At 58.1% G+C, this 484,583-nt stretch overlaps 36 protein-coding genes across 64 annotated transcripts; 16 read left to right on the top strand and 20 right to left on the bottom strand.

The window, feature by feature from the left end:
• Positions 1-2,457: 2,457 nt before the first annotated feature.
• COL9A2 (collagen type IX alpha 2 chain) lies at positions 2,458-14,220 on the bottom strand. Its single transcript, XM_082777480.1, has 32 exons — positions 14,086-14,220; positions 12,554-12,628; positions 11,811-11,846; positions 11,654-11,716; positions 10,770-10,823; positions 10,485-10,520; positions 10,270-10,293; positions 10,076-10,129; positions 9,710-9,763; positions 9,546-9,593; positions 9,194-9,250; positions 8,936-8,989; positions 8,335-8,388; positions 7,609-7,662; positions 7,409-7,462; positions 7,271-7,324; positions 7,078-7,131; positions 6,837-6,890; positions 6,598-6,651; positions 6,428-6,472; positions 6,217-6,270; positions 5,848-5,901; positions 5,721-5,774; positions 5,193-5,264; positions 5,033-5,068; positions 4,898-4,942; positions 4,736-4,768; positions 4,425-4,571; positions 3,808-3,862; positions 3,521-3,709; positions 2,978-3,055; positions 2,458-2,762 (listed from the first exon to the last, which is right to left on the bottom strand). Exons 1-32 carry the CDS (start codon positions 14,146-14,148, stop codon positions 2,557-2,559), a joined length of 2,064 nt encoding a protein of 687 aa, XP_082633606.1. The 5' UTR covers positions 14,149-14,220; the 3' UTR covers positions 2,458-2,556.
• Positions 14,221-15,600: 1,380 nt separating this feature from the next.
• SMAP2 (small ArfGAP2) lies at positions 15,601-33,536 on the top strand. Its single transcript, XM_082777477.1, has 10 exons — positions 15,601-15,777; positions 27,829-27,962; positions 28,098-28,183; positions 29,020-29,098; positions 29,471-29,557; positions 30,028-30,109; positions 30,544-30,644; positions 30,758-30,923; positions 31,172-31,494; positions 32,405-33,536. Exons 1-10 carry the CDS (start codon positions 15,675-15,677, stop codon positions 32,528-32,530), a joined length of 1,287 nt encoding a protein of 428 aa, XP_082633603.1. The 5' UTR covers positions 15,601-15,674; the 3' UTR covers positions 32,531-33,536.
• A 7,658-nt stretch (positions 33,537-41,194) lies between these two features.
• RIMS3 (regulating synaptic membrane exocytosis 3) lies at positions 41,195-53,039 on the bottom strand. Its single transcript, XM_082777478.1, has 8 exons — positions 53,025-53,039; positions 51,772-52,692; positions 44,377-44,632; positions 43,086-43,227; positions 42,863-42,975; positions 41,754-41,855; positions 41,528-41,667; positions 41,195-41,423 (listed from the first exon to the last, which is right to left on the bottom strand). Exons 3-8 carry the CDS (start codon positions 44,594-44,596, stop codon positions 41,211-41,213), a joined length of 930 nt encoding a protein of 309 aa, XP_082633604.1. The 5' UTR covers positions 44,597-44,632; positions 51,772-52,692; positions 53,025-53,039; the 3' UTR covers positions 41,195-41,210.
• A 1,356-nt stretch (positions 53,040-54,395) lies between these two features.
• NFYC (nuclear transcription factor Y subunit gamma) lies at positions 54,396-82,298 on the top strand. 7 transcript variants are annotated; one of them, XM_082777683.1, is made up of 10 exons: positions 54,396-54,553; positions 64,235-64,347; positions 67,685-67,756; positions 69,303-69,416; positions 71,648-71,743; positions 75,683-75,856; positions 76,635-76,772; positions 80,349-80,456; positions 81,200-81,259; positions 81,797-82,298. In XM_082777683.1, exons 2-10 carry the CDS (start codon positions 64,243-64,245, stop codon positions 81,914-81,916), a joined length of 987 nt encoding a protein of 328 aa, XP_082633809.1. In that variant the 5' UTR covers positions 54,396-54,553; positions 64,235-64,242; the 3' UTR covers positions 81,917-82,298. The 7 variants fall into 7 exon arrangements, with proteins under 7 accessions (XP_082633809.1, XP_082633808.1, XP_082633806.1 ...); XM_082777682.1 differs by having other exon boundaries at positions 76,614-76,772; positions 81,800-82,298; XM_082777680.1 differs by having other exon boundaries at positions 76,614-76,772.
• A 4,239-nt stretch (positions 82,299-86,537) lies between these two features.
• On the top strand, positions 86,538-101,939 carry KCNQ4 (potassium voltage-gated channel subfamily Q member 4; the record flags this gene model as incomplete). The annotated part of the gene is made up of 14 exons (XM_082777534.1): positions 86,538-86,836; positions 94,946-95,036; positions 95,645-95,771; positions 96,048-96,223; positions 96,311-96,436; positions 96,551-96,661; positions 96,778-96,873; positions 97,005-97,093; positions 98,188-98,346; positions 100,217-100,425; positions 100,499-100,601; positions 100,756-100,887; positions 101,059-101,194; positions 101,299-101,939. 14 exons carry the CDS (start codon positions 86,538-86,540, stop codon positions 101,515-101,517), a joined length of 2,073 nt encoding a protein of 690 aa, XP_082633660.1. The 3' UTR covers positions 101,518-101,939.
• Positions 101,940-105,450: 3,511 nt separating this feature from the next.
• TINAGL1 (tubulointerstitial nephritis antigen like 1) lies at positions 105,451-114,989 on the top strand. Its single transcript, XM_082777572.1, has 12 exons — positions 105,451-105,495; positions 106,084-106,414; positions 107,121-107,184; positions 109,136-109,228; positions 109,330-109,444; positions 110,584-110,707; positions 111,360-111,510; positions 112,110-112,293; positions 112,522-112,567; positions 112,874-112,997; positions 113,910-113,955; positions 114,054-114,989. The coding sequence occupies exons 2-12, from the start codon at positions 106,114-106,116 to the stop codon at positions 114,192-114,194; spliced, it is 1,389 nt and encodes a 462-aa protein (XP_082633698.1). The 5' UTR covers positions 105,451-105,495; positions 106,084-106,113; the 3' UTR covers positions 114,195-114,989.
• A 1,602-nt stretch (positions 114,990-116,591) lies between these two features.
• On the bottom strand, positions 116,592-119,028 carry PEF1 (penta-EF-hand domain containing 1). The gene is made up of 5 exons (XM_082777281.1): positions 118,951-119,028; positions 118,157-118,235; positions 117,874-118,029; positions 117,603-117,746; positions 116,592-117,159 (listed from the first exon to the last, which is right to left on the bottom strand). The coding sequence occupies exons 1-5, from the start codon at positions 118,969-118,971 to the stop codon at positions 116,930-116,932; spliced, it is 630 nt and encodes a 209-aa protein (XP_082633407.1). The 5' UTR covers positions 118,972-119,028; the 3' UTR covers positions 116,592-116,929.
• A 1,675-nt stretch (positions 119,029-120,703) lies between these two features.
• On the bottom strand, positions 120,704-141,145 carry COL16A1 (collagen type XVI alpha 1 chain). The gene is made up of 72 exons (XM_082777350.1): positions 141,046-141,145; positions 140,130-140,242; positions 137,968-138,030; positions 137,734-137,851; positions 135,981-136,104; positions 135,610-135,885; positions 135,450-135,530; positions 135,104-135,238; positions 134,806-134,859; positions 134,346-134,381; positions 134,027-134,062; positions 133,828-133,854; positions 133,656-133,718; positions 133,495-133,536; positions 133,354-133,398; positions 133,211-133,246; positions 133,018-133,080; positions 132,872-132,916; positions 132,705-132,800; positions 132,575-132,613; positions 132,381-132,425; positions 132,115-132,150; positions 131,864-131,980; positions 131,746-131,781; positions 131,630-131,665; positions 131,413-131,505; positions 131,260-131,304; positions 131,085-131,120; positions 130,942-130,995; positions 130,743-130,859; positions 130,580-130,615; positions 130,363-130,470; positions 130,138-130,260; positions 129,986-130,039; positions 129,865-129,906; positions 129,693-129,728; positions 129,515-129,568; positions 129,216-129,284; positions 129,041-129,094; positions 128,932-128,958; positions 128,780-128,845; positions 128,631-128,684; positions 128,490-128,543; positions 128,313-128,366; positions 128,164-128,208; positions 127,952-128,068; positions 127,557-127,592; positions 127,334-127,414; positions 127,205-127,249; positions 126,803-126,847; positions 125,593-125,646; positions 125,408-125,461; positions 125,146-125,199; positions 124,964-125,008; positions 124,816-124,869; positions 124,625-124,660; positions 124,327-124,389; positions 124,135-124,206; positions 123,943-123,996; positions 123,809-123,853; positions 123,624-123,668; positions 123,422-123,475; positions 123,270-123,323; positions 123,104-123,154; positions 122,857-122,946; positions 122,741-122,776; positions 122,612-122,656; positions 122,317-122,505; positions 122,136-122,202; positions 121,834-122,010; positions 121,102-121,179; positions 120,704-121,017 (listed from the first exon to the last, which is right to left on the bottom strand). The coding sequence occupies exons 2-72, from the start codon at positions 140,203-140,205 to the stop codon at positions 120,815-120,817; spliced, it is 4,890 nt and encodes a 1,629-aa protein (XP_082633476.1). The 5' UTR covers positions 140,206-140,242; positions 141,046-141,145; the 3' UTR covers positions 120,704-120,814.
• A 4,004-nt stretch (positions 141,146-145,149) lies between these two features.
• On the bottom strand, positions 145,150-227,627 carry ADGRB2 (adhesion G protein-coupled receptor B2). The gene is made up of 31 exons (XM_082777636.1): positions 227,572-227,627; positions 163,468-164,311; positions 159,919-160,002; positions 158,688-158,852; positions 157,491-157,655; positions 156,327-156,491; positions 155,358-155,522; positions 155,186-155,287; positions 154,940-155,046; positions 154,365-154,559; positions 154,195-154,263; positions 153,988-154,096; positions 153,731-153,908; positions 153,254-153,394; positions 153,075-153,177; positions 152,894-152,937; positions 151,849-151,975; positions 151,268-151,371; positions 150,908-151,010; positions 150,536-150,686; positions 150,220-150,289; positions 150,029-150,095; positions 149,829-149,914; positions 148,032-148,203; positions 147,796-147,891; positions 147,574-147,613; positions 146,764-147,401; positions 146,439-146,474; positions 146,021-146,125; positions 145,847-145,900; positions 145,150-145,746 (listed from the first exon to the last, which is right to left on the bottom strand). The coding sequence occupies exons 2-31, from the start codon at positions 164,294-164,296 to the stop codon at positions 145,558-145,560; spliced, it is 4,659 nt and encodes a 1,552-aa protein (XP_082633762.1). The 5' UTR covers positions 164,297-164,311; positions 227,572-227,627; the 3' UTR covers positions 145,150-145,557.
• A 6,388-nt stretch (positions 227,628-234,015) lies between these two features.
• Positions 234,016-254,772, bottom strand: PTP4A2 (protein tyrosine phosphatase 4A2). 4 transcript variants are annotated; one of them, XM_082777777.1, is made up of 6 exons: positions 254,700-254,772; positions 243,972-244,630; positions 242,285-242,377; positions 237,750-237,880; positions 235,576-235,650; positions 234,016-234,451 (listed from the first exon to the last, which is right to left on the bottom strand). In XM_082777777.1, exons 2-6 carry the CDS (start codon positions 244,065-244,067, stop codon positions 234,343-234,345), a joined length of 504 nt encoding a protein of 167 aa, XP_082633903.1. In that variant the 5' UTR covers positions 244,068-244,630; positions 254,700-254,772; the 3' UTR covers positions 234,016-234,342. The 4 variants fall into 4 exon arrangements, with proteins under 4 accessions (XP_082633903.1, XP_082633902.1, XP_082633901.1 ...); XM_082777776.1 differs by lacking the exon at positions 254,700-254,772 and adding an exon at positions 253,527-253,685; XM_082777775.1 differs by lacking the exon at positions 254,700-254,772 and adding an exon at positions 252,201-252,425.
• An 868-nt stretch (positions 254,773-255,640) lies between these two features.
• On the top strand, positions 255,641-271,793 carry KHDRBS1 (KH RNA binding domain containing, signal transduction associated 1). The gene is made up of 9 exons (XM_082777571.1): positions 255,641-256,215; positions 261,686-261,813; positions 262,389-262,505; positions 263,555-263,701; positions 265,613-265,749; positions 266,667-266,880; positions 267,775-267,842; positions 268,138-268,196; positions 270,482-271,793. The coding sequence occupies exons 1-9, from the start codon at positions 255,819-255,821 to the stop codon at positions 270,577-270,579; spliced, it is 1,365 nt and encodes a 454-aa protein (XP_082633697.1). The 5' UTR covers positions 255,641-255,818; the 3' UTR covers positions 270,580-271,793.
• On the top strand, positions 270,589-285,353 carry TMEM39B (transmembrane protein 39B). Of its 4 annotated transcripts, none has more exons than XM_082777568.1 (10): positions 270,589-270,675; positions 273,264-273,325; positions 278,829-279,038; positions 280,800-281,019; positions 281,315-281,398; positions 282,057-282,211; positions 282,819-283,155; positions 283,817-284,004; positions 284,468-284,588; positions 284,961-285,353. In XM_082777568.1, exons 3-10 carry the CDS (start codon positions 278,911-278,913, stop codon positions 285,195-285,197), a joined length of 1,470 nt encoding a protein of 489 aa, XP_082633694.1. In that variant the 5' UTR covers positions 270,589-270,675; positions 273,264-273,325; positions 278,829-278,910; the 3' UTR covers positions 285,198-285,353. The 4 variants fall into 4 exon arrangements, with proteins under 4 accessions (XP_082633694.1, XP_082633695.1, XP_082633693.1 ...); XM_082777569.1 differs by lacking the exon at positions 270,589-270,675 and adding an exon at positions 271,972-272,757; XM_082777567.1 differs by lacking the exons at positions 270,589-270,675; positions 273,264-273,325 and adding an exon at positions 277,442-277,494.
• Positions 285,354-300,635: 15,282 nt separating this feature from the next.
• Positions 300,636-302,813, top strand: MARCKSL1 (MARCKS like 1). The gene is made up of 2 exons (XM_082777358.1): positions 300,636-300,790; positions 301,446-302,813. The coding sequence occupies exons 1-2, from the start codon at positions 300,695-300,697 to the stop codon at positions 302,070-302,072; spliced, it is 723 nt and encodes a 240-aa protein (XP_082633484.1). The 5' UTR covers positions 300,636-300,694; the 3' UTR covers positions 302,073-302,813.
• A 2,017-nt stretch (positions 302,814-304,830) lies between these two features.
• On the bottom strand, positions 304,831-318,980 carry HDAC1 (histone deacetylase 1). Its single transcript, XM_082777566.1, has 14 exons — positions 318,674-318,980; positions 315,439-315,551; positions 314,935-315,052; positions 312,316-312,390; positions 311,079-311,217; positions 310,344-310,485; positions 309,546-309,638; positions 309,134-309,242; positions 308,819-308,959; positions 308,224-308,332; positions 307,988-308,118; positions 307,075-307,221; positions 306,928-306,976; positions 304,831-306,554 (listed from the first exon to the last, which is right to left on the bottom strand). The coding sequence occupies exons 1-14, from the start codon at positions 318,855-318,857 to the stop codon at positions 306,527-306,529; spliced, it is 1,578 nt and encodes a 525-aa protein (XP_082633692.1). The 5' UTR covers positions 318,858-318,980; the 3' UTR covers positions 304,831-306,526.
• Positions 318,981-319,788: 808 nt separating this feature from the next.
• LCK (LCK proto-oncogene, Src family tyrosine kinase) lies at positions 319,789-327,427 on the bottom strand. Of its 3 annotated transcripts, none has more exons than XM_082777672.1 (13): positions 327,080-327,422; positions 324,594-324,700; positions 324,411-324,492; positions 324,239-324,329; positions 324,015-324,113; positions 323,817-323,920; positions 323,582-323,731; positions 323,233-323,385; positions 322,125-322,304; positions 321,665-321,741; positions 321,427-321,580; positions 320,763-320,894; positions 319,793-320,413 (listed from the first exon to the last, which is right to left on the bottom strand). In XM_082777672.1, the coding sequence occupies exons 2-13, from the start codon at positions 324,693-324,695 to the stop codon at positions 320,211-320,213; spliced, it is 1,527 nt and encodes a 508-aa protein (XP_082633798.1). In that variant the 5' UTR covers positions 324,696-324,700; positions 327,080-327,422; the 3' UTR covers positions 319,793-320,210. The 3 variants fall into 3 exon arrangements, with proteins under 3 accessions (XP_082633797.1, XP_082633798.1, XP_082633799.1); XM_082777673.1 differs by having other exon boundaries at positions 324,411-324,489; positions 327,080-327,343; XM_082777671.1 differs by having other exon boundaries at positions 319,789-320,413; positions 324,239-324,492; positions 327,080-327,427.
• Positions 327,428-328,696: 1,269 nt separating this feature from the next.
• Positions 328,697-330,217, bottom strand: FAM167B (family with sequence similarity 167 member B). 2 transcript variants are annotated; one of them, XM_082777634.1, is made up of 2 exons: positions 329,695-330,217; positions 328,697-329,210 (listed from the first exon to the last, which is right to left on the bottom strand). In XM_082777634.1, exons 1-2 carry the CDS (start codon positions 329,974-329,976, stop codon positions 328,947-328,949), a joined length of 546 nt encoding a protein of 181 aa, XP_082633760.1. In that variant the 5' UTR covers positions 329,977-330,217; the 3' UTR covers positions 328,697-328,946. The 2 variants fall into 2 exon arrangements, with proteins under 2 accessions (XP_082633760.1, XP_082633761.1); XM_082777635.1 differs by having other exon boundaries at positions 328,697-329,207.
• Positions 330,218-330,922: 705 nt separating this feature from the next.
• Positions 330,923-334,790, top strand: LOC309886612 (myotubularin-related protein 9-like). 2 transcript variants are annotated; one of them, XM_082777630.1, is made up of 12 exons: positions 330,923-331,050; positions 331,181-331,444; positions 331,651-331,710; positions 332,019-332,127; positions 332,412-332,537; positions 332,633-332,806; positions 332,894-333,111; positions 333,241-333,402; positions 333,496-333,637; positions 333,719-333,939; positions 334,094-334,245; positions 334,384-334,790. In XM_082777630.1, exons 2-12 carry the CDS (start codon positions 331,248-331,250, stop codon positions 334,545-334,547), a joined length of 1,725 nt encoding a protein of 574 aa, XP_082633756.1. In that variant the 5' UTR covers positions 330,923-331,050; positions 331,181-331,247; the 3' UTR covers positions 334,548-334,790. The 2 variants fall into 2 exon arrangements, with proteins under 2 accessions (XP_082633756.1, XP_082633757.1); XM_082777631.1 differs by lacking the exon at positions 331,651-331,710.
• Positions 334,791-335,547: 757 nt separating this feature from the next.
• Positions 335,548-340,041, bottom strand: EIF3I (eukaryotic translation initiation factor 3 subunit I). The gene is made up of 11 exons (XM_082777632.1): positions 339,927-340,041; positions 339,196-339,288; positions 338,994-339,081; positions 338,354-338,419; positions 337,908-338,057; positions 337,679-337,806; positions 337,299-337,409; positions 336,812-336,901; positions 336,510-336,583; positions 336,333-336,425; positions 335,548-335,989 (listed from the first exon to the last, which is right to left on the bottom strand). The coding sequence occupies exons 1-11, from the start codon at positions 339,927-339,929 to the stop codon at positions 335,908-335,910; spliced, it is 978 nt and encodes a 325-aa protein (XP_082633758.1). The 5' UTR covers positions 339,930-340,041; the 3' UTR covers positions 335,548-335,907.
• On the top strand, positions 340,034-341,978 carry TMEM234 (transmembrane protein 234; the record flags this gene model as incomplete). Its single annotated transcript, XM_082777533.1, has 5 exons — positions 340,034-340,046; positions 340,438-340,589; positions 340,962-341,028; positions 341,168-341,260; positions 341,724-341,978. 5 exons carry the CDS (start codon positions 340,034-340,036, stop codon positions 341,783-341,785), a joined length of 387 nt encoding a protein of 128 aa, XP_082633659.1. The 3' UTR covers positions 341,786-341,978.
• A 473-nt stretch (positions 341,979-342,451) lies between these two features.
• DCDC2B (doublecortin domain containing 2B) lies at positions 342,452-346,099 on the bottom strand (the record flags this gene model as incomplete). The annotated part of the gene is made up of 7 exons (XM_082777633.1): positions 342,452-342,553; positions 343,827-343,863; positions 344,013-344,159; positions 344,330-344,461; positions 344,882-344,952; positions 345,375-345,432; positions 345,822-346,099. 7 exons carry the CDS (start codon positions 346,097-346,099, stop codon positions 342,476-342,478), a joined length of 801 nt encoding a protein of 266 aa, XP_082633759.1. The 3' UTR covers positions 342,452-342,475.
• A 366-nt stretch (positions 346,100-346,465) lies between these two features.
• Positions 346,466-349,294, bottom strand: IQCC (IQ motif containing C). Of its 2 annotated transcripts, XM_082777329.1 has the most exons (5): positions 349,175-349,294; positions 348,851-348,994; positions 347,991-348,330; positions 347,658-347,776; positions 346,466-347,422 (listed from the first exon to the last, which is right to left on the bottom strand). In XM_082777329.1, exons 1-5 carry the CDS (start codon positions 349,283-349,285, stop codon positions 347,381-347,383), a joined length of 756 nt encoding a protein of 251 aa, XP_082633455.1. In that variant the 5' UTR covers positions 349,286-349,294; the 3' UTR covers positions 346,466-347,380. The 2 variants fall into 2 exon arrangements, with proteins under 2 accessions (XP_082633455.1, XP_082633456.1); XM_082777330.1 differs by lacking the exon at positions 348,851-348,994 and having other exon boundaries at positions 349,175-349,286.
• CCDC28B (coiled-coil domain containing 28B) lies at positions 349,102-351,142 on the bottom strand. 3 transcript variants are annotated; one of them, XM_082777333.1, is made up of 5 exons: positions 350,284-351,075; positions 350,023-350,180; positions 349,791-349,945; positions 349,660-349,682; positions 349,102-349,571 (listed from the first exon to the last, which is right to left on the bottom strand). In XM_082777333.1, exons 1-5 carry the CDS (start codon positions 350,427-350,429, stop codon positions 349,520-349,522), a joined length of 534 nt encoding a protein of 177 aa, XP_082633459.1. In that variant the 5' UTR covers positions 350,430-351,075; the 3' UTR covers positions 349,102-349,519. The 3 variants fall into 3 exon arrangements, with proteins under 3 accessions (XP_082633459.1, XP_082633458.1, XP_082633457.1); XM_082777332.1 differs by adding an exon at positions 351,095-351,142 and having other exon boundaries at positions 349,434-349,571; positions 349,660-349,945; positions 350,284-350,783; XM_082777331.1 differs by having other exon boundaries at positions 349,434-349,571; positions 349,660-349,945; positions 350,284-351,085.
• A 2,178-nt stretch (positions 351,143-353,320) lies between these two features.
• Positions 353,321-360,092, bottom strand: TXLNA (taxilin alpha). Its single transcript, XM_082777565.1, has 11 exons — positions 359,868-360,092; positions 359,301-359,450; positions 357,890-358,228; positions 357,631-357,722; positions 356,464-356,634; positions 355,868-356,062; positions 355,583-355,702; positions 355,209-355,283; positions 354,567-354,659; positions 354,078-354,173; positions 353,321-353,932 (listed from the first exon to the last, which is right to left on the bottom strand). The coding sequence occupies exons 2-11, from the start codon at positions 359,416-359,418 to the stop codon at positions 353,582-353,584; spliced, it is 1,650 nt and encodes a 549-aa protein (XP_082633691.1). The 5' UTR covers positions 359,419-359,450; positions 359,868-360,092; the 3' UTR covers positions 353,321-353,581.
• A 466-nt stretch (positions 360,093-360,558) lies between these two features.
• Positions 360,559-378,151, bottom strand: KPNA6 (karyopherin subunit alpha 6). 2 transcript variants are annotated; one of them, XM_082777563.1, is made up of 14 exons: positions 378,046-378,151; positions 370,150-370,376; positions 369,410-369,505; positions 369,026-369,125; positions 368,629-368,723; positions 367,553-367,684; positions 367,238-367,326; positions 366,125-366,224; positions 364,952-365,115; positions 364,492-364,570; positions 364,010-364,135; positions 363,274-363,401; positions 362,589-362,767; positions 360,559-361,602 (listed from the first exon to the last, which is right to left on the bottom strand). In XM_082777563.1, exons 1-14 carry the CDS (start codon positions 378,047-378,049, stop codon positions 361,418-361,420), a joined length of 1,704 nt encoding a protein of 567 aa, XP_082633689.1. In that variant the 5' UTR covers positions 378,050-378,151; the 3' UTR covers positions 360,559-361,417. The 2 variants fall into 2 exon arrangements, with proteins under 2 accessions (XP_082633689.1, XP_082633690.1); XM_082777564.1 differs by having other exon boundaries at positions 370,243-370,376.
• Positions 378,152-379,030: 879 nt separating this feature from the next.
• On the bottom strand, positions 379,031-379,360 carry FAM229A (family with sequence similarity 229 member A; the record flags this gene model as incomplete). Its single annotated transcript, XM_082777749.1, has 2 exons — positions 379,228-379,360; positions 379,031-379,133 (listed from the first exon to the last, which is right to left on the bottom strand). Exons 1-2 carry the CDS (start codon positions 379,344-379,346, stop codon positions 379,031-379,033), a joined length of 222 nt encoding a protein of 73 aa, XP_082633875.1. The 5' UTR covers positions 379,347-379,360.
• A 752-nt stretch (positions 379,361-380,112) lies between these two features.
• Positions 380,113-381,320, top strand: TSSK3 (testis specific serine kinase 3; the record flags this gene model as incomplete). The annotated part of the gene is made up of 2 exons (XM_082777670.1): positions 380,113-380,257; positions 380,659-381,320. 2 exons carry the CDS (start codon positions 380,113-380,115, stop codon positions 381,318-381,320), a joined length of 807 nt encoding a protein of 268 aa, XP_082633796.1.
• Positions 381,321-383,597: 2,277 nt separating this feature from the next.
• Positions 383,598-388,571, bottom strand: BSDC1 (BSD domain containing 1). The gene is made up of 11 exons (XM_082777349.1): positions 388,510-388,571; positions 388,185-388,245; positions 387,688-387,804; positions 386,978-387,148; positions 386,816-386,870; positions 386,065-386,180; positions 385,838-385,906; positions 385,558-385,639; positions 384,857-385,396; positions 384,265-384,368; positions 383,598-383,702 (listed from the first exon to the last, which is right to left on the bottom strand). The coding sequence occupies exons 1-11, from the start codon at positions 388,518-388,520 to the stop codon at positions 383,670-383,672; spliced, it is 1,359 nt and encodes a 452-aa protein (XP_082633475.1). The 5' UTR covers positions 388,521-388,571; the 3' UTR covers positions 383,598-383,669.
• A 235-nt stretch (positions 388,572-388,806) lies between these two features.
• Positions 388,807-398,133, top strand: ZBTB8B (zinc finger and BTB domain containing 8B). Its single transcript, XM_082777290.1, has 3 exons — positions 388,807-389,822; positions 392,826-393,004; positions 393,323-398,133. Exons 1-3 carry the CDS (start codon positions 388,877-388,879, stop codon positions 393,638-393,640), a joined length of 1,443 nt encoding a protein of 480 aa, XP_082633416.1. The 5' UTR covers positions 388,807-388,876; the 3' UTR covers positions 393,641-398,133.
• A 5,192-nt stretch (positions 398,134-403,325) lies between these two features.
• On the top strand, positions 403,326-410,923 carry LOC309886674 (zinc finger and BTB domain-containing protein 8A-like). 2 transcript variants are annotated; one of them, XM_082777774.1, is made up of 4 exons: positions 403,326-403,482; positions 404,547-405,508; positions 406,015-406,184; positions 406,588-410,922. In XM_082777774.1, exons 2-4 carry the CDS (start codon positions 404,569-404,571, stop codon positions 406,918-406,920), a joined length of 1,443 nt encoding a protein of 480 aa, XP_082633900.1. In that variant the 5' UTR covers positions 403,326-403,482; positions 404,547-404,568; the 3' UTR covers positions 406,921-410,922. The 2 variants fall into 2 exon arrangements, with proteins under 2 accessions (XP_082633900.1, XP_082633899.1); XM_082777773.1 differs by lacking the exon at positions 403,326-403,482 and having other exon boundaries at positions 404,406-405,508; positions 406,588-410,923.
• Positions 410,924-413,058: 2,135 nt separating this feature from the next.
• Positions 413,059-417,915, top strand: LOC309886475 (zinc finger and BTB domain-containing protein 8A-like). The gene is made up of 4 exons (XM_082777390.1): positions 413,059-413,246; positions 414,201-415,191; positions 416,124-416,293; positions 416,562-417,915. Exons 2-4 carry the CDS (start codon positions 414,231-414,233, stop codon positions 416,889-416,891), a joined length of 1,461 nt encoding a protein of 486 aa, XP_082633516.1. The 5' UTR covers positions 413,059-413,246; positions 414,201-414,230; the 3' UTR covers positions 416,892-417,915.
• A 1,475-nt stretch (positions 417,916-419,390) lies between these two features.
• ZBTB8OS (zinc finger and BTB domain containing 8 opposite strand) lies at positions 419,391-425,049 on the bottom strand. Of its 4 annotated transcripts, none has more exons than XM_082777658.1 (7): positions 424,212-425,049; positions 422,742-422,780; positions 422,073-422,194; positions 421,803-421,885; positions 421,367-421,419; positions 421,076-421,112; positions 419,391-420,699 (listed from the first exon to the last, which is right to left on the bottom strand). In XM_082777658.1, exons 1-7 carry the CDS (start codon positions 424,289-424,291, stop codon positions 420,613-420,615), a joined length of 501 nt encoding a protein of 166 aa, XP_082633784.1. In that variant the 5' UTR covers positions 424,292-425,049; the 3' UTR covers positions 419,391-420,612. The 4 variants fall into 4 exon arrangements, with proteins under 4 accessions (XP_082633784.1, XP_082633785.1, XP_082633786.1 ...); XM_082777659.1 differs by having other exon boundaries at positions 422,756-422,780; positions 424,204-424,910; XM_082777660.1 differs by having other exon boundaries at positions 424,204-424,303.
• Positions 425,050-425,678: 629 nt separating this feature from the next.
• Positions 425,679-433,827, top strand: RBBP4 (RB binding protein 4, chromatin remodeling factor). 2 transcript variants are annotated; one of them, XM_082777327.1, is made up of 12 exons: positions 425,679-425,798; positions 426,311-426,458; positions 426,848-426,993; positions 428,270-428,443; positions 429,372-429,487; positions 429,652-429,812; positions 429,935-430,061; positions 430,169-430,246; positions 431,375-431,451; positions 431,556-431,613; positions 431,724-431,834; positions 432,674-433,827. In XM_082777327.1, exons 1-12 carry the CDS (start codon positions 425,783-425,785, stop codon positions 432,737-432,739), a joined length of 1,278 nt encoding a protein of 425 aa, XP_082633453.1. In that variant the 5' UTR covers positions 425,679-425,782; the 3' UTR covers positions 432,740-433,827. The 2 variants fall into 2 exon arrangements, with proteins under 2 accessions (XP_082633453.1, XP_082633454.1); XM_082777328.1 differs by having other exon boundaries at positions 425,687-425,798; positions 426,314-426,458.
• A 436-nt stretch (positions 433,828-434,263) lies between these two features.
• On the bottom strand, positions 434,264-440,692 carry SYNC (syncoilin, intermediate filament protein). 3 transcript variants are annotated; one of them, XM_082777748.1, is made up of 4 exons: positions 440,618-440,692; positions 437,098-438,592; positions 435,967-436,091; positions 434,264-434,819 (listed from the first exon to the last, which is right to left on the bottom strand). In XM_082777748.1, the coding sequence occupies exons 2-4, from the start codon at positions 438,583-438,585 to the stop codon at positions 434,756-434,758; spliced, it is 1,677 nt and encodes a 558-aa protein (XP_082633874.1). In that variant the 5' UTR covers positions 438,586-438,592; positions 440,618-440,692; the 3' UTR covers positions 434,264-434,755. The 3 variants fall into 3 exon arrangements, with proteins under 3 accessions (XP_082633874.1, XP_082633872.1, XP_082633873.1); XM_082777746.1 differs by lacking the exon at positions 440,618-440,692 and adding an exon at positions 439,661-439,920; XM_082777747.1 differs by lacking the exon at positions 440,618-440,692 and adding an exon at positions 439,180-439,297.
• A 4,379-nt stretch (positions 440,693-445,071) lies between these two features.
• Positions 445,072-467,431, top strand: NHSL3 (NHS like 3). Of its 2 annotated transcripts, none has more exons than XM_082777767.1 (7): positions 445,072-445,350; positions 461,396-461,551; positions 461,806-461,861; positions 462,982-463,099; positions 463,513-463,629; positions 463,726-466,659; positions 466,880-467,431. In XM_082777767.1, the coding sequence occupies exons 1-7, from the start codon at positions 445,119-445,121 to the stop codon at positions 466,900-466,902; spliced, it is 3,636 nt and encodes a 1,211-aa protein (XP_082633893.1). In that variant the 5' UTR covers positions 445,072-445,118; the 3' UTR covers positions 466,903-467,431. The 2 variants fall into 2 exon arrangements, with proteins under 2 accessions (XP_082633893.1, XP_082633894.1); XM_082777768.1 differs by lacking the exon at positions 445,072-445,350 and adding an exon at positions 452,156-452,354.
• A 153-nt stretch (positions 467,432-467,584) lies between these two features.
• On the bottom strand, positions 467,585-472,585 carry YARS1 (tyrosyl-tRNA synthetase 1). The gene is made up of 14 exons (XM_082777769.1): positions 472,556-472,585; positions 472,392-472,456; positions 472,109-472,255; positions 471,842-472,017; positions 471,533-471,662; positions 471,263-471,343; positions 470,835-470,927; positions 470,500-470,635; positions 470,265-470,350; positions 469,744-469,879; positions 469,345-469,439; positions 469,028-469,221; positions 468,802-468,943; positions 467,585-468,675 (listed from the first exon to the last, which is right to left on the bottom strand). The coding sequence occupies exons 1-14, from the start codon at positions 472,569-472,571 to the stop codon at positions 468,565-468,567; spliced, it is 1,608 nt and encodes a 535-aa protein (XP_082633895.1). The 5' UTR covers positions 472,572-472,585; the 3' UTR covers positions 467,585-468,564.
• Positions 472,586-473,740: 1,155 nt separating this feature from the next.
• Positions 473,741-474,815, top strand: LOC309886553 (uncharacterized protein; the record flags this gene model as incomplete). The annotated part of the gene is made up of 1 exon (XM_082777532.1): positions 473,741-474,815. A coding segment is annotated over one exon (945 nt), but the record flags the coding sequence as incomplete, so codon positions are not given.
• Positions 474,816-484,583: the final 9,768 nt, after the last annotated feature.

Genomic DNA, 484,583 nt, shown 5'->3' with positions numbered 1-484,583 from the left:
GGGCCAGGAGCTGCTTCCCTGCCTCCCTGTGAGGGGTGTGCGTGGCTAAATGCAAGCTGCAGCAATCAGAGGTCCCCGAATTACTCCAAAAATCAGGCTCCCTCTTCCTTTTAAATTAGAAGGAAAGCTGCAGCTTTTGGGGAGGGCTGCTGTGGCCCTGCAGGGACCTGCCTTGAGTCCTTCCACTTCACCCCATCTACCTAAAGCAGCTTTTTTCCAGCTCAGCAAATCCATCTGGTGGGTAGAAACCCCCCTGGGTGGTGCTTCCCCAGCTGTGAAGGGGTCTGGGTGCTCAAACCAGGGCTTTTCCCCCTTTGGCCGCTGCTTTCAGCTGGGTTTGGAGGAGGCTGGAGCAGCTTCACCCCAGGGTGCTGGCTCTGGGAGGAGAACTGGGTGAGCCTGAAGCCAAAATGCACGGTGAGCCCCGCACCTTCACACCTCTGGAGCTGCACCTACAGGCTTGGGAGCAGCTTTTGGAGCCCAGGAGATGATTTTTTTTGACGACCCCCAGTGCAAGACCCAGCCTGTTTCTGCTCTGAAGGATGCGACAAACTCAGCGGCTGATGCTTGGATGCCCACAGATCCCACCCACCTCCTCGCTCCGTCTCGGGCACGACCCCTGGGGGGCTCAGCAGCCCCCTCCCAGCCTCCTGCAGCCCCCCCGGAGGGGTGGCTCCGAGCCCCATCCCCACCGGGCAGAGCCGCGGCCGGGGCGTTGCGCAGGCAGGCGGCTCCCTCTGGCGGCTCGGGGCCGGCCGGTGCCTCTCCGCTGGAGCCCCCCCGAGCCCGGTGTCCCCCCCCCAGGGGCTCGGTCACCTCGGGGGGAAGCTCCCCGGGACCGTCCCGAAGCGATTTGGGGAGCCCGAGGGGGGACCGGTGCTTGGCACCCCGCACGCAGCGGTCGGGGGTCGTTTGGGGCTGGGGGCTCCGCGGTTGCTTGGTTTCCCCAGCAGCCCGTTTTCCAGCTCCCAGTTCCACCCCAGTATCCGATCTGGTCGTTACTGGGTGAATATTTACGAGGGCTCTGAGGGAGAGGCAGATTCGGAGCGCGTTTTGGATGGAAGCGGGGTCTGGCCCCCGGTTGAAATGCAGCTGCCTCAATTTCCTGATTAAATTCCAGCTTGCGAATAAAACATTTGCAATTCCCTTCCAATTAGGGAAAAAAAAAAAAAAGTTCCCTTAAAGTTAGCTGATTGCAAGCTGCTGCCTCGCCACTGAACCTGCAAAGGGCCCAGGGAAGGGAGCACGGGGCATTGTTGTGGGGACAGGCAGGAGCCATATGGGAAACACCCTGCTTGTAGGGCCGGGTGTGTGTGGGGATGGAGAGCACCTGGCGCTGGCTCTGCCTGGGTTTGGAGCTGCCAAAATCCCAAATCAGCCCCCCCAGGGGACGTGCACCCAGGTGTGGATGAGCCGTGGCCCCGTTTGCCCGTGGTGCTGGGATGATGCCCCCACGGGACTGCGGCACCCGGGGGTTTGTTCCCTTGCCAAGCCGAACGTGCTCTGCTAATCAATAAATTGATTTTGGTTTATCCTGCGAAGCGAAACCCCGTGGCTCCCGCTGCTTTCATCCTTCCTGCTGTCGATGGCAATAACGAGGGAGCCACCCGGGGATCTGGGGAGAGCTGCGGGCTCCTCCTGAGCTGTTAGGGGGATCGATGCCCTCCTCGGTGCTGCTAATAGCGGGCTGGGGAAGGGCTCGGTGCTGTTTGGGGGTGTCCGACCCGTTTCTGGTGGCTTTGCTCAGCCCCATGGAGCTGCTGATCATGAGAGATCAAGGGGGACAAATCGCCGTGCACATTTGCAGAGGTGCAAGAAGGGGAAAAAGGAGCAGTCCTTAAGAAACTGTTGGAGAGGCTGAAATTGCCCCCAGGGGAGGGAAAAAGCAATGGAGATGCCCAAGGAAGAGCCTTGAGGAGAGAGAAAAGCAAGCCTCGCACCACGTCCCCCCCCCACACACACACACCCAGCACAGACTTGTTTTGATTCAAGGAAATCAACGCATTGTCTCAGTTCATTAACAATCCATCTCGGTTTTATTGTCCAGTTCTTAAAAAGTTGGCGATTTTTCTATTCATAGTTATAAAATAATCCTATTTTACACAGATTTACAGCTGCCTGAGCCCGGCAGTGGACAAGGCTGGCTCTGGCACATCTTAAATAGTCAAACCACAATTTCTGCTTTTTAATTAAAAAAAAAATAAAATAAAAAGGAAGACAAGGGGAATCAGCACCAACCCCTCCCCTCCAGCCCCAAACAGGACATACCAGAGCGAGAGGGTTTGTATAAAAGTCGATTTATTTCTTTGGGATGGGCACAGGGAGGGGCAGAGGGGCCGGGGGCGAGCCCCAGCACCAAGGACGGGCACGGGGGCGATGTCCCTTTGTTCCTCACCCCGACCCCAGCTGCTGCGGGGGGGGATCTACCCCCAACCGGGGATCCCCCCGACCCTACACCCTCCCTCCTACGGGCTCCCCACTTTGTGCAGCCCTCGGGGCCGGGATGGCGCGGAGGTGGCTTCCTAGGGGGTTGCAGTTTTCGGTCCCTGGGTCCCCTCAATACAGGGGTCCCTTGACAGCCCCCGGCTCCGTCAGGCGTGCCGAGGCGTAGGCAGAGGCTCCGAGGCAGGCAGCCGGCTCGCAAAAACCCGGTAACCCCGTGGGGCCGGGTAAACCCGGGCGGCCAGCATCTCCTGGGGCTCCTGGGGGGCCCCGCTCCCCGTCCTTGCCATCCAGAGCGTGGCCGGGGATGCCAGGGAGACCTGCGAGGGGAGCGTGGCCGTGAGGTGGGGGGGCTCAGCTCCAGCTCCCGGCACCTTTGGTGTGCAGCAGGGCATGGGATGTGCTGCCCCCACAGCTGGCAATGCCATAGGGCAGGATTTTTGGGATGAATCTTCCCAGGTTTGCAGGGCCAAAAATGCCTGGTTTTATCCATTGCATAGGGCTGGGGGTGCCCCGTGCGCCCCCAGGGGCTTACCTGGGATCCCTGGGGGTCCCGGCATCCCTGGGTGTCCGCGGCCGATGTCTCCCCGCTCACCTTTCTCTCCACGCTTTCCTGTGGGGGGAAGAAAAAAAAAAAAAAAAAAGAGGGAAGGGAAGGCTGGAGCTGCAGCAGGAAGCATGGGGATGCTGGAGGGGGTCTATGGGGTGGGGGGGCTCAGTATGGGTTCGTGGGGAAATAGGGGAGTGGGAGGCAGGGTGAGCCCCCAGGGAGGTTTCTGTGCCCTATTGCTGCTGAGGGCTGCGCAGCGTGGGGTGGGCACGGCTTTGTTTTGGGGATGCAAAGGGGAAAATACAGCTATGACCCCTGCCAGAATTGGGGTGGGGAGGGGAAAACGCATCCTGCACCCAGCTGAGAGCTTCCACATCACTGAAAACCCCACCCCAAATAACTCAGCAGGTGGGTGAGCCTGCCCCTTTTGGATTATTTCAGAACCTCCTCTGCTTTTTTACCCCGACAGAGACCCCCCCCCCCTGCCCACACCACCCTTTTGCTCACCCCCCGCCACCCACCACCTACCTTTGGGGCCGATGTTGCCGATCTGCCCGGCGGCCCCCAGGATGCCGGGGACACCTCGAGGTCCCATGGGGCCGTGTGGGCCCTGCTCCCCAGGTGGACCCGGGGGTCCTGGTGGTCCGGGGGGGCCCATGGCACCGGCTCCCCCCAGGGCAGCTCTCTTGGCGCTCACGGCCACCTCGGCCAGCTGCTCTGTAGGGCAGAGAGGGGTCGGTGTGGGATGGGACGTGGTGTGGGGTCCTGCTAATGGGGTGTGCGTGCACCGGGTGCCCTTTGCCCCCCCCCCTCACCTTGCAGCATCTTCAGCACCACGTCGACGATGTGCTGGTCCCCGGCGTCCCGGCCCTACAGGCAGCGAGAGGAGGGGTGAACCATGAGGGGGCATCACACCAGAGCCAGCCCTGTCCTGCTCCCCCAGCCCAAAGCACCTCCGTGCACCCTCATCCCCTTCCCGACCCCTTTTTTCCCCGTTCAGCCCCCATAGAGGTGCTCCAGCCTCGTGCCAAGCCGGCCCTACAACCTGCTCGCCACCTTCGAGCTGCAGGAAGCTAAAATTGGGCTTATAGGGGAAAAATTCTGTTCTGGGAAACAAGGGAAAAGGCTGCAAAAGTGCGCCTTGGACCTAAATCTGCTGATTTTATGTACAGGGGGGGGAAAAAAAGAGCTGAGCTGTTCTGTTCTGGAAAGGGGGGCTCCCGAGTCCAGCTCAGCGAGCTGCAGAGTGGGGCTTATTCTGAAATAATCAGCTCAGCTCCAGCTGTCTGCAGGAAGCAGTCAATAAGGCAAGGTCAGAAAATGACCAAAACACCACCGACGTCCCCAAATCACCTCCTGGGTGGGCGCAGGAGGTGCGGGGTGGCCGTGGGCTTTTTGGGGTGTGTTTTTTTTTTTTTTTTGGGGTACTCACCGCTACGCCCCGCTGGCCGGGCATCCCCGGCACGCCGCGCTCCCCGACGAGTCCTCGGGGGCCAGGAGGACCCGGGTAGCCCCGCACACCCGGTGCGCCCGCGTCCCCCGAGGGGCCGGGGAAGCCGAGCTCGCCCTGGACACCTTGCTGCGAGGGGATGGAGAGGGTCAGGGGTGCTGAGCTGGGCGTGCGTGGGGTTAAGGGTCACCGCCGGGTCCACGGAGGACGGTGGGCTCGGGGTGAGGGTCCCTTGGGGATGCTCAGCAGCGGGGTGCGGGGCTCTGCTCGCCCCCCAGCAGCCGCTCACTCACCTGCCCCTTTGGTCCCGGCTCCCCCGATTCACCCTGGGGACAGAGGATGCAAGATTATGGGGAAGCAGCACGCATTTAGGCAGTGCTCTGTGGGGGGGGCACAAGCACAGCCCCCCAAGAGCTGACCCCGCACCCCCCCCAAGGGTCGCTCCTGCCCCCTACCTTCTCGCCCTTCACCCCCGCGAGGCCGTGAACGCCGGGGTCACCCTAAAGCAAAGACGACAAAGCTGTGAGACCCCCACCAGCACTGAATCCGCCCCCCCCTCCTGCTGCTCCTCCACGCCGGGGGATACTCACGATGCCACCTTTGGGGCCGGTTTTCCCTGGGGAGCCCTGGAGGAAGGAGAAAAGGGGGTGAGCTGAGGGGTGGGTGCGCCCCACGAGCACCAAGTGGCTGCTAAAAGCCCCCCCCCCCGGCCCCAAATCCCTGCCCTGCAGGGAGCCCTGGAGCTGTCACCTTGTCTCCTTTGACTCCTGGCAAGCCTTGGGGTCCTGGGATTCCTGGTGGCCCCTGCTCACCCTTGGGCCCCTGGAAATTGAGGTAAGAGAAGGAAAAAAAAAAGGGAAATGAATGGCACAAACCCTGGGGAGCGTCCTCTGCCCCCAGCTGAGCATCAGCTCCACCACCCCAACCCGACCCAAACCCCACTGCTGTGGGGTCACAGGGCAGGACGGGGGGAGGACAAAGCCCCCTCTCCACCCTCGTGAGCCAGGGGGGTTCTGCAGGGAAGGGGCTCCGTCCCCATAAGAACAAAGCTCACTTCGGGGCCGTTTCCCACCCTATAAAAACCCCCAAAAGGGGCCAAGCGCTCACCCCGCCGGCTGCCCCGCTCGGGCAGGGCAGGGAGGAAATTCCTGCCCCCCCCAGGGGGCTGCTAATCCCAGCACTATTCCCCCTGCTGGGTAATCCCCCACCCCGCTGCGATCAAAGCTGTGGCTCCAGCCTTGCCCCCCCCTATAACCATGTCCCCCCCCATGTGCTCACCGCTCTGCCCTGCTCCCCGGGGGCACCCACGAGGCCACGCTCACCCCGGTCACCCTACAAAGAGAATAAGGTCAGGGGCAGTGCCCGGCACAACCGCAGCCCCCCCCCCCAAGTGCCCCCCACTCACCTTTGGCCCGGGGACACCCTGCGGTCCCTGCTCACCCCGGGGTCCGGGCTCACCCTAAAGAGGAAAAACACCCAGATTAGGGGCATTGGTGCTGTTGGGTGCTGCTGGCGGGTGCCATCGTGAACCCTTCATCCTTGGCAGGGGGGTGCACGGCCCCCTCCTGGTGCCCCCCCAGCGTCGGAGGGGCGGCTGCCGGCTGCAGAGGGTGGCCACGGAGGGGTTGGAGCCAGGGCTGGGGTCCCAGGGGGGGTGCGATGGGGGTGCTGAGATGCATCCCGTGGGCTGCAGAGGGGTTTGTGAGAGCAAAAAAAAAAAGGGGAAAACACGGCCCCGTGCTGCTGGGGGGGGTCATTTGGGGTCTCTACTCACCAGCTGCCCCGGGGCGCCCGTGATGCCTGGCTGGCCCCGAGCACCCACTTCGCCCTGAGGACAGACAGAGGTGCTCAGTGAGGGGTCCCTGTCCCCCCCCCAAGGGATGCAGGAGGGGAGAGGGATGCAGGAGGGGGACACGGGAGGGGAGAGGGATGCAGGAGGGGGACACGGGAGGGGGACGAGGCTGTGGGCTCAGCCCCACACCCACCTTATCTCCCGGGCCACCTTTGCTTCCCGGCTGGCCAGGCAAACCCTGCGGAAACACGGCAGGATCAGACCCCACGCACCCCATCCTTAGGGGGTGAGGTCCCCGTAGGGTGCTGGCCCCGCACCCAGCACCCCCCAACCCCCTTTTTTGGGGGGGTTTTCCCTACTCACAGCCTGTCCCCGGTGTCCTGGAGGCCCTGGGCGGCCGGGTTGTCCTGCGCTGCCCTGCGGGGAGGAAGAGGATGTCACCACCACGGCACCACGGTGGGACACGGGGAGCCCCGTCCCCGATCCCACAAGGGCCAGGAACCCAAGCCGCCCGCCGTTCCCAGTATTTCCAGTGGTTATATACTGGGAGGAGGAGGAGCAGCGGGTGCTGGTTCCCCCCGCAGCCCCCCGCAGCCCCTCACCTTCACGCCGGGGATGCCCGGGGTCCCGTCCTTGCCATCGATGCCCGGGAGACCCTGCAAAAAAAGGGGACGGGGGGGCTCGGTCTGACACCCCCAAAGGGCCGGGAAAGGAAGGGAAGGAGCCCAGCAGCCCTGTGTGCCCCCTCCGAGCTGGGGTGCGAGGACACGAGGTGGCCCCGAGGGGACAGGGGGGGACACCGAGAGGCTGCTCCTGGCTCGGGGCGCTGCCAAAGGTACTCACGTTCTCCCCCTTGGGGCCGATGTCTCCTTGGGGTCCCCTGATCCCACGGCCACCCTACAGTGGGAGAGAGCAGGGGGGGGGGGATTGATGGGCACGGAGAGGGAGGGGGTGCCCGGAGAGCCCCCTCTCCGCACCAGGGAGTGGTGCCAAGGGGGGGAAAAGGGGACATTTGGGTTGCCCGTGGGCTACCTACCAGCTCTCCCTTCTCGCCCGGCTCCCCTGGAGGTCCTCTGGGGCCTTCCCTGCCCTACAGGGGGGATAATAGGGCTGAGCAGGGGGGCACGGTGCCACCCAGCCACCCGCAGCCGGGGCGAAGCGAGGGGGCACTCACCGGCCGCCCGGCCGCGCCGATGGTCCCCACCATCCCCTTGTAGCCAGCAGGACCCTGCAAAGAGAGCACGGAGGGGGGATTCCTCCCAGCCCAGCTCCGACCCCATTAACGGCACCTCCAGAGGCCGAACAGCCGTGCTGGGGGTGCTCCTGGCGAGCAGCCCCCAGCCCCTGCCCTGCCTCCCCCCCCCCGGCGCTTACCGTCTTGCCCTTGGGTCCTGCCATCCCCGGGTAGCCCCTCTGGCCCTGTGGTCCCTGGGGGGGGGAAAAAAATAAATCCGGGCTCAGCTGGAAGCTGCCCAGGTACCAGACAGCAGCACCTCGAGGGGGGGGCACAATTAAAGCAGAATCTGATGAGGGAAATTGGCCACTTTTGCCAAACTCGAGGCGTTTTCGCCCTAATTCCACCGGAGCCCAGCAGGCTCCTTTCCAGCTGTCGCTCCAATCACAGCAGCGGCCCCAAAACGGGGCTGCCCCCCCAAAAAAAAAAAAAAAAAAAAAAGCTCAGGGCTTCAAAGCAGGTTTGCCCTTTGCTGCAGCGGGGAGGGGGGGTCGGGGGGCTCAGCCCGGTAATTGCTCTGCATCTTCAAAGAGCTCCGCGGGGATCCCGGCTTAATCCCCGCGTCCCCGCAGCGAGCTGGGCACCGCAGCCCCATTTGGGTTGGGGTGGGCTGGGGGGGGGCTCAGAGGGAACGGGGGATTTGTCCCAGGTCATCCAGTCAGCTTTTGGGATCCCCCAGGGGTGGCAGCTCCATCGCTGGGAGGATGGGGGTGAGGGGATGGTGGCTGTGCCCCGGTTCCAGGGGTTGGTGTAGGGTCACACCGACACCACGTGCCCCGAGTTTGGGGGCACAAACCGGTCCCCCCCCAGCCCCTACACAGCCCCGAGCACCCCAGAAGAGCAGCAAAGAGAAATAAATACGGTACTGGAGGGCCTGGGATGCCTTGCTCTCCGGAGACGCCGACGTCACCCTTGGGACCCTGGGGAAGGGATGGGGAGAAGAGGGGTGAGAGGCAGGGTGACACGTCCTGGGGGGCTGGAACCCCTCCCTTGGGGCCTGGAAGGGGATGGGGTGGGATGGGGATGGGATGGGGATGGGATGGGATTGAAGTGGGAATGGGATTGGGATGGAAATGGGGATGGGATGGGAATGGGAATGGGTAAAATGGGGATGGGATTGAAATGGGGATGGGGATGGGATGGGGATGGGGATGGGATTGAAATGGGGATGGGATGGGGATGGGGATGGGATTGAAATGGGGATGGGGATGGGATGGGGATGGGGATGGGATTGAAATGGGGATGGGGATGGGATGGAGCCAGGTTCCCCGGGGCGCACAGAGCCCCATCCTCCATGGGAAGATCACCCCCCACCCTCCTCCTCCTCCTCCCAGCCTTCATCTCCCTCCTCTCCTACCTTCTCCCCCACCTTCCTCATTTCCCTCCCCACCTCCCTCACCCCCAGCTCCCCAAATCACCCACTCCAGTCCCTACTGGGATGCTGGGCACTGGCTCAGCCCCACTCACCTGCCTGCCCTGCTGGCCGGGCTCTCCCAGGGCACCGGGACGACCTCTGTGTCCCTAAAGGCGAGGAGGAGGAGGAGGAGGAGGAGGAGGAGGAGGAGGAGGAGGAAGAGGTGAGCTCCCTGGAGCCACCCTGCCCACCACGTCCCCCCCCCAGCAGCAATGCCCCCGGGGCTCAGCACCCCACGGCCGGCTCCGTGCGTGCGCATCGCTTCAGGGCCAGTCCCTGGCTGCACCCCACTGGCTCCAGGGCTTCCTCACCTTCAGTCCCTGCAGTCCTTGGGGGCCCTTGGGACCCGGCGGGCAGTTGGTCGGGCACTGAAAAAAAAAAAGAAAGAAAGAAAAAAAAGAAAAAAAAAAGAAAAAGCACACGTTGGGCTGGGGAGGAGCCGTGCGCAGGCGCTGCTGTCCAAAGGACGAGCTGACGTGTGTAAAGTCAAGGCTGGGAGATGCAAAAACCCACCGCCCCCAGCATCGCTGCATTTTGGGCCCCTGCTCCCCCCCCCAGGCACCAAATTCCTGATGAATTTTGGGCCCGTGCAGCGGATGCTCTCCCAGCTGCCCTTAAGCCGTGAAAGCCTGCTGAAGGGGGCAAGGTGGTGGCAGCTCTCACCAAGAAATCAGCGCTGCCCTCCAGTCCTTGGATGTGTCCCGGGGGGCCCTGCGGGGAAGGAAGGAGACCGTCAGCACCCATGGGAGCAGATATCGGGGGGGTAAATGTGGCACCCAGGAGGGAGGTTGGTGCCCGTGGAGCTGCAGCACAGGCTGGATACTCACGGGTTTCCCTGGGGGGCCTGGGGGACCCCGCGGGCCGTCGGGTCCTGGGTCACCCTAGGAAAGAACCCCGAGGAGAGGGGATTTATTTAGGACTGGGTGGGCAGCAGGAACTGCCAGAGCTGGCACGGAGAGGGGAGACGAAGTGCCAGGGACCCCGGCTGTCACACTGGGAACGGGGGCACCCCTGGCTGTGAACTGGGGGGCTGATGGTGCAGGGGGACCTGGCTGCGGGTGCTGAGCCCGTTCCGGCTGTAGGGGATGCTCACGCACATTATGGGGTCTCCCACGTTTGCCCCAGGTGCCCCCAAAGTGCTGAGATGGGTTTAGGGAGGGCTCCTGCCCTGCGCTCCCTTCCAGCCCCCTCACCTTGGGTCCCAGCGCTCCGATCTCCCCGGGGAGTCCAACCTGGCCTGGAAGCCCCTTAAGGAGAAGAGAGACATTCAGCGTGTATGATGGGGAGCCCCAAAACCCCCATTTGGCAGTGCTGAGGTCTGTGCTCTGGCAGCACCCCCCCAAACCGGGGGCCTGGCCGACCGCCCCGACCCAAGCACAGCACTTACGGGCGGTCCTGGCAGCGAGGGGCCCTGCAACAAGAAGAGACACGGTGAGCCCAAATCTGCTGCCCCCCCCCAAACCCGACAGCATCCCTGCTCCGTGCGGGGTGCATTGGGGGGGTCAGGGTTTTGTCCCCGCTCTGTTCCAGCCCCGTTTGTGGGTGCTGGAGGCAGGAGCGGGCGCATCACGCGCGGTGCCCGGGGGACACGCGGATACTCACGGGGAGCCCCGGTGGCCCTGGGAGTCCGGGCTGGCCCTGCCAGGACAGAAAGGGAAGATGTGAGGGGTCTGGCCCACCCTGCCAAGCCCTGCTGCTGCTGTGACAACTCCTAAATCCCCCCCCCAGCATCCCGTCCCCGTGCCCTAGTGCTGCCCCGTTCCATCGCCCCGGTCCTGCACCCGCGCGTCCCCTCCATGGTGCTGGGATGGCCCCAACCTGGTCGGGGCCCCGCTCGCTGCAGGAGGGGGCAAATGGGGGACCTGGGGTGATGCTCCCCACCCTTACCTTCAGTCCTGGCCCCCCCATGGGTCCTGGCTCCCCTTTTGCTCCCGTGAGACCCTGCAAGAGGAGAGAGAGAGCAGGAGGTCACTGCCAGTGCGCCCGCCCCGAGTCCTTCTCCAGCATCCCGTGTTTTTCTGGGGTTGTTCCCATGGCGGGGGGCTGAGGGTGGGGATTTCTCTTTGCCACTCGGCCATGAACACGTCCCAAAACAAATTGGGGCTGCTGCCTGTGACGAAGCCGGGTGGCACAGGGGAGCTGGGGCAGCACCACCGCAGGCAGCACCACCACAGTTACCCTGGGGCAATAACGCGTGCCTGCGGTGACGTTGCCATCCTTATTTATTTCTGAGGAATAAATAAACCCCAAAAGGTTTACAAATTGACATCGAGAGACCCTAAAGAGTTTGGGTTTCCCACTGGTAAGCAGGTGGAGGTCTGATGCTGGCAGACGTGGATGTGCTCACTGGGGAGGGGGGCACCAAACCCATCGCGCACCCCCCGTACCCCACTGCAGGGCCGGGGCTCCAGCCCCTCTCCCCGGCTGTGGCAGCCCCCGTTCTGCAGGGAAGGGGACAACGGGGATGTGGGGGTGCCACCGGGGGGGCTCCTGCTGAGCTGTGAGATTTGTGGATGGAAGAAACGAGCCCGAGACGGGCGCTGCGGTTGAGGAGGAGGAAACGTGTCCCGGAGCCTCTCCGTGCATCCTGAGGAAAGGGTGCCAGGGCTTTACGCTGCACGAGGCTTCTCCACATGGTGTTTTAGGGGAGCCAGCACCGACCCTGGCCAGCAGATCGCCCCCAGCACCCCCATCCTGCAGCCCCCCCCCACCCCCCCCATGGGACCCCAGGCGCTTGTGGTGGTGCCGTGGGACGAGGGCTGGGTACTCACGTCGATGCCCGGCTTCCCTGGGGGCCCATCGGGACCGGGGGCTCCGGGCTCCCCCTTGGCACCCTGGAGAAGAAAAAGGCCACGGTGTGAATTAGAAAAGGCTCCTCCAGGAGGGGAGAGACAACCGGAGGGCTGGGGGGGGGACACGGGTACTCACCGGAGAGCCGGGGGCTCCGGGAGAGCCTTTGTCACCCTGGGGAAAAGGAGGAAGGTTGCCAATGGGGTCTGTCACCCTACAGAGCTGGGCCCCGCAGAGGGGGGTGCTCGGGACCGGCTCTGCGCCTCCCAAACCCGGTGCAAGGCTCCCGGGGCCAGGATGGGGATGGAGGTGAGAAAAGAGAGGGCTTTGGTGCGGTTGTAGGGTATAAATAGCACTAAAAAAAACACCACCCGGGGCCGGGGTGGAGCTCGGGGAGGGAGAAAGGGCCCTGGGAGGCTCACAGATCTCCCCTCTGTTCAGGCTCCCACCCCACAACCCCGGGGACACTCCAGGACCCTCGGCCCCTTGCCACAGCCCTCGGGCACCCAGCCTGGGGGTCCTGCTGCCCCTAATCCCCCTCCTCACCAGGCAGGACCCATCCCTGGAGCCAGACAGGGCAGTTCCAAGCACCATGGACCAAAAGATCCCCAAAAAAAAGCATTTCAGGCCCTATTTCCCCAGGAGGCTCCAGCCTGCTGTCCCCAAGCTGTCCCCAGGTGCCAGCTCCCGCTGCCACCAGCGCTGCCCAGAGCCACGGGGATGCTCCGGGGAGGGTCCGGGGGGGCCCCACAGCCCAGCCCTGGAGCAGAGCAGAGCAGGAACCCGTCGGCACCGCAGCCCCTGCCTCGGCCGAGCCTCTGCCCCGACACAAAGTCCCCTTTGTGCCGCAGTCCCGTCCCCCCCCCGCCACCCGCACTCACGTCAATGCCATCCGCTCCCGGCACTCCTGGCGGACCGGGGGGACCTCGCGGGCCGGGCTCTCCTGGTGGCCCTCGCTACGGGGAAAAGGGAGGGGGAGAAGGGTCAGGAAGGAGAAGACAGACCCCTGGAGATGTTTCGGGTCAGGGGCTGCGTGGGGTAAAGGTTTTGCCACCAGCTTGCACCGGGGACGCTTCGCCGGAGGGAAAAGCGAGCACCCCCGTGGCACCCGCACCCCTGTCACCACCTGGGCCATGTCGGTGCCAGCCTGTGCCCAAAGCAAAAAGCAGAGATGAAGACATTTGGGGAATGGGGAAATCCCCCCGAAAAGGGGTTTTAGGTGCCCGAAGCCCGGCGTGAAAGGGGAACGCTGAGCTCCCAGCACCGGGGCTGGCTGGCTGCCCGGCGATCGGTGAGCGCGCTCGCGGTGTCGCGGCGCAACAAAAGCCCCATTCAGCCCGTGCCGAGGGAGCCCCCGAGCAGCCCGGCCTCCAGCTTTGAGGTTTTCAGGGCAGCAGCTCCGCAAAGAAAGCTCTGTGACCCCAACGGGGAGCGGGTTTTGGTGGCGGAGCCCGAGCCCGTGGTGTTCCTGGAGAGGATAAACGGGAGCCGGGTCTGGCACACAGCGGGGCTGCCGCAGCCCTCGAGGTTCATTTATTTTAAAAGATTGTGCGGGGATGGGACGTCCAGCTGGTTTTTTTTTCACAAAATCGAGGGCTCCCTGGCTTCGCCGTGGAATTAAATCCTGAATTTGGGGCCGGGAGGGAGAGCGAGCCCCCGGTGAATGGCACCTTTGTGCGCCCCGAACCGTTTCCAAAAGCTCCCCCGTCCCAAAAGCTCCCCCGTCCCATCCCAGCTGCTGCCCGGAGCTCCCCGGGCACAGGAGGCAGGCAGAATTTCCCCAAATTCTTCCCAAAAGGCAGGGAGAATTTTTCCCAAAGCTTCCCCTCCCGATTTCCAAATGGGACTGGGGGGGGGCCCCGAAGGCTCCCCTCCACTCCGTGCCCCAAAAGGGACCCGCACAGCACCCGCTCCGAGGGGCGCGACCCCATCACATCTCCCCAATTTTTTATCCTCCTGCCTCTGGGTGAGTTTGCCCCCCACACACACCCAGGACCCCCACCCTCAGCACCCCTCTCCCCTCAGACAACCCCCGCGGAGCCCTTCAGTGGGGCTGAGCCCCCCCCCCGGAGCCCCCTCAGCCTGGCTCCGCAGCGCGTCCCGGCAAAGCAGAAGCGAACCCCAAAATTTGGGATGCTGGGGGGGGGAAAAAAAACCCTCCTATCCCCAGGGGATGTCCTAGAGGGTCCCGAACACGTCCCCAAATCTGAGCGGTGCCACCCAGCCCCGTCCCCATCCCGGAGAGCTGGGGGGGGGCTTTGGGCACGGGGGTCAATTTTGGGGGTCCCAATTGGGGCGCACAGGCGGCTCCCAAGGGTGCACCCGGGGGGGCACGGGGATGGTCCCCTGGCACCCCCCACACCCCAATACAGCCTGGGGGGGGTTCAGGGGAAGGGGGGGGGACACAACTCACGAGCTGGGCCAGGCAGAGGCAGGCGTGGAGGAGCAGGGAGAGCCCAAAGCTGCGGCCGGCCATGGTGGGGGGGCGGCCGGCACCGAGCGGTGGGGGCTTCGGTGGGGGCTTCGGGGAGCTGAGTGCGGCTGCTGGAGGGCTCGGAGGGACGGGGAGGAGGAGGAGGAGGAGGAGGAGGAGGAAGAAGAGGAGGAGGAGGAGGAGGAGGAGGGAGGGGGTTATTAATATGCAGCCCCCCCCCGCAGGTGAGCGCGCTGCTATTTGGGGCTGCGCAGGGTGGCACAAAGGGGGCTTTGATGCACGCCAGGGGCTGGGAGGTTTTTTTGGGGGGGACGAGGGAGGGGGACAGAGGGGGGCTGATGTGACTGCCCCCCCCCCTTTGCCATGTGAGCCCCCCCCCGTGCATCACCGGTCCCCAGTAAGCCCCCAGTATGGTGCTGGGAGGGGACTGGGCAGTGGGAACCCCTTGGGTACATGGGGGGGGGGTCCCATCCCCCTGCCAGCCACCCCCCCCCCCGCTTTGCCATCCCCAGGAGGCTCGGGGATGATTCATCTCTGCCAGATCGCCTTCCTCCCCCTCCTCCTCCTCCTCCTCCTCCTCCTGATTCACCAGCGGGGTGCTCGGGCCCACCCCCCCCCCAAGGGCACCCTGGAAGCCCTGCGCCACCCCAAGACCCCCCCCCCCCAAATTACTGCACGGCGCCATTCCGGCACCCCCTGCGCCCCCAGCCCCCCCGATCCCCCCCAGCCAACCCCCCCCAAGTCCCTTTGAACCCCCAAGACCCCCCCGATCCCCCAGCCAAACAGCCCCCCCCACCACCACCCCTGCACCCCTCCAAGCCCCCCCAGCCCCCCCCAGGCCCCCAGCCCCCCCATCCAACCCCCCCAACCCCCCCAAGCCCCCCTGATCCCCCAACCAACCCCCCCCCAGCCCCCCCCAGGCCCCCAGCCCCCCCATCCAACCCCCCCAGCCCCCCCAAGCCCCCCTGATCCCCCAACCAACCCCCCCCAAGCCCCCCCCAGGCCCCCAGCCCCCCCATCCAACCCCCCCAGCCCCCCCAAGCCCCCCCAGCTCCCCCCAAACCAAACCCCCCCACCCCCCTGCACCCCCCCACCCCCAGCCAAACGCCTCCCTGACCCCCCCAAGCCCCCCCTGGCCCCCCAAACCTCCCCCACCCCCCCCACCCCCCCTCAACCCCCCTCAAGACCCCACAACCCCCCCCGCCCCCCCCCACACCCCCCACACCCCCCCTCCCCCCGCCCCCATTCACTCCCCCTCCCCTTCCCACCCCGTCACGTGACCCTCCCCATTCATGCCTCCCCCCCTCCCCTCCTCCCCCCTTCCCCTCCTCCCTCCCATTGGCTCCCGTGGGGCCGTGCCTCCCCTCAACCAATCAGCGCCGGGCACGGGCCGAGGGGGCGGGGACTCAGGAGGCGTTAAAGCGCGCGCTGCCCCCTCATTGGCTCCTCCCTCCTTACGCCCCGCCCACTACCGGCTGACCGGAAGCAGGAAGCGGCGGTGGCTCCGGCGGCGGCGGCGGCGCCGTGACCCGCGGGCGGGCAGCGGCGGCGGCGGCGGCGGCCGCGCCATGACGGGGAAATCGGTGCGGGACGTGGAGCGCTACCAGGCCGTGCTGGCCGGGCTGCTGCTGGACGAGGCCAACAAGTTCTGCGCCGACTGCCAGGCCAAAGGTAACCGGCGTGGGGGGGGGGGGGGGGGGCTGGGAACGGTAATGGGGAGGGGGAGGGGCGGGGGGGGATTTGGGGGGGGGATTTGGGGGGGGTTGAAGGGGGTTTGGGGGGGGTTGGGGGGGCTTAGAGGGGGGTTGAGGGGGGTTTTGGGGGGGGTTTGGGGGGTGGTGACCCGGTGCGGGGGTGAATAGGGGGTGTATTGGGGGTGTTTAGGTAAAGGTAATAAAAAAATAAAGTAAAAAAAAGGAAAAAAAAGCACGAATTTGGTTGTAGAGTGCTCCCTGAGGTCCTGGGATGGGAGCTCAGTGGTCTCCCGTATCGGGGGGAGGAGGCCCGGAGGGTGGGCATGGCATGGTGGTGGATGTGGGGGGTGTATGGGGGTGTATTGGGGGGGTTTAGGTAAAGGTAATAAAAAAATAAAGTGAAAAAAAGGGAAAAAAGCACGAATTTTGTTGTAGAGCACTGCCTGAGGTCCCCGGGGGGGAGCTCGGTGGTCTCTGGTGTTGTGGGAGGAGGCCCGGAGGGTGGGCTCAGGGTGGTGGTGGACGTGGGGGGAGTTGAGGGGGCTGGGGGTGGCCCTGGGGGGGTCACAGGGGGGTCACCCGGTCAAGGTTTCTCCCCTCCGGTGCTGGGGGCAGCCGGGGGTGTCGGTGCCCCAGGAGGCAGGGGGGTGGCACAGCCCCCACTCATCCCCCTGTGATGCTGGAGCCTTCCTGCGGCTCCCTGCTGGGACAGCGGAGAGTTTCCCATATTAAAAGGGCTAAGGGTAGGGCTGTTTTTTATTTAAAATCCTGTTTTAATAAGTTTTTCTCGTGGTTTGGAGGTTGGGAGTTGGGGATTGTGTCCCAACAGCCTCAGTAAATGAGCTCTAGGAGCTGGGTCTCGGTGTCCAGCAGTGTCTGGGGGCTGCAGCGTGACCTCTGAGAGCTGCCAGCTCCCCCTGAACTGCCTGAAAATGGGGCTGCTCTGCATATAAATATAAAATATATTAAAAAATAACAAATAAAAATATAGGCTGCTCCTATAAGGGGCTCTCAGAAGCCCAGAAAGCGGTGCCCTCGTAGCAGCAGCTTGGTCTGGCAGCCCCTCACACCTCCACCTGGCTCTGCCCGACCCCGCAGGCAGGGAGCTGAGTGTAAAAGCCTGCGAGTTCCTTATCTCCTGGCTCCTAACGCCAGCACCAAGGGCACAAATAGCTGTCTTATCTCAAGGCAGGGCAGCGTTCTCATCACGGTCCCTGGTTACTCGTCGCGTTGCTGTTCTGTAGCTGCTCCTGTTGACGGCGTGTCCTGGAGATGCAGCCTCCCTGGCACTAATTCTTAAGTCACAGTGCACGGTTAAGCCTCACCCCCGAAGCCTTAAGCTGCTTGTGCCTGGGGAAACACCTGAGACCTGTCTGGAGGAGTGGGCTGCTGTTGTGCTCAGGCCTGCCTGGTGAAATAATGATCCCAGATCCTAATGAGGCTCGTGGAGATGTGAGATCTCGGTTTGGAGAGCTCCTGGCTGCATCAGGGTAGGCCCAGCGAGCTCTCCAGCCAAGCATCGTGTTTTGTGCTTCTGTTGTGGCTTGCAGTGGCAAGGAAGGCCTGAATTTTGTGCTTGCTGCTGCTGCAAGGAACTGCAGAGCTCCTTTCGGCATGGGAACGAGCCCAGTGTGCTTGTGCAGAGTGAGGAGCACATCTCGTTTGATCTACGGCTTAATAACTACAACTCCGTGCAGGTCTGCACTGACGAGACCACGTGGCACTTGCTGCCTCCAGATGGTTTTCCTCAACGTTTCCAGTGCTACCTGGAAGCGTGGCAGTGCTTCTGTGCAGCCGGCTGCTTTATGGCTTTGGGTGAGCTCTGAGTGGGATGTGCGTTTTTGGAGATCCCGAGGCCCAAAATCATCATCTTCCCTGCAGAAGTTGAACTTTTTTTTCACGTGCGAGGCGTTGCAGCGGGCTTCGAGCGGGCTTTGTGTCCTTGCTGAGCTGCAGATGTTGGTGCTGCGGCCCCGTGTTGGGAGCAGGCGTCCGCCAAGGTCACCGCTGGATCTGGGTCGCTTCGTTAGCGGTGCTGGGGGGTGGCTGGAGGCAGGTGGCACTCCTTGCCTGCTCCTCCAGACAGCTCGTGTTCAAGGTCATCGGGATCTCGGGGCAAATCTCAACAAAGCTGAGGGCAGAGGAAGAACCTGGCGGCTCCCCCAGCCCCTCTGAAGGCAGTGCTACAATAAAACACTGACTTTTGACTCTTTTTTTGTGCCCAGCTTACCGGATCCATGGCGTTTTGCTGCTTGAGCTGCGCCTTTCCAAGCTAGCATGACACATAAGCAGAGACTGTTCAGATGCCACCCACACTTCCATTATGCCTGTTCCCAATGACCTAACTGCTTGCTGGGTTTCCGTGCTGTATTTCTTCTATCTGCAGAACTAAATGAGGTTTCGGTACCTGCAGGTGTCAGCTGCAGGAGCTGCGTGTACCCACCTGATCTCGTACCTCCACAGCGGCCTCAGCATCAGTCCGAGCCCTTCTCCCCTCGTGTGTTTGGGATTTGAGTGGCTTCCTCAGCACACAGGACTCCTTCCAAGGCTTTGCTTCTGCGCAGCTGTGCTGTAGGAGCGACACAGTAAGAGTGAAAGGAGAAGTGTGAGCACAGCGGCTTCCCTCGGGGCTTCACACAGCTGCCCGTGGCCAGGGCTAAGTTGTTGGAGACCAAAAAAAAAAAAAAAAAGGGACAGGGAAACTGGGAAAACAAGCTCAGGGTGGGTTGCTTCTGCAACAACAACAGTGTGCAGTGCTTTGAGGCTCTTGTTTTGGAGGAAGTGGGTGAGATCTCTGCCCTGCTGCTTCCTCTTTCCATTGTGGGGCTTCTGTCAGTGTTATCTGTGGGTAAAGTGGGCAGGCTGGTCAGAGAATGGACAGGTGAGTGTGACCTGTGCTGAAAAAAAGGCATGGCTAGAGTGCTTTGTGGCAGCTGAGCTTGTGTGAAAGCTTCAGTGTACATGCAAAGGGTCTTCCAGTGCTTGGACAAACCAGGCTTGATCTTGGTGGCAGCCTTTAGGACATCGTCTGGCAATGCTAGGCACAAACAAAACATTTATCCTTGCAAGTGCTATCAAAGGTATTCACATGATGCTATCAGGATACTTATTGTGATTATCAAAGCAGTGTTTCTGCATGGAGTCCTGGCACCACCTGCGATGGCACAGCTATAACTACCTCAGGACTACCCAGTGTGGCTGAGGTGGAAGGCTGGAGGGACTGAATCATCATAATCCTCTTTATTTGAAGGTCTTGGCTGCTGTGTGCATTGCTGGAGTGCAATCCTTAAAAGAGAAACGAGCTGTTGGTGAGTGGGATCCTTTCTCTTGGTGCATTTCTTTGTGGCAGGGACACTTCTGAGAGCAGTGGTGGTTCCATGTATGTAGGATGTCAGGGCTGCCAGGCACTGATGGTCTGTCAGAAGCCAGGCTACCCAACACCAGAGTGAGCCCGGAGGCTGGAGCTGTGACGCAGGTGCAGGAGGGATGTGGTGTAATCAGGAAAATTGGTCCTGACCTCAGATGTCTTCCAGTAAGTGGAAACAGTCCTGTGTTGAGTAATACTTGAATTAACTGGAGTCTTCTCTGTGTTTCTGACTTTAAAGCTCTGTGCTGGACCTGTGCAACATGCAGCTAATTCTGTTTGATTTTCTCCTTCTCCCAAACTGTTCCCCTCTGCTCTCCCAGTCCTGTCTATCCAACAGGCTCCTTGGATCCAGTTTCATTGGAACCAGAACCAATTCCTCCAGGGAGCACCAGCGAGGACTGCTCTAGCTGTTCATCACTTAAGGTTGCCCTGTGCTCCTCCTGGTTTGTCTGACTCTCCCCTCCGTCCCTTGTGTCTTGTGAGAGCTGCGGTGCCAAAATCAACCCCTTCTTGTAACCTGAGTGGTTTGCTGGAAAGCTGTTTGCTCCTGAACACAACCTGAACCCTGATCTAATTCCTCAAGTAGCTCTTTCTGAAAGAGGGGCGGAACTTGGCAATTACCTGTGAGGAGGTCGTTAAGTGCTGGATGGGGTAGGAAGCGGCTGGCAAACAGGAAGAGTAGGATAAGAAGCTTGTGGCTACAGCAGGTATGCTTCAGGAAGGGTGACCTCCAGTAAAATGGGGGTTAGTCATATTGCAGGTGGTTTAATCCAGCCAAACGAGTGCTAATATGAAGCATGTTGCTAATAGTCAACACAAAATCTGCTGTGACTCAAATCCTCCATCGGCAGAGGAAAGCTATTGAATCACAGGTGACTTCTCCGTAAAAGAAATGTGAAGAGTAACCTAAATGCTTGTCTAAAACAAGTGTGTGATGAAAAATCACTGTGGGGAAAACGGAGCAGTGGATGGTGCTGCATGCTGTTTGCCTGCAGTCAGCTTCAAAATCAGAGCTATAGGTCTAAAGCTGCTCAGCTTGCTTTAGAAAATCTTGAATTAGGAGAAGCTCACTTAATGGAAGCTTGCCCGAAGGGGTGCATATATCTTTGTGTGTACACTCAATTTAATTCTTAGCTGTGGTCCTAATATTCTGCAGTTATCTTTACAAAGTGCTGCTGCTTTTGCAGTGTTCTACCACAGAACACTGGCCTGAGAAGATGAAATGAGCTTTGCCCACGAGATTCGCTTTATCCTTTAGTGATCTTTGTCCTGGGGGGTCTGAGTGGTGCTGCCCTGGTGTGGGACCCTGCCTGCGAGGGAACCCAGCTCCAACTGGGAGCCTGACCCCTGTGCTCACCTGCGTGAGGTAGGTTGCTGGAACTTCCCATCCAAGCTGCCCACCTGGCAAAAAAGCATCCTCCTTTCGAGGGGGACTTACACTGGAATTGGCTTCTGATTAGTAAAGAGTTACTCGAAGAGATCCTTTCAGAAAAGAGATGCAGAGCTGAGTCACAGAGATGCAAGTCTCTCCATCTGACAGAAATAGATAACAAAGATAATCCTCCGAGTAGAGGGCATCTTGGCAAACCGTGTCTATTTTAATGCTGTTGTTGTTCTCTCCCAGCTATATCGACCCATCTGTGGAGAGCCAAAGTGTGCTGAGTGGCTGCTACAGCAAAGGGTGTAAATTAAGGGCCCGAAAATGCCATGTGATCCTCCAGTCATAGCTGCAACTTCAGTGGAAGTTTGTTCCTATAGTAACTGCCAGATGAATTATATAAGGTAGCAAACACTCGGAGCTTGTGCCAGCCTCTCCAGAAAATGCCTCTGGTTTAAAGGTAACTCATCCTCCAAAATGCAAGCAGGCTATCAAAACAAGCTAGAGAAGCAAGAATAGCTGTTGGCTCCTTCAGGTCGGTGCAGAATAGTGATTATTTTGTGTGTCCCAGGGAATCTAGGACAGAAACGCTTGAGTTTCTGAGAGAGACTGCGTTGAATCAGAGCTTCCTTTGACTGTGGAGCTGGATTTGCCTGTGCTCTTGGGCCTTTCAGTGCCATGGTAAACTGCTCACCTCTGCTATTGTCAAACTGTACATTTCCATCCTGGCCAGATTATGCCTTTTCATCATGAATATCAAGTCTTTTTTGGTGATGGATAGTGAAGAGGAGTTCATTTCCAGAACAGGTCTGTTTTGTAGCAAAAAGTGGCCCAGAAGCTGACTGCTGTGTCAGGAGCTACAGTAAGGGCTTTGACTCCAGATCTACAAACTCAAAAATCTAAATTCAAATCTAAATATCAAAAATTAAAAAAAAAAAAAAAAAAATTACAGCTGCATGAGCAGACTTGATGGTAGAAAAATTCAAAGCTGAAATGCCTGAAAGACAGGGCTTGTTTACGACCTTTTTTTTTTTTTTTTTTTTTTTTTTAGCATTTCACTGTGATTCAAGCCTCCTTGAAATAAAGCTGTTGCTTTTACACTAGCAACTCCTAGGCTCTGACCTGTGTGTGGCATTGGCCAGACCGCAGTGACCAGCCTTTTATTATCAAATCTCAGAAACTCCGTCCTGGTCTTTGTTGCCCATCTCTGTTAGGACTCCTGTGCTAACCTCCTCAGAAAATACGGGGTTCCGTGGGACTGATTTTATATATTGTTAGGTGGTGTTGCTGTCAACGTTGGTAGTGTTAACCAGTTGTCTGGCATAGTCTTAGTATAGCATCTGCTTGAAATTGTTGTTTTCATGGTTTATCTACTGAAGCAATAAACATCCCTTCCTTAAAACAGCAGGAAGGACCCACCCTGCTGTTCGCAGCATCCATTTCAATTTCCTCCGCTTTGCTCTGCGTCTGTATCGTCGCAGCACCTCTTCAGAGAGCAAGATGGTAACAACGATAAGACTTGGGTTGAAAGCTTCTTCTGCAGTCTTACCACTGCTCATTGTTAGATCTGGTGTTCTGGGAACAACAGGTCAAATTCTGTGTGCCTGCCTTCAAAGCCACCAGGCCCTGGGACAGTAAGCATTTCGGGTAAACTGCAGAGGCTTCATAACCTGCCCTGGAGAGAACTGAGCCAGCAGCAGTCTGCTTGATCTGAGTTGGCCAGTAATGTGCCGGTTGTAAACACTGTGGTTTGGGGAAACAGTATATGGCTGCTGATAACAAAGAAGAATTTAAAGGCGAAGCTCCAAGCTGTTGTCTGCAGCAATGTTCTCAACCACTGTAGATGCCTCTGGCTCTTCTTTTTGCATGCAAAGAATGGCTGAGGCTTGTAGGTACTGCAGCAGTCCTTCATTTGGAAAAACAAACACCAAAAAAAAACCTGCTACTAACTTACATGCATTAATAGCTACCTGGCATAATCAAGAGATCTTGAAGTTAAGTTTAACTGTCCTTTTCACTTGCCAGCAGGGTTTACCTTGTTTTCCCCCAGATAATCTGAACACTTGACTGCAGAACAGACGTCTACAGTCGAGAGGAGAGGAAGCTGTTTTGTAACATGGCTTTTGTCATAGCTTCTCTATGAATGGAATGAATTTCAGTAAGTCATTAAGCAATCTCTTTCCAGAATAAGGAAACCACAAGTCAAAGGAAGCTCTTGGATACTTGGCTATTTCCTCATTTGGCACTGCCAAAAGTTGGGCTTTTTGCTCTCATCAACTTTGACTCGATGAGAAATTTCCAAGTGCTGGTGAAGGCTCGTAGGAGAGGATGTGGATGTCAACTCGCTGAGACTACACCTCTCCAAGGAGCATTTCCCACATCCCCTTTCCCTGTGTGTGCAGAGGGGGTGGTTGGACCTCAACACATGTAGTAGTGTTAGCTGGGATCAATGGGCCTGGCAGGCACACTTCCCAGTTACAGCTGGGCTTTTGCTGGATCGCCTGCGAGTCAAATGATTGTTTGCACTAAGAATATTTCATTAGGCTTTGAATGGCTGTGTGCTCTCCTTCCTGCCTGTGAAAGCATCTATTTTTCCCTGACCCCCTTCCCCCCCCCTTCTCAAAAGAGCAGTGGCTTTGCAGCCAATTTCTGTTTTATTTTTAAATGCCTTCTGGAGGGTTATTACTGAAGAAACTTGCACAAGTAGCTTGAGCCAAAATGTAATGTCTGAATAAAGGATGAGGAGTGAATCCCCTTGGGATTCCTCGATTAAAAGCACTCCAGGGTGTGAACTTTCAGCAAGTGGCTACAGCATGGTGTGTGCTAGCCAGGCTGGGCTTGGGTTTTAAAGGGAATTGCGAGCCTTTTCACCAAGGGCAGATCATTCAGACAGTCCTTGTCGGCATTAATGATTCAGTCGTGGGTGCTAACTTAAGCTGGTATGGGCTGCCTGGTATGCAGTGTTTATTTTGACATGCTGGGATATAAAACAGGCCATGAAACCAGCGCATGGAGGCACTGACTGGGCAGCAGGGTTTCTTGCATGTAGCTCTCTAGTCCGTTCTGGATACGGGTGCATCCCCCTTTAGAAATGCCCTGTCAGGCATTCAGTGCAGCTCTCTTAAATGACAGAGCTGACTGGGATCTCTCTGCAACCAGTCCAAGGCCAGGAATATGCATGGAAGTGGTCTCATCTAGCCTTAATATTGTGCTGGATCTGAGTGCATAGCCAAGCTCTTGAATCTGCTTTGATTAATATCCAATTCTTCTTGAAAACTGCGTTTTCCTTTAATCTCTTGTTCATCTGCAAATGGCATTCTCCAGGAAGCATTTTGCATATCTGAGGCACTGCGCAGGGGCATGAGATGATTAATCAGAACCGAGCAAGTGATGCCCAGCTCCAGTTAGTGCCAAGGAACTTGCTTTGCTTTCTATGGATGTTAAAATTCGGTATAATACTGAAAGGAGCGAGTGCAGCACCAGGCGTGCGTGTCTGATGCCGGTTGGCATTGCAGCAAACTTCAGTTTTGCATATGGAAAGTGAGTTTTCATTCGGGCCTCCAGCTCTAGAGCCATCTGGTAGCTGTGCGGATGCCAGCCTGAAGGGAACTATTTTTATGATGCTAGTGAGTGTGTTCATGCAAGGACCGATTTCTTTCATGTTTCTTTCTACTGGTTTAATAAGCCAAACGCTTCTGTGAGCTGTGCCTTAAAACCTTTGGTCTATAAGCTCCATTTTTGTGATTCCTCCAACCTGGAGGGCACAAAGCTCCTGTGGTGTCCTGGGCCCTCATGAGCGTCCGAAGGCCTCAGGGGGAGATGAGGCCTCTGGTGGCTCCAGAAGTGCTGGTGGGGTTTTCTCACATGGCTTACTGATCTAAAAGGCGTTTTTCTCTGAGAAATTGTGCCTTTGTGCTTTTACAAATGTGTTCTGCCTCCTCTGTCAGTGCCCAGTTGCTGTAACTGCTGTGCAGTTTTCAGCTCAGTTTAGTTTCGGGAAGTTGAGTGCTGTAACATATGACTGAACTCGCTTCTGTAAATACCTTCACCTGGGGCTTTCTGCAAGTCAGTCACCTTGAAAATAGCATGTGAAACCGTGGGGAAATGACTGCACAAAAATCTCCCCTGCCTGATCTCTCTGGGCACTTCCTCATGCGATTTCTAGAGCGATTCCTTTGCTGTGGCCTCGAGGGGGAAGTGGGAGCCTTGTTTACAGCAGCACCGAGGCCGGCCTCCCCCTCGCCCTTGAGACAAAACACAGTAAAAAGCAGTAAAAACATTGTTTTGGCTTTAAGGTCTGGGGCACTAAGTAGTGAAGCTGAAGGCCTGGTAAAGGTATGCGTGAGGCCGGGCTGGTGCCCCTAATCTGGGCCTTGGGGCTTCACCCATTGCTCCCTCAGCAGCCTGGCCTGCAGCAGCCATCTTGTGTGGGGTACCCCTGCCTCCAGCAACAGCCCCGTAACCTTCCCTGCTGCTTGGGGCACCAAGTGTTAGTTTCAACCAGCACAGAGCTATTTCGGTTCTGATAGCTGGGCAGACTTCATTTGCCTCGTTGCTACTGCTCACTCTGCTCATCGCTGATTATTCAGGAGCTCCCCTCGCCTGTTGTGTGCGGTCTCGCTGTGTCAACCTTCTGCTGCTGCCTCTTGTGCAGCTGCTTATCTTAAAGAAGCTTTTTATTTTTCACTCCAGAGGGGTGTAGCTGGGTTTTGTTCCTCTTTGAGAGACCTCAGGCAGCTTTTTCAGAGCTGTCCGAGTACCTGCTGCACGCTCCCATGTTGTGAGCAGACTGCTCAGCGTGTGGGGTCACCGCCTTCCTCCTGGCTCAGGCCACAGGAACAGCCCCACACTGCCAAAATTCTGACCTCTTCTGCTTTGTCGGTCTGAAGTCCTCCTCACGGCACTTCTTGGCACTGCAAGTACTGCTGGAACAGCCCTCGTGGAGGGGAACCGCCTTTCGTTGTGTAATATCTGCATTTGCCACCAAGTGCTAGCTGCTGGGAGGCTTTCAGAAATCCTCTGTTTTAATGTCCGCTAGTGTAATGGAGCTGCTTTTACACCGGTGTCTCCCAGAGCTGGCACCTAGCAGAGCTGGCCAGCTGTTATCCCAGCACTCAGCCCTTGCTGTTTCGGGTCCTGCATCGCAGCTGGGGTGACACCAAGGCAGGATGGGTGTCACAGCACCACTGAGTCACCCATCCTGTGTCACAGGGTGGGAGGCTGCAGGGGCTTGAACTAGCCCATGTGACGATCTTGAGCTGATTACTATAACCCCGATGCAGTATCTAGCTGGCTATTAATCCTTTTAGTCCTATAAAAGCTAAATATATCTGGAGTTTAAATCTAACCTTGAATCTCATGCTTAATCCTGCCATCAGTCTCTCATATTATAGCTTTCAGGAGCAGTTTGGATGAGACAGGGTCTGGCTGGGAGAGAATGTTACCGGATAAATCAAATGGAGGATCAGAGTTCCTGCCTTTACCTTGGTGGGTTACAAGCATAATGTTGAGCAAACTACAGACATTTATTTCCATGCTTTTCTTTGGCATGCTGAGGTGATGCTAATAGGATGGGCTTCTCCTTTTATTTAATCACTTCTAGACTTGGGTAGATGTAAGACATTGAGGTGCAGTCAGGAAGGTGCTTCTAGAAGGTGTTCACCAAGAGCTGTTCCTAGGCAAGGAAATGACTTTGATCAGCAGCATTAAGCCAGTGCCTTTCCAAAGGATCACTTCTAGTGAAAAAGCAGAAATAGATGTTGGGCCAGGCCAGAAAACTTGGGAAAGCTTTTTCAAAAAAATAAATAAAATAAGGTAGCTGCAAGAAATTCTTCTGGGGAAGTTAGAGGTTGCATGCCTCTGCCCTGGAAGGAACCGTGAGCCAGTGATTGCCTTATTAGTGTTAAATCCCTCAGGATGCTCTGGACTTGCCCAGTAAATTGGAGTTAAGTTTAACTTTCCTGAATATGCTATATGGCTGTTAAATGCAGTGCTGCTTTTCTCGGGCTTTGAAATTACACTTTCCCCCTCTTTCTCCTCCCACTTCTGTATCATTTGCTTTGAGGATTGCTATTTTAACTATGGCAAGGAAAGGCAGCATAACTCATCTGCAGTAATGCCTGTAGTCCCTCTGGAAGTACTTGGTAGATTTGCTGTGCTAGTCAGGTACCTCTTTGAGGAAGCTTATCTTGGAGCAGCACTTTTTATCCTGTAGCAATAAAAGTGCACCTCATGCTCCTGGACGGGTGGAGGGAAATGGGGAGCTCTTCATGTATCTGCTCTGCTTAAAACTGTTCTGCTCCAGGGCTGGAGGCTGGTGGTTCTTCTTCAGGATGTGGCTTTGCTGTAGGTACCATCAGCCACAATAATACCCAGCTGCGACTTAACCACACAGATGGCAGCTCCAGCCTGGTTATCTCATATTTAAACCTGCTTGTCTTGCACTGCAGAGGACTGCTTCCAAAGCTGGTCTTCAGTGGGTTTCAGGGGCTGGGGGCTGTGTTGGTCCCAGCCGGGGAGGGGGCTGTGAGCAGTGGGAGTGCCTGTGCTGGGCTGCAGAGCCCCTCATCCCCCCCTGATGTGCTTCAGCCTTCCTCCAGAGAACTGTTTGCAGTGAGTAAAACAGCTCGTTAATCTTTCCCTCGTGGTTCTCTTCCCTGGCATGATCTCCCTTCCACACCTCAGAGCTCTCCTGCCTGTCTGAAAGCCGCATGCAAAGTGAGTCTGATTAGAGCTGTAGAAACTGGGGAGTGAACTGTTCCCAGGTCCTGGGCCAGGATCTGGCCTGGGGGTCAGAGCACCGGGCTTCGTGCTGCTCTCCTCACTCATCTGCTTCTTCCTGCACAAGGCCAACAGAAGACTTGATGCAAATCATAAGTTTTATGCTGCTTTTCCTAGAGCAGCAGTGGATATTGTGGAGCTGGCTCTCAGGTAACCCTATCACAGTGGAAAGGTTCTCTGTTGTTAAAGCAGGAGCAGACCTATTTTGCTGTGACTGTTTAAGCAAGGGGAAATTGAGGTTTGTGGTCTTGAGTGGTTTGAATGCTTATTTTATTCCCTCTTCCCCTTGGAGTTATTTGTGCAGAGCTCTCAGCATGGAAGAGGGAGGTAATAAAATACTGGTTCTAACTACAGTCACTGGGAGATGATTTTTAAACATTCTGCTGCTAATTCAAACTTCTAGCCTGGACTCCTCAGTCCCAGTTCACTTGGTGCAGTTTCTCAGTTGCTCAAGGTAACCGCGGATTGACTGGCTGGTATGAAACACTTTTATCTCTTTGCAGGGCCACGATGGGCATCCTGGAATATTGGTGTGTTCATCTGTATTCGTTGCGCTGGGATCCACAGGAACCTAGGAGTTCATATATCCAGGGTAAAATCCGTCAATCTTGACCAGTGGACACAAGAACAGATACAGGTAATGCAGGTGAAGTGAAGGGATTGTTGTAGTAGTGGGGGTTTGTGAGCTGGGGGGGAGTCATAAAGTCTCAGAGACCAAAGAGGTGGGAAGTGAAGCAAAAAGGTAATCGGGATGAGTTCTTTTGAATTGCAGTGCATGCAAGAGATGGGGAATGGAAAAGCAAATCGTCTTTACGAAGCCTTCCTGCCGGAGAACTTCAGGCGACCTCAAACAGATCAGTATCCTTTCTTCCTTTGCTGCTGGGGAAACACGGAGAGCGTTCACCTTGTTGCTTAGTAGCTGCCCTTGTTGCATAGGAGGCTTAACTTCATGTGCGTAGGCATCAGCTGTGAGAACAAGTTCCTGGCTAGGCACCCTCTGACATTGCTTCAGCCACAGGCAGCTTGCTTCCAAAACAAAGTGGAAGAGAGCTGGAAGGATTGTTTCTGAGCTGTGCAGGTGGAGAACTGGAAGCTGAGTGGTACAAGCCAAGGTGTTGTGTGAGATGCACTTCAGGGCCTGTGGCAAATAAGAGGCTTGAGCATTTAAGATCCTTAGTGGAGACAGCTGGAAAGATCCAACACTTCTGAAAATGAAGCTGTAATTTTCTACTACATCTATTAAATAAGGGTTTCTAGCCAGGTAGTGCAAGGGGCTTTACAGATGCAAACCTAAAAGGAGCATCTCTCCTTAGTTTTAGTCGTAAGCTGGTGGTTGAGGTGTTCCTGTATGCATCAGATCCATTTATCTGACCACTGTGCCTTGTGCTGATGACACGTGTGCTCTTAAGTGATGTTCAAAGTAAATACACATCAAAGAAAAAAGCACGGTAGGAATTAAGCCCTGATCTAGTGTACCTTTTATAGCACTGTCATGCTTTGAATAGTCCAAAGGAGCAAAAATTGAGCAGCTAAAGTAGTTGGATCCAAGGCTAAATTATTTTAAAGTTACTGCTGGAAATGCTCTTTAGGCAGTCGTTAATTTAGTTACAGCTTGTACCTTGTATCCGTGTGTTAAACAAAGCTATGCAAATCTTCTGCTCTTGAATCATTTGTCTTTAACAAGCTTCTTGCAGAGCTGTGGAGGGCTTCATTCGTGATAAGTATGAAAAGAAGAAATACATGGACCGAAGTATTGACATCAATGCATTTAGGGTTAGTTCCTAATCACTTCTACGAAGGCTTGAGTGCTTGTTAAGTGTGGGTCTGTCTCATGAGTAAGCAGTGAGTGTATGAAAACAGACAGGCTTAAATTTCCTGTATTAGTGACTAATTTCTACAAGGCTGATCGGATTCAGTCGTTCTGTAGAGAATAATTTAAGTTGGAAGGGACCTCTGAAGGTCAGAGCACGACTGATTTCTAATGTAGGTCTTCAGCTGTATATCTGTGCTGTTGGATGGGTAGCTTGCTAGGAGCTTGAAATGAGCAAAGATTGAGGCTTTTTGGGTTAGTAACAGCACACAAAGATCTATCATTCTTACTGCGTGATGTGAGCTTTGACCTCATGTCAGTGCTTTTCTTTACAGAAAGAGAAGGATGACAAATGGAAAAAGAGTAATGAGCCAGTATCAGAAAGAAAACTGGAACCTATCATCTTTGAGAAGGTGAAAATGGTAAGACCAGAAGCCATGGCCATCGATCAATTGTAAAGACTTCTCTTGAGCAGGACAGAGGTATTCCAGCTTCATATGGAAGCATTTTTTCAGGCCTCAGTCATAGCAGTGGATGCATTGAGTCACACTAATGGTAGTAGCTTGTTTTCCACTGCTCAGACAGATACTGAGCAGATGTGCTCTGCCTTGCAGTGCAGAGCAGATTGGAATCCAGCTACTCCCTGCTTAGCTTTCTAACTTGAGCTGTTATTTTTCCTAGTTTAGAGCATGCTTAAATTTGTCGATGGGTTCCAATATAACAGGACAGTAAAACAACTGTCTGGAATACTTGCTCTGAATTTCTGTTCACTTTCAAAGCACTTACGTCCACTGGGAAAAGGATTTTTAAGGGGTTTAATCTCTCATTAAAGCCTCCGATATATCAGAGTAAAAACAAGACTTGAACAAGACTTCTGGTGTTCTTTCCCTAGCCTCAAAAGAAAGAAGAGACACAGCAGTCTAGAAAGAGTTCTCCTAAGTCTTCTGAACCAGTAGTGGACTTGCTAGGACTTGGTAAGAGCCTCTCCAGCATTATTGCACTTGTTAAATTGCCCCCATGTTCTATCTTTGGTCTTGTGAATTTGGTGAACTCTGAGTACTTTATTTCCTTCTCTGGTCACTGCAGCAGAAACATCTCTTTTCCTTTTTTCTGGCGCAGTGGCTGTAGTATTACAGGAGCACTTAATGGTCTCCAGACACCATGTGGCTCCTGGCTACTCTGAGGTTAATGGGACAGATATGGCACAGTGTGCTTCCTTGGTCCTAAGCCAGTTCCTTCCCTTCACCAGAAGGGAGAGTGAAGAGCTGGCAGTGTGCTGGCTGAAGTAGGTTACAGGTCAGGTCACTGGGTTGAGTGGCATATGTGCAAACTGCTTCATTGGCAAGGAGGCAGCCCCTCAGCCTGAGGCCATCTGCGTGCCCGCCCATCACAGCTTTCTTTCTCCCAGATGCTCCCGTGACAAGCACCCTTACAAATGGCAGGCCGAGCAGCTTAGAGAAGGATCTTGATCTTTTTGCATCGGTGGCATCGAACTCTGACTCCAGGAAGGTAAGAAGGGAGCATCGGTGTTTGCCAAAGAGATGCTTGAATGAGGAGACAGTGATCTCCACCTTCCTGCAGTGCTTCAGGCAGCTGATGCATTTGTGCTGTTTTTTTCTCAGGTCACTGGTTCTATGCCAACCTCTGGAAGTGCTGGTTCTGTTCCTGAAAACCTGAACCTCTTCCCCGAGCCAGGAGGCAAAGGGGACGAAGTGGGGAAGAAGCAGCTCTCTAAAGACTCTATCCTCTCCCTGTACGGCTCTCAAACACCTCAGCTGCCCGCGCAAGGTACCAGATCTCAGAATAGAGCAGCACAGTAATTCAGAGTGGGTGGGGGTGTCCTGATAGCTGACAAGCAGGGATGTGGGAGTGTAGGTGGTCCTTGAGAGCTGGCGAGGAGCATAACGAGCTGCGTAGCCTGGATGTCACGGCCAAGCGAGCGTTGCGGCAGGCTTTGATTTGAAGGTCAGCGTTTCAGCCCCAAGAGTGAGCGCGATAACACTCCTCCCCTTTTGTTTTATTCCTCCTTTTTTCAGGAGCAATGTTCATGGCCCCGGCTCAGATGGCGTACCCCCCAGCAGCTTACACGGGCTTCCCAGGAGTGGCTCCTTCCAGCAGCATGATGGGAGGCATGATGGCCCCCTCGGTGGGCATGATGGCCCAGCCTGGGGCTGCGGGGATGGTGACCCCCATGGCCATCCCAGCCGGGTACGTGGGCAACGTGCAGGCGGCTGTCATCGGTGTCCCCAACGGGATGATGGCTGCGCAGCAGGCTGGCTACGTGGCCGGCATGGCAGCGGTTCCCCAGCCTGTCTACGGTGTGCAGCCAGCACAGCAGCTTCAGTGGAACATCACTCAGGTGAGGGGGGATCTGCTGCTGACCCGAGGGTGGATGGAGGGCAGGGGAGGCACAGGCAGGAAGCTCCCTGTCCCTTGTGCTCTCATAGCCTGTCTCCTGAGGTTGGGTGAGGCGTGCTGGTGCTGCAGGCAGGGATCAAAAAGCAGTAACAGTGGTCTCAAGGTTCATGGTGGAGACCAAAAATCAGTGTAACATCAGCTGAAAGGAGAAATTCCTCAGCTTGATAGATGGGCACGCACCTGGGAAATTGCTAGGTAGTGATCCTTGTTTTTATGGGGATAAATGGGAAACAAAACCTTGACTCTCCCTTCATGTAAACATTTGAGGAGAGATGGGGCTAAATAGCAGGTTTGTAGACAAAACTAGAGTCCTGCATAGAAATCAGAGCTTCCTGTGAGCTGAGTGATAGAGGTTTGTGTTCATGCAGTAGCATCAGGCTGCATCTGTGTTCTGTGCCTTGAGCTAAAGGAGCTGGGCTGGCGACTTGCAGGCTGATTTGAGGTATAGCAGGGGTGCTATAAAACCCTGTTGTGAATCAGGAGTGCTACTAGCACTAGTACCAGCTGATTCATCTTCCTCTAAGAGGCTGCTTAGCATGGCAAAGGAAGGTCAGATAAGAGCACACACCATGTTTCGGCAGTGCCTCGGATTCTATAATAAGATGAAAGGTGTGTGAGTGGAGTTTGCTTTTGTAAGTCTAACTTGGGGTTGACTGTAGAGGACTTTAACCTTTAGGATATCCTTAAATGAAGCTTTATTGCCTTGTTTGAGTCTGTGCACTGTAACTTTTTACGAGGATTCGCTTAAGACTAATGTGTTGGGGAGGAAGAGTTTTACTGTAGCTGACTGCCGTGGGCTGGCACGTTTTCCCCGGCATAGCCCTGATTTTCTTCTCTTCTCCCCTCTGCAGATGACCCAGCAGATGGCTGGGATGAACTTCTATGGAGCTAATGGTATGATGGGCTATGGACAGTCGATGGGTGGAGGAGGTGCCCAGGGAAGCAATCAGTCCCTCAGCACTCAGATGTGGAAATGATCCCGTGCGTTGTGACCATTTTTGCCTTCTGTTCTGTTCTTCAAAACTGCTCCATGAGACATTCAGGGTTTTTCTTTCTGGCTGGCTGCCCAGCCCGAACCTCTTTCCATAACTGAGACCCATCTCTGCCTTTTCACTGTCAGACACGGTGAAACCTCAGTGACCAGAACATGAGCTCCCCTGTATTTAGCACAGTCAATGCACACTTCTGGGGTGGACCCCCCTCCTTGCACAAACCTCCACTAATGCTTCTGGGTAGCACTTAATGTCCTGGGGTCTTAGCAGAGGTGTGACTGAGGAACGTGGGAAATCTGTACTTATAATAATACTGCCTGTAATTTCAGGCCTTTTAAGAACCACTTAAACTCTAGTATTAGTAGGGGTTTTGGTTAGCAGAGGGGTGGAAACCCTGTTTGGTGCTGAGGAACTGGATTTTAACCCAAGCCCGGGGCAAGCAAGCCTTGCTACCTCTTCCCTCGAGCAGCGTTCTCTGGAGCTGAGGCCTTGCTGTGCTTGGCTCGCCAACCCTCATTGGAACCAAAGTCATTTTGAAGACCCCTCTCCCTCCCCCCATGAGCAAGCAGGATTCTCGCACAGTGTGGGGGCAAGCTGTTTGGAATGTGAAACTTGCACTTCAGAGTGGCTTTTCTGTCTAATCTGTGGTATCGATGTATTTAACTTTTAACGAACTAACTGAGAGTTAACTTATCAAGGGCTGAGAGCCCGCTGCAAGTTTTCTTACACTTTTAAAATGACTATGACATCCTAATTTATACTTTTTTCATATTTTTTTTTTTTGTTCCTGTGTAACCCCGGTACCCCTTCCCAGCTAGCTTTAGACATTTTAATCTAGGCATAAAAAGTGGGTGGGTCAGATTTCTTTCCTCATCTTCAGTAGAACACAACTGCTTAAACTCATCAGCGTGAGCAAGAAGTCAGACTTCTGCGGTCTCCTCTCTCCTGTGTATATGTAAATTCCCAAATAAAATATTGCAGTGAAACCTCAGCTGACTTGTCTTGTTTTTCAAACAGCCCGACAGATTGTGCTGAATGCTGCTCTCCCTGGTGCGAGTTGTTCACTTCAGGTGTCGGATGGAAGGCTCCCAGTCCCAAATCGGACGAGCTCCATCTGCTTTGTAGCAGGGCTGCGTCCCAAATGTCAGGCAAGAACGGTGTTTGCCTGAAAGCTGAGGCTGCCTGCAAAGAACCAGGCTCAGCAGGGGCGAAATCAGGTCAGTTGACAGCTTTATATACAACAGAAACCTGCAGCGCAGGGGTGCGGGTGGATGCAGCATTCCTGCAGCTGGGAGGAATGGGAGAACTGCAGCTCCACGCTGACGTTCAATAAAAGCTGACCGAGGTCTATTCAAAAGGTACACTGTAAGCTTTCAGAGAGAGGGTTGGGGGGATTTTGGGTCGCATAAAGAAGACAGGAAGGCCAGTTTTCCTAGGGCTGTGCGTGGCTGTGCGCAGCTGCAGGAGAGAATTTGAATTGTGTGAGCTTTGAGCTGATGTTACTCCGCTTGCATATTAATTATGGTGCCTATTAATTATGGTATTTCTTTCCTCCAGCAAAAACTGTTCTTTTCAGGTGGGAATGAAGTCTGATCCCTCAGAAAAGAGGGTTTCATCCTTTAACATCTCTATTTTGGGGGAGAGGGTTGGCTCTAAGCTACACAGGGTTTGCGGCTGGACACTTTGTGAAGCTCAACTCAAGGCCAGAAGTTGTTTTCAAGCTGGCTTTAATCATCTTCACTTGCTGCCCCAGTACTGTACATGCAGGTACAAGCCAATGAAAATGTGAATGCTTCAGTTTGTTCCTCCTTGGGAAAACTGGCTAAGAATACTTTACAAAATAGCGTGCACCCTCACAGCCATCAGTCCTGCTGCATATAAACCACAAAAATACAAGAGTTTTACATTAAGAAAGACCACGCACATATAAAACATTACATAACACAAGTATAAAATTGCCATTTGCTTTTTTTTTTTTGTTTTAAATCTATAACCATTCTCAAGTATCCATCACAAGCCCATCCCCTTGTCTGGAATACGGAACCGGGGCGTAGAGAAGCCCCTGGTTCACCCCTCGGTGGCATTTATTTCAAGGTGGAGTTGTTAAACTTATGAATCTGTCATCAAAGCAAAGTTTACTACAAAATGAGTGGATTAGTGAAGGCAGCCAGATCTGTTCACTAATGCAATTACATCCTGACTTCCAAAAAGTGAAAAGCTACCCAGGGTGAGTACTGTGAGTTCTGCACCTACCTCTCCTTTGCCTCTCAGGTCCCGGTACGGAGACCCGCGGCTGCCGCGCAGAGGGGGAGATGTCTGCTACCTGCTCTGTCTGAGGTTGGAAGCTAAGCTCGTAGTAGCAATTAACCCGTGGCTAATGGTGTTCTGACAGCTCTCCAGTCTGATCCATCTCTCTTGGTTTGGGTAATTCTTCCCAATGCAGTTTGTTGGGTACTTGAGGAGTGAAAAATGGGAAGTAGCGTAGGTTTGTGTGGGCGTATGGTTGGATGCACCCTGGTCAGGACGCTCCTCTTAGCCTTTTGAAGCAAGCTACCTGGAGAGAAAAGGCTCTGGTTAGCAGTGGCTGGCTGAGAAGTCTCGGGTGCATCTCATTGCCTCGTACCTTTAACGATCTTGGACCCTTCTGTGTGAATTCTTTGTTGGTGCACCTTGCTAACTGCTCTGCTGCCCTACTTTGTATGGGGCCAACAAAGTTAGAAAGGCGTAGGCTGTGTGTAAGAGGTTTAAGGTACAGGCAAAATCCTTCACGTCTTGTAGTTTGGAAATAGAAATTGAGTTTTTCTCATAGAATGAACGCTTCAGTTCAGGTGCTTCTAAAAACTTGGTGCTTTTTGTGTGCTTAAGTGGGTTTGGTTTTGTTTGTGTTTTTTTTTCCTGTTGCTGCTAGTGATCAGATTCAAGGATAAACTGCAGTTCAACCTTGGAGCTGCTACTTTAATTTGTTATTAAGCTGGATGTATACGCTTGTTTTTATATTTGAGGTATAAACTTCTGAGATCAATGACAGATTCTTGAGTCCTGGACAAACTTCTAAACGGCCCAGGTGCTTGCTCATTTAAATTTTGAGGTGGGGAATAGGACAACATGATGGGGAAGATTTAGTTCTAACTGCACGAAAAGATCAAGCCCTTTAAGAAAACAAGGCCACCAACTTCAAAGTGCTAACGTTCACCAGGCATCCGCTGCCAGGGGCCCTGGCCACTTGCTTCGAGGAGGGGAGCGCTGCTGCCCCCAGACCCGACAGCAGGCACAGCTTTGTGGCTCTCACTGCATGTGTCAGGGCAAAGATCCCTTTTTTTTTTGGCCAGCACCAGGTTCCAGCAGCTCTACAGATGGCAGTCGCCATGCAATGCCTTTTTTCACCCTTTTTTGTGTGCTCCTGAGGCTTTTTCTCCAGGAAAAAGCCTCCAGAGGGAGGAGGTGAGGGTGCTGTCCTCAGCTCGTTGCATCTGAGCTGCTCACCTCGTTGCTGGCCCTTTTTTGGGGAGGTGCAGGACTGGAATGCCCTTGTGTCAGGCTAAGGAGTAGCCTTTGGGCGCTGTTTATCCACCTGCTTTTTAACAGGAGAGACCACGAGGTGCCTGCTGCCCTGCCACACCATCCCTCCCTCCAGAGAAGCGCCCTGGCTCCTGGCCCCGCTGCCCTCCAGCTCAGCCATCAGTAGTGCAAGTGCTCAACGAAGCAGGGGCCGGAGCCAGCATGGGAGCAGGTGGTAAAAGCACACCCAAAACAATTGCTCTTCATTGCACAATTACAACAACAACAAAAAAAATAACCTGAATGTGATAGAGTGCACTAAGCTCTGGTTCTTAAAGAGGGAAAAGGAGGAGGGGAAAAAAAAAAAAGGAAAAAAGAATCAAATGAGGTATACCGATAATCAGCGCTCCAGCCAGGCTGTGCCCGGGGCAGATGATCGGGGGTTTAACAGTGTGGCGGTTATTCAGACAGCGAGACAAACACTTAGGCCCTTTACTGTACATTTTCTGCCTTTTTAAAAACCTAAATCCTCAGGAAATACGGACGAGCTCAGCTAAGGTGACCGCCTAGGCGGGGCGTTATCACAGCCGCTCCCTCCGTCTGTTCTGCGTAACCCCTCGATTCCAGAAGGTGCTCCTTGCAGATGGTTCGTTTTCCACAGGCAGCCGTTTCTGCAGCCTTTTTAGCTCCTGAACACCTCTCGCACCTCTAACCACCAGCCCGTGGGGGTGCTCCCCATGCCTGTGAACACGGTGTAGGAGGAAGACTTCCAGTTGAAACAGCTCCGCTAAAGGAACAGTGGAAGGGGCCGTCATGCCTTTGGCACGTCATGGGATGCGAACCTTGCTTTTGTAGAAGGTAATTTTAGAAATCTGTTTAGAGGCATGAAAACCTAAAGGAAAGCAGAGCGAGCTCTTAATATAATATCTGTTTCCAGCCCTGATGCAAAACACTTTCAGGCTTCGGACTCAGGCACCGAGAAGCACGGTGCCTGAGCGCTGTTCCTTGACCTTTAAAGTGCAGTTATTTTCCAAATCAGTAACCAAACGCACACCCTGAAGGGAGTTTACAGATGTGCATCGTCCAAGCGTTTCACATCAATCTGGGAAGGAGTGTCTGAGTCTCAACTGGAAGAAAATAGGTGGGCTCTTTTCCCCTTAAATCATCACCAGGGCTGTTTTATAACGGGCCTTGGAGCAGTAAAGCCCCTTACGTGGCACGCTGCTGCTAGGGATTTCCAAGCCAACTGAAACAAGCACAGGTTTTTAAGCACGTTAACCTCACGCACACAAATACGAGACTCGGAGCGAAGCGTGGTGCTGCCGAGAGCAGTCTCGTAAGGAGCTGAGCAGGAATAATTCCCTATCAGCAGGGGCAGCCCTGGCCCCGCTCCTGCAGGAGTTTCTGGCCTCCTGCTTGCAGCCTAGTGCTACGCTTTAACTGCTTCTGCAGGAAAGGTTTTAAGGGGTGGGAAAGGTGGCCGTGGAGGGGACGCTTCCCACCACATCTGTTGCTTTGTGGCATTTTCCAAAGCCACCTGATGGAGTTGGTTACTGCGGGTAAGCTCACTGGTTCTGTATCTCACTGGGTTTCGGGACAGCTCTGTGCCCAAGCATCCTTTCAACGTGCTGTGGAGCTGATGAAACAGGAGCTAATTTCTGACTGTGCCCGGAAGCCTGGCCCGGTGCCCTAGGAAATGTTCAGGCGCTCAATTTTGGCAAATGAAGCCCATCCCTGGCTGGTAGAAAATCCAGGGACAGCTTAGGCATGAAATCCCGTGGTGTTTTCTGTGCTTTGCTGCATGGCTGCGACTGACTTGATGGGAATTTAGGGGTTGTTTAAGCATCGGTTCAAGGCTATTTTGGCAAAATCCACCCTTGTTACTGAACTAGGGCGCCTTGATTCTGATACCAGGGTAAGCTGCCCCGTCAGCTGTGCTATAGAAAGATCATCTGTGTCCCAGGTGGGTGCTGCTGCGAGTGCTGGGTGTAAAACAGCCTGCAAAGCTCGCTTGGTTTGACATTAATAACTTTTTTTTTTTTCTAGGGGAAAATATCTGCAAAGTAGAACGGCCTGAATTTCCTTTCTGGGTGGAGGAAGGAGATGGAACAATCTAAAGCACGATGCCTGGTTAGTGCAGCCACCTCTTGCCAATCAGATAGCACATCAAAAATGCCCTCTGCAAGGAAACGTTCCCCCAGAAAAAACCTGAGTCCTCGTGGTTTTCCTGGTGCCTCGTGTAGAAAGCAGCGGGGTAACTTGGCTGTTCTGCTCTCGTTTGAGGGGGGGATGCACGGCTCATGCAGGCAGAAATGAGAAGGAGCTGACGCTGCAATGTAAACGTGGGTAAACACTTGGGTTGCTTCCCCCTCTGTCGTTTCTCCATGCCAGCGTGAGGTGGTCGTGACCCAGAGGCTTCCCCAAAAAGCGAGCACCAGCTCCCTGCGGGGACCGGGCACGCGGTGCTGAGAGCGAAGTTAAGGTTTCGATGGGTTTCGGTGTCTGGTGGTAATGGCAAGTGCTTGAAGTGGCTGGCACGGTGGCTGCACCTCGAGGAATCGCCCCCACGAGCCCCTCGCCTCGCAGCAGACAGGAATCCACCCCTGAGGGAGAATTGGGGAGCGGTTTGTTCTGATCCTGGCTGTGCCGTTATCTTCCAAGGCGTTATCAATTCCTTAGTGATAAAAAGGAAGCCAAAATATTTGGGTTTTCCATGCTCCCTGGAGCACCCAGCCGTGCCTTTCAGGAGCTCTGTCAGGGTGCTGGGTTCTCCGAGTGCCAGCCATGGTTGGTTTTTGGGGCTGGCGCAGAACCAGGGGAGCTTTTGCTGGACCTCAGCACCCGCTGGGGGTGTGCACCTGCTGGCTCTGTGCTCCCTCAGCTGCTTTTCTGGATCTCAACAGAAGCACTGTGCTGCCTGGGGGTAGAAATAGGGCTCCAAAACTCACTGGAGAACCACAGAGCTGGGGATGCATCCGAACTGGCAAGCAGAAAACCCCCGCAGAGCTTTGCCCATGCTGCTGTCCCCATTCCCTGTGCTCGTGGTTAGTGTCCCACTGCTGAGAGGCGGGCTTCTCCTTCTTTTTTTCTGCTAAAATTGAGCTGGTAAAGCAAAAAGAATTAGTTCCAAGGAGGAAGGCCTCCTTTAAACCCCTTGTTTATGCCTGCTCCAGCGAGCAGGGCACCGCGCCTGCCTCCTCAAACCACAGGAGCCCCCGGCTTGTGCTGCATCCCGGTGCCAGGCAAGGGCTCGGTGCTTGACCGGGGGGGCCCTGGGGTCTCGAAGCATCCCTTTGCCACCCCCAGCCTGCCCTCGGAGGCGTGCAGCAGTTGTGGTTTGGTAAAGATCTGAGATACATGACAGCAGCTGGAGTTCCTTGACACGACGATGCTGGAAGCGGGGTGTGGGGTGAAGCAGCTGCTGGGCAGTGGGGTTTCGCTGCCCCCCCCGGGTCTCTTTTGTGAGGGGACAGCTTCGATGCAACAGTCTTTTCCTTCGGGTTTGGTTTTGTTCCTTCGTGGCAACGGGTTCGAGCTGGTTCGTCCTTCCCAGCATCGCCGGGAGAACTGCAGGTTGTTCTTGTTGTGCTCTGTGCAGTGTGAAATCCTCTGCTTTGCCAACAAATCGTTGTTAAAAATAAAAAAATAAAAAAAAATCCCAACTGTGCTGTTGGTTGGTTTGTGTTAAAGACTGAAGGCCAGAGCCATCTGGGCAGTAGAAATTCCCCATTAACCTTTTGTCCTCTTCCAGTCTCAAGACTGCTCGTGTTTTGGTGTGTTGTGGTTTGCTGCTCTTTTCCCTCTCTTTTGGAACCTGACCCTTCAGGACAGTCATTGTGTGAAGTGTATCTTACGAAGAAACCAGAGTTTCTAGTGGTGTCTCCCCTGAGTAGTTTCAGCAAATTTCATTAGGCACCTTCAAAAAAAGCTTCCGTAATTCTCGGTTTTGCTACAAGAACTGGTCCCTCGGGGGAACCAAAATGCTGCTTTAAAAACAAACAAACAAAACATACAAAGAAAAAAACAAAAAAAACAAAAGAAAAAAAACAACACTCATCCTGAAAATGAACTCAAAGCATCGAGTCCTTTTGTTCGTAACCTCTCAGTCCCCCTAATTCCAGATCAGCAGAAGACGCCGTTGAGATGTTCCCCTGTAGCGTGCCCGGGAGCCGGGACCCCCCCGGCACCCCCCTGGAGGTGTGAGGAGGAGGAGGAGGGCAGCGGAGGAGGAAGGCAGGGGCTGGAAGGCAGCGGCTCAGCCAGCATCACCCCGTCCCTGCTTCCTCGGGGCTCCCGCACCCACCTCGGGCAGCGCAGAGTCGATGTTTTGGGGCTCGCCGTGGCCACGCGGGACGGCGGCGAGCGGTGAAACACGAGGACAAGCCCAGCCCGTGCTTGGTGGGGTGGCGCGCGCCCTTGTCCGTGCTCTGTCCCTTTGGCAATGTCACTGTCACAGGCTGAACGCTACCAAAATTTTTAAAAAAATAATAAAATAAAAATAAAAATGGTCACCAGAACGGCTTGCTCAGCGTCGCAGGGTTTGTGTCAGAAAACGAACAAACGGGCAGTGTCTGGCAGATGTATCCGTCAGCGCCGAGTCTCAGATATTGCAGTGAGTGTGTTGTTAGCACGTGGCAAGCTACATAATCGAAGATGCTACATTCCTTGAAGAAAAAAAACAAAAAACAGTAGTGCTGAGTTGGATTTTTTTTTTTTCTGAGTTTCTTTCCTTGAAAAGCTCCCTTTTCCTCGGAGGCAAGGAAAATGAAATCGGAGGAGAAGAAGTCGAGGCGTCATGCTACTTCTTGCAGTGGCGCTGGATGAGCGGGACTGGGCTGCTGTGGCCGAGAGGAGCACGGCGTGGTGCTCGTCCTCCCCGGGGGGCTATGGGGGGGCTGTGGCTCCCCCCCCAAGGGCCTTTGCTGCCCCCCACCTCGATGCCCACGGCCCCCGCTCCCTGCGCGCTGGGGCGCTCGCTCGGGGAGGAGCGTGCCGAGAGCAGGTTTGCTTCGGGAAGGAGATTTAAGAAACCAAAAACCAAAAAAAAAAAAAAGGAAAAAAACAAACAAAAAAAAAAAAGAGGATGGGATATTTACAGCCATCCACTGACAGTTTTGGTAGGTCAGGACGTCTCCTTCCCCTCCCGGCCTCTGGCTCCGAGCTGCCGCTACGGGCAGGAGGGGCTGGTGGAGCTCTCCAGGGACGACTGGGAGAGGCGGCGCGCCAGGGGCCCGATGCTGGAGTCGGCCAGCGAGGAGGTGGGGAAGAGTTTGTACCAGCCCGTCACCACACTGGAGAGGTCGAGCTCCTCCAAGACGATCTGCGCCATCCCCATGAAGCACTTGTGGTCCATGCGCCCGTAGTCACCCCACACGATCACCTACGGGGCAGAGATGGCGTTAGTGGGGCCGCCTTTAGGGTCCGGGGTCAGGATGGGGATGCCGGGTGCGTGCGCCCTGCCCGGAGGCTGCCCCAGGACATCACCTGCAGGACTTTGCCCTGGGGGCTCTCCTCGAAGAGCAGGGCCTGCTGGAAGGACGGGTCGCAGGTCTTCTTCACCGCCTTGGTCTTCTTCTTGGCCAGGCAGACGCCGTTCTCCAGCAGGTAAACCTTCACGTAGGTGGCTGCGGTGGGAAGGGGGGAGAAGCGCTGGCTCGGAGCCCCCCCGGCACGGCGCTGGCACCGTCCCCGTCCCTCCCCAGCCACCTACCAGGGATGGATTTGGAGCCCAGCTTCGGGGTGAGGCCCCTGGCCTGGATCACCTCCACCTCCAGCTGCCCGCTGCGGTCGGCCATGCCCACGTGGACGTCGCCTGGCCAGGGGAAGGGACGCGCTCAGCACCCTCCACGTGCCCGTCTCCCACGGGGACGAGCTGCAGCCCGGGGCTGGGACGGTCCCTGCTGCCTGTCCCCAGCCGTGGGGGGCAGTGCTGGTGCCCCCCAAATCCTCAGCAGCGCCCTGAGCATCCCCCCGACAGGATTTGAGGAAGGACAAAGCCAAAGAGCTGGGTGTGAGTGGCTAAAAGGGACCGGGGACGGCCACCTCCTGCCCAATTCCTCGTTGGGGCAGGGGCACGGAGCTGCTGCCCGGGGGTCTCACCGGGGTCCTGCCCTGCAGCAGCAGGAGGAGGGAACACGAAGGGGCACCCGTGAGCTGGCCGTGGTGGCGGTGCTGCTCTCCCACTTACGCTGTCCTGCTCGTACGTACGCGTCTCCCGCGGCCGCCGCGTCCCCGGCGCTCGCTGCCTTGTGGCCCCAGGGAGAGGGGGGGACGGGGAAGGGGCGTGCTGATGTCCCAGCGGGGTTTAATGGCAAGGAGACGAACCTGGATGTTCTCAAAACACACTCAGCATTTCAACAGCAGGTCAGGCTCGGCCCGGGGCTGCACGAGGAGCCAGGGAGGGGAACAAGGTGATGGTGCAGGGCTCTCGTGTGCCGTGGTTGCAGCTGGGCATCACGGTGACCCCTGGGGACAGCCCAAAGGGGTCCAACTGCCCCCTTCCCTCCCCTCCTGCCCCACCAGGAATGGGGCAGGGGGCTGGTAGGACCGGGTCATGGAACTGCAGGGATCCCCGTCCCCAAGCAGGACACGGGGCAGGCACCTGGGGGTGCCCTGGGAGCAGTGGGGGTGCTGGCACTGGCCAGAAACAGCAGCAGGACGGGGGTGGCTGCAAGCCATGCACGGCCCCAGCACGTTCCTAGCAGCGAGGGGAGCTGCCAGGAGGGATCCCGGGGCTGGTGCACGTGTGGCACCCTCAGCATCCCCTTGCCCCAGCCCCGGGTGCAGCACGGACCCCCCCCAAATCCCCCCAGCACTCACCCATCGGGGGGGTGGCCAGCGTCTGCCGCCCCACCAGCTGCCCCGGCCCCAGCCCGTCGAGGAAGTCACTGAACTGGCTCTCGGCGCCCAGCCGCGTGGTGGGGAAGATGAACCTGTGTGGGACGGAGCAGAGCGCTGCCACGGAGCCCCACCGTGTGCAGGGCATGCGCCCCAAAGGCCCCGGGGTCCCCTCGCCACCCCAGGCCGTGTGCCCGGTCCTTACGTGCCGTCGGAGCTGTTGCTGTTGGTGCTGCCGTCGGTGGACTCGCGGCTGCCTTGCCGGGTGACCCTGGTCCTCATCTCCACCGCGATGCCGGTCTCGGTGCTCCGCCGGATGTTGCTGCGCAGCTTTTTGGGGCCTCCCTCTGCAAGCAGAGATGTGGGGTGAGCACGGGGAGCCGGCAATGGCGCACGGCAGCAGAAGAAGCGTGGCCGGAGCAGCCCCCGGGCACCACCAGCAAGCACCAGTCCCACAGCATGGCCAGCACGGGGGAGTCAGGTTTGACTTCTGCTGATTTAGGGCTGCCCCATAGGAGCTCTGCACACCCGGGTGCAGAGCGGGGTGGAGATTTGGGCACCTCTCGTGCAGCGTTTGCCCGTGGATGTGTTCAGCCAAGCGCTGCCGCGATGCTCCCCGGCGCTGCCAAAAGCTGCCGGGCACTGGGCCAGCCCCGGCCCAATTCCAGCACCCGGCCCCGGGACGAGGGGAGCGCTGAGCTCCCACCCTGACCCCAACACCGGTCCCTGCTCTGGTGTTCCTCCAGCTGTGGGACTGGTGCAGCCCCCCTGGTCCCCTCCCCAGTGCCACGAGGCTGGTCCCTGACACCCCTGAGTGCTTCCAGCGGAGCGGGCAGGATGCTGAGGTCACTGCTGTCGGTTTTTATATCAATCCAACTGCCTCGGGTCTTTTAAGGTGATGGGGAAAGCTGGGGGCAGTGGCCAAGGACTGGCAAATGCTACTTAAGCACGAAGGCTGGCACGGGGCTTGTTTCTGGAGCCGTGCTCGGAGAGGGATTGGGCTCTGCTGGCTGGGGAGGTGCAGCCCTGCTGGCCCCAGGTGGGCTCCTGCTGGCCCCAGGTGGGCTCCTGCTGGCCACTGGCATGCCTGGCTGGGCTTCTGGGGCTGATTCCAGCCCTCCCGTAACACCTCGGGTGTGCAGGGCCAGAGGGCTCCCAATTACCTCCTCTCCTGAATCACGAAATGCCAACGTGAGCCAGAACAGAAAGCGGTAACCAGAGGAAAAGCCTGCACCAAAACGTGCCTTTTGCTTCCCCTGCCTGTTGAAAATTCAAGTATTTCCCACGCCCAGAGCACCTGACGAGTCCTTTCTGCGACTTACCCCCTCCCTGCCAGCCCACCCCGAGCTCCAGCTCAGGTCTCCAAACCCCCTCAGCACCTGGAGGAGCACGGCTGAGCCGGGAGGCATTCGCGATGGGCTTTTTTTGGGGGTATTTTCACCAGAAACGTTACAAATCCCGGGGCAGCGGGGCGCACACCCCCCCCCCCAGCTCACCGCTCTGGTTGAGCTGCAGCGTGCTCTTGCTCCACTGCGCCAGCCCCACGATGGCCACCATCTTAGCACCCAGGCTGGAGCGGCGCTTCTTGCTGGCCATGATGCTGACGGAGTCGGCGCTGCCCCGGGCGCTTTTCTCCAGGCTGTACATCTCGCCGCTGATGCTGGAGCTGCGGACGACATTCCTGGCGGCGGAGGAGCCGGCGTCCCCGTTGAACATGGTCGGACGCTGCCTCAGCTCGCCGGCTGGGATCAGCTGCAAGGAAAGGGGGGATAAAAAGGGGAGAGAGAGGGGGGTGGGGGGGTTGAAAGCAGGGGGTGGCATCGCCAGGAACGTCGCCGTGCTCCCCCTGCGGAAGCCCCAGCTGGGAGGAAAGGAGCCCTCCGAGGCGTTTCCACGAGGGAATTCAGGTGCTGGGGCTGTTTGTCCCCACCCCAGCCCTGCACCCCCTGATGGCCAGGGCCAAAAGGGTGCCCTAGGGTTCGGCGATGGCCCCATCCACCCCTCCTGAGGGTGCCCAGGGGAAAAAGCACCCGGCCAAGCCCCCCCCCGCCCCCCACCACCACCTCCTTCACCAAAAAGCAGCTGCAGCATCGCTGCGTGCTGCTCCGCCCCGAGATGGCTGCCTGCCACGGGGCCGGCCCCAAAAACCACACCGGGGGGCTGCCGGCACCCACAAAAAGCCCTGGCAGCAAAGGGGGAGCCTGGGGAGCCCCCCCACAGCCACACCGGGGTCTCACCGGCTGCAGAGGCTGCGGGGAGGCTGCCCTCACCCCGAACCAGCCCTCACCTCCTTTTCCTTTCCCTTCCCTTCCTTCCCCATGAATATTTAAGCTCTTTTGGGACGGGAGCATCCATCTTCCAGGGCGAGGGGAGTTATTAACCGCAGGCCAAGCGGAGCCACTTGGCGGTAAGGCGCGAAGGCAGCGCCTGGGGAAAGATTTCTCTTTCGGGACGGCGCGAGCGGGGAGGGCACGGGGCTGCTGCTGCCCCCGTATCAGCCACGCGGCTCCCGGCATCGCCTGAACCCGGGGAGTTACGGGTTTTGGAGGGGGAAAGTGCAGGGTTAGTCCCTGCGCCCTGCCTCAGTTTCCCTGTGTCCTGCCTCAGTTTCCCCACCTGCCCGGGGCTGAGACAAAACCCCAATGGGCTTGGCCAGGCCTTTCCCTGCAGGTCTGTGGGGGAGCAGAGCCATGGCACAACGGGGCCGTGGAGTAATGGGGCCGTGGAGTAATGGGGCCGTGGAGTAACGGGGCCACGCTGCTCCACGGCCAGGAGGGCACCGAGGGCTCCTGAGGCCGTTTTTCCCCCCAGCACCCAGCTCTGGTGGCAGCAAACGAGCTGATGAGAGCACCAGGCTAACGAGACCGCTGCCAGCACAGCCCCCGGGAGGAAAACCCACCGCGAATGGAGAGGAAGGCGCGCTCCTCAGCCCGCGGGAAGGATTTGCTTAAAATCCTGCCCTAAAATTTCCCCCCGATCTGCTTAGGGCTCCTGCGGGGAGCGGGGCCAGGGGGTGAGCGGCTCTCGGTGCTGAGATGAGCCGGAGCCCAGAGCACCCCGGAGCCAGCAGCCACCACCGAGCCGGCCCCAGCACCCCAAAAGCATCCCCCAGTGTCCCCAGAGCATCCCCGGCTGCAGGAGGCTCCCCTTCGCCCACCCTCCATGCTTTATTCCTTCTGCCCACGCTCCAGCAGCGGCTCAGCCCCATGCAAGCCCCTTCCCCACCCCGCACAGAGCCCCCAGCCTCAAGTTGGGGGGGGGGGGGGCAGAGCCCGCAGCCCCCCCTCCAGCCCCTTACCGCCGGCCTCGCGCCACGCCACCACCGCCGGCAGCGCCCCAGAGGCCGAGCCCCATCCTCCCCGCGGGCTGGGCTCAACGCCGAGCCCCCCAGGGATAACACAAGGGGCTGGGGGGGTCCGGGGGGAGATGTCACAACCCCAAACCCCCCCCCCCCCCACGAAACCCGCAGCTCGCCGGAGCCGATGCGCAACGCGCAGGAGAAGCGCGATGGCCGGGAGCGCGGCTCCCCTCCCGCATCTCCATCACCAACACAGCCCCCCCCTAAAAAAAAAAAAAAAAAAACAACCCCACCCTACAGGCACGGGAAAACAGCGACCCCCTTACCGCCCGGCGCAGGTGGGGGCACCCCGCTGTGTGTCTGTGTCCCCCCCCTCCCCGGCCCCGCTGCGGACGGAGGGTGCCAGCCCGGTGAAATCCTGCAAGGTTTGTGGCGGCGGGGCTGTGCCCGCGCTGCTTCAGCATCTCCATGGTTACCCAGCTGACCCAGTTCTCCCAGCCCCGAGCCCAGTATGAGCCCAGTATGAGCCCAGTATGAGCCCAGTACCGCGGGCATCGCCACACCAAGAGGGTGGGGGGGTGCAGGGGGTGCCCCACAGCCCCTATGGGGTCCCCACAGCCTCTAAAGGGTCCCCGCTGGATGATGCTGGAAGTGGGAAAAGGGGGAGAGGGGATAGGGGGTGGCGGGTATTTGGGGTGGCCACCCAGCCCTGTACAGTGGGGACCCCAACCACCCCGTTAGGTGATTAACAATAACGGCACTAATTGCAAGAAGGGAGCGTTGACCGAAAAAAGGGGGATGTTGACAAAGGCTGAGGGGGGGGGGAGGAGCCGGGTGGTGCCCCCCGCAAAGGTGAGGAAGGGTCCCTGATGGGGGCGGAGGAGATAAAGGAGCACCTGATAAGGTGCCCGATTTGTTGGGAAGGGCACAGAGGGGGTTTGGGGCCTCTATGGGGTGTCCCCAGGGGGTGTCCCCAATAATGGGGGGCTCCCCGTGAGGCACGGCACCCCACAGGGAACAGGAACCCCAAAATTCAAGGAGGGGGCCGCGTGCGCCCCACTGGTGGGACGAGCGGTGCTTAGAGGAGGGAGTTCTCCCCCAGAGCCCAGGTTTGATCCCAAACAAAGCTTTTCTCCCCCTTTTTTTTCCCTGCTTCTCCTTAAAACCCAGTTCAAGCTCAGCCCTGCGCGTGCCAAACTCAAGGGGCTGCCCGGGGGGGGGCACCGGGACCATTTGGGGAGCCCAGGAAAGGGCCCGGCTGCTGCGGGACCGAGGCTGGGTGAGGATGAGGATGAGGATGAGGATGAGGATGAGGATGAGGATGAAGATGAGGATGAGGATGAGGAGCTCCTGCTGGGGGTGACACCACGGGGGTCCTGGGGGGCTGAGGGAGGTCCTGGGGGAGAGGAGCAGCCCCTCCTCGGGTGGGGTGAGCACCTCGGGGTGCCCCCCAGGCTGGGCTCTGCTCCCCCAGCTCAGGGACACCCCCAGGAGGGGTGGATGGGGGCACAGCACCCTCACGCCCCCACTTTGTAGGGTTGGGAGCGGGGGGGGGCACCCCATTACCCCTGGGCTGAGCCCCCCGGAGATGCCAGGACCCCGGGGACGGTGCCCTGCCGGTGCTGTCCCTGTCCCCGTGTGACGTTGGGGGGGTGAAATCAGCTCTGTGCCGAATCCCACCGTTACCCAGGGCAACAGCAGGGATCAAAAAGGGCTGCGGGGGGGGGGGGCAGCCAGGGGGGAGCCACCCCACAGACCCCATCGCTGCGGGTCCCTCGGCACTGACCCCAAATCCTCACCCTTTAGGGGTGCTGCCGCTTATGGGGTCCCCATCCCCGGCTATGAGTGGGGGGGGGGGGCGCAGGAGCACGTTTCGCACGTTTCTCCCCATGGGTGGGGTCTCCCATGGGTGCTGAGGGGTCTGGGAGGAGGGTGGTGGGGCACAAAGTGTGGGGCTGGGGGCTATGGGGTGGGCAGCCCCTCCCTGCCTGCCCGGTGCGGGGCTCCGCAATGCAGCTCGCGCGGCGAATCCCATCAATATTTCATGGAGCTGCTTCCTCCAGGGGCAGGGCTGCGAGCAGGCAGCTCTGGCTGCTGCTGCTGCCCCCCCCCCAAGCAGCTCCTTCCCCCCCCCCCCCCTCCCCTTTTTTTCCCCCTCCCGCCCCGTTAGCAGACAGCGCTGCGCCTTTTGGGGCTGCGCCTTTCGGGGCCACGAGGACCCCTGGGGTCCGAACCCAAATTCGGAGTTTTTTGGGATGGTTTTTTTGTTCCCGCTCGCAGCAGAGGTGCCGGATCCAACAGTTGGGCCCCCCCCGAGCAGCCCCACAGATCCAAGACGAGTGCCCCAAACACACCGGGGGCGGGGGGGTCCAGAGGTTTGGCTGCCCCCCACGGCCCCCCCCCCAGCTCCGTGTCCAGCAGTGAGCGTGGCCCCGTGGCAGTTTCTTTTTTAAGGTGAAAACAACAAAAAAAAAAGGGCTCAGCTCACCCTAACGAGCCTCACGGGAGCCTTCCTCCACCACCCTGCGGCTGAATTTGGGGTATTTTGGGGGACGAGGGGCACGGGGGGGCTCCTGGGCACCTGCTGCGACCCCCCCGCGGTCGGGCACAGAGGTGCCGTGCAGCCCGGGCCCTAAAAAGCAGTAGGATCGGTGTTTTCACACCCTGGAGCCCGTGGGAATCAAGGGGCAGCAAGGGATGGGGTTGGGGGGGGGCTGCGGGGGTCCCCCCCTCAGTTTGGGGGGCGTGAGGATGGCCGAGACACCGCGGTTCATCCCCTAAATGCATCAAAAAGGCTCCGAGGAGGGGCTGGAGAAAAGGGACGGGGAGCCCTGAGTGTGGGGGAGACCTGAGGGGGGGGCAGGGAGCGGAGCGGGGGCACCGTGGGCACGTGGGGGTGGGCACTGACCCCGTTGGCCCCCCCCAAAATGCAGCGAGGTCCCCCCAAAAACGCCGCGTCCTGGAGGTGCACCGGGAGAGGACCGGGACGGGGCCCCTCGTGCCGTGCTCGGTGACCCCACAGGACCCCCGAAGAGTGGGGGACACCCCTTGGGACCCCCCCCACATCCCCGGGACCACCCACGGGGGGGTCTCCAGATCCACTGAGCGGGACGGACAGACGGACGGATGGACAGACGGATGGAGCACAACCAAGAGGTGAGAGGCGAGCGCCGGCGTCCCGTGGGGCTTGGGATCGGGACGGGGCCACAAGGGGATGCCCTGAGCCCCCCCCCCCCCAGGATGGACGGACGGACAGACGGACGGACGGACCCCCCACCTCGCCCGGTCCCTACCCCCGTGTCCCCCCCGGCGGGGCCCAGGCGTGCACGGGACGGGGTTGACGTCAACGGGCTTTCAGCGGGGATGATGGATGGCACGGGAAAGCGCTCCCGGTCCCGAGCCGCTGCTTGGGAATCGCCCCCCCTACAACACCCCAAAAGCCTTGAGGGGGGGGGGTGTGTGTGGGGTGGGGGGTCCCGGTGCACGACCCCCGGTGCCCCCCCGGTGCTGGCAGCCCACCCGCAGCCCCGCTCTTTGGGCACGGGGATGCTTTTGGGGTGCCCCCTGTCCCCGTTTGGGGCAGGGGGCTGCAAACCGGGGGGGTGGGGGGGACCGGGGGCACCTCCCGGGGCTGCCCCTAAGGGTTGGGACCCCCATTCCCGTGTGCCCCCCACCTCGCCGTGCCCCCCCCCCCGGGGTTCCCGGGGCTCCCGTCCCGTTCCTCCCGGGCACGACGGCATCCCCCGGGTCGCCGCCGTGGGGGGATGCGGGGCTGCAGGTGCGGCCCCATTGACCCCAAAAGGAACCGGGACGCCCCCGGTGCGCCCCCCCCGACCCCTCCCCGCTGCCGCCGCGGGCACTCACCGCCACCGCCGCCGCCGCCGCCGCCCGTGCCCGCTCCTCCCCTCGGCCCCGGCGGGCTGCTGGGAGCGGCGGGCGGGGGAGCCCCGGGCTCGGCCCCGATGGTTTAGGGCCGGGGGAGCACCCGGGAGATGCCCCCTGTCCCGTTAGGGTTTCCCCTTCCCACCCCCCCCCCCCAGAGATGAGCCTCGGAGCCGTCGGTGGGAGCCGGGAGCTGCCCCCCCCCCCCCCCCGCTGCCGTCCAGCCCGCTCGGGAGCCACCGGCTGCACCTTGCCCTGCAGCAGCCCGATCCTAAAAGCCACCAGTGGGATCCTAAAGCCATCAGCTGGACCCCAAAAGCCCCCAACGGGACCCTAAAGCCATCAGCTGGACCCCAAAAGCCCCCAACGGGACCCTACAGCTGTCAGCTGAACCTCAAGAGCCATCAGCTGGACCCCAAATGTCCCCAGTGGGACCCTACAGCCATCAGCCAGACCCTATGAGCCCCCAGCATGACCCTACAAGCATCAGCCAGACCTCAAGAGCCCCCAGCGGGACCCTACAGCTGTCACACAGACCCCAAGAGCCACCAGAGGGACCCTACAGCCAACAACCAGAGCCCCCTGGAGCTGCCGGCCGGACCCCAAGAGCCCCCACCCGGAGCCTGAGCCCATCGGTTGGCCCCCAGGAGCTGCCCCTTCCCCATCACCCAGCTCCCAAGAACCACCCCAAGACCTCAGGAGCCACCGGCTGCACCTTGCTTTGGGATCCCCAGACCCCAAAACCCCCAGCTGGACCCCAAAGCCACCAGCCAGGCCCTGCTCCCCCCAGCTGGACCCCCGGGAGCTGCCCTCGGGTCCTGCTCCCCTCCCAGGGAGCCTCCAGCTGGACCCGGAGCAGCCACCCCATGGGTGCTGCTCCCCCAAAACCCCCCAAATCCGATCCCAACCCCACAAGCTGCCCACCGGGACGTCCCCACTCGCCGTCAGTGCCCCCAACCCGCAGACAGGGGCTGTGGTGGCCGTGCCACGAGGCTGTGAGGCCGTGAGGGGGCCGCGGGGCTTTGCTTTGTGCCCGAACACGGCTCTTTTGGGGGAACGGGGACACCGCCACGTGTCCCCAAAAGGAGACTGAAAATCTGAGGGCAGAGGCGGCCCCGGTGCCCGCGCTGCCCTTGGACTCACCTTGGCGCCTCGCTGTCCTCACGGCAAATTCCTCCCCTGCTCTGGCTGCGCCCCGCGGCTGGCATGGCAGCCACGTGCCACGAGGGAAGCCTCCTTCGCCCGCTTTAACTCTGTCCCTCCCCAAAATAACGCCACGCTCGGCCTTCCCCGGGCTCCCCACCTCACCCTGCGGGGTCACGGGGCTGTGGCAGGCACCAAATCCCCGTCGCTCGTGGGTAAAACCCCTACAAACGTCCCCGTGCCGAGCGCGGGGGGTGATTTGGGATTTGGAGGGTGGAAGGGTGCAACGGGCGAGTGTGGGTACGGGGAGGATGGGGGAGAAAAGCCCCTCGGGGTGCTGGATGGAACGTGGGGACGCGGCGGGTCCCGGTGCCGTGCGGGGAGAGCCGGGCGAGGAGCAGGAATAGCTGAAAGAACTAAATATGGAAACGTGGCTAAAACAGAGCCGGGGTAGGGAGCCGGTTTCCTAACAGAATTCAAAGCGTATAAACAAACGCGGGGAGGGAGAGAGGTTGTCTGGAAGGGGGGCCTTTATGAGTAATATTTAGAAAAAAACAGCTGAAAATACCTCCGCAGGAAAGGCCAGTCCATCAAACGAGGCTGCAGCGTGCTGGGGCCGGCGGCGCTTCTGGGAACGAATCCTTTCCGGGGAAGAGATAGCGACAGCACGTGCCTGGCCGGTGGAAAGCTGCTCCCGTCTCCCTCCTGCAGCTGGTTGGTGTGTTTTTTTTTTCTTGCCTGCCACGTTTCGGTGATAAAGCACGGTGAATAAAATATCAGGCACCGCGGCGTGGTCGCTACGAAGCTCCCTCGCCGCCCCTCTGGGTTTTTTTTCTCCTCCTGGCAGGTCGCCCCGGGCCCCTCAGCCAGCTGCCACCAAGGCCTCGGCTTGGGGCATCCTCGCCGCTTCCTCCTTTAGGTTTTGGGGTGGTTTGGGGGAAAAGGGGGCTGTTTAAAGCCATTTTTCCCGTGAAGGTGATGCAGGAGGATTCACGGGGCTCGGCTTTGCGGTGCTTGGAGGAACTGAGCTGGATCCCAGCTCCCTGCAGAGCCAGGTAAGGGCCGGGCTGGGCGGCTCGGCTCCTTTGCAGCTCATCAGATTTACAGATTTCATAGCTCTAGGTTGGTTTTTATTTATTTTGTGAATGAATTCTGCAAAAACCCGCGAAACGTGGCTGGGCAGGTGCCTGCTCTGTACCCCTGGCAGCAGCGTGTCCCGTTAGCTGCTCTGCTCCGGGCTGCACGGCGCGCTCAGGTGGGGAAAAAAGGTGCTGGGGACACCGAGGGAACTCGGGATTTGAGCTTCCCCAGCTGCCGTGACTCACGGTCCTTGTGTCGGGGGGTGGCAGCGGGTCCCTCCCCTCTCCTGGTGTCCCCAGGAGAGCAGCAGCCGAGCAGCTCCATCCTGTTGCTCAATCTGGTGGTTTTCCTTTCAACGCCCCAGGTTGCTGCAGGTCCTCCAAAAGACGCGTGGCTGAGGGCAGGGCGACTGAAACGTAATTAAACGAAATCTGATTAGATAGCAGACATTATCTGTTGGACAAGATCTGGCCCTAAAAAGCTGCCTTCCAGCCCGATTTACAAGGCAGGGTGTCCGTGTCCGGGCATAATTTACATCCAGATTTTAATTTTCTGCTCATTTCTTTGCTGGGGGGTGGCTGCCCCGGAGCAGCAGCTGGTTTGGGGTGCCTCGAGGCCTGCTGTGTGGGGTGGGACGGCAGAGGGCTGCCTGGGGAAGGGCTGGGCTGCAGCCCCTGCTCTCAGCTTTCTGATTTTTCCCCATTTCTGAGGTGTCAAAAGGGTCAAAACCCCTTCCAAAACCTGCCCGGGGCGTGCTACAGCTCCTCTGGGTCCTGCTGGCGCAGGAAGAATTGGCCGAGCAGGTAGCAGATGGCGCTAAGTGTGAAATCAGCAAACCACAAAAAAAAAAAAAAAAAAAAAAAAATTATGCAAGCACCAATAAAACAGAGAGCGGAAAAAAGCTTTTTTTTTTTTGCCTTTTTTTTTTTTTTGGCTGCTCCGCGTTTCGGGCGGGCTGACACAGGGAGCTCTGTGTCTGCAGATGGCTGCACGCCTCGGGGAAGCCGGGGCTGCTCCGCACAACGCGGGCATTGCTGCCCCGAGAGAGCAGGTGGGGGGGAGGAAACAGGGGCAGCACGGCCCCACAAAACATCAGGGGGAGCCACAAAACATCAGGGGAACCCACAAAAAGTCAGGGGGGAAAAGGGGTGGGTGGGGAGGAACCCCGCAGGAGGCACAGCTGGCTGGTTGGGCAGCTGCGCCTGGCAGCAGAGCCAGCGGCAGTTCTGGCTAATTGATTTATAAATGAGTCATTGCGACCAGGGGAGCGCCGCAGCCAAAGGAGGCTTCGCCGAGAACTCGTGAGAACGGGGAGGGGAAGAAAAACAAGCCGGTGGCAGGCGCGGTATTTCCCTTGGCTGCTGCGCCTCGCCAGCGCCCTGAAATCGTGAAGTCGCCCTGAGATCGTGAAGTTGCAGGATTTTCACTAAAACTGCAGGAATTCGCTGCAAAACGTCTCCCTCTTCAGCGTCAGCCCGCGGGGCAGCCTGGCTTTGAAACCAGCGCGTGTGGCCGCAGGGATCTGTCCCGATTCCTGCAATTGGGGCAAATGAGCAACGGATCCCGGGGTCCTGCCCGTGTGGGGGGCAGGCGGGAGGGCCCCGGTGTGTGGGGCGAGCTGCTTTACCGGAGGCCGGTTGTGGTACCCCCCTGAAGGTGCTGGAGCCGCACAGGACGGGGCCCAGGCACACGACTGGGTTATCTCTGTCGCGATACACCCGTCGCGACTCGGCGTGGAGTCACTCCCTCACAGGGAAGCCGCCGCCGCCCCTCAGCCACCTCACAGCGGCGGCCCCCTCAGGGCCCGGGGGCACCGGGGCAGCGCGCTGCCGTCACGGGGGGAACCGGGGGCAGCCCGGGGATAACGGGGGGCTACCGAGGAGCCCCCACAGGGCCCAGCGGGGCCTCCCCGGGCCTCACGGGACGGGGCCTGAGGGGACCGAGCGCGGCCTAGGCCCGGTGCAGGCCCAACCGCCGCCGCCTCCGCCGCCTCAGCGCGAACTCTCGCGAGATCTCGGCGCGGGTCACGCGCCTGCGCGCTGCGCCGGCGCAAGGGGGGAAGGGGCGGGGCGCCCTCCCGAGCCGCCTCACGGCGCCGCCGCCATCTTGGTCCGCGGCCGCTGGGCGCTCGCCGGGCTCCCGCCGCCCCCCCCCCCTCCCTCCTCCCCTTCCCCTCCCCTCCGGGTCCTCTCCCGTTGCCAGCCGGGCCCGGGGGGCAGCGCGGGCTCCTCCCAGCCCGAGCGGAGGCTTCGCGGCGCTCGTTGGGGCCGGTGAGTGGCGGGGCCGAGGGGCGGGGGGGAGGCGGCGGCGGCGGCCGGCGGAGGGGGCGCGGGGCGGGGGCGGCCCTCAGGGGCTCCCCCCTCCCCCTCCATCCCCGCCCCCCACCCCGGGCTGCTGGGTTCCGATTGGCCGCGCCGCGCCGCTCCGCGCCCGCTGATTGGCTGGCGGCGGGGGTGGAGGCGGGAGAGGGGAGCCGGGCGCTGATTGGGTGCCGCGGGGGAGCGGGGCGGTGATTGGCTGCTGAGCGCGCGCGCGCGCGCGCGGGGCGGGAGGGGGCAGGAAGCCGGGGCTGGGGGCGGCGGGGGGGGAACGGGAGGGGCGGGGGGGGGGAGGAGGCACCAAGGAGGGGGGGGGCGCGGTGTTTTGGGCCTTTTCCGGGGCTTTTTGGGGCTTTTTCTACCCCGGAAGCTTCCGAGGGGGTCTCTAAGGGGGAGAGGCCGAAGCCCGGTAACGGTCCGGGGCCTCCCGGTACGTGGTGGGGGGGGGGGTGAGGGGCCTGCAGGCCGCGGGGCAAGGCCTGAGGGCGGCCCCGGTGACGGGAGCGGGGCGGGGGCTGCTCGGGGTCCGGCCCCGTTCCCTTCCCGTTCCCTTCCCGTTCCCTCCGGGGCCCTGCCAGGCCTCGCGGTGCTCCCGCGGGGAAGGAGCGGGGGTCCCGGCGCCCTCCCAGCGCTGCCTCTCCTCGGTTGAAGCCCCCCCCCCGCCCTTTGCCGTGTCCCGGTGCCGGCCTGGCGGTGCTCGGATACATCCCGGTGTAACTCCGCCGCCCTCGGGCAGCCTCCCGCTGCTCGTGCTGCCCTCGCTTGGGGCACCGGCGGCTGCCCGTGACCTTGGGCTGCCCAGCACAGCACGGGGAGGATTTGGGGGAGCTCGGGGCGCCGAGCTGCTTGCCCCCAGTGAGGATGGAGGAGGCCAAGGGGGCAGCCAGCCCCTGGGCAGCTGCGTGACCTTGAGGTGGGCTCGGGCCCTGCGGTGCCGGCCGGTTCCCCGAGGGCTTCGTGCCCCCCGGAGGTGACTCCTGGTCGGTGGCGGGGTTCTTGTGGCACCCCGGTGACGCCCGGTGCCAGCCCCTGATGGTGCGGGATCCATCGCCTCCCCGTAGCCTCGTGGTGGGATGCTTGCCGTGGGATTAGGGCAGTGCCGGAGTTCAGCTGTGCACCGTGATTCCAGAAATTAAATAATAATAATAATTAATAACAAAACAACAATAATAATAGCAATAATTATAATCCAGAAGTAATATTGGTCCCCATGGCTGGGCCCATGTGCTGCTGGGGGACTGCGGGGCAGCCCTGGTGAGGCAGGGACCAGCCTGGGCATCACCTTTTAATTTGTTTTATTTTATTTTATTTATTTTTTATATTTTAGTTTATTTTAACATAACTTTTATATTTTATTTTCTTTTATTTTTATATCTTATATTCATATTTTAAAATTTTAATACATTTTTATATTTCATCTATCTATATACATTATATTCCATTTATTATACTTATTTCATTTTATTTTATTTTTTATTTTATTTATTTTTATCCCCGCCCCCCCCCAGCCCTGACCCCGCGCCCCAGGACGCGCCGCTGGAAGGGGCGGGGGGGGAGGAGCAACCCCCCTTGAGCGACAGCCGCGCGGGCCAATCGGCGGCCTCGCCCCGCCCCCTCCGCGTGGCCGACCAGGAGCTGGATGGCCAATGGGAGCCGGGGGGCGTGGCCTCGGCGCCGAGGGGCCGCGGGCGGGCTCTGCTCTGACCCCTGCGCCGCCTCTCAAGGTAACTTGCAAACAGGAAGCGGGCGGCCGGGCTGCTCCGCCGCCGGCAGCCAATAGGAACGCGGGGCCGCGGCTCCCCCCGCGGCTCTCAGCCAATGGGAGCGAGCTGGGCGGGCCCAGCAGGGTAGGCTGAGCGGCTGCTCTTAAAGGGCCAGGCGGCCGCCGGTGCGGCGGGGACGCGGAGCGGCGGCGGGCAGGGGTCAGCTGAAAGACAAAGCCATGGCGGGCCCCGCCGCCACCCCCCGCGCCTCAGCGCCGCCGTTTCCAGCACGGAGGCCGAGCCCCGAGCCTCCCGCGGCCCGGTAAGGCCAACACGGGGCGGCGGCGGCGGGGTTGAGGCCTTGGGGGGGGGGGCGGCGGGGCCCGGGGCTGAGCCCCCGGTGAGGCCCGGGGGGGGATGGGGGGGGGGGGGGGGGGGGCTGGGCCGCACCCGGTAACGGGAGGGGATGGGGGAGGGGATGGGGGGGGCAGCGCCTTCCCCGGTGGCACCGCTTGGACGTGGGGGGGCTCCCCCGGTAGTGCCCGGCCTCACGGAGCCGGCCCCGGTCCAACCGGAGCACCCCCGGTATGGGGGGGGTATGGAGGGGGAGGGGGTGCCCCCCATAGGGCCCGCAGCCCCCGCTGAAGGTCACCGGGTGCCGCAGATCGGGGGGGGGGGCGGAAAGCGGCTCCTGTCCCCCCCCCACACCCCCCTCCCGGGCCCTGCCGGTGGGCACCGGGGCTTCACCGGTAGCCCCCGAGCTCCCCCCTTGGCTCCGAGGGCCGGGAGGGGGCAGCTCCAGGCCGGCTCTCGGCAGCACCGGTGACCTTGAGGCTGCCCGGCGGCACGGCTCCTGGGGGGGAAGGACAAAGTTTGCTGGCAGCACTTTGGCCCAGAATTAATAAATAATAAATAAAATTAAAAATAATAATAAAATAAAAGTGGGAAACGGGGGCTGAGCACCGGGGCACCGGGGGCACGGGGGGTGGATGCAGGTGGGAATGGGGTGGGATTGATGCCGGGGGATGGGGCACGGGGCTGGGGGGTGCTGGGGGTCTTTGCCATCCTAATCTATGCTGCAGGTACTCGCAGCCCTGTGTTTGGCCCATTTCTGCCCCAAATCTGCTGCCTGTTGGCCTTAAAACTGCTGCTTTAGGACCTGAAGGTGCTGGCGTTGCTCAGCACCTTTCCGTAGGGTGAGTAGAGGAGCGAGCAGGGGGCTGCCCCTCGGGGCTGGCCCCAACCCGGAGCTGTCCCTGAGCCGTGGCAGCCTCCGGGTGTTGTTTCGCTGCCTCGATCCCAGTTCAGACCAGCAGGCAACGTCCCCTTGTCGCGGTGCCTGGTGCTGGTTTTGGATCCGAGAAGGGGCAGAGTGAAGGGGTGGAGTGGAAGCCGTCCCAGTAAGCACTGGGAGCACTGGGGGGTTTCTCCAGGACGCCCCAGTAGCACTCAGATCTGCAGCAGGGCAGCGGGCGGAGGTGCAGGGTGTGCTGCGGGGATGGAGCTCATTGTTTGGAGGCATTTTAAGGTGTTTTTCCTTGAAATTGGGGTGCGTTGAGCTGCTGCCTGCCTTTGAGGGGTAGCAGAAGGCGAGGGAACGTGTGGAGGCCTTGATGTAAATAAGAAATCCTGCAGAAGTCCTCGTTACAGCCCATATTAACCTTATTTCAGTGCCAGAGCTTGCAAAAGGCCATCCAGGTGTAAGGGAAGGTGCTGCCTGGTCATCACAGGTGAGGAGCAGCAGGAAAGCCACAAAGCTTGGAAAGGGATTTGGTGTGCGGGTGGGAGGGAGGTGGTGCCCTCAGCCCCTTCAGCCAGAGCCCGGTTCCTTCTTAATTTGGTTTTTAATCAGGCTAGGGGCTTGCGTTTCCTATCGTGGTGACATCTGCCTTCCAGCAGCGTGGGCACGCGAAGCAGTTTCCTAATTCCAGGGCACATCAGGCTGCCCGTGTCGTAAGGGAATTAAATTTGCCTGATTGGTCGCTTCAACTCTTCCCTTACCGTTTTGGTTTAAAAAAAAGACAATTTACCATGTGCCTCCTAGTCTCAAAAAAATGTAGTGACTGCTACAAGGGGCACTGGCTGCAGGATCAACCTACAGGATCGCTGCCAGAGCTCCCCAGGAGCTCCAGGAAGTTGTTTTGTTTGTTTGTTTTTTTTTTTTTGTGTGTCGCCTGTTTTCTTCTCAAAAAAAAAGAAAATAATTCTGTGTGCTGAGCTCTCATTCAGGGGATTTTCTTCCGCTGCCTCTGGCTTGCTGTCGCGTTCGGTCACTTCCTGGTGGATGGAAGTGGGTCACTTTGAGTCGGCTCCTTCGTTGACTGAAGGTGACCCCAAAGATTTGCATGTTTATAGCCCAGGATGGGGTGAAAACAAGCAGGCCTGCTTGCTCCATCCTGTCTGCCCGCTGAGCGCTGTGGGCTGTGCTCACTGGGGCCAGATTTGCAGATCCTGGGTGGCAGAAATCTCGTGTCTGTGTCTACATTGATAATTATTTTAATTTTGCAACATGCCTTGTGATATTTTAAGTTATAAAACCGAGTAAAGAGGGAAATAGGAACACGGAGCATCCCAATGACCCTACAGCCCCTGAAAGCCATACATTCACTTCGTTTTCTACCAGGACTAACGAGGTTCCCAGAAGATGTGCCTGCTAACAGCTGGCCCAGCCTCTCGCTGCTCTAAATCCATCCCAGGCTTCTGTGAACGTCTCACGTTTGTTATTCATCTTTTGTAGGTTGCATCCACTGCTGTAGCTGCCGTGGTGCGGTTTTAATCACGCTTTCTGCCTTGTCCTCTTCCCTCTCCAGCAGCACGGCGGTGGCTGAGGCTAAAAATGCAGCAGAAGAGCACAGAAACATGCTCAACTTGTGGCATAACCTTGCCCGAGGTGTGCTGCGGTGTCAAGTGGTCACCCTCTGGTCCAGCTGCTGCCCCGTGATCACCCCGTTCAGCTTCCTCAGCCACCGAAGCTGTGAGGGTATCGAAGGGATGAGAAAACGCGAGGGCACTCAGGAGGGCTTGCTGCACAGAAGCTCATCATTTCATGCAGAATTCTTTATAAATCATTCAGAATATTCCAGGGACTGCGGCTTAACAGCAAGCTCCAGGGCTGTCTGATCCATCCACGCTCACCGGGCGTGCTCCTGGCGCTGCCAAGCAGTGGAAGAAACGTGTGAGTGATGCGATCAGAACTTCAGTTGCCTAAAATACGAGCAAATTCCCCCCAAATCCAGGTGAGACCCCGCTGGTAGTACCCAAAATGCTGCTCAGGAGCAGCTTTTGGGAGCCTTTGGTGTCCGGCTGTTGGCGGACACCGAGCAGGAGCCCCCCAAAGCTGGAAGCAGGCACTGGGTTACAAAATAAAGGGGAGCAAATAAAAATGTCCCAGGAGCAGGAGAAGCATCGTGAGGTGCGTGGCTTGTAAATTCTTCCAACCATACGAGGCAGCAAGGCGATTTTGTGCCGGGTTCCTCGAGGTCAGAGGCTCTGGAGCCAGGTACCCGAGCTGCAGCCTGGTCCCGGTGCGTGCCAACTGCCTTGTGTGAAGCAGACTCGCCGAACTTGAACGCTCCTCACTTAAAAGAGCTTTTCCATTTCTGCTGGCTGCTTAATTTAGGAGCTGAAGAGCCAGCAGGGTTCATCGTAGACACTTGTTATTATTTGTCTGGGAATTTTCTCCCTTTGCTGCTTGCTCCGTGCCTGCCAAAACTGCGCTGCAAAGAGCAGCTCTTTAATAATGTTTAACTGTTAAAATACCAAATATCAAGTGTGACCCTTGTGCTCCTTCAGTCAAAGAAGAAAGGAAAGTAAAATAACCAGTGCAAACAGCAATCCAGATTATTTTGTTTGCTCTAACTTTTAAAAGAAAACCAGTCCAGCGCTGGTTTTTATGTGGTGGTTTAATCTTCGCAGCCTGGCTTTTTGGCTTGGAGGCCGGCTCACAATTTGTAGTGTGGTTTCTGTGCCATGCCATCCTGCTCGTGGCTTTCTCCTACGAGCCTCGGGTGTATTTATGTGCAGGCACAAAACCCTGCCCAGCATTAAAAATAGTCTGCGCGTGGCTTCAGCCTTTCTGTGCGCGGTTTAATGAGGACTGCTGCTGGACGGGGGGCTTTGAGCGGGGCTGTTCGGCACTGCAAATAGAAACCTCGGGTGTTATAAATTGGGTACAATTCCTGGGATTTTTATTCTCCTGAAAGGGCAAAGCTAACTGACAATGGCCTGCCCGAGATTCTCATCCCATTGTGTGCCTGCTGCGTTGAGGTACGGAGCTCACCACGTTTTCTCCAGGTGCTGTAGGATATTCCCTCGTCCCGTGTCCCCGAAGCGGTTTGCAGCAGCAATTCTCGTTCCTGCCAAGCCTGCCCAGGCAGCACCACGTCCAGGAGGAGGTTTGGGCTCAGTTGTGGCTTCGTGCAGCTCTCTGCAAGATCCAGGCTGTAATTCCACATCGCACTCAGTGTCAGAGAGGTTATCGGGGCAATTTCTGCTCTGCATGAGCAAAATCAGGTTGGTTCCTCGCGCCTGCTGCCTCCCACGGGGAGGAACACGAGGTGCTGGGGTGACAGCAGCAAAAACCCCAAATCCCAGCGGTGCTGCTGGTGGCAGGTGGGCAGTGGGTGTCCCACAGCAGGTTTGGCCCCGCTGGGGTTAAGGGGCCGTGTGTTGGAGGTGGCCACCCAGGCCCCCCTCGCCTTGGCCTCGCAGCTCCTTTGGGCTGAAATCAAACGCCGTGCCTGGGAGGGATGAGACCAGAAGTAACGTGTTGGAGGCATCGGGGAGGCAATGTTCAAACGGTGCTTTGAAGATAAAATGCACGCTGCTAAGTGCTCCGAGAAGAAAGGGCTGGAAGACACCCGAAGAGGTCATCCTGTTCATGCTTCTGCCCCGAGGCAAGACCAACCCGACTGGAGCCCTTCCTGACTTGTTTGTGCAACCTTCTCTTAAAGACCTTAGGCGAGAAGCACTCGGTGCCCTCCGCAGGTAATTTAGGCTGGGATTTAACTCTCCTGACCACCAGGGAAATGTACAAACGTGCACCTCGTCCAGCGCCCTGGAATCATCCTCCCTGCAGCTGGGAGCAGCAATTTGGGGTGCCAGCAGTGTGTGATGCTGCAGGAGGGAAAGGTTGAAAGAAAACTGAGCAATTGCAGCAGCTTCGTGTGATGGTGAGCTGGAAGGAAGCGTTTGGATTTTAAATTGGGTTGGTTTTGCAGAAAGCCTCTTGGGTTTGCTTTGGAAATTTGGAAGTTTGTGTTTTCATCCAGAGTGCGGCTTCAGAACCTTGTAGGTTTGTGAGCGTGACCTTGTCCCGCTACCTGAAAAGCTGCCTTGGATATTTAGGTGTCTTACAGGAATGGAAAAGAGTTCCCCTATCTTTGGGGTGAATGATTTTGGCCCATGTTTGAGCATTAGCTTTATTTGTGATTTGTTACCTGTGCGTGGTGGTGTTAGTTCTGACGCTGCAGTGACAGCATCACCGTGGCTGTGACGTGCTGAAGGACTTGTGGTGTACACGGAATGGTAAGGGCAGTTTTGTGTTATCTCCTGAGTGTTTTCCACCTCGTAAAGGGGAGGTGGAGCTGGGCCACTTCATCTAGGACTGGAATTCCAGGATTGTGGCCTGAGGGTGTCGTGTGTGCTGAAAGCAGCGAAATAAATTGGTACCTGTTTTGCTGGAGGGTTTTACAAAGCACCTCGCTTTCTCCAAAGGTGCCTTCAGATGAGGCAGGGGTGGATGTTCATCAGGAAGGCAGTTCTGGGACAATCCCATACAGGTGTTGGCTATGATGCCCCAAGCTTATCTGCAAAAAAATCATCATAAGATGCAGCGAGTTAACAGGGTGCTGGGATCTGACTACTTAGTTAACGTGAGCTCGGTTGGTAAATGTATTGTAAGGCCACAGGGGGCAAAACCAACAAAAAAGAAACAACGTGGGATGGTTGAGGGGATCCTAAGGCAATCTCAGCAGCGATTCTGTATTTGAATGGTGGTAAAACCTTGGGGGGGAGCTTTTTTTGCAGCAGTGTTTTTCAGAAATACTCGTTTTGTTCTGATTTGTGGCTGTAATCGAAGGATGTTGAAGCGAAGCGTTTGTCCAAATTTCCATCTCGTTGCTTTTCAGCCTCTCCCTTCAGATTTAGCCATTTTGGGGGACTTTGGTGTCTTCGTGGTTGCTTTGTGCTCCTCTGAAGCGAGCTGCCCCAGGATCTTGTGTTTAATGCTTGTAGGTGATGTGCTGCGATGAGCAGGAGAGCTCAAATTGCCGCCTGTTGCTGGCTGATGGGCTCGGTGAGCACCTTTGGGGCCAGGCCTCTGTATTTCACCCTTCAGCTTCTTTTTTCCTGAGTCTGGGAACAAAATGCTCGCCTTCCCGGGGTGTATATCCATGACATCTATGTCCTGCTGCAGACTTGTTTCTGGAGTAAAGTTTTGAGTAGCTTTAACAGGCTTTTTCTGTTCAGGCTTTTATTTTGGTGTCTATAGTTATTTTTTCTCTTAAGTTTACCAAAAAATCACCCTGTTGGTGACTCTTGCTGCGACTCTTACCCAATTTCCTGACGATCCTCATCAGCAGTCTCCTGAAGCTCAGCTGTCCCTTGGGCAAGCAGCAGGCTGTTCACTTTGCCTTCTGAAATCAGAAAAAACCTGGGTCTGCCTCAAAGATAGGAATTTTTTGGATTAATCAAGAGGATTTCTGAACTCTAGGTTGTTCGAGGAACTGTTGCTTCTGAGGGTTTTGTAGCTCGTTGTATTCCGGCACGGCGTTTAAGTGGGTTGAACGCAAGTCATTTGTATTTCTCAATAAAGCCTTGAGAAGTGATTTGGCTTGTCATCGGGCTGGATCGCATCTCCAGTTGCAGCAAAGCCCCTGGCTGGTGGTGGTGGTGAAATATTGCCAGCGTGGAGCAGATCTGAAGCATCAGCTTCTATTTATCTGCCTAAACTCCTCTTTGTCTGGATTTGACACCGCAGATCAAGGGGAAATCAAGTGCCAATTTAAGATTGTCAGTAGACTATTTCTCTCTCTGTATTTTCTTATAAATACTTGAACTGTCTCAGTTTGTGGGCGGGCAGGATTGTCATGCAGATAGTTGTCGGGGAGTCCTCAGGTCGCTGATTTCCATCGGAGCCCTGCCTGCCGTCCTCCCCGTCTTGAACTCTTGCCTTGAGACTGCAAACACGATCCGTGCTCCTCCTCGTCATCCTCCCCAGGTTAATTAAAGAAAAATGCAGCTCTTCGTAGACTCTGCTGGCATTCAGCACAGTGCCTCTGTGCATGGGAGGTGCCAGCCCTGTCCCGTGGGGCTCTGCTCCTCGGCCGTCCTGGGTGTAAGTGTGTGTTGGGCACGGCTGCCCCTCGGGGATCTTGCTGGAGCCAGGATCCTGCCGGTGTGCTAAAACAGTGCAAATCCACCAAACCGGACACTATGCAAACAGGCACAGAATAAATGATTAAATTACAGTTTTTAGAAGTAATATCAGGCTGACATTGATGTTCTGGCTTCACTTTGAGGGGCGTTTGGTGCCGTGTCCCACGCTGTTGTTGGCTGCAGCAAGCAGCAGAAGAACTGACTGTAGGGCAGGTGAGCACTGCAGTGCGAGCTGTGGCTGGCCATGGTCGTGGTCTGTGACTCCTTGTGAAGAGGCAGAGCTGGAAGAAGGAATCAGCAGCCTTCAGTTCCTTTTCTTTTTTTATATGTTCTTTTTTTTAATCTTTGGAAAACCAAATAAAATTAAATCAAAACACTTTGCGGAGGCTGTGAGTATCTTGCACGTCGTTGCCGGGACCTGCACTGGCAGATCTTTGCCAATCAGGCTGGCCCCTTCCTGTGTTCCTGGGATTCAGAGGGAATCTGTATGCCTTTGACTCCCGCATCCTTCCCTCAGCACTAACCCTTTCCCATTTTTCTTTTTTCCTCCCAGTTTCCAGCATGTCCACAGATGGCAGCTTCGGTACAGCTGGCAACAGCGATGCCCAGCAAAGCCTCCAGTCCTTCTGGCCACGAGTCATGGAGGAGATCCGCAACCTCACAGTGGTAAGTGTCTCCTCCAGTTGTGCTATTTCTGGAGGATTAGCCTCTTTTTGGACGTGTTCCTGCTGCTCGTGGGGTTGGCTGTTCACACACAGCGAGGTGGCCCTAAGAGCTGATCGTCGTCCAGCCGGGTTTTGGACCATTTGCTACGACCCTCAGAACCTGAGGCAGGCACTGGAAGAAAGAAGAAGGTTAACGGAACGTTTAACAGGCTAAATAATAACCTTGGCAGCTTCTTGCATGGGTATTATGGTCTGGGGGGCAAAGAGGAAGGGATTTTAAAATATATCCAGGTATAAGGGGAGCTGCCAGCAGGAGGTTAAGGGATTTGAGACCATGCCTCACGCTGTAGCAGGCTGTTCAAACTCAGGAATACAAAATCTGCGACAAGCATTGCTTCCATGTAAGGATATCCTTACCAAAATACACCTCTTAATCCTCCCCACCCCCGTTATGGATTCAAACATCTGGCTATTGGCAGCCCGTTAGGATTTTGTGAATGGATTTTTGGGTTTAGGCTTCCGTGTGTAGCTGTTGTGCCCTCTTTCAGTCAAGCCTCCTTTGACAAGCCTGAAGTCTTGCAATTCCCTTGAATGCCAAGCATATCATCACTTGCTTTATTAATTTAAAGGCATTTGATTAAAAAAAATCAGGTATAGGCTGAGAATAAGAATATTCAGTAGCTTCTCTTTTGTTTTTTTTTTTTCCATCCCCAAAAGAGATGTGCCTGAGAACAAGGGCATATAATAAAAATGACTTTTCAGGAGAGATTGATAGATGACTGTGATACTGTGGTCCTGAAAGCACGCTGCCGTGCTTGTAATGTGACTGGAAACAAAAGAGCTCCAGTGGAAGATGGGCTGTTCAAAGTGAAAACCCCAATCAAGGAGTTTGAAGATAAGCTGCTTTTTTCAGCCTGCGTGCGGATAGTTGATTAAAGAAACAGATGTAGAATTTTGTATGCATAACCAGAATTAATTACTTTCCTCTTTTCAGTGCAGTGAATTCTGGTGTTCGAGAGCTGTAGTTTGTCTTCATCTCCACATGAAAGGGGTTTATTCTGCAGCTTATCAAGGATGGGCAGCTTAATTTTTAACTGCTGCATGAATCTATTTATTGCATCGCAAGGTAGTAAGCCCCTGAAAAATTAGCTGAGGATGCTGAAGGGGAGATGGCGAGGAAGAGGGATAACAGCCGCGTAATCAAACCCTGAAATTTTTTGTGCATCTTATTGAAAGGGCTCCCGTGTTTGTGGACGTAAGTACCCTTGGAGCTCGTCTGCTTGTACTGCGTGGTAGAGGTCAGAGCAGCTCTCTGGTGGAGAAGCCTGCTCTGCTTGCCTGCTTTTCACAGCTCTCTCTGGTTCTGTGCACTTGCCATGTGCCACCACTAGCTGGAATTCAGGGGAGGAGAGAAGGGAGCTGCTTTATAGGAACGAACCAGAGGTCCCTGTTCTCTGCCCCGCAGGACAAAAGGGACTGTAGCCTGATCTTGGAGAAATAGGAAACGAGACCAGGCTGAAACCAGCACTTCAGCTCCACAGTGAGTTCGAAGTGGCCTGTGAGACATCGAGACCTAATTTGGAAAAAAGAAAAGATGAAGAATCGGTGCCTGAAGTTTGTTGTGCTGGGCAGTAGCCAGTAGTGGTCATGCTTCCCTTCAGCATGGCACTTGCGTATTAATTTTGATTTATGTGACGTTTGCCCGTCAGCCTTAAAGGAATAAAGGAGCTTTAAATTTCTGTGATTTCTCTCACCATCTCTTTTCTCTAATGATTTTAATAGCATCTTACCTTGTGCAACGCACTTGGGAGTGCAAGTGTCTGCTTGCAGCTCTGCTGCTCGTGGAAGTGAACTGCTTAGCACCATGAAGAGCCTTACAAATTAGGAATTTGGTCTTCATCTTTCTTTGAGGCTTGCCCAAACCTCACGGGGCTCTTTAAAAGGGAATGAGCTTTAAAAAAAAAATAAACTCCAGAAAACCTTGGGGATATTTTTTCATGCCCTGGCAACCCCTGAAGCTGTTTATGTGGCGGTCACTGGCTGGAAGTGCCACCCTCAGCACGCCGTGAGTTCAAGCACCGGGCTCAGCCCTGGCTGCTCTCTTCTCCCATTGCCCCAAGTCCTTCCAAAACACCCCCCTGGCCCTGCTGCTGCCACATTCACACTTCTTTCCAGAGCAAGGGCAGACTTTTCTATTTATTTATATATATACAGACACACACGGCCCTAAAATAAGATAATTTTTTATATATAACTTAACTAAAATACCCCCTGCTGGAGTGCTGGCTGGGCCATGTACGGCTTCCATATTTTGTTTCAATAGAAAGCAGCATTTTCAGCATTTTTTCCCCTCTTTTGTTTCACTAACATGTCTCGCAGTGCTTTCTTCCCCAGAGAAATGAGTTTCCTTTTATTTCTTTTGACATTTTTGTAGAGAAGGGAAAAGATGTTTTTGAGCAGCCCTTTTGTGGGCAGGGATTCTGCATTCCTGACGCGATGGTACGTAGCCTTTATCCCTCTTTTAAGGGGCTCCTGTTAGCAATGCTGCATTTTTTATTCCTCTCTATCTTTGGAGAGGGGAGACCAAGGCTTGTAGTGAAGCTCAGCAGCTTCCCTCACCCCCAGAGGGAGGTGTTGGTGCCTCCTTCCACGCTCGGTGGCATCTCTGTTGCTGCACACGTCGGGTTCGTGCTCACAGCTGAGCAGGATGATTGATTACAGTGACAGCTCTCTCTCTCTCTCGCCGTCTCTTAAACCATCATTACACCATTTTGAGTCAGCGCTTCTTTTTGCTGGAGAATTGCAAGAAATCCATCTGAAAACGGGAACGGAAGAGGTTTTTGGACAAGGTTCTTGCGGAGGTTTTTGACACCAGAACCTGTGTTGAACAACAGTGAAGTGCAAGTAAAGGATTTCATCCTGTGGCCCTACAGAGCTCCTGTTTGCCCTCATTTTCTCAAGTGACTTTTTGCAAATTCCATTGCTTTCTGGGTCCTAAGACACCTAATTGAATTAGTTGCTTCAAATACCCATTTCTGCCTCTATTTATAACATCAGAAACATTCTGTTCTGCAGAATGACTTCAGCTTTGAGGTGAAATTGTAACTGCAAGTGTCTGACAGAAGATTGAAGTACAGCTGTACCAGTATAAAACACAGAAAAACAGATGAGAATGCTTGGATCTGCAGAGAAACTGCCATCCCTCAAAGAAACTAAGTTATTTTTATCTAGTTTTAGCCAGTTCAGTTTTGGACAGTACCGATTTATTTTAACATTTCTTTCTTTTGTTTTCAGTTAAGTATCGCTAAAGAGTCTCTCAAATCTGAATCTCTCTGCAGAAAGACTTCAGAGTTCAAGAACTGCCCCTGGCTCGTATTAAGAAGATAATGAAGCTAGATGAGGATGTGAAGGTACAATCGTGGCTTTTTTTCCTAGGTGTTTATGACCCTTCTGGTGGATGTTGTAGCGATAATTCCTTGCAATTCATTACTCATTATTGTTACTGTGTGTAGTTATTTTTAAAGCACATTATAGAGCAATTGCCTGGGATGCAGTATCAGCTGGCCTGGTGTAATTAAACTGAACTGGGAGAGCGGAGTCATTTGGGATCTTTGCTTAAGACTTTTGCAATTGTGCTTGCTTCTGTTAAACAGCAATTTACTGCATCGTTCTGGGCATTTTCTCCTTCATTTGTTTTCTCTAGTGCTTAACTGTTTTTTCTCGTGTTTCCTCCTTATTTTTCTCAACTCTTTCACAAAGCTGTAGGGTGTTTAATGTGATCTCACGTAAACGTGTGATATGCTGTTTAAAGTTCTGCGGAAAAACAAATAATAATTTAGGTAGATAACGTGGGTTTGATACCAGTATTTGAGCTGAACCCTTGACGTGTGACTGATGAAGACAACACGTGAGTTGACTGATGAAAGCTTGGCAGCATTTTATGAAAATAGAGGAAAAGAGGAAGGAATCAGCTCTGGGATGTTGATGCTTGCACTGTTCCTGTCCTCCCAGTTTTCTAAACTGGAGAACTGTCAGATGTGTCTCTCCTAAGAGAGCAGAGAACAGTTTGCAGTTTCTTATTGTTTTTCTCAATGTGACACCATCCTTCTCGTAGGACAACCTTTAATGTTTAAAAGGGATTCAGGAAAAAGGTGTGTGTTGTCCTCCTGTGCAAGGGAGCTCTTCATTTGGCCTGTAACTGGAATGAACCCAAGCCGCTGAGGTCCCAAGTTGCTGCCTTACCCAAATGAGTGCTGTTTTTTTGATAATGAAGGGAAAGATGAGATTTAAGGGGAAATCAAGTCTCTGGCCTTCCTTCAAGCATTATTTAACAAGAAGCAGCCTGTTCTAGGAAGTCATCGCTAATGCCAAGCCAGCTCATAATGAAAGTGCTGCACTTGAGCTAGGTACTTCTTAAGGCTAAGGAATTTGGTAATTTGGCGAGGCGCTTATGCCTCCAAACCTCCTTTGCAATTTCTCCGTTCATTTTAACATACTTTATAGTTGTAACATCAATATAGGAGCCAGGCTTTGTAACGAGCCCTCAGCCTGTCCTGCTCAGCTTCTGCCCTCATTCAGAATTGTCCTCACGTGCCAGGAGGAGGTGCTGGTTGTTACCCATAGCCAAGAACGCGCTGATGCCAATTGTAACTGCACGTTGCTGGCCTACCGTAATCCAGCACGATACAGAGCTCACGTCTAACTAGGCACGTATGAAACAGGCTTGGAAGACAGCCTGTATACGATCAGTACTCCTCACAGCGTGTTTAACTCCAGCCTGGTAATTATTTGGAGTGTCAGCCCCGCAGATCTGTTACGGAAATTCCCCAAGCTTCACCGTTAAACAATGCAACCGTTCAGATTTGAGTAACGTTATGAAGTTACCCTGACTACCGCTCTGCTGCATTAGAATATTGATGGTAACCTCAAAAAAAAACCCTGTAAATTTAATTACAGATGATCAGCGCTGAAGCTCCTGTGTTGTTCGCCAAGGCAGCTCAGATATTCATAACAGAATTGACTCTGCGAGCGTGGATACACACAGAGGACAACAAACGCAGGACTCTGCAGGTAACAGAGTTGCTCCTACCTAGCCTTCATCTGCTTCGTAGGCTGTTTCCAACTTCTTGTTTCCATAATATGAGGTTTGTTTTGTAGACAGTAACTTTAGTGCCTGTGTTTATCATCACAAACCTGGGTACAAAGCACAGGGCCCCGTGTAACTTAAATGCGTTTTGCTTAACCTGGTCTTAAAAACAAACAGACAACAAGAAAAACACTCAGAGCTGCAGCTGTCTGCTAATTGTGGCCTGTTCTAATTACTTGGGGTGTCTGTAGCTGTTGAACTTCATCTGATTTGTTTTTCAGTAGTGATTCTGCTAATGTAAGCTTGTGGCTGCTAGTCTGGGTTGATAAACGTGCAGAGATGAAAACAAAAACACCCACCTCTGCAACAGATCACTGTTCCCTTTGGACTGGGAGTCAATTCTTGGTGGTTCAGGAGTAAACTGTAGCCCTCTAGGGTCTTTTATGAAAAATTTGACATGTGCTTTGTCTTAGATATTGATCAGAACTACCTGACCCTGCAATAACCATCAGTCCAGGCCCTCAGATCAGAGGTGAGAGACATTTAGGGCCACGCTGCATCTCCCACACCCCGGTGCAGAGATTGCCATAGTGGCAAGCAGACGAGTCTGGCTTCAGTCCAAAGCCGTGCTGTTGAGTGGGTGTCTAACCACTCAATCTTCCCTAAATTGGGCTAATGCAACTTCCTTAATCCAGGCTTTAATGCAGTTACTGTGGGAAGGGTTATTTGGTACACATACCAATAACATGATGCTTCGTAAGCAGCAAGTGTTAACTCGGGCACGTCCTGTTAACAGCTTTCAAGTTGTTATTTCAGAATTGTGCTTAAATCCTGATCCTAATGTATAAGACCTTTAATTGACCCAGGTTTTCTTTCTGAGAGCTTTGCCTCCCACAGCAGCTGCCATCCTGGAACAGCTGCTCTCCGCATGGACAGTGCAGCTGGAGGAATGCAGGCTCTCTTATCAAGCATTTAGGAAAAAATTTGGAGTGGAGAGGTCTGAGTTATGGGAGTCTATTCCGAAGGAAATTGGCTTGAACCCAATCCTCAGCATGGAGAATGAAATATGAGAGACATCTGTTCAATAAAAGTTTTCTTCCTGGTGAAGATACTTTTATAATGTATGCTGCCTGCAGAACAAAAGAAATGTCTCTCTTGTGCTTTCTATGTGATGATTGTTTGGCACTTAAATGCCAAGACAGTATGAGGTTTAGAAATGTCAACTAGCCTGAAATGTGAGGATTGATAGTCTTTTAAATCTTACCCACTCATTAGGCAGCGTAGGCATCTTTGTCTCAACTCATGTTCATATACATGCTTTATAAATTTATCTTCAGCTAATGAAAATGAGGCTTTTAATAGCTTCTTGAATCAGCTCTACTTTTTAAGGTGGCTTGCAGAAATTTTTAAATGACAGTACCTTTTTTTTTTTTTTTTCCTTCAAGACATTCAGTCTTCTTTATCCTAGGGTTGTTTCAGAACTTAAGCAAATACATTTAAGTGATGACTTATTGCTGGCTGACTCTTCGTTCAGGTTTTTAATGTTTTGACCTGATGTTAATGTTTTGTTTTCTTTTTTTTGGTTAAGATATAAAGGAAAAGGTTTATATATACATTGTATATAGCAATTTCAAGAAGATATTTGCCTTGCCAGTTTTTCTTAAAAGCTCATTGGCTCTTGCACATCCTTTTTCTGATGCATGTTTGGCCAGTTTGCTAAGTATGTTTTTATCTTCCTGCTTTCTTTTAACTATTTTGCCCTTCCACATGCTGAAGCCTGTTCTCTCAACATCTCTTGGGATTCCCCTGCCCTGAATAAGATGATCCTGTGATTCTTTTTTTTTTTCCTCCTCTCCCCAACATGTATTCTACGTATGTTTTTAGTAATGCAGTTTCTAACAGCCATCTTCATCTTTTTGCAAAGCTTTTTGCACAGATATTTGGAGTGGGTTTTTGTTTGACTTTTTAAAGTTCTTTGTTTTTAACAATTCCCCTTTTTTAATGTGCTAAAAGGTTTGTGACTGTTGTCATGAGCCCTCTGTAGTGAATTACATCAGTGCTGTTGTGAAGAATCTGTTTAGGCCTGGTGGCTGAGTAGATGACTGTAAAAACCTGAGTTTGTTAAACACCTTTGATTAAAAAGCCTTGACTTTATTTATTCAGTGAGGAAACTGACTTCTAAAGCTGAAGAGTGGTTTTCTTTTTGTTGTTCTAGAGGAACGACATTGCCATGGCGATTACAAAGTTTGATCAGTTTGACTTTCTTATTGACATCGTTCCAAGAGATGAGCTGAAGCCTCCAAAGCGGCAGGTGAGACAGAAAAGTGGTTGCCCTGTTGTCTGTCCTTTCCTTGGTGCGATTTCACTCTCTAATTGGTAGAGTCTTAATAAAGAAGTCCAGAATCTCAGGTTTAAACATGAAGTTTGTGCCTCTTTTTTTCCACAGGTTTCTTCACAGCAGTTTTCGGGTTCTTTTTTTTTTATAGTTTGCGTAGACATTTACAGAAGTTTAACTTGGGGATTTAAGTAAGTAACAAAAACATTGCTAAAGAGCTCTGAAAACAAATGTTGCCAGCATTTAAAAAAAAATAACTTAAAAGTGTGCTGAGTCTGCATCCTTCTGAGTGTTGTGAAAGGAAGAAACAGGCATCTTTGCAGGAGGTGCTAGTGCTATGCACCCTTTGGGGCAGTCATTGCTACTGTAAACATCCTTGACTGGAAGCTGTAAGGTGTTAGAAGGAGCTTTCAGTCGGATGTTTACAGCGGCAGGCTGCTGCGGTCATCTGAGCACAAGATGTCCTTTGAAAGTTAACAGGCTCGTGCTTCACAAAGCGCTTGTTTCCCTCGTGTTTGAGACGGTGACAAAATTGCAGCGAGGTGGGGGTGAAGCTGTCTTGCTGCTTCAAATGCACAGAGAAACAGATCCAGGCGAACTCATCTCCTTCGCTTAAAATCTTGTTCTTTTTGCTGCTCCAAGTTCACCAGCCCAGTGATTATTGGTCTCTCTTCGTTACACGTTGCTTGAGAAAATTTCTGGGCTTCCTGCTGCTGGTGCACCTCTAGGGAAGGGTTTGGGCAGGGCTGCACCTTGCTCAGCAGCTCCTGGAATCCTTGCCCAGGGCTTGACTGCAGCAGTTTCTTCTCTGAACAGTAGATTGCAGTGGCTTATAACAGTTTATGTGCTTTCTTCAGCTGTTTTTCTGGTACTTTTGGAGGTTTGCAGTGCCTTAGTCTTTGAAATGTGCAAAATGATCCTTAAAATATCTTTCCTTATGGGTGCTACTGGAGAGGCTGGAATACTGTAAAAACAACTTGCTGGCAAGTGTTTTACTTGGAATATGAGAGATGTCAAAGAAAAGATTCCAATATAAATCAGGACAGCATGCAAGAAGATACCTGCTCTGAGCACAGAGGCAGTGGCCTCGTTGTAGATCTGGATTTTGGAGGTGGTTTTAGTTTTTGTCTTGAAATCCTCATGGTTCTACTGCCATGACCACCAAAGGGAGGAAATCTGCGCTTCATCCTTTTTGGTGACATCCCGAGTTGAGTTAACCTTGGGTTCTGATTTCCAGAAGCACTGTGACTCTCTAGTAAGTGAAGAAAACGCCTTCCCATGTCACGGTATGTGCAGGAGTGTCCATCCCAGTGCTGCAATCAGCTGTGGTTACAATTAGTATTATCTCAACACTTCGTTACTGGTGTGCTGGGAGCTCTGTGGTCCATACACAGGGTGAACATCTTGTATGGGAGCATGGCACGGCTCCTTCTGCTCTTCATCACAAGTTCCCTGCTTTATCCCTGCAGTAGTACAGCAGAGATGACTTATCCAAAGATCATCAGTTCAGTATTAAATAAAAAGACAAAGCGGCAGCTGGTGCAGGTGCTCTCAGTGTTGCACTTAACTGGGGGGAAAGGGAACCCCCATTTCAGTTTGGTTCAGGTTGCAGTCTGAGGTAAGGCAGGAGAGTTCTGGCAGTGCAAATTCAGTTCTTTTAGTGCCTCGTTCAGTTATTCTACGTTGTAGTGCTATATATATATATTTTTTTTTTTTATATATATATATTTATATTTGAGTACTCAGTGTTGGGGAGGGAGAACATTGCCCATATTTTCCCTTGCCTGGAGCCTTGTGATTTACAGCAAGAAGAAACCCCTCGTGATTTATAACCAAATTAATGCGTGAAGTATTTTAGTAGCCTGTGTTGGATGCGTGCAAGTTGCTAGGTTCACTTGTCGTGATGCGTCACACCAGAACTGTCTGCAGGATTGCACAGCATCAGCAGCGGGACCCCGTCAGGTTTGGACCGAAATAGGCCTTGGAGATGAAATATTCACTCTTTCTGAACACTGCTGAATCATTAAAAAAGACTTCTAGCAGCAAGAGAGGTTTGGAGAAATAGCTGCCTGATAACAGCCCAGGTCAGGACTCTACAGTGGAAAATATTCCTCTGATTCAACAGTGTTGAAAAGTAGCTGCCTGTAGGCTGACAGCCTGCGCTTTTTGGCTGGGGGTGCAATCTGCATTTTATCTCTACCACAGAAAAGACTGTTTGACAAGTTAGTGTTGGTTACGTGGAGGAGCTGGGAATGAAGCCGTGACTGTTATGTTGCTCTGGTAACTAAAGCTATGGCCTGAAAATAAAGGATGGCAAGCCATGCGATATAACCTACTGCGAGCAGATGGGGATTTAGAGTCACTTTGGTGTCTAGCAAAGGCACCTTTAACCTGGAAAACCTTAATTGAGGTTTTGGGTAGGAACTGAGGATTGGAGTGCTCTAGAAATAGCGTGCCCAAGGCCTGGGCTTCACAGAAACAGCGACAGCTCTCCTGGGCGTGCAGGGTTATGGTGAGCTGGAGACGTGTCCTGTTGAATATCTATTTTAAATTTGTTATTAATCCCTTCCCTAGAGGATTGGATGAAGCGAGGGGGAATTAATCGGTGAACTGCCGTGTGTAGGAAGTCCTGCACGTGTTTGGTGGCTGGCGGTGCTGTGGGGCAGCGCCGATGTTTGCTCTGAGAGCCCTGCTCCGAAGTCGCTCTGTGGTTACAGCCAACTGTGAACAGCTTAACCTTTGGGGCGTGATCTTCTGGTAGGCTGTTGAGAAACCTCCCTTTGTTGAGCTGCTGTCCCTCCGAGAGGCTAGCATCTGGGGGAAAAGGCTCTCTTACTCAAGCCTGGTGCCCATCAGGCAGCGTTCACCAGTTCTGTTTTAACACAAATTCTTCTTTTTCCATCCAGTTGGGGATGCTGAAGGTAAGCCACGAGCAACCTGCTGCTAATGCAGGGGAGCGGAAGGGACTCGTGCAGCCTGGAGCCTACCATGTTGTAGCACGTGTAAACATCCTACACTCTCAGCTGTGAACTCGAGGTGGCTGGGAGAGGATTGTTTACGCCTTCTGCCATGGAGTGAACAGCTGGTGAGCCGCATCCTCTGCGAGGTGCAGACCTGACTGCTCCTCCGGGGAGCCTGAGGGTTTGGAGTCTTCAGCATTAACTGCTTGCCACTTAATAATCGCTCCAGATCTTGCCTAAAATTCCCTGCTTAAGATATTGTTAATCGTAAGGGGTTTTTCTTTCCCAAAGACGTCCTTAGATAAAGCAAAACATCCATGTTGCAGCCTGTGCTTCAGTCCGTGAGCTAGAGCAGAGGCTTTTTCTTCACGCTCTTGAGAGATTCCTGCTAGCAGCAGAATCAGACTGCCAAGAGCCATGGTGCAAGATGAAGTCGTTACGGATCTGGAAAAGCTGGGTTTAAATAAATAAATAAAGGCACTACAGCATACATCAAGTGCGTGCCTTCTATTCCGAGGGGCTTAACATCAGAGCTAGATTAAGATTTGTGTTGGACGTGTGGGCTAAGAAGAGGGTTTTGCTGACAGCTGAGGCTCTGTGAGTCTTCCTGGTGCATTTGCAATTCATTCAGTGCTGAGATAACAGGCGATGGTGGAATTTACTGATGAGGAGTTGCGTGGTTTTCAGCTCTGGTAATTTTATACATTCGCTTCTCATAATGAAATTGGTGACTGCGTGATTAGACGTAAGATATTGGAGATGGTTTTGATTTCCATATAGCTGAATAAATCAGGAAAGCCGGTTTGGATTTGTCATCTCAGGGTTACTTGAGTTAAACTGTTAGGGATGAGGGGTTGATCATTGTTTCCCGTGGAGTATGCTTATGGGAGATGGGGTGGGCAATCTCTGTGGCTCTGTTCCCTCCCCGTTCACCTACCTTTTCCCTGTGCTGCAGGAGGAGGTGCGTCAGGCTGTGACCCCAGCCGAGCCCGTCCAGTATTACTTCACGCTCGCCCAGCAGCCTGCTGCAGTGCAGGTTCAGGGGCAGCAGCAAGGGCAGCAGACCACGACGTCCACGACCACCATCCAGCCCGGGCAGATCATCATCGCGCAGCCGCAGCAGGGGCAGGTGAGTGCTGAGCAGGGTTTGGGGGCTTTGCAGCTCAGTGCAGCCACTGAAACCTTTAGTCAAGAGCATGCAGTGGCAGCCGTAGGATGAATTCTTTTTTTCCCCATGCAAGTGAAGCTGGAATAAGTTTGAGGCTGTGTTTGTCCACTGTCAATCATGTGACTCTCACTGTGTGTGTTTTTTTTCTCCACTCCTCACCTTTATTAATAGCATACTGAGGTTAGGAAAATGATTTGAGAAAACAATGAAGAGATGCTTTAAGAGGCACAGCGTTGACATTGATAGAGAAACGGGGCCTGCTCTGCTTTTCTTAATTATTTTTTTCCTTTATCTGGCAATCGTGGTGTGTTGGTGAGGCTGGTGTGGCACCTTTTGCTTTTGTAGGAAGCACGTTCCAGTTACCAGCCCACTGCCATCTTCAGAGCTCTGAAGTCTCAGTTTGAGCCCTTACTGGCAGGCATTTTCTTGAATACATGTGGCATGTCTCCGTGCCTCTCGTTGGCACAGTTACCTATCTGTAAAATCAGAAAATCAGCTTCCTGCTTCACAGCAGCGCCGTAAAGATAAGCGTGCAGGAGCAGGCCAGGTGTTCAGAGATGTTAATAACGAGGATCACGCAGGTCCTGGTTTCTCTCCAAGGCACTTTAAGCATCAGGAGATAACGGTGGGTCTCGGGAGCAGCCTGCCTGTCGCTTTTGGCATCCTGTTGGCCTGTGTCGGGTCCTTGCTCGGCCCTTACCCGCTGTTCTGAACGCAGACCACCCCTGTGACGATGCAGGTGGGAGAAGGCCAGCAGGTGCAGATCGTGCAGGCCCAGCCGCAAGGACAGACCCAGCAGGCGCAGAGCGGGACCGGGCAGACCATGCAAGTCATGCAGCAGATCATCACCAACACAGGAGAGATCCAGCAGATCCCGGTAAGGCTTCTGACCACCAGAAACGTGTAACGTTGCAAACGGACCGTCTGCTGGTGTTCTGGCATGAGACTGTACATGGATGCTTTATTTTTTTTTTTTTTAATTGTAAGAGGAAGTTTGGATTGAGTGGTGTGTTTCCTGCACTAGGAGAGGAAAACAAACCAGGTGTGATGTGAAAGGGGGAATAAATCCAACCCGTCTAGTGCAGACTCAGTGCCCACCACCAACACTTCCCCCTGAGTGGAATACTTGCTATTAGGAAGCAATAAATAAAATAGTTTCAGAGTAAACCTGAGTTCTCCACTACAACATGGTTTCAATAAAGTGTAATTAACTTCTGTTGCCTTTTCTTGGTTCTGCCTCTGCAAATCTGAAGTCGGGACCTGGCAGACTGAGTGGGAAAGGTGCCATCTGTGAGTTATTAATAAGCTTTTATGTTATAAAAAATATTTTACGAAATACTTTGGAGGAATTGCTTTGCAGAACCAGGAAATATCTTCTCGCTTTCACATTAGCATAGATCTGCTGAGGCCTTAAGAACGGGATTTTGAGTGCCCAACATCAGAGCTAAATTTTGGCACGTGTCCTAGGTAAACACATGGGTCAAAAAATGGCATTTTTTCCCCTCTTTGTAGCTTCTAACAACCACAAAGCCGGGTCTCTTGATTCCCATCTGGAAAATTTCGCACCTCTTAAAAAAAATCCATCCAGTTCTGTGTACTTAACCAGCAACACGAAGGTCAGACCAAGTGACCGAGACAAGCACTTCACTTTGATTTCTCTTATTACGAGGCTTCCCCATGGCTGGGGCAAAACCCATCTTTTCCACAAGTCTGGCTTGTCAAGGTTCGCTAAGCTTCCCCCTGTCTCTTTGTGCTTTGACACAGCATCTGGAGAAAAGTTCAGGTGGTCGGTGCTGCCAGATTTTTCCAATTCACCTCCCACTTCTTCTCATCTCTTAAATCTTCAGCTAATTCCGACTGCTCGGCTTAAGGTGTTGGTCCGAAAGGAAGCTCTCTGCTTGCCAAACGCAGTGTTTTCCTACAAGCAACCTTTTTTCTCCTCTGCGCTCTCCACTGCCTTTCTCTTACATTCTTATTTTTTCTTTCTTTATGGAAGCCTCTCTGCGATAGTTGTTCTTAAAAGCCTTTGGGAAGGAGATCTGCACCCCTGCTTGAGTGAATCTGTTAAAACAGTACCGAGTGTTGCAGCATCCTCCTTTGGTTTGGCAACAGAAGAACAGTTCAGACTTGTTTTCCAGTCGTCTCTGCTGAATGCTGCAACTCCCTGCAAGAAAAGGATTTGGAGATCTACTGAGGGAAAGAAATCTTCATAAAGCAGCTGTGAGGGGACCGTAGCGTTGTGCACAAAGTGCTGTTCTCCACGTAGGTGCATCCAGTTGTAAGTGATCATGTGCTTTATGAAAATATGTGTCTGGAGGCTTTTTAATTAGTGCCTGCTTTTGGCCAGGCATTTTCTTCTACCGTCCTCTTGCCTGGGAGCATTTAAGAGCAGGTAGTTATGGCTGGTCCTCGGATGCTGCTTAAATTAACAGATATGAGATAAGAACTGTCAAGTGCCCGAGCATGGAAGCTTTGTCTTCAGGAGCGCTTGGGTCTCTAACAAGCATAAGACTATAAAAGAGAGTAACTTGGGAGTGGTGTTTTAATGAAATACTCACAATTCTCCCTTCAGCATTTAGCAGAGATGCTGTTTTGCCTGTAGTTAAAGAGATCTCCTTTTAATCACAACGTGTCGAAGAGCCACAGTGTGTGGAAGATGAAACACCTTTCCCCCTTTCTGCTTCCACCAAACGAAGGACAATGGAGCGGGGGAGCCGTGTGCTCACCACGAGAGCTTGTTAGTGCCCTCACCTGGAAAGCACTTTGTGTGGTTCCACAGAGCTGCAGCCCTCGGTCTATTCAGTGCTGCCATCCATTTTGCTCTTTCTGCTGTGCTTTTATTATTTTTCCCTTTCTATCTCAATACAGTTACCATTGTCTTCTGATGGTTCTTTTTTTTTCACCCTGGTATCTGTTAGGGTTCAGCTAAGAATCCTTCTTAACGCAGATATAAAAGTTTGAAACACTCTCGTAAAACCAGGAGCATCTCTGAAGATTGCAAGAGTGCTGAGAGAATCTTCCCAAAACTCTCTGCTGGCTTTCCACACACTCCTGATACTCTGCTTCTTCCCTCTGTTTGCTCTGGGACCGTGGGTTGCCTGTGGGAAGGTGGCTTTATTCTTTTTAAAAACTGAGCAAAGTTGGAAGGAAGGAAGCCTATACATCAATTAAACGGTAATCGTTTGTTTTCCCATGTTAATTTTGTGTTAAATTTCATCTGCATCTTAGCCTAAGCATTGCCAGGCCAGCTCTGTGGAGCTTACTGACAGTTCTGGAAGAGCAGTTTTTCTAAATGGCTTTGATCCATTCTGTTGGTAGCATAGTTAAAATCGAAGCAGGAAACCCCCAGCGTGGAAAACATGCTCTGCAGGCAGATCTCAGTGCAGAAACAGATTCTTTATTGAAATGTTTATGCTCATGTGGAGTTTATTTGCTCTTGAAATAATATTGGAGCTTTTAGACACAGCTGGTGAAGTCAGCGGTGTTTGTGTAAATGCCAAGCCCATGTTCTAGGCACTTCCAACCTTTGTCAAGTGAGCCGTGTTCAAGTGTTTTGTATGTCTGTCTTCACCCTTTTTAAAAAGAAGAAAACTTAAAATATTTTTTTTCTGTGTATAATTAACCTGAAGGCTATGAATCTATAAATAACGCAGAATGAAAAATTCAAGAGTAATATCAAGCATGTGGTGAGCTTTTTATTGCTTCTCAGATGGGTATTAGCAGTATCAGCTGTTTGTATCACAGAAAATGCAAAACGAGAGCTGAGGTTACTGCGATGACACTTTCTTCACATCCCACTCCCCCAGGCATCTACCCTTGCAAGATCTGGGTTGTAGGAAATAAATCTGCGTTTGAACGTAAAACACAAAGCACCGACACAAAGAATTGGCCTCTGCCAGGTGGGGAAGAGCTGTAATTAAAGGTTCCAAATACTATCTTGCAATATCCCTGGGTTTTGTCATCTGCACTGCCTTCGTGTATTTGAAAATTTCCCGTATTTTCTTTTTATATTTTTTTGGCAGAATGTAACAGGAGTGTCATTGTGTGCAGCTAGCTCGTGAGAGCTTTCTTTATGTGAAACAATGCATCGAAGTCGTAACTTGGTTCTCCTAACTAAAAAGACAAATGAGTGTCCTTGATGCTTTCGGAAATTTAGCAATTAATATGCTTTAGCTACTAACTGACCACTTCCATTCTGGAGAAAGAAAGAAAGAAAGAAGTGATGTGGTGCTTCTTTGGGGTTTACTTCAAGAACCTGGAGGAGTTCTGTGGACATCGTTCTTGCTTTGGCAGGTAGTGGTAGTTGCTCATCTCAACCGGTAACCAACTGAAGCTTCCCATGGCATCTATTACTCTGGCTTCTGTTGTGGAAACGAGAAGGCAAGTTTGTGTGTTTCAGGTTACACAGTTCCCTGTTTAATTTTCTTTCCCTGCCCCCTCCGCTTGTCTCCAGGTTCAGTTGAATGCTGGCCAGCTGCAGTATATCCGCTTAGCCCAACCTGTGTCAGGCACCCAGGTAGTCCAGGGGCAGATCCAGACGCTTGCAACCAATGCACAGCAGGTACGCACTCTAACGGCAGGGCTGACATTAACTGTTAAAGTGTTGTTCCCTAGCTCCTGAAACTGCAAAGTCCAGTTGAATTTTACCAACTCTTGGGCTAGGGTTCCTGCGTTTCTTTTCTTCCTGTTACCTTGGTCAGAATAACGAAGCGAGGAGCGTAGTGGAAGTTTCCTTTACCTGTACGTGAAAGCTGCATGCGTGTGTGTGCGTGCGTGCGTGGCTCTCACTGTATAAAGCTCGTGCTGCCTCTGAGCTGATTGCAGGTAAAACTTCAGTTCATCAGCCTTCTCTTTACTTCTGCTCCTTCTGGCTGGGTGAGGGAGGAGCAGCAGCAGCGCACGCTCTCAGGAGGGCTGTTGTAGAGGTGAAACATCAGGGCCAGCGTTGCTGCCAGCAGGTTACCTCGTGGTCTTGGTGAGGCTGGTCACCAAGGGATTCTTCTCTGCCTGATAGGAGAGCTGCTGCTTTTCTGTGATCCTGGAGCCGCATTCTCCTGGTGCCAGTCAGAGAGGACATGCTTGTGTTTGGTTTGGAACAGCTGAACCCCATGTCCCCTGTTCTTGACTTGCAGTTAGCACCAGCATGACTGCAGTCCAGCGGCATGAGATGTATCTTACCACGTGGTGGGGGAACGAAGTTTGGAAGAGTCTAAATGCTCTTGAAAGGCCGCGGCAGAATATTTTGGTGGGGTCCTGGCCCTCTCCAAAATGCCCTCAGTGATCATCCTTCTCTTACCCTTGCAGATAACGCAGACAGAAGTCCAGCAAGGACAGCAGCAGTTCAGCCAGTTCACAGATGGACAGGTAAGAATTTGGAGGTTGTTGGTGCTACGTCCCTTTGAAGTCAAAGGCTGGAAAGACTGGTTTAAAGTCCGTGTGTTCTGGCAAATCGACTCCTCCAGGTAAAACCCTGCTACTGCCACCAAACCCTAAGCAGACGCAGGACAAGTGAATGTTGTGCCACTCTTAATTCAGGTGGATTCTTCACGTTTGGCTGCAGCTCCTCCAAATTAACCCAGCCCCTTGCACTCTGCCTAGGATGCATTTTAATCCTAACCAATTCAAGAATAAAGGTCCTAATGTTTAGCTATTGACTGTTGCATAAGCAGCGCCAACTCAGTCTGGGCATAAGAAATTCACAGAATTACTCCAGACATCCATTGCTTAAATCCTACCAGCAGTGCTTTGTGCTCTGTTTTCTGGGACAGATATGACTTGGACCTGGGAGCTGCTGTTATCAGCACCACTAAACTCGTAGGGTTAATGCATATCACTGTGCTCGGAGGGAAGGAGCGCTGTGTGTGTGTGATGAGAACTGACAGCCCTTTCTTCCCCCTCCAGCAGCTTTATCAGATCCAGCAAGTGACCATGCCTGCAGGCCAGGACATCACCCAGCCCATGTTCATTCAGTCCACCAACCAAACCTCAGACGGCCAGGCCACGCAAGTGACAGGGGACTGAGGGCACCTCGTGTCTCCGTGTGGAAACAAAACCACGTTACAGCCCCACGCTGGCCGTACCGACCCGGTCTGATGAACCCATCTGCTTCTCTGTATCCGTGCTCAATATTCAGCCTACAGTAGGCTGCGGTCTCTGGTGCACTATACGCCTTCCTCTGGTGGGTATGAGAGAATATCCAGCAGACACTGACAAGAAGGCAATATTTGTATTTTTAATTTCAGAAGTCAATATTTCAGTGTATTCGGCTGCTCGTTCGACCCCCTGGAAACTGAAGAGAAGTCATCGAAAGGAATTGGCAGCATCTCATTGAACGATGTGTAAAACATTTTTATCTAGTGAAATGATTAAAGGGTACTGCCTCTGGTTTGTTGTAAGAGCTTTATTCCCGGTATTCTCTTTGTATTTTTCTCCGAATAGAGCTAGATTCAGTCCCACCATCTCAGTGGTCCATTAGGGGCGGGGGGGGGGGGGGGGGCAGTGTGTATGTGTGTTAGATTTTCCTCTCCTGCCTCCTTTTTTGGTAAGCCGGAGCATTGAGTGTATGCAGCTAGGGGGCAGGGAGTAGGGGAAGAGTAATTAAAGTGAAAACAAAAACATTCCTTGTATTATGACTGTATTTTCTAAGGGCAAACAATTCTTTAATTTGGCCTGGTTTATTCCAGAAACACTAATGGAAGTCTGGACAAACCCCAGCCCTGCTGTTAACTGTTGTACTAGCTTCAGTCGATGCATGTAATATAAGCTTCATGAAACAAAATAAATTTCCTTTCTAAGATAACGTCTGCACTTTCTTTGGGAACCGGTGCCCAGCATCAACCTGCCAAGCGAAGCGCAGCCCCAGTCCCTGAAAAAATCACCCCAAAGTGGTGAAAACAGCAAACGGGGCTTGAGGGTGGCTGCAGAAGGGGCTTGGTTGGGGTCTTTGGGAACACGAGCGGTGGGGTGGGACCTCTTTTTGGTGCCCACCAGCCAAGGAGGTCTCCGTGGGGTCGCTGTATGGTGCCTGCCTCAGCACAGCAGCCTTTTGCCAGCCTTCCCTGCAGCTTCTGCAGCAGCGAGGGGTTTGGGGCGGGTGTGAATGAGCTCCAGGAGCCAGGTTTCACTGAGCACACGGCGAGGATCCCGGCGGCGTTGGGGCCAAGCCTGGGTCTTGGCTAAAACACGGCTGAGGTTTTGTAACTCCTAATCTCTGTGTCCACCATCGGGCGATTTGACATACTTGGCACGTCGTCCAGGAGGGGCTCTGTGGCTTTGTGCAGCGCCTTGGCAGAGCTGTGACAGCGCAGGGACAGTGCCAGCACCAGCAGCTGCTCATTTTTCCTGCCAGAAGAGCCGAGCTCGCCGTGGTTTCGCAGCGAGGAGCAGCTCCAGGAGTGGTGTAAAGTCCATAAACGGGGCCGGGTTGTTCCAGCGAGGGAGTTTGGTGCAGGAATTGCAGCTCCTGGGCCAGGTGAGGAGGTGAGGGCACCCCTGGGAGTCCTAAAAGGAGTCCTAAAAGGGCTGGGAGCCAGCAGCACCCTCAGCTCCTTGCAGGATGGGCACCACTGCGCCTGGAGCAGTCAGCACAAAAATGGGAAAAAATAGAATATATTGGGTGAAAACTCCGCGTGTGGGCTGCGGCCACGAGAGGGCACCCACGGGTGGCTGCTGCGTGGGGATGGAGGGTCCTGGGGACGGAGGCTCACAGGGATGGAGGGTCCTGGGGATGGAGGGTCCTGGGGCTGGAGGCTGGCAGCCACCCGAGCTGGGCTCTGCCCAAGGAGAGCTCTGTACCCAAAGCTGGGCTCTGCCTTGCGTTTGCTTGAAGGAGTTTAATTGGGGATGGATAGATAGACAGATAATTAAACAAATAGCTTGAAGGACACAAAATGTGTGTGAGCTGCAGCGAGAGCCCCCCCCTGTGATTGAAGGCAGGCTGCTCTCACCACTCCGGCTGGCTCGTAACGGAGCTGGTTTGGCCAAATTTTTGGCAGACGCGGGTGCTCCGCAGCCCTCCCTGCCCCCTGTCCCTGCTCCCAGTTGTCCCCAGCTCCTGGGGCACAGCCAGCCCCGAGCACCCTGTCCCCAGCATTTTCCATCCCAGCCACCGAGCCCCAGCTCAGGCTCCCTCGTGCAGAGGTTTTGGCCACCTCCTGCCCTCCATGCGCCCCCAGATCTTCCCTGGGACCCCCCCAGAGTCCCCCACGGAGGGCACCAGCCTGGGTTTTGCTCCCATCCCATCCCAACTTCCCCGTGGAGCCCCCGTCCCGCCGGTCGCCCTCCCCAGCCGGCAGCTCTGCAGCTGCATACCAGGGCTGCAAAACTTACTGGAAATCCTGTAGATGCAAATCCTGGCCTCAAATCCCGGCCTCCCCGTCCGTGCCAGGAATTCGAGCTGCAATCCCAAGAGGGCAGCAGGCTCCGAGCACGCAGGCCCTCCTCGCTCACCAGCACCCGGCCTCGGAAATCCTCTTTAAAAGTTCCACTGGGGGCCAGACCCGAGGATATGAGGGTCTCTGCGGGATGCCCGTGGCCAGGCAGGGGGTAAAAAGCCAGCAGAGCCTGGGACGGCTCCCCAAAACCTCTGCTGGTTCTGCTGGCTGGGCCAGTACCCTACAAAACCTCCCAGCTCCACGGCAGCAGGGGATTTTCCCAGGATCTGCGCAGGTGGAAAGCGTGACCCCGGTGCAGGATCGGTCCCTTCCCAAAATCACCCCCGGGTGCTCTGCTGGGCCGGGAGGGAGCAGCAGCACGGCCACAGCTGCAGCCTCCGAGGTCCCCTTCTCCCCCCAGCTTGGAGAAGCGATGACTTTGTTTAAAAAAAAATCCCTAATTCTGCGAGCGGAGCTCCCCCAGAGCTTCCCCAGCACGTCTGGGACCTCAGCCTGCACCCTCCCTCTCCAAAGTGGGAATAAACCCAAAATTTCCCACCCGCCTGGCCCCCCCCATGCGCCCGTGCCCCTCTCTGGAAGTCCTTTCAGGTCACCTTAACTCCGCAGGCTCCGATCAATCACCAGGTGAAACCGAAACCGCGGGGACAAGGGGGGCGCAGGAACCCGAGGGAGATGCTGAAGGTCAGGGTGCTCCACGGCGGGAGGGGGGGGAGACGCTGCATTGGGACCCCCGAGGAGCTCAGAATTGGGCTGCAGGAGGGCGCGGGGCAGATTTTGGGTTGGATCCACACGGTTACAGCCCAGACGGAGCCGGATCTCGTGGGCGTCTTGGTGCCGTGGTGCTTGCGGGGCACCCTTGGGTGCTTGTGGGGCATCCTCGGGGGGAGATTGGTTTTGCAGGCTGGCCCTCGGGGTGGGTTTGGCCAGCACGATTTCCCCCGAGCCCCCTCAAAATCAAACCATCCATTTCTTGTGTGTGCTCCCCCAGCCCGACCCCATTACCGCAGCGCTCACGAGGGCCCCGTGCCCGTGCCAGGATCTCCAAGCACCGCGTTAAATAATTCACCGCCCGGAGCTGGAACTTGCGCTCCTCTCCTGGAGCTCGGGGCCCCGGGGCACCCCCCATGGGGTGAGGGCTGGGGGGGGGGGGAACCGGCTGCAGCGTGCCTCAGTTTCCCCGTCTGGTAGCGGGGGAGCTCGGGGGAATAAGGTGGCAGAGCAAAACCCTTGTGGGTGCGCGGGACCTCGAGGACAGGGGAGGAATTGGGGATCCTGGGGTGCTCCGGCCCGGGTGCTTTGGGGTGCTCAGCACCCATGGGATGCTCCCCTTGGGATGCTGCATACCCTACAATTTGGGATGCTCCCCCCTGGATGCTCCATGCCCCATGGTTTGGGATGCTCGCTCTTGGGATTCTCCATCCCTGGTGCTTTCGGGTGCTCTGCTCCATACCCTACAATTTGGGATGCTCCCCCTGGGCTGCTCCATCCCCTGTGATTTAGGATGGTCCCCCCGGGCTGCTCCGTACCCTGATATTTGGGATGCTCCCCCCGGGATGCTCCACGCCCCACGGTTTGGGATGCTCACTCTTGGGGTGCTCTGTCCCTGGTGTTTTGGGGTGCTCAGCACCCACTGCTTTGGGATGCTCCCCTTGGGATCCTCCATCCCCTACAATTTGGGATGCTCCCCCCGGGCTGCTCCATCCCCTGTGATTTAGGATGTCCCCCCCCCGGGATGCTCCATCCCCTTCAATTTGGGATGCTCCCCCCAGGCTGCTCCATCCCTGGCGGTTCGGGACGCTCCCTCTGAGCTGCCCCACACCCCCCCCCCCATAGCGGACCCTCCCCACCGGTCTCGGGGGGGGGGCAGAATGGGACCGGGTCCCCCAGCAGCACCGGAGAGAGAGGGGGGGGGGACCCCACTGAGAGCCAGCGGCGCCCCCTCCCCTTTTCCCCCCGGGGGCTGCCACCTCTGCAGACTCCCCCAAATCCCCCCCCCGGCTTGGGGTGGGCGGGGGCCAGGTGCTGCGGGGCGGGGCAGCACCGGAGAGGGGGGGGAGGTCCCGTTACCGGGAGGGGGGGGGCGGCTAAAGGCAGGTGACCGGGGAGAGAGAACCAGGAGGAGACAGAACCGGGGCGGGGGGTGGGGGGCGCGGATTAAACGGAGCCTGCCCGGGGCTCCGGGGCTCTAGGGGGGGTGGGGGGGGGACACGGGGGGGGCCATGAGGGAGGCGTGAACGGGGCCGGGCGCCATGGCCGGGGCGGCGGGGAGCGGCGGGGAGCGGCTGCGGGCGGTGCGCACCGACAGCGGGGGGGGCCCCGGCGGGACCCCCGCTCCCCGCCGCCGGGGGCTGCTGGCGGCTCCGAGCCTCGGGGCTGCCCCCCCCGCTGCTTCTGCTGCCTCCCCCGCTGCTGTTGCTGCTCTTTCTGCTGCTGCTGCCGGTGCCCCCCGCCCCGCCGGACCCCCCCGGTGCCGGCGGAGGCTGCAGAATTGCCTGTACAACGTGCTGGAGCGGCCCCGCGGGGGGGCTTTCGTGTACCACGCCTTTATGTGAGTGCCGCGGGACGGGACCCTTTCGGTTTTTGGGGGGTTTTTGGGGGGTTTTTGGGGTTTTTTGGGGGGTTGGGGGGGTGGGCTGCGACCTCCCGGGGGTGGCGGGGTGGTGCTGAGAAGAGGGACGCCCTCGGGGTGGGGGGGGGCCGGAGCTTCCCTGCGCTCCCCTGTGGGGTTCGCCGGGTGCGCAGCGAGTTGGGGAGCTCCGGGAGCGGGCAGGGGGCGAGCACCCAGCCGGGGGGGGGGCTGAGAAAGGGTGCTGAGGGGGTGCTGAGCCCCCGACGGCTCCCCGGTGCTGCTCTGCGCCGTGTTGGGGGCACCCCCTCGGTCTGTCCCCATCCCCTGTGAGTCCATGGAGACCCTCGGGGGTGGGGGGCCCGTGGAGAGGGCACAGGGCACCTCTGGGTGCCACCGGGGACCCATCCCGTGGGGTAGCCGTGGGGCAGGCACCCAAAAGTCCCCTCCTGGCACTCCCTGAGCTGTGCCAAGGTGGGATGGGGGAGATGTTTTTTTTTGGGGGGGGTTCTCCCTGGTAAAAGCCTGGCAGCGGTGCCCCGTGAGATGTCCCCCCCGTGGTCCCCGGTGCTGCTGGTCCCCAGCACATCCCGGGGATGCTCCAGGAGCTGGGCCCTTCCCCAGCCCGGCCATCAGCAGAGGCACGGGCTCAAGGGGATTTCTGCCCCTTGGGGTGTCCTCAGGGGGCTGGGACCAACCTGGGGGTGCACCCAGGGGCTGGGGGGCTCCGTGCGGGGCTGCGCTGCCCGCCCCCACCTGGGACCCTGTTGGGATGCTGCTACTCCCTGCCCGGCCGTAGCCATGCGGAAAGTGATGTTTTTCCCCCAAAATCTCTCATGCACTCGGTGTGCACCCTTCAACCCTGCTGGGCACGGCCCCCCCGCGGAGTGGGAGCCCCAAATTTTGCCTCCCCGGCCCCGTTGCGCAGCGGTGCCCGCTCGTTAGCGGGGAGCACGGGGCCGCAGCTCGTTAAGAGGCAGGAAAGTGGGTCTTGCGTAAGTTAGCACTTTGCGATGGCAGGAGGAATTTGTCACTTGATCGCAGGGCACCTGAGCTCCCCGGGGAGCCACGAGAGGAGCCCGGGGCCCCATTTGTAAGGGCTGCCGACACCTCCGCAGTGAGATCTGGAAATAATCCCTACGCTGCAAGTGCTGCCCGTGAAAGCTTTTCCAGCGGGGAGTTTGGGGTGGCAGCCGAAACCTCCTGCTTGGGGAGGGGGGACAAAGCTTTTTTTTTGTGTTCTTGCTGGGTTTCTGCACTGGGATCCTCCGGGTGGGCCCAGGTATCCTCCTCCTCCCGCAGCGCCTTCTCCCTGCGGGTGTTTTTCCCCCAAAAACAGCAGCATTAAACCGAGCGGGTCCCCTTGCAGAGCCACGGAGCTGCGGGTGCCACCGGGAGGTGGCTTTGTCCCCAAATTGGGGACAGTGCCACGGCTCGGGGCAGCTCCAAGGTGCTCGTCTGCTGGGGCTGGACCTGGCTGGGATAGGAATCATTGGGATGGGGATGGGAATGGTGCCCGTCCCCAGCCCCACCTGCCCTCGAGGGCTGGGCTGCGTGGCTGTGCCTGTGCCCCCTGTCCCTGCTGGGCTGTCCAGGACCCCCAAAAAACCCATGGGAAGGCGCCGCGGTGGGCGCACAGAGGGCTGCCCGCTCCGAAAAGACTTCCCAGGGAGTTTGGCTCACTTCTGGCTTCCAAATTTTCTCCCCCACGGCAGAAGGGAGCTGTGAAGCTGTCGCAGCGCTGGGTACCGGTGTTTGCAGGAGCGATCTGTGTGCCTCGACGCCTGAGGATAGGTTTGGGGACGAGGAGGACGGCGTTACCCCCTCTTGCTCGGGGGACACCGAGGGACGGGAGATGCCCCAAGGTCGCCCAAGGTCGGGGCAGCGCCGGGCCCAGGACCCGTCCACGGCTGCGCGCTGCCTCCCCAGCAGCCTGGCTCCCAGACAGGGCTGAAAACTGCTAAAATGGAAACTGCTAAAATGGAAATACCCGCTGAGAAGCGGAGAGCTTCCCTCCTCCGAGCAGTTTAAGGTCTGGGAGCATGTAGCCGGGCTGAGCTGATACCGCTTATTGGCAAAGTCCAGTCTCCTCCTGCGGGGAAATTGATCCCAAATCCTCCCCGAGCGGCTGCTGGGGGCTGGGTGGTGCTGGTCCCCCCCCTCGCGGGATGGGTTTGTTGCTGCCACATCTTTGCAGCCCCCTCGTCCTGCCCCAAAAATAGAGCCGAGGGGGGCGGTGGTGGCCCCGTTCCCTCTGTCCCCTTGATTCGGGGCCGTGCTGACCACACCGAGCCTGGGCTCAGCTGGTGCCAGCTCCTGCCTGGGGCTTACAGGGAAAATCTGGGAGTGTGACTGGAGCCTTAACCAACAGGATTTAGGGCCAGAGGCAAATCAAAGCTTCCTCTTTCGCTGTTCTCCCTGCGTGTGCCAGCAAAACCCCAGGGGGAGCGGTGCCCTGCCACGGGTGCCCTGCCCCGGTGGAGAGGGGGCTCTGGCAGCATGGAGCTGCACCAGGAGCTCAGCTCAGCACGTTTCCAGCCCTTAGAGGAGCTCTTTAATACGGGTTTTAGTGAGGTTTGACCTGGAGCAAAATGGGGAAGGCCGAGCCAGCAGCACCGGCAGCATCCCCGGACCCCTGCCCAAAGTGCAGCCCCCGGAGTGGGGTAATCCACGCGCCTCCCCGTGCCGGCTGCTCTGGGGGCACCGGTGGGACGGTGCCAAACTGGTGTGCCCCTATTTACCCCCCTCCTGGGGAAGGGTCTCCCTGCCCCTGGGGATGGGGACGAGGCCAGGACGTGGAGGGAAAGGGTAGACCAAAGCTGGAAGTGGGCGCGTGGTGCCCCTTGGTTTGGCTGCGGGGCCGTGGGCATCCCTGCTGGCACGGGGGGTGGAGGACAGCACCCGAGCACTGCTTGATGCTTCGGCACGTGGCAGGGCCCTGCCGAACCCACCTGGGGCCGTTTAATGGGCTGGAGCCCCGGAGGGTTTGCAGGGAAGTTGCTTCACCTCCTGCTGGGTGCTGGCTGTCCTCCGCCTGCCCTGCAAAACCCTCTGGTGTTGAGCTCCTCCGGGCTGTAACTCGCTGTCACTCTTGCTCTGGAGGGACCTGGCTCGTCCCCAGCCGCTGGCATCCCGCACGGTGGCTCCTTTTGGAGAGGAGGAGGAGGAGGAGGAGGAAGAAAACCCAACTGCTGCACGTGGGTGGCCAAAATGAAACAGGACAGCGAGGCCGGGACCCTCGGCTGCTGGAGCTGCGCCCTCGGAGCCGGGGCTCCTTCCTGGTGGTCCCAGGGGACCCCCTCAGGGCCGCCCCCTGTCCTCTTGTCCCAGCTTGAAATGGGAGCTGCGGTGCAGGGGAAAACGCCAGGGGAAGGAGAAGGCGACGCAGCAGTTTGCTGAACCTGACGCAGCGTCGCTGGGGCATAAAATGAAGTGGCTGTGGTGCAATGTGAAACTGCACATCGATTTCCTTCTTTCCTCTTTCTTCTTCGTTTCTCCTCCAGCTGCTCCTGCCGGACCCCGAGCACAAGGTGCAGGGTTTTGGGGCCTGGGTCTGGCTGGCCCCAGTGGTGAGGACAGGGGGGGACAGCTGCGTGGATGGGGAGCCCCCACCCCGAGGGGATGCTCTTGGAGAGGTTTGGGTTGTCTGTGCCCTGGGGCGAGGGGATGGAATGGGGCTGAGCGCCCCGACCTGCCCCCTCTGCCCCCCATGTGCGATGCCCTCGGGGGGTCTCCTGTCCCCCTCCTGTTGTGCTGGGGTGCGCGGCCCCTCGGGAACGGGTCTGGGAACTCGCTCCCTTTCCTCCCCCCTCCCCTCAGCCCGTGGCTTGCCAGATGATTCAAGAGCGAAACTATCTCAGCTGCTCCGTGTGAGCGTCTTGGCACCGTCCGCAGGAACCTTGTGACCGTTCCCCCGCCAGGACACGGGGCCGGGGGGCGACGAGGGGCACAGACCCCGGGGTGGGCGATGTGTGATGCTGCTCTCAGTCTCCGGCTCGCTCTGCCCGGAGCCCGAGGGCCTCGGGGACTTCTTGGCACCCACCCGAGGGCGCAGGGTGCGCGGCGTGGCCCCGCGCGGGGCTCGGCAGGGGGAGGACGATGCTTGCCCGGCCGTGCAGGGCAGCAGTGCCAGGGTTTTGTCACTCGTGCAGCGAGTCCGTGCCTGGCTGCCTTCACCAAAGCACCTGGCAGGGAAGCACGGAGCGGGGGACCTCATCCAGATCCCTTCTGGACGGTGACACTGGGTCCCTGCGTGGCCACGGGATGCGCCGTGCAGCCCCCAGCCGGGCTTCATGTCCCGGGTCCCACCTCCCCCTCGTGCACCCCCCGAGCTGGAGGCACGGCAGTGATTAGGGCAGCTCCTTCCCCTTCCCAAGGGATTGTTTGTTTTTTTTTGGGTGCTGGGCAGGAGCAGCCACCGAGCTCCTGCGTGGCTGCGGGCGATGCCCGGCTCTGCGGGACGAGGGGGTGGCCGCCCCTGCCATGGTTACGGCCACAAACAGGCCGGCTCCAGCGCTGATATTTATATCCCCGGGGCAGACAGGCCTCCTGCACCGCCTCTCCTGCAAGGCTGCTGCGCGAGGGACGGGGGATTTATAAGACACGCTGTTTATACAGCTGCAGGCGGTGCTCGGGGTGCTGAGCCTGGCGGTTTTGGGGGTGCAGGGGGCAAAGCACCATCCCCGTCCCCATCCCTGACCCCATCCTCGTCCCCATCCCAGCCAGGTTTGGGTGGTTTTGTCCCCCCAGTGGACTTGGTGCGCAGGTTGGGGACACCTGGCGCTGCCACCCAGCACCGCGGGGACCCGGCAGTGCCACGGTGGTGCCAGGGCTGGCGGTGCCACTGGTTCCTCTCCCTCTCGGGGCCGTGCCAGGCTCGTCCCCAGGCCGAGCTGTTTGCTCTATGGCACGTGGTGTTTTCCTTCCACCCCGTTACCACCACGCTCTGCCCTGCTGCTGCCCGCAGCAGGGCCGGGCACGGGGGTGCCCAAACCTCACCCCCCATTTCCCAGCCTCGCCAAACCCCTTGGATGCAGCCCCCGGGGCTGGAGCCTGTCTGCCCTGGGGGGTTCAGCCCAGCTCTGGGGGTGCCCCTGGCTGACCCCATCCCATTTCCCTGAGCTCAGCACCTTCCCCACCTCACCTGCTCCTTCCCCTCTCCTGCCGCCAGAGCGGCCGGGAGCATATGGCGAAGGCAGCCCTAATGAAGATTAATGCCAGGAGGTTCGTTTTCTCCAACCAGCCCCTCCCCTGCTGGGTTTTAATTAATATTTTTGGGGCACGGCGGGAGGAGCGCTCCTGCGGACGAGCTCCGTGCCTGCAGGGTGTGGGGAGGCACAGGAGGTGCCCCCACAGCCCCTGGCTGCAGCATTTGGGACATGGGGGGGGGGCTTTGGGGAGCCCCTTTCCTGCCCCCCCGGCACCTGATCCTCCCCTAAGCTGCTTAGGCAGTGCCAGCAGCCAGGCCAGGGGCTCTTTCCCCAGCTTTGCGAGTTAATTCCCAGCAGGTGATGTGTTCCCACAAAGTTGCCTTCCCTGCGGGGCCGTGGGGGCCTCCCACGATCGTGTCCTTCACAAAACCCCGCTGTGGGGCCGGGGGCCGGGCAGGAGCATCCCCCTGGGGGGGTGGCACTGGGGGCAGCAGCTCTCGGGGTGGCTTTCCATCACTCCTGCAGCACGGTGACCCCAACCAGCTCGGTGCCCGTGCGGTGCTCGGGTTAGGAGGGTGCCCAGCGGGGCCAGCGTGTGCCAGGGATCAGAGACCCCCCCCTGTCTGGCCCCAGTTCGGGCGAGAGGCACAAATCTTCGCAGGCTGGGAGATTTCTGCATTCTCTTCTGCTTTGCGCTCCGCTGCCCGTGTCATTGCCTGCCAAATCCCGCTTGTGTAACGTTTGCTGCTGATGATGCACAAAGGCGCTGCCCTGGGCGGCTCGGCCAAGGTTTGGGTTTGCTTCTCCAGACGAGCGTCGGCGCGGCGGGGAGCCCGGCGAGCTGCTGCTGCCCCCAGCTGCTAAGGGCAGAGCTCCTGCACAGGGAAAAGGCTGTGACCATCATGCAGGGGGCAGGGGATGGCTCCAGCCCCCAGCTGGTGAGCATCTCGGAGCATCGCATGGGGCTGTGATGCCCCCAGCCCCTTCGTCTGGGTGTGTGTTGTTCCAGCTCTGCCCCGCTCCCAGCCCTTCTCCCGTTTCCTTGCGTTTCTCTGCCCTCAGCCTCGTCTCCGATTTCCCCTCGTGGCAGCGGTTTTGGGGAAGGGACCGGCCTGGGTTCCTTCAGGCTGTTTTCTCACCCAGGTCTGGCTCTCGCTCCTTTTGCACCATCCCAGCCAGCCCAGGTTCACGCGGTGCTGCCGGGGACCTCTCAGCTCCCTCCTGAGCGCTCGGTGCCTGAGCCACCTCCCCTTGGCCTGGGTGCTCCCGAGGAGGGCACCGAGCATCGTCCCGGCGGACACCTCTCCCCGTGGTGCCTTCCTGCAGCTGTAGGGTCTGGTTTCAGCCCCTCAGCCACCCCGGGCAGCCAATTCAGCTCCAAATCTCCGTGTCAGCAGCAAGAGGAGACGAGAAAGTGCTCCGAGACGGCGTCGGGCTGCACGGTGCCGAGCCGAGCCCTGCGCTCTCCGCAGCGCCTCTTGCAGGTCCCGGGGGCTTTGCTTGCACCGGGTGCTGGGGGGGTCAGGGGGGGTGCTGGGACCACCCTGCTTGCACCAGCAGCCCCGGTGCTGCCCGTGGTGGGGCTGTGCTCCCAGCTCTGTCCCCGCTGTGCCCAGTTCGGGGGGGGGGAGCCAGTGCTGGTGCCCCCGTGCCGTTACGCAAGGCGGCTCGAGCGGAGCCCTCTGCGCGCCCATCACGTGGGGCCGGTGGCACAAACCCTCCGCTTTCCATTTTTAGAATCGCTGGATCAGGGGAAAAAAAAAAAAAATAATAATGTATTTTTGGAGAGTTTCGTCTGCCTCAGCTCCAGAATCTATTTTTCTTCTCCCCTCCTTTTTATTTTAAGTGGGCCAAAGCCCCTTTGGTCTCGCCCCAGCTCTCGGGACGGGCAGCCTCGGAGCAGCTCCCTGCTGACTCTGCCCTTGGGTCCCGGCCATTCCCAAGTGGCTCCGTGTCCCCGCTGCGGTGCCAGGTCCCCATGGGGGCAGCGACAGCGGGGACAGTGGCTCTGGTCCCCTTTCTGCCTGGGGGGGGCCCTCCAGCTCCTGCCCTGCTTTTTTTTTTTAAGCGGTTGTTTTGGGTAAGAGGCCGCAGGGCTGCGGCAGAGCCTGGCACCGAGCCCCACGGCTGCTGGAGCCGGGCCTTCCTCCTCCTCCTCCTCCTCCTCCTCCTCCCCCGTGTGCTGCGGGGTGGCCTGGGGACATGACCCCATCACGGGGGGGTCCGGTGGGGCCCCTGGCCCCCTCCGCCTGCCCGGCAGTGAGGTGTTAAAGCCCCCCCCTTGCCTGTCCCGCTGGGGACATCGCTCCTGGTGCCAGCAGTGGCAGCGGGGGGGCTGCGAGCGGGGGCCGGGCAGTGTCCGAGGTGCCCCCTGCAGCCCCCACTCCTGGCTGAGAGGGTGAGGATGCTGGGGAGGGTCTCGGTCCCCTGCCCCATCCCCTGTCTCTGCAGACTGTCACCGTGCTCCACTGGGTATTTTTGGGCATTAAACACCCCAAAATGGCTCGGGTTGAAGGGACCTCCGAGATCTTCTGCTCCAGCCCCCCCACCATGGGCACGACCCCTGCCCCCAGCCCCATCCAGCCCGGCCTCGGGCACCCCCAGAGCCGGGCACCCCCATTCCCTGGGGGCCTCCTGAGCCTGGGGGGGGGCCGAATTTCTTCCTCCTGCCCACCTCGAGCCCCCCCCGCCCCCCCCTCGGCCGGGCTCCGTGCGGGACCCTCGGGCAGCGGCTCCCGGGGGCTCCTCGGGGCGCGATCCGGGCGCATCCCCGCACCCTGCGCGCTCCCGAGCCGCTCCCTGCCTCCCCCTAGGGGCAAAGCCCGGCCTCGGAGAGGCTCAGCCTCAACCCCCGGGGAAGGTCCGGACCCCCCCAGCCCACCCCCCGAACACCCTCCCACCCCCCCCAACACCCTCCCACCCCCGTGCGCTCTCGTTGCAGCTTCCTCCTCGTCTTCAGCTGCCTGGTGCTCTCCGTCTTCTCCACCATCCAGGAGCACCAGAAGCTGGCCAACGAGTGCCTCTTCATCCTGGTAAGAGAGGTGGGGGGGGGCACACCCGTGCTAAAACCACCACAGCCCCCTCCTGGAGACCCCCTCCCAGCCCTCGGCCCCGTGGCTTCCACCGCTGCCCGATGCCGGTGGCGATGCCGATGCCACCCGGCACATTGGGGACTCTGTGGGGTGGCCTCGCTGCTTGCGGGGTCCTGGAGGATTGGGGTGACCCCTCGGCGGGGTGGGGAGGCAGGGCAGGAGGGGCTAAAAATAAAAAAAAAAAAAAAAAAAAAAAAGGCAACTTTCCCCCAAAGTGTGTCAGAAACGGCTGACGCCGGGGTTCTTGCGAGCGGCGGGGACTAAATCGGGCAGGTCCTGGTGACGTTCCCCCGAGTAAGCAGAACGGGGGCTCGAGGACAATGCTGACGGAGGAGGAAAAGGACCCGGCTCAGTTTGAGCTTGGCACAGGTAGGGCTGGGCTGCTCGGGGAGCCTCGACGGCCGTGGGCCCTGCACCCGGAGCTCGGAGCTGTGTCACTTGGGGGGTCCCGGGGAGGGTCCCGGTTTCCTTTTGCACCCCCAAAGCTTCCCCGTGCCGTCCTGCAGCCCCTGCCCTCCTGGTTTCACCCTGCTCGTCCCCCCCTGCAGGAGTTTGTCATGATCGTGGTGTTCGGCATGGAGTACATCGTCCGCGTCTGGGCGGCCGGCTGCTGCTGCCGCTACCGGGGCTGGCGGGGGAGGCTCCGCTTTGCCCGGAAACCCTTCTGCGTGATAGGTACGGGGTGAGGGGGTTTGGGGGCTTTGAGCATCACCCAGGCCATAAAAACCTCAACACCCAACCCTCTCCCTTGTGATAGGTACGGGGTGCAGGGATTTGGGAGCTTTCAACATCACCCATGCCAATAAAAAACCCACAACTGACCCTCGCCTCCATGATGGGAACAGGGTGCAGGGATTTGGGGGACAGGGTATGGGGATTTGGGGGGCTCTGAGCATCACCCAGGCCATACAAACCCCCCGCGCCCCACCCCTCGCCCTCGCCGCCCTCCAGATTTCATCGTCTTCATCGCCTCGGTGGCCGTCATCGCCGCCGGCACGCAGGGCAACATCTTCGCCACCTCGGCGCTGCGCAGCATGCGCTTCCTGCAGATCCTGCGCATGGTGCGCATGGACCGCCGCGGCGGCACCTGGAAGCTGCTGGGCTCCGTGGTCTACGCCCACAGCAAGGTGAGGACGAGGAGAAGGGGGGTCCCGGTGTCCCCCCCCCCCCCCCAAACCTCACCCAGACCCCGCTCACCCCCGCTGCCCCACCAGGAGCTGATCACCGCCTGGTACATCGGCTTCTTGGTGCTCATCTTCGCCTCCTTCCTCGTCTACCTGGCGGAGAAGGACGCCAACGCGCAGTTCGCCACCTACGCCGACTCCCTCTGGTGGGGCACGGTAAGCGAGGACCCCCCCCCTCTAGCCCCGGGAGGGGACCAGGAGGGTGGGACGGGGCTGTGGGGTGTGTGGGGGAGCTCCCTGCAGGGCTCCCCGTTGTCTGTCCCCGCGCAGGTCACCCTCACCACCATCGGCTACGGGGACAAGACGCCGCAGACGTGGCTGGGGAGGATGCTGGCGGCCGGCTTCGCCCTGCTCGGCATCTCCTTCTTCGCTCTGCCCGCCGTGAGTAGGACAGGAGAGAAGGGGCACGCTCCCCCACCCCGCCACGTGGCAAAAATTGAGGGGAAAAGGGGCAAAATCCACCCTCTGCAGACCCCATCCCCTCCCGTATCCTCCAGGGTATCCTGGGCTCCGGCTTCGCCCTCAAGGTGCAGGAGCAGCACCGGCAGAAGCACTTTGAGAAGAGGCGCACGCCTGCAGCCAACCTCATCCAGGTAGCTCCAGCCAACACCCGTGGGTGCCCCAGGGGGGTCTGTGCCACCACAGATCCCCGTGGGGGGGACAGGAGGGGCAGCAAGGGGGGGCTCGGGCCAGCCCTGATGCCCGCGGGCTCCCTCCTGCCCAGGCTGCGTGGCGGCTCTACTCGACGGACGCCAGCCGGGCGTACCTGGCGGCCACCTGGTGCTACTACGACAGCCTCCTGCCCTCCTTCAGGTAGGCAGGGTGGGGGCGAGAGGCGGCGGGGGGGCTCGCAGAGGGTCCCCGCAGGGACCAGGGGACACGTGGGGACGCCGAGAGCTCGGTGGGGACCGCGGGGACGAGCGGCTCCTTGCTCAGCCCCAGGACGCCGGAGACGCAGCTCAGGGGCTGCCCAAAACCCAAATGCATCCTCATCCCACCCCCCCAACCCCACAGCACCCATCCCACCGCCACCTCTCACCCCATCCATCGCCTTCCTCCGGGAGAGGGGACGGTGCTGCCGGTCACGGGGACCCCACGGCCGCGGCGGTGGGGCTGCAGCAAGCCAGGAGCCAGAGGGACCCGGGGGGGCTCAGCGGGGAGCCCCCTGCCCCGTCCTGCGGCGCTTTCACCTCCCAAACTCGCTGCTGCCACGTGTGAGCCAGGACCCCAAAACGTCTCCGGATGCCCTGCGTGCTCCCAGCCCTCCCCTCCCGTCCACCTTTGGTTTTGTGTTCTGCTGCTGCTCACTTCATGTGTTATTTTTTGCCACGACAAACTTCTCTGATTCTGTTCTGCTCTTTATTTCCCCCAAAAGCAGGCTTCCTAACAGCTGTGCCCCCGAGGAGCTCCGGTGCCCCTGGTGCATCGCTGCTGTGCCGGGAGCCGCTTCTCCTCCAGCAGAGTGAGGACGGGGCCGGGCTCGATCCCCGCGGGGTCTGAGCCTCCCCCGGCTGCTCCAGCAGCTCCCGAGCCCCCGGGGCACTTGGGGGCAGCTCCCCGCAGCAGGGACACTCGTCCTGCCTGTCCCCTGCCCGTCCCCTCCCAGTGGTGCCATCACCTCTCAGCCCCGCAGGCTGCATGGGAGCCCTTCCCTTTCCCCTTTTTCCTCCTTTCCTTCCCCTTTTTCCCCCTTTCCTTCCCCTTTGTCCCCCTTTCCTTCCCCTTTTTCCCCCTTCCCTTTCCCCTTCTTCCCCCTTTCCTTCCCCTTTTTCCCCTTTTCCCCCTTTGTTTTGCAGAGCCCCCTCTCCCTCCTTGTTTCGCTCCCCCCCTGCATTTTGCTTCGCCGCGTTTTTTTTTTTTTTTTTTTTTTTTAATTTCTCCCTCTTTCCGTTTGACCCCGCCCTCAGAGAGCTGCTCCTTATGTTTGAGCACTTGCACCGAGCCCGCAACGGAGGATTTAGGAACGCAGAGGTGAGAAAATGGCCCGACGGAGCCCCACCGCCGCCTTATCACCCCTTCACCTCTGCCCAGAAAAGCGCCGTCCCCGCGCCTTGCTCGGGGGAAAGGTAGGGAGCAGCCCCCCCCCCAGCTCCACGTCTCTGCCCTCTCCTCCGTGTCCCCACGTGCTGCCACCCCCGGCACCTCGACGGAGCAGCCCCCGGCCCCTCTGTCCCGGCAGAGCCACGCTGGGGCCCCCCACCCCGTGCCAATTTTGGCCCCTTTGGACGGACGCTTTGGCAACGCCGTGGAGCCCCCCGCGGTGCTGGGACGGTGCCCGGGGGTCCTGAGCTCCGAAGAGCCACCGAGCCCGGCCCCAGGGCATCGGTGCTGGCAGCAGGGTTAGGTAGGGAGAGGGGGCTCTGCTCCGCCACGGCCCCGTGCCTCAGTTTCCCCCCTGCGGGGCCGAGGGGGTCCCGAGGTGAGTACGGGCTCGGGGGGGGGGCTCCTCCTGCGGCAGCACCGGTGTCTGCACCCATCTTCCCGGCCCCATCTCCGCGAGCATCGCCTCTCATAACATCTCCCCTTGTCTCTCTCCTCCCCCTCCCTCCTCACCGTCCCCTCGCCCCCTCCCCAAATCCCCAAACCCTCTCTGCACCCCCCCCCCACCACCACTCACCCCATAGCTGGCAGGAGGAGGACGCGCGGCCCCACAAGTGCTTGAGCCTCAGGTAAACGCGCGCCCCCGAGCCGCCCGCCCCAGCCAGCGGGCACCGGGGGGGGGGGGGGACCCCACGAGGACCAGGGCTCAGGATCGTTCCCGTGGCCCCCCCACCCCAGCTTTTTTTACGGAGCTGCGGGGCAGACGCTGGTGTTTATGCAGGACCTACACAAACCGCGGCGCTCAGCTCCTCGCAGCAGGAGCGGGGTGTGCGGGGTCGGGGGGGCTCTCAGCCGTGCCGGCCACCCCCCCCTAACGCTATTTTTCCTCCCGTGCCTGCCCCGACCCCAGGCAGCTGGGTAGTGGTAAGCCGAGGACGTGGGCCACGTGGAGACGGAGGTACCGGGGCCAGGAGCTGCCGGGTGCATGGGATCCATGCGGGGCTGCCTGCGGGGTTGGGTTGGGGGGGGGGGGGCAGAAATAGGGGCAGAGAGGGCAGAGCGGGGTCGTCCTGAGGGGCTGCATGGCTTGGGTTGGGTTTGGGGCTGGCTCCCCCCCCCTTGGGTCCCGTACCCGCGGTGGCCGTGCCGCGGTTTCTCCGCCTGTGGCACGGCTGAGCCGTGCTGGGTTCTCCTGTCTGATGGCCCCGAGGAAGGCAGGAGCCCGGTGCCCCTGGGTGGGGAAGTCGAGGGGGGTGCCCGGGTCTCCCGGAGCCCCCCCAGTGCAGTGGGCGGGGGTCTCCCCACACCCCGCTTTGCTGGGGACCCCTCTGCAGCTCCGGCTTGGCTGGAGCTGGGCCCCTTTCTGCTCGGCCTCCTCGCATGTGCCAAAGCGTGCTTGCGGCCCCTCGTCGCGCCAGGCGGTGTGTTTGTGTAGGTCCTACATAAATCATGGCTGTCGTGTCCCCCCCCCCAAGCCAGCAGAGCTCGCGTTGGGGCTGCAGGGGGGCGGCTGCGCTCAGCACATGGGAGCAGAGCTGGAGCTGGGTGCTGGAGGAAGAGGAGGAGGAGGAGGAAGAGGAGGAGGAGGATGGGGGGGCCTGGCCGGGTTCCCCAGACCCCCCCCATGCCAGCCGAGCTGGGGCAGGAGCGGGGCTGCTCCGTGGGGGCTGCTCTGCTGCGTGTCCCCCCCCCGTGCCCGTCTGTCCCCCGTCCGTCTGTCTCCTCCTTTCTCTGCTCTCAGAAATCAAAAGGGGCTCAGACTCCTGCACGGTGACGCCTGCGCCCCAGCTCGTGCCCGATTTGTGTTTGGGGGGGCTCTGCAGCCCCGTCCTCCCCCCCCCTGCTGTTGTGTCCCCCCCCATCCCCACCTTGACGCTGCCGTCCTCTGCCCCGCAGCACCAAGATGGGCATCAGGGACCGCATCCGCCTGGGCCCCCCCGGCGGCCGGGGCCGGCAGCACTTGGGGCCCCCCCTGCAGCGCTCCCCCAGCCCCGAGGACCCCCCCGAGGCCTCGAGCCCCAGCAAGGTGCACAAGAGCTGGAGCTTCAATGACCGCACGCGCTTCCGAGCCTCCCTCCGGCTCAAGCCGCGACCCCCGGCTGAGGGTGAGCCCCTGGAGCGGGTCTGGGGGGGGTCCCCATTATGGGGGGGGGTCCCTGAGCTCTGTTGTGCCCGCAGCCGACTGCCCGCTGGAGGACAGCGGCGAGGAGAAGAGCCCCCCCTGCGAGCTGGCCTTCGAGGACATCCTGCCGGCGGTGAAGACCCTCATCAGGGCTGTGCGGTGAGCGCGCGTCCCCTATATTGCCCCTTCTGTCCCCAAAACGGCGTTTGGGATGAGCAGACGTCTCCGGATGAGCTCCCACTGGGGGCTTGGGGGTTCTGCCCCCCCACCCCACCCCAACCCGGTGCCAGCAGCCACCCCGCTGTCCCCGCAGGATCCTGAAGTTCCTGGTGGCCAAGAGGAAGTTCAAGGAGACCCTGCGGCCCTACGATGTGAAGGATGTCATCGAGCAGTACTCGGCCGGGCACCTGGACATGCTGGGCAGGATCAAGAGCCTGCAGACACGGTGAGCTGGGACCCCTGGGGAGGGCAGGGGGGGCTCCGGGTTCCTACAGGACCCCCCCCCCCCCAGTTTGTCCCCACGAGCCCCGTGGCCACCCGTCGTGACGCGCAGGACGCGTCCCCGTGAGCCGTGCCCGTCCCTCACCTCACGGTCCCGCGTGTCCCCTGGGGACAGCGTGGACCAGATCGTGGGCAGGGGGGGCCCCGCTGGGGACAAGAAGACGCGGGAGAAGGGGGAGAAAGCGGCGCCCGAGCCGGAGCCGGTGGATGAGTTGAGCATGATGGGGCGCGTGGCCAAGGTGGAGAGGCAGGTGAGGAGGGGACGGCCACCGGCGGGCACCTCCCTGTCCCCTAGGGTCCCCTGGGGGTCCCCTGGGGGTCTCCTGGGGGTCTGCTGAGTGCCGCCCGCCCGCAGGTGCAGTCGATCGAGCACAAGCTGGACGTGCTGCTCGGCCTCTACTCGCAGTGCCTGCGCAAAGGCTGCAGCAACTCCTTCAGCCTGGGGGCCGTGCGGGTGCCCCCCGGCGAGCCCGACAGCACCTCCGACTACCACAGCCCCGTGGAGCACGAGGACATCTCGGCCTCCGCACAGACCCTCAGCAGCTCCCGCTCGGCCAGCGCCAACATGGACTGAGGGCGGCGGGGACGGACCCCGACAGCCCACGGGGGGGGCGTGGGGTAGGGTATAAGGGGTGCCGGAGCCCCCCCGGCATCGCCCAGCGCCGTGGTGCTCGGGTTTTGCGCTGCGCAAGGGCGCACGGTGGGAGAGGGATGGGGTGCAGGCAGGATCTGACCGTGCTGGGGGGGGTGGAGGAGCCCCCCAGGGGGGTGTGGAAGCCCCCCAGAGCCAGGGCAAGTGTCCATGCCCCCCCCCCCCCAAAAAAAAAAGCAGGGTCCTGCCCCGGTGCCACCCGCTCGCCCCCAGGGCCACCAAAAGCTATGCAAGGCTCCAGCCCCTCGCTGCGGTGCTGAGCAGGGGGGGCAGGGGGCTGACCCTGACCCCCCCCCCGCCCCGGTGCATGCTCCCAGGGCAACACGTAGGTAGGAGATAATGATACTGATATTGATATTTATATTCTATATGCAATAATGTCTGAATATGCAACGCCCCCCCCCGGGGACAGCAACCCCGGGGGGGGCCATGGTAGGCAATAAGCAACCCCCCCCCCGATAGCGCACAGGGCTGGATCCTGCTCCCCAAGGGGGGTCCTGAGGACTCAGGGCTGGGTGGCAAACCTTTTTTTTTTTGGGGGGGGGGGGGGTGTCCCTGTGCCCGCCCCCCCCTTGCACGCTGCTTGGTTTCCAGCCCCGCAGGGCTGGGGGTGACCGTGGTAGTGCCAAAATTTGCAGAGCCGGGGCTGGTGCCCCCGGTGCTCCCCGTGGTGTGTGTGTGGGGGGGCTTTTGGGACTTCTCTCTCAGCGTCGGGCTGTGGGATTTCCACCCCCTCCCCAGCCCCCCCCCGGGATGCTTCTGCTCCCAGTAAAAAGGGGGGGGGGGATACTGGGGTTGCCCCGAGCTTGCTCGTTAGCCTCATTAGTGCATGTGGCCAGCGAGGGCCGAGCTTGCAGCCCCCCCGTGCTGCTGCTGCTGCACCCCCCCCGTCCCTTTCCACCCACCCATGGGTGCCTGGTGGGCAGGGGGGGGCTGTGGGTGCCCCTGGGGCGAGGGTGCATGCGACAGCTTCGCCCCCCAGCCCCGCTCAGCAGCCCCCCCCCTCCCTCCTCAGGGGCTGGCTGGTCCCCGCAGCCCTCCCCAGCCGGCGGTAGTTACCTCACTTTATTAACTTATTAACTTATTTCTTTCATTAAAATTTGAAGCAGACGCCGCCTGCCCGCCTGGTTTCTGCTGTCCCAAGAGGTGGCACTCCAGCCCCGTGACCGAGCAGCACCGGGTGGCCGCTGGTGTCCCCCCCCTCCCCGTGCTGGGCTCACTTCCAGCTCCCCCCCCCCGGCCCCGAGCTGCCTGATGGCACTGCAGAGGGACCCACGCTGCCGTTGTTGGAAGGGTGTCCCCAAAAGGGGTGTCCCCAAATTTCTGTGTCCCCAAACGATGCGTCCCCAAAAGGTGTGTCCCCAAATCTGTGTGTCCCCAAAGTTACGCGTCCCCAAATGATGTGTCCCCAATTGTGCACCGTGCTCGGATGGCCCAATTGGGCACATCCAGGACAAGGTGCGGGTGTGAGCCCCCTCCCCAAAAACCTGCAGCCCCCCCAAGGGGGTGGCAAAGCCTTCGCCCCAGCCCCGTGGCCGTGTCCCCCCGGGCTGCCGGTGTCACGGGGAGGGCAAGGCCCCTTCCCGCACTGCCCTTCCCCAGGAGGAAGCCGGGCTCTCAGCCGCTCCTTCCCTGCGTTTCCTGGCTGCCTTTTGCCAAAAATCCCATCCTGGGCTCATCCTGGGGTGGGGGCTGCGCCGTGGGGTCAGCCCCCACCACCACCCCAGCTGCGGCAACCCCTCTCCTGTTCCCCCCAGACCCCCGGAGCGGCCCCAATCCATGGGGTCTCTGCTGGGATGGGGTCTGGGGACGTCCCCCCCTGAGCTCCTGGCGTGCGGGGCACGATCCCCGGGGAGCCCTCGGCTGCGCACGTCCGGCTGCCGTGCGCCCGGGGCTGCTTTGAAGCAGAGGCTTTGAAGGGTTTGCCAGGACGGGGCGAGCAGGAACAGCCCCTGTCCTGCTGCCCCAGCTGCTGGCACCACTTTCTGGGGTGGGTTTGGGGTCGTGCATCGTGCCCGCAGCGGGGTCTGCACCCTACCCATGGCCCCGCATCGCCGCGGGGGGCTTGGGGACGGCAGCGCCGTGTGTTGGATGCAGCTCAAGTGAGCCCCTGCTGCTCCCAGCAGATTTGGGCTGGGCTCTGGGCCACGTCTGCAGCCCCCGAGCTCGGCCCCGTGTCCCCAAGGCACGAGGGGACCTTGTCCCTGCCCAGAGCAGCCGCAGGTGGTGGTGGTGGCGGTGGCAGGGCTGGGCGCACTGCCAGCCCGCTGCCTCCCTCTCCCACGTGAGCCCGAGGTGCCCAAGGCTGGACTTTGTCCCTGCTCCACCTTGGCCCCCCCCCGCTGCGTGTGCACGAGGCAGGGAGAGGGGAAACGCAGGGCTGGGGGGGGGAAATGCCTGTGAGGGACGCAGCGAGCCGTGACCCCGCGTCCCGCCAGGAGCCAGGTCGGCACGCCAAGAGCCAAGCCAAGCACGCCCGCAGGAAGGGGGCGAGCGCTGCTGGCCCCGCACACGAGCCCCCATCGCTTTTTGGGGGGGGGTCAGGGGCTGCTGTGGGAACGGGAGGGGGCCAGCTCTGCGCCTGGCAGCGCCCCGCAGCTCGCTGCATCCTCGCCTTCAGCCTGGGCGCTGCCTGGCACAAGGATGGACCGGGGACGGGAATGGGACCGGGGGTGTCCTTCACGCCTGTGGCTCTGCTTTGTCCCTTGGGGTCTTGGAGAAATTCGTGACTCACTCTGGATTCCTGTCCGCACAGTCACGGAAAGGAGACAGCCGGGCTCCGGGCCGGACCCAGTTCCTTCCTGAGGCTCTCAGCAGCGATCAGCCCGGCCCCGTGCCGTGGCCTCGCTCTGCCCAAGGCCGCGCTCGCAGGAAAAGCCGCATCTGGGAGCAGCAGCCAGGCACCCGGCAGGATCCCAGCACTGGGGGGGCTCTTTCAGGACCCTCCTGTGGCTGCCCTGAGCACCCCAACACCCCCAGCAGGACGCAGCCCTTGTTGTGCCTTGTTGGCTGGGGTGCTCCAGGCTCTCAGCACCCCCCCGAGCCACCACAGCCTCCCCCCCGAGGCAGGAGCTCGGCCCGGGGACCCGGCTGGCCTCCTGCTGCTCGTCGTGCCTCCGTCCTGGCTGCTGGGAAGCATCTTCGAGGAATCCTTTGGCAGCGGCCTGGGGATGCTCCTGGGGGCCAGAGGCAGGCGGCGAGCCCTGAGGCTGCCAAAATCCCCGTGGGGGGGGGGGACAGGAGCCATGGGGTGGGCAAGCCCTGAGGGTGCACGGCCCCTCTCCTCCTCTGGCCGGGGGTCCTGGCGGTGGGGACGTGGTGCTGGCACCAAGTGACACTGGCCGCATGCCCCGGGTGCTGTGGGACATCCCGGGCTCACACACATGCAGCAGGCAGGCTGCTGGGCGAGGGGGGGGCACCCGCACCCCTCTGCACCCCCCACACCCTCCCCAGGCCGCGGGGAGCCCCGTGCCGGAGCGTGGTGTGCTGGAGACCCCCAGCTTGGGAAGGACGGGGCAGGGGGCTCGGAGCTCCCTCGGGACCACCTTTACCCTCACCACCTCCCTCTACACGACCCCCCCAGGTCCCCCCAGTACCCCCCCAACCCCCCCAGCTTGGTCCCCCACCCGTAAGGGGCAGGGGACACCGGGGCGCTGGGACCACCGGCACCGACCCCGTTGCGCCCGGGCTGGGACAGCGCAGCGCGGCCACCACCGCCCCCCCTGCGCCCCCCCCAGGCCTATCCCGGTCCGGCCACGATCGCGGCTGCCCCCCGGCACTTTCCCGGCCCCCCCCGGCCCCCCCCCCGGGGCGCGGCTATAAGGGAGCGGCGGGGCCGGGGGAGGCGCTCGGCGGCGGAGGCGGCGGAGGCGCGGAGCGGAGCGCACGGCGGGGCGGCAGGTAGGGGGCTGGGGGGCAGCGGGGGTCGTGCCCCGGGACCCCCCCGCACCGGGACCCGCTCCCTCTCCCCGAGGGCTCCCGGCAGCCGCGGGCTGAGCCCGGGGAACTCAGCGCAGCGCCCGCAGACGGGGGCGCCCCTGGGTCCCCCCCCCCCCACCCTGTCCCGGCACAGCCGCGCCCCGGCTGGGTTTGGGGCGGAGGGGGCACGGGGCTGTGCCCCCCACCCCCGGGGATCCCCCGTCCCGTGGGGGTTCTGCTCCTGGAGGGTGGGTTTTAGGGTCTGCTTGGGGAGCAGCACCCCGGAGGGAGGCGATGTGGGGGGCGTCGGGGTGGGGGCACGGGGCTGGGAGCCGGGACCCCCACTACGGAGCTGCTTGGAGGTCAGGGGGGAGCTGGGAAAGGAGAAGATTTGGGGATCATGCACACCAGCAGGGGCACAGCCACCTTGGGTGGGGACAGAGCACCCCCAAAATGCCCCCCCATCGCCCCCCATTACCCCCCCAGCTCCCACCCGCCGGGAGCAGCAACCCCAAAGGGCATCGGCGCAGGGGCTGGGGTCGGTCCCCTCTCACCGCCCCGTCCCCGCAGCGGCTGCAGGTCGGGGACATCGCGGGCACCATGCGCCTGCCCTGGGCCCTGCTCTGCCTCTGGCTGCTGGCGGGGGCGGCCGGGGCTGCCCGGGCACGCACGCGCCGGGAGCTGGCCCCCGGCTTGTACGAGCACGGCGTCTACGATGCCGGCGGCTCCTACTGCCAGCGAGGGGACGTCTGCTGCCACGGCCGGGACGACGGCTGCACCGTGCCCTACCTGGACACCATCTGCTACTGCGACCTCTTCTGCAACCGCACCGTCTCCGACTGCTGCCCGGACTTCTGGGAGTACTGCCTGGGCATCCCGGCCCCTTTCCCCAAAGTTCAAGGTGAGGCGCCCCTCCCCAAATCCGCCCCCCTCATGGTGGGGTTGGCACGGGTGCCCGACGTGCTGGGCAGCACCGGGGTGACCACAGAGTCATGCTGGATCCCACAGAGCTCTGGAAACCCAGTGCAAACTGGGCGGGCTGGGGCTGGGGTCCCAGTAAAGGGGCTGGAGCAGCCCCCAGCCCGATTTGTGCAGCTCTCCGTGGGGCAGGAAGGCGGGGGGGGGGGGGCAGCACTGGGGCACGCACCTGCAGGCAGAGCCAGGCCGGATGGTGCCGGGGTGCCCCGGTCATGTCTGGGGCACGGTCCTGACTTCACCCGGGTGGCAGCCGTGGCATGTGGGGGCGAGCCGGGACTGCCCCCGCCGCGCAGCACAAGGCTCCCTCTCAAGTCCCCGCGGAGCAGAGCCAGCTCCGGGGATCAGTGGCCCCTTTATCCCAGCCCCGCCAGGCTGTGCGTGCGAGGCCGGCTGTGCCGGGCAGCCCCAGGCTTAACCCTCCTGGTGCTGAGCCAGCCCCGCGCCCACCTCTCTACCCAAATCCTGCTCCCCAGCCCCATGCTGGTCGGGCGCACAGCTCCGCGGCTGCTCAGCACCTTTAGGATTTGTGTTTCATTTCCCTTTGGTGTTTTTTTTTTTTTTGGGGGGGGGAGGCCGGCAGGACCCTCCGCAGCCGTGCGCTCACCCGGGCTCTCCTCTCTCCCACCCAGGCTGCGCCCGCGCCGGCCGCACCTACCCCAGCGGGGCCACGTACCGGGAGAACTGCAACCTGTGGTGAGTGCCCCAAGGGCCGTGCCAGCACCGGCAGCACCGGCTCAGCACCGGGACGAGGCCGGCAGGGGCTGCCCGCAGCCGGTTGGGGCGCGCGGGGCCGCGCTGGGTGGCGGGGGCCGGTGCCAAACGCCTTCGCCCTGGCGCATTCGGAGCGCGCAGCCCGGGGCTTTGGGCTGCTCCCAAATTTCAGCGCACGCCTCGGTGGGAGCCGCTCGCTCGTGGGGCAGCGTGCGGCCTCGCAGATGTGGATTGAGGCTGCCGGGGCTTCTCCGCTCCTGGCCCAGCTTGCCCCAGCCTGCTGCGGGTCGGGGTCCGGCCCCGTCCTGCTCCCTCTGCGTGCCGGGAGCTCGCTGTTTGTGCTGGCGGGCGGCGCGGGGTTTATCTGGAAAGCGGCTGCGGAGGAATTGCTGGCATCCCGGAGCCGGGGAACGAGGAACCTGCGGGCGCAGCTCTGCCCCGAGACGAGGAGCAAACATACCTGGGCGGGCTGGCTCGGCGCGATGCGGCCGATAAGGGGGGGAATCAAAGGCTCCGGCTGGGGCTGGAGCGCGCGGCTGCGTGCCCGTGGGTGCTTGCACGTGCGTGCCGGCGCGCCTGCGTGCCCGAGCAGCCCGCTGGGGCTGGAGGTGAGAGGCCAGCCCGCCCCACGCAGCCGTGCAGGAGGGGCATGGGCTGAGCCGAGCCCTCCCCAAAGCCACCCGGGACTTTTTCAGGACCGTGGCGTGGAGGCACGTGGGGCTGGAGGCCGTTCCCGAGCTCCCCGGGGAAGGTCGAGCCCCCCCCCCAGAGCCCTGTGCTCGGGGAACTGGTCCCTGTGCCGGGAACTTTCCCTGCCCAGCTGGCCTCCGGGGGCTGCGGCTCCTCTGCCAAAATTTTCTTCCCCCGCACTTGGAACACGGAGAGCAATTCCTGCAGTGCTTCGCTCTGACCCGGTCCTTGCCTGGCTCCGGCAGGGCCGGGGAAATTAGGAGAAAAAAATCAAAGCCTGGGAGACGCAGACGGGGCTGGGGCACTGGGAGCTGCTGAGGGTGCCCGGCTGCACCCCAAATCTGCCCCCGAGGGGCTCCCAGCACCCGTCCCCAGGGAGCGCATCCCAGGGGCTTCTCCCACTGCCCCCCAGGACTTGGCTGTGCCTGGAGGGGGCTGCGTGGGGGCAGAAACCGGGGGGGGGGGATTTGCAACCCTGCTCCGAGCCTGGCTGTGCTGAGGGATTTGCCCCCTGCACGGGGACGTGGGGGCCGGGTTGTGGTGGGAGCTGGGGGCTGGGTGGCTGCCCTGGGACGGGGACGGGGACAGGGATGGGAATGGGGACAGGGATGGGAACGGGAATGGGATGGGAACGGGGACAGGGACGAGAATGGGGACGGGGGTGGGGATGGGGACGGGAACGAGGATGGGTTTGGGGATGGGAATGGGGACGGGGATGGGAATGGGATGGGAACGGGGACGGTGCCACCGTCGGGGCGCAAGGAGCAAGGAGCGGGGCTGTTGGGGCTGCAGCCAGGCTCCTTAAAAGGGAAGAGCTGCCGGGAGCTGTGCCGGGAGGGATGCCGAGCATTGCTGGCCACGCGGGGGGAGCGCCGCCGGGGGCTCCCCACGGGGACACGGCCCCCGCCACCCCTTCCCCGGGTCCCCCCCTGGTGCTGCCGGCCCCGAGTCCCCCTCCCTGGGCTGGTGTCCAAGCCCCGCTCTGCTGTTTGCAGCCCTGGGGGGTTTTCAGCTCATTTTCCATCCCATACCCCAGGGGGGGGGGACTGCGGGGACTGGGGAGGGTCAAGGTTTGGGGGGGGGACACAGCCACCAACCCCCCCCCAACAGCAGCAGCAGCCCCCTGCTCTCGGTGTCCGTGGGTCCCCAGCTAAGTGGGGGCAGCCCCAACGTGGGGACCCCCCGATCAGGGGTCCATGGGGTGCTGCCCCCCCCAAACTGACCGTGCTGCCCCCCCCCCCAGCACCTGCAGCCCCGGCGGGCAGTGGCAGTGCGAGGACAACGCCTGCCTCGTGGACGGGGACCTGATCGATGCCATCAACGGGGGCAACTTCGGGTAAGGGGGCAGAACGGTCCCAGATGGGGACGGGGATGGGGACAGGGGTGCCCCCCCCCCCCCGGTGCTTTTGGGGTGCCCCTAACGTCGCTCCCCTGCAGCTGGAGGGCCGGCAACTACAGCCAATTTTGGGGGATGACGCTGGAGGAGGGGATCCGCTACCGCCTGGGCACCTTCCGCCCGCCGCCCACCGTCATGAACATGAACGAGATGCACGTGAGCCCTGCGCCCCCCCCCCCGTGTCCCCCTCCCCAAAAAAAAAAAAAACAACAAAACAACCCCATGGGGAAACTGAGGCACGCAGCCCCTTGCGCCCAGCATCTCCACGGGGTCCCCGTCCCCGCGAGGGGCTCGGCACCCGGCGTGGAGGCAGGGAAGGGGCCGTGGGGGGGGGGGTTTTGGGGGCAGCCGGGGGGGGGCTGTTTGGAGACGGCAGCTCAGCACATTCCCCCGCTGCCGCTGTTGTTTTTGCCCCGCTGCTCCTCGCTGCGTTCCCATCGGAAAGCCGGCCCCGAGGCTGCTGAGTCGGCACAGCCGGGGGGGGGGTTGGGGGGGGGTTCGGTGCCCCTGAGCTGCAGCCGAAAGCAGCCCCCGGGGGAAATGGAAATGAGGGGGGTGGGCAGCACACGGGGTGTCCAGGGGGGTCCCCGCTCGCCCCACGCAAGCCTTAATTTGGGGGGCTGTGGGGAGCAGCACGGAGCATCCCAAGGGGGTGCCCAGCATCAGCGGCACCGTGCTGGCACCGGGGGGGCTCTGCCCCTGCCATGCCACGAACTGGGACCCCCCCCCGAGGCCGGGAAGCCCCCCAGGAGCGAGCCAAGCACGCGGCGCACACCCAGCGCCGTGGCCTTGACCCCCCCCCGAGGTTTAATTTTAGCGTTTCCTGCGCTGGGCTGGGCTGAGCTGGGTGCCGCAGCCTCCCCAGGAAGGCTGAGCTGTGCGTGGCCGGGGCGGGGGCACCGTCCTGTGTGTGTCCCCCCCTCCCCGAAAAGGAAACGCCGGGCGTGAGTCAGCCACGGGGGTCAGGGAGGGCAGCGCCGGATAGGGGCCACAAGGAGGGGGCCCCCCCCTTGCGCCCCCGTTGGCACACGGGGCCAGATGCTGGGGGCTGGCACAGCTGAGCCCAAATTTAGGAAAGGAGCTGGGTCCTCGGGGGGGGGGCACTTGTATCCTGGTTATACTTGATCAGGGGCTGGGGGGGTCCCCGACCCAAGGGGTCCGACCCCATGATGTCTGCAGTGGGGCTGGGGGTTCAGTGTGGGGCTGTGGTGCACGGCTTTGGGGTTGCCCTGGAAGGGGTGTGTTTGGGGGGGGGGTCCCCGTGCCTTGAGCACCCCCCCCACACACCTCCGCAGGTGCCCATGGACTCCAACGAGGTGCTGCCCCCCCACTTTGACGCAGCCACCAAGTGGCCGGGGATGATCCACGAGCCCCTGGACCAGGGCAACTGCGCCGGATCCTGGGCGTTCTCCACGGCTGGTGGGGGCACTGGGATGGGGTGGGGTGGGCACAATGGGATGGGATGGGATGGGCACAATGGGATGGGATGGGCACAATGGGATGGGATGGGATGGGCACAATGGGATGGGATGGGCACAATGGGATGGGGTGGGATGGGCACAATGGGATGGGATGGGCACAATGGGATGGGGTGGGATGGATGGGATGGGATGGGCACAATGGGGTGGGATGGGCACAATGGGATGGGCACAATGGGAATGGGATGGGCATGATGGGATGGGATGGGCACAATGGGATGGGCACAATGGGGATGGGATGAGCACAATGGGATGGGCTCAATGGGATGTAATGGGATGGGATGGGATGGGCACAATGGGATGGGCACAATGGGGATGGGATGGGCAGAATGGGATGGGATGGGATGGGATGGACACAATGGGATGGGCACGATGGGATGGGATGGGCACGATGGGATGGGATGGGATGGGCACAATGGGATGGGATGGGATGGGATGGGATGGGATGGGCACAATGGGATGGGATGGGTCGGGGTGGTCTCTGGGGACAGGGACTGGAGGGACTGGAGCCCAAACCCATGGAGGTGGGAGCAGGGCAGGACCCCGGGGAGCTGCCCCCAGCCCCGATTTCCCCCCCCTGTGCTCGCCCCCAGCCGTCGCCTCCGACCGCATCTCCATCCACTCCATGGGGCACATGACGCCCTCCCTGTCACCCCAAAACCTCCTCTCCTGCGACACCCGCAACCAGCGGGGCTGCAGCGGGGGGCGGCTGGACGGGGCCTGGTGGTACCTGCGCAGGAGGGGGTGAGTGGGGACGGGGGTGGGTGCGGGGATGGGGGCTGCCAGCCCTGCTGGGGAGGGGATGGGGTGGGATGGGAACAATGGGATGGAATTGGGATGGGCACAATGGGATGGACACAATGGGATGGGATGGGGATATGGGATGGGATGGGGATAGGGATATGGGATTGGGATGGGATGGGATAGGCGCAATGGGATGGGCACAATGGGATGGGATGGATAGGATGGGATGAGGATATGGGATGGGGATGGTGATATGGGATGGGATAGGGGTATGGGATTGGGATGGGATGGGATGGGATAGGCACAATGGGATGGACACAATGGGATGGGATTGGAATGGGGATATGGGATTGGGATGGGCACAATGGGATGGGCACAGTGCGATGGGAGGGGATGGATGGGATGGGATGGGATGGGATGGGCACAATGGGATGGGAATGGGGATGGGGAGGGGATGGGATTGGAATGGGAATAGGGATGGGATGGGGATGGGATGGGATGGGGATGGGAATCGGATGGGCACAATGGGATGGGGATGGGACGGGACGGTACAGGGACAGGTCCTTCTCCTGCTCACGCCCTCGCCCCTCTCTCATCAGGGTGGTGACAGACGAGTGCTACCCCTTCACCAGCCCCGACAGCCAGCCGGCAGCACCGCCCTGCATGATGCACAGCCGCTCCACGGGACGGGGCAAGCGGCAGGCCACGGCGCGCTGCCCCAACCCCCAGACCCACGCCAACGACATCTACCAGTCCACCCCCGCCTACCGCCTCGCCTCCAGCGTGAGCACCCATGGGACCCGGGGCTGGGGGGGGCAGCAGGGGAGGGAAACGGGGGGACGCCCGCTGCAACCTCCCCTCCTTGGGGCAGCTCTGCCCTGTGGTACCCGGGAGGATTTGGGGTATCTCCAAGGGGGTTTGGGGTCACCCTGCTGGGGTGCTGGGGAGGGTAGAGGTTGGGGGGGCTCTTCCCTGGGGGGCACCCGGTGCCAGGCGGCTCCGTGCTTGCAGGAGAAGGAGATCATGAAGGAGCTGATGGAGAACGGCCCCGTGCAAGGTGAGGAGCTGCCGGGGGCACTGAGCCCTAAATTTGGGGGGTCTGCAACACGAGGGAATGGGCTGGGCCCCCCCCAGCTTTGCTGCTGAGCACTGTCACGCTGCCCTCCCTGCTCATTAACTCCAGCTCATTAATCTCCTCGATTTGCTTTTTTTTTTAATTCCCCTCCCCTGGCCGAGACTTGGCACAGCCCTGGCCCCCCGCCCTCCTCCTGCTCCTGGGGGGGTGCTGAGCTCCGGCTGCTCGGTGCCTGTGTCCCCCCCCCAACCCCCCCAGCCCCCCAAAGCCCTCTGCTCCTGCCCGCAGCCATCCTGGAGGTGCACGAGGATTTCTTCCTGTACCGCAGCGGGATTTACCGGCACACGCCCGTGGCCGAGGGCAAGGGGCCGAAGCACCAGCGGCACGGGACGCACTCGGTCAAAATCACCGGGTAGGGGCTCGGGGGGCTCGGGGGGGCTGGGAAAAGGGGTGCGGGGGGGGGGCTGGAGCCTGGAGATGGAGCTGGGGCTGGGGCTGGAACTGGGGCTGGAGAATGGTGTGGGAGCTGGGGCTGGTGCTGGTGGTGCTGGAGCTGGTTCTGGCACTGGTGCTGGAGCTGGTTCTGGAGCTGGAGCTGGCTCTGGCACTGGTGTTAGAGCTGGAACTGGTGTTGGCACTGGTGCTGGAACTGGTGCTGGTGGAGCTGGTGCTGGAACCTGGTGCAGGAGCCCGGTGCTGGTGGTGCTGGTGCAGGTGCTGGTTCTGGAGCTGGAACTGGAGCTGGTTCTGGAGCTGGTGCTAGATGCTGGTGTGGGAGCCCAGTGCTGGTGGTGCTGGTGCTGGTTCTGGAGCTGGAGCTGGTGCTGGAGCCTGGTGTGGGAGCCCAGTGCTGGTGCTGGTGGTGCTGGTGCTGTTTCGGGAGCTGGAACTGGCACGGGAGCCTGGCACTGGTGCCGGAGCCTGGTTTTGGAGCTGTTTCTGGTACTGGTTCTGGAGCTGGTACTGGTGCTGGTGGTGCTGGTTCTGGAGCCTGGTGCTGGAGCCGGTGCAGGAGCCCAGTGCTGGTGCTGGTGCTGCTGGCACTGGTGCTGGTTCTGGCACTGGTGCTGGTGGTGCTGGAGCTGGTCCTGGTGCCAGCAGGGCCCCCGAGCGCACGGCACTGGGCACCGGGGCCAGGACCGGGGTGGGGGGCGCACTCCCCCTGCCCCCATCCCAACCCTTGGGAAATGAGAGGGGGTTCACAGCCCCCCCAGGATCACAGCACAGGATGGGTGGGGGGCAAAAATGGGTGCACCCCCCATGCACCCCCCCAAAAATGGAGCCTGGGGGGGGTCCCCGCTCACCCCCTGCCCTCCCGCTGCAGGTGGGGCGAGGAGCAGCTGCCCGACGGCCAGACCCTAAAATACTGGGTGAGTATTTTTTTGGGGGGGACACGAGCCTTGTGCATCGCTTGGGGGTCTTGGGGGGGGTCCGGGCACTGAGCTGAAGCCGTGTCCCCCCCCCACAGACGGCGGCCAACTCGTGGGGCAGGGCGTGGGGCGAGGACGGGCGCTTCCGCATCGCCCGCGGCGTCAACGAGTGCGAGGTGGAGAGCTTCGTGCTGGGCGTCTGGGGGCGCGTCGGGGTGGAGGACATGCCCCACAAATGACCCCCCCTTCCCCACGACCCCCCCCCCCCCGAAACGTCCTTGATCCCCCCCCCCCAGACCCTCCCCAGCCGGGGTCAGTCGGGGTCATGCCCCCTCCCCCCGTGACCCCAGCGCCCCGGGGTGCTGAGGCAGCGGCCGGGTGCATCGGGGCGTGCATGGGGTTTTGGGGGGGGGGGAATGAGGCCGGGGGGGGGACAACCCCGCTGCCTGTGGGATTTACCCGTTAATCCCCCCCCCTCCGGGCTCGGCGGGCTCTTTGTCGGCAGCTGGGGGCTCTTCAAAGGTGCCCCCCCCCCTGCCCCAGCCATCTCCCAGCCTCGTTATCTGCAGGGGGGGCTGCAGTGGGACCCCCCCCAAAAGATATGGTCCCTTATTCCCGCCCCCCCCAATTCCCCATGCCACTTTTGGGGGGGGGTAGCACAGCACCACGCAGCCGGGGGGGTTCTTCCGTGCCCCCCCCAGGGCTGGAGGAGCCCCCCCAAGGGCTGGAGGAGCCCCCCCCAGGGCTGGGTGCTGCTGGCACCCAAGGGTGGGGGGGTCCCCTGTGCCCCCCCCCCGCCTCGTCCCAATGGTGCTAAGGGCTTTTTGTGCAGGGACGTGGCCCTGGGGACCCCCCCCAAGTGTCCCCATGGGGCCGCAGCTGGGTCCAGAGCAGCCTCACAGCCCCCCCCCTTTTTCCTTCCCACCCCCCCACGCCGGGCTGTACTTTTAAACTTTTTTTTTTTTGTCGTTTTCATTTTTTTTTTGGTATTTATTTTGCTTTTTAATATTTGTAAATAAACTCCTGGAAGCCTCCCGGCGGGCGCGTGGCCCCGTAGGGTGCGAGCTTGTGGGGTCGGGGATGGGGAGGGGGGACCCAGGGTTTAGGGTAAAGGGGAAGGGGGGGCAGCACCTGGAAGGGCTGGGGGGGGCTGATAAGGGCTGGGGGGGGCTGATAAGGGCTGGGGGGGCCTGATAAGGGCTGCAGGGGCCTGATAAGGGCGGCTTTGTCCGGCCGCCTTCCTGTTTTGCTGGCACGCTGTGACCTCGGCCGCGGGCTGCAGGAGCTGCGGGGCCCCAGGGATCGGGGGGCTGGATGTATGGGGGGAGAGGGTGAGGGGCTGCCAGGGGGGTCTTGGGGTTTTTTTGGGGGGTCCCAGCGGTGAGAGACTCAAAAGTGAGGCTGGGGGTGTGCAGAGGTCGTGGGATGGAGCTGGGATGGTGTCTGGGGTCAGCCCGTGCGTGTGGCTGTCCCCACAGGCACCCCAGCCCCATCCCGTACCCGTGTCCCCGTCCGTCCCAGCCCCACATCCATCCCATAACCACATCCATCCCAGCCCCACCTTGTCCCCATCCCCACGGCCATCCCAGCCCCATGTCCTTGTCCATGCCATGCCCCCATCCACGTCCATCCTGTCCCTACATCCATCCCATACCCCCGTCCACCCCATCCCATCCCAATATCCATCCCCACATCCATCCCGTCCCCACATCCACCCCCTATCCACATCCACCCCAACCCCATCCCAATATCCGTCCTGTCCCCATATCCATCCCGTCCCCAACCCTATCCCATCCCTACATCCATCCCCAAATCCATCCCGTCCCCATTCCCCTGCCCACACCGTTCCCAAATCCCAGCCGCGCCCCAGCAGCTCGGGCTGTCCCCACCCCTTTATTTTTCGCCTTTTCTCCCTTTTTTTGCCTCTTTTTGGTTTCGATTTGCAGTCAGTCTGGCTCGGAGCCCCACAGCCCTGCCTCTGGTCCCCCCCCCCCAGCGTGGAGTGGGGCGGCACCTGGTGGTGGGATCCTGCCCTGCACCCCCCCCCCCCCCCCAGGATAAAACCACCCAGGAGCCCAAATCCCCTCCCAAAATAAGCCAGAAAGGGCCCGGCTCCAACTATTTTGGGAATTAGCAGGGGTTATTCCAGCGGTCCCACACCTTTGGCTGAGGGTTAGAAAAATCCCAAACCCAGGCGGTGCTTCTGAGGGAATCAGAGTTTACGGTGCTTAAAAATCTCCCTTTTTGTAGAAAAAATCCTTCAAATATGGGGAAGGAACGCGGCCTTCACACCCCGCTCCGAGCTGCTTCCCATTAAGGGAAATTAAACCCAGAATCGCAGGGATGTTATTCCAGAAGCAGAGGAAGGCTTCGTGCTGCTCACCTCCTGGCTGTGCCTCAGAAGGGGAGCAGGGCATGGCTTTTGCCGTAAATTAGGACAAAAAAGGTAAAAAAAATGGATTTTATGGAAGCGAAGGGAGGCGTCCCACAGCCCAGGCAGCCCCGCAGCTTTCCTCCTGCCCGGGGCTGATCCTGGCCCCCAGCAGCAACACCGGGGCTGTGGGTACGGGACATCCACGGCCCCCCGGGGTTTTTTTGGGGGGGCCAGCACCCCACAAACAGCCCAGGCAGGAGAGCAGCGTGCGGGGTGCTTTATTCCAGAGCTGCACAACGAGGCTGGCACCGCTCCCCCGCTCGGCTTCCACGGGCAGAAAGAAATCAGAAGATGTTGGCAAGGAGCTGGCCCTGGCTTCCTGCAGGATTTTGGGCCAGAAATGGGAAAATCCAGGTGGTCCCTAGAGGCATGGCACGGGCTGGCTCCTGGTTTGGCCGTCGCACCTCGTGGCACAGCCCCGGGGCAGCAGAACCGTGCGGTGGCACCGCAGGGACCGGCACCGGGAGGCACCAGCAGGGCTCTGGGGGGGTGGGGGGGGTCCCGGGGCAATTTGGGGGCGCAGCGAGGGGCCCTGGGGTGTCACAACATGCGGGTGACCACCATGGTGAGGAAGTCCTCGTAGCTGAGGCGGACGTTGCCCAGCAGCGCCGTGTCCTTCTCGCGGAAAGCCTCGGTGGTGCTCTGGAGCTGCATGCAGATGTGGATGAAGCGGTCGAGCTGGATGCTGGGGTCGGGCGACCTCGGGGCGTAGCGGGCCAGCAGCAGCTGGCTGAACTGGGGGCTGAGGTTGTAGCCCAGCTGGGAGAAGGCTGGGAGGGAGAAGCACTCGGGTTAAAACCCCCCAAAAAAGAAGGGTGACAGCCCCAGCTCGTGCACACCCATCCCCACCACACTCCAGGATCACCGAGGGAGGAAGGAACCCAATAAAAGCCCAAATTCCAGGGATGTTTCTCTCCCATTTAGCCACACACGCCCAAGGGCTCCTCCCAGCGCAGGGCGAGGCTTTGCCACAGCCCTTTGGGAGAACAACGGGGAGAAAGGGATTTCCTAAAGACTGGGGTTCGTAACACGGCTGGGCTGCAGCTCCTCAAATCCTCCCCGTGGGCAGCGCAGCTCCTCGGGTCCTCGCTCTGCAGCCCCGTGCAGGGGACACGGGGAGCTCGGGGACACCCAGGAGCTCGGGGACAGGTTGGAAAGCAGCAGCGGGCAGAGCAATAAACCCCGTAGTCGGTGCCCCCCGTCCCTCGCCCACCTTGCTGCAGCTCGCTGAAGCTGATGGAGCCCGAGCGGTCGCGGTCGAACTGCTGGAAGAGATTCCTCCACTGCTGGATGAAGCGCAGCAGGGCCGAGAAGCCGTACACGTCGATGCGGCCGGAGCGGGTCCTGTCAAACGTGTCTGGAGAAGAGAAAAATAAAAAAAAATAAAAAGAAAAGGGCGGCGAGGAGCGGAGCGGGGCCGTGCGCCGGTGTTCCCAGTGCTCCCAGTTCTCCCAGTGCTCCCAGTTCTCCCGGTGGCTGCTCACTGATCATCAGCAGGCAGGTGTCGTCGTCGAAGGCCGTCCAGTTGGAGTTGAGCAGCGCCTGCTTCAGCTCCCGCACCGAGATGTGGCCGCTGCCGTCCGCGTCCACGGCCTGGAACCAGGCGAAGGCTTCGGGATCCACGCCCGGGGGGGCGCAGCCTGTTGGGGGGGGACGGGGAGGGGGGGGGGGCACCGTCAGCGCGCACCGGGCTCCGGTTCTGCTCGGGTCCCGGTTGGATCTGGGGGTGCAGGGTGTGGGGGGGGGGGTCCTCGTGGATGTACTCACCTGGGGGGGCGGCCCCGCCGGGGGGGTGCCCGTAGGGGGCTCCGGGCCCGCCGGGGTATGGCCCGGCACCGGGACAGCCCTGGGGGGGGGGAACGGTATGGTCAGGGGGGTACCGGGACCCCCCCCCAGGACCCCCAGGACTCTGCCCCGGGACTCCCAAGACCCCCAGGGCCCCTTGAATCCCCCCAGCATCCCCAGGCCCCGGCCTTGGACCCCCCAGGAACCGCCGGGACCCCCCGGTCCTCTCCGGGACCCCCAGGCCCCAACCCTGGGACCCTCCCGGGACCCCCGAATGCCCCCCAGGACAGCTCTGGGACCCCCAGCCCCCCCCAGTCCTCCGGGGACCCCCGAATCCCCCCCCGGCTCCCCCAGGCTCCTGCCCCGGGACTCCCCTGGTCCCCCCGGGTCCCCTGAATCCCCCCGGGACCCCCCCGGTCCTCTCCAGGACCCCCGAATCCTCCCCGGGACCCCCAATCCCCATCCCCAAGCCCCCCCCAGTCCTCTGGGGACCCCCAAATCACCCCCCAGGACCCTCCCGAACCCCTCTGGGACCCCCAGACCCTTACCCCGGGACCCCCCGGGACCCCCCGGGACCCCCCAAGACCCCCAGGGACCCCCCCGGGCCCCCCGAATCTCCCCCGAACCCCTCCGGGACCCCCAGACCCCAGCCCCGGGACCCCCCCCGGTCCCCCCCGGACCCCTCAGGGACCCCCAGGCCCAGGCCCAGGCCCAGGCCCAGGCCCCGGGGTCCCCGGGCCCTCCCCGGGACCCCCCGGTCCCGGTCCCGGCCCCACCTGTCCCGGAAACGCCGCCATGATTCCGCCACCGCCGCCGCCGCCACTGACAGTGCCCCGCTTCCGCCTCCTGACGTCACGAGCGTCCCGTCCTCCCATTGGTTGCACCGCGCGGTTGAGCCCCGCCAGGTCCCGCCCCCGCTCTGGGTGTGGGCGGGGACTCCTCGGGCTTAAAGCGGCGATGGTGATGGGGGGGGGAGTGGGGCCCACCGGAGAGGGAGGCCGGCGGGGTCGGGGTCGGGGTCGGGGTCGGGGTCGGGGTCGGGGTCGGGGTCGGGGTCGGGGTCGGGGTCGGGGTCCTCTCAGGGCCTACAGCAGCCTGGGGTCCCCACCATACCTCCACGTCAGGCCCAGGATCATCATCACCACCATCACCATCATCATCGTCATCATCATCATCATCATCATCACCACCACCACCACCACCAACACCCCGATCAACAGCCCATCATCATCATCACCATCGTCCTCATCATCACCACCACCATCCCCATCGTCATCACCATCATCATCATCGATATCATTGACACCGCCATCATCATCATCACCACCATCATCATCATCGACATCCCCATCCCCACCACCATCCCCACCATGCCCATCATCATCATCACCATCATCACCATTATCCACACCATCACCAGCCCCCCCCACCATCACCACCACCATCATCTCCATCATTGACATCATCATCGTCACCACCATCACCATCATCCTCACCCCACCCACCATCCCATCACCACCACCACCATCCCCATTGACATCACCACCACCATCATCACCATCATCATCTTCACCACCACCACCACCCCCCAGATCATCAACAGCCCCCCCACCATCATCATCATCACCCCTCTCATCCCCATCCCCACCACCATCCCCACCATGCCATCATCATCATCACCACCACCACCTTTATCCACACCATCACCAGCCCTCCCCACCATCACCACCACCATCAGCATCTCCATCACTGACATCATCATCATCACCACCATCATCATCATCATCGACATCCCCATCACCACCACCATCCCCATTGACATCACCACCATTATCATCACCACCATCATCATCATCATCGTCACCATCACCATCATCACCACCACCCCCCAGATCATCAACAGCCCCCCCCCCACCATCATCATCATCACCCTTCTCATCCCCATCCCCACCACCATCCCCACCATGCCATCATCATCATCACCACCACCACCATCAGCATCTCCATCATTGACATCGTCATCATCACCACCATCATCATCACCATCACCTCCATCATTGACATTATCATCATGACCATCATCATCATCGTCACCCCACCCACCACCCCCATCACCACCACCATCATTGACATCCCCAACACCACCGCCATCCCCATCGTCATCACCATCATCACCATCATCATCGTCACCGCCATCCCCACCACCACCACCCCCATCACTGTCCTCATCACCATCATCACCATCACCCCCATCATCATCCCCATCACCACCACCATCACCATCATCACCACCACCACCACCACCATTATCACCACCATCAGGATGGGAGCAGGGCTCTGGCCTCAGCCCCATGCACAGGAACGGGGACAGGAATGGGGACAGGGACACGGATGGGGACATGGGGACAAGGACATGGATGGGGACATGGGGACATGGGGACACGGGGCCACAGCAGACACACCACGAGAGGAGCCACGCGTGGGGCAGCACTCGGCTGTATTTCATCGGGGCAGGATCCACCCGCCCCACAGCCACCCCCCCGCACCCCCTGAGCCCCCCGAGCCCCCCGGGGAGCGCCGCAGCCCCCTGGAAAACGGGGGCAAGAATAAATCCAGCAGCGGGCGGCGCCCGGCGCCGGCTCAACCGAAGGGCCCCTTGGCGTTTTTGGGTTGGAAAAGGGGCTGCTCCACGGGCAGGGCGCCCATGCACTCGGCCGGGCTGCAGTGCCCGGTTTTGCCCGGGGGTCCCGTGGCCCCCGGGGGGCCGGGGATACCGGGGATGCCCTGCTGGCCCACGGGGCCCGGTGGCCCCATCTTCCCGTAGCCCGGTGGTCCCTGGGGGCCTGCGAGGGGAAAAAAGAGGGGGAGGAAGGTGGCACGGGGCGGGCGGTGCCCAGCAGGAGGGTGGGGGCGGGTGGGGGGCTCACCTGGGGGTCCCGGGGGGCCGCTGTCCCCCATCATCCCCACGCCTTTCTCCCCTTTCTCTCCTTTGGCGCCCGGTTCTCCTGGGGGAGAGGGGAGGAGGGTGAGACCCCGGCACGGGGGGTGTTTGGGGACACTCCAGTGCCTGGGGTCACCCCGGTGCTCGGGGACAACCCGGTGCTCAGGGATGCCCCGGTTCTTGGGGACAACCCGGAGTCTGGGGACACCCTGGTGCTTGGGGACATTCTGATGTCTGGGGACACCCTAGTTCTTGGGGACACCCCGGTGCTCAGGGACACCCTGGTGCATGGGGACACCCTAGAGCCTGGGGACACCCCAGTGCTTGGGGACAACCCAGAGTCTGGGGACACCCTGGTGCTCAGGGACACCCCGGTTCTTGGGGACACCCTGGTGCTTAGGAATGCCCCAGTTCTTGGGGACACCCCAGTGCTCGGGGACACCCTGGTGCCTGGGGACATCCCAGTGCTCGTGGACATCCCAGTGCTTGGGGACACCCCGGTGTTTAGGAACACCCCAGTTCTTGGGGACACCCTGGTGCTCAGGGACGCCCCAGTTCTTGGGGACAACCCAGAGTCTGGGGACACCCTGGTGCTTGGAGACACCCCAGTGCTTGGGGACACCCTAGAGCCTGGGGACACCCCACTGCTTAGGGACACCCCAGTTTTGGGGCCACCCCAGTTTTTGGGGACTTTGGGGACACCGCGGGCGCCACCTACCCCTCATGCCCGGCACTCCCTGCCGCCCCTCTCTGCCGATTTGCCCCGGCATCCCCGGAGAACCGGGGGGTCCCGGCCGGCCGGGGAGCCCGTCCTTGCCCGGGGGTCCCGGTCTGCCCGGGGCCGCCACCATCTCCACGGGGAAATGCAGCCGGGAGGTGTAGTACGCCATGCGCTCTGCGGGGACACGCGCCTCAGCGGGGATCGGGGGGGGCCATGAGGGAGGGGGGGAAAAATGGGGGTCCTGGGGGGGTCCTCACCCCCCCCAAAAAAACCCCCCGTTACCGTCGAAACCCCGTTACCGTCAAACATTTTGCTCATCTCCTGCTGGATGAACCTCTTGATCTCGTCGTAATTCACCACGTCCCCCTGGGGGGGGGGGGACACACACACAAACGGGACGGGTCGCGGCCACCGAGCCCCCAGCTCTGCGCCCCCCCACCCCCCAAAAAAAAAAAAAAAAAAAAAAAAAACCCCACTTACCATCATCCCCGGGGGTCCCGGCAGCCCGGGGCTGCCCGCGGGTCCCGGGGAGCCGGGGGGGCCCCTCTCCCCGGCGGGACCCCGCAGCCCCACGGGCCCCATGGAGCCGCTTTTCCCCGGCCCCCCCGGGGCGCCGGCTCTGCCCTTCTCCCCGGGGTACCCTCGCTCTCCAGGGGATCCGGCTTCACCCTGCGGGGACGGGGGTCAACGGGGGCCATCCCCCCCCCGACCCCATAACGGGGGTCTCGGGGGGTCTCGGGGTGACGGCAGCATCGCAGCCGGGCTCTGCCCTCACCTTCTGGCCGGCGGGTCCCGCGGTGCCGGGTTTTCCTGGGGGGCCCTGGGGGGGGGGACACAGAGGGGAGGGGGGTGGCAGGGCTGTCCCGGGGGTCCCCTGGGCCGCGCAGCCCCTCTCCTCTCCTACCTCTTTACCGCTGGGTCCGTCCGGCCCCAGTTCCCCCTGCAGGAATGGGATTGGGGAGGTGTGAGATGGGCCCTGTAAGGTCCCCCCCCCCTATTTTATGTCCCCCCCCCCCTCACCGGTGGGCCGGGGTGTCCCGGTGGTCCCGGTTGTCCCGGCATCCCCGGTAGCCCTCGGTCCCCCGCCGAGCCGCGCTCGCCCTTCAGCCCCTATGGGATGGAGCCGGGTGTGTGGGGAGGGGGCAGCAGGGGATGGGGACGGCCACCACCATGGGGGGGACGGGACACAGCCACCACGTCCCCCGGCCCCATCCCGTGCCCCCCAGCCCCCTGTGGGGTCACCGCGGGGCACCCCATGGGTACTCACCACTCCGGCGAGGCCAGCGGGACCCGGCTGCCCCGGGCTGCCAGGGGGTCCCTGGGGACACAGAGCGGGGTTTCAGCCTGGGGTGAAGCCCCCCCACCCCGGGGACGGGGCCCCATAGCCCCCCCCACACCGTCCCAGTGCTCCCAGTTGGGTCGGAGCCACTTACGATGAGCCCCGGGGGTCCCTGCCGGCCTTGGGGTCCCATGGGGCCGGGGTCGCCCTGCGGAAAGCAGCGGGGTGAACGGGGTGGGGGGGGGGCACGGGACCCATCCAGCGCTGGGTTCCCGTGTTCCCCCCCCCCCTCCCCAAATTCCTCACCTCGGCCCCCGGCCGTCCGGTGCTCCCCGGGGGGCCGGGTTTGCCGCAGTCACCCTGCAAGGACAAAGGGACAGCGGGGGCAGGGTGGCACCGGGACGCCCCCCCCCCCCCCCCCAGCACCGGGGTCCCCGGGGCTGTCCCCATATTGGGGTCACCGCCACCCCATCGGGGACATCGGGGACCCCCCCGTGCCAGCACCCACCTTGGGGCCGGGGAGTCCTGGGTGCCCCGGTTTGCCCTTAAAGCCCTGTGGGGGGAGAAGAGAGGAGAGGGGAGGATTTTGGGGTGGGGGTGCAGAGCCAATTGGGGGGGGGGGGGGGCACACCGGCACGGCTCACGGGGCACCCACCGGGCACCGGGAGGGGGACAGGGAAAGGCAGCACTCACCGGGGGGCCCATCATCCCGGGGGGGCCGGGGGGGCCGGGGTCACCCTAGGGAGAAAAAGACATTGGGGATGTCCCTGGGGTGGGGGGGGGCGCAGGGGGGGTCCCCCAGGACCCTACAGAGCCCAGCACCTCACCCGCGGCCCCGGTTTGCCGTCCTTGCCGTCCAGTCCCTCCAAGCCAGCGGGGCCCTGCGGGGACAAGGGGGGGGGCTCGGAGGGGGGGCCGTGACCCCCAGCACCTCTTTTTGGGGTGGGGGGGTCCCCAGAGAGCAGCAGCAGGGAGGGGAGAGCTGAAAAGCCCCCAGGGTGGGCACGGGGAGCCCTTACCTGGATGCCCGGGGGGCCGGGGGGGCCGGGGGGGCCCGGCATGCCCGTGGGTCCACGCATGCCCTCGCTGCCCTGCGGGGACCACGGTGGCGGGGGGGGGTCAGGGTCAAGGTCAAGGTCAAGGTCAAGGTCAGGGGTGACCCGAGGTGACCCCGCGGTGCCACCACCGCCCCCCCCCCCCCCTGCGCTCACCTTTTCGGCCGCAGGTCCCGGGGGTCCGGCGGGGCCGACCTTCCCCGGGAAGCCGGGGGGGCCCTGAGGAGAGGAGCCGTGGTCATATGGGGCGGACAAACCCCCCCCCTCGTGCCCCCCTCCCACCCCAAACCCGTTCCATCGGGGTTGCCCCCCTGCGCCCCATCCCGTGGCACTGCCCCCTGGACCCCTCCCCAGCTCGCCCCCCGACCCCATGGGGGCACCGACGGCCCCAGCACGGGGTCTTGGGGTCACCCCACTCTGCGCCCCCCCCCCCAGCCCTATAGGACGGACTTACGGGTGGCCCCGGGAAGCCGGGCTGGCCCTGGAAACCCTAAAGAGAGAGGGGGGCTGAGCGCGTCCTGCCCCACAAACGGGGGTCCCGGGCACCCCGGGGGGAGCCGGGGACGAGGCTGGGGGGGGACGGGGTTGTAGGGCCGGGGTTGTAGGGTCGGGGTTGTGGGGATGGGGTCCCTGGGGGACGCTCACCTGGTCGCCCTTCTCGCCGGAGCTGCCCGGGAGCCCCCGCTCGCCCCTCGGTCCCTGCGGGAGAGCCGGGGACGTGAGCGCCATAGCCAAAATTTGGGGGGTCCCCAGGGCCAAAATTGTGCCCCCCCACACACATCCCCGCACCTACCGCTGGCCCTACAGCACCGGGGAGGCCGTCCAAGCCGGGGGGGCCCTGGAAAAAAAAGAGGGGAGGGCTCAGAGGGGGGGGGGTGGCTGCAGGGACCCCAACCCCGTGCCCGCGGAGAGGGGGGCACCCGGGGGAGCCCCCGGCCCCGCTGCCCCGTGCTGGGGGGCACGGCCCCCACTCACCGGTTCCCCTTTCTCCCCGGGGGGGCCCACGTAGCCTCGCTCGCCTTTGATGCCCTGGGGGGGGGGGAAGGAAATGGGGGTCCCGTGTGGGACGAGGGGGGATATGGGGTGCGCATGGGGTATGGGGGGGCACGGGGGGATAGAGGGGGGATGGGGGGACATGGGGGGGCATGGGGGGGCAGAGGGGACATGGGGGGGGGCAGAGGGGACATGGGGGGGTAGAGGGGACACAGGGGGGGTGGTGGGGGGCTGCAGTACTCACGGGCAGGCCGGGGGGGCCCGTGGCACCGGGGTATCCGGGCTGCCCTGGAGGTCCCTGTGGGGGGAGGATGGAGCTGAGCCGCCTGCGACCCCCCCAGGCGAGCACCCAGAGCCCGCAGGGTGTACCCTGCCCCCCCCAGACCCCCCCCCACCCCCCCACCCCCACCCCGGGGTGCCCCCACTCACCGGCTCCCCTTTGGCTCCGGCCAGCCCTGCGGGGCCGCGCTCCCCCTGGAGACCCTTGGAGGGGAAGAGGAGAGGTTCTGGGGGGGGGGGCGCTCCCACGGACCCTGCCTGGAGCCCCCCCGGGGGCTGCGACCTGCCCCCTGCACACACCCCAGGCCCCCCCCCTACTGCTGCTGCGCCCCCCAACCCTGTGCCAGGACCCCCGGGGGCTCCAAAGAGCCCTGCACAGGGGGGGGGGGGGCTGCACATGGGTGCCCCCCTACCAGCACCCACCAGTGCCCAGGGCACCTTCAGCCCATGGGGGGGCACCCGCTGCCCCCCCGTCCTCCCGGGGCACACAAGACACGGGTGACACAGTGACACGGGTGACACGGTGACACGGGTGACAGCCAGGAGCCCCCAGGCTCGGTGGCGCACCGGGGGGGGGGGGGTTAGTGGGGGGGTTACGTGGTGCCGAGGTGCTGGAGGCTGGACAGGACAGGCTGACACCGCAGAGAGACCACCACAGAGAGACCCCCCCCCGGCCGGACGGAGCTGTTACGGTGACATTTAGGGTGGTGGGGGGGGGGGAGGCGAGGGGACAGCAGCAGGACAGGATCCGCACGGAGCCACCACCACGGGACAGCCGCTGCCCCCCCCCCCCGCTGCCACCGGGAGGAAGGGTGAGGATGAGGATGGAGATGATGGAGATGATGAAGATGATGGAGATGGACGGAGGCTGCTCCTGGGGGAGTCAGGCGCCGGGGAGGGGGGGCGTGAGGAGGAGCCCCCCGTGCCCCCAGGAGGGTTGGGGGCAACATTAGGGTGCCTGGAGGGGGGGGGGGGGGCACCCAGCCCTCCTGGGGGGGCTGTGCCGTGCCGGGGCACACCGGGACACCCGGCACACCCAGCCCCGTGCCGGGGAGGGATCCGGCACCGGCGGGGGGGGGCCCAGGTTGCCAAATCCGGGGTGCCCCTTCCTGAGCCTGAGCCCACCGGGAGCCCCCCCCGGATGGAGATGGGAAGCAGGGGATGGAGATGTGGTGAAATGAGGGGGGGGGGTGAAATGAGAAAAGCTGGGGGAGGCTGCTCCCAGGGGGTCGCTGCCCGGTGCCGTGGGGTGTTTGGGGGTTTGGGGGGGGGGGACACACACGGACACGGGGGGGGGGGCACAGCCAAAAACCAAGCGGCAGCGACAGACGGCACAGAGCGGGGCCGTGCTGGTCCTTACGGGCAGTCCGGGTGCGCCCTGCGTTCCAGGGAAGCCTGGGGGGCCCTGAGGGGAGAAACAGGGACGTCACGGCCCCGAAACGTCCCCCCCCCCCCGCCCCGAGGACGAGGCTGAGCCCTTGGGGTGCCGCGGAGCACCCCCCGCTGGGGGCCACCTCGACCCCATCCGGACGGGGTTCCTGCTCCGTGCCGGGGCCGGCAGCGCCCTCGTCTCCATCTCCAGCCCCACGGGGGGGGGCGGCTGCGACGCTCCTGGGCCTCTGCCCATCACCAGGGCCTCGTGGCGGGGCGCTGGGACCCCCTGGGGGGTCGACAGCAGAGGCTCCGAGCCCCCCCCCCCCGGCGCTGCGACGCGGTGCTGGCACAACCCAGCACCCCCCCAAGCCCCGGCGCGGGTACTTACGATGGGGCCCGGTGGCCCTGGGGGTCCCCGAAGTCCTGGTGGGCCCTGGGGAGGGACGGGAGCCGTCAGATGGCACCACGGGGGGGGGGGGACACCCACGGCTTCCAGCAGCACGGGGGGGGCACCCACCTGCTCGCCTCTCTCTCCGGGGATGCCCGGGGCACCGGGGAGCCCGGGGTCTCCTGCGCAATCGGGGTCGGGGCTGTCGCCCTGCGGGGAGCGGCACGGGGTCAGCAGCGGGGATGGATGTGTGTCCCCCCCCCACCCCCCCACACACCCCACAACCCACGGCACGGCCCCGCCAAGCCCCGCCAAGCACCCCAAAAGGCCTTCGGTGCCAGGGGTCACTCACCCGAGCCTCCTCGGCCCTCGGGAACTGGGCAAAGCACTGGAAAAAAACCCAAAGTCACCCGGGGGCCGCCCCGCGCCACGGAGAGCCCCGGGGGCGCAGCGCCGCACCCTGCGTGCGGCTCGGGATGAGGCTGTGCCCCCCCCCGACCCCCCTGGGACCCCCATCCTGGATGGGATGAAGGCACAAGCGTGCCCAGAGCGTGCCCAAAGTGTTCCCTCAGCGTGCCCATGGGGTGCCCCGAGCGTGCCCAGCCCTGCGTGCGCCCGCTGCTGTGCACCGCCGCGCCAGAAGCTGATGCCCTCGGGAGCACCCCCGCTGTTTGCCCCCCCCCTCCCGGGACCACCACCACCACTTCCAGGGGGCTTCCAGGAGCCCGGAGGTGGGCGAATACTCACCCGAGCACAGCCCTCGCTGCCGGGGGCGCCCGGCATGCCCCTGTCCCCCTTCTCCCCCTTGACGCCGCCGGGCGCTTCCAAGGCCGCCTGCAGCTGGGCGCAGTCCCCGCAGATGTTCTGGGGGGAGATGGGGGGGGTCAGCGGCACCCCAAGGGGCTCAGGGGTCCCCAAACGGGGGGTGGGCATCACCCGGAGACCCCCAGGGCACTCACCTTCAGCACCTCGATGTTCCTCTCGGCCATCACAGCCAACGGCCCCTGCAAGGGACGCGGGAAGAGAGGGGACGGGAGGGGACAGGGGGTGCTCCCCGCTCCCCAGAGGGTGCAGGGTGGGGGGGCCACGGGGCACAGCCCCCACCTACCAGGTCTCCAGCCGGTCCTGGCAGCCCCGGCAAGCCGTTGTGTCCTGGGACCCCCTAGAGCCAAGGAGAGAGCTTGGGCACCCGCCCCCATCACCAAAAAGCGGGGCAGGACCCGACCCCCCCCCCCCCCCCCGCCCCGTGCACGCTGCTGCTGCTGCTCCAAATCCCACGGCTCACCTGGCGGCCGGGGGCACCGGGAGGGCCGGGGGGGCCGGGAGCTCCGGGGGGACCCTGCAGCAACCCCAAAAAAGAAGCAGAGATGGGCGGTGAGGCAGTGGTGGGGCCGGTTGGGGGGGGGGCTGCGGGGACGGCACCCACCTGGGGACCCGGCTGCGGCTGCCAGGACATCCCGGTCCAGAGCCCGGGGGCTCCCTGGGGGGGGTGGGAGAAAAAAAAGGGAGGATGCTCAAGGGGGGGGGCACAAAGCCACGGGGATGGGGCTGGGGTTGGCACCCGCGGGCACTCACCGGCATCCCGGCGTGGTTGGGGTCCTGGCGAGGGCTGGGGGGGCAGGAGCACTCCCCGGGGTCCCCCTGCAGGAAAAGGAGGTGAGGGAAAAGGATGGGGGGGGGGCAAAAATTGGGGGGGCCACCCCGTTCCCACCCCGGCACCCGCTCACCTTCTCGCCCTGGGCGCCCTTCTCTCCCTGCGAGGGGGAAAGGCACGGATGGATTTAGCGAGGGGTCCCCCGGCCCCCACCGTGTCCCCCCCCCAAGTCCCGTACCCACCGGCAGCCCGCTGGAGCCGGGCACCCCCGGGAGCCCCCGCTGCCCCTCGGGGCCCTGCGAGGAAGAGGAGCGTGAGGAAGGTCGGCCCTGGGCTCAGCTGGCACCAAGGGGCTGGGGGGGGGGGGGATGGCAAAGTGTGTGTGTGTGTCCCCCCCCCATATGGGGCAGGACCTACCGGTGGCCCGGTGACGCTGGGTCCTGGTGGCCCGGGGGGGCCCACGGCACCTTTGGGACCCGGAGATCCCTGTGGGGAAAGGAGAGCAGGAGCTGCGGGGGGGGGCACAGGGGGCTGGGGGGGGCACCAGCACCGTGCTCAGGGACATGAGGCAGGGTGGGGGGGGACGTGGCACCGCGCCGTGCCCCAGCACCACGGTGTGCCCAGGGGGGGATGTGACCCCGGGACAGGCTTGTTGAGGGGGTGGCACAGCCCCCCCTCAATGAGGGGAGGGCTCGGGGGGGGGGCGCCGCTTTTACCTTGGCTCCTTTCTCTGCTGCCATTCCTGGGGGGCCCTGTGCTCCGGGGGGTCCCTGGGGGCGGGAGGTGCCATTAGGTCTCCCCAGCGAGCAGCGGTGACAGCCCCGTCCCCGGGGCCACGCCGTCACCGTTTGCAATGTGAGGGGGGGGTCACTGGGATCCCAGAGGGACACTTACGGGGGTCCCGGGTGGTCCGGTGCTGCCGGGCTCTCCCTGGGGGGGGGGGAAAGAGAGAGGGAGAGGTGCCTGGCACGGCACCAAACGGCACCAAACGGCACCAAACGGCACCAAACGGCACCAAACGGCACCAAACGGCACCCCACGGCACCCCATGGCACCACACACCCACCTTTGGTCCCGGCTGGCCGATCCCCTGCTCTCCCGGCTCGCCCTGCAGAGAACGGGGGCGGGGGGGGGCAGTGAACGTCCCCGTGCGCCCCCCCCCAACCCACCCCATGCACCCCACTCACCTGCAGCCCCTTGGGCCCGGCGGGACCTCGGATCCCCGGCAGCCCCGGCTTGCCCTACAACACAGCTCGGTCACCGCGGGGCTATGGGGTCACCGTGGGGCTGGGGGGGTCACCGCGGGGCTATGGGGTCACCGCGGGGTGGGGGCACTCACGGGTCTGCCAGGCTGGCCGGTGCCCGGGGTGCCGGGGTCCCCTTTGGCCCCGGGTCGTCCCGGGATGCCCCCCATACCCGAGAGCTGCCCCTGCAGCACGGGGCACGGCTCGCAGGAGTCTCCCTGAGGAGGAAAGAGCAGAAAAAAGGAGTTTGGGGCGGTGAGGGGATGGGGGGGGGGTAGGACAGGGTGTTGGGGTCCTCCCCACCTCTGTGGGGTCCTCACCTTCTCGCCTTTGGGGCCGGCCGGCCCCCTGATGCCCGGCTCCCCCGCCAGCCCCGGGAGCCCGTCCATGCCCGGTACCCCCGGGTCCCCGGGGCTGCCCGCGGCCCCCTGGCAAAAAAGAGGGCACGGGGAGGGGGGGCGTCAGCATCCCCCCCACCCCACAGCCCCCTCCGCACCCCCGGTTTGCCACCGGGACCCCGTCTCCATCCCCTCTCACCTTCTGCCCTTTCTGGCCGCTGTCACCAGGTTTGCCCTGGGGAAACAAAGCCATCAGGGTCACGACGTCCCCGAGCACCCCAAATGTACCCAGGCACCCCAAACGCCCCCGGTCCCAAAACGGGGACCCCACGGGCACGGGGAAGGGGTGGGGGGGCACTCACCGCTCTGCCGGGGGGCCCGTCCCTGCCCCGCTGCCCCGGTGCTCCCGGCACAGCCAGCACCGTCCCTGCCCCTTCCAGCGCCTGCGGGGCCGGGGGGCACTGCCCGCAGGGCTCACCCTGTGGGGGGGGGGGACACAGCCGGGTCAGCGCCTGCTTGGGGACCCCCAGGGACAGCGCGGGGACACTTCCCAGCTCTCACCTTCTCTCCTTTCAGTCCTTGCACTCCTGGCTCGCCCTTATCCCCCGGGAGCCCCTGCAAGGGCAGAGATGAGGCCACACAGCCCTGCGCCCCCCGTGAGCCCCCCACCCAGCTCCGTGCTGCCCCCCCCCCCAAAAACTCACCGGGCTGCCCGCGGGACCCTCCTGGCCGCCAGCACCCTGAAAGATATTGGGGTCAGGATCCGGCCCCCGGGGGGTGCCCTCAGCCCCTGGGGGGGGGGGCGCACGTCTCCCACCGGGGGGGGGTCACCCACATCCCACGGGGGGGGTCCCCACGTCCCATGGGGGGGTCACCCACCTTCTCGCCCTTGATGCCAGCCAGCCCGGGGAGGATTGTGGCACCCTGTGGAAAGGTCACAGCTCCAGCACCCACAGACACGGACACGGGGTTCAGCGGGGCTGGGGGGGCTCTGGGGGGCTTTGGGGGGGGGTCTCAGCCCCGTGAACTCACCAGCAGTGGTGCCGGCTCGCCCTCGTGCCCCTTGGGGGGCTCCCGCAGCAGCGCGGCGAGGACGCGGGCGTCGCAGGACAGGCAGGAGTCCCCCTGCGAGGGGCGCGGAGACGGCACAATCGGGGGGGGGGTTCGGGGTCACCCGCTGAGCCCGGGGGGGGCTGTCCCCACGCCGGGTGGGACAGCGGGACATGGGGACGGCGGGACGGACACTCACCTTCTCCCCCTTCATGCCGTGGATGCCGGGGTCTCCCTGGGGAGGAAGGATTGGGGTTGGGACGGGCTGGATGCTCCTCGGCACCACCCTGCCCCAAAGAGCCCCGCGCCACCTACCCTGTCCCCTTTGGGTCCTGCGGGGCCAGGCCTGTCCTGCGGGCAGGGAAACGAAGAGGAAGGTTTAGGGATGTGGAGAAGACCCCCCCACACGCCCCCCAACAACCCCCAGACTCACCGAGACCCCGTCCTTGCCGGGCAGCCCAGGCTCCCCCCGGGGTCCGGGTTCCCCCGGGAGCCCGACGGTGCCGAGCGTCCCCGCGGGGACCGTGGGGCACGGCTCACATGGCTCGCCCTGCCGAGAGGGGACGGTGAGGGACAGCCCCAGGCTGGCACCTCGGGGGGGTCCCCAAGGTCCCCAAGGTGCCCCCAGCAGCCTCCCAGCCCAGGGGGTGGGCGCAGCCCCCCTCCGGGCCACCCTGCACCCACCTTGGCTCCTTTCGGCCCCAGAGCGCCGGGTGGCCCCTGTGGGATGAAGGCAGGGGCTGGGGTTGTGGGGTGGGCTCGCTGCAGCTCTGCCCATCCTAAACCCACTTTCCCCAAGCCCCTGAGGGTTCTGTGGGGTCGGTCCCAGCCCCCAAAGCCCTTCCCGAGCCGGGCTGGGATCCCAGCCCCGCTCCGGCCAGGCAGCCCCGGCCCCGAGCCAGGAAACCCGGCTCTGACCCCGGCTTTGGCTCCGAGCTCTCGGTACTCACGGGTGTCCCAGGCGGGCCGCCGGGTCCAGGAGCTCCCGAGCTGCCCTGCAGCCAGAAACGGCAGAGCCTGAGCCTGGAGAGGTGGAAACCACAGCCCCAAAACCCCCCCCCAGCCCCCCCATCTCCCATCTGTTCCTCTCCAGCCCCATAAATCGGGGAGCGCAGCCAGCGCCCTCCGTACGCCCCCTCCTCACCTTTTCTCCTTTCAGACCTGGGGGGCCACCGGGGTCGCCCTGAACAGGACAGAGGATGGCATCAGCTCTGCTGTCACCCCCCGTCAGCCCCACGGGGCATCTCGCCCCCCCCCATGGCACGGCCCCTTACCGGCTTCCCCGGAAAGCCGATCCCCGGTGAGCCCGGTTTGCCCGGTGGCCCCGGCTCTCCCGCCAGCCCCTCGGGTCCCACGAGGCCGGGGTCGCCCTAAAAACCAAGGATTTTCCGTGCCGGCGCTGCTCCTGGGTGCCCCGAGCCCTCCCAGTTCCCCCAGTTACCTTCTGGCCCTTGGGGCCCACCACGCAGATCTCTCCGGGCCGGCCCTGGTGGGGACGGGAGCGGGGTGAGCGCCGTGCGTGGCACGGGGCAGGATGGTGCTGGACCCTCCTGCCCCACAGCCTGCCCCACAACCGGAGCTACTCACATCACGGCCCGGGCGGCCCGGCTTGCCCTGGAGTCCCCCGTCGCCCTTCTCACCCTTCTGGCCCTGGGGGACAGACGGGTGTCACCGCTGCCACCTCCCAAACCCCTCGGGGACCCCGCTGGGCTCCGCAGGTCCCCAAACCCCGACGGCGAGGACCCAGCTCGTGCCCAGACGTCCCCAGCGCTGTCCTCACCTTCTCCCCGTCGGCACCCACCGCCCCCGGCAGCCCCTGCGTGGTGGGACAGAGAGGGGGCAGCGTCAGAGGGACCCCGGGGACCCCCAGCCCTGCACAGGGTGCGTGCACAAAGCAAATTTGGGAGCCCCGGCATCACTCACCGCCTCTCCGCGCTGCCCCTTCTCGCCCTGCGGCCCCTCGGCGCACTGGGGAGAGAAGGGGAGGGTGGTGAGGGGGTGCTGGGACCCTGGGGGGGGTGCTGGGACCCTGGGGGGGGTGCTGAGGGTGGGTTGGGGTCTCACCTGCACGGGGCCACCGGGGTCTGTGCGCACGCAGTCAGCACCCTGCAGGAAGAGAGGAGGTGGGTCAGGGGGGGGACGTGGCTCATTTATGCGGGGCAGGGGGGTCCCCACGGGCCAGAGCACCCCTGGGTGGGGTGGGGGGGGCTGCTGGGGGCACTCACACGCTCGCCTTTCTCCCCTTTGGTGCCGTAGGAGCCGGGCAGGCCGCGCTCACCCTTCCCTCCCTGCAAGAGGAAGAGGGGGCGAGGTGTGACACTGCTGTCCCCATGTGTGCCCCTGGCTCAGGGGGGAGCCAGCTGGGGGTCCTGGAGCTGGGGGGGGGCACAAACCTACCTTGGGTCCTGGGGGACCAAGCGTGACCTGGGGAGAGAGCACGGAGGTGGCACAGAGCACCCGGCACCCCAGGGGGCGCACCGACCTCCCTCCCTACATCCCCCTTCCTCCCATCGCCCTGTCCCCAAATGTCCCCAGATGTCCCCAAAACCCCCACCAGGCAGTGCCCCCCGCTCCCGGTGCTGCCCAGGGCACTCACGTTGGCCGGAGACGTCCGTGGCGAGCAGGGGGGGCACTGAAAGAGACGGACATGGTGCTGGCACCCCCTCCCCACACAAGCCCACGGCCGCTGCCCACGCACCCCCGACCCACGGGGCTCCCCCACTTCACCCAGGGCGAAGGGAAACCCGAGGAAATGTTTTTTTCAGCCTCCCCGGGGAGGAGAGGAGAGAGCCTGGCCTGGCACGGGCTCTCCCTGCGGCTTTGTGGCTTGACCACAGCTCCGCCGAGCCAAGGCGGCCGCTCCAGCGCGCTCCCGGCAGGGCTGGGGGCACCCCGGGGCTCCCCTCCCGCCTCACCTCCTCGCTGCGTGTCCCCGGCGGACCCCTGTAGCCCTGTTGGGAAGGAAAAAGGAGCAGGGGGTGAGAAGCCAAGCTGGGCAGGCTCCAGCTGCCCCCCTCTCCGACCCCCAGCCCGTGCCACGGGACCCGGCTGCGCCCCGGGGGTGCCCGGCAGGAGCCCGACGTGGGAGCAGGGGCGGCGTGGGCGCAGGGCACGGGGTGTGCTGGGGACGTTTCCCAGCTCTGCAGCAGCTCGGAGGGAACAAAGAGGCCCTGAGCTGCCGTTGGGCTCGCTCCAGCAGCGGCCGAGAGCAAGTGGGGCCTGAATTCCTGCTCGGGGGAGCAGACGGAGCCGCTTCCTGACGGCACCGCAGCCGCGGAAAGCGCCCGAGGGCGGCGGAGGAAGGGGGGAGAGGAGCAGGGGCTGAGCTGGGAGCGGGACCACGGGGCTGGGACCCCCTCGCCCACCTCCCCTCACCTTCTCCCCGTGATCTCCCTTCAGGCTGCTCCTTTCCTTGGCCCTCGCTGGCTCCTGCGGAGAGAGCAGAGCGCCCCAGGGTGGCGCCTCCCCGTGCGTCCCTAGGTTCCCCCACCCAGCGCACCCACGGGTGCCACCTCCCCGCCCCACATCCCTCGGGGGGGGGGTGCGGGCTGAGCCCCGGGCAGGCAGCCAGCAGCCTTCCCCCTCGCTCCCGGCAGCATCCCAGACAGTGGAAAAAGTGAGGCCGGGCTTTTCCAGGGGAGGAACCCGGCGTGGCTTCGTGCCGCGGCCTCACCGAGCCCAGCGGCTCCTCCAGGCAGAAGCAGCGCGTGTACACCCGGCCCTGCGGCTGCTGGGGCGACAGCTCGATCAGGTTGCTGCTCTGCATCAGCTCCGCCTGGCGCCGCGTCTTGGGTGCTTCGGGCTGGCACTGCAGGGAGAGAGAGAAAAAAGGGGTCAGGGGGGTGCCCGGAGCCACAGCCCCGCTCGGGCACCCAGCGCCCTTCAAGTGGATGCGCCCCGCACCGTGCCCAGGGGTGCGGGGTGTGGAGTTTCCCTGCTCCGCTCCTCCACGGCCCCAAAAAGTGACCCTCAGGGGACAGCTGAGCTCGCCGTGCCTCAGTTTCCCCCTGGGCACTCACCCCGCTGGCCGAAATCTCGCAGCACCCCTCCTGCCGGGCCAGCTTGGCGTCGCAGTAGATGTGAGCCTGCTGGAGGTCGAACTGCAGCGGGAAGGGGCAGCGGGATGAGACCCAGACCCCACACCGGACCCCACACCCGCATCCCCACGGGGGTTCTCACCCGAATCGGGGTCCCACGGGCGGCATCCAAGCCCAGGAAGGCGTTGCCCTCCGGGGCCAGCGCTCGCCGCGGCGCCAGGGGCTTGGAGGAGATGGAGCCGCAGTCGAGGTGCAGGGAGACGGCGCGGCTCTGCACGGCCACCACCACCTTGTGCCAGCGCCCGTCGAACAGCGAGGAGACGGCCTTCCCCGCGAACACCGTGCTGACAAACGTGGTCCCCGGAGCCCTGGCTTGGAACTCCAGGCTCTTCTCGGGGCCGTGCACGGCCAGGGAGAGCTGGGCAGAGAGGGGACGCGGTGCTCGGGGGTGGTCGGTGGCGCCCGGAGGTCCCCTCGCCACCGTGCGCCCCCCTCGTGTCCCCAGGGCTGTACCTGGGGGTAGCCCTGGCGGTCGGTGACCTGGAAGAGGTACCAGTGCTCCCCGGTGCTGTTCTTCTTCAGCAGCAAGGTGAGGACGAGGCTGAATTCGGGGGGCAGCCCGCGGGGGAACACCTGCCTGCGGGGACAGGCGTCAGGGGGCACGGGGGCACCGAGCCCGGGGGGCAGCGTCAGCCCCGGAGCCCCCAGGGCACCTCCAGCACCAGGTCCCCAACAGCCCCACGGGTGGCACCACGGAGAGAGACCCCCCCTGACCCCGCTGCCTGTGCCGTGGGGAGGGCTCCAGCCCCAAAACCAGGCCGGGGAGCGCAGCCCCGGGGCGGTGCGGGCTGGCCCGGGAGCTGTTTGTGTCTCCGACGGGACGCACGTGGGCTCGGGCTGCGAGAGGAGCCAGCGCTTGTGCAACAGGAGCTGAACACGAGACAAACGCCGGGGATGCTCCCCCCGCCCCGCCAGGCACAGGAGCTCGCCCCGGGCTCCCCCGGGAGCAGCAGCAGCATCCCCACGCAGCCCAGCCTGTCCCGGGGACCTTTGGCACCATGCAGCCGGGAGCAAGCCCCCGAGCCCAGGGGATGGAGGCTCCGTGGATGCAATGGGCACGAGGCAGTGCCCCCCTACTCCCCCCGGCCATGCCCGTGCCCGCAGCTCGCTCCACCACTGGAAATCTTTGCTCCGGGCTCCGCTCTGCTCCCAGCCTCGGCTCCACCAGCGATTTTCCAAGCCACTGCCCTGGAGCAGCACCAAGGTGGCTGTGTGGGGTGGGCTGGACCCTCTGCGGGGCACAGGGTTGTCCTTGCTGGGCACTGAGGGGTGGGAGCGGGGCAGAGGGGCACCCATGGGTGCCTGGACAAGGCTCGCACCCTGCCTGCTGGGGCTATCCCTGTGCTGAGCGCTCCCAAAAACTGGCTCTGGGCTGCCACAAGCACCCGGCCAAGAGCAACACCAGCCCGGAGCATCGGCCATCTAAAAGCCATCTGAGGACTCAGCTGCCCATGTCAGGAGCCAGGGCTGGGTCTCCTCCTCCCCGCGGTGCCCCCTCACTCCGAGCCCCCTCGGGGACCCCCCCTTTCCCAGCACAGCCTCGTGCCAGCCCCGGAGCAGCGCGGGGCCAGGCGTGCCGGGGGAGGCGGGCGTGCAAATCAGGCGTGCAAACCGCAGCCGCTTCCTGCAGGAGCCGCTTCCTGCGCTGCTCCCCGGGCCGTGGACGCTCTCCCACCCGCCACGCTGGCAGGGATGCTGCCAGCCCCGCGGGTTGGCACGGGGTGGGGGCGAGGGGGGAGAGAAGCAGAGCCTGGGGCACGGGTGGACAGGATGCGATGGAGACAGCGGAGCTGCAGGCTGGGCTCTGCACGGCTCCCCCAGCGCAGCCGGCAGCCCCTGCTCGGCGCTGCGCAGCCCTGTGAGCTCGTCTAGACCCCGGCCAGCTCCTGCCAAGTTGAGGAGAGCAAACACAGAGCATCCACAGCGCGGCGGTTGCGTAAGGGCTGGCCGCAGCCCACCGAGCTGCTTCAGCCCGTGATTTACTTTCGAGGAGAAAGGTGGCTCGGGCAGCCCAGCGCTGCGCCCCCGGCACCTCTGTGTCCCCCTGGGCCCTCCAGCCCCGCTGTATTTACTGCCCACCCTCGCCCACGCAGCACAGGGCTGCAAAGGCCAGGTCCTACATGTGGAGTGGCTGGGGTGAGCCGGGGGAGCAGCAGGTGGGAGCACCGTGGGATGTGGGGGGACCCCGCGAGCCCCCCGCACTCACCGCGTGGGCTGCACCAGCGGCACCGCGCCCAGCCGCAGCACCGCCGGGCCCCGCAGGCCACGCACTTTCTTGATGGAGGAGATCTTCAGCAGGTCGAACCGCTTGATCAGGTTAAAACCTGCGGGCAGGGACCGGGGAGGAGGCGGTGAGAGGTGGTCAGGGTGCGGGTGCCGAGGCTGAGCCTCCCCGGGCAGGGCGCAGAGCCCATCCCGCAGTCGGGCCCCGCTTCCTTACCCGTTACGTTCTCATACTTGTCCCCGACCATGTCCTCGTCCCAGAGCTGCGGGCACAGCTCCCCTGCAAGGCAAACCGCCGGGTCACCGGTGTCCCCAGGGCCATGGGGAGGCTGTGCTCCGGGCCGGGTACACGGTGAGGATCTCACACCAGCCCCCGGCACCGCTCGCTGGCAGGCGCAGGGCAGCGCGGATCCAGCAGACGCCGCTCCCACGGCGGCTCCAGCGCCTCGCAAAGCACCCGCCAGGAGCAGAGCTGGATGTTTTGACCAGACGAACCCTGAGCTCAGCCCTGGCCCCGGCCGTTTCCCACAGCGAGCTTCCCAGGTGAAATGCTTTTCCCAGTCGCGGCGCGTTTCGCCTCAAAACAGCCCCGCGCCTGGGATCGGCATCAGGACAGCAGCCAGGCACCGCGGCCACCCACGGCGGGGAGACGGCGCCCAGAGCTGCCTGGTGGCCATCCCGTCCCATCCCATCTCATCCTGCTGGCGTCCTCGGAGCTGGTGGCACGTGGGGACAGGCCAGGGGACGGCGAGGTGATGGCGAGGCGCCGAGCAGCGCTGAGCAGGGCCCGCGGGGAACGGGGACAGCAGGAAACGTTGTGTCAGCCCTGACCACAGGGAAGCCAGCGCTGCTCAGCGCTTCCCTGATCTCTTGCTGCTCCGGCAGCAGGAATCCACCTCCGCTGGATGCTACCAGATGTTGGGAGGCATGAGACAGGGGAGGAAACAAGGGGGTATTGAACGAGGACTTTGTTGCGTCTCCGTGCGCGCACCGGCCCCGGAGCAGCCCCTGACCGTTCACCGCCCCCACCCCGAGGCCAGCTCCGGTCCCTTTGCCTCTGCCCGGGACCCGGCACCCCCACGGTGCCTCTCCTCGAGGCTGAGCACTCGCTCGTGCTGCTGTGACCAGCCCCACAGCACGCTTGGTGCCGGACGCAGAGCTCCCTCGCGCTGAGATCATCGCGTTTGGGTCAGGGGGCAGCTGGCGAAACACGCCTCAGCCCGGGTGCTGTCTGCTTTGAAGCTGTCCCAGCCCTGACACTGCTTCCCCTCACCGGGAGGCCCTCGTTTCCCAGCGCAGGTCCCTCGCACAGCCCCAGCTGGGCACCCCCTGCGCTGTGCCAGGACCTCGGCAGAGCGGCACGCGGCCGCCCACGCCGGCACGGCCGTGCCACGGGGGGCTGCGCAGGAGAGGCGTGCACTGCTCCCTGCTCTGACGTGGGGCCCCCTCCTGCTCCGTGGAACGGGGCCTCGGCCGTGAGCTCACAGCTCTGGCATGGAAACCACTGGGAAAGGCCGGACCCAGGCGCTCCGGCCGTGCCGATGGGGCTCGGCCACCCCGGGCACCCCGGCTGTGCCGAAGGGACCGCAGCCACCCGCACGGCCCGGGCCCTGCCGGGACGAGGCCCCACTCCGCCCCCGCAAAAACTGATGCAACCACGGCCTCGTTGCCAGCAGCTCCTCCCCGCCATCCGCCTCGAACTCGCCCCGAGCCGCCCCACGCTGTGACCCACGCACGGCCGGGGACGGCTCAGCAGGGACCCTCGATGGCTTTGCTGTCACCCACCCATCCCCATCGGCTGGGGACAGCCCCAAGCCCTCTGCTCCTGCCGTGCACCGTGGCCAAACCTTGCAGCAGGAGGCCAAACTCGACAGCTCCGTGCATCCTCGCCACTGCCCCGAGCAGCCCTTGCTGATCCCGCAGGCGCTGCTGGATGGAGCCGCCGTCCCGGCCAGCTGGCAGCGAGCGCCCCGCGGCCGGAGCGTGGCCAAACCCACTCCTTCCATCACCCCTCGGCACAGCCCGCGGGGTGTTCCCGGTGCTGCGGGCGGGAACGGGGTGTCCCCGGGCTGGTTCCTCACGGCGGGGCTGGCTGGGCTCGCCCTGGCCCCGTGCCCGCCCGGGATGCCGAGCGAAACCCCGGAGCCTGCGCAGCCGGCGCGCGCGCAGGGAGCGGTGCACGCAGCCTGCCCTGCTGCCCAGAGAGAGGTGCCAGCACGTGGGGACCCGGCACGGTCACGGTGGTCCCCAGCCACCTCTGCCCCCCGATTCCTTGCCCTCCCATCCCTTCCCTCATCTCCCCAGGGGCCCATGGACAGGCGAGGAGGGATGGGACAGTTCCCATGCAGACCCCGCACCCTCGCTCTCGGTGCCTCTTACCTTCTGCCTGTGGCTGCTCCTTCCCCTGGCAGGCACTGATGAGCCCCCCAAGCACAAGGGCCCAGAGCCCCCTCATGGTGCTCCGGGCAGCGTTTCGGGGCCAACACGGCTGCCTGGAAGCAGAGATGGGGCACAGTGAGACAGGCACGTGGGGGGCACCGGCTGAGCCCCAAGCCATCCCATGCTGGGATGCTGCCAGCAAAGCCACCGATGTGGAGGAGGCTCTGAGCCACTCGGCCACGGCTCGGGCAGCCTTTGGGGACTTGACAAGCCCCAAGGCCCCAGCACTCAGGGGGTGCAACCCAACCTGTCAACCCCGGCATCCAAATTTACACCGAAACTGCAGAAACGCAGGGGCCGAGGCGCCCCAGAGCCCCTGGTGCCTCCTGCTCCGGACCCCCGGGCAGGTTTTGTTCCATCCCATTTCACTCCCAGCCCCCTGGGGTGCCCCAAAACCCCTCAGGTCACCCCGACCTGGCCTCCCTCCTGCCTGCTTCCTGCCACGAGGCAAGGCAGGGCTGCAGGCAGCCGGCGCCGGGACGGACCGGAGACGCTCGGCTCCGCTCCCCGCTGCGCCCTCGGCCCCGGGCTCGGCGGTGCAGGACCCCCAGCACCCCAGTTTTATTCCCCTGCACCCCGACTTTATTCCCCTGCACCCCGGCTTTATTCCCTGGCTTTATCCCCCTGCACCCCAACTTTATTCCCGTGCGCCCCAGCTTTACGGCCCGGCGTTATCCCCCTGCCCCCTTCCTTTATCCCCCTGCGCTCCAGCTTTACCCCCCGGCTCTACGCCCCCCTCTTTGCTCCCCCCGCGCCCCCCGACCCCTCGGGGCTCCCTCCGGAGAATTTCCTCGCCCGGTGCCCGGCGGAGCGGGACGCGCCCCCCCCCTGCCCCCTGCAGCCCCCCGGGGCTCACCTGCGGGGCTCGGGGGGGGCGGCGGCGGGGGCGGCTCCGCGGCTCCCTCCGGCCCGGGGCGCTGGGAGCCGTGCCGTGCCGTGCCGTGCCGTGCCGTGCCGAGCCGCCCTCACCGCCTTCCCCGCCTCCTGCCGGGGGGGGGGGGGTCCGAGCCGCCCCCCAGCCGCTGCCCGCCCTCCTCTTCCCCTGCCCGGGGCGGGGGGACCCGAGCCGCCGCCCGCTTTCGCCTCCCCGCCCTCCTCCTCGCCCTCCTCCTCCTCCTCTTCCTCCTTTTCCGTCCCCCGTCGGGGCGCCTGGAACCGCCGCCCCCAAATCTGGGGGGGCTCGGCCCGGCCCCTGGCCCCCATCCCTGGGGAGCATCCCCTCGGCTGCACGGGGACACGAGGGCACGGGGGGACACCGGGGCACTGGTGGACACCAAGGCACAAGGGGGACACCAGGGCATGGGGGGACACCAGGACACGGGGGTCACTGGGGCATTGGGGGTCACCAGGGCACAGGGGGGACTCCGGTGCTGGCCCCAGTGGCAGCGGGTGCTGGCCAGAACAGCCAGCGGTGGGGGGTGAAGGGAGTCCTCCTGGGATGCTCCTGCACCCGTGGGACATCCCAGGTTCGTGCCAGACCCCACAGAGCTGGCAGAGCGTCCCCACTGCCTGGGGACCTGGGGACGAGGTGCCTGGGGCTGGAGCTCGGCTGAGCTCTGGGATCGGGTCCCTGCGGCTGTCCGGGCTCCTTGTCTTGAGAGCTGATGGCTTTCCACTGAAGCCCCCCCAGGTAGGAAATGGGCTTGAAACAGGCAGAAAATGGGCAGGGAGCGGGCCCAGCCAGGGCAGCCACCGACCCACAAGGGTTGGGGTTTGGGGGCCGCAGAGCAGCCGTGGTTGTCCCCTGTGTCCCTCCCTCTCCCCCGGCGCGGCGCGGTGCCGCCGTGCCCCTGCTCAGCCGCTCTCCTCCCAAATGATGATGAATCTATTTACACTGAAGCTTTACAAATGTGTGTTAGGGACGCATGCATCTCAATAAACGCGCTCTAATTAACAACTGATATTTATTCAGCCCACAGTAAATAAGCTGTCGCGGGCAAACCAAGCGAGCGCCGCGTCCGGGGCGCGCCTGGGCTCTGCCATTTATCCCCGAGATGCGGGGACGGGGCGCTCGATTCGTCTGCGAGTCACCTACTGGAGTAATTAAGGCTAATTAAAGCAAGTGGCTATGAAACATAACGAAACTTTCATAATTCCTTTTTATTGGGCAATTATTCACCCGGAGATCTTCGCCATTCAAGGCCTGCCGGCAGTGCCAAACGCAGGGCGCGAGCAGGAGCAGGAGCAGGAGCAGGAGCAGGAGCAGGAGCAGGGTTTGTGAACCTTGTGGTGGGCACTGCGGGGTCTCCAGGGGCAGCCTCACCCCCTCCTCTCACCCCCTGGTGATGCCGGCACAGCCAGCAGCTCCCAGCACCCTCAAATTCAGCTGCGGGTCACTTTGGGGCTGGCCGTCATCCCTCACGCTGCTCCTCCCGTGCCTCAGTTTCCCCCTCCAGCAGGTTGTCACACTGGTGGCACACAGGGACCCCAGTGCAGAGACCCCATCCCAGTCCGGATCCTGCTCCCCCAGCACTGGGTGCGGGCTCAGGGCTGGTTTCTTGCCCCGCTCTGCCAAATTCTCCCCCGTGCCGATGGCCTGGAGCTCTGCAAAGGGGGTGAAGTTGCCTCCAGCCCGTGCTGGCAGCCCCTGGAGCAGCAACCCAAACTCCTCAGCACCGGGCCCCATCCTGGCCGTGCCCAGGGGGACGGGAACAGGCACGGGGAGCAAGGATGGGAAAAGACCGTGGGCCCCTGCCCCCCGGCCCGCCATGGAAAATGCCGAGGCAAGCTGAATTTCCAAGAAACAGCAGCGCCAGCGGCCAAGAAACCCGATCCGGAGACAGAGCCCTGCAATTTCCAAAAGCTTGAGACAATTTGCCTGGGATCGGGGCATCCCGCGGCTCGGCCTCGCTCCCGCAGCCCCGCACGGCGCAGGCAGGCCGGGCGCGGGAGGGAATTCCTGCGGCTCGGCGGGGATTCAGGCACCGCTCTGGGCAAAAAAAAAAAAAAACCCAAATTCCAATTTTTGCCGGGAAGGAAGCGGCTCAGGGGGCTCCTTTCCAGGCTGGCAGCGAGCGGCTGCAGCAGCAGCACTAAAGCAGCAGCAGCTTTCCCCCTTTTTTTGGTGGAAGCGCCGGGAAGGAGGCGCCGGGAAGCCAGGCGAGGAACTTTCCGTGCCGCCCGCCGAGTGTTTTCTCCATCGTTTCCGCCCCCCAAAACCGAGCGTTTTTTTGGCAGGGGGAGCGGCTCCGTGGAGCGCAGCGGCTCAGATGGAAGCTGCAGATGGAAAATGGCTCCGGCGCTCTCCAACCTGCTCTGCTCCCCCCCCCAAATCTCCCCCACACGCACCCAGCTTTGGGCCCGCTGCCCCCAGCCTCTGGGCACCTCCCGGAGCCACAAACCCCCCTGCCCACCGCAGGATTTGGGGCTGGTGACCCTCTCCTTGCGCACCCCCGACCCCATAGACGGCTGCCAGCACCACGAACCCCCCCCAGCCCCCTCTCCGTCCCCCCAGGATCCTGCGCCGCTGGGGCGGGCTCGGTTCCCTCACCGCATATGGCGTCTCCATGAGTAATAAAAGCTGCTAATTGCCACCAGATGCCCCAGGAAACCCTGACGCTGCTTCTTGCGGCGGGCTGGGGAGGGAAAGAAGGGAGCGGGGGCCGGCCCTGGGTCCCGTCCCCCCCCCCCGAAGCACGGGACGGGTTGGAGGCAGAGAAGGCTCCCAAGGAACGGGCGGCTGCTATTCTTAGCAAAAGGAGCGCTGGCCAAGAGAGCAGAGAGCAGCACCAAGTGGGAACTGGAGCCCCCAGCCCCATCCTGGGGGGCTCAGCCCCAGCCCCAGCCCCGCAGCTGAGCCCCTGCCCCAGCCCCAGCCCCAATCCCCCCCCCCCCAGTGCCGCCCGTGGCCCCCAGATGTTGCACAACTGGAGCTGGCCCCAGCCCAGCGCCGGCTCACTGCTTCCCTGCTCCCAGTGCTGCAGCCTCCAGCACCCAGACCCAAACTGGGCAGCACTGGGATGAGCTGGGCCGTGCAATTAGCGTGGGATGGGGCAGCCAGGGGCCAAGGAGAGACCCTTGTTTTGGGGAGGGGCTGGGGGCGTTTGGGTGCGCATCGCCTGTGCCCACAGCCACCCCCTGCCTGGCACCACTCCGCTGCTGGCCACACACCAGTGGGAACCAGTAAGCTGCTGGTGGGGCACTGGGAGGCTGGGGGAGCTGGGGGGGAGCTGGAGAGCCCCGCCACGGAGGTGAGGAGCAAACCAGCACCTCGGGGACCACCAGCCCAAACGGGGCAGCGTCCTTATGGAGACCCTGGGTCCCCGCTTCATCCCCGTGGGAACAGCACCAGTCCAAAAGGGGAGCACCGTGGGGTGCTTCCTGCTCCCCCCCAGCCCATGCCAAGCGAGCCCCTGCCAAAATGAGCCCCAAGGGAAGTTCGGATTTCTGCCAGGGACCCCCCAGCCGTGCCCAGGGGGTGCTTCCCACCGGCACAGCCCTCCTGGTGGACAGAGCTTGCTGCTGGGGGGCTGCGGTGCTGAGCCCCTGGTGCACACCAGGAGTTAGCTCAGCCCAAACCTTGTCAGTCCCCGAGCTCCTCTCCCTGGGGGCTGCCCCAAATTTAGGTCCCACCCTTGCTCTCCCCCCATGGCCGGGTCCCTCCTTCCCCAGCCCCGATACAGCCGGGGCAGCGCAAGGTGCCCCACGTTCCCTCTTCGACTGCAGGTTAATTGCCTCCGAAGGTACTCACAGATTAATTACCGTGTAATTTACGGCTCAGCTCCTGCAACACCATGCTTCCTTTGCCCAGCAGCTCACGGGAGCAGGCTCATCTCCAGCCAGCAGGATGGGTGCCGGGGACCCGGGTCCCCACGGGGTGGCCGTCGTCACCCCGTCCCCACCCCGGCGCGTGGCACACGAAGCAGCAGGCGGCGGCCGCGGCCCCACGGCACCACAGAGAGTGAACTTTTATTTCCAACAACGACAGCACCTGCCCCGTGGAAGAGGAGGGGGGGGGGGGGACAGGGGACGGTGGGGACGGCTGGGAGGGGGGGCGGCCACGGGGCGAAGGCGCCCGGCCACGGGGGTGCCCGGGGCCGCCGCGCGCGCGCGCGTGCACACGGTGCACTGCGTGAAGAAACGTCCCGGTAGAAAAAAAACGGAGATGCCAGGGCCTGGGCGGCCGGGCGGGTGCCGAGCGGGTGCGCAAGTGATCGGTGAGGGTGCGTGGGGGTGCGCGTGGCCCCCCTCTGCACCCACGTCCCGGGAAGGGGAGCAGCGGGGAGGAGGAACCGCACGGCCACAGGCGGGGACCCCCCCGGAGCGAGGAGGAGGAGGAGGACGGAGCGAAGGCGGCGTCTCCGGGCTGCTCCTGCTGCGGGGTGCCCCCGGGTGAAGGTGGCAGCGGGCAGGGCGCCGGGTTCCCCGCTCACACCTCCGTCTGGAAGTCGCCGTCGGCCGCATCCAGGCCGGGGCAGGGCCCCTCCCAGTCGGCGCAGCGCAGCTCCAGGCGGTCGCGGTGGGCGCTGGGCAGGGAGCCCAAGGTCATGGCCTTGAACGTGCTCCAGGGCTTGGGCGGCGCGGCCGGCGGCTGCTGCGCATCGGGGCTGGCCCCGTCCTGCGGGATAAATTGGGGTTGCAGAGCACGCCGTGCACGCTGCCAGCCCCCCAGCTCTGGGGCACAGCCCCCCCACGTCCATCCAGCCTCCGGCACTCACCGTGGCCGCGCTCTTCTCCCCGCCGCCCGAGGAGACACTCCACCGCTTTTCTCGCTGGGGACAAGACGTGGTGCTCAGCCCCAGCTCCCCCCATCCCGCCCCGAGCACCCCGATTCATGCAAAGGGGAGGCCGGGCAGGATGCGACCCCCCCCCCCCGCCCCCAAGGACCTCACCTTGGAGGTGCCGGCGGCGGGGGCCCGGTACCGGTCCAGCGTGTGGAACTTCTGGTTGAGCTCGTGGTAGAGCTCGGAGTGGCGCTTCCGCGTGTGCATCACCTTCTGCAGGGCGAGAGCAGGGCCCACGGATGTCACTTTGTGTCCATACACACCCTGATCCCATCCCCGTCCCCATCCCTGACCCCATCCCCGGGCCACACGGGGACGCAAAGTCCCTGCTGCCACGCTCCGTCTCCTCCCACAAAGCCAGCTACAACTCTCCCACCCTGAGCTGGCATTTTAATCAAAAGCCAATGCTTTTTTATGGCCTGGTGTAAACCTCCTCAGAGCTTGGCTTCTGCTCCCCCAGCCTCGCTCAGGGCAGAGCCGGGGTGAGCCTGTGGGCACCCCTCCCGTGCCCGGTGCCACCGCTCACCTCGAAATCCAGGTCGGAGTACCGCAACCTCTTCCTCTGGCAGGGGGTGCACGGGGCCGGAGCAGCAGGGAGGAGGAGGAGAAAAAAAGGGAAAAAAGTCTTTGCAGGGCCGGGGAGGAGCCCAGCAGCCCCAGGCAGAGCCGAGCCAGCCCCGAGCAGGTTATGGGATGCCAGGCAGCAAGCACAGGAGCAGGGCACCTCTGCAACCCTGCGCACACAAGTTGCGCGTGCTCTCCAAGGTGCTCCCAGCCCCATGCACGCCCCCAGCCCACCAGCAGGCCCCCCAACCCCGTCCCCCTTTGCTCCCCAGGGCCCCCCCGCTCACCTCTAGGGACCCCACTTTCATGGCAGAGCCGGGGACGGTGCGGGGCATGGTGCGGCTGCGCTCCGCCAGCTCCGAGGCCAGGATCTGGCGCACCGTGGGGTGCTGCTTGAACTGCAGCCCGTAGGGGTGCTTCACCGTCCCGTAGGGCTGGCTCAGGTTCACGTTGACGTGCTCCACCGAGATGAAGCTGGGGTAGGCGTCCCCCTCGCCCGCCGGCCGCCCCTTCCCGCCGGGGGCCCCCTCCTCCAGCTGCCCCTCGTCCCGCTGGAAGGGCTTGAGGCTGGCGCTGCGGCGCGGCAGCACCATGTAGTCGCTCTCCCGGGGTGGCTCCGGGGCGCGCAGCCAGCCGTAGTCCACGGGCCTCAGGCTGCTCTCGGTGCACAGGTACACGGGGCCCTGCGCCTCCAGCCCCACCGGCTGCGCCGGCGGCTCGCCCAGCTCGGCCACCACGTTGGGGGGCATCTTGGGCACCTGCACCAGGATGCTGGGCGCGGGGATGTTGCCCGGCAGGTTGGAGAAACCCAGGCCGCCCTCCGAGGTGGTGTTGAGCTTGGGGTCTTCGTCTCCGTCCAGGGAGATGCGGGACAAGGTGCCGGTGATGGTGGCGGGGTTGCAGGTGTTCACCTCCTTGAACAGCACTGTGGGCAGGCAGCGGGTCGGAGCCGGCACCGTGCAAGCCCTCGGGGCACCGAGACCCCCCTGTGCCGGCACTGCAACCACCCCACAAACTGCCTGCCCCTCCAGGAGTGGCACCACCGCGTCCCCATCCCCGTGCGTCCCCATCCCCAGCACCTTCCTGGGGGACCTCACCTGTCTGGCACGCCAGGTCAACGTCCTTTTCAAAATCTGTCTATAAAAACACAGAAAGAGGGGGAAAAAAGGGAGACAGAGAGAGAGAGGAGAAGAGGAAAAAAAAGAGAGAGAGAGAGAGAGAGAGAGAGGCAGGGAAGTGAATGCATCTTGGGCAGCCCCGGGTCCAGCAGGGCGTGCAGGGGGCCCTGCCCCGCTCTGCGCCGGCGCTGCCGCACTCACCAGGATCTGCACCTGCCCGTTCTTGCAGGAGTCGGGGGAGTTTTCGTTCTCCTCGCCCCTGCACCCCCCAACCTGGCACTTCACCACGTCCTGGACCTGCGGGGACACAGCCGGTCACGGCCCCGCGCCCGGGGTGGGGTTCACCCCCCCAGCTCCGCACCCCATAAGCCGGGGGTCCCTGCCCCGTAGCCGGGGTCCCTGCCCATCCCGTCCCCCCCCCAGTGCCCCCGCCCCACCTCTCGGCGCAGGAAGCCGTGCACGGTGATGATGACGAAGCCCTGGACGGAGTTGAAGACGGCGAAGAGGACCTGGAAGAGGATGGAGCGCCGGTCGGTCATGGCGAGCACGGCCGACATCCAGGTCAGCGCCAGCAGAGGCAGAACCACGCAGGAGCTCCACAGCGATGCCCTGGGGCAGGGAGAGAGGGCCGGGGGTGAGCCCACCACCACGGGGGCGTCCCCGGCACAGCCCCGAGACCCCCCCCCTCACCCCCAGGGAGCCCACGCGTGCGTGGCACAGAGCCCGGTGCCCAAAATCCCCCTGGCACCGAGTGTCCCCCCCTCTTGCTCCGCATCCCCGTGCCGGCGCTGGCTGGGTGCTGGCGGCACTGCCCGCGTTGGGGTGGGGGGGACGGGGGCTCTGCGTGCCCCCATCCCGCAGAGCCGGACCCACAGTGGTGCTGGGGGGCCGTGGGGCGACCCCCAGCCCCCCCCCCCCCCCAGCCAGCCAGCAGAAGGGGGGTTTCAGCCCTATTTTTGGGGACCCAAACCCCAACCCCCTGGCAGCGTGGCCAGCAGGCTGGTGGGGGTGGCAGTGTCACAGCCCCCCCCACACAGCCCAGCCAGCACCCCGGGGGGGGGGGGGGGGGCTCACATGCCACCAAAGGGGTCCCGGGGATGCTCCCATCACCCCCCCCCCCCCCCTCATCCTGCCCTCCCCGCTCCCCCCCAACCCCGGGCAGGAGGGGCTGAGCCCCCCGCACCCCGGCGGCGGCGATGAGGTGACCCTGCGGGAAGCCATGCGGGCGTGATGGCTGCGGGGGGGTGTGGGGGGGGGACACGCGTGCCCCCCACACCCGGGGGGGGGCCGCCCCGAGCACTCAGCCTTCTCCCTGCCTGCCCGCGGGACCCCCCGACCCCAATCCCCAGGAGGAAAGGGGGTGCCCAGAGCCCACCCGAACCCCTTCTCCCCACCCTCCAGGACCCCCCCCCCCTCCCCAAAATTCCGGCGTCAGGCTGTGCTCGGGGTGGGGTGGGGGGGGGGCGCAGCGGGCACTAACATGGCATTGCTGGCGGTGGCGGAGGTCATGGCCGCGCTGGACACCACGCCGCACTTGGTGCATTTCAGCAGCAGGCTGCCGCAGGGGGGGGGCTTGGAGCTAGGCGCCCCCACCACCACCACCACCACCACCACCACCACCAGGCAAAAAAATAAAAAAAAAAACAACAAAAAAAAAAAATGCCCCCCCGGCGCCCCGCGGCCAGGACAGGGCCACGCGGGGAGGCAGAGGCGAGGAGGGAACAGCAATGAGGGGGGGGCAGGATGGATGGATGGACGGATGGATGGACGGACAGGGGCAGAAAGCAAATGGGGGGGGGGAGAAAAAAGAAAGAGAGAGAAAGAGCCGGGTTAGTCGGGGGGGGGGGCACAGCAGTTAATGGTGAGCGGGGGTGGCCAAGCGGCAGCCGGGACGGGCGGGTGGGCTCAGCCCCCTCCCCTGGTGGTGCGGGGGGGTCCGCAGCGAGCGGCTCCCCCCAGCCCTGGGGGACGCACGGGGTGGCCGCCCCCTCCCCATCCGCTGTGTGTGTGTCCCCCCCCCTCTCCCCAGTAGCTCCCAGTAAGCAGCTGTGGCTGCGCTGGGCTCGGTCCCGCCGCCCACCGGTGCGGTGAAGTCTGCCCCGTGCTCAGCCCCCGCTCCCGAGGGACCCCCACGGCTGCCCCCCCCCCCGAACCCCCCCCAAAGACCCCACGGCAGGGGAGGGGGCTCCGCGGTGGCCCCGGCACAGCCCCGGGGGGGGGTGCAGGGCACTCACCCAGCTCGCTGCTTTTTGGACTTATCTGAAATGCCGTCGCGGGACATGAGCTTGTTGAACACGATGATGCCGACCAGCATGTTCACCTGGGGGGGGGGGCGGGGTTGAGGGGGGTGCAGAGCCGGGGTTAAGGACCCCCCCCCCGAGTTAAAGGGGAGCTTTGTGGGGTGGGTTTTGGGGTCTGAGGGGGGGCAGCCTACCAGCACGATGACGGCGGCGGGTCCCACGAAGGCGTAGAGCAGACCGCCCTCCAGCGAGAGCCAGCAGCTGCGGGGACCGGGGGTGTCAGGGGGCGATGCGGGGGGGGGACACGACACCCCCTGCTCCGTATCCCCGTCCCCTGACCCTACATCGCTGCCACCACGCCCCCGCCCCCCCCAGCCCCACGTACTAGCTGGCCGTCCCGTAGCCTTTGGTCCGCGTGAAGCCGACGGAGACGGCGACCACCAGGGCTGGCAAACCTGGAGGAGGGAGGGGAGACGGGGGCCGAGCTGCAGGGGGGGGGGGCAGCAGCACTGTGACCCCCCCCCAGAACACCCCCAAAGGATGGGGACAGAGAGCAGGACCCTTTTGGCAGCTCCCCATGGCACCAAGGGGCCAGGCGGGGTGGGGGGTACGGAGCCTGCGCTCCCCCGCGCCTCGGTTTCCCTCGGAGGGATTTGGGTATCGGGAAGGGTGCGCGGTGCCTCCCCCCCCTGCCCCCTTACCCCATCCCAAGCAGAGGAAGCGCTTCCTGACCAGGCGTGTCCGGATCCGGCCGATCACCGCCAGGTAGGACTGCCAGGCCTCCGTCAGCACCCAGCAGAAGGAGGAGAGGAAGAAGAAGTGGAGGAAGGCGGCCGTCATGGTGCACACGCCCTGCGCCGGGGATGCGGCACGGCCACGCGCCGGTTAACCTCCCACGCCAGGCCGGGGCTTGTGCCAAAGCCGCCGCCACGCAGGGAGTTTAATCCCCAGATTGAGTTAATCCCAATCCAATCTGCCCCTGGGAGAAGCCCCCCCCCACTCCACCCCAAATTCCCCAGGGGGCTCGGACCCCCCCCACACCTCCCCAGCCCGTGGCGCGGCGCGGCGCCCACCTTGCTGAGCATCTGGGACTGCCCCACGAGGATGAGGATGTTGGAGGCCAGGATGGAGACGCAGAAGTTGAGCAGGATGATGGAGCGCTCCGATTTGATGAACCTGGGGGGGGGGGCAGCAGCGTGGGGCCATCCCCTCCTCATCCCGTGTCCCCCCCCTCACCCCGTGTCCCCCCCGGGGACAGCAGCGCACGGCCGGGGCACCTCTCCCACCCCGCGTCCCTTCCCCGCACGCTGCTCGTAACCACGCTGAGCTCAGCTTTTCCTCACGCCGTGTCCCCCTTCGTGCCCCCTCCCCACATCTCTCACGCCCCCCCCCCCGTGGTCCCCAGTGTCCCCAGAGCCAGCCGGGGCGGTCACCTCCAGAAGGCAGCGTAGATCACCAGCAGGGTCAGCAGGGCCATGCAGGAGACGGCGCAGCCGATCATCAGCGGCACCGAGGGGGTGCCCGAGGGGTCCATGGCCTGGCAGGGAATTAGAGGGGGGGGGGCGAGGCTGAGCCCAGCCCCCCCTGTGGCTGCTCCCTGCCCCCTGCCGTGCCCCTCTGTCCCTCCTGGCTGGGACCCCCTCCCTGTGTGCCAACGGAGGGGGACGAGCGGTGGCGCGGCCGAGGCGCCTTCCCGGGGCCCCGTGCCCATCTCCATGCCGACGGGGGATGTGGGTGGAATAGCAATGGGGTGAGGGGGGGCCGGGGCCATGTGGCTCTGACCCCTCCTCAATCTGGAGCCCTGCGGCACCACCCCCACCCCACGGCACCCTCAGGGTGCCGGGGGCACAGGGATCCCCTCCTTGGGGAGCCCCCCCTGGTCTGACATCCCCCCTGTGCCACCCGTGTCCCTGCAGCCCCTGCGCACCTCACCCTGCCCCGGGACCCCCACCTCAGCCCAGGGAGCGCCCCCCACCCCCGGTGTCCCCCCCCGTGTGCCATCCCCGTCCCCTACCAGGTCCCTGGGCAGCTGGGCGAGGACGGCGAAGGTGGCGAGCTGGCGGCACTGGCATTTGGTGTGCGCCGGGAGGGTCTCCAGGGTTTGGCAGCTCTCCGTGTCCCAGTTTCCCAAGCCAGGATCCCTGATTAATGGGACGAGAGAGCGAGGGAGAGCGAGCAATTTGAAGTGATCAGACCCAAACGCAGCCCCTCGCTTAACCCTTCGCTGCCCCCGGCCGGGGTGCCTGCCCTGAGCCCGCAGCAGGGCCCGAGGTGCTGATCCCACCCTCCCCGGGGAGCTGTGCGGCACCGAGCCTTGGTCCCTAATCATCCCATCCAGGCTGGGGGGGGCAAACTGAAACCCCAGGAAGAAGGGGGCCAGGCCCAGGGGGAGGCTGATGGGGATGGAGCAGGGGTTGCGGCAGTGCCGGGGGGGTTGAGGCAGCCCCAGGGGTCTCCTGCACCCGGCACAGGGACCCTCTGCAAAGCCAAAACTTTGGGGTAAAGGCTCCTGGGCCACCCCTGCATGGGACAATGCCAGGAAGGGGGAGCCCCGTGGGGACGCTGGCCATGCACAGGGCACAGGGGACGCAGCCACAGGGGATGGGGACCTCGGTCTGGGACGTGTGTCCCCAGCAGGCTGCGCCCCACCACGCTCAGCACAGCCCCACTCCTCTCCGTCCCTACAGGATCCGCTCTGAGATGCCCCAGGCTCCCCACGGGGCTGCACCGGTGACCCCGAGGCTCAGAGCACCCGCAGGCGCTGCCCCCCACCCCTCAGCACCCCCCCCGTGCCGTGCCCTACTTTCCCTCTCTCCTGCCACAGCCCTGTGTGAACAAATTGCATCTGGCAGGCGGGAGGCATCCGGCCCCGGTGGCACACGGGAGCAAATCGATACCTGGAACATCACCCCGCAGCTGGGGGGGGGGGCTCGGCCACGTGCACGTCCCTCCCCCAGGGACTCGGTGCCACCCGGGCATGGGGACAGCCCAACCCCATCTCCCAGCATCACCCCCCCCTCAGTGGGGCTGCCCACGCTGCCCCCCAAAACCCCACTCACGTCCTGGAGTAGTCCCAGGTGACGCACTGCGGGTGGGACGTGCCCTGCGGACAGACGGGGGGGTGAGCAGCGTGCCCGCTGCCAGCCCCCCAGGGGGGTCTTGGCACCCCCCCGGGGACCTGCCCGGCTCCCCGGTGCCCTCGGAGAGCTGGGACAGGAGCGGTGACAAGGGGACACGCACGTTGATGACGTGGGACAGCTCCACCAGCACCAGGGGCTCGGCAGGCTTGGTCGGCGGGCGCACGGTCACCGTCAGCACCTTGGAGGTGACGGCCAGGGGGGCCCTGCGGGGAGGGGGCAGCGGCTGTCACAGGGACGGAGGGGGACACGCCGTGGGGGCGGCGGGGCGGCCCCACTCACCTGGGAGGGGGCAGGATGAGCCCCAGCGTGCGGTACAGCACGGCCCCGATGACGAAGTGGGACGACTCGTCCAGCTCTGCAGGGAGAGGGGAAGGGAGGGGAGCGGCGCGGAGCCAGCGCCCGGCACACGCACGGGGGGGGCTCGCGCGGCACACGTGCACCCGGCGAGCAGACGCAGACACGGGCAGGCCCACGGGGCTGCTCGGGGCACGGGGGAGAGGCCACGCGCCCCTCTGACACGGGTGCTGGCACCCGGAGCTGCAGACCCGAGGGCTGGCAGGACACCACCCGTGCGCTCACGCACGCGCACGCACGCGGTCGCACACGCTTCCAAATGTGCCGGCCACAAACCTGCCCCCACGCACACCCAGAGCCTCACGCTCACGCACGCGCACACCCACCCGCACACAACCTCTTTGAGGTGCACGCTCACACGCGTGTGCACAGCACCGGGCGTGCACACCCAGGCGTTCACACGTGCGCCACGCGCCGATGCCGCGCGCCGTACCGGCGGAGGCGAGGCTCAGCACCTCCCGGGGGATGAAGAGCTTGTCCTCGGAGCTGCGAGCCCAGTCCTTCATGCCCCGCCGCCCCTTCATGGGGAAGTTGATGTCGCTGGAGACGGCGGAGACGGGCTCGCGCTGGATGCTGATCACTGCCGGGGCACAGCGGGGGTCAGCAGCCGGCTCCCCGTGCGCCCCCCGTGCGCCCCCCGCGCGCGCCCCGCCACTCACCCAGGTTGTCGGTGACGATGAGGGAGCTCTGGAAAGCCTTCAGCGCATCCCCCACCAGGTGGATGAAGTCCTCCACCACCTTCATCAGGTGCACGGAGCCGGGAGAGACCTGCGGGAGGGCGAGCAGCTCGGGGGGGTGTCCACTGGGGGGGGGCACACACACGCCGTGGCCACCCCAGCTGCCCACCCGAGCCCCTCGCCCCTCACCTGCTGCGCATCCTCCCACTTGTCCCGGTTCTCCGCGTCCACCATGTAGCTCACCACCTGGAAGAAGCGCTGCGGGGACGGGGGTCAGCGGGGCTGGGGGGGGGACACCGACCGCTGCCACCCCCTCTCCCCGGGGTGCTCCCCCCTCCACCACGTCCCCGGCTCGGTACCTGCACGTCCTCGGAGGACGGGGTGTAGGTGGCCCTCTTGAAGGTGTCGGTGACGTTGCGCAGGATCTCCACGGAGAAGAGCAGGTCCCCGCTGTAGTAGGTCTTGCGGGCCATGAGCTCCAGCAGGCTCCGCACCACCTGCGACATGCCCTCGCCCGCCAGCACCCGCTGCCCCTTGGCCAGGTGTTCCCGCAGCTTGGATGGGGGGGGGGAGGGACACACACGGGTGTCACCCCGCTGCCAGCACCCCCCCCCGAGGTGCTCCGTGCCCCCAACCCCTCGCCGCGCCCAGAGCCAGGGGCACTGCGGAGTTAATTGCAAAGATTTGGGCAGTAGTGGGATAAGGGGGTTTGGGGGGGTCCTTCCCAGCCTCCCTCCCTCCCAGCCCTACCCGGGGACCCGTCTGTGTCCCCACGTGGCATCCGACTGGTGCCAGCACCCCCAGGGCAACGAATTAACCCCCCTGAGAGAATGGCGAGGGGGTCCCTGCCCCGGTTGGGGACAGCAGGGGAGGGCAGCAGGGGCTGGGGACCCCTTGGGGACAGGGGGGGGGCCGTGTCAGAGCGTGCACCTACTGAGAGATGTAAGTATCGGTACTCGTGGGAGATGCAGCGGGCGAAGCTGGGCACACCCCAGTACGCGACCCCGTGGGGGCTCAGCAGGCACCGGCGGCTGGCGGACCCTGTGTGGGACACAAAGGGCGGGGGGGGGGCTCGAGGGCAGCACAGGAGCCACGTCCTCATCACCCACCTCCACCCGGTCCCCTGCAGCTCCCCCGGAAAGGGGAACTGGTTGGGGACCACCCTCCCCGTGCCCCTCACCCGTGGCGTTGGGGGGACACTTGTTGTAGATGACGTCCCCGGCGGCGGTTTTCTTCCAGGTCATCAGCATGACGTACTCGTCCTTGCACATCTCGTGGTAGGCTGGGGGGCGAGAGGAGGGGGTCAGGGGCGGCACGGGCACCGGGGGTGGGCGCCGGGGGCTGCCCCGTACCTGGGCACTTCTTCTCGTTGCAGGTCTTCACCTCCTCGCCCGTGCCCTCGCAGGGGTAGCCCTGCACGCCGGTGCCCTCGCACATGCGGAAGCGGCGCTGCCAGCCCGTGTCGCAGGTCTTGGAGCAGAGGCTCCAGTGGTTCCAGGGGCCCCACTTGCTGTCGGCTGCGGGGCAGGGACACGGTGGGGGCCCCCGGCCGCGGGACGGCCGGCTCGGCGTGGTGGGTGGGTGGGTGGGTGGGGGACAGGGACGGGGCAGGGCTGGTGGCACCGTGCTGCTGCGGCTGCTCGCCGTGCCGCGGGGGGAAAGCTCCGCGGGGATTAAATCCCCGGATCGATGGCTTAAAATCTCCTTCCAACCGGACCAACGCCCCCGTGCAGCAGCCCAGGGGCACCCTGGCACGGGGCAGCCCCCACCTCCCTCTGTGCCAGCGACTGAAGGGCAGGAGGAGGACGGGGTCTGCCCTTTGGCTGACTCCCTGTGCCCCGTGTCCCCATCCCTGTGCCCCAGCAGGCAGCAGGGTGGTGGTACAGGCACCGAGCTGCCCCGGGCACGTGCACAAGAGCTCACACACCCAGAGCACACCAGGAGCACACCGACAGCTCCCCACAGCTCCCAGCACGGCACTGGGAGCCAGCAGGGACGCCCAGCACGGACACCTCCTCCTCCAGCTGGGACACGTCTGGGGGCAGCGACCGGCACAAAGGGGGCGGTCGCTGGCACCACCGGCACCACCACGTCACCAAGAGTGACACCAAAGGGTGCCAGCAGCCTGGCATCGGTGACGGTGGCACTAAACGGTGACACCCCAGGGTGCCAGCAGCCCGGCATCACCACGGGTGACACCGCATCAGCTTTAAGGCAGACTCACAGCCCGGCTGGGATCCGACGCGCCGTGCCACGACGCACCGTGCCGTGCCCCCCCCAGCCTCACCCCCCACTCCCTCCCCAGCGCGCGGGGGCCTTACTGGGACACGTGGGGTTGGAGCACTCGCGGGTGTCGGCGTGGGCCCCCCGGCACTCTGCCCAGCCGTGGGCCGAGACGCTGCACTTGCGCGTGCGCTGCTGCGTGCCGTTGGCGCAGGTGACGGAGCAGCGGCTCCAGGCGCCCCACTCCAGCCACTGCCCTTCCACTGCGGGGACAACGAAGACAGCGGCATCAGTGTGCCCCCCCCCAGCAGGGCCGGTGGCACCGTCTCCCCGCCGCCCGTGCCCCCCGCTCCCCGTGCAACGGGTCCAGCCTAGCCACGTGCCGGCCCCGCGTGCCGAAACCCGGAGCGGGCAGCGCCCAGCCCTGACCCAACCAAGGGGGTCCCATCACTGGGATCAGCCCCCCCGGCCCCGTAGCGGCTGATCCTACAGCACCACGGTGCACAGCACCACCAGGTGCACCCCGTGGGACCCGCTGGGAGATCCCAGAGCTGCTCCACGCCAAACCCCAGAGCCCCAGCGCTGCTGTGGGGGCCGGGACAGGCGGGGAAGGAGCTGTTGGAGCTCCTGTGGCTCTGGCAGCGGCTCTGCGGGCAGGCAGGGTGCACGGCAAGAGCCCCATGCCGCGGGGACACGGCCCTGCCACAGCTGCTGCAGGGTGGGTGCACCCTGAGCCCAGGGGCTCCCCTGCTCCTCGTGCCCCCAGCCCGCCTCCAGCCTCACCAGGCCGCACGCGGGATGCCCCCGCAGCCCTCTGGCCCCAAAACAGCCTCCCCGGCTGGGACCGTGCCAGGAGAATGAAGAAACAGCGACGGCGCCGCCACCCGCGCACACACACAGACCCCACAACCCCTCCCGGTGCCCCACAACGTCCCCATGTCACCCCAGCTGCCAGCACGCCCCGGGGGCTGTCCCCTCCTGCCCGTGGCGGGGGGCTCCAGGTCCCCCTGCGCGGCCAACGGAGCTGGTTCTCCATAGGGGCAGGAGGGTGCAGCCCGTGCCATCGCCCCCCCCGTGCCCCTGGGCTGTGCCAGGTCCCTGTGGCGGTGCCACAGCGGCCGCACCGCCCGTCCCGTGCGCCACTGCAGCCCCGGCACCGGGAGCAAAGCCCTGGCTCCCCGGCTCGTGGCTTTCCCCGGCCGTCCCAGGGCTGGGGACGAGGCCGGGAGGGAGCAGGGGGAGAGGGGGGGAGCGGTACTGACCCGGGCAGGTCGCGATATTGCAGGGCTTGGCCTGCAGCTCGGGGCCCTCGCAGGCTTTCCCTCCGTGCCGCGGGGCCACGCACCGCCGCGTCCTGGTCCTGGCCCCTCGGCCGCAGGTCACCGAGCACAGGCTCCACGGGGACCACTCCTCCCATGCGCCGTGAACTGCAACACAGCACAGCGCCGTCACGGCACGGCCCCGCGGGGGGGCTGCAGCCTCCCCTGCGCCTCCCTCCTGGCACCAAAGGGGTCCTGGGCGGCGCAGACCCCTCGTGCCCACGGCCGCGGCTCTGCGGCAGGGCTGGGCATGGGCCCCGCTCCCCTCCTCGCCCTGCGGCACCGGCACCTTCCCCATCTGCACGCCCCAAAGGCCCCGAGCAGGCACCGGTGGTGCTGTCGCTCGCCCTGGCAGAGCCTCTTTCGCCCTGGCACTGAGGCTGCGGGCACAGCCCCTGCACGCGTGGCACTCACAAGCTCAGCTCGCTCGGGAAGCACTCGGGGTTCCCAGGCGTCCTAAAGGATGCTCTGCGAGCCGAGATGGCCCCGGCAGCCCCAGTGCCCCCACACCGAGGGGAGAACCCACGTGTTATGGGGTGCAAAGCCCCCCAGAACCAGAGGATGGGGTGGCGCGGCTGCACCCCGAGGTCCCACCAGTCCCTGCAGTCCCACACAGGACACACGGACCCCGCTGTGGGCAGACAGACAGACAGGCAGGGCACTGCTGGTGCCACCGCAGGCGTCCATCCTGCTCGCCCCTGCTCAGGACCGTGCTGGAGCAGCTCGGCCACCTCCTGCCCCGCACGAGTCCCCCTGGCCCCAGCCCCACGGCACAGGCTCCCTCCAGCCCCTGCCTCTCCCCCAGCTCCAAACTTCCCCAGGGAAGCCCCGAGGTTTTTGGCATCCTCTGGAGATGAGGATGAAGAGGAGCGGGGCAAGGCAGGCAGGACACAGGGGGCACATCCTGCAGGTGCCTCCCCCCACGGACCCCCGAGAGCTGCCGCAGCAGGGGAGGGGACACAACGGGGGCAGAGCTGGTGGGCTCCTCCTGCTGCCCCCGCCGCACGAAGCCACCCTCCCTGCGCACCCCCAGGCACCCCCATTTTCCACGCCACCGAGAGACCCCCACGCAAGCACGTGTCCCCACGTGTCCCCCACCCCCGTCCCGGCCCTGAAAACCCCCCCCGTGCCCCCCGGTACCTGGGCAGGTGGCCGTGTTGTTGCAGGTCCTCGTCTCGCGCAGCAGCCCGCTGCACAGCGTGCCGTAGGGAGAGGAGACGCAGGAGCGCGTCCGCACCTGGGAGCCCTGCCCGCACGTCAGGGAGCAGACGCTCCACTGGGACCACTCCTCGGCCGCGGGGTCCCCTGGGGGGAGACGTGGGGTGAGGGCTGGGGGCTGCCCGGGGAGCCCGCGGGGTCCCCACCGGCCCCGGGAGCAGCGAGGACGAGGTGCCGAGGGTGCCGCGGCACCGAGGGCGCAGGCAGGGCGAAGGAGCCCCCAGCACGGTGCTGCCGCCCTCCAAACCCGGAGCAGGGACCCCAGGCACAGCATCTGGCCCGGCACAGGGTCCTGGGTGCAGGATGTGACCCGGGACGGGGTCCTGGGCAACCCCCGGGTGCCCAAAGGAGCCCAGCACAGGCGGCACCGCTCGCCCTCGCCGCGCAGCCGCGGTGCTGACATTTCCAAGCACCTGGCTCTTATTAAGCTCGATGATCTATCTGAAGCCGTTGGACAGGGCAGGGGAAAAGGCCCTCGGTTTGAATTAAAAAGGAAGACACAGGGGAGGGCTCTGAAGGGGAGGGTTTGTCCCGCAGATGGGCTCTACACCCACCAAGGTGCCCGTGCCCACCAGTGGCTCTGCGCCACACGGGAAGCCCAGGGCGAGGCGGGGGCTCAGGACGGGGCCGTTCACCCCACGGGGGTCCTGGTTCCCCCTGGCCAGGCTTGAAACAGGGCTGGGAACCAGTACAGCCCGCTGAGCTGGGCTGGGGGCCAGGGCTGGCATTTGGGATGGCCAAGGTGGCCCCATGGCCCTGCCCAGCACCTCAGGACCCAGGAGCAGCTGAGCGCAGCGGGGAGCAGATCGGCATGCCAGGCACACGGCCCGGCCCCGAGCCATCCATCTCCCCTCTCGCCTGCGAGCCCTCGACCCATAAATCAGGGGGTGCTGGGGAGGGGCAGCGGCACGCTCAAATTACCCAGATGAATTTGCCAAATAAGTACATTTGAACGAAACAATTAATGGATTTTTTTTTTTTTTTTTGCCTGCTTTACAACCCTCGGAGGAAGGTGCAAAGGGAAAAAAAAATTAAAAAATGTATAAATGGAGCAAATTAAGTCAGTCCGTGGGCAGGAAGCAAAGGAAGTCACTCCGTCTCCGCCGCCCTGCCCACGGCCGAGCCCAACGCCCCCTGCCCCTGTCCCCGGTACCTGTCTGGGCCATGTAGACCCCCGGCTCGTCTGCCGACCGGGGCCACTGGGTTTTCACCTTCTGGTTCTCCTCAACCGCGTTGCCTGGAAGAGAGAAGGGCTCCGGTGAGAGCGGGCAGGGGCAGGAATGGGAACGGGATGCTGCGAGCCAAGCGATGTTTTAAGGTTGGGACAGGGATGCCACGGGGCTTCATGAAGGCTAGAGATGGTCCAGCACACTCGTCACCCCCCAAAACATGTCACAGCTCTGCCAGCTGCTGCTTTTTGGGGATTTGGGCTGGAATAAACCCGTGCACTTTAGGGTACCCCTATCCCCGGGGTGCCCGCGCCCCCGGGGCACGCGGCTAGCGGAGCGCAGCGGTGCTCCTCCCGGCCCCACTTAACAGATTGCTGCAGTGAGGTGGCACAAATTTATGGCTCAGCTCACCAAAAATAACAAGAGATCCATCAAGAGCACTTGGCGTGAAATTAACTGGCATGTGGAGGGCTCGGCGGAGAGGCACGCGCTGTGGGCGCGGGGGGCAACCTGCCCTGCCTTCCTCCTGCCCGGCCCCCCGGGACCACCCCCGTGTCCCTCATCCCCGTCCCCAGGACACCGACACGCTCCCGGGCACGGTGTGGTGACACTGGGGCCGGGCAGCACCCGTGTCCCCCCCCAGACATCACTTGTGTCCCCCCCGGGCATCGCAGAGGGTGGGCACGCAGCACACGGAGCCCAAAGCGCCTCGCTGAGCTGCCCCGGCACAGCCAGCAGGGCACGGTGATGTCCCCGAGGGACGGAGGGAGGTGACACGGGGACACCTGGCACGGGCAGGGGGCACCCAGCCGTGCCCTGGGCAGGCTGCGGCCCCTTTTGTAACACACCCAGAGGTGATATACGAGCCCCAGGCAGGTGCAGGGACTGCGCTGACACTTATTGGTGCTGTAAAACAGACCCAAATTTACCGACTTTTGCCTTCAGCTCGGAGTGACCCTGCCTGAGCCCGGCACCATGCTCAGGCTCCTCCAAGGACGGGGCGGCTGCGTCCCTCGGCTCATCTCGGGGCACCCCACAGGGGCTGGGGGGGGTGCTGGGGGCTGCCCCCAGGTTCTCTCCGTGCACGGTGCCACGCTCGCCACGGGGCCACCCGTCCCCATGAGCGGCGTGGCAGAATTACGCCCGTCACCGCGGGAGCCTGGGGGCAGCCATAAATCCAGAGGATATACAAGGCCGCTCTCCCCAGCCGTGTTCGACAGGCACCAAATCCAATTTCCCAGGGAGGGCACTAAATCCCCGGCTGTCACCGCACCGCGCCTGCGCCACGGCCCTGCCTGCAGCCATCCCCGGCACCCACCCAGGGTCCTGCCCCGGAGCCCCTCGCCGTGCCCCACAGCACAGCTTCGAGGGAGGGGGTGTCCTCCCGGGGACCCCCGTTTGTCCCCCTTGGTTGCTGCATCCCCGCAAGCCCCGTCCTGGCATCACCGCCCTGGTGGCTGCTTTCTGAGGGGCTGGGGCTTTGGTGCAAGGGGCAACATGGCCCCGAGCCAGCCCCAAAATTTTGGGGACCTGGGAGGGGTCCCCAAAAACACAGCGAGCTGGACACAGACAGCACGGGGACAATGCGCCCCAAATCACCCCACAACGCCCCGACCCTACACCCACCCCTCCGGGGGACTCTGCCTGCACGAACTGGGTGCCCACCGGGTGCCACGCTGCACGTGGCCGTGCGTCCCCCCCCCTCCAGGCACAAGGGGGACAGTAACGAGGTTGGGGACCCCGTGGCATCACCAGGGTGGGAGCGGGGAGGCCGGGGAGCTGCTGGGTGGGCGCCAGCCCCCGCTCGGCTGCGGCGCTCGGCGGAGGAGAGCCGGTGAGATCAGCGCTGGGCGCCCGCCAAGGCTCGGCTCACAGGCGCCATTCAGCCCCCAGCCCTGGCTGCCGCCCTGAAAGGAGCCCTTTTTTCCCCTCCCCGGGGGGCCAGGGGGAGGCCAGGTGGGAGCCCCGGGCCCCCCCCTCGCTGCCATGAAGGGCGCTCTGTGCTCCAGCCCCGGGGGGTGATCGGGGGGCGCACGGCGTGGGGGGTGCCGAGAGCAGCCGAGGCCACTGAATCGCCCCCCGTGGATCCGCCTGCAATAACTCGTTACCTCTGGGTGCCTCGGGGTTTTAATTGAATGTCAAACGTAATTTGGGAAGGAGCAGGAGCTCGGCTGCCGCCCTCGCAGCCTGCCTCCGTGCTGCTGTGTGGAGAGCCGGCGGGTGGCTCGGCACCCCAGGGTGGCCCCAGCACCCCTCTTGGAGCCACGCTCGCTGCTGCTAACACCCCCAGGAGGTGCAGACCCCCCCCCGGGAAGCGATATCAGAGGATATCACCCACTGCCAATGCAGGGTGCAGCAGGAGCCAGCCCCCGTAGAGCCCCCGGGCAGAAGGGGAGCGAGGCTGAGCCCAGGGATGGCACCTGGGCCCGGCCCTGAGCTCTTAATCCTCCACGCAGGGTTGCACTTAAAGGGGAAAAAAAAAGAAAAAAAAAAAAAAAAAAGGGAAGAAAAAAATCAGATCAAGAAGCTCCCCTCGGGATGAGGCGATTTATAAGCACGCAGCTGAAACGGACCGGGGATTTATTCGGGGGATCTGCCCATAATGACATTTAGCTCCTGAAGCAAATGCTAAAACCCAATGAAATTATACAGACACGCGGCCCAGCACCGCCACCTCGTCCGCTGGGAACAGCATCGCCCCGGATAAAGGCCGGGAACAGCTGAGCTGGGGATTGCAGCCCCAGGGCACTGCCTGGGGATGGCGTGGGGGGGAACATCTGGGCAGATGTGTGCCCCCCGGGGCCAGCAGGGACACCCCGGGGTGCGGCGGCTCGCTGCCCGGCGCCCACGGGCGAGCGTGGCTGCTTTATTCACACTCGAGGCTCCTGCAATTTGGTAATGAGCAAATGGCTTCATTCCGCCTGGTTAACAGCCCGGCCGTGCCGTGCCGCCACATCCTGCCTGGAATAACAAGCACCCGGGCTGCAGCAGTCAAGGGTAATTTGCCATGGGAAGGGGTCATTTTACCTGCAAATTGTTTTCCTCGTCTCCAGCAATGCAGAGTGACAGCGCTCCTGCTCCTGCTCCTGCTCCTGCTCCCGCTCCCGCTCCCGGTCAGCCCAGCAGCCCTGGGGCTGTGCTAAAGCAGCCGTGGCACAGAGCAGGGACTGGTGCGGGGCACGGCGAGCTCTGCTGAGCCTGCCTGATGCTCAAGGGGGGGGCTGCACCCCGAGCTGGGAGCAGGCACGGGCAGGATTCACCCCGTGCACGGCTCCCCGGCTCCGTGAGAAGCGCACGGCTCCGTGCTGTGCCAGGAGCAGGTGTGGTGCCAGGAGTTGGACTCGAGGGTCCTTTTCGGTCCCTTCCTGCTCAGGATATTCTATAATTCTGTAATTTTGTGATTCTGTGATCCTGTGATGGCTCCTCCACGCACACAGCACCCTCTCTGCCCCCTCCTGCGCAACGGGGCAGCCTGCACGGAGCAAGGGGAGCCCCCCAACCCCTGGGGCTCCCCCCCCCAGCACCCCACTCACCGTGCGGCACCTCGGGCAGGTCGAACCCGTTGACATTCTCAGAATGCAGCTCGGGGGGGCAGCAGCGCTCGGTGGGGGCGGCGGCAGCGGGGGGCAGCGGGGTCGGGGTGCGGGCGCCGTGCCCCGAGCCGTTGCGGCGCGGTGCCGGGGGGCTCTCCGCTTGGCAGCTGCAGCCGGCGTGGGTGAGGCCGCAGCGGCGGGTGCCGGGTGCCTGCAGGCACTCCTCGAGCCAGCGGCACAGCACGCTGCAGGTGAACTGGCTGGAGTTGTTGTTGTTGATGAGCAGCACCTCCACGAAGCGAAACTCCAGCGCCTGGGGGGCCAGCAGGCGCGGCGCCGCCTCGGGCTCGGCCGCCAGGCAGAGCTGCACGAAGTTCTTGTCGAAGTGCAGGAAGGTGAAGGGCCCCGCGCCCTCACACAGCTCCAGCTCGGCTTCGCCCTCCTCCTCCTCCTCCTCCTCCTCTTCCTCCTTCTCCTCTTCCTCCTGCGGCCGCCGCGGGGAGGGCGGGGGGCTGGCGGGCTCGCCGCGCGGGTCGCAGGTGTAGTTGGCCAGGTAGTGGTCGAGCGGCAGCACCATGGGCGAGAAGTGGGTGCAGACCTGCTCCTCGCGGTTGAAGCGGAGGTACAGCGAGTACTTGGTGGGGTCGGGGTTCTCCAGGGTCCAGGAGCAGCCGGAGGAGATGGTGGGGAAGAGGTCCTTGAGCGAGAAGGAGCCGTACAGGACGCCGGAGGCCAGGGCGGAGCAGGCGCTGGGAGCCGGGTCGAAGCCCCGCGTGAGCCACAGGACAGACGAAATCACAGCCAGTAAGAGGGGACCAGCAGCGGTCATCCTATGGCATTTGCCCTGGGGGGAGAGACAGAGGGGCAGATGGACAGACGGATGCTTACCGGGAGCCACGGCACGGGGTGGGGGGCAGCGCCCTGCACCGAGCCCCGGACACCGTGGGAGCAGCACCCAGGGTGCCCCCAGCCCCCAGGGGCAGCCATCGGTGCCCCCTGCCCCATCCCCTGGCTGTGCCGAGGTGGCCCCCGTGCCCTCAGCACACATCACAGGATGGGGGCTTCATCCCACAGCCCCCCAAAAGACCCCGCTCCCGCTCACTCGAGGGCAGCAACCGTGTGGCAAGTGGCCACTCGGTGCCGGGGCCACCAAGCCACCGCTCGCCCTGCGCATCCTGGGCCAGGAGCCACCAGGCAGCGCCTGCATGGACCAGGCTATGAAAAGCTTTGGGGCTGTTCCTGCCCCCCCCCTGGAGCTGCTCGGGGTCAGGGTGGGTGCTTGGAGGAGCCCGAGGCGATGAGCTGGGGCACCCCCCAGTGGGGCACCCCCCCTGCCTGCTGCGAGAGCCCGGCACGGGGCGAGCGATCGTTAAAGCACGTATTTCTTGGGAAGCACGCCGGGTATGCAGCAGCACCACTGCGGATAGCTTTTTAATAACTCATTAATAAAATAATGCATGCGGTGGCCTTATTAAGTGGGACCAGAGCGTGGCTTTACAGAGGCCAAGGCCACCAAGCGCGTGGCGGCACCGCTCCGCGGGCCAGGGGGCGGCCAGCGAGGTTGGGGAGGTGGCCCCTGGCCCCCGGGCTAACCCAGGCTCCTCTCCATCCCAAAGCAACGTCTCCCGATCCCAAATCCCCCCCCGGCCGAGGCCCCGGTACCGCTGGCAGCCCTGCAAAATGGGAAGGGAGCCCTGAGCCTCGGCTGTGCCTGCGCCAGCGCCGCGACGGGCACATTAGGGAGCTAAAAATAACCCGGCTCCCGTGCAACAGGCGGGCGCTGCTCCTGCCACCCCGATGGTGCGGGGGCTCCGTGGGGGTACCCAGCCCCACCAGCAGCCTGTGGGCACGGGGAGGAAGGCAGAGGGGCAGGGAGGAGCTGGTGGCACGAGGAGCAGCCAGGCGGGTGGCCGGATCCAGGAGCGACCCCAGATGTAAGTAGGGGAGGTCGGGGGGAAGGGGAACCCCCTCTCCTAGGGACATTTCCAGCCTGGTTCAACGGGGGAACCCCAAAAGCAGGGAGCCAAGGGGCGGCCGGAGCTGCACCAGGTCCCTGCTGGGGCTCCTGAAGCATTAAAGACCTGGGGTCCCCCGGAGGATCCCCACCCTGTGCTGCTCGGGGAGGGGAGCAAGAAGCCAAGGGACGAGGAGGAGGAGGAGGAGGAGGGGCAGGAGGAAGCAAGGGAGGGGGAGGAGGAGGTCAGGCAGGGACACGCTGCCGCTCTGCAGCTCGCGGGGCTCCCGCAGCCTGGCAGGGACACAAGATGGAGCTTGCTTCCCTCGCCTGGCAGCGGCGAGAGAGGGGCTGCTCGGCCCCGCTGCCCACCCGGGGCACAGCTGCCACCCGCTGCCACCACGGCACAGCCGGGCTGCCGCGCTCCCCGGGCTCCTCGCGGTTTAACCACGCCGCCCCCAAAAAGAGCCAGGCAGGAGCTCCGGACCGCGGGGAGCCTCCCCCACCCCAAACCCACGGCGGGGTCAGGATGCGCCCTCGCAGCGCTGCCGCAGCTGCTGCCGAAGGCCGGGGCTCGTTAAGAGCCGATCAAATCCGTTTCGGCTCGTTCAGCACCAGCCCCGCTCCCCGCAGCGTTTGCTGCCGCTGCTGCAGTGAAAATATTTCACCCAGCTGCAAGCTGGGCCCGAGAAGAAACCGAGCGGCGGGGGCACCGAGAGACCCGGCGGGGGGCTAGCAGGGGGTCAGCGCTGCCAAAAGGCTCGGGGAAAGGGGGGGGGACGGGGCTGAAGCCAACGCTCCCCCTACCTGGCACCGCGGCGAGGACCTGGTGCCCTGCAGCGTCGCCGTCCGCCTGCTCCGGTGCCCCCGGCCCCGCTGCCCATCGCCCAGGTGGCTCCAAAACGGCCCCGGCCCTGGTGTTGGAGAGCCCCCAGCACGCTCCTCGCCATGCCGGTGGCCACGGGCTCGGGGGGCCCCGGCTGCCCCCAGGGATGTGCCGCATCCGAGCGCCCGGCTGGGCCACAGGAGCTGCTGCTGCTGCTGCCCGCAGCACGGCTGGCACTGCTGGCACGCTCAGGCACCCGCTGCAGCCTGCTCCAGCCCCTCTCATTTCCCTTTGTTCCCCGCCTGGGCTGAGGGGAGGGCTGGGTTTTTAATTAAAGCTTTTAAAGAGCCATCACAGAGCCTGCGAGTGCTGGTGAGGGAATGACAGCCCCGGCTCGCGGCCGCGCCGCGGAGGGAGGAGCAGCGGCCCCGCTCCGAGCGCGGGCACCGCTCCATCGCCGCCGGGTGCCCGCATCCAGCCGGGCTCCGGAGACCTGCAGGATGTGGCCAGGGCTCGCCTCTCCCTGCACAGCAGCCACAGCACGGCAGGAGGAGGCACTGCTCCTCGCCGCACCGCCCCAGGCGTGCTCGCGCCGCACGAACAGGTTGTTTCCCCGAAGATCTTCGCATTTAGGGTGATTCGGAGGGGGTCTGGGGCAGCTCCAGCCTGCCCAGCCCGCAGGCACAAGCGGCCCCGGGGTTGGGGTGAGGGGGCCGGGAGCTGCGGCCCCACTGAGCCTGGTGAGAGCAGAAACAAACAAACAGCCCCAAAAGCGATCAACGGGCGGCACTAAGCCCTGCCGGCATTAATAATCTGAGAAACGATTAATAGCAAAGTAAAGGAGATTTGGGTTTTAAGAGACACGGTTTTTAACCCGACAGTGTTCTTTTAATAGGCTCACTAAAGTATACGAGCCGTGAGACTTCTGGAGGCGAGGGTGGCTCGGGACAAGGGCGCGAGGGCTAGCAGGGGGCCGGGCAGTCCTGCAGCACCAGGCGCCCGGCCACTGCGGGAGCAGCTCCGCTCCGTGCCGCAAGGCAACGCCGTGGGGAGAAGCAGGCTGGCAGGTGGCACGGCTCGGCACGGCTCAGCACGGCTTGGTTCAGCATGGCTCAGCTCGGCACAGCTCGGCACGGCCGGGATGGACGCACACCCACACGGCTGCCGGGCGCCAGGCGCGCTCCATCGCACCCGAGCACCTCGCAGCTGCCCAGAGGTGACCGGAGGCAAACGCAGCGCTCTGACAGCTCCTGCTGAGCCCCCGCAGCGTGAGCCTGCCCTCCTCCCATCCCCAGGAGCGTTGCTCGTGGTTAAAAGGGAGCTTCAAAGCCGCCTCTGCCTTCAGCCCCTCCGCCTGCGAGGGCTCCTGGGCCCCGCTGCTCCCTGCGCCCATCCTCACGGCATGGGGACCCCGGCACCGAGCTCCCGGCACCGGCAGAGCCTCTCCATCCCCTAATTAACGCTCTGAGCTTCAGCAGGAGAACGTGCTGGATGAACTCCACCGAAATCCCAGCCGCCAGCCCTCGCCCCCCGAAAACGCAGCTTCCTCCAGCGTCATGCACACCCGTGGGTGTGCGGCTCGTGCTGCTGCACACTCGCACGTGCGCTCGGCAGGGAGCTGGCGTCTCCACGCAGCTCCCCGCAGGAGCTGCACGACCTCCCCCCCGGCACCTCGGACCACGTTTTCCCCCTCCCCTGCCCGCACGTCTCTGCGCTCCCCCGCTCGCTCTCCCTCTCCCGCTGGCTTCCCCGGCTCGCTGCCACCACCTTTCCTGAAGCACGCAGGCTGGCAGCGGCGCGGAGCCCTAATTAATGGTGCGGGTTTGCCAATCACTGGCTCAGCCCCGCTATCACTGGCAAGCGCAGGCCCTTTTATTTATTTTACTTAACGGCTGTTGGTAAAACTCCGCTCCAAAAGCAAGGCCGGGAGACGGCACAGCGAAATCTCCGCCGGGATTAGGGATTACGCTCTGCCAGGGAACAGCGTGTGCCGTGTGCCTGCCCCCCCCCCCAGCAGCTGTGGGGTCCCCGGGGGCAAGGAGCCCCCAGCCAGGCACCACAGGGGCTGTGGCTGCTCCCCCTGCTCTCCCAGAGCCTCCTGCAAGCAGCTGCAGCGCCGCCGGCCACGGCTCCCCCTGCCACCAGCTCCCTCCTGCCCTGGCACCGTGCGAAGGGCTGGGGGCCTCCAGGAGGATACGGAGAGGAAGGGGGGGGTCCAAGTGCCAGGGCTGGCAGCAGGGAGGCGCAGCCTGGTCGTGCGCTCGTGCCAGGGAGGGATTTTTGTAGCCCCGCATCTCAGCTGGATCCAGACCTGATGGAAGCCCCCGAAGTGCTGCTCCCCGGGGAGGGGAACGGGCTTGGATCCGTCCCACTGCTGGAGGGCATCAAGAAGGGACAGACAGGCCGAGAGCAGGGGGGGCACCACGGCCCTCGCGAGCACCAAGGAGGTTTGGAGCCTCTGACATTTGGCAACTGAGCCGGGTGGCTTGGAGCCAGCCCCGTCCCCATTAGGGGATGGCGGCGTGGTAGGAAATGAGTTTGCAGGGCCTCGGTCCAAATTCCCTTGGAGAAGCATCGAGGCGTCAAAGCAGGCCAGCCCGGAGGGGGCCGTGCGCCCGGCCCAGCCCGTCCGTTGCATTTCCTCCTCCTGGGCAGGGAAAGGGGGAGCCCGTCCTGCAGCACAGCCAGCTGAGCGGGGACAGGGCTGGCCTGCCCCAGATCTGTCACCCGGCAGCGATGGGGACAGCCCGGGCGAAGGAAAACCCATCCATTCCCACGGAAATCCCATCCATTCCCATGGAAAACCCATCAATTCCCGTAGCTCCTGCAGCAGAGCCAGCCCCGACGGGCTGCGGTGCCCCTGTGCAGGGGGTTGGTGCCCGGACGGGGCTCTCCACACGCCGCAGACCCGATGCAGAGCCCCGAGCACGTCGCAGCTCCCCGGGAAGCCCCAGCCGAGCACGGCTCGAGTCCTCGGAGGCGTCGAGCGGCACCGGAGGCAGCGGGAGGAGCAGGCAGCACATCCCGGAGCTCCTCAGCCACGTTTGGAGAGCAAGCCACGCGCGGTGCCGGCTCCGTTTCCATTTTCTCTCCGTCACAGAGCGGATTTGCAGCATCCCAGCTTCTTGCAGACTCCTTGGATCAGAACCCCGTGGTGGCAAAGCGCGCAGCGCAGCCGGGGAGACCTCGCGGAGGAACCGCTGCCAGGCTCCGGCGCAGGGGGCCCGGTGCTGCCCCACGGCTCCCTCCAGCAACCCCGCCAGCCACGCAGCTCAAACTGAAGCCCACTGGGAAGCGGGGCGCCCAGCATCCCCAGTGAGGGCGGCCAGAGGGCAGCCAAGCGAGAGCGGCAGTGACAGTGGCAGTGACGACAGCCGCGGCCGCCCCGCTCCTCCCCACTGCCTCCGTGCCGGGGCCAAGCGAGCCCACGCGCCGGCTCCCCCCAGACCCTGCCCGGCTCCGACCCCGCAGCCTTCCCAGGGCACAGATCAGCCCAAGACGACCGCCCTGCGTCACCCCAGCACCCCCGGTGCTTCCCCAGAGCACGGCCTGGAGCCAGCCCCATGCCACCGGCTCCTCGCACCCCATCCGCCAGCAGCACCCGGCCGAAACCCCAAAGAGACGCTCGGCGCGGCACAGCCCGGCCACCCCGGGGCCACCTCCTGGGGTCGGTCCCCACGTCACCGGCAGCCCTGGCTGCCAGGCGCCATCCGGCACAGGCAGCAGTGACATGACCTAGAAAAGCAGAGGGCTGCTCACACACCGTGCTGCCGCGAGCCCCCGGCGCCGACCACGCAGGCACGGTGCACGAGCACCCTCCACCCCGGCCGGGCTGGGGCTGCAGCAAACCTCCCCCTCCCGCTGCTTCAACAAGTGACCCGCACGGACACACGCGTGGCGGGGCTCCGTCTGTGCCCCCCCCATGCTCACGGGTCCCCCGGGAAGGGAAGCAGCTCCCCCGCTCCCCCCGTTTTCCCCCGGATCCGGCTGCCACCTGCGCGCTGCACGTGCCCGCGCCGGCACACGCTGGGTGCCCACGTGTGCCCTCGCCGCACGCCCACGGGCCCCGGGTGCCGCTCGCCCCATGGCACGGGGCTGGGGGCTCCCCACAGCCCTCAGCTGAACAAAGCCCTGCACTGGCGGGGGGGCTGCACGCCCGCCTGCCCCCGGCACAGTGCCAGCACCCTGCCCACGCATGGCACGAGGACCCACACCAGGGGTGACGGCGTGGGGGGGGCCCACGGGTGCCGGGCCGGCTGCAGGCGTGTGCCCACACCGGGGGGCTAGCAGGGATGTCAATTTGGCAACCGGGCACCCACGGCCTTGCCGAATGCGATGCCACGGCACGGCGGTGCCATGCGTGTGCCCGTGCCCACCCCCACGCGCGCAGCCCCCCTGCCCTGGGGCCGAACGCGCTGCTCGCAGGGGGGGGGGCACCGCCGGGGACCGGCCCCCCCCCCCCCGGGCATGCCCGGTGCGAGCGGAGCGCCACCGCCACCGCCGCAGCCCCGCGCAACTTCCCGGCAGGGCCGGGGCCGCCCGGGGGATGCCGCTGCCCGCACCGGGCACCGAGCCCTCGGTACCCCCGGGAAGGCGGCTGCGACCCCCTCGCCCCCCCCCCCCGGGTCCCCTCCCGGCCGGGCACCGAAGTTGGCCGCGGTCCGGGAGCTGTGGGGGTAGCGGGGATGCGGGGGGGGCGCATCCGTGCGCCCCGGGGGCCGTGCCCAGCGGTGGCCCCTCTCTCCGCATCCCGCATCCCGGCGAGCTGCCGCCCCCACCGGGCTCCGCGGCGAGGTGGAGGGGAGGGTGGGGGGGGGGGGTTGCGAATCGCGGCGCCCCTCGGGGATGGGCGCAACGGAGCGGGGCTGCGGGCACCGGGAAAAGAAAAAGGGGGGGGGGGGGTGGTGGGAAAGAACCGAGCGGGGGGCGACGCACCGGGAAATGGAGAGGTTGGGGGGGGATCCCCGGTGCTCCCCCTCGCCCCCTTCACCCCCCTCGCCCCCCTCACCCCCCCGCCGCCGCCGCCCTTACCTGCGCTCCGTCAGCAGCGCGTGGAGCCCCGGCGCGGCGCGGCGAGCAGCGGGCTGGCCATCCCCGAGCGGCGGCGGCGGCGGCGGCTGCCGGTGCCCGGGCGCGCCCGGGGGAGCGCGGCGGTGGCAGCGGCGGCGGCGGCGGCGGCGGCGGCGGAGACGCGCGGGGCCGGGAGCGGGCACGCGGCGCGCCGGGCCCCGGTGCTGGCGGCGGGCGGCGGGGGGGGGCGCGGCGGCGGCGGCGCGCTCGGCTCGGGCACTTGCTGCATGCGCCGGGCGCGGGGCGGTGTGACAGCACCGGGCATGGCGGGGGGGGCGGCGCGGAGGACGAGGGACACGGTGCACCCCCCCTCCCCCTTCGCCCCAACCCCCCCCCCCCCTCCTCTCCAAGACCCGGTGCCGGTTTTTGGGGGAGCGACCCCCGGGTTGCTGCAGGCGGGTGGAGGGGGCTGCCCGCGGCGCGGCGCCGCTGGGTGCGCGTGCACGCGGCGGGGGTGCACCCCCCCCACACCCCTCCCCAAAACACACACACACACACACACACATAGAGGGGGGGGGGGCGCGCACACGGCTGCGATGTGCACGTGCACGCGGGGGGAGGGGGGCGTGCGTGCTCCGGGGGGGGGGCGCGCACACGCGTGAGCGGGGTCGGGTGTGCACGGCGGGGCTGCTCGTGCCTGCGGGGGTGGGGGGGGGGTGGGGGTGTGCAGAGGAGTGGGGGCTGTGGGCTTGCAGACGCACGTGCATTGCACACACGCGTGCGCAGCCCCCGGCACGGCGCTGCTTGAGGGGGGAGCCCGGGGTGGGGGCTGCATGGACAGCAAGGGCTGGCACAGCCGTGGCACGAGTGGTCGTGACACTGAGGGCGTCGTGATAGTGGGGAGGGGGCTGCGGAGCTGCAGCAGCGCGTGGGGACGAGCGGGGGTGCAGGAGGCTGCGGGGCCCCGGCCGTGCACAAACCCCAGCGAGTCCTGGGGTGACCGAGGGCAGCCCGGGTGCCCCCCCGGGGCAGCACCCAGCAGGGCCAGGCAGGAGCAGAAATCTGGGAAATCAGCCCCAAAATCCCTCTGCTCAGCACCCACGGGATCAGCCCCAGCCCTGCTCCGTGCAGCCGGGTGTGCGGGGCCGTATCCACACGAGACCTTTGTGCAAAGCAGCTCCCTCCATCCCTCCCTGCCTCCCTCCCTGCTGCTCCCTGTCCCAGTCGTCCCCAGCAGCCTGCTGGTGCCTGACCCGTTGTCCCCAGACAGACGCTCATCCCCTGGGGGCCGAGGCTGAGAGGAAGCCAGGCAGCTCCCCGCCTGCTCCCCGTAGCAGGGCGCGCGGCAGCGTCGGCTCAGACATCACCCGAGGAGATTTCGTGGCCCGTCTCTGTAAATACAGATCAGTGCAGAGGCTGCAGCTCAGCAGACGGGCGATCCCGAGCCCGCGGCTCTGCGGGTCACGCTCTCTGCTTCCCAACGGGTATTTCGCTCCGGCTCTGCACGCTCGACGTGCTCCCAAATCCCAAACCCCCCAGCGCACCGCGTGGCACCAGCTATTTCGCCGCAGGACGCGCCGGGTGCCATCGCCCACCGGCTCTGCCCTGGCCCCGTAGTGCCCGGCCCGGCTCCCATCTCCCATCCCGGTGCTGCTGGGCCACGGGGCTCGTGCGTGCCGGGGGGGGGGCCCCGAGCTGCAGGAGCTGGAGGCACCCACTGTTACCAGGACAACTGGGTGCTGCCTCCGGAGCTGCTTGTTGCTGCTGCAGCCCTGCAAACCTCCCCCAGCCGCAGCGCGGGCTCTGCCGATGGCTGTGCCTGCGGAAAGTGGGGAGCCCGGACCCCCCCCCGTGCTCGGAGCACCCCATGGCGTGTGGAGCATCCCCTCCAGCTGGCCACGGAGCCCCCCACATCCTCAGCCCCCCGCCGGGGCTGGCTGTCAGCTGCTCGCAGGGCAGGATTAGTGCAGCTCCAGCACGTGCAGAGGCTGCTCCAGCAGGGCTTTGCCTGCCAGCGGGGAATTAAACCTGCCCGTTAATGTACCAATAACCCATTTCCAGCTCAGGGCTCTTGTTTTCCTTTCCTTTTGGCACGGAAACTGGGGACAGGTCAGAGTTAGCACGGTGGCAGCTGCTCTGTACACGGCTCTAGGTGAGGATGCAGCAAAAAGATGAAGCCCAGAGCCCAGCTGGGGAGCACGGGGATGCTGCCACTGCCCCCAGGCTCTCCTGAGCCCCCTGCCCAATTCCCAGGGCTCATCTCCTCCTCCTCCTCCGAGCAGCAGCAGCAGCCTCTGGGCTCTGCTGCAGGGTGGGACGGGGCAGCCCCCAGCCCCCAGCGATGCCCATGGAGCCTCTTCCCATGGACTTCGCTGCGAATTGCTCCAGTGGAAGAACAAAAGCCCCGAAAAGCAGGGAGACGTGATTTGCAAAATAACCCACGCTCATGGGAAAAGGCAGCCGGGGCCTGGCAAAAGGGCCCGTGGACAGACGGATGGGCCCTGCCTGCTGCTCAGCGCCCCGGCAGCTTCAGGCCGGAGCTCTCCGCTAGTGGTGGCAGGGGGAAAAGCAAAGGGAAAAGCCCAGGGAAGCCCGCGCGGCAAGGCAGAAGGGGACGGATGTGGGAATACCCCGAAATAAATGCCACTTTGGGGCTTGCTGAGGATCGAGGAGCACGGCCGCGATGCTTGAGCCTCCAGCTGGTCCCACGCAGCTCCGGATCCTGCAGCATTTTCCTGCCCAGGGGGGATGTTTTGGCTCAGCAGCATCGTTTCAGTCATTTCCCAGCATTTTGTCTGCCAAAGGGCCGGCCGGGGCCAGCGCCGTGCCCGTGTGCCCCAGGCAGAGGTGAGCCTTGGCAAGAGGAAGGGCTCAGCGTGCTGGGCCAGTGGGGGAGAGCTTCCAGGAGAAACTGGGAGGAACTGGGAGGAACGGGGAGAGTTTCTGCTTGAGGAAGGATCCGGCTCTGCCCCCCAGCCCCCGGTGCAGTGGCCGGGCTGGAGCCGTTTGGCCACCCACAGCCTGAACCAGCAGCGGTACCCGGAGTGCGCCTGCACACCAACAACTGCTAAAGAGCAGGAAACTTGGCATAAATATTCATCTCGATTAATATACATGAGGCTGCAGAAAGCCCAGCTCCAGCCTCCAGCGGGGGGATGTTATCTGCGCCGCTCAGCCTCGTGTTTAACGCAGGCGCCCGCTGGGTTTGCACAGCGGGAGGACCCGGAGGTCGGGTTTGGGGAGTGCCCGTCCCCCCCCCCAGCAGGGCTGGCACCTCCTGGGACCCCAAAACCCCCCCGTGAGCTGAGAAAAAGGGGGCAGAGCTGGGCTGAAGCTGCCCCGATTGCCTCGGCCTCGGGTGCCGTGCGCTCTGACCCCTGCTGCAGGGGGACCGCAGCCACCCCGTGCCGTCACCCTGGGCATGGCCGTGGTGGCTTTAGGGCCACCCGTGGTGCGAGGCAGCTCTCCCACCCCAGGGCGTGCAGGGGGATGCTCTGGGTGTTCTCACCCCCAGCCCTGGGGGAAAAGAGTGGCCGGGGGGGGGCAGTGGTCCCGTCCCACCCCATGGAGGGGCTGCGGGGCCAGGCTCGCGTGGCTCCGGCACGGGGTGGCCCCTCGGGACCCTGCCTCTGTCACGGCACCAGGAACCCGGGGCATAAACAAGAGGCTGACATTTCAGCACCGCCGCCGGGCCCCTTGGATAAAAGCAGAACATAATTAGCAAATTAATCAGGAGACAATAGCCGGGGATGTAACGCCGCCGAGATGGCACTCGCTGTGTCTGGGGCTGACCCCGTGCCACCGGGCATGTTCGGGGCCAGGCAAGCTGGGGACGGCCACGCTCGTGGTCCAGGGGAAAGGGGATGTCCCCGTGTCCCTGTGGCTGTCCCCATGTCCCTGTGGCTGTCCCCGTGTCCCCGTGGCTGTCCCCGTGTCCCTGTGGCTGTCCCCGTGTCCCCATGGTTGTCCCCGTGTCCCCGTGCCACCGCCAGCGGGCAGCCCTGCCACGTCCCCTGCCACAGGCTGGGTTTCCAGGGGGGTCCCGGCCGTGGCTGGGGGGGTGCAGGGGGTGCTGGCATTACAGGACCCTGCAAATTCGGCACCCGTCAAAGGGCAGCACCCCCCTCGCTGCCGGTAACATTTAAGAAGCGTGAATCGGAGCGAATTTGCATTCAGCTTATTAGACGCCCTGCAAATACGGGCAAACCTCGTTCAAACACATTTTGGTGATAAAATGATATTGACTCTGAGTAATTAAAAATCATTTCCATATTCAAATACGGCTGATTGAGGAGAAATGGCTGCCTTCTAATTGCCTGAAGGGGAATTTGCAACTTTTGGAGCGCGCAGCCCGGCAAACGCGTCTTCACTTGGCAGCCTGAGAACGGCCCAGGGAGGAGGAGGAGGAGGAGGAGGAGGAGGAGGAGGAGGTGTAGGAAGAGGAGGAGGAGGAGAAAGAGGAGGAGGAGGAGGAGGAGGAGGAGGGGGAGGGAGCTGGCACAGAGGCAGTGCACTGGGTGAGGTGAGGTGAGGCCGAGGAGCCAGGCAGACCCCGCTGGGCCAGGAGAGGATTTTCCCTCGCATGTTTTATGGGGTCCAAGGGCAGCAGCAGCTCCACGGACAGCCCAGCTCAGCCCTAAAGCGCTGCCCTCCCTCCTTCCTCCCCCACCACCCCCTTACTGGGGAAATGCATCCTCCCAGTACCGCTTTGGCAGCGGGCTACGAGTTGTTTGGGATGGACCCAACTCCCCGCGGCGCAGGACGGGGTGCTTGGGGTGAGCTCGGAGCTGCCCCGCTCCTGAACAAGCCCCTGGCAGCAAGAGGGGCTGGGACACCCCCTGTGGGGCCAGCCCCATCATTTGCAGGTAGCAGGGCCGATCCCAAAGCTTCATTTCCTCACCCAAATCCCCTCCCCAGCCTCCCCTCTGCAGCCTCGCTGCCTCCCCCTCGCACCCCCAGCCCCGAAGGCGGCACCGTGCCACCGCTGTCACCTCGTGCCCCTGGGGCACCGGCTGGGACAGCGGGGCTCGCTGGGTGCAGGGCTCCTCAGGCCACGTTTCGGGGCCCTCCAGCACCTCGCAGAGCTGCGTGGCCTCCGCTCGGTTTCCTAGGGAAACCAGCCTGGAGCTCGGCTCAGCCTCCGCACACGTGGGCGTGCACGGGGGGCCGTGGGCGCGCGGGGAGGAGGTGGGCGTGCGTGCGGGGACGTGGGCGTGCAGAGGGCTCTGGGGGTGCCCACGTGGGTGCCCCACGTCTCCATCTCCCCTCCCGGCTCTTGATGGCATTTTGGGTGACCCTCGGGGCTGCTCTGCAGCCTCCCCAGAGCCCGGGGTGGAGGCTGAAGCGAGCGGAGCAGCGCCCGCGGGGTGCGGAGGGGCCGGGGACACCTTGGCGGAGCTCAGGGCGCTCGCACAAGCTCACCCCAGTGAACACCACGAGATTTGCCTCGCTGCATCGCTGCCGTGCTCCAAAACCTCCCTGAACGCAGCTCCGAAGCCTCCCCCATTTATTCCTCACCTGCTCATCCTCACGTGCCATTTCCCAGCCCTGTCCCTTACCTCCAGCAGCCCCCCTGGCGTTACTGCGGGGCCGTGGGGGTGCTCCCCGGCACCCAGGGCTCAGCCCCGGCTCGGTGTGCTCCCCGTGCCACAGCCACATCCAGGCTCCATTTCCCTTCGTGCAGACCCAACCTGGGCTCTCTCCAGCTCCATCCATCCCCTCGTGCGCTCGGTGGGGACGGTGACACCAGAGCAGAACCGCTGGCACGCGGGGCGCAAGGAGTGGGCACATCCATGGAAAGTTTCTGGAAAGTTTGGGTGTTTTTTTTTTTTAATATAACCCAGAACCAAAGGCACTGAACGTGCTTGAAGAGCATAGGGGAAAGCCCAGCGCGATCCCATGGCTCTGGGAGATGGGGTTTGCAGGGAAACCAGCACCAAGAACTGGGATGAACTGGACCCATGGGCACCACCACGGGTCCTCCCTAGCAGTCGCTGGCTCCTTGTGACCCCATAACCTGCGGTGCCAGCCCCGTGTCCCCAGCAGGAACCCCCACACCCTCCCCGAATCTCGCCCCGAGGGACGCCCCCTCCGGCACCCGCTGCTTGCAAGGGCAAAATATTGAAGATGGAGCCGGAGGAATTGAAGCGCCATAATTGAAGGAAAATTTGCAGCATGTTGAGGACAGAATAGGATCATTGTGCTCGCCTCCCACACCCCAGATGGATGCACGAGGACTGCAGACATCGCCGGAGCGTGCGGAGAAGAGGAGAGGAAGGGAGTGAGCTAGACCGGGACGTGTGTGAGCAGAAATTGAATTTTTATCAGTTTCTATGTAGATTGTGTTTATTCATCTGTCTCCTATCCATCTCCCCCTGCATCTCCCTATTTCTTTTACAAAATTACTTTCCTCCTTTGGCCTAATTTTGTTTGTACAGATAGCAGCTGCTTTCTTCCATTTCAGCATAAAAAATATCGTCGTAAATGAGGTGCTATATATCCCCAGCAGAAGTTTTAGCAGCTACCCGGAGCACATTAGCCTTTTGCTCCTGCGGGGCCACATTTCCATCACAAAGAGCTAACTGCTCGCTGCCTTGCCCTTGCAGAAAAGGCTCCTGCCACTCCTGCCACAGCGCCTGGCAGCGGGGCCACCCGCGTCCTTGCGCCCTCGTGGGCACAGGGGACGGGCGATGGGGTCCTGCACGGCACCCATGGGTGCTGCTGCCCGCGCGGCTCGTTGCGGAACGGCTCCGCTGATATTTATTAAGCGCCCTGGCACCAGAGATGAACGGAGCCGGCGCTGTCCAGAATACCAATAAGGGCGTTTTTTTCCCCGAGAGCTATTCATAGCCCTACCTGTCACCCAGCCACCCCCCCCCGAGCCATCAGCTGAGCCCTCAAGGTCACGGAGCAGCACGTGGGCACCCGTCCTGGGTGCGCACGGGGACCCCAGCAGGTCCCCAGGGTGCTGCCGAGCACCGGGAGCCCTTTGGGGAGCAGCCGCCAGGCGCAGGCTCCTTGGGGGGGAGCACCCAGCTGAGAGTCCCTGGGTCCTGGGGGGGAGCAGCTCGGGATGGAGCACCTCGAGGTGCCCACGGCCAGGCTGAGGATGATGCAGGGCAAGACCCCAAGCCCCTGGGGACCCTCGGCTGGTCCCACAGAGCTGGATAACCCTGCCCTGAACCCTGGACCAGGTAATGACGGTGGGGGAGGACAGCCAGGCTCGCCAAGGGGGTGTTTCCCACGGAAAGGTCCCCGGGAAGACGTCCACGTAACGGGGAAGCCGCAGCTCGGCACCTCCCTCCCCTCTGCTAGCGGGTGCCTGGGGAAACGGCGGCACTCGGCGCGGCGTCACCAAACCCAATGGTTAGGGAAAACGCGAGCACGCAGCGTGATTGATTCCCCCCCCGGGGCCCCCCCATTAAAAATGTATGGAATTACTCATGCAAAGTCCCACTTACACACGGGTCTTTTGTGAGGACATTAAAATACCAGCGTTTGTCAGCCGCTTACCCGCTGCTCGCGGTTTGCTCCCATTTATTATCACGAACCGAGCCCGGCGCTGGTTCTATTTTCGACTCCTCACACGTCACGCCGAGCTCCCGGGCTGCCACCACGGCTGGCGGCACCCCCGGCCCTGCAGCACCCTCCTTGGGTACAAACCCCTGGGGATGGAGAAGGGGATGGGGATGGGGTCCCCCCAGACCCGGCTCCCCCCAGCCCTGCCCGGTCGGGTGGCAGCAGCCGGCTCCTGCCCGCGGCCGAGGCTGCCGGAGAGCTGGGGGAAATGAGCATATTTCTACCCACGGCGCGGGGAGGAGAAGCAGGGCGAGGAGCACAATATATTGTATTCATCAGGTTCTTCTCGCTGGGAGGAACGAGGCCTGAATCACATCACGCTTCCTCTCCGCGCTCAAAGCGTTCCAGCTTGTAATGCGTTTCCCTCCCTGCGTGAGCACCTCGCGGAGCCACAAAGACAAATTTCCCCAGGCTTCAGAAGCTGCTGAGAGCCACGGCTCCGTGCCTAAAACCCATCGCTCCTTTACCCAAACAGCCTCGGCTGCTGGCGGCCCCCTCCTCTCTCCGTCCCCTCCTCTCCCACCCCAAATTATGGGCCTGGCGTTCCCCCAGATTCGGGGCTCGGTGCCAAGCCCAGGGGGGCAGCGCGGGGCCGGGGGCTCCATCCTCAGCCCCCCGAGAGCACGGGGACAAAGAGGAGAGGATGGAAATGGGATGGAAAGAGCAGCACGGGGAGCTCAGGGTGGGCAAATCACAGCAGCACCCACGGGGAGGGCACCAGGGGTGCCCCCAGGACGCGGCGCGAGGCCGGGGCGGCTGCTGGCAGAGGCCGGTGTCGACGCACAGCAGCGACACGTTCCGCCACAGCGCCCGGTAATTGCATCTCCCAGAAAGCAATTACCACGTAAGCGACTCGGCGGCGCGGGAGACAAGCCATTATTTATGGGCCCGGCGTGGACGTGGAAGGTTCCCAGCACCGGCGGGACCCCGTGCCGGCCGCCGGGTCCAGAGCACGCGGTGGGGTCGGGGGGTGGATGCGGAGGGTGGCCAAGTGCCCCCGGGGCCGTGCAGCCTTTCTGCTGCTGCTGCACCCCAGGCTATTTGTAGGACGTGGTCCCAGCGGGATGTGGGTAGGGTCCCAGCACCCACCCGTTGCCGTGGGAGGGTGGCACCAGGGGTGGCCTGGCCCCTGAGTGAAGGTAAAAGCGGTGCCGAGCCGAGGGGGCGAATCGTGGGGACTTAGAGCCCAGCCTCAAATCCTTCTCCCCTCCCAGCCAGGCTCCTTCCAGGGGTGCCTTTGTGATGATTTAGGTGGTTTTGACCAGAATCAGCTCATGAAATGCTTTGGCCCCTACAAGTTATCGTTTTCTACAGGAGGATGGTGGGTAAGGACCGAGGAAATCCCTCGGCACCGGCACCTCGCTGGTCCTGCAGCAGGGACGGGGCACGGGGGGCACGGCCGAGGTCCCCCCTGGTGTGGGGCAGGCACCGAGCAGCACCGTACCAGAGATTCCTGCTGGAGACGTGGGAGGCGAAGCTTTCCTGCCGATGAAAATTCATCGTTTGGGGCTTGAGACGTCAAAGGCAAAAAAAAAAAAAAATCAACAAAACGAAGCAAAACGCGACACTTCCCTCCAGAAATGAAACAAGTTGCGGTGTCAGAGTGAGAGATGCCTCTTCGTTACGTCGGCTCCAAAAGACTTTGTTCATCCTGACTCTTGCAATCAGAGAAAATCAAAACATTTCACGGCAACAGCAATCCCCGTGCAGAAAACATCAACTTTCCCAAGCCCCAGCTCCCTGAAGGAGCGAGCTGAGCCAGGGCGAAGGCTGCCCCGGTGTGCGCAGCCAGGCAGGAGGCTCGCGTGGTCTCCGAGTCTGCCTAAAATTAATCGGCAGGAGGAGAAGCAGCCCCTGTCCCCCCTCCATCCACTCTCCACCATAAATTGGACGCCAGGTCCATAGCACGGGGAAGACACCAGCTGGGTGCCGGGTGCTCGGGGTTGGTGTGGTTTGGGGCCACCGTTTGGGGTCACTGTGTGAAGACAACGGCAGGTCCCAGCTGGTGCCTGGGGCTAGGATAGGGCATGGTCCCAAAGCTCTTGGCCAGGAGATAGACGAGGAAGGGCCTGGCCTCCTAAATAATGGACCAGCCCGGGAACCTTCCCTCTGGTGGGATGTGTGAGGATGCAGGCAGGTGCCTTCAGCACAGCCAGGGAGGAGGTCGGCTCACCGGGCAGAAAGGCTTGTCCTTTCCCTTCCCCTTCCTATTTCTCTTCCCATCCCCATCCCCATCTCCATCCACATCCCAAGCCCTGACCCTATCCCCATTCCATCCTTATCCCATCCCCATCCCATCCTCACCCCATCCTCATCCCAATCCATGACCCCACCTCATCCCCATCCCCATCCCCATTCCATCCCCATCCTGATCCTCATCTGCATCCCACCCCAATCCACGACCCCATCCCCATCCCAACCCCATCCCTGACCCTATCCCAACCCCCTCCCCATGTCCCCACCCCCCAGGCCAGCCCCATCCCCATGGCAGGGGCAGGAGCCCCCCGTGGCTCCCCCCAGCAGCGGGGTCAGCCGGGCTCTGCCAGCTGCGGGGCTGGCTCCGAGCCGCGTGGCGAGGCAGCGCACGCAATTAGTAAATTAATTATCGAGCGGTAACGGAGATTTCATAGCTCGGAGCTGTCACATCAACAGTGTTTTGTCAACCGAGATGACGACTGGTAGAATTATTACTGCAGTGCTGGGACTGAAAACAGAGGAGAGAGAGACTTGCAGGGAGAGGGAAGGATAAAAATATAAAGGGAAGAGATAGGAAGGAACAAGATAAGTGGGTTTTGTTGCTAATGGAAGCTGGCACAGGGACAGAATCTCAACCATTATAAGACAACATACTACATTACTAGTGGCTCTGAATGATCCACTTAATTAACAACCAGCGTGGAACGAGCCCCTGCTCCGAAACCCAGCATTGCCGTGAGCAGCACGCGCCGCTCCACGGGAAACCCCGCGAGCACCGAGGTGCAGCCGCATCCCAAAACACGAGGCCAGGAGCTGGGGGCCATCTGGGAGCAGAGGGGATGCTCAGCGCCGAGGGCAGGGAGCCCCTCGTGCCTGGTGGCACCAGGAGGTGAAGGCTGCCTGCCACGGCCACAGACAAGCAGCTATGGGCTGGGTCCATCCCATCCCATCCCATCCCATCCATCCCATCCCATCCCATCCATCCCATCCCATCCCATCCCATCCCCATTCTCATTCCCATCCCATCCCATTCCCATTCCCATTCCCATCCCCATCCCATCCCATCCCATCCCATATCCCCATCCCCATTCCATCCCATCCCATTCCCACCCCACCGGTGGAACCCACCCCGGCCGCAGCCGAGCCGTCACGGTTTCGGCATCACCGGCGTCGGCAGCCAAACAGAGGCAGCAGAACGGCTGATGTAAATTATTAATAACAACACTTTGCACTTCTAATAGCGCCTTTCAGCCAAGGATCCCGGCGCTTTACAAACACTAATTAATTAAGTACAGAAGACGGCTCGGCAGTGGGGAGATCGCACGTCCCCGGCTGCTTGCTCCCTTGGCAGGAGCAGGAGGGACGGAGCCGGCACGGCGCAGGATCGGCCCCTCGCACCACAGCACCCACAGCACCCACAGCACCCGGGCAGCTCCTCGACCCACACGGACCCTCAGGGTCTCAGGGGACCGGGTGCTGAGGGGCTGGGGCCAAAATGCAGCCTGGGGGGTGCAGCAGCCACGGGATTTGGTGGCCCCAGCCCCGGCTGGGAGCCTCGTGCTGAGCAGCTCCCGGCACCAACATGACCTCCAAGGGTTTTTCCTCCCTCTCACCGTCTGTGTTTTGCACCCAGTGCTCGCTGCAGCTTGCTGGACTGAAGAGATGGACCCGATGGGGACCCCACAAGGGTCCCCGTCCCCTCCTGCCACCCCAGGCGTGATTCTGCCCGTGCGCCCGGAGCCCGCGCCAGCACCAGGACGTGATTTCCCTTCCCCACCCGCTTCCTCTTCACTTCCCAGGGCCAGATTTAAGCTGCGCATCCAATGCTACATAAAAATAACACCCCGCCCTCCCACTTGGGAAATCGATTCCTTCGCTTCCCACCCGGTCGGGCTTTAAATATCGCCGTGGAAATGCAGCCTGCGCCGTCTGCCAGCCCCAGCCTGCCGGGGGAGCCGGGCAGGGCCGAGGGGGCATCAGGGCTGAGCTCGCCTTGATGCCCATGGGATGGGGAGGGGGACGCAGCTCTCGCAGCCCCCCAGGTCCCCGCGATGCCCTCCTGCTCCCCAATCGGTGCTTGATGCACAGGGTGCGGGTTGTGCCTGGAGGCTGCTCCCCAAAATCAAGCTGGTGTCCCCCTGGAAGCTGGGCAGAGACCTGATGGGGCCGTGGGCTCCATCCCTTAACCAAGGGGGCTTCCCAGGCTGGGTCTGGCCCCCCCAACCCATCCCTGGAGCCTCCAAGGGGTGCAGCACCCGGCACGGGCACTGCTCCCCGGGACGGCTTGGGCATCACGACCCCACAGCCGTGAGCCCTCGTGGGGCACGGGCGCACCTCGGCGCCGGCTGGGGACGGGGTGAGGAGCAGCAGGGGGGGCAGCAACCAGGGCCCCCCCGGCCAAAAATCGGAGGTGCCGGCGCTTCCAGCATGGCAGCAGCCACATTTTGTAATTTCTGATGGGAAGGAAGGAACAAGGATGGGTTTGAAGTCCCCGACAGGCTCCCCGAGGGAGCTCTGCCAGCTCCTCCAAGTCTTTTATTCCCTCCCCGTCTACGGCTGCAGCCGGGGCCCGGTGACGGCGCTCCCGAAATATCCCCCACGGACCAGAGGGATCGGCTCGGGGCCGGGGAGCTCTCCATCAGCTCCACGGTGCCGTGCCTGCTCCCAGCAAGGGGAAGGTGGCACTGGGACAGCTCCCTCGGTGGGATGGGGCACGGCGGTGCCATGGCCAGGGCCATCCGGAGGGAGCCGCACGCCACTCGCCAGGTTTGGGCCAGAAACCAGGGTTTTTAGGAGCTTTTCGGGAGGTTCAGCAGCAGTGCAGGGCAGCCAGCGGTCCTGCTGAAATGGAGGAGGCGACGGGGCAAGCAGGGAGCATTTGCATATTCAAGCGCCTTCGTGCTATTTTAGCACCTCCTCGGCTATTTTTGTCGTGGCAGAAACACAACAGGAGGACAAGGCCAGAGAAAGGGCAAGGAACGAGCCCGAAATGTGGGGCAGAGGCAAAAATAAAACCCAGGCTGGGCACAGCATCCAGGAGGAGCAGACGGGGCTGTGGACGGGCACGAGCTGGAGGCTCGTGGAAAATCCCAGACCCCTCCGGAGCCCCCTGCACCATGAGCACCCCTAAAACCCCTTGGGCTGTGCCTGGGGCCAGGGCTGCCCCCAACATCCAGCCCCATTCACCAAGGCCCCAAGGAGCAGAGGCACCGTCCTTGCCCTGAAACCCCTCCGATGAAGGGAATCTTCCCCCAAAATGCTCTTTCCCCCCTCGCCACCCACACGGGGTGCACCTCGTGCAGGGCACAGCCCCAAAACCTCCGGCCGGGAGCTGCCGCGGCGCTAATGAGATTAAAGTGAGTGTGAAAGGCATCTCAGTTCCCTACACAAAGGATTGGTCCGAGGGGGTTTTCAATGGGAGAAATTTGCCCAAATTGGTATAATTCGAACATCTGCTCTTTTGGTGCCATCGTCAAGTTTGTGTGAAATTCCTGCGCTTGCAGAAGGTGGCAGCGGGGGCAGACCTCAGCCCCTCTCCCCACATCCATGGGCAGGAGGAAACGTTGCTCACCCCATAGCCCCCAGCCCCAGCAGGAGCCCCCCAGCCCCAGCAGGAGCCCCCCAGCCCCTCTGCTCGTGTCCCAGAAGAGCCTCGTGGTGATGGCTTAATGGCCAGGTGGCCTGCTGGTAATTAACTAATTGGTGCTCCTGCGCACCGCCAGCTCCTCGCCTGGAAAACAGCCACAGCCCCCGGGGACAAGGGGACACAACCCGCGGGTGCTGGGGGAGCACAGCGAAAGGGGACAGTCCCCAGGGCTGAGCACTCCCCCCTCCGCCTGGCTGGAGACCCCCGGGTCCCATTCCAGGGGCTGTTTTTGGGGTGAGGGTGCCCCCCCTATAGCCGGAGGGGGCAGCCCGGGGCTGGCTCTGCAGCATCCTCACCCGTTGCCAGGACGACGGGATGCGATGGAGCGGCTCCCTCGGGTGGCTGCAGGTGCAGGGAGAAGTTGGGGTGTGTTTTTTTTTGGGGGGGATGCCCCCAAATTTTGGCAGCCCCCAGCCTGAGGTTCGCAAAAACCCCTTGGAGAGCCCCCGAGGGCCACCTGCACCGTGCCAAGCGCAGCCTGGGGGGGTGCCCACAGAGATGGGGACGCGGCCCCACGGCACGGGGCGCTGCGTGGGAATCAGGACCCTAAAAAATGTTTGGGGAGCCCCCAGGGAACAACCCCAGCTCCCCAGGGAAGAGGCATGGCACGTCCCCAAGGCCACAGCACCGCTGCCCCATCCCGATACCACTGCCCCCCTGCAGATACGGGGAGGGGATAGGGGCAAGAGGAGGGATCTCGGGGTGCCCCACAGCACCCCACGGCACCCCAGTAGGAGCAGCTCGCAGCGCCCTGGGGCTGTGGAGCAGCAGTGAAGGTGCAGCTTCGTTTCTTCGCTCGTGGTGCCATGGCAACCTTTCCCACTTGGTTTAATTACGGGCGGTTGCTGCCTTTGCAGGGGGGGGGCTGCTTGTTCCCTGCTCCCCAGAGCCAGGACGGGAGCCGACGGGAACCCACGGGTGGGCGCAGGGAGGGTCCACGGCACCGGGCACCCCCTGGAGGAGCAGTGACACGGGGACAAAGCCCTGCAGAGCCCACAGCACCCACAGGCAGAGAGCACTGGGATGGGAAAGCATGGAGCAAACGGGGGCTGGCTGGAAAGGAGCCGTGTGGGGACACCTCCAGCCCCGCAGGGCGAGCAGCGAGGGCAGCCGAGGCGCCGTGCGAGGCTCCTCGTTAGTGATCACCAACAATTATCCTCCCACGGTGCCCGACCTCGGCCCCGAATCGAGCTGAGAGATGGGCAGACCGAGCCTGGCTGTCAGACCTGACATCCACGGCCGGCACAGCCCCAGGGGACACCGGGACGAGGGGGGCGCGGGGCTGAAAGGGGCTGGGGGTTTGGGGACCCCTGGGGCGGCCGGGAGCGAGGAGCAGCTCTTGGGGAACGAGGCTTGGTGCAATTAGGAACAGGAGGGAAGGGAGGTGTAAATGAGCCCTTCTGAAGCTGGGCAGCGAGTGGGAGGAAACACCTGAACCGAGCCCGCAGCAGCGAGCGCCGGGCTCCAGAGGTCACCTCTGGGCAGGATTTTTAATTTCACACAGGAGTTTTGTTCATTTGTTAATTATTTTCAGATGAAAAGGGAGATATTCCTGGAGCGGGTTAGGAAAGGGCTAAAGCAACATTTGAATTTCAAAGGCGAGCTGTTTGCAATGAAAACAGGAGAGGAGAGGGGAAAAATAACTCCAGGGGCAGAGAGAGGGGCTGCCGAGGGTCCCCGGCCTTTTGAGGGGGCAGCGAGTGGCACGGGGCCAGCACCCAGCTCTGTGCCCACCCAGCCCGGGCCTTCCTGCACCGTGGGGACCCCATTAAAAACCCAAATTTGGGCAGCACGAAGCTTGGCACTGCACGAGAGGAGATTTCCATTGGAAAATCGATGGAGAGGGCTCAGTGCCTGGAGATTTATGGGGGAGCGCCAGGGAGGTGGTGGCACACGGGGCAAGTGGGGACAGGCCAGGACCCGCCGCGGTGTCTCTGCTGCTCTTATCTCCCGCTGGAGCTACCCGGGGATTTTGCTCTGAGCTCCTTCGCCACGGTTCTGCGCTGCCAAAGCCAGGGAAAGCCCGGCTCCACCAGCCCTGAGCCCGTTCGCAGCTCCTAAAACCGAGCGCGATTCCGCCTAATGCAGGGCGAAACCGCGGCAGCTCCGCCGCCAGCTGCGGTGCAGGGGAGAGCGGCTCGTGGAAAGGGGCTGGGGGTGAAAGGGGGGAGCAGGGGCCAGGCAGGGACGTGCCCACGCTGGGACGTGCCCACAGAGCCCAGCACATCCCAGTCGCATCCCTCCTGGGGCCGGGGCCATGCCAGGAAGGCGTCGAGGCCGTGCGGTGCGCACGGGGCCGCGGTGGGTGCCTGGAGCGGTTCCTCCGAGCGCTCCCACCCAGTGCCATCACACCCCAGCACCTCCATCCCATGCTGAGTTATCAGTTCCCTGGGCTCCTGCTAACGAGGCAGCAACAGCAATTAAGGGATGGGTTATTAATAAAGCCAAGCTGCCCAAGCCCAGCAGCTCGGTGAGGCCGGCTGCGCAGCGAATCCGCACGGCCCAGCTTCGGCATCGCCGCGTGGGGCTGGGGTGGGAGCTGGAGGTGGCCGAGCCCCAAGGACGGAGCCAAAGCAGCAGAGACACCCCTGGACGCCCCCGGCCACCCCTTGTCACCCCTTGTCACCACCCTGCCAGCCTCCCCTGCTGCACCTGCACCGCTCCTCAGCACCGCAGCACCCGCGCCATGCGCCGGAGCGCTCGGTATTTTGTGTGTCTGCAAGAAAATACCAAGTGGAGTTTGCAAAGATTAGGCACATTTAAATGCAAATTGTGTTATTTCTGTCTTGAAAAGTGTCATTAATACATTTTCTGCAATTTGGAGAAATCAGCGGCAATTATTTTTTTCGAAACGAACCATTAGCCAACTTTCATTTGAAGGGGGGGGGGAAATATCAAGAAAATCATTATATGACTGACACATTTCCTCCCAGGTCTTCGAGCTGCCGAGATGCTTTCTTGTACCGAGAATAATTACCGGGGAAAGGAACTAAAAAGTGCTTCCAGGAGACGGATGTGCGCGAGGCAAAGCACCTTGCCCTCCGCCCGCTCCCCGCACTGCCCTCGCTGCGCTTCATGGTGCTTAAAGCCAAGCAGGTGCTGGCCACCGAGGAGGAGGAGAAACCCCTGAAAAGGAGGAGAAACCGCTGAAAAGGAGGAAAAATCCCTGAAAAGGAGGAAGAGGCTGGGCAGGGGCTGCAGGCACAGCTGCTCCCCGCAGCGCTGGCACCCGGCTGCCTGTGAAGCTGCTTCGCCCGCAGCCGCTCGGCGCGATCCCTCTGCTGCTAAATGAAAGGGAACGGGGGGGGAAGAAAAGATGATCTGTGCCGAGATTGAAAGAGAAAAGGAGAAAAAAAAAATAAAGGGCACCTGATCTTATTTGATTCATCGGAGTGAAAGTGAAGAGCAAATTTACATAACACTGCAAGTGCTCATTAAGCGCTGCTAAATGGCAGCCCGGCACCCATCGGCGCGCAGGCTCCTGGCGCTCTGCAGGGCCCTGCCACCGAGGCTCCATCACAGCCGCCCCTGCTGCCTGGAGGGGCCCTGGGCAGCAGGAACCCCCCTGGGGCTGGGGCTGAGCCCCCCCGGTGCTGTGCCCACATGCCCAGGGCCCCTGCGTGGGGAGGGATGTGAGTGCCACCCCCAGCTCCCCATCCGTGGGCGTGCTGGGGAGGGCAGGGGTGCCCAAACACAACACCCCCACGTCTCGTTTTCTCCCCATCTCCTCTGCAAATCCCCTCCTGGGCAAGGCGGGTGCATCGGGGCTGGTAGATCGATCCCTTTCTCCCCGAAAAGAAGAGACAAGGTTGGAGCCACCGAGCTCCTCCCGAAAACCACAGTCCCCGGTGGCTGCACGGTTACAGCTCTTCCTCCAGGAGCACCCCCAAGCTGCCTCCGTGTGCCCTCGGTCTCCCTGGCACAGGAGGGCTTCCCCGGGGCCAGACAGTGCCCACCAGAGTCCTGGGGTCGGGCAGGGCTCCCACAAGGGCCCCGAGCCCCGGTGCCATCCCTGCTCCCCACGGTGCCTCCCCGGTGCTCTGCGAGGGATGCGGCTCCCGGCGCGAGCGGAGCCCGGCGCGCGGCTGCTTAAGCCTCGTAAATTATGTTTGGGTTACCTGCTGAATGCTTAATCAAAATAGCGTATTTCACCCGACGGCTTGACAGATTTCCTCTCTGCTTTTAGTAGCTTTTTTCATGTCCTCTTTTGCTCTGATATGGATCCAATATCTCCTGCAGCGTCGAAGGCCATAAAGATAAAAAATGGGGTAATTGTGGCAGAAGTTTATTGGTGGGAAAATACACGCACACAAACCAGCCCTGACAACTATTTTTTGGGCAGATCTGCTGCACGGAGAGACCCTCGGGCATGAATCACCTCATCCCCCGCCCGCCGCCGTGCGATGGGAACCGCTGCTGCTGGCACTCGCAGCCGCGCGAAGGCAGCTGCCGGCTCCGAAGGCGGCTCCACGCCTCGGATTTTACAAGATCTCAGATGGAAAATCCACGCAGACGATGACGGGGATGGAGACGGCGGGGAAGGATCGGCGGCCGCGCTCACCCCCCTGCTGCAGCGGGGACGGTGGCTTCTGTGGGATGGGGTGGCCGGGATGGGGAATCGCAGCTGGGGGGTGCCTGGGTGGCAGCAGCTGGCAGAGCCCCCGGGCTGGAAAATGCTCAGAGCAAGCCTCTCACTAACCAGGGCATGAAACCTGGAGGAGAAGGAGCAGAGGAGCGCTTCGGGCTGCGCTCTCCACCACCAAACATCCCTGGTCCTATAACGCAGGGGCGAGGTCGGGTTTGGCGCATCCCAGGGGAAAACGCAGCGACTGCAACCAGGCACCGGCCGGGCTCACTCCCACCAGCTTTGGAGGATTCCCTCCCACCGATTTTGGAGGATTTTGGCTCCTCTCAGTCACGCAGCCCCTCAGCAGGACGGGCAGCAGGGCCGAGCCTTCGCTCCACGCAGCCTGGCAGCACCGCCAGCCCCTCGCTCCGCGCCCGGCGTCCCCCTACCCACGCCGCCGGTGCGCAGGAGGCATCCTCGGCAGCCAGCAGCATCCCGGGCTGGGGCAGGCTGCTGACGAGCACGACGCGCTCGCTGCACTTCATGCATCACCGAGCGAGCTGCCAGTGAAGCCCCGGTGCCCGGCTCTTCATCGCCGCGATGATGCATGAGTCAGAAATAGCCCAGCGCGGCTCCGCAGGCGGCGGGAGGTAACCACAGAGCAGCAGGAGGAACTGGAGGCTGATTTATAAACAGCAGATTTGTTACGTCCGACTCATTGATGGGAAATGGAGAGAAAGCCCCGAGATGGGCCCTTCGGAGAGCCGCTTCCTGGCTGCGGCTCTGCTTTGAGGCACAGTTCAAATAACAGCACAATAAATTAAGGGCCACGAGGAAGCCGCGGAGCCGATCAGCGCCGCAGCCCGATCCTTCCCCATCATCATTTCAGGGAGGGCACGGACACAGCACGGCACTCTCGGGCACACTTGCAGGGACACAATTGAGCAGCCCCGACCTCGGGGGCACCACCAGCTCTCCCCAGCCGTGTTTCACCCAAGGCCAAGCCCCAACGACCGAGCCAGGACCTCTCTGGGCACCCAGGGGGGCCCCTCTCCTGCCAGCCCTGTCCCTCTGCAGCTCCCCAAGCTCCTCTCCTACCTCACATCAGCTTCGTGCCCACCCCAGGCCCCAATTCCCTCTCCTGTGGTCCCCTCTGCTTCTCCACTCGATGCCCCAGGAGCTGCCCATACCCGGCACCGAGCCCGGGGCTCCGCGAGCGGCGCCACCGATAAGGTATGCTGCTAATTAAGCCACAATGGAATACAGCTACATCGCAATTAAAAGACAATTAGGTGCGCAAGCTAGCATGCCGGAGCAATAAATACATTTGGCAGAGAAACAAATGCCCTTTCCCTCCTGTCCTGGCCGAGGGCCGCAGGGGGGCCGCGGCTTTTCCAGCTGCTGCCGCCGTGTCCCAGTAAAAGCCTCTCGTGGTGGGGAGGCCGATGGCAGCCCCGCAGGATGGCAGGGCCTGGGCACATCCTGGGGACCCCAAAATGGCCCGAGCACCACCTCTCCTCCCCTCCCTGGGGATGAGCTTCATTAAACTTTAACCAAAGCCCCTCGGCACGTCCCCGTCCCTCCCTTTGCGCCCACCGCTGGTGCGAAGCGCGGCACCCGCTCATTTTCCCCTTTGAATTTCTGACCACGGTGGCATTAAGGCTGTTACAGCCTGTGATACCTGGATAAATCGGGCACGCACTGCTGTCAGATCCTGTCCCCGAGGAGGCAGAGCTGGGGCCGGGCAGGAGTAAACCCGGAGGGACAAGCATCACCATCATCATCATCATCACCACCAGCAGCCCCGCACGAAGCCTTTTGGAGCACAAAGGCAAAAGGATCCCGGGGAGAGGCGCAGGGTCAGACGGTGCCTGAACACCCCCCCACCTCCAGCACCCCCCGTCCAGCACCCTCTCACCCAGTTCTGCCTCCAAAAAGCCCCCTGGGTGCCGGCACGGCCCCAGCTGCCCCCACCTCCCCCCCCAGGCTGTGAGCGTGCCGCAGCTTTAGGAGCCTGGCAGCAAGCGCCCCGCGTGTGCGCCGAGCTAACTGGGGCTTCCCGAGTTCACACATTTGCATTTCCTTCTTTTTCTGAATAAGGAAGAAATCCCACGAGCTCCTCCAGCATCCGAGATTATCAACAATTTATCAAAACCCACAAGGCGCCGGCCCCTTTTCCCCGCGCCGCGCTCTGCCCCCGCCGCCCCCGGCTCCCGGCGGGTTACGGCAGCGAGGGGGGTGCAGGGGGGGGCTCGCCTCACTGTGCCAGCTCATGATAACACAGAGATGCTCACGGTGAGCCCCAGCAAGGCATCAGGAGTGTGGCTGGGGCAGGGACATGGTGCCGGACACGGGGATGTGGTGGCAGAGCCCCGGTGCCATGGCGAGGACGTTGGGTGGCTTCGCCGGGGATGCTCAGGCAGGGGGGAGGACGCCAGGCTTAAAAGCTGGTAATGAAAGCCCCCCCATCAGGGCATTAACACCAAAATGCAACCAGTGAATGCGTGAGCGAGGATCCTTCCAGGGCCGTTGTGCTGTTTTATTTGATGGCTTTAATTAATTTCGTTCTCTGCTCACCACCGCTTCCCCACCCGTGGGGGGCACGCGCTCGGCCACGGCCTGCTCGGTGGGGGCTCCGCAGACACACAGCAGCCTGGGGGGCTTGGTGACCTCCACGGGGCTGGGGACAACCCCAAGCTGTCCCCAGATGCACCCAGCTCCCTGTAACAATGCCTCCTCCTCGCTCTGTGCCCTGGAGCTCAGGGTCCCAGGGTCCCAGCAGGGTCGCACCCAGCCCCGCGGGGTCCCAGCGCAGGGATGGTGCTGGGGGCACAGCTCCGAGCTCCCCCTAAATGTCCCCCCCGTGCCACTCGTGCCCTTCCCTCTAGAAACCCTGAGCCTTGTCCCATCACAAAACCCACACAGCACAGAGGTGTGGGTGTTCCCCTGGGCACAAACACACCCCTGTGTCCCCCCAGCACACCCACCGGGGTCTTTTCTGCTTCCCTCCTGCCATTTCATGGCTCCTCCACCTCCTCCATCCCCACCACCGTCCCCGGCCCCGCTGCAGGGACAGCCACGAGCAGCCCTGCAGCCTCCTCTCCCCTTCCCGTTGCTCCCCGAAGAGGAGCGGGCAGATGTTTGCTCTGCCACAATCTGCATCCTGCTGGATGCCGTAATCACAGCAATTACCCCGTGCTCTCATCCGCGGAGCTCCTGAAACCAGAAATCGGGGTGGATGGAGCCTCCCCCCCCGCCAGCACAGGGGGAGGGGACAGCGGTGCTGGGGACACCACGGCCTGGCAGCAGATGGGGAGGTCCCAGGACATCAGTGGCGAAGGGGACAGGCAGAACCTGGGGCTGGGAGCAGGGAAATGCTGCAAATATCCACGGTCCCAGCCCGGGCTGGGGGTGAAGCCCCTCGCTCTGCACACCCGGGGTGCGCTGCTCCCACGGGGCTCCTCCGTCCCGCCTGGGTCCCGCAGCAGCCAGAGGAGCTGAACCCATGGGATCGGGGCTGAGGTGGGCATGGTGCACGGGGAGAGGTGGTGATGCCCCCAGCACCCCGGGGACAGGGCTGTCCCAGCAGGGCCGTGCAGCCGGGGCCCCATTTTTTGCCTGCGTGTTATTATTTTGGCAGCGCCGGAGTCAAGTAGCTCAATTAAGCAATAACTGCCTCTGTACAGCCGCCCACGCAGCCCGCGGTAAATAATTAAATGCTGAAATAATACAGCAGATGGGAAGCAGCACGGAGAGAGACCGCGGGGCCGGGAGGAACCCGAGCGGCTCCTGCCACGGCAGCAGCAGCTGCAGCGGGGCCGGGCGCTGCCGAGGCAGGACGGTGCCCGCGGTGCCACGCACGGGCACGGCCCTGGTGCTGTGCGAGGTGCCCCCGGGGTCCCTGTTGGTGGCCACCAGCACGGGGTGAGCAGGATGGGGAGATGGGGACGTCCCCACGCAGCTGGCACTGCCACCGGGGCGGTGGGGACAGCGCCGGGCTCGCTGGGGACCGCGGTGGGTGTCCTGGGGGACCCTGCTCCAGCGGCTCTCTGCCCCCTGCACCGCCTGGCCACGGCTCTGGCTCTCTCCTGCCTGGCTTGTCCCCACTGCAGAAAGCCACCAAGGCCCCCAAAATGTTGGGAGGACACAGTGTTAAATGCCTGGAGGGGGGAATCCGTGCCGCTGTGTCCCCCTGAGCCCTGGCATGACCATCAGCACGGCCCAGCCAGCTGGGCAGGAGCAGTGGCACGGGGAAAAAGCAGCATGGAAAATTTTAACCCAGCCCCGCTACCAATCTGGACGCGGAGCACATACCCAAGCAAGCCTGCCGCTCCACTCACACATCATCTGCATTTATCTCCTTCACCCAACTACAGGAGCATCATTGAAAGGCCTAATTACAAGCTGCTGATAGATAAATATTAATGCCAAAACCCTCGGCATAAAAAGATGGCTCGGTGTTTGGAGGGCTCAGCGGGACAGCCCGGTGCAGGCACGTTCCTGACAGAGCTCAGGGGGCCACATGGCCGTCCCGACAGGAGGTGGTGGTGATGGTGTGGGGCTGGTGGCACCCTAAAACGGTCCCAGAGCCCTAAAAGTGGCGCCTACCACCTCTAAGAGCTGGTGGTGTTGGTACAAAGAGCTGGCTTGGGGTCTCCAGCCCCAGACTGGTGTTTGGTTAAGATCTTGGGGGGCACTGGAGGCGGCCGGAGCGGCCTCTCCATATTCACATTTCTCTCACATCCTCCTCAGACAGCAGCGGCTGCAGCGCCGGCTCTGCTCCTCCATCTGCTGAAACGCCACCTCCGGGAGGGCTGCCTGCAAGCGGCTTCTCCCCTCGCCTCCCGGTCCCCTTCTCCCCTCACGGATTCACCCACTCAGCCCTTGGAGGGCTTTGGAGGTTGCGAAGCCAAGGCAGAGCTCACCTGCAGGGTCAGGAGCCCAGCGGGCAGGGGGTGAGCCCCAAACCTCCACCGCTGCCCTCGGGACGGGTCCCCAGGTCCCCCCAGAACCTCTCCACCAGGCACACACGCAGCCAGACGGGCGCAGGCGTTTTGGCAGCGAGGAGAGAGGTGCTGAGCCCCAGTTTTGCCCCCAAATGCCTCCCACCTGGGTTGGCACCAGCTCGTCCTGCTCCAGGCACTCCCGGGCTCCTCTCCCTGGCTCCGTGCCGCCCCGGCACCGCGCAGAGCACGGCCCTGCCCGCGGCTCGCTGCCAGGAACGGTTTCGCTGCTGCTTTTTTTCTGAGCATGAATTGAATCTCAGCTGACAACAGGCTTTTCTGCAAGCTCTACCTGCCCGGAGTCTGGCAAATCAGATCTGCAAAACAACCCCAGGAGACATTTCCAGATCTTCATCTCCTTTATTATCAGCTCCCGGCCAATTTTGGAATAGCCCCAGCACACGGCTCCGAGCCGTGCTTATGGCTTAATCTCCTGCCCAGACCGGCCCCGAGGAGCGAGCTGCAATCCTGCAACAAGCTGGGGCTGAGCACATCTCCCTGCATGGCTGGGGACGTGCACACACAGCCCACGGCTCGGATGTGTGCCCGCTGCCCTCCCCAGCACCCGGCGCGGGGCCGCACGGATGCGCCCCGGGGGTGCCGGTGGCAGCAGGGACCCGGCGCAGCTGTTGAGGGGGGGGGGACGTGACAGGGTGCTGCAGCCCACACCCCCTCAGCACGGCGTCGGGAGCGTTTTTCCCTGGAGCTGCTGAATAATTTGCATCCGCCAAGACGCAGCTCCTGGGCTGTGTTTGTCAAAGTCAATCCGCAGCTCGCTGCCTCCGGAGAGCCGAAGGCGACCGCGGCACAAAGGCCGAGCGGCGCCCAACAGCCCCCCCGTGCTGGCAATGACACCCCCACGGGCACCCGAGAGCACCCAGACCTGCTCCCCTGAGCCCCCCTTAACCTGGGGGTGTCCCTCGTGGCCTGCAGTGGGTCCGGACCCCAGCTCCGTGCCGCCAGCTGCGGGGGCGCGGGGGCCGTTCGCCCTTCGCCGTGCTATCTATAGCCCCCTCCGTACCTCTATATATAGATTATATAGCTCCTAACTAATCTCTTCGCAATCATAAAGCCATTAAATTAATTAGCCAAGGGAAAGGGAGGAAAGGCTGGATGCTCCCCGAAGAACAGGCCATCATCTCACATTTATTTATACCGGCGGAGAGGCGCCCCCGCCACGGTGCTTCCCCGCTGCGGGTCCCCAGGCTGCTCCGGCCGGGCAGGGCAGAGCCCCAAGGCCACGGCGATGGGCACTGGGGGCCGAGCTGGTGTGGGCAGCACCACAGCCTGTGCCTGGCCTTCATGCTCTGCAGGTGGGGAGATGAAGCATGAAAAGAGACGGAGGAGGAGGCTGAAGCCGTGCAGGACCTGCAGCTCCCGCAGCGCGGCCAGACCCTGGAGCGTGCCACGGTCCCCAGCTCACAGGCAGGGACACACCCCACAAAAAAATAAAAAAACCTCCCCCCACGCAGCCCCGCAGCCATGTGAGAAATTCCCAATGCAGCGTGGAGCGGGGAGGGAGGGTGCGAAGAGGCGATAAACGCGTTGGAGCTGCAGGCAGCCGCCGGCGCTGGGGCTGAAGCGAGTCCGCGGCTTTGAAGAGCCCTCGGAGCTGCTCTGCCTGCTGGGAGGCTCAGCCTGAGCTGAAATCTCCGAATCTGCCCCCAAAAGGCTGGCACCAGCTCCTCAGCTTGGGGCTGAGACGCGTCCCTGCGTGGAGCTGGGCACCTCTGGAGGCTTCGCGGCGCCTCGGCTGGAAACGCACCCCGGGGAGCAGAGGAGATGGGAGAGGGGCGAGACCAAACCCAGCACCCAGGGAGCGAGCAAGGAGCACCCAGACCCCCCCCTGAGGGCTCTGCAGTTTCTGGCTGTGCCGTGACACCCCCAGACCCAGCATCCCCCCGTGGTTGCTCGCTGGGACCCACCCCAAGTCGCCGCCGTCCCCCTCGTGCCCGCAGCGCCCGGGTGGGTGCGCGGCGGCCGCCCCCGGTGCTCCTGCAGTGATTGCTGGGCTGTCTGCTCGCCCTCCCCGGCCGTCACTCAGCCCCTAATCCCCAGCCCCGGTGCGTTCTGCTCCCTGGCGAGGAGCTGACACGGCTTTCGTGGCACTTCAGCAGCTCTTCAAACACAACGCCCCGATCGGCAGCATCTGCATCAGCTGGGATGGGGCCACTCCACGGAGCTGCCCCCGCTGGGGGGGAAACCAGGATGGAAACCCCCCTCCCGGGACTGTGCAGAGGGCACCCAGGGCACGGGGCTGCTGCCAGCACGAAATCCTTCCCGGTGCCAGGTCCCCCGCTGGCAGCGCTCGCCCTGCTGCCGAGAGCCGGAGGGGGGGAATCAGGACAGGAGCGATTTTTCTGCCTTCACCTTTCTTTGTACTTTTATGCTAATGGCAATGAGAAGAATTAAACAGCTCCTGCCCGGCGGAACAAAGGCTTCTGCTGAGAGGAGATCGCCGTGACCGCGGGGACAGCGTGCTGCCAGGAGCGCGGCGCAGGCGAGGAGCCCCCCACCTCCACCTCCACCTCCCCAAGGTGGGGAGCACCCTGCGCCCACCAGCACGGCCACGGCACCACCAGGGCTCATCGGCTGCAGGCGTGATGTGCCCCCCACCCTCAGGAGCCCCCTGCAGTGAAAAAACCTTTGGAGGAAATCTCCTGAGTGCTTTGCCAGCCGGAGATGGAGCTCACACAGGCTGCCCCCCCTGGCAAGCAGAGCCCGAGGGCAGCGCCCACTGCAGCCCTCACACGCTGTGCTCCGTGCAGGACGAGAGCAGCTGCGGGAAGGAGATCGCCTCGGATGCCCCAGCCTGCCCTAGATTCCTCCTAAATACAGCCAACAATTCACCACTTCACCCAACGGAGAGAGATCAGGAGAGGCTGGCTCACCTCGCCCCCGTCCCCGTATCCCCCAGCCCCTCAGACCCAGCACCAGGGAGGTTTTGGGGCCTGCAGCCCCGGGGAGGTGTCGGGACGGACCCGCTGGCTGCAGCCACACCTTCAGAAGCCAGCCTAACACCAGCCCGGCCCTCACAGCCACCCCGTCCCCCCGACCCGTGGCACAAAGCTGCTGCAAACGGCTCTGGGCCAGCACGGAGCTGGAGGTGGCCAGGGGAGGACACCAGGGGTCCCCGAGCCCCCCTCCAGGCAGCCCCGCACCAAGGCTCCCGTTCACGGGCTCAGCTCCCTCGCCCAGGATTTTCCACCGACTGGAGCAGCTCTTTCATCTGCCAAAAGCCCTGAATCCCAATCAGCTGCAGCTCTTTAATGACCCCCTTTTTAAGCACTGCCAGGGGCTACCTTTCGCACTTGCCAGATCCGCAGCACAGGCAGCGCGGCCTGGGACACGCTGCGGCAGCAGCTCCTCTAATTAAACTCAGGCAGCAGCTGAGGGGGGGCAGCCCCAGCCTCCTTCCCACCCCCCCAATACCTTTACCCCTGCCCATGCTCCCGTGGGCACTGCTGGGGTCTCCAGGGGGGGGCTGCCATGCACGAGGCAATGGGGCGGGCATGCACACGCTCCTTGGGTGCCCATGCAGAAGCTCATCGGGCGCTCGTGCGTGGGGGAAACGGTGCTCATGCAGAAATCATTTGGGGGCTCAGAGCGAGCCCCCTGCGCTCCTGGCACAGCCCTGCTGGTGCCCGTGGGCGAGGAGAGCACGGCATGGCACAGCAGGGTATGGTACAGGATGGTATGGCATGGTACGGCACGGTATGGTACAGGATGGCACAGGACGGCACAGGATGGCATCGTACGGCACAGTATGGTATGGCACGGCACAGGATGGCACAGTACAGCACACTATGGCATGGTACAGCACGGTACAGCACGGTATGGCACAGCACAGGCTGTTCAGGTACAGCACAGCACGTGCTGCGCTTTGCACCCGCTGCCGGTGGGCACCAGGATGACCCCAGCACCTGCAGGGCCCCGTGGCTCACCCCACACCCCCAGCACATCACTGGCATCAGGATTTCCCCTTCTCCATCCCCTCTGCCCGCTCGCCCTCCTCCTTCTCGCCTTGCCACCACCCCCCGTGCTGGCAGTCTGGGGGCTTTGAACCCGCAGCCAGGCTCCCGCTGTCCCTGCTGCCCGTGCGCACCCACCCAGGGCACCCCCCAGCCCCCTGCCCCGCTCTTCTCCCCGGTTCTGGGGCCACGCAGAGCCCCCCAGCTGGCGGTGCAGCCCCGTGCCCCCCGCCCCTGCCTCTCCTTTTCCTCCCTGTGCTCTTTTCCCCCGGCTCCTTGCCCAGGTGCTGCTGCGGGTGGGAGCCGAGGGGGTGGGTCACAGCGCGGAGCCCTGATCCCACTTAGGGGCTCCAGCTGCCGCTGCCGAATAAAGGATGCTCTTTTAAAAGCTCCCAAATGCTTCAGCTCCGGCAGAAAGCTGATGGTTCACCTTGAAAAAAACCATTTGCTGAAGGCCAGAGACGCGATCTCTGCCGAAGTCAAAAGCTGCTCCCGTAATGGATGTGCAGACAAAAGCGCCGACTTGGCAGCTGACAGCGCGGGGGGCCGCATCCTCCCCCCCCAAAACACAGCTCAGGGCGCACGGCCCCGCACCCTGCCCAGCTCCCCGCTGTCCTCAGGAAGCTCTGCACCCACTGCGGGCTGCATTTCAGGCCGGTTTTCAACCAGCAGCCCCCCCAAAATGGGTGCACGGCCCCCGCTCTGCGCCTAGCTCACGGCAGGGAAGGGAAGCGCGAGCAGAGACGGCGCAGGAGAGGGGCTGCAGGCTGCTGCTTGCCAAAAAAAAAACCTCCTGCTGCTCCTCCTCACTGCTCAGCACCCGCCTCTGCTGTCGGGGAGGGCTCCAAACCCCCCCCCCTGCTGTCGCAGCCCCTTTGCAGCCTCCCAAATCGCAGCCCCGGCCTCGCCGCACCTGCGTGGGGCACCCTGCCCGGCAGCACCAGCGCATGGAGCTCGTGCAACCACTAATTAGCTGCCATCGTTAGGGCTGCCTGACAGCGCCGCGGCACCGCCACAGGAAGCCTAATTACAGCAGCTTTCCATCCTGACAGGGTTAAATTAACCTCTCAGGGGAGGGGGGGGGGGGGTTGCACGCTCCGGGTCCCCCCGTGGTTATTCCCTGAGCCCTCTGCGCCCTGCCCCGCACCAGGCGTTTGTCACCCCCTGCTCCACGCTGGCCGTGCCCCATCCGCACATCCTGGGGGCTCTCGGTGACCCCCAGACCCCCACCAGCACCCGACAAAGCCAGGAGGGATGGGGACAGCCAGAAGGGTGCAGGGACACCCCCAGCTCCGGGCACCCAAGGGCGCACGGCATCGCCTGACACAGGAGCTGCAGCGAGCGCTCCGGCACCGTCCTCCCCTCCTCGCCGGTGCTGAGCACGAGGAGCCCCGAAGAAAGCCTTTTACACCAGGAAGCAAGCCATAAATCCCAATATTTCAGATAACAATTGCCTTTTTTCCCCCAACTGCCCGGCCTCATAAATATGCATTTCCCTCTTTTCGCCTTCTACAAATCTATTATTGTTTTTAACAACAACGGGAGGCTGCAGCCTGCATCACGAGCGCGTAATTTATCATTAAAATGTAATTTATAACATATAGAGTAGAGCGTAATAAAGTCTGGGTGCCGTGATGGATGGCCAGGAAGCATGCGTTTAGAGGGGATCTTGTTTGCATTCCCGTAGGTCTGCACGGGGAGGGAGAGGGGATTGCTTTACCACCATCACCTCGCCGCCCCCGGCCTCCCCACTGGAAAACCCCCCAGGACGGCCAAACTTCCCACTGCAGCCCCTCTCCCTCTCCTCGTTAAGCCTGACGAGCAGCAGCTAATTAGGCAGGGGCAGGAGGGAGGCCTGGGTGCCTGCAGGGGCCGTGTCCCCCTCAGGACTCCGCCGCCTGCGCCCCCCTGGCTGGGTTTGGGCGCGCAGGGAGGGCTGTGCCCCGCTGTGATTTATTGGGGTGGTGCGGGCAGAAAAACTTCAATTTCCAGGAGCGGAGCCCAGCACGAGCCTGGTTCTCAGCAGAGGGGAGAGCTGCCAGCACCCAGCCCCGACACGCTGCCAGCACCACGCACGGGGGGCTCACGGGGGGCTTACAGGGGGCTCCCGCAGCACCTGGTGTAAACCAGAGCTGAGCCAGGTGGGGGGCACCCCTGCGAGCCCCCCCTGCCCAGAATTTCCCTCTGTTAAGCACCGGGATGAGGGCAGGGGGCACGCCACGCCGGGCAGGATGAGGCCCCAGGGGATGGGAGGGGGTCGGGGTGCCCTGCATGGATCCATCCCGGCGGTGTAAATCCCCCCGGCCCCGCTGATCCAGCGGGGATGCTCCGGGCTGGTTGAGGAGCAGCTGAGAGCTGAATCCGGCCCATTGTTTTCAATTTGTCTGCTTTCAAATTGCTCCTAAATAACACAGTTTATCTTTGGCTGATTGAGTCTAAGAATTTTGCAATTACAGGCAAACAAGGACATTCAGCATCACATGTTATTTGCATTTTTAAGGACCAGGATTTTTTTTTCCGCGCGTTTTTTTTTTTTTGTCTAACCATGTTTTGGTCTGGGGCTGGCAGCAGGCTCCAAGCCACGGCCGCGCGGCGCTCAGCCCAGCTGGCTCAGCCCCGGTCCCTGCACAGCTCCCGGAGCCCCTCGAGCTCCTCCGCAAGCCCAGCCCAGTGCTCGGTGCACAGCTGGGGAAGTAAATCCCAAACGGTGCCGGCTTTTCGTCATTTCTTCCCTTTCTTTCTCTTCTTGTTGGGTTTTGCTGCCTCTCAAGCTGAGGATGCTGAACCCAGCGCGACCCCGGCACATCCCCAGCCCCATCCCACCTGGGGAACCTGCGGGGCCAATTTGGTGCTCGGCGGGGCCACGCTCTGGCTTTTAGCCCCCTTCTCCCAGCAGCAGCGCTCCATTAGGAGGGCTGCCTCCTCCGGGCCCCTTTTTCTGCTCTAATTACCTCTCCCCCGGAGCGGCCCCCGCCCTGCCGGCGCTGCTGCCCTCATTGATCAACTTGTCAAAACTTTGCTTTTTCACCGGGCTGGGGCTGCGGCAACTGCGGCGAGGAAGAGGAGCGAGAGGAGCACGAGAGGTGTAATTACTCCCCGCCACGGTGCCGGGGTCCCAGAGCTGTATGAATGATTAATTACCGGCAGGCTTCGTGCGCGGAGAAGCCGCCGCTAATGCACTAAGTGCTCTCCCCTGCAAAATACCCGCTCTCCAGCCCCTCAGGGAGCGAGGCAACCGTGGAGCATCACGGGCGGGCAGCACGGGGCTGGTGCTTGGCTCCTCTCCCCTGGTTTATTGCGCCCACCCCAGCCCCAGCCCGTGGGTGCTCAGCTCCAGCCGGGGCAGGGCGCTTGGTGTCGTGCGCCGGGCACCCCCGCCGTGCCCGCTCGGTGCCGCGGCTCCCCAAAATGCTGTGTCCCCGATGCGGTGCTGGAGCCATCTCCTGCCCTTTCAGCCCGACCTCGAAGTGCTGAGCTGGGGAAATCAGGAGAAGCAGGAAAAAAACAGGAGAATCGGGAGAAAACCAGGAGAATCGGGAGAAAATCAGGAGAATCCGGAGAAAATCATGAGAAATCAGCTTTGTGCAGTGGGGAGGAGACAGGGCTCAAGCTGCCCACACCCCTCCCTGCTACCCCTGCTCATGGGGTGGCTCCCAGCCAGCTGTGGGATGCACGGTGAGGATGAGGAGGTGCTGAGGCCACCCCTGTGCCCACCGGGCAGGAGGGGGCCAGGCACAGCCCCCTGCCACGGGGGTCCCGCGGGGGCTGCCCAGCCCCTGTGCGCCCAGGCAGCATCCTGCTGCAGTCCCCAGCGACTCCCTCGCGAGCAGGCCATTAAATCAAAGCGGTGGCTCATCTTTCATCCTCTTTCCCCCCCGTTTTATTAGGTTGTTTATGTTGCTAAGTGCAATTAATTCCCGGTTCGGAGACGGCGACGACAGGGAAGGCAGAGCCCAGCAGCGAGGGGAGCTTGGCCAGGGCAAGGGTTGCATCTGTTGCATCTCCTCCTCCTCCTCCTCCTCCTCCTCCTTCTCCTCCTCCTGCTGCCAGCCCCAGCCCACCCCAAGGGTCATTCCCCCCCAGCACAGACCCCACTGCTGCCCCTGAGCACCCCTTTGGGGCTGTTTTGCTGCCCCCCTCACAGCCCCGAGCGTGTGCCGCTGCGGCAGCCCTGGAGCCCTGCTGCCAATTTTGGTTTTCAGAGCTCTCCATAATGAACAGCTCCTGGAAGTCCACAACCGTACGGTTTCGTGTCGTTATGGAAGAAGGACCTAATTAAAAAGGGAAATGGGTATGACATCGTAAAAACGTTCAATTAAGTTTATCTCATTACGGTTAATATTAGAGGGGAACTTTGCGCTTTTCATATTTTACTCCAAAATCCGGGGCTGGCAGCTGAAGAGCGGCCTTGAATCACAGCCTCTGCCTGCGCAAAGGGCACGGGGAATGGCACGGGGAGGGGAGGATGGAGGGGGGGGAAAAAGTGGTGTTTAATTAAACATGCACCTTGTTAACGCTTGGGGCTGCTGACCTGACTAAGGGTGCTGCGAGGGCGGTGCTCTCACCGAGAAGGCACAGGGACTGCTGGCACGCCGAGCAATGGGGTCCGGCTCAGACCATGCCCCCAGCCCCCCAAAAAACCCCCCCAGATCCCCCAATCCCTCCCCGCACCCCGCAGTTGGCAGCCACGCTCCCGCTCCCCCCCAGCCCCGGCAGCGCGCGGCGGCGAGGCAACAAAGCGGCGGCGATGTTTTGATCCAATTAGCCGTTAATTTATTTCACGCTCATCAGCAGCTCCCCGCCGGGGGGATTTGCAGCTCCCCCGGGACTCTCACAGCTCCCCCGTGCCCGCGCCGCCGCGGTCCCCAGGGACCTGCAGCTCCCCCGGGGTGGCCGCACGCGGGGCTCGGGCACGGCACCGGGACCCCAGGGGACCCCAGGAGCACCCCGAGGTGCTCGGGGACCACGGGGATGGGGATGGGGCTGCTCCACGCACCTCTGGGAGACCTCAGCCTGGGGTGGAGGAACCAGAAACCAGGAGGAATTTGGGGTTTGGGGAGCCCAAAGCCTCCAGGGCAGCGCCCAGCACAGCCCCGCCACCGATTCCGGGTGAACTTTGGGGACAATTTGGGAATTTTTCCCCTCCCGCAGCTGCTTTGGCCCAAGCGGGAGCGGACGGGGTGAGCTCCTAACCCAATTAACACCCAAGGGAGGCAAAGCAACATTTCAGCCCATGCAGGAGGGACTCGTGCCAGGTTTCACTGGGGTAAATCCTCGTAAATTCACACCCTGGCGGTGAAGGTTCTCTCAGCATTTAGGTTTTATACCCCGTGCTTTACATGGAATAACACCTCCCTTGCTTCTGGGAGGGCTTTTTTCCTTCCAAAACCCTGGGCAATGAGAATTGCCCCCCTCCAGCCCCAGTTCCAGCCCCATCCTGCGGGGCCAGGACTGCCGTGCTGGGGAGCAGGAGCCCCCAGCCCACTCAGGGTGGGCGGCCGGGCGCCTTCTTCTCCTCCTTTTACGAGCTGTGCGTCTGAGGAGGGTAAACAGATGTTGTTTTCTTCACAGAGGCTCTAATTTATGTCTGTACCCACACACGGAGGGAAAGCAAGCCGCGGAGGATGAGGAAGAGGAAGCGGAGGAAGCAACGAGGTTCTCTCCAAGGAGCCGGAGCCGTTTGCTCAGCCAGCTGCTGCTGCCCGGGGATTGGAGCCACCCCGTCCTGAGGATGGGGACCCCCTGACGCCCCCCCAGCCCTCAGTTCCACCAGCGGGTCCTCAGCCAAGACAATTAAAAGAAAAATTTCCCTCCCGGCTCGCCTCAGAGCGGACAGAAATGCCTTTGTGAAACCCCGACACGGCGCATCCGCTGCCGGCCCCTCGGGCAGAGCCGGGGCGGAAAGCGGGGAGCCCCCGGGGAGCCCTGGGGGGACCTCGGCTTTCCCCGAGCAGCCCGGGGATGGGATTTCGAGGCGTTTGATGCGCCGCCCGTGAAAGAAGCACCTTTGATGCAGGAGAGGCTACAAAGCAAATTACGTGCGGAAAATGGCATTAACGCAGCGAGCAGCAATCCCCTGAGACTGCCAGACGGGGCTGCCAGGAGCACGGGGATGCATGGAGCACCCCAAAATCCCGCTGAGCACCCCCTTCCCCAGCCGCTCAGCTTCTGGGGTCCCCGTTTGTCCCCCATTTGTCCCCCTTTTGTCCCCCCTCGTGGAGGCTTCGCCCTCGGCCCCGTGCCGGCAGCCCCGGCGGAGCCGTGCGCCCGCGGTGAGGGGAGAGGGGGCGGCCGCCGCCTTTCATCTTCCCCTCGGCTGAACTTTCCTTCCTTCTAATCAGGCCTGATATTAATGATGCATAAAATTACCCCTGATTAAAAGAACCTTTTGCAGCCGTGGCGGTGGGCGGTGGCGGGATCACGCGGATGAGCGGCGGCGCGAGCCCCCTCCCCGGGCACCCGCTGCCACCCCGACCCCACGGGGACAGAGGTGCCACTCGGTTCACCTGGGGTTTATTTAGGGCCCCTCAGCTCCAGGGCCTGGCTCCCCACCTCTTCATTGTGCCTCTTAATTAAGAGACTAACGAGAGCACCCCAAATCTTGGGGCCACCCCGCTGTCACCTTCGAGATGTTCGCAGCCCCCCAGCCCTATCTCAAGGGAGGACCAAAGGGGTATCGCCCCCCCCCCAGATGTCATCGCTCAAAGAGAGCAGTCCTTTGGGTGAAAACCAGCATTTCATCAGGGTTTTGAGCTTGTTTTTCACTGTTTTAAGTAAGCAAATGGTCCAGCTAATGAATATGAAATTGCAGCAGGACGAAAAGCCCCCGGATCAAAGCCGCTGTGATCTGCGTGTCAGCGCCGAGGCAGTCACTGCTGCTGCAACAAACGCACGCGGGCAGCACCAAGGGGTTGTCCAGAGCTGCAAACATCAGCCTGGGCCCTGGCCGTGCGCTGAGACGGGCAGGAACGACGGGTGCTGAGCTCTGATCTGCCTCGCCGCCCGCTGCGCCCTTCTTATATCGCATTATCTGCCAAGCTCGCAGCTTATCCTGCCCATTCCAGCACTGCTCCCTGCAGGAAGGGCTCTGACCCCCTTCCACCAGCAGCAGGATGAGGCCAGGGGCAGAGAATGCAGATCCTGGCCACCCCCAGCTCCCTGGGGAGCTCAGGACGCCCCTCGAGGTCTGCAAGAGGCAGGGGTAGAGCAAACGGGCGCCGCGGTCGCCAGCCGCGCCTCACCGAAAGAAGGCAGCGAGGGGAGGAGGCCACGGAGCAGGGGAAGCAGCAGAAAGCCTTCATTTTGTGGAAATTGCTGCCGGCTTCTTCGGGCTGCTTTTAAGCAGCTCTTTCTGCAGCCCCGTGGGCTTCGGCTGATGGAGGCAGATTAGCGCTGATGGAGAGCGGGGAGGGGGGCGCGTGGATCCGGGAGGGGTGAGCATGGATCCGTGCCCCTGGGAAGGGGCTGGGCACCAGGAGCAGAGGGGACGAGGAGCTGGCAGGGACCCCCGCACCCCCAGCAGTGCCCCCGCCACCCCCAGCACCCAGTGGGTCAATGGGGAGAGCAGATTTGGGGCTCCCTGCAGCCCATCTCCGGCGGCACAGCGGGGCGCAGAGCTTCCCCCTGCCTCTGCTCCCCTCCCTCCTCTGCCACACCTCGGTTTTTAAGGGCAGACCCCAACCACGCTGAGATCCACCACCAAGCCCCACAGCGAGGGCTCCCGCGGGCAGCATCCCTCCAGCACGTCCCCATCCCCGTCCTGGCCATAAATCCTCCGAGCTGCTCACAAACCCCAACCCCACAGGCTCTGCCGGGGAGACGCTGAGGAAGCGGCGGCCGTGCAGGCTCCATTAGCTCCATATTTACAGCCTCCTCCTAATAGGATGAGGGCTACCCTCGGTCCGTCACGCCGCCCGCTGATGGAGAGCCCTGCCACTGCTGCCAAAATGCAAAGGGACAGCGTGATCCAGCACCCAGGGGTGCCCCAAGGGGACCCACAGCCCACCAGGACCAAGGAACCCCAGGGACCTCACCACGGGGCCGGCAGCGCCGTGCCACTGCCCAACGCATCCCCCCCAGCCCCTCGCTGCCTGCCCGAGGATTTGGTCTAATCCAGGGAGAAAAATGAAAGCCCCGGCCCCGCAGGACGGAGTGTGCTGTCTGGGCAGAACTAATAGTTATTATCTACATTAAGCACCACGGCTGTCAGGGAGGAATTAATTTCCAAGCAGCAAGAGATGAAAGTTCCCCATTTTTCAGGGAAATCTACACTGTACAAAGTGGCTAAAGAAAAATAACTTAAACATGATTAAAAATGATCCCCATTTTATTAAAAATAATTCTAATTTATCTCTCCCTCCAGCTTCCTGTTTCGCTGGCATAAATCCCGGTCACCGGCAAGGAGGCGGCTGCCGGCGCATGGAGCCGGGGCGGCCCCGATGCCGCTCGGATTTGGGGTGCACCGAGGACACCACACAGCCCCCCGAGAGCCCCCGGCACTGGGCATGGAGACAACAGCCCTGCTGCTGCCCCTTGCACGCCAGCTCCCTGCCAGCAGCACCCCCAGAACGCCAAAATCCGTGAAAAATGGGGAAAAATATGAGCGAAGGCTGAGGGAGCGCGGTGATTTGGGCAGCCCCCAGCCGCCCGTGCAGGGACTCTGCTTCTCTCCCAAATTCAAGGGATTTAGTTAATCTGGCAGATAAAAATACCCCCAAATGGAAATTTTTTGCTTTCCAAAAATATATCTGTAACGGAAAAAGTCAGGCCTTGGAAGCAGCCGTTGGGCTTTGAGCTTCCGGGCGGCTTTTTGGGTTCGATTTTAATTCCTTTCATTGCGGCCACAGCAGCGGTGAGCGTCTCTGTCCTGCCTGCACCGCTCCAATAATGCGCTATTGTGACGGCTGAAACGCTCCACGTCCTGCTTAACGCCTGCTCGGAAGGATTCTCCTGCATATTCAGAGGTGTCAGCCTTCCCTTTGGGGCTGCGATGTAACCAGCTTAAAAAAAAATCCAAATAAAAAAATAAAATCCAAACAAAAAAATAAATCCGAATTCTTCCAGAAAACGGGGAGCCTGCTCCGCCCTGCAGGGACCCGCAGGAGGGTGAGATTTCCTCCAAGTCCTGCAGGGCTCGTCCCCAGGGGCTGCAAAGGGCACCCCATAAACGACTCAGAGACCCCCCCAAAACACTCCAGCAGGGGAGGGCAGAGCAGGGGCGAAGCCTCCAGGGCGCAACCTGCACACGTGGCCGTGTCCCCCCCGCTCCTAATTGTTTCCCTTCATCTTTTTATGGTTGTTAATTGCTCCCTCCTCCGTTGCCTGCCTTACTCCGAGTGCTGCTCTTAATTTGCCTCTCCTGCTGCAGGTGCTCGCTGTATTATTAAGTTTTAATGTGGAGCGTTGGGGATCCGCCAGTTTGTTTTCCTTGTTACTGATGGGTGTTTAATTGGTGAGCCGCTGCTGGGGTGACAGGGCCATCCAGCAGGATCCCACCACGAATCCGATCCCGCGTTCCTCTGCTCCCCCGCCGCCTGCCAAATATTTTATATAAATCAACACGACTGCGCCAACACAGCCCTGAGCAGGAGACTTGTAGGTTCGCCCACACGGGGCCCCGCTGGTGGGGCACGCGGGATCCTTGGGGGCAGAGCACGAAGCCGTGGGGCAGCCGGTCCCAAATTGGCCCCAATCCCAGTGCCCAGCCCCAAAACTGCCCCCGTATCCCAGCGCCCAGCCCCAAAGTGGCCCCGATCCCAGTGCCTCCCACCCTGCAGCCGTCATCCTGCAGCCGCAGAGCCCGGGCGCTGCCTCTCCGGGCGCATCCTTCCCAGCAGGAACGCCCGGGGCACCTGCATCCCTGCCCGGGCTGGTTGATTGACAGCTGTCACTCAGCCGGGTGTGCGTGCTCGCCGTCTCCCCGAGCAGATGAATATTCATGCTTTGGCCACGCTGCGGGGCTGCGCTCGGGTACCCGGGCATTAAATCTGCATCCAACACCAGGCGCGATGCCAACGGCGCTTGTGTGCCTCCTGCACCGGCCACCTCGTGCCCCGGGCAGCCCCAAAAGGGGTGGAATTGGGGATGTTTCCCCCGTGGGTCCCATCTGTGGGGCACCCGGGGCAGGTGGGGACAAGCAGGAGGACCCCAAGGGCTCCCCGAAGAGCGGTGCCGCGTGCCGGGACCTTGGCCGCACGCTGCACTCTCCCCGCACCCCGATAACCCTCAGCCACCCTCGTGCCCTAAATGAGGTTTGTGCAGTGCTGGGGGAGCTGCACCGGGTGAGGGGAGGCCGTACGGGGTCTCTGGGGGTGTTGGGGTGCACAACCACGGCCCCCCCAGCACCACGCAGCCCCCACAGCCCGGACGTCCCCATGCGCTGCTGCACCCTGGGGAAACCGAGGCACGGAGCGGGTCGGGGCCAGCCCGCAGGAGTAGGGTGGCTGCAGAGCCCGACAGCTCGCCGGCATCCCCGCCTTCAGCGCAGCTCCCGGCCCCGCAGTGCCATTAACGAGAGAGTGGCTGAGATAATTAAATACCCGTTAGTGATCCTGTCATTACCGAGGGCAGTAAGAGCCGCCCCCGAGCTCCCCGAGCTCCCCGTCTCCTCCGCCCCGTGCCCTCGGCGCAGCTCACGGCAGGAGCCACGGCCAGAGGCAGCGTGGTGCTGAGCCCACAGCCCCGGCACAGGGCACGGGGGGGGCCCTGCATCACCTCGAGCCCCCCGGGCACCACGCGTGTCCCCGTGCCGTGCGTGGTGCCCGCTGCAGGGCCCGGGAGCAGCTCCAGTCCCTCCGCTCCTCCTAATTGCAGCAGGAGTGCTGTTGGGGACTAATTGCTGCTTAATTAGCTGCTAGGCAAACAGAGCTGGGCAGCGATGGCCAGAGGAGGGGATTTGGGTTCGTGCCTTGGCTGGAATCGTGTCCCCGAGCCGCCGCCTGCGATGGGGACAGCTCCTGCCACCTGCCTGCAGCCCGCCCCAGCCCCACACTGGGGGCTCCTCCTGCCCACCACGGACCCAACTGGGTGGGAAAAGGCCCCCCCAGTGCCCGTGGCCATTCCACGTGGGGGTCTCCATCCACGCCGGGGGCCACGGCGGGCAGGGAGCAGCCAGAGCTGGCAGCAAAGCCCCCCCGGTGGGTGCGCACGGGCTTGGTGAGGGGCCGGAGGGGTCGAGGGCAGCCTGGTCCTTCCCTCACCCCCTTGTCCCACGGGGCTGCACGGCCCCGCTCACCTTCCCGGGATGTTTGATGTGGGCAAAGCCTCGGACGGGTGCACTCCCTCCTCCTCCTCCCCCCCCGGCCTTTATTAGTTTAACCACACGGCCGCGTGAAAAAATAAATGTTGCTCGCGCGAGACAGCGGCAGAGGGCTGGGAAGCAATTAGCATCCAAAGAGGCATAATTAGTGCTCAGAATGCAAGCGGCAGCGAAGAAATAAAGTAGCATTCGGATGCAATCAGGGTCGTGCCTGAATTACAAACCGTTAGCGGAATTGCTAATTGAGCACAGGGCGCGAAGCGAGCCCGGTAAGGCTGGCACAGTCCCTGCCATGCAGGGCCGGGCTGGGTGGGCAGCACCGGAGGTTTTGGGGCTGTTGCTGGGGGGTCCTGGGTGCTGCTGCTCCCCCCGCAGGGCTGGTGCCATGGGGATGCGCAGTGCTGGGTGTCCCCGGTGTCCCCGGTGCTCCCGGTCCCCTCAGGGAGGGCAGCGGCCACCGCGGGTCCTCTGCGTGCCGGCACCACGGCCGTGGCACACGGGGTGCTGGCTGCGCCCGCCCGGCAGCTGATGAGCTGTAATTAGCAGGATTTGCTCCGTTTTAACAGCCTGAGCAAATATTTGCCCGGGGAGTCCTGGCACGCGGCCTCCCCGCTCCCCACGGACCGCGCTGGCTCCTGGTCCCTGATGTCCCCACGGTCCTGGCGTCTCCTTTCTGTCATCCCCTGAGCTGTGGGGGTGCAGCGGGCTCTGAGCGGGGCTGCTCACCCCGGGACACCCCCAGGACACCCCTGGGACATCCCCGTGCCCCCACACACTGCAGAGCCCCCCCGTTATCAGCCCCATGCAGCAGCAGCTCAGCGCCCAAAGCACCTCGGAGCAGCAGCGAGCGCACAGAGCCCAAACCAGGGGGGGAGGAGGAATTAATTATTCCCATTTTCTCAAATCCACACACGTCATTTGAAAGGTCTCAGCAGCTCTTTGCCCAGGGGGGCAGCTCCCCTTGTTCCTCCTCTGTCAGTAACCCTCTCTCTTTTTTCCCAGCATCGTTTTTATCTTCACCTTCCCGTTCCCTTTCCGCCTCCCCCAGCGTTTCAACAATGCTCCTCCCCGGCACATCCCTGCACCCTGCTGTCCCCACCAGCACCCCAGCACCCCGGCCGTGCTGGTGCTGAGCCCCAGCCCTCATCCCAACCCCAGGGGGCTGCCGAGGGGCCAGGACCCCGTGTCCCCCGTGCCCTGGAGGCGAGCTGCAGCTCCGCGCCGGTGCGGGGATGAAAGGCAGACGGCTTCGCTTGAAGCCTCGCAGTGGGGAAAGGTCTTCGGAGCAGCGCGGCCGATCAAAGGCAGCTCTTCATCTATTTTAATAAGTCTCCGCCGAGGCCCTGCGGTCGGCTCTGCGTGGGGAAGGGGCTTTCCGGAGGAGATCAAAGCCCAGGCGAGCGTCAAAGGAGCTGGGACTTGGAGGGAGGCGAGGAAGAGGAGGGAGGCGAGGAAGGACACGGGAGGTGGAGGCTGGTTGTGCGGCCGTGAGCAAGGGTGGAAACTGCTCCCGGAGCTTGGCCAGAGCCCGGGCAAGAACAAACTTTTGGATAAAGTGAGGCAGCAGCTGTGGGGCCCCCCTGCTCCTCGGCACGTCCCCAAGCACCAAAACCCGGCTGCAAGGCGCAGCGAAAGCAGCACCACGGCCTGGGCACAGCACCCCGCAGCCAGGGATCTCCCCGCCGAGCAGCAACAGCAGGAAAAATACGGTGAGAACAGAGCACCGAGTAAATGCGTTCAGCTCGGGCACCCGGGGAGAAAACGTGAAGGAAATGAAGATGTGCAGCGCCGGAGCGCTTATCGCTCATCAGCCCCGAGATGGGCCCTTTGGAGATGAAAGCCCTTTTTCTTTTGCAAAGGATTTATCAAGTTTTGTTTAAAAATCACCGAGGAAGATTCCCTATTTGGATAAGCCTCTGGCTTGCGCAGGATTAATGTCCTGAGCCAGGGACTCGCAGCAGGCTGGGAACAAGATGATAGCGAGGGGATGATAAGGCACGGCCAGCACCAAACGCTCCCAGACGGGGCGCATGGGGCCCAGGCTGCCCCTTCCTGGGGGACGGGCACCAGGAGCCCACCCGAGCACTGCAGCAACTCAGATTTCTTCAGTTCTCATAGCTTTAGGACAGCGGGTGGTGGTTATTTTGCACCAAGGGGGGATGCAGCTCCTGGTCCCCACATCCAGCGTGTCGATGCATCAGGATGTGCCAAGGCATCTCCGGGAACCCCAGAGCTCCAGATCAGCCCCGCTGCAAGGGGACAGCCCCAGGTCCCCTCCTGGGGCCAGCAGGAACGTGCTGTCACCCCAGGGAGCCAAGGAACCCACAGGGGACCCGGCTCTGCCCCGTGGTCCCCCTGCTCCCCACGGCCCCTGTGAGCCGCGAGGCGGCCGCGCTGACGGCTCAATTATCAGCATTCCGCTCCTGTTTGCCCGCGGATCCTGTAATCAACGTCTGCGTGTGTATTCTGGCAAAATTAATCATAATTGCTGAAAGCAAGACACATCGCACTTGTAACTTTGGTCCGTTAATTAGGAGTCTGTAATTGGATACAGCGCTCCCCGTAAATCCAATTACCTGGGATTAGAGCCGCGGCACCGCGGGGCCGGGGCAGCCTCGGCAGGGACGCAGCCGGGGCGGCCGTGCCAGGCTCACCCCGACCCCACAGGCTTTGTCCTGGCTCCCCTCTCCCCCAGGACAACGGGGCTGGGATCCCCCAGCGGATCCAACGCCTGGAACCAGGGGGCAGGATGCGCCCCGGAGCCCTGCGCCAAGCCCCAGAGCAGCCTCCCCGGAGATGCCCCAATTTCAGTGGAATTAAGCCTTATCCTGGCACGCTCTCTGTGCCAATTCCCGGGGTGATGCAGCCCAGAGATTGAGGGGTGCAAGGGCACAGCCCCCTCTGCCTCTCACCTGGCACATTCCCAGCCCGAGCCCCCCGTTCCCCTCCCCAAATCCTCCTCGGCGCTGCGTGGCCGGCAGGGCAGCGGCGGGCCGCTCCCCCCAGGTCCATAAAGATTGAATTACAAAAGAAGGAAAAGGGAGATTTTTTTATTTATTTTTTTTTAACTACACTGAACAATCATCTCCTTTAATATCCATAGATAAAACCTGTAATTGTTTCAAATGAGAGCTAGGTAATTTAGGCTCCGTTTTATGGTGTTTTGGACTATAAAGTCCCCGTGCTGAAATCTCCTGGCAGGCAGGTGCAAAAGGCTAGGTTTGCTGGGGGTTATTTTTATTATTTTACTTAGAGTTAGCCGAGAAATATGGAACAATTACCCTTTAATTCAAGGTGTCCCCAGGGCTTACTCCGCTCCCAGCTCTCTGAATACCTGATGATCACTTGGAAGGCAGAGGAAGCCGAAGAGAGGGAGGTGCCCAGCGCCACGAGGCCATGCCACAGTCCTCACCACGCTGCCCCACGACCCAAATTTCCACGGGGGGGGTCAGGCTGGGGCCTGGCCTCGCTGCTCAGGGCAGAGATGCTCGGGCCAGATGCTAGGAAGAAGAAAAAGCTGTGGCAGTGAGGGATTTTGTGCAGGCAGGGCTGTGGAGATGCACACAGGGCAGTGCGCACACGCAGCCGCCGTGCAGGCGGTGTCCGTGCCGCGCCTCCACGCCGTTACACGCGCAGCCACACGCGTGTACACACCCCTACATGTGTGCACACACGTGGCCGTGCGCCCCTTTGGGTTGCTGCCCCTGCAGAGCCCCAGAAGCAGCCTGGCAGGGATGGATTCCTACGGCTGCAAAAGACAAACCGGCTCGCTTGAGCGCCCCGAGCCCGGCAAGGTTTCCCACCAGCATCTTCGGAGTGGCAGCCCTAATCTTGAGTGACAGCGGCCGTTTAACACGCTGATTTGTGGCCCTCTTGGACACAGGAGCTGTTAAAAAACCCCAAATCCCCCCTCCAGCCCTCCCAGCCTCGCAGCAGGGTGCTGCCTGGGGAATTCCTGCTCCCACCAGCTCCTGATCCCTTCCATGGGGACACCACGGTCCCACGCCCCTCACAGAGGTCACCTCTGTTCCCCCAGCCCTGCAGGTGACAGGGACGGTGACAGCCTCCTGCAACCCGTGGTGGACAGGCGAATTTCTCCCCTGGCAGAACAGGAGCTGCCCAGGCTCTCCCCATCAGGCAGGAGCCGTGCCCGCTCCTCTCCCACCCTGCAGGCTGCTGCGGAGCACCAGGAGAAACCCCAAACCACAGCCTGAGCTCCGTGCCCTTAGAGCTGGCGATGCTGCCGCCTGCACGGGTGGAAAAAGGGGAAAAACGGGAGGAAAAAGTGCACGCAGCCCGAGCTGAGGTGCACCAGATTTGGCACGGCTCAGGGGGGGCACGGCACAGGGCAGTGGTGCTCAGCCACGCTCCCCCGAGCCCCCCCCGAGAGCCTTCTGCAGGGCAGCGCAGCGCTTGCACGGTGCAGGCACCCCTATTAACCTAATTAATTACAACAGGGGCCTGCGGATTGCCTCATTATGAATGTGCTTCGTTTTGATTTCCCTTCTAATTAATTTGTATTATTTACACACAGCACCAGCTGGCCGGGCAGGACTCGGAGCAAACGGCTCCTCGGCGTTAAGGGCTGGTCCCAGGGGAAGGGGATGGAAACCTGGGGACAAACCCCACAGCTCTAGGGCAGGATGGATCCCATGGGGTTGTAGGAAATGGGGAAAAAAACCCTGCTTTGGGGGCTTTTTGCCCTGCAGAGGACACGGGCAGCAAGCCCACCACCAAACCACGAGGGTCACCACCCCACGGGGACGTGCCTGGAGACCCCAAAGGCCGTGCCCCTGCCCCAAGGGTCCCCATGGGGACGTGGTGGTGCCATGGGGACCCCAGAGGGAGCCCGGTGGCCGGGCCTCACTAGAGGGCAGCAAAATGCTGCTGTTCCCAGGGCTGGTGGCACGGGGCCACCGCTGTGACCAGCCACAGGCTCCTTGGGGTCCCCCCCTGCCCTTGTCCCCCACCACTCGGGCACGGTTCTCCCCATCACCACAGCCTCCGGTGCCCAGGAGCTGCCACCACCCGCTTGGGGTCCCTGGCAGCCTTCTGGGGTGCTCAGGAGAGGCTGGGACGGGGGCACCCTGCCTGCAATGGGAGCATTTTCTTGGCTGGGGGGTGCTGGTGCTGAAGGTGGCCGAGGAGGGACAGGCAGAGGCCAGCTGGGCACCAGCAGCACTTTTTTGGGGGCTCAAACACGGGGTTGCTGCAGCCCTGGGCACCCCAAGCACCCTGCCCCACGGCCCCTCCAGCACCGGAGTGGTTTTGGGGTGCCCAGGAGCACCCGGGGAGCCCTGCCTTTATTTCCACCCCCCAAACCTTCCACCAAAAGCCAACCCTGAGCGCGACGAAGGGCAGCAGAGTGTGCTCGGTGGCAGAGCTCAGCCCTGCGGGGCTGCGTGGTACCACCCAGCTCAGCAAAACCCAACCCTGCTCCGCTAAAACCATCAGCAAAAAAACCCTGCTAAAAGCCCGAGCCTTCACCCTGTGCCCGTGCCAGCTGCAATTAGGACTGCGACCCCTTCCTCTCGTGGCCGCGTTGTTTCCAAATGGGTACAGGAGGTGCCTTTGCAGGAAAGCCACGGGCTGCACCTCGTTAAGTGCACCGGATTTTCCCGGCCTCCTGGGGGACCGCTCGGAGCTTCGCTGCCAGAAGCAGAGTGACCCGAGCACATCCTGCACCAGGCGCCGCTCCCCATCCCAGCTCGCGATCGATTCCCTGTTTTGGCCACCCCTGGCGTGCTCCAAGCCCTGCCTGGTGCTAGGACAACGCCAGGGCTGAGCTTTTATCCATCACGAGCTGGCAGAGGCAGGGGCTGGGTGGCACTTGGAGGCAGCCCGGGTCACCAGGAGCTCCCCACGGCACGGCACAGGGGCTGTGCCAGGCAGGGGCCATCCTGTGCCTGACGCTGCAGCCTCTGCTTGGAGAGCAGCTCCTGGTTTCAGGGTTTCTCCTCCTGTATCACCAAATCCAGGGGAGTTACGAGCCCATTGCCCTGGTCAGAGATCGTTGTTTCCCTCCCCAAGTGATTGCTCATTGTGGAGCTGGCTCTAAACGAGCAAACGGAGCCACTTCTGCGCGCACACATCGCCCCGGCTCGGCTGCGACTCGAGGCTGACCACAGCTAAAAATAAGGCGCCGCTGCTGGGGCTGAGCAGCAATTTGCAGCCCTTGTGGTCGGTGGCAAGAGCTGCTGCTGTTTGGGAAGGCCGGGAACGAAGCACAGCCCCTTCCCGAGCACTCAGGCAGCCTCACCCTGCCTTCCCCCGGCCGATGCCAAACGCCCTTCAGTGCCCCAAGAGCACCAGAGGGATTTTACTGCCGGAGCTCGGAAGCAGCAGCAGGCTCAGCCCCTGATGTGCACGGTGGGTTTTACCGACAGATGCTGCCAACTCAGCGCCAGCCCCTCTCCAGGATCTGCAGCTGCAGGCTCCGAAAGTCCTGGCCGTGGGTTGGCCACCGGTCACGTCCCCAGGTGCTGTGGGAGCTCCGGTCACCTCCTGTGCTCTGGTCACCTCCTGTGCTCTTGTCACCTCCTGCTCCATCACAGCTCCCTCCGAAGGGATCCTCCAGCACACGAGCAGGAGCCTCCTGGCTGCGCCCACACGGCAAAGCCAGCTCCAGAGAACCTCTTCAAAGCCTGCCTTTAAAGCCCAGGGAGCAAAAACCACCCAAGATTATCGCTGTTATTTGTTTGTTAACCTTCGGATTTACTCAAGGCCTGTGTTTGCGACGTGATACCGAAACTGTTATTGCTATTAATCTCTATTATTTACTTCTAACATTTATTAAGTGGCCTTCCCGCGGGCTGGGGCACATGCTTGGCATTTCTCGGAGCAGAAACAAACGCTTGGAAGTGAAACGTTCACAACCTGGCTGCCGGGAGCCTTTTTACAGCCCCTCCGAGCAGGAGGGGCGAGGGAGAAGCCCCTTGTGCAGCTCCCCAGGGGGAACCTCACCAAAAGCCTTCGGAGCAAAGCCCGGCTGAGGTCCCAGCTCAACGTGGGGCAGAGTGAGGGGGTTGAGACCAAAGGAGGCAGGTCCACAGCAGCCAGACCTCACCCAGCCCACAAGGTCCCACCAGGGTCCCCACGAGGGGCTCCCCGTTATCCTGCTCCCATTCAGGGCTGGGGACAGAGCAAGGCTCCTATCCCACCACGTGCCACCTCTGGGGTGGCACAGACGGAGCCCACAGGTTTTTGAGCCCCTGGGGAGAGGCGAGCAGAGGCTCTGGAGGAGCTCCAGGTACAGCAACACCCTCCTGGAGCCGGCTGATGCCCAGGAGCTCGCTCGGAGCGGCTCTCCTGCAGCACAGCCATCACCCACCAGGCTGCTGGCTGCCTGCGAGGCTCTGCTCAGCAATCACACAGCTTTCATGCCAGCCACTAGCACGGTCCCCACGATTATCACCCGCGAGCTGCTCTGCCTCCCTGCACCTTCCCTCGCCGAGCGCGCGACTCGACACGACTTTGTTCTGCAGAAAGCCGCAGCTACGGCCGGGCACTGCTGCTGCCTTTGAGGACACCTCCTCTGCACGCCCTCACCGTGCTCTGACAAAAGGCAAACCCCACGACCTCAGCTCCTCTTCCCAGTAACGAGAGGAAAACGAACGTCCTCTGAGCTCCAAACATCCTCTGAGCACCAAACATCCTCTGAGCGGGAGCACGGGGCCAGAGCGCTCTTCAGATCTGTTACCAGAGACATTTCTGAGCGCGAGCATCCAATTAAAAATCTCCCTCCACCTTCCCCAAACCTTTTTTTTATCCCCCCACATCGATGTGGCCGGCAGCAGAAAATCATTTTTGGCCTGAAATCCTTCCCGGCACAGGGGGAGCAGCCGGGCAGCTCCCACGCAAACCACGCCGCCCTCTCATTAGCGGCACAAAGGCTCCGTGGCGCACAAGGGGGCCATTTAATGAGGGCATTGCTGTAAACAGGAGGAATGAGAGCCTCACCTGGCTACCCAGGCCGTGCTTGTTGTTTTTAGCGAGCTGGCAGGGTCAGGAATTAACGCTTCGTGCCTCATCCTGGCTCACGCTCTCAGCCCCAGCGGAGCGCTGCGCCTAACGAGCGGCCGACCCGCGGTTACCTCGATGCTGCCTTCAAAGCTGGCTCTCCCGGGATGACGACAGCTTGGGGAAAGGCATAGGAAGAAAAAAAAAAAACAACAAAATCATCACTCTGCTAAATTGTGAGGCTGTTGGAGGAGAATTTCAGGCGCAGGGAAACCTCGCGTTGTGTAAGAGCGGCCAGAGGGACGAGGCGGGTTTAGCTGCTGGGGCTGCATGGTCCCATGGAGGGGCTCCCCCAGCACCTCAGGGTGCCCCAATTACACTTCAAAGGGTAAAATGCAGGAGGGGGAGTGCTCAGGGCCAGGGGCAGCCTCGTGGCACAGCACCTGGGGACAGGACCAGTGCTCATCCGCCACCTGGGGAATTACGGGGTGTGATTAAATAAAGCACTGGTCACCCAGTCACCCGCCAGGGGATGTGTGGGACCCCCGTGGGACTCCCACAGCCTAAATAAACGCGGCCACCCCGCTCTGCCCTGCCTGCTGCACCAGAAAGCGTCTGAGCTGATGCAGATGTCGTGGCTGGTGGAATCCTGGGCTCTTTAGAGCTGGATTTCTGTGCTTTCTGTGCATTTCCCTAGCAGAAAGCAGAGGACAAGGCAGGGCAGCGGTGCTGAAACCACTCGGCTCGCCGGATCTTTATCACTAGCGACGAACAGCGAGGCTGCAGCTTCATCTCAGAGCCTGGCTGAGGCACCAGCCAGCAGAGAAATCCCCCCTCCACCTCCCAGGCAGCAGCAGCAAAGCCCTCAGGCTCCACGTGCCAGCCCGTCCTGTGCCTACCAGCACCCTCGGAGCTCGGCAGCCCCACACCAGCACGGAGCTGCTGCAGGGCAGAGCCAGCACGGCTCAGGGTCAGCCGGCGGAGCCACGGCAGCGTTAACGAGGCCCTGCTAATTCAGAGGGATGGGAAGAGCGAGCAGAGGTCAGCGGCTGCCTGCAGACTGCCCCGCTCGTTTGCTGCAGGTCGCTGTCGGGAAGCCACCGGCGGGGGGACCGCAGCTTTGCCGCGTGTCTGGGTTCGCAAACCGCAGCCGTGACCCGGAACTGGTGAGGGATTTGTCCAGCAAAACCCCATCAGCCCAAACGGCAGAGGGCTGGGAGCGAGCAGGAGGCTGTTATGGGGCCGCCACGTCCTCGTTCCCCTGCCTGCAGCGGGCTAAGCCAGGTTAATCCACAGCGTGGAAGAAGAGAGGGGTTAAACAGCAGTGGCCCCAACTGCGGCGCTCTTCCAAGGTAGATCCAAGCAATCCATCACAGCACAACCCTCCTGCGCAGACCACAAGGATTGTCATAATCCAATTACCCCCCTCTTCCCTGCGCCCGTGCATCAAAAGCAACCGATGAGGCCGACAATTTGCCAAAAAAAAAAAAAAAGAAACCCACCAGGAAGGGCACTTCTCACATCCTGGAGCTACGGCCTCGCGCAGCTGCGTGCCCAAGCACTGCTGCCTAATTAGCAACCATTTCATGCTCCAAAAGTTAATATTTCAACAGCCAGGGACCCAAGGAGAAGGAATCGCCCTGCTCGGGGTTACTGCAGCCACCCCAGGGATGTACGAGGTGACCCTGAGACCCCCAGAGCAGTGTTTTGGGTCCCTGGGGCTGCATCGCCTCCTCCCTCGCTGGCTGCTGCTGCTGCTGGTGCCGTCCTGCACGGTTAAAGGGGAGCCCCGGGGGGAATTTCCTCCTGGGGAGGCTCGGAGCAGGCGGCTGCAGCAGATTGCAGGGAGCAGCAGGAGCCGAGGCAGCTGGCAGAGGATGGCCAGGGCTGCCCGGATCCACCCCGCATCTGGAGGAGGTCGCCCAGCTGGGTGCTGTGCTGGGCCAGCTGCCGAGCACGGGGTGGGCTCCCAGGGCTTCTTCGAGCCTTTTCCAGGGGGAAGGGCTCCAAAAACATCGCTGCCAGCTCGGCCCTGTGTCGCAGCAGATGGTAACGAGAGAGAAAAATACGGGATGGAAACCTAAAGGGACCCAGGGAAATCTGCAGGACGCCTCCGCCTGCATCCTGCAGCACCAAAGCCCAGCCCCACGCAAGCTTCTGGGGCTTTCGGTCGCTGCTTCCCACCTCCAAATAGCCTGAACCTGCCACGGTCCAGCACCCAACCCCCCCCTGCACTGAGAGGCATCCTCCTAAGGTCAGCGCCCTGGAAAAGTTCCCCTTTCAAGGTGACTTCTCAAGCTGTTGCGAGCGAACATCTGCAGGATTTTCCTTTGTAATAATCATCATCCTGCGGAGATTTGCCTAATCTCCGAGTGACTCACTCGCCGGCCCGGATCCCCTGCCCTAATTACGGCCCCGCTCCTCAGCCTCTTGCTCATCGCATCTCCCCGTGCAGCCACACTTCACGTCGGACCATCGCAGCCTCTTCTGCTGCTTCTCCAGGCCTGGAAACCATCTCTCCATCCTCCTCACACCTCCCAAAACCCCGCCGGGCACACCGCATCCCCTCGCCGGGCTGGTTCCTGCAGAGTTGGGCTTTCCACGGGGCTCCCTGGCTGCTGGACCACAGCGGCATGGGGAAGCTGTCCCTCTGCTGCATTTTTTTGTCCCTGGTGGCATCAGGATTGCCCTTCTTATCCAGGAACCAGCACCTGGAAACCTTCTGATCTACCTGGGGCCTCGGGCAGACTCGGATGAACCATCACGAAGCACGGGGTTCTTTTATCAGCCCTCCAAATCCCTTCTCCATTAGTTCCTAATCCCCTCTGGGAAGGGACCGGTGCCTTTCCCTCTCCCCTCCGCTTCTCTCCGCCGCGGATCATCTCACTGCAAGCCACCGAGTCCTCCAAGTGCTTCAAACCCCAGCAAATCCTTCACCATGGTAACTCAGCCAGCACCTCGCGGCCCCGGATCTCAGGTGATTCGTGAATCCTCCTGCTAGGGGCAACTGGCTCTGCCTCAGGCACCTTCTGCAGGAGCAGAAAGCGCCGCTGATGAAGCTGTCTTCAAGGCAGGAGATGAATGCTGAGCAGGGACCAAGCTCCAGCCCTCAATTCCCCCGCAGCAGAACCCCCCCAAAGCGACAGGGCATTAACAGCGCTTGTTCGCTCTACACGAACCGAGCGTGGCCCAACTCCCAGAAGAAGCTGCTGAAGCCAAGAAATTGGCGAGGCTCCGAGAAGAAGCATATGTTTGTATGCATAACAGTGAATCATCCCACAATAGTTAGCAGCACGCAGGAAAACAAAAGGGGAAAAAATCCCCTCGTCCCTCCTGCTCGCAGCAAACCCCTGCCGGAGGAGGCTGCGGCGTCACCGGGGGTCTGTCGGGGCAGACGTCGTGGACAAGTTCTTCCCATCCTACCACACACATCTTTTAGAGCCAGAAGGTAACATCACAGGTGAAAATCAAGGACCACAGAGTCCTGCGTTTGCAGCCCTCACCTCCTCGTAACAGGCTCATCTCCCTCCCCAGGCACGGGACAAGGCTCACGCCTCGCGCCGGGGCCAGCTCAAATGAAGCCTCGATTACCTGTGGCACTGCCTCTTCCCCGTGCCCTCGCTTCCACGGTGCCTTCCCAGCCTCATTCTTTCACTCACTGGCAAAAACAGGTCACCATCTGCTCTCCCTCCTGACTCTGGCTAACCGACAGCGCCTGCCTCTGCAGGAGACGAAGCAGCCGCTCCGCAAAGCCTTCCCCGGCGCGCCCCGGGGAGCGCAGAGATTTTCCTCTCCCCTAGCAGGTGACCACCAAGGACAGCGGCACGGGGACGATCGCTGTCACAAGGAGGCCCGCAGGCTATGAAATAATGACCGAGAAAGCTTCCCGCTTCCATCGGCGCGCCCCTGGGAGATGGGGGATCTACAGCTTCCACCTGCGAGGCAGGAATTCAGCCCGCTCCACTTGCAGCTTGTGTTTTCCGTCCCAAAGCCTGCAGAGACCTCATCCTGTGCCCCTCCTGTGCACGGTGTGCTGACACAAAGCGCCCCAGCAGGCAGTGATGGGCATGGGCAGCGCCTCGGGGTCCCTGTTCCCAAATCCAGCTCTCCTAGGGAGAGCCCAGGGGAATAAAACAAAAGGCAGCAAGCACCAGAAAGCAACGTCACTGATCCACAGCACGCGAGCGATGCACCAAAGGACCCTCTTCTTCCCCGGACAGGGTGGGCAAAGAGGTTATAAGCTGAATTTTTAACCTCATGGCCTGTCGGCAGGTCTCTAACTCCTAGATCCCAAATATTCAGCTGGGAGCTGGGGCTCAGAGCAGCCCACAGACCCCGCTGTCACTGTGCCAAGGCAGGAGGCAGCAGAGCAGGGCACAAGGGTTTTCCCCTCCAGGATGGGAAACACTTGGAGACGGCCACTACATGGGAAAAGTGCTCAGCCACCACGGGACGAGCTCACCCTACAGCACCCAGCTCCGCCGTGCCAAAGCCTAACCCCAGCCCCCCCACCTGCCCTTCCCCGGGCTGAGCCAGCCCCAAAATTCACCCACAGGTCCCCAGCTCCTCCTCGCAGCACCGCTCCGCATCCATCCCTGCATCCCGGCACGGCTGCGGGTTGCCACAGCAACGGGAGGGGGGAGGTTTATCACCGCTTCCTCTATTGAATAAAAACCTTGGATGAAATTTTGTTTTCTCCCCGCTGATGCGAAATGTCACGGATTTGTTTCTGACCCCGCCGGAGCTCCCGCTGTATTTAGAGATGATCCAGGCCAACTTTCAAAGCAAAATTTGCTGCTGCTGCCGAGGGAGCGCGGCGCACACGGAGGCAGGGCAGTGTCTGAATCCCCATTAACAACTCGCCCGAGCCCCCGGGTAAGCCGCAGAGAGCAGCATCCTGGAACAAAGCTTGTCTGGACACTTCCCAAACGCTCACCAAACACGCTGGCTGTTGTTAATTAAAAGGCAATCAGCTGTCTCTGGGTAAAAACAAAATAAAAGCAAACTCTCCTACAGACACAGGGGTCCCTGGGATCAATCCTGCAAGGTGCACGGCACTTGCTGGCGAGCGCTCCCATGCAGAGCCACGAACGCCCAGCACCACGTGAGCCGGGCCCTCCGGCTGCACAGCAGAAATGCAGAGCAGCAGGTTTGTGAGTCAGCTCTAGGAATGTGAGAAAACTGGGTAGGAAACAGCTAAACAAATTGCAGATTTCTTTTTTTTTCTTTTTTTTCTTTTTTAAGCTCTGCGTGGCGGTGCCAGGGACCCTTTCCACGCGGGCCAGGTCCCCTCGCTTCCAAAGCTCTCCAGAACGTGTTCCCCCTGCTCCTGCAGCCTGACGGCCCCTCCAGCACGTCCTCTGAACGCAGTGTGACTTGAGGAACGCCCCGGAGTTTTGCAGCAGGATTTGAGGAGTCAGTAGGGAAACAGGAGCACAGAAATGGGGCCTCCCTCACCCAGAGCTGAGGCTCCCAGGAGCCGCAGGGCACCCTGCGCACGGTGCAGCCAGCCGGGCTCTCCAGCCTCAGGACCAGCTCCAGAGGTGAAAGTCCCCTTTTACTGCTGCCTCGGCGCACGCTCAGGCAGAGCCCTTCCTGGAAAACCACGCAGAGCCTAATAGAAACCTCAGGTTTCACCCCCGTGGGGTTTTTGCAGAGGAGCCCACCGGGGCCCAAGCTCCTGGCAGCTGTGCGCCCTCACCTCCTGCCCCTTGGGGCATCGATCGTGCCCAAGCACTGACAGGATAAATCCCAGGGGCATTGCAGAGCACGACGCAAGGGGAACGTGCTGGTTGCTCTTGGCAAGGCGAGGCTGGGGCTCAACCAGATGGCAACAACTCAGCTGAACACCGAAGACAAATCCACCGTTAAAACCAAAGGTGTCTGAGCCCCCAAACCTCTCCGCTCAACGCCATCTGGGGCCAGGACGGAGCAGGAAAGTTGTGTCTGGGTTCTGGGCTCTGCCACCCCTCCATCCACCTCACTCCTCTTAGCAAAAGCATCCCGCTAAGGGACACCCGGAGACCCCGGAGGGTCTGGCTGTCACGCTCAGCACGGTGACAAACGTGTCCTGGCCCCCCGGGACCGCAGTGAGGCTGCATGAGGCCAGCAGCAGCTGAACTGGGAGCAGTGGCCATGCTGCTGGTAAGCACAGAACAGAGCCACGGCGTTCAGACAGGCTGCGTGCGGTGTCACCTGGCCGACGGGGGATGGATTGCACTCCTGATTGCACTCCGAGTCCAAGGGCAACAAAGGCAGCCAAGCTCACGCACCTCTGATCCGCGGCACGGCTCCCGCGGCTCGCCAGGGGAGATTTACAGAGATGGAGGCCTGGAGAAGTCAGCGGCCCGGCAAAATGAGAGGGAGACCTCAAAACCTCGCCTCCAGCTGCAGCAGCATCCAGGGGGGCACCCCGCAAGGATCTCACCACGCGGGGAAGGGCCCATGGGTGCCATCGGAGCGGGATGTGGAGCCCCATGGGCGCAGAGGGGTGCACGTGTTGGAGATGTTACAGCCAAGATTTAGGAGGTCGCTGTCCTCGGCGTCGGTGTTTGCCCTTGAAACCCCCTTGTCAAGGGAATACGAATCGTTTCCTGCCGAGGCAGCCAGCTAAAATCCCTCCTTTGTCTCACACCAAACGTGGAGCCCGCGTTACAGACACCCCTGGTGTTTTATGACCCCTTCTCACTGGAGAGGCAGTGCCGGCTTCCACGTGAGCAGGAGAAATTCCCTCCGCCTTCGGCTCTGACAGCCGTTCTCATCCGTCTTCTGCCTCGGCTACGCGGCGAACGGGAGGAGACCGCAGTTTATAATCCAGGTTTTATGAAGCGTGGCGCGAGGACACGATGATGGAAGGGCGGCGCTGGGCTGGATTCAGAGGCAGCGCTCGCAGAGCCCCGTGCGCCGAGCCCCCTGCCAAGCGCCGGCTGGGAAACCACGAGGCTGCAAAACCATTCCTTCCCCTTGGCGTGGGAGGTCCCGGGGAGGTGCAGATTGAAAGGCTGCTCCCTTTCCACCCCGTATTGATCAGGTATCGGTGCTGCGGGGCGGCAGAGCTCCATCCATTAGGGACGCTCTCCGCTGCAGCCAGCAGCCCTGAAAGGCAGGCTCAAGCTGCAATCGCTTTCCGTGTTATGGCATTTCCAATACGAGGCTGAGCTCTAAGAGGCCACATTTATCCTCCTCGTCAAAAATTGCTAACTGGATGAAGGACAGCCCCAGCAGGCAGGCGGCAAGGGCACCGCAGCGGGAGCTGCAGACAGCTCTCAGGATGTGGGATGGAGGCACAGGGAGCGTTTGCTCGCCCTAAGAACGTGCCCAGCACGGAGCAGGGGCACCTCCTGGGGCTGCAAACTCCCCCAGTTACAAAGCACAGGGCAGGCAGGGCCAGGCAATGCCTCCCAAGAAGTCAAGAGAAAAATCTGGGGGAAGAGGAAGGTCGGGAGCAGCACAGGAGGTGGAGGTGGCGCACACAGAGCAGTGTCCTGAGAAACAGGTCAGGCATCCAGGCTTCGGGAAGCGCTGAGGGCAGCGACTTGTGTCCTTTTGAAGCACGAGGAGGGGCAGCCACAGGTCCCACATCAAAGCTCGGACTGGCAGCAGGACGACCCGACCGAGCTCCTGTGTTTTGCAGGAAACCAAAAAACCAAAGGTGGGGCCTTGGTGGGCAGCAGCAGGCGGCGCAGACAGCCAGAGCTGCTGGAGGAAGGCCGAGATATTCCTCCCTCTTCCTCGCAGCTCGCTGTTACCACCCTGCTGCCAGGAGAGCCCACGGCCACACCCAGACCACCCCCAAGCACCACGGCTCCCCAAGCATCGCAGGAAGGCGCCCAGCTCCCTCCTGCAGCACTGGGATGCCGCAGTCACTGCCCCCTGGGGGCTGCCTGTCCTCACCCAGACCCCAGTCATTCCCATTTGGCTTCCTTTCCAAAATGGGGCTGGTGCCGAGGCCAGGAAGGAGGACAAAGCATCAGGTGAAGGGCACGAGCAGCTCTGCGCCCACCCCGTGCCCACTCCCCAAGCGTTGGTGCTTGGCAGGGCAGGGGCAGCTCCCCGAATGGCGTTTGCAGAGCTCTGAGCTGGATGGAGCAGGAGAGGGTGCTCGGAGGCAGGGGGAAAGCTGCTGGAGTGCTTTCTGGTGCCTTGATCTGCCGAGGCAGGCAGCACTCCCGCGGATGGCAGAGACGGTAAAACAAACCCACTCGCTGTCTGGCTGAGAGGCAGCGCTTTCATGCTGCAGCCACTGCTTCCTCTGATCAGCTCATCGCGGAGGCCAGCAGACAACAGAACGTGTTTTCTCCCCAAAACAAGGAGCTGACTTCACTCGGCCTGAAGGGGGGAACAGCCAGGATCACGGGAACTGCCAGGTACCCCTTGGAGCCCCCCGTGTCGGGGCAGGATTTCTCCAGCCCCCAGGTTTCTGAACCAGCGAGCGCTGCTGCTTGGGGGGAGAGCTGCCCCCGACCTCTCTGAGCGAGCAGAGCCCCTGCAGCTACACCCTCCTGCTGGGAAGGGATTTGGCCACGGCGCTGGTTTGCTGGATGGTGCTGAGCAAGGTCTCACCCGGATTTATCCAAAGGGAGGTGCAGGAGCATCCTCTCTGCAAGCCCTGAGCCCCCCCAGCTCGGGACAGCCGCGCTCTGCAGGCTGCAAACCCCGGGAGATCCGAGGCAGCCGAGCAGCAGCTCGGTGTCAGGAGGCTGACAGCTGGTCACGGCACAGCACGGCGCTGCAGAGAGGATGAGCAGGTTTCCTTTTGGGTTTTTAGATCATAAAAGTTGAAGGAAATTGGTTTTCCGAGCTCCCAGCTTGGAGCTGGGCTGATTTTTGAGCCCTGCCACCATTCTGTCACACAGGACCGGCAATTTCTTCTTCGTTTTCTCCGCAATCCCTCCAGAACCGTGCACAGCACATTTCCCTAATTCACATTATCAGCACAATTTGCCTCATGAAAGACAGAAGGACCATCTGAGACCAAGAGGAAAGCTGCTGCCCTTCGGGTTTTCCCCTCTCGCAGGCTACATCGTGCCTCTGCTTTCAGACTCCTGCCTCGGAGCCATGCACAGTTTGAAGCCGCTGCCCAGAAAACGAACGGCACATGCAAAAAAACCCTGAAAGAGCAGAAAATCTATTCCCTTCCTCGGCTCTCAGACGCCATGGATAATTGATACATGACTCCATGAGATAAAGAAATAAACCATTCTTCTTTCTGGAGGCCCCTTCTGCCTCTGCCTCTCCGAGCAGGGTAGCCTTTGACCTTGAGTTCTTGCATTAATGCCTGCACACAGCCAGCCAGGGATATCACGCACGCACTCGGCTCATCTCCTGGGGTTTCGCTTTCTTCTGCCCCTGAATAATGGCAGCTTTGTCCTCCGGTAAATGAAGGAGCAGCCAGTTTATTGCAGGCCCAGCTTGTTCGCAAAGATAAACCCAGTGAAAAATGTCACCTGCTGGTTTGATCCGCCCCGTGTGCCACTTTAGCAGCTGCTCCATCCCCAACACCCATTATCATCAAACAGGTGGAATAATAGGAGTGCGTGCGGCGTATATACATAAACATGAGAGCCGGGGGAAAGATGGCATTTCATCCCCCAGCCCCGCAGGCCCTGCTTGGTGAGCTGCTTTGTTTAGGAGTGCCAACAGCCTGGGCTGACAGCAAAGCTTCCTCCTCGCCCCCCGGGCACTGCAGCAGCCAGGGGCAGGACTGATGGGAGGTGGGCACCGGGGCCGCTGCGGGGAGATGAGCTCAGGGCAGCATCCCAGCAGTGATGGGTCGAGGGAAGTGCTGGCAGAACCACAGAGCTGTCCTGGACTTCAGTCCTGCAAGAGCTTAATGCTGGTCTGCACTGAGAGGCACCGGGGGGCTCTGGCAGTTATCACACGGACGTGGGGCAGGAAACAGCCCGTGCTGCTCGCACTACAGCTGCCCAGAGCTGCCTCCTGTCTCAGCTATCGCTGAAAGACTCGATTCTGTGAGCACCACAATTCACTTAAAGCCATTTTCAAGCGAAGGCAAACAGTTTAATTCTGCTGCCCTTTGGCAACCCGGCTTTGCTTCCTCGCCGAAGCCCCGAAATAAATGGCAGGCTTGGATTCGGCTTGGCAGAACGCAAACAGGAAAGCCGGGTGATAAATTACCTTTGCAGACACGAAGGATTCACCTGGGACAGGGCTATTACCTAGTAACCAGGAAGCAACCGCGGGTTATCAGCGTCACATCAGCTTTGTGAGCGCAGCTTTCACCTCCGCTGAGAGCGTGGGGGAGCCACCAGCGCTCTCGGTGCTCCCAAAGCAGCTCCGGTGGCCTCAGCCGTGGGGCGATGTCAGAGCGGTGGCAGCAGCAGCAGCGGCAGCTTTCTGAGCCTTGGCAGCTATCTGCAGCCCTCCTAGGGTGTTTAAATTTACTGTCATCATTAAGGACAAAGACAGGGATGTCACACGCGAGGCATCCTGTAATGGATTTAACGCGGGCTGGAGAGGAGTTAACTGAAATGCAGAGCATCCGTCTTGCTTTAAGTAATTATCCTTGCAGGAGGAATACTGCTACCAAAAGCAGGTCTGCTGTAATTTCTGACACCTTCCTCCTGACCCCTCTCCTATTTAGAATTTCTGGCTAGTTTTACAGAAAGGAAGGCAAGACTGGCTCATTAGCAAAGGTACAAAGAATAACTAGGGTAGGTTGGGATGGAGTCCACACGGTAATCAAAACACGGCTTTGTAGTTAGCACCGAATTCCCGCTGTCTCAATTACGTTTGTGGAGCCTACCCCGTGCTGCACGCAGCTCTGCTGTGGGGAGACTTCTCTTTGTGCCTTATTGGCTGCGCGGAGTGGTACTGTGAAAGCAGTTTCCTTGACAACATTTTTTTTTTTTTAATGGAATCTTTTTTTTTTTCCCCTTGCCCCTCTCCACGGCCGCAAGATCAGGCCCGACTTTGAATCCCGGCTGCGGAGACACCGCGAATACGAATGAGTGCCCCACAACAAGGGACACCCCAAAAGCCTGCCCCTGAGCCGAGGCCCCCGTCCCGAGCAGCACAACCAGATAAGGGTGGTGAAAGCTGAAATAGTTGCAAAGAGCCACAGTGATTATCACAAAGTTGGGCATTTTGTAGCTTTTTCCTGCGGATCTGACACCATTTTGCTACCGTTCGTCTTGTTTTCAGGGTAGAGGGGAGAGATCTGTCCTGCAAGCACCAGGCCGAGCTGCTCCAACGCAGCAGGTACCCCGCGTACAACACACCCCAGCTGCTCCTCCAGGGCACCAGCCCCCGAGCCCGATCTGCATTTCATCCCCCCTGCTCCTGATCCGACAGCAGGAGCCCCGCTGCGTGCCTCACAGCCCCCAGGCAACAAAAAAAGCATGGATCAGAAGCAGCGACAGGTCTCCCAGCAAAGCAGATGCTCCCCTCCCTGCCAAACGCTGAGTGGTGGGGCTGAAGCTTTCTGCAGGAACAGAAAGCCCCAAAACCTGCAGGCAGCGGGGCCGAGCAGCTCGGGGAACCACAAGTCAACAACCTGCTGCACCTGCACGCACGTTTCCCTCCAGCCCGATGGGTTCTGCCGTCCTTTCCTCCAGGGAAATCTCTTACTTCAGTCCTAACGCTGTTTATATTCCACGGAGGAACGTCCTCTCCCTTTTAGTGCTTAAAATTGAAATTTGGAATCGAAACGGCAGTAAATCACCAACAAAGCAGCACGAGGCTGGGGCTGCATGCAGAATCGGCTGCGGCAGAAGGCACCCCGAAGCACCGAGTGCAGCGGGTTGGAATAACCAGCTCAGCAAGACCGTGCCACCCAGCAAGCTAATGATCCCGCAGCCCTTCGGATAACAAGGGCAACACGAAACAGAAACAAAACAGTAGCCCAGGAAGGTCAGCAGCTCTGCACGCACGGCCTTGCCAAAGATAACGCGAGGGCTTGCTGAATATGATTTCAGCCAGGGGATCGTGCTGTGCTCTCCATTCTCTGCTAAACACTGCAGATGGAAGTAGCTCCAGCTCCCCTGCCTTGCCGGGGGCAGGGGGCCTTTCACAACATCGCATCCTCCAGCTCCCTGCGTGCGCATCCCCTCAGGGTGCTTGTCAGGGAGAGAATCCCTTCAATAAAGGACTCGGGTCATCAGCATTCAGCCAGCCTTCCCACCCTGCTTCCCACCAGAGTGGCTTCAGGAACCACAGAAAAAACGTCCTGGACCAGATTCATCCCCTCCGTTGACTCCTCGTGCAGCCCTAGAGGAGCCGTGTTATCACTCAGTGCGTTTGGTTTCCCTCACAGGACAGAGAAGAAGCAATCCCTTACCTGTTTCCTCTTCCCCCATGAGCTCTTCTAATTCATCCGCAGGCTTGGATCGGGGATTTTCCTCCGGTGTTGACTCTCGGTGTCCCTCGTTTGTCTCCATCTACAGAGTTAAGCCCTGTAAGAAAGGGCACAGACAGAGGCACCTCAAACTCTAGCTATCCTGCCAGCAGCCACTGCCAAAACAAAGCTTCTCTAGCAGCCTCTAAATCTCCCCCATGGCCGTTTCCTCAGGAGGCGAGCTCCTTGCCAGTCACAGAGCGCTCAGATGCTCAAGTTACCTGGGAGCACACCCCTGAAACGAGGCTTGGACAAAAAGTGCCCGAGCCCAGAAGTGGAGCTCCTCTGCTGGGTGGCCTGGAGGCAGCTTTCAGCATCTGCACCAACACCCTGGGGTCAGGTAATGAGCAATTTTGTGAGACGGCCTCGTCCCCGGTGTGTGCTCTGCTGCCCAGCAGCAGGAGCAGGACCTGGACCAGGTACAAGGCATGAAGAGCCATTAAGGGTCACTCGCATCACTTCACTGGGGACAGTGATTTCATTCTGACCAGGCAGGCATTGAGAACAAGGAAGGTCCTCGGCCTTAGCTCCTCTGGGGTGGGTTTTTTGTTTGTTTTCAAACTAGGGATACGAATATTTAACACAGGACTGCCATGGAAAACAGTGTCTGTATTGGACAGTCGAAAATGAAAGGTGTTCCAGCTACACCTGTTAAAGCATCATTTCGTCCCTTTGGGGCAATCCACTCACCAGAGCCCAGCACCACACTACTGAGCTCAGCTGCAAATATCTCTGTGCTCCAAGTGCCTCAGCTCCAGCAGCCTCCCTGGCTTTGTTAGGGAGCATCACAACCCAAAGCCATTGCTGCCACCACCTCTAGCAGCTACAGGAACGTTGTCTTCTAGCGGTGCCACTGCCCCTCTACAGCAGCAGCAGGTCTGACAGCACCCTTGGCACACTCCAAGATCTGTTTTACTCACAAAGCTGTTCTCTCCCCCAAGGAACACGGACCTAACTGCTCTCCTGAGATCCACAGAATGGATTTGCAAGTGGTAAGACTAAGGGAAATGATTCATAACTTCAGTTAAAAGCATTGTGCTTCTGTAATAGCGTGTAACCATGACTCCTGCAGTTTCTTGACCAACACAGATACCTCACTCTGCTCATTCTTAGTTGCCCCAGAAGCACCATCTGAAGTCATATAAACACCCACGTGATGCAGTTACCCCCAGTTAGAGGAAGTATTAGTATCTGAGGTTGCCTAGATGTGAGCGAAAAGAGCTACCAAGAGAAATAAGTAACTCATACAGGAATAGCTCAGTTCCAGTGAAGCATGGAATTTCTTTTCCTACTGACTAGCCTTAGGTTAAACACGCTGTTTTACTTCTGTGCACAGTAAGCAAAAGGGTAAAAAACCTTCAACCAAGAACTTGGCGTTAAGAAACAAGACAAAGCTACACAAAGACATCCTCACAGAAAGAGGAGATGAAAGCTGGCAGTCACTGCTTTCAGCCTCATGGCCAAAGTGGTTTATTATCTCACTGCCAACAGGGACCAAAAATTTGTTCTAGTACACTAGTGGGAAAATCTGATAAATATTAGAAACACGATGCCAATTCGCAAGTAACATTACTCCTTTCATGGCAGCAAAGCAAAGCTGATCAGATTGTTATCTGTGCAGCCCAGAAAATAGCACCTTAGTGTCACTTCAATAAATTATGCACATCAGCTCGGTGGCGTTCCACTACCAACGAGGGGAACTGACTGGGATCCAGGACTCCAGAAACTCGCTCATTGTTACCCCAGAACAATAACCCAATTCAAACCCTGCCAGGTGACACGGTGTCTAGTCTTGTCCAGGGCACAACAGTACGATTTGCAACAAATCTCTGCCTGTTCTCAGAAACACTAGCAGGAATTATTACATATATATATAAAAATATTTTTTTAAAGGTACATTTACACGTTCTCATGGTTTTACACAGGTAACTTGAAAGAAAGTGGTTGTCTGCAGCATTGCTCTGTTCTCAGAAGTGGACCAGTGTTTCCCAGTAGTTACGGAGCCACCGACCAGTTCAGACCACGCAGCACTGAATGACGCCTAGGGATACACGGGGCACGGACAAGCTTGTCCAAAGGCCCTTACAGATGAGACCAAAGCAAAACATTTAGCATTAATGACCTGCAATAAATTCATTAAGAGCCAGAGGGAAGAGACATTTTACTGCAAGAACTTTATTGCACTACGTTCAAGTGCTGAACCAAATATCGTGCCTACTGGACATTGGTCACAATTACGTTCCCCCGCTTGTGTCTACGCTGCATGACAGCCTGCACTTTTCAGTATTTTTCCTCAATTAAGGCTGCAGAGTCACGGTATATAATTAGTACATTATAAATCAGAGTAAAACTAGGGGGAAGAATGCAAAGTTATACATACAGCATGTAAAATATATATATATTTTTTTAATTGATCTTCAGAAGGGCTTGGGGTTTTTGTTTTGAATCCAGCTCCACACCTTCCCCTCCAATCAAACTTCTGTCAAATCAGCTTAGTCTACCAGTACTTCATTTTACTAAGAACACCCATTTTAATTTGCAGAAACAGTTAGAGCATTAGCTTCTAGTTTGCGAGGGGAAGGTAAAAGCCAGAATTAGATACTTCCAGCGTCATCTACCTTCCCCGTGGACTCAAACATTACCAGATACGTTATTTCCCTAATGTAGGCATTGACATCACAAACACTTTCTCGTCTCTTATCTATTAAAGGAATCAGAAACGTTACACATCTTAACAGGAGGAAGGAACTTAGTACAACAATACAGCTTGAGTCAGGTGCAGACTGAGTGGTGTGGAGAGCAGTTTTCTAGCCACGGACCTCAGAAGAGGTCTGTCGGCACATCTGTAAAACGAGGGGCTTGATGAGTACCATTATTCTTTGCTTAAATTTATAAAATCTCTCCCAGGAATAGAATTGTAGAAGCCCATTACTTGTTTTCTGAAAGGGTTTTTGCAGTTAAGCTGCGAATTAAAAACAGAAGTCTAGAACAGGAAGAAATCCCGTGAAGGCAGTTCGTTTAGCCAGCAGCTGAGGTATTGGTAAAAGATGGGTACCAGTCCACACCTTCTAGAGGCACAGACAAAAAGCCTTTGGTGCTCCACTGCAAAGTGTCACAGGAGAGGGTGGTATGACCCTAACCCTGTACTCAAAGCCTTTCGTTGCTGGATATTGCAATGTCAACTCGAAAGCATGAGGTCGCTACTGGGGCAGGGCACGAATTAAGGTCTGTTTGGTAGAACTAGCCTGGCTGAAACTGCTTCGGAGAGGCTGTAAAACAACTTGCCTTGATTAATTCAGACATCATCACTGGCCTTACAGAGAACATGGTGCCAAGTCCACACTCCAAAATCAGCGTGTTTACGGTCTGCCAATGGTAAATGCATGATAGGCATGTTGGTGTGTAACTAGAGATTCTCCCTCCAAAAGAGCCTAATAAAAAAATAACAAGGCAATCAGTGGTTAAACTGAACTGTACATGAGGGCTAGTCTGGGAAAAGACCCACACTAGGCATTTCTTTGTGGACAGCATTTCTGTGTGCATACTATCTTTACACCTCATATACAATGCAAACAAGACCCTCCCCCCAAATCCTGATTTACTGTGTTCAGAAAGGCAGAGAATCTGGACAGCAGCAAAAAGCCTTTTCTTCTTCCTTATGACAGGTAAGTTGATCTCAGTTCCTTGTCTGACTGGCCCCTTGCTCACCTAGGACACTTTTGAACGTCAGTCTTCTGCCAGGATAGATTTTCTATCTAACAACAGAAAGACAATTAACATTTCAGCCAGATTCTTTGGAGAAATAAGATTTAGACATACACACAAAATCACACGCACGTGCACACACACAAACACGCGCACAGAGTTAAAACCGCTGTCTCCCACCAATCTGAAAAGGCCTTTAGGAGATTCACCAGAGATATCAGACAACGAGTCTTCTGTTAAAGCCCACCAGGAAGTTTCTCACACCTGCAGAGTCTGAACACCATGTAGACATACAGCACAAACATCACCAAATCTCTAGAACGCCCAGGCTGGGCTTAAGGCTGTCAGACTGCTCCTGTACAGAAACAGAGGCTTCTCCTCGTGTCTGTCTGCCAGCTCTCAGCAAGGTTTAAAAAAAAGGCAACTCTATTTAAAAGAGTCCTATTGGAATTAATGCATCAGGCCCTAATTGCGGGGTACTTTCCTCAAATCAAGAAAATAGTTTCTGCACAAGCCAATGCTCTGCTGGTTTTCCTTAGACATAAAATTTACTTTATTTCTTTTCTTAAAAAGTTAAAAATACAGAAGGTTCAGAAACTGATTTTCTTTTCTCCTTGCAGATGTTCAAACTGCAGCTTAAGGAGAAAACAATCCTTCACTGAAATGTTTCTCTTAATTTTTTTTTTTTATTTTTATTTTTTTCCAATCATCACCACCATTAGGACAGAGGTTGAGGAGCACTGACTCCACCACTAATTTGATGACGTAGTTTGATTCCAGATTCACATTTCCAGGTGCCAAGAGTCCAGAAAACAGCCATGCTAACTTCTGCCTTCGTCTGAGATTTTCTATTGAACACAGCAGTGACCGTTGGCATCTCTGAAGCGTAATCGCATCTTAGGTCGGTATTTCTCAAGGTAAAGCAGCTGTTTGGAATTGAAAGCTCCCCTCCTTTTCCTAAAACAAACAGAATGAAGGCTAATATCAATGGAAAACGTACTGCTTCGATCACCATATATATTCTAATGTAGATTAGTCCCCATTCCAAAGCTTTTCTGTATCCATAAAACAACATTTTGGCATCCATTGACACTTTGAGGAAAGAAATTAGAGCAGCACATGCAGCTCGTTATCTACGTGCCAATATTGAAATCAAAATCCCATTAGCAAATTTCAGCATCTTTTCTTGGATTGGGAGAGTTTATTTCCAGCACCAGCAGCAGTCACTGAACAGCACAAGGTCACCCTTTCCTCGCAGACGCATGTGCTACTTGTATTAGCTAAGTAAGACCATGACAGTCAGTTAGAACTATATAAGAGGTGCTCAAAAAAGAACTTCTCAATGTGAAAGGTACTGTAGCTAGGAACATAAAAAGCAATTTAAAAAAAGGAAAAGTTCAGAAAAATCTGTTGACATCAATATAGTTTACAAAGATAACTGGAGACCCTGGGAATCCATAAAAGGATGAATTGCTTTTTTGACAAAGCTCATTCAACATCAATCTTACCTGCTGGGCTTCATTTCAAGATCTGATGTTATTGCTAAACCAACAGGGCTCTGCGTTCTCATCCTTTACCAGTTTTGCTATTTTCCAGACAAGGTGGCTGCTGACATTTCCTGAGTGGATAACGCACTCATGCGCAACGTCTGTAGGAGTGCTGATGCTCACCTACTTGCTGGAGAAATGGAGCTGCTTGGGGGTCCAAACTCACTGGATTTATTATTTTTTTCAGTGAGGAGCAATTAGTCCATGTCCAACTCCAGCCACAATTTTTACAGCCCTAGCCTAGGCTGCCTCCCCCTCCAAGTCCATAAGCTTTGGGTCTTAGTCCAATGGCTTAATACATAAGCCCGGATTTAAAAAAAAAGGAGGAGGGATATCATTTTTTAATCCTCATCTTGACGCAGAGAAAAAGGGCACAAGCCTCCAGCATTAACATCAAAGTCATGTTCCATATTGTCAGGATATAACAACTAGAAAACAAGTGAAAAAAATCTAACAAACCTTTATGGAGATGCATGCTGTTCAAATACAACATAAAGCGAGAATTTATTTCGAGAACGAGGAAGCTTAACTTACTGCCTTATAAACTGAACTGCATCTTCGTACTTCATTCCACATTCAATGAGAGCAAGTGCAACCAGGACAGGAGCCCTAAAGGAAAAATCAATATTTAAGGAAGATCTGGAGAAACAATAGATTGAATCCTTCAAAATGCATCAAATTAATCTATAAACAAACAGCTTAAGTATTTCCTCTTTAAATGTTATCTACAGAAAGCTATTTGCCTGCTGAGTATCTCATGTAAAATTTCTTTTAGCAGGCAGCTCTGTTTCCAGTGGACACACACAAACACACACACACACACAAATAGCGTTCCTCAGTGTTTGGTGGTATGGAGCAACAGCTCGAGATGGTTATGCTTTGATGGTACTTTCTCATCTCACTATAACCTAATTTTCTACTTTGGTAAAAGAAATCCCTAACATCACCTGGCTGTATTTTGCTTCTTATACTAGGTTTAGCTGTACCTGAGAGAGATCTACGATGCACTGAACAGCTGACTTTTACAGATAAAACTTATTTATTACATGCTGCTCTTGGAACTGGGCATTCCAGCAGCGATGAAGTACAGCTTTCTGCTTTGGGGTCCTCATTTACGAGATGAGTTAACAGCACAGAGCTGGCTTTGGAAACAAGCTGAGATCACAGCACACATCGGCTTTCTCCTGGATTGGCGTTCACCCTGCTGAACACGTAGAGTTGCAACAGGCACCTCTGGTGGCACAGCAATAAGGGATTAAACAGGTGCTAGCAGTTGGACAACTTGTACTCATAGCTAAACAAAAATACAGCGCAGGAGAAACAGCTCGCTATCGCTGCCACCTGCATAAAAAGAAGAATTCACTTTCCAAGGGGAACAATCTGAAATCTCAGTTGCTTTGAAGAAAAAAAAAAAAACAAAAACAAAAACTGTTTACTATAGCTGAGTTTTAATGCCCTGCTACAGGCACGGTTTGCCAGATTAAAGCTAAATCTGTAAAGCTCTTCCTTTTCCCCTCTGCCACAAACGGTCTGAGAGCAACAGCAGAAAGGTAATTGTGTAAGGAGCAGATACAGCACACGAGGCTGCAATATATACACAGGATGGGAAGCTTCTGGTACAGTTTGGCCTGGCATTATGCAAAAAAAAGGCAGTTTAATATCACTTGTTACACGTGGCCACCTTCCTAAAGACGTTCCTCAGCTAAAAATAGAGCAGAAATGGACAAAGAAATCATGTTAATTGCCTTGGGTTTTACCTGGCTGGCTCTCGTCTCTTTAAATATTGGCCATTTCTCTCCGTATCTCTTCATTTCCCCAATCTCTTCCTCTCCAGAGGAGAAAATTTAAGAACTTGAAGCACTCCAACTCTGTTCGTACTTGACTTTCTTTAATCCACCTTTCTTGCCTACTCATTCAGATCCTTAAATATTAACAGTCCCATGGCTATTGTAAGAATACTAACGGTTAGGCTCCATTTTGTCCTAGTTTTAGGACAAACAACACTCAGGGATTACACTTGGGAATACGAAGGTTGCATTTAGCTTTCTGAGCAGCACTTTTTATTTCACCTTGAAAGGAAGTTCTTCCCACAGAAAGAAGTTACATTACAAGTAGTGAGAAGGAGAGAAATACACGTCAGCATGCGAGCAAGAAATAAAAGCCTAACCCTTCTCTAACACTGAGGTGAAGCCACTTTAGAGTAAGAAAGTCAATAGTTGAACCAGTTTTTCTAAATGCTTTTTTTTTTTTTTGTATTTACCACGTGCTTAATACTGTAGAGTTGGAAACAGGAGGAAATTTTAAAAATCTGTACAGCCTTAGAAATTGTACTCTGTGTGTATATTGCATTTGTCAAAAAAAAGTGTAAGAGACCTAGCAGAAGAGACCTCGTTTCAGCAGAAAAACAAACACTTCCAAACTAGTAACGCCTCTAATTGCCTGTGCATCGTCCGTGATTGAGAGAAGTGTTCTGAACAATCACTCCACATTTTTCCTCTGACACTAGATCAGGCGTATGACATTACTGAAGATTTTTAAGCTGCAATAAATCTCTTTTGCTTAACGACACAATCGTGATGATGGTGCTTTAAAGCACTACGTGGGACAAAACACGGATATTGGCATTTACCTAACACCTTCTGCGAGCTACCTCCCAAATGCATCGACTAAGCGAGCCCAGCAGAAAGCCCCGGAGGCAGAGCACTAACCTGCCCAACCCTGCAACACAGTGAACAGCGACACAGCATCCAGGCTCTTCGCGGAATTTGGTTTTCAACAGGTTTAGCCAGTCGTCAACTATCTGATTCGGGGGTGGCGCTCCATCATCAAACGGCCAGTCCTTCGAAGGAAAAAAGACAGCAGCTCTAGATAGGTGTTCCTGAAGCACATGCACACAATCACAAATTTAATCTGTAGGCAACAGCACGGTAACCATAACCAGAAGAAGGAAAATATTCTGTAAATATTCGTGTTTTGTGGGTATTTTTCTAGGTAGAAGCTTGCAAGTCAATATCATAATGCAACACTAAATTTTTAACAACCATTGCATTAGGCTTTTCAATAACATTTAAGTAGAACTTGACAATAACTTCCTTGTAGAATAGGTTTTTTTAATAGCTGCCTTGGAAATCTCATTTTACTAAAAAGTGTAAAAATCAATGGATATTTCAAATAAGTATTTGACAGAGGAGCACTGTAAACTTCTGCCTGTGATTGTGTCAACCTTTTAAAATACTATTTGTACTGCAGAGATGGTACTCCACAGCAATTTAAATTAAACAGCCTGCACAGCTGTCAGCGCACCCAGTGAGCAAGACTTACTGTTACCTGGCTATTCGCAAGCCAGAAAAAAAAAATAAATCATATTTAAAAGCAAAAAAAGAGTGCTTCGACAATGGCAAAGTCAACAAAGCAGCATTTAAAGCTTCATTCCTGTCTATAAAAGGGGTTGCCGATATTTAAGCTATCCAGGCCACCTTTAATGTCATCAGAATGGCTGGAAACCAAAATTACACGTGAGAAGCTTCCCATTTTCTCGAGGTCACGGCTCCCTCCTGGAACCCGCGCTGGGAGGGGTACTACACGTCCTGCATTTCGAGCACAAACAGCACATTTCACAACCTCAGGCACGGGCAGTGCAAGGGGAAAGTCCTACTTTGGGGTTATTTAGCACTTTTCATTAGCAGAGTGCAATGCGATTTCACAAAAGAGACTGATAACCAGCGTTTGGTGTTCTTCAAAAACCTCACAAAATGGGAGAGAAACTGCTTGGAAAGGAGCCCTCCTTTCCTCCTTTTCCTTCACTGGCTGGATCTGAGTTTTTCCAAGCAGTATCTTGAGAACAGGTTAATGTCAAGCAATATTCTCTGAACCCTGCAAGAACATGGGAAAGCTGAACGAGCACAAGGGAAGGCTTAAAAAACGCCAGGCTTTTCCCCGGCAATGCACTTACTGCTGCCCCGCTACTTCCTGACCAGCAAGAAGAGCTGAGCACGGAGCATCTCAGCCCTCCAGACTGCAACCATTAAAAAGCTGCGAGGTGCAAACCTGTCAGAACTGCAAAACCAAAACCTTCACGTTAATGAAATCCTTTTACATCTGATTAATTCGGAAAGACAAAGTCTGGAAGCGTGCAGCACTCCTTTTTAAAGGAAGGAGGAAACTAAAAATACCTGGGACAACACGGCAAGCTGCAAGGCCATACAACAACATCATAAAGTAAATCTTGTTCTTTCCAATAAAAGGCTTTTACAAGATTTTCCACTCAATCACACTCTGCTAGCAGTATTATTTCAGGCCCTGTGTCATGCGCTGTCCCAGGGAGAAACGCCTGGGCAGTCGAGAGAAGAGGCTTTACCCGCTGCAAGATGCTTTCTGCTGAACCCGACCTGCAGAGAGCAGGATTTACATTTCAATTCTGCGCCCTACTTTTGGGTTAGGTTAAAATCCCTTCCTGCAGACCACACGCAGCATGTGATTGCATTACTTTTGTTTGCGTGCCAGTCCTCACGTCCGCACGAGGCATGTGCTGCTGTGAGTTAATTAATGACCACCCTCGTTTCTTGGGAGAGCATCACCTCCCAGTCCTGGTACACCACTGGCATGACAGCAGCGCTGACGGGATGCTGCTCAGAGCAGGGAACGAGAGTAATTCTGGACCAGAAGAGTAATAGCAACCAAGTTTTGCAGGTCTGTGTGTTCTTCCTCCCTTAATTACGAGTTCTGCCAGCAACAGCTCCGAGCACCTGTCAGACAGCACTGGGAACCAGTTGCTGGGCTCCCCGAGCAAAGCAGCCATTAACAAACAGGATGATGCACCAACAGACACCGCAGCGCTGCTGTGTCACCCTGCAGGAGCTGGGAAGGACGATGGGCAGTGACAGCAGCTCCCATTTACCCTTTAACTGGAGCAGCTTTGCTCAGCAGCGCAGCGCTGGGTTTGTCAGCCAGCAGCGTCCGCGGGACCGACAGCGCAGAGTGGGGCTGAGCCAGGGCAGCACCAGGGCTGTGAAGCCACCAAGGTCCCTCTCTTCAAAGCCCAGGTGCAGGAGAATTGCTGGCACCTGCACAGGATGAGACCACGGCCACCAGCGTGGGGCTGTCCCTCCTTCAGCACCAGGGCTGTGGCGGGGCAGAGGCAGCAGCGAAGCCACCGCTCTACCGGGCGCTCCCGACAGCACGGAGCAGAAAGAAATCCACAAAAACGCGTCTTAGATCCTCACCACGAACAAAACTACTGCAGCCCTCCTTGACTGCTAGTCAGTGCAAAAAAAAAATAGCAGGAAAAACACTTTTTTTGATGTACCATTTTTACACCACAAGGCCTCGCACACGAGCGTAGCTGTAAGAAGAGCGCAGAAAGCCCCCGAGCCGACCTCCATCCCTGCCCTGCCCGGCTCCTGGCCTTAATCTCTGTTGACAAACAGCCCCGCAGTAGTACTACGCCAGGCAGGGAGCAGCTCGCTCTCCCGTTTCTCACTCTGCCATCTGCCAAGGCATCTCTCTGCCACGCTGTGCCCCGCGTGCCGGCGCACGGCACCGCAGCAGGGGAGCGGGCTGTGCTCAAACACCCTCGTTTTCTGGGGTCTCGCCACGCTTCTGGCCCCGACGGTTTTAAAACAGACACCAAGCCCCGTCAGGCTGCGTTTTTAATCTTTGTTATTTTTACAGGCAAGTGTTAGTTTTAAATAAAGGGGGGATTTTTTTCAGCCAGCTGGGAGCTCGCCGCTTCTGAGCAGCGACAGGGATCAGTTTGGAAAGAACACTATTAACGGGAAGGAAAAGCTACAGTTGTGTCATCACTGGTTACCTGATCCCACACAGCCAAACAGCTGCGATACAGCCAGTTATGAAGGCAAGATCACGACTGGCATCATCAGGATCAGCGATGCCATCCTGGTGGAGCTGGACACAGGGAGACTGCCCTTCAGTCTCCAAGGAGGAACTCAGGTCCCTGCTCTGCCACGGGACCTGATATCCCCTAAATCCCGGCTTAAAGCAGGGTTCCGAGGGCTTACACACCACAGGTTCGTCCTTCCAGTCTCTGCAAAGCTTCCAGGTCTCACAGCTAGAGGATTTGCAGGGTGCCTAAGCCCAAGAGAGCTCCAGAAGGAACAAAAATGCTGTTCCAGCGTGCAGCTGGGGGCCTGGCAGCCCCGCAGTGCCTGAGTTTTCCAGCAGCACGGAGGCACACGTGGCTGCCTGGAAGCGGAGTGAATGCTTCCCAGGGCCAGGAGCCAAGAAACCTGCCTGACCTGCACGTGGAATTTCACAGACACGCCAGAGTAGGAGCTTTTCTCCTAACGGAAAGCTCAGGGTTTTCCTCCGGCTGAGCCTTTATAAAAACAAAACCCAACAGCCACCACCGGCACACAACCAGCGGCACCAACGGAAGGGGACGACCTGCAAGGAGGAGGCGAGATGCAATTCCTGGCCTCACAGCAGGGTGTTACTCACCCCAGTAAAATCAACTGATTGTATCTAACACACTGCAATAATTCACAAGGATTGCCTGGAAAAATACTGCCCGCAAGGTTAATTCGAACACACCCCTACTAAAAAATAAATAAAAATCACACACCTACTAGAAAATAAATAAAATAATAATAATAAATGCTCAGAACAGCCTGCAGTAGCAGCCAATAGAGGCAGTAGCTGTGCAAGAGGATTTCCTTCCATCTGCCTGGCAGGGAAGCACCAGCGCTGTGCTCCCAGCCACAGTTTCCCTGGAAGGGCCCACAGAAACCTGGGTCCTACCCAAAAGCAGCAGCCCACCAGCGTGGCACTGGGGGCTCAGCATGCAGCAGCTTCTGAGCGTGAGAGAAGGGAGCTTTATCTTCATCCTGAGAAGGGCATCTGTAAATGGAAAGCCAACAAGTGCTCCGTGGAAAAGACTGAGCAGGTTGTGTGAAACACGAGGCTGAACAGAACAAAGTCCGGGGATTTCTCTTTGCATCAGTACCAACCTAGTCACTAAAATGCATCCTGAGTATCTCAACCAATCCAGAAACCCAGGAGCAGACATTTCTATCCCAACTAAAGCACCTGGGCTGCAGAAATTCATCAGCAGGTACATTTCACAGAAGCACAGTGAATTTCTCAAGACCAGCTTTGGCTGATGCAGGGGAGCACACAGCTTTTGACCATTCTGAAGCAGTCACAAGCTCTTCCCAAAGCACGAAGCTGTCCCCAGCTCTCGAGGACAAGCAGTTCTCACGTATAGACAGTGGTAAAGACAACTCACTAGAACCTGGATTCCTTCTTTTTCGATAGGAGCTTGATCGTAAGTGGCATCACAAACTCGCACCAAGGTTGTCACTCCGTACTTCTTCAGCTCCTTTAGGAAGAAAGGACACACGTGAGCACACCGCCAGGAGGAGAAACTCAAAAACTTCCTCATCAGCTGCAAAAGTAAAGATTTTACACCACACCAGAGGTACTACCTGCACGGTTCCCAGGTGACTGCACGAGGAAGGAGCCAGCTGTGAAAGGAGCGTTTATGACCTGCGCTAGGATAAGGGCTACAAGTGACAGGAATAAACATAAAACTCCTCTGAATTATTCCTCCCTGGGGAAACGCCAGGGTGGAAAAAAATGCATATGTAAGAGCAAAGTTAGAATAGCTGCTTCTCCTCTCCACGCAGCTTCTTTTTGTCTTTAAATAGCAGCCTGGAACTGGTCGCTGCAGCCAGTGTTGACATTTTGAGGCAGGGAGGAACAGAACACACACCACCATACTCCAGCTTCCTTGTAATGCACTATAAGTAGCACATTGTGCTAGATAAATAATCAGAAGATCAAACAAAAAGCTGTTCCAGTTCACTTTGAAGGTTGATACAGCGAGCAGAATTTCCTCTCGTGTTTGGGCTGAGTCAATATGACTTTTAACAATTAGCAGAATCTGTTCCAGACTCGAGCCTCCTAATAAAGGAAGACAATCCACAGGCTGAAAAAACAGAGACTAAAAAATGTGGCTTTGTGAACAAATTAACCACTAATGCATGAGCGGACTCGGGGTGAAGAGCAGGCTGCTAAGTGATGGAAGTCTGCTGCAGTCAGCCAGCAGTATCAGATGACAGGATCTCCTGGGAATGAAAAGGGCCTACGTAGGCAAGATAAAAGTCCTCTGGATACAAAGGGCACAAAGATACAGCGGGTTTGGAGCAAGCTGGAGCACAGAAATACACTGCACTACTATTTTGGTAGCAGATACTCTGTGTGTGTGTAGTAGGTGAAACTATTTGTCACTTTCTCAGGTCAAATTATTAAGTTTTGCTGTATTTAAGGCCTTATTGTGTCAGTCATGCTCTGTTTCACTGTCCATCTTAACAGAGTCTTCCCACAGTCCGAGCCAGGCAGCTGTCAGGTGCTTCAGGTGCCAGCATTTATCCCTGGAGAAGGACAGCTCTGGGATCAGCGGGGCAGTCTGAGAAAACATCCTCAGAACTAAACATCAGCGTAAGCGCTGCGCTTAACCCTGCCTTACAGAAGTTCAGAAATCAGTCACAATTCCATTAATTGCTACTTTAAAAGCCAGAAGATGAGCAACGTATCAGAAGCACCGTATTATTTAGTGAAAAATTCTATTTAGAGCACAGAACATGCAGTCCTTCAGAAGCCAGGACAAAAACAATGGCAAGGGTGCGGGGCTGTGCTCTGAAATGGGAGCTCACCCAGCCCCTCTTACTTAAAGAAGTGCAAGATTTGGAAGAAAAGTAATCAGCGAATTCTCTTCTCATGCTGTCAAGAGAATGTAAACAACGTATTTAAGAAATATTAAAGAAAAAAAATGCCTTGATTTGAGTAGCACGTAACACAGTCACAGCTTTGTGAACCACAGGTGTGAATAATTCTACAGAAACGATGAGCACACAAGGAAAACGGAAGGAAAGGAAAGAAAAGAAGGATGGCATCTGATCTGCCTGCCTTACCTCGATGAACTTGCTGAGGGTTGCGTTGGTTGGGTTGTGAGTGATCAGGAAACGCATGTTCTCGTAGGTGATTTCCACGGGGGCTGGACGGTTCATAATGGCAAACAAAACGCGTGAGGGGCAAAAAAAAAAAAATAAATCAATAACCTTGGAAACGTTTCACAGCAGAAAACATTAAAAAGACCACTAAAATGGCTGGGATTGATCAGAGCTTGCTTCGACGTGTTTGTTCCTTAGAGACTTCGCTTCTAGGAAAGCAGGTTTGCTTCAGAATCCACTCGAATTCAGCTTCGGCCTCAGCTGCTGCAGGTGGTATCCTTCAGACTCCACGAATTCTGACTACATGCAAGACTAGGCAGCCTGTTCTACATTTAGGCACTGGTGAGGCAAAAAAGTAAGGGCAGGTTTTCTCTCCACTTTGTTTTCTTGACGCTTAGTTTTGCTAGAGTCAGTAAGAGGAATATGCTTCCAATGGGCAGAAGATATCCCATATATTTGTGTTCGCTGTGTCCGGAATCTTCAAGGCAAAGTACTTATGGCACGTGAAACCCCCCGCTCTCGGCTCACTTGTCAGCCAGGATGCTGTGCTGGGCCTGGCAGAAGTCTGCCCTCACGCTCAGAATCGCCATAAATGTGCGCCGTATATTCCAACAGAACACCTGCAAGGAGAAGAAAACAGCACGTGAGAGGAGCTCTTGCTTCTGGCTCCAACTATTAACGAGCCTGAAGCTCTGAACCATCAGTAGCGGTGTGAGCTGCTGAAATTAGTCAACACCAACTCAATCATTTCTTTTAGAGCGGCACAAAGCAGCTTCCCTTTCCTCCCATTGAAATTCCGACCACCTGAGATTTGAGGCTGCACGAAGAGCCCCAAAATGAGGAGCAGTTCAGGAGAAGCCCCTGCAGCTGCTGCTTGTAAACGTTTGAGAGGAACCAGCAGGGTAATAAACACAAATAAACTGCACCATTGATTCAAGCTCCTGCCATTCAGGACGATTTATGACACCAGGCATGACTAAAACTGCCCAGAACAACACGCTGCCGGTGACTAACACCCCAACAAGCGAGGTCATAAAGAGCAGGAGGTAAACAGGATGCTAATTCCACCAAAATTAACATCTTTTTAAGTCAGAGCGAGCAGAATAATGGAAAACCACCAACTCCCAAACCCAACAGAAACAAGTGCTCACCCCGAAGCCCATCAGGACAGGCGGAAAGCGGAGGCAGGGCTGGACCCACTCCTAGATTAACGAACCACTTGCTAATTAAAGCTCTCTGTTTGATGAGAGAGGACTGCCTGCGTTTCCAGGTGGGACACGGCTGGGTCCAGCACACCAACCTGAAGTTGTTGCCTCCCGGCGCTGCAGGCTGTGCCCACAACGCGACAGCTTCGTGCTCTCAACAGCAGGAGCACTACGAGCAGGAACAGGAGGGAATTTCAACTGCTGGTAGCACAGGAGCACCACCAGCACTGTGCCACCGAGCTGCCAGCAGCAGCAGGGAGGAATCCTGCAGGAATTGGTCATTTCCAAAGCAAGCCCGGGGCGTTAAAGCTCCCAGTCCCAGCAGAGGATTCCCACTCGCAGCTGGTGCAGCAACAGCAAGAGCTGATGGGCCTGCTGAGAGAGGACGGAGCTCACCTGAACTAACCCTGCAGGGGACATTTAAGGCTGAAAAACTCGGTAAGCAACACGGCTCCTGCTGCTGCAGGTGAAACAAGGTTTGCTCAGCTGTTTTTAAGCGATGTGCTCAAAGCTGAGCTTGTCAGGAAGATGCTGGTGAAGCTTTCTGAGGCCGTGCCAGGCTGAGATTTCGCTCAGACGACACCGCTCCGTCCCTCACCTCCTGCTGGCTCGCAGGATGAGCCCTCTTGGGCCTGGGGAAATTCCCCAGCAAGCAGAAGGAGGCCAGCGATGTGTCACGTCTGCAAGGGAGTTGGAAGGCAACGAGCTTTGTTAGAGCTTTGTTACCTCCTCGTGGGTACAGAGCGACTTCAGACGCACCAGATTTCATCTGCAGAGGAAGGAAGCAGCTTTGCTGTGCAGGGAAACTGCACCAAAGGGTGAGATCTGTTTTGGAATCGTGTATTGCCAGAGCAGACCCCTAAACTGAAAGGAATAAGGTGCGTAAAAAGCAGAAAGCCAAAGACCCGCCGCAGACACTTTGCGTTTCTGAAGAAGTTTTAAAGCAGCTGAGTAAAATCCAAACCAGCCCAGAAGTCACAAAACCTGCAACTTGAGCAAAGTTTGCCTCGAAAGGGCAGAGTGAATGCAATTAGGGAAACACACGCCTGGAAATTCACACCCCGAACCCGTGGTGCGCTCAACGTTTTAATGAGACCCTCGCTTTAAAAGAGTCAAATTAAGTAGTACAAAAATACCTTTTTCACTGACACGAAGTCAAAAATCACCCAAAGAACAGCAATTATTTCCTTCAAGAACAGCTCTCAACGCCAAAAAAACACATTAATTAGATTGCCAGAGGCAAGAACAAAGATGTTTCCAATAACCTCCCCCAACCTGAAAGCAGCTCTCGCCAAGTGACTCGAATACAGATTTCGGAAGGGGATCCTGGAACATTTTATCAGCACCATGGTGAACAGAAGCCCCACGGTTACAGCAGCCACACGTGTCCAACACCTGTAAAACTACGCAGGAAAATGTTTTTTTCTCATAGAAATACCTGGATGGGGTTTTCCACCCTATTTAAACACAGGCTCAAGCCACCTGACGCACCCTGAAGGCTTACACTAGAGGAACGGTCCCCAAACCAAGTTTTTAGGACCTAAAAAAGGTGATTTGAACCAAAAGCAGTCATCAGCACATCTTGGGGTAGGAGATCAGAGCTGGGAGCCGAGTACCAGCAGCTTACAGCATTTCAGAGCACGCCGTCCCGGGGGGGAGAGCGATCGTGCCGTATTTAAACAAATCCTTTACACATTTTTCCTCTTCAGCAGCAATAACGGGGTTGGAGGAGCCTCCTCCAGCGCTACCCGAGCCGTGAGCCGCATCAAATCAGGTCATTACCGCTACGCTTCCCCTCCCTCCAGCGGATCAGAGGGAATTTCAGCCCAATTACTTGAAAGATGGTTTTTAAGAACTATTTACCGAGCCATTAAGGCAGGAGGCGGGCAGGGGACAGGTTCCAGAGCACGGAGCGTGGCTCAGGGCAGCACCGGCTCGAGCCCCGCGCCTGCTCCTGCCTGACCTTGACCACGCTGCTTCCAGGAGCTTGACTCATCTGCCGAGCAGGAACGCCAGCACCTTACCTTCCCCGGAGGCGTATTACTAGAGCGTTTAATTACCTAATAGCTCAGGAGTGATTAAAAACGTAAGGCGCCGTATTTAAGCCTGAAAAACGATTTCCAGAAGGGTAAGAAGTTTATGTAGCGCTCAATCCTGTTTTAAAGCAGCCCTTCCGCCCCTCACCTCAACTGCAACGCCACTTAGCTCGAGTTTAGTGAGCAACCAGGCCTCTGGTTAGGAGCAAGAGGGGAAAAACCCCGTTGTGGGAAACTTCTCAGCTCCCCAGGTGAGCGCTTGGTGACGCAGGGAGGGAGAAACGTCCAAGTCTGCACCTCGAAACCCCAGGGGAGCTGCGCGCTACCCGGGCGATGACGACCCACAGCAAGGGTGGCTGCACAGCAGAAAGCAAGAAATGGCTTTTCAGCTAATTAGCCCTATTCCTAGGCTTGGAAAATGAGGTGGAGCAGGGCTGGGCTGAGGGAGGGAGCAGCCACCTCACACATCCACACCGTGAATGGGGCGCGAGAGCTCCCTGGGGAACCAGAGAGGGGAGCGGGGCAGCAGCAACAGCGATTCCTGCAGCTGAGAGGAGCTGGCAATGCCTGGCAGTTAGTTCCCCACGTCGTTTGACTTAATTAGCAAGGAATAATCATCAATCAAGACGCCTGTCTCCCCAGCCATGCTCAGTGGGCCGTGACAGTCCGTGACAGGACTCACTTAGGCTCCACCACGAGCTCGCGGCCCTACCTGCAGGAACGCCTGGTGGAGCCTAATGGGGCCAAGCTGAGAAGAAAGTCCCCAAATCCTACAAATCTGCCTAACGTGTAAGCGAGGGGCAGGCCTATTAATCACCAGTTTGTTTATTTGGGCTCGCCAGCTAACTCAGAGAGAGGAGCTGAACGAATTCCTGACTTGACAGAAATCTCAGAGGGTGCCCCAAGGAGCAAACCGCCCGGCTACAGCACCCAGCAGCGCCTTGACTCCTGAATCGGATGCTTCAGCGGGGCTCTTCCCTTCTGAACTGCAGCTCTGCAAGCTTGGGGACACGGATCTGATGAAAAAAAAGTATTAAAAGGGACAAGGGAGCTCCCAGTCCCACCGCCTCCCAAGCGCACGGCCAGGAGCGCTTCCCGAGCCGCACGGCGACAGCTCAACCGCCTGCAACAGCTGCAGCCTGCCCGGATTGCAAAACACAGATACCTCTGGAAAGGTCACCCGGCTCACCTTTCCAAACAACCAGAGCACAGGATGCGGAGCAAAGCCCGCTAATTTGTGAGGAGAATACTTCGGGGTGTGGAGAGCGCTATTCTGAAAGCGCCCGCGCTCGCTCTGCCCCGCGAGCGGGAATTCACATTCGGTGCTAAGGACCTTAGGTAACTGCTGATTTATTTTTTTTCTTTTTCCTTTTCCTCTTCAAGAAAACCTCATTCCTGTGGTTTGTGCTCGCACATGTGAAACCAGCCCCACGCTGCACTGCCGGTGCAAAACCTGACGGTGAAAATTTCCACCCTGCGAGCGCACCGCAGCCCTGCTTTTCCTGACGTTGGCGGTGCGCTCGGTATTTATTTCACTTCCTCTTCCTGCATCGCTCCTCTGAACGACCTGCGGCGTGCCAATTCTCCACATGAAGCGTCCTGAAGACCCAGCCCTGCAGGAGGGGCTTCAGCGAGGCCCCCAGAAGCAGCCGGCCCCAGCACGGCACAAACCCACGCCGCTGAGAACCGAGATGGCCTCTTCCGAAGCACCAACCCCCCTAGCATACAGAGAAAAACTCCGGAGCCAGCATTCTTGGAAAAAAGCTCTTGAACACGCTCCGAAGGAAGCCTGCTCGGGACGACACGTGCCCAGAGAGGGGTGAGGTCAGAATCTTACTGTTCCACCCTATCCACCCCCGCGGCGGAGCTCCCTCCCCGCGCGCTGACAAGTTCTGCCGGTGACTCATGCGTTTCCTTTTGCACTGCCCCCGTCGCTCCATCCCAGGCCGTAAAACCAACAGCAGCAGATACAAATCTGCCTCTGCAAGATATTAAAAAAAAGTCCAGATTATAAAAAAAAAAAATTAAAAAAAAAATCTTCATTTGGAAGTGACGCGCCGGGAAGCGATACGGCTCTCAGATGTGACCCAGCAAAAGCACCAAAACTCGAGCACCGCACACAAAAACGTTTCTCCCTCAGTCTGGGTGAGGTCAAACCCGTCTCCAACGCGGGCATCAGCACGTGGGGAAGCCCATCCTGGAGAGCTCGGAGGTGAAATGCTCAGCCGTAGCCCCCGAGCCCTTCGGACAGGGCTGGCAGCGTGCCTTACGCTGCAGTTTTCCTGTCCGGTGAGCCAGAACCTGCTTCGCCGCTTAAAGGGCTGCTCTGACATCTGGGAGTTTGCTGAATGCTTTCCCCACCCACCACCTAGTTCAAAAAAAAATCCTTCAGAAGACACATTTGAATATTACTGGCATACCCAGAAAGTCTGAAGTTACCAGAAGCGTTTGAAGTTTAAACCAAAAGGGCCCCCCAAGACAGAGGGATCCGAGCTCACCGCTCTCCTCCTCACACCAAAAAAGCGCATTTAACTCAGAAAAATCTAAGTCAAAAGTAACTTTTAGTCAATGCTTTGTGGTTACGGGACTCTAAACTAGTTTCTAAAGCTCAGCAGGGTGAGCTGAGCTGCAGCAACTGCTGGCTTCTGGAAATACATCGCCCGGTCGCCGGCCTCCCCGGCAGTTCGGAGGAAATATTCTCACACTGAGGAGCAAGTATCTAAAGGAAAAAAAAACCATTAACAAGTCAAGCCGGACTTGAAAGCGATTTCCAACCGCACAGCAACAGGGCTATTATCCTGCGGAGCTCCAAAGCCAAATTACTTGCACCTTACTCAGCTCCCTTTGAATTTGCCATCTACCTCGGCTGGAAAAAGGACTTGGTGGGGAGCCGGCTCCTGGGCCACGCTCCCGCGGCGGTTAAAGTCAGCCTGGAACTGAAGCTCGCTGATAAATGTCACCGCACGGCCACAACGTCACAATTGTTCAACTCCAGGGTGCATTATTTCGAGCAGAGCCGGGCTCCTGGTGCAGATCGCCGGGAAGAATTTAACTCGTTGGCAAGGGGGAACAAAGACACCGACACAGCGCGCTGAGCAGAGGCAGCAGCCGGCCCCTCGAGGTTAGAAGAGAAGGGATCGAGAGATTTAGGGCTCCTCTCACCCTTTACTCAGAGCTGTTTGAAACCCCAACCCTTCAGCAGGAACCCACGCTGCCAGACCAGGCCGAGCACAACCAGCACCGCGCAGATGCCTCTGCATCACCAAAGCTCTCCAAAAACCCCCCAGCACCCCCCACAGCACCTCCAAAGCGCCCCCGCTCGCCCTGCAGCCCCCCAGGAGCCGTGTTTGCAGCTGGGGGCTCCCCTCCTCGAAGCGAGGATGGAAACGTGCCCTCACAGGAGGCCGGTGCAGCCCGGCTCTGGCAGGACGAGGCAGTGGAGGCCGTTCCCCGGCGCGGGGCAAAGTCCTGGGGCAGGAGCGATGCAGCCGGCTGCGGCCACGGCTCAGCCCCGTGCCAAGGGGCAGAGGCAGAAGCCGCCGTTTCCGGGGGCTGTGGGCACCCAAATGCCAAGCAGCCCCCAAAATCAGCCCTGGGCACCCCCCCCACCCCATCTTGCTCCAGCTCCCAGCAGCTGAGCTCGCGAACTCCGGGTGTTTGGAGGCGCTGAGTCATAAGAAGAGAGAGTTTTTAGGCTGCTGCTGGCGGTGGGTTTAGCTTTTTGCTTTTTTTTTTTTTTTCTCTCCTTTTAAACACCAACTGCAGCTCTGAGTCAGAACCCGACTGCTCCGCTCGGGGAGCGCCGTGACAGCCAACGTGCTGCCTCGCGCCGACGGCCACCAGCACGCGGCTGCCCCGCCACGAAAACCCCAACCCCGACCCCACGGCACCGGGAGCCTTCCCACGAGGGCGCAGGGGCTGCTGTGACACCCCCCGGACCTGCAGCCCCCCCCCCCCTTGGGGCAAACCCCGGCCGTTCCCAGCCTCAGCCCTTCGCTCCTGGCCCCCTCGGCCCCCTCTCTCCAGCTCCACACCGCTGCCCCCGCTGCAGCCCCAGGAAAAGCCCCGCATCCTGGCCCCTCTCCCTTCCCAGCTCCACCTCCGGCTGGAGGAGCCCCCCCCGAGCCCCCCAGCTCCCAGGGAAGCCCCCTCCCCTTCGCAGGCCGCCCCCAGGGCAGACACGAGGCAGGCTCCCCACCGCCTCCTCTCCAACTCCTTTCCCACCACCAAGCCCCCCCCTCACCTCTAAGACCTCCAAGTGCCCCCCCGTGCCCGGTACAAGCCCCCATGCACCCCCCGACCCCCTCCCCACCTCCCCCCTCGCTGCAGGCCCAGAGGCAGCAAGCTGCCCCCCCAAACACCCCAACAAATGTAGGCAGGAGGCACAGCCACTGCCCCAAACCGCCCCATGGAGCCCCTCACCCCCACCCCACAGGCGAGGGGAGCCCCCCCCGGTCCCGTAACCGCCGCCATCCCCAAGAACCAGCCCTGGAGGGGGTGGGGGGTGACCAGGGAGCCCCCAAACCGCCCCCATCCCGCAGCTGAGGGTTGACCCCCAGCCCCTACCCCCACCAAACCCCTAAGATTGAGGACCCCAAACCCACCTCCTCACGAGGGGAGGGGGGCGAGAAAAACCCCACGGATCCCCCCAAATCCAGAACCCCCCCACAGGGGGGCACCGGGCACCCCCTTCCCAGCAGAGCCCCCTCGCACCCCAACGACCCCCTCCAGGCCCCAGAGGGGCGCCGGGACCCCCCCCAAGCCCCAAAAAACCCCCAGGACCCCCCCTGAGGCCCGGGACCCCCCCAAAAACCCAAGAAAGGCCTCGAAGCCCCCCCCCCAACCCCCCCCCCAGGCCCAGGCCCGCCCCGGGGCGGGGGCTGCGGGGCCTCCCCCGGCCCCTCCTCACCCGGTGCCCCCCCCCCCCAAGCACCGCGGGGCCCCCTCACCGTGGGCATTGAGCGGGCGGCCTTCTGCCGAGCGGGGCCGGCGCCTCCCACGCAGCGGGGCCGGGAGGGGGGCGGGAAGGGGCGCGGCGGGAGGGGAGGGAGGGGAAGGGGAAGAAGGGGAAGGGGAAGGAGGCGGCGGGGACCGGGAACCGGGAGCCGGGGCTGGGTGGGGGCCGCCGGGGCCCGGCCGCTGCTGGAGGGAGCCCGGAGCCCGCGCGCTGCTGCTGGAGGACAGGCCGCGCCCCCCCACGCCGCGTGGTACGGTCCAGCCTCCTCCTCCTTCTCCCCCCCTCTCAACGCCCTGTGGTACGGTCCGCCCGCCCCGGCTCTGCCCGCTGGGAGAGACCATCTATAACCAGCGCGGGGGGGTTCCGGGAATAAGGGGGTGAGGAGAGCAGCGCGGGGAGGAGGTGCCGGGCCCCGCCGCCGTTCACCGGGATGGAGGCGCGGAGCCAAGCGCGGGGCCTCCTCCGGGCTACAGGGAGCCGCTGCCGCCCTCCCGCCGCCATCACCGCGCTGCTGTCCCCCCCTCTCCTCCGCGCGGTGGTACGGCCCGCCCCGCCCCTCTAAGCGCCGGCCCGGCCCTTCCAAGGCAGCGCTGGGGGGGGGAGCGCTGGGTCCCGCCCCTCCCCCCCGCCACACTTGGAGTCGCCCTCCGGCCCCACGTGCGCGCCGGCCCTTCCACGCCAGCACCTCCCCCCCCCGCGCGGGGAGGGGTTGGTACGGCCCGCTCCCCCCCTCCACCCCCCCGCCCGGTGGTTCGGCCCGCCCCGCCGTTCCCACGCCTTCCGCCTGGCGGGCGCGGCCGCTCCCATTGAGAAAAAAAGGGGCAAGGGGGGAAAAAAGCCCGAAACCGCCTCAAAACGCAGAGCGGCCGGCACGGGAGCGTGGGGCGGGGGGGAGAAGGGGACTCGGAGCTCCTCGGCTCGGCCACGTGGCGCTCGGGGGCTAAAGAAAGCGACCTGGGCTGCGGTACCGGGCTACAACCGGGCCGTACCGGGCTGTACCGGGCTGTACCGGCCCCCAGGCGGCCCCACCGGGCACGGCGCGGCTCCGTGCCCCCGGTTCCAGCCCCCTCCTCCCACCCGGCCCCGTTGCCCGTTGAGTGCAGCCCGGTGGAACCCAGGCGGAGCCGCCCCCGGGAGCGGCACGACCCCGCTGGGCTCGCCCCGGCGCCGTTCGGTTCCTCTGCCGCCCCCCCGGGTGGAGCCGCCGCCGGGCCGGGCCCCGCTAGAGGGCAGCCGGACACCGCTCCGGGCTCCCGGGGGGGAAAAGCGCTCGGCCCCGGGGGGGGCTGTGCTCGCCCGTTAACACCGCGAGGAGTACCTTCATCGGGAGCCGCAGCCTGCCGCCGCCTTCCCTGCCTGCCCAGCCCAAATTACCGGAGCTGAGCCCGGGGGCAGGGCGGGCGGGCCGTCCCCACCGGCATCGCCGCCGCTCCGGCCGAGGGAGGGGGCAGGAACAAGGCAGCCTCTGTGTCCTCCGCGCCCGCAGGAAGCCCTCGGCGGGGCCCCTCGGGCCGGCGGGGCCGCTGACGCACTCCCATTTGCATAGCGCCCGGTGCCCCGGCCCACCGGGCCCCTTCACAACAAAGGCGCTGCCCGGCCGGCTCCTGCCTCTCGCCCTGCCCCGTCCCGGAGGGCACCGCGTCCATTTTAACACCCCAGGACTCTTTTTTTCAGTGGTTGCTGGAGGTTCTGGCTGAGCTCAGGGCTGTGCTGCTCGCTCTGGGGGCTCCACAAGGTTGTAACAGACACACCTCAGCCCCTCTGCACCCCAGCAGATCAGGCTGAGGACAAATGAAGTAGCTCAATTTACAGATGGGGAACTGACCAGTTAAGTGTCCAGTTCCACTCAAGAAGCCTGGAAGAAGTTGGAAACTGGTTCCAGATATCCAAACTTCCATACCTGGACCCCATCGGGCAACCTTCCTCTAGAAATTAAACTCTAGAAGAGCCGCACGCATCTCTTTTGGCTGAAATTTTTGGGAGGGATGAGTCCAGATCAAATGGCTGATGGCAGCCGTCCCTCACAGCAGCACAAGCACAGCAGAGGGGCTGGCTGCAGCAAGGGGAGAGTTGTGTGTGCTCAGCACGAGGCAGCAGGTGGAAACCCTGGGGCAAGGACAGCGTTTCCAAGAGCAGAGCTAGCACCGCCTTGCTCCAGGAAGGCGCCACGGCATTTACAAGTAATGCAGCTGTAAGGACAGGACAGGCAAGGAAAGCGAATCTCAGTGAAACATATCCAAAAATTACACTGAAGATATAAAACCAGGGTGGAAGAAGAGAGAGCATGCGAGCAAGGAAGGCCCTGACAGGGGAGGCACACATTAGGCACACATATCAGGGAGCCATGCAACACCAGGAGCTCCCTTCGAGGCAAGGCTTTACAGGCACCAAAGCGCCCAAGCACTGATGCTGAGTGATGGCTGTGCACAGGTTCAGCTTAGAACCAGCACCCTTGGGGAGGGGGCAGCACGGGGCCCAGGCTTGCCGTTACCTGCTGCCGACGGAGGCCGTTTGTCCACGCACATCGACTCCAGCCCCACACAAGCGGCTGCTGCAAACTGGGCCCTGTGACGAGACACGGAAAGACCAGATGAGATTCGTGTCCTTAACGGGATGAAAGATGTGTGGTTCTACCAGCTGTAAAGGCCATCTCTTTGGGTCATGAACGTAAAGCCATTGATAAGGGCTCCATCCAAGAGCACCGAGGCGTCCCCTGCCTGCTCCCTGAACACTCAGTCCCTCCAAAAACCATGGTAACAGAACCCCACACAGACACACCCTGTGTGGGAGTGGGCACCCTTAGTGGGAAAACGACCAGGGCCGCTCCCCTGGGCTCTAAAGCCCCTCAGAGCCCCCCGAGAGCCCTCTCAGGCCCCTCAGAGCTCCCTCAGGGCCCCCTAGGAGCCCCTCAAAGGCCCCTAAGAGCCGCCTCAGAGTCCTTCAGAGCCCCTCAGACCCGCTGAGAGCCCCCTCAGGCCCCCCAGCCCCCTCAGATCCCCCTGAGAGGCCTCCAGAGCCTCACAGGGGCCCTTCAAAGGCCCTCAGGCCCCCTCAGAGCCCCTCAAGCCCCCCCCCCCAGGCCCCTCAGAGCCCCCTCAGGGCCCGGCCCCGCTGCCTCGCACCTCAACGCCGTCCCCGCGCGGGCAGCCAAGTGCGCATGCGCGCAGCCGCTTCCCCCCCCCCCACCCCCACCCGGCGCCACCGCCTGTGCGCACGCGCGCTGAGGCCGCGGGGGACAATTCTCGCGCCGCCCCGCGACCAATGTCGCGCCGGCAGCGCTGCGCATGCGCAGTCGAGGCCGAGGGCGCTTCCCCGCGCGTTTTTTCCCCCTTCACGGCCCCAGCACTGCGCATGCGCGCTCCGTGAGGGGCGGGGCGGGGCTGCGCGGGGCCGCGCCGCGAGGCCGGCGCTCTGCGCAGGCGCGAAAGCGCGCGGGGTGGTCGCGCGGGAGCCGTGGGGGGGGGGGTAACCGAGGGGGCGGAACTTCCGGCCGCTCACTTCCGGCCGTGGCGCTGCGGCGGACGGTGTGGCAGCGCCGCTCCGCTCGGCCCGGCCCGGCCCGGCCCGGCCCGGTTCGGTTGGCTCGGCCCCGCCCCCGCCCCCCCCCCCCATGCAGCGCCGCGACGACCCCGCCGCCCGCATGGGCCGGGGCCCGGGGCCCGGTGGAGGCGGTGGAGGAGCCCGGCAAGGCTCAGCTCCACCGCGGCGGCCTCCCCGGGGCGGGGGAGGCCGCGGGGCCGGCTCCGGGGCGCAGCCGCCGCCGCCGCTGCTCCCGCCCAGCGCCGCGGGCACGGCCTCGGCCGCTCAGGGCCCCGCCGCTGCTGCCTCCACCACCGCCACCGCCGCCTCCTCCTCCTCCTCCTCCTCCGGTGCCGGCGCCCCCACCCCGCTGCTGGCCGGGGCCGGCGGGAAGCTGGAGCCCGAGAACAAATACCTGCCCGAGCTGATGGCCGAGAAGGACAGCCTCGACCCGTCCTTCACGCACGCCATGCAGCTCCTCACCGCAGGTACCGGGCCGGCCGGGACCCCCGGCACTCGGTGGGGTGTGGGGGGAGGCCGGGCAGGTCCCGGGGAGGGCGGCGGGGCCGTTGTGGGGCTCCCCCCGGAGGCATGGGTTGGAGCAGCCCGGTGCTGAGGGGCTCGCTTCGACCCGGGGCAGCCCCCGGGTCACCGGGGTGGGTCGAGCCCGGAGCCGGTGGGGGGATGAGGGGGGTTTAGAGCGCGGCGGGGCCGGCCCTTTGCTTCCCCCAGGGGGGAGAGGGGCCCCGGGAGGCTGGGGACAGCGGGGTCCTGCACGGAGCGGCTGCCTGAGGCCCTGCGGGTTGCGAGCCCTCTGAGTTTCCCCTCGGGTGCTGTGGGTTAGGGCTCGTTCCGTGCTCGCGATGAGCCGAGTTAGGGGCTGGCAATGGCAGCCTTTGTTCTGCGCCCAGACCAGCCTTCGCCTTCTCCTTCCCCGTCGCTGTCCAATCGCCTGCCGGCTCGGATTTCTGCCTATCTGCACGGTGCAGCTGCTGCTCCCGCACTCGGCGGCCCTATCGGGTAGGCTCGGCTGCCTGCAGACCCCGCAGACAGCTTGAAAAGGGGAACGAGTGCCAGCATTCGGTGCCCCTCGGTGCTTACCGTGTGCCGGGAGGCACCGGCACGAGGACAGGCGCAGGTTTAGCCTGCAGATGCTCAGCTCCCCGGTATTTATCGTTCTGCTTTGGAATGGGCTCGTTCAGGGCTTTAAAACGTTGGATGCTGCCGTAGTCATCGCAGCACGAGGGGCTTCCCTAGCTCCTCCTGTGGCATGGGGAATAATTCTTCAGAAGGGCCCCCTCCCTTTGTGCAAGTAACCGAGGTGCCTCGGCATGGGGAACCTGGCATCGATTGCGGACGTCTCGATCTAAACCAATCAGTCCTGTAAGCTGATTTGCCATCAATTTAAGGTTTTTCATTAATAAACGCCCTCAGCCAGCTGATGCTCAGTGATAATGCCCCCAGTGCAGCCGGAGGGGTTTGCTGATTCCCGCACAAAGAGCAGCGCTCAGCCCCGTAGCAAAGCTTCCCTCAGAGAGAGGTGTGACCAGGATTTACAAGGGGGTTTTCATTAATTTAAAATTTGCTGAGAGCAGACTGCTGTCTTGTGAGACTTAACATTGAGCACTGGAAGAGCTCCAGATGCTTCCTGCCTGCTTTGGATGTTTGGATACTGCTGGCCTTTAGGAGCATCCACCAGCAGTCCGCGTTCAGGGCAATTGGAGCGAGAAGCTGCTGGAAGAAAAGCTGAAATAAACCCGAGTTTTAGGCAAGTGAGTCGTTGTGCAGAGGACCAGCTGCTCCCTGGATTGCTCACAATTCCTCTACTGCCGTGGCAGCCTCTGGGGCTGTCCCGCTGGAGGAGCTGCTCTGGAATTTAGGTCTGGGCCAGAGTTTGTAGCGTGTACGTGTAGCACAACTTGAGCAAAGTGATTTTCAGACAAACACACCAAAAAAAAAAAAAGGCTGGTTGCTGACTGACAGCCACCCTCCTGCCCCAGCCCCTTCTCAGGAACGCAGCCTGCTGGTGCTGCCTGCTCTTGGGGGAGGGAGAACCCCGCAGGTCTGCTCTGACACCGAGCCTTCCCGTGTAAAAACAGCGTCTGAAAGCAGGCTGAAACACTTCTGGAGTTGTAAAACTATTTAGCAGTCCTGAAGAAAAATCAGCAGTGTTTAGGAGTGAGCTGAAGGACAGCTGGGGGCTGTCACGCAGCGCCCTGAGCAGGAATTGAAGGCTGGGCTTTCTTACACCTTGGGATACGAGCCAGTTTTGTACTGCTGTGATTTCGGGCTCTGGGACCTTCCTTTCCTGCAGGAACAAGAATCCCTTCTCCTCTCTTTGGCTTGTGCCCCCCGTGTGCTGCGGAGGCAGGGCTGGAGGAGCTGCCCCCTGACGTTAGCTAGGCGCAGGATTTTTGGGGTTCTCGTGTTAATCAACGCACAGCAGAGCAGGGGCAGCGCGAGGAGCCCTCGGCAGGATCCCCTGCTGCCTGCCTGCCTCGTGCCAGCTCCATTTCATCTCTTCCTAGCAGGAGAAGAGGCTGCACGGGCCGGGCAGGCAGTGGCCGTGCTGCCAAGGACCCAGCAGGAGGCTTAGAGGTGGGCTGAGGCCACGGGGCAGCGAGGAGCTGTACGAAACCCCCAGCAGGCAGCTGGGCAGAGCTCTCTCCGCGTGGAGTTGGGGATGGAGATGATTTTATCCATCCCTGTGTTTCCGAGTGTGTACCCAGCCCCCCGAGGAGCTGTGAGTGCTGCCTTAGACCCGTGCCTGATGTCCTGAGCCGAGCCACGTGCCTCATTTCTCAATGCTCGTCCTGCTGAGCCCCGCTGGGTGCTGCCACTGCCGGGATTCTGCCTGTGCCATCTCTTGCAGCTCTCCTCCTGCCTCACGCTTCGGTGTTTCTCCTCCTTGTGCCCCTTCTCCCTGTGCTGCCCGGCCCTGGAAGATCAGACCCGCTAGGGAGCCGTAGCGTAGAGGTGGGGCCCTGCCCTCTTCCACCCCAAAACTCCTCATTTTCTCTCCTTTGGGGCCGCGGGGTCAGCACAACCACGCCGTGAAGGCGATGCCCTCAGCGTTAGGGCTGGACAGGAGCTGTCCCTGCTCGCAGAGCCCCAGCGTGCTGCGGGGCAGTGCTGAGGACGTTTGGGCTGAGAGCAGGAGGAGCGCTGCGGCTGCTCGGCCTCCTCCTTGCGCAGCAGCGGCGTTACCAACCCCCTTTACCTACCCCCTTAGGATTTCTACCGAGACAATGCAATCACTGCCCCCCACGAAGGCCTGGGAACCACTGCCACGCATGCCGCCAGCCTGCTGACATTCCCCGTGGCCAGAAGGTAACCTTCTGCTGCGCCTCTCACCCGGCTTTCTAAAACCAGCACTGCAATCCGGCGTGCCTAACCCCTCGAGGTATACCTACGCTCCTCCTTGGGCTCAGGAGGTTGTTCTGGCACGCTGCTGCCGCCCAGCACTTCCTCCAGCACTGCTCCGTGCCGCGCAGCTCGTGCCAGGATGCGTTTGGGTGATGCTGGAGCAGCACACGGGACACCTTGTGCGTGTCTTTGGTCCCTGCTGGCAGCTTTGGAGCCCGTTCGGAGGTGCCAGGTCCTGTGCTGACCGAGAGCTCCAGGAGCAATTCCTCTGGGCCAGGATTTTTTGTTTTAATCCCATATTTTAAACCCATATTTTGGGTTTCCCTTGAAGAGTTAGCGCTGGTGGATGTTTAAGGGTTTGCTGCCTGCTCAGACCGGGTCCCAGATGTTGCTGCTGCTCTTGCACGAGGCAGAATGGGGTTTTGCTGTGTGGCTGTTGTGAATTGGGGTTTGCTGGTGTCAGGGGCTGACGTCTGATCCCACTGGGTTCCTGCGAGGTCGTTGAAGGGTGCTTTTATTCTTGGTGTGTGCATAGGAAGTGCTTCGTGTTAACACGCAGGGTGCCTTTCAACAAATACTGCTTTTGGAGAGCCACAGCGTTGGAGAGGTGATCTCATTTCTATTACAGGATCGAAAGCTGCACTTAATCAATGCAGAGGCCACCAGTGCAATCCTTAGATTCCAAAGCTTGGTTCCCTGACGTGTTTTCATTGCTAAAATTTTAAAACCTGTGTATAAAACTAACCAAGGCAGCCATCTCCTTTGTCTGTTCTACACATTTGACAGCATTTGAACTCTGGTTTTGTTATGTTTGTGTACTGCCCTCAAAGTCATTTCTCTGTAAAGGAAAAATCCAAGCCCTTTTTTCAAAGCTGATTATATCCAGCAATTTTCTTAAACCGAGGAGTCATGGTAACAGCTTTGTAAGGGATCCAAGGCGCTGTTGCAAGTAGGAATAAGAAAAATTAGGCCTTTTTCACAATTATGCAACGCGATACCAAGATCCGTATTTAGATCTCTAAACTAAAAACCAGTTTGCGTGAGGGTGCCCCCAACCAAGAAGTTAAATCCTGATCCTTCAGCGTGGTCCCTGAGGGCTTCTTGGTTGCACGTCCAGCTCAGCCCCTGGGCTGTGCCTGCCCGGGCAGGGGTTTGATGGCAAACCCAGCGCTCCTATTATATTTATTTCTGTTCCCGTTATATGGGAGTACAACTGGGTGGCTGGCATGCCCAGAATCTGCTCTGCCAGTCTTCCAAAGCCCTAAACACAAAGGCTCGGTGTCAGGCTCACCATTTGTAGCACGGACAGAGATGGCAAGTTGCTGCTGCTGCTGCTGCTGCCCTCCTTAACGCCCGGCGAGCAGCCTGCAGCTCTGATCAGTTCCGTGTGTCGGCTTGTGAAAGTGTCTCTCTCTTCCCCCCGAGACGTGAGGAGTTGTATCTAGAGCACTTTCGGCTCGGAGGAGGTATTTATAGTTCGTGTGTTTGCTGCTGAAATGACGCCGTTAGGGTTTTAAGGAAGGGCCCTTACTCACTGAGTATCTAAGTAGTAATTCGGGATGGCCGTGCGTGGTGCGCCCGGGTGCTGGGGTTGGACCAAAAGGTGCCTGGGGGCTCTTCTCTTTTGGGGTGACTGTCGCCCGGCATCTCTCAGTGAAAGTTTAACCTCTAGCCAGATTGAGGAGGTGTTGAGCACTAGTTCCTAACTGCCTGCCTTAACGACTGCTGCCAGCAGGTAATTGGGATTTTCCCGCAGATCCCCCCCGGGCTGCAGGGTGCCCACGGTTCATTCAGGCTGCCTCAGATCTTCCAAGACTCCGTAACTCCGTGTGCAATTACACCAGAATGGCTTTGACAGAGAAAAACTCGTCCTTACACTGCTCAAATCGAGTTAGGGACTTGTGATACCCACGGCTGGTGTGCCTGAGGCTTACACCAGGTGATCAATTACCCGGGTGATAAAGGTGCACGCATGTAACGAAGTGAAGTTTGCAAGAATTTAGAAAACCAGCCCAAACTCAAGGATTTCACTAATTGGGGCTTGTTTATTGGGAATGTCCTCAGCTTAGCAGAAATTCAGTGTCAACGTGTGCTGAGACCGCTGTTTAAATTACAGATGAAGCCAGCACATCAGCTGGAGTGATTCAACCTGCCTGCTTTGCTGAGGGCTGCTGCCTTAAATCAGGGGTGCGCAGCGGGGCTGGGCCCCCCGAGGTTTAGGAGCCTGCAGGTGGGAGCTGTGCAGGCATGAATTTGGGAACTGAGAGGGAACAGCACAGCAGAAGTGATCGCAGAGCTGTGCTCACAGCGTCCCTCTGAACCCACGAAGCAGCTTGCAGGGCACTCTGCTGTCCTCGTTATTGTTCATTGTCCTGGTTTTGGCCTTGTGCAATCCCTAGCTGTGAAGGGAGGAGGAGAGGAGCGGGGCTAGCACTGAGGATGTCCTGTCTGCCCAGGTTCCAGGAGTGCAAATGAACCCAATAAATGTCGGTGTCTTGACAGAGAATGAGGGTGGTGTGTCCTGTTACAATTCCAACTCGAAAATGATGCTTGTTTGAGGAATATAAGCAGCCCTATTTTTATCTTGTTTAGAAATTGAAAAAATTCAGAAGGGTGAAACAACAAAGAAGGATGAGGAAGAGAACTACCTGGATTTATTTTCTCACAAGAATATGAAACTGAAAGAACGAGTTCTGATACCTGTCAAACAGTACCCCAAGGTGAGGGCCAGAAAATAGCTTACTGAATCTCTGTGATTTGCTTATTTTCTGTGGATTTTATGGCTGAATGTTAGAGATAGCAGCTGTCAAAGTGTCAGCAGGAGTTACGCCAGTGTGCCGCTGGAATCGCTACAGAATTTGTCCTATGCAAGCTTGCAGGATCTTATTTCTAATACATTGCATTTCCAGCATGTCTCGGGATAAAGCTAACTGGTGATGTGTAGTTGTGATCTTCCATTGCTGGAATAGACTTCCATGCGTAGAGCTCTGTTTTACAGCTAAGACCACATTTAACTCGTAAGGCTTGCTGCCTGTAAAGCCACTGGAGAGTAGCAGTTAGAATTAAACACTTTACATGAGTTAATTTAGCTCTTTTCTGGTGGAGCATTTTTTCATTGAAAGAATGTTCTGGAATTTATGTTTTCCTGTGCGTTTTTTGGTCTGATTTTTTTTTTTTTGTGAGATTAAGAGAAAGCGGCGTGACTAAACTTCTTGTAAGCCAGCGTAACATTGACAGAAGTTCTTGTTAATGTTACTGAGTTCTGGAGTTAAACAACTTCTTTTTGTATTTCCAGTTCAATTTTGTTGGAAAGATTTTGGGACCTCAAGGCAACACCATCAAGAGACTTCAGGAAGAAACTGGTGCTAAGATATCCGTGCTTGGGAAGGGTTCGATGCGAGATAAAGCAAAGGTAAGGGCACCCCCTCGAAGCCATAGACATCCATTATGCCTTGCACATCGCTGTGAAAAGTAGAGGTTCTCAAAGCATTTTATAGATGGAAATTCAAAAGTGAAGGCAACAGGAGGTCACCTTTCTGAAAATGTTCTGTGCTTGTTGGGAGCAATCCTGGCTGGGGGAGAAGTGTGATGCATGTGTTCTTTGTAAGCAGTACTTGCAGCAACCAGTCATCTCTGTGATATACTGTACCTCGGGTGCAGAGGTAGCTTATATGAAAGGTGAAGTGCAAGGTCCTTAAAGTAAGAACCAATTCTAGCTACTCCTTGAAAAGTCATTTGCTAAAGGAATATGTTTTCCCTCTGGGGGAAAAAACAAAAAACATTTCCCTCTTCCAGATGTCCCCTCTGAAATCTGTACATTTTCACGGTTCACTGAAGACGTTGGAGCAGTCTGTTCCTGGTAATCTTCAGTGAATCACGAAGTGCCGGGAGGTTTTTTGAGCAGAAAAAATGGAAACGCTTTTTTCTTCCTGCTTGCTCCTAAAATTGAGCTAACAAACAATGGGGCTTTAACTGAATTCAGCTTTTACTTTAGCAGACTGAGAAGCTTGTATGCTTCTAGCATGCTTACAGCTTCTTAAAACCAGCTGAATAACACAGGTATCAAAGAGCAGAGTTAGAACAGGCGTGTTTGAGGCATTGAGCTTCACTGTCCCTGTAAAGAGCTGCTTAGGCAGACAGGTGGTGTAGAACAGGAAGAACATCGCTTCCCTGTGCTTAATCTTATGGAAAAAAAAGCTGCTGGCATCACTGCGTTTAACACAGATACCGTAGGCACCTGAAAAGGCTGCTATAAAAAGCTGGAAGGTACAGACTTGCAGGCTGCTTGTGGCTTTTTTGTAAAACTGTATTGATGTGCATAGGAGGTTAACGTGATCCATGAACCAGCATGGCTAAAATGATTTTATGGATGTTACCTGTTAAGGCTTAGGAAACGGGAAAAGAAAAATAGTTTTGCTGCTTCTTACTTAGTTTAGGACTCTCTAATATGCTTTGTTTTAGGAGGAAGAACTACGTAAAGGGGGAGATCCTAAATATGCTCATCTAAATATGGATTTGCATGTCTTCATTGAAGTTTTTGGACCCCCTTGTGAAGCGTATGCTCTGATGGCTCATGCCATGGAAGAGGTCAAGAAGTTCCTTGTCCCAGTATGTATGCTGATGCTCTTTTTGTATTGAAGGGTGAAGATGGGTTAAGGTTCGCTCGGTGTAAGGCCTGTGGTACAGGAAAGGTGTAACGAGGAAGCCTGGAGTAGTAAGAGTAGTAAGTGTGTGTGTGGCAGCTTAAGATGGCCACATTAATCTTGCATGAGGTCATGTATTAATCCCCTAATCACAATGAGAAGGAAGTACACCTTCAGGGCAATTGCATGGGAAACTCGGAGTAGGTATTTCTTTCCCAGTTTTAGATGTGGACACGGGTGGGTGGAGAGCTCGTCTAGCTCCCTGTTCAGATTTAGCAGGCGAATAATTTTATCTGGATCTGGCATGGAAGAGCCTTCTTGGACGGGTTCCTCCGATTTGGAACTGGGGCATCAAAATCTGCCTAGAAAACTGTACAGGTCAGATCAGGAACTCTGTGCACAGAGGTGCTTGCTCTGCTCTGGAGGACGGTGTGAGGATGAGGAGGGTGACTGCCTGGGAGCCTGGTAGTGGTACTTAGCGTTGTGATTAGTTTCCGAGACACCCCTGAGTCAATATTTCTGCTGCTTTTAAATGGGTATGATGTGAAGGAACCTCCTTTTGCCTGTCAGGCGTTTATGCAGATGACATTTGTTGTCTTTTGGGGGATGTCTTCTACTGGCGAAGCTTGTAAGACCTTCATGTTCAGCATCGGGGGTTTTGTGCCAGTGTGCAACACGACAAAGCTGAGCGTTGCCTCGGAGAACCGAGGTACCTGAAGAAGATATTAAAATCATAGCACTGCTCGCTAAATTAGGAAGAAAACAAAATGGGAAGGAAGCACGCAGTGCTGCTGTGGCAGGCAGGGAGCTGAGCAGAGCCCAGCGCCGTGCGGCTGAGCTCAGGTGTGCCTCGGGGTCAAGGGGCAGGTGGAACTCGAGAGCTGCAGGGAAGTGTGGAAAAGCATACGGTTACTGAGTGGTTTCCATGTGTCTGACACGGAGAGGAGGAGAGATTGCTGTGTGAAGTGCCTCTGAAGGAAAGAGGTCATCTTCAAGGAGCCCCTGGGATGTACAAAACCTCGGCTCGCCGAAGCGAGCGTGCAGCCTTGCTATTTAAAGTGTCTTATCTAGCGCTGCCTTCAAACAATGTGTTAAACTCGTGAAAATTGGCAGAGAAGCCACAAAGGAAGGCAGCAGGGTTGTGAAGACACATCTGGTAGGAGGCTTCTCGCTTTGTGGAGTTGCCATGGCAGCGTGAGGGTCCCCTCTGATGAGACCGGCGGCGCGAGGCCCGGCCTGCGTGTGTGCTCGGGGAGGGGTGGGCAGCAAAGACCCCCACGGGTCAGCAGGGACTGGCACCGAATCCTCGAGCTCCATCCCCTGGGGTGATAAAAATGCACGGAGCAGAAGCATACTGCGTTCGTGAGGCAGTGAGGAGACAGCCTGCTTGCAAATTGGCATTTACTGCTCGTCAGGCTGCATCCTCTCCTGCTCCCCGGTGTGTCAGGAGCACGGCAGTGTGTTTTATGTTCCGTGGGCTCGCTGCCAGCCACCTGCCTTTAAATGGCAGTTGAAAGATGCTCGAGGTGAGATACATCTTGCCTGACCTCTGAGCCCTCCAACATTTGCAAATAAATCATGCCAGCATCCCTGGGATGCCTCCAGACCTCCTGTGAGCAAGGTCCTCTGCCCAGGGAGCAGCTGCCGTGCGCGGTGCAGCTCCTGGACATCAGTGGAGAGGGCTCCTCCTGGCTGGTTTGGACAAAGCTGGCAGCCGTGTGCTGCTGCCAGCTGGGAAGATCCCAGTAAAAGTCACCAGCAGGTTTTAATTCGGGACTATTAGGCCATTTTTGTTCCAGCGCGGTAGCCTGTGATGTCCTGGAGCAGGGACTGTCTAGTTAGCTGCTCTTTGGAGTTGACTGTCTTCCCTCTTTAGGATATGATGGATGATATCTGTCAGGAGCAATTCTTGGAGCTCTCCTATCTGAACGGTGTGCCAGAGCCAACTCGCGGCCGAGGAGTCCCTGTGCGGGGAAGGGGAGCAGCTCCGCCACCACCTCCGCCTGTGCCAAGGTACCGATCCCAGAACGTGGATCTGGAAATGCTGCCTCTTGCTCGGAGCGGTGCTCCAAGATCAGGTCGAGCTGCTTATTCGTGTACATCAGCCGTTAGCTTTGATCTTGGCTTTTGACCAAGGCTTTCTAGCCTTGTTCTGCAGGCTTGCTTGAGCAAGCTGACATCAGATATTCGATATGTGCTGAGTTGTAATCCAGCTCAATGGATGTCTTGTCTTGTTTTTTGGTGCCTGAAATTAGAAGCTTCGTAAAGTAACCCTTCAAAAATTGAAAAGAATAGGTAGAAAATCATTTTTTTTAACAGCCTGCAAAATCATGTGTAGATGTTTTGTATTTGCTTCTGCAACCTGCAGCAGAATAAGCACTTTCAGTTCAAACTGACCTTCCTTTGAAAGTCACAGCATAGCATTACTCTGTCACTGCTGTCAAGGGATTGGGATAAATTGGCGATAAAGCTCTGTTGCTGTAGTTCTGGCTTCACTACATATTTCACAGGGGAAAGCCTTTGCTTCATCTGACTGTTTATCCCAGAAGTGTCCCTGCTTATCTCATCAGTGATCTTTATAGTCCTGGAGGTATGGCAGTCTGTGCTGATTAGTGACAGAGGGTTGTTTAAAACCAGCTCTGAGAAATGACTTGGCAGAAGTTCTGCATCAGATTCGTTTCTACATCTGCATAACACGTAATGCAGTCCGGTTCCACCCCATTTTTCAGTCCGTGCAATGTAGGATTAATTCCTGTGCTTTCTTTTGTGACAAATATTCCATAGCTTAGAGAACAGTAACTGGATTTCTTTATCAAGCTGTTGTGTTCTGAAGGAGGCGTAAGAAGCGCGTGCGCTGCCCTCGCTATTCAGCACGTGAGCGGTGCGGTGACAGCTCTTCAAGCTCTTCAGTCATCTCTGTCTCCTTCCAGGGGCCGTGGTGTTGGGCCTCCTCCTCCTCCTCCTCGGGGGGCCCTGGTGCGAGGAGCCCCGGTGCGGGGTGCCATTGCCAGGGGAGCTGCCGTAGCCCGCGGAGTGCCTCCCCCCCCGGCGGTGCGGGGGGCTCCTGCACCCAGAGCACGTGCAGCCGGCATTCAGAGGATACCGCTTCCTCCTCCTCCTGCACCAGAAACCTACGAGGAATATGTAAGAAACTGTCTACTTCTGTTCTTTATTCCAGCTAGGTGGTTGTGTATTAGGTATTTAACATCCTTTAAATGCAGGCTACCAACACAGAAGCTTGCACTGACGAAGTGAGCCTAGTGCAGACACAGAATGCTGCTGGTGATGTGCTCTACCTGTTCAGTCTTCAAAAGGGGGGTCTGCTAGTATCGTGAATTCAGGTGAAGGGGTTGTTACCATAAAACTGAAATGTGCCCAGGACTGAACTTTGGCATAACTATCACTGCACGTTGGAAAAACTGCATTGCCTTCTCTGCAAGAGAATTCTTTCAACAGGGAGCACCAGCGCTTTTCTGCAGCCCATAAAATCCTTCAAGTAAACATGTGAATGAGCATAATGAGGTTTCTGGTCATATACCCAAGCACTACCCTCTTGCTAAGCTTATCTTAGCATCTCTGCTCTTGATATCCTAAACAGAAAACAAGAACGCTGCTTTTTGATGCACAGCAGCATTTTGGGGAACAGACATAAATACGGCGACTTCTGAAAATCCTGCTTCTCCTCCCAGTAAAACTTCTGAAGCCAATCGTAACAGATGGGTTGTTGTCTACCTGTAAATCTGGCGAGCACAGAGTCCTCATGACACACAAGGACTTGTACTGCAGACAGCTGCAGCCTTGGACATGTAAATAACTCTCAGATGCATTGTAAATATTAGTGTGGTTCATTCCTTGCAAGCCACAAGCAGTTTTTAGCTGCCCACGTGTTCTGTGATGGAGCCCCCTTCCCTGTGGCAGGCAGGGACTCAGAGGCTTCTCTGAAAACTGCTGCAGCCTCAATTCACTTCTGCCACTACCCTCGGTCAGTCGTTAACCTTCCTTCTTTCTGTTAATGCTGTTTGTCATCCTCCATTTCAGGGCTATGATGATGCATATGCAGACCAGAGCTATGAGGGGTACGAAGGGTACTACAGCCAGGGCCAAGGGTAAGTCACCTGTCTTACTGAGAGCATTGTGCATGATCCTTTTTTCTTTTAAGGGAATGGAAACACTTGTTTCTGAGTTTGAGCTGTAGGGAAAGTGTCCTGTTCTGCTGTAATCCAGGAGATTCTGGGAAATAGCTTTGGGAGTGGCCCAGTGTTCTTGAGAAATGTGTAAAAGCGGCGAACACACAACCACAGCCGTGAGCAACGTCGTTTGCTGTTCCAGTGTTTGTGCAAGTTGTGTCAGGTTAGAGTACGATTTCAGAGCTGTATGTAACCAACGTAATTACTCTTCCAGGGACACAGAATACTATGATTATGGACACGGGGAGGCACAGGAAACCTATGAAGCTTATGGTATGTCTGGGGATACTGTTCTCTTGCAGGGAAGGGGCTGCATGTAGCTGGGAATTTTGCAGTCGATCAGCTGTTTTCCAGTGCCACTCCACACCCTGAGCAGAAATTTCTGATGCTGAGGAGAGCCTCGGGCAGTTTTCGTGGCAGAATATTTATACCCTACAGATTACCCAGGTCTGAACAACTGAAGGCATTCTGTGGTTTTCAGATTCTTATCTAGCTCAATTGTCTCAAAGGCGATGAAAACTTCCATTTTTAAATATGGAAGTATCTTTTAATTTCCTTGTCGCTTTAAAGTATTTTAAGAGCTATGGATTTCCACCCACAGCACTACTTTTGCTGCAGTCTGGTTTCATGGATTATATTTTGTTGAGCTGCATGAGTGCATGGCTCCATCTGCTTCCTTATCCTCAAAAACCTTCCAGCTGACACCGACTGCGCTACACAATTTGCTTGAAAAATGGATTTAAATGTCATTTTAAGGCCTCCCTTCGATTAGGTAGAACAATCTTGGTCAATATGACTAGGAAGCAGTTTATGAAGTCCGGCTAATTTAAATTACCTGAGGCTACCAATGTAGGCTTGACTGAGGAGTGTGGAGGACCGATTTGGCCACAGCTGAGTAAATCACCCACTGCTGAAAGCCACAGGCCTTACATGTGAGGTGCTGGCAAGAAAGCATTGGGTGACTGCATTGTTTTGTGTTTTTTTTAAGCTAGTTCAGTTATCCCAGCTCATGAATGACATCTGCATGTGGCAATGAGTAAGATTCACTTTCTCTGGAAGCAAGCTGAAATGTAAACAGTTACACAAGCCCCACAGCGAGCTGCTTAGTGGCATGGAAACATACAGTGTTGAAAGCAGTCCCTGCAGCAGAGCATCCATGCCTGAAGGTGTGAGTGAACCCAGACGATAATGACCGACCTGGAGGGGCTTCTGGGGAGGCAGGGAATCCCTCACCCTGGTTGTGGCATCTCCTGCTCCCAGGGAGCAGAGACAGACCTGCCTCTGGGTGTGCTCCGGGCTTAAGCTGTGAGTGCAAATTCAGGTTCCTAATCAGGGCTGCTCTTCCAGGCAAGGATGAATTTGAATAGACAGCTGCTGTCAGTAATGGTGGGTATCTTTCCTGCCTCTGTGCAGAATGGCTCTTAAATGGCTTGGGTTGTTGCCTGTGTTAGTCACGCAGCACAAAGAGGCTTTTGTGCCTCCTGCTTGGTAGGAGAGCAGTGTTGTTGTCTGGGGTAGGAAGGCCAAAATGCTCATTGTACACTTGGCATGAAGTTGCCACAGTTAATCTGTTTATCCACAGTAATTTCCTTTGGTTTCTGCTTTCACGAAAACAAAATTAGAAGAATAAATTGTTGAGCCGGGCTGGAGACGGTTTTGAGAAGATGAGGACGTGCTCCGTGGCAGCAGGAGCAGCGCTCGGCCGTCCTCCGGGGTCTGGGCGCTCGCTCTCACGAACCGGGGCCGTGGAGGCAGCAGCAGGCATGGCAGTAGGAACACTGCAGGCAAAACCCTTTGTGAAAGCTGCGTTTGGATGTCCGGGGCTTGAGCTAGCTCAGGGACAACAGGATGTGAACTTAACTCGCTTCAGTGGTTGCTGTATTGGTCAGAAGGGTTTTGGCCGTCCTGGGCGAGCAGGTGCGGCGCTCCCTGCAGCTGCAGATTTTCCCCATCATCCCGGTGCAGAAAGAGCAGTCGGAAGGCAGGCTGATGCCTGCACGTTCCCTCGGATATGCTGCTGTCTGAGGGCAGCGTGAGTCATTTACTGATTTTGGCACAATTACGGGGAGCTGCCGGGCTGGTGCATCGCAAGGAGGAGCACCCTACCTGTGGCCGTGTCCCCACGCGGTCCCGGTGTCACGGCGCTGCTGGCTGCCCATCCGAGAGGGCTGTGCCTGCCCGGACCTTAGCGGAGGCAGGCTGGCTGCCAAAGCCACCCCGTGAATTGGCTGCAGCTCTGCTGAAATTAATTACTCGTAAAAGGCACCGGATTTGTCCAAATCTGCGCTCAGCAGGGGTGCCGGGGCTGCGGGCTTCCCGGGGATTCCCGGCCGAGTGGCTTTTCCCAGTACTGGTCCAAAGCTGGGCTGCAAAAGAGAGGTTTTGTGGGGCCGGGGGGATTGTGTAGGGGCTTTTCTTGTTCTTTACACTGTAGAGCAACTCGTGTGGAGCCGAGGAGTGTTTCGGCTCAGGCTCCAAGAGGATCCCACGTCGGGAGCCAGGCTGCGCCCGGCCCCGAGCACGCCGCCAGCGCTGATTTCTTGCTCTCTTTTCTGCAGGCCAAGATGACTGGAATGGAACAAGGCCCTCCCTGAAGGCCCCGCCAGCTAGGCCGGTGAAGGGGGCCTACAGAGAGCACCCATACGGACGTTACTAAAAACAAACATGAGGGAAAAATATCAGTTATGAGCAAACAGTTGTTACTGATTCTTGTATCTCCCAGGATTCCCGTTGCTTTACCCACACCAGACAAGTAATTGTCTAACTGTTTTTCTTCGTGGCCCTTTTTCTCCCACTCCATCCTCACCCTGCATTCTGGCTTCTGTACGTAGTATTTTAAAATGAGTTAAATAGACTTAGAGGACCGACTTTAATTTTTTTTTTAAGTGTGTAGATTGCTTCTCTTTCTTTGTTGTTTAGATAAACACAACTGTACCTTTTTTAATAAAAAAAAAAAAAAAAAGTTGAGTTAAAAATGTTAGTTTCAAAAGTGACATGCTTGCTTAGCAGTTATGAAATTAAGGTTTTGTTAACCTTTTAAGTTCGGTTTTAAGGAACCCATAAAAGTTGTAGTTGCAGAATCCCAAAGTAGGCTACATTTCAAAATTCAGGGCTGTTTTTAAGAATTAAAATCATAATGTAACGGTAGTAGTTGCCACCGTTTAAAAGTAACCTCAGATGTCAAACTTCACTTAAAAGCAGATTGCTGGTGAATCTTCAGTTTAAATTTTAGTACGAAGGATCCTCAAGCAAATTAAATAGCATTTTTTAAAGGTGATTGACTTAAAAGAAAAAATTAGGTTTGTAAAATTGACTTTTCTTATGTGGGTTTTGAAATCTAGCCCCGAACATGCGGTGTTGAGAGATGCTTGGGAAGCAGATTTTCCAGTGTAAAGGGGTTCTTAGCCTGGTTCGATATGAAGAACTTTTAAAACAAATTAAAGCATGGCTCTAATTGCCCGGGGTTTGATATTAGAAAACAGAGTACTAAGTGAGTAGGTTTGAACTCTGTAAAATTGCAGTCTTCTCATGGTTATAGGGTTTGGGGCAGATAATACAGTGCAAGTTTAAAACTGGCAAAACTGTCAGTGTTAGCAATCCCATGGACTTGTTCAAGTGTATCTCAACACTAGCTTTGCATAAAAAGGGACACTGCAGCTGAAAAAAAATGAGGAAAATTTTCACGTTGTACATAGGTTAAAGTCCTAATTGGATTTGTACACTGTCCTCCCAACTCTGTTCTTGAAGATTAAATGCTACATGTGTAAGTCTGCCTAAATAGGTAGCTAAAACTTGTCAAAATGTCTGCCGCAGTTTGTCAATAAAGTTTAGTCCTTTTTTAATCAAAGTAAATGTGATGAATTGTCATTTTTTTTGGTTGAGCAGTAAAATAGCTATTATTTTTTTCAAATAATTTTAAATTAATGCTAAAGCTAATTGTCTTTTTAAAATATGGAGACATTCTAAAAATGGTGTTTTTTTTGCAATTCTTACAAAAAGTTTATCGAGCTCACTAAATGAGCGTAATTTAAAAAAAAAAAAAAAGAAAAGAGAAAAAAAAACAAGAAAATTTGTTTTTCACCCCCTGGAAGTTCTTGAAAGCAGTTTGATCCTAGACTATTGCAGAAATCTGGCTGGAAAGCGTTCACTGAATTAAAGATTGAGGTTTCAGGTGGCCTCACGGAGCATGCCAGGCTGCAGGCTCCAGGCTGAGTCTGAAATGGCTGGTGTAAATGTAACGTGACAAAACGAAGGCTGAGAGCTCCGAGGCTTAGCTGCCACCAGGAGGAGGAGGAAGCTTGCTTTTTGCTCACGTAAACTCCCCTATCCCACTGGGCTGGGATGCTGCCCTTCCTGCCTTAAGGTAGCCTTTACTTGGAAAGCCACTTGCAAACGTTACCCCTCTTTGGGAAGGGTGCTGCAGCTGCTCCTCAAATCCTTCCGACAGGGTGTGTTATGTATTTGTGTATACATCAGCTGTAATCTTAAACTGCTGCTTAGAGATGTGGGAAGCAGTTTGCATTTCCCAATTGCGAGGTGAATCTGGCATTCTAGGGGGAGAGAATTAAACTGCTCGGGGGTGAAAAATAGAGCAGCAGGAAACAAACTGCTCGCAGCAGTGCATGACTGAGGGGAATACTTTAAAACAAAAAGTTGTATTTGTAGATTGTTATTAAAGTGCAAATAACCGAATTTTCAACAATGGTTTGGAGTCAGCTTTCAGGGCATAATGTCTTGCTTGATGAAAAGATCACCCTATGCCCCCCTTTTAAAGGAAAATTATCGCAGGAGAATCAGGATGTGTAAAGCTAACATGCATCGCAAAACCCAAAAGGTAACCTAAATGTCTGATTTTAATAGCACATTTCTCTTTTACATAAACTGTGACGGCAACTTGCATAAACTTTATTGAAACAATTCTTCAAATGTTAATTTTAATGTAAAAATTTGAAAAAAAAAATGTTTAAAATAAACATTTAAAAAAAAAAACAACCACATGCTTCTGCATAAATTAGCGATAACTTTAATACTGTGCCCTTTGAAAATGCACTGTAATGTAATGTGGGCAAAAAGGAATCGGCAAGCTTAAATATCAAAAGATGTAAAATGAGAACGAATATAGATAGTCCTGCTACTGCCAAAACCAAAATTCTGCTCAGTTATTTAAAAATGTAAAAAAATGATGGCCCTTTTTAGACCCCCGTATTGATACTTACTGTGACATGTTCAAAGCTCAGCTTAAGTTGCATGTTTTCCTTCCTGTGTAATTGCATGCAGGAATCTTTTTTCTTTTGCTTTGTGCTTACGTTAAGGAGGCTCACAAATGTCTTCAATTTGCAGGAGTCAAGAGTGCATCGCTGCGAATCGCTTGGGGGACGATGAGCAGGGGCAACACGAAGTGGGTGAGTTTGTCTGTTTATTTTTGCAACCCGTTGCAAGCTGCTAACATGTTCTGTGGGGGCGGCGGGGGCGGCACCATCTGAGCTGCTAAATCGGAGCCATTCCTCACAGACCCACAAATAAAATTCCTCTTGCGAAAGGCCAGTTCCATGACTGCCACTCGCGCAGGGGTCCCGGTGTGGGGGAGGCTTCAGTTGTGCACCTGCTTGCAGCTCTCCCACCGAGGTCCCGCGGAGAAGGAGGTTTTAAGTGGATTTGAGGAGAGGGGGAAACGTGGCGAGGAGATGTATTTCTGGGAGCTGGCTCCCGACTGAGCTGCTGGCTTCCGTCTGAATGCTCTCAGCAGCAAGGTGGCATTAAATTTGTTGTAACCTGGTGCTCTAGAAGCAGAGCAGCCTACGGAACGGTTCAGGAGGAATTCCTGCAGGACCCTGTAACGCGTTAAATTTACGCACTGCAGGTAGCCCAATTAGACCTTGCTAGTGCTGTCCCTTCCACGCTGCCGTGGCAGCATCTGAAACGTGATCTGGCTGCTGTTCAACAGCTTTTAGTCCAGTATAGTAGTAAAACTGCTGGGCTAGTGGTCCTCCACGCCTCACCGGGATGCATCCAGCTCAGAGCCCTGCATGGAGTGGACACCCTGAGCCCTCGGTGGGGTGAGGAACCCCCCAGCACCTTTGGGAGCTGGTGCTGCTCAGCACCCGTGGTGGCTGGGCTCCCTCTGGTGGCTGCTGTGGCCGCAGTGAGTTGCTTTCTCCAGTAAATACCTCAATAAATACATGCACATGCTCGCAAACCGAGTGGTGCCTTGCTTGGGGAGCCAGACCCCCAGCATCACCCACGGGAGGAGTGACCTTGTGCTGCCAGGACACGTCTCCCTCCAGCCCCAAGGCAGCAGCCCTAAGCGTTTCCTTTGGGGGCAGCCAATCCGTTTCTCTCAAGATCGCTGCGAGTCTGAGCTCCATAAATAAAAGAACAAAGGCACAAACCTTTGTGCTGCTGAGGTCTAATGACTTCAAAGACCACCGTGAAAAGCCCTGAGCGTAGGGTATAAGGACGAAAATCTTTTTTTATATGGAAATGTAAAGCTGCCAAATGAGCTTCTCTTAAGAGTATTAGGATCAAGGAAATGGTAATATGTGGGAATGTTACAAGGGAGTGCAATTATCCTCAATTCTTGGACTTTAACTTGAAAATTGCTCCATGATTTTGTTAGGGGAAATCATAACGTGTCTGAATTTCTGTGGCCTGTTTGTGCAATGCATCTTCACTCACAATGTAACTCCAACATCGATTTATATAGTGTTGTACCAATCTCTCCCATTTCTTTCTTAATAGGCACAGCTTTTATATCAAGTGGAAAAGATTTGATAGAGATCATCTATTATGATGCAGTTTTTTTACCAGTAGACGTGGATCTTGTGACACTGCCTTTGGAGTAATACAGTTTGTGTTGCATTTGTTGCATGTTTATGTGAAAAATTGAATGTTATGGAGGAATGTAAATCATAATATATTGAAAATAACTGTATGTGCTAAAAATATTTCAAAAACATGCCCTGCATCAGATATCTTCCTCCCTCTCAAAGCATTACTACATCCAGATTTTAGCCTAGAGTCTGCAAAAGCTAATTTGAGATCCCAAAATAGCCATCGGCATCGGATGTGTCTCTCAGAGATGCTCTAATTAGCCAGACATTCCGGGGGTGATGCAGGACTCACTGAAATACGTGAGGGGTAGAGATTCCTCCGAGTGCTGAAGTCTGAGTCGCCCACACAACCTCCCTCTACGCTGACATCCCCACTGGAGGGGGCATTCAGCTGGCTGTGGGCAGACAAGTGCAGGTGAGCTTTAGTCTCCTGCTTTGCCCAAAGATCTAATCCATGTCTCGTTCTTTGTAGGACGGTGGTAAAGGCCATAAACAACAAAAGTACAGTATAGTGTGATGCATGATGCAGTCACGTCTCCTCCATGGCAGTGCTGCTCTTCCCAAGGGAAGCTTGGCTCCAGAAACCTCCTCGTGCTGCAGAGCACTCCCTGCTTCACACTATGCCCGTTCCTTACCCCTGGTTTCAAGTTGATATTTAGATTCTTAAATAAAGCAAATGACGACGAGCTTTATTTTATAACTTTCTATTTTTTTAACTTAAAGCACCGTGTTTTCAGTAAGGCTGAAAACCTGCCTTGATGTGGCCCTTTGTGAAAGCCCAAATTTGGCAAGCTGGGTCCAGCTTGGATGTAGGAGCCCAGCTGGATTCCCTATTTGGCTGTTAGAGCGGATGATTCTTTTTGTACGGAATGAGTTTTTAATTTCGAATGAGAGCATCTGCCACAGACGGAGCCAAGAAAAACAATTCAAACGTGCACATCTTCCCTTCCTCACCCCACACCGCTGCTCTCCTAAGGAGCACGTGGGCAGAGGGCGATCCCTGCAGCCTGTGCCAAACCTTCTGAGCAGCCCTAAAGGAAACGGGACCAGCTGTGCCCTGGCTGCTGGGAGCTGCCGAGGAGAACAGGAGGCGCTGCTCACACAGCTCCTCTCTCGGCTGCGAGGAGCCGAGTACATATGGTGCTTCTGGGGAGCAAGGCGAGGCTGAGGGAAATCCCGCTTTAATTGATAAAGCCGTAACATCTCGAAGGAGATGTTGGATACGAGCCCCACTTGTAAGCTTTGAGGGGGAGGAATTTCTGCAGGCTAGTCGGGGCCCGTGGGGAGCTGCCATCTCAAATGTAGATATTATTCCTCTTTTCTGCTCGGGAAGCTCGGTTCTGTGAGCGCAGTGCAGAAACCTTTGCTGCTGCTGCTCAGTTGAGCCTTCCACTGCTGCCATATGTTTCAATAGAGATGTTTGCCTCCACGCTCACTCTGCTCCTTTGGCAAAGCGGGATGGAGCTCGGAGGAGCTGGTGTCAGAGATGATAAAGGAGCACAGTTAAGATCCCGTTGCCTTTCCTGTGACTGGGAAGCAGGGAACGGCCAGAATTTGCTGGGAGCGCTGGCGAGCACCAGGACCTCCTTCAGCTGCCCCAAAAGCGGCGTGAGGGCTGCGCCGCTGGTTTCCAACAGAGCTGTTACTTCCCCTGGCTTTACAACCCAACGCTGCGGAAGATGCGTGCGTGGTGTTGCACACACAGACCTGTTTTTGATGTGGCGCTGATGCATCCTGCCTGCTGGCGTTACGGCTCCGAACACGGGGCTGCACCCAGGATCCGCATGCTGTGGGGTTTGATGGCTCTGCACAGCACAGGCTCCAAACCCAGTAAGGAACAGAAGATGGGGCCTGAAAGTTCATCACCTTCAGCAGCAGCTTTGCCTCCAGCCTAGGCAGGGGTGGCTCTCCCCATTGCGTAACGCTCCATCTGCACTGAGGCATCAAACGCCCACGAGTGGAGGAATTCAATGAAAAACACAGCGAGCGGCTGGTAGAGATGGTGAAGACTGATCAAGGTGAATCACGGCGTTAAAATAACTCGCAGGGGAGAGTGGCGTGCTCGTGGCTGCTGTTTAACAAGAAGCGTTGAGCAGGTGTTGGAAACGATTACTCATCCCTTACAATAAAGGCCTAACGCTGGCTTTTTTGCCTTTTTTTGGCTTTTTTTTGTTTTTTTGTTTTTGGTGTCGGGCTGGAGATGCAGAGCGGGGCTCAGCCCCCGGGGTGATGCCGGGGGGGGCACGGGGCGCTCGCATCCCCCCAGCAGAGCCATGCTGGGCTGTGCACTCTGAGAACTGGGAGGAAAAAAGGAGAAGGCAGCCACCAGCCCCCCTAAGACGAGCAACCAGGGCTGGGGCAGCGGCAGCTGCGGAGGGGACCCCGATGGGGGGACCGGGGGAGGCTCGAACCGGCGGCGGCGGGGCTCGAACCCGCGGCCGGGAGCGAGGGGGCGGGGCTGGGACCGCGAGGGGGCGTGGTTATGTAAAGAGAGGGTGTGGCTACGCGTAGATGGGGCGTGGCTGTGTGAAGAGGGGGCGTGGTTATGTGTAGATGGTGTTGGGTTGTATACAGAGGGGGCGGGGTTATGCGCAGAGGGGGGCGTGGTTGTGTGCAGAGGGGGGCGTGGCTATGTGCCGAGGGGGCGTGGCTGGCGCGGTGCCGGAGGTTTGTCCACTGCCGGCAGCCGTCGCTCCCCGCCATATTGCGCCCGGCGCTGGCGGAGCGGCGGCCGGAGATGGGTGAGGGCGGCGGGGAGGGGGCGGGGGCGGCACCGGGCGTGGACGGGGGGGACCGGGGGGAGCCGGGACGGGAGCGGCTGAACCGGGCCGGGCCGGGCCGGGGCGGGGCCCTCCGTGAGGCGCAGGCGGCCCCGCCCCGCCCCGCCGCGCTGAGGGGGCGGCTCCCGGCCGAGGCCTGCAGCGGGCCCCGGGGCCGCCCCTCGGCTCCACAGGGCCCCGGGACCCCCCCCGGTGTCCCCTCAGGACCCCCCCCCAGCCCCAGGCCGCGTCCTGCGGCTCCTGAGGGGCCCCCCCGGGACCCTCCGGTCCCCCCCCATCCCCTGTGCCCCCCCCGGCCCCGCTCCTGTGGTGCCCCGAGACCCCCCCAGGCCCCTCCTTGTGCCCTGGGGGCCCTCAGTGCAGCCCCCCCAGCTCCCCGAGCCCCCCCCCAGCTCCCTGAGCCCCCGTCCAGGACCAGGGCACTTTGCTGGGGCTGTCTGGGCTCGGTGTGAGCCTTGTAGTTGGTTGGAGAGCGGTGCCTGAGCCTGCAGCGAGTTTTCTGGCTTCCAGTCGGTTGCAAACTGGAGAAAAATAGCCAGAAAAAATAAATTACAAACGTTTGGTGTGACCTGATCGGAGTTTTGTCACGGCTCAGAGCCCGCTTCTAGCAGAATGGGGTGTTCTCACCCCGTCCTCTCTTGAAGTCGTGTAGCTTAATTGTACAGGTTTAAGTTTTATGGTTTAAACAGAACCCAGGGGAGGTTTTTAAGCCCTGGGATTATTGATGTTGTTTGCTCTGTGGCAAGCAAGCCCTAGGAAAGCTGACTTCAGGCTGGTGTCCCGCTGAGCCCTGCACCATGCAAACATCCCCTAAAAACTCACCAGGTGCTTTTTCCCCATCCTAAAAGGGCACAAAAAGGAAAAAGCCAACTGTGTGCCTTTAAAAGAGCTGCGAGCATTTGGGGCAAAAGGGGGCCAAGGTAATACCCCTGACTTATTGAGTCCTTTGGGCAAATTGTTTAACGTCTCCATGAGCGCCTTGCTCTGCCAGGGGAGCAGGGATCAGATTAAATTCCTTGCGAGCTGCCTTGGGCCGGGGGGAGGCAGGAGAAGCTTCCTCCTGCCCCCTCGCAGCCTGCAGGCGTCGAGTGGCAGCGCCTCAGCAAGCTGCTGCACGCCCTGGGAGCGTCGGGAGCTCTCGGGGCCGTGTCCCTGGCCGCTGGTGATGCAGGAGGAGACGGAGCTGGGCTTAGCCCCCGGTGAAAAAAGGGCCGAGCGGGGCTGAGCGGGGTCACCTTGTGCTGCAGGTGCTGGGCAAGCAGCCGAGCCTGACTTCCAAACCTTCTCTCTTCCAGTTTTAAGGACCGAAGCCGTCGCCGCGCAGTGAGGAGCCCGGAAGCCGCCCCGCAGAGCAAACCCTCCGCACCCTCTGCTGTTATGGCAGGGGGCAGGCGGGGTCCCAACCGCACGTCCTACTGCCGAAACCCCCTCTGTGAGCCCGGTGCTGCTGGCGGCTCCGGACACTCCACCAGTTCTTCCGTCACGGGCGTGCGCTCACGCACCAGGTACGGTGGGTGGCAGGGTCCTGGGGGGACAGCCAGGCGGCTGCTCCTCTCCCTGGAGGGTGTCAGCCATCCCTCAGGCCCTGCTGGCCCTTTTGGGGTTTTGCTCGGGGTTTTGCTGGCTCCCACACCTGGCTGAAAGCCTTGCCCTGCGCGTCCCGTTGGGTCTGTGGGTTCCAATTTGCCCCAGTGCTTGGTCAGACCACGACAGACTTCCGTGAGCGTTCAAAAGCTTTTAGTGACCATTCAGTGAAAAGCAGAAACACGTTTTTTTTTTTTTTTTTTTCTCCAAAGCCTGGCAGTGGAGCTCTGGTTATTGGGTCCCTGTGCCCCCAGGTTTGTCACAGGAGGTGTTTCTAGGGTAGAGTTCAGCTCGGTCAGGTGATGTGCAGGCTGCGTTTGGTTCTTCTGCAGATTCTGGCCCAACTGGTTGTTTGCATTTCTGCTTCGGAGGTGAGAGAGGTGAAACGAGAAGCTGTGCACCACCAGGAATACGAAAGCAGGCGGCACCTTGTGAACTGTCTGCGGAGCAAATGGTAGCTCCATCCCAACCTCTCCCCGCTCGTGGCCCTGGGCCAAGAGATGTGTGGAGACAGTTATTCAAACAAGTTATTGCAAGGCTGCTGAGAGTGGAGCAATCCACCTTGTACACGCTTTGCTGTGACAGCGTGTGCAGAAATCCTTATCACGGAGTAGGGAGTGCAGCACAGAGCTCCAAGGGATTTGTCTCTGTGCTGTACCATGCGACACCGGTCGCCTAAATAGCAGCCCAGGCTGGGGAACCCCAAAATGCTCCATGCCTGTAATGCCTTTGGGAGCTGCCTTGTGCAGGAAGCCCCGAGTGACAGCGTGTGTGCATTAAAAAGGCCTCAGGTCTGTGTTTAAAGCCCTCCGCCGGGGGTCCAGAACTTGTCAAGCTGGGACTTGGGGGACTTCAGACACAGCTTGGGTTCCTAAAGTTGTCCCCACACTTATTTCAGGTTGTCAGCCTTCGGTTTGAAAAAGCAGGGGTTGATCCACCTGCATCCACCCCAGCTAGAAGCCTTTCTGCCGTCGCGCTCTGAGACTGCTGTGATTTCATTTTAGGATTTTCAGTAGGAATTTGGCACCTTGTGCTCTGTGGTTCCTTTGAAACCCACACCCAGATTCCTCTGCCTGTTGTTATTTAGAGATTGCAAATCAGGAGAGATATCTCTGCTGTATATTAATTCCCTTCCCTTTGATTAAAAGGGTTGGTGTCTGGAACTGTGTGCGTGCTCGCACAGGAACACGCTCCTCTGACTAAACTTGTTTTTCCCCCGTCGTTGAATAGAAGCTGAAGAATGAGAAAGGGCTTGTGTTTAATTGCTTTGTATTTCATGTTCAAGCACTCTTAGAAATGTAAATAGCGACTCCAGGCCCAAATGCTCGCAATTAATTAAGAGGGCCACTGCTTGCCCCTTGAACAGCCCCACGCAGCCACGGCTTTTGAACCTGCCTCAAAGCGAGGGGTTTAATACCAAACGAGCCGGCGCTGTCGGCTGGCCTGGTTCCAAATATTGCTTTCACTGGGAAAATTCCTGCTCGCATCTGCCTGGAAGAGGCCTTGTGGAAGTCCTGGGGGTGCTGACACGGCTGCTTGGTGGCAGCTCCTGGCCGTGAGAGCTCGCCGAGGCCCCTCGGTTGGTGTCGGAGCCTCCCACTTGCACAATCCAGGGGCTGGAGGGGAATCCACGGGCTGTGCTTGTCTGGGGAGTGACTGCTGCTTCTGCTTTGCCCTGCTAGGAGCGGTTCAGGTACAGGCCTTTCCAGCCCACCCTTGGCAACGCAGACAGTCGTTCCCCTGCGGCACTGTAAGATCCCCGAGCTGCCTGTGGAGAGGAGCGTGCTGTTTGAGCTTCAGCTCTTCTTCTGCCATCTCGTTGCGCTGTTCGTCCACTACATCAACATCTACAAGACCGTGTGGTGGTACCCGCCCTCCCACCCTCCTTCGCACACGTCGCTGGTAAGCACCAAGGGATGGCTGCTGCCTGGTGAGGTTTACGGGCTCTCTCGGGTTGTTAGATGTGAATTTTTCCATCTCTGTTTTATGCAAACTGCACCTGACTCTGCAGCCCTGGAGGGCTGCTCGTGTGGCTTTCGTTTGGTGAATTTTGGGCACCGGCTGTCTGCTTGGCATTCTCTTTCTGATTTTGGAAAAGAGAGCCCAAGGAGAAGGGAATACCTTGGAAGCTTCTCTGTTGAGTGTGGGTTTGTGCTGCCCGATGGAAAGCGGAATCGTTTTGTTCTCGTTGCTGCAGAATTTTCATCTGATCGACTTCAACGTGCTGACGGTGACGACGATCGTCCTGGCACGCCGGCTGATCGTCGCCATTGTGAAGGAGGTAACGTCCCCAGGAGAATCTCGGCACCGTGCTTCCCTCGGGTGAAACGTGAAGTTCTCTGCCCCTTTTACAGTCCCAAACTCTTTTGTCCTTTTCCAATGAACTTTGGGCTATGTCCCAGTCAGGAACCTAGGTGTGGTTTCTAATTGGAAGAAGAGAGAAACGAGCGTCTCAAATCTTTGCTCGTGACTCTCACTGTCCTCCTGTGCTTGGTTCTGAATTGCTGTCTCAACTAGGCTGTAGTAATTCTGCTTTGTTCCTTGCAAAGAGCAGCGTTTGGCTCTTCTCCTGTTCTAATTTACCCAGCTCTCTAAGGAGGAAGCAGCATAGGTTGGTTTCTGCTGACCGCAGAAGCTTTCTATGGTCAGCAGGTCCAGGACAGTGGGCTGGTGGCCTAGGTAAGGACCAGACCTTAACAAGAAGCCGAGACCTCTCCTCGTTCTGACCTGAGGAGTGAGGCCTTGGGTTCTGGAGGCTCTGGATTCCAGCCTAAAGGCATCCTCCCCTTTCTGGTGGCACTCACTTGATGCCTCCCACTAGCTCTTCCCTCATGCTTAGGGTGTTGGTTTAACAGATTGAACACTGCCCATTTACAGCTTTCTCCCTGGAGGAGCAGTGAGTCGGTCTCCCCTCAGCCCTGCTCCTTCTCTCCCCGCAGGCCTCGCAGAGTGGCAAAGTCTCCCTGCCTCGCTCCGTTTTCCTGGTGATCACCCGGTTCGCCGTTCTCACCGGCACGGGCTGGAGTTTGTGTCGATCAATAATTCACCTCTTCAGAACCTACTCCTTCCTTAATCTCCTGTTCCTCTGTTACCCGTAAGTATCTCTTCTGTCATTCTTGTGATTTCTGATGTTGCTCAGGTGAAAGGAAGTTTGGAAGTAAATAAACCCATGATTACATGGCAACAGAGCTTAACCTACCCTTTTCTTGCTGTGTCACATTTCTTCTTGGTCCCAGGGCATATTTTTCCCATTTGCACACCTTTCAGCCTTAATGTAAGCGTTAATTACAGCTCCTAGATTGCTTGTGTCATCTGAAAAGGATTGTCTGTTTTTCTCATGGTATTCAAAGAACCCATTCCTTCAGCTCACTGTAGTCCTTGGGTGCCTCTGCCAGGTGGAGAGGATCAAACGCTTCCCTGCTTCATGTTAACCAACAGAAGGAAGCTGGCTGAATTTCCATTCAATTAGTGGAATTGCTCCCTTCCCTCTGGTAGATACAGGGGGAAGGATCCCATAAAGACATGAGACTTGTTGGTGAAGGTGGCCTGGGTTGTACTGTGATTTGAGGTCATTTTGGTGAAGATCTTTTCTGGAGCTGATTGAGGTGGCAGGTGCCATTTGGGACAGGGATGTGGTCGTAAAGGTGTCGCACGGGGAGCTGGTAAGGACATAACCACCTCTCTGCGCCTCGATGCTGCAGGTTTGGCATGTACATTCCCTTCCTCCAACTGAACTGTGACTTTCGGAAGACGAGCCTCTTCTCCCAGGTGGCCAACATCGGTCCCAGAGAGACCGGCGAGGTGAACTTCAGGGGCAGAGACTACCTGACTGTCCTAAAGGAAACCTGGAAGCAGCACACCCGGCAGATGTACGGCATGGAGGCCATGCCCACTCACGCCTGCTGCCTCTCCCCAGATCTCATCCGAAATGAGGTGGAATACTTGAAAATGGACTTTAACTGGCGGATGAAAGAGGTGCTGGTCAGCTCCATGCTCAGTGCCTACTACGTGGCCTTCGTGCCAGTCTGGTTTGTGAAGGTGAGACGGAGCCCTCGCTGCTCTTGCAGCCCTGCGCGTGCATCGTCCCACTACTCCCAGTATGGGACTGGCTGGGGAGGACTGGGGAGAGGTGGGCACTGGTTTAGGGTTGCTGTTTGTGAGATGTGCATCCGTCTGCTCCATGAGGAGCTGTGTGTCCACTCACCTTCCCCAGGAACTAAAAGGGGGGCGTTGGACCCCAGGCTGAGCAGTCCTTTGCAGGCTGGCCTTCTGTTCAAGGCCAGGGCACTGACTTTAACCAGGGAGGCAGTCCGAGAGAGGATGGATTTTATTAGGTTTCTTAGGTGCTTTGTTTCTGTTCCTGGTATGTTGTGCAGTGAGACAGGTCTGGTAATAAATCTGTCAGACCTCGGGGATGAGCCCTGCGGGACCGGTGCCCCCGCCCATCGCTGGGGGAGCATCAGAAACATTTCCCCATATTTGGTGCTCAGCAGCGATAGCGTAAATGTTTCGCCGTGGTGTGTTTGGGAGCTGCACAGCAGCCGTCCCACGTGTCTGTGGGCGCCTCTTTTGGAGGCAGGCTGAATGGCTGCGTGAAAAGCCCTCGCCCTACCTGCCGGAGCGCTTTGTGTTTTGATGGCTTCGTGAGGTGGGGCTGTCCAAACACCTCGTCACATTCTTCCTGTCCAACCCCCTGCAGAACACGCAGTACTACGACAAGCGCTGGTCGTGTGAGCTCTTCCTCCTGGTTTCCATCAGCACGTCGGTGATCCTGATGCAGTACCTCCTGCCCGCGCGCTACTGCGACCTGCTCCACAAAGCTGCGGCGCACCTGGGCTGCTGGCAGAAGGTCGATCCTGCCCTCTGCTCCAACGTGCTGCAGCATCAGTAAGGAGCTCACCCGGGGCTGGGGGTTTCTCTTTCTGTTGGTGTGAACGGAGGCTGGATGGGGGAGGCTCAGCTTTCAGCCATCTCTCTTCTTTTTGCCATAAAAAAAAGAGAAAGAAAGAGAAAAATGAAGGCAAGGTTGTGAGCTGACACATCTGGCACCGTGCAGACACTATCTGTGCTGTCCGCTTGCAAGTGCTGCAGGCAGATCTGATTTTGGCAAGATGCCTGCTGCTGCTGGCCACAGGTAGCCGCAGCTTGTCACTGCCACAGTGACGTGCCTCAGCGGCCCAAATTCTGTCCTCACGAGTGACCACAGCTCGCCACTGTGGAAAATGCCACAACCACGGCTTGGACATTGTCCTGGCTGAAAGGGGAAGGCAGCAGAACCCCGCTCAGCCCCCAGCCCCTGTCTCCAGCTGTGTGGGTGGAAGTAAAAGCGCGCTCTGCTTGTCTTCTGCAGGTGGACAGAGGAGTGCATGTGGCCACAGGGAGTGCTGGTGAAACACAGCAAGAATGTGTACAAAGCTGTGGGTCACTACAACGTGGCCGTGCCGTCGGACGTCTCGCACTTCCGCTTCCACGTAAGGTCACGTCCCCTGCTGGGAACGGACGGGCAGCTCCTCGGCAGGGCTGCAGCCTTCGTCCTGAGCACCTCGGAGCTGCTGGAGGCACGAGCTGGCTCTCAGGGCGGGGAGCTGCCCGCTGGGTGTACCAGGGGCAGAGAACGAGCTGGATTTGGCATTTCGTGGTAGTTCCACATCTGCCTTCGGTGCTGCCAGGAGGGCGACTGCCCCGTGCAGAGCTGGCCCCTGTGCAGAGCTGGTTTGGGTACTGGTGCCTGCAGAGGGGATCCCACAGGGCCACCTCCCTGCTCCCTGCCTCACTCGTCCTGTCCCAAACGGATCTGTCGGGCTGTGCCTCCGCTCGGTGCCTCACTGTCGCCTCTCCTCCAGTTCTTTTTCAGCAAACCACTGAGAATCCTCAACATCCTGATCCTGCTGGAAGGAGCCGTCATCTTCTACCAGCTTTACTCGCTGATTTCTTCGGAGAAGTGGCATCAGACGATCTCACTGGCTCTGATCCTCTTCAGCAATTACTACGCCTTCTTCAAGCTGCTGCGTGACCGTCTGGTGCTGGGCAAAGCCTACTCCTATTCTGCCAGCAGAGACTCAGAGCAGAAGTTAAATTAAAACAATTGCACTGATGCTCAGCTTATTACAGAACAAACAAAACGAGAAACCCTCAGAGCTTTGTATTTTTGTTACCACTGCTTTTTTTTTCTTTGATAACTGATGTAATTAAAAGGAAAAAACATATTTTTTTACTCCCAACAGTTGTTTGTGCGTTTGTTGGCTGGTGGAATCCCGGGAGGGGGCCTCCTCCTGTTTGGATGCGAGAGGAGAAATTCATTAACGGGGCTGGGTTCTGGGGGGTGCGAGGGGAGCTCTGCAGGGCCCTGACCCTGCCTTTTCCTGGGACCCTGCAGAAATCCCTGCAACGCTCGCTGGCAGCAGGGTTGCATTTTTTTCACTAAAAACGTTTTTAAGCTGCAGCCCCTTGCTGTGGGGGAGAGCCTCGTGCTGTGCACAGCCCCCCAGCACCACCCATCCCTGCGGCTCGGGGGGGGTGACCCTAAGGGAGCCCCAAAAAACACGGGGCCAAACCCGGGGGGGTGCAGGGGGCTGGGGCAGAGCCCTGCACCCCCCCCAGCCCGCGGGGGTGCAAACCCCGACCCCCCCCAGCCCCAAGGAGCCGCATCACCGAGTTGGGGGCTGCTGCCGGGGGCGTTTTTCAGGCGCCCACCGGGAGGGGTTCGGGGCGGGGGGGCCCCAGCAGCCGCCGCCGCCCCCGGCCTTTGTTCGGGGGGGCTCCAACGCCGCCAGGGGGCGCCCGGGGAGTGCGAGGGGGGGGCCGGGAGCGCGGAGAGCCCGAACGGCTCCGGGGGGCATCGGAGGGGGCTCGGGGAGGGGGCTGGGGCTGGGGGCTGGGGGCTTTCCCCTGCTCCCCTATCTTCCCGTGTCCCCCCCCATCTTTCCCCATCTCTCCGTTTGTGCCCTGCTCCCCATCTTTCCCCTGTTCCCCAGCTCCCCCCCGCTCCCCCCCCGTTTCCCCTACTCCCCCATTTTCCCCTTCTCCCCTTTTTCCCTGCTCCATTTTTCCCCATTTCCCCAATTTCCCCAGCTCCGCACCCAGCCGGCGACACCGCGGGGGCCAAAGCCACCGGGGCGAAACCCCCGAGGGCACGGCGAGGAAGAGGAAGAAGAGGAAGAAGGAGCAGGAAAGCGAGGAGCTGGGGCTGGCAGCCAGCCTGGGGAGGGTCCCAGCCCGGAGGGGGGGGTCCCCAGCCCATCCCCGGTGCCCCCATTGCCCCCGTGCCCCGGGAGCAGAGCTGCGCCCCGGCCCCCTCCCCGCTGCGGCAGGAGGAAGCGGCCGTGTCCAGCCTTTCCCGAGGATGAGGATTTCCTTCCTCCCATTCAGCGGGGACCCTGGGGTTAGCACGCAGCCCTGGGGGGACCTCGGCCCGCAGGAGGAGGGGGTCCGGCTGTGGGGCACCCCCCCAGGACGCAGCCCCAGGGGCAGCTCCCACCGGGACCCCCCTCTTCTTGTCCCCCTGCCCGGCCGGGACCCCCGCAGCCTCCCCAGGGTTTGGGATGAGGCAGCTGGCGGTGCAGGGGTGTGGAAGGAGCCCTGCAACCATTTTCTTCTCTTTTTCCATGGTTTTACCCCCATTCCCTTGCTCGGCCCGAGCACGCTGCAGATATTTGGGGACACGGCCCAGCGCAGCATCCCTGGGGTGGCCAGGCTGGGGGTGGCTGCAGCAAACAGCCACAATTTTGGGGCTCCCAACCATGCCAGGATCAGCAACGCGACCCCACAGCACCGTGCAGACCCCCCTAGCCCCAGGGGTGCCTGCACCCCGATGCATCCCAGCCCCTTCCCACAGGGCGAGCGCGTTCCCAGCAAGGCCCCGCAGCTGGGAAGGGTGGCAGGGAGCTGGGGGGGGGGGACAGGGGGACGGGGGGGGGTCACTTCTCCTTTCCCTTGAGTCACCAGCGGTGAGCGCAGGGGATTTCCCCGGGGACCCGGAGGGGACGATGTCCCCGGGGAGATCCCGGGTGGGAATTCCCCCCGGGAGCAACAGGGTGAGCCGCACGGGGGACCCAGCCCCAGGGGGGCTGCAAGCGGGGTTCTCGTCCCCTCGTCCCTCTGCCCTGGGGACCTGGGGGGTCCCCGGCCCACCCGAACCAAACCGAGGCAGCACCAGGCGTGGGAGCAGCCCCTGGGGGTCCTGGCCTGGCCGGGCTCCATCTGCTGCCCCCCCCCCCGTTGCCCCCTAATCCCGGGATTAGCAGCCAGATGCCGGGCGCAGGTTTGCTGCAGGTAACGAGGAGCCCTCAGGGAGGAGGCTGCGGCCAGCAAAGTGCAGGCAATTAGGGCTAATCCCACACCTGCCCCTAACGAGCTCCGGAGCCACCAGGGAGCCCACGGGTGCCGGGGTCCTGTCCTGGGGTGCCCCCAAGCCCAGGACCCCAACACTGGTTTGGCAACGGGGTCAAAACCTGGGGAGAAATGGGCTCAGGATGAGCAGGGGCCAAACTCCAGCCTCCTGCTGCCCACGGGGGGGGCAGAAACGGAGGGCACGGGGCTGTTGATGAGGCTGAAAGAGCACAGAGGGGGCCGGGAGGGAGCCCCCCGTGCAGATCCCCGCTGCGCCGTGCCCTTTAGCTGCAGGCCGGTAGCTTTAATTCTTCCTTCATCATCATTTATGCCATTAATAAAGCCAAATCCCTAAAGTGGCTAATTAAAGGGTTCGCTCGCCCGCTGCCATCTCACAGCGAGGCAGGGGCTGTGGGAGATGGAGAAGGGGAAAAATGCCACGGGGTGGTGATGGTGGGGGGGGTGGGCAGCTGCTTTGTGCCCACCCCACAGCATCTCCTGCCCCTGGGGGCTCCGTGGGCACCCACAGCAGGGGGGGGCTGAGCCCAGCCGAGCCCCGCTGCCCACCGCTGCCCCCGAGCCCGACCTTGCCCGGGGCTTGCCCTGCCGAAACCGGGGCAGGACACGGCCCACGAGGCCCCGTCCCGAGCCAGAGAGACCTGCAGTAATTGGCAGCCCCGAATTAGCCCGTGCAGGGCCTGATTAGCAATCACACACACACACACACACACACACACACACGCACGCCCTCGTTTTCTGATCTGAACAAGTTCACGGGGGGCAGCGAGTGTGGGGAGGAGCAGAGACGGATCCTGCACCCCTGGAGCCCCCGCAGGGATCGGATAACCAAAACGGGGTAAAAAATGGGAGATGGATGGGCACGGCACAGCCAGGGGAGGGGAGATGACACCCAGCTGGAGGGAACACCCCGTGTCTTGTGCACACCCGTCCATTATTTTGCTCGTTGTGCCTTCATCTCCTCCTCCTCTTCTCCCTTCCCCGCTCCCTGGGGTCATCCCCACCTCCGCCATGCACCCACCCAGGGGCTGCTCTGGTCCTTCACTCACCACCCGAGGCCCCAAAACTCATTGCACCGAGGCAGCTGAGCGGTGACAACACGTCCTGGGGACACAGTGGGGCTGGGGACACAGCTCGGAGCCCCCCCCCCGGGAGCACGGCCGGGGATTGAGCAGGGCACGAGCCCTCCGCGGGGAGCAGATGGCGATTTGCAGCTCCACAATGCGCGGAGCTGCGCGGGGCCAGATGGACCGCAGGGAGAGAGCAGAGCCGTGTGTGTGTGTGTGTGTGTGTGTGTGTGTGTGTCCCCCTCCCCGATCCCACTGCCATTTTACCCACCCGGCTCCAGCAGCGCCCATAAATATTTAACAGCTCCATCCTCGGCGCTGCTGTCGAGCCGACAGCCGGGCGGGCGGCAGCTCCCGCAGCCCGCGGGGACCCCACGGCCCCTCCGCAGCCTCGCTCGGCTGAGCCCCGGGGCTGAGCTCCACGACCCCGGCACGCCTGGAAAAGCTGGAAGAGCTTTGGGGCTGCCGTGGCGGGGACAAGGACGGGGCCATTCACCAGGTTTGCTGCATCATTTCTGGAAAACAAAAAAAAAAAAAAAAAAAAACAACACAAATCTGCTCCAAGGAAAAATCCACCCGGAGATCCCCATCCGGACCCGGACCCGGACATTTCCCCAGCCCTGGCAGCGCAGGGTGCAAAGGGGCTGGGTGGGGAAGGGAGCTGGCTGAGCACACAGCGTGAGGCAGCACCGCCCCGGGACTGCTGAGAGCCTCGCGCCAGCACCGTGGCAGAGCCGGCTGCGGCACGAAGCGACAAGCCCCGGCGTGCCGGTGCCGCGGGGTGCTGCGACCTGCAGCCCGGGGCTCGCCCGGGACAAGGCCCTTTCCCGGCACGATGTGGCACAGAGGGTGCAGCCGGTGCGCCTGGCACAGGGACCCGCGGTGGCACGGCCGGCACACGAGCCCCGGCGCAGCCTTGCACCGCTGCCGGGCTTCCTTCCGCCGCTGCCGGCTGCCTTCCTGCCCCGTCTCCCGCCCCTCTTCCTGCCCTCCAGCGCTGGGGCTCGTGGCTCGGGCTCCTGCCCTGCTCCACGTCCGTCCCCGGCTGCACCCGGGGTCCCTTCGACCCCAAATCCTGCCCTGCTGCTGGGCACGGGGCGCAGTTCCTCCTTCTCCATCCCTGTCTCCCTGCACTGAGTGTTTCCATCTCTCCCTACCATTCCAGCACCCTCCACCCTCCCTGTGGCTCTTTCCCAGCCTTGGATGGGGCTGCTCCCAGTGCTCCCAGTGCTCCCAGTGCTCCCAGTGCTCCCAGTGTGTCACCAGCAGCCCCATGTCCCTGTTCCCTCCCTGTGGGCTCCATCCCCAGGCCCTGTCCCCCAGCCCCTCCGTGTGCCCCCGCGTTTCAGCAGCAGCGATTCTCCGCTCCCTTCCAGATCAGTGGTAACGCCATCGAGCAGAGCAGGAGAGCAGCAACCCCCCGACTGCCGCCACTTTGGGGATCTGCCGCTGACCTAGTTTGTAATCCCCGGGCTGCCGAGGCCACCAGGCAGGGACCAGGGACCGGCAAACGTTGCCGGGGGGCACCGACACGTCCCCTTCCAGAGCCCCCTGGGGTCCGCAGACACCGGGCCCCATCCAGCTGCGGGGTTGGCGCTGGGTGCACGCCGCCTCCCCGCGGGGGCCGTGCCGTTCCCACGCCGGGTCCCCCCCAAACCGGTCGGAGCGGGGGCCCTGACTCAGCCCCGGGGCGGCCGCGTGGGGAGCGGCGTGCGCGGGCAGGCCGCAGGGGCCGGGCTGGGGCGGGGGGCACAGCCCCAAGGGTTGGGGTGGGGGGGGGGGGTGCAGGATGGGACCTGCACGGGGCCACGCTTCCCGGGCAGCCACGCCAAAGCCATGAGCAAAGAGGGAAGCGAGAAGTTTCCTTTTCCTTCCTCCTGCAGGGCCGTGGAGGTGGTGGCACGGCACGGCCGCCCTCTCCTGCGCCCAGCTCCCCGCTCCCCGCAGCGGGTCTGATCCTGCCCCAGGGCGCTGGGTGCAACCTCCTGCCCCGTCTCACGGCAGCAACCCGGGGCTGTGCTGCTGGGGACGCCCGGGGGTCCCCAGCACCCGCCCGGTCCCAGGTGGGGGTTTCCCAGCGCCAGGGCCGGGCAGGGCTCCCCGGTTGACGCAGGGTTTGTCACCGAGCCGCTGCCGAGGCCACCCTGCTGCAGGGTGGGTGACACCACTGTCACCTCCGCTGCAGGGCCAGCCCTGCCCGCGGGGACAGAGTCCTGCTCCCAGCAGGATGCTGTGATCCTGCCAAATCTCTTACACCACGTCTGCGCCCAGGCTGCCCTCACGTCTCCTCCTGTGCCCCCACCCAGCCGTGGGCACCCCGCGTGCCGCAGGGCAGCCGGGTGATTCCCCAGGCTGTGCCAGGAAGCCGAGCCAGGCCGTTTTCCAGGAATAAATGGATTAGGAGCCGAGCTCGTTATCGCTGCGGCCTCAGCGAGGGCTGTGGGATGGGGATGGGGACACCAATAGGGACAGGGACGGGGACTGGGGTGCTCCAGGAGGCCAGGGGTGGCCGTGGGGCTCCCACCCACCCCACCAGGCAGCGAGCGCTCGGCTGCCTGCTGTTCCCCGAGATGCAGCACGCAGGCTCTAATGAGCTGGGACGGTTAATTAGTCAGTGTCAATTTATGTTAATTAGCTGGAGGAGCCGAGAGACTGATTCCTCTGCCACCTGGCTGGCACCGGCAAGCGCAGAGCCCAGCTGGGGGGGGGGGGGGGGGGGGGGGCACAGGCACGTGTGCACACGTGTGTGTGTGTGTGTGTGCGTGTGTGTGCGTGCTGCCACCCCCAGCTTGCACAACGAGAGCGGGACCAGGACCACCGAGGAGGCTGCAAAGTGCTGCTGGGGGGAGCTGCCGGGCCTCTGCGCACACCGCAAGCTGGAAACTCACTCAGCCTCTTCTCACCCACATGTGCACCCACAAACATGTGCGCCCGTGCACCCACGCGCCCGTGCATCCATGCACCCGTGCAGCCGTGCACCCACTCACATGCACCCATGTGCACCCATGTGCACCCCCGCAGCCCCGCAGCGCACCAAGCTGAGCCCACCCCGATGCCGTGGCCCCGGTGACGTGGGAGGGGGGCAACCACGTCGCGGGGAGGACAGGAGGGCACGGGGCGAGGGTGCAGGCAGGGATGAGCGGTGCGCGGCTTCCTGCGCTGATTCACGCTCTTCCTCGGCTGCGCTGCCGTACGAGCAAGAGCTGAAACCACACAGGAAGCCGCAGGGATTTCCAAAAGGGCTCAGTGAATGCTCCCTCCCCCCAGCCCCGCTGCTGTTTCCTCTCCGTGTCCCATACCCACCGAGACCCTCTCCTGACCCCCCCGATGCCGCAGGATCCGGCCCTGGCAGCCCCCTTGGAAGCCCCCGGCTGCCCCTGCCCGGCCCCGCACCTTGCGCTGCTTTCCCACGGCTCCCGCCCGCTGCTGCCAGCCAAACAAATCCCCTCTCGGGGCTTTTTGGTTTCTTTTATTTTGTTTTTCTCCCCTCCCCTTTAAATCACACGGAAACACCTCCGGGGGCTGCTCGAGCGCAGCCGCCAGCATCGCCCTGCACACAGCTGCCCCCCCCCCAGATCCCAAGAGCCCCGGCCACGTGCACCCATGGGGGCGTTCAGCACAGCACCGGGCTGTGCTCAGCTCTTCGGCCTTTCCGAAAAGCTCAGTCCCCTGGGAGCTGTCACACCGAAGGTTTGGGGACCCTGGGACGCCGGCTGCTGCTGCTGGGGCTGCGCTGGTGGGGTTTGGTGCAGGGTTTTGCTTCCTTTTGTAGGAAAGGGTTGTGCCGCCGGGTGGAAACGCAGCTGCCTTGGGGGCAGAGGAGCAACGCGAAGAGCTTGCAGCAGGAGCAGGCAGTGAGGGGAGCAGAGCTGGGGAAGGAAGAGGACACGGGAAATGTGGTGTGGCCGCATCCAGCCTGGGGGACGATTCCCTCTGTGCTGCTGTGTCTCGCGCCGTGCCACGGTGCGTTTAGTCCAGGCCAGCAGGCACCGGGGGGGTTGGCTGCTGTCAGCTTTTGTATTTTTTTTTTTTCTCTCTCTCTCTTTTTTTTTTTTTTTTTTTTTTTTTTTTTTTTTTTTATCCACAAAAGGAAGGCAGAACCTCGATCCCCACAGCCCTGCAAATCCCCTGCTGCTCCTGCTGAGAGCCGCGGTGCTGGTGCGGGCTGGATGTGCCCGTTCATTCCCTGAGGCCCCCCCCTGGACACCCCTCGGGCACCCCCCAGGCACCCTCCGTGGGGCTGGATCCGGACTCTGCCCGGGGCCACCCAGCAGTGAACATCCTGCCTGCGTCTCTAGCACAGCAGCTGAGGTGTTGCAGTAACGAAATCAGCGATGCAAATGTGCCCAAAATTCAATCAGCCGAGCGAGGCACGAACCCGTTAACCCCTGGCGGGGCGGCACCAGCAGCGCCCAGCCCCAGGAGCTCCCTGCAAATGGGGGGGGGGGGCACACTGGGACAGTTTGGTGGGGCTGGGGGCAGCAGCAGCAGCAGCAGAGCCCTGAGCTGCAGCCCCCCCGCAGCCCCTGGCTCCCCTTGTGCTGCGGAGGAGCCCCCGGCTCGCAGCCATCTGGCCGGGGTGTATTAAAGGAGCGGAGGAGCCGGAGAGAAACGAGGTCAGGGCTGCGAGGCCGGGGCTGTGACGGTGGCTGGGGTGAGCTGGTGCCCTCCTCCCCTCCCTGGCAGCAGGATCCGGCCCTGCCCAGCCCCAGCCCTAGCCTCCAGCTCGCTGGCACAGCTGGGGACGGCGGCGTGGACTTTGCGCAGCCGTGACGTTATCGCAGCCCAGGGGAGAGCAGCGGGGCCAGCCCCGGCTGCTGCAGCAACCTGCCGTGCCCTCGCGTGGGCTGGGGAGGTGCAGGGCACCGAGCAGCAGCAGCAGCAGCAGAGGGGGAGGACACAGACACTGCTCATACCCCAAAATCTGCAGCAAGGCGAGCGCAGCGCTCACCCCATCCCAGCGCACCCCGGCCCTGCTGGGGGGGTCTCCAGTGCCGCTGCCTGGCCCAGCCACGGGGGGTGCGGTGACAAAAATCTGCCCCCGCGTGCGTGAGCAGCAGCAGCAGCGTGAGTGCACGAGTCCCCGTAGGCAGCAGCCTGCATTTCATGCATTTTTCAGAGGAAGAGGGTTAGTGGGTCACTGCAGCGCCAGAGGCTTTGCTCCAGCTGAGCTGCTGCGCTGCCAAACCCACCGGGGCCGGCGCTGCCTGCGCGGTGGCGAGGGGCCGGGCACGGTGGTGGTGAGGGGCTGCCCTCGGCTCCCAGGCTGCAGCTCCCGGGGCTGCAACGTCCCCGCCAGCCCCGGGAATTCCCCGCTGGAGGCAGCAGCCAAAAGCCTCGCAGCCTCCGGGAGCCGAGGAGCAGAAGCGGGACGCAGCCGGACAAATCCCCGGCGGGCAGGGAGCGTGCAGGGGGGAACCAGAGCCCCCCAAATGGTGTGGGGGCAAGGCGTGGGGGTCCCCAAGGATCCTCGGGGGGGTGTCCACGCACAGCCCTGAGCCGCGGGAGCTGCACGATGCCTGCAGGGCGCGGCGCGGGGAGGCGGCCGCGGTTAAAAGTTAACGCGGAGAGACAAAGCGCGGCGGCGATGGCAGCCCCAGCCCGCGCCTCCGCAAACAGCCCGGGCTTTATGGCAGCCCAGCCCTGATAACGGGGTTATAAAGCCCCCCTCCCTCCCCACCATGCTGCCGTCCTGCTTGCACACGCGTGTGCACGGCTGCATGCGTGCACGGGTGTGCCCCAGCCCCGCAGCGGTGGCACTGCTGGGAGCGGGTTGCGCCGGGGGGACGCGGTGCAGCGCCACGACCCCGTCCCCATCCTCGTCCCCGTCCCCGTGCCCGTGCCGCGCATCCCGCCGCCCCCAGCCCCGCGGGGATCCCGCTGCCGCCGAGCAGCCGTTGCCATGGTTACGGCCATGCAAGTCTGGGCGAAATGCAGCTGCGGCGGCGGTGGGGGCGGGGAGGGCCCCGCTGCCGGGGGATGGCGGCCACGGCACGGCCACCGCATGGCCACCGCACCCCCGGCACCCCTTGGCACCTCTGCCCAGAGTGAAATCCGTAGCAGGAGAGTGGGGAGCACGTGGGGGGGGACTGGGAGTGCTCTTTTCCCTGTTTTCCCCCCCAAACAGGGGCTGCACCCCGGTGGGACGCGGTCACGGCGCGGTGCCACCGCGCTCCTTGCCTGCTGCAGCCCTGCTGCAAGTGCCCACCCTCGGGGTTTGGCTCCAGGACCCCCCCCCAGCACATCCCCTCAAACCAAAGGAGGCAAAGTCTGGGGCCACGGCACAGCACCCCTGAAGGGGAGCAGCCCCCCAGAACCCCTCGTGAGGGTCCCGGGGCTCTGCGGGCACCCAGGCGGAGCCCCGTGGGCACCGTGCCGTGTCCTGCGCCGCGCTGCGTGGCCCCGGGGACGCTTTCGGTTTTGCTCTGTGGTGGAGGGGAATTCTGCTCCAGGCGGTTGGGCAATCCAGGCCGGGACAGCAGGGACAGGGAAGGAGGGGATTTCTGATGGAAAGTTGCAGACAATCCCGGCGCTGACGTCTGAGTTCCCCGCAGTTCCCCCCCAGCTCCTCCCCGCAGCCCACCCGGGGGCTCGAGCCCCTGCCCTGGTGCTGCCCATCCCCGTCTGCTCACAGCCTGTGGGGGTCACGGGGGGGCCTGGCAGGGCTCCTGGCCTCGACCCCCCAAATTTATTAGAGACACAGCCCGGTCTGGTGCTGCACAGAGACAGGGGATGCACACACACCCCCATCACCCCCAAATTAGCTGGGATTTCTGGCAGAGGACAACAGCGAGGGCAAGGGCACGGCACCCACAGCCTCCGAGCGAGGCCGTATCGTTAGGATGAGCGAGGCTGGAGGCTTGCCCTCCCCCAGGTCCCAAAATCAGCCAGAACAGAGGCTCCCAGCACCCCAAACCTCCCTCCCGGTCCCGGTCCCTCGAGCAGAGTCCCGTTGGCCTCCCTGCCTCCCTTCCCCCACGGCCTCCCCATGTCCCCCCCCGCGCACACACTGGCCTCTCTCTGCCCGGGCCGTCAGATGTTGCTGAAAGGGAACAATGCGACGTATTGTCTGCCCTGCTCGCAGGCATCAAAACCCAGCAGCGCAACAAAAAGACACATTGACTGCCCGGGAGAAAGGGGCCCATGCAGCCCCGGCGGCGGGGGGCTGGGACCGCTGCAGCCCAGCGCCGCTTTCCTGTCCCGGGTCTGGCCACCACCGAGCCCCGGGGGGCTCGGGTACAGGCGGTCACCCCCCCTGGGCTGCCGGGTCGGGGGGCTGCATCCAGCCCCTGCGCTCAGCGGCGTCCTCGGGGTCTGGATGTGCAGGAGGAGAAGCTGCATGGGAGGGGAGGCTGAAGGTGTGCGGGGTGCACGGGACCTGGGGCACCCACAGCCGAGTCCCCTCCAGCAGCACCCCAAGGAGACGCAGGGCTCGGGAGCCCTCCAGGAGCAGCAGTGTCCCCAGAAGGGACACACCATCCTCACCCCATCCCCACCTGCAGCAGAGGCCGGGGTGAGCTGCTGTCGTGCAGCCCCATCGGGGATGACACAAGGGATGACCCCAAACCGTGTCCCCCCGGGTGCGCAGCTCCGCTCCGGGCACAGGCAGCTCTGGAGGTGGAGGGAGCTGAGCCCTCGCTGGGGACAATGACAGCAGGACAGCACCGTGCTGCCCACGGTGAGGCACGCACCCAGCCCCAGCTTCCTCGCCACGCTGCGGCCGTGGCGGTGCGCGGCGCGTGGGCACGCTCCCGGGGCACCTCCGCAGGCGGCTCCGGAGGAAACGGGATGGGAAAAGCTGCACTTGGCCGCAGAGCCGCTTTTGTTTCCATTATAAACTTCCCTTCCAGCGAGGAAGGAGGCTCGGAACGCTCCCCGCTCAGCCCCCCAGCTGCAGGACCCTGCCAGCAGCCCCGGCCAAGGCAGGAGGGAGCCCAGCAGCACCCAGCCGCTCTCCTGTCCCCGCTGCCAGCTGGACGCTGCGGCCCCTTTTCTCTCCGGACAACGCCTGGCAGCCGTCCTGAGCTCGTAACGTGACCAAACCGGCAGCACACGGCTTGGTCAGGGTCAGGGAGCCCTTTATCAGTGCTGAAATGTAGCCTACGGCGGGAGGCAGGAGATACGGTGCGGGGGACGCGCGTCCCGCCGGGGCGCAGATGCTGCGGCCGGTTCCCGTTCTCCCACCCGGTGTGGGGTGCCCGTTCTGGGTACGGGGAGGCACCCGGGGGCCCTCGCTCCCCGTCTTGGGGTGAAGCAAAGCCAGGGCTGTCCCCTGGGTCAACCAGCCCCAGCAAATGCTCCAGCTCCTGGCCAAAAAGCGGGGCAGATGGCCTCCGAGAGAGGAGAGGAGGTGCGGGGCTCGCCCTGCTCCAGCTGCCAGCCTCTGCCCGCAGCCTCCCTGTGTCGGGGCCGAGCAGAGCGGGGTGCATGGGGTGCGAGCAGTGGGGAACGTGTCTTGGTCCTGGCTGCTTTGTAGCACCCATCCCATGCCCGTTCTGGCTCAGCAGGGCTGGTGCTGCCCCTGCGCAGGACGGGGGGGATGTGAGAAGGATGTTACCGAAGTGAAAAGCAGCCCCAGAAATAGAAAATGCAGTTACACAAGGCACCGGTTGCCATGGGATCTTCACAACCAAAAATGATGGGCCTCTGGCAAATACAAGAACGGGCCCTTTTATGCGTTTCTATGGGAAGTCAGCGCCTTGCTGCAGCCTCCGGGCTGGAGCCTTTCCCAGGGCAGGACGGATTCGGAGCCGTTGGTTGCGGCACCGGCCCCAGCCCCGCGGCTCTGCCCCTGAGCCTGGTGGGGAGCAGGGGTTTAGGGCCAAAATCCCCCTGGCCCAGAGCGTTCCCACCTACCCACGAGTGGCAGCAAGAAACCACAAGAAGAACGGGGCCTGGGTAACCCAGCATGGGTCAAGAGCCAAGAGAAAGCCCCTGAAGGTGCCCAGGACCCCTTTTTGTGTCACAGACCTGGGTGGGTGCTCGGCAGTGACCCACCAGGCCCCGCAGTGGTGGCACGGCATTGGAGGTGACTTCTGCTTGCACGAGGGGCTGGAAAAGCCCCCTCCATCACCACGAGGCCCTCGTCTTCCTCCTGCGCCCGGCCAGATCTCTTCCTCCCGAAATCCCCCAGCACATGGCTGGAGGTTTTCCTCCTCTCCGTGGGGATGGCCCCAATCAGCCCCACGGCCTCGAGCCTTCAACCTCCCAGTGCAGCACAAGCAGGGACCGGGCAGGGCACGGCAGGGGACACGGGGACAGGGGGGGGCACGGTGGAGGCAGACCCCAGCCATAACCACAGCCGAGGGCTGTCTGCAGGAGCTGCCACGGGGTCAGGAGCTGCCACCATCCGCCCGTCCCTCTGCGTGCAGCCCGGCCCCGCACTCTCCCTGCTGGAATTCTCTCCCCGGAGAGCTCTAATTAGCTAATTCCTTTGCTATTTATAAATCAATATGGAAATCCCTCCGCTTCATTCCCAGCGCCATTGGCTGCCCTGGCTGGGCCCCTGCTAACTCGGTTAAGATCCTGGAGCAGATGATGCGAGGCTGCTGAGTGGCTCCAGATCCATGAATAAATAATCGCAGCAGGTCCTCGCCGGGGAGCGACGCGGGAGGCAGGGGCAGGGCACGGGCAGGGGGCTGCGTCCTCCTGCCCTGGCTCCAGTGCACGCGGGGGCTGCCGTCGCCGCTGCGTCCTGCGGGCTGTCAGCGCTTCGCACCTCATAAATTAATAATCAGCAAGCCGTTTAAGTAGGTCTGGAAAGTGGAAAATAACATCAGCAGAGATGTCTCATCCCCGAGGCCCTGTAGGCAGGAGCGGCGCGCAGGAAGGCAGACAGATTTGTCTGCCTGTCCATCTGCTGGAGTAGGCAGACAGCCCCGTAATCTGCCTGTCCGCCTGCACCCTGCAAATCCCCGCCGCTCCCCGAGCAGCCCAAGCCCTGGGAGCCAGCAAAACCCTCGTGGGGTTCAGGTTTTGGGTCGTGCTGTGGATTCCAGCGCTGTGCGTCACAGCTCCTGCCCCCACCCAGCTGTGTGCACACCCCTGGTAGTGTCACCCTGCGTGGCACGGGGTGCTCCGTGCCACCAACACGCCCGAGAGCAGCCTGGTGACAGCACAGGGGCTGCTGGCTGCACCCCAGGAGCACCAAGCACCCCTCCAGAGCCCGCTGAGCGCTCCTGACCCCACTGCCATCAGCTCGGGCAGGGTAGGCATCGCGGGGAGGGTGGCCCTGGGAGGGGGAGGCAGGTTGGGAACCCACGGGGAAGGAATCTATTTATAAAGCCATCCCCTGCGCAGCTTGCAGGGGAAGGAGGCTTTCAAGAGAAGCCGGGATCAGGAGCGATGTGGCAAGCAGGGATGTCGCGGAGATGAAAGCCACTAAAAAAGCGCACGTGAGCTTTGCGGCACTGCTGCTGGATGCCAAAAGGGGGGCTGCCCCCCCCTCCCCCGGCAGGGCTGCATCTCGACCTGTCTCATCATGCTAAAGTTTGCCCTTTAGGAACATCCCATCTGCCTCCCGTCACTTCAGCTCGGCCCTCCGATGGCTGTGGCAGGGGAGCAGCGGGGTGTGAAGCGCTTTGTCCCCTCCAGCAAAGCGTGGAAGAGACCTGGGCTCTGCGTGGGGGCCGAGCGAGCGGCACGGAGCACGGCCCCAGCAGCAGCCCTGGTAGCCTTGACCCCAGCCCCATCCCTCCCACCTCGAGCAGGGACCCTGCTGCTCCTCCAAACACCCCGATGGCAGCAGGGGACCCAGGCCATGCTCGTGCCCAGGACGTGGGGACAGGAATTGGGCTTGGCTTGGACACTGCCCAGCACCGGGTGGCCGCAGGGGCAGAAACTGGGGGTCACCACCCCCGGCTCTGACAGGTTTTAGACCCAGCAGGTAGCGCTGGGGGCACCGGGCACCAAGTGGCAGAGACACGGGGCGATTTTTGTGTTTATCAACGGATTTAATGGACTCGCTTGGGCCATTTGTCTTGCCAAAGCAAGCAGCCTCGCCGCGCTCTGAAAACCGGGTGCTTTTTGACCCGGGACATCCTCTGCAGCCCCCTTGCAGCCCCGACGGCCGCTGCCCCCCTCGCAGGCGGCTCGAGGAGCGGGCGGGCGAGCCAGCAGCCGGGCCAAGGCTTTATCAACTGGCGACCAAAAGTCAATAAGGAAGATGCCGCCTGCTTTAATTAACAGCGCAATTTCTCTCCAACGGGGGGGAGATGATGTGCGCCGGGGGGGGGGAGGGAGGACGGAGACAAAACATGACCTTGTTGGCGGAGAGCACACAGCCCAGCATTGTTTTCCCCCCCCCGGAGATGCTGGCCTTGATGCTGCACGGCCCCTGCGGCCAGCTGGGTGCTGGGTGCTGGGGGCTGGGGGCTGGGGGCTGCCTGGGTTGGGGTGGCGTTGGCAGGGGGGGCTGCAGACCCCAGCACGGTGCTGGAATGGGTCGTGGCAGGGTTTGGGGCTCAGGGCGCAGCTCTCGGAGCGTGGATGCTGCTGGTGGGGTATGGGGGGGCAGCTCCCACTGGCACAAGGGGGTCTCGCTCTTGGGACCCTCCAGGGGGTGCCGGGAGGGCTGAGCCCAGGTCGCTGCCCCCCAGCTGCTGCTGGCTCGCCACAGGAGCTGTGGCCCTTGTCCCTTGTCCCTGCTGCTTGGCATCGGCCTCGTTTCAGTCCCACTTTCCTTTCCCATAAACTCTTCCTTTCCGGGAAATCCAAGAACGGACGGCGAGGGCTGCGGGGGCAAACTACCGGGCTGCCTGCGGGGGCGAGCCAAACAACAACCCAAATGCCACCCCCAAGGGACCTTCCCGGGGGCGGGCAGCACCCTAGGGTGAGCGACACCCCAGGGTGTGCAACACCCCAAGGTGGGAGACACCCAAAGGTGGGCGACACCCCGGGGTGCCGGCACCGGGGGCAGCACCGCTCCCCCTCCGGCTCCCTCCCCATCCCCAGCGGGGGCTCCCCGGCCGTCGGGGGAGGTGGGGAAGGGCAGAAGCCCCCCGGCCCCGATGGGGCGGTGGCTGCAGCCCGGTCCCCCCGCCCCGGGGGCGGTGTCGGCTCCGTCCCGCCCCGTCCCCGCTCCTTATCAGCGCCCCGCCGGGGGGCTGCGCCCACTGCCTCTCGGCGCCGAGCGGAGCCGCCGCGGCGGGGTGGGCGCCGCACTCATGGGCAGCCAGGGCTCCAAGGCGGCCAAGGCGGAGGGGGGAGCCCCCCCGGCCGGCCACGCCGCCGCTACCGAGCCCTCTAAAGCCAACGGGCAGGTGGGTACCGGGAGGGAACCGTGGAAGGAACCGGGATGGAAGCGGGAGGGAGGCACCGTGCGCACCGCCGGGGCAGGGCGGACAGACAGACAGACAAAGGCGGTGGCTGCTGCTCGGAGGGGAGGGGGCGGCCGAAACCCCGTGGTTGGGGGGGGAGAGGAAAGAAGGGAAGGATATGGATGGGGTCTTCCCCGGGGGGGCTCCGGGATGCGGAACCGGCCGGCACCGAGCCGCGCCCCGGGCCCCCCTCCCGGCACCGGGCGCGGAGCGCGGGCGCCGCCCGGTGGCAACGCGGGGACCCCCCCCCCCATCCCCTTCCCCTTCCCCACCCGGTGCGAACGCCCCCGCCCCGGTGTCTCCCCCCCCCTTCCCTTTTCCCGGCTCGGTGCCCCCCGCCCCAGGTGGCCGCGGGGGGATTTTTGGGGGTTTTGGGGCGCCCCACCCCGCCTGGCTGCGGGTTTGGGGGGATTTGGGTGTTGGGGGGTTTGGTGACCACCCTCTCCCCAGCTGGCTGTGGGGTGGGAGGGATTTGGGGTTTTAGGGGTTCTCGTCCCAGCTGGCGGTGGGCTTTGAGGGTTTTTGGGGGGGGATTTGGGTTTTTTTGGGGAGTGGGTGCCGAGTCCTGGGTGTGCCTAACGCGGAGCTGCTCCTGCAGGAGAACGGCCACCTGCGGCTCAACGGGGACATGACGCCCAAGGCGGGGGGCGAAGCGGCCCCCCTCAACGGCAACGGCTCGGCCGAGCCCCCCCAGGAGGACAGCAAGGGCGAGCCGGGCGCCGAGGATGCCATCGAGCCGGCCCCCGCAGCCGAAGGTGGGGACGCGAAGCCCGAAGGTGCCGCGGCCCCCAAGGACACCCCCAAGAAGAAGAAGAAGTTCTCGTTCAAGAAGTCCTTCAAGCTGAGCGGGATCTCCTTTAGGAAGAACAAGAAAGAAGCCGGGGACTCCTCCGCGTCCTCTCCCACAGAGGACCAAGGCAAGGCAGAGGCCAAGGGAGAGGAGCCCCCCTCCGGCTCCGGCAGTGGGACGGAGCCCTCGGCCCCCCCCCAGGAGGGGCAGGCGGAGGAGCGGGGCAACGCGGGGCCGAGCGGGGCCGGGGCCGCTGGCGAGGGGCAGCAGGAAGCCGAGCCCAAGAGGGAGGATGCAGAAGCAGGGGAGAGCAAGGAGGAGGAGAAGCAGCAGCCGGGGGACCCCCAGGGGGATGCAGCCAAACCAGAGGAGCCCTCGAAAGCCGCGGGGCCTGAGCCCACGGCTCCCGCGGCGGCGGAGCAGAAGGAAGAGTAGAGCCTGCTTGGCATCCACCTAACTTGAGACTCTTGCGCCATCCTCTCCACCCCAGTAACACCACGGACTCGCTGCCTTGCCCACACACCTCCCGTCTCCGGTGTAGAACTGACAGCGCTTTCTAAAACCCAGCCCTGAATTATTATTTCTTCCCCCCGCCCCCACCTCTCCTGTTAGGAAGCTGGTTTGGATTCCCACCACCATCACAACTCGGAGTGTAGTTTTACCTGAATCCTTTAAAACTGTGGAGGAAGACTATCCTGGACATAACTGGAATTTACAGTTTGTAAGACCCCAGAGCCCGCGTCCTGCTCTGGTCTCTGCTGGCCTCCCGACTGTCCCCACGCTCCTCCGAGCCCAGCAAGCCAGTGACTGTTCAGTGGATTCTTTTTCTCAGTTTACATTCCTGGTTCTGACTTCATTTAAAGTATTTTGTGCTTTTTATAGAAACCAATGGTTTAAAAGCTAATCTGGTTAGTTTTTTTTATAAAGTCTTACTATTGGCTTAAAACCGTAAAGCTTGTAAGTCCGCTGTGTTTAATTCTGCTTCTAGGGGATAACTTTTAGGGTCTGGGGTGGAGGGAGGGGGCCTGCCAGCTGTATAATGTGAAGCAACATTTGTTTTCTCTGTAAATAATTTTTTAATGGCCAAAACACTTGATTTGCAATTTTCTAACTTCTAAAAAAAAAAAAAAAAAAGCTGTATGGGTTTTATTGTAACATTTGAAAGGAATAAATGGTGACCCCTTTATGGGTGAGCTTGAGTCCTTCTTGTCCTGGATGCCAGACAAGAGCCAGCGAAGATAGCAGTTGCTTATTTAGTTCAACAGCTGCTGCATTTAATCACCCCAGCCCTGGCTCTGCTCGCAGTTAATTGACTTGCAGCAGATGTAGAGCTACAGCCACAAAGGACTTTCTCACACCAGCCTCTTGTCACTGCTACCTTAGGATGCCCCTTGGCTCTGTACCTGATTTTGGGAGCCCTAAGCATGGTTCCTGGGGGGTGGAGGGTGGATGTCTCACTAGGGATGCCCCAGTGTAAGTTTGGTTTAATTTTTTGTGGCTTTAGGAAGGAGCTGATCCTGCGCTATGGGGACATGCCTGATTGTAAGAGCTAGCAGCCAGAATCAAAGATTTTTCCTTCCAAAATGAAGGCATTTTGGATGCCTCCATTACTTCTTCTGTGGTCTGCCCTGGGGAAGGAAGGAGGGAGCGCTGCCCACCTCAGAGCAGCTGCAGAGCACAAAGGCAGCAGCCCCCAGCAGCTCCTCCTGCCCCCTCGGGCTGTGTAGGACAGTGCAGGGCCTCCTGCAGCTAATGGCCGGCTCCTAATCCCCCTTTAACCACCTGCCCCCGCTGTTTGGGCTGCCAAAGGGAGCCCGGAGAGAAGCCAGGACTGAGGGCTGCTGGGCACCACCAAGGCAGGGCCACCAGAGCTCCTCCATGGCCCTCGATAGAAGCCCAAAGGGCTTTATGCAGCTCATCCTCCTATCAATAACGGGAAACAAAAAGCAAATAACCCGCTTCCAACTGCAGAAGGTATTTATTATCATCAATAATGGGAAACTACAGCAAGCAACCCGCTTCCAACCGCAGCAGGCATTCATCCCCATTAACCTGGGGCAATAAAATAAAATTAAACGCAGGCGCTGCGATCTGCAGATTATTTCCGAGCTGGAAGATGGCTCCGCGTGCCCCCCGAGGCCCAGCTGCAGCAGGCCCAGCCGAGAGGTGCCGGGCTCGAGGCCTGTGGTGGAGCCGCGCGGCGGCAGCCATTTTAAGAGAGGCTGGGAGGGAGGGAGGGAGGCCGCAGTCGCACATTGGCATGCATGAGATAGCAGGGGTGACTGGAATTGTACGCTTGTTTTTGTTCGAGGAGAAGAGGATTTTAATTGTGTGCTGGGGGGAGAAGGATAGCTAAGTTTCCCGGAGTATTGTTACAGCACTGAAAGGCAGCTGAGCCACTCAAAGCTTTTCTTTAACTACCTAAAGAACGGATTGGGCTTGGGAACCTTCCATGTGCATTTCAGCTGTGATCAGCACTCAGTGCAAAATTAACCTGCTCCTAATTTTATTTTTTTCAATCGAATACCACATTAAAACCATTTAAGCTCATGCAAAAAAATATATAATATACTCCCTTCCTGTAACCTATTTTTCCCTTTCCAGACTAACATTGCTTTCAGAGCAAGAGTCAGTGCATGAAGCACTGTACCACCAAGCTGCAACCCCAATCAGCATCAGCAGTGCTGCTGGAGGAGAACCTGGCTGCAATTTCAGGAGGACAAGAACTGCCCCCACGATCCTCAGTAGAAGAGGTGTGAGCACACAAAATGTACAGCATTTCAACTTACCTTTTCTGGAGAGAAGGGGTCCATGAGAATTTCAAGGCTATTTTATCAAATGCAGGGGAACAAAAAAGTCAAGGAAATTTCAACATCTACCAAAGGAACTGAAGCATTCTTTTACATGCAGCATGGAGCATGTTCTGTATACAATGCTACAGGCTTCAGTAGATGCATTTGAACCAATATACCTAGGCATCTCCCCAAAAGCCCCGAAAGAGGGGGAAAAATAATCATGCCTTACATTTCTTTTCAAAGCCACTGTCATTTTTTTTGTTGTAGGGATCTACACTACACTATGATCACCATAAAGCCACCGCAACATTTTCCAGTAGTGACTCTGAAAACCAACCACCCTCCCATTCTATCCAAGTGTTTCCTCTCAGCACAAAGCAGTACAAACTCAGGCCAACCATAGAAATGTACCAGTTTTATTACAAAGGTTCTCAAAATTCAAAATAAAAGCATCTTTAAAAAACCACAATATATTTCCCCCCCCAGACACAAAGATACACTGATCTCTCTCGCTTCACATACAAACACTGAAGAGCGGGAGTGAGACATCACTCAGATTCCAAGAGACTAAAAAACTTACGGTGGAAAAGGGAAAAAAAGTATTTAAAAAAATAAAACATTTTAAAAATAACCTGTGTTAAGTTAGCAGCATTATTAGAGTTGAAACCATCAGCAGCACTCCGTGGGAGGTACAGATCCTCTTATGGACAGAGGAATCCCCCTGAGAAAGGAGAGCAGCGAGTCAAAACTGCCTGCAAAACTTCTGCAAAGTTGGAGCTCAGCAAAGCATTTCACAGAAAGCTCATCTACCGATCAGCTGTACAAAACGAGATGCAAGAGAAAGGCCAGTTCTGATCACAAAAGACCTTTGGGTGTGAGATAATGTGTGGGAGTAGGAAGAGGAGTAGTTATAAAAATGTACAGAGCCCCATCTGCTGTTCCCTTGTACAGATAACAGCTCAGACTGCTGATAAAAAGTTCTCCCTATTTACTGGCCTTGAGAGCAAAGAGAGGAGAGGTTCAACCTGAAAACATTTGTATGCTTCACTTCAGAGAAGTTTTTCAGTGAGCGACACATGTCGACAAGACGCTTCAGCTGGGCTCGGTTTGTCTGGTCTTTACACGACTTGGGAATTTCTGCCGTGGTTTCAGTTAGGACACAGATCAGGACAGAGAAAGCAAATTACAGCACACGTAGCTGAGGGCAGAACAAGCTGGAAAAGCGAAGCAGGCGGCCAGACGGGCAGTAACTCACTTCCCCCCTGCAAAGAGGGGCATAAGTATAGAAAAAAATGTATAAAAACTTCACCCCTTCTCTTACTCAAGATGCATAATGCTGCCACACTAACTGGATCTGCAAGATCTTGGAAAATGTTAACCACCACATTAGGGTGATTTTCGTTTTGCATTTTCCAGATCTGCACCTGCAGGGCTCTTGGGCAGATTCACTCAAGCAATTTTCAGATCTGCTTTTAAGCTGCTTCATCTCTTTCCACAAGTTTGCTGCAGGGAGGTAGCCAACTCTATTCAAGAACTGCACTATTTGACCCTGAGAAGCGGCACCAGCTTGCAGTTACTTGCCATGGTGGAATCAGACTGAAGACCAAAGGAATAGTCAGTCTTCTCTCACAGGCTTCGTTTGGGAATTCATATCTCCCATCAAAAAAAAAAAAAAAAAAAAAAAGAAAAAAGAAAAAAAGAAAAAAGTTTCATGGCCATCTTTCCACCTAACCTGAAATGCAGATACTACTTCTACTTAAATTATTCTTTTCCAAGGGCGGTTACTTCAGAGGAGAGTAAAGAAAGGAAGTGATTTTTTAAAAGACACACTAAGGAGGCAGTGGAAGGCAAGAGTGAAACTTCCCAGTCACCAATCCTGGGCAGTGCAGGTCTCTCTACTCCGCAGAATCCTCCCTATCTGCTCCCAGAGGAGTGCAGCAAGGAATAATTTACAGTTCTCAAGTCATTTATATATTTATATAGAAATATATACAGAAACATATATAAAATATAAATCCTGTGGAATGGGAGGCAACCGGAGAAGCTAACCTATGATAACTATGCACTGACAGGGACTGTCCAGCTGCAGCCATCTTAGGTAGATTTTGTCTCTTCCTTCACCCTGTGGAAGGAAATAGGGAAGAATTTGGTTTAAACAAGTACCTCAGGCTGTACCCAAGCTAGAGCTGCAGCCTTAAAAAGGCTGCTTAGATAGCCCATCCTAAAAACACTTATCATACTCTGATGTCAATCTCCCCCTAAAACTAGTAATGTATTGAATACACAGTATTTTTGAGCCCTTTTCTTTGAGGGCTTTCACAGTGCTTTATCAGGTGTGCTGTTCTACCTATGCAAACTTCTCCCCATGACAAAGCCATCCCAGCTACCACATCTCCCTTCCAACCCCACAAGTTACACAATAACCCATCGGGGGAATGCACAAGGAAGTACAAAGGCAGCCAGTTAATTGCCAAGCCAAGAGACACGGGGCTCACCCTTTGGGTTCTGGTTTTTCCTCTTTTGCTTTTTCCTCTTCTTTTTCCTCTGAAAATGAGAAAGAAAAAAAAAAAAGACATGGTAGAACAGTAGGAAAGCACACACCAGGCAAAGTTCCATGCAGCTGGAAGGGCTTCCAATCTTACCTTTCTTTTCCTCTTCCTCCTTTTCCTCTTCTGTTTTCACACGCTTCGCTTTCTTAAAGTTGGCAACGTTTTTGCGCCCTCCTTCCCCTTCATCTTCAGAGTCAGAGAATTCTTCATCACACGATATTCTCTTATCAGAATTGCGGACTGAGAACGTGAAGGGGAGAAGAGGTTGTTTCAGCAGAGTTAAAAGTCAGAAGACACCGAGCACTAACTTCTCCAAGTGCATCTACACACGTGGGAAAGAACTGATAAATCTACCTAAGTCACAATTAGGCCACAGCAAAAGCACTTCATCTTTCTACCTGCCGTCTCTTTTAACTGATCACTTCTGACTGCTCCTGCTTAAGATCTAAGATCACATGTAGAGCTTGGATTAGATACAGCGTGATGTCTAGACTTGACAGCATAAGCAGGTTAACCAACTTCACACTGAGAAAATCTGACTGCCAGATCTAAAGGCCATCAGCCAATCTGGATAAAAACTAGCATTTTCACTGAGGCAGGCAACTTCTGGGATCAAACCTGATAGAATACTTTCTGGGAGACTGTCATTGCACCTACATCACAGGAACTGTTTAAATTCTCACATTAAGGCCTAAGTTCTTTCTTTATGGAAATTGTCTCCCAGGGAGACATTTCTCCCAGGGAGAAGAAATCTACCAGCCCCGCAGTACTCAGCCTCATTGCTTCATTACAAAATCAATCAGAACACTGGAAACAGATTCAAACTGAACGACTCCAGAATTAAAATAAATCTAAATCACGTATCCTCCTGTCTTTGTAAGGTAATTCAGTTTAGTGCCTGCACAGTTCTCCAGCTAACTGATCCCGTTCAGCTTTGGCACCCTGAGGCCCAGAGCTGTACACTTCCCAGCAAGGCAATGCAGCTATGCCAGAGGCAACTGCCTACTTGAAATGCGTTTCTCAGGATCTTCTTCCTCTTCATCTCCACTGTCTTCCTGAACAGCATCTTCGGGAATTGGCTGCATCTGGACACCAGGGGCATGAGGCAGCATGCGCAGATTCTCAAAGAGACGTTGCCTAGAGCCGGCCAGAAAAGGAATACCTCCGTCAGCAAGAAGCCACCTACGGCTCTGAAGCCCCCAGAAGAAGGTGTCAGTCTTGTGAAGAGGAGCAAACACTTACTTGATCTTCTCGAGATACTCGTTGGTATTCTGGTTAGTCATGTTGGAGGGACTGATGTGCAGCTTAAAGTCTGGTCCAAAGTACTCAAAATAGTCGTTATATGGAAGTTCTGCAGGCAAGTTAAAATAGAACAAAAGCCCAAATTAACAATGGACCAGTAATGAAATACCTCATACACAGTGGGCTTCAGTGCTACATAAGAGCACAACTGCATTTTCCTAGGGGTAGGAGCTGACGCTTTCATAGCCCAAACTCAGATCAAAGCAGATAGCTTAGCAACAAGAGCCTAAGCTTACTTGGCAGTTAAACACGCTCAGCGCACACAAAAGTTTTCAGTTGAAGGTCATCTCATTTCAGTACAACAACAAACCTGCTGGGTACCTTTTAATGGAGGAGAGACCTACAGAAATGTAACGTAAGCAACAGCTACTGAAAATCAGAGAATTAAAAAGCTCTTCCATGGTAATAATCAAGAGCTAAAGAAACATCTTAGGGTTCCTGCCTCTCCTGCAGCAACATTGTGTCCCTGAGCTCTGTTACCAGATAGTCATTGTCCCTTTGTCTTGCCTCAAACACTGCAGGGGAGAATTATTACCGTTTGGGATTTCAGTGTCCAAAGCCACAGCAGTTTCGTAGGTCCAGCATCTAGCCACGTTGCGGATCGTATAGCCACCTCCTCCCAGCATCAGCATAGGCAAATTAAAACTTTTTACAAACTCCACACACTTGGCATGACCTGAAGCAAAGGCAGTGGGGAAAAAAGGCCATAGCTTCATGACATAAAGGACAAACTTCTCAGTGAAAACCGATCATTTGTGCCAGTTTAACACAGGCACTGTACAATACAGTTCTGGCCTCTCAGGATCACAGACCAGGCCTTGGTATTTTGATGGAGGCACTGTACTCTTACCTTTGATGGTCAGATTAAAACAACCCAGCCTGTCTCCTGACAGAGAATCCGACCCACACTGCAAGACAACTGCGCTAGGCTGGAACGTCTCCATCACTTTAGATATCACCTAAACAAAAAAACCATTGTTACGCTTTCTCCACAGGACAGTGTCACAACAACACAGTAATGTCCACGTCAGCAAGCAACAAGAAGACATCCCTAGTGTTCCCACAGCTGTTGGCTCCCCTGTACTGGTAACACTGGGGCTCTTGCAACGAAAAGCTTACCGATGACAGGCTGCAATTGTTAGGGAGAAATACAGCCCCCGAAGAATCTCATAACAGCAGCCTGAGTCTCCCCAAAGAATGGCTCCATGAGTACCCAACGACAGAGTATGATGCACAAAGAATCACCCAGCAAAGCCACTCACCGGCTTGAATATCGCCTCATAGGACTCATCATCGATTCCATCACGAAGGGGGTAGTTGACAGCATAGTACTTGCCTTTGCCTGCACCAATGTCCTGTTAAAGAGAGGAGAGACCATAAGGTCACCAGAGAATCACCTACAACACAAATATTGTCCATCAGAAGGCAAGAGCCAGTTGACCCCACCAGCAGGTATTTAGTGTACGTGGGTGCATTTGGCCCTCTGCTCAGGGAACAAGAATCTACCACTGTCACCTTCATGTTGTTCTGAGCACACAGCTTCCCACTCCACTGGCAACAGCCACTCTCTTCCACAGCTGTAAAACTGGTGGTCAAAATTCTACTTCCAACCTGATACCACATCTGTACCTGACTTGAAAGAGTGCCACCGTGACCACCATGCGATTCCTTAACGCACAGAACTGACTCAGAGGAAGAAACACCAGCAAGATGCACCAACACACACAAAGGCACTCCCTGATAAACTTCCACAAAAAGCTTGTGGGACCAAACTGAGCTTAGAAGAAGCTGCAGGTGACCCAGACCCCATCTTCAGAGTCACTTCTCTGAGCATAATTCCACCAGAAGGCTGCTAAATGACCAATATCACAGCCGTGATTTTATGGCTACACAGGACCAAAGCACCCACTCCAAGAGCCAAGCCAGCTGCCTCACGTATACACCTTTGCTTTCACTAAAAGGACGCTACTTTGAGAGCATTATTTAAAGCAGGAAAACCCAGGAGAGCAGTGATTTTAGTTAGGAATTTCAAGAGTTTTCTGCTAAGCCTTCGTTCTCACCCGTAGGTCCCCTGTTCCTGGGAAGTATTCTCCGTACTTATGGAAGGACACGGTCATCACACGGTCTGTGGTATAGAAGGCTTCCTCCACGCCATCCCCATGGTGAATATCAATGTCAATGTACAGCACTCTCTGGTGATACCTAGGATCAGAAAGGAGTCAAAATGCTGTGTTTCTTCAGAGCAGGAAGAGCCCTCCCCAGCAGAGTACGTGGGCAGAGGGCAAAGAGCTCGGTGCTGATCCTGAGGCTGTACAGCTCCAAGCAGCTGTCGCTCTGGTGTCTACGGGCACAAGAAGTGTGGAGAATGGGCACGTGCCTCAGTCAGCAGTGGAACAGAATCACCAAGGAAAACAAAGTGGCTTTGACTGCTGCAGCTGATCTCTGAAGGCAGACTTGACTCAGTTTATTCAGATTCAGCCAATGGACTCTGCGTTTTTACGTCCAAGCCTCCCACTGAGCTTTGCCTTGAGCCAAAAGCTGTCAGGGTGCTAACCAGCAGACACATCTTACAGCTGTGCCCCCTTTCTCTCAGGGGAAGGAGGAGGGCCTAAGAGCAACCACACAATGCTCCAAGCCTTCTGCTTCCCGCACAGAGCCACAACGGGACACAGCCCTTCTGCAGAGAGGGCACCACATCCCAAAGAGGTAGCTCACTAAGACCTCCCTGAAATACACAGCTAAAAAAAGCGACAAGGAGTGGTAAGGACTCAAAGAGCGGTAAGGAATCCACCTACTTGAGGAGCTCCAAGATGGCTAGGACAATATCGTTGACGTAGCAGAAGCCAGAAGCCTCCGACTTCTTAGCGTGGTGAAGGCCCCCTGCCCAATTCACAGCGATGTCTGTCTGCTGCTTGTTCAGCTTCACAGCACTGGCTGTTGGGAGAAGGATTACAAACCGTTAGCACGAGGGCAGAGTACCCATGGCAGGGACAGAGGGGTAAAGCACAGGTCCCTTGTCACCACCTCGTTCTTCCTCTGTGCTTTTGAGCACAAGCCTAAACCAAGGGTTTGAACGGTGGCTGGCTCAATAAGCTAAGAGAGACAAGGGAAGAGCAACGCAGCCACTCCTGTACCTGCTCACACTTTTAACAGCTTCCCATTTATGCCTCAGAGCACAAAATGTGCACAAACAATCCCGCAGCATCTAGCTTGGGGCACAATTGAAGACAAGAGGAGATTTCTCAGGGCCACAGGCACGAGATTTAACAAACGGTTTTATCCCATATATGCTTGGGTCAGTCGCCGAATATGCATTCAGACAAAGGAAGTTCTCTTCCCCCAGCTCCTTCCCAAACTTTCTGCAATTTTGCAAGTCTCCAAGGATGGAAACACATGCTACATTCTGTGGAACGTGCAACCTTGGGACCGCAGAGCACACTGCAGTCAGTCCTGGGACGCGCTGCTGAGCCCTGTTCCAGGAAACAAAGATTTCTAGATGTCACCGCGGGAGTAGCGGCCACCAAGCTTTAAGGCCTTTGCACAGCAACACGGTTTGGTAATACCAAGACTTTCTGCAACAAAGTATTTGAAAACAGAGAAAGCATTTTAAATGTTCCAGCTTTCGATTCCCTCTTGCCTCAGGCCCCGAGCCAGTGGCTTTAAGTAACCCCTTTCTGCTTTCCAGGCTACACCTACTCAGAGCAATATTTTTACAACTTTTTTTTCCTGTAAAGCTCACATCGATTTTTTTTAAATTAAATATGTTGCAGCTGGGGTTTTGTCTATCACATGTTGTTCTATCACTCACAGGCTCCTTCATCCAGTCACTGCAGTAACCCCAACTCGTGAAGCTATGCACCACAAACACAAAGGGATCTGCCAGCGTGCAAGGCTTGAATTGTAACATGACAAGAAATCTGGGTCTAATTATTAAAGAACTCAGAAAGAGTCCCAGGGCTTCCCCACCACCACCTACAAGGATTACATACATCTGCTCAGGAGAAGAAAAGAACAGATGAGTTGCAAGCTTACCAACGGAGCCTCCAGCAGAGAGCTGACAAAACTCAAACAACCCATCGAACACGGGGCAGTCCTCCCCAACATTGACTTGAAAAGAATACACAAGAATGAGTAAGACAAAGCCACAGATAAATGCTAAAGCTTATGCTACCGATCCGATTTTAAAAACTAACCAGATAAGCATTTTAATCAACAGAAAAAATAACTACAAAGGAATCATTGTACACAAAAACAATCAGCCTGAGGTTGCCTGATGAGGCAAAAAGGTTGCTGCTGCCGGGAAGGTGCTCCTGACCCTTGTGCATGTGGTAGGAGCACAGGAAAACCAGTGCCAGGAGCTCTGCTGAGAGAGGCACGCCATCTGCTGGGGCGCACCACGAAGAGATGCAGAACCTCGAAAGAGTGAGCAGCAGGGAGATGCTATGGAGCAGAGCTGTGCAACACCAGGACACGTCCCTAGCAGAAACCCCCGTGCCCCTTGTCACAGCAGCACATTTACGGGATTTGGCTCTGCTCTGGCAGGGCGTGCTGGTCAGCACAGCCCCTGCAAATAGCCAGCAGCCCTCACCATCATAAATCAAAGCAGTAACAGCAGGCTTGGATCCAAGGGAGATTTTGCAAGGTTTGCTTTCACAAGCAAAAAAAAAAATCTGTATTTTTGTAGCAATCTCTCCAAAATGTTTTCTTTTCTCTGCTTAATGGGAAAGGCAGAAGCTGCAGATCTCAGCATTAGAAATTCAACAGTACGCAGTCTTTAGACAATGTGATAAGGGAACTGAATGGTCTCCGTGCAGGACACAGACCTCTGAAAAGGACAATGCCCATCACGACACTCAAAGGAAGTAATTGTTCTCCCTTCCCAATTGTTTCAGCAGGGCATAGCAAAGAGCAGAGTTTGAATAATTAACTCAAAGAAGCTTTTCCTGTGAAGCGAGGAGAATTCAAGTCATCAGTTTCTGCATGCTTCCCATTACAGCAAATTAAACGCTTTGCTTTTTAGGCTGCGGCGCAGTCTTCTCAACTCCTTGGACAGGCAACACGGCATTAGCAAAATTAAATTAGAAACCGTTCATTACCTTCACTGCCCCTCAGAACTTTGTGGGCAGCACTGACAGTGTCTGAGGGTTTTCCTCTGCTCTGCTGGCAAAGACAGGAGGAGCTGCTGTATGGCAGAAGCCAGGGAGGCTTCCCATTAGAAGCTGCCAGGACTACCAGGGAGGGAGGGAGGGATATTAATAACTGGGGTCAATCGCTTGGCTAGAGGCATAAAGCAAGACAAGAGGTGCAGATGCTCTTTCCTCCTTACAGTGGGTGGGTGAGGATCTTTGTATCCGAGACAGAGTCCAGTACGGACGTGGAAACATCCTTGTGGACATCCCAGCCCTTACCCTTTCCTGAAAGGAAAGCTAAAGCAGGCTACAGAGACCTGTCACCGTACCGAGGAGCACTGACCTTGTCTCCTGTACCACTAATCCCTTCTGAGCCTCCCGTGCTAGCCCTTTAGCTAGGCAGAGGCTTGCATTTTACAGGCCTTGTTGAAGAAAAGACCTGTCCTATGCGTGTTTACGATTAATTTTCTTATTTTGCCTCCTTCAGGTAAATATAGTTCTGTGGAAATACAGCACAGAAAATGTGGACTACCAGAGAGCAGAGTGGGTGTTTATGAGCCATATCAGCTCCAGGGGTAAACAGTTCACTGTGTAAATATGTACTTTGGTATATTAAGGCATATTATTTACTGTAGGAAGTCTTTCAGTATATATTAGTCATGTCTCTCACACGCTCATGCCTAAATATCTATTTCAGCCGTGAGTATTTCAGCTCATAGCAGATTTCCAAGTGTCCCTACTTCAGACCTTAGACCCGTATTTCGTTTAATTTGGAAATTACACTTCACATAAATGAATCCCATGGGCTTTTTTTCTGCTCTCGAGGAACGCAGTGTGCATCATCAAAACACTTTAAATGAACCCCAAGCCTTCCCCATCTGTCCTTACTAGCTAGAAACCTAGACAGTCATTGCCAAAGGACTTCAGCTCAGAGCTGCACATAAACCCAAAAAAGGTTTCTGTAACGTTAAAGTGGCCAAGAGGTTTTCAGTGCTTTTGTGGACTGTAGAGGTTGGAAGAGAATGGAGAATATCTCAAGGAAAAAAACAAAAAAACATTCTAACACAAAGTGGACAGGTACCATTGTGCATCTCAAACTGCAGGTTTTGGACATGATTGATGAGCTTTTTTTAAAATAAATAAATAAATAAATAACCCTTTCCCACCCCGAGACCTTTGGTTAAAGTTAAACGATCATAAAATCCATGTAGCTCATAAATAGAGTAGTTCGGTCATCTCTGAGCCAGGAAGGTAACTTAGAAGAATTTCCATTAAAACATAAGATCAAAAAAGACCACCAGGCTAAAGGGTTCTCCTCAACTCTTTTGGCAGATTGGCTGGAGAGAGAAACCCATTTTTAAAACGCTGGATTTACCAGGTAAATAAAAAACCAAGTCAGCAGGAAGACAGCCTCCAAGGGTTCCTCCTGCTCTGCTTATCGCCACCTGCTAAAGCTCGCCCAGGAATCCCAGGTGCACAAACTTAGCACTGGCAGCACTACAGCACTACGCCCGCAGCTTACATCTCTGCATCTGCTTGCTGTACTCAGACATGTTATCGGGGCGGATAGACCTCAGGAACTTGATGTAGTCGTCGCTGTGGTACTTGGTCATTTCTTCTGCGTTTGCCTTGTGAGGGCGCTGCAAGGACAAAGAAGAGCAAAGGCTTGTTTGGAAACACGTCTCTCCCCTAAAGCCCGTTTCCAGTCTCAGATTTACTCCCAGGGAAAGAAAAAAAACAACAACCAAACCAGCAGCAATAGACAAGAGGAACTTATTCTCAAAGGCAAGGATGCCATTACCACAGAGTGGAACACATTACACATCTAGACAAAGAAAATATTGAAGTTACAGAGAGAAAACCAATTTTCCAGTCTCCAAAGCTTATCTGATGCACAGAGCATCTCCGTGAAATGGGAACGGAAGAAAGGAGAAATGCATCAGTACAACCATTGAAGTTTTTCTTTCATTAAACTAAGAGCTGACGATTGAACTACCATCTCCCATACACATTTCTCCTCACTTACATAGATCTCCATCTTCCTGTAGAGGCCGTAGTTCAGCAGCAGGTTGTGGGTCATCCGGATCCTGTGGGGCTTCATCGGATGCCCCTGGCCATAATAATAGTTTCCAACATCACCTGGGGACAGAAGGGAGTTTGTTACAGCGGGGAAAAACACAAATTCCTCCAGACACGACCAGAGTGAAGCCACGGGGCCGTCACCCATCTGTGGGTTTACCCCAGGTCACCTCCCCACCCCGATATTCCCCTGCCTCATAAAGCTGAGCTCACGCTGCTCTCTCAGCAGGCACCGCTGTGTTCCCCCTCCTCTCCCACGAGGTTTATTTTCACGATTTTTTTCACAAAATTTAACTGTTGCATTTTGCCATTTGGCTACGGGACGCAGAGCCCGAGGGCTGCCAGGAGCAGGGGATGGCACGAGCAGCAGCAGCACCTCACCAGCACTGGTTTATTGGGAAATCAGAGCGGGTTGTGCACGTAGTTTTACAGCTCGCAGTCACTTTAGGGAGCAGGAGACCCAGCCCAGCCCGGCTGTGACTCAGCTGGGAGCTATTTCGTCACCGGCCTCAGCGCTCAGCAAACTGCCACTTCCTCGCAGCACGGCCCTGCCTGCTGCTCAGCGGGATGGGAACGGCGCAAAGCCTGACCCCAAACCATTCTGTGGGTCCTGCAGCAAGACCGGGCGTTCTCGGTCTGCAGCGAGGGGTTTTAACCGGGTGACGAGTCACCGCCAAATCCCAAACCCCAAAATTACAGCAAAATGGGGTGAAATCGAGCTCTGGGGAACTAGGTAGGGATGCTCAAAAGCCCATCTAGAAGATGGGAGTCCCTGCTAATAAAGGAGTCACCCCCAGGGCAGTTCTAACCTTACACACCCCCCATGCACCTCGGGGGCCCCAGGAAGGACCCCCGTGGTCCCCAGCTGCTTTCTCCCAGCCTCCCCCCCGTGCCCAGACCCTTCCCAGCAGCTCGGTGCTGATCCCCACTGCAGTTTCCTTCTCCCATCTGAGTTTTATGGCTCAGGGACCTCATTTTGGGGCGTTACTGTGCCAAGATTGCCCAGCCCTAAGCTCCCTGCATGACACCCGAGCAAGCCGGCCTCCCCTAAGTGCAGTTTACACCTTCCCCGACAAAGAAAAAGCACACCTTCACCCCAGGACGGGCTGCGGGTGTTTGCCAGCCCCTCGTAAAAGAGCAGAAATAAAGCACTAAAACCAACCCAGGGAGTAAACGAGGAGGGGGCAGCGCTCGTTTCACGGGGACACCGTGCAGGGGTACCCCCCGCTCAGGGCATCCCCGCCCCGTGCCTCTTAGGGTCTGGGGTCGTTGAGGACCTGAGCAGCTCCCCCGCGACCCCACAACGCTCTCGGGGCGCAGGAGGAAGTTTGGAGGTGGTTTTGGTGCTTCCTGAGAGCGCCCCTGCAGTGCTCACAGCCCCGGCACCCCGCTGGTTTTGCTGTCACGGGGGGCACAGCCAGAGACCCCCCCCCCGCCCCGGGGCTGCCCCCCCCCCAGCTCCTGGGAAGCGATTGAAGCCCTTTTTTTTTGCCTGCCTGGCCCACGAAACCCCTCGCTCTGCTGCTCGCCGGCGAAGCACGTCCGCTTAGGAAGGAAAAACAGCGGTGAAAAGTTTTTATTTGACCTCGCAGACCCAAAGCCTCCGCGTTACGGGCGGGGGGGGGGGGACCCCGCAGCACCCCCACCGCCTCCGGAGGGCTGAAAACGGGCCCCGAGGTGGGCCGTTTACCACGATTTTTACCCCGGGATGAAGGGCAGGATGTGGGGAAAGTGCCTGAGGAACCCAGCGGGGGCTGCAGGCAGCTCCCACCCCCCGTTACGACCCTGTCCCAATGAGGGGGGGTTACAGAGCCCAAAACCATCCCCCCCCAGCCTTGAAAAAGAGAGAAGAAAGAAATCCGCCAGCCTGCAGCCCGAGATGGGACTGAATGATACCCCAGGATGCTGGGACCCCCCCAAAAATACACCGTGGGGCTGGCCCCGGCTCAGTGGGGCCGCCCCCGACCCAAGCAGGAGTTCCCAGAGAGCCTCTGTGCCCCCCCTAATGGAGGCTCAGCCCCCCCCGGGGCCCCCCAAGCCCTTTTTGGGGGCTCCCCCAGCCCCTCCTGCCCCCTCCCCAGCTCTCCTTCTCCCTCCTGCTCCCCCCAGGGCTGCCCCCCCGCCTCCCTGTTGCTCCCAGCCCTTCTCAATGCCCCCCCCCAACACCCCCTGGCCCTGCTGTGCCCCACACCCATCCTACCCCCCCCCCCCCCCCAGTGCCCCCATCGCCATTCTTAACCCCCCTCAGTACCCCCGCCCCCCCCAGTGCCCCCTACACCCTTCCTAGCCCCCCCCATTACCCCCCTACCCTTCCTAACCCACCCCCCTCAGCGCCCTGGGCCCCCCCAAGTGCCCCCATCCCCCTTCCTAGCCCCCCCCAGCACCATTCCTAGCCCCCTTCGCTGCCCCTCCACTATTCCTAGCCCCCCCCAATACCCCCCCTTAATTCCTAGCCCCCCCCAGCGCCCCCCCCGCTATTCCTAGCCCCCCCCAACACCCCCATCACCATTTCTAGCCCCCCTCGGTGCCCCCCCACTATTCCTAACCCCCCCCAATGCCCCCCGCATTCCTACCCCTCCCCCCTCAGTGCCCCCTGCCCGCCCACCATTCCTAGTACCCCCAGAGCCCCCCCATACCATTCCTAGCCCCCCTTAGTGCCCCCCCCAAATTCCTAGCCCCCCCAATGCCCCCCCTCACCCTTCCTAGTTCCCCCTTAGTGCCCCCCCAAATTCCTAGCCCCCCCAGTGCCCCCCCTAATTCCTACCTCCCCCCTCAGTGCCCCCAACCCCTACACTGCCCCCCTACCCTTCCTACGCCCCCCATCACCCCCAAAACCCCCCATTACCCCCCAAAATCCCCCCTCACACCCCCCACCCCCCTTTTAACCCACTTTTACCCCCCTTTTACCCCCCTTAACCCCTTTTAACCCCCCTTTAACCCCCCTTAACCCCTTTTAACCCCCCTTTAACCCCCCTTAACCCCTTTTCACCCCCCTCAACCCCCCCATTACCCCCCAAAACCCCCCCTCACACCCCCCCACCCCCTTTTTAACCCCCTTTACCCCCCTTTTACCCCCTTTAGCCCCCCATTACCCCCCTCCCTCGCCCCCCCCGTTACCCCCACGCCCCCCCCGTTACCCCCAGCCCCCCCCCGAGCCCCCCCCGTTACCCCCAGCCCCTCACCGTCGTAGTAGTAGCAGACTTTCCGCTTGGTGCCCTGCGTCAGCGCCATTTTCCTGCCGCCGCCGCCACCGACCCCGCCGCCGCCGCCGCCGCCGCCGCCGCGCAACGCAACCCGCCCCGCCGCCGGGCCCCGTAGCCCCGCCCCCCCCCGCGCGGCCTCTGAGCCAATCGGAACGCGAGGCATGCGCCCCCTTCCCGCCCGCCGGCCAATGGGGAGGCGCGTCGGCGGAGGGGCGGGGCGAGTGGTAGCAGGCTAGGCGGAGCGATGTGGGGGGGGGTGTATGGGATGTACCATTAGGGTGAGAGGGGGGGTGTGTGGGGGATGAACCATCGCTGGGGACAGGGGGGGAAGGGGCTGTGGGGTGGGCGGGGGGGGCGGAACCATTGTGGAGAGGGGAGGGGGGGAGTGGAGAGGGGAGGGGGGGAGTGGAGAGGGGAGGGGGGGAGGCAGGTGGGGAGGAACCATTCGTGAAGGCGGGGGGGGGGCCCGGTGAGGGACCCCCGGTGTGGGGGGGGCACCGCCAGGGCCCCGGTCCCGGTGGGGCTGGCGGGGGGTCCCCAAAATCCTGTATGGCCCGGGGCAGGCGCTGCGGGACGGGGGGGGGCTGAGGCTGAAGCCCTGAGCCCCTGCTGCGGGGCCCCCCGGCTGCTTGCCCCCCGGGAACCGGGGGGTCCCCAGTCCCCAGGGGCTCCCCGGTCCCAAAGTGCCCCCGGTCCTGAAGCCTTTTGGGGTCTCCACACGGTCCCCAGGGACCCACAGCCACCCCAGGGGCTTCCCTGTCCCAAAGCATCCCCGGTCCTGAAGCCCTTGGGGGGGTCCCGCACAGTCCCCAGGGACCCCACAGCCACCCCAAGGGCTCCCTGGTCCTGAAGCCTCCCTGGTCTTGAGCCCTTTGGGGGTCCCCACACGGTCCCCAGGGACCTACAGCCACCCCAGGGGATCCCCAACCCTGAAGCCTTTTGGGGTCCCTGTATGGTCCCCAGGACCCCACAACCACCCCAGGGCCTGAAGCCTTTCCAGTCCTGAAGCCCTTTGGGGGTTCCCACATGGTCCCCAGGGCCCCAAAGCCACCTCAGGGGCTCCCCTGTCCCAAAGCATCCCCCGTCATGAAGCCCTCTGGGGGTCCCCACATGGTCCCCAGGGACCCAAAGCCACCCCAGGGCCTGAAACCTTTCCAGTCCTGAAGCCCTTTGGGGTCCCACACAGTTCCCAGGACCCTGAAGCTGACCCAAAGGGCTCCCCGGTCCTGAAGCCCTTTGGGGGTCCCCGCACAGTCCCCAGGACCCCACAGCCACCACCGGTGCAGACGGCAGCGGTGGCACACAGCCGGGTGGGCACAGTGGCACGTGGCATGTCCTCGGAGCCCATGGGCCTTTCACCTTTTGGGGGGCGATGTGTGCCTTCAGGAGCACCCCAAGTCTGTGCCGCTGCCCCCCCAGGTCCAAGCAGCACCCATGGGGGGATGCAGAAAGAGTCTGTGGGGACCCCCAGCATGAGGGGGCCAAAGCGGGGCCCCCCCCGGGGCTGCGGGGGCCCTCAGGGCTGCTGCTGGTACTGGCCCTCGGTGGCGGTGAAGAAGTCCTCCAGCACGCTCTTCATGTAGTCGAAGGTGGGCCGCTCCTCGGGCCGCTCCTTCCAGCACTGCATCATCAGTTCGTACAGCTCCTGCGGGCAGTTGTCGGGCTGCGGCATGCGGTACCCGCGCTCCAGGTTCTGGATCACCTCGGGGTTGGTCATCCCTGCGAGGACAGAGCGGGTGGCACCGAATTCAAGTCACCCCCTTGCTGCTGGAAACCCCCTAAATTGGCAAACCCCATGGGAAACGTTCCCTCTACCCCCCCCAAACCCCAAAATCCCCCCTGAATTTTGGGCCCGGCTGGCCACGTGCGCTGGGAAGAGGTTGAACCCATGGAGGGCTGGCAGGGAGCGGGGCCAGGCGGAGCGAGTGTGCGTGCGGGAGTGCATGCACACACTCACACGTGTGCGCCTGCGTGTGTGCATGCGTTTGTGTGTGTGTGTGTGTGTGTGTGTGTGTGTGTGTGTGTGTGTGTGAGCCCGTCCGCCACGCTGCTGCCGGGAAATCCTGACCTGGATACGGGATCCGGCCGTAGGTGACGATCTCAGTCAGTAGGATGCCAAAGGACCAGACGTCCGACTTGATGGTGAACGTCCCGTAATTAATCGCCTCCGGCGCCGTCCACTTAATGGGGAATTTAGCCCCTGAAAAAAAATAAAAATAAAAATAAAAATAAAAATAAAATAAAATAAAATAAAATAAAATAAAATAAAATAAAATATAAAATAAAATAAAATAAAATAAAATAAAATAAAATAAAATAAAATAAAATAAAATAAAATAAAATAAAATAAAATAAAATAAAATAAAATAAAATAAAATAAAATAAAAAGGGAGGGGGGAAAAAATAAAGTGCTGCAGCCGAGCTTTGCCCCCCTCTCTGTTTAACCTGCTGATGGGGTGGGTTTGGTGGCTGGCCCCCCATGCTCGGCTGCCCACCCGCACCAGCAGGGACCCCGCAGCGGGGCAGCACGCCTGTTCCTGCAGCAGCCAGCAGATAGGGCTGGCAGCCCACCGAAAGCGGGGCCGGGTGGGCTTGTGGGCTCTGGGCAGCCCCCTGCAGCTCTGGGGAGCGAGATGAGGGAGGGGATGGGGTGTCACGGGTCCCGGGGGAGGACGGGGTTTCTTCCTCCAGCAGCCCCAGAGGGGAAACATGTAGGGCCATGATGGGCGCACCCTCGCGAGCTGTGTACTCGTTGTCCTCGATGAGGCGAGCCAGCCCAAAATCGGCGATTTTGCAGCACAGCGTGTCTGACACGAGGATGTTGGCAGCCCGCAGGTCGCGGTGGATGTAGTTCTTGGCCTCGATGAAGGCCATGCCTTCAGCGATCTGCAGGAGGGATTCATCACGTTAATTGGAGGAGTGGGACAGCTCCACCAGACCCCCCCTCCCCGTGGCTCCGTGCCCCCTCACCTGCGCAGCCATGTCCAGCAGCTTGTTGATGCTGAGCTTCACTCCCTCCGAGGTCTTGAGGAAATCCACCAGGCTGCCTGCAACGAAGGCACAGGTCTCAGCCTCCCACCGGCTGCCATCGTGGCAGAGGCTTTGCCAGGGCACCAACCCCTTCAGTGCAACGCCTGGTGTGGGGCTGGGGGGCTCACAGCCCCCGGGAGGGGGGCAGGAGACCAGGCTGCTGCAAGGTCCTTGTCCCCCAGCTCCCAGCCAGCACAGTGCTGTGGTGTGCAGGTTCAAAATCCCCCGGAACAGCTCAAAACACAAAAGCCAGCACCGACACGTGGTGCCCTGGTGGGTTTCCTGTGCCTGCCCTGATGGGGACGGCGGTGGGAGAGGAAGGGACCCCGACCCCACACGGCCCCGAGCCGCCCCCCTGGGTGCCAGCCCCGCGGCGGGCAGCACCCCTTGGCACCCTCACCCTTCTCCATGTACTCGGTGATGATGTAGATGGGCTCCTTCGTCACCACGGCGTACAGCCGCACCAGCCGCGGGTGCTGCAGGTTCTTCATGAGGTTGGCCTCCGCCAGGAAGGCGCTGGGCGACATGCTGCCCTGCTTCAGGTTCTTGATGGCCACCTTGGTGTGGCCGTTGTAGAAGCCTGCGGAGAGAAAGGGGCACAGCGTGACCGGCGGGGGAGGCAGGGCTGTCAATTTAGGGCATCCCGACCCAAAAGCACACAAGGAAGGTGTTCGGGCTGCTGGATGAAGCCTGGTCCCAGGGGCACTGGGGACAGCGAGGGACCGGCTGGCCCCAGACTCTTGCAGCAGGGGACGGTCCCAGCCCTGTGTGTGCTCTGGCCACCTCCTGGGCAGAAGCCTGTAGCCACATTTGAACCCACCAGGCAGAGATTTTTACGTGTGGCTTTTAGCCACCGAGAGGAAAGGAAACTTGGTGCTGGGCTTTTAACCCTCCGAGAGGCTCCCAGCAGGGCAGCTGGCGGAGCCAGGCAGCGCTGCCACAACCCAGCTCCTGAGAGAGACCCAGAGGGGATTTTCGGGTGCTGCAGCACCCATGGGAGCGAGGGCAGGGACCCCGCTTGGTGCCCTCCCCACCACGGCACCGGGACAGCAGGAGGAGCTTTTGCTGCTCAGCCGTAGGGCGCTGGAAGCCACACGCAGCCGCCGAGCCCCGGGTGCCCCCAGCGTGGCTTCAGCAGCCTCCCCGAGCCCTGCTCCCCCTGCAGAGCCACGCACGGTGCTCCTGTGCTGGTGCCAAGCCCCAGGTGCACGCAGCCCCCGTGCACAAACGCCTGCAGCCACGTCCTGGTGGGGAGCAGCACAGGGGTCGGGGTGGCCACGGATGGGAGAAAGGGGAAGTTTGGGCTGCTCTGGTTTATCCCCGGGGTTCCTTTCGCTGCTGGTTTTCTCCCTTCTTCCAGAGCCCTTTGAAAAGCCGATGTCCCACAGCTGGGGAGGTGCCGGCTGCGCCGTGCGGGGCCCCGGCTTCCCCCCCCCGAGCCTGTGCTGATGCCGCCCGCAGCAGAGCCCTGGTGCAGGAGGAAGCGCCCCGCTTTCACCCTGACTCACCCATCCAGACTTCTCCAAACTGCCCCGCTCCCAGCTTCTCCACCAGTTTCAGCGACTCCCTCGGCACCTCCCACTCGTCCTGCCACCACGGCTTCTGCGGCTTCTGGGTCCGGCACGGCTTGCCCAGGCGGGTGCACAGCCCGTCCGAGCTGCCTGCGGCACAGGGGGGGGAGGCAGCACCAGCATCAGCGAGCACAGGGTGCCTGGGTGTCCTGTCCCATCCCCTCCCCATCCCCAAACCATCCCCATTCATCCCATCCATCCCATCCCATCCCATCCCATTGTGCCCATCCCATCCATCCCATCCCACCCCACCCCACCCCACCCCACCCCTCAGGCCGGCACATACGTGTGTAATACTCCACCAGCTCGTGCAGGCTGCTGAAGGTGACGCGGGGGGAGATGTAGTACCCCCCGTTGTCCATGTTGCGGATCTTGTAGTGCTTCACCGTCTCGCCCTGGTTCTGGTCAAAGTCCCTCACCGACAGCGAGTAGGAACCTGGGGAGGGGGGCACGGGGTGGGCACGGGCCCCCAGCACTCCTGGAGCCCTTCCTGGTGCAGGAGGTGCCGGTGGCACCGGTACCTTTGGAGGTCTCGCTCTCGCGGATGAGGAAGGAGCCGTGCGTGTTGCCCGAGGCCAGGAGCTGTCTCTCGGCGTCCTTGCGGCTGAGGTTTTTGAAGAACCACCTGGGGACAGGGGGCAGGGTGAGGGCTGGGGGGTGCTGAAGCCCCTTGCATCTCTCCCCTGTGCCCGCATGGGTGCTCCCCAGCCCCTACTCACGGCTCGGGCTCCAGGCTGTTCACCATGGCCACGAAGTTGTAGGGGATCAAACCCTCCTGGCCCGTGGTGAGCGACTGCGCCCTCCACCACTCCCCGCTCCTGCAAGGACACGGCCACCTGAGTGTCCCCCCCCTGCTGCCGGGACCACCGGTGGCACCGGGGCACCGACTGGGGGGGGGACACAGGGACACGGGGACGCGGGGACCCCCTCGGTGCTCGCTCACTCTTCCAGGACGCGCAGCTTCTCGCCCTTCTGCAGCCCCAGGTCCCCGTCGTGGGTGGGCTCGTAGTCGTACAGGGCCACCACCAGCTTGTCTGGGGGAACAGGGGCAGGGTGGAGGCGGTGATGGGGGCACCCGCAGCCACCCCCCCCACCCCTCCACGGCCAGCCCTTACCCTGCAGGGGGGAGCACGGCGGAGACGTGGCCTCGTAGGACACCAGGGGATCGCGCACCTCGGAGCCATTGCGGATCAGCTGCTGGGCAGGGACAGTGCGACCCATCAGTGCCACCCCCCCACAGCCCCACATCACTCATGGGGAGATTTTTTGGCTGCTCTCTCCCCCCCACACACACTCACCTGGCGCTTGCTGTCGGGGTCGATGGGGTAGTTGCAGTGCTCGCAGATGTCGATGTTCTCGATCCAGTCGTCGTCGTAGTCCGAGCTGCAGCAGCAGCCCATGGTGGCTGCACGGGGCAGTGAGCGCAGCCGTCACCCCCCCAGCACCCCCATCTCCACCTCTGCACCCCCCCGCCCCAACCCCGCTCCCATCCGTCCCACCACCCACATCACCGGGCCCTTCCTGCGCGCCCCGAGGGCATCCCCCGGCTCTGTCCCCAGCCCTGTTTCCTCCTAGCTTTGTTTTCTTCTGGCTTAGGTGAGCACAGAGGGTGATTTCTCTCGAGACGCCCCCACCTCGAGCACCAGCCCCGGTGCCCTGCGTGGGCCGAGGGGGCCTCCTTCGTGTCACTTTTGCCTTCCTGCAAAATCCGTCAGAGCCCGGCGCTGCGTCACGTGGAAATGGCAGCCCACGGCCCTGGAAAAAGCTCTTCTGCAGAATCCCCCGCACCCACGCCGCCGGGATCTGCCCCCTCCCAGGCCTGGCCCCAAACCCATTTCCCCAGGCTCTGACGGGGAGCTCGGGGGCTTCGGGGGGCCCCGTGTGGTTTCTGCAGGCGCCGAGCTCTCGGAGCCTCCTCCGGGAGCCACCCAGGGGTCCCTGCCCAAGAACTAGCGGCCGCTTTTGGTGGGGGGGAGCTGTGGCCTCTGGGCATGTGGTACAGCAGGGGGGGGTCCCCGGGGATGGCAGAGCCCAGAGCTGCTTGGGGACGATGCCCACCAGCGCTGCCGTCACTTTTTCCTCCTTGGTTTCCCCACCAGGACTCACGGCACAGCTTTATTTTGGCAGGCACAGCTCTGTTTTCGCAGGCACCCCCTTAAACCTGGGGTGCTGCTGGGGAGGGCAACATTACAGCTGTGCACGGGGCTTCCGAGGGGCACGCACCTACTCTGTGCCGCTGGGGACACAAGGAATGGCCCTGCAGAGGTCCCTGGGGGGCTCGGTGTCCCCTGGGTGCCACCGGAGCCAGGTGCCACCAGGAGAGGCACAGCCCCGTGTTTGGAGACCGGGGGCACCCTGCGCTCACCTCCCCACGGAGGGGGCAGCAGGACAGGGGCAGTGCCACCCCCCTACCATGCCTGGGGGGACACAGGGGACATCAGCACCGTCCCCACGGGGCCACCTCGGGGTGCCCACCACCACGGTGGCTGACGGGAGTGATTGTGGCAAGGAGAAGGTGGACGAGCGAGCCCACCCGCACCATGTCCAGGGCCTGGAAGCCGCCCTGGTGCTTTCAGCTTCCGCTGCCGCCTCTTTGAGAGCTCTCTCACAGCACCTCGGCCGCCTCTGGGGCCTGCAGGGCACGGGCAAGACCCCGGCAATGCCCCGGGACAAAGCCAGGACCCGGACCCGAGCCCGAGCCTGGCCCCGTGGAAGAAAAGCCCCCACGCTCCCAACCTGCACGTAGCACTTCAAACGCCCGTCTACCGAAGCGGTGCCAGGAGGTGTTTTTTCCTTTCTGCGAGAAGCTGGGGTTCAGAGGGAGGTGCTGCTATCGTCGTTTTTTTGTGCTTTTTTTTTTTTTTCTTATGTGCTCAAGCCACAGCGTAATTTCCACCGAGCAACCGTTTCACCTGCTCGGCGCGAGGGCTGCGCCGCGGCTCGGGGCGTTTGAAGTCAGGTTTTTGCGCCTGCATCTGTGCAAACGAATTTCTGCTGCGAAGGTTGCGTGAGAGCGAGGTGGCCGTGCCCCTAACCCCGTGCCTCGCCGTGTCCCCCCCCGGTGCGTGGCTGCGTGTGCACGGGGGTACACGAGCAGTCCCCGGCCTCCTCCTACTTGTACCGGCCCTGCTGCATGTGCCTGTCTGGCCAGGGCTGGACACTTTGGTCACGAGCGTGGGCGGGCGCCAGCAGGGCTGAGGCTGGGCTGGTCCCCAAGCTGGGTGTCCCCAAATCTGCTGTGACCCAGCTGGACACCGGCCCCGCACCTTGCCAAGCCTGGGGAGCCGGCCCTGACGCGCCATCACGGCGGGCAGGGAGGCGTTTGCTCCGAAACAGCACCAAAAAAGCACCAAAAACAGACACATCTTGGCCTGAAACCGTCCTCAACGGGGCTGTGGTGGGCCAGGACTAACCCGCTGCTCTTCCCACAGCTCTGCGGACAGGGCCTGGCGTTGGGGACACGGCGCCCGTTTTGCCCCGAAGAAGGGGGCTCGGGGTCAGGACTGCGAGGGGGCAGCGCTCGCACCCCGGGTGGGCACCAGGCAGCGGGGCGGCCGCTGTCACCCCCCCTGGGTGGCTCCAGCAGGACGGGGAGCACTGGGGCTGCTCCCCGTGTCACCTCCCGACCCCCTGGGCAACCAGTGCTCCCAGTGCCACAGTGGCAATCCCCCATTAACACCCCTCCACGGAGCCACATCAGAAGGCACAACACCCCCTGCCCCAGGCACCCCGCGGATCCCGGCACCCGTTGAGGGGCGCAGACCCCTTCCCCGGCCCCCGTTACCTGGTGGCAGCGAGGTGAGGACGAGCAGCTCTCAGACTCCCATGGCCGGGCAACAGCAGTGAAGACCCCGACCCCGCTCACGTCCTCCCCATCAGCAGCGGGCACACGGTGACCGGCCGGGTGCGCAGCCACGACCCCGCAGGCGGGCGCGCGCTCCCTGCCGCCGCCGCTGCTCGCTCTTGCTCGCCGCCTGCCCTGGTTTCCTGCCTCATGAGCAAACTCTAGAGAAGCTGGTTCACAGCTCGCGCACGACCGCAAAGAGCTAGTGACAAACCCCGAAGCTTCCTGCTCAGCCCCAGCTGGGCTGCGCGAGGGGGGTCCCTGATCCGGGCGCCCCCAGCCCCGGGTGGGCGAGGGGACACCGAGGGACATGGAGGGACACGGAGATGTTTGCTCAAGGGGAGCGGGGTCCCGTGAGCTGGGTATTGTCAGCGTGGCGCCAGCAATGGCTGGGATTTTGTCACCCACTGCCCAGGATGTTTTGACCCCCCTGTCCCCTCTGCAGCCCCCTCCCCAGTGCTCAGTGTCTGCAGGCTTGGTGCTGGCTTTGCCGTGCCGGACCCCGTGTGGGCTGCGTGACACCGCTCGCACCCACAGCCCCCGCTTTGGCTGCCCCCACTGCATCACCCAAGGCCTCAGCACCCCGAGAGCCACAGCGCTGGCCGGGCTGGGGACAAAGCCCAGGGGACGCCTCGTGCCCAGGCTGTGCCACGCCACCAGCCCCCGGGTTTTTGGAAACAGCTCAGAGCAGAGCAACCACAAAGCTATTGTCTTGGCTTCTGTGATCAGACATGAAGCCGCAGGTACCTGCTGGCTGCTCTGCGGAGGCATGGGCAGGAAGCCCAGCCTGTGCCGGGGGGGAGCTGCGTCAGCGGGGGGAGCGCGGTGGCAAACACAGCACCCACCCTCGGGGACATTTCCCCGGGGCAGCCGAGCGGCCCCGCTCCCGTTGTGCTCCCCAGCACCAGGGGTGCCCCAGGCGAGGTGTGCCGCAGCCTCGGGGGGCATGTGCAGCTCTCCCTGTGTCCCGCTGTTACCCTGGGAAGGGGAAGCAGCACCCAAAAAAGGTCCCTGAGGCACCCCCTGAGGTCCCTGCGCCATCCCGCGTCTCCCCTGACACCGCTTGTGAAAAGCGTTCTGTGAAAGTCGCACCCCGGCCGTGACAACTTCTTCTGCAAAGTGTTTGGTGTGGATGGAACAAGCAAAAGCAAAGCCCCCCCAGCCCAGCCAGCACCACCCAGGGCCCCTCTCCTGCACCGGGGGCCAGGGTCGGGGCAGGATGGGGTTGTGGGGGCCCCGAGCGCAGCCCCCAGCACCTCCTGGCCTCGAGACCCAGCTCCCAGCCCACAGGCGGCTCGGTGACGAGCATTTCCTGCGGTGGCACAGCCCCAGCACCCATCGCAGCGGGTGCCTGGGGAGGGGCTGGCAGCGGGGTGCCCAAAACACAGCCCCATCCCTCCTGCACGGGGTGAGAAAGGTGATGAGAAGCCCCCAGCCCACGGGACAGCGCTGGGAGCGCACCCTCTCCGGCCACCCCACCCCAAAGGGCTGGGAGCCACATTTTGGGGGCACAGGCAGGCGCCTGGGTGCACAGAACAGAACCCCCTGGCTCTTACCACCACCTCCTTTTATTCCTCCTCAAGTTTTTCGTGCACCTTGCTGACCCCACCATCCCCGGGGACAGGGCTGTGGGTGCCCCAGGACGCCCTGTGTCCCACGGGGACAGCGGCATTTCCCAGAGCACTGAGCACCCCCTGCACCAGGGAGCTCAGCCCCAGCCCCGCCATCCCCACGCTGCTTCAGGAGGCACCCGCGAGCCCCACCGAGCCTGGGTGCACCCCTGGGTGCCCGCGGGGCCCCGCCAGGCTCAGCAGAGGGAGAAGCGCCGGGAGTTGATGTTCATGCGGGTGACGCCGATGTGCTTCAGCGGCATGGAGAGCAGGAAGGCGGCCTTGGGGGGGATGTTGCAGAGCAGATCCGAGTCTTCCTCGCAGCCCTCGAGGCCGAAGGTGGCGTCGTCCAGCATCTCCTTGTGCTGGTGGCAGGCCTGCTCCACCTTCAGCCGGTGCAGCTGCGCCCGCAGGCGCATCAGCTGCTGCGCCAGGCGCTGGTCTGCAGCCTGCAGCTCCTGCTGCGGGGACACCACGGGGCCATCAGCACCGCAGCCCCCCCCCCCCCCCAGGGACACAGCCACGGTGCACGGCCAGAGGGGGCTCAGCAGGGTGCTGGGGCTTGGCCGGGGCACAGCCCCCCTGGGCACTGGGGATGTGCGGTCCTGGGGTCAGCACGGAGCCAAAATCCCAGGCTGGCAGGGGGGTGTGCACGTATACACAGCCCTGGGGGGGGCTCAGGGAGGTTTGTGCCCACACGGCTGCTGCCTCTGCTGCACCAGCAAAAGTCACGCAGCCGTGCCCCAGCAGGGCAGCAGGAGGGGGGTGGCAAGCACAGGGCGACCACCCATGGCACTGGGCAGAGCCCCAAGCACCTGGCAAAAATCCCCGTCCAGCGGCCGTGCTGGCAAAAAAAGGGCAAAGCTGGGGGGGTTGCAGCTGGACCCCTCCCTGCCAGGGCTGGGCACCACCCCGTGCACCCCTCGCCCCCCAGAAGCTACTCACCAGCTCCGTCCTGAGCCACTCCAGAGCCGCCCCCACGGTGGGGAAGCCGCAGACGCCGCCGTCCCGCTCGCCCTTGGGGTTCCCCGGGGTCCCCTCGGCCCCGGCGGGGGCTCGGCTGCCCCAGGGCTGCCCCCGCACCCTGGCCTCCCACTCGAGGTAGGACGGGCGCCGCGTCTGCAGCTTCAGCTTGGCCGTCAGCGCCTTGAGGCCCGCCAGGCTCTCCTCGCCCATGGGTGGCTCCTCGGCACCCAGCTCGCTGAATCTCAGCTGCCCCAGGGCCATGGCTCGGGGAGGAGGGGGGGGGGGCACCGACCCCAACCCCAAAAAGCTCCCGGCTGCAGCCCTTTATCCACCCCCGGAGCCGCAGCGCCCGGACACGGCGGGATGATGCTAACGGGCAGGGACTTTGTACTTGGGGTTTGGTTTTTATTTTTTCCTTTGCGGGTCCAGCATCATCGCCTCCGGCTGGGAGGAGGCGCCCCGAGGGCTCCCGGTTATCGGCACGGACTGACCCCGGCTTCCCGGCCCCGGGGAGGGTGGGGTGGGGGGGGAAGGTTGCTAAAAAAAGGGGAAAGGAAGGAAAACGAGCGGCTCCTCGTGAACCGGGGGGGAGGGGACGGACACGGGGGAAGGACGCGGGGCTGCCCGGCTCCTGGGCACCTTTGGGCACCGCTGGGCGCATCTGGGCACCGCTGGGGGGCCTTAAAGGTGGGACCCTCGGGGGGGCACAGCGCTCCCGGCCCCCCCGGGGCAGCATTCAGCCGTTCCCTGCCCCATTTTTCTCCTCCCCCCCGGCCCCGCAGACCCCCCCCCCTCTCCTCTTGGGACCACCCTAAACCCGCCCCCCCCTCCGCCCAGCCCTGTGCACCCCCGGGGCTGTGCAGGCACCCCCAACCCCCCCGTTTCCCCCCCCCCATTACCCCCCCAGGTCCCTGCTGGCACCCCGATGTGCCCCCCTCGCAGCCCGGCTGCTGCCCCGTTCCCCCCCCCAGTCGCCCCCTGCTCGCCCCCCACCACCGAGGGCCACGGATCGGAGCAGGTAAGCCCGGGGGGGGCCCGCTACGAGCCGCTCACCGCCCCCTCCTCCTCCTCTTCCTCCCCCCTTCTTCCTCCTCCTCCTCCTCCTCCTCCTCCTCCTCCTCCCCACCCGGCAGCGCCCTGCAGCCGCCCCCGCCCCGTGCCGCGGAGAGCTGGGGGGGGACACCCAGGACCCAGCAACCCCAAATCCCCCCCCCCCAGCACCCAGCGCTGGGTGCCCGCGGGCTGCTCACCCCCCTCAGCCCCGTGCCTCAGTTTCCCCACCTGCGCCGCGGGGAGGAAGCGAGCGAGGTGCCCCGCGGGGAGGAAGCTGCAGAGGTGACAAGCAGAGGCCGAAGGGCCCCAGCGTGGCTCGGGGAGGGAAGAAAAAAGACGGGGGGGACGGGGTGCGGAGGGGGATTTCCAGGCCTTGCTGCGCCCGCTCACCATTTCCCCTTTCTCCCTCCAGCCCCGCCGGAGGCAGCCGCAGCGGGACCCGCAGCCCGGCCACCGCCGCCACCACCGCCGCCGCCGCCATGGAGTTCTCGGAGCTGATCAAGACGGCGACGGTGGAGAGCGTGCTGCTGGCGGGCACGGGGCTGCCGCCGGTGAGGGGGACGCTGTGCATCACCAGCCACCACCTGCTCCTCTCCTCCTGCCCCGGGGGGGACGGCCAGCCCGGCACCGTGGAGCTCTGGCTGCTCATCCGCAACGTGGATGCGGTGGAGAAGAGGTGGGTTGGGTGCCCCCCCCTCCCGCTGCCGGCCCCGAGACCCCCTCGGTGGCGTCACCCCACGTCGGCAGGGGGGGGAAATTCCCCTCCCCGCTGCCCTCCCAGCGGCTGCGGCCGCCGAGCCTCTTCCCTCCTCTTCCCCACGGCCCACGCTGGGGATGCTTGCAGCGCCGGGCGTTGACCTCCTCTTCTCCTCCGTGCCTCAGAGTGCAGAATTTAGGCTGGTACCAGCCCCCCCGGACTAACGGCTCCCCGCGAGACACCAGGTTTGGCTTTTAGCGCTCTCGGCTCTGCTAAACCCGCCCGGCAGTGCCCGGCTTCGTGCTAACCCCGCTCCGCAGGGCAGGGGCAGCTGCTCCGAGGAGGGGAGATGATGGAAATCGCAGCTCCAGGCACACGTGAGGCCGGTGCCGGATGAGAGCCAACGGGATCCCGGTCGCCTCGGCACGGCGCTTTGCCTTGCTCCATCCTCCTGGGGAGCGGGGGCAGCTCCCTGCTGCTGGCTGTCCGCGTGCGCAGCCCCCTCCTGCCCGCGCAGCCCCGCTGCCGGCCCTGACCCCGCTGCCTTCCCCAGGCTCGCCGGCTCCTCCGGCACCATCACGCTGCGGTGCAAAGACCTGAAGGTGCTGCAGCTGGAGATCCCGGGCATGGAGGAGTGTCTGAACATCGCCAGCTCCATCGAGGTGAGCCCCGGGTGGTGGGCGAGCCGTGCCGGAGCCGCTCCGGGCTGCAAAGGGTTGGCAGGAGAAGGTGGCTGCCTGCAGTGTTTGCTCTGGGTCCGTCATTACCGTGGGTAAACACTCAGCTCCTGGGCTCTGTTTGCACGGGCACTCGGCGATGCCAGCCCTCGCTTGCAGCTGGGACGTGGCCATGAGGAAGGAACGGGGATGGGGGCTGCAGGGGGGGGACGGTGGGGACGTTTCCAGATGTCCCCGCGCGCCCCAGCTCCACCTTCGCTCTGCTCCAGGCTCTCTCCTCGGTGGACTCCGTGATGATGATGTACCCGTTCTTCTACAGACCCCAGGACCTGCGGCTCGAGGAGGGCTGGCACCTCTTCCCCCTCGAGCAATACTTCCAAAAAATCGCCGCAGAGGTGAGCCTGGGGAGGGGAGACCCAGCTGGCAGGGGAGGGGGAGAAGCGACTCCCTCGACCCACACCCCGCTGCCCCCATCCTGCTTCTCTTCCAGACGAGCCAGTGGCGGCTGAGCGACCTGAACAGGGATTTCACCACCTGCCCCACGTACCCTGCGGGCGTCATCGTGCCGGCGGCCGTGAGCGACGACACCTTGCGGAGAGCGGCCCGATTCCGGCAGGGCGGGCGCTTCCCCGTCCTCAGCTATTACCACCCCAGGAACGGGACCGTGAGTCCGTCTCCCCAGCCCTCTCCCACCACCGTCCCACCCTGCCGGGCCCCCAGCCCCAGCTACCCGCGGCCCCTCGCCCCGCAGGTGATGCTCCGCAGCAGCCAGCCGCTGACGGGCCCCAACCGAAAGCGCTGCCCTGAGGACGAGGTGCTGCTGGGGACGGTCCTGGATGAGGGCGAGCGGGGTTTCATCATCGACACGCGGTCGGCCCAGGCGGCGAAGCAGGCGCGGATGACGGGGGGTGGCACGGAGCCCAAATCCTCCTACCCGCAGTGGAAGCGGCTGCACCGGCCCCTGGAGCGGTGAGGGGCTGTGCCAAAGCCTGGCTCCCATAATTAGGGCGATCGTGCTGTCCCGCAGCCAGCACGGCACCCCCAGTCCCCCAAAACCAGCCCCGCCAAGCCCCTCACCCCATTTTCCCTCCCACCCAGAGGCCGCCCGCTGCAGGAGAGCTTCATTAAGCTGGTGGAAGCCTGCAACGACGCCTCGCTCAGCATGGACCGCTGGCTGAGCCGGCTGGAGAGCTGCCGCTGGCTGAGCCACGTCAAGGCGGCCCTGAGCACGGCCTGCCTGGCCGCACAGTGCCTCGACAGGTAGGGGGGCTGCTGCCACCCCAAAGCCCCTCGCTGTGACACCAGCCACGGGCAGAGCTGGCAGCGCCCTGATTGCCTGTGCCCCCCCTGCAGGGAGGAGGCCAGCGTGCTGGTGCACGGCGCGGAGGGGACGGACACGACGCTGCTGGTGACGGCGCTGGCGCAGGTGATCCTGGACCCGGGCTGCCGCACCATGGTGGGCTTCCAGGGGCTGCTGGAGCGGGAGTGGATCGAGGTGAGAGCGGCAGAAGCGAGGCTGGGCACCCCTGGTCGCCTTCACCCCTGTTATTTACCCCGCTTTTTTGGGGTCCCGCAGGCTGGACACCCCTTCCACCTCCGCTGCGCCCGCTCTGCCTACTCCCACGCCCGGCTGAAGCAGGAGGCGCCGCTCTTCCTCCTCTTCCTCGACTGCGTGTGGCAGCTGAGCCGCCAGTTCCCCTTCTCCCTGGAGTTCGGCGAGAGCCTCCTCCTCACCCTCTTCAACAACGCCTACGCCTCCGACTACGGCACCTTCCTCTGCAACAACGAGAAGGAGAGGCGAGTGCTGGGAGGTGGGGATGGCAGCGCCCCGTAGGAGCAGTGCCACGGTCACCTCCCTGCCCCTGGGCAGAGCCAAACCCTCTCGGTAACACCTGGGGTCAGCCCCAGCCCCGTGCCCCGGGGACTGAGACGCTTCTCGACGCTCCCGTAGGTGCCTGTGTAAAGTGAAGGAGAACACGCACTCCCTCTGGGCCTGGCTGAACCAGCCTGAGGAGAAGAAGAAGTACCTGAACCCCCTCTACTCGCACAACCCGCTGGTCATCTGGCCCTCCGTGGAGCCCCAGAGCATCCAGCTGTGGCAGGGTGAGCTGGGGCCAGCCCTGGGGCCTTTTCCCAAACCCGAGGCCGGAGCCGTGCTCGCGGACACCACCTCAGGCTGGGTGGCTTAGGGCAAGCTGCTCAGCTCTTCCTCCTGCTGTGACACAACCCCTCTCCTCCTAGGTTTATTCTTCCGCTGGATCCGTCCCTCCCAGTACCTGGAGGAGGCCCGGGCAGAGATGCAGAGGTTGGTGGAGGCCAACGAGGCGCCTGCCAAGGAGAGCGCAGGGAGCAGGCTGAGCCAGTCGCTCTCCGACCCTGCTGCCCGGACGGAGAATGAAAGATGAGCGGCAGCACGGGCACCTCGGTCCTGGCAATCACATCTCCCTCACCCATCACCGTGGGCTGAGGGGTCAAGGCGATGCAGTTTTCCACGAGGTGTGTGCAGGACACTCACCCTGTGGAGCCCAGGGAAGGCTGCGCGCACCAGCAGCTTGGACAGCCCAGGGAGAGGGGGGACGGACGCGCTTCAGCAGCCTCTCAGCCACACAGACTGAACGTGGCACAGTAAAGTGGTGTCTCGCAGTCTGCTCCTGCGTTGTGTGGTGTTCCTCGGGCAGGAGCTGGGCAGCGCAGGGCTCTGCAGCAGCAGGAGCAGCCCCACTCCCTCAGGCAGGATCCTGCTCCATTCCCCAGTGGAATCGTGGCAGCTCTCGGACCTGGATCACCCCAGGAGGCCGAGGTGCCCAGCAGCTCCCCTGCAGCACACCGGCCCTGCTCCGTGACCGAGGCAGGGTTGGCACAGCTTCTAAGCAGCAAAACATCCTAAACTCACACCGACCTCTCCACAAAAGGCACGCTGGCTGCAGCGTAAGTGTTGCATCAGTCACTCCAAGCAGGGAGCCAGCCTTGGAAATGGGTCCTTGAACCCAGTTTCGAGGAAGGAAAGAGATAGGAGCCACCCTTCCAAGCAGACAGACACGGGGACAGAGGGCTAGGACGAGGATTTGCAACGCAACCTTCCCAGTGCAGGAAATAACTGTTCCATGAGGAAAGTTGGCTCAGGGTCAAGCCAGCAAATAAACAAAGCCCTAGAACTGGGCGCACATCGCCTGGAAAACAATGACTGGCTACTGCGCTCCCAGATCCAGCACTGCTGGGGCTGGACCTCAGCAGCTGCAGATCGCTGCTGGGAAGGAGTTAACCCAGGCCTGGGCGAGGACAGAGGCACGGGGAGCAGCAGCACCGCTGCCTGCCAGGGGGTGGAGAGCGAGGCACTGCCAGCAGAGCTGGGAGAGCAAAGAGCCAGGTTAATTTTGTCCCTGAGAGCACAAGAATAGAGGCAACTTTTTTTTTTTTTCTGGCGTTTAGAAAATATTTATTAATTTCCTGCCCATTTTTTTTTTCCTCCACTGGTATATAAATATGCCCAGCAGGCCAGGAAGTTAGCATCCACAGGGGCAGGCAGGCAGCCAACCCAGCTCCTTTCCTCACCTTTGCTCTACCTCCTGAGAAAGCCCCAGGCTGTGCTGCTTTGAGCTGGCTGGGGTTCTAGATGCCCACCTCCATACAGCCCCTGAGTTTGCTGCTGCTTCCTGCTGCCTCCTGTGGAGCAAACCAACTTCAGGCCTTACAAGAGTTCTGCTCAGGAGCCAATGGGCTGGGCAACGGATGGGAAGAGGGAAGAAGAGGAGAGGACGCCCTCCTTTAAGCTTCAAACTCGAACTCGAAGTACTGGGGATCGAAGTAGTGGATGCGAACGTAGCCGTCCTCACCACCACTGCTGTAACTGTATGGGAAAAAAAGATGAGAAAGTCACCAGTCCTGTCAGGAGCCCACTGCATCCAGCTTTATACCAGCAAGAGATGGAATCTGTTCTCACAACACCCTCCAAAAGCTAAGAAATAGTCACAAGATGAAAAAAAAAAATCAGTAACACAGCAAAAAGTGCAGCAGCGTGTAAATGACCCCCAGAGCCAGCCTGACAGGAGGCAGCAGGGTTGGAATGAGAGAACTGGGGAAGGTGCTGGCTGCATTCCCACTGCAGAGCTCCTGTGAGCCCAGCCATATCCTAACCAAAGCACAGGCTAGGTTTGATTTGAGCATGCTGGAAGATCTGCAAAATTCCTTACCTCTTTCCATCGGGGTGAAAAGCGACACTGTTTATCGGACCAAAATGCCCCTTCACTCTGCCAAACTCTTCTTCAAAAGCCAAGTGGAAGAACCTGGGAGAAGGAAGAAGTCAGGAGCCTGGTTCGGGACACAATCGGGGTTTCCTCAAAAAACCTCCACAATTGTAAAGCACCAACCTTGCCTCAAATTTGCCAATCCTGGTGGAGGTTGTGGTCACATCCATGGCCTCTTGCCCACCACCAAGCACAACCTGCAAAGAGAAGAGGCCACGACACTGCAGGACTGCTTGCACCACGTGTGCAGCAGCAGGCAGGGAAGGAGGGAGCCCAGCCCTGAGGAAGCCTCCCACCACGCCAGCAAAGCCCAGGAGCTCATCGATGGGCCCTGAGAAGTTCCTGCCTCTCTGCCACACTTGGAGACAAGGGGACCTGGGACAAGGCAGGAGTTGCAGTAAGACCATCACGAGTGGGGTTCTTACGTGATCAAAAATGGGGGAGAGTGCGGCAGAGTTCACCGGTCGCTCGGTCCGGAAGGTCTTCAAATGTTCCAGTGTCGTGCAGTCAAAGAGCTAAGAGGCAAAAGGAAGAGAGAAAGAGAGAGAGTTAGTTATGTTCCAAAGGCCGTGCAGCCCAATTAACTCATACAAACCCCAGCCCCTGGCTGCCAGTCCTCACACAAGCAGGTATTAGCACTGAAGCTGCTCACAGGCACCCAAAACCCAAAGGCATTTCTCCAGAATCCCCAAATACCTGCCCGAGGTAACCATCACCTTTACACCTTCTGCAGGTAGCACACTGCAGCCTTCATTTTGTTGCTGCTAGTTTAACGTGGCGATGCCTCCCCATTCCCACTGAAGTCTCCCACCCAATTTGACTTCACACTCGCTCAGATTTCCCAGGAGCAGACCCCTGAGGCAGTCTCTACCAGCATGTGCAGCAGCTGGCTGTGTTAACAAGAGGCCTCACCTTGGCTGTGTTGTCCTTGGAGGCGGTGATGAACATGGTCATGTCCCTGGAGGTCTGGATGTCGTTGATTTGCTTGGTGTGCTCCTTGATGTTTGAAAGCTGCTCCCCTGACTAGAGGGTCAAAGAAGGCACGTTCAGTGAGCAAACACAGCCAGCACACTTCCCCAGTGAAAACAATTTAGGAGACATCACTGTCAGCACTAGGGCAGGCATTTCTACATCAGCCTGGCTCAAGGGAACCACATATTTTCACTATCCTTCCACGAGGCTGCTGGTTCGAGCCAAGAAGCCCACGATCTGCCCCGTGACCACTCAGGAATGCTGCAGCGTCCTCCCCACGCCCTGCTGGCGGAGGAGATGCTGCCCCTCGTGGCACCGACCTTGGCGCTGAACTGGTTGAGCTCCCCGCTTTCGTGGCCTGCGATGATGAACTCCCCCAGGGGGCCCCACACTGCACTGGTGATTTTCGAGTCACTGCAGGGGATTTTCATGTAAGGCTCGTTGTTCTCTGCAGGAAGGAAGGAAGGAGACAGACAGACAGACAGCATGGCACCAGCTCTGGCCGTCAGTGCTTCCCCTTGCTCCCTGCTGCAGGCTCGGATTCCTCACCGATCTGGCTGGGGTCCCGCAGGTCAAAGAAGCTGACGAAACACTGGTAGCCCATCTGCTTGTCCGTGGAAAACATGATGATGTTCCCTCCAAAGTCAAAGCCACACGTCCTCACCGCCGAGCTGGTCTTCACCAGGGCAAGCTGCTTTCCTGCACACAGAGCAGAAACAGTCACTCACTGGGGCCTGCACTGCAAAATTCATCAAAGTGACCGAGTGGGCAGGATATCAGGCACAACTGATGAGCTGAGGCACTGACTGTACACTCAGACTAAACAGGAGGTGAGTAAATTGGCCAAATATTCCCTAGAAATTAGGTGTGCACACACACTTGTTAGGATTCAGCCCTTTCAGGCATCAAACAAGCAGACATTGCACACAAACTCCAGAGCAGGACAGAGCTGGGAGCCAGATGTGGCGTGGGGGAGGTCCCCAGGAGAGTCGTACCTGTTTCACAGTCCCAGAGCCGACAGCTGTTATCTGCAGAGCCAGTGAGCACGTGTCGGGTGTCCCCTAGGTCACCAGTTAAGGAACATCAGCGTGTTTGTAGCCCCCAGAAGCTGTTTAGATACCCAGAAAGTATTTATACACAAGGTCAAAAGGGTGCATTACAGCGAGAAATTGCTGAGATTGAGCAAATTCCATTACAGGAATGGCAAAGCTCCAGTACAGACAGCGAGTCCCAGTGTTCCTACTATAAAACCCACAGCTTTCCTCCTGAAATGGCGAGAAAAAGGCTAAAAAGGCTTCAGTCCTCGCCTTAACAAAACCTTTGTACGTTTTCACCTCTGCTATGTCCTACCCACAATGGAGAGGGAAGATTGTGTGCAACTTGGACACCTTCCTTGAGCTCCCTGGCCCACCTCAAGCACGAATGCGAGCAGGTGTCACAGCACACGCTACTCCAAACAACACCCCAGAAAGAAAAAGCAGCAAAAACATCCAAGAGATGGAGTCAGGGCAAGTTAAATGCACCACGTGGCCTCCAGGCCTGTCACACGGCAGCAGCTGAAAGGAACGGCTGAGCTGAATCACTCAAACTAATAAGCAGGGCACAGACAAACTGGTTTCGCCGGCCAAAAGATACAGTCTGCATCCACGCACCACACGGCTCCCGTGTGGCCATTGTACGTGCCGAGCCGCTCCCCGTTCACCGAGTACCAAACGTTGACGATCTGGGGGAAGGAGAGAAGCCCTCACCACGCAGACCTCCTCAGGAGGCTCGCTAACCCACCGCCGCCCCTTCCCACCACCCGAGGAGGACGGGGGTTGATTCACGCCACACTCACGGGGTCTTTGGCCACGGTGAAGAGCAGATCTCCCTCACGGTTGTACTTGATCTGCGTAATGGAGCGCTCATGGCCCTGCAGCAGGATCGGCTTCTGTGGGGAGGGAGGTGACAGCTGGGGTTGGAAAGGGCCGAGGGACCTGGCCAGGATCTCCCACCTGGCTGTCACAGCCCAGGAACCCCCACCAGGGCCTGCACCACCTGAATAATCCCTCACAGCCCCTCTCCAACCCCTCACAGCCCCCCATAACCCTTCACCAACCCCTCACTGCTCCCTCATAGTCCCCCAGAGCCCCCTCACCACCCAAACAACCCCTCACAGTCCCCCATAGCCCCCCACAACCCCTCATAAACCCCTCACAGCCCTTCACCTACCTCTCAGAGCCCCACTAGAGCCCCCCAAAACCCCTTACTGCCCCTCACCGCTCCCTCAGAGCCCCCCAAAGCCCCCTCACCACCCGAACAACCCCCCACCAACCCCTCAGAGCCACCCAAAACCCCTCACAGCTCCCCACAACCTCCCATCAACCCCTCAGAGCCACCCAAAACCCCTCAGAGTCCCCCACAGCCCCTCCTCCACCCGAACAACCCCTCACAAACCCCTCGTACCCCCTCACAGCCCCCCATAAACACCTCACAGCCCCTCCCCAACCCCCCATAGCCCCTCACCAACCCCTTATAACCCCCTCATAGCCCCCCCAAAGCCCCTCACGGCCCCCTCCCCGCTCCCACCATGGCGGCGGCGCTGCCGATGCCGAGGCTCAGCCAGACGAAGAGGCCCCGGCCACCACTTCCGGGTCGGAGGGCGCGCGGCCGGCGGAACTTCCGGCGCCGTTGCCATGGCGACCGCGGGTGCGCTTCCGGGATGGAGGCCGAGGGAGCGGGGATGGTGGAGGGCGGCTCGGGCCGGGCCGGGGCTCGGTGGGCGGCGGGAGAGGGGCACGGGGAGTCTGTGGGGGGGGACGCGGTCGTGGATTTGGCTCTTTGGGGCCTTCCCCGAGGGGACGCGGCCGTGGGCTGGGCCTCAGGCCCCAATGGTTGCGGGCAGGGCCCTGAAGGGGCCGGCCCCGGGGGGCTGGGGGCAGCAGGCCCGGCCCGGGGCTCCCCCTGAGGGGTCGCTCGGGGCCTTCCCGGGTTAGGGCAGGCCCCGTGCGGGGGGGAGAGGCTGAGCCGGGGCGGGCCGAGGGGCCGCTGCTGGGTCCGTGTCCCCCGGGGCTGCTGAGCTGAGGCTGTTGTGGCGCAGGGGAGGCGGCGGTGCTGCTGCTGGTGGCCGCGCTGTGGGGCAGCACCGGGCCCTTCCTGCGGACGGGCGCGGCGGGGCTGGAGGAGCTGCGGCACCGGAGCCGCCTGCGGCAGCTGCTGGCTGAGATCCGCTTCCTGGGCCTCAACTACAAGGTGAGGCCTGAGCCGGGGGCGTCACGGGATCGTTCCTGTGTGCTCCTGCACTCAATACCTTTATTTAAATTGTTAAATGTTCAATTTGTCAGAAGAATTATTTATCCTCTGTAATATTTCACTTATTTGTCCATAGTGCTGCTCTTCCCATGCAGAATTCAGACCAGTTTGTAGAAAGCAGGTCTTTAATCCTCACGTTTTACACAAAGTAAGCCCTGCCTGCCACCTGCAGATTGGGGAACTCAGGCACCAAACAGCTCGTGGCTGGCAGCAGTCAGTGGTGGGCTGCATTTCCACCCCCAAACATGGCACAGAACAAGGGGCTCGTGGTGGTTTCCGTGCCGTGACTGACGGGCTGTGCTCTTCCTGCAGTACATGGTGCCCTTCCTGCTCAATCAGTGCGGATCGCTGCTCTTCTACCTCACCTTGGCCTCTGCAGGTCAGCTGTTGTTGCTTTTGTGGAGTGGGTTGATTGGGATGTGGGGGAGGAACCGTGTTAGTGATTAGTTTGGTGACCTGCTTGGTGTTCAGTCAGATGTCTTGTAACAATCTGTTTGTGTTACGCTGCTCATTTTCAGACCTGTCCCTGGCGGTACCGCTCTGTAACTCCCTGGCTTTGATCTTCACTTTGGTGACTGGGAGGATGCTGGGAGAGGATATCGGTGGTAAAAGTGAGTTACACTTAAAACATTTTGTCCTACTGTCTCCTGCATCTGTGTGCTAACTTAGAGTTGCGTGTTCCCCTCTGTTTTCCTGAAAACCAGCAAATGTGGACACAAGCCCTGTAACTAGTTAAGTGGCAGTTCTGGCTAGGAAGCTGGAAAGGAAGTGAAACTGATGTGTACGTGAGTAGGGCAAGTGAATTTGAATTGGCTGTTCTAAGTGAGCAGAATTTACAGTCCTGAGCCTCTACCTAACTGCTTAACCATAAGAGAAACACTAAGGAATATGCCCACTTTGAAACAGGATGTCCTGTAAGCCCCAAAACGTGACTACTCATACCCCTTCCCATCCTTCACTCCATCCCATAACATTATTTTGCTGAGAAAGTCAGAAAATGGCAGGAAGATGAAAAGTTAAAGCCCAGAGCCTGGCAAAATAGCTGTAGGAACACGCTGTGCTTTGCCTCTGCAGGGGCTGTGGCAGGAATGGTGCTCACCCTCCTGGGTGTCACACTCTGCGTGGCTGGTTCGTGACCAAGGTGCAGCAAGCAGAGGAAGAGAACGCATTTAAAGGTGACCTCGTGTCATGAGGGGAGCTCCTGGCTCAGCTGCTGACCACTTGGCTCTCATACTGACACACCTGGAGCATGGATTGGATTCACCAAACACCAGGGTGGAGCAAGGCATAGCGCAAGGACAGCTTATTTAATGTCTTTTTTTTTCTGTGGGTGTTTTAAAGCAGGGATGGGAGGAGGGGTAATAAATTTCTAATAAATAATTCAAATGGACCTTCTGGGATCGACTGACTTCATATGGAAGGAATCTTTTGTTAGAAAGGAGTATGTTCTGTGTGGTAATTCTTACTTCCCAAGTTCAGCTACAAACTGCTTTTTTAAATTAAAGCTCAGAAAAGCAGCCCTGTTCTCTGCCACATCACCACCCACACAGCTGAGGAAAGGAGGAACGTTTTGCATTGTTTAATAGAAATGTGCATCTGGTTCATGGTTCACTGGTAGTCTTTCTCAAGCCCAGATAATTTGGGTGCCTGCTAAGAGTCTGTTAATTCACCAAAAAGCTTGGCCAGTCTATAACGTTACACAGACCTTGGACTCGCATGCTTTTGTTATCTGCAGTCAGGCAGACAGCAGCGTACCTCGCTGTCCTCCCATCACCGTCCCTTTGTGAGCTCTTCAGAGCAGGATTGCTGCCGAGGGAAAACATCATTCAGTGATCCTCACCCTCAGCATCGCTGCCATCCCTTCTCCCTGCCGCGGGCTTTTGTGCTGTGTCTGCAGTCCTTGCCTTTTTGTAGAAAGAAGAAAAAATACAGTTATTAATGCAGCACTTCGCTGTTACAGAAAGCTTCTGGGACTAAATTCGTGGATTGTTTCTAGTCTTACCCAGGCTTTGGTGTGCAGACCTGGGTCTCTACATTAAATTCAAAGGTAATTGTAAGGCCTAATAACCCCTCCCGCTGCAGAGCAGAGCTATGGCACCCAGATAATTCTGACTGTAGAGCACAGCTCCTAAAGCAAATCGCAGCATCAGGCTCCCCGCTGAGCCCAGACGTCACTACCTGGTAGCTAATTCTTCACTAGGGCTTTCTCTAACTTCAGTTCAAAGGAGCTCTTTTCTTTTGAAGTTCTAATTAGTCTAATGAGACTACCTAGGCAGAATGGTGAATCAGCTATAGTATGACGCACGTCATCCCCTTATATCAATTCTTAGTGTGCTTATGACAAGTTTAAGCCACAAATGCCCCATGAACAATAAGCATCTTTCAGACATTTTAAAACAAAATTCTGTAAAATGAAAATAGAGACTTTTCCCTTTAAAAAAAAGTGTAAAGCTCATTATTATTTAACAAATATATTCAGGCATTTTAGGAATTACATGTTTATTCCATGACAGCTTCAAAGCTTCACCTAGCTACAGGCAAGTACTAATTAACAAGTTGTATCTGGGGGTACTGAGTTTTAGTGCAAGAAATCAGAACAAAGCCACAGGGGATCTTACACACTGCCCAGACACATTAAGTGGAATAAATACTGCTTTAAACTGCTTGGGCTTTTAGTGTAAGTTGTTCTACAGTCTCTGCAACTCTCTGGTAGAGGAGTAAGGATAGAAATAGGGCACATACACACCAAAAATAAATAAATAAATAAATAAATTATATATATATATATATACAATAAAGCCTTTTATATCTTTACTGTCGTGGGGAGCTGTAACGTGCTTCAGAAGGGAAATGTTCATGACCCAGATGACAATCTTTCGGCTTTCTAAAACGCAGAGCACTGTGGCTACGCTTCCTCTGGTGTCAGAAGTTCCCCCTGGTGGTTACTTCCATCTTTACACATTCTGGGGGGAAGCGCAGCGCTGTGCACTTTCCCAAGCAACTGCTACAAACTGTTCTTAACGTGTTCACACAAGGCTGGTGCCAAGCAAGGATGCCGTAACCATGGCAGTTGGGGAGGGAGACTGCTGCACACATCCACGGCTTCATCTCATGGATGTCTACACAGAGCAGCTGTGATCATAGCACACACAGTCCTGTGCCAGCCGAGCCACCCACCTTTCTGCTGTGCTTTTTGTGTCTATCTGGATGGTTCCTAAAACAAAAAAAGAAGCAGGTTCTCAGCATCAGGCAGAAGCGAGCTGCAGGACCTGTGACAGTGCTGAATGGGAGGGCTAAGGATATCTGTAGCCAAAGAGCACCATGGAGATGAACATTTAAACCTCTCAGCCACAGCCTACGTACCACGGTGTCCTGCGTGTGGAATCCTGGGGCACCAGCAGCTCAAAGTAAGGCAGTTTTTTGTACTCCTCATCCCCCACAGCCACGTAGTAACCGCCATTCACCAGCTCCTCCTTGCCAAGCACCTGCGTGCCATCCAGCCTGCAGAGCCTTGGGAAAAGACAGCAAAGGGTTCGACACAGGGGAAAGCCACAAGGCAGTGAGCAGCCCCTCGGTGTGGAAGCACTGAGCTCCCAGTCCTGTGTGCTACTTATTCAGTGCTGCTTATGTTCCTGGCCATAAAGAGGGAAGATGGAGCAGTGCCTTGTCCAGACACCCACCTGTTAACAGCTCCGCTGCGCAGATCAGCTTTTGCTGTCAGCACAGCCAGGAGCGTGTCCCACTGCAGCGGGGCACTCGGAGAGAACAGCAGCTGGAAAGGAGGGCTCAGCAAATCCCCATTCCGGAAAACACTGCAGCAGAAACAGCCCAGAGCATGCCATGAGCCAGAGTTCCTGCAGCTCCCGTGAACACAGCACTCGCAGTCCCAAGACTTTTCACACATCTCAGCCCCACAGCCGCTGACAGCTCCTTACAATCAGCAGATCACACGCACCACCCTGTGGGCCACAACCAGCCAGAAATGAGCAGAAATGTTCCATTAACGGCTATGAAGACATCAATTCTCCCCACCCCTGGCAGCTCCTCATCTAAGACCATCACTGGACACTGTGACAGCTGTAACTGTGCCACCAGCATCTCTGTTCAATTTCCCAAAGGAGACAGTATGTGGAAGGGAGGGGAAACAGGCAGATGCCTGACAGTATTTACAACAAATTCCCTTCAGAAGCATTCCCAAAGACCCTCCAAGGAGAAAACACTGAGGCACTTACTGTATGGCAAGGTGGGCGTGCTTCTGCCGTCGTGCTGCGATGTTTGACTTCCAGGGAGCTACGGTGCGGGACTGGAGACAAGGTCAGTGCAAAAAACCAGCACAGCCCTGGCACTGAGCCTCCCAGGGCTGTTCCCTTTTCTGCACCAGGATCTGTCTGCCCTGCCTTCGTGTTTGCTGCTGCTAGGTGGGGTTTGTTGTCAGCAACATCAAGGCCTGGAGAGGCTCTTCACAGAGCTGAGAGCGTTCCAGAATTGCCAGAGAACCTCTGTGCACAGATCCTTCCCCTGCATGGCTGAGATGGGAGGAAGGTACCCAGCAGCAGCCCCTCACACACACATCAGCCTACTGATTCCTGTGGTATTTTTACCTGATCTCCACTGGGCACCTTGCAGCCTTAAACCTCAACTTTTGATTGATCAGTGCCAGCCTCCATGTCTCTCACACCTCCCCCCTTCTGCATTCCTGCCCGTCCCCACTCAGCTCAGACTCACCAGCACGCCGCTGCTGTTACTGGTCCCACGGAGCTCCTTCCTTCCCTGGTCTAAATAGCTGTGGGAACAAGGAGATGACACTCCACATACCAACTGGGCCACGACTGACTAAAGAGCAGTAAGGAAATGGCCAACTGCTCTGACCTGGTGCATCATCACCAGATGTGCTTATTATTTAGGTCACTTTAGAAACAATCCTCTATGTGCCACATATCAGGGGCTTACAGAATTTCACTCTAAAGTCTGTTATGTTTAATAAATGCCCCATCAATCACAGACCAGTTCAAATATCCATGGTAAAGATATCCAGAATGTTGTATTCCTTTAGTCTTCTGTATTTCAGGATGAACCAGAACAGCTCTGCTTCATGCAGGATTGAAAAAAAAAAAAAACAAAACAAACACCTCCACTAAACCAAAGCCTGGGACTGAAGGACCACCTACTCACTTGAGCCTTTTGAACTTCTCAAACCCCGCAGCCACGTACTGCTGCCCGTCCTGCAGGTCCCCCAGCTCAGCGATGCGGTGGCCGTGCCTGGGGGTGTAGAGATTCCTCACAGCCAGGGGCGCCTGAATGCTCCTGGTCACCTCCTTCAGAAACGCCTCGAAGGTCAGGAACCGCCGCTGGTTCACCACGAACTTCTTCCCGTGGAAAAAGGGGTCACCATTGCGGTACACCACCACGTTCTTGGCTGGAGGTGCCAGAGCTAAGCCTCTGGAGCTCATCCCCATGGGTCAAAGCCCCACAGACGACCGCAGAGCACAGAGGAGAGCTGTGGTCAGCCTCCTGCCCAGCCTGAAGCCTTCTGAGCAGCCGTCTTCGTGTTCTGCTGTCCCTCCCCAGCAGTCCCCTGAGCAACTGGCCGTCTCCAGGGCTGCGGGCCCAGCAGGAGGAAGCTGTGGGCCAGTCCGGAGGCCACATCAAACAACCTGCAAACACCTTGATATCTGAGAGCCAGGAACCACACGGCTCCTCAACATCACCCTCACTGCACGTTGAGTACTGTGGCCACCAGGCTCCGATTAATGGCTTAGAGGCCAGGAGCAGAAGGGCAGGAAAGAATAGGCAGATTCACAGACAAGCTGCAGAAAAACTTTTTATTCACATACAGTCGGTGTCATCAGGAACAGAAGGATATCTCTGCCATACAATAACAGCGCCCACTCAGAGCATAGAAACAGAGTGTTTGCACGTGAGACTCAGGGTCCCTGTGAGGAACCAGAGCAACATGCAGGAAGTCCCCCTTTTAATATCCCTGAACTAGTACAAAGGTAAAAAAAAAATAAAAAATATCTCTACAAATGAAGTGCTCTCAAAGCACAGCACCAACCCCTTAACTCCTTACTTTCTCCCTGGAGCGTGAGGCATTTTCTCCAAGTGATCCTGCCACACACACAGCCAGAAACGTGCGTGTCAGGAACCTCATCTCCTGAAGGTCAGGTTTGATGTTCTATCCCCACCAGCTGCACGTTAGGAAACTTCCCTCCTAACTCAATACTTCAACTAGGTGTTCCTACCATGAGCACCTGGAGACCCCAGAGCTGTGACAACCCAAAAATACAATTCAGATACTGGTATGGGTCACCCACAGTTCAGTGGAGAAGAGCTTATTCCTACAAATTAAAAGTACCTGTTGTCTTCAGGCATTTCAGGTCCACCCCAAGCAATCAGCTAGCCAAAGAGTACCTCCTGCATGAAACAGTCTTCCCAGCCTCAATTTACCCCAGAACCACCCAGCTCTGCCAAGAAAAACAGGGTTTTTGTGGATGGCCTCCCTGGGACTCCCTCCAGGGCACACAAGCTGCAGTGACAATTAACCCCTGCTTTGACCAATTATTCAAATTTAAAATAAATTAAATGTCTTTCTTGCCCCATGCATCTGACATGGAGAACATCATCCTGTGGAGCTGTAGTCCCATCAGGCTACTGCTGTCCCTGAGGTGATGCCGTGGTGCTGCAGCTCCTCCACACCAGCACAAATGTTCCCCACACTTGGCAATGCCTTTCTATGGGTCAGGAGTCCCCAGCCTCTGTTTCAGCTTCAGGTACTGTAAGAGAAAGAAAATCAAGTGTTAACAATTAAATCCCAGGTATAGAGAAGCAGGAAAGCACCTGCCTTTGCAGATTAGCCAGCAAAGTCATCACACTCAGCCAGGACCATAGAATCATAGAATTATAGAATCATAGAAATAGATTCCATATATGGAATAATGAAAAAATTATATGATTCTATAGAATCATAGAATCATTCCTGATTCCTAAGAGGCAGGGCCAGGCCCTTACGTTTTTACGGCTGACGATAGCTTGTTGCAGCCACAGCAGCTCCATGATCAAGTGATCTCTGTAGGACTGGAGGCCAGCCCGAGTTCGGGGAAGCTCCTTTATGTCCTCAAGTGGAATTTCTGCAGAGAAATGGAAGAAACCATTACCAGAACACTCACATTGCAGCTACCATCTGTCCTGCAATGAGTTTCTCTAACCTCTCCAGTACAGTCTCGAGGTTTTGATTCCCCAAGGACCTACACTATGCCACCCACGCTCATCACCAGGTTGTTCAAAGCACATGGGCAGAGGGCACAGCCCTGACCACAGAGTGCAGGGGCTCCTGTCCCTTACCCAGGCAGGCTTCGAGGGACTCCGACTCGTGGACAGTGCTGTCCCACACAGATGACACACTGCTGTTCTGCCACTCCTCGCTCTCTGCTAGGGCACTGCACCCCTTTGCAGTGCTTTTATCTGCCTCAGCCCCTGGATTTGGGGGTCTCGCTGCATCACATTCACCCAGGGAGCTCGGGTCCTCCTTGATTTGCAGCTGGGCTGGAGGTTTCACACTGCTGCTGCAGCCCCAGTCCCGCTCCGGTTTGGAAGCATCCAGCTCCTGCTCTGTTTTTTCTGTGCTGGCCTTGTCACTCGGTACAGACTCTTGTACAGCTGAACACTTTCCTTGCAGTGAATTCTAGAGGAGCAACATGCGACAAACTGAACAAACAGACATGAAACATCTGAAGGGGGCTGTGCTGCGGGCCAGGGCTCAGTCCCAGCCAGGCACCTGCTGTTCCCAGCAATCCTGCCCCGATACTGACATGCCCTGGTTGGGGCACACAGATTTTTAAAGGGCCTCTCTTCCAGAGGGAGCAAAGGCATTAAATAGCAGCACTCAGCTATCACAGGAGCAGGTTGGACTGTGTGCTAGGAATGGCTGAGGTGGGTGCAAGGAGGTGAGGTCTGCAGGAGCAGGCTGGGCGTTTGAACCCTCAGCCAGGGACTCAGTGACAAAATGGGACGAGCCAGAGCCTTGGCTCTGTAATTATCACTTTCCTCAGGTAGAAACAGAGCACAGGGCTGACAGAGACGGTTCCTGTGGCAGCACAGCGCGAGCAGCACCCAGGGCACCCACCCTCCAGTCCATGCTCCCCCCAGGAGCAGCCGAGCCCCCAGCCCACCCTCCTACCCCCCCGGCAGCCACGGGCACGGACCTTGGGGACAAAGACGGGCCTTGGCAGGTACCGTCCTGTCCACTGCAGCTCACTCAGGTCTCCTTCGATCTCCCTCACCACCTCCTCGTACTCCTGTTGCAAGCTCCTGAAGCGCCGCCGCAGCTGCCAGCCCCTGACGCAGGCCTGCGGGCAGAGGCACCTCAGGAGCCCCGCACCCCCCAGCACCCCCAAAGCCACCCCCAAGATCCACCCCCGGCCCCCCGTGGGTAAGAAACGATCGTGGCCGAGCCTGGAGCCAAGTCAGTTTAATGGCAGCGCGCCCCGGCCCAGCCTTCCCGCTGTGCCCCCTCCCGGGACCCCCACCTGCAGGCGAGTCACGGCGCCCAGCAGCCGCCGCCACTGCTCGGCCTCCGCCACCGCCGCCATCACCGCGGGGCAGCGGGCACCGGCCGATGGCGTCACCCGCCCGGCCATGGGGGCCCACAAGATGGCGGCGGGGCTGGGCAGGGGGGGGAAAGGGGAAGGGCCGGGTCCCGGTCCCCGCTGTTTTCCCCCAGGCGGGTGCCTGAGGTGTCGCCGCCGTCGGCCCTGCAGTGGGGGCACTGGGGGGGGTCCTCCCCGTGTGGGGCTGTGGCTGCTGCTCCTGTCCTGTCCCACGGGGTCTCCTCCTCGCAGCAGCCTCCTCCTCGTAGCCAGGACGGTGCCAGGTCAGGCTGCAGCCTCCTCGGGGCCGGGGCTCTCCGCCAGGTGCAGCTTCTGTCTGGGCTCGTGTCAAGGGAAAGCACTGGAGGCCGTGCCATCATCCATCCCCTGCCACCACCATCACTGCCACCCCACGCCAAGGATACATGGAGCTGCTCAGCTCCTCCAGCTGCGGGAGGCAAAGGGAGAGGCTGCAGCAGCCGTGGGGAGGCCGGGGGCCGGCGGGGACCCCACCAGCACGGCAGGGCTGGGCACGGGGCGTGGAGACGCCACTCACATGCACCAGCAGCTGGTCCAGGTTCCTGTCGGCCACCGCCTTCTTCTGCTCCTCGGGGAGCTCCTCCACACAGACATCGAGGCCAAAGTGCAGCCGCGCCAGCTTCTCCTGCATCTCCCGCACGTGCTCCAGCTGCTCGAAGGAGCACTCCTTCCCTGCACCCATGGGTGGGAGCCGTCACAGCCCAACCAGTGCATCCCCCGCACCCACCCCATGGCCCCCAGCCCCTCACCGAAAGCCTGCAGCTTGCCCGAGTGGAAGTCGCTGAGGAGGCTGAGCAGCCCCCCCTCCATCTCGCACACGTCGGAGACCTCAGTGAGGAAGCTGTGCTGCAGCGGAGCCCCCCGCGCCGCCCCCGTGCCACCTGCCCTCACTCTCTCCTTGCTCGCCCTGCGCAGAACACGCAGCTGGTGGCACCGCCAGACCCCCCCCCCAGGCCCCTCAGCACCCGAGGGCGCCCCAGGGACCGAGGGTCCCCCCCACCAGCACTGACCGCCGGGGCCTTGTGCGCTGCTGGGCCGAGGGCAGTGCGGGCAGCGGCAGCGCGAAGGACGCGCTCTTGCTGATGGGCAGCGGCCGTGGGGCCCCGGCAGGCGCCGGCTGGGCCCTGGGGCTCCGCTTTTTCCTCCTCTCCTCCATCCTGGAGGGGCTCCCGGAGCTGCGGGGCAGGCACCCGCGCAGGATGGACGCACGGCTCTTGGCAGCTCCTTGCTGGGGGCTTCTCCGTCCTCACGCCCCCAGCAAGGCGCCTCGGTGGGGCTTGGTGGGTTGCAGCAGGGCTCGGTGGGCTCAGTGGGTTGCAGCAGGGCTCGGGGGGCTGCAGCGGGGCTCCAGAAGTTGTGGTGGGGCTCGGTGGGTTGCAGCGAGGTTCGGCAGCAGCAGGAGGGCCGAGGCCAGGAGCTCTGCCCGCACTCGCTGGGATCCGCGGCCGGGCTCGGGCTGCGTTATCTCGGGCTGTGCCGCAGCATCACGGCGCAGGGCAGAGGCTGGGACCTGAAAAGCAGCCAGGGAGCTCCCAGCCAGGGATTACTTCCCAACGTCATCTCCCAGAGCCCAAGCAGAAAAGAAAAGAGGATTTCAGCCCCAGCGGGGCAGGGAGAGACCCCGGATGCCCTAAGGGAGAGCCGGAGCTGAGCCCACCGCAGGGACCCGACACCCCCCGAGCCCTCCCCGGTACATTTCGACCCCCCCAAACTCCTCCTGGGCCCCCGGCGGTGCTGGGATGGGGCTGCGGGAGCCCCTCGCTTTGTGGCAGGCTCCGGCTGCCCCCCCCGAAGCAGCGGGACGGGGACGGGGACACCGACCTGTGCCAGGCCCCCCCAGCTCCGTCCCGGGCCGTCCCTCGGAGCCGCCCGGCCGCCTCCCCAGCCCCGGGGCCGGGATTTGCATTTAAAGGGAACGGGAACTTCCTCCGGGCACCGCACAGCCCCGGCCACCGCCGGCACCGGCACCCCAGTAAAATCGGGGGGTGTCGCAAATGCCAAGGGCTGAGCCCTCAGGGGGCTGACGGCCCCCCCCCAGGAGGGTCCCCGGCTGGGCTGTGCCTGCAGGACCCCAGGGTGGGTGCAGTGCGGGGCCCCCCCAGCTCCCAGGGGAGAGCAGCAGGAGCTGCCCCATGCCGGGGGTCCTGGGCACAGACCCCCACCCCTTCCCCATAGACAGGGACGTGCCAGCAGGTTTGCACCTGAAGCCCCCCTCCCAGCCTCTCCACTCCCACCCCAGGAGCCAGAGCCACCCCAGAGCCCCCCATTTCGCTCCCAAACCCGGCCCTAAAGCCCAAGAAATAACACAGACAGCAGCAGCGAGTTTGGGTGCATTTCTATTGGGTACCAAGATACATACACCAGCCCCCCGCCGAGGTTATCTGTACCATAACAGAAAAAAAAAAAAAAAAAAGGTGGTGGTGGTGGTGGTGACTTGCTGTGAGATTTTTCTTTGAAAGAGCAAGAAGAGAAGTCCAGAGCCAGGCTGCAGCCCTCAGTCAGCCCTATTGCCAGGGATCTGGGGGCTCCCGCTGGGCCAGAGCTACATTCACTCGCTCCAGAAGGCTCCTGGCAGAGGCAGAGGCATCCCCATGCAGGAGGAAGCGATGCTGGCGGTGCAGGGCTAGAGGAAAAAGCCCCACAGAACTCCAGGGAACGTATCCTAGTGGATGTTCAGGACTGCGGCTCTACAGAGATGTATTGGACTCTGTAGATGACCACATTCATTAAGCCTGAACTCGCTGGACTTCCCTTGGAGGAAAGGGGGACGCAGAGGCACCTGCTGCAGGCTGCTCCCAGGGCAGGTCCTTCGCAAGGGCACTGTACAGTTGCAGAGAGAAGATGCAAGAGCAGCTGCATCACCAGAGAAGAAACCAAAGCTGTTCCACTGAATGCAGCCACCGCGAGGAACGGCCCAGGCCGGCTCACTTCAGCTTCAAGCGAAAGGAAGGCAATGCTGAAAATAAAGTCTGCTGTAGAGAAGCTGCAGGAAGGGTTTCAAGGAAGCAGAGGTCTCCCAAAACAACAGTGAAAAGAGGAAGTCTTGAGAAACTAAGGAGAAATCCCCCAAGCCCCGTGCCAGCCAGCCTCACGTGTCTCTCAACGCCCTCCCAGCACAAGCGGGTCGGGTCCTGTGGGCAGAGGCACCCGGACACAGCAGCAGCTGGCACCTGGGACCAAGCAGAGGGCCAGGAGGGGGCCGGGCAGCACCAGTGCAGACTGGAGAGCCCGCGGGGGGCTGCAGGAGGGCCCAGCCCATGGCACGGGCCTGTGCTGGTCCCAGCGGTTCAGCTTCAGGTTGCGGAGCAGACCCGGGTTGGATCCTCCTGGAGCCCCAGCCCCCTGAATGCCCCCAGGAGCAGCTCAGCACCACGGGGTGGTCCCGGCGCAGGGCAGAGCTCAGCTGAAGGCCCTCCCCGTCCCCTTGCACAACTGGTCACACGTGCTTGTGCAAAACACTTGGGAGTTTAGACCTTTGGATTAACTGTTTAATACACTTGTGCACATGTGCGTATAGCAAAGAGGCAACTGTGAATCATAAGGCTATCGAGACATTGGCAGGTTCTGGGAAGAGCAAAGACCCTGCAGGAGGCCTGGGTGAACCAGGCGTCCACAGGTTGCTTCTTTTTGTCCCCATTCAACACACAAAACCCATACACAGAGGAGGAACGGCCTCTCTCGCCCTCCTTTGCTCGGCTCCCACTCAAGAGAGCTGCCAGCCAAAGCAACAGCAAGTCCAGGAGCTCCCTCCTGCCTGTTGCAGAGGAGGGAGGGAGAATCCAGAGCTGGGAAACGCTTCTGCTCTCCCTCGCTCAACTCTTTTGCTGTCACTCAACACAAGAGCGTCGCCGTGAAGGCGGAGGAAGCCTCCAGCTGTCCCAGTGCCACGAGCCGGAGGAGGGCTGGGGCCGATCCATGCGCCTGCTTTCCTGAGCTGCACTAGATTTTGAGGGAGTCACAGCCTGCCAATGCCAAGGTCTTTTAGTGAAAGGGACAATCAGTTGAGTCTCCATATATTAGTTATTCACGCACACGCAGGGAGGTGGGTCGTTCTAGGTTCCATATATATTCGTATATAAAGTGTACGTTGCCCTGCACAGATTTTATATACCATATATATATATGCCTCGCACACATATATATATATATAAAAATTTAAAAACCCTCCAAAAACCTACGCTAGGAAATCTCGAAGCCCAGGGAGGGCTGTCCTCTTGCACCTGTCCAAGGACCAGGAGAGGGCCATCAGAGTCTGGAAACATTCGCGCTACCCTCCCTCGCCCTACCTCTGCCTACCACACGGCGAGCTCAGTCAGCGCCCTGAGTGCCTTCCTCAGTCCCACTCTGCCCCAGGCCTCCTATGCTCAGTTCTCCAAGCGGCTCCGCAGGATCTGTGCCGTGCGTTGGCTTTCCCGAGTGGAGGCAATCCTCAGCCAGGCGCTGCTCTGCCGGGGCACCTCCCGCCACCGCCTCGGAGCCCTCCCGGGCTGGGTCCTTCAGGGGCTCCGACAGGTCCATGTCTGCCCGGGGCGCGTGGGCACACAGGTCCTGAACCTTCTTGTTGAGGTCGTTGCGCTCCGTCTGCAGGGCTCGGCACAGTTTCTCCAAGCGCTGGATTTTCACCTGAAGCCCCTCCAGCTCTTTATCCCGCAGGGTTTTCTGCAAACAGAGAGGCAGTTTTCAGACTCTTACCACGCCGGGGACGAAGGCAGAAAGGGAGAGAGACGAAACCTCAAAGGGAAGTTCGGGGGGAAAAGACCAGGCAAGTTGCCTGCCTCAGCACAGAAAGCCAGAGCTTCCTCACCTCTTCAGCCATTTCCAAGAGAGCCTTGTTGCTGCTCTCCCAGCGAGAACGGTACATGGTGGTCTCTTTCTCCAGCTTCTTAATTTTCTTAGTCATCTAAGTGACAGAAAGGGAACAAATGAGCCAGTGATGCAGTGGGGCACACTTCAGGTATCCAAAGACAGGCACCTGCTGTCCCAGACAGCGAGACCCTGCTGCCCTGCACATCTCCTTGCCTTGTTGTGGTCAGAGTCAAGTGGGAAACACCAAGCAGGTAACAACAAACCAGGCGACAGGGGCAGCGCTGCTTTTTGTGACTCAGGAGGGGTGCAGCAGCCACCCCACAAGCTCAGCATCCACCTCCTATCAGCAGCCAGCTCGTGGCTGGTTTAATGCCAGCAGAAATCCACAAAGCAGAGCTGCGGCTTATCCTGCTCGCAGACGCAGCGAGGGGACAGGCAGTGCCTCCAGCCCACACGCGCTCTGCCAGGCAGCGACAGCGTTACCCACCTTCTCCATCTCCTGTTTAAATGTCGTGAACACTTCGCTGCTTTTGGAAAGGGTGTTCTGGAATTCTTCAAACTTCTCTGTGTAGAGAGCAAGCTGCAGGGAGAGACGGGGTTACAGCTCCTCGCCATGGCACCTCCCGACAGCCTTCCCCGGGAGAGGGGAGGTTTTAGCCAAGAAGTGAGCTAGTTCTCTTGTGACTGAACTTTATGACAAACAAACTAGCAGCATGGGGCTGCTCTGCCAACTTTAGGTACTGGAAAATGTGGAGCGGTATTTCTCCTTTCTTAGGGAAACATCCTCAGAGAGTGATGTGCTCTGCAAACATCTCCTGGCCTCAGCAGGAAACATTGCTGGGTCTGATTCAGCAGAGCATGACCACCCAACTGCTCCCAGCACTGCCAAACGTGCTGGTAAAACCAAGGCCCCTTTCTCCCACAAGGCAGAAGAGCTGAAAGAGGTCTCAGCAAACACTGTGCTGACACAGACACACCGATACCAAAGTCAGGAACAGTCCTGCCCTTGTGTTTTCCAGATTAAGCAACTTCAGGTTGTTCCCCGCTGAGGGAGAAAGGAAGAGAAAAACAAACAAACTAGCAGGCAAACGAGCAAGCAGGCTGAGCGCACACAGCCCAGGTAGCTCACCTGCTGCTTCAGATGGGTCTCCTGCTGCTTCATCAGCTCACACATCCTCTGCGACTCCACAGCTTCCTTCAGCAGCTAGGGAAGAACAAAAGCAGTTACCCCGCTGCCACCAGGGGAAGTTCCTGATACGCGCTGCGCAGCTGATGCTTGGCCTGGAGACAGCAGAGGGCTGGGAGAAACACCGAGAGCAGAGCGGGGGCTCCAGCCGTGCTCCTGAGGCAGCTGGGGAACAGTCACTGCCAGGCAAACAGCGGGCTTGGGATGGCCTCATCTGGCTTGGGCTCTGCGTTTGGAAACCCAGCAGCAACAAACCTCCACAAACGAGGCAAAAAGCGAAGTGCTCGGCGCTGTTAGGGACTGGCTGCGAGACTTACAAAGTCCTTCTCCCGCTGGTGCCTCTCCTCTGCCTCCTTCAGCATCTCCTGTGCCTGCTCAAGCTTGGCGTCCACGAGCTGCTGCTGCAGGTCCTTGTGTTTGAACACCTTCTCGATGTGCTGCCAAGGGAACACCACCAGTCACTGACACGCTGGGCCTGCCGGGGTGGCAGAGATCCCAAGGGAAGACCCCAGAGCCCCGAGGCCCCTTTTCCCACCAGTCCCTGCCCAGAAACACGCCCCGTGGGGCAGAGCAGGCTGCCCCAGGCCCCCGCCCCAACCCACCTCCTCCCGCAGCTCGTACTGCTCGATGAGCTTCTTGAGCCGCTCGGCCAGCTCCATGTTCTCCTGGCGCAGCTTGGAGTTCCTCTCGTTGTGCTGCTCCATCTGGAGCTGGATGTCGTTCAGCGTCACCTGGAAGTGGGAGGTCACCTCCTTCCTCTTCTCCTCTTCCTCCCGGGCACGCTGGACACCCTCCTCCTGCACGAGCAGGGCAGAGACAGCGGGGCCACGTCAGGCTCTGCGTGGGCAGGCAGGTGAGAGAACCTGCCCACGCCGTGCTGCTCAGAGCCCACCCAGCCTCCCCCTGCTGTCAGTCAGTCAGGAACCATGGGCCACTGCCTGAAAAACCCTTCCTCAGCCTGCCCTGGGCCTTTCCCCAGCATTTCTGCAGGGAACACAACAGGGAACAGCCCCCTGCCCTCCTCTCCCTTGCAAGGCAAAGGTTTAACAGCAATTCTAAATGCCTGCTCTGGAAGTCATCAGGCTGTGGGCTACCACGGGCAGAGGTCAGCTTGCCAAAGAGGCTCCCAGCCCTGCAGCAAGTGATCTGAGTGCTCGGGAGGAAGCAGCTCGTGGAGCAGCACCCAGGAGACACTTGCCTTGAGGGTACGGTTGTGCCTCTGGAGCTCACGGCACAGACTCTCCAGCTTGCTGCGGGCCAGGATGGCCTTGCTGTGCTCGCTCTGCAGGTGGTCCTTCTCTTGCACCAGCTGCGTCTGCTTCTTCTGCAAGATCTTCATCTGCTTCTGGGAGTTACGGTGCTCTTCCAGCTAGGGCAGGAGAGCAAAGGGCACAGATGTAGCAAAACAGACCAGGGCAAAGCTGTGCCTGTACGAGGGAACAGGGGGACCAAAGAAGTGCTCTGTGTACCGTAAGAGGAGAACGGGAGTTTTATAACACAAAAGGTTCTGGTTTTGAGCAGAGGAGAGCTGATGCAGAGCCCAAAGTCCCCTGGACTGGGCCTTTCTCCTTCCTGAATCAGGATCTTGCCAGTACCCGACAGACTCACACGTTTCTCCAGCATCTCCACGCACACTTTGCTCATCGGAGCAGAGCTCTGAGCACACAGCCACCCGCAGGGAAACCTGAACACGACCCCTTGGAATGCACACGGACAGTCCCATGTGTCTCTGCCCTGAATACAGCACGTGCTGAGGTTAAATGTGGCCCATGAGAGCTGTACAGGGCTTTGTGTGCATGCTCAGCTCTGCAACACGCACCTAGCAGCACGCTGCCTCTGCCAAACAGCCACTTCTTGCTACGAAATTATCAACAGAAACACAGTGACTGAGTGGTGGAGACAGGAGATGCATCTGCGTGGCTCTGTCACAGCTGGGCCTGCCAGCTCACGGCTCAGCCCTGCCTGCAGAGATGAGAAACGCAGGCTCAGCAGAACAGGCCACCAGGACAAGATGGGTGAGAGATGCAGCTCCCACTTACAGGAACAGACAGGAAGCGTATCTGAAGTCCTCTTACATGCAGACCTGTCAAAAATGCTCCTGTCCCTGCTTACACCTCTACAGAACATCAAAACAACAGTGCCCAGCCAGACCAAGCAACGCCTGCCCTCTGATATTTGGATATCCAGCGCCACAGAGATCCCAGAACATACACTGCAAAGCTCCAGGCGTGTTCCTGGACTGTCCCTCTCAACACCAAGAGCAAAATAATCTGCAGCCATCGTCTGCCTCACCGCACAGCCCTGGTGCTCGCTGCAGCACTCCTCCCTCTGCCCCAGAACCTGGCACGCAGACGCAAGGACTCACCAGCTCAGCGTATTTCTTGCACAGTGCTGCTAGTTTCTCCTCTGGAGTGCTCAGGGTGTTCAGCGTCTGCATCAGCAAAGTGATCTCCTTGCCTGGAACGAGACACAGGATGAAAAAAAAAAAAAAGTAAACATAACTCACGCAGAATTCTGCCTCCTAAAGGCAGAGACAAAGCAGGCCTCGCAGCCGTCACTGCCCCGGGCCAGAGCTCCCAACTCCACAACCACCACCGGCACCACCACCGCAGGGCAGCTCTTACCTAGGCCCTTGGCTTTCTTCTTTTCCTGAGCCTTCTTCTGGTCCCGCTCCCCGCACTCCTCGCCAGCTCGGAACTCCTCGGTCCCCTTGGTGCCCTCCTTCTCCCCGTTCATCTCGGGGCCACCCGGCTCCTGCTCGCCGTTCCTCGGGGACTCGCTGCGACACTTCTCCGCCTCCTCCTGCTCCGCGGGCTCGCTCTGCCCGCCGTCCTCGCCCGGACCCTCCTGGCTGGCATCCACGCAGTACGTGTTCAAGATGTCCTCGAGCTGTCTGCTCAGCTCTTCGGAGACGTCACGCACGGCAGGCCGGGAGGACTTGGCGTCCTCCTGCGCGAGAGGAGCTGCGGGAGACGCGGACACAAGGCATGACGCTGCCCCCACGCAGCCTGTTCTCTGCTCCCCAGAGACACGCGGCCAGGGAGAGGTTTCCCCGAGCTCCCCACGGCACGGGGCAGGCTGAACTTCCAGCAGCACGAGGCGCTTTGTTCAGGAGGAGGCTCCAGGCGGCCGCCCTGACAATGGAGGTGCATTCCTGGCAGCCTCTCCTTTGATCACGAGAGCATGCCCGAGCCCCTGACATCTGTCAAGAGCAAGATCTGTCCCCTGCCCGCCAGCCTTTAGCACAAGCAGGTTGTGCACGAGTTCTCCCTCAGAGGAGCAGCCTGCAGATTTCCCCAGAGCCCAGCTTTTGGGTTATTCCCTCTTCCCACACGTAGGAGCAGCTGCACTGGATCAGACCGAACACGTCTCATCCCCAGCAGCAGACACGTGGGGAAGAGCAGGCAGCGCATCCTTCAGCACACCTCAGTGCTTCCAAAGTTCCCCCAAAGGGAGAATTTACAGCACTGGGCTATTAAATTAACTCCGTTAACTCTATTACTAAACTACCTCTATCCGCTGGGCACTTCCTACATCACAATTTACGAGGTGTGAGAATCTAAGGCGAGGTTAACGTTAACCAAGCACCCCCTGATTACTGTTTTTTTTGTCTTTCATACGATGATTTCTACCAAGTGCTAACGACAGGGCAGATCGCTCAAGGCTATCCCCAGGAGGGCTGGCTGACACGTTCTGTACGGGACCCTGAGGGTTTAAGCCTGATGAACACCCCATCATTTCCACACCCGCATCAACTCCACGCCTCAGAAAAGCAGCAGGAACTACCTCAGACCCATGTACATGCAGAAATTGCAAGAAAGCAGGACTTTCTGCCTCCGAAACCACACCTGCCCTCACCCAAGCACCAAGGGGTGAGCACAGCACCCTGCCCGCACCCAGGAGCAGCAGCAGCCCCGCTGCCTCCAGGCCTGGAACCCTCCCTCGGGGTTTCCCCGCGCCTCCTGCTTGTGCTGCCAGCCGCAGGCAGGGAGTGCACCCCCCAGCCCTGTCCCTGTCCCCGTGTCCCCTCCCCACCTTCCAGCCCCGCCGTGGGCTCGGCCGTGTCGCCCTCCTCCAGCAGCAGGGCGCCGCCGGCCACGGAGGATCCCGCGGGGCGCGGGGCTGCCTTGGCTTCCCCACCTTGGTTCTTCATCGCCGCCTGCGCCCGCTCGGTGTCGGCAAGTCCTGGGGGAAGAGAAACGGGGGGCGGGGGGGGAGGGAGAGGGGGAAGCCGCGGGGTTTAACGGGGGTGAAACCGGGGGGTTAACGGGGCCAAGCCCGGGGGTTTAATGGGGTGAAACCGGGGGGTTAACGGGGTGCAGCCCCGGGGTTTAACGGGACAAAGCCCTGCGATGTCCCGGGGGCCCAGCCCGGGGGTTTAACGGGCAGCAGGCGCCCCCCCCCCACCGCAGGGCAGCTCCGTGGCACCGGGACGCGGCCGGTTCCTGCCCCCCCCCCCCCTCGGGGCCGCCGCTCCCGGGGGCTCCGGGCCCGGCCCGTACTGAAGGGGGGGGGAGGGGGGGGGGGCAGCGCCCCCCGGTGCCGCCCCCCCGTGACCCCGCGTGCCCCCCCCCCGGCCCCGCCGTGACGTCACGCACGTACCCCCGTGGCGTCAGCGGCGTGACGTAGTCGCCCCTCTCTCCTTCAGCCAATCAGCGGCCAGCAGCCGGCGGCGCTCCGGTGTACCGGTGGGGAGGGGGAGGGGAGGAGAACGGCCCCGCCGCCGCCGATCCCGGCCCCGCCGCTGCCGGTCCCGGCCCCAGCCCCGCTCCCGGTCCCGGTCCCGGTCCCCGCGCTGCAGGAAGCGGCTCCGGCCCGGGCCCCTCGCCGTGCGCGCACCGCGCATGCGTCGCCCCGCGCCGCCGCCCAATCAGCGACGGGCACCGCGGGGCCTGCCGGGAAACGCCGGCAAGAAGCGGCAGCCGCGGCGGGCAGCCCCGCGGACTACAACTCCCAGCGTGCCCCGCGTGGGGGACTCTCAGCGGCCTCCCCAGGACTACAACTCCCGGCGTGCCCCGCGCCCGCCCCCTCAGCAGCCCTCACAGAGGGCTGGGGCCCGGCCGAGCCTTCAACCCCGCCCCTCCCCCGCCCCCCAAGGCCGTTACCCGCCTCACGGGGCCGCTTTCCCTGCATATTTATATATTTTTATATAAAAATACAGAGATTTGGGTTCTTTCCCTGAAGTAAATGTACATGATGTGACTGGGGTAAAGCCCGAAGTGAGGCGCAGTCAGCACCACACAGCCCTTAAACCACCCCCACCCCACCCCAGGTCGGAAAAAAATAAAGAAAATGCAGAACTCAGAGCGTGTTCTCACAGGAAAAAAAAAAAAAGCTTTCAAGTAACGACGAGGGTGGGTTTCAGCACTTGAACAGTTCTGTGACTCCGATCAGTAGCAATGCAAACAAAGCCTGTGCAGGCAGCACCCCGGCAGCCTGCCCTCAGCTACCAGCGGTCCTGGTGCTTTTCTCCTTGTGAGTGCTACCAGCAGTTCTTCAGGAACATGAAAATCTAGGCTGAGGGAAGTCTCCTTCCCCCAGAAAACTCTTCCCAGGAGGGGGAGAAGGTCATCCCGCTTCTTTGTCCAGTCACAGCATGTCTCAGGGGAACTCAGCTCTGTCAGGACTGTCCACTCAAGGAGGGTCGCAGAAAGGCCAGGGCCAAACTTTGCTCTTGGCAAATTAGAGTCTTTAATAAGAGTAATATGTGCAAAAAATTAAATAGATCAACCCAGGTTTCCAGAATTATTGTTGTCAGAATGCTTACTTTCTATTTGTGTTCTTACCCAACCCAATGCTGAAATCTCAATTAAGTACCCGAGGTAAGAAGTGACATTTGGGAGAGATCACCACAAAGAAAAAACCCCGAGAGGTGCAATCTGTTACCTCAGTGTTCTTCCTCCACCCAGATGCCTGCATTAAAGACACATATGCAGCAGCAAAAAGAAAAAATGTGCAAGATATCCCCTCCTTTCCATGAGGACAAAGCACTGTTTCTAGTTGTTTGAAGGAAGAATTGTTTCCTAACAGGTGGAGTGGGTGTTCAGCCTTCCATTTGCAAGGAGGAATGGGACAATCAGCTGCTCCCAGTTGCTTTCTGGCAAGTTTGTGGTGGTGTTTTTGTTTTTGTTTTTTTTTTCCCCCTGGACACATTATAGCTGGAAACCTTCCATGGGGGCTTCAGCTTGCTGGAAGATGAATTGCTGCTGGTTCTCATCTACCTGGGGAGCTAGGGTGGAGTCATCCTCTACTCCAAAATAGTGCTCAATCAAGTCAAAGGCCTTCTGGTAGATCTCTTGGTTCTCATGGCTCTGCAGGAACTCTATCTTATCCAAGCCTTAGAGAAGAAAAAAGTGAAATGCAATGAAACAAGGAGATCCTGTTGTTCAGTGTCCCGAATCCATCCTCCACCCTTCCCCCTATTTACTACAAGACCCTTGTCTGTGTTAGATTAGCATTTTGTGAGCAGCACTAACAGCTAAAGCTAACTAACAGCTAAAACTATCCCTGTTTCTCCAGAGTTGCTTGTGGATTTAATCTGTATCGGAAAGCATTAATGCCTTTCCAATTGTAGGTTTAGCTGATACAGCTAAAGCAGAGAGCTTTACCGGCTCTCCAGCAGAGAGCTGCGAGCACAAAACCAATCATCAGTGAAATTAATATCACAGTCTGTGAAAAGTTTGGCAGTTGCAGGGGGAAGGAGGTAGGGCCTGTCCCAGTAATCTCCAGCAGAAGGGCAGCAACAGCTTTAGCTGTCCTAATTAAATCCACTGCTGAACAGGAAGCATCCAAGCATTACATATTCAAGAATTTCAAGAATTATTCTTACTGGGACACACGATGTAACAGTCAGTGAGAGGGCAAAAAAGACGCTGGCAGTATACAGGACATTTCAGACCAAAATAGGAACTGTTCCTCAAAGCATTAGGAACAGGACAAGAAACACCAAATTAGGCCTCTCCAGGGAAAAGCTAAGTCTCTCTGGATTTCCATCATACAACTGCAGCAAGAAGAGTCACGGACTTCTTACTTAGCTCAGCTTATTTTGATTAATATTCCCAACAGCACAAGCTACAATTATGCGGTTGGCATTCAGCTCTAAGAAACCCAGATAAGTATGACAGCTTTTGCTTCCTAGTGCTTTGTCTTATGCTGTATCGTAAGACTCTAAAAAAAGACAGCGTGATCTATTATTGGAGCAAATACTGACTAATTTAGAATATAACAAATCCCTTCACTAATTGGAAAAGCAACCAAAAACCACCTAGCATCAGACCTTTCAATAAAATCTATTGTTTTCAAAGACCACCAACCACAACCTACCGTACGCCTCTTCGATCAAGCTACAGTAAGGGTTGATGCCTGTCCCGCTCTGGTTGGCTTCTTGCTCTCCAAGCCTCAGGATGTTCTCCAGGCCATTCAGCGCCACCTGAACAATCTTGGAGTCCATGACAGTCAGCAGGTCACAAAGAGGCTTGATGCAACCCAAGTTTACCAGGTATCTAAAAAGAGCACCAAGAACACACATTCACCTTCCAGGATAGCTAGCATCCCCTTTGCTCCGTTATAAAGAACAGAAGCGAGTCAAACTAAAATATATTGCTTTATTATGTAAGATTTCTATTTTGCAAGCCTAATTTTTAGCTACTTATCTGCATTTGTATACAACCCCTCCCTTTTTTTTTTTTAATATAATAATTTTCTTGAAATGCAGGTACTATTCAAATTAGATCCACGCTGGATTTTAATCAGTCACCAAGTTTGGACATTTAGCCTAGTCTAAGCTATATAAACAGGACGGGAGGGAGTAGTTTGGACTGGCTTATCCTCAATTCAGAATGAAACTACAGTTTCACAGCATGTGACCTGTATAGCTTGGCCTGTGTCTCAGGTACTCTCCATGAGGTTCTCCAAATTAGTCCCTTGTTACTTACTCTTGCAGTTCCCATAAAGACAAAGCTACCATACATTCAGACAGATCTCCCTTAAGAGGAGCCCCAGGGAGTACCTGATCTGTTCAGGAGTTCCTCCTGACGTTGCATTTGTAATTGCCCATGCTGCCTCTTTCCTCGTACGGAATTCTGCTTTCTGCAAGATTTCTATCAGTACCGGGAAAATGTTTGCATCTATGACTGCCTGGGGAGAGAATAGTAAGAAGTGTTTGAATTGACAACATGGTTTCTAAAAAGGCTATTAAAAAACCTGAACAAAATCTCTACTTCCATTTTCCAATTCAGAAAGAACTTTCCAAGCTATTCCCTTCAATGATTCCTTCATTTCATTCTTCAGCCAGATCCTAGTAATGCAAGATACCCAATTCTGTAACCAGCACAGTGATCTTTATTATTACATCAATACTGTAGGAATGCTTTCATCATTTATCTGCCTTTGTACATAGGTCATTGAAAGGATAATTAAAATTCAACAACCTACAAATTTTCAAAGGGGTATTTCTAATTGCATATAGAGAAACTGGGGCTGTCTCTCCCATTATTCCAATGATCCAATCTGTGGGACTCATTTCAGCCCAGTCTTTGTAGGTACAATTAGCTTTTTTTTTTTTTTTTTTAAAAAAAAAGCTTTTGTGTGGCAGATGGCTACGTGCAGAAGTCTGCAAATAACTTCCAAATAAAGGATATGGAAAAAACAGCCTCCAAGTATCAGATATGAAAAAATGCAAGTTCTTCATGCTGAGTTTGGAATCTAGGATTTTTACAGGTGGGCTAAATGACTCGATGCTGTACCTGTATTTGTGCTCTGTTTCCTGCTGTGATGTTAGATATAGTCCAGCAGGCTTCTTTCCTGATTGACTCCTTGGGACTACTTAATAAGTGAAGAAGACACGGCAAGGCTGAACAGTTCAGAATCACCTTTAGAGAAAGAAAGCAGTAGTTAGATCACCAGTATCAGGCAGAAAGTTAAATGCTTTTCATTTTCACAGTGAATATGCTGTATGGGCACTCCCCGACCTTTTAGGGAAGTGGGGAGCAATGGCACTTCTACATTATGTAGTAAAGAAAGGTATCCCACCCCACCTCCCAAAACAGAGTTTTTGAAACTGCACCAAAAATACACTTTCCAGAGTAACAAAAAAAAAAAAAAAAAAACCACACAAGAGAAAAGCAAATGGTGCACCTTGATCCTAGGAAAATTTGCTGCAGACAAATATTATGAAGAGTTGTACTCCTCTTCAGCTGCATCTGTAAAACATTCCTATCCCCCTCACCTGGGTCTGGATGTCGTCTCCTGTCACGATGTTGCCAACCGCTCGCAAAGCTGGGGAGGCCACTTTGTAGTCATTGTGCCTGCAAGGAAGATGGCGCAAGGACAACAAATAGATCACTGCACCCGGATATTTAGGAAATCCTCTCCCCAGTCTCCCATCTGCATTACTTAGTATTCCATTCCCTAGCATACACTCTAAGTATCAGTCCAAACCTGTGTTTAATAAGTTCTTCTTAGTGTACAGCATTAACCAGCACTCCAGCACTAGAAAATGCTCTGCCTCTCTCAGAAAGAGGAGGCCGATAACCTACAGCTCCCACCCCTCTTTTGTAACTGCCCCAGCACAGCTGGTTAAGGCAGTGCCTGGATCCTGCCCCCACAAGGTGGGGAGAGCTCTGATGATTTGGGAGTGAACTGCTGCCCAGTCCCACTGGGCTGGAGCAGTGAGACAAGATACTTACATTAACAGCTCCACCAGTCGCCGACACACGCCTGAGTCAATAACTGCTTGAATTTTCTCATTGGGGCCATCTGATAAATAGGAAAGAGCCCAGCATGCATCTGCCAGCAAGTCAGAGTCACTGTTGAATAATAGTCGGGACAACACTGGCAGGCAGGGAGATACCTACAACAACAGCCACCACCCCGCATTAGTCACAGCCTGTCAAGGACCACCACATTTGCATACCAACACCACACGGCCACGCTGACTGACAAGATAACAATATTGAACGTCCACAGCTTCCTTCCCCAAAGTCAGCAGCTGCCTTGCTGGTTTACGTACCTCGTAATCACGGCTTAAAGTTACCTCAACAGCTTTAATACTAAACTGAAATTACATCCCTTCCTCTCGGACCAAGTATAGACTCCTGAGACGAGTGCTACCATGCACGCGGCAGTTTGGAAGCTCCTTCCATTTCTTATGCAAGAGCACTGCTCCAATTCTTGTTCTCACTAACCCTAAAAAGCTCAGTATTCAGAACACCAACAGTTATACTTCCAAGTGCTTCAAGTATTTGTTTTTATATTTACACTCTATTTAGATTTCACCCCTCACTGCAGGCTTCCCAGCTTTGATAAGGAAGCTTTCATTTTAAAAACACAAAACAAAAACTCACTGATCTAAAACCATTTCAGATTTACCAAACAAAAAAGAACGAGACTGATCTGAACAACCAGCAGAACTTTCTGTTAGTGCCACTGGCATACCAGGGAAGGGCAAGAAGAAAGCTACCACAGCTGAAACATAGCTACAGAGCTCCTGTTTTGTAAAATCTGGATGCCTCAGAATTGAGTTTTCAGTCTAAAACTCAAAGTTGCAGGCTTCCAGCATTCACAAAAAAAGAGTTCAGGGTAGCCCAGAGTACATGCTACTTACACAGAAGTCTGCATTTGCCCCTTACTCAAGGGGCTTAAGCTGATGGGCTGCCAACAGAGCCATGCAGCGAGGTTGGCAGAATATTAAACAGGCACTCAAATATCTGCTGAACACTAAGATCCACCTCAGCAGGAAGAACCTCACCCCGTTCCCTCCCAGAACATCTTACAGAAGTCCAACGGCCAAAAATAATTTAGACAAACATCTTGGCTGGGTGTCTCCCCATCACATCTGCCAACGAGGCATTTACTCTCACCTTATCGAATTCAGGCGGCGGACTCTTCCCTCTGCATAAGTTCGACAAGGCCCAGACAGCATTTCGTGTCATTGTCAACCTGGTAGACTTTGTAAGGAGCCTAGAGAGACAATTACCATGCATTACCCTTGGTGCAGAACGTAAGTTGCTGGAAACCAGCAAGGGAATCAAAAAAAATAAAACACTTGTACGACTGTAAGGAAGTCAAACCACTATTCCACTTGCTGTAGCTCAAGCCATGCCCTTTGTCACTCGAGCCTCTCACTGAGCAAGAAGAGGAGTGAAACAACTACTTCTGGAACAAGCAGCTACTTTCCTAACACTACAGTGACATGGAACAGGCAAGCTCCATGCTGGACAAGTTGCAGAAAGCAGTGTAAGTTAGTCAAATGCAGTTCCAAGATCAAATTCAGCCCAGACACTCGCACCAGAGGTGAGATGGCCTCTCAGTGGCCAGCTGACAAACTGCTGCCTCTACTCTGCAGTGAAGACGGTAAGTCCTGGGGGCTGAGGAAGGCTTCAGTCAGTTATTGCTGAGAGAGGGGACTGACAGGAGGACCAGTATAGCAAACCAGGTCATTTGTGACAAAGCATCAGTTTGCCAAGGACGGGATACAGCAAACAATCGCTTCCAAAGCAGGGAGTGGTGCTGGAGAGCACACTCCTGACAGCCAGATCTTCTGACTGTGGTGGGATGCACCACACCTGAGAGCTCAGAGGCAAGGTGGTGTGCAGAGACCTGCTTCCCTTTCCTCAGTCCTAGAGAAGCCCACTCAGACAAGCACCTGAAATCCACAGCATAAGCACAAGAACAGGCATTTGGAGGGACACAGTGAAACAGCAAGGCCTATGGCTTCAGAGAGGCAAGCACACTGCAACAGCACCCGCTGCAGGTTCAGAGCAGTGTAAAGGTTTGTGAGAAGGCATGTTATCTACCAAGTCCCACTAGTTATCAGATACTTGTCTGAGCTGCCAGTTTATCATCTGGTACCAATGGTTTGATTCCCATCAACACACATTGCTAGGGAATCTGTTCATCCAGCTCAAATATTGCTCTGCTGCAGTGCAGTGGGACTTCACAAAGTGTATTGGCAAGTATTCATGGCTACTCACATTAACAAGGGAGGAAGAATAGCGCAGTTAAGGACATAATCTCTACACACAGAGCTGTCTCCAGCAATGTTCCCCAATGCCCAGACAGCCTGAAAGGAAACAGCAACAGTTTTAGCATTCACGCAGTTTCCAAACAGAGGAAGAAAAGGGTAGTGTGCTAAGAAAGCATTTTCCTGTAACTCCAGGTAACAGACACTTCAGTTTGTGGTCTGCAGCCAGCTCTCAGACTAGTCACTTATTTTAAACATTGCATTTTAATTGTGTGCAACCCACTGTGGTTCTTTCCCTAACCCCAAAGAAAGAAGCGAACCTTACCTGTTCTTGAACATCCTCAAAGTCAGAGTTTAACAGCTCTATAAAGATAGGAACTGCCCCGGCCTCAATTACTATTTTTGTTTGTTGGGAAGTTCCCGACGCAATATTCGTCAGTGCCCACGCTGCTTCAAACTGAAACGAGTAGAAAAGAGAAGTGTGAATAAAATAACCGTGACGTAGCGAGGTATTTGCTATTAAATTTCAGCTACAATTCTTTCATCTTCTCTTAAAACACTTGAGAAAGTATCCCCCAACAAAACACCTCAATACCCGAAGAAAAAGATTTTTCTTGTACAGTAAGAAAAACCCACACCTGCCTCCTCATTGGCTCAGCTGAACGAGTGAAGACATTTACCTACACAACCACTTTCCTGTATGAAAGTGAAGATGCATAGCCCAGAAATACACAGAACAGGAAGCTTTATCTATTCAGTGCGAGCACTTCCAGCCCACCCTCTCATCTGGCTAACACTACAAAGATGCCTCATGATATGTGGCCCCGGGCCAGAGGGAAGATAGAAAATTATGAAGGCAGCCATCAGCTCTGAGATCCAACTCCATGTATGGAAGTATCTTTAACTCCTGCAAGATAACTATAGTTATTACCAAGCTGGAAGGAATCTCAAAAAGCCATCTAGTCCATCCCTCTGCCCCACGGCAGGGTCAGTACTACCTATGTCACTTCTAACAGCCACTTAGCCTGTTCTTGAAAGCCTCAAATAATGGAGGTTTTTCCCTACACAATTGCTCCCTACACATTTCCTCTGTGGCTCCTCTAGCTTCCAGCAGCAACATCAGACATAGGAATGACAAATTCCCCTCTGCTACAATTGAAATACAGTTTTTCATTATTTTTGCCAGCGTTCTTCCAAGAACTGAATTTATAGCAATCTATAACTTTTCTGTTGCTCCTTTCCAAGCATTAAAACTATCTTTATCTTCTCCCATATATCATACACCCTGCATCTTTTGGGTTCAAAACCACTTTTCTCTAATAGCACCAGCGGGTTCATGCTGCTCAGCTGCAAAGATTTAACAGCTACACGCCGTGAAGAACTCCTAACAGGCTGCTTTACCTGTAGCGTGCAATTTTCACTTCTTTTCAGGAATTCAACAAATCTGTCCACCACTCCTTGAGTGTTTATCACTTCATCTATTGGAGGATTTGGCTCTGAAATAGTAATGCAGTGTCAAAATAGCGTATAGGTCTAATACAAGGGAACAATGAGCATGAACTACTGTTGTCCTGAATGGTTCCAAGCTGTACTGAACTTGGCAGGACAACTCCTCAGAATCACTTTCAGTAAAACACATTCAATTGTAAATAGCTAGCGAATTTACTAGGTTATCAAGTTTCTAGATTATAGCATTCCCCAAACTCAAAGCTGGGGATTTGTACAACACTTCAAGTGCACAAATACTTCTGAAATAAAGCTTATGTCGGACCCTAGGGCAGGGATGAGGGACTTTTACCTTTGGAAAGTAGCTTCCTGAATTTCTGTGTGGTTGCTAGCTGTAGGTCAGGGTCATCTGAAAAAAGCATCTCTACCATCTCTCTTGTGATCACTCCCTCCTGAAAGGAGACAGAACAACAGTTCCATGTCACATGAAGCTTATTTAAGGTATCTCAATCAAGGCAGCCTACCACAATTCTGTGCTAGCTGTTAATCCAAAGATGTGCTGTCTGAGATTACAGCACACTACCTGCTTCCTGGCAGACTTCTCCAGTTTGTTGTAGTAGTACTAGGAACATTCCCCAAACCAGGGAAAAACAAACAGGTTGCAGTTTATCAGTTTTAAATCTATCAGCATTAAATCTATCTGAAGGCATGATTGCAGCAAGGAGAGGCACCTTACCCCACATGTTGTGGAACTAACATAGGAATCCACGAGGAGGCTATCAAACATGGAGGCATCTTCATTGATCAGTTCCACGTTTCTTCTTTTAAAGAGCTGACAGGGAACAAAACACGGGAGTCATTATTAGAAAGCAATGATTAACAGTCTTCACAAGTAGACATTCTTGTTCCTCAAACAAGATACCGCCAGCTATAGACGAAGCGTAACCTGAATAGAAAAGTAGTCATTAATAACAGCTCTGCACACTGAACACTAGCTTGGCATACAAGCCCTGATAATAAAACACGCTAAGGCTTGCTCTCAGATATGCAAATGCCCAAGTCACTGAAGCACTGGTATAGGCAAGTGCAGAATTTGGCCTAACAAGTTAGGGAAAACAGGGAGAAGGCAGCTTGTAGACGATGCAATCATTTAGTCTGAGCCACACGGATCACCCGAGAATCACCTTTCACTTTCTCAGACTCCCAGCAAAACAAAACAAAAAAAAACCACACAGCTCAGAGTGAAGAAATGCATGCAGCCCATACTTTCACTTACTCTCCCTGCTTCTGGTTGAAGCAACTCCATTCACTAATTAATTAAAAAGTTAAAAACAAGGATCTGTGAACAAAAACCTTCAGTACCGTAAAGACAAAGTGCTTGGAGAGCCCTTGGTGTGAGCGACACTCTGTGCTAGGTACAATGGAAAAGCAAAGGAATGTCTCAGAACAGGAAAAATAAGAGGACTGCCAACAAACCTTAATGCACAGATCCTTGAAGATTCCCGTTTGGCAGCAGCACAATCTTGGTTGTGTTAAGGCTGTACACAAGCTAGTCAAGATGAGAGTTACCTGTTGCTCTCGTTTCTGTTTGCGCAGTTGAATTCCTTCCTCTTCTCTTCTCCGACGCATTTCCTCAGGATTTAGGGCTTTGTTCTTGTAACTCTTCATTCGATAGTTATCCTTGCCAGGACTCGCCATGGTTTCTGTGAAAAGGAAAAGGCCTCAGATTTCTGGTCACTCTCTGTTCCTTTACCAGCGTGTCATTTTCAACGAGAACGTCGGTGCACATAAAAAAGCAAAGAACAGCCAGATTAAATGGACTTTTAATGTAAAAAGCAAGAGCTGGTCTCTTACACGCTGAAGTAAAAGCTTCAGGCTGGAATATGACCCTGACACTAGTTCAGGTGATGTGTTGTTGAGGCAAGACTGTTATTAAGTTTGCAGGAAGCAGAGCAGATTTGCTGCTCTGAAAGGAACCTGGATCCAACGCCACAACACTGAAGCAGGTCACCCATATGAAAAGCTTCTCCTCAGAGAGCTTCACCGTCCAGGAGGTGTGTAACTAAGTTCTAGCTTGGTGTTAGATCTTATTTCCCTTGTACCATCAGCGAATAACCCACACCTCGACATCCCTTTCCCACAGACATCTGTGGAAGGCCGTTCCGATTGCCAGTGGGTGACTGCACCAACTTCAGCATTTCGGAGCAGCCCGTGGAAGCACCAAACCACACCTGCATGGCAAAAACCCAACAGAGCTCGCAATAAACTGCAGCCTTGATTTTACAACTTCACTAAAAACACTGCCAAGAGACAAGCTGCACATATCACAGGCCACGTTTGCCCTGCCAGCTTACTGCGAGGGCTCAGTACCTGACCTACTTATTTTGCTGCCTCATATCTGACTAACGCAGTCCTTCAAACCTGATTACTCGTCTATTTGCCTCCTAGTCAGGGAAGTGACACTCCACTGTTTGGCAGAGTAAAACCACCAGGGCCAAGCAGCAGCCTGAGCACAGGAGGATAGCAATTCCTCAGCTGCACCCAGCCATAACCCCCTGCTTCGACCACATCCACTCCTTTTTTCATTTTCCCAAACGCTCCCTTTCTCCCATTTATGAGACAGATCCCTTGGATTCTCTTCTGTGCCCTTCCCAGAGCAGGAAGGAAGCAGTGATAATGCAGAGCAGCAAACTGCCCGTTAGCCCTGAGACCAGGAGACAATTCCCTGGCAGTCTGCAGGACACCAGTATCTGTGTTTTGTCACCTGCCCCGAGCAGCTGGAAGAAGCACCCTGTGAAAGTCAGCAGCTACCTCCTCGGACCTCCTCCTTCAACCCTTAAGCACTCCTCAGGCACGCTGCTTACAGAGAGTCCACGTCTGACTTATCAGCTGCCTCCAGCCACCCTGGAAGCCCTCCAAGATCAGCTGGAGAAGTTTCAGACCTTGCTGCCCTCCTGCTAGCAGGGCCCACAGCCGAGCCAAAGACAGGTACAGTGTACAGCTGTCCAACAGCTCGCTGCTGTGGAAAGAGGAAACAACCAGAAGAATTCATGTTAACATGAGGAAACAAAATACTTTCAGTTATAGGATTTCAAGACAATACCTGCAGACACTAAACATTAGGAGAGCCACGCTCCTTTTCATGGAATCTGCTTTCTGAGGGGGCATTCCCTTCCCTGGCCAAATCAGCAAGGACATTCTTGTGAATGGCAACAGATAAAGCAAAAACACCACCAAAAAAAAAAAAAAAAATCAAGTTCCTCTGGTCACTTGCACTGCAACAACCACACATGCCCCTGGCAAACAGTCCTGACCCCGTTCTGAAGCTCAGCTGACCCCAGAGACATCCTGAGGCTTGAGGAGGTGTAGGCACAGCAGGCTGCAAGCTTATTGGCATCTCTGAGGCTGAAAAGAAGCCACCAGCTCTTCATCAGTAAGCAGCAGTATTCCAGTGCTGTTAGAAAGCCTTGCAGTAAGTTGTTTAGGACACAGTAGCTCTATGAAAAAGGGACTGCATCGTACATGAGCACCACCAAGGAAAACACACAGAGCCTCCAAAGAGAGTGGAGGGCTGAAACAAGTCAAAGCAGGGCTCCTTTTTCCCTGAGCTCACCTCTCACAAGGCAGAGGTTCAGAGGAATAACTGGCATGTTTGTAAAGGCATCTGACACACCTACCGCGTCCTCAAGGACCACTGACACGGCAAGGAAGCAGCCTGAAGCTCTCAGAAGCCAGGCCCCTGCTCCCCCTTGGCCATCCCCCTTCCCAGCAGGGCTGTACGCCAGGGTGGAGGGGAGAATCTTTGTTATTTTTGACCGAGTAGCAGCTACTTCAGGAGACAGAAGACAAAACGTACAGGGGGTTGTTTATAGCTGATCTTCCAGGAGCAAGGCGTCATCTACACGCAGATTTTAATTCAGGAATTAAATGTCACCACTGCCAATGGTTCAGCTGGTGAAGCATCCCTGTGACTGCCCCAGCTCTAAGGGCTGATACAGGCACATAAAGGAGTAACAGCTTAATTCAGAAAGATTACACCAGAATCCCTAGCAGACAAATTGGCTACCTCCCTTCGGAAGGCAAAGTCCCCAATTAAAAGGTAATTTTTAAGGAAGGGAGGACAAAAAAGTGGTTAAGTGGCTTAGCATTATGCCCGGGATTACCAGCCAGTTGGTCACACAAACAGCTGAGTGGCACATGACAGTCGAGCTGCCCGGGGACTTGCACAACCCCGCTCCCAGGCACACCCTGGCAGCCTGGAGCTGGGTGGCAGCGCAGAGAAGGAACCCGGCCAGGCACCAAGGTCTCACACTCAGCGTGTGCTATGCCCCGCAGCGTGAGGCTGCTGATTTCAGGAGCTCTGAGCACCACCGTGACACTGCAGGGACCCCCACGGCTGGACACCCACACACCTCCGTGCAACCATCACTGGTTTCCTACTTCATTTTGCGCACACACCTCCTCAGGTCCTTTCCGTTGACTGTTTCCAGTCCATCCTGTCCCAATCCTTTGGCCTTGGAATGCCAATCTGTGATGTTACCTCCCATCTCTATGGCAGCAACATCACTGGTGCAAGATTCTAACTCCAGGGTGAGCTCAGCTGACGCTGTCAGCACCAGGCTGCAGCAAACACGTGGAACAGAACTGACAGCAGGAGGCCCAGCACATCCAAATTCTCTGCACAAAACATCTGGCTCATCCAGTATATCTGCAAGCCAGGCTTCAGCAGCGTTAACTATTAACTGAAATCCTACCCACACTAAGCCAGGCTGGAGGGGCAGTCTGATTCTCTGATCAGGAGAAGCACTCATCCACAATCATCTGCGAGTGATGCGCAGGCAATGCTCAAGCCACACATTTGCACTTTGCAACTGAACATCAGTTGTTGCTCTGAGAAGTTTCTGCTTTTATAGAAAAGCTCTTGGCTAAGCAGCACTGGAAACCTACCTAGGGCACGTTTCTTTCAGCTGCTGGAAGTTTCAGCAGCCACCCAAACCCCCACAGAGCGCTAGGACAGCGCCTTGCACTGCGTCTCTGCTAGGACAGCTTTCTCCTCTGACAAGCAGCTAGGCCCTGCCTTGCATCAAGATAGCATCAACTCACACCCTGGAATTACAGAATCATTCTGATGTTGTTCCAGGCACAAGTCCTGGGCTCTGGGCTTCCCTGCAGTGCCCCACGGAAGCTTCCTCCTGCACAGCAGCACTCAGCCCACAGCCTGGCAGCAGCTGCCCCAAGGACCCTGTTTCCTGCATGGCAGCTGTGATGTAAATGTAAATGTAAATCAAAGACAGGCTTGATCAAGTTAATTCACTCTGGGACTGCTTTCAGGTGGTCCACGAGCTGAGAATTCTCTTGCAGGAGCTACAAGAACAAACCTGGGGGTGAAGGTTAATGGAACAATACCTGCTCAGTTCCCTGTGTAAAGGAAACTCCTTGGGGAGGCCGCAGAAGTTTGGCTCCTGCTGTTGGTTTTGCTGGCAATGGTCGGCTTCAGTGAGGAGAAATCCTCCTGTGGTCATGTAAGCCAAAAAACAAACAGAACACCACACTCTTCCTTACCCTATATTGAACAATGAGAAAGTTTTCACCAGGTCAATGAAAAAGCCGGGTGAAAGGTGGGCTCTGAAGGCTCACCAGAGCCCTCGGGTCCCGTAACCACCCATAGAGAAGCCAACAAAGCCACAGCACTCGGCCAGAAAGGTGACTCCAGGGTCACTGCTACCACGCCAGGACTGTAACGGCTTCTCAAGACCACTGAATCACCACCCAGCCTTGCTTCCTTCCAGCTGACGCTCTCCCCACTGCTCTGCCTTACAGAACACAACTGCTTCCAACAGTTCGGCTGCTGCTGAAAGCCTCCGAGCTGAGTCACTGCAGGGGCTCGCACGTCTAAATCAGGACTTGTGCTGCTGAGTCAGCCTGGAGGGACAGAACAGAACAGTTACACTCACAGATCTCACCAGGCGCTTTTGAGCCAAAACTCCCTTCCACGAAGGCAATCTTTGTAAGGAGTCTACTACAGTCCTGGTGCTGGCCACAGGACACGTACCTAGGACACCTGGCCAGCAAGGAGGGCTGACAGCCACGTGTGTGGAGTTCAGTACAGCAGCAGAGTTACACAACGGCAATGAACAGCATGAACTTGGTCAGTTACAAGGAAAGAAAAAGCCCTAAGCTCCACAAATAAGAGCAAAACACAATCAATTGACTAAAAAGATGCATCTGACAACCTTGCTGCTTACATCCCTCAGGTCTCTCCAGTCCAAAAGCTCACCTGAGGAACCTCCTGCCACCTGCCTCCCTGCAGGCCCTGACCCACAAAGATCAGCACAACGGCACCAAACAAAACAGCATTACAGATTTCTGAAGTGTCTCTAAACCTGAGCCCTGTCTCCACACAGCCAAGCATTAACCACCATTTCTCTGTAAGCGTGGCTCTGAAGACCACAGCTGATGTCTTGCAGCTGTAACACGAATAACAGCCAAGCTTTGCTTGAAGTTTGTAAAACCCATCTAAATTTACTTGATGATTAGCAGTGCTTGCGTGAATTGTCTGTTTCTTCTGTCCTATTTGTGAAAGCTCCTGAAGTTTGAGAAGTAACAGAAAGAAAAGTTCTTCTGAACCTCAGACACGTAATGCGTTACCCACCACCACAGGCACGTCTTCAGTCAATTCTTAAAGGGATGTTTAAAGCAGCTGCTTTACGACATGGCATAAAGGTTCTTCGTGACAGCAGCTACAGACACAGACCTAGCTTCAGAGGAGCGTGTCCAGGACAACTTAATGGTTTAGTTGGGAATGGAGAAAGCCAAGCCTAAATAATCAGTGCTTCCTGCACACAAACTAAGTGAAGTTGGTTATGCTGAATGTACACAAACAGTTGATTAACGTGCACTGCATGCAGAGGCAGCTCCGAGCTGCTGGCAGACAGGAGCCCAGGACTGGTTCCTACGCTGAGCCTCTCATTTTATACTGAACCTGTCATTTTGATGGTTTTATAGTGAAAAGTGAATTGGGAATAAAATCGCTTCATTGCTCAGAAGGTGACGGAGGGAAAAGGAAACCAAACAACTACAGGAGGAGTCCTGCCAAGCAAGCAGCAACTCGAGGCTTTTCCTCCACAGCCCTGCAGTGACCCAGCCGCTGCTAACCCTGGAGGAGAGGCCAAGTGCTGCGCTCTGCCGCTCGCTTGCTCGTTTCGTTCTGCTTTCAAGTCCTCCTGCAGGTTCTCCAAGTGCCTGCTCCAAGCGAGCAGAGGCAGTAGTCTTGCAGAGAGGTCTCAGACACCAAGCTGCTGCCATCTGGGGCCGGGTGCTTGTCGTGGAGTACACGGTGTGCTCTCAGAGCGCTTATCCCCGCAGTTATTTGGCTGTCTGGTGCAGCAGTCGCCGTTGGCTCATTCCCGTCGGTTTTCGCTGCGAGAGCCAGGGCCGTGATATCACTGCAGGAATGTGCAACAGCCTCGCTGCTGCCTGCCGAGGGGGAGGGGAGCACAAAAATGCTCTTCAGAGGAATTAAGAGCCCTGCAGCACGCTTCTCTTTCGCCGTGGTCAGCCCGAGACGAGGCCTCCCGCTGGCTGCCCGTGCCCGACGTCAGGAGAACTCACTGTCCTTGAGTCTGTTTCTCTGAACACAAACTTCAACTCTACTTCCTCCTGACCTTTTCACCCCGAAAGCCTGGGGTTTGGCGCCTATAAATCCCCTTCAACCTGATTTACATGCCCCAAGACCTTCAGACTTCCTTAAGAGCGTATTGATGATCTGAGAAGCGTAACTCCCTCTCACCTGAGGTCAGGGAGTCCTCCGTAACAGTTTCTGAACCAAGGATCAGCTCAAACTTGACCCAAAAGAGAGACGGGAGCCCTAGCGCAGCCTGAAATAAAGTTGCAGAGAGCTACAGAATTCCAAAAAGCTCATCCCTCCCAGCACGTGCTTTTCTACAGAAACAAGCAGCATTGTGCTTTGATAAGCATGTTTATCTGCGCTTCAGAAGTACAATAGCTGAAAAGTGAAAGGCTGGAGGAATTAGGACTTCCCCTATTACACCCACCACTTTGATGAGCAGGCTCCCCTTTACAAAGTTCATGTTTGCTCTCCCGAACTCAAGCAAACAAAGCAAAACAGCCAAGTAACTAGTTCAATTCATCAGCCACGAGAGCTCTGTTGAGAGCCTGACGTTCCTGCTGCATGGGCTGAGCAGCACAGCAAAGACACCCGGACATTTGTAACCTGCACAGCCAACGATGAAAGGACTGAGGGGCATTTCTAGGATTTTGGGCACTTCTAGGAGGCGAGACCAACGCTCCACAGCTCCCTACAAACCACAGCACCCCCGACCCACACCATGCAAAGCACAGCAGCATTCTGCCACAATTTAGACCTGTTAACCCAGAGCACTGAAAAAGCAGCCTTTGCTTATTTTAAAAGTTACTTTTAAAAGGTTTAAGTGGGAAGCACCGAATGGCTGCTGTCAGAAACGCGGCTGCTTCAAGTTCCAACGAGGAACCGCCGAGGCAGAGGGGGGAAGGACGGGAAAGCTCCTTCGAACACCCTCAGCCACAGAAAGCGCTCGCAGTTTCCAGACGTGCTCCAACAGGCCCGAGGACGTTTTTCTGCTCGAAGCTGCCGGCCGAGGTTTCTCACCAGGCTGCGTTGCGTTCCAGAAGCTGCTCTGGACGGGAGCTGCTGCAGCCGGGGCAGCCACGGCCTCACAGGAGGCGGCTGAGGAGCTGCTGACCCCTCGGGCAGGCCGCATCCCTCCACAAGGGGCATTTTTAAGGCTTCTGAGGACAAGCCTGCTTAAAAGCTGCTGCAGTTAAAAACTGAAAGACCTTAATTTTTACCTCAGAGACGAAGCTGGCGGGGAATGCTCCTGCTGCTGGCCTCGCTCCCTGCTCCCCTCAACCCCCCAAAGCCCCCTCACCCCCTCAGGGAAGCGCCACAGCCCCGAGCGGGGAGCCCCAGATGACGGCCAGGATGACAGAAACCCCCTGGCACCGCCGGACCCGCCGAGGGGCAGCGCTCGGCGGTTAATTACGGTTAATTACCCGCCCCTAACGACAGCGCTGCGCCTCTGACAGGGCGCGGGGCCGGCCCCGGGGGGGGGCTCACGGCGCTGCCGGGACCCTCGCTGACAGGAGCGGCCGCTTGTGGCTGGGGTTTTGGGCCGGTTTAGAGGAGAATTGGGAAACCCGGGGGGGGTTGGCGTGAGGTGAGGCACCGGCTCCCCCCGCCCGGGAAAAGGCCCTACCGGGGCCGCGCTGCTCGAGCCCTGCCCGCAGCCCCCGGCTCGCTGAGGGGCACGGGGCCGAGCCGCAGCCCCCCGCCCGGTCCCGTCCCCGGTGTCCCCGGTCCCGTCCCGCCCTCACCCATCGCGGCTCCTGAGGCGGCGGCTCCCGGCGGCGGCCACAATATGGCGGGAGGGCGGCGGGGGGCGGGCGGCGAGCGGCCAACGGCGGCCGAGAGGAGCCAAACGGCCCCGAGCCGCGCGGGCCCGCCCCGGGGCGGGACGGGACGGGCGGACTCGGCCCCGCCTCTAACGGCCGCCCCTCAGGCAGTTATGGCACCTCACGGTGGGGGCGTCACGGCCCCTCAGCCCCGTCACCTCAGTTATGGCGCCTCACGTTCTGTGCCCGCACGGCCCCTCAGCCCCATCCCCTCAGGTCCCCTCACAACACGTCCCGTCGTGTCTGTCCCCTCATGTCCCCTCAGCCCCAGCCCGTCACATCCCCTCATGTCCCGTCCCCTCAGGTCCCCTCATGTCTGTCCCCTCACATCCCCTCAGCCCCGTCCCTTCAGGTCCCCTCAGGTCCCCTCACATCCCCTCAGCACCATCCCCTCAAGCCCTGTCCCCTCACATTCTGTCCCCTCATGTCCCCCCAGCCCCTCACATCCCATCCCCTGAGGTTCTCTCATGTTCTGTCCCCTCACCTCTGTCCCCTCACATCCCCTCCTACTCCATCCCCTCAGCTCTGTCCCCTCAGCCCTGTCCCTTCATGTTCTGCCTCCTCATGTCCCCCTAGCCCCTCACATCCCGTCCCCTCAGGTCCTCTCACATTCTGTCCCCTCATGTCCCCTCATAATCCATCCCCTCACATCACCTCAGCCCCATCCCCTCAGCCCTGTCCCTTCATGTTCTGCCCCCTCATGTCCCCCCTGCCCCTCACATCCCCTCACGTGCCAGGGGAGGCATTGAGGGGACACGGGCCCGATCCTGCTCCATGTGCAGCTCGGAGCAGGGCAGCACGCACAGCAACGCTCTAAGATGTCCTTTCATTATAAAGTGTTTTAAGGATCTGTGTCCTTCGCAGCTCCACGGCCTCCTGCGGCAGGGGCTGAGCGGCGCGGGGGGCATCAGGTGGCGCGTGGCCGGCAGTTCCCTCCCATGGCAAGGAAGACGTCAATGGGGACGTGGGGCAGGGTCAGGCAGTGGCTCCCGGGGCATCGCCGCAGCTGCCTGTGGGGAGAGAGAAGGGTGAGGGCAGCAGCACGGCGAGGTCGGACCCTGCACCCCACAAGAGTCCCTCTGGCGGGGCTCAGCACCCCCTTACCTTCCCGCAGGCTGCTCGGCACCCACCGGCTCCTGAGCCTCTGGAGCCGCGGCCAGGCTGGGACAGTCACCTGCCTCAATGGGGAACCTCCGGGCCTGCGGTGTTTCCTGGGAGCTCATGTCCGGGCCCTGGACGTGGCTGACGGGGGAGAAGGAGCCGTGAGCTGGCAGCACAGGGCCTGGCCCCTGAGATCCCCATCCCCACATTGGGGGGCACCCAGGGGATCGCCGGGGCCGGGTCTTGCCCTGCCGAAGGGCAGGAGGCACTGCCTGCTCTGTTTCCAGCTGCCCGGGCTGGCTGGATGTGCCCAGCTTGGTCGCACGGCTGCGAGGCAGCAGCAGCAGGAGGCTGGCACAGGGCACGGCCACTGCCTGCCCTCGGTGTCCCCGTGCTGGAGGTGCAGGAGGACACCGAGCAGCGAAACGTTCCCAGCACGCCAGCTCTGAACCCCCTTCTGCCACCCCCCAGCCTGCTCTGGGGAAAAAGGGGAAGGGACACGGAAGGGCAGCAACGGCAAAAGGAGGGGGAGGACGTGTGGCCAGCCCCGCATCCCCTGCATTCCTCACCCCGTGAGCCCCCCTACTCACGGTGCCCACTGAGCAGGCGTTCCAGCACAGCCCTATCCCCCCTGCCCGGTCGAGTGGTCACCCACTTTGATGCACATCTGTCACCTCTGATTCACGCAGCATCAGCTGCATCATAATAGCACGGCCGGGTTTAAGAGGTCCCCCTATGCTCCCCTTCACACAGCACCAGGCCACGAGCGGGGCCTTGGGGTGCTGTGCATGCCACTGGGGGGCACGGGGAGTCCCTGGGTGCTGCGATGCTGTTGTGCAGTTGCTGGGGGTTGACCTGAGGCTGACTGGTCCCGGCTTGTAGGAGGACATGGAGGAGTTTTTGCTTGCCAATGGCTACCAGCTTGGCAAGACCATTGGGGAGGGAACTTACTCCAAAGTGAAGGAGGCCTTATCCCTAAAGCATCAGAAGAAAGTGGCAATTAAAATAATTGATAAGAAGGAAGGCCCAGAAGGTAAGAGGTGGCCCCGAAGGGACTCCAGGCTGAGGCACCACCCCTCCTTGAAGACTTCCCATTCCTGCCAGAAAATAAGTTTCCCAAACTTTCCACCTAAGCGCAGTTTGGCCGGATGCTGACCCCCAGCGGAGCAGCTGGGGGCCGTGACCCAAAGATTATTTAACTGGCTGCTCCTGCAACTGCAGGGAGGGCCAAGTGCAGGCAGAACCCAGCACCCCCTCTGAACGAGCATCCTGGTGGGAAGATTTGGTTCCCCACAAGGAATTAAGCACCCACAGTGCGCCCTTCCCTCCCTCTACCCATCCCCGTGGCCTCAGCCAGGAGAGGTGCAGGGCATCAGCAGCTTGGAAACGGCCCTGGCCCCACTCCGTGAGTAATTTTGCCTCCTCTCCTGGCAGAATTTATTCAGAGATTCCTGCCCCGGGAGCTCCAGATCGTCGGGCGCTTGGACCACAAGAACATCATCCGGGTGTACGAGATGCTGGAGTCCGCGGAGGGGAAGATCTACCTGGTGATGGAGCTGGCGGAGGACGGGGACATCTTCGACTGCGTGCTGCGCGAGGGTCCCCTGCCCGAGCGCCGCGCCAGGGCGCTCTTTCGCCAGCTGGTCGAGGCCATCCGCTACTGCCACGGCTGCGGGGTGGCTCACCGCGACCTCAAGTGCGAGAACGCCCTGCTGCAGGGCCGCACGGTCAAGCTGACGGACTTCGGCTTCGCCAAGCTGCTCCCCAGGGGCCGCCGGGAGCTGAGCCGCACCTTCTGCGGCAGCACGGCCTACGCGGCGCCCGAGGTGCTGCAGGGGGTGCCCCACGACAGCCGCAAGGGCGACGTCTGGAGCTTGGGCGTCATCCTCTACGTCCTGCTGTGCGCCCGCCTGCCCTTCGACGACACCAACATCCCCCAGATGCTGTGCCAGCAGCAGAAAGGAGTCTCCCTCCCCAGGCACCTGGGGGTCTCCAGGGAGTGCCAGGACCTCCTGAAAAGGCTCCTGGAGCCAGATATGATCATGAGGCCCTCGGTGGAGGGGGTCAGCAGGCACCCCTGGCTGGCGAACCCCTGAGAAGTGCCCGCTCTGCCCTCCCCCAATGGGACAGATTGCTTCTAAAATGACGATAAATTTGGATGTCAGTGTTTACCATCTATGCAGCCTCCTGGGTGCCCTGCCAGGCCTCTGGCTGGCAGAGACAGGGCCTGGTTCGTATCTGGATGCTTTTACCTGCTCCCTCAAAGCCCTCAGTGGCAGGGAGCAGGGCAGACGCAGCAAGCTCCACACAAGCCCCACACAGTCTGGGGCAGTGTTTGCATGTGGGGGGGCACAGGGATGTGCAGCACGGGGGCCAGGAGGATGTACAACACTTGGGGTCATGTGGATAGGCAGCAGGGCACCCCGGCTGTGGGCACCCCAGCTGCCCGGACACCTCTGCTTGTCCTCATTCCTCTCCCCTTCACGCCCCCAGCTAAGTGAACCTCCCTTAGGGTAGGTAGGAGGAAAGGGAAGAGAGATTTAAAGCAGTTGGCTCCCTCAAGGCAGCTCTCCCCACCCCGCCGGCAAAGGAAAGGAGGACACAGGTAGCAACTCTGTAGAATTCCTTTAATTGCTGTTAACTGCAAGTCTGTAAAAGGTTTGGAGAAAGTCATTGTTACAAAACTACCAGCTGTTAGAAGTGTTCCTGGTTTTTGCCCCAGCTAGAAAAGGCTCAGGGAGATGCGGAATAGTTCAGAACAGAGAATATTGCACAGACAACCCCATGGTTAATTTGACAAAAGAAAAACAAAACAAAATGACACAGATGAGAGCACTGCACCCTGAAGCTCTGCTGCTGGGCCAGGGATGCCGCAGGGACTCATGCCTTCAGCCTGCTGCCCCAACCCCTCGGCAGAAACCTTCCACCACAAGGGCTTCTGCTACTTGAGCCCACCCCAGGGCGAAGCTGCAGGTTTCAGAGCTGCAGCAGGTGGCTCCCCAAGCCACCCAGGGGAGCAGCTGCATTTGAGAATCTCCCCAACGGCGAGGAGAAAAAAAAATTAAAAATAAAATCAAATCTTCCAAGTGTACCTAGGCTAATGCTATCCAGAAACAGAAGGAAAGCCCCAGCTCACATGGAGCAGCCCTGCAAGGGGCAGAAGGACAACGGTAGCACATATAAAACCACCACCCAAAAGGCCAAAAAACAGCAGCGTGGGCTCTGCCCCTTTAGGATAACTTCGTGTTAGTGACCCCCACCGAGGAGCACCTCGTGGCACCACGAGGGAGCTGCCTGCAGAGGCCGTGGGACCGAAGGAAGCGTTGCAAGCAGTCACAGGGGGCTGGGTGAGGGAAACCAGGTGAGCGCAGGGAGGTTTGTGACCCTGGTGCGGCTGGAAGGCGAGGAGGGCAGACACACCAAGAGGAGCCATCTGTGCTCGGATGCCTCTGCCTCTCCCCGGGCTGGGAGGAGGCTGAGCCTTGGCACCACAGCGTGTTGAAGCCATCAGTGGCCCACAATGGGGCCTCGCGAGGGCACCGCAGCACAGGGTTCCACTCCCAAGCTGACCCAAATCACTGGCTGCCCAGAAGGGCTCAGTGAGAGCAAGCCACAAAAAAACTCTGCTTGGAGAATTGAATGAGAAGTACCTAGAATGCAGAAGAGGAAGGCAGCACAGCTGGTCTAGCTGCGAAGGGGAAAGCATCGAGCCCTGGCTCTCAGAGGAGCTGTTGCTCTTGCCGCAGCAAAGAGGAGTTCCCATCAGAAAAGGCTTCCAAGACAAAAAGCCAGGCAGAAGCTCAGGGTTTGGCAGGGAGTTTGGCTCCTTCCAGAACAGCGCTGGGCCAAAGCCACAAGCCAACCGCCTTTTTTGTGGCAACGAGTGAGAAAGCAAATGGGGCTTCTCCTGCAGCATCTCCAGCCCCCGGCCATTCCCCACGTGGGGGCTTTCTCTGGGGACAGCCTGACCAGCAGCACAGAGCAGTGAGCGAGTGGGAGCAGCACCCAAGATCCTTTGAACTGCTGTACCATCGATTACACACACACACACACACAAGCAAACACTCAGCCAACAGGCAATTCGGCAGCACCAAGCAATCCTGCCGGGTGCCCGAGTGCCTGCTCACCCCAGGGACCCCTCCCTGCATCGCATCTGCCTCCACCCGACACTTTTGGGGCAGTCAGTTTTGGCCTCGCCAGCCTCTAGGACCTACCGAGAAGATGAACTCCCTAGCAGCTACGTGTACGAGCAAATTCCTGCTTCCTTCTCCTCCTCCAGGTCTGAAGGGGTCATTTGAGATGCCCACAGGATTTAGCAGGAACGAAATTCCTCCAGCCAGGAACTGCGATCCCCAGCACAGTTACACACAAAGGAACAGCCGGTCCGTGATTTAATTCACATTCGATGGTGGAAATGAGCCTGTGACACACTGGAAGAAGGTGGTTTATTCCCAGTCTTCCCACTCTTCATCTTCAAGCTGCAAACAAGAAGAACATCTCTGTTGTTTCTGTAACTCAGACGTCTATTGACAAATCCTCCTGCCCAGGGCACCCGAGCTGGTGCAAAGCCTGACGTATCCACTCACTCCCACACCCACACAGCAGAGATTTCCTTGCTGCGCTCCGCCTGCGCAACCTGCACACTCAGCCCTCTTTAAGCACGTCCATCCTTCTTTAAGCACGAAAACCCTTTCTCTGCTTTACCTAATCCCCATGCTGAGCTCCCAAGCAAAGCCCGTGTCCTCAAAGAGGGAGCGACACCTTGAGAAGCCGCCTGCAAGCTGCTCGAGGCAGGCACCTGCCTGCTGTGGTGCTGTCCTTCAGGCCAGCAGCAGCCACATCTGCACATCCTGCAGCAGGGCTGACACTAAGGGCTTGGCCCTTTTGCTCTGTGGTCTCTCCCTGCCTGGCTTCGGGCCCAGGGGAAGCACCCAAGAAGGGCAGAGCGCTGCAGCATCACCCCAAGGAGCTGATGAAATGCCGACGCCTTCCCCGAGCAGCCTTCTCGCTCGGCTGAGCGAGCGCCTCCCCTGCACTCACCTCCCCAGAGGCTTCCACCTTGGACAGCACCAGCTGCACCTCCTCTTCAGTCATGTCCAGATCAAAGTCCTTCTCCCAGTCCTCGCTGATATCCGTGCTGGAGCCTGTAAGCACAAACACCACGCCAGAACCATCAGGGCTGTGCGTGCTCTCCAGACACCCCGGCCAACGCAGGAGCCGCCCGAGCAGGCCCACGAAGCGCTCACGGGGCTCAGCTCCAACGCACCCTGCCCGAGGAGGGAGAACCTCCCCCGCTCCCAGCAGCTCCCTGCCAGGCGTGGGACGCACTGAGCTGCGTTTCTGTGCCAGCTGTTTCTGAGGGCTGCTCCCCCGGGCGCAGGACAAGTGGGAGAGGCGGGTGCTAGAACACGTTCTCCTCTGGGCTGGGAGAACTGGGACAGGTCACGCCTCACTCACACACAAAACGCAGCAGGTAAGGAGTGACAGTGACAGATATGGGGACTGCCACAGCCCCAACAGCAGGCACAACCTCCCAGGGCAGAGGGATGCTCCTCGGGGTGACAGGCAGAGGGAGGGAAACCCACCCCCTGCACAGAGCACAGCCACGGCACCGCTGGCCCCACACACGCACCTTTCTTGCCGTTGTTGGAGGGGGTGGACTTCCCACTGTCCGAGTTCAGCTCAAAGATCCGTAGATCCGTTGGTCCCTCCTCTTTCAGAGTCTCTGTCCTGCCCTGGGCTCTGCTCTCCACCTCTCTGGGCTCTGTAACAGCCGGCTGCTCGGAGGATGCTGCGGGCTCCCGGGCAGGTGCAGGAGGATGCCCAGGTTCTGGGGGCTTTGGCAGAGAGCTCGGCTCTTCCGAAGTGGCTTCCAGCAGCCTCTGGGAGAGGTCTCTGGCCCCGTCTGGTTGTGCTCCAGTCTGTAGCTGTGCGGCAGGCACAGAGGCAGGGTTTGCAATCTGAGTCACAAGGGAGATGCTCTCACTGCTCTCAGAGGGGCTCCCCTCTGCTGGGGCCGGCTCAGGAGGGAGGACAGCCCAGCCTTCCTCTGAGGGACCCTTGCGAGAAGCGGGGTGGCTTCCCTCCGGGGCTGCAGGGGCAGCTGCTTTCTCTGCTGCTTCTGGAAATTTCACGTTTGCACAAGGCAGGGGGGACATCCCCAAGAGCTCCTCTGTAGGAAGGCAGAAGAGAAGCAAGAGATGTTTCAGTGAGCACGGCAGCAGCTGGGCCAGGAGCTGGATGTGGGGGAGCGAGGAGCAGCCACCGCCCTCCCTAAATCAGAGTGCCGAGGTCTGCACGAGCCCACCCCCAGGCCCCCACCCCCTGACCCACCTTCATCCTCTTCCCAGCCTGGCTCCTCCCGGTGAATGCTCTGCTCCGCGCGCTGCTTCAGAGCCTCCCTCCGGGCTTCATCCTGCAGGGAGCTCAGCATCAGCAGCTGCTCACATCCCTGGTCCCTTCACCCCCCAGGCACAGCGAGGACAAGGACCCAGGAATAACAGCCCAGAGCCCTGCCCTTCCAGGAAAAGGAACCTTCTGCCTCTTGGGCCTGCCTCACAGAGCTCCTTGCCTGGCGTGCCCACCCGCAGGGGGAACACCCACCCCGACCTACCTGCTCCAGGCGATGCAATTTGTAGAAGTAGCGCTGCCAGAACTCTGAGTGGGAAACAGCCACGGGGACCTGGGAGCAACACAGGGATCACGGCGTGAGGGAGGGCTGTGGCTGCTGCCTCACCCCTCTCTCCCCCTGAACTTCACAGGCACCACTGCAACCCGTGTAAGGCAAGTGGTTTTACCACTTGCACCACTGCGCCAGTTTGCCATAAACCAGCTCCTTACCATTTTAGTGTAGAGAGCCCGTATGGAAGGGCTGGTTGCCAGCAGCTCCGCGATCTCCCCTTTCTTCTCCTCCAGGTGAAATTGGGAGAGCCAGGCCTCGAGGAGCTCAGCAGGGCCTGGAAAGGACAGGCACTGAGATAATTTTTGGCACAAGCAAGGCACAAAAAGTTTCAGGAAGTTTTCTCAGATTGGTGCTCCAGAGCAGACCAGCTGGGATGAGCAAGGGGCAGGCAAGAGAAGGCAGGAGCACAACAAGATGCAGCCCTGACCAGCAGGCCTCCTCCTCGAGGCCTCAAACCCCACACGACAGGCAGGAGGGGATTTGCAAGCAGGACGCAGTCAAAGCAGAGAAATCAGGGAGGGGAGGAGCAGCAGCTTCAAGCCACGAGCAGCCAAAGCCCCGAGGGGTGCCTGCATTCCCCCCACCCACTGCATGCTCCCCGTCCCCAGAGGGAGCTGCTCCTCGCTGCTGCAAGGGAAACCCCAAAGCCCCCCATGAGGCTCAGCATGCACAGGGACAGACACCAATCTCACAGCAAGGACTGCGAGGGACACACAGGGCCCTGCAGGGTGGGTCCTCTGCCAGCACTACCAGCAGTAGGGGTGGTGGAACCCACAGCAGGCTCCCAGCCCAGCCTGGTACCGATGGCAGCAGGGCAGGGCTGCTGGTGACAGGCTGTAGGTGATGGGGACACCCCACAGCCCCCACAACAACCCCCCCAGGCTCTCGGCAGCACTGCCATGCCCATACCATCGGGTTCGTTGCAGTAGGTGGCTGGGTCTGACTGGAGGCTGTAGAGGCGAGCCTGGAGAGAGGAGAACACACGGGGAAGAGGAGTCAGTGGAGGGGCAGCAGCGGGGTTGGGAAGACGAGGTGCAGTGCTGGGGAAAAGCTCTGAGACAGGGCACTCACCTTCGCGCTGTCGTAGGGTTCTGTGGTCCCCGTGGGGGTTGCCATCAACGTTATGACATCGCAGTCGATGGTTTTGTCCGGCGAGGGGGCAAATGTGTCTGAGATGACGCCCAGGAAGTCAGAAATCCCCTTCCTCACCTTTTCAGTCGCACCTGAGGAACCTTCTGCCCTCTTGAAGGAGAGAAGCAGCACAGTGTAAGTAACAGGACAAATCTGTCCGTTCTGGGTGTGTTCTTTTCAGGAAGGATTTTTCTCCCTTCAAAGCGTGCTAACAATGCAGCCACATGTCCAGGCTGTGCAAAGGGTGTGGTGCCACTGGTCCGACTGGCAGCCCTTCATGAGAGGTTGGTTGGGAAAGGAGCCAAGGCTTTGAGGGGAAAAGCAGCCAGGCTCAAGGCCTGGCACAGCAACAGCTCTGCGGGGCTAAAGAGGGCAGCTTGGGCAAAGGTCCGATACGACACGATGGTGACACTGCCAGGAGCCAGAAAAGCACTGGTCACCTTCCCACGCTCATTGCCAGAGGTTCCTCACACCACATGGAAATCCCACACAGGGCTCAGAATCGGATCTGCACAGGAACAAAGCCTGAACCCCACAGCCTGTGTTCGTATCTCGGGGTCTGTTTGAAGGATCGTGCCTTCAGTGCCAGCTGCGGCCGTGTCCCTTTCACCCCATCCTGCAGCACCCAGCTCTCCCCCTCCTCTACTCACTGCCAGTTTGTCCTTGACCACGCTGGCCGTAGCGGCGATCGTGCAGGCCGTGTCATGCTGCACTACTTGGGTGAACTCGGCCAGGTCCCGCTTCATGAACTCCAGAGCTTCTGAGGACTGCAAGAAGAGAACAGACAGATCATCTGCCTGCTGTGGCTCTCCAGCAGAGCCACGGTCGCTCTGACGTTTACACAGCTGACACCCCGAGAGCCCTCAGCACAACTCGTGCGATGGGCAGGGCTGCGGTGAGCAGGGTAACGGCGGGACGCAGCCGTTCCCAAAACCCAGAACGGCATTTTTTATGTTAAAAACCGAAATCGAGGTGTTTTGGAAAGCCTTGTTTGGAGCGTTACGTAGCGTAACGACCACGAGCAGCGCTGTCACGCAGGAAGTTACACAGCACCGGGCAATGCTGCTCGGCTGCTCCTCCCCAGCTCCCGATCCCGGTGCCCCCCGGCCGGCTCCCGGTGCCCCCCCCCCGGTGCCCAGCCCCGTACCTTGTCCCTGACGGCCTGGAAGCTCTGCTGCAGCCAGCCCCGCCACCAGCCCGCCTCCTCCCTGCCGGGAAAGGACGGGAGTCAAGGGGGGGGCCTGGGCCGGGCCCCACCGCACGGCACCGGCACGGAACGGAGCCCGGCCCGGTCCCCGGAGCCCAGCCCCACACCGGATCCCAGCCCGGTGCCCGGTTCCCGAACCCCAGCCCGGTACCGACGCCCAGACCCCAACGCATCCTAGCCCGGGCCCGGTCCCCAAGATCCTGAATCCCGGCCCGGGCCCGGTCCCCGTCCCGGTCCCGGTCCCGGTCCCGGCCCCGCCGCTCACCCGTCCGCCATCTCGGCGGCGTGACGTCACCACTATTTACCGACCCCTCACCCCGCAGCCCCGGGGCGGGGCGGGGCTCCCGGCGTCGTCACTTCCGGCGGGCGGGCGGGGCGGCCGGCGGTACGGCGGCCGGGAGGGGAGAGGGGGGGGCGGCACCGGCACCGGCACCGGGAGCGGCACCGGGAGGAGCCGGGCGGGGCGGGGCGGGGCGGGGGCTCGGGCTCTGGTGGGGAAGCCGTGGGGAGGGGGGGTGTGAGGGGCGGGGGGGGAGGACCGGGTGGGGTGCTCCCGGTGCCCCCCCGGTGCCCTCCCGGTGCCCTCCGGTGACGGCGCCGTCCCCGTCCCCGTCCCCGTCCCGCCCGCAGCCATGGAGGTGCAGTCGTACTACACCAAGCTGCTGGGGGAGCTGAACGAGCAGCGCAAGCGGGACTTCTTCTGCGACTGCAGCATCATCGTGGAGGGGCGCATCTTCAAGGCGCACAAGAACATCCTCTTCGCCAACAGCGGCTACTTCCGCGCGCTGCTCATCCACTACATCCAGGACAGCGGGCGGCACAGCACCGCGTCCCTCGACATCGTCACCTCCGAGGCCTTCTCCGTCATCCTGGATTTCCTCTACTCGGGGAAGCTGGATCTGTGCGGGGAGAACGTCATCGAGGTGATGTCGGCGGCCAGCTACCTGCAGATGACCGACGTGGTGAACTTCTGCAAGGCCTACATCAGGTCGTCCTTGGATATCTGCAGGAAGATAGAGAGGGAGGCCGCCTTCTACCAGGCCGACAGCGGGAGCGGGGGCTCCGCGAGGGAGGGCCCCTCGTACGGCTCCAAGAGCCAGGGCTCTGCCCCCGCCTCGTCCCTGCAGGACAAGGAGAGGGTGGGGGGCTGTCAGCGAGACCCCCCCTGCGGGGAGTGCAGCGGCTGCCACCCCCTGGAGCTCGTGGTGAGGGACCCGGTGAGCAGCGACTCCCCGGAGGACGTCAATTCCTCGCTGCCCAAGGGGGTGGAACCCAAGGTGGAGTTCGACTCGGATGAGGTGGAGGTGGAGGTGGGCGAGCGGCTGCAGCAGTACCCGACCCCGCTGTCCCTGGAGCAGATGGACGAGGGGCTGCACGGCGGGCAGGCGATGGACCTGGCCTGCAACAATTACCACATGAAGCAGTTCCTGGAGGCTCTGCTGCGCAACAGCTCGGCTCAGAGGAAGGACGACGTGGTTCATCACTTCGTCCGGGGCTTTGAGGGTAGGCCAGAGGATGCGGGGGTAGCCATGAGCTCCATGATGGACATTCACAGCGACTGGTATGGTGAGGACGCAGGTGAGAGGACTCGAGGGCGTAGGCAGGGTGCTTGGTGAGGAAACCACCTAGTTGTGCGACCTCCTTTGTTACTTTCTTGTTGAGGAGTGTGTTGCTGAATATTATGCCGTAGCGAAATAAACGATTGTTGTGGACTTCCAAAGAAAGCTGTACTCCTTTATTCAGTGCAGCACCTGGGCGGTAAGTATTTCTGTAGGGTTCACAGTCTGAAACTGATCCTGGAGCTTGGTGTTGGTGACGCTGCTTTAATAAACGGTCTCATTTGGGATCCTGCTGAATGGCAGGTGAATTTAAAACACTAAAGCTATGAGAGGAAGTTTCTTTTTTAAAAGTGCAATTGGCAAGTTAAGTTGGGCTGCTCCGAGAGGGATGTACACACCAGAATTAGCTTATTCTGCTGGAGCTCCTACCAGCTAATCGGCTGCAGGATCAGTCTGCTTGCCGTTCCTTTGACCTTCAGAAAGGCAGAACTCAGTGTTGTTCAATGCTGTGATGCCTAGAATGTCCTTAAGAGCGTGGAAAGCTTTAAACTCTGTGGTACTGCATAAAGACGAGACTTAACTTTTGCTTCCAGAGGCAGACTGGTTTTTCATCTGCTGGTTACCAGAAGCGCTGCTGCTTTCACAAGCCCTGTGCCTGCTGCAATGTCTCCCAGCAGCAGTGTCAGGGGCCTGGAGCAGAAGGTGGTTGTGTCCATGTGCATTTCTCCTGCAATGGACACGAAGGCATTTTTATCTGCTTACAGTCATGTTGGTGCACAGCTTACCTCATCCAAACTGCCTTACGAAGAAGGGAGGCGACCGATACACACTGCAAGTGATGTCACTTGAGGACATGACAAATGGGATAACGGTGCGGGCAGCAGAAAGGGAATCTTCCACCAAGTATTCGTCTCTAAATAGCAAGCTCACGTTTGTGTTACTTCCTGCTCAAATATGCAAGTGTGATCTTAAAGCCAATAAAAACAATACCTTCTCTCACTGTTCTTAGAGAACAAATAGAGAAGGACATGGAGGTGCTTGAGCGGGTGCAGAGAAGGGCGACGAAGCTGGTGAGGGGCCTGGAGAACAAGTCCTACGAGGAGCGGCTGAGGGAGCTGGGCTTGTTCAGCCTGGAGAAGAGGAGGCTCAGGGGCGACCTTATCGCTCTTTTTAGGTACCTCAAGGGAGGCTGTAGCGAGGTGGGGGTTGGCCTGTTCTCCCACGTGCCTGGTGACAGGACGAGGGGGAATGGGTTTAAGTTGAGCCAGGGGAGTTTTAGGCTAGATGTTAGGAAGAACTTCTTTACTGAAAGGGTTGTGAGGCATTGGAACAGGCTGCCCAGGGAAGTGGTGGAGTCACCATCCTTGGAAGTCTTCAAAAGACGTTTAGATGTAGAACTTAGGGATATGGTTTAGTGGAGGGCTGTTAGCGTTAGGTTGGAGGTTGGACTCGATGACCTTGAGGTCTCTTCCAACCTAGAAAATTCTGTGATTCTGTGAAATCTAGTAAAATCAATAATCTGCTTCTACAGTTACCAAAAGACTAAAGTTACCAGAAGAGAGCACCATCACCAGCTCATGTCTATTTCTGACATGTAGTGAGGCGAGAGCATCTAATACCCAAACTTTGCTTACTTTTTCTCCTCTTAACGTCTTTGGATTGTTAATGTTTCATTAAAAATTAAATGCTTCTAGGATTTGATAGTGAACATCAGGTGTTAGTGGCAACATATTACAAATGTTAACGCTAGGTGTGCTTTAAATAGGAGGAGGGGGAAAAAAACATCTTGCATTCAGCTATGTTTCTCTGCTTAAACCGAGCATCATAAGCAGTTGGTAGGATGGAGATGCCTCTTCTCAGCTTTTAGTGCTCCTGCTGCCTTCAGCACTTTCACAAGACACCAGGGCTGACAAAAATAAAAGATAAAAGAATGGTGTGCTCATGAATTCAAGCTGACAGATGAGAAATGCCACTTCCTTCCGAGTGTCTGTATGTGCTCCAGTCATCCTGGTCCCCCTCAGCCAAAGGAGGGTCAACGCCACCCCTAGAGTCTGGAAGCAAGGCAGGTCCAGCTGCTTTTCTTTCTGTAATTGGAGGTCTTGATGCCCAGGAGGGACCAGCAGTACCTCACAGAGGTACAGAGCTGGGCAAGATAAATTTCACTTGATGGCTTCATGTCGATATTAAACTTTTTTTTTTTTTTTTTGAGACTGAGTTGGGCAAACCTCAGTAAGAGGAATGTTCTACAGTCTTACCTAAATTGGTGTAACTATTAAAGAGTTCAAGGCTGAATATGCAAAGACTTTTTTGAATCAGTACCTGAAACGTTAGAGAAACCTAATCCTTTAAGGTAACATCTAAGCCTCTATGCTGCATGGGCAGCTCATATCTGGGCTGACACTGAAAATCTTGGCAATACCCATGTTTACATAAAACAGGATCTTCAAATTTAATTCTCCATTTTTGCATCTGACTTGATAAATTGTATATTTGTGTGCACGTGGTCTGATTTTAGTAAAATTTTGTCAGCAAGAACATTGGAATCCTTCATCCTGTTGTTTCTGATAGGCTAACGTGAATGGCAGTAGGAACAAACATATTTTCAGATGGGTCCCCTGTACCTAAATTTGTGCATTGTAAAAGTGTATGGGAAACAGTGCACTGCTACCTGTAATTCGTGGTAAGATTTTAGTTTTGAATGCTGTTTAATGATAAAGGTGTATATATATACCTTTATATATATATATATATAAAGATTTTCTATGGCTGACAGTGCAGTGCACTAAAATCAACTCACTTAGCCATGTAAATATAAGCAAGCTGATTTTCAAGAGACATGATCATCTCCAGCTGCATTAACGGGTTTTGAGATTGCGCAACCTACAGAAATTCCAGGTAAGCCAAATGCAAAAAGAGTGGAAAATGCAATTAATTTGACTCAGATTTGCAGCAAGGACAAGAAGCCGACATACCTGATGTTGCTGAGCTGCCTAATCTAATGCACTGTGTTCTTTTTCAAAAGGAGACGTGTTAGTTGTGCCCATCAAGCTTCACAAATGTCCGTTCTGTCCCTACACGGCCAAGCAGAAAGGAATACTGAAGCGGCACATTCGCTCTCACACAGGTGAGAGACCCTACCCCTGTGAGACCTGTGGGAAGCGTTTCACCCGGCAGGAACACCTTCGGAGTCACGCTTTAAGTGTAAGTTTGAAAGATGATCATGAAATTTGAAAAGCAGACTGTTTTATTGTTTCCCGATTGTATTTCCCAAAATATCTTGCACCCAGTGATTGCTGCCAACTCAGATAAACTTTGCTAATAATAAGTTTAAGCAACTGATGTTTGGTTCAGCAGTAGTTATGTAGTCCCAAATCTTTGTCTCTGGCAGCGTGGTGGGGTCACCTGCCCCTTAGCTTAGATGTTCTACGTGTGCCAACCAGCACCCCAAAAACAGCTAAAGCTAAGAAGCCAGAGAAGCCAGATTGTCTTTTTATCACAGTATTTTATTTTTAACCTCAGGTGCATCGATCGAACAAGCCAATTATCTGCAAAGGTTGCAGGAGAACATTCACGAGTAGCCTGTCTCAAGGATTGCGACGCTTTGGCTTGTGTGACAGCTGCACTTGTGTGACCACTACGCACAACGACTCGATGCCCATTAACCTCAGCCTGATGGAACCTTCCTCAGAGGGCCAGGAGAAGGGTGACACGGATAACGACTGGCCCATATATGTGGAGTCCGGGGAGGAAAACGATCCAGCTGATGATGATGATGCTGATGCTGATGACAAGCAGGAGATCCACAGGAGTTTATCAGATCGAGAAACACTTATGTAGCAGTGGGAGGAGAGGGGGAGGACTGAAGGACTCTCTCTGCCAGTGGCTACTTTGCAACAGAAAACTGTGTTAGTGAGGCTGAGCTGTTTTTTTTGTTTGTTTGTTTTTTTAATTATTATTATTCCATTTTTTAACTGAAGAATGGGGAGAAATAGAGTTTTTAATACTTTTAAGTTTTCAGTGCTGTGCACCAGAATTCTGTGAAGAATCTTCTGTCTGGGCTTCACAGAGGTTTTACTTGAGCAATCTCCAGTTGTGTCTCTGCTTCCTAGTTTTGAGGAAGAGGCAACATTTTGTAGGCGGAACATCTGTTGTTTTGATAACAGGTTTCTTCAAATAATATTGGCGTGGTCCTTAATCCCTGATCTGGAAGGGGCACCGTCTTCTCTCTGAAGATTAGATTTGAAGAAATGTAGTTTTCATCCATTACCATGGACTTTTCTAAACTAGGTTGTGATCCTTCTGTATTAGGATGGTATTATCTAAGCTGTAAACCTTAAGTGTTTTTGTAGACTTGCGTTGACCTGGAAACCAGGGCAAACAAACCAGAATAACAAAAATATGCTGCTGCTGAAAGTGTAGAAAGTAAGAATAAATATATTTCACACATCCTTAATTGCAGGTATTTAGAGAACAAGTTTCTCTTTCTGAATTGTTTTTGCTACATCTTCCTCTTTCAAGAGCTTGGACTACAGATTTTCGGATGTATCTTCAATGTCATTTAGACATTAGTAGTCTGTGCTTAAGAAACATTAAGCACACGTTATGGTGTCTAGTGTCCTGGTCTCTCAGTTTAGACTAAGTGAACAGTCCAATTCTCAACTTTTTACAGTAGAAGCGAAAAGCTATCAGTCAGGTTACTTGGGAATTGTAGTAGATTAAATAATCACTTGTGAATGTGAGTCCTCAGCTGATGTAGCTGAGGAGTAGTTAAATATGTATACATGAGCTATGCATATGAAACAGCCCTGTATACTCTTTTTGAAGCAATTGGGTGGGAAATCTCAGAATTTTTTACTAGCCTCTTTGTATGCAAATCCTTTTTCTTTTCCTCTATTTTCCTTTAGTCTTTGGCAGTCTTTCTCATGGTTGATATTGCTGTGCGAATTTATACAAGTGTCGTGGTTTTGTTTGTTTTTGTTTTTTAAACTCCAGTGTAGACCTCCTGTATCACTGCTGGGGTAGATAAAGGTTGGCTTTCAAAGGAGGTGAGATTTTTACCTTTCCAGATAAAACTGAGTTGATGTAAGCTATCCAAAATCAATCTGAGAAACTTCAGAAGAAAACACCACCAAACAGAAGGCTTGTTTGGTTATGGGTAACTTACTGCTCCTTAAAGAGGAGATCGAACTGCAAGATACTGTGAAGTAAGACTTTTAATGTTTCTTTACTGTGTTGTTTGTGTTTAATGAAAATGCAAATCATACCTGAGTCTTTCTAGCTGAGTAAGTGTAGATCTGGGATCTGGCTACAGAGACTGTAGCCAGACGCAGCTGACAAAGTAGGAGCAGTTCCTCCCACTTTACACTAAAAACCTCAAGGAACACTGTTGCTACATTTATTTTTTGTAACTCAAACTGATTAAGCTTGCAGTATTTCCTATTCCATATCATCAGTAAATTTGTGTTTGTAATAGCTGAACACAGCTCACAGCGACAGGCAGAAAAATCTCACTGGGACAAGACAAAAAATCCAGGGCTCTGTAGTCCCTACTTTAGTCATGAAACTTAGGACCATCAGAGACAACTTGCGTAGGTGCCAGATACGGACCTGAGCTCCTCTGAAAATCCAGCTGTAGTTTTGGGTCCTACACACTTCTGAAAAACTGAACAAGCAATGGCCTTGTAAATTGTGCTAGCACGTTTGAAAATGCCACCTCTAGCCTACTGGCACTAATCTTTTGGACTGCTACTCTATTTTTTGTTGTGTGCAGACAGCTTCAGAGAGTGTTTTTTTCTGAATCCAATTACCTGATGTCAGGAGGACTCGTGTGTGTGAGAACACTGAAAAAGTTGCAATATCTGCATGTGTTAGGAGACTAGCTCACTAATGAGAGTGGGGTGAGAATGTAAATAGGGATCCACAATGATATTTAGTGACCAGGCATCCCGATCTAGCGTGAAGATGCCAAATTACTGTAAATATTGGTAGAGGCCACTAGACATGGAGTATCAGCTGAGCATGTTTGGGCTAATGCGCTGCAATTAAACTGTCAGAAGATTTAGCTTACCACATGGTTGAGCTGTGCTGAGGTGCAGGCTAGCTGACTCTGAAGCTGTGAAGACATTCAGAGCAGGGGAAATTAACCTCGCGAAAGTCTGTACTGAGAGCTGCAGGACCGACTGCGGAGATCTCAGCAACTTTACTTCAACCTGCTTCCTTTGGTCTTAGAGATTATTCTTGTGTGTCTTGTGCATAGAGGACGGAGCTGTGTGAAGGTCCGTGTAACACTGGGGAGGGTGGGGGGTGTGCCATTCGCAGTCCAGATGGAAGGTGACCACCAAAATCGATGTTTCCTGTTGATCCATCATATTGTGCTACTTTGTTTTCAGTGCGGTCCTTCAGCTTTTGTATTTGGTAGAAGAGGATGTAGTTTATCCACATTCTTGTGACCAGATGTTCATGTAAATGTTTGCTGTGCTTTTCCTCCTAGTTTTTGATGTTTTTCCTGAAATCTTCCATTGTAAATCCAGCCTCTACAAGCTTTGAGAAAATGATGTAGCTGTTATAAGATATTCACATGGTGCTTAATGAAGAATTGAAAATAATGTTTTTAAGAAACTTATTTCTAATATAATCTCTTTCTCAAAGTTTTTTAAAGGCCATGCAGGCTCCATATTTTGAAGTCTTAGCTCTATGTAATTGACTTTGTCTAGGAGTATATGTTCTAGTATACTTTTGCACATAATTGCACTGTATTTCTCTAAAGGAATACATGCTGCACTGGTATTCATGGTGCATTTAACCTCTTGGTGCAAGACCTTGTAAATCTTCCAAATGTGCTCATTTAATTTACTGATGTTTTGTAAGGCAGTTTCATAACTGGAGTCCTTTAGTCTAGTTTAAGTGACGAATTCTTATAAACCCAACCTTACTTGTAGAAGTGACTTAACTATATTTGTGGATCTTAGAGCATTCCGGAGTTTTTTGACTGTCTAGAAAATAAAACTCTCTGAGAGGGTTGCTTTGATTTTTATTTTTTTTTAACCATTCAAAAGTTGACTTGGTAAACCTGAGTGTGTCTAGATTAAGGCTCACATTTCAACTTTTGGGAGATAAAAATGAACATATCCATTTCTGCTAACATACACTGCGCAAGCAAAAAAGAGATTCTTGGTAGGAAAGGATTAAAAGGATGCTGTCCACTCAAAACCCAGCCAACTGGGATTTATTAGAAGATCTTTTATATTATTAATAATGATTTTGTTTTCTTACCAGTTCTCATAGTTTTATAGCCATCGTGATTTTTTAAAACCTTTTTAAAGCTTTTATTTTTTATGTTGGGCAAGAAAAATCCATGCAACTGGGAAGCAGTCACAGATGCTAGCTAGAAAAAAATCTTGGCAAATGCCTACAATAAAACGAATGGGGAATTTTTATTTTATTTTTTTCCTAGATCACCATGCAAGAATATTGGATATTTCACATATGGACTTTTTAAAACCTGCTTGTAGAGACTCTATTTAAAATCTGTATTTATCTGTTGATTTAGAGTATCTTGAATCAATGAAAAATTTAATAACCTCCACTTTCGTTTCACTGTTTTAATTCAAACAATGAAATCTGATCACTTTTATTTTATTGGGATCTTTTTCTGTTGTAGTTGAAGGAGTTTTTAATACAAGACAGACATCTTTTGTTGGTTGATAATAGCTATTGGTAGCTAAAACAGCTATTTCTAGTTCACAAAAAGTTTGGAATACCTCAATTTTTTGGAGACTGGGAGGATTCTTCTCTCCTCTTGTGTGAAACTGTAAGCTAGAGTACGCACTAAACTAAACAATAGTTTAGTTTGATGAGAAAGACAAATGCCAGGGAGTGAAAAGTGAAAGAAGGGACCAGCATCTGGTGCTCTGGTTCCACAGGTATTTGGGATCAAAAGTCTATGTAGGTCTTCATAGTGTGTTACAAAAGACAGCTTTGCAGTGTTCACAGACAATTCAGAGTACGGTGCAAACCCAGAAGACCCTTCCAGATTTAATAAGTGGACGTTTTTTGCACATCAGTAACAGAGAAGTTCCAATGACATTTATCACAAGCTGCCAGGTCTGCCAGCGTACCTGTCCTGCTGTCGAGCTCTCTGCCAGTGTATGTATCAGGGTGGAAGAGAGAAAAAGAAATTAAACCAAAGTTGAGAGTTAATGTACACCCCCACCGTATAGAAAATTTACCCTTTTTAAGGGGTGGGGATCAAATCTTTAAGTGCTTTTTGTAACTTTTTTTCTACAGTGGTGCATTACTGAATTTGTCCTTACTGTATGTTAAATATATGTACTATATATGTTTATATTGTTGTATGTAGTCTGGTTCTTTTATAGTTAAAGAACATAAAGTATTAAATATTAATCTCATAGTAAGTGCGTTGTTTTCTCCATTTTCCACACAAAGGGAGGACACTAGTTTAAAAAATCTCACAAGATTACTATCGAGTCTTCTAACGGGAAATGTAATTTAGTGTAGATTTGGTAGGGTTTCTTTAGAGAGGAGGGGAGGAGAGTGGGATTCAGCAGGGCCATGCAAACACTACACAGAAACCATTTCTACACTCCCAGGATTTGCAGTTACTATTTTAAGGGATGGATGCAGTGAAAGGTAACAGGTACCCAGGCTATCCTAAGTGAGGGATTTCCAATGCTCCTTAGTGTAAATCTGTCAGCTCCCCCCCTCCCCACCGCTAGGGCACCACGGGCTCCGGGGGACAGAGGGACGACGTTCAGAGCTGTGTAGGAGGTTTCTTCCCTTGCTCAGCACTAAAGCTTTGATGTGCCGGGGCAGGAGGAATCCAAGGGACAAGAAAGAGGGAGGACACACTCATCCCTGCCTTTGTTTGCCTGGCCCCGAGGGCCCGGTTTGGTGAAAGGATTCTTTCAGCTGTAAATGTGTCTTTTCTGGGCAAAGGTGGGTGTGGGAGAAGGAAAGCAGCCTTGAGGGTAGGGCAATCAAGCGAGTTGAGAGGCTGCCAGTGAACTTGCTAATGAGTCGGGGAGAATTAATTGTTCAGATCAAGGTCTAAGTCATCAACGTAGATGAGCTGTACAGGAATATGCTCACAACTTCAGGTGTTACGGGAAGCTGGGTTGAAGGTAAGAATACACCCAACAATTCTCAGTTATTGGTACAGAAGTTGGGTTTCCAGCATAGATGAAGCCACTGACACCCTAGGCTGAGATGCTGGCGGAGCTGCAGCCTCCGTTAGCACCGCAGTCGAATTTGGGGCTTTTCCCAAGCTGAGAACTTTGGTTAGAGGACAGCCTGCTCAGGCAATATTAGGCCTACTGCAGACGGGAGATTCCTCCCCATGCTAAACAAATTAGGAAAAGTAATATGACTTCCTTGGCATTTTGAGAAATTAAGTGACCTCCTAGCGACCTGGAGGCTGACCAAGCCTTTGTGTTTGTAGTGGAAGACAACAAGGAAGCAGCTAGGGATCTTCATGAAGAAAGCTGAACTACAGAAACCACAGAAACTGAACACAGAAATCACTACTGGCTTAGTCACGTGGAGAACTGGTGATAGTCAAGTGATACTGAGGCAAGTGAACTAAGGTGAAATGCAGGTATTAGCTAGCAGCATATTAAATGAAAATCATAATCTCCTCCTTAATTGATTTCTGGAGTCTTAGCTATGGTTCCCCTATCTCCAGACTGTGTCTGCGTAATTTAGAAGCTCCTTCATTAAGGCTGGGACGGACGTGGCCTTATCTGTTATCTGTATACTTTGTATTTCGCAAGGTGTTACAGCCTGGAACACTGGAAAGTTTCCTGAGATGGAATGATGAATAACTCAGCTATGAACTAAAAATACTGTATTTTTGCATCACACAAATTTCTCAAAAGCTTTTGAATAGGCAGATGTTCTCAGAAATGTAGTTTGACGCTGCAGAAAGAGCCTCCTGCCAGCACTGGGATAAGTCCAGTGGAGTTATCAAAGCCCAGGTGCTGGGTCCCCAGGGTGTGGTGACACCCGGCCTGCAACAGGAAGCGTAGCAGCACACCAGATAGTGCCCATAAAAACAAGCAGCAGCAAGCGCCAAGTGGGACTTTGACTGGAACTGCAGCTGGATTGCAAAACTTGGGATCTGCCTCGGTCAGGGACACCTCCACCACCATCTGCCTCCTCTGAGGGCTGAGCAAGTAAGCTGTTCTTGCTGCTAGAAACTGTAGATAGTAATAAGCCATGCTGATTGCTAATTTTTTAGTGTGATAATAAAGCTCTAATTATACCCGCAGTCCTGTGGCTGGTCCTTATTCTACCAGGGACCCCTAAAGGAACCTGCTCGTTGGGCGATACACTGTTTTTAAAGCAACTATTTTTGCAAGAGCATGGATTAAAATTCCTGCTGTTCACATCTTCTCATTAAATGCATTTTACATGCAGGAAAAAAAAAGAGAAAGAAAGCGAGCAACTAATTAATTCCCCAAGTATGGTAAATTTCTGATTGCATAAAAAATATCCAGCTATTTCTTGCATGGCAGAAAGACAAAATAAATTGTGTATACTTTAGCCCAAGGTTATATGTAATCTTACTTGTATTTAAAAATAAAAACCGGAGTAAATTCATATTACTTTACTCACACACTTGAGAAAAATCCATTACCATTCCATCCAATCCAATCCAACAAGTTAATCTTGTGAATCAGTACATGTCTCCTTTAACTATGGTATGTCAGTTGTTCTGGTCTACACTCTTGAATTTTCTTTGGCAAGAAATATCATGATATACCTAAAGTCAGAAAACATCCCATAACTGAAATATGTGATTTCCCTGAAATATTTGTGTTACAGAAAAAATCTTTTAACTGCTGCAACTGTTAACTATACTTTCACACTTGGTTACCAAAACCCAAATAAAACAATGCACAGTCTATGTTAATAATTTTTGTATCAGCTCCAACAACACTGCCCTTTAAGTCATTTCTAAGTTATTTTCTAAAATGCAGACTATCAGTCTTGTACCTGAAGCACTCCTCCTCCTGCTGCCATGAGCAGCACCTCCTCTGCATAGTTGCTGAGTTTATTTCCATTGGATAAACTCTCTGAGCAATATCTCAATTTCAAGTGGAACTTGGTTAAATACAGCATCTCTAAAATTTAGAAGTGCAAAGCGCTAGATTAAACAACTGCCCTTCTAAAATCAGTGTATTGTTTTTGATGTGTTATTGTGCAAAACAGGATGAAATTAGTCCCTCTGTATGACAAAACCAACAGTCTGTTCCCTGGCTGTTCTTAACTGCCACAAGCAGCCTCCTTGGCGAGGTTTCTGAAGTATTCTGAGTAAAGCACTTGCAACACCTTTAAAAATTCTAATTAATCTACTCTAGATATCACTGCATTTTTTTCTACCTTTAAAATTCTGTTACCTCTTTCTAGCAGATGGAGAACCCTTGAGCTCCCACTGATATTGATACGAACTGCCAAGCTCAGCACTCTCTGGTACACAAGTGAAAGTACCTAGTAAATGAAAAGTCAGCTAAGTCAAACAGAACGAATACCTACAGAGTGTTCTTTTCAGAAGGAAGTTTTCAGCAGATGAAGAACTGAAAAAATACATAGGATGTTACATATAAAGTGGTGCTACTTAGCTGAACTGATAGGCAAGTACATTATTAGTAGCCAGGAGCAAGCTTCCAGTGGCTTTAGGAAGTCAGGGCTAGCAGAGGGATAATTAACACAAGGGCAGCTGCGAGAGCTCCTCTGACCCATTGTCTTGTTCACAAGAGCAGACGAAAGCAGTTACTCCATGGAAGAGTAAGAGAAGCAAACAGCAACACTTCTACCTCAATCTCCTCCAGCCTCCTCCAGTTTATGACTTGGCGGCTTCCAAAGGCACGGGCACTTCTGCATGGAACTCTCAGGTCTGTCTGTGACCACGTCTGGTACACCCCTGCACCACTCACCAACACTTCACATCCACAACAGCCTAGGGCAAGAAGTTCCAGTGCCTAATCGCACGTTATGTGAAGAACCACATCCTTCGGCTTGACCTGCCAGCTTCATTCGCTGTCACCTGACTCTCTTAGCAGAATAAGCAGTGAACAACCAACCCCTATTGATCCTGCCATGATTTTAGAGATTTCCATGGATCTCACCTGATTATTTTTTTTTATTTTACTCGTTTGGATACCTCACACTCAGACATTTGTACAAAGCTCTGGCACACTTATATCATTTCTCCTCTCCCTCTCTGAACAATGACAGGTTCCCACATACATTCCTTAAGGTGAGTGACACCAGGGTTGCAAACAGAGTTCAACATGCTCTATTAATAGAGAAGCTGGTAAGAATCGAGAAGCTGGGTACGGGAGTTGTGTTGGGTTATCCTGAAAAGGGAACGATGAGCACAAAGAGGGCTGCTAACGATCCTCTGGGCTGGCTTTGGGATCAGTTCAGCCCAGTTCAGTACACGGTTCTGACTCGAATGTAAAAGCAAGATGGATTGTGTGACATTTGCAGTTGACACTGATCAGAGATGACTAAGAACCAGCAATGTAGCATGGCTGGAAAGGGCTGGTCAGTTGTAGGTACATAGTTTCAAATGTTTCCAGTTGATAATTAACACCATTGTCCAGTGGACTGAAAAGATTCATGCAAAAATACTGTGTAAATTCCAACACTTTCTCATGTTCAAGAATGATTAATTTAAGCTGGTCAGCACAGAATGGAGTCTTGGACAAGCAAATGGGTCTCATGAAAGGTTTTAAAAGCGTGGCCTGCATATAAAAATGTGAGAGGAGATGGAATTTACAAGACAACAGATGTTGATTAAAAAGGCAGTATTAAGATGATGAAAAATATTGTTACAAGATAAACGGATATAAATTGAATATGAATGCATGATATATGGGGAGAACGTTTCTAACTATCAGAGGAAAAAGTCTTTAGATATCTTTCTGCTTTTTCTATAGTGGGGAAAGGAACGTAAATTGTTTCAAGATGGAATGTCTTAACTTTATGGAAGGGAGGGCTAAAAGGACACAAAGGATACAGTGAAAACAGAATGGCTCACATGGGAAAACAAATATTTATGACAAATAACTGGGGTGACAAGACAGAAGAGAAAAGACCCTGGCGGTAAGAAGAGGAAGGAGAAAGATACCAAACTTCCAGTGAGAGAAGTTAAGAGGTTTAAGTAGTAGGATTTCAGACATTATGCATTTTTTTTCCCCAGAAGGTAACTGAGATAGGAAAACATAAGATATTGCATCTCCTCTTGAGTAATCCGCAGGCACCTTAAAGAAGGATTTGGGTCACCAGGACCCCTGCTACACATAAAGCTGCGAGAATGAAGCATCTAGGGCATCGCATCCCCTCCTGGGCAGCATGTGGGTGTGGGAAGAGGAAAGCAGCCCAGACTGCGGGGCGAGCAGGCGGAGGGAGCTGCTGGGCTGCGCCTGCATTCGGTGCGTTGCCCCTTTAATTGTGTCCCCAGCCCTCGGGCGTCTCTGTCCAACGCCCACGTCAGCAAATACCTTTTGTTTCTCTCACGTTCGGGCTGCCAGGGCTCGGGGCTGCGCGACCAGCACGGCGCCGTGAGCCGCAGCGAGCCCCGAGCGGGGGCCGGGACCCCGCATCCTCCGCCTGCTCCTCCCGGCCGAGCGGCAGCCGCCCGCGGAACCCAGCCGGTGAGTGGCGGCTGCGCAGCCCCGCTCTTGGGCTCGGGCTCGGAGCGGGCGCCGGGGCCGGGGCAGCCCGGGGCGGGCTGCGGCGAGGGACGTCGGGGGCTCCGGGGCGCCGGGAGCCGGCGGCAGCGGGGGGCGGCCGGGCTGCGGAGCGGCGGGGAGAGCGGCGCGGGCGCCATTTGCAGCCCCGGGCGCGGCTGGAAGGAGCCGGGCGCGGCAACAAAGGGCTGCGCGGGAGCGGGCGGCGGGTGCGCGGCGAGAGGGGCCGCGCGGGGCGGGCTGGGGCGCTGCCAGCGCGGGGCGGCCGCGGGCAGCGGCAGCGGGGCCGCGCCGGGCACCGGGCGGCGGGCGGCGGGGAGCGCCCGAGGCGCCGGCTGAGCGGGAGCCGGGGCTCCGGTGGGGCGAGCGGCTCGGGGGGGCTGCGGGCTCCGAGCCGTGCCGAGCCGCAGCCGCCGGAGCGGCGTCGTGCCCGGTGCTGCCGCCCGCGCAGCCGGGAGGTGGCTCCGCGCCTGCCGGGCGGGGGCCCTGCGCCGCCGGGCGTCCCGGGCTGCCCGGGAGCGGGTGAGCGGCGGCGGCCTCTGGTGGTGTCGCGGAGCCCGGCCGGGAGCGCTGCGGCCGCCCAGGGCTCGGCCGCCGGGTGCCCGCTCGCGGTGCCTGCGGCGGCGGGGAGCCGGGCCCGGGCGGCGCGGCCACGGCACGCCGGGGATGGGGACAGCGTCCGAGCGCGGCGGCCGGAGGGCTCCGCGGCTCCTGGGCTCCGGTCCGGGCGCTGCGCGGCTCCCCGTGGCTGCGCGCATCCCGCATCTCTCGCGTGTCCGAGCGCCGCGCTGGAGCACAGATGTGGCTGAGATTATCGTGGTCAGGCGTACCGGGCTCTGCCATCCCCTCGGGCTTTTCTCTTCGAAAAAGGCTGAATGATCGTGGATATTGTAACTTAAACGGATTTACAAATTTAAGTCTATTTATATGTTTTTTTTTCAAAATATCTATACAACTGGTTTTTGACATCTTTTACGGAGTTGCACAATGCTGAAATCGAGATTCTTTATTTTTTTTCTATTTCTTAGAGTGACTTGCATCTTGTCTGGAATGGAGATTTCTTCTCATCAGTTTCACCTCTTGCAGCAACTAAATGAGCAGCGCAGGCAGGACTTGTTCTGTGACTGCAATATCCTGGTGGAGGGAAAGGTCTTTAAAGCACACCGAAATGTGCTGTTTGCCAGCAGCGGGTATTTCAAAATGCTCCTTTCACAGAGTTCGAAGGAAACTACTCAGCCAACGACAGCCACCTTCCAGGCCTTTTCTCCTGACACATTTACAGTTATCTTAGATTTTGTGTATTCAGGCAAACTGTCCCTCACCGGTCAGAATGTCATTGAAGTCATGTCAGCAGCAAGCTATCTTCAGATGACCGACGTTATCAGTGTGTGCAAAACATTCATTAAGTCTTCGCTAGACATCAGCGAGAAGGAGAAGGATCGCTACTTCAGCCTGTCAGACAAAGAGGTAAATTCAAATGGCGTGGACCGATCCTGCTTGTACAGCGCTGGCTGGCGAGCAGAAAGCAGCCCCCCGCATTCCCACTTAAATCCAGATCAAGGGACTTGCATGATGGGTGGAAACGCTTGGAGCAATTTCAACTACTATCCTGCTTCTCAAAGAAATGCGCAGCAACAGCTGTCCAAACATGACCAAAGGCAGGATTCCATCAAGAAATCCCGGCACCTGGGACTACAGCAACCTTCTGACATTCCTCACTATAAATCAAGCAAACTGGAGGACAGGGCTGCTGAGCCTGCTGGCCACATTACTCAGTCCGAGGAGCAAGTTCAGATTGAAACAGAAGTTGAATCTCCTCATGTGGGATACCAGTACGGTCAAGGGTCTGATGTGATCTCAAGAAGCTTGGCTGTGTCACAGCAGGAGCACGAATCACCCCGTTCTTCGAGTAAATCCAAGTCTTCAAAAGCAGATGAGCCGTATGCAAGCATGCCCTCTATTCTAGGTGTCATGGGAGGCTGGACTGAAGGTAAATTTGTTTTAATGCTGCAATCATCTGTTAATCATCTGGTGTCAGTGAGAAAATACACATTGCTGAAAGAGTGTGCGTTTACCAGAAATACATTTCCGTTTTCCAGAAATGTAAGCTTGGAAAGCAAAGCTCTGTTTTTCAGTAATTATGAATAAATGAAGTAAATGAATAAAGAAATAATTACGAAGAAATTAAATCAAGGTAGTCTTTCAAAATACATAATCTTTAGTGTCTCTACAGCTCCAGACTCATGATCATCTTGGTTTTTTAAGCTCGTTTTAATATAGCTAATGGTCCACTCCTTTTCCTTTGTTGCATTACTGTGTAATTTATAGGAAAACACAAAATCTTTGTATTTGAAAAGACCTATGATATATTTTTTTAAAAAAACAGGAGTGATTTTCTGTTCTGTTTCTGTTGCTTTTCATAACTAGAATACAGTTTCTTAGAGCGTGACTGGAAGTGTTATGACTTTTTTTTTAAATAAAATTATTTCCTAACAGATGATCTGCCCAGGATGAGGTTCAAGTGCCCGTTCTGTACTCACGTGGTAAAAAGAAAAGCAGACCTAAAGCGTCACCTTCGCTGTCACACAGGAGAGCGCCCTTACCCTTGTGAGGCATGTGGGAAAAGATTTAGCAGGCTAGATCACCTAAGTAGCCATTTTCGAACAGTATGTATTTTTAGTAACTGCATGATTTGTTCAATGTGTAAATCTGTCTCAGTAAAATTAAACACAGTACAAGTGTATCTGGTTGATACATTGACTCCCATAAAGAAGAGGTAGTAGATAATTAAGCTGGTTTTGTTTAAGTCAATTTGAAGCATAATTCCTATGAGAGGGGATGCATTTCTTTGTTAATTGATGGTTTGCAAAGGTAGTGTGCTATCTAAGTCCTGTAGTAGAGCTTAAGTGGACAATCACAGCACTCATGATTGTTTTATTTTTAAAGTTTGATGACTTCCTCAAAATGAGTTAATGCTACCACTTGATGCTACTCCAGCGCTACTTCTGTGATCTTAAAAACACTTCTCTCTGGATAAAATATCAAATTTATTCATTTCAATTTTCCCAGATTCATCAGGCTTGTAAACCTATCTGCAGAAAGTGTAAACGCCACGTGACTGAGCTAACAGGACAAGTGGTCCAAGAGGGGACAAGACGTTACAGACTCTGTAATGAGTGCTTGGCTGAAGCTGGCATAGACAGTATTCGCATTGACTTGGAGGCTGAAGCACCCCTTGAATTTCCAGCAGATGGGGATAAGGATTCCAGGTGGCACTATGGAGAAGACAACAGATCTGATGTGGAGATTGTGGAGGATGGGTCATCCGACTTGGTCATTCAGCAGGTTGATGACAGTGAGGATGAAGCAGATGAAAAGGATGTAAAACCAAGCATTAGGTAGTTGCAAGATGAGCGTTAGTACGTTCTCCATTTTACATGGAATTCCTGTCCTGACCATAAACCCTCCACCAGCCTGTTATTGTACAAAGACTTATTGGTTTCTCTTGAACAGGTCCGGACTTGCATGTTTATGGACATATCATTGGGTCCATTCTGAGTTTTGCTATTGAAATACCCATACTTTGCTTCACTAGAAATAACCCATTCTTGAATGAAATGATGGCTGAACATGGACACTGACGTACTACATGGATAGAAGTCTACTACTTTCTGTAGTAGACAGTGGGTCTCTTCTCAAAACCTCTTTCATGGGGGTAGGGTCTAAATACTCTTCTTGAAAAAAAGTCGCACACCATTGTAAATTACCCAATTTTTACACTTTTAGAGATGTTTGCTTTATATGTGGTATTTCCCAGTGATGAGAAAAGTCTAAGTACCCCACCGCCGCCATCTCCACTGTAGAATATAAAGGCAACTGCTCTTCAGCATTCAGAAATGAAGATAATCTTCCAGGAAATTTCATGAAGTCTTCATATTATGATTAGAAAAGCTGGGCAGAGAATTAAGAAAAAGCGCGTAATTTTTTTTAGCACATATATCTGGAAAAGCACTTTCTTGTAAAAAAAAATATTCTAATAAGGAGAATCTTTAGCAGATCATTCATTCAAGACTTATTTCCTTACAAGAAAATAAACACATGAATGCTAGTCCCAGTCAATGCATCAGAGATAAAGTGGTTATGAATATGGATCAGTAATTGATGCCAGTAGATGTTTTATTCATTCTGAAAATTGGGAACTCAGATTGGAGTGTGTTTTAATAGCCATTGGTAAAATAATTAATTTTTTTTTTATATAAAACATCTCAAAAGTGGCAAAGTGGCATGACTGGTAGCCCTGCATCCACAGCGTTGCTATTGGCAGTGGCAGCTTTTCAATGCCAGCATGAATGAAACAATCCTGACAAGGTTACTTTGGCTGCTGTGTTCTCTCTTTGTTCCCTGTTTTATTCACCATTAATGGAGGCAGAGCCAACTTGTATAGCATGTATACTCTATCGTTAGAAATGGAACTGATGACGTTTTACATCTGAAACCATTAACTACTCTTGTTTGTATTGACCTACCCTCAGTTTAAACTGGTGAGTTTTAAGATGGAGTCCTTATCGATTTATATATTCCCAAAGTCACCCAGTCACCAAGAGAACATATTCTAACCTTTTTCAGTCTATGCTGTATGCCAGTGAAAAATATGTATTGAAAGTTATAGGCATCATATTTGTTTAACTTCACCTACAATTAGACTACAAGAGATGAGATGATTAATGTTGAAGAAAGTTTCCTTTTAAAACAAAATTAAGTCACTTTGTTTTCTAACTTGGTGAGTTCTGCTTAACCAGCACTGCAAAGAGGAGAGGAGGAGAAGTATGCTGCTGGGTGGTTTTACTTGGCATTTTCTTGGACAGAAATGAGTTTTACTGGTCTTTATATTGTGATCGTTGAACTCGATGGGTACAGGCTTAGGAAACTTTGTCTTTTTTTAACAATTTTGTAAGCATGTTTGGCTGAAACCTGGGGTTAATTACAGAGCAATTACATATATATATACACTATATAATCTCTTTCCCAGGGACAGCTAAGAAGTCACTATTTTATTTTTATTTCTGTAAAAACTGTATAGCCTTGTTATTATCATATTTACCAGAGTGTGCAGCATTTTCTTACCAGGCTGCAGATGGCCAGCCTAGGTGCCTCACAACTGAGAGCTGGAGCACATCCTCAGTTGATGGTGCTAGCATTAAGCACTTCCCTCAAACATGCAGGGTGTCGAGCAGCACCCAGTCTGTATGTTCCAAGGAGACTGTTCTTTTTCCATTTGTCCAGTTGGGAAGTGATATTTTATTGCTCCTACAGAAATTAGTGTCCATTGGCTTAGACATGGGGAGGAGAGGAGGAAAAAGGGGAGAATTTACCAAACTTTCTGATAAGCTGTACAAAAACATCTTTTCCAAACAAACTTGCCTTGATTTTATGCTTCCCTTTGCTCAGCAGTCCACAAAATGGACTTGACGTGAAAACAGCTAGTTATTTTCTTGGAGCTTATTACTCCTAAAATTCATAATATTAAATGGTTAAGAAATACTCCGCAGGCAACCATAACTAAATCAAATATATAACAAATATATATATAAAGGAATACAGAATAACTTCAATCAATGGCAAATTTTGACAGAAAATGCTTGCCAAAATAGAATTGAATAGATTTTTCATTTCCCTTTAAATTAAGCAGTATGCACAATGCTGGGTACCAGTGCCTGCTGTCCCAGAATACAAAGTAACTGGGATTAATTTCTGTCTGTGTTTGGGGACTGATTAAAGGGAAGTACATTGGGGGATATACAGTGTCACTCTAGGCCTGAAATCTTAACTGCCAACTGCAAAGGTAAGACTATTAAGTGTTCTTGTATACCTGAGGGAGTTTTTAGAAGCAAAGGAATTTCTGGATCAATACTCAATTTAATTAGATATTGTAAATCTAAGAATAGTGAGGACCAGATGCTTCAGAAAAAAAGATGTGAAGTGGCTATAATGGGCAAATGGAACAATCTATCCATATGAAGACATTAACTGTAGGCAAATTAATTGCTGATTTGCCTTGGCAAACAAGGGTTTTTACTGCTTTTATACGTTGTTATTCTCAAATAGCGTACTTAAATATTTGTAGTCATTTTTAAAGTATCTTATTAAGCTTGGAGTTTTAGCCCAAGGCTGCGATACCCACAGGTCAGTTACGTTTTATATTTTAAAAAGGTTACTATTTTTACATTTGTTGCTTTCATTTCAGTTGTTGTTCCGTTATTTTTGTATTACAAGACAAGATAAATGTTAAGTGCCTTATGTTTTCTATGTCATTCATTTTACATAGCCGGTCATGTATTTTTGCTTGTTTTTCTTTAAATGAAAGTAACCCTATTTTGATTTCTTTTAATCTCCTTGCATTGCCTCTGATAACTGTCTTCATACTCTTGTCAGGCTCACAGGCTGCTCATTAGCAGAAGTAACATTTTTTTTCTCCAAGGACGAAAGCAAAGGGCATAAAGGATTGTTCCCACATAATTTAATTTACCTGACAACAACTGTTTTGAATGATGCTTTTAGAACTTTGTCAGGTCACAAGAAAGACACCTGGTTTTATCTTTAGATGCTAGAGAAGTCTGTATAGGACTGCATTGGCTTCTGCTGATATTGATCTGTTCAGATTCTGTTTCTGTACTGCCATTGTACATCCAAGTCAAAGTTCGGAAGGTTAAATTGTAGTGCAGCATTGGAACGGGCAGTTCAGAGAGCAGCCTCCTAGATTGCTGCCCTTGAAGGTGTTCCAGATTTGGCTAGACAAAGCATGGCTGATCCAAGATGACATTGGTGCTAGCCTTCTTCCTCTAGGAGGTGGGACTGGAGACACTCAGAGCTCTCCTGTGACCAGCAGTTCTATGATTTTTGCTACTATTTTTATTTTTCCTTGTACATTTTTCATCATCATCATGACTCTTTCTGATTGCTTTGAATGCTCTTAAGTGCTACTTCTTAATGCATATTTTGATTCTTCACTGGTTTTCAATATGCCATTCTCTTGTCTTCTGCTTTTCCATTCCTCGTTTACTCTGATTAGGTGGTGGGTGTCAACTTCAAGAAACGTTCCTCTTATACCTCTATTTTTCTGTGCAATCCTGGGTTCCTTGTCCTGTTCCTCCGTCTGTACTTTGTCATTGAAAGACTGTCTCTGTTTGCTTGGTTTATGTTTATTGTGTTCACAAAACCACAGTCAAGAGTAAAGACATAGATTCATCATCCCCCATTTAGTGTCTCAGCTTTAACTGTCTTATTTTCTGGCAGCTATCTTGCTGTTCCTTAAAAAGATGAGACATGGAATCAAAAACATCTTCCTTCTCCTGTTTCAGGTAATTCATAAACAATTCCACATGCCAGGTAAACCTATGATTTACTTGATTTTGTTTTCTCCTTCAACTGCTGCATAAATATACCCCAAATTTTTGTTTTCCATTAAGTTATCTAAAGTTATGTATTTATTATAAAAAAAAAGAAAAAGACACTTGTCTTTCTTTTTAAAAGGTTTGGGAAAACAGGCTTTCAGCTGTTATTTTCACAATTAATACCAAAAAAATACCCAAAAGCTCAAAATGAATGTCCTTTTCCAAACATTTGGTATATATTCAATTCTCATTCTGAAGAACTGAGATGAAAAAAAAAAAAAGCAAATATATTTGTTTAGTGTGAGCTATGAAAATATTTGAGAGCCCCAGAGATCTCTGTAGCAGAAAAAAAAATGATTAGATACTGACAGTGACTGCTGCATGTATAATGCTTTCTTTACTCCTGGCTCTTCAGAAGAAATACGCCATCCTCCATGATTTCGGCACTCTTTCAATTTTTCAATGAAAATTTATATATATATATATATATATGTATGTATATATATAATTCTGCTGGTATTATAGAATATATTCAGTTTCTTCCCTGAAGCATCTGGTCACTGTCAGAGATTATTCCATTACCTAGCTATGCCAATGTCTACATTTCTTATATTTTGGTTCCTATAGTCTGCAGAAGTACTTGGCTTTGAACTTCAGATAGCCTAACCGGGCTAATAGCACTGTATCTTCAGCTCCATTTATTATTTAAATTGACCTCGATGAAACTGAAAAATGCCCGACCTGCCATCTGGCTACAGCTGAATCAAGGACTGTTCCTGGGTCCCTCTCTGACAGTCATTAGCATCTGTTAGCATAACAACAGTGCTATATAGCTGAGCGTCTATCTAAAATCTCAACTGCTGAGGGTTAGCAGAGTTAAGGGAGGATTACAGCTATTTCTATGTATTTTTTAACCCAAGTCTCTAGGTTAAAGTTATCAGTCAGACTAGGATAAGCGCATGTGCTCAGGGTTTAGTTAATGAATTTACAACTTCATTAGAAACCATAACTGGACTGCAGAGGCCAGCAGTTTACATATACGATCTGGTCAAGCTGGCAGTGGGGACTTCTAATAATATGCAAGGTAGAGGAACACGAGTTATAAACCCAGAACAGTTACTTCTACGTTCCTTTTAAGCTTCTACATGGATAAGTACAGCAGAATTGTAAGGGCAGTAGTTCCATATTCTAGCACAGACGTTCCAACACCACCTTGTTGATTTTTCTGAAATATCTCAGGGAAGTCTGAACTCGATTTGAGGGTTGCTATTAGTTGGAAGGCAGCATAAATGTGAATGAAAAGAGAAAAAACTAATTGTAGCAAAAAGGGCTGAGTTTTGAAACAAAGAGTCATAATCATCCAGTCCTTGCCTGCAGACATTCAGTGTAATTTTTCCATTAGGTAGCAGGGTCCCTATAACATATATTTCTGTGCATCAACACACATTTTTGCATCACAAATGTTAAACGCGGGACAAAAGAAATTGTAAGGAAGAGCTGGGAGGAGTTGAAGGAAAAACATTTCTGTCTCTTCATCTAGCTGTTGTACGAAATGAAACCCTAATGAAGTTCTATGTCACATTCCAGTATGATTTTTTTTTTTTTTTTAACTGTGAAAAATGGCAATTGTTCTCTTACCCTGTTCTAAATGAGCCTAACCGAGGAGGGTGCTATACCAGACGACCTCCAGAGGTCCCTTCTCAAAATTATTTGACGATGTCAAGCAACAAGATTGAAATCATCTTCAAACAGGCATCCGGATTATTTTATCCACGTGGAAGAGGAAGAAAATATCTGTACTGTTGCACTCCCACTTGCAGTACGTTGGTTTTGGGTGTCCTCCATTGTTTGAATACAAAACTTTCCTATTATAAAAATGCTGCTGTATTGAGTAACACAATATATCCTACTGTACAGAACTACAAATATTTCCCATTCAGGTGGCGCCTTCCTTCCACACACAAAAGCTATCTAGCCGTGCCGTTAACAATAGCAGTGCATTGTGTACGGTAAGGTAGCGGGCCTCCTGGGCAGCATGTGGGTGTGGGAAGAGGAAAGCAGCCCAGACTGCGGGGCGAGCAGGCGGAGGGAGCTGCTGGGCTGCGCCTGCATTCGGTGCGTTGCCCCTTTAATTGTGTCCCCAGCCCTCGGGCGTCTCTGTCCAACGCCCACGTCAGCAAATACCTTTTGTTTCTCTCACGTTCGGGCTGCCAGGGCTCGGGGCTGCGCGACCAGCACGGCGCCGTGAGCCGCAGCGAGCCCCGAGCGGGGGCCGGGACCCCGCATCCTCCGCCTGCTCCTCCCGGCCGAGCGGCAGCCGCCCGCGGAACCCAGCCGGTGAGTGGCGGCTGCGCAGCCCCGCTCTTGGGCTCGGGCTCGGAGCGGGCGCCGGGGCCGGGGCAGCCCGGGGCGGGCTGCGGCGAGGGACGTCGGGGGCTCCGGGGCGCCGGGAGCCGGCGGCAGCGGGGGGCGGCCGGGCTGCGGAGCGGCGGGGAGAGCGGCGCGGGCGCCATTTGCAGCCCCGGGCGCGGCTGGAAGGAGCCGGGCGCGGCAACAAAGGGCTGCGCGGGAGCGGGCGGCGGGTGCGCGGCGAGAGGGGCCGCGCGGGGCGGGCTGGGGCGCTGCCAGCGCGGGGCGGCCGCGGGCAGCGGCAGCGGGGCCGCGCCGGGCACCGGGCGGCGGGCGGCGGGGAGCGCCCGAGGCGCCGGCTGAGCGGGAGCCGGGGCTCCGGTGGGGCGAGCGGCTCGGGGGGGCTGCGGGCTCCGAGCCGTGCTGTGCCGTGCCGTGCCGCTGGGGAGCCACAGCCGCGCCTGGCCGGGCGGGGGCTCCGCGCCCGCCGGGCGTCTCGGGCTGCCGGGTCCGAGCGGCCGGGGAGCGGGTGAGCGGCGGCGGCGGCTTCTACCGGGCCTGGGGGAGCCCGGCCGGGAGCTGGGGGAGGCTCTGCCCGCCGCTGGCCGCAGGGACTCGCACCCGGAGCGTGGCAGTCCGTGCTTCTAAAGGACTGAGTCGTTTTTGTCCTGTCCGTGAATCCTTTCTGTCTTCTCGGATGTAATCTTGGACTTTTAGGTTATGTGCTCTTCTTGCCGAGGCATCTTTTCACCTCTTTTAGAGTTGTTCAATTTACTCCGCTATATTATGCGGGGCGTGGGGGTGGAGCTATATGGGGCATGCGATGCTTGTAGCTTCATGTCTTTAAAGATAGTGCTCACCTCTTAAAATAGCATTCAGCAACATCGATTTAGTTTTAGATTGTCATGAATATGCTTTTTAATTTTTTTTTCTTTACTTTAGAGCAAGACTTCCTGTTACTCCTTCACTGGAATGGAGATTTCTTCCCATCAGTTTCACCTCCTAGAGCAGTTAAATGAGCAACGGAAGCAAGACTTATTTTGCGACTGCAGTATCCTGGTGGAGGGGAAGGTTTTCAAAGCGCATCGAAATGTCCTGTTTGCCAGTAGTGGATACTTCAAGATGCTGCTTTCGCAGAGCTCCAAGGACACGAGTCAGCCAACAATAGCTACTTTCGAGGTCTTCTCTCCAGAGACATTTATGGTTATCCTGGACTTTGTGTATTCAGGCATATTGCCTTTAACTGGTCAAAATGTGATTGAAGTAATGTCAGCTGCTAGTTATCTGCAGATGACAGATATTCTTAATGTCTGCAAGACATACATTAAATCCTCTCTGGATATTAATGAAAAGGAGAAGGATCAATACCTTAGCCTTTCAGCCAAAAGTACCAACAGTGAACCTGCTCATCCAACTCTTTATCGGTCCAGAAGAAAAGCAAAGAGCAACCCAAGGCGTTCCTATTCAATTCCAGATGAAAAGGCTAACATGGTGAATGAAAACTCGTGGAGTAGTTACAGCAGCTACCTGTCCTCACAGATGATTCTGCAGCGGGCAGACACACAGCTATCAAAGAGGGGCAGAAAACAGAGCTCAACGAGAAAGCACCGAAAGCATCTAGGATTGTCCCAAACTCGTGATTTTGGGCAGTGCAAATCAAACAAAGCTGAGCGGCCTGGCGAAGGTTGCAATGCATCGGACTCTAGTCACCTCTCTCGGGCGAGAGAGGAAGCTGATTTTGATGCAGAGAATGATGTGGATCATAATGATTATGGATATAATCACGAATCAGAAGTAATACCGAAGAGGTGGTCTGTTGCTCAGCTAGAACAAGAACTTTCGCGAACTTCTCCTGAGTTCATGGAATTAAAAGCAGAAGAACTGTACACCTCAGTGCCCACAGTTTTAGGTGTAATGAGTAGCTGGAATGAAGGTAAAAAAAATACTTCTGATTTTGCAAAGTTGGCCTTTATTTAGAAGTCAGATAAGAGAATCTTGTATGGCTGCATGAGAACCAAAATGATGCCTCGTCTGTCAGGTTACTGACATACCACTTACTCTATTGTAGCACCTGGCAGAATGAGAGGCTTTGAAGCCAGAACAGGACAAGAGAATTAGAATCAGAGAGCCTGACCCAGGTATTCTGTAGTTAAAATAATACGTGCCTGATTATTTGGACCTAAATGGAGTTTTATGATGCCTAAAGGGCTGCAATTGACTTAGGGACCTGAAGGACTGAATCACCCATGTAACACCTCTGGTATCTGGCAGTAGTAGAGGTGTTCCGCCTGATCCTGTGCTCTTTACAAGAGAAGGTTCCTGGTGTTGGTGCTGTGCTGCATTTCCCTTAAGGTGCAAACCAACCCAGAACTTCACGATCGCTTGGTTGCACTGCATAAAGCGTCTAAGCTCTTGGTGAACTGACAGCATGTGTCTGAGGTGGTGGGATAAAGCTGACAGCTACATTCTTACACACATTGTTTTGGGAACTAATCTAATATAGCTTATTATAAAGGCATAACTTTAAGACTTCAAAATCCTGCTATACTACAGAGATTACAAATACCTAATTTCTGAAGTAGTAGCTAATGCAAGAGTCAGCTATAATATACATTGTCATCTATGTATTCATGTTCATCTGTATGTCTAAAATTAAACACCTGGAATAAGGAAAAATATGTCATCAAATGCCTAACATATTCAGTAAAAACTACTGCTTTCTAGGGATGATATTTTGTGATTTTTTTTTTTTATTTAGTGACAAACCAGAGGAAAAATGACCTGCTACTTATTTAAGCTTAAAAATAATCAAATGTGAAGAAAGACTGCAGTGTTTGACATGTTCCCTGTGTTCCTCTGTGACAGATGACCTACCTCGGATGCGATTCAAGTGCCCCTTCTGCACACACACGGTGAAACGACGCGCAGACCTGAAGCGACATCTTCGGTGTCACACAGGGGAGCGACCGTACCCATGCGAAGCGTGTGGGAAGAGATTCACTCGACTGGAGCATTTACGTAACCACTTCCAAACGGTATGTCATGTCAGCAGGAGATTCAGCCTAGGAAAGAAAGCCCAAGATTTCATTGGTACCAGCTGTTCGGTCATTTCTATAACTAGTACCAGAGAGGTGTCCTAGCTGAGTATCAACTTCAATTATTCAGTATTTAAATTGGAAAATTTGATTTTTACCTTTACTTTCTAGAACAATCCAGTGAATTTTCCTTTTTTCTTTTATTTAAAAGTAAAAATAAACTGTGTTTGGTTGAGCACTGACCTTTTCAAATTTTATATCTTTTTAGATACATCAAGCCGGCAAACTTATCTGCAGAAAATGCAAGCGGCATGTAACTGACCTAACAGGATGTGTTGTTCAGCAAGGAACAAGACGCTACAGACTGTGCCATAAGTGTCTAGCAGAAGCTAATTTTGACAGCAACCCTGATGATTTAGATGCAGAACATTCTCCTGTCTCCTCCACAGGAAACAAACATTCCAGTTGGGCCTTGGAAGAGGAACAGAAATCAGATGATGAAACAATGGAGGAACCGTATAACTTGGTTGTCCGACATGTTAGTAGTGATGATACTCCGAATGAGGCAGATGAAAAGGTGAAACCAAATCTTAGGTAGATATATTTGTATATTTGTTATTGCGGTATTCAAGATTAAATTACTTGTGTTTTACCAACTAATGCTGGTTTATTAGTTCATTAAATATTGTTAAAATGATGTTGTTAGAAACAAAATAGGGCTACAAACGTGTTGCTTTGTACTCACAGACACACAACAGTGTAACTACTTCTAAACATCATCCAGAAATTACTTATTATCTGGAAACTATTTAGAAAAATTGCTTTATATTTCTTCGAAGACTTACTCAGAGCTCCGGTTCATAAGGAAAGTATAAACTATTTTACAGTTCCACAAGGAAGATTCTATACTACATAGATTTAAAAAAAATGATAATTTGCTTTGAAAAAGTCTTACAAAAGCATCTAAGAAATGTAAAACAATTTTGTTGACACTGTAACTAACATGTATATACACTTAAACTTCCTAAGAAAGGAGTAAACAAATAGAATTCTTCCTGCCGTACTGCAGCTTTGTTTTCTGATCGATCTGTTCCTCACAGTTCTGAAAAGCATGAACCATTTTAAAGAATAAACACTGCCATACAGAGTAGAATAATGAACAGCACATCTGTAGTGCATTTCCATAGTATGAGTTTGCCTTTTCAGGTATGAAGTTTTTTTTTTTTTTGTACTGTGAATTTAAAGCAAAGATAAACTGACATGGTTCCAAGGAAATAAAAGCGCAATCACTGGAAGTACAGTTCTCAGCTTTCTTCCATTTTTTTCAGGACTGGTGCAAGATTTGCTTAAACTCTTGTCTGTCTTACACTAAAATACCACAGAGGATAAGCCTCTTTAATTTCAATTGGACACATCATGCATCATGTAGCTATTTTAGAAAAGCTATCCTAAAAAGAAAATAGGATGCTCGAAGGCTGCTTGACCAAACAATAAAAATTACAATTTCCTTTAGAGTTTAAGCAACCTTTGCACTTCTGGAGTCTTCAGCTTTAGTAATGATATTCTTTTTGCAGTCTTACTCTCTTTTGAGTAAGAGAACCAAGCCTCCCTAGAGAAACTGAAAATGGTTAGTGCTTTTTTTTTTATTAAAAGGTGAAGTGAAAAAATAGAAGCTTTTTGGACTAAGTAGAGAACGGCATTAACAATGGGAACTCTTGATAGAGACCTGCTGTTTGCTCTCATGTCTCTTTTTTATTCCACTTTTCCTTAGAAAGGAAGGTTAGCAGGACCTGTAGCTTAAGGTTACTGCCAAATGAGCAAAAATTCCCTTTGGAGAATTTAAGAGCAGTCATACTGATTCAAGGTTCTGTCTCCACTAGCGTCATTAGCAGATAACTACTAATCTGAAGTAGAAGAGGACAACCCTATGGAAGAATTCCCTAATGCTCTCCCTGACTCCAAACATTTTCGGTTTAGGGGATTTTCTTAATTCAGGATTTAGTACATCTAGCAATCACCAATGCATGTCTCTTTGAAGTACTTCCCCACTCTACCCTTAGACTCATCTATACTTACATCAACAGTACCCTTTAGCAAACACCTCCACAGGTTTAGTGTGCCTGTGTAAAACCCTCTCCTTTGAACTGCTCCCAGAACTGCCACTGCTGCCTCTAGCTGATCCCACAGGGACTGCACATGAAAAGCTTTCTCAACTAACAGCAAAAAAGGGAGGTTTTGCTGTTCAAGCATGTTTATGAAGTAGCTGCTTGCAGGTAGTGTTGAGCTGGGCCCCAGCTGGGTGAGAATATGGCCAGCTGACAAAACACCTGCTTACTGAGGCCTGTCACTTCCTGCGGCTGTTAAAATGGAGAATTTCAGACCTGTGTTACAGTATTTAAATATTGAAAAAAAAATGAGTAACAATTAAGTGCTTTTCTAGTAAGTTCCTGTCAGCAGCTGTAAGAGCAGAGCTGTTTATGGTGTCACTACAGGTTGTGACTGATGGTGCACACGGCCTTTTAGCACTACCACGTTAAAGTTTAACTACATTAACGTCCCTTCTCTCGTTTTAGTGGGAAAAAGAAAATAAATAAATAAATAAAAGCCTCTGCCCCCTGCACCCACCTCACGGCCCTGCTCTCGCCTCAGGCGCTGTGGAGATTAAAACCGCCTCACACTCGACGCCCGATTGGCTAACTGCGGTCACCTGACCCAGCCAGCCAATGAGGTGTCGAAGCCGCTGCTGAGGGGCAGTAGCGGCGCTGGGCCGGGTGAGGGCCCGGAGCGGTGACCCCGAGCCTGCCGCGGCCGCCACTGGGGGCCCCGGGCCGGTGGGCTGGGGACAGGCCCCAGCCTCGCTCTTTCTCCACAACTCCACCATGTTGGCACTGTCCCCAGGCCCAGCAGGACACCACGGGCACGTGCTGGAGCCCTTGGGCTCCTTCAGTGGGGAGAGAAGACCCGCTGTGTAAAAATCGTATTTGTTCACAAAGGGGTCTGCTCACCTCAGCACAGAGCAAAGCACAAATGTAATCTATTAGACTCAAAAATCCACCAGCCAAAATTACTCACAGCCAAAGATACTCACACAAAGCTGTTAATTCTTTTAGTCGGTTTTATTTCAGTGACAAAGGTTTCTCAAAAATAGATTTTATCCCTCATCTTCACAATAGGAAATAAAAACTGTCCGGTCCATTTAAGATGATTTTACAGCAAAATAAAGATGAGACATTACCTCCAGTGGCAAAGCACCTCTAAAATTTACCATAAAAAACAGGTCTTGGCAGCGCAGACCTTCCCTTACTGCGCCTATGTCACATTTGAATAGCAATGGCAGGTAATGCACATTTGCTGTCCCGTGATTTAAAACAAAACATTTTTTAATTTATTTTTGATTTAGTGATCTCAAGTTCTAGTGTTTGACTTTAAAGGAAAAGCTAAAAGAAGCTTTTCAGGGGTTAGGCATACAATCTCAGAATGCTGTATATATTGAAAAGAGATTAAACGCATGGACTCCTCTCAGTGGTAAAAAACAGTGTAATAATCAAAAAGAGTCAGTTTGACATGTGAATTGCCATGCACAGTCCTCCTACCAGAGGGATGCTCTACATTGTCCTTTATAAAAAAAATGGGAGCTGATCCAGATTGTCTGCTTCTTCTAAAAGATGAGAATCAGCTTTCACAACACATAGTTAGGAGCGAACCTGCAGAGAATCTGGTGAATTCCTTTCAACAGTGGCAGCAAAGCAGTCTACTTTTTTAGGATAATAAATGGCTATTAGTATTCCTTGTACACGGTCACATGCTTTAAGGTTTTATCTGGAAATTTATTTCCAGGAAGTCAGCACCACCTGGTGGCGTGACTGATCCACTGAAGATATTTAGGACCCTTCAGATAATACAAAAGAGCTCAAAATTATTCTATTTAAATTTGCAAATGAAGTCATGTAATTATCTCCTGCCACCCTACAAAAAGCTAGTATTTAGCTAGCAGCTCCACTACTTTATCTTAGTTCATACAGCACCCAACACACGTATCAGCTTTAAAAGCTGACTACCAGCATTCCTGAGAGACTTTCATCCCATTAATTCTCTTCTCGAATCCCCCCCCAGACCCAACTAGCTCTTTTTTTCCTGGCATGCAGGTCTTGGTCTGGCTCACCATCCTCAAGTCAAAATACAGGATAACATTTCCCACAACCCCCTTCAATTTATGATTTGAATCAGCTAATTCCTTAGTCCCATTCATGGGGGTTACAGTTTTCTTGTGACTTTTGTCAGCCAGTGACAAGTATCGGCTTAGTTACATTTCTCTTGCTTTAAATATCAATGATGACAAAGACTTCTGGCTTTTCTTCTTCACAGATCTGCATTGCTGAGTAAGTTATGGCTTTGACCTCTGTGCCCTAGAATGAAAAAGACACAAAAGCATGAATTTTCTAAGCAAAATAAGACTAAGCAAGAAGTTGTGATAACAATGTGAGAACCAAACTCACGTAAACATTCTGAATATCGACTGTTTCACTATTTTATCGTACATCACAAAAACAAACAAACTGTTGAGTTTGCCAGTGTGAAGGAAGCATCAGCTCAACAGTTCAGAAATGTACTCACAAAAAAAAAAAAAAAGCAGGATGTAAGACCTTAAGTTATTAGTGCCTGTGATATCACTCAAATATACTTATACTTGGATCTCTTACCAACTTAGAGGTCTGACTTAAAAGACACCACCCCCTCCGTATCCCCTAAAACATAAAGATGTACAGGTGAATCACTGCATACCTGAGGGTGTTTTTGTAAAGAGAACTCTTCTCCCCACCTTTAAAAGCAAAAAGAAAAGAGGTGATCGTATTGGTAATATTTAATCAAATGTTACAACTAGTTTCATTGACAAACATAGGACAGTGAGACTTTGATTTAAAGCCTCAAAGAATGGTAAAGGAGTCCACAATCCACTTTTTAGAAAGCATCAGTGCCCTCCCAGTACATCACAGTATTTCAGAGAGATGACTGAGGGCAACATGTGTCTTCAGTGGAAGATATTCATTACTTAGTTAATCATTTAAAGCTCACCCAATTGATCTTATTTTGAATTGCATTCGGTCAATGTAAAGCACTTTCACCTCCTGCAGAGAAAGCAAGAGAAAAAAAATGTGTTAGAACATCTTCTATATTCAGGCACAATACCTCATTAACAAGAACATTCTACTGTTTATATGGAAGCTAAATCCAGAAAATCTGAGCATTCTCAAAGATGCATACTGCTACTTGGAACATACAGACAAAAGAGCTGCCACTGAGGTATAACGGCAGGTAACGACTGTTTTTTTTGGAAACAAAGCTAAGTGTTTATTTCTGATTTTTTTGTGCCTTGGTATCTTCTGCCTTACACCTAAGTGATCTGTTGTGTCCCTTTTTCTTCCCTAAGGGGACAGTGCATTCAGAGCCCGTACTACCAGAGAATTGACTTGTCCCACAAAATGGAAATAGAACAAAACAAAACACTTACCCTGGGTATAAAGAACTCATTGGCACTGAATTTATACAGCCACTCATCCAAGAAGTGAAAGAGAAGAGACAACATGTCATGCCCTGCATGATTGAAGCAGAGAAGGTAGTCAGTCAGTTGACTGCCCCAGTAAGAACACCCAAACATTTTTAAGAGTGCAGCTTATGTACAGCTTCTGCCCAACTAGAAGATTCAGATTAGTTATGCTTAATTGAATTTTCATCCACTATTACAAAACTACATCTAAAAATCCAATATAAAAAGTCTTACCTTCTGCTTCTACTTCTACAGTATCCAGAGGTTCCACAGTCTCTGTATCAGTCATGTAGCCAAACATGGCCATAACACACTGCTCAAATGCTTCTTCCAAAGTGTCTCCCCATGCATGTAGCCTAAAGAGACACAGGATAATTTACCACACTGTAACAATAAATAAATAAATAGAAGTATTATGCAGGTGAGAAATGCGAACATAAGAACAAATACAAAGGAAGTGACTGCACAGAAATGCTCCTCTATACCTATGCATTTGGGTAGATTACATAGATTTTTCTTCTTGCAGTACCTGAGAAGAATTTCTTGGGAGAAAATAGAAAATTTTAAAAGAAGACAATAGGAATGTCCTTTTGTAATACAGCTAATTGGTATCTATGAAAGTAGACTACTGAGAAAAAATTTGTTGTAAGGGCAAGCATTTAAAAGAAGGTTTCAAAAGACACTCTCAAAGAACAGAAGCACCACAGCAATAGTACTTTAGCAAAGAAACCAAGTATGTGGTTCTATGCCCTCTGAAGAGCAGAAATGAAATAGACAATCAAAAAAACTCAGTACATGACATTTCCTAGTTCCATAAGGTCCATCTGTAACCAGTCTTTAACAGTCACCCCAGACTTGTATCAGTGTAAGAAATAACGCATTTGTCATATAGATAAATCCTACCTGCCCATACTTACTGCACATCTGCTGTGTGATCCAAATCTGAGGAGGAAGGAAAAAGAAAAGGCATGACATCACCACATATACTTTAAAACAAGGATAAAAAATATTGTTGTTATAATAATAACTTTCTACATTCATCCTGAGACAGTGAACAATGATCATCTATCTTCCAGTGTATTAGGAAAAATAGCATAGATAAAGCCTTCTGCTCAGCAGAAAAAAAAAAAACATTTAATACAAATTGTGGTAGTGCCGTACATGTACATGTACCCTATGTTCAGAGTATGGCTGGTGTAATGCAACAGGCTTCTACAAGTTAATTGACAAAAAAAACAGCAATAAAGAGTTTTTGCTGAAGTCTGCAGGACTTAAAATTGTTCATGCAGAGGATAAGATTTGCAAATGTTCACAGTTCAGTGAACAAGCGTACCTGTCCACACCCAAAAACACCCATTATGCAAAAAGGAGAAATTTTAAGTGTGTAATACAAAATATAAAGTAATCTTCACTAATAGCATAAGCTTAACATCCCAAGCATGTATCAAGTTTTACATGAACATCATTTATATTCCCTTAGAGAAACGAGAGAAATGGAAAATTGGGCCAGGTTGGTAGAAACAGGGCTATCTTGGGATGTAAATATGCCACGCTGTGATCACTCCAACTGAATGATGCCTCTGATGCTGTTTAGATCATTCATACACTATTAACGGTTTCTCGACAACTGTCTCTAAAGCAAACAAATTCCAGTGAACGTAAAAGAAGAATCAAATCTCTTCCAGTTATAGAAGCAACGCAACTATTGTAATATGTCACTGTATTTCTGCACTGCTATCAAACAGAGATCTGAACGCATCCTAAAAATACATCTTCTAACAGAGTAATGTAAACTGTCCCTGCAAACAGACACTGCTCAAATAGAAAACAGACTCTGTGGTCTCCTGTGAGTGCCTTACGATGGCCCTTGGGCTGACGCCCTTTGGCTTGAAATTTCTTAGAAGTCATTCTAGGGGTGGGGAATACAAGAGAATGATCCTGTAGTAGTACATGTAGGAAAAAGAAAATACCAAAAAAAAACAAACAAACAAACAAACAAAAACCACACAGAAGACCAACACACTCTTGCTTATCTCTTCTAATATAAGGGAAGTAGACAATGTAATGTCTAGCTAAGAAATAGCTCAAAAGGGTAAAGTTTTCAGCCTATGTCTCTTAACTAATTTATTCATAAGATTTCCTTAGCAGCCATAACAAAAAAGGCAGCCACCTTCCATAAAGAGAAATGGATGTATCTCATCTCTGTTTTCAACTAGAGATGTATCCCGCAGTCTAAACACACAAAATTACCATACTACAAAACCCCACAAGCACCTAAACAGCATATCCTGCTTTCTTCCTTCCTCCCCCGCCCCGACTGCACCGTCACACTCGTGCTGTACGGGATAGCGTTAAAAACACTCACATTCATACTTCTTATTGAGCGGGGGGTATTTGGCTTTGGTAGCCCTCTGCTCCGCCGTCAGGTTGTAGTCCCTCTCGTCGCCTGCCATCGCTGCTGGGCCGAGCACCGCTCGCCCACTTCCTGCTCGCGCAGAACATGGCCACCGCCGCCCACGCTCAGCCTCATGCCTCTCGTGCTGCCGCTGCAAAAACCCTTTTTGGTGTTTTTTTCACCCAGCAGCAGCTTGGTAACAGCTCTACACAGGTGTGTTTAAACCCAGTGTGTTATGATGCTCGCTGTCAGAGCACGGCGAGGCAAGGGGCTGCAGTCCTGGCGGAAAGCACGCACCGCAGCCTTTGTGGGGAGGAACCACGTTTCTTCACCAGGCATCGCATTCAGCCTCAAAACACTGCAATAATGAAAAATAATGAAAACAGCTATGAGGTGAATTAAACGTTCATGCTTCAGGTATTCTCGGCTTCCAGGTTTTACAGCCGAGGGTGCTCAGCCCACTGCAAGCCGGAGTATCTGCTGCCTCCAGACCCTGAGCTGGGACGGAAACCCTGCAGCCTTCCACACAGCCTTAAAGAAAAAAGCATTTTCCCCTTCAAGAGAGAGACTTCATTTAAGGCTTCGATCCTAGAAAAATGGGCATGGCAAATAAAACCGTGTGTGTTCAATTTCCTCCTGAATTCTTTTTTTTTTTTTTTTTTGAAAGGGGAAGGGGTGATTTTCATTAAAAAAAAAAAAAAAAGGAACTGATATTTAGAAGCCTAATTCTCAGATCAGACCTTAGTAGTTGCTGAGTTTCATACCAGTATGTATCTATAAACTGAACAGACTTAGACTCAAGTTAATCAGAGTCTCTGATCTAATTAATTTTTCCTCAGATTAGATCTGTAGATTTTCAGGTACAGTAACTATTCTCACTTTCTCTGTATTTTTGTGCATTTTTAGATTTACCCACAGCTGAGCGCAAGACTTCCCCAAACAACACAAACACTAGATTTTTAGGTGCCATATAATATTTATTAACAAAACACTCAGCGTCTGTGCTAGTCACAGCACGACACGGGGTTCTCCCCTTCAGGTACATTATATCTGCATACTCTGAAGGGAAATTGGGGGAAAGAAGCAGCGAGGGACGACTGCGGGCAGCGCAAGGCCCCAGGGAGTGCTCAGGGGGTGCTCAGGACCGGGCCAGGCCCCTCACACCGCCCCCGGTACCGGCAGGAGCCGCCCCCCCCAGGCCGTACCCGCGGGCGCTGCCCCTTTAAGATCCACTCGAGGGGCTCGCGCCGCCCTCCCCTTCCCTTTCCCCTCCGCAAAATGGCGGCTCCCAGGGGAGCTTCACCCCCCTCCCCCTCCCATCCCCCTCCATCCCACGTGACCCTCCCCCCTCCCCGCGCGCGGCCCGTCCCCGCCCCTTGCCGCTCTCTGATTGGCCGCGGCCTCCCGGAGGCGGGCGCTGATTGGGCGGCGTTGGCGCGCGAACGGGGGGTGCGCGGCGCGCCGGGGCGGCAGGCGGCGGGGGCAGGGAACAATAGAGCCGCGGCCTGACGGCTCCGCGCGGCCCCGCAGCGCCCGCCGCCGCCCCGCCATGGCGGACAAGGAAGGTACGGCACAGCCCGGCCCCGATGCTCCGCCAGACCTCAGCCGGGCCCCGCCGAGCTCGGGGGAAGCCTTCGGGGGCCTGGGGCGGCTCCGCCAGGGGGCGCGCGGCGGGCAGGGCCTCGCCGGGCCTGTGGGGCCTGCACCCGGTTGGGGGGGGGCTACCGGGGCCTGTGGGGATGCGGCGGGGCCTGAAGGGGCTGAGGGGGGTTGGGGGGTGGCACCCGGCCACGGGGAGCCCCGGGGGGTTGCGGGCCGCTGGGTCCAGGCTCCGGCCAGGCCGCGGCGCTCGGTAGCAGCTCGGGGCCGCCCCCGCCTGCACGGGGCGCTCCGGGCCCCGCAGCGCCTCAGGCAGCGGGGTTGGGGCCCGGGGTTGTGCCCGCAGGGCAGGCTGACCACAAAGCGGTGCCCGTAATGATTTTCTCTCCATTCAGTGCCCGTTTGTGACATTGCGTGCTTATTATAAATGTATTCGCAACGCTAATGTGTGTTTTCTTAAAAAAAAAAAAAAAATTAGCAGCCTTTGATGATGCGGTGGAGGAACGTGTGATCAACGAAGAGTACAAAATATGGAAGAAGAATACTCCCTTCTTGTACGATTTGGTTATGACCCACGCTCTGGAGTGGCCCAGCCTGACTGCGCAGTGGCTGCCGGATGTCACAAGGTGAGCTGCTCCTTTAAACCATGATAAATTGTAAATCTAGGATCCTTTTTTGCTGAAGTAAGGCATTACATGATTCTTTTCTGTCTTAATTGCTTTTTGTATCCTTACCTTGCCTTGCCATCAGCAAGTTGAGGACCACAAATACTAGAGTCAGTTTCATTTTGTGAAAATAAAAGCCTTTTATCACTGAGAAGACATTTTCACACCCTTGATTTTGATGCTTTTCTTCTTTCCACTTCACCTTCTTTAAAAACAAGTCTCCTTTCTTCTAACACAGAAATAAATATAGATATAACTTAAGTATAATCACTGTCATCAAAAGCTATTGCGGTCAGCTCAGTGTTTATGTGAATCCCTTTTGTTTCTCATTCAACTTTCTTCTCTTGCAGACCCGAGGGCAAAGACTTCAGTATTCATCGGTTAGTGCTGGGCACCCATACTTCAGATGAACAAAATCATCTCGTGATAGCTAGCGTGCAGTTGCCGAATGACGACGCGCAGTTTGATGCTTCGCACTATGATAGTGAGAAAGGAGGTAAGGGGACAAAGGTGTCAGCCAGACGGAATTTTAACCGTTTTTTCCTCCTCCTCTCAGTAGAATATTTCTCTTTTCTTAACATTCAGGCAATAAAATTCAGATACTACTCCTGAACTGGCCAGTTTATTTCTGTTATCCTTACTTAACGGACAAATATCACGTTTGATGTATCTGCATAATGTCTTGGAAGACCTGCTGAAAAAGCATGCAGGGAAAAACTTCACCCCTCTATTTTTCATCATGAGTTGACAATGAATTTCTTGGAGAACTGCTTAACCTGGTTTTTATCATCATTTTTGCATTACATAAACTCAGTGAGAAAGTCACTCACGTAAAAGGATGTTTTATTTCAGAGCAGTGTATCATTTCAACTGTTCTCCTCTAGTCTGAATTCTGCTGCCTGATACTTGTGCCAGCCTGGCTTGGATGAAAAGATGACTGTATTTTGTTCAGTGAACTGGCCTTGAATTTGATGCTTTCTGTAATCTTAGTTGGCTGTCAGCATTGCTCCAAGTTAGGCACTTCTCACGTTTGTTTGGTTGAATCAATCTTTCTACATGGTGCAAGTCCTCAACGACCTAATTTTAGCTTTTGTTTTTACCAGAAGCCTGGATTATGCATTTTGTGTTTTGATCTTTGGGCTTCTCAGTTATTGATGAACACAATGTTGTCTAATCAATAATTTGTTTCCATTCTATCTTGATATTTCTCAAAAATACACTATTCTGATTTAAAAAAAAAAAAAAAAAAAGGAAATGGCAAGCCTTCTTTTTGCCAGAATGTTGCTGTGCAATTTCCTTAAAATAGAAAGTTGCTATAACTAACTATAGAGATATAAGGTGGCTTTAGCAAGTTATGTAGTTTCACATTTTAAACCTTGTGCAGCAATTTCTTTATATCAGAATTTTGTCTGTTCTGCAAGGCTGAACTTCGTTATATTTGAAAGTGCAGTTACAACACATTCATTTCAAATATACAGCACATATCTTCATTACAGATCAAAATTTTAGGTAGGATGAGTTTGGGTCTTGTGCTGTTTTAGAAGAAAACAGTTTGTCTCTAAACTTAGCCAAAGTCCTGATGTTTTTATGTTGTAAATAGAGATATTTAAGACAATGTGCCATTTGAAAACTGGGTTCTTCTAGTTGCTTGTTCTTACGACTATTCACCCAAAATAAGTCCTTGGTAGTACCAGTAACTGAGTCTGGATCTTTGTGTCTTGTTCTGAAAATGACTAATTATTTACAACTATTAAATACCTCTTTTTTTCCAGAGTTTGGAGGCTTTGGGTCAGTTAGTGGAAAAATTGAAATTGAAATCAAGATAAATCACGAGGGCGAAGTGAACAGAGCGCGTTACATGCCACAGAACCCCTGCATCATTGCCACAAAGACTCCGTCCAGCGATGTCCTCGTCTTTGATTACACCAAACACCCTTCTAAGCCAGGTGCCTGAATCTTTGTCATGTCTGTGCTTCAGAGGTCATAAGAATATAAACGACAGCCTTTTCTTAAGGAAATACTCTTAAGAGAAAGCTGATGTAGTGCAAAAGAGGTTGAAAACTTCTGTGGATTCTATATCACTTGTAATTCTAGAGGAAAGTGGGCATTTAGTGTGAAAGGTTATTTTGTAGAGACGTGAACGTAGATATCTGATGTGTATCAGTACAAAGGTACGTGTTTTTCTCTTGCTGTCTTAGTGTGTTTGCCATGTCAGTGTATGTGATGATATTTGGAGTGGTAGAAGGTGGCTTGCTGGAAATGATACGATCTGGGTAGCTGAACTGTTGTCTTGATCTGCAAGGATATTACCTCTCATTTACTGATGAGCTTGGCAAGATCACACAGAGTAACTAGTTCTGCCAGTTGTGGGGAAGATCAGAAGTGTATTTATCGCTTTTGAAGTAGGGTTGGAGATGATGAGAGAAAGAACAATACTCCACCAGCAGAATGTTTAGGAAGAATTTTCTGAGCAGTAATTGGGTTGAGCTGCTGCTGCTCCTTCATCCAGCTAGACCAGGTGCATCGTGCCAGAGTCTGAAGGTGGCTACTGGGCTTCTTTGACTCCTCAGCAGGTAACATAGCGCTAATTTAGAAAGGGCCACTGCTAGGTCATCCAGCCTAAAAATTTGCAGCTTTGAAAAAATCTGCAATTTGTGTCTGTTTAAGCAGACAAACTGCTCTGTGCTGTCTTGTTGCATTTTGTTTTAATGAGGTGATTCGTAGGGTGGGCATAATGCTCAAAAGGACAAAGAGGCATCCTGTTGGCAATAGAAAGCAAAGTTTAGTAAAGCACAGTAAAACTTAATGCCAGGTATTCCATGATGCACTGAAAGTGATACTAAGCATTGAAGTTCTTATGCTGCTGTTTTACAGACCCTTCTGGAGAGTGTAACCCTGATCTGCGTCTTCGTGGACACCAGAAAGAAGGTTATGGGCTGTCATGGAACCCAAACCTGAGTGGGCATTTGCTTAGTGCTTCTGATGATCATGTGAGTACTTTAAATATTAGCTGGGGTACAACCTGCACTTTATTTGTGACCCTTGGCAAAAGGTTAAAAATGTTTTTCTTTCTTGAGGGGGGGGAGGCAGGAGAGGTGATGAGAATTTCTGTCTCAGGATTCAAATTTGTTTTGTTTTGTTTTTTTTTTTTAAGACTATTTGCTTGTGGGATATTAGTGCTGTTCCAAAAGAAGGTAAAGTGGTGGACGCGAAGACCATCTTCACAGGGCACACAGCGGTAGTGGAAGATGTGTCTTGGCACCTGCTCCATGAATCTCTTTTTGGATCTGTTGCTGATGATCAGAAGCTCATGATGTAAGTGGGGTACTGTCTTTAGAAAATGAGCACTTCTGTATGCTTTGCTTTCCCAGTTGCCTCCAATTCCATCAGTAAAACTGGCTTTAAGCCTTTATTTCCATTCTCCTTTCTCCTTCCAGCTGGGATACGCGGTCAAACAACACCTCCAAACCTAGTCACTCGGTGGATGCTCATACAGCTGAAGTCAACTGCCTCTCTTTCAATCCCTACAGTGAGTTTATCCTGGCTACAGGATCAGCTGACAAGGTAGGTCTGCCTTGAACTTGGAACATATTTATTTAGTTTCTGATGTGTAAATGTGGATGTGTTATATTGGTTACTTCAGGAAAAAATGTTTTTGTGTCTTTGACTAGACTGTCGCGTTATGGGACTTGAGGAACTTAAAACTGAAGTTGCACTCCTTTGAATCCCATAAAGATGAGATATTTCAGGTACAACAAAATATCTTTGTCTTTTATGCCCTTAGTTCTACTTAGATGGCTGGGAAAAAAATGAAAAGTATTCTTTTCCTCTATGTTTTTATTAAGTGTACTTGTGCTTAAAACCCTCATGTTCTTTTCTCTCATCTGCTTATAATTTCCTGGCTTATTGTTGTGGAGATGTGTAGCTTTCTGTGTGGGGGTGACTCCAGCACAGTTCAGAGTATCCAGAAAACCAGGGTCAGAATGTAACAAGGAAATGTTTGAGAGTTTTGTCCGCAATGTTAAGAGTGAAATACTAGCAGTACAGAGTAAATGTAAATTATTCATGGTAGCAGATTGAAGCAGGGAGGCACAATGAAGTGGCTGCAGTGTTTTCATCTTCTCAGCTTGGTCCTGGAAGAAGGTTTTAGCTGGTAATCACTAAAAGGGACTGCTGGACCATCTTGTGACAAAAAAATAATTGCTAATTTTGCTGGTTGTAAATATAGAAAGTTAACATCATTAGTAGCATGTGCTTAGCAGTTACAATATTTCCATCTCCAACTCATGCATTAGTCAGAACCAAAATATGTAGAAGGTTTTTTTTTGTGGAAGGGTTGGTACTTAAAAGATTCTGTACATAATTTTATTCAGAGGTAACCAGAGTCTTAAATGTCAGGTTAACATGCAGAATTGTCTTAATTTGTAATCCTGTGATCCTAGTGAGTGGTATGTTTTGGAGAGATTTATCTCCAGCAGCCATGGTTAATGTGAGCTTTTGGGCAGTTAAGCTGTATTACAGCGATTTTCTTCTCATGTGTAAACCGTACTTACTATTTAAGGAATCTGCAGTTTATATTCGTGCAGTCCTTATTAAGGAGTAGCTAATATCCTTGAGAGTTGTTTATGCTTCTTAATATGTGGCGTTCATTAGAGGAGAGGTTATGTGTGGTACCATTTTGGTGCTCGAATGCCTCGTGACTATATAAACTAATCGCTATCTTAGAATGTAATTGTTGGGCACATTCATATTTTGAGGTAATAGCAATTTGCCTTTTCATAAAGCTCTCGTAAGATACAGTGGTGTTTGCTGTGAATGTCAGCAGTGTTATGGCTTCTTAAAACTAATCTGCTTTCTAAATTCATCCTTGTCTGTAGGTTCAGTGGTCTCCCCATAATGAAACTATATTGGCCTCCAGTGGCACTGACCGCAGGCTAAATGTTTGGGACTTGAGGTAAATCCCAAATTAGTCAAGTTGTCATGACAAAATATTATTGATAAACTGCATCACAAACAACAACAACAAAATAAACACATCCTTTTCATTTTCTCTTAAAGTAAAATTGGAGAAGAACAGTCCCCTGAGGATGCTGAAGATGGTCCCCCAGAGCTATTGGTAAGTCTTTTGAATCTCATTGATTGTTTTGACCTGTATCACTCATCTCTGTAACACAGATTTGAAAATGTTACCACCACCACTTTTTTTTTTTCTTTCCCCTGTAATAGTTTATTCATGGTGGTCATACTGCAAAGATATCTGATTTCTCGTGGAATCCCAACGAACCCTGGGTAATCTGTTCTGTATCAGAAGATAATATCATGCAAGTCTGGCAAATGGTAAGTTGTTTGGGAAAGTGCAGGAAGTGGTAGATAAGAGAGTGTTGAATTGCCTGAATTTCAGCATTCCTGTTTTATTTACAGCTCTCAGAATGACTTTGTAGAGCTGCCTAAGTCTCAGATGGGTTGTGAAATCCATTTGCTAGAAACAAGGGTTTACAAATACTGAGAAACTGTGTTATTTCTCTATTTAAAAGGAAAAAAAAAGGAGAGAGTACTTCTTTTTCCTTCTGTGCTAGATTTTTTTTTTTTTTTTAAGTGAAATTGAGGTTTCTGTTAGTTACTGTCATAACAAATGAAATGTTTACAAATGGTATAAATATCCTCCTGTGGATGGAGAGGGGTAGCGGTGAGTAGAAAGAGCTTGCTTATTTAAATTACCAGCTGTTGAAAGTTTTGGAGAACAGTCTTGTGCAGTTCGAATAACCTTAAAGACCATTCTTCTAATTTTGGTTTATTTATAGACTGGTTCACGGAGGCTTTGTCTTAGCAGCATTCTGTATAGTTCTGGAAGGTGCTGCAGCAAAGTAAAGGATCTATTAAACATATACAAGGTAGTCTTAATTGAAATAAGCCCTGCAGTGGTCTCTACTTGTAAGAAGTCAGATTCCCACAAGCTATGGTAACTTAAGAGTACTTCTCAAATGTTTTGAAGACGTTGCTATTTCCAAAAAGAAATCTGTGTTGCAGCCTTTATGTTAAATAGCCTTGAGGGATCAGGGATAGGTAACTTATGTGTGCAGATAGAAAACTGCCAGAACTTTTGGAAGTGTTCTAGCAGGTGGAATCCTGTTAAATGAGGTGCTAAGTGCTTCAATTCCTCCGCTTCTGTCTTGCAGGCAGAGAACATATACAATGATGAAGATCCTGAAGGAAGCGTGGATCCAGAAGGTCAAGGATCCTAGATGATAACTCTTCCTGTTCTTAGTCTTTTTTTCCTTCTCTTCCTTCTCAACCTGATACTGACTTAACACTGGTTTTGAGACACACGTAGACTTTGTGTTCAGCCATCCTTCTGTAGATACCATCCACTGCTTTTTATCCCAGACAGTGAGTACTCCCTAAGAAAAGGGCTTAGCCCAACTCAGCTGGTTCTGCACTGTAGCTCCTTGGTCATATTTCCTACAGCAACCTCTTGTGTATAGAGCTGGCTGTCCCATTTTAGCTGCTTTCCTCATACAGAGCAAACTTTTTTTTTTTTCTTCTTATTTTGTCTTTAGCTTGCTACGGCTACGGGCTTTTGACTAATTCAAACAAAAGTTAAATCAGTAGAGCTGCCAGAATATGCTTAAGCCAATGGAGATGATACAAGTGTTAATCCACTGGCAGTTCAGAAATGGAGTGTGGAAGGTCTTGCCCTGTTCAGTACAGCTGAGAAGTCTTGTGATTCCTTTAGTTAATTTGTACCTGTGTGGCTTTTTCTGCCTCTGCAGATACAAAAAAAAAAAGGGGGGGGCAAAAAAAGACTATCAGATTCTGACTTAAACTGAAATTATTTCTTTATATATTTTTTTTTCCCTACTGGTACTTCTGGGTTTTTCATTCCTTCCTTTGGTCCTATCCCTCTTCTCCCGTCTGCTGGGCAACAGCAGTTCGGGTACATTAGCTGTTCCTGCAGAGCATTGCTCACCTTCCATGTATCCTGCTCTATTGTGTGTTTCTTGAGCTGTGTTTTCACATGTATTTCTTTCCTTTCTGTGAAATGGTTTTTAAAACTTGGGGCCACCAAGTTGTAAAGGTGTATGTTTTTACCAGCTGATGTCCCACAGATGGCATGCCCAGTAATCTAAAACAGCATTGGTAGCTGGTACATGTAAAGCAAATTACAAATTACATGTGGATGAACTACCTTTTGTAGGAGTTAGTCCTTGACCACTAGATCCTGCACATCTTCCACTAGGGTGTCCTGTTCCACCAGCAACCTGTTACTCTCCATGTTCTTCATGACTAATTGCGTGTAAGTGCTTCAGATGGAATAAATTTTTTCTACATAAACGCTGCATTGCTGTGTGGTTTTGTGCTGATGGTTTCCTTCTGCATTGGCAGTTTTATTGAGAGTAAACTTTTTTTCAGAAAGCAGAGAAAGCAAGCATAAAGCAAGGGCGTAATCTCTACCTGTGAGAGGGTAGGTGCTGGGATGGATAGTCCTTACATTCATAATGCATGTTCTTCAACGCCACCTCCTCTTATTTCTGCTGCTTGTTTTGTGCAATAAGCACTTAATAGCTCCAAGCAGTTGGGAGTGCACGGGAGGGAGTGTGCCTTACCCCCCAGGTGTGCTGCTGTCTGACTACTAGGTCTGCCTTTAGCTCTTACCCAAGAATATTTTTTTAAGTAGTCTGCAGCATGAATAGTTGGACACCTTACATGCACCATGGTTTGACACACAGGCTTATTTTTTTTTGAGACACAACGTTGAGAAATCAAAAGCTTCTTAAACTGACCTTTATTTTCAGTGTGAGACTTTATATAAAGTGGAAACCTTTTTATCCACAAGCTTCAGTTTCTGTGGCCCACATTGGAGCATGTCACAATACAGCAGACAGCACTTGAGTTACAAAAGAGTCCTGTTAAAAGGATAAAGCTTCACCTGTATGTAAACTTCAAAAATCAACCCCCAGCACCGCCTTCCCAAACACCTTCTGTGCAGGCTTACAATCCAGCTATGGAACAAGACAAGATAACATTTTCCAAACACAGCAAAACATACATTATTATTCTTCATATGTGTCCATTTTTCAGTGCAAGTATAATTTTCTCTGCTCCTCTGTGGAAAAGCAGTTTGACTCGAAGATCAGCAGCACTCTGGCATTCCTGACTTCAGGCAGCTGCTGTACAGCAGGAGATAAGCAGTGAAAGGAAACGTCCCCTGCAGCTGCCTCTGTCCTCCGCTTCTGCTGTGAAGAGGACGAGTGTCGTTTCTAGCAGTCTTCGTCTGCTTTTTCTTCTTTTTTGCAGAGGTGGCCGTAGATTTCTAAGCAGCCCCTGTGTGGGTAGAAAGTGAATTTAGGGTCTGGAATATATGCAATGTGTAAAGTATTCTGGCTGGAGAAAATGGGCAACAGGGACAGACTACTGAAAAATCTTCCATTTCATGATGTGGAAGAAAAGCAATCAGCTGACACTAAAACTGGCTCAGTGCATGGTGCTGTGGCTGTGCAGACACAAGGCCAGCCCCGCCAGAGCCCTTGGCAGTCGCACGAGCTCTGGCAGGAGGGAACCTGAGGTCTGGTGTAAGCTGCAGGAGGGAGCAGCTCAGATGTACCTAACTCAGGTCCCTGGTTCAAATGTGGAACTCGAGGTGCCCTGACATTTAAGAAATCTGGAGCCCTGTTGCTTCCCGTGATGGCAATTTGCAGATCCCCAGGAATTTAGAGCCTGCAGCTGCTCCTGGGCTTGGATGTTGGCCTCTGCAGCCTGCGATCAGACAGACCCCACGCAGCAGAGACGTGGGGTTGCTGGGATCTGTTCAGAGCTGTCAATGCGGTTACCCGCGTTAATAAATCCTGCAGTGACTGCTGATGTGACAGGCTGAAACAGGAAGATTGCCTCGCCCTGGCTTATCACGCTGCAGTCTTTCGTGGAAAAAAGAGAACTGCAGCTGCTGGTGGTGGGGATGCCCTCCCGTGGTGGGTGGGGAAGGGGAAAAAGGAATCCTACAGCGGCAGTAAAGGTCCAGAAAATGCTTAAGGATGTGCACAGCTGAGACTGGAGTAACGCACAACAGTGCAAAGTCTGGCAAGTAAAATAGTCCCCAAACTGAGGGGCATTTTCTGGAGCTTTAAAAGCTGTGTAGTAAAGAAGTCTGGAGTGAAAGCAGCCGTGTAGGTTCGCAGGGAGGCGGTTCTCTCTGTTGAAGAGCCTCTGCAGCAACGTCCCCCAACCGAGAACTCTCCTCTCCCTCCCATGTGTTCCTAGGGAAATATTTTTTTTCAAGTTGCCGCGCCTGCCTCTTGGAAGGCAGCCCCTGCTTCTATTTTGCACAGAACTTTCCATGACATCGCTGCATGGCAAAGGGTCGGACTTTCCACGGCCGCAGCCCGTGCCCGTGCCGTCCGCGTGTGCGGGGCCAGGAGCGCCGGGCTCGCCCGCTGCCAGCCCTCCCCGGCCACCCCGGGACGGACAGACTGACTTGTAAATGGACAGCTCCTGGTGCAGGCTGCTCCGCAGCTCCTCCAGCTCCTGGTTCTTGCGCTGCTGGAGCTGGACGCCGTTCTTCAGCTCCTTCAGCCTGTCCTCCAGCTCCTCCACCTGCTCCTGGGGGTGAAGAAGCCAAGATCGGGTTATGGGGGAGCACTCACGGGGCTCTGCCCATCCGTGCTCTGCTCCAGGCAGGGGCAGCCAGGCTGACGGCTGCCAGAAATGGTGTTAAGAAGCCTCTGCAGAAAAGCTTTGCTTTCCTACGAAGGTGGGAGCCAGGGCTGGAATGCAGCGCGTGCTTTGGCTTCCCTGCTGGCTGGATTTGTCCCCTACGCTGCTAGGTGTGCGTTTGAAAAGCTGTCAGCGCTGTGTAAATCTAAAACCCTTGAGAAGATAAACACGGGAATGGGAAGAAGAAAACGTGGAGGCACACCAGGGGCTCCCCAAAGGTCCCAGTTGCTGAGCGAGGTGGGACCCTGGAGGTCCCCGTGCTGCAGCCACAGCCCTGACCCGTGGGGACAGCAGCGGTGGCCGGGAATGTTGGCAGCGAGACGGGCGGCCTTGCCAAATGTGCTCTTGTGGATATTGAATTGCATTTTCTCTCTGCACGAGGTGATGCGGGGGATGCCTGGCACGGCCCCATGTCTCTTCCAGCACCCACAAGCAGCTCTCATCAAATGCTGAGCTGTGGTGCTGGTGCTGTACCCGCACCTCCCTTCTGTCCCCCCGGGGTATGGGGATGTGTCTGCGGGTTTCTGGGCTGACACGGCTTCACCTGGAGCCTGCTGACCCACGCGTGGGCCTGCCCTGGAGGTCTTCCCAAAAGCCAGAATGTTTGCTCATGCCTCTGTAATGGTCTTTTCATGCTGAGCATCCAGACCAAGCGAGGCACGGATGCTGAGTCACCGAGTTTTAGACTTTGGGGCTTCTTTAGGGGCATGAAGTAAATCCTCAGGGAGGGGGACACCTCTGACTTGAAACCCACGGGAGATATTTCACCTCGCTGCCCTCCTTATCCACCCTGCTCCCCCCTCGTCCCTGTGAGCCAGCCCTTTGGTTTCCCAGTCCTTGGTGCCCCCAGACAGTGACCCCCAAACCTGAACACGCCGCCGAGGACGCCTACCCGGTACTGCCCGACCTCTTCGTCACGCTTCTGCTTGACGAGGACGATCTGCTCCTCCAGGCTCCTGTTCTGCAGCCGCAGCCGGCTGACCTCCCCCTGCAAGGGCCGCAGGGCCTCCTTCATCCCCTGCATCTCCCCCTGCAGCGCCTGCAGCGCCTTGGCCCCGGCCTCGCGCCGCTCCAGCAGCCGCAGCAGCTGGGGCTCGTAGTGCTCCTCCAGGCCCCGGCGGCTCTGCGCCACGAAGCTCTCGAACTCCATGGAGAGCCGCCGGCTCTCCTGCAGGTACTGGTTGTCCTCCCGACGCGGAGGAGCCTCCAGCCGCTGCCGCAGCGCCTCCTTCTCCTTCTCGCAGGTCTCCTTCAGGCGGGACAGCTCGCCGGACAGCTGCCCGGCCTGGGTCTCCAGCTCTCCGCGGTAGGCAGCGTGCTGGGAGAGGTCGTGGCGCCGGCTCTCCAGCTGGTACTGGCAGGCCACGCACTCCTTCGTCACCTTGAAGAGCTTCTGCTTGATCTGCCGGATCTCATCCTTCAGGTTGTCTCTCTCCAGCTCCACCTTGGCCAGCAGCCGGCAGGCGGCCTGGATCTCCTCGTGGGCATGGCGGATCTCCTGCAGCGCCGGCTCCCGCAGCTGGGCCAGCTCCTCGATCAGGCTGTCGCGCTCCTTCTCCAGCTGCTCCACGGCTTCGATGCACTCCTGGAAGTAATCGCCCAGCTCTTCGAGGGTGAGGCACCGACACTCCGTGCCCTCCGTGTCCAGTGGGGTGCCTGCCCCCTCCGCGTCCATGTCCAGCAGGATCCCTGCCCCCTCTGCGTCCACCTCTGGTGGGATCCCGGCCCCGTCTGTGTCCATGTACAGCGGGATCCCTGCCCCGTCTGCGTCCACGTCCAGCAGGAGTCCTGCTCCATCCACATCCAGCGGGAACCCTGTCCCACTGGCATCCATGTCCAGCAGGATCCCTGCTCCATCTCCTTCCACATCTAATGGGATCCCTGCTGCATCCACATCCAGCAGGATCTCTGCCCCCTCTGCCTCCGCATCCAATGGGACTCCTGCCCCATCCACATCCAGTGGGATCCCTGTCCCAGTGGCATCCATGTCCAGCAGGATTCCTACTTCATCTGCTTCCACAGCTAACGGGATCCCTGCTCCATCCACATCCAGCGGGATCCCTGCTCCATCTGCTTCTGCATCCAGTGGGATTCCTGCCCCATCTGCATCCAGCGGGGCTCCTGCCCCGGCCTCGTGCTCGCCCAGCAGTGGCCCTGGCATGCTGAGGTTCAAGGCAGCATCCCCGACGTCTGCCTGCAGCTCCCGGCAGGCGCCCGGGCTGCCCCCGCGTACAGGAGCAGCCCCCGCGCCCAGCGCTGGCTCTGAGGGGCTGTGTGGAGCCTCTGGGTGTGGAGGAGCGCCTGCAGCCTCTCCCTGCGGGGCCGGGGCCGCTCCTGCTTCATCCAGCCGTGGTTCTGGAGGGGGCTCTGGCTCTGCCATCAGGTCCCTGCAAAGGAGAGGAGATGTCAGCCAGCGCGGTGCCGCTTGCGTGGCCCGAGGACAACTTTGACCCAAGCCGTTTGCTTCAACGTGGGCCAAAACAAAGGAGCGAAACCATCCCAAAACAAATGACTGGGGCAGAGGAAGAGCAAGTGCTTCAAAACCCAGCAGCACTTCTGTCCCCACAACGGGGAACGACCCGCATGGGTCACCCCAGCAGGACCACCGGCACCGGCGGGATGGCAGCGGGGTGGCCGGCGGCTCTCACGGCACGGCCGGTGAGGCGCTCCCAGTCAAAGTGCCCGGATTCCAGCTCCGTGGCATAACCTCACGGCAGGGGAATGCGCTGCTAAAGCGCAGGCGGGCTCCGTGCTGGCTGAGGCCGGAGCAGAGCACGGCAGCGGGCCCGCGGCAGCCCCGGCTTTGCAGTGTCATCCGAGCCGGGCATTATCCCCAGCGGGCACCTGCTGCTGCCACCACAAAACGTTCCCAGCTCACGATCACCCGGGTGCTATTTGGGGCAGGAGCTGAGCACGGTCCTGGGCCCGGAGGGGGCTTTTTTCTGCCACGGGGGCAGCGGGGAGATGCTCTCACCTCCCGGCCCCGCGGGCTGAGCTCATATCTCGTCATCCCCAAAGGAATGAGCGCGGGCTGGCACCGAGCGGCCTCGGCTCGCTGCAACGGCTTTAAGGAAAGAACAGATTTTCACCGGTACTTTCTCTCCTAATAAGGCAGTTTTCTGCAGCGATGACACATCGCAGCCTCGGACCCAGCGGCCTGACCGCTGGAGCCGGGGAGCGTGGGGAAAGGTGGGGAGGGGGCTGCGCAGTGCTTAGCGTGCCCCCCTCCTCTGCCAGCGTTTATTTTCCAAACTTACCGACTCCGAGCTGCGCCTCTGGGGCGTGCTCCCCCTGCCACCCCCTCGCCCCCTCTCTGGGTGCCTGCGATGCCCCCTGGGGGGGCTGAGCCTCAGCACCCCCCTTCCAGCCCAGCACCCTGGGGTCTCACAGCGCCCTGCCTTGCCCCACACCCCCCTCCATGAGCCCTTCTCCCCCCACGCCTCCCCAGCTCCTACCTTGCTCTCCAGGAGCCCGGTGCCCCCGGCGCTGTGCTGCACATGGGCTTAGCATGGGGCGGGTGGGGGTTATTAATACACGGGGCTGGAAATCAGACTCCCCCGGCAGCCGCTTCACCCGGCTGCAGCGCCAGCTGCGGGTGCTGCCGCCCTCCGCCCTGGGAGGAGGAGGAGGAGGAGGAGGAGGAGAAGGAGGAGGAGGAGGAGGAGGGCGGGGAGGACCATGCCTGCATCCCTGGCAGCAGCAGCCGCAGGGCTGGCTGCAGCCCCACGTCCCCAGAGCATCCCTGCCAGCCCTATGAGGGGGAAACGTGACGGGGACATGGGGGTCCCTGGGCAGGGGGGGGTCTCCCTGGGACTTGCAGGGGTCTGTGTCCAGCGGGGGTGTCTGGAAGGGGCACGGGGGAGGATGCAGCACGTGGCCATGAATCTGTGCGGCCTTATTCTGTGCACGGAGCAGGGGCTTAGCGGGGCGCTGGCAGCACGGCGTCTTGCCACACTTGTTATTTATTGAAGCACGGGAGTATATCAAACACCAGCACCTTAAGGTCTCCACCGTCCCAGTGCCTGCAGAGCACAGCCCCCGTTTCCCACCCGTGCCCCCCTTTCTGCTCTCCCCCCAGGGGCTGGGGGCCGTGGCCGCGCTCCCAGGCGCTGCCGCTGCCATCACCGCTGCCCTCGCCTCTTGGGGCTCTGCTTTCCACCCTTGCCCACCCACCCGCCCTCCCCGCAGGACCCTAACCCCACCCTTTGGGGTGCTATAATTAACATACAGTTACCCGTAGTGCGTATTTTAGGTATATTGCCACACCAGCGTGCGTGCAGTGGCCCAGGGGGGCAGCGTGGCCAGTGGGCACTTGGCGTGGCCACCCCCGCTGCGGGGCCGGAGGAGGTGAAGGGCAGAAGCGACCGATTAAAGCCAAATTAATTAATGTATCAGAGCGAAATGCAGCCTACCTCCGCCCTGGCACTGCCCGCTCAGGAAGTCGGCACTCGCGGCTCAGGAAGTCACCAGCTTACGTGCCCCGAAATCGCCCAGCAACGCGCACCACAGCTTGCAACATCGCCAAATGCCACCCCGGCCCCGGCCCCGCGTCACCACCTCCGTCACCTTGCTGGCCGCCGGGTTTAAAATAACTGCTCTTCTCCATCTCCCGGGCCTGCTGGCACACGCGTGCAGGGGAGCAGAGCTTTAAAAGGAAAGGGAAGATTTGGGTGTTTGGCTTTTTTCGGCCCTGTTGCTTTTTTCAGCACAACCCACCTTTTTTTTTTTTTTTTTTTCCTTTTTTTTTTTTATTCCCCGCTCTCTCTTTTTTTCCATCAAGCGCCTCTCTTCGTGCTGAGGCTTTTGACTCACTAGGAGAGGAATGCTGTTAATTCGGACAAGTTGTGCGTATAAATATACATCTGTACCCGGGATTGCCAAGGGGGGGGGGGAGAAACCTGCGGGCAGGGGGGCCAGGGGCAGCAAACCCTTGTAGGGGACGAGGGGAGGACGGCAGCGCCTGGGCACCTGCCAGGGGACGGCCAGGGGGCTGCAGGGGCTCAGCTGTCCCCGGTAAGAGGAGAGCCCCGGCTGTTTTGTGGATATAACCAGGCAACGGCCGGCTCGGGTGTCAGACCCGCTGCGGCTCCGTGTCCCACGGGGTGCGACGCCCTCGTGTGCGAGCCGCCCTGGACTTTGCTCCGGCAAACAGGAGGGAGAGCGAAAGGCAGGAGCGTATCTGGGAGGGGAAATGTTCCAGCTGTTGGAACAGGATAAACCACGGCGTCTCCGGCCGCTCCTCCACCCCCTGCTGCGTCCTGGCACCGGCCTGGCAAGGGCTGAAGGCAGCTGGGAGAGATCAGTGCATGGCCCCTTCGTGCCCCTGCCACTCATGCTGCTGGCCCCAAGTCAGGGATGGATCCTGGGCTCTGAGGGCAGGGCTCCATCCCGGAGCTGTCCCCAAAAATCCTCAGGAACAGGCTTGGGGAAGCAGGGAGGCTTCATGGCCTCGGCAGCTCCTGGGGCTCGGTCGGTGCATGCAGCACCGCAGGGCACCCAGCCCGCCCGAACCACAGAGACTCCGGGTGCTGCCGCCAGCCCCGTGCCCCACATGTGGCTGACAAGGTCCCAGCATGGGGCTCAGCACCCCGGGCTGCGTGCCGAGGCTGCGGGAGTCTAGTTTCAGCCCCACAAGCAGTGCTGGATCCGGCCCCGCATGCGGGAGCTCAGGGGGAAAGCGTGATTCATCGCCAGAGCTGGGAGCGCTTCCAGGGAAAGATCCTGGGTGGGGAGGGCGCCTGAACCCTGCACCCGCTCCGGCCCCTGCCCTCACCTCCTGCCTCAGTTTCCCCGCTGAGAGCTGAGACGCCAGCAGCTGGGGGGACGCCACTGTGGGAGCCAGCATGGAGCAAGCGCCGTGGCCATGTCCTAGGACCCAGTGCCTGGGGCTCACCCTGCTCCCACCGGACCTGCCTCCAAGCTCCCAGATAAGGATGCTCAGGGCCTGTGCGAGAGCGAGGCAAGGTCACCGGCGGGACGGAGGTGGAGGAGGAGGAGGAGGAGGAAGAGGAAGAGGGCAGTGTGGGCACGGACCCAGCTGGGCCTTGGGTAGAGATGAAAGCGGGAGCCCAACGGTGCCGTCCGCCCACGGCTCCAGCTCCAGCGGGGACCTTGGCGGCTGCACGGGAGTGGGGCTGGACCCTGCCCCAGGCTGCAGGCGCCGGCGGCTCCGCTTATCTGGGTGCTGCGGCGAGGGGGAACCAGGAAAGCGCCGCTCCTGTGACCACTGCTGCCAAGAGGACGCTGGCCTGGCCAGGGAGCGCAGTGGGGACAAGAGCTCTGTCCCTTTTGGGGACCCAGTGCCACAGCCTTCAGCAGTGCCTGCCCGAACTGCGCTGCTTCTGCTTTATCTCCCTTTGTACAACCCAGATATCAGCTTTAAATGCTTGCGTCAAGCCCGTTTGTCCCGGCGGCGCTCCCGCAGCAGCCACCCCTGCGATGGGATCATCCCCTGCATGCCGGCCACGCTCCGGCCATGCCCACGGTGTGTGTGTGTGCGTGTTTATGCACGAGCACACGGCTGTGTGCACGTGTGTGTGTGTACATGGCTGTGTGCATGCAGGTGCCCAGCTCAGCGTGCGGGCTCAGCCCCCCACAAGCACCCCCGGCAGCCGCAGGGTTCCCCGAGCAGCCCCGCACGCGATGGGCACTGCAGGGGCTGACGTGGAGGGGTCGGGCCTGAGGCATCTTTAACACAGCGGTGAAGAAGCCTGGTTTGGTGCCAGCCCTGCCCCGTGCACCGCTCGCTGCCGGCCCACGGGGCACTGATGGCAAATAACGCCCACAGCACCCACGCAGCACCCTGGGGTGCACGGAGGAGCAGGAGCCAGGCCGGGTGGGATGCACACTGCCGCTAACCCCTCGCCCTGGCCCTCAGTGTGTGCTGAACACCAGAGCAAAGTGCTGTCCCCTTTCACTCCCCTGGCTTTTATAAAACACGTTTCTAACGCAGCAAGTGCAGAGCTAATTTTAAGCCCCGCAACAAACGGCCTCTGTGTCCTGGCGATCGCTAACGGGGGCACTGCTGCAGAAAGGGCTCGGCGCTGGGTTTTTCCATTTCCTGGGGCGAGCACCGGGGAGCAGCGGCTCTGGCTTCTGTCCCTTGTTGGAGGGGGGTTTCCAGCAAGCAGCTCTGGCTCTGGGGTGCCTTGAGGTGGGAGACGGCACCGCTGGGGCTCAGCGGGGTGGGCGGCTGGGCAAGGACCTTGTCCCCACTGCCCGCAGGCACCGCAGGCGTTAATGAGTCACGAGGCCATGCCCGTGGAGCCAGCAGGTGCCTGGCCCCGAGCACGGAGCCGTCCCACTGCCTCCAGCCAGGGAAAGGGAACGTGGGCAGGGAAAGGGCCGAGGGAACCCAACTGTGCCGAGCCTGGGCCAGCCACATGCGAGTGGCAGAGCTTTGGTGACTACCCAGGGGCTGCAGCGTGTGGTGCTGTGGCTGGTGGCACCCTTGGGTGCTGCTGGGGATGCCACCTCCATGGGGACAGGCAGGGCTTTGAGCTGCTGTCCCCTCCTGTGCTCAGCATCGCTCCCATGGGAGCTGAGCTCCAGTTAGACGCTGCCACATGACAGTGACCGATCCTTGCTCTCCTATTTGGACAATGCCCCATAACTGTGTGCAAAAATATTTTTAAAACTGGTTCTGCTGAATCTGAGGAGGAGAGGAGAGGTGATCTTTTGGGGGAGGGCCCCACATCCCCGTGCTCCAGTGTTGTTAATGCTGAACGGCAGCAGGACACCGGGATTTGGGAGACCGCAGGAGCCATGGTGCCAAGCCCCGGATCCCACCGCCTGCACCGGCCGGGGATGTGCAGGGCAGCCCACGGGAGGGCAGGCTTCTTGTTTGGTAAATTCTTCTAGTCATTTCCAGACACTGGCACGCTCCCCCGGGCACGCAGCCAGGCCGAGTGCGAGCCTCCGGGAAGGATGCATTTTAAACACATCGCAGCCTCTCCCATTAGGAAGCGCATCCTCATGGGGAACCCGAACCCAGAGTGCACAGAAACCTTCCCCGTGGGGCTGCTGCCACCGATATGGGGTGCGTGGCGGCTCTGGCGTGCCCTGCCACCCCCTTTTAGCCCACCATGGTGGTTGTGCTCTGCGTATTTTAGGTTGGATATTAGGAAAAACTTCTTTACCGAGAGGGTTGTGAGGCATTGGGATGGGCTGCGCAGGGAAGGGGTTGAGTCACCGTGCCTGGAGGTCTTTAAAAGACGTTTCGATGTTGAATTTAGTGATATGGCTTAGTGGAGGACTGGTCGGTGTTAGGTCAGAGGATGGACTGGGGGATCTTGGGGGTCTCTTCCAACCTAGAAATTCTGGGATTCTGTGATTTTCGGTGACTCTGTGATTTTCTGTGACTCTGTGATTTTCTGTGACTCTGTGATTCTGTGTGAGGGCAGAAATCGCTCCTCACAGATCCACCGCTGCTCCTGGGGAGAGCGTGACAGCTCCCTGCCTTGGGGGGGAATAAACAACCCCCAAACCCTTTATAATTCATTTTTTGTGTGTGGGGGGGGGTCTTGCATCATTAGGGGCAGCTTTGTGTGGGTTCCACTGGGACCCCCCCCCCCCCACAAACACACGACCCCCGGTGTGCTCCCCCCTCACGAGAGGGGCTCGGGGGGTGGTGGTGGGGGGGGAAAATTCGGAGGCCGACCCCGAGCTGCAGCCCCCAGCCCCCAACCCCCGGCCCCCAACGCCCCGCAGGTGGCTCCGGGCCTCGGTTCCCCCACCTGCGGGGCCCGGGCGGAGCCGGGGGCGGTGCGGGAGGCCGGGCAGGGCCGGGCCGGGCCGGGCCTCCCGCAGGCCGGCGAGGCCTCAGGCTCCACCCAGACCCCGCAGAAACTTTCCGTCGGTGCTCGGAGCCCGGAGCTCGGAGCTCGGAGGGAGCCTGGGCTGGGCCCGGCCCCTATGGGCAGCGGGCGGCGCTGGGCCCTGCCCGCCGCGGCCATGTCCGCCCCGGTTGCACCTGCGGGGGGCGGCGAAGCCGAGCCCGGGGGCCCCGCGGTGGTGGCGGCGGTCGCCCCCCGGCAGAAGAAGGGCGGCTCGCTGCGGAGAGCCTTCAGCTGGCTGCGGGGGAGGAAGAGGAGGCGCAGGGCTGCCAGCACCCCAACTGAGAGCCCCCAGCAGCAGCAAGGGGCAGGTGAGGGGCGAGGGGGGGTGGAGGAAGAGGAGGAGGAGGAGGAGGGCGAGGTGGTGGACGAGGAGGGGGCAAGGTGTGGAGGTGGCCCCCAAAAGGGTTGGGGTGCTGGCCCCCCAGGGGTCGGGGTGCCGGCCCCCCAGGGGTTGTGGAGGTGGCTGAGGACCGGGCACAGCAGCAGGTTTGTAAGAGGTTGGGGTGGTGGCCATGGAGGGTTCAAGGTCCGGGCTGTGGAGGTGGCCCTGGAGGGGTCGGGGAGGTGGGCGAGGAAGGGTCCGGGGGGTGGCCGGGGTGGTTGTGATGGTGGATGAGGAGGGGTCGGGGTGGTGGTGGTGGAAGAGGGTGAGGAGGGGGTGAGCAGTGGGGTGGGATGGGGTGGGGTGGGGGATGAAGGGGTGGCCATGGAGGGGTCGGGGTGGTGGCTGGGGAAGGGTCAGGGTGACGGCTGTGGTCTCTGGAAGTGACCGTGGATGTGGCCGAGAAGGGGTTGAGGTGGTGGCCCCGGAGAGGTCAGGGTGGTGGCCCCGGACGGCTCCTGCTGGTGGCCGTGGAGGTGACCTAGGAGGGTACAGCGATGGCTGAGGAGAGGTCAAGGTGGTGACCGAGGAGGTGACCGAGGAGTGCCAGCACTGGTGGCCACGGAGGAGGCCAAATTGGGGCCACAGTTGGCCAAGAATGGTCCCAACACCGGCCACGGTGGCAGCTGGAGGGACGTGGCCGTGGTGGCGGTGGCCACGGGGGCTGTGGTGGCGGTGGCCACGGCAGCAGGCCGGATCCGGCAGGCCCCGGCACGGTCTTGCCCCTGCCCCGAGGCTGTTGCCGGTTCACTGGGTAGGTTCGCTCTCCGCTGAGTCAGAAGGTCACTGGGGCTGAGGGAAACCTGGAGGGCCGCCAGCCACCTCCTTCTCCTCCTCCTCCTCCTCCTCCTCCTCGGCCGGGTGTTTGCCGTGCTCCAGGTGTGGCCCTTCCTGTCCTAGATATGGCCCCCACCCCGCCGTTTGCGGGCGCTCTCCTCCATAACCCAGCCGTGTCCCTGCCTCCCGGCCCTGCTGGTCAACCTGCCGCGGGTGCCCTCCCTGGGACACCCCGGGGCGATGTTATGGGGAGCCACAGGCACCCATGGGTGTTCCTGAGGCATCCCCGCCGGGCTGTGCGTGGCCTCTTCCCCGAGCCACGAGGGATCCCGGCTGTGCCACGCCGCTGCCCTCCCTGCAGGGCACGCCGGGCGGCGGCGGCACCTCCTGGGCCTCGCTCGGCCAAGGGAGCGGCCGCCTCCGCGGCACCCGAACGCGGCCGGGTGCTGTCGCCTGGAACTTTCTTCCTCGATTTGCCCCCGGGGAGTCGATTCCTGGGCGCTCGGGACCGCGTGCGGGCGTGTTCACCGCTTTGCGAGGTGCAGCGATCTCTGATAAGGAAGGAGGGGCTGTGGAAAGGCAGCAGGGCCTCTGACAGAGCACGGGAGGTGGGCGCGATGCTGCCCGGCGGGACCTTCCTCCTGGCACGCCGAGCGCGGCCACTGCCGCTGTGGGCCTGGCGCTGAAACCTGAGCAGAAAAAACGAGCTGTGCCAAAGCATGTGATATTCCTCTTTGCAGCACGGAAACGCCCGCACCAGCTCTGTCATCCTTTTCTTTTTTTTTTTCCCCTTAAGTTTTAATGTTTGCTGGCTGATCCTCCAAAGGTGAGCCCCTGGAGAAGTTTCCATCTGTTGGGGACCTTTTGGAGGCAGCCTGCAGCCCCCTGGCCGCGCTGTCCCTGCGAGCACGGAGCCGTGTGCCAGGAGGGCAGCATCGCCGCTGTGTTGGCCGTGTTAAGGTGTCTGGGGAGGGTTTTTTGTGCGTGTGGGGGCCTCGGGATCCCGCTGGCAGCTCCCTGCCGCGTCCCTGCCATGTTTCCAGCGGAGCCGCTCCGAGGTGTGGAGCGGGGAAGCTGCGCCGACGTGCCGTGATTGCAGCGTGCGCCTGATTGAATCACCCCGGCTGGCTCCAGCAGGCAGCGGCTCCGCAGCCCCACCCTGGTTAACCACCTCCGCCCCAGCTGCAGGGATATAACTGGGGGGCACTGGGGGGGGCCCGGCACAACAAGGAGATGGGGCTGCACGGAGGGCTTGCTGCCTGCTGGCCGTGGGTCAGTCCCGTTCCCTCGTTTTCCATCCTTAAAACGGGGTGACGGTGCTCCCGAGGGCTCCTCTCGCGATGGCCCACGTCATGCCGAGGGAGATGAAGCTCTGTGCGAAGCTCTGACCTGCCTGGAGGCTGCAGGCGCTGCCCGGCCTGGGAAGGTTTCCAAATATCGAGCTGTGGGACGGGGAAGAGTAGAGCTTTTAAGCGAGTCATTGTGGGCTCTGGTTGCAGGCGCGGTGCTCGTCTTTCTCCCTGCGTCTGTGCGGTGCTGAGGGGTGGCTGGGGTCAGGTCGGTGAGCTCCGCAGCACCCTGCGGCTCTCCCTCACCCTCCGTTCATCCGGGCTGGGGTTGTGGTTGTGGCATGGGGCTGGCTGGGAGGGCGAAGCCGTGCCGGGGAGCTGCGGGTCGGGGCTGGTTGCTCGGCCTCGCCTCTGCGTGGTGGCGACCTGGACCTGGCTGTCAGCAGGGTCTGAATCGCTCAGCACCGAAATTATGGGACCAGGACGATGGGTGTTCCCATTTGGGGCAAGCTGGTGGTCCATGCGATCGGACACCCCATCTCTGGCTGCTCCAAGTGCTGAGCTGGCCACAGCACGGGTGTTGTAAGCCCTAAAGGCAACCTTCAGGCCGCCCCTCTGCGGGGAGCAGCGCTGGGCACGAGCGGCTTTATCCCGGGCGGCAGGAAGGGTTTCTCCCCTGATGGACACTGGTGGCTGCAGCGTTTCCCTTCCCATGCCACGTGTGAGCAGCTGGGGTGACGCTGCCACAGACGATTCCTCCCGTGAGTTTGAGTGTTGCCCCGCCGTGCTGTGACCTCCCCAGCCCCAATCCTGGTTTGTGCCGCTCCGTGCGCGTCCTGTGCGCTGCTGTATCCCCCAGCCAGCTCGGTCCAGCCCCGTGCCCCGAGGCTGTCGGCTCTCCTGCAGCTGCCCGGCCCTTGTCCCTTCTGGTTATGGTGGGGAAAACCCCACTGCCCCAACCCGTGTTGGCAACTGGAAGATGGAAAATGAGCGAAGTGCCTGGGCTGCCCCGATCAGTAGGTGTGCAGGGAGGAGTGCCCTGGGGAAGAGCATCGTCACAGCCTGTGCTTTCGGCACTTCTGTGGTTCCTGCTCCCGTGGTGTGAAAACACCTCACAATTCTTAGGGTATTTATTTCCCCAGAAAGCTCTGGAGGCCGAGGGAAGGGAGCAGAGGCACAGGGAGATTGGGGCCGACCTGCCCAGGGCGGTATAAAGGGGCTAAAGTGAAGCAAGAAATGGGTCCTCAGCTCGCCTGTGCCGCCTGCTCTGGTCTGCCACGTGTGGCTGCTTTTCCCTGCTGCCTCTGAGAGGTTTTTCTGTCGGGAGCAAGAAAGCTGAAAGCCTTTTCTTTCCCTCCGTGAGCGATGCTTGCAAACCCACACAGATTACGCCGGGCTTTTAACCCTCGGCAGCGCTGCGCGGACCACGTTTCGAGAGCACGGCGTGAGCAGGAGTCTGTGCCCGTGGGCTCAGTCCAGTTTTTGGCCACTGCCCTCTCTGGGTTTCACAACATCCTTCGTAACTCCCCAGTGAAGTAAAGGAATTGATGTTCCAGAAGCGTTAAATGAGGGCTGGCTCTTCTTATTTGATACCAGCGCAGTCCAGCAGCAACAGGCTTCCAGACAGCTGGGGTCACCGCGATGTTAAAAATAAAGCTTTGAACGCTCCCAGCTCCTCCTGACACGAGCAAGCACTTGTTGAAGGCCCCGAGATTGCTCCTGTGTGCCCGTGGTGAGGCAGCAGCACCCCCAGGACCTGCTGTGGGGCTCTGTGGGGCGATGGAGGCAGCGTGGGGCTGGGGGCTGCCCCGGGGTGGTGTTGTGTGTGCTGCTCTGAGCTGTGCCATCTCCCCCCTCACCCCATTTCCTCTATCTGCTGCCATATGGCAGCGCCGTCACGGCTGGGTGTAAGCACAGGGTTTGTATTTTAGTCCCGAGCTTCACAACTTGTCTGAAGGGAAGGAGGCCGCGGGGAGGTGCAGGGACTCCTGCTCGTGGCCTCCTGGGGACAGTTCCCACGCGCGCGGTCGTGGGTTTGTTGGTCTGCAGAAGGCAGAGAGTGACACTTGAGAAAATCTGAACAACAGGAATCCAGCGGCTGGCCCGGGCTGGAAACTGCGAGCTGCTCTGCTGAACAAAGAGAGGTGTGTCCTCAACCACAGCTATTCCACCTGGAGACAACTGGAAGAATTACTCTTGCAAATAACGTTCCATAAGCTCCGATAAAACTATTTCGCCGGGGTCGGGTTTCCTTTCAGAAGGAAGGTTTTATTTCATAAGACAATATCATCATTGACTTCGTCTCCAGCGCCGGTGGGAACACAAGCCATCGGAAGGTGAGGAGCCGGGCAAAGATGAAGCAAAAACTCTTTCACCTGCCAAAAGGAGCCGGAGCTCGGGCTGGTCCCCGCGTCCCCTGCGGCGAACGCACGAAAGCCTCAGGCAGAGCCAGGAGCCGAACCCCTTCCACCCCTGTGGGTGTTTGTTGGAGCTGTCACCTGCAGCACAGCACGAGGCCACGCGCCGCTGATGGCCCCGGCTCCGGCCTGAGCAGGAAATAATTTGAAACCCTCCTGGTTATGTATTGCTGTTAATGATTGGGGATCTCAAGTGGGTTTCGTGCGTTACCTTTGCCTCGCTGCGCTTTACTTCCCCGTTACGGGAACAAGGGCTGAATTCCTTTCCCATTCAGGCAGCTCGGCTCCCGCTCTGCCCCTGCTCAGCGAGGGGGTGAGGGGAGGCCCAAATCCTTCCTGCTGCTGGCGCAGGAGGGTCCCGGCCCCTCCGCAAGCCGGGCAGGGGCAGCGCGTGACTCGGTGGGGATCAGATGTGCGTGGAGCAGTCATGCGGCGATGACAAGATCTGTATCTCCCTGCCAGCTTCCCTGCCCGACCCACCTCCTTCCTTGCTGCTGCTGGAGTCTGTCTGATGAATAAAATCAGGGGCCCCCGTCTGCCCCCGGTCCCATTCCCCTCTGGCTGCTCAGCAGTTGGGTTTGTAGCCAGGGAAGGTCGTGCTGGGGGAGCTGTGGGGACGTGGTGTGCTGCCCTGCTTTCACAGCGGGTTTCTGGGCACAATGATTTAAACGTGGGGCTGGAAGGCAGGCGGGGAGGCTTGGGCACTGGGGGGGGGCAGCGGTGCTGGAGCAGAGGGGGAAGTGTCGCTGAATCTGGGGCAGCCTCTCCTCTCCTTGCAGGGAGAGGAACGAAAACATTTCACTGGAAGAACTCGCGGTGAGGCTTAGAGGAGCCCCTGTGGCGTGGTGGTGAGGGAAGGGGGCAGTGCAGGGGGTCCCCAGCCCACCCGGCGTGGAAAATGCTCTCCGAGTCCCTGGGCAGGGAGCTTGGACTCTCCTGCACTCGTGCCCACGTCCTGGTTCGGTCCCAGCCCCAGGGAGAGGGAAATTCGTGGTCTGGGTGGCACAGAGCAGCGGTGGGAAGCCGGCCCCAGCTGCTGGGAAGGGTTTTGAACCAAATTCCCGTTCCCATCGCCTCTCCCATGGTGGGCAGGGGCTGGAGGTGGTGCAGGGTGTGGGGGTCCCTGCCCCCAGCAGAACCCAGTGGGGAAGAGGGGTGGCGTTAATCCCAGTGCAGAGAGAGCTGGGCTGGAGTCCAGAGGTTAACCTGCTGCAGATCACCTCGGGAGGTCAGGACGGAGCTGCTGGCTGATTTTTATTTTATTTTTTTTTCCATCATCCCCCCTTCGTCCTGCGCCTTTACCGCGAAACCGTCCTTCCTATTTACCCGCTCCTCGGGCTGAATCACCGAAGGAACATAAACATTCCCGGCAGGAATTGCCCACCGCCCGACCAGCTGACCCCTCCCTGCCCTCCCTGCGGTTAATTTTCTAATTAAGAAGCGGCGGGGGGAAAGCTGTGCTCCGCGTGGGGCGGGCTGCTGGCCTGGCCCCCGCGTTTCACAAGGGCCCTCCTCGGGCTTGTCTGTGCAGAGCTGGCGCCTGTTGCACCAGCGCCGCTCCGAGCTGCCCTTGCACAGACCTCTGCTGCTGCTGCTGCTGCTTGCAAAACCGCGCGCGTGGGGAGCGGGGTCACGAGGCAGGAGGGAGGCTGTGGGGCTGGGATCACCCCAGGAGGGAGCGGGATCCGGGCACAGCACCGTGGGGGTGCGTCCCGTGCCGCAGCGATGTCCTCGGGGTTCACCCAGCTCCGATTTGCCCCACGAGGCAGAAACACGCAGGGGAGCTCCCGTGCAGCCAAGGGGCTCTTGCCCCAGCGTGGGGACACATCCTTGGGCTCTGTGGTCCCACCTTTGTCCTCAAGGCCTCTGGGGAAGGTCCAGATGGGGGTGTCCCGATGGGGTTTTGGGGTCCTGTGACCCCGCAGCTCCAGGGGCCGTTCACATCGCACCCGGGGTGCTTCGAGCTGCGCTCAGGGACAGGCAGAAATTGTCACAGCAGGGACAGAGGCGGGTGCTGTGCTGGTGGCAGGGGCAGCCGGCAGCACTCTAACAGCAGAGGGGGGGCCCTGGGGGGGCTGGACCCCCTGCCCCTTCCATCCCAGCCTCAGCACCCGCCGTGGAGCCGAGCTGGGAGGGTGCCACCGGAGCCGCTGGGCGCTCCCGGGAGGCCACTCCTCTCCCTGCCTGAGCCATTGGCTCCAGCAGAGCCGGCTGCGAGCGCTGGGATCCCGCAGCCGCGGGGATGGGAGCGGGCGGCCGGCAGCTCTCCGCCACGGGACCCCCCCGGAGCCCCCTGGGCAGCACCATGTAGCGCCGCGGCATCCTCCGCCCGGCAGCGGTGGAGGGCGAGACCGGCCTGATGGGCAACGCGCACCGCAAGAGGAGCCCCGCGGGCGTCAAGGCCGGCTCCTCCTGGCCCTGGAGCCGTGCCGGGAAGCAGAGGGCAGGTAAGAGCCTTGGGGGGGATCCGGGGGGGTTGGTTCTGAGCCCCTCGTGGGGCTGCGCTGGGGAAGTTTGCTGTTTGCACTCGCTCTCGTGCCGGGTTTGGCGTGCCGGGGGGTCTGGGGAGGGAGCTGAGCACGGTGTCGGGGCAGGTTGCCGGTGGCTTCGCGGTCCCCTAAGGGAGACGATGCCCCCGGGGACCAGCAGCCGAGCTGGGGGTTGGTTAGGATCAGGCCCTCTGACTTCAGGAGCTGAAGAAAAAGCTCCTGACGTGCACAGGGGCTGCTCCCGTGGCTTTTCCTGCGCTATCAGGACAGCGATCGCCCGCTGGGTTGGTTTCCACCTTGTTTTTCTCAGCGGCTGGAGCAGGGACCCCGGGGCCACCAGCGTCACGTTCCCCCTTGGCCCTGAGCCGCCTCCTCTCCCTTTCCCTGCCTCGGTTTCCCGGCAGTGCTGGAGTCGAGGAGCTCTCGCAGGAGCCCCCTGCATCCCCCCTGCCCACGCAACGCTGCCTCAGCCGCTGGGGAGGGGAGAGAGCCGGGGGCCGGGCAGGGGCCGAGCTCGGCTCTCACAATGCAGCCGGGGGCACCGCTTCCACCGCTTTATTTATGCTCCAGCTCCACGCCTGCAGTTCAAAAGCCCAGAGGAGGCAGGGAGGGGGCCAGCTTTTTTTCTCTGGGGAAGGGGGAAGGAGAGGGGAGGCTCCTATACGGGCTGGGTGTGCTTATAGGGTTATCAGACCCTCGCAGTGCCCCCTTCCCGGTTCATCTGCTGGATGGGGTGAGCAGCAAAGGGTCTCTTGCAGTGCTGGTGTCCTCATCCAGAAGCTGCTGCCCTGCCCTGCTGGCGTTATGCTGTCCGCTTGTCCCCTGCGTGAGGTGGGGACGTTTGCAAAGCCCTGGGGTTGGTGCAGGTGGGGTTGGGGGGTCCGGGGTGGTGTTAATCGGGTGGTTTGGCTGCTTGGCTCGTACATCCCCAGCACCAGCCGGGTCCTGCCCCGCTCAGAGCCAGCACAGGGGCTCTGCCACCAGCCCTGCAGGGATGTCCCAGCCCTGCTGTCCCTCCTGCCCTTGGCTCCCCAGTTTCCGTCTCTCTTTACGGGGCCGCAGGGTGCCCAGGTGTGGCTGTGCCAGCTGTCCCCGAAGCAAACACCCCGCAGCCTGGATTTGGATCCGCAGCCAGGCTCGGGGAGTGACAAAGCCGAGTGAAATTCCGCAGGTGAGGCTTGAAGGTGACCCGCAGAGCCAGGAGGCTCTGCCCTCGAGGGGCTTTGCAGGTCTGGTCCATCCCTTAGGCACGGGAGGGTCGGGGTTTGCAGAGCGGGCGTTTCTGGGAGCGTTCCCCGCTCCGCTCGGAGCCCTCAGCCTCATAACCCAGGGGTGCAGGGAGTGTGTCACATCTGTAACAAAGCCTTCATTTATCCACACCATCAATTATCTGTTCAAGTCAAATGGGTATTAAGCAAAGCAAACAAGTCCCGAGGAGGCAGCTGGGAAATCCCTTTCCCAAAGACTTCAGCGGAGAAGCAAAGCGAGCACCTCCTGCCCCGCGGGCTCTCCGCCGTGCACCTCTCCCGGCTGTGGTCTCCTCTCCACCAAAAGGTTCCTCTTGCTGCGGTCGGCAGCTGGGAAGGGCCAAGTGGGGCCCTGCAGCCCGTGCTCGGAGCTGGGCTCCTGCCCTGTGCTGGCCCCACACCTCCCCGTGAGGATGCGCTGGGGCTCGTGGCTCTGAGCAGCCCCCAACACAGCCCCCAGCAGTCTCCTGGTCCCATCCCGTACTGTTCCCAAACCTGGGGGCTTTTTTTTTCCTCTCTGGAAGTCCCTCTCCAGCTCGTGTTCTTGCCCTGAGCTTCTTCAGGAGGAAGCTTTCTGCCAGCCTGGCCCGCTGGCTGGTGCCGTGTCTTGCTCTGAGACTTGTGGCAGCTGGAGGTGTCCTCGCAGGACGGGGCACCACCTGGGGACCACAGGTGGGTAGCACCCCACCGGGGGCATCCCACCCCACCAGGGGCAGCCACGCCGAGCTCGCCGTGTGAGGAGGGCTGAAGGGCACCGGGTGGAAGGCGCTGAGAAAACGTGGGGCGAGTTCTGTTTGTTCTCTGCCACGGCTCCATGGCAACGGCCGCGGTGGCCACAAAGCGAAGGAATTTGCATTGTGTCGCTTCAGCGTTTTGGAGGGCGCAGCGGGATCACCGGCTGGGGGCAGGGAGCGGGGACCCGGCTCCCTCGGGTCCCCCAGCTCCCCGCTCCTCCTGCCCTTAGGGGGATTCCCAGATTTGCAGGTCTGAAGCCGATTGCACATCACTTGGGAACAGAGCAGCAGCAGCTCCAGGTCCCCTCTCCATCCCCCAAATGCTCGGCCCCATCGCTTTCTCCCCCCTTTCCTGGGGCGCAGAGGGTGGCCGGGGCTGGGCACCGCTCCCCGCTGGGGCTCAGGTCCGCGGCCGTTTTGCTTGGCCCGCCGTGTGCTTTTGGAGAATATTTACAAGCTCTCCCTCCCTGGACCCGCTGGCCACGTCTGCGTAACCTCCCCGCTCCTTCCGTTCCTGGGCTTTTTGTTTTTCCTCCCCTCCTTGTTGCTCTTTCCTCCCCCAGGGTTTTGGCTCTTTCCACGCGCTGCCGCTCCGGCCGCGGTGCCGCCGAGGCCGTGCTGCGGTGCCCAGGGCCGGTTGTAGGGGCAGCTCAGGCCCAGACAGGCACTTGGAAGCACAGCCCGGGCTGCGAGGTGGCTGTGGCTGCCCGCTGCCGTTTGATCTTGAAGGGCAGGAGCCGTGGGATGGAGCTGGCACAGCCAGAGGGCGAGCGGGGAGGGCGGCCACGGGTGGCTGCCTGCGACCTGGTCCCTGCTGCCGGTGTCACGGCGCTCCTTGTGCTCAGCCCAACCTCCCAGACCTGCCTCAGCGGGGCTGGGATCCCAAAAGCCGTCTCCTTTTCCCCGTCCCCGTGGACGAGCAGGGCCCGTCTGTCTCTGGGGCGCATCCCCGGCCTCTCCTTCCCCTCCCCATGCGCCGCGGAGCTGCCTGGGGAAGGTCCCCGGCAGTCCTTGAGCACCATGGAGACCACGGCCTCTTATCTCCTCCTTATCAGGACAGCCCCGCCGGGCCCTGCTGAGTCAGGGTGCAGGAACGTGGCGCTGGGCCAGGCTGCACCCAGCGGCAGCGAGGTGCTGAGCGCCGTCAGCTGGGGCTTGGAGCTGATGGGGAACCCCGGTGCTGGGCTCCCGGCCTCGGGCTGGCCCCGGCCCCGCTGCGGGGAGCAGAGCAGCCCCGGGAGCCCTCGGGCTGGCAGCCTGGCCGTGGCTATGGTGCCGTGGGGGGTCCTGGCCCAGCCTCTGTGCTCACCAGAGCTGATGAGAGCCGGGATGAGAGCATGGAGAGGGCAGGAGGGGGCGAGGGGCGAGCTGTGGGGTGCTCAGGTTGTGGGTGGTGGAGCCTGCTGGCAGCCCCGGCTCTCTGCAGGAGCATTTCGGGGCGTCCTTCTGCTCTGCCCCCGCTGTTTGAGGCAGACCCACGCCGGGCTGGCTCCACAAACAGCAGGGGGGCAGATAAGGACCGGGGCCCGCCCCGGCAGGCACCACAGCGGGGTTGATGCGGGCGTTGAGCCGGGGTGGGTGCGTGCCGAGCCGTGCTCCACCACCGAGAGGCAGGGCAGGGGTCCTGCCCTTTTGCTGCGTGGCCTTTTTTTTTTTTATTATCATTATTTTTCCCTTTCCTCCATCGTTTCAGGGTCAGCCCCAGCCCCTCTGGCCCCGTTTCACCGCATCCTTCCCCCGTTGGAGAAGTTCCTGCCCTGCCGTGCCGCCTCCTGCCAGCCCTGCCTGGCACGCGTGCGGGCAGGAGGAGAGGGATGAGGCTGCGGGGCAGGGGGTGCGTGCGTGGAGAAACCTGCAAGGTCTTGCCTCTAATCCATTTCCTGGAGCCGCTCCTGCAGTACCTGCTGCGGCAGGCATGCCTGACATTCACAGAGCACCTTCGGGACCTGCGAGCACGGCGGGCGCGATGGCACGCACCCAGGGGACGCAGCCGTGGGACTGGGCACGGGGGGGTGGAGGAAAGGGGAAGCAGGACTGAAAAAGCTGCAGATTTCGGCACAGCTCGGGGTGGATTGCTGGAGAGGGAGCTGGTGGCGATGGCTGGTCCCCAGCTGAGGGGTTCCTGCGGGGCTCCGGGGGCTCCGTGGGGCTCGTTCCCCGGTCCCATCCCTTGCCGGCTGCGGCCTCGCTCTGCAGCTGGGCTGTTCCTACCCGGATCCGGCTCGCGGCCGGCGGGGGAAGCTGCTCCTGCTCTTATTTACCTTCAAACCTGTTCGGTGGCTTCCCAGGAGGGGCCGAGCGGGGCGGGGATGGGGATAGAGGCCCTGCTCGCTGGGCTGGAACAGCCGAGCGGGGCTGGGAGCGGGCACGGGGCTGCCCATTGCCCTCGGCACCTCCGGGCCGCCCGCGGGGAGCACAGGGGCTGGGGGAGCGCGTGGAGGCAGCACAAGGCGAGGGCTGGAGCGGCTTGGGAGAGAGCCGAGCTCTCCTGTGTGTGTTGCGTGACCCGGAGCAGAGGCTCGGTGCTTGTGTGTCTCAACTTGTCCCAGGTTTCTCTCTGCACGGGGATGTTTGGCCCCGCAGGCGCGCGTCGGAGGCCGCTCGCTGCGCGCCCAGCCCTCGCCGAGGGGCTGCGATAACGCCCGGCTGGGAGCCGGGGACGTTGCCCACCACAGGGTCACCGCCTGGCTGTCCCCAGCCCTGTGCTCAGGAGGGGTTGGGGTCAGGGCCGAGCTGGCTCCACGCAGCCCCTGGAGCAGCACGGTGCCCTCCTGCCCTTCATCAGCCCTCCTCCCGCTGGGGGTTTGTCGCTGTCCCCTGTGCTGCCTGCCCTGGCCGTGGCCTGATGACTTGTACGAGTCCTGGGGACCTCGTGGTAGCTTTCCGTGCTGGAATGGAGAGGATAAAAAAGACCGGAGTTTGTTTTCCTATCTGAAATTAATTTTATTTCTGCCTCTGCATGGGATCGTCTTTGAGATCAGAGCCAGCAGCGGAGCCTGGGTCGTGTTTATTTGCTTTGTGGAGATGTTTTCCTGGCTGAAACAGCCCCGAAGTGAGGACTGGGGCTGGCCGCAGCCCCTGGGAGATAGCGGGCTGCGTGACCGCCGGGGGCTCCGAAGCCACGATAAATATTATTGCATCTCAGCCTGCCTTGAGACAGCCCAGTCCCGCGGCACGTCCCAGGGCACAGATCCTGTGCGGATCCTCGCTGCACCAACAAGGCTGCTCCGTGTTTCTGCAGCCCCCCTGGTGCAGAGAGTCCCCAAACGTGGTCCCCAAGCTGTGCCCTTCCCTTCCCTTCCCTTCCCTTCCCTTCCCTTCCCTTCCCTTCCCTTCCCTTCCCTTCCCTTCCCTTCCCTTCCCTTCCCTTCCCTTCCCTTCCCTTCCCTTCCCTTCCCTTCCCTTCCCTTCCCTTCCCTTCCCTTCCCTTCCCTTCCCTTCCCTTCCCTTCCCTTCCCTTCCCTTCCCTTCCCTTCCCTTCCCTTCCCTTCCCTTCCCTTCCCTTCCCTTCCCTTCCCTTCCCTTCCCCAGGACCTCGCAGCCCCCTTCCCCCCGGCTCCCCCCTCTCCTCCCCATTTTTCTCTGCTGACTCAGTGGCAGCGGGGCAGGGCTGCTCCTCCTGCTCCCTGCTCCTCCTGCTCCCTGCTCCTCCTGCTCCCCGCTCCCGCCGCGGGACCCGAAGGCAAGTCGGGGCAGTGCCGCGCAGGCGGGGATGGATGCGTGCAGCTGGGGCCAGCCCAACCGCTGCTCACAGTATCCCTGGTTTGGGTCTGTGCGGACCCAGACGTGTTCCTTCAGGGTCTCAGCCCTGGTTTTTCCCTCGCATGGCTCTGCCCATGCCCCTCGTTGCCCTCTGGAGCAGGCAGGGGCAGCAGCAGCACCTTGCTCAGGGCGCTCTGTGCCCTCCAGGCCGTGCCTGGCGTCGGCAGTCCCCGGCCCGCGGTGTTGGCCACCAGCTCCCGTGCAAGGAGAGCGTCCTTGAGACCGTCCTGCCCTTTCCCGGGAAGGAAGCAGAGTTCCTCCTGCAGCAGGATCCGGCTGCCACGTGCGCACCGGGCACGTGTGCCTGAGCCCGGAGGGGCCGGGTCGATGCAGGGCGCGTCGCGAGGAATGCGCGAGGGACGGGAACGCCGGCTGCGCACGGGCGTGCTGCGACTGGCACGGGCTGCAGCTGCCCCAGGTTCCTCAGCCCACCAAGAGCTGCGGGGCCAGGCCTCCCGGCTGCTTTCCTCCCTCCCCGTTCCCCTTTGTCAGGTTTCCCTTTGGCAGCGGGTTTCTCTCTGGCAGCGGGGAGCTCCCGGTGTTGGCACCACCGGGGCGAGGAGATGGAGGCTGCGGAGGTTGCAGTGAAGGTAGCAGGGAGAGGAGGAGCAGCAGAGGCCATGCTTGGTGCCCTGCTGTGCTTTGGGGTGCTCCTGGCTGCTCGGTGACCCGGCTGCTTTGTCCCTCGGGCCGGATCCTTCCCCAGGGAGCTCCCCCAGCTCTGCTCCTGCTGCCGCTCGCGATGTGCCGCCCGGAGAGGAGAGGGGCAGCGCTCGGCGCGGCACGTGGCTGCCTGCTTTGTGCACCCTCAGCCCTTTCATTATGTCCTAATTACCTCCCTTCTCCCCTCGTGCTGTGAAAAGAGCCGGGAAGCGCCCGCCCGCAGCCGCCGGCACCTTCTGGGTGAGCGCGTGGGCAGCGGGCCCCATCCTGCCTGTGCTGGAGGCAGGGAGGGAGCTGGGTCACGCAGGAGCTTTTTTTTGCCCTTTTTGCCCTTGTGGGGTGCGTGCGGTGCCAGGGGCCCGCAGCCAAAATCTGGGCCTGGCTCCAAACAACGTTTGGGCAGCCCGCGAGGAGCCACGCCTGCCCCGGGACGTGCTCAGGACCCTTCTGGCGATGCAGAGGAATCCCCGGAGCATCTGCTCCTCCTGCACCACGGCTGCTGGACTTTGGGGGGGTCCTGCAGTGTTTTTGGGGGCTCAGAGGGGGGCACCCGCTGCCCCCTGCCCCAGCTCCTCGCTGCGGCTCCATCCCAGCTGCTGGGCAGTCCCAAGGGCAGGGAGAAAAAGCCTCCCAGCTCTTCCCAGCTGGCCACACTGGTTCCGAAGCCACCATACTGGTTTGTAGGGCCGCTGCGCACAGGGGGACCAGGGGCACAGCCCCAGATGAACGCAGACCTTCAGGAGCCCCGCGGGGCTCTGCCCAAGCACCAGGCAGGATCCGACCCCGCAGGCTGCGTGCAGGGGGGGGGACGGGAGGGCCAGAGGAGGGGCCCTGCTCTCCTGCTCTCCTCCTCCGGCACCGAGGAGCGCGGAGGGAGCAGCTGGGGCTGTCCCCTCCTGCCGCCGCGCAGCGCTCCCCGGCTCCATCCTCTCCCCCCTGCGCAGCCGCTCCGCCGGCCGGGCATCCTCCCGCTGGCTCCTGCGGCGCGGATGAGGAAGGGGAGAGGGAGCTGAGGGCTCCCCCCGGCACAACAGGCAGCTTCAGAGCCCCCCCCTCCCGCGGGGAGCAGCCCCTTCCCCTGGCCACCATGGTGGTTTTCATGGGCAGGAACCTCTCCTCGCTTCTGGCGTTCTTCAAGAAGGGTGAGTGGAGGTGCGGAGGAGAGGAGGGAGGGGGGGAAAAAAAAAACACCAAACCCTTGTCCTTACACAACCCTGCCTGCCCGCAGCGCCTCGCAGGGGGCTGCTGCCAACCCGGCATGGGTTGGGGGGGGTCCCTGCGGTGGCTGTCGCTCCGGGGAGGGCAGGGAAGGTCACCTCGGGCCTGGGAAGTTAATGGCAAAAATTATTGTGTCCCTAAAATCATCGCACCCCTGAAATCACCGTGCCTGTGTCACTGGAAGGTGGCTCTGACTGTGCGAGGGTGGGGGTCCGGCGAGGGGCTGCCAAAACTGGGGAGGGGAAGGGTGTAGGGGAAGGGCAGCGCGATGGGGGCTGTGGGTGCCTCGTGTCCCACGCAGGGACCTTGTGTGAGCACAGGGGGTCCCCAAACCATCCGCCACGCGCCCTCCCCACCCGGCCGAGCCCCTCGGTGCCCGCTCGCCGTGCCGCGGGCGCTGCTTTGGGGCCCGAGCCCGGTGTCTGGTGGCACGCCGCGGCAGGGCGGGCCGGCTCCATTGTTCGGGGCCTGCTCTTTGTGTGCCGGAGCTGGAGCGTGGCCGGAGCCGGGGCTGAGCCGTGGTGGGGGCCGGGGGCTGGGTGTGTGTTTATAGGGCTGCAGCCGGCCCCGCATCCCCGCAGCGCTGCCCTCCGGCCCTGTGCCACCCCCCCCATGGAGGTCTCCCTTCCCTTCTCTCAGCCTGAAGTTGTGTTTTTTTTTTTTGTTTTTTTTTTTTTTTCCAAGCTGGAAGATTCGGAAGCCGTGCTGGCGGTGGAGGGCAGACGGGAGCAGGCTGGGCTGTGCCCGTGTCCCCGTGTCACCCTGCCAGGAGCAGCCCCCCCCGTGGGCACCCGGACCCCCGGGCAGGAGCCGTGTGTGGGCACTGCCCGCTGCGGGGAGGGGGCTGCAAACGGGGGGCGTGCAGGGCCCTGTGCCGGCCGTGCCATGGATCCTGGGACCCCCAGCACCCATGGGGGCCTTGATGGGGGCTGCATCAGCCTCCGGGTCCCCTGGAGGCCGTGACTCGGTTTCCCTCCCCTGGGCGTGGGGCTGGGTCCCTGCTCTTGGGGCGCTTTGCGAGGTTTTGAGATGATGCAAGCCTCCAGAAGGGAAAGTTTTGCTGCCTTTATTTCCCCCCCCCTCGCTGCCCCTTCTCTGCGGGGCTGCCTGCAGCCCCCGCCCGGCTCTAAGGAAGGTGCTGGAGAGGAGGAGGAAGGTGCTGGGGAGGCAGTGCCGAGCCCCAGCCCTGTGCTGCTGGTGGGGAGGGAACGCTGCAGCTCCTGCAGCCGAGACAGCCTGACTCCAGCACATCGATCAGCCCTGGGCTCACAGGGGGGGCTCAGGGGCTGCATCCTGCTTCACCACGGGTCTGGGGGCTGCTGTCCTGCGGGGATTTGTCCGGGGAGCCCTCTGAGCCCTCTCTCTGCCTTCTCAGGCTCCGCCAAGGCTGAGAACGACAAGCGGCTGAGCGTGCAGTACAAGCCGGGCGAGGAATGCCCCGACAACGTCTTCTTCCCCAGCACGCGGCCCCCGCACCTGGAGGAGCTGCACAACCAGGCCCGCGAGGGGCTCAAGTCCCTGCAGCACCAAGGTAAAGGGGGGGGGGGGTCCTGCCCCGCCATGGACCCTGTCCTGCCACGGCACGGTGCCCCCAGCACCCCGGGCAGCTGGCTGCCCTGCCCGCATGGGCGGCGCGAGCGAGGGTGAGCAGAGTCCAGCTCTGGGGGTGCTGCTGGTGGCCGGTGCTGCCCTGGGCTCCAGCGGCCGCTCTCGTGGCTGCCTGCGCCCCCCAGGTTCCCGCAGAGGCCCTGAGCCCCTTCCCCTTTCCCTTCCTTCCTCCCGCAGAGAAGCAGAAGCAGACCAAAAGTGCCTGGGACCACGGGGACACCAACAGCCTCCAGGTGAGCGGGGAGCCCTGGACAGCCCCGCTGCGTGGCTGGGGGGGGGGTGAGGAGGGCAGGACGGGCCCCCGGTGCTCCCGCTGATGGTCAGGACAACTCTGGGACCCAGAGGAGGCAGTGACCTGGCTGAGAGCAGTGCTGTAGGACCGTGTCGGGGGGGTGTACAGGGCAGTAAGGGGCTGTGACCCCCTTGGTGTTACCCCTTTTCCCCCCACGATGAATCTCCGTCCCTGTTCTCACCGCTGGCACCTCACCTCCTGCCTTGTGCGGCTCTGCCCAGGGCCCCCCCTCCATGCCCGTGTCCCTCCGTCCCCCCCCATCCCACCCCAGCGGTGTCCCCCCATCAGCACTGAGCCGGGGGGGGAGCAGGGGCCGCATCCAGCCCCGTGGCTGGGCCCCCCCCCCGGCTGCTGACGGGCGAGAAACTCCCACTCACTTGGCTGAGCTCGGGTTTGCTGCTTCCCTGAGCTCTGACCCTGCTCCCAGCGCCTCACCCACGTGTATTTGCTTTAAGCGCTGCCTCCCTTTGGCGCTCGGCCACCTTAACCCCTTGGAAGCGGGCGGCGAGGGGGAAAGCGAGGCCGTGAGCCTTCGGGGGGGTGGTTTTTTTTGGGGTCCTGCCCTCTGGCCCTGCTGGGAGGTGCTTTATTGGGATGAGGGAGGCACAGAGCGCCGTGCCCATCACGAGGGGCACGGACTGTCCCCTGGCCTGCCCCAGCCCCGCTCCCCTCCCAGCCCCCAGCCACCCCCCGGCCCCGGGGTGCAGCAGGGCTGGGCGAAGCCCCCGGGGTGGTTCTGGCTCGGTGGGAGCCCAGCAGTTCCCTCCAGAGCAGGGTCAGGGCGGTGCCGGCTCCTCCACCCAGCTGGACCTCAACTCACCGGCTCTCCGGGGGCCGTGGGGCTGTGTGGGGTCCCCGGGGCTGCTCCCGGCCCCGCTCCTGGTGGGAGGACTCTGGCTGCCGGTGTGGCTGACTCAGCCTTTGGCCCTCGGAGAAGCTTTTGTCTCGGCAGCGCTGGGGCTGCGGACTCAGTTCGCGGCGGAGAAGGGGCCTGGCGGGGCTGGGGGGGGGGGGCTGCTCCTTCCCCGCAGCCCTCCCGAGCCCGCTGTCTGCCCACACAGTCCTGCGCGTCCTCGGAGGATGACAGCGTGTCCTTCCGCAGCCGGGCGGCTTCCTGCCTCACCGACAGCACCTCCGAGGACGCCCTCTCCATCCGCTCCGAGATGATCCAGCGGAAAGGTGCCCGGCTTGGGGGGCTGCGGGGCTGGGGGGGTGCGAGCCGAGGGGGTGCGAGGGGTCAGGGGGTCTGGGGAGCCTGGCAGGAAACCCGGGGGGCTTCTGGGCTCGGAGTTCGGCATCTGGGGGCCCTTGGGGAGGAGAAAACAGCTCGGGCTGAGTCAGAGGCTGCTGCAGGCATTGGGCTGGGACTGGGCGAGGGGGACAGACGGACGGACAGACGCCGTCTCCTCCCTGCTCGGACCCTGCGGCCGTTTGGCAGCTGCCGAAGCCTCCCTGGGCTGTGCCGGGTGCCTGAGCTCGGCTTGTCCCAGAGCATCCCGAGCAGTGGTGGTGGGCACTGGGCTGGGGGTGCTGGGGGGACCTGGCCCGGGGCCCACGTCGTGCTGGCTGGACCCTGCTCACACCTCTCGCAGGTTCCACCTTCCGTCCGCACGATTCCTTCGCCAAATCTTCGGAGAGGGCTGGCAGGAAGAGGAAGGAGAGGAGGACAACAGTGCTGGGCATCCCCCAGCACGTCCAGAAGGAGCTGGGTAAGCGTCGTGGGCGAGTTTTAAGGTCCGGCCCCATCCCTCAGCTGGGTGGATCCACCTTGGGATCACGCCTGGTTCGTTTCTCCCTGCTCCCAGGTCTCAGGAACAGCCGGGAGGCCAAGGGACACGCTGCCAACGGGCACGGGGGCAGCCAGGCACCGCAGCCCTTGCTGAACGGCGGGCAGGTCTCCGGCGATGCCATCCGCATCCCCACCATCGATGGGAACCTGCCACCTCTGGATGTCCCCGGCGGTGCCCGCGTCCGCCTGGGAGCCTTGGAGGAGGCGGACAAAGCCCTGCAGAAGCACATCGACCGCGTTTACTACGACGACACGTTGCTGGGGAGGAAGACGGCAGCCAAGCTGTCGCCCATGGCGAGGCCGAAGTCACTGGCCGTGCCGGGCATGACCACCAGCGCCAGCCCCCAGGAGCTGCTGAGCCCCGTCATGTCCATCTCGCCCCAGGGCACCTACATGTCCAAGATCATCCCCAACGCCATCCTGCCGCCCATGGTGGACGTGGTGGCCCTGACGCGCAGCAGCGTGCGGACGCTGAGCCGCTGCAGCCTGGTGTCATCCAGCCCAGCCTCGGTGCGCTCCCTCACCCGCTTCTCGGAGCACAGCGCCCGCAGCCGCGAGCCCTCCTCCTCCAGCGACAACTGGAGCCACTCGCAGTCCACCGAGACCATCGTCTCCAACAGCTCCACCATCTCCTCGCAGGGCGGCTCCGACCGCCGCCAGCCCGAGGCGGGGCCGCGCAGCGAGGTGGACGCAGCGGGACGCTCCGACACCGATCAGGTCAGCGTCTACAGCTCCGCCAGCTTCGCCAGCACCTGCTCCAAGCCCGCCGTGGCCCCCGCGCACACAGCGCACGGGCTGCTGGCCGTGGGGCCCCGCAGCGTGAGCGGCAGCAGCGGCCGGGCGTCCCCCGCCTTCAGCACGAGCAGCCAGGCAGAGGGCTCGGACACGGGCAGCCTGGCGAGCGAGCGCTCCTCGGCACGCAGCGTCTCCCTCAGGAAGATGAAGAAGCCCCCGGCGCCCCCTCGCAGGACCTATTCTCTGCACCAGAAGGTGGAGGAGGGGGAACCCAAAGTGCTGGGGCTGCCCCCCAAGCCTGACCGGCGGCCCCAGCGGGAGAGCGGCGTGCCCTGGTCCCCCCGCTCCGAGCCCTTCAGCCCGACGGTCGAGGACGAGGTTTTCTCCCCGTCGTCGCTGAGCGAGACCAGCAGCGTCCGCTCCGAGAGCCTGGCTGGCACCAGCTCCCCCGAGGCCTCGCGGGGCAGCCCCGGGCCGGGTGACCGTGGCGTGACGGTGGTGCTGAGAGAACCCACGGCTCAGCCCAAGTGGAGCTGCCTGGACGGCTCCGACCGCACCATGTCCCCCTCCAGCGGCTACTCCAGCCAGAGCGGGACCCCCACGCTGCCCACCAAGGGGCTGGGCCCCCCGGCTGCTTCCCCGGGCAGGGTCCAGCCCCAGAAGCCGGACCGGGTGTGCTCCTTGCAGTCCCCGGCGCTGTCTGTCTCGTCCTCCCTCACCTCCATCTCTTCCTCGGCCTCGGACCCGGCTCCCTCGGAGACGCCGAACTGCACGCAGAGCCGCTCGGACAGGTTCGTCATCCCACCGCACCCCAAGGTGCCCGCTCCTTTCTTCCTGCCACCCATAAAGCTCCAGCCACCCGCAGCCCCCGCCGCCCCCCTCGCCCCCTCGCCAGACCCACCGGTGCCCAGTATCACCAGCCAGGAGCCCTCCACCAAGCCCGGCGCCAAGTCTCCTCCGCCGTCGCCGCCTCCTGCCTACCACCCGCCTCCACCGCCGGCTAAGAAGGCGGAGGTGAGCCCCGAGCCTGCCTGCGAGGCCCCTGCAGAGGCCACCTGGCCCCCGCCACCCCCGCCAGCCCCCGAGGTGCACGACCTGTCCATGGCGGACTTCCCCCCTCCGGATGAAGCCTATTTCTCCAGCCTGCCCCTGCCAGATGCCGTGCCGGCTCCGGCAGCTGGGCAGAAGCAGGCCCCGAACCCGGAGGCTGCGTCTTCCTCGTTATCAGCCACCATCTCCTCGCGTGTCCAGCAGCAGGACCCTCCGGCCGGGGCAGCGCGGCCGCCGTCCCCCACCAAGCCTCCCCCCGAGGCCGTCGTGCCCCCGCCGCCTCCTCTCCCCCCACCTTCAGCTCCGGCTCCGCCGCCCCAACCCGGCCTGAAGAAGGCTGCGAACGGCTCCCGGGCGGATGCCAAAAAGGAGCCGGCGTCGCGGAGCAAGAGCGGCCCGGTGCCCAAGGAGGACGCCAGCCTGCCCATCGTCACGCCCTCGCTGCTGCAGATGGTGCGGCTGCGCTCCGTCAGCGTGGAGCCGCCCGCCGGGGCCGGGACCGGGGCTGAAGAGCGGCCGGTGCCCCAAAAGCCCGTCCGCCGGGCCCTGTCCACGCGGCAGCCCCCTCCTGCCAAAGACGCGGTGCCTTCGAACCAGCTCCAAGCCGCCGTGCACCTCAAGGCGGCCGCTTTGTCTGCCGGCGAGGCCGCGGCAGCCTCCGGGCCGGTTGAGAAACCACCGGGCAACAAAACGGCTCAGCCCGGCCCCGAGGGGCCGCCCGCGGACGGGCAGCTCTCCCCCAGGCACAAATCTCCCACCTCCACCGCCAGCTTCATCTTCGCCAAGAGCTCCAAGAAGCTGGTGATCGAGACGCCCTCGTCGCCCGAGGTGCAGGCCGACCTGAAGAGGAACTTGGTGGCCGAGCTGATGAATTTCTCGGGGCAGCGCTCGGCGGCCCCGGCCGCTGCCCAGCAGGGCCCAGGGAAATCACAAGCGCTCCGAAAGCCCGGCAAGGTGCCCCCGCCTGTCGCCAAGAAGCCTTCGCTCGGCCCAGGGCCGGCCCCGTCCCCCCTGAGCCCCAAAGCACCCGAGGCGCTGGGCTCCCCCGTGCCGGACGGGAAGGCCAAGGCAGCCCCGGCGGAGGAGAGCAGGACTCAGAGCGAGCCGGCAGCGACGGCCGAGGGCAGGAGCGCTGCAGCCCCGGGCACGGAGCCACCGGCACAAGGTAGGTGGGGCGGGAGGGTTGGGGACTGCTTGGCCCTGCTCAGCCCCCGCTGTGGGCTGAGAACTCGGCACGTGTTGAGGGTTTGGTAGCCAAAACCCCCCGGCAGTGGTGGGGATGGTGCTGGGGCTGGGGGCACTGGGATGGTTTGGTCGAGGGCCAGGCTTGTGGGAAGTTGGGGTGCGGGAAGGTCTCTGACGGGCTTTTCCCTCTCGCCTTGCAGACAGACGAGGAGAGACAGCCTGAAGGACGGCGCTGCAGGACTCGTGCCCCCACAGACAGGAATCCAAATCTCTCAGGGACCTGGGCAGGTCAACAGACAAGCGTGGAACTGGCAACTAACTTAATACAGGAAGCAAACAGCCTTAGCCTCCATGGCCTTGATGATATTTATGCAAAAATGGTGTTGGTTTCACTTTTCCTAAGTACTACAGCTTTATTTTGCAATTTTTTGTTTTATACTGGACTCCGAGGCCCGCATTCAGAGCCAGCACCTCCTCCCTGCCGGGCTGCTGCTTGGTTTGTGCGTGCGGAGCGGAGCAACCGCGCAGCGAGGAGCGCGAGGGGCCAGAACCCACCGGCGAGGACGTGGGAGGAGGCGCAGCCCTCCTGGATGGGGCTCGGGGCTGGAGCTGGCCTGTGAGGAATCAAAGCACTTTGGACAAAGGAACTGGAAGGCTGCGGCCACGGCAGCCCCCAGGAGGACGCAGGCAGCAGCAGCAGGAGGGGACGGAGGCGCTGGCTGGGGGGCACCGAGCTCCAAGGGGGGGGGTCTCGGCCAGCACCGCTCCCGTCCCGCAGCTCGCCCCGCGGCCGGGCACAGCGGGAGCCTCGCAGCTGCCCCCTGAGTTGGATGTTCAAGCCCCGGGGAAGAGCCTCGATTTCTGTTTCTGTAACCTTGGGTCACAGTTTGATTTCTTTGATTGTAAAAAAAAAAAAAACAAAAACAAAAAAACAAACCAAAACGACCAAAAAATCCTCTGCTGCCGCATAGCTGCTCAGAGCTCTGTACCTGGCTGGTAAAGACGATGACTGAAGCTCGCTGCCTCCTGTGCTTCCTGGCTAGGGCCCCCTCTCCCCCCCTACAGCAGGTGCCCGGCCCCACACCGCTGCGTTCCCTCAGGGCTGGCTCCCAGCCCCTGTCCCCACGGGGTGGGCAGAGCCGGGGCTGTTTGGCTCCTGGCAGCACCAGGACACGGGAGGGGCGCTGGCTGCTGGCTCAGTGTCTCCCCCCGGACAGAGAGGCACGCCCGCATGCAGTCAGCCCGAGGTTTTATTGGGGTTTATGGCAGACAGATGGTTCCCGAGTCAGTGTTTAAGGCCCACACCCCCACAGCCTCAGGTCAGGCCCGCTGGTGGGGCCGGGGCTCCTCACACACTGCAGCAGCCCCGGCCCTCGCCCCGAGCACGGCAGGGGAGGGGAGGGGGCCCCCCTGGCTGCCAGGCAGCTGCCCCCAGCCCCGGTAGCAGCAACACAGGTTTGAGCAAGCAGCATTCCCTTAAAACCCTCACTGCAGCACCCCCAGGTGCTGTCCTGGAGCCAGGACCAGTCCTTGGCACAGCTGGGAGGATGCTGATGGCCCCAGCGAGGAGCCTGATGGCACGAGGCAGAAGAAACCGGTCCCTCAGGGCTGGTGCCATCGCCAGGCTCCCAGATCTGGCCCACAACGGAGGCACCAGCGCTGGCTGAGCGGGCCCAAGGCAAAGGAGATGTTGGGGGCAGCTCCCCAGGAGGCCTCGCGCTGTTGTGATGTTGGGGAGGCTGCAAAGTCAGTCCCAGAGCCCCCAGGTCCTGCAGGGCTGAGCCCCCTGCTCGGGGCACTGGGGGAGGAGATGGAGACCGGGGAGGAGAGCCTGGCTGGGGCGGTGCAGGGGGCCAGGCAGGAGGTGCGAGCTCTCTGGTGCTGGTTAGCTGATGCTGCCCCCCTTCAGGCTTTTACACGAGATGCTCCCCAGCTTGGTGAGGAAGTCTCTCTGCTTCCACTGGGCAACGCAGTCCTCGGAGACACGGAAATCGGCCTGGAGAGCAAAACAGAGCAGGGGGGAAGAGGGTCAGGGCTGAGGCACGCAGGTTAGGGCTCCCTGCAGGGCAGCAGCACCTCGCTCAGCTGCGTGGAGCTTTCGTGCCCCATCCCAGCCCCTCACCTGCAGCTTCTCGAAGACTTTCTTCTTCGGCTTGAGCTCGTCATCGGGCTCCCCGTCCTCGTAGCCCTCCACGTAGACGCGCTCCCCAGCGCAGCACCCAGCTGGCGGGTCCAGGGGCTCCACCTGCCGTGGCTCCCCCAGGCTGCAGAGGAAGCAAAAATCACCCTGGGGTGGCACCCGCAAACCCCTCGGCACCGCTGGGCTCGGTTCTGACCCTAACCCTCACCTGGAGGCGCACAGCACCATGCCCTGCGACTCCACGCCCCGCATCTTCTGGGGCTTGAGGTTGCAGAGCAGCACCACCAGCCTGTCCTGCAGCTGCTCCTTGGGGACGAACTGCACCAGGCCGCTGACCACAGTGCGGGGCTCGGGCTCGCCCACGTCGATCTTCTCCACGTAGAGGCTGTCGGCGTCCGGGTGCTAGCAGACAGCAGCAAGGTGAGGCGCAGGGAAAGGGGCTGGGACGGCAAAGAACGAGGCAGAGCCGCCCCCTTTGCCACCCCGCACACGCCGAGTGCCCACGCTGCCACCCTCTTCCCGCACCTTTTCCACGCTGATCACTTTGCCAACGCGGATGTCCAGCCGGGACGGGACGACGTTCTCCGGCTCCGAGTTCTTGGTGCCTTTCTCTGCAGGCTCTGCGGTGCAAAGGGAACAGTTGGGAAAGCTGTTGGTAAACCCAGGCAGCACACAGTGACCCCAGACGCTGTATCCGACACCCCCTGAATTCCCTGTTGGGCTACACAGCTCTGTCTGGCCCTCCTCTGCTTTGCCAGCCTCTCAAACAACAGCAGAGATGCACGGTGGCATCTCTGGGGCAGGCAAACAGCCCCGGCTCTGCCTATTCCTCCACCTGATGCTCTCCAGGGCTGTCCCTGCAGGGACTCTCCCTTTCCCAGCCCCATTTTCCCCTGGGCCCCGTTTCCCCCAGTGCCTCCTTACTGGCTTTGGAGGGGTTGGGATAGGCCGCGTTGGTCAGCTTCTTCAGCTCCGGGCTGTTGAACTTCTCTCTGATGGGGTCGAGCAGTTTGTTCAGGGCCACTTCCACCGAGTTCTTCAGGTCCCCGGGATGCACAACCTGCGGCACGACAGACAGACGGGGCTCTGCAAGGTCTCCTCCAGCACGGGGGGGAGGAGCAGAGTTCAGGTCCCTGATCTGAGGCCAGAGGGGTGCTGAGATCTCTCCCCTCGGCTTCAGCAGACACGGATCTCGTCCCAGAGCAGGATAAAAGCACATCTGGGAGGCTGCTAGTGACAAAGGGCAGGGCTGACCGCGTCTGAGGGGGGACAAACCTCAGGGAGAGCACCTGGCTGAGGCAGCCCCGCAGCAGGCAGAGCCCAGGGCCACCAAGTCCCAGGAGGGCACAGCAAGCACCTCTCCCTGGCACAGATTTTCTCCTACAGAGCTTGTGGGAGCCTCAGGGGCAGGGGGTGGGGGGCGTTCAGCTCCTCCCTGCACTCACCTGCTCAGCAAAGTCCTTCTCCAGGGCCTCGTAGTCCGTGTAGGTTTTGTTTCCTCCCCATTTTTCTTCCCGCAGAATCACAAACTCTGTGAGATTAAGGCTCAGATTAGCCCACGGGACTCAACCCCTGCTCAGCCAGATGAACCACCCCACTTTGGGGGCCACACGCTCCCATCCCCTCCCTTTGCCCCCCAAAAAGCCTTGGCCCTGGCGCCTCGGCGTGGGGAGCCCTCACCTGACTTGAGGGGAAAGAGGACGTGCTTGATGAAGGAGAGGACGCCGTTGTTCTCCACGTTCCCGGGCTCACAGAAAGCCTTCTTCAGCTTCTTCTTCACATCCTCCTTGCGGTCCAGGAGGTCGATCTTTGAGTCCTGGAGGAAGAGATTTCTGCAGCCCTTTTCCCAGCCTCTCGCCCAAGCGAGGACTCGTGCTGGCGCTGCTGCACCTTTTCCTTAGGCCCCAGCCTGAGCGCAGGGAGAAATTTCCTCCTCTCAGGGTGCAGACTCCAACCCCAGCCACGAAGCCGTGCCCGGCAGAGCCCCTGACCCCAGCCACCACGCAGGGACCAACCTCTTCCGACGAGCTCATTTTGCTGCCTGTCAGGCCGGGAACCATCGGGTTCATCAGGTGGATGCGCTTGGCGTAGCCCAGGGAAGGGAGGTACTGGGAAGGAGCAAGGGGGCAAGTCACGGACAATCCTCTTCTGCAGGACAACCTTAACCCACAGCCCCTGTGTGCTCCTGGCTCCAGGTAACCCTGAGCTCAGCAGTGAGAACCAGCAAGCTCTGGGGGGTTCACAAAGCCCTGGCAGCCGCCACCAGGGATGTGTGGCAGCCCCGTGTCGCACACCAGAGCCCTGGAGGCCACAAGAGCAGCAGCAGGAGCTGCAGGGAGCCCCGTGACGCTCACACACCACTGACACGCTTCTCCCAGTGGATCTGTGAGTCTCCCAGCCCTGCATCAGGACCACAAGGGACCCCAACACCCCCGTTCCTGACCTTCTCTGCAAAGGTGAAGATCTTCCTCTGATCAACTCCTCCGAACTGCGCATCGACCTTGAGGTACTCCTCATCCAGGGCCTGTGGGGAGACACGCAGAGCCTTGAGCTTGGTCCTGGGACACCAGGTCCCAGCTCGCTCAGCCTTTGGAGGCCCTGCTGGACCTCGGGAACAATACCCAGGGCCAGGCACGCAGCCTCACACGTCCCCGTGGTCCTTGCCCAGCACCTCCCCAGCACTGGGACCCTGCCAAGTGGCCCCACCACGCACCTGCAGGCCTGGGTAGAGCAACCCGCTCAGCAAGGGGTGCTCCACCTGCTTCACCACCTCCGCTCCTGCCTTCTTGGCGTCGTGCTGCGTCACCACGGAGGAGAGGCGGTACACGTCCAGCGTGTACTCCCTGGGGGAAGGGGCAACGCCGTCAGCACCAGGAAGGGGGGCGGCTGTGACACACCGAGAGAAGCCTGGAGGCAGCTTCACTCTGTTCCCTGAACGACAGCGCCTGAGAGCAAACCTGGGAACAGCAGAGCCCCAAGCCACGCTTTCCCTCCTAGAGAGGAGCGCGCACCCAGGACTCACTTGCTGAGCTGGTAGTCCGTGCCCCGGACAAACTTCAGCTTTTCCAGGGGCACCCCGATGCTCTCCAGCATGGCCTTGATCACGTTCTCGTAATAGCGAGTGCGCAACTCCAGCAGCTCCCAGGGGGCCTTCATGTTGTCCAGGTAAGCGTGGAGGTCAGCGAAGAGTATTGTCACCTGGCACAGAGGGACAGAGACAGGGTCAGGGACCCGCAGCGTGGCGACAAAGCCTCCCCCCAGGGTGCGAGCCCCCCCCCCGGCCCCTCACCTCGCATCCCGCTTTCAGGAAATCCGCAATCTTGGACATGGGCACGAAGTAGGCGACGTGCGGCTTGCCCGTGGTGGCGGTGCCCCAGTAAATCTTCACCTCCCGCTCCTTCAGGATGGCCGACAGCTTGTCCTCGCCCAGCACCTCCTGCGGGGAGACCACGGGCGTCCTACACGGCCGGGACCCCCCCCCTATGTCCCCAACCCCCCCCTCAGGGCCCTGTGAGGCCCTGTGAGGCCCTGAGGCCCCCCCCGCCGCGCTAGGCCCGGCCCGGCCCCGGTACCTGCAGGTTGCGGGTGATGAGCTGGTACTTCTCCTGCGGGCTGGGCGCGGCCTCCATGGCGGCAGCTGAGGGGATAGGAGGCGTTAGCGGCCCCCCGAGACCCCCCTCCCGGTGCCCGGTGCCCGGTGCCCGGTCCCCCCCCGGTGCCCCCCGGCCCCACCGACCCTCCGCGCGTTGCATCAGCCTCAGCCCGGTGCTCGCCGGCTCCCTCCTGACGTCACTTCCGCCGCTCGGCGCGCTCCGCCAATCAGGGGCCAGGCGGGGCCGGCCCGCTAAGATGGCGGCCGCCAGGAGCCGGCAGCAACGGGGCTGAGGGGTTCGAACCCCCCCCCCCTCCGCGCTCCCTGAGGTCTCCCCGTGGTCCCCCCCGGCACAACGGGCTTGGAGCCCCCTCAGGCAGGGCCGGGCCGGCCCCAGAGCGCTCCAAGCCGAGCATATTAACATTTCCAAACGTATTTAATGCAAAGAATTCCAGTAAAGTGTGAGGCGTTTGGTCCTCCTTCAAGTCCTCGCTGGTTAGGAACCACATTAGTTACACCCTGCAGGGCCCAATTCACGTTTCCAGAAGTATTTCATGCAAAGAGTTCCAGCAAAGTGTGAGGTGTTTGGTTCTTAAAGCCCTCACTCGTTAGGAACCATGTTAGGTACACCCCGCAGAACCCAATCCACAATTAATTTATTTGCCTTTTGTTTCTCTTTGAAGCACCCAAGCACTTGCAGCACTTGCAGAACTCTCGGCATGTCTTAGCAAGGACTGCTCATCACTCCGTGTGCTCCTGTACAGGTTGTGTGCATGTGGCAGGCTCCCGAGGGTTTTTCTTCCTTCTGTGAGGTTACAGTGTTATTCCAGAAGTGCTAATTTTTGTTGTTTGGACAGAATGACAAGAGGAAACAGCAGAACTGCTGGTTTTTATTTCTGGAGTAGGTAACTTCCTTTTTTGAAAGCAGCAATAATCAAAACAATGGAAAGACAAAATGTGTTCCTTTAAATCTGTTGGTCAAAGGGGGCAGGAAATACTTTGCCTGAGCCCAGATTCTCCTGCTGGGTGAGAGTCAGATAAATGCAGAGCTCTCAGGTCAAAAGATTCATGTTAGCGTGAATCCTCTCAAAGAGAAAAAACATGTTTTGTTTGTAGATATTTTTAAACTATTGAATTTTACAGGAAGGCTTTTATCTTACAATCTTTCATTATAATACTCGTTTTGTATGAGTGTTTAGAGTGACTAATACGCTGCTGAACGTCCTGTTAGTTATGTGACAGAACTGCTCTTCTGTTGCTCAGTTTTTCCTAACCTGGAAAAGGCTCTTTGTTTGTTTTGTCTCCTTGGGGAATGGAAGTGCAGGCTGAGAGACGGGGAGCACACCATCAGAGAAACAGCTGCTCCATGCCCCAAGTTCTGCCTGCTTTCAAAGATCCTCTCACTTTCCAGATGATTCTGGCCATGCTTACTTAGTTGCCAGTTCTTCTGAGTCAAAATACAATGATGTAGCCCCTTCTCTAGATAAAGCCAGATGTTTTGATGATAGTGAGCCAGACGACTCCTTGTTGGAACTGTCAGACAGTGACCAAGTGAATTCTCCTTTCAATTACACTGAGGAAGAGATCCAGGAAATCTTGGCAGATGAATGCTTGGAATGTGAGCAGCACATAACTAGAAAAAGCACTCTGAGCCAAAATGTAAGTGGGGAGAGTGAAAAGGATGTGAGCAGCAGCTGCACTGGGGCATCAGTCATCAGTGAAGATGCAAAGGTAGCCTCGGAGATCACAGAGAAATCAAAGGTACCTCTGTCAGTCCAAGTAACCGACATGCTCTTTGACCTTGATATTGACGAGCTTCTAAACCTTAGCCCAATCGATGCTGACTATGTAGATCAGCCACTGGAGGACAATTATTTGGAGGAAGTTGAAGTCATAAATGATCACATAGCGTGTGATCAGACTGATGCTAGTGACTGTTTTCCCAGAGAATTCTCGGGGTGGCTGATGCCTAAAGGCGAGCAAACCCTGGGTGTGGATTGCCTGGGAAAAACTTCCTCTACAGGCACAGATGTGTCCAACATCTGCGGTGATCATGTGGGAAAATCTGTGCCCTGTTCAGACCTTGCCTGTGGCCAGCACAAAGCTGATGAGAGTGCAGCACCTGAGAACTCCCAAGCCATCTTCTGGGTCAGGAAACCAAGAACTTCCCAAAGCAACAATGAGTGTTTTTTTCAAGGAAACCAGACTCTCCAGCGGATGATGTGGAGCAGGAATCTTCAGATGCTAAACAGCCATCAGGCAGCACTAAAATAAACCCACATTTCAGTGCTGACTACAACGTTTCTGATTCTATTCCTTTAATTTTCTACTTGCAATGTCCATAGGAGCCCAAGCACGCACATCACTACCAAAACCTTGCCACATAAACCCCACTACACTAGGCAAAGTCATTCCTGAGCCCCAGACGGAGGAGAAGTGATTTCTTCGAAGCCACTAAATGCCTTTGCTCTCTGTAAAATGCCCCAGCACCACCGAACCACTTTGGCTGGCCGCTTGCTGCTGTTTCCCTCTTCGTTTTTTCTTAAGGTGCCCTGAAATAGCGGGGAGGTACCCGTTTTTTTACCCTGTGAGGTGCTGCGAGGGCAGTACCCGAGGCTGGGACCGGGGAGGCTGCAGCAGCCCCGGGCACTGCCGCTGCGGCTCCCGCAGGTGGCAGCAGCGGAGCGGCTCCAGGAGAGGCTCCCTCTGCCCCCGGGGCTCCGAGCCCCGCTTCTTTGGGCCCCCCCGGGGCTGCCACAGCCCTGCTGCACCCCGGTGTCCTCCGCATTGCCCCTGCTGTGGCCGTGCCACAACAGAAATCTGCTGCTCCCGAGGGCTCGCTGCGGGTTTGTGGGCTGTGAGCCGGAGGGTGGCTTGCTGCTTCCCTCGGTAACACTTTCTCCCCTGCTTTGCTCTCAGAATGTTATCTTCGTGGATTTATTTAAATAAAGAATGTTATTTGTGTAAGCATAAAACGGCACCACCGCAAGTTAATGTTGGTACTGGTTCCGTGAGGCACTTTGTCCCTCTGTGTCTTCTGCAGCGTGATGTGATAGATGTGCCCAAAACATTAATGCCACTTGTTATTTTAAAGACACAAAGAACAGACAAACACTTCAGAAGGGGAGACTGAACGAAAGAAGCACACCCATCCCATCTCACCCAGATGCAGAGCTCTGTAACCCTGGACCACGGGGGTGAGGCTGTGCCGGTGAGGAGGGCGCAGGGGAGGACATGAACTGGGGTGGGAGGCCGGCCTCCTCAACTCATGTTCTGTGATATTTTGAGGATATTTTACTTTTCAGAGGGAAATAAGAAGGGCGCTTGTTAGCACTGGAAGGGGAGGCTGGTAGAGCCGGGGTGTTCTGAAGGGCAAGGAGTGTTCTGGTAGCTTCCATGGATGGCCTCCCACTGTGCTCATTTCGACTGTTCATGGGTGCAATAATTGTCATTTCTTGAGAGTTAGAAGAAGCTGACAGTTTTGTGGTTCATTGCGTGGAGCCTGCACTTATCTGGGCTGCACGAACAGCTGCATAGCCACGGGGCTGCTTTCCAGTGTATGAATACAGCATAAGTAATGCAGAGGGAACTAAGCAAGGAAAGCTAAAACGGCCTGTTTTCTCTTCCTTTCAAATTAAAAATGCAAGACGTATGTTCTGAGTCAGAGAAAATCAGGCAGAAGCTCCAAATGAACAAGGCTGGTGAGTGAAATAGAGATCTATTTTGCTGGGGAGGAACATTGTCTGCGATGCACACAATTTTGTTTTCTTATTAGTGCAAACCTCTTGTATTCCAAGTAGCTGCAGGCTTGGAATTCAGCCTGACACCGTGTGGGCTTTCCCAGTTGTCAGAGAAAAAACGTCTCAGTGGGCTGACTTTGACCCTGTATGGTACTTCTTTGCACCCGGATCTGCAGCAATATTTTGTGTATTTTCTGTGTATTGATTATGTATTGATGCAGAACGATCCTGATACATTCCTAAAGGAAAACTAACAGGTTTCAGAGCCAGCCAGGGAATTCCCTTTGAGAAGTGGCAACTGTTCAAGTGACTCAAATCATGATATAAAGCTGCCACAAATCTTTAGCTCTGTTTTGTATTGCAAGTCTCCTGGCATTTATATCATGGTAGGCTTACATTGCTATCCCTTCCTCTACATAATCTCTTTGCACTTCCTTTTATCCTGTCTCTTGCTCCTTGTTCGTATGTTGTCTGGGTGGATTACAGGCTGGCTATGGCAGGGATTTTATCTTTTCACTTATCTCCATGGTCTCTTGCACTTGTGGATTCTCTAAATACCACTTTCTTATATCTGTATTGGGTGACTGTGTGCCAAGAGTGGTGCTAACCCATGGTTTTGGTTGTTCTTCCTCTCATTCTCGTTTCCAGAGGATATTCAGCCTGAATGGATAAATTTATTTTCAGCTTCCCATAGGGATCTAAATGCTGCTGAGGCTGCGTCGTAGCAGATGTAGAAATGAGACGCGATTTGAACATCTGCATGGAAACGAGTGGCTGAAACTGATTGACCACAAAAGATTTCTGCCAGCTGACCACTTGTTAGCATTCACACTTCATTATTGCCCTTTATTCAACAGTAAATAGAATCATATCCCTCTTGATGAGATCCTCCTCAGCAATTCTGGTCGGGCTGTATCAGTCTGCAGAAGTAATGAGGCTCCTTCTTTTATAACTGTGTGGTTGGCACCGAATGCCAGCACTCTGCTCTTTAGTCTCGTCCTCAGCGACATATCTAACTGGATGGGCCTATTTTTAAAAGGGCGGGGGAAGGACAAACTAACAGAAAAAGCATTTCCATCTCTAAACATAGCCTTCTCTCGTTTTCCACCCAAACATCTGCACTTCAGGAGAAAGCTTTCACAGGTCATTAACATTGCAATGGTGCATATAGGCTAGTGCTTTCAGCACCTGCTGCACAGACAACTTTTCTCGTGTCCCTCAGAACAGGATCACTCTCAGCAGAGTCATGAAGCACCTGGTACCTGGAAAACCATGCTAGCTTCGCCTGACCTCCAGCCACTGCCTTCCCCCAGTGCTTCTGCTAGCAGGACTCTGCCAGCACTTCTCCTTGGGGGCTGGTTTGAGAGACTTTTATGATGTTTCCCAATTTCACTGGACTTCTTGCAATCTGGGATAGACCTGATAATATTTTTTCTTGCGTCCCTCTCAAGTCAAAGGGAGAAGAGGAAGACATACCTTACAGAGAGCCACAGATGTCTGTGACCATCTGGTCTTGCTGTAATAGCAGAGATCAATGCCTTTAAAAAGCAGATACCCAGGTTTAAGGTGATGGAAGGGGAGAGTAGTATAAGGGAACATATGGAGAAACAAATGTGTGAAATACAAATAAACAGTCTGCTAGGAGGCTCTGCCTTGAAACAGTCTGGTCTATTGACTGGTACTGAGCTAGGAAAAAACGTTAATCTTTGAAATAGTTCTTACCTGCCAACACTCATTTGGCTTGAATGAAAAAGCGTGCAGGGAAGGTATAGGACTTGGGCTCTTCAGTCATGAAGGAGAAATTACAGTTACAGCTTGATTAATGGACTGTTTGAGGATTTCTCAGCTCCTGGGAGCTCTTGGGTGGCATAGAAACAGGTACAAGTTTTATGTGCATCTTTTATTGTCCCTGCACTTTGGCAGAAGTAAAGCAATGTGACCAGTTCTCCCTGCTCTTCTCCAGCACTGACCAATGCAGCAGCAGCCTGGGCAGCCTCAGGTGCAGGGGCTGGGGCTGCACCCCTGGCAGCAGCACCACAGAGCCCCCTGCTCCCGTGACCCCATTTGATTGTGACTCAGATTTGGGTATCTAGGACAACTTCTGTGCAGGAAGGCAAAGAATTTGTGAAAAGTTGTGATTTCTTCTAGTCAGAGACATTATTTATTAGCTTTTTGCCGACAACGTTAAGTGGTGTGTAATGTGGCAGTGAGAGCCTGCCTTTTGTTAGCTGTCCTGGAGTGCTTCCTTTCTTCCCAAACAATGCAGCCAGAAAAAATGGATTTTGAGAACATTTCAGAAATCTTCTCCAGAAGTATCTTTTTGACAAGAAGTTGTTCCTTCGGGCAAAGAGAAGCTGATACTGTGGTTTATGAAGGAGACCTGAATTTGCTCGAGAAACATTTTGTTCCCTGGAAAGGAAGAAGTGTTACGCAGAAAAGTGATTTACATCACTCACATGACTGCAGTGGCAGGATGGAAAAACCTTAGAATCTCAACTGGACAAGGACACAGGCTGTTCTGTACCGAGAGCACCTTTCAAGGACGGACCTTAGCAAGGGCAGCATTCCAAGGAATTTACCTCTCACTGCGCTGTAGAACCTGTTCTGAGGGGGCAAAAGAGCAACCACTAGGTTGGTGCTACTGATTGTCCCATATCTTGTGAATGATTCAAGGACTCCTGCATTCTGTTGAGCCATCTCTTGCCAAGGATTCACTATGCAAGAATTTCAGAGGGCTTGTTCTGACTGCAAGAGCAGTACTATCAAAGCATTCAGTGGTTGTAGGTGGCGATATCGTGCTACCCTTGGATTGTATATACACTTAGGTTGATTGTTGTAATAGGTCATGATGGCAGAGAGGCACTTGGAAAAGCACTTATATTTGACACACTGTCATCTGTAAATGCTGCTTCTGGAACCTGGAGAGGTGTTGCTCAGGTTTTCATGAAAATGGTGTCCTCTTCTAAATCCTTGAGCTCAGGGTGCTGGTTGTAGGATGTAAAAATGGCCTCGAAGACCGGGGACAGCATTGAGAATCAGGCTGCTATATCCAGTCTCTCATGGGATGTTTTTTCTCTCACTAATGCCTTGCTTTGATGAACTGCAGATGCTCTCAATGAATTACACGTTCTGATGAATAAGGCTGCCAGCTTGGAGTACCGGACCCTTGACAAAAAGTGGCAGCGGCTGTCAGACCTCACCGTGAGGTTGGGTGTGAGTGCCCGCAAGAAGAGCAGACACTTCATTTCCTCTTACAAACATTCTCCGGTGGCACACTTTTATCCATTAGTCTGCTGAGGTGTTTTCAGTTCATTTTAAAGAATTTTAAATTCTAAATTTCTGCCATGAAAAGTAAAAACTGCAGCAGTTGCCAGAAGTAGCAAGCACTCCTGGAAATGATCTAAGCCAAAGACTCGTAGTCCCCATCAAAGTGTAAAAGTTTGGTGCTCTGCGATCCACGCAACCCTGGCCCATAAAGACCTCTAGGGAGCAGCCTGTATGATCCTGCCAGGATTTAGTTCTGAACTTCCACTGAGCAGCTACGTTGGGTGCAATGCAGATACCTCTCCCCAGCTGCTGGCACGAACAAATTGCTTTGCTGGTTTGCGACCTCCTTGGTCACCAGCTGCTCTTGCTGAGCAACTGCTGCAGAAATGAAGTGCTCTGCGTTGGGGATGTGAGCGCCCTGTGCCAGACAGGTGCTCCTTCTGCAAGCCAACTGTTTTGTCAGTGTTTTTGTAGGAGAGGCCCCTCTGGTTCCTCATACTCCCTTGGATGGGTTTGTATTTCCTGACTTACACTGATGCCTCTGCACAAAAATGAGAAAAAATGTAAGATAGATTTGGCTTTTTTTCAAAATGCAGAAGGGGCAAACAGCATCTGATGATGTGGAAAAGCTCTGCAATGGTCTGAGGATGGGAGATAACCAAACTCATTGAAATGTGACTCTTTTTTTTTTTTAATGTTGCTCCTGTAAGGTTGCTTGAAGTCTTGCGGGGTTTTGTCCTGTTATTTCAGAACATGCTTAGGTGTAGCAAATGAGCGTACTTCTTATGTATGTGCAGCACTTTGCTGAAAATCAGCCTTTTGTTTAAACTGCTGGGTAGTGGAGCCTTCAGCCTTCTCTGCTCAGCCAGGGGGAGAGAACTGAGCAAAGAAGGTAACAGAGCACGAGGCAGCGTTCCTGACCGGGCATTTTTAAACTTTCCTGTTGTTACTTACCAAGGTGCCTTCTTAAAATGTGGTTTCCCTTTCAGAACCTCATAACAAGAAAATTAGATACCAGCTGCAAGCCCCAGGGAATGAGGAAGGCATTTTTGGAGAAGGTACCATTCCAGCCTAAACGTGCTTCTGTGTTGTGTTTGCTTTAACTATTTGTTTTAACTAAGTAAACTTACTTTCACAGAAATTACCCAAGGTCCGCCAAGAAAACCACTCAAAAGAACTGTCTTACGTAGCAGGTGAGCAAGAACTTGGCCAAATATCACCATTTCCAGAGCATTCCTGGCCACTTCCAGCATAGCCCTGTCACTGCCTTTCCTTCTGTCTCATTTTGCTGCTGAGGGGCTGTCTGGTTCTTATTCCGTGCTTGGAGTTGTTCTTCATTTTTTCTGGGTTTGAGTGGTTTGTATTTTGATAAATTCTTTCATGATCTGTTTTAAATACACCCAATGGAAGTTTCTATGTACTATAAACATTGAGAGTGGCTTTTGAAATGCAATTTGATGCGATCTGTTTTTATAGTTAACTTTTATTATGTTTAGCACCAGTATTATCCTTTGAAATAAAAATAATCTTACAGAGTAGGTAACAAACAACTGGAGACTGCATATTGGATGTGAGGATGTAATATCTCAGTGAGGGAGTCTGGAAAATATGCTTTGAAGTGGGAAAAGCTTTTCTTTAAAGCTTGGTCCTAAGCCTGGGCATTAAATCTCCTACAGTGATTGTTGGGCTACCTTTGAATAACATTAAGGTTTTAAATCGTACAAACAGTTTGTGGATGCTGTTCCCTCCACTTGGCACAGACAAAGTTATGTTTCAGTTTACAGTAAACTGGGGAGCAGCTGCTTATTTCCCTGGCTTGGTTATGTCTTGTCTTGTTCTGTTGTTCTTGCCATCCCCGAAGAGTTTGCTGCCTGTCATTAATTTTCCTTGTTTCATTTGTTACTTCATGCAAAAATGTTTCATGAGCTTTGCACTCCCGTTTATAAACACTGTGCACTTGTTAGATGTGGTATTCCTTTTCTCTTTTGCTGTGTTATTATACTGGACCAGTCTTGCTTCAGCATACCTTTTCCTGTCTTGTTTCCTTTAATCCCTTGCAGAAGTGTCAGGAACACACTGCAGGAGAGTACCAGCAGTAAAGGCACTGCGAGTAGCAGCAAGGAAAGGAGTTGGTTAATATTCTGGGAAGAAAATCTCAGTGAGCAGCAGAAAGGGAAACCCAAGACCAGGTCACCCAGGCTAATCTCTGTCCTAAGCTCCCAACCTGTTGTTGGTGCAGACTGACTCCTGGCCTTCAGAAGGGATGGGCAGCAGGAAATCTCATGGCTTTAGCTGGAATTCAAGCTAGCTGCCATTTCTCACTCATCCCCTTCCTCTTTTAGTAGGCTTTCTGTAAGGATTCCTGCCTTGTGCAGCTCTTCCCTTTTACTTACCTGCTTTTTGGGGAGCCCAGGGCAATGTGACCTCACATTCATTTGTTAAGCTGCACTGTCTGACGGCGACTGCTGGTCTCTGCTGCCTCCATTGCCCTCCCTAACAGAGGGTGGAAATGCCAAATTATTTGGAGGATTTGTAAAACAGAGGTCAATCATCTGCAAAATGCTCTTCCCAGGTGTGCTGACAGGGCCTGCATGGGCTTTGTGAGCCATTTAAGCGTAAGAAGGTGTATGGGTAAATTTCAGAAAACAGATCGTCCATGGAGGAAGTGCTACTATATTTTTATTATACCAATCTGAATCTTTTATGACACTTTTGTCTAACATGAATTTAAAGAAATAAAATTTGTGTACAGTACTAATATTTTTCAACATTGAGCCTCGTGTGTTTTATTTTGCCTTTCCAATCCAGACTGGGGCAGGAGGAGGTGGCTTTAAAAGCGGCCGAAGTTTGTCACTGACCTAGATGTGCAGTGACTGAGGCACAGAGGATCGAAGTAATTTGTCCAAAGGATAAGCAGCGGAGCTTGGAACAGAGCCTGCTATTGCCTGACTACACTAACTCGTAGATAATGCTGCACCCATTAACGAAGTAATTGCTGTATTTTCATGCATAATTCATGTCTCATGGGGCAGGGGGTGTCTTGTTTCTGGTGGGTTGTACAGGCATACACGGTGCATGTCCCAAGTCCAGCATGAGGGCTTTGTGTTAATAACCAATCTTCTCCAGCTAGTAACAGGTTCTTGATGCCAGTGTAGCCTCTAAGTGACTTTGCTGCTGCGGTCACAGGCAGCTGGGACGGTGCTGGTCTGCCTCGACTGGTGATCGATGGTTACTGGTGATCAGCAGCGACACAACAGAAAGGGAAGAGCACGGGCAATGCTCTGCCTCTGCTGTGCATGCTGAAGTGCTCCGGTGAGGCCTTCAGGGGTCCTTGCTAGCTGTCTTGGTTTTATGTATCTCAGATTACTATGAAGTGATGCACTGCAGTCAATCTTGTATCAGTTTTCTCTCAAAGCAAGCATTCTGTTGCCAGTTCGGCCATGCTGAGAAAATGAAATGGTTCTGAACAGGCAGCACCCTGTCAGGACAGGAGGGTGACGGTGTCTGTGCCCGTGCTCTGCCTACGGTCAGCCTCCCTGTGCCCGAGGACTGGAGGCAGAAGCAGGCACCTCCCCGCATGCATTTTGTGGTCTGTGAATCCCAAGTGAAAGAACGCTGCCACAGAGCGGCTCTGCACCATGTAAAGGCTTTGGGCTTCTGGGCAGCTTTGTGGCTGATTTCATTCTTCGACACTGCAGCTGAGATTCATACATGCTGAACTGTAGAGATATGGTAAGGGGAGAGAGATTGCATATTACTTGTTCATGGAAGAACACGTTTGTGACTGGAGTACAGCTGAGGGCTGTTTATGATTTTTGCTGTAGTAGAATCCAGAAACGTGGGTCTGGAAGAGACTATTCTGTGCAAGCAGTGTGTAAGCACTGTGATGAAATGTCTTACAATTAAAAAATTAATAACACGCATCAATGTATTGCACTATAACAACAGCAGCTAGAAAATGATGAATCTAAAATTAAACTACTTTATGGGTGTGTTTTTTTTTTTTTTTTCAGCTGTCCTCTCCACAGCTAGCTAACTTTTCCCTGCTTTTGTGCTGTAAGGTTATTGTAAATAAGTAGGAAGAAATTATGTCCTGAAACGTGAAACAATAGTGGAAGCTGAAAACAGTTTACTTTTGGTTTAACAGTATGTCTAGTACTATGCTGGCTGCATCCTCTGAAAAACAGGTCTGGATGGCATAAATAGGTTATATTTAGCAGTTGGTGGCACCGAGTGAGGTTTTTCTTGTCAGTTAAAAAGGACAGCGATGTGCTGCAAAGTGTCAAATGGCATCGTGGGGCTGTGCCATTATTGCCACTCAATGACTCCATACCCAATGTGTTCAGACTGCAAGCAAAAAGATGGCTTTCCTGGCTGCCAAATTTGCTGACTCCATCTGGGATCTAAAATTCAAGCTGTGTCTTTCCTGGCTCTGTCACTAATAATAAAGGTTCTTCATTTGGAACTTAGTTAAACAAAATTGATGCTGAGGCATGAGCCGAAAGGGAATCGAGCTCCCTTTCCCTGAGACGTGTGGGCTGGGAGCGCTAACGAGTAGGAGCATAATCATTTTAATCTATAAGGTCATCAGACAATTGAATACGCACCAGATTTGTGGAGGAAACAGAAGATATTTTAGCATAACAACATGTTGATCACACTGCTTTTTAACAAATGCTAGAAAGCTGATTGAATTTGGTCAGTTAGCCTGTGCCAGACTCCAGCTTCCAGGCCAGCCTGGAACAGCTCAGTACGTGTAGTTAGGGAGCTTTTCTACAAATCTGGGGAAATTGCATTTGGTATAACATATGGTATAATCTTTATCCTTGCTGGAAGTGAAGTCTGACTACTCAGTCAATGAATTGCCATATTTTTATCAGCGAAATGGATGTGGAGCTGCGACATACACTTCTGAGTGATGTAACCTCTAATGTCTTCGGCAAATACCGGCATTAGCAGCCTGCTCCTCTCCATTTACATCTCCTCCAGAAAATCATTACCAGCTGAGATTATACTAACACTTTGTGCCGTGTAGGTGTTTCCTCCTCTGATGCTATTGAGCTGTCAGTGAATAAAATGCCTAATGTTCTCATTTTCCTCCGAGGAGACGGAGCTCGGAGCTTGTGCTGCTCCTCGCCGTGCGGAGGGAGGTGTGAGGAGCGCAG

Source organism: Aythya marila (assembly GCF_965140915.1).
Source record: "Aythya marila genome assembly, chromosome: 22".
Classification (NCBI taxonomy): domain Eukaryota; kingdom Metazoa; phylum Chordata; class Aves; order Anseriformes; family Anatidae; genus Aythya; species Aythya marila.
Note: the sequence above shows the minus strand (reverse complement) of the source record. Positions and strands in the feature narration are given on the sequence as shown.

What these genes read in the sequence shown, in the direction of transcription:
- COL9A2 (XM_082777480.1), bottom strand. Translation starts at nt 14,148, where the DNA reads ATGGCCGGCCGCAGCTTTGGGCTCTCCCTGCTCCTCCACGCCTGCCTC. An exon ending in CAGGACCCAAGGGCAAGACG is followed by an intron (nt 7,463 to 7,608) that starts GTAAGCGCCGGG and finishes CTCTCTTTGCAG; the next exon opens with GGTCCTGCTGGCTACAAGGG. An exon ending in TCGGCGCGGCCGGGCGGCCG is followed by an intron (nt 7,325 to 7,408) that starts GTGAGTGCCCCC and finishes TCCCCCCTGTAG; the next exon opens with GGCAGGGAAGGCCCCAGAGG.
- SMAP2 (XM_082777477.1), top strand. Translation starts at nt 15,675, where the DNA reads ATGACGGGGAAATCGGTGCGGGACGTGGAGCGCTACCAGGCCGTGCTG. An exon ending in TCTTTGAGAAGGTGAAAATG is followed by an intron (nt 29,558 to 30,027) that starts GTAAGACCAGAA and finishes TTCTTTCCCTAG; the next exon opens with CCTCAAAAGAAAGAAGAGAC. An exon ending in TTCAGTGGAACATCACTCAG is followed by an intron (nt 31,495 to 32,404) that starts GTGAGGGGGGAT and finishes TCCCCTCTGCAG; the next exon opens with ATGACCCAGCAGATGGCTGG.
- RIMS3 (XM_082777478.1), bottom strand. Translation starts at nt 44,596, where the DNA reads ATGTTCAACGGGGACGCCGGCTCCTCCGCCGCCAGGAATGTCGTCCGC. An exon ending in GCTGCAGCTCAACCAGAGCG is followed by an intron (nt 43,228 to 44,376) that starts GTGAGCTGGGGG and finishes CTCTGCTTGCAG; the next exon opens with AGGGAGGCCCCAAAAAGCTG. An exon ending in AGCAACAGCTCCGACGGCAC is followed by an intron (nt 42,976 to 43,085) that starts GTAAGGACCGGG and finishes CGTCCCACACAG; the next exon opens with GTTCATCTTCCCCACCACGC.
- NFYC (XM_082777680.1), top strand. Translation starts at nt 64,243, where the DNA reads ATGTCCACAGATGGCAGCTTCGGTACAGCTGGCAACAGCGATGCCCAG. An exon ending in ACAAACGCAGGACTCTGCAG is followed by an intron (nt 69,417 to 71,647) that starts GTAACAGAGTTG and finishes TTGTTGTTCTAG; the next exon opens with AGGAACGACATTGCCATGGC. An exon ending in TTGCAACCAATGCACAGCAG is followed by an intron (nt 80,457 to 81,199) that starts GTACGCACTCTA and finishes TTACCCTTGCAG; the next exon opens with ATAACGCAGACAGAAGTCCA.
- TINAGL1 (XM_082777572.1), top strand. Translation starts at nt 106,114, where the DNA reads ATGCGCCTGCCCTGGGCCCTGCTCTGCCTCTGGCTGCTGGCGGGGGCG. An exon ending in CCTACCGCCTCGCCTCCAGC is followed by an intron (nt 112,294 to 112,521) that starts GTGAGCACCCAT and finishes CCGTGCTTGCAG; the next exon opens with GAGAAGGAGATCATGAAGGA. An exon ending in GGAGAACGGCCCCGTGCAAG is followed by an intron (nt 112,568 to 112,873) that starts GTGAGGAGCTGC and finishes TCCTGCCCGCAG; the next exon opens with CCATCCTGGAGGTGCACGAG.
- PEF1 (XM_082777281.1), bottom strand. Translation starts at nt 118,971, where the DNA reads ATGGCGGCGTTTCCGGGACAG. An exon ending in CGGCGGGGCCGCCCCCCCAG is followed by an intron (nt 118,030 to 118,156) that starts GTGAGTACATCC and finishes CCCCCCCAACAG; the next exon opens with GCTGCGCCCCCCCGGGCGTG. An exon ending in CTTCAGCGAGCTGCAGCAAG is followed by an intron (nt 117,160 to 117,602) that starts GTGGGCGAGGGA and finishes TCTCCCTCCCAG; the next exon opens with CCTTCTCCCAGCTGGGCTAC.
- COL16A1 (XM_082777350.1), bottom strand. Translation starts at nt 140,205, where the DNA reads ATGAGGGGGCTCTGGGCCCTTGTGCTTGGGGGGCTCATCAGTGCCTGC. An exon ending in AGGGAGATCACGGGGAGAAG is followed by an intron (nt 134,382 to 134,805) that starts GTGAGGGGAGGT and finishes CCTTCCCAACAG; the next exon opens with GGCTACAGGGGTCCGCCGGG. An exon ending in CCGGACGGCCGGGGGCCGAG is followed by an intron (nt 123,324 to 123,421) that starts GTGAGGAATTTG and finishes TGCTTTCCGCAG; the next exon opens with GGCGACCCCGGCCCCATGGG.
- ADGRB2 (XM_082777636.1), bottom strand. Translation starts at nt 164,296, where the DNA reads ATGACCGCTGCTGGTCCCCTCTTACTGGCTGTGATTTCGTCTGTCCTG. An exon ending in ATCTACGCTGCCTTCTGGAG is followed by an intron (nt 151,011 to 151,267) that starts GTGACCGCCCCG and finishes CCCCCCCCCCAG; the next exon opens with GTTCATCAAATCGGAGCGCT. An exon ending in TGACCTGGCGTGCCAGACAG is followed by an intron (nt 147,402 to 147,573) that starts GTGAGGTCCCCC and finishes GCCTGCCCACAG; the next exon opens with TGCTGTTCAAGGAGGTGAAC.
- PTP4A2 (XM_082777778.1), bottom strand. Translation starts at nt 244,146, where the DNA reads ATGTTTTCTGCTGTGAAACGTTTCCAAG. An exon ending in TGTGTTGCAGGGTTGGGCAG is followed by an intron (nt 235,651 to 237,749) that starts GTTAGTGCTCTG and finishes TTTTTCCTTTAG; the next exon opens with GGCTCCTGTCCTGGTTGCAC. An exon ending in GCAGTTCAGTTTATAAGGCA is followed by an intron (nt 234,452 to 235,575) that starts GTAAGTTAAGCT and finishes TGTTTGTTTTAG; the next exon opens with GAAAAGGAGGGGAGCTTTCA.
- KHDRBS1 (XM_082777571.1), top strand. Translation starts at nt 255,819, where the DNA reads ATGCAGCGCCGCGACGACCCCGCCGCCCGCATGGGCCGGGGCCCGGGG. An exon ending in TCAAGAAGTTCCTTGTCCCA is followed by an intron (nt 263,702 to 265,612) that starts GTATGTATGCTG and finishes TTCCCTCTTTAG; the next exon opens with GATATGATGGATGATATCTG. An exon ending in TACTACAGCCAGGGCCAAGG is followed by an intron (nt 267,843 to 268,137) that starts GTAAGTCACCTG and finishes TTACTCTTCCAG; the next exon opens with GGACACAGAATACTATGATT.
- TMEM39B (XM_082777568.1), top strand. Translation starts at nt 278,911, where the DNA reads ATGGCAGGGGGCAGGCGGGGTCCCAACCGCACGTCCTACTGCCGAAAC. An exon ending in CTCCTTCGCACACGTCGCTG is followed by an intron (nt 281,020 to 281,314) that starts GTAAGCACCAAG and finishes TCGTTGCTGCAG; the next exon opens with AATTTTCATCTGATCGACTT. An exon ending in TCGTCGCCATTGTGAAGGAG is followed by an intron (nt 281,399 to 282,056) that starts GTAACGTCCCCA and finishes CTCTCCCCGCAG; the next exon opens with GCCTCGCAGAGTGGCAAAGT.
- MARCKSL1 (XM_082777358.1), top strand. Translation starts at nt 300,695, where the DNA reads ATGGGCAGCCAGGGCTCCAAGGCGGCCAAGGCGGAGGGGGGAGCCCCC. An exon ending in CCTCTAAAGCCAACGGGCAG is followed by an intron (nt 300,791 to 301,445) that starts GTGGGTACCGGG and finishes CTGCTCCTGCAG; the next exon opens with GAGAACGGCCACCTGCGGCT.
- HDAC1 (XM_082777566.1), bottom strand. Translation starts at nt 318,857, where the DNA reads ATGCCTCGCGTTCCGATTGGCTCAGAGGCCGCGCGGGGGGGGGCGGGG. An exon ending in TCCTGAGAAACGCATTTCAA is followed by an intron (nt 307,222 to 307,987) that starts GTAGGCAGTTGC and finishes TCACGTTCTCAG; the next exon opens with TCCGCAATTCTGATAAGAGA. An exon ending in GAAAAACCAGAACCCAAAGG is followed by an intron (nt 306,555 to 306,927) that starts GTGAGCCCCGTG and finishes TTCCTTCCACAG; the next exon opens with GGTGAAGGAAGAGACAAAAT.
- LCK (XM_082777671.1), bottom strand. Translation starts at nt 324,695, where the DNA reads ATGGGCTGCTGCTGCAGCTCGGACTACGACGACGACTGGATCGAGAAC. An exon ending in CGAGTACACAGCTCGCGAGG is followed by an intron (nt 320,895 to 321,426) that starts GTGCGCCCATCA and finishes ATTTTTTTTCAG; the next exon opens with GGGCTAAATTCCCCATTAAG. An exon ending in CGGCCGGATCCCGTATCCAG is followed by an intron (nt 320,414 to 320,762) that starts GTCAGGATTTCC and finishes CTGTCCTCGCAG; the next exon opens with GGATGACCAACCCCGAGGTG.
- FAM167B (XM_082777634.1), bottom strand. Translation starts at nt 329,976, where the DNA reads ATGGCCCTGGGGCAGCTGAGATTCAGCGAGCTGGGTGCCGAGGAGCCA. An exon ending in AGTGGCTCAGGACGGAGCTG is followed by an intron (nt 329,211 to 329,694) that starts GTGAGTAGCTTC and finishes GTGTCCCCGCAG; the next exon opens with CAGGAGCTGCAGGCTGCAGA.
- LOC309886612 (XM_082777630.1), top strand. Translation starts at nt 331,248, where the DNA reads ATGGAGTTCTCGGAGCTGATCAAGACGGCGACGGTGGAGAGCGTGCTG. An exon ending in ACCACCCCAGGAACGGGACC is followed by an intron (nt 332,807 to 332,893) that starts GTGAGTCCGTCT and finishes CTCGCCCCGCAG; the next exon opens with GTGATGCTCCGCAGCAGCCA. An exon ending in CTGCACCGGCCCCTGGAGCG is followed by an intron (nt 333,112 to 333,240) that starts GTGAGGGGCTGT and finishes CCTCCCACCCAG; the next exon opens with AGGCCGCCCGCTGCAGGAGA.
- EIF3I (XM_082777632.1), bottom strand. An exon ending in TCAACCAGTTCAGCGCCAAG is followed by an intron (nt 337,410 to 337,678) that starts GTCGGTGCCACG and finishes TTGACCCTCTAG; the next exon opens with TCAGGGGAGCAGCTTTCAAA. An exon ending in CCAAGGACAACACAGCCAAG is followed by an intron (nt 336,902 to 337,298) that starts GTGAGGCCTCTT and finishes TTTGCCTCTTAG; the next exon opens with CTCTTTGACTGCACGACACT.
- IQCC (XM_082777329.1), bottom strand. Translation starts at nt 349,285, where the DNA reads ATGGCCGGGCGGGTGACGCCATCGGCCGGTGCCCGCTGCCCCGCGGTG. An exon ending in GCGCCGTGACTCGCCTGCAG is followed by an intron (nt 348,995 to 349,174) that starts GTGGGGGTCCCG and finishes CTCTGCCCGCAG; the next exon opens with GCCTGCGTCAGGGGCTGGCA. An exon ending in GTCCCTCGAAGCCTGCCTGG is followed by an intron (nt 347,777 to 347,990) that starts GTAAGGGACAGG and finishes ATTTCTCTGCAG; the next exon opens with AAATTCCACTTGAGGACATA.
- CCDC28B (XM_082777332.1), bottom strand. Translation starts at nt 350,429, where the DNA reads ATGGAGGAGAGGAGGAAAAAGCGGAGCCCCAGGGCCCAGCCGGCGCCT. An exon ending in CAGCGCACAAGGCCCCGGCG is followed by an intron (nt 350,181 to 350,283) that starts GTCAGTGCTGGT and finishes TGTTCTGCGCAG; the next exon opens with GGCGAGCAAGGAGAGAGTGA. An exon ending in GAGGAGCTGAGCAGCTCCAT is followed by an intron (nt 349,572 to 349,659) that starts GTATCCTTGGCG and finishes ACACGAGCCCAG; the next exon opens with ACAGAAGCTGCACCTGGCGG.
- TXLNA (XM_082777565.1), bottom strand. Translation starts at nt 359,418, where the DNA reads ATGAAGAACCAAGGTGGGGAAGCCAAGGCAGCCCCGCGCCCCGCGGGA. An exon ending in GGCACAACCGTACCCTCAAG is followed by an intron (nt 356,063 to 356,463) that starts GCAAGTGTCTCC and finishes CTGCTCGTGCAG; the next exon opens with GAGGAGGGTGTCCAGCGTGC. An exon ending in ACCAGCGGGAGAAGGACTTT is followed by an intron (nt 355,284 to 355,582) that starts GTAAGTCTCGCA and finishes GTTCTTCCCTAG; the next exon opens with CTGCTGAAGGAAGCTGTGGA.
- KPNA6 (XM_082777563.1), bottom strand. An exon ending in GAGACGACATCCAGACCCAG is followed by an intron (nt 364,136 to 364,491) that starts GTGAGGGGGATA and finishes CTTTCTCTAAAG; the next exon opens with GTGATTCTGAACTGTTCAGC. An exon ending in GGAACTCCTGAACAGATCAG is followed by an intron (nt 362,768 to 363,273) that starts GTACTCCCTGGG and finishes TGCTCTTTTTAG; the next exon opens with ATACCTGGTAAACTTGGGTT.
- BSDC1 (XM_082777349.1), bottom strand. An exon ending in TCCAGGCCGTCAGGGACAAG is followed by an intron (nt 387,805 to 388,184) that starts GTACGGGGCTGG and finishes CTCTTCTTGCAG; the next exon opens with TCCTCAGAAGCTCTGGAGTT. An exon ending in AATTGCATCGCCTGGAGCAG is followed by an intron (nt 385,640 to 385,837) that starts GTAGGTCGGGGT and finishes AGCTCCCTGCAG; the next exon opens with GATGAAGCCCGGAGGGAGGC.
- ZBTB8B (XM_082777290.1), top strand. Translation starts at nt 388,877, where the DNA reads ATGGAGGTGCAGTCGTACTACACCAAGCTGCTGGGGGAGCTGAACGAG. An exon ending in CTGGTATGGTGAGGACGCAG is followed by an intron (nt 389,823 to 392,825) that starts GTGAGAGGACTC and finishes CTTTTTCAAAAG; the next exon opens with GAGACGTGTTAGTTGTGCCC. An exon ending in TTCGGAGTCACGCTTTAAGT is followed by an intron (nt 393,005 to 393,322) that starts GTAAGTTTGAAA and finishes TTTTAACCTCAG; the next exon opens with GTGCATCGATCGAACAAGCC.
- LOC309886674 (XM_082777773.1), top strand. Translation starts at nt 404,506, where the DNA reads ATGCTGAAATCGAGATTCTTTATTTTTTTTCTATTTCTTAGAGTGACT. An exon ending in CATGGGAGGCTGGACTGAAG is followed by an intron (nt 405,509 to 406,014) that starts GTAAATTTGTTT and finishes ATTTCCTAACAG; the next exon opens with ATGATCTGCCCAGGATGAGG. An exon ending in TAAGTAGCCATTTTCGAACA is followed by an intron (nt 406,185 to 406,587) that starts GTATGTATTTTT and finishes CAATTTTCCCAG; the next exon opens with ATTCATCAGGCTTGTAAACC.
- LOC309886475 (XM_082777390.1), top strand. Translation starts at nt 414,231, where the DNA reads ATGGAGATTTCTTCCCATCAGTTTCACCTCCTAGAGCAGTTAAATGAG. An exon ending in AATGAGTAGCTGGAATGAAG is followed by an intron (nt 415,192 to 416,123) that starts GTAAAAAAAATA and finishes CCTCTGTGACAG; the next exon opens with ATGACCTACCTCGGATGCGA. An exon ending in TACGTAACCACTTCCAAACG is followed by an intron (nt 416,294 to 416,561) that starts GTATGTCATGTC and finishes ATATCTTTTTAG; the next exon opens with ATACATCAAGCCGGCAAACT.
- ZBTB8OS (XM_082777658.1), bottom strand. Translation starts at nt 424,291, where the DNA reads ATGGCAGGCGACGAGAGGGACTACAACCTGACGGCGGAGCAGAGGGCT. An exon ending in TACCCCCCGCTCAATAAGAA is followed by an intron (nt 422,781 to 424,211) that starts GTATGAATGTGA and finishes CTTCCTCCTCAG; the next exon opens with ATTTGGATCACACAGCAGAT. An exon ending in TGTAGAAGTAGAAGCAGAAG is followed by an intron (nt 421,886 to 422,072) that starts GTAAGACTTTTT and finishes TCAATCATGCAG; the next exon opens with GGCATGACATGTTGTCTCTT.
- RBBP4 (XM_082777327.1), top strand. An exon ending in CAAACACCCTTCTAAGCCAG is followed by an intron (nt 428,444 to 429,371) that starts GTGCCTGAATCT and finishes GCTGTTTTACAG; the next exon opens with ACCCTTCTGGAGAGTGTAAC. An exon ending in ATGGTCCCCCAGAGCTATTG is followed by an intron (nt 431,614 to 431,723) that starts GTAAGTCTTTTG and finishes CCCCTGTAATAG; the next exon opens with TTTATTCATGGTGGTCATAC.
- SYNC (XM_082777746.1), bottom strand. Translation starts at nt 439,704, where the DNA reads ATGTGCAGCACAGCGCCGGGGGCACCGGGCTCCTGGAGAGCAAG. An exon ending in CCGGGCTCCTGGAGAGCAAG is followed by an intron (nt 438,593 to 439,660) that starts GTAGGAGCTGGG and finishes TCTCCTTTGCAG; the next exon opens with GGACCTGATGGCAGAGCCAG. An exon ending in AAGAGGTCGGGCAGTACCGG is followed by an intron (nt 436,092 to 437,097) that starts GTAGGCGTCCTC and finishes CTTCACCCCCAG; the next exon opens with GAGCAGGTGGAGGAGCTGGA.
- NHSL3 (XM_082777767.1), top strand. Translation starts at nt 445,119, where the DNA reads ATGGGCAGCGGGCGGCGCTGGGCCCTGCCCGCCGCGGCCATGTCCGCC. An exon ending in CCAGCAGCAGCAAGGGGCAG is followed by an intron (nt 445,351 to 461,395) that starts GTGAGGGGCGAG and finishes CTGCCTTCTCAG; the next exon opens with GCTCCGCCAAGGCTGAGAAC. An exon ending in GGGACACCAACAGCCTCCAG is followed by an intron (nt 461,862 to 462,981) that starts GTGAGCGGGGAG and finishes CTGCCCACACAG; the next exon opens with TCCTGCGCGTCCTCGGAGGA.
- YARS1 (XM_082777769.1), bottom strand. An exon ending in AGAAGGACTTTGCTGAGCAG is followed by an intron (nt 469,880 to 470,264) that starts GTGAGTGCAGGG and finishes GTCGTGCCGCAG; the next exon opens with GTTGTGCATCCCGGGGACCT. An exon ending in ATGGTGCTGTGCGCCTCCAG is followed by an intron (nt 468,944 to 469,027) that starts GTGAGGGTTAGG and finishes CTTCCTCTGCAG; the next exon opens with CCTGGGGGAGCCACGGCAGG.